This window comes from Pan troglodytes, chromosome 4, assembly GCF_028858775.2.
Source record: "Pan troglodytes isolate AG18354 chromosome 4, NHGRI_mPanTro3-v2.0_pri, whole genome shotgun sequence".
Classification (NCBI taxonomy): Eukaryota; Metazoa; Chordata; class Mammalia; order Primates; family Hominidae; genus Pan; species Pan troglodytes.
Window position 1 is genome coordinate 135,347,189 of NC_072402.2, and position 448,912 is coordinate 135,796,100.

Here is a 448,912-nt window from a genome sequence, read left to right on the forward strand (position 1 = left end):
CACCTGCGAAGGAGAGTTGCAGCCTCCAGCAACCCTGGGAGCCTGGAGCAACCTTTGAAGCTGGAGTGGCCACAGGGTGGGAATCTCAGAGAGACCAGCCCTGCCATGATGGGGGCCACCCCTCCTCTCTGTTCCACCCCGAGGGTCATGGCCCTCAGGCCTGCAGTCGCTGCCTTTCCTCAGCCCCAGAGCCCCCCGCCCCCCTCCTCCCCAGAGGCAGGTAGGCAGGCATAGGCCCTAGAGCCTCCACTGGGCTGATGGGAAACCTGGCTCGGCCTCAGGCACTAGTGGGCAGCTTTGGAGCTGCAAGTAGTCTAGAGAGAAAGCCACATCAAAACTACCTAAGGACAAGAGCCAGCTGCCTCTCTACAGCTCTAAGCCCCAGTCTCCCAACGTGCAAATACATGGGCTGCACCTGACAATGTCTAAAATCCCAGTCAGGGGCCCCTTCCCATGGGCACTGACCCTGGAGCAGTAGGAGAAGCTGTCTGAGCAGAAAGGGATAGACAATGGGGAATGCAGACTCCTATGTGAAAATGCAAACAGAACAGAATATATTTTTATTAAAGTAAAATAGCTTATTAGGGTCAAAAGACACTATTTGTAAACTATAGAAACATAAGTTGGTAGTAAAACCACCAAATATTAAATTACTCTGAAACTTCTCCTGTAAGGAGAAACCAGGCCAACAGCATAGTGGGGGAAATAGGTGCACCCTGAGACAAAGTCCTCACTAGCCATCAAGCCCTCACTAGCCATCAGCCCCTCACCGGGCCTCTCCAAGGCCGGGCGAGGCCCAGAGCAGATTGGCCCCAGGGGGGTCTCCAGCCTAGCTCTGGGATCTGCTTCCCTGCCCACCCTTGAGGGCCAGACATTGGTGACCTCCTAGCTGCAGAATGCAGTCACAGGGTATGGTCTCTGGGATTTGAAGATGACACAACTCAGCAAGCAGCTTCAGCAGGAGGAGGGGGCCTGCACCTCTTCTCAAGGGTCTGTTAATTAACTCCAGTAATCCTGTGAATTAGGCAGAGCACCATGTGGTCATTTGCCTCCATGAGGTGTTATGGAGATTAACTGGAATTAAAGCATTCAGCACAGGGCCTGGCACACATCAAATGCAAAATAAATGCTGGCTGCTATGATTATTGAAACAACCGCAGCCTGAACCCTCTTCTCAGGCTGATGCTCAAATTCAATTGTGGGTGAAAAGAGTTAGTAGGTTTCATCCAGGTGTGCTCCACCTGCTCACAACACACCCTCAGATAAATGAATTCACCTTTGTGGGCCTCCTCTGTCCAGGGGCACAAATTCCTGCCCACCTGCTCGGGGTTTGTGGGGCTCAAAGAGGCCTGACCTCATTCTTCTGAACAGTCTAACTGCTCAACAGGAGCAGAGGATGAGTGGTGAGAGATGGGAGAATAGAGGCTCCAGCGGAGGCCAGCCCAGGAGAGGGGAGAGGAGTTGGAGGAAGGAAAGATACTGCCACCCGAGCCCTACTCACATGCCTTTCTTTGCTCTCCCATCAATTGTTCCTGAGTGCCAGGCACCAGGAGTGCACAGTAAGTCAAGCAGGCTGTGCCCTCTTGGAGCTCAAAATTTACTTTCCCAAATATGGGGAGGAATCCGGCTAAGGGTTCCCACTGGTCCCTTGAGTCTCTCCAGCTTGAAGATAAGTCCAACACCTCTGTGCTGTCCATCTGTCACCTGGTACAGGCCAGAGCTACTGACATCCCAAAAGGGCCTGGGACTGGTTTGTTAACTAGAGAGGGAGCTAAGGTCTCTGAGCAGGAGGCTTTGAGAAGTTACAGCTGAGCCAGGCATCCACCCCCCGACTTCATACAAGGCTTCCCTCCCAAATGGTGATGCCCAGCTGAGCTAGCCATCTTCCCCACCAACCCTGACTCTCAGTGGTTCCCAGTGATTATCTGGCAGTTGTGCACACCACTTAACACCCCCTGGAGGGACTGTCCTCTCTTGGCCTCATTGAAGAAGGTCTTTGTGGGTCTGGCACTCTGCTAGGGCGAGTGATGGAAACCAAGGAACCCAGATATTGTCCAGTAGATCTTAAAATTTTTTTTAATCCAAAGACATACAGGAATAAGTCTGTCCTTTTCATGTTTGAGACATAGCAGAGAGACTGGACTATAGAAATGAAATACTGAGAAAAGTTCACACAGTTCAGCTTTTATTAAAATTAAAGGATGGGAAATTAGAACATGATTCCTGTTAAAATAATACATTTGAGGAAATGTTTCTTCAGCTATTGCTGTAACTGATCAAGCATGTGACAAGTGTTCTTTTACAAGATATACAGTCCCTAACAGCCACACAGAGAACACCAGATCGAGGATCTTACCTATGCAATATGTTGTACGGGGTGTCAGTGATCAAGTCTGACTGGCTATGACAACCACAGGGACAGAGCACCCACACAGACATACACATTCAGTGTCTTCAGTTTTCTTTCAACGAAAGCATTTTACACATAATATGCAAATTAAACAAGAAGTACAACAAGGGTCCTCTATTGCCACTGAAAATGAGGGGAGGGGAGGACGGGGGAGCGAATAATTTACAATCTCATAACCAAACATGGCACTAGGGTGATTTGATGCTGCAAATGCCACAGTCCTGTGCATTCCTGCCATGGCTGATGCTATATCCATGAGTCACTGACTCCCATGATGAAGGCTGCACAGGGGCTATGAGGCTGTAATTATCCACTACAGAAGAAATCTCTTCCATTCCCAAATGCTGGAAGTGCTGCTGGCTCTCCTGCTTGGTCAGTAGAAACACAGCACAGCTGAACATGAGGGGCTTAGGACTCTAAATAGTGCAAACGCTTAAAAAAATTACATTCTAACCTCCTTGCTTCTCCAGGCAAACAGAGCCTTTAAAAACTCCAACTAACTGGAATATGAGTTTGCTCAGCCTCCCAACTTGATCCAGCTAGGTGCAAATGGGGAGCATGGAGGCAATTTAAATGGCACCTGTCCCAACAATAATAATAATAATAATAAATTTTAAAAACCATGATGCAAATGGCAGATAAATACACAAAACAGAGCCTGGAGTAGAGACATAGCTCAAGAAGCAAGTTGTAAGTGTAGTGTGAGCACCTGCAAAGCATATGCTTAACACACAGGGATCATGAGGATTGACCCCTCTTTTAAAGGTTAGAGACAAGATGCTCCCAAAAAGGGCATCATCCAGCAGCAAAGGCCTCAAGCTATTGGAAGCTTCAGATGAACAAGGAGATAGAAGAGAATAAGGAATGGTCGGCTGGACCTAGGACACTATGGGAGTATGTGCTGGGGGGGCAAGCCTTTCCCTGAGGCTTCTCCATGCCACAGGGTGCCAGGCTCAGTGCCCGTCAGTGGGAGCCACCACGAGACAGCCCGGCCTCACCCCCACAGAAAGCAGACTCCAAAAAAAAAAAAAAGACACAATCAATACAGACGGGCAAGTGCTGAGTCAAACATAACATCAGTCCCTAGCAATTCAAGAAACACCAGTGACTGTGTTTTAAAATTCAGCAGACTCCCTTGAATATGGTATTTTAAAAAAAAAAAAAAAAGGCTCATCTACCTGGAGCTACTGAAAAATATGTTTCTGAAGGGTGAGAAACAAAAGGAAGAGAGCTACAGGCATGAACTATGTTTGAGAGTGAATGATGCAAAGAACACAACATTTCATTATCATGGACAATAAAAAGCGATTCAAACTCTTGAAAAAAATATCTTATAAAAATATCTACGTTAAAATTTTAGCCTAAAAGCTATAGCTTCAATTTTATAAAAAGGCAATCTTTGAAAGGATCTGGCTCAGAAATATACAAACATTACACAACAGATATCAAAGTAAGACAGCTCAAAAAGCATCTTAGGGGATATTGCAACTGGCTTGTCAGGAACTAGAATGAAGTATTCTTATTGCATAGCAGAAAATGAGGTCAGTTTTATTTGCATAATACTGCAACTTTGTAGATGGAGAGATGCCATTGGGTACTTATGAGAAATAACTTTGGAATTCAGAATCTGACTTCTACATTGTTCAAATCAGTATCCAAGTGGCGTCTCGGCTGCTTCTAACCTTGGGCCTCAATTCCATTTCACCACCGCAATCAGATGACAGATATGCCACTGGCAAAGCTGCATTCACAAGCAGCCGTGGCCACCCTAAGTGGGGCAGTAAGAGGCTTCATCTACCACGTGACCAGCACAAACTAGAAAATAGCCTGCTGTGTCCACTGTGGAAAGAGAATCGTACCTGGTGATGAAGAGATAGCAGGTTTTGGTGGCATCTGTGGGCAGCTAGAGCAGATTGGCTTTGGTGATGACGTACCAGTGTTCTGGTCCCCGTGAAAAAGGACACATGAGGATGGAGTGCACATGGCCTTGGCAGCACGCCCAGTAGAGGCAGTGCTTTGTAGGGAGGGAGACATGAGGTGAAACCAATTGCAAAAATCCAAAAACAGAAAACATGACTGGCTAGCTTTCAGTGGAGGGACCCTTCCCTGGAAGACGACACATAAAAGTAGCCTCTCCCGCATGAAAGTCTAGCTTCTCAGTGGTGGGGGAGGGGCAGGGAATTCACCTATCATCTGAAATTGAGAGCTTCTGTGAATGGCATACATCAGATCCCAACCCCAGCCTCATCCCCATCACACAGACACACCGAAACAAGTCTCAAAATTTCCTCAGAGAAGGAGAAAGGACATTTCTCATTCCATCAGCTTCCAACCCACAGCCAGGTAGAGTTATGAAGCCACAGTCATCCCCACTTCATAGTGAGACCAGAGCACTCAACTAAAACATGCCTTGCTTCCTTTGGAGACATTTCTTCCAGGTCCCCCAAAGCTGGATATTTTAGCCTCTTCTGAAGGCTTCTAAAAATTCTGGGTACCTTGTTGTTCTCCAAGCATCTTGTTGAAGTAACATGTGCTTAACATCAGAAAGAGAAGTTTTGTCTTTAGGAGAGTTGCACATTTAGGGCACAATACATATACAGTAAATACACAAAGTGGCTCACTGGCTGGGAAGACTTCGGGGTTTCTAACTGCAGGGGCTGGGGGATGCCAATCTCCTGCAGCACCTGCTTGGAAGTAGCCCAGTCGTATCAGAAGTCCAACATCAGGACTTATAAAGTTCCTTGGCTTCCTGTAGGTGGATTCTCAAAGTAGGGAGGGTGTCCCAGACTGCAAGGTATGAGACTATTCTCCAGACACAAGACTTCCCCTGCTTATGCCAGGAATTTCAGCATGAGCAATTTGCTAGTTTAGGAACAGCACAACTTTAAGGTTTTTTAAATACAAATTACTCCATGCCCCCTCAAATGCCCGCTCCTCAAGATGCTTGAAGTTCTATCGTTAATAATTTTTACCTGTGAATTAGCAAAGCTCTCACCAAGCTCCCTTTTTAAAATGCAAGCACATCTTAGGAGGCCTCAAATCCAGGGCCCACTGTTATCTCCTACCTCACAGGGAAAGCAGTAGTGGGGTTCTTGGGGGTTGGGGAGAGGGTGCACACCCTGGAATAGGGGGAAAGCACAAGAAAAAGAAGACAAGGACATTAGACAGACTTGACCACTGTCACAAAGTGCCAAGGGCCAGCTCTAGTGGTATATTCCTTTGAAGCCATCCAATGTCCATCTGAATCACACACGACCCCCATCCAACACAGGCACAAATCTATCTTTGGGTCTGGAGGAGGGTGACCTCTTATTTATCCTCCAGACCAGAACACTTCTGAGTAAAATGGGGTGCTGTGAATAATTAAACCGGGATAATAAGTATAAACGGGGACTGTCCTGTCCTGGGAAAACCTAAAAGTAGGACCCTCTCTGAGACCATTATAGGCAGGAACTGAATCCTTACCACTTTGGTTTTTTGTTTTTTTCCTGTTTTTGTTTTGTTTTGTTTTGTTTTTCAGTGTTACCCGAGGCTTCTCTGAAGAGCTAGTTTTCCCAGCTGAAGAGACATAACATCTCCCAGGCCTGGAATCTATGACATCAAAGACCAATGGCCTAAACCTGAAGACTGGGCAGTTCTCATCTGCTTCCTGTAGGAGAACTCAAGGAAAAACAGTGAGCTGAGAAGCACAGGGAACCCATTTGTCCCTTATTCTAGCACACAGAGGACATGGTGCAGCTTCGAGAATTTTCCAGCTCTTCTGCAGACAAAGTCACAGTAGTTAAAGTACATAAGTGGGTGTGGCCAGAGAACTGCCCCTCTCACTGGTTATTTCTGGACATTCCCAGACTGTCCAACTGGACCTTCAGAAGAAAGCAGCTTTAGTAGTCTCAGGGTCCCCATGGGACAAATCCAGAAGAGAGGTCTCTGTGACTTGATTTTTAACACAGCGAAAGGATCAGTAGTAAAGAAATCCAGTAGACTGTCACACACGCTCACCCCCCAACTTAGAGAAACATAGAGAAACACCATGGTCTACACACACACACACACTCCAGGGTCTGTATTGTCCCTGTAGAAACACCAAAACAAAGCCCAAAGGTGCTGCCTGGGGATGTCAAGACCCCCCTTGCTCAGGGCATAGGCCAGAGCACCTCAGGGGAACCGGGGTGGGTAATGGTGTCCACACTGCGATGAACAACACCAGTCTGCCAAGTCAGAGGAGAGCGGTTCTCACAGCAGCACAGACCCTCCCAAGCAAGTTGAATCCAGTCACCAAGGTCCTGCTGTTCAGAGTCACAGGCAGCACCTGCTCCTTCCTCCACCTCCTGGCAGTGGGAGTTTGGGTCACAAGGACTTGTGAATCACGGCAACACCTAATAAGAAAGGGGGAGAAAGTTATCATCTTAGCTTCTCCAAAATTACTCAGAGTCCCAGTGAGTTCATGAATCCAAGATATCCTGAGTCACAGACAAGGGAAATGTGTACAATTTTTATCCTAATATTGAAGTGGACTCAGGCTACTAGCAGCTGGCTGTTCCCCACTCCAACAGCCAAGTCCTGGCAAGACACTTGAACCTACGAGCACAGTCCCTCAAACACCACTGACTAGTGGCCTCACCCTGTGTCATCACATGGACTCACTGTGGTGACTCCCATCCCCAGCCCTAGCACCCAGCCCAACAATGCTCAGCGCCCAGGGGCAGCTATGCAGTTCTAAATTTGAATCACTGTAAGAGAAGCGATGGGTGATTCATCTCTACTTTTAGAAGACACTGGAATGAAGCGGAAAGTACAGCAGGCTGCCTTCATGGGAGCAAGAAAGATTGAATTCCATTCCTAGCTCTGCCACCAGTCAACCTGCACTATGGCCTTTGGCAAGTTCTTTGACCTCTTTAGGCTCAGTTCCCACACAAATGTCATCTAAGAGACCCTGCCAGTGTGACAATCTCGACTTTGATAAATGCTCCAGACATGTATGCTGTGTTACTGTTTTAGTCCGAGTGAACCATGCTCAGCACCTAACTATAAATCCACGCATGACCCAAAATCTCACTGTAAGGGACTGAGGCTACATGGCAGATATTACAGGTTGATTCCGTCAACATCCTTCCTACTTGCTATCCTCGACTACAGCCACCAGCAAGTTGCAAGCTCAGGTTCCCAGACTGCCTGGCAGCTAGATGTGCCATGTGACCCAGTGCTGGCCACTAAGACTGTAAAGGCAAGTGTGCCAGTGTTGCAACACTGGCTTTGTTCTTGTTGTGACTGGAATGCTCACGCAAGGCCAAGGGGAGGCAGCAGCCCTTGATAAAGCTGGCAGAATAGAAAAGAGAAGAGAAACCTGGTTCTGTCAGTCTGAGCCCCCAGGCCAACCTTGGATTTCTTTCTACTTGAGACAAATACACTCACTTCCTTATTTAGGAAAGTATCTGTCAGGGTTTCTGGTGCCTGTTGCTAAATGAAATCCTAACTTACAGGTGTTTACAGGCAGGATATTACTGCAGCCTTATTTTAACATAGTCCCACAACTATGAAATGTTCTGGTTGAAGATGAGATTGAGAGAACATGGCTAAAATCAAGCCAGGATACCCCACTGGAGATATTCTGCTAAGACATCTATTTCCTGTTTATTCCTGGCTAAAGGTGCAGACACAGAAGCTTCGAGGCAGGCAGAACCTGAGTCCAGGTGCCTGGTCTTGACAGCATCTTACTTGAATCTCAGACATCTCTTTCAGAAGGTAGCTTTTTTTTTCTTGAAAGCAGGCTCCTGTGTTGCTTTTTCATATAACCTTTATCTTAATAATAAAAGTAATATATTCTCATTATGGGAAATCTGGAAAATGCAGAACACAAAGAAAAAAGCTTTAATCCCTTCACACAAAGAAAACCACCACTGTCTTTTTGGAATACTTTCTAGCATCTAACAATAACCACAATCATTTACTGCATGGTGTCTAATGCCAGGCAGGCATTGTGCTTAGCTCTTCACAAGTATTACTGCATTTCATTCTCACAGCACCCTAAAAGGCTTAGTCTAATTTTATTCCTATTTTACAAATAAGACAACAGGGGTTCAGTATGATAGAATACCTGGCCCGGAGACCCAGGGCTAGTGGCAGAGCTGGGATTCAAATTCATATCTGACTCCAATATCCATCTGTAGAAGAAGCAGCAGCTATTCAACCCCCACTCCCACTACCACCAATACAGGACTATATGCGTGAGTTCACAAGGTTCATACAACTTTGCATCCTTTTTTAACCTAACAGGCTATTACAAATGTTTTCTCATAACATTAAAAATCCATAAACTATATAAATATCCCATAGATTATTAGCTATTTCCCTCGTGTCAGACATTAAGTAATTCTCAGTTTTTTGCTATTACAAGTAAGGCCCCAATAAATTTGTCCATAAATCTTTGTATTTTGGAGCATTTCCTTAGACTTTAAGATAATAGACTCAGTAAGTGGGTTTGAACATAAAATTGCAGGTTTGCTTGTCTCCTTCCTACCTACTTCTGGAGAGGGCAGACAATGAAGAAAGGGACATGAAATATTCAGCATATATATGAAATTCTAACCACCCACACTTAACTCTTCCCCTCTCATTAAGGCACACATGGAGTCAAGGGAAGATTCCTCACTTGTCTCACTCATCCCAGAACAGAATTACTCCAGGACCAAACTTCTTCTAAAATGTTTTATACTTAGCCAAGAAAAGTATTACAAGGTGAAAAAAACTCTAAAGGAAGAAAAAAGTTAAAGTTCATTACAACAGAAGTCTTATGTTGAAAGAATGTGCTTCAAACTCCTTCAAATTTGCACAGCACAATCTTCCTCTGCAGTCAAACAAGATGGAATGACTGACCTTTATAATGCAAAATGGGAATCGGAAGAATATTCCTGGAGTCGTGGTATGGATTAAAAGAGATAATGACTATAAAATACTTTGGATAATGCCTGGTATGTTCTGTGCATGCTGGATCAATAATGTTATCTCTATTCCAGGTTCTGGAAAACCAGATACAAGGAACTGAACTACACCATGGATATATATTTGCTCATCTCCCCATGGACCCAACCTTAGTAGTACCAACTCTGATGCCACCCCCGCCCCTGTTACTCACCAAACCCCTCACACACACTCCCCAAGAAGCTTCCACACCCGCCTGGTGCCTTACTCTAAGGCTTACCCTAAGCTGGGGTAGCACAAAGGGCATGGACTTAGAACTCTGGGTTTGAACTCTGACTTTGCCATTTATTAGCTGTGTGGCCTTCAGCAAGTTACTTAAACTCTCCAAACCTCAGTTATATCATCCATAAAATAGACGGATACAGTCCCATTCAGCCCAAGCGTTGTTGAAAAGATGAGAACAAATGCACACTCTGTTCCTAACACACTGCCCCATGGCACGGGGCCAGCCACGCAGTAAAGGACAGCTATTTGTGTGATTGTGATCCACCCTCAAAGTTTAATTGAGCCTATCTCCTCCAGGAAGGGTTCCCTGGCTTTGCCAGTTCTCACCAGTCTTTCATGTGCTAAAACCTGTCTAGCGTATGTCATTTAGAACTTGTATATGCATCATCTTGTCTTCCCAGTTGTCCAATTCAACCCTGGACAACAACAATCGCATCTTATGCCATCTAGGAGCCTGGCACAAAGTAAACCAGGAATGGCAATGAAATTCTAAAATCTCTTGTGACAACTCAGTTCAGTTGGAAGTGGTTCGATGGAACGAATGTTATAAATTCTGAGGCTATCTTCAGGTTCACAGGGTTCGGGCAGGGGCAGGGGTTAATAAGTGCTAATTATCAATATCTGTCATGAGCGCAGAATGAAGGAGTGGTGGCCATGTAACAATTACCCGTCATCCCTGGAGGAGGCACTCAGGCCCAAGTTAAGCAAGCTCACATCCCCTCATCCCACTGGCCCACCCAACCCTCATTCCCCCAGTGTGTTGGAGGCCTCTCGGATGGGCATGGAGATGGCACACACTGACCTGCATAGCTCCGCCCCGTGCTCATGTTCGTTGGAAGCAGCGTCCATTTGTCAGTGACAGGATTGTAGTACTCCACCGAAGCCAAGTTGCAGGATCCATCATCCCCTCCAACCACATACAGGAGCCCATTTACTGCACAGACCCCTGTGAGTCAAACAAAAGCCATGGGAGACATCACAGCAGGTGCACTAAGAGATCAGAATTGATCAAGAGACAAATCTGGATAGCCTGGGAGGCTCTTTTCCTCCCTTCATGGCAATACAACAGAGATTTGGCTCCACAGGTTTGAGTTTGCTAAGTGAAAGAAAATATTGACAACAGCCACTGGGCTCCAAGGATCCTTCTTCCTAACAAGATCATTTCTCTGACCAGGGAGTTTTGATTACTTATAACGTGTATGCCCCCCGCCACACACATACCTATACTATAAGTATGTAGAGCATATGGGCACAGACCCCTCTTTACTGGAAAGGTGTATACAGACCTCCTGTGCCAGGCCTGAGCTAGGGAATAAGACAATTCAGGGGACTTCGTGCATGCTACTCCTTCTCTGCTGCTAAGTTTTTCCCTGATAAGCCCTATGTTATATCCACACTGTGTGATGCTGATGGTTATGTCTGTAACCCCTTTACAAGACTGGGTCTACATTCACACACAACTCCCAGGGATGCAGAACAGCTCCCACTCTGATCTCAGAGGGAGATGGATTTTGGGCAAGGTCTCATACAGCAGGGTCTAAGGCATAGGAAAATGTAATTAATTATTGCTCATTAAGACTTTCAAAGGCCACAGTCCAATATGTTGTGTATTTTTTCAAAATTAGATTAAGGGATTGGTGATACTCCAAAAAGTAGTAATTATCAGTGTTGCTGAAGGTACTCTCAAATACTGGTGAGATGAAAAAATGGACACCCTCCTGGGTGGCGTCTAAAATACATGTGCTTCCTCTGATTAAAAAATTCTACTTCTGGCCAGGCACAGTGGCTCACACCTGTAATCCCAGCACTTTGGGAGGCCAAGGCAGATGGATCACTTGAGCCCAGGAGTTCAAGACCAACCTGGGCAACATGGTGAAACCCTGTCTCTACAAAAAATACAGAAATTAGCCAGGCGTGATGGCGCATACCTGTGGTCCCACCTACTCAGGAGGCTGAGGTGGGAGGATCTCTTGAGCCCAGGAGGCAGAGTTGCAGAGCCAAGATTATGCCACTACAATCTAGCCTGAGAGAGCGAGACGCTGTCTCAAAAAAAAAAAAAAAAAAAAAAAAAATCCATTTCTGGCCTTTTATTCTAAAGAAATAATTTTAAATGTGTGTACTAATTTAGCTATAAAGACCATTTATAATAACTCAAGTATTACTTATAGGATAGAAAAGATGGAAATAACCTGTGTCCAATAGTAGATTGGTTGTTTAAATTATGATATAGTCATTTAAAATAATATCATATAAATAAGTTTAGTGTTGTAATAAGACGTTCATGAGAGATTGTAAAGTGAGTTTTTTTAAAAAACAGGTTATAAAATAGTGTTATAGTGTAATTCCATTTTTGTTATTAAAAAATAGAAATATCTATGTATGAATTTTATACAAACACACATTTACATCTAAACTGAATTCCCAGGTTCTAGATAGACTAGCTGCCTTAAGGGTCCTGTAATTCTTTGCTCATGTGGCTTAAAGCCAAATGAGAACTTGGCAGCAGGCTTAGGCAATGAGTAAATTAGTAAATATCCCCCACCCCCCCCCCCAAGTTTACACTTCCAAGTCAGCCACGAATGGGCTTAGCAAACAGGTAATATGAGAATAATGAAAATGGATCTGCCTGAAAGTCACCTGTGTGTCCTTCCAGCCTGGGAAGTTGGGCTAAGCCAACACTTTCCTAAAGCAAAGAGGCATAAAGGATATACTGACACAGTACACGACCCACAAGGCAAAGCTCAAAAAGGAAATAGCTTAAAAGGGGCCTCATGCTCCAAGAAATATAAACCTAAATACACTACAGTAAATCTTTCCTACAGGAAGGCATAGGAGACAAGAAGGAAAGCAAAGACAGGAATACAAAGAAAGCAATAAGGAAAGGAGAACTCATCAAGGGTCCAACTGTCCCTGCAAGGAAGGAGACTGGTTTCAAGTAGGAAGTGAGAAGTTCTCCTAGCCAGGCACTGGCAAAGAAAAGATAGAACCAAGTGCCATTGTCTGGCCCTTGTCCACAGAGCCCTGTCCTTAGCTACCTACTAAAGCTGTTGGGCAGCGGGCACTGATGGCAACCAGAGGACTTTCCCAGGTCTGTGCTCATCTGTGTGCGGTAAAAGTCATCACCCTTCACTGGGGGGAAAGGGGATCCTCTGCATCTAGGTTGCAGGATCTGCAGCTAGCTTTTGGGGTCTCAATTTCTCCCCTCCTCTAATCAAGAGCCCACCTGGCAAATGCACACTCCCTGTTCAGGATATACGCTCAGCTCCAGACCCTGGGAAATCTCCCTGCTGTTTAGAGCCAGTGTCTTCAGGGAGAAAAGGCACACAACCCCCAAAGGGAAGATGGAGAGAGCAGTCATTACCTGCGTTGCGCCGGCACATGTTCATGTCTGCCACTTGCTTCCAGGTATTTGTTCCAGGATCGTAAACCTCAACGCTCTTCCTCACCAAAGGCCCATCATGCCCACCTGTGGCGTACAGCTGTCCGCTAAGCACTCCAACCCCTGAAAGGCAGAGCACAGCGTCCCAGCCTCATGCTGACTACAGTAACCAGAAATCAGGAGGCCTGGCATCCAGTCCTGGACACCCCTGACCAGTGAGGGGACTTGGGGAGTGCCATTTTGTCTCCCTGGACCTCAGTGTCCTCATCTGTAAAACAAATATAATGACACCCTACCTGCCTCCTCATAAGACTAGCAACCTCAAAACTTTGAAATATAATGCAAATGTGACCCAAATTCTGTTTTTAAAAAACATTAAAATATATATATATATACACACACATACATACATACATACATACATACATACATACATACATACATACGGGAGAGGATGTTCATAAGCAAAGAAAAAAAGACAAAAAATACTGAAAGAAATCCATTAAAATATTAAGAATAATTATTTCTGAGTGGTAAATTACATTCATTTTCCTTTTTTGCCTATCTATATTGCCTAGTTTTCCTACAATGCTGTATTACTTACTCATCCTTATATTAGTTGAGTAAAAAGAGTTAAAAATTGAAACTAGCCACACAGCAAAAGTGCTGAAATTATCATCAGGGAGGCCTCCCTGCTGGTCGTGTAAGCAGAAGCTGACCTTTCTGCCCACTTCTCTCCTCCTGTACTGCAGAGGGCATTATCAGACCACTCACCGTGTTGATCAGCCTGAGCTGAGTGCTAGAATTGCTTCGTTTACAAGTTTTAGTATAATCTTTTAAAATCCTTTTATACAACAAGAAGATGAAAGCCATAAAGAAGGAAGACAGCACAGTATCTAGAAAGTGCAACTGACCTGGTAGCTAGGACACCTGTGTTCTGGACCTGTCTCTCTGACTTGCTCACTGGGTGACCCTTCCCCTTTCTGGGCCTCAGTTTCCCTATTTGTAAAGGGAAAGAGTTGTACTAGATCAGTAGTTCACATGGACCACAGACTTCTCCACTCCATGGGCAGGCTGCATCTCAATCGACTGGGAAGCTTTTTGAAAGACAGATTCCACACTGGTCAGGAGTCAGAAAAAGTTCCTCAGGTGACTGGGATGTGCAGAAAGTTCCTCAGGTGACTGGGATGTGCAGTCAGGTTTCAGACCCAAGAACCAGACTTGTAGACTATAACTCCATATGGATGAGGACTGTTTTTACCTTGTCCTCGTCTGCTTCCCTGTGCTCCACAGCAGTAGGTTCTCAAGAGATATTGCTTGAATAACAAAAATATAAATTAATAAAATCCCTCTCAGCAATTATGCAGGTATGCTAGTAGCTCCTAGCAGTTGCTCTAAACTAACAGCAGATGGTGCTGTTGTATCAACAATGGCTCTCTCTAACTGACAGGTTTAATAAAATTAGTTGAGTTCCAAAGCTGCCTCACCTTCCTTTCCTCCATGCTCAGCAGGAACACGCATTCCCTGAGAGATGGCCTCTTTTTTCCCCTAACCATCTGGTGGCATTGCCCACACCCTGCTGAGGAAGCGAGCTGCGTTCCAGGCACTCAGGCAACTCTGCCTCTGCCCTAGTGCAGCCTCATCCATAAACATTCATGCAGCCGTTTCCTGGACCTAGAGCCACAGGGGCTCCTGGCACCTCAAAGGGCCTCAGGCAGCCAAAGGCCAGGGCCTTTGGTCTCTGGGTCTTCAGCCAAAAACACCCACCTCGACAAGCATGTGGGTTCCCAACTCCAGAGGTGAGACTTGCCCAAATCTTACGAAAGTGAAGCACTGAAGAAAGGCTGACCTGGGAGCCTGAGGCCAGGGCTCTGACAGTAACCTCAGGAAAAAGGCTTGGTTTTGATTTCCTAAATCAAGGTCAGTGTGCCTCCCAGGGACACTGGACTCCCAGGCAATAGAGGTGTCACCCTCCAGGTCCTCCAGTGTAGGTAAGAGACAGGAGTAGGGCCAGGTGATGTCCACCCAGCAATAACCATTTCAGCAGCGTGGCAGAGACAAAGCAGCTGTAGTCTCCAAAGGCGGCTCCCTCCACAGAGACAAGCCTGAGCTTCCTAAGGCAGGTCTGCCCTCCAACTTCCTGCCTGGCTGCCTCCCCAGGCTTTCGGCCCTAGGAGCAGTCACACATCTCAGGGTGTGCTGCCCCAGGCATGCTGAGCTCTCACCCTTACGTCACAACAGAGGATTTCTAGGGAGTACGAAGACTCTACCAAAACTTTAGAAACCAAAATTTCTGAAAGAGGTTTATGACGGGAAAAGAATCATGGGATTTGTGGATCGACTTGGTTCTTAGGGAACACCTACTACAACCCTACAACCCACTCATTTCACATATAAGGAATTAGAGGCCAGAATAAGGGAAGGGATTTGCCCAAGGAAGGTCATATGGCAAATGACAGCAGACCCAGCACCAAGTCCCGGGCCTCCTGACTTCCAGGCAATGGCTCCACGTTCAGGAAGGGCCAACCTGTCAGAATCAGCAGAGACAAAAATTCTCTAAAAATAGCACTCCAAACATACACTTCTTAAATGGAATCATGCAGATTTTATTTTTGAAACCAGTGAACACACAAAGGCTCTTTAAAAATATTAAAATAGCATACTTTTTAAAGAATGCTGAGGAAGTGGTCATATGTTTGGTACCATAAAACAAGATCACAACTCAATCTCCAAAATTACAAAAAAAAAAGAGAGAGAGAGAGAGAAAGGAATAACATTGCGGGAATGTGGCTTCCCTTCTCAGAAGTCACACAGCTTTCCCGCCAGGATCAGATTGGTAATCAGTCACCACTGACCACAGGAACCAGCAGTAAAGAGCCAGTGGACTGATGCCTCTGTCTGCCCTCAGACCCTTCCCTTTGGGCCTCTAAGACAATGGATGGGAAGACAAAGCAGGGGAGAAGGGGCTGTTGCTCCGCTTCCTGAAAAATCCCAAAGGATCATAGAGCTTCTGGTTTTCTGACAAAAAGTAGAAGTGGAAAACCTTTTGAAAAGTCATTTTCTTCGCATGTTGGGGAATAGGCTGAAGTGAGGAAAAGTGGGAGTGGGGGACATAAGTTATCTCCAGACATGAACACTAATAGCTTGGCTTTCAATCCCAGACAGGCAAGCTCAGCTTTGTCAACTGAAGACTTGTCCTACTACTTCAGAGGAATAAGACTGATAATTTAGGGATTTAAAAAGCTAACTCTGGAGTCAGCATTACTAATTATATGACTTTGGGCAAATTACTCAACCACTGGCAGACTTCCTTTCTAAATCTGATAAGTGGAATTCATATTGTATCCACCTCGTAGGGCTGCAGTGAGGATTAAATGGATTGAGGCATAAAAAGTACTTGTTAGGACAGTGCCTGGCACATAGTAAGCCTTAACTTTCTAAAGATATAAACACCTTCATAGAAACATAAGGGATGATGAGGAGGAGCGTATTATCTCATCCATTCTCTAGTGATCCCCCAGGAAAGGTTAACTTATAAAGTACTGTGTCTAGCTGCAAAGGTGCTAGTAGGATTATATACGGCAAAATGAAAGAAGGAGGAGGTAAAATAAAATGTTAAGTTGTTGAACCAATACCCACTCATGACTGATTAAAGAAATCACAGATTACACAAACTGGAAAAACATCCCATATTCATGGATTGGAAGAATCAATATCATTAAAATGACCATATTCCCTGAAGGAATCTACAGATTCAACACAATTCCTATCAAACTATCAACATCGTTCCTCATAGAATTAGAAAAAACAATCCTAAAGTTTATACAGAACCAAAAAAGAGCCCGAATAGCCAAAGCCAATCTTAACCAAAAAGAACAAAGTCAGAAGTATCACATTACCTGACTTCAAATTATATTACAAGGCTATAGTAACTAAAACAGCATGGTGCTGGTACCAAAAATAGACACAGAGAACAATGGAACAGAATAGAGAACCCAGAAACAAAGCCACATACCTATAACAAGCTGATCTTCAAAAAAGTCGACAAAAATAAAACAATGGGGAAAAGACTCTCTATTCAATAAATGGTGTTGTTATGTGGCTAGCCACATACAGAAAAATGAAACTAGACCTCTATCTCTTACCATATACAAAAATTAACTGAAGATGGATTAAAGACTTAAATATAAGACCTGAAACTATAAAAGTCCTAGAAGAAAACCTAGAAAAAACTCTTCTGGGCATTGGCCTAGGCAAACAATTTATGACTAAGATGCCAAACGGAAAGTGCAACAAAAACAAAAATAGACAAATGGGACTTAATTAAACAAACAAAAAAAGCTTCTCCACAACATAAGAAATAATCAACAGAGTAAACAGTCAACCTACAGAATGGGAGAAAATATTTGCAAATTATGCCCCCCAACAAAGGATTAATGTTCAGAATATACAAGGAACTCCAACAACTCAACAAGGAAAAAACAACCCCATTAAAAAGCAGGCAAAGGATATACATACAGACATTTCTCAAAATAAGGCATGCCAGTGTGGCCAATAATCATATGAAAAAATGCTTAACATCGTAATCATCAGAAAAATGAAGATTAAAACCACAATGAGATATCATCTTACACTTTTCAGATGGCTTTTACTAAAAAGTCAAAAAAGGCCAGGTGCAGTGGCTCATGCCTGCAATCCCAGCACTTTGAGAGGCCGAGGCAGGTGGATCATGAGGTCAGGAGATTGAGACCATCCTGGCTAACACGGTGAAACCCCATCTCTACTACAAATACAAAAAATTTGCCGGGCATGGTGGTGGGTGCCTGTAGTCCCAGCTACTTGGGAGGCTGAGGCAGGAGAATGGCGTGAACCCGGGAGGCGGAGCCTGCAGTGAGCCGAGATAGCGCCACTGCACTCTAGCCTGGGCAACAGAGTGAGACTTCATCTCAAAAAAAAAAAAAAAAAGTTAAAAAAAAAGACTTTAGCATGGTTGCAGAGAAAAGGGTACGCTTATACACTGTTGTGGAAATATAAATTAATACAATCTCTATGGAAAAACAGTATGGGGATTTCTCAAAGAACTCAAAATATAACTACCATTTGACCCAACAATCCCACTACTGGGTATCTATGCAAAGGAAAAGAAATCATTATATTAAAAAGACATGTACAGTTGTTATGTTTAAAGCAGCACTACTGACTACAGCAAAGTCATATAATCAATCTAAGTATCCATCAATGGCTGATTAAAGAAAATATAGTATGTATACACCATGGAATCTTATGCAGCCAAAAAAAGAGTGAAATCATGTCCTTTGCAGCAACATGGATGGAGCTGGAGGCCATAATCCTATGTGAGATAACCCAGAAACAAAAAATCAAATACTGCATGTTCTCACTTATATGTACAGGCTAAATAATGGGTATACATGGACATAAAGATGAGAACAATAGACACTGGGGATTCCAAAAGGGATAAGTCTGGGAGGAGGGTGAAAGTTGAAAAATTACCCATTGGGTTCAATGGTCACTATTTGCGTGATGGGTACACTAGAAGCCCAAACTCGACCATTATGCAATATATCCATGTAACAAACCTGCACGTGTACCCTCTAAATCTAAAATAAAACAAAAAAATTTAAGGACCCACTTGTGAGCAAATCAGACACAGCCAGCACCCCGAGGTTCTCCCATACCTGCGCCACTGCGGCGGGTGCTCATGTCCGCCACGTATATCCATTCATTGGTCGCTGGGTTGTACTGCTCCACAGTGCTCAGACACTGGCGGGAAGCTCCATCATAACCCCCAACAGCATATAGCTTCCCTGCAATAGACAAAGTGGCTGAGTGTGGTGCCAGGGATACTGGCATGAAACCAGAGCTCAGCTGAAACCCTATCTGCAACCAACTGGGGCACCCTTACCTCAGAATTCTGTTCCCTCTTTCTCCAGGGGACCACCAACTTACTCCTCAACCAAGCAAAGCATCCTTCACATTTCTTCACATATTCTACTTGCTCTTAAGCCATGAGCTCCTTAGAAGCAAACACTAAACATCTTTCTAAATAAGTACCCGCAAATACCCAGCACAAAGCTATGGCCTGGCACCACTGGGGCTCAACATAATCTTGCTGATGAATTAGGTTAAATTTTCTCTAGAACAAGACACCAGTAGCAGATAGATGGAAAGCTAGAAGGCCCCCAGCTATAGGCAGGCAGACCATCTTTCTGGCTAAAGGCTTGACATAGCAGATGAAGTAAATATGGAAAATTATTATTCAATGAGAACCCAAAACCTGTCTTAGCCATTGTCTCTACCCCTTCCACAACCGTGGCAGGTAGAGTGTGTGAATGGTGTGTTCTTTGTACATTGTGGGCCAGGGTGGCTGGAATTTTTCTGCAGACTACCCTGTGATCTCTGAGCCATGCACAAGAGCCCTGAGGTGCCGTCATTTACTTTTAAATTAAAATACCATTAAGCTGCTACCCAAGAGCATCATTTCTGCCTGGGGCTGGGGGCTGAGGGCTGAGAGTGAGGTTGGACACAGGAGGAAAAATTTGGCATTTGAGCTATCCCAAAGCAGAAATTCAAACATTTTGGGTTTAAAATTTAGTCTTAAAATGCAATGGGATGGTCTCTTCTGTGGGAACAGGGGTAGGAGTCACACTAGCTGTAGACTAAATAAATATCACCAAATGCAAATCTATTTAACAGGATTACTTAGTAGATTTTTTGGTCACATGTGCTTTCTTGATGGACAGACACCAAGAATACTACTAGTATTTGAAAATCTGCAATTATTTTAAGTTAGAAAGATTCTCAGGCTCAAACCTATACTCTGCTACCAGAACTACTGCTGTATTATCAAATATAAAAATGTTTTTCTTCTATCATCATCAAGCCTGGCTTTGTTTTCTGCCCCAGGGTCCTCTCAATTGACCCATCTAAAAGAAAGAAACACATCCTCCTCAGTTCTGCACTCACCAAAGTCAAAATTTTTTGAAAACCTGACTAAGCAGCTCTTCTAGGGTCCAGGCTACTTGTATGGTATGTGCTGGTTCAAATGCAAAATATCCATAGCACACTCTCTGCTCTCTTGGGAGCTTCTGCCTACACTCCGATCCACACAGTCTTTTCCTAAATAGGTATTCTTCGAGGCAGCCAGTAGCAAATTATTGTGATTTCCTCCATTTTTTTGTTCAGTGTCATTCAAACTGTATAGCCATGGTAATGAGATGATGAGAGGGAGGAGAGGAAGCCAGACAGTGTGGAGAGCTGTCTCTTCAAGGCCACAGTGAAGAAGACAGAGTCCACTTAAGTTCCTCCCTCAACATTCTCACCACAGCTGTAAATTGAACTCTGCTGCCCCAGGGTGCCCACAGCTGAAAGAGCTTCAGATTCAGGAGGGGCAGAAGAAACAAATTCCCAGCCTGTCTTCCACGTCAACAGGGATTTGCTATTTTTAACCCCTAGTCTATTGTTTGCTATTCCTGGCTAAGGAACAAGAGAAGAAATGAGAAGGTGGCTAGACAAAGCACTTACACTTGGCAGACAAATCAATTTCTCTTCCACCAAGAGAATGAGATTGCAAGATACAATTTACCTTGGTAGGAGGACAAAATCCTTGCCCTCACATAGATGACTTAATGTAGTATGTTAGAATAGTACACCTTTAAATGAAAACGTAAATTACACAATACCAGTGCAGACTGAGAAATACAGTGTGAGAAAAGAATCTTTCTATTAACATCTAACTCGCTGGATGTTACACTCACCCCAGGGCACATTTGTGTTTGCATGTGTATTTCTGAGTGTGTACATGAGAGATGGAATGTCTGCACACACGTCTGAATGAACAGATATTCCATCTAAATTCCCACATTACTACAAGTTGATGAATCAGTGTTGTCCTGCAAATGACAACATTTTAGTTCAAGTAATATTCTATGCTTTGGTACATTGAATTCACACATATTTACAGAACTCCTACCTACTGGCATTTGTCAGCATTTTGAAGGAGCATAGCACAGTGGAAAGAACACCGGCTTAGGAGTCAGAAGACCTGGGTTCAAGGACAGGCTGTGTTATTTACTGTCATTGGAATGTGGGACATCTGGAGGATGGAGAGAATCTGAGGCCTGCCTATCTCCTTCACAAGGGTTTTGCAAACAAAACAAGAGACTAGAAATGAGAGGTTTTTTTACAAACAAAAGTGTACCATCTGACCAGGCCCTAGACCTTACCACTCCCTCCTACCTTACCCTACACAGCTTTCCTGACTAGAACTGGACTCAATCACCAGCCTGCCCTGCAGAGAGTCATCAGACCTAAGAAGAGGTGCCTACCTCACTCACAGTTCTGTTAATGTTCAACGTATGAATATGAGGACAAAATTAATTAAGCACATTTAACTCTCACTCCACTACATTATCCTCCTGGGTTATATGCTGACTATGGATTCCCTACTCCCTTCCCTTCCCCAACTTCTAGCAGAGCTATTGACACGGGGCCAAACCACAGGCCGGCATTTCCCCTCTAGGCTCCTTCTACTCCCCCAGCCCAGCTCCAACATTTAGCAGCCTTGGGCCAGGAGCTCCACCACCTCTCTGAGTCTCAACTTTCCTCATCCGCTAAATCAGGATAATAGTACCTAACCCAGAGGAGTGATCTCAGGAAAAAAAACACGGTAGAGGAAGCACCAAGCATGATGCTGGACCCAGGACAAGGCCCGTGGGCCAGGTAGGCCTGGCCACTGGCCACTGCCGCCTCCTTACCCTCCACAACGCCCACACCCACACTGCTCCGCCGCGTGTTCATCGGGGCCACAAAGAACCACTCGTTGGTCTTGTAGCTGTAGGCTTCCACCGATGCTAGGCCTGGGAGACAAGAGACTCATGAGACTTCCGTGGCACCAGGCCTCACCCTGCTGTGTGAGAAGCAGTGAGGATGGGGGAGGAGTCCAAATGCAGGGGCTGGAAACCTAAATGTATGGCTCAGTACCACCTCTGCATCACCATGCGGCCTGTGGCAACTCCCTGAAACACATCTGCAGTGCCTACCTGCAGGGACTATTAAGACTTGACTCAGAGAGTGGGCTGTGAAAGGACAAGGGGTGTGTCTGAAATGCATGGCAAATGTAGATCATAAAAACCGCAGAGTGGGATACTTTGATTCCAAGTAGTCACCTGAGGTAGCCTCACTGAACACCTATTCCAATCCCCTTTCCCCCAGCTTCCTCTATCTTAGCAGTGGAAAGCTAAACACTTGCTTCCCAAGACTCCCTTGCAGCTAGGCGTGACCAAGTCAATGAGACCTAAGCAGAAGTCTACGGGGATTTCAGAAACAGCCTTTGCTTTTCTAATATAGATACCGTTCCCCTTTTTGATTCTTGCTACCTGGAACACAAATGTGTTGGCTGGAGGTATAACAGCCATCTCATGATCATGAGAAAAAGGCCAAGAGAATCTTAAAGAATGTGGCCTCAATGTCCATAAGTTACTGGACCAACTCAGCAACTGCTAACCTCTAGGCTTCTTGTTTCATGAGTAAAGCAAAATCCCTCGTGTTTTAAGGCAGAGTTTAATCAGGTTCTCTACTTATAGCCAAAAGTAATTCCCAAAAGAAACAATGCACCACTACCCTTTCCTTCTCTTTGTTCCACTCACTAAAGGCAGCCTCCAGAGGGGCTAAAGACCCTGGAATTATATGAGTGAGGCAAAGAGAAGGCTGAGAAAGGTCCCCAGATTGTGAAGACACAAATAAAAATTCAGCGAAGTAAAAAATACTGCTTTTTACCTCCCTGGGGGCCAAAGAATATCATATTAGTTTAATAGAGCTACTGTCTGCAGAGACATCTACCCGGCAGTATAAGCAGAGATGAGATCACCTCTCTGAGTTTATATCAACTAACAGTTTTGGGTTGAAATTTTGAAGCTAGATAGAGTCCAGAGGCAAGGAGGCTCACCTATGGTGAAAAAGCCTGGCAAAGCTTCAGTAGGGTAGTAGAAAGGGCAACAGAAAAAATGAGCAGCCTGGCCCACTGCATGACCTGAGCCAGGTCTCTTCCAAGTGCTGGACTCAGCTCCCTCATCTGTCTAGCAAAGGGTTCAAACTGGAGGCCTGAGGCACCCCCTAGCTAAGCATGCTCCCCTTCTAAGTCTCATCTTCTGAGTAAATAGGTTCCCAGACACTGGAAAGTAGGAAAGGGACTCTTCTGAGTCCTAGAAAGCCTAGTACATGGGCAGTTACATATTCTGTCTGGAAGAAGGCCTGGCTCTTCCCCCAAAAGCTGGATGAGGAAGAAGAGTGGATATGTCCCTGGGGCAGTAGCTACAAATGGACAGAAAGTTGGTCCAGAACTGGCTGAATAAAACAGGGTTGCATGGAGGATGTGTCCCAGGCTAGCAGGGGTTGGGAACACACCCTAAACCTACCAGTACTGCCATCAAAGCCTCCCACTGCGTAGAGCAAGTCATTGAGCACTGCTGCGCCCAGTGTGCTCCGGCGCTCCTGCATGCTGGCAATGGACGTCCACTGGTCCTTCACGCCGTCATACACATCCACTGTCCGCACCCGCAGTGAGCCATTAAACCCTCCCACGGCATACACGTGGCCAGCCATGAACACCACACCTGAGGCACAGGAAACCAAGACATCAAGGTCAGGTCAGGCGCATGACTGCTCATGTTGATGGATGACAATGGAGGAGCAAGACAGACACAGGAAAAGTCACCACCGAAGATACTTTAGGTATTTGGCAGTCATTATGGGATTCACTGGATTTCTTTCCTACTTGCTTTTCTAATTTTGTCTGATTCAAGTAAATATTTGAATCAGCTTTAACTCCCCAAGCTCATAAGAACTGACCCCAAAAGAGCCAAAAACTGTGCAAGTGGCCGGGCATGGTAGCTCACGCCTGTAATTCCAGTACCTTGGGAAGCCAAGGCAGGTGGATCACCTGAGGTCAGGAGTTCAAGACCAGCTTGGCCAAAATGGTGAAACCCGTCTCTACTAAAAATGCAAAAATTAGCTGGGCATGGTGGTGCACGCCTGTAATCCCAGCTACTTGGAAGGCTGAGGTGAGAGAATCACTTGAACCCAGGAGGCAGACGTTGCAGTGAGCCGAGATCATGACACTGCACTCCAACCTGGGTGACAGAGAAAGACTCTGTCTTAAAACAACAACAACAACCAAAAAAAAAAAAAAAAAACTATGCAGGAGGGAAACAAATGGGAGCCTGAAATGCACAGATGCTTGAGGAAACAAGGAGTAGCTCACGACTTCTGGCACGGAGTGGGGACCAGCAGGGGAAAAACAGCTTGCAGAACTGGGAGGCTGCTCACCTGCTCTGCATCTTCTGGAAGGAAGCTCAGCAATCTGATCCCACCGGTCCTCCTCGAAATCATAGCACTCCACACTGCGGATTGCCTTGGGTGCCTGGCCGCCAACCACAATCATGACCTCCGGAGAGACAAGTGGACATTAGCGGGGTCACCCCAAAATCTGGATTTATGGTATCCCTGGTACTTCCACATGGCTTATCGCCCAGGGTGTGTGGATGATCTGAGATGCCAGTTTACAGAGCTACATACATGGGGATGCTGCTCCTGGTCACCAACAGGTATGAGTATTCAAGAAAAGTCTAACAAGCATCTTCCCACAGAAACACAGTCATAAGTTCTGTTTCCCAAATGCCCCACTCGGGGCTATCTTGTGGGTATGTGAAGCCGCATAGGGCATCATCTGTAATCTCAGTGCCCTCAGATTGGGAATGGGAGGTGCTAAATCTTATATCAAAACAAACTTGAATATACTTTGAAAAAGAGTGCAGAATTTGGATGTATTTTTAAAGTATTATTCAAAAGCATTTCTGAATGCCTAGAATGTAGGGTGCACTTATGCACTGCAGTATAGAAAAAAATTGAAAAACTCCTGTGAGATGGTTATTACAAAAGTTATTAAACTGATGATGTTCTGGAAACTAGTGCTAGCAGTCCTATTTCCACAAGTAAGGTAGTAGCTACCACTGCTAGGCACCATGTGAAATGTGTTGTCATTTACTTGTCACCACAACTGTGAGGTAGATATCATCATCCACATTGACAGATAGGAAAGTAAAGCTCAGAGAACACATGTAAGTGGCCCAAGGTCACACAGCTAAGAGTGTAGGCAGAGACTGAAACCCAAGTCTACCTGACAGAGGGTGAGGCCAGCCACCCCCCCAACTCCTGCTCTAGAGACAGGATCCAAGCAAACACAGCTTGCTGCATCTATGTTTGTCAAAACACAGGTCGCTTTCCATTAGTAGGTCATGAAATCAATTTAATGGATTATGACCAGCACATATATTTTTAAAAGCACAGAAAATATGATAATAAGATTATTATTTCATGAAATATTGGTTTTGGCTATACACACTTACATGTGTCTTCTGGATAGCAATTTAAATGCATTTTGTATTGCAAGGGCATGGTCAAACACAATGAAAACTACTGCTCTGGTTAGGTTAATAGAACTGCAGTACTTAATTATGGTATCACTGCTGTGTCTTTGGTCACATGTTATTAATAAATAAAAAATTAAAGTACCAGTTACCTATAGTTTACATATTTTAATAAACATGTGCAAATTCATAGCTGTCCCCACAATGATGTCACTCTCACTCAACGGCATTCCAATATGCTTTCTTGAGTGGAGAGAAAGGGTGGAAGTCACAACCAGCAAATTCATTTGATCATTACCTGTAGCTTGTCTTATTTACCCAGTGGTTCTCAAACTTGAGCATACATCAGAATCACCTAGAGGACTTGTGAAAACACAAGCTGCTGGGCCCTATCCCCAGAGTGTCATTCAGTGGATCTGGAGTGGAGCCCAGAGGCTGCCTTTCTAACAAGTTCCCAGGTGCTGCTGCTGCTGCCACTCTAGGGTTCATACTTTGAGAACCACCTTTTTAATCCACGCTCTGTATGGATTTCCTGATGATATGCCATGAACAACTTTTGCCATTATGAATTATCATAGTGCTTTTTACTTCCCCATGATGTATTTCTGGGGAGAGAAGTGCCCATCAAAATCTGTGTGAACTCGCAAAGGCACATCCCTCAAGTGAACACTTCCCACCATACGGGAGGCAAAACCAGAGCTCACCACCATTACTACAGATCAATCATTTATTCCCCAATATTCCAGAACAGGCTCACCCACTGCCATGTGGGTGGTCACTGGTCATCAGACTTAGTCCATAGCTGTCTGTCACCAAAAGTGGGTAACCAGTGTTCAAAAATTCAGAAATCAGTTCTGACTTCTAAAGCATTCCAAAGGAACCCAGGACACAAAACCCAGCCTCGAGCTGCTGCTGCTGCTGCTTCAACAGAAACTTGACTTTCCTGGGTGCCTCAGCTCAGAGGGTCCACTGCTCTGTGTCAAGAGTAGCCTTTTTCAGAGTAAACATGAATTCTACATTACTTCCCATTTGTAATTCTTTGCTTAGACAGGCATCCATGAACAGTTCAAGGGGGATGTTAATGAACACAGCCCCTTGGCAAACACCAGATAATGCCTAACCTACTCTTCAAGGGCAGAATGACATGTTCATAAATATGCCCAGAACTTGCATTGTCTTTCCGGTTTTGAGTTGGTAAAGCTAAACTGAAGGAAAATACTGCAAGGATTTTCTTTGAAATCTGATTTCTGAAGCTGAGTGAGAATAAAAGCAGTTTTAAGTTTTCTTTCTGCAAGGACTTCAGGCACCCCACACCCTCCCACATGCTGTTCCCTGACTCGAAACCTTCCCATCTCTGAGCACTCTGCCTTAACACCTGCTTATCTTTCAGGTCTCAGTTTAAATGTTATTTCCTACAAATGGACTTCCCTGGCCTCCAGGTCAGAACTACATATCCGTCCTCTGAGATTTCACCTGCCCTGTGTGTTCTGCATTGTGCTGGACCATCAGTGTCTTGTCTTTTGCACCTCTAGACAGTGAGCCCTGCCCAGGCAGAAAACGTATCTGCCTCAGTCACCAAGATAACTCCATATACTTATGTTGCCAGGTAAAAGTGAGGGCTCAAGTGTTTATTTGGAATAAAGAATACATGAATAAAAAGTAAATAGCACATGCAAGGAGTTAAACAAACAATACAGAGTTTTTAAAAATGAAAAAAGAAACTAAACTAGAACGTCATTTTCTTTAGTTAAAATATGTTGGAACACCAGGTTAAAATTCTGGAGACAGTGAGGAAAAAGCAAGCAAAATAAAAAGAGAAACTGAGAGCTTTTCCCATCTTTTGACTCAACCACCAAAAGAAAGTTTGCTTGTACTTGGCATAAGCTATCCAGCTTCTTTTGTAAATTAAAAAAAAAAAAGGCAAAGTTTTCAGGAACCCTCACCATGCCCCAGAAACTATCTCCCACCAGGGAAGTAGAGGGTACATGCATATTGGAGAAAATCTACCACTCATCTCTGAGAATTTTCACAGAAACAGTATTACAGAAATGCAAATTTTTTAATGTTAAAGTAAAGCCTGAGTAGAAATACAAAAATGATACACAACAGCTAGGTGCAGTGGCTCATGCCTGTAATCCCAGTACTTTAGGTGGCAGAGGCGGGTGGATCTCTTGAGTCCAGGAGCTCAAGACCAGCCTGGGCAACATGGTGAAACCCCGTCTCTACAAAAAATACAAAAAACTAGCTGGGTGTGGTGGTGAATGCCTGTAGTCCCAACTACTTGGAAGGCTGAGGTGGCAGAATCACCTGAGCCCAGGAATTTGAGGCTGCAGTGAGTTGTGATTGCAGCACCACTGCACTCCAGTCTGGGCAACACAGTGAGACCCTGTCTCAAAAAAAAAAAAAAAATAGAATACAAGATAAGGTTTTCAAAACAAACTTGGCTTTGAGCTCATAAAACCACTGGTAAGAGATAACTTTAAACAAACAAAACTTGTACAACTATCTGGGAAAATGAATTATGAGGTTTTGTGGGATAGGACCATCAGTTTCAGAGGTAGCTCAAGGCAGCAGGAAGAACAGGTATACATCTGCTTCTCTCATAGGCATAGGAAACTCAATTTTTTTGTTTTATTTTTAGTTGGCACATAATAGGTACACATATTTATGGGGTACAGTGTGATGTTTGGATACATGCATACATTGGGTGATGATCAAATCAGGGTAATCAGCATACCCACCATCTCAAACACTTATTATTTCTTTGTGGTGAGAACATTCAAAATCCTCTCTTCTAGCTATTTTGAAATATACAATACATTATTGTTAACTATAGTCACCCTACTGTGTAATAGAACTCCAGAAGGTATTCCTCCTCTCTAACTGTAACATAGTATCCATTGATCACCCCCATCTCCCCTCCCTCCTCCCTTCCCCAGCCTCTGATAACCACTATTCTGCTCTCTACTTCTACGAGTTTGTCTGTTTTAGATTTCATATATAAGTGAAATCATGTGGTGTTTGTCTTTCTATGCCTGGGTTATTTCACTTAACATAATGTTCTCCAGGTTCATCCACGTTGTCACAAATGACAGGATTTCACCTTTTTATTTATTTAATTTTTTAGACAGAGTCTCGCTCTGTCACCAAGGCTGAAGTGCAATGGCACAATCTTGGTTCACTGCAACCTCCACCCCCCGGGTTCAAGCAATTCTCCTGCCTCAGCCTCCCATGTAGCTGAGATTACAGGTGCCCACCACCACACCCGGCTAATTTTTTGTATTTTTAGTAAAGATGGGGTTTCACCATGTTGGCCAGTCTGGTCCTGAACTCCTGACCTAAGGTGATCCACTCGCCTCGGCCTCCCAAAGTGCTGGGATTACAAGCATGAGCCACTGTGCCCGGCCTTTTTATAGTTGAATAGTATATATACCTCATTTTAAAATCCATTCATCTGTTGATGGGCACTTAGGTTGATGCTGTTTTTTGGCTATTGTGAATACTGCTGAAATAAACATGAGAGTACAGATATCTCTTCAACATGCTGATTTAATTTCCTTTGGATGCATACCCAGTATGGGATTGCAGGGTCATATGGTAGTTCTACTTTTAATTTTTCCTGGACACATATAACCAACCAATATAGAATCATGAAGAAACAGAAAACCCAAACAGACCAATAACAAGTAACAAGATTGAATCACTAATAAAAAGTCTGCTATCAAAGAAAAGCCCAGAACCTGATAGTTTCACTGCTGAATTCTAACAAACATTTAAAGAAGAACTAATACCAGTTATTCTCAAACTATTCTAAAATATTGAAAGGGAGGGAATACTTCCAAATTTATTCTTTGAAGCCAGGACTACTCTAATACCAAACTAGACAAGGGCATGACAAAAAAGAAAACTATAGACCAATATCCATGATGAACACAGATACAAAAATCCATAACAAAATACTAGCAAATGAAATTCAACAGCACATTGAAAAGATCATTTACCGTGATCAAATAGATTCATCCTAGGGATGCAAGGATGGTTCAATATAACACAAATCAATAAAAACAATACGTCACATTAACAGAATCAAAGACAAAAACCACATAATCATTTCAATAGATGCAGAAAAAGCATTTGATAAAACTCAACATCCCTTCATAATAAAAACTCTCAACAAATTAGAAATAGAAGAAATGTAACTCAACATAATAGAGGCCATATATGACAAACCCGCAGCTAACATCATACTAGAAAGGGGAAAGTTGAAAGCTTTTCCTCTAAGAATTGGAACAAGACAAGGATGCCCACTTTCTCCACTTCTATCCAACATAGTACTGGAAGTCCTAGCCAGAGCAATCAGGCAAGAGAAAGAAATGAAGTACATTCAAATTGAAAGGAGAAAGTCAAACTGCTTGCAGAGAATATGATCTTATATATTAAAAAGCCTAAAGACACCACCAAAAAACTATTCGAATGAATAAATGAATTGGCAAAGTGGCAGGATACAAAATCAACATACAAAACTTAGTGGTGTTCCTATACACTAACAGTGAACTATCTGAAAAAGAAATAAAGAAAAAAACTCATTAACAATAGCTACAAAAAAAATAAAATAACTAGGAATAAATTTAACCACAGAGGTAAAAGATCTCTACAATGAAAACTATAAAACATTGACGAAAGAAATTGAAGAGGACACAAATAAATGGAAAGATATTCCATGATCATGGAAAGAATTAATAATGTTAAAATGCTCATACTACCTAAAGCAATCTACAGATTCAATGTAATCCTTATCAAACTACCAATGACATTCTTCACAAAAATAAGAAAAAAAAAATCTAAAACTCATATAGGAATAGCCAAACAATCTAGAGCAAAAGGAACAAAGCTGGGGGCATCATGCTACCTGACTTCAAAATATACAGCAAAGCTAGAGTAACTAAAACAGCATGGTACTGGCATAAAAACAGACACATAGGCCAATGGAATCTAAAATTAGAGAACCTAGAAATAAATCCACACATTTACAGCCAACTGATTTTCGACGAACATGCCAAAAGCACACATTTGACAAGGTGTTAATACCCAGAATATATAAGGAACTCAAACAACTAAATAACAGAAAAACAGATAATCTGATTCAAAAATGGGCAAAAAGATCTAAACAGATATTTCTCTAAAAAAGATATATGAATGACCAACAAGTATATGAAAAAAAATGCTCAACATCACTATTTATCTGGGAAATGCAAATGAAAATCACAACGAGATATCACCTCACCCCAATTAGAAGGTCTACTGCAGAAAAGACAAAAGATAACTGCTGGCAAGGATGTGGAGAAAGAGGAACTCTTATACCCTGCTGGTGGGAATGTAAATTAGTACAGCCCAGTATGGTGAAAAGAAATCCAATTTTTATGGTAGGTGTTGCAAGAAGCATTCATACATGGAGCACTACACCCACTACTGTGTTGATCATGCAGAGTAAAAAGAATAAATTTCCTATCATGAGTGCTAATGGATAGTTGTTTCCATGGATACCTGATGTTAGCAACCAGTTAGGCAAATATGAGTATTTCCCACAGTCTACATGTATCACATCTCTGAAATCACAAACTTCTAGCTACTTAAGAAGACCACAAGATGTTAGAGGAAGAGACTTGAACCATTCTCTCCTATATGCCCTCGTTTTATATTCCAGAAACACCCAGGCCCAGGGAGTTCAACAAGCATGTTTCTTTCTTTCCCCAACACTCCTAAACCCCAATATACTTAAGATTAATATGCCTTTATTAGAAATTACTCAATCAAATCAGCTTATTTAACGATCACTATTTTTAACATTTATCTTTCAAGGTAACCCTGAGTAAGAACTATCAGTCACGTAGGAATCACAAACTAAAGAACTGGCTCTAGGTGAACAATTATGCTAGACTGAACAATTTAATCACTCTCGTGAACTGCAGCATACTTAGGAGTTTGGCAGGGTGCCTCAGAGTTCTGATCCCAAGTCTCAACTGTCACTGTGTTGAAGGCTGCAGAAGTTCTGGTGAATGGAGGTTCTCTGGTTGACAGAATATGAGTGAGCTAAACTCCACTGTAGCAGAGATGGTTATTAGATACCTCCCAAGGAAAACACTGTCATTTTGAAAAGTCAAATAGCCATTTATTTTAGGAAGATTAGTGAGCCCAAGCAAAAGACTACCTGATTCCTTAGGAAGGAGATTTTACTCCCAGCATAACATTTTTTAAAATAAATATATAATGCTCTCTTGTTTACATAGATGATTCTGATTCTACCAGCGTGACTGTGGGATTGAAGGCATGTTGGTCCCTCCTCACCGAAATCACAACCACCCTGTGTCTGAGAGCCATTAGGTGCCAGGGACTAGCCAGGGAAAGGGACAATCCATGAAGAGAATAGAGATTTCCAGCCTATGTGTAGATCAAGACCCTAGCCCTGGCCTCAGGACTACATAGGTCATTCAAATTTCTACTCAGGTGAGAGGAACAATCTGGGCTCTACACACTTTTTTCATCGGGCAAGAGTAGAATGCATGTCCAAACTCTCTTCTGTGACCGGTGAGCTGGGCAGAAGGCAGGCCCAGCCAGTCGGTCCCTCGGGCCAGGGCAGGAAGCGAGAGTCTCTCTTACCCTGGTGCGTGGGGCCGCAGGGCTAACACCAACAATTCATCCGATGGAGCATGTCGAGGTCGAGCCAGAAGACTTGTCCAAGCAGGTTCCTGAGCAACAGTTGCTCTAGGCAAGTACTGATAGCAAGGTGCAGAGAAAATGGGGGTCTGAGAACCAGGTAATATGAGGGCAAGGCCCAGGGGGAGAGAAGAGGAGTGGAAAAAATGGGCTTTGGAATCAGACACATCTGGGCCCAAATATAGTATCAGCCCAGTCACTATATAGCTGTGTGGCTATGAGCAAGACATTTAACCTTGCTAAGCCTCATTTTCATAACTTGTAATATCAGGATAATAGGATGCTTCCCATATGGGTGTCAGGAGGCTTAAATGATATGAAGCACTTAGCACAATGCTTGATAAATAGTAAACACTAAATGTTATCTGATTAACACTAGTGTCATTATTAGCTTCTAAGGCAGGTGCTAAAAAACAGATTCCCAATGAAAGGTAGAAAAGGATACTATGAACCTGTGAGGGAGGGTAAGTACCACTAATTCTAGGGGTGATTATGGGGCTTTTTCAGGACCCCAGGGTGCTTGTCAGGGTGTGGACCAAGGTGGAAGGGGGCAGTGCCCATCCAGGGGCCTGGGCCAAATGAGAGGTCATCCCATCCACCCTGTCAACAGCTTCTTCAAATACCATCTACTGAAAGCAGGACAGCCCAACTCAGGAGCAAGCCACCCACTTCCAGCCCAAATGGCGTTTCAGTAGCATTTTTAAAGAGCTGAATAGAGATGCCAACTGAACTGGAATGACAGTGAAAAGTGCCAGGTTCAGTACATTTCCAAAAGGTTCATTTGCATCTTCCTGAAACCTCATTTCCTTGCCGCCATCTGTGGAACAGGGTAACGTAGGAGACTTCTGAGTGGCTGGGAGACAGCATCGGGTTGTCCATGGCAACCCAGCCTCAGGAAAAGTGCTGGGCGGTGAATGTGTGGGAGCCAAGATGATGCTGTTAGCTGTTCCGGCTGGGATGTGTCAGTATGCTCTGTGCATATATGGCTCAGGAAAAACACCTTTATTAGCCTCTGCAGCTATCTCAAGGCAGAGTCCTGTTCCTCTCAGGGAAAGGACTTGGCTGGCAAACAGAGTTACTGCTGAGAATTACTGAATATAGTGCAGGTCTCTCTCCACCATGTTGTTTTTCAAAGTTTGCTCTGCCAGAAAGCCTATCTGGACTGAATTTATGAAAGCACAAACCAGCCTGCCCTTGGAATTCCTATGCCTGCTTCTCCAACTAGTCCAATTATCTCCTGATTTTTCTTCTTTCTCTACTTATTTGGTTGTTCATATATGTCTATCTTACTTTCTCAGAGAGACTTCTTAAAATTAAAAGTCCCCAAAGGGCAGGAATCAGGTTTCTTTCAACACAGCATACGGCTATAATGCTTTTGTGACATTTGGAAGCAATATAATAAAACAGTTCAGAGCACAGGGCCTCGGGCCAGTCATCCTAGGCTTAAACCTCAACTCAGCCATTTACTAATTGTGCTTTAAAGATGGGTCACAAATTCTGTGATACTACTACACTCAGACGTGGAACTTAATACCTCTCCCCTTAAGTGTGGGCTAGACTTAGTGACTTGTATCTAGCAAATAAAAGACAGAAGTGATGGGACATGGATTTTGACATTAGGTTATAAAAACACTACAGCTTCCGTGTTAGATGTGTGCTCTCATTTTCTTGCTCTAGAATCACCCTCTCTGGAAGAAAGCCAGCATGTCATGAGGACACTCAAGCAGCTTATGGAGAGGCCCACATGGCAAGAAACAGGCCTGCCAGCAACCACATGAGTGAGCTTAGAATCAGATCCTCCCCAAACAAGCCTGAAATAACTGCACCCCGACCAACAGCTTGACTGTATGAGAGACCCTGGGTCAAAAGGACCCAGCTAAGCCACTCCAGGATTCCTGCCCACAGAAACTGTGAGATGATAGATGTTTATTGTGTTAAGCCATCGTAGGGTAATTTGTAATGCAGAAATAGATAACTAATGCACAATAAGTGGGTGACATAACCCAAGGTCCAACTTCCTCATCTGCGAAATGGGGATAATTACAGTTATGAAAATCCTATGAGATAACAAATATAAGTCACTTAGCCCAGTGGCTGGCACATGATAAGTGCTCAGTAATTGATATCTGCTGTTATCATTATTGTGGGTATTAGTATCATGTAGTGATTAAAAGCCCAGGCTTTGAGTCAGCCAGACTTGGATTCAAGTCCTCACACTGCCACTTAAGTGCTGTAAAACCCTGGGCAAATCACTCAGTCTTACTCAATCTCACCGAATCTCAGTTGTCTCCAACATTAAAGCCTCCAGAGTTGTAATAAAGTCAAAATAAGATAACGGGCATTACATACTTAGGCTAATAATGCAAAGAAGCTGCTCAGTAATTAGTATTTAAACAATACTACTTGTATCATCATCAATACCTCTGGTGATGATGACCAGGACAATGACCCAGGGAAGAAGATGCAAAGTACAAATTATTCTAAGTGGTCACCAGAGGGTGTAAACCAGTTTTCTCCTGCAGTCACCTGAACCAGTTTCTGGATGTTCACTCTCACAGACAATTTGCGTTTTACCTTGGAGACACAGCTCCTGGCAGCTCCTGCAGAAAGCTTTCCTTAACTCCTTACCCCTCTCTGTGCTCCCAGAGTGTTTTTCCTGTACCCCTATGAGGGCATTTACTCACTCCATTACAATTGTCCTTTCACAACTGTTTCCCCTCCTCCTGGTCTGGGAGTCCCCTGGGGAAGAGACCAGTTCATATCAGCCTTCGTGAATCCAGTACTTACCCCAGTGCCCGGCAATTAGTGGTTTCTCTATGGAAGTATGTTGGATGAGTGAATTAAAAAGTAATGAATTGGCAGGGCACGGTGGCTCACGCCTATAATCCCAGCACTTTGGGAGGCTGAGGAAGGTGGATCACCAGAGGTCAGGAGTTCGAGACCAGCCTGACCAACATGGTGAAACCCCATCTCTACTAAAAATACAAAAAACGTAGCCGGGCACAGTGGCAGGCGCCTGTAATCCCAGCTACTTGGGTGGCTGAGGCAGGAGAATCGCTTGAACCCAGGAATCAGAGGTTGCAGTGAGCCAAGATCGTGCCATTGCACTCCAGCCTGGGCAACAGGAGCAAAACTCCATCTAAAAAAAAAAAAAAGTAATGAATTAATGCATACATGATTGTTGATAGCTGGATTTCAGATTTAAGAAAAAGAAAGAAAGAAAGAAAAGAAACAAAGAACCTTACAACCCTTCTAACCCCCAGGAACGACAACTGGATTCATTCAAATTTGTACTTGTAGGCTTGAATCAAACATTCTAGGGTCAACCTCCATTAGTGGTCAAAGGAGGATATAAAGTAGGATATAAATCCTCACTAAAGCCATGTGAAAACGCAGGTATGAATGCTGATAAGCCCATCAGGAAAAAATGAGGGGTGATATAAATGGTCAGTATTAAGTCTCTATGAGGTTATTTCTTCTTTAAAAATGTGTTTCTTTAATTGAGGCCGTGTGCCAAGGACACAGATGAGTAATGCCTGCTGCCATGGAACCTATAGTTGTGTAGAGGAGCTAACACTCTAGAAGAGAGCCCTAAATGCCTGCCTGAGGCATCAGCCTGGGCTACTCAGTAATCTTCTGAAACTACTGTCCTTGTTGTTCAAAAAGCAATGAAGCCATCACCAACCTGACCTCTCCCCCATTAAATAACCTTTCTCATCAATCACATTTCTACCTATCAGCAATAAACAATTAGAAATTGGAATTTCAAAAGAAAACATTTACAATAGCATCTAAAACAATAAAATACCCAGGGATAGATCTAACAAAAGACATGTAAGACCCATAAACTGAAAACTATAAAACACTGATGAGAGAAATTAAAGAAGACCTGCATAAATGGAGTTATGCTGTGTTCATGGATCTAAAGATTTAATATTATTAAGATGGCAGTTCCCCCATTTGATCTAGAGATTCAATACCATTCCAAGCAGAACCCCTACAAGCTTTTTTGTAGATAGACAAGTTGATTCTGAAATTTAATGGAAATGCAAAGACCTAGACTCACAAAAACAACTTTGAAGAACAAAACTGGAGGACTCATACTGCCTAATTTCAAGACTTACTAGAAAGCTAGTAATCGAGGCAACATAGTATTGGTGTAAAGGTAGACAGATAAAATGGAACAGAAGAGAGTCCAGAAATAGATGAACACATATACAGTCAATTATTTATAACAAAAGTAACAGGGTAATTCAATGGAGAACAGAGAATCTTCCCAATAAATAGTGTGGAACAACTGGACATTCATATGCAAAACAAATGAGCCTTAGACTCTCACCTCATGCACCATATTAAGAACAACAACAAAAAAAAACTTCTCAAAATGGATCCATAGGCCTAAGTGTAAAACCTAAAACTTCTAGAAGAAAGTAGAGGAGAAAATCTGTGACTTCAAATTAGGCAAAGATTTTTTATATAGAGCACAAAATAAACCATAACAGAAAAAAATTGAAAAATTAAAAACTTATGCACTTCCAAATACAGTACAGCCACCATGGAAAACAGTGTGGATCTTGCTCAAAAAAATAAAAATAGAACTACCATATAATCCAGCAATCCCACTATTGGGTATATATCCAAAGGAAATGAAATCAGTATGTCAGAGAGATATCTACTCTTGTGTTCACTGCAGCATTAGTTGCAATAGCCAAGATGTGGAATCAAGCTAAATGTCCATCGACAGATGAATGCATAAAGAAACTGTGGTATACATATTTAGTAGAATACTATTTAGCCTTAAAAAAGAAGGAAATCCTGTCATCTATGACAATATGGATGAACCTGCAGGACATTACGTTAAGTGAAATAAGCAGGGCACAAAAGGACAAATAACATACAGTCTCACTCATACGCGGAATCTAAAAAAGTTAAACTCATAGAAGTAGAGAATAGAATGGTGGTTACCAAGGGATAGGGGAAGGGGTTGGCTGGGAAGATGTTGATCAAAGGATATGAAATTTCAGTGAGATGGGAGAAATACCTTCAAGAGATTTATAGTACAACGTGGTGACTATAGTTAATAACAATGTATTATATTCTTGAAAATAGTTAAGAGAATGGATTTTAAGTGTTCTTACCACAAAAAAATAAGTATATGATGTAATACATATGTTAATTAGCTAAATTTAGCCATTCCACAATGTATCTATATTTCAAAACCTCATGTTGTACATGATAAATGCATATAACTTTTGTCAATTAAAAAATTAATTAGTGGCCGGGCGCGGTGGCTCACGTCTGTAATCCCAGCACTTTGGGAGGCCGAGGCAGGCGGATCACGAGGTCAGGAGATTGAGACCATCCTGGCTAACACGGTAAAACCCCGTCTCCACTAAAAATACAAAAAAAAAAAAATTAGCCGGGCGTGGTGGCAGGCACCTGTAGTCCCAGCTACTCGGGAGGCTGAGGCAGGAGAATGGCATGAACCCGGGAGGCAGAACTTGCAGTGAGCCGTGATTGTGCCACTGCACTCCGGCCTGGGCAACAGAGCAAGACTCCGTCTCAAAAAAATAATAATAATTAATTAGTTAAAAAACTATCTTCCAAAGATACTGCTAAAAAAATGAAAATATAAGGCACAGGTTGGGAGAAAATATTTGCACAATATATATCTTATTAAAGACTTGTATCCAGAATACATAAAGAATGTTTACAACTCAATAAGAAAACAATAACCCAATTTTTCAAATGGGCAAAATATTTTAACAGACACTTCACCAAAGAAGAAATATGGGTGGCAAATAGGCACATGAGAAAATCTCAACAGCATAGTGATTAGAGAGATGCATATTAAAACCATAGTGAGATACTACCACAGACCTACTAGAATGGCTAAAATTTTTAAAAATAGATAATGTCAAGTAGTAGCAGGACTGCAGAATAACTGAAACTCATATATTGCTGGTGGAAATGCATAATAGTATAGCCATTTTAAAAAACAGTTTAGCAATTTCTTATAAAGTTAAACATATACTTACCATACAACCCAGCAATCCTACTCCTAGGTATTTACCCAAGAGAAATTAAAACATATGTCCACACAAAGATCTGTAAGTGAAATCACAGCAGCTTTATTTGTAACAGCCAAAAACTGGATACCCAAATGTCCACCAACTCGTGAATGAATAAACTATGGTCCATCCATACAATGGAATGTTGCTTAGTGATAAAAAGGAATGAGCTCCTGATACATGCAACAACAGGGATGAATCTCAAATGCATTATGGTAAGAAAAAGAAGCCAAGCTCAAAGGACTACATACAGCATGATTCCATTTATATGACACTCTAGAAAAGGCAAAACCATAGGGACAGAAATCAGATCAGTAGTTGTCAGAGGCTGGGGGTAGAAGAAGAGGATTGACTACAAAGCAGCACATGGAAACTTTTTGTAGTGATTAAAATATTCTGTGTTTTGATTGGGTTGGTGGTTACTTGACTGTGCATTTGTAAAAACTTATCACATTGTATCTCTAAAAAGTGTGAATTTTACTGCATATAAATTATTATACCTCAACTAATCTAAAAGAAAATAATCTCTTTAAACCGCTACCAAAACCTCAAAGCTGTTTCTCAGGAAGCAGTTCGGTGTAAAAGGAAAAGCATGGACTTTGGAGTGAGACAGACCGAACCCCAGCTCTGCACTTAGCCAGTACTTAACTGGGCAAATTTCTTAACCTCTCTGAGTAATCTAAGTAGGGATATGAATAGTACAGACCTATTGCTGTGATGATTTATTAAGACAGTACACGATCTGATAATCCCTAAGTGATCATTTCCCTCGCATACCCTATTCATTCTTCAAGCCTTCAGTGGGGATCCCCTCACTAATTTAAGTGCCTAAACAATGGTGATGAGAGTATAGTTTAAGAAGCAGGTTAGACAACATAACCTTAAATCATTCAAGGATTAAATACAGGAGAACAATGAGACAAAGAGTAGTGATGTCTTCTTTCTTTCTTTCTTTCTTTAACAGATTCTAAGGAAGTCATGGTTCCAGTTGCCTGCAGAAGGCCCAGGAATCTAAATGTTTTCATTCAGAAAATAAATGTTTCTTAAGGAGTAGGGATGACAGAAGGATGGCTTTGACCTCCTGAAACAAGGGGTAGACTCTTCTTTCTCAACTATAGATTCAATCCCTGGGATGGAACAGGGGTGATGGTGGAGCAGCTTTCAGCATGCTTAGTCCAGGCTCAGGCACAAACTGGGCTTTAATTTTAAAACTATCTTTTTATGGGTATACGTGGTAAGAGCCAGACATGGAGTCCAAAAAAGGAGAGGTCACTGGGTATGGTTTCTACACAAAAAAGCTGGGCCAGTGCTGAACCATTCCCTTAGCTCCAAGCTACACTCCTCAGGCAAAGATGTCATTCTTCTGATATCATAGAGGATGAGAACCAATTTCCAAAGGGAAATGTCACAGACAGAAGACCAGCTGAAAACCCAGGGAAGTAAAAAGGCTAAATAAAAAGCAGCACACTTAGAATCAACATTCTCAAAACATGAAGCTTGTGGAAATTTAGATCATAATAAAGATAGTATTCAAACCAATGGGGGAAGAGGGGAATTAATGAATAAAATAACCTTGAGACAATTGGCTCATCATTTGCAATACCAATAAAACTGAATCCCTGCCCTCACTCCTTACACACAAAAAATAATTCTAAGTGCATCAAAGATTCAAATGTAAAACAAAAATTATAAAGGTACTTGAAGAAAACATGGGGACACTATTTAAATAATTTCAGAGTAAAGAAAATATTTCTAAACATGACACAAAACCCAAGCTATAAAGCAAAAGATAGATCAATTTGACTCCTTAAAAACTGGGGCTTTTTTGGACTAAAAAATTACTATAAACAAGAGGCAAATTGCAAACTAAGAAAAAACATATTTGAAATACATACATTCAAAGGCCTAACCTCTTTCATGTACAAAGAGCCTTTAGAAACTACAAATAAGGCCAGGCACAGTGGCTCACACCTACAATCCCAGCATTTTGGGAGGCCAAGGTGGGTGGACTGCTTGAGCTCAGGAGTTCGAGACCAGCCTAGGCAATAGGCAAAAACCTGTCTCTACAAAAAAATTAAAAGAAAAAAAATTAGCTGGGTGTGTTGGCACACACCTGCAGTCCCAGCTACTTGGGAGGCTGAGGTGGGAGGATCACTTGAGCTTGGAAGATGGAAGCTGAAGTGAGCTGAGATCACTCCACTGCACTCTGGCCTGGGTAGAAGAACAAGACTCTGCCTCAAGAAAAAAAAAAAAAAAGGAATAAAAAATATTAATTAAAAAATACAATCTAATAGAAAAATGAGCCAGGGACATGAACAGAGAATTCTCCAAAATAGAAATACAAATGCCGATAATCATATGAAATCAAGATTAATCTCACTCCCAATGAAAGAAATACGAACTCAAACAAGATGCCATCTTTTAAAGGATACTTGACACAGAAATGTTTACAATACAAAAAAAAAAAGGAAATTACTGCAAAGCCCATCAGTAGAGGACTGTCCATAATATGTACATAATAGTGCATAAATACAATTAAACACCATGTACCATTACAATTTAAATGCTGATTTCACCTATACTGATAATATTAAAAGCAGTCTGTACCACATGGCTGCATGGGGGGAAAAATAGTTCAATCTGTATAGCAATACACTGTACATTTGTATCTATCTGTGAAAAAGTGCAGAGAGACATGTCTGAAAGAAAATTTTCCAAATAATAGCAGATTTTTTACCCTAGGAGACATTTCAAGTGACCTTTATTTAATTTCAAAATTGTAGTATCCTTTTAATAATCCACAATAAGCACATATGTCTATAATTAAAGAAAGCTAAGTTATTTTCACTTTGAAAAATATGAAGAAGTTTCAATGCAATATTTCAACCAAACAAAACAAAAGGCATCAACCTGCAGTAAGACCAATGTCCAGCCAGACCAAGGCCTTGCCTTGCGGCTGTGCCTTCTTCTAACCTGCACTAGGCAACGTGAGGCCAACAGGCAAGTATGCACTCTCAGGTTTACAAACGTGAAGCCAGGTGCAGGATGGTATGAGTTCAGAGAACAGGTTTGGAGAGTGATAAAGACTCAGTTCAAATGCTGGTTCTACCACATTAGCTGTGTTGACCTTGGGCAAGTAAATTAACTTCTCTGAAACTCAGTTTCCTCCTTTATAAAACTAGGATAACTATCTCTACCTTGTAGTGTTGTTGAAAAGATTAAGTAAGATATTCAAGTGATAACCTCAGCACTCAATAAAGGTTAGCTGCTTGTATTATTATCTGGGACACTGAGACATTTGTTCACATTGCAACCAATATATCCCCCATGATCCAAGGTCAAGGAGCAGAGGGGAAAGAAGGTCCTGCAAACCTCAGAGAATTCCAACACCTGGTCTTGGAAAACAACATGCCTCTAGCCCCTGTGAAACCTTCCTGGAAGAAGCAGGCAGGGAGGATGGCAGCCAGCTGGAAAGAGGAGGAGGAGGACAAAGCAAGGGCCTAAATAATTTCCTGGTGCTGCCTACTGTGTCATCAATGAGACAACATGACCCACTCCTCTCCTCCCACCTTTCCTCCTGGGTTGACTGATTCCTTCCCCCAGACATCGGCATGTTAGACTCCTAAAACGACTACTTTGGTGCCACACCAGACAGGACTTTAGGGATCGAGTGGAGCATCCTTCATTCTATAGATAAGGAGCCTGAGGGTCAGAGAGGAAAGAAGACTCGCAGGGAACCAAAGCAGCCAGCACACACCATAAACTCTAGGTCTCTAGATCATGGGGTCCCCTCCTGTGTCTTCCTTCCCTTTCCCTGGCTGCTCCCTCACAAATTCTCATTTCTCCCATTTCCTTCCTCTGCTTCGTGACCTGTCAAACTCCTCAATTTGACAGGGTCCCTTTTCTTAGAACCCCTTTTCTTCTCTGGGGCAGCCCTAATTGTCCTTTATGTCCTTCCCTGAGTGGGGAAAAGAAACAGACTAGGACTATTCTGACTCAAAGAATGGCCTAGAAAGAGGACTACTATGGCCATCACTAAGTGAAACCAACATAGCCATTCCTCTGCTTCCAACAGAAATAGAGCACAAGCCATGGTGTGAAATGAGAAGTCAGGGTGGGGGTGAGAGGGAGCTCTGAGTTATTCTCAAACCTCCCTGATGACATTGCAGGTTACCTTGAAACTCTTAGGAAAGGAAGACCCCAGAAGAGAGAGTTACCAGCAGATTCAAGAGGAACCAGCAGACTCCATCTCCTAGGTTGTAAATGCAACCAAGATGCAGGGCAGCCATGGGTGAGGAAAGACTTGGAGGCAGGAGTGGAAGGCCACTTTCCCAGGGCACAGTCCTGACTCTTGGTAGTGATTGGGCTGGGGCTTACCTTGGGAAGGCTGACTGGAGTCCTGGGCTTGGTCCTTGGGTTCTTAATCAATAGCCTCTGATCCAGAGGGAGGAGATGGTATTTCATGGCCTCAATGAGGAAGTCTTTACAGGTGTTGTTATTCTTTATCAAAGCTTCTTCTTCAACCGTCTAGAGGTAATAATCCACAGATGATCCTGGAGCACAGCTCAGCCACATTTCCCAAGCTTTCACCCTGGGCTCAGTCATTCCTGCACTCCCACACTCATTCATTCCTTCACCACATCATCTCAGACCCAAAGAGTTACAACTTACTGCTCACCTCCTGCATTTTAAGAGCACAGTGGGATAAAGGATCAAGCTCTGGCATTAGACCAGATCCACTACTTAACATCTCTGATCCTCAGTTTCCTCATCTGTAAAATGGGCATATTAAAGGTATCTACAACCTCACTAGTTTTGTTTGTTTTGAGGCTTAAATGAGTTTATGCAAAACAAAAGACAAGTAGCCGTCCTGAAAGCCTCTAACCACATTTCTCCTGATTTGAATGCATTATAATGCTTAGGGCAAACAGACATCTGAGAGGAGGAGTGAGGGGAAAGAGGAAAGGGTGTGGGAGCCATCAGCCAACCTTTGGAGGCATTGAGTAAAATAAGCTTGTCAAGGAGAAAGATTCATATTCGTTGTCTTAGAGTGAAGGTCTCAGGGCAGAAAATCGGCCAGTGAGGCTCCTTCTAACAGAGTAACAACATCAGAGCAGAAAAATTACCCTGCACAAAGTCCCACCTATTGACCTCACCTAGGACTCCATCTAAGCTGGGGCTCTGGCTTCTTTACCTCTTATTCCAGAGCTTAGGACCTAAGCAGGTGCTCAGCACATGTAAGCCTAAAGGTTTCATGAGCAAGACCAAGCATGAAGCCATTCTGGTGCTCTAACTCTCCAATCCCCACCTTTTGGCCCAGGTCAGATCACTGTGTGGCATATCTGGAATGGGTAATGTGGTCTTCTGGGGCTGCTTTGTGTTAGGAAAGATCAATTCCATTCAACAGCTAACACTGATTGAATGTCTCCTGGTTGGGCAGCCCTGTGCTGGTCCCCAGGAAGAAAATGATGAACAAGACAAAATTTCTGACCCTGAAGAATTCAAGTCCAGTCAGAGAATGAGAAGGGCCTCCCACCTCAATTATCTCAGCCCTCAAGTCAGTGATGCACAAGGCATGACTGAGCCTCTCCTGGGTCCCCATCTGTCACTAGGAATGAAAGCATGGCCAGGGCCATCATCTGCTGGGCAGCATTGGAGCTGGCAGGGAAAAAAGGATTGGCAAGAGAAGGCCTCTGTGTACCTCTGACCACCTCCCTCCCCAGAGACAGTCCCCAAGAACTGTTTTCCTTGGAAGGTTTTTTTTTCCCCTCCCAGTAAGGAACTGAGCCAGCTTGAGACAAATCATAAACTTCTAGGGTCAATTACAAAATAAAAAGGGTGGGAGAGGATGCCTGAAAAAGCTTGGAAGGAAGGAGAAATGCATGAGCAGCTATTTCTCCAGAAGAACTTACTCAGCTTGAATTAAAAGTTCTCCTGGAAAGTTAGTGCTTCATGGGTACAAGAGTTTCAACTTTGGGGGTGATGACAAAGTTTTGGAAATCTTTATAGTAATGGTTGTACTGAATTTGAATGTAATGAATGCCTCTAAATTGTACACTTAAAATGGTTAAAATAACAAAGTTTATGTAATATACATTTTATCACAACCTATTATACATTTAGTACAATATTTTTAAATGCTGAGTAAAAGCCTAATAAATGCTACCTTTTGTGAAAGAAAAAAAAACCTCCCCCAGAAGTCAGGCAGTGTTGGTGGAGGTCTGCCCAGGGCTTTCCCTTCCTTCTCCTCCTCCTCCTCCACCACCATCAGCCATCCCAGCAATTATACTCATTTGAAGTTTCAAAGTCAAATGAATGTAATGAAACATCCTATTCCAGAGGTGTTCACTCTGAGAGGCCTGATAAAAGGCCTTTCTGCAAAAAGGGCAAAGGGAGGAGTCCCACACAACAGTTCTCATGCCCATTGCCTCTGACCCCCTTCTTTTCCAGATCTCAATTCTACTTTGGCATAATAACCCAGGAGCCATTTCCTAATGGTGACGTTTGTTAAGCTTCAGTTGTGGATGCCTGATGAAGTTTGTGACCAACGGTCTCTAAGGCCACTTTAGCTTTCTCTGGAACCCAGGTCCCCAGGTTGCCAACCCTCCCTGTGGAAGCGAGACTATACTGGAGTCCAGGTGCCTCCTCCACCTCCAGCCAGCTTCCCACAGGACAGTGGGAGGTTTGACTGACACTGGATGCTCAGGCAAGTTCACTTCCTCCGCTTAGGGGACCTTTTCTACAGGAAAGATATGCTGCCACCAGGTGGCAGTGGTACCACCCAAAGTAGCATGCATGCCCCATTTAAGAGCTTGCAAGCACATCCCTCAGCACCTGAGAAGGCTGAAGTACGGCGATTCAGGGAACATTTCACTGACCCCTCATACCTGCAATCTACAAGTGTTACCAGCAGACGAGTTTACAAGTGCTCGTGAGGATACTGTGTCACCTGCTACTAAGAATCACAGCAGTGGTCACAAAGACTACAAAGTAAGATCAGTAACATTCACTGACCACTGTATTATAGGCCTACATGGATTATCTCATTTTATTGTTTATCCCCAAACAATCCTATAAAGGCAAGTGCCATTTTTTCCAGGTAAGAAAACTGAGGTTTAAAAAGGTTAAGTATGTACCCAGTATTATATGGCTGGAAAGTAACAAGAGCTGGGCAGCTGGGCTGCTGGGCTGCTGGGCTGCTGGGCTGCTGGGCTGCTGGGCTGCTGGGCTGCTGGGCTGCTGGGCTGCTGGGCTGCTGGGCTGCTGGACTGCTGGGCTGCTGGGCTGCTAAACCTCCTCTTTATCCTTGCATCATATCTTCCCTTCCTTCCAGAGACTCCTTGGAGACAGCTGAGGGCTAACCTGCTGTCTCGATGTTTTGTTTTGTTCATATATTTTAAGGTTTATTCTCTGCTTATAAAAGTGTCTAATGCCATTTACTGTATAAAATAAGTCACGTAATGGGTATGCAGAAAAGAGCGTATCAATGGTGGCAGCTAGCTTAGCGGAAGAACTATGCACTTCAGAGCCAGAATGACATGGATTTGAATCCTGAGCCTCTCTAAGGCTGGTGACCCCGATAAATCCCAACCTCCATAAGCCTCAAGGCCTACATGTGTAAAAAAAGGCGTTACAATCTTTGCCTCTCTGGGTTATTATAAGGATTAAACGAGAAAACATATGGCACCATAAGGAAACCCCATAATTCTTAATTTTTCTTTCCTTTTCAGAGGAAGTGGAAGTACTCTGTATTCTAGGCACCATTTTTACAGTCTTGAATTTGGCTTCAAGTTGCCTAAAACTAAGACAAAAAGGGAACATAGAAACATTGTGGACATGACCCTTCTTGCTTCAGTCCTCTTCAACAAAGACAGCTAACTTTCATGGAACATTTGTTACCCCAGGCTCCACACGAAGCAGCTGACTTGCATACTCTACTCCTTTAGTCCTCACAACAACCCTGCTGGGCTCTACTATAATATCTGTTCTATGGAAGAAAAACTGAGGCTTGAAGAGGTTAAATAAAAATCCAAAACTAATAAGCAGCAGAGCAGAGACTGAAACCTAAGTGTCCTATTTTCAAGCCTATGCTCTTAAACTTTACAACACCTAACACTTAACCCAGTGGGCTGGTTCCCTCAGCACATACAGAAGACCCACTAAACCCCTCAACTACTCTATCCAACCAGGATTGCCCATTGCTATTCCTACAGGTCTGGGTGAACACAGAAGTGCTTGGCTCTTCATACAACACTCACTTGGACTAGGTAGTCCCTAGGTAAGAGAGGAAGTCGGACATGTTCCATCAGCTTTGCCATGTGCTCTAAACGGGTTTCTTTCTCATAATTGATCCATGAGATCACAGCTTCAAACACCTATAAAGAAAAGCAACATGGGCAACTTCAGTAAAGAGACAAAAGCTTTCAAACAACCCTCAATCTGTAAAAAAAAAAAAAAAAAAAAGAGAGAGAGAGAAAAAGTTATGAGTCATCCACAAAGGTGTTTAATTAATCTGAGACTCATATTTAAAATAAAAACAGAAAGGGTTTGTTTACTTGCTGGCCTCAGAGAGTGATCACACACACAGTCTACACACACACACACACACACACACACACACAAGGACAAACATGCTATCCCAAATGTAGAATCATCATGGTTCATTCTAAAATAAAAACCAGTTCCAATAGTTTTTTAAGGGTAAAAATACAGAGCAGTAACTGTGAACCAAATGTATAGAGGCTGCTCAGGAAGATCAGACCCTGGGGGCAATGTCGTCATCTCCCCATGCCCCCGTTTCCTCACTTATGTCCCGTGTAAAGTTAATGCAGAATAAAAACAGTAAGAATGCCCTCTGCCCAAAGCTGGCTGTGATGGTCAATGTGACACTGAATGACAAGGAATGGCAAACATTTCTCCTTGAGGAGAGATTTCATTTCTATGCAAATCAAAACTGGAGGGCTTAGAACCAAAAAGGCAGACCTATACTTTGGATGTTCACTCTACTCAAGGATAAGTCCAAATTCAAACCCTGTGCCACCACATACACATAGGCAGATAAAATTCAATGTTGGAGGGGCCATGGGGAAACCAGCAGTGTCTGTAAAAATTTCATTAATAATGATTTTTAAGAGGGGAGGGAAGTATTGGCAATATCGATCAAAATTTTAAATGTGCATTCTCGTTGACTTTAAAAATACCACTTCTAGAGCTCTAGCTTATACTCACATCAGTGTAAGAGAACAGAATATGTGCTCCAATATCTTTGCTGCAGCATGGTTGTAAAGGGATAAAAAAATGAAACAACCTAAAGTCCACTAATAGAGAAATTATTAAAGGAGTATCCATACCATTAGATACAGTTATCCCTCAGTATCCTTGAGCACTGGTTCTTTTTTTTTTTTTTTTTTTTTTTTTTGGTTCTTACTCTGTCGCATAGGCTGGAGTGCAGTGGCACGATCTTGGCTCACTGCAACCTCCACCTCCCAGGTTAAGTGATTCTCCCGTCTCAGCCTCCCTAGTAGCTGGGATTACAGGTGTACACCACTACACCCGGCTAATTTTTGTATTTTTAGTAGAGACGGGGTTTCACCATATTGGCCAGGCTGGTCTCAAACTCCTGACCTCAAGTGATCCGCCTGCCTTAGCCTCCCAAAGTGCTGGGATTACAAGCGTGAGCCACCACCCCCAGCCCCAGGGCACTGGTTCTATGACCACCCACAGATACCAACATCTGCCAATGCTCAAGTCCCTTATATAAAATGGCATAGTGTTTGCATATAACCTCCGCACATCCTCCCATATACTTTAAATACTTTAAATATATATATTTAAAGTATATTAATAATAAATATACTTTAAATAATTATATAAGATTGCTTATAATACCTAATATAATACCCATACATCACTTCATGCAAGTGGATACGATGTAGTACTTGGTGTTGCAGCAAATTCAAATTTTGCCTTTTGGAACTTTATGGAATTTTTTTCTTCTGAATATTTCCTTAGTTGAATCCATGGATATGGAACTCATGGATACAGAGTGCCAACTCTATTTTCAGCTATTAAAAAGAATAAAGCAAACATCTTATACGTGATTAAAGAAGACATGTCAAAAAGAGCCAGCTGGATGGGGCTTTCAATGCCAATATTTGGGACAATTTAAATATCAATGAGAATAATGAAGAAATCAGATCAGTGCTGCCTCTTTGAGGGGAAGGAGGGTCAGGGAATGGCTGAAAAAGGTTCAAAGGAAATCTTTTGTGGTTTAGGGTGGGCATTACATGGGCATATACATGTGTCGAAACTAACCAAATTGTGTATTTAATATCCATATACCTCAATATAAAGTATTCCTAATTTTTTTTTAAAAATTACAATATGGCCAGGTATGGTGGCTCACACCTATAATCCCAACATTTTGGGAGGCCAAGGCAGGCAGATTGCTTGAGCCCAGGAGTTCAAGACCAGCCTGGGCAACATGGCAAAACCCTATCTCTACAAGATACAAAAATTAGCCAGGCATGGTGGTGCATGCCTATAGTCCCAGCTACTAGTGAGGTTGAGGTGGGAGAACTGCTTGAGCCTGGGAGGCCAAGCCTACAGTGTGCCATGAGTGTACCACTGTACTCCAACCTGGGAGACGAAGTGAGACCCTGTCTCAAAAAAAAAAATAAAAAAAAAATAATTCATGCACCCACATGGATACTAAAAAAGTGTAAGAAGGTCTCTTCTACCCAAAAAAAAAAAAAAAAAAATGCCTGTAAAAGGAATGATGGAATTAGAAAAACACCATTTCTGCAATACCACCAATGTAATAACTGATTGAACAAAGATCACCAATGGATGCTAAAATCGAAAGTTGTTAAAGGCCAGGTGCAGTGGCTTACACTGGTAATCCCAGCCCTTTGGGAGGCCAAGGTGGGAGCCCAGGAGTTTGAGACCAGCCTGAGAAACTTAGCAAGACCCCATCTCTACAAAAAAAAAAAAATCAGTCAGGCATGGTGGCACGTGTCTGTAGTCCCAGCTGCTTGAGAGGCTGAGGCAGGAGGATCACTTGGTCCCAGGAGGTGGAAGCTGCAGTGAGCTGTAACCATGCCACTGCACTCCAGCCTGGGCAACACAGCAAGAGCCTATCTTTAAAAAAATAGTAATAATAAAGTTGTTGGATGGGGAAAGAGTCACAATTCTCAAAGAATCACCCAACAGATTACATACTATTTACATGGAGGGAAAATAGCCTCAAATAGAGAGATCTGATAGACAACACCTTAAACAAGGGACCAAATTTACCACCACCCATAAGAGGACAAACTTATATTCCTGATTGTGATTTAATTGAAAAGACACAGTATCTCCTAAGTACAATTCTTCCTAAAATATTAATATATAACCTGAATCTTACGGTGAGGAAACGATCAGACAACTCTGTTTGCAACATTCTATAGGACAGCTGGCCTGGATTTTCAAAATTGTTAATATTATGGAAGACAAAAAAAGGTAGGGAGACAGTTCTAGATTAGAGAGATTTATAGACAAGGAAACTAAATGCGGTGCATAAACCTTAATTAGATTATGGCTCTAAAAGAAATAGCCATAAATGACTTTTGGGGGGCTAGTAAGAAAATGTGACTATACACTACATGTTAGATAATATTGCTAGATCAATGTTAAATTTCATTGGTATGATAATTGGTTTTATGGCTAGAAAAGAGAATTTCCTCGTTCTTAAGAGATACATGCTAAAATATTTAGGGGTGAAGTGTCATAATGTCTGCAATTTACTGTCAAATGATTCAGCAAAATGAAAAATTAAGTCTAGAGAGATAAAGTAAATGAAGCAAAATGTTAATGGTGAGTTTAGGTAAAGATTACATGAATGTTCATTCTTTCAAACCTACAGTAGGTTTTTAATTTTTCAGAATAAGCAGTGTAAGAGAGAAGAAAAGAAATTCTAAGGAAAAAAACTACAACAAAATTTATAGGATGGCAGAAAGTTGAAATGAAAGCTTTATCTGCCAGGAGGAAAAAAGGACTCCAATTTTTCTTAACCTAAGTACATTTTTTTTTGTGCAAATATGTTAATGTGCTTTTCCCCTAAAACACTTGGCCCTGTTTTCTAATTATATACTTAAGTCAGGCTGGACATAACTTGAATTTGGCAAGGAAAGGAAAAGGAAGGGGAAAGGGGAAGGGAAAGGGAAAGGAAAGGAAGGGAGCAGAAAAGGAAAGGAGTAGTATGTATGTATAGTTTGCTCCTATTTCTATATCAAATAACCTATATGTGTACAAACATAAGCACATACACCATAGAAATCCTTGTCTAGTTCATTTTTTATTAGGAACTCTTATCGAGCTATGTCCCTCACCCTCACAGCATTATTTGAACGACTATGTTTCTTCCACTAGCCCTTAAGATCCATGAGAGACCTTGTCTTATTTGCTGGCACATAACACAAACTCAAATATTTTTTAAGTGAATGAATGGAAAATGAGTTCAGAATAAGCATGGAAGGAGATGTGTGGAAGCTGCCCAGGCTGGAGCAGAGAGCAAGGCTGGGGAACAAGGGGTTGGAATCTTAGTGGGTAAGGCAGAGTCAAAGGCAGATAAAGTCTGCCTTTGCTGGGTTAGGTGATGGGCAGCCACAACCCCATTCTGCCTTGTATGTGGTTGGTTAGCCACACCTCTTTCTACTCCCCTTTATAGACTGTGAGCCTATGCAGAGTGAGAAGTGTACCAGCTCTGTCTCTGCATGCCATCCCCCAATGCTGCCTAGCACAACACAAGGTAACTGATTGGCAAAGCTTAGCTGAAGAATGAACTACAAGTCCTTAAGTGGGTAGCATTTATTGATCACATTCTTCCCCATCAACCAGCTTAATTTTTGTTATAAAAACAAAAAAGCAAGCTGAATCTACCAAAGTCGATATTTAACCTTATCTTTATTTTTGGCTTCACTTGTGTAACTGGTTCCACTTAGTCACACTGTTTATCTACTCAGCTATGAAAGCCACAGCATTCGGCAACAACAGTGACCTTCTCAGCAGCTAGAGAAGGCCGCATATTTTTTTCATTCAGACTTCATGCTTGAAAAATAAACAAGCAAATAAACTTCCAACTTGCTTTAGCTTTCAATGTACCCAAAATGGTTCCCAATAACCCTTCCCACCGAGGGACTCTCCATAAACATCGCCTCCCCAAATTCTCAAGATAACCCAATGATTAAATACTCTCTTAAGCCTTATTAAATGACTTGCCCAAGTCCCAGAACTAAAAAGAAGCAGAGCCAGCTCTGCTTGGTTACATACAAAACCAACTTCAGTGCTGATGCTCTAAATCCATTATTCTTAGCTGACTCTCAAATGTCTAATAGGTCTAATAGCAGGGGGGTTGCAAACTGCTGCCCACAGGCCAAATCTAGCCTGCCACCTGTTTTGGTAAATAAAATTATGTTGGAAGGCAGCCACACTCATCGTTTACATATTGTCTATGGCTGCTTTCACATTACAGTAGCAGAGTTGAGAAGCCATGACACATAAAGCCTAAAATATTTACTATCTGGCCCTTCCTAGAAAAAGTTTGTCAACCCCTGGTCTATAAAATCTAAGCAGAGACTATAGATTCAATCATAGGATAGGGTGATATCTACTTAGCTACTACTTTTTGTGATGAAATAATCAGCTGTTCATAGGTACACTTAGGGTTTCACTTTTTAAACAAAGAAATAGCCCCATTTCCTCACTGATTAATGTCCTAGAACCAATTTCTTGCATGCTACAAGACTATCATGTGGAAAGGAGTTGGAGAAAATCAGATTCCATAGCTCCCAGCTCACCACACTTCAGATGTAAGCACAGGTCTTGGCCAGAGAATACCAGATGAATCCAGTCCTTCCACTCCAACCCTCTGGACAGACAGGCAGCCAAGCTAGGCTGGACTTGCACACCCCAAGGAAAATGAGGAGTCCTGGGGTACTTTCCCTGCTTTCAAAATGTGTTTTGAAGATCAAGAAGGACTCCAGTTAAAAAGGCAGGGCACTGACTTGGCAAGGGGAGAAGTTCAATTGGGAGCAATTCTCAGCAAAACATAGGAAGAAGAGAAAGAAGCTAATTTTGACAATATCAGGGAAAAAAAACTAGGTTCCTATACATGGACCTGATTTGTTACTCGATCTGAGAAGGACTAACTTTATTAATAACAACAAGCACAGTGCTAGGCATTTTACACATATGATCTCATTTAATCCACCAACAATCTCTGTGAAGTAGGTGTCACTGCTCACATTTTACAGATGAGGAAACAGCCTGAGAGAGGTTAGCAAGCTGTACAAGGTCACACTGCCAGGAAGAATAGATATGATGTGAATTCACCTCTAACTCCAAAAACCCATGCTCAAACATTATGCAATTTGCATCTCAGAGACACAATTAATTTTAAAAACCTAGGCCAGGCAAGGTGGCTCACACCTGTAATCCCAGTACTGTGGGAGGCCGAGGAGGCCAAGGTGGGCGGATCACGAAGTCAAGAGATTGAGACCATCCTGGCCAACACGGCGAAACTCCATCTCTACTAAAAACACAAAAATTAGCTGGGCATGGTGGCGCACACCTGTAGTCCCCAGCTACTCAGAAGGCTGAGGCAGAAAAATCGCTTGAACCCAGGAGGCGGAGGTTGCAGTGAGCCGAGATTGCACCGCTGCACTCCAGCCTGGTGACAGAGAGAGATTCTGTCTCAAAACAAACAAACAAACAAAACCCTGGGCAGACTGTTGAGTTGGGGAACTAACTTCCTAAACCTATAATCCTAATTATAATCCTCCACGCTCTCCTGGGACACCTCCCCTAGGTCTCCTATTCCTTTCCCAGGGATTGAGGCAATACCATTTACCAAATCTCCTGCCATGCTTTTAAATCAAGAAGATAGTGCTTCTAGACAAAAGAATGATTCTGTTGGATTCCTGTTTTTGTTTCTTAAATGAAAGCTTAACAAGACTTGTGTTAAGCATACTCTCACCTCATTGCCACACACAACTCCAGGGACAACTGGGAGCAGTGGTGTGCGGCAACTGGAGCTCACTGTGCACGTCTCTTCCTAACTCCACGTTTAGTGACATTACACTGGTAGTTGAAGTCAGCCTTGATGAAAACATTTACACCATGGAAATCAGCAAATGAATCAACAGATGAATCAGGGCTTTTAGAATGTTTTTTAGCGAGCCAGTTGTTAAACATTTACCAGCACACCACTGGCTGAGCGATGTCCTGGTCTGAAGTCTCCCTAGAAACCTACCCAGTTGAATTCTTCTTTCTGACCACACCATCACCCTTTCGCACAATACTTAAAAGCTCTTTCTTGTAGTTGCTTCATTTCAGATTCACAAGGACCCTGTAAAACTGCTAGTCATTTGCAAAAGGAGAAAGTAAGGCAGAGAGAGACGAAGTCATTTGCCTGACATTACCCAACAAATTAGTGAGAAGACAGCAATTAGAACCACTGATTTCAATCCACACTTTCACAGCACACTGCACATTTCATTCATACCACATCTCTCACTTTATAGCTATATATTTGTGCACATATTTGATAAAATATCTCTCCTCTATGTGAATATAAGTTCTGCAAAGGCAGGTATCTTGTTTTGATCTGTTTGCCGATGTCTCTCCTGTGACTAATACGCTACCTGCCACACAGAGAAATATTTCTTAATAGGATGAATAAATTAATAAAAGCATGAATGAATGTATGTATGGTTCTCTTCCTACAGCAGCACACTGCCAGATATCTGACTTCAGATAACCAAAAATGATGAAAAAATTAAAACGGTAACATCACTTGGCCTGGAAATTGTTCTTCAGCTTTCTATTACTACCTACAGCCAGTAAAAAAGACTTTCACTATGAGTCCACAAAGAATAAGAAAAGGACTGAAGCACAATGGTTTGATAGAAACGTCTACAAGCTGAGAGACGTCAGTGGTACTAATCCTAACCATGAGTGCAGGATGACATACGGATGGAGAATGTCTGCCAGTCAATATGGTAGACTGAGCTGCTCTGGAAGGAATCTTTCCCTGTAGCTCCAAACACGTGAACATGATGTATTACAGAAAAAATAAAGATTTGAGCCATATGCAAAAGCAAGAAGAAAATGCCTGAGTGTTTTAAATAAGAAGGAATTCAATCCGGGCAGCTGAGTGGAAATTGAAGCCAAAATGGCTCACAGAGACAATTCAGATATGGGCTTTAATTGAGGACTGGTGTCCCATTGGGTAGGATGCCTAGGCCACAGGCTCCTGTGGACAGATTTGCCCCAGCTGTAAAACTAAGACTAGATGAACTCTGCCCATGTGCTATGAGTAAGGGGAAGGAAGCTCGCCATCTCCTGTGGGCTGAGGAATGCAGTGGGGTGGGAGGCAAGGGAGAAGGGAAAGACAGGGAGTAAAATCTACATCTTCAAGAAACCCAAACCCTAGACTCATGCCACATAAAAATTGAGAGTTTGAACTGACATCACCCAGGTGGTATGGGAAATATCTAAGACAATATCCAATACAAAAACTGTTTCCTAAACCAGTAAACCTGCCCTACAGGGTCCACAGCCCAGGGCAACCTAGATTCCCAGGATATGACATCCTCTGAACATGAAGTCACAATCAAAAAATTATAATTCATTTACCAAAAGACATATCAAAGATGCAAAAAATAGTAGAATATCTGGGACAACCAATGAAAGGTGGCTTAAAGACTCTACTCTATAATGTGTTCCTAAGGATACTAGATGCGGGAGATATTCTGTAGTAAAGGGGCTCAGGGGCCAAATGAGCCTAAGAAACACATCATACTGTATCCTCAAATATCCCTTAAAGGTTCACAAAGCTCATTACCATATAAAAACTCTGACAACTCCTGTAGTAAAGAAACCTGGTTACTTTGTTCAGCCAGTGCCTCCTAAATGTATCTGACCTGAGAATGCTTAAAACAAACAAACAAACAAAAAAACCTGGCCAAGTGCCGTGGCTCACACCTGTAATCCCAGCACTTTGGGAGGCTGAGGCAGGCGGATCATGAGGTCAGGAGTTCAAGACTAGCCTGACCAATATGATGAAACCCCGTCTCTACTAAAAATACAAAAAAAAAAAAAAAATAGCCGGAAGTGGTGGCGGGCACCTGTAATCCCAGCTACTGAGGAGGCTGAGGCAGGAGAAACGCTTGAACCTGGGAAGCGGAGGTTGCAGTGAGCCGAGATCGTGCCACTGCACTCCAGCCTGGGCGACAGAGCGAGACTCCACCTCAAAAACAAAAAACAAACAAAAAAAAACCCCAAACACCTATAAACATCTTGTAATACTGTGTCTTTATGGGATACAGTTAAGCAAATACTGACCTGAAGAAGAAAGCTCTCACTCCTTAAATCTCTTCACAGACTCCTACCCCATTCCCAGCCTCATTTCCCACCATTCTCCACAGTCCTTGATTCTTATCACAGAGGTTACTTTTCTCCCCAAGTACAAGCTATTCCAAACTTCCAAGTCTTTAGTAGGAATAGTCCTACTATTCCTCCAGCCTAAATGGCTTTCCAAAATTCTACCCTCATTCTCCAAAGTTTAACTCAAAGACTCTCTTTTCCATGATGTCTTTCCTATACAACAACCTGGAATAAAATATTCCAGGTACTTTCCTTGAACTATAATTATAAGCAATTATTTCTCCTGGCCACGTACTATGGACACATGTTTTCAGTCCGTCTGCCCACCAGTCTATGAGCCCCTGAATAGAAATGACTACCTGTCACTCATCTCTGTACCCCTCATCAGGGTGGGAGTGCATTAATAAAGAGTGGGGCTTGGGAGGCAGACACACACAGCTTCACATCATGGAGCTATCTACGGTTAATGAGCTGTGTCACCTCTCTGAACCTTAGTTTCTTCGTCTGCAAAATGAAGACAATAATCTCTGCCTTGCAACTTGTTGTGAGGATTAGAAATGATGTTCTCTGAATGTCATGCTGGACAGGAAAAAATCAGACACAAAAGCACATACGCACCACTGTTCAATTTATATAAGCTTCCAAAATGGGTAAAACTCACCTAAGGTGTGAGAAGCCAAGAAGGTAGGTGCCCTTCCCAGGGTAGGGAGTAGTAACTGGAAGGGGGTTCTGGGGTTTGTTTCTTGACCTGGGTGCTAGTTATGTGGGTGTTTTACTTCATAAAAAGTTTAGTTGTATACTTGATTTGTTTACTTCTCCAGGAACTTACTTCAATACAAACTTCCTGTTTAAAAAAAAATGATGAGTGAAACATACCTGGAGAACACTGGTTGGTCATGGTAGATTTGGGGGCACGGTGCTGTCATATTCTGTGCATGGGTAGTTATTGAATTCCACCATCCAAAGGAGAACAGTAAAAAGAGTAACGCCAAGGTAGGGCGTTAACAGATCACTGTTGTTGGCAAGCTGAGAAGCTGGCAACTCTGATAACCTCAGAGTAAGGCAGGGCTGCCAACAGCTCGGCCTAGGCAGCAGGGTACACCTGCTCAGTCACCTGGCAATGCCTCGGCAGCAATCATGCAAGCACAGCCCACCGGCCAAGGCTCTCCAGCCTGCCTCCCACAGCCTGCCTCCCACAACCACCTTGCTGGAAAGGCAAGGAATTCAGACAGAAGGGCATGGAACACCAATGATCCTGGGAGACAAGGGCCCAGTCCCTCCCAAGAAATAAGATATCAAAATTTGGTCTCTAAAATGCAGTTTAAGGAGACAACAGCGCATTTTAAAATGTGATAATGCAAAGAGAAGTAACCTATAGTACTTACTCCAAAACATACTTAACATTAACTTTTTAAAAAGACTTAATAAATTTCTTCCTGACCGGTATCTAAAATGCAGGCCATTTCCCTGTTAAGACTCACTCAGAGGTGTCTCTGAAAAGCCTCAATAGTGTTTCATAAGAAGGCAAGAGATCTTGAGATGGAGACATATATTTACCAGCTAGGAAACTCAAGATTCAAAGAAGTCCAGTAACTTGCTAGGTCCCACAGCAATTCAACAGCAAAACTGCACTCGAACTCAGGAGTCATATCTCTTTCCTTAGAGTGGATTTGTCCCAGAAGGTTGTTTATTCTGCCCCTGGGTCACTGGGTCACTGAGGATGTTCATGGCCAGAGCTGAACTTTGTGTCTCAAAGGGAAATAGAATAAACATGCTGTCAGCTCACAGGCTTAGCCCTAACCCCTCAACACCCACCATGTGGAAGAATCAGATGCCTGACTTTAATCTTCTTGTCTCTATCCTCAGGGTAGTGGAGTGTATGATAGATGCACCTGACAGCAATAACTTAAGCATACCCTGAGAATGACTCTACGGTCTAAGAAGAATGTGTGTTCAGTGTTCCAAGCTAAGGAATCAAGAACTTGGAGATTCATTCCTTATCTATGAGGAACATCTGAACCCCAGACCATCCTGGGAAATGCAGGCCATATAGGGGATTGAGGCCCTTTGTTTTGTGTTAAATGAAGGTTGCCAGGTGAAGGTCACCAGCAGGAGGGTGTTAAGTGAAAATGCTATATAAACTGCATGCATTTTACAAGCAGTTGCAATTTCCTGTCCAGCCTGCCACCACTGGACAGCCCTGTACGTAAGTGTCCTCAATAAACCCTATGTCTTGTTCGCTGCCTCCGGGCCTCTTCTTCAACCTCTTGAACATGATGCCATCCCTATTGAAGTTAATAGGGGTCTGGCATGACATGAGGAAGGGGAAGGTCCTACACAATGAACTAGTGATTTTGTGTGACTCCCATCACATCCATTTGACCTCTCTCAATAACAAGAATTCTAAAATAAAAACCACAAGAAGGAAAAACAAGAGCAAAAATGGCAAGGATTCATGCCCTCCCCTACCCTCTAATTCCCCTATCTGTCCTTACTCTCTAGAAAACTGTTAAAATTATTCCCATAACCTCAGCTGGCTCAGTGCAAACTCCAGCCCCAGTGTACCTCAATCCCTTGGGGGACATCTGCTGAGTCCTTCCGTGGCACCTCCTGGGGCACTGAGTCAGGTACTGCATGTGATACAAAGATGACTAAGGTACCCTCACAGCCCTCAAGGCATCTGAGGGCAGTAGAGGAGATAAGGAATGGGCAAAAGCAAGTGATGCTGGAAGAACGGTCTCTGAGCTCTGGGAGGGGCCCAGGCAGGGCTGGGGACACTGGGGAGCATGAGGTCACAACCACTCTCTGACCCTGCTAGGCACTGGGGCACCAGGTCATGCCAACAACCCAGACCAACATGGACACTGGGAAGACTCCCCCTTAGGAAAGGCTCCAGTCAACAGTTATGACTACTACTAGGAGCAGTACTAGTAGTAATAACCATAATAATAGCAGCAATAACAACAGTATCTTACAGTAATGAACACTTCTTATATTCTAAGCATTTTTCATATATCATCCCATTTAATCCTCATAGCAACCTTACAAGGTAGATACTATACTACCATTACTCACCTTTTACAGATGAGAAAACTGAGCCATACGGAGGTTCTTTTATTCGTCCTTTCAACAGCTATTTTTTTAGTGTCTACCATGAACCTGATACCAGTCCAGCAGCGACAAGCAGACAGACAAAATTCCTGTCTATCTACTTGTATACGGTACATACATTCTTGTGGGAGATAAATAACTTGCCCAGGGTTCTCAGCTTGTTTAAGTAGGGAAGTCAAAATTCAAACTGAGCCCCTCTGACTGTAGAAGTTATACTTGCAAACTTACAAGATGAAAGCTGCCTGTTACTTACACTCATCATTAATAGTAAAATATTACATTTCCTCTATTTTAAGGCATATGTGTTTTTTACATGTTAATGTCTGAAATCTGGCTTCATTTTATAATATATGTTCAAAGAAATCTGTGGGCTGCATGCAGAGTAAGTCATAATTGCCGTTACGCTGTTAAGTGTGGATTTAGCGGAACACCAGTTACTTGATTACCAACCCAGTTGGGTTTTCTGCAACTGTTAACATTATATGCAGTTGAATTTTAACTTAAGATCCCTAATATTACTTCAAATACATTTTAAAATTCCACTATAAAACAGTATTGAAAGGAAAGGTTATTATGCATGCAAGAGATTGCTTATCACACACAATGTAATTAAAGGGCGTAGAAATCACTAAATCTCCTGGAGCAGACACAGAATTTTCAAAGCCTAAAGGACTAGCATTAAAATGAAAAACATCTAATTGTCAGAAGCTTCCAGCTATTTAACTTCCAGCAAGACATGATCAATTATGGAGAAATAAAACTATGAGGTTAGCCAAAGAGAAAATGTAGACCAAGCCCCACTATTCTTTAATAAACCTCAAAATTACACTGCCAACCTTAAAGGTACTAAAGGGATCAAGATCATGAGTAATCTGCTTTATGAAAAGCAGCACATAATTCTGAAGCTACATATAAGTTCCAAGAAGCAAATATGAAATAGAACTTCGTTAATGTGAAAAATACCTATACTCCAAACTCTGGCTATACAGAAAGAGCAACTCATATGTAAGCATATGAATTATTGAGCAACACTGCAAACAATTTTTAAGTGTATACATTTTAAGTGTATACATTAAGTGAAAAAAGTCATGTTTGTTTCTGGAAAGATATAATTAACTCAATGGCATATTTTACCATTATCAATGGCAAAATTGGTGCCATTATCATTATTAATGGCACTTAAAAACAGATGATTGTGACAATTACAATGACAACTGCCATTTATTGAGTGCCTGCCAAACACTATATTTGGCGTTTTATATCTATTATCTCTAAGCCTCATGACAACTCTATAGAGGAGGGACTCAGAATTCCCATTTTAAATTTAAGGAAACTAAGGTTCAAAGAGACTAGTGACTTCTCAAGGTCATACAGCCAGAAAGCAGAGACTAGAACCAGGTTTGCCTGCGTCCAAAGCCCAAGTGGTTTCCAGGGCACTATAATGCCTCTCCCTATTAACAATCCACCCCTACTCCCCGCCAGACACAGCAAGCACAGATTAGCCTTCACATGCAGAAAACTTTCTATGATCTCAAGAGCAAGATGGGCCAGCATGAATTCAAAGTAACAGAGTCCCCCAACTCTCAACCCACATATCCCAAGATTATTCAAATCCTGCTGTTTATATGAGTGCTTCCATTTTCTCACTCTACACTTAGAACATGCTCAGGGGGCCCCAAATTGACCAACTGTCTCAACATTCACATAGCCAATCAACTGACTGGTTCATCCCTTCCAATTGTGCCAATTTGACAGCATAATCCAGAACAGACAGTAAACGTGCTTGGTAAGAAGGAAGGGCATCCTCTCAGTTTCTGACTTTAAGGCAGGAAGGGTCCTATGCACACATACGCATTCAAGGAAGCCGAGGCCTCCCTGAGCCTAAGGGAGAGTCCACTATATTGTGCCAGTCACCTTCTGGGAATCCATTGCTAATTTCAGGGAAGCCCATAGTTTTAACAAATGACTGTTTTTCTTCTTGATCAAACTTTTCCAGGATGGCAGGCAGGGGTTTGTGAATTTTACCCCATTCTCTGGATGTGTGAATACAATTTCATCTCAGATATAAAATCCTTTTCAATGTTTGTCCTGAAGTATTCCCTCAAGGAAGAGCCTCAAGCTTGGATGCAAAGAGTGAACTAAGACATTCAAAAAACATTTATTGAGCATCTCTGAGGATACAGAAAGGAATAAGATGTAGTCCCTAACATCAAGGAACTCAGCTGAATGTGGGAGGAGGATCAGCTCAGAACTAAATATGTACAATGAAAAGGAGAACAAGGTGAGTGTTATCCTGAAACACAGAGAAGGAAGGGATTAATTCCAGGTGCAGGGTAAATAATAAACTGGGCTAATACTGATTGAACACCTACTAGGTACCAAGGACTATACTAGGCATTTTACATATATTATTCCAATTAATTGCCCTATGGAATATGTTCTAATACTATTATCCTCACTTTACAAAATGAGGAAACACAGGAGAGGCAAAGTACCTCACCCAAGGTCACATAACTAATTTGTAAATACTGGAGCTGAGATTTGGACCTGCTGGCCAACACTGAAGCTTATGCTATTTTCACGAGAGTAGACTACATCTACTGGCATAAAGAAATTTTTACTGGTAGAAGAGGAATCTGAATTTGCTTCCTCTTCTGTAATGCAGGGACAATAGTAATGTCTGCTTCACAGGGCTATGGTAGAGGTGGAATGAGCCCAAGAACATAAAGCACTTAGCATAGTGTTTGGCAAACTGTAAGTGTTCAGTAAATAGTGGCAGCTTTGTCATCATGATCATCACTGTTATTTCTTCTCTAAAGAGTCTAGAATGTAGCAGTCATGAGCCAGAAAGCCTTTTTATAATTTTTATTTTTAAAGGGATTAAAAAAAAAAGCTGTTGTTTTTCTCTGAAAGAAAAGAAAACATTGGCCAGGCATGGTGGCTCACACCTGTCATCCCAGCATTTTGGGAGGCTGAGGTGGGCGGATTGCCTGAGGTCAGGAGTTCAAGACCAGTCTGGTCAACATGGTGAAACCCTGTCTCTACTGAAAATACAAAAAATTAGCTGGGCATGGTGGCGGGTGCCTATAATCCCAGCTACTCAGGAGGCTGAGGCAGGGGAATCACTTGAATCTGGGAGGCGGAGGTTGCAGTGAGACGAGATCACACCATCGCACTCCAGCCTGGCCGACAGAGCGAGACTCCATCTCAAATAAAAGAAAAGAAAAGATCTCACCAAACCACAAGTCCTTCCCATGACCACCTGACGAGTGAGGTTCCCGCTTCCCCAGTGAGCCATGTCATACCTTCTCTTCTGAAGAAACGGTCAGCTTGTCACTGGATATCAAGCTGCACACCTGGTCCAGACTCAGGCTAAGAAATTCTTCTCCTAGCATCACCTCTGGAAAGTGCTGCTCTGTTCAAAAAAAAAAAAAAAAGAAGTTAAGAAAACAAAGTTGTAACACACTTCTGCCCTTCCATGACAATCTGTGGGATTCACAGTAGAGTCCTGGAGCAGGCCAGGGGGACCATGGAGGGAAAGGGGGTGAAACAAAGACAGAGACATCATGGCTGGAGGGATATTTGCCTTTTAATTCAGCAGTGATGGCATCACCCACTATGATCCTCTGTCCTGAACATCAACACAGATGAAAATGGCGCAGACAGATCTGAGTTTGTATTTTTTCCATGCTCCATGAGATTAATAATAGCATTGCAGAAAAGCCTCACTGGGACCTGCCTCCATAATTGAGCTTATTTCCCCTCAGAGTGCAAGCTGGTAGAGTTGCAGACAGTGCACCCTGAAGCTCAGCCAAACAAAAATGGGTCAGAACTGCTGTGTGTCTGAGAGGTCTCTGGGGGTTCTTATAGGAAGTCAACATTAGAAGGTCAGTAGATGGGATCATCCTTTCTTGCCCAAAGTCAAGCCTACTATTGTGAGTCTCTGGTTCATGAGGAGGCCCAACTAAGCATTCATCCAGGTATAGTGGCAACAAGGTGACCCTACTACCCCTAGGAACAGTCCACAGAGCCAGGCCTATGGAACTGTAAGACAGAGGGAAATTTGGTGACAACTAGAATAAGATAAAACCCACAGGCCTAAGATCCACAAAAGGGAAATGCCAGGGACAATTCCTACCCTGACATTTTTCCAGGCCATCATCCTGCTATTAGAGAATTATATTCACTGAAATGTCATCTACTTCAGAAAGAAGGAGCCTAGGTTCAAATCCTGGCTTTGCCATTTATGATTATGTTTTTGGGCCAATGGCATCATTGCTATGTTGCCCAGGCTGGTCGTGATCTCCTAGGCTCAAGTGATCCTCCTGCCTCAGCCTCCTGAATAGCTGGGACTATAGACACAAGCCACTGCACCTGACTTCATCAACTTCATAAAAATCAAACAAAGAATTTAAGATTTAAATCATTTCTTGTGAAAATCATTTTTAACTTTTTATATTGAAATAATTTCAGACCCAAATAATTCTCATACGAATTTCTACCTTCATCCAGATTCCCTAAACGTTAACAGTTTACTCTCAAATATTGAGTTATAAACAATATTTTCCATCTTCCACTGGACAAAAAGGGCTCCCCACTTGCTCTACACCAGCCTATTGATATTACTATGGTCACAACTAAAGGTTGTCCATCTTGAAACTCAGGAATGTTTACACATAACAAGACAAATCTGAAAGTCAGTTTTTTTACGAAGGGAACCAACTGTCAACATCAACATGGTAAGAAGCTGGTCTTTGCTTCTCTGTATATCAAAACAAAAAAAGCCTTTAGTTTTTAAGTTAAACATTCAAAAAACCTTCTTAACTATGGAAATATTTAAGACTAGATAGTACTATTTTTTAAGTGTTCATTGCTAAAGATCTTAAAATAAAAGCAAGAGAGCAATCTTCTTTGGATGGTAAGAATTTATTCTTGGGCTGGAAGCTGGGAAAGTACTGGATTCTCCCTCCATTCCCTTTCTGATCCAAGAAGTCTTTGGACCACAGTCCCCTGTCAATTGGTAACACCCAAGAAACAGCAGACAGAAAAAGCAGTCACCACACAAGCCACCACACCATGAGCAAGCACAGGACATTGAGGCTCTCTGGACCAGCCACAGCTGAGCTCAGCAGGACCACACGGTTCTCAGGAGAGTCCTGCAAACCAGCACCAACATCTCTGGCCCAGAGCCACATCTGGCCTTCCCACATGTATCGTTGGCTGACCAAAAACCTGACAGCTGGAGAAGGGAAAAGAACAAGAGGAGGTAAGAAAGTAAATTCTATGCTGTGAAATAAAAATTTCTTTAGAGCTCGTAAGACTGTAGATAGGCTTAGATTTTGAAAGGGAAGATAAAGGAAGTGCAGTAATATACATTCTAGGTGATGTGGGGAACAAATTAGAAATCCTTAGAGATAAATCAAGACAAAAAGTAGTCAGCACCCCACCTCCATCTCTCTGTCCCTCCCCTACTGCAGGGTTTGAATCTAAACCCCTTCTTTCTGAAGTGGGCTGCTTCTCTGCCCATCTGGAACCTTCCACTGAAATCCCATTCAGATATCCTCCCAGGAAGCAGTATCTGGTGGGGAAGGGGCAACAAGAGAAATAGCAGGCAGCAGCTTCTCACCCAGGGCTGGCACCCAGGGATCTGTGAGGTTTGTAGGGCATAAGCAGAAAGAGACAAAGAAAGCAATCAAAGAGGAAAATGCCTTCCCGTTTCCATTTAGTCTGAGGAGACAGGGGTAACCCCCAAAGTCTTTGAACTAGGGTCCCCTCTCTGTTAGCAACACTCAAGAAACAACAGGATAGAAAAGACAGGAACAGGATGCTCCAGCTAACTCCATTTCCTGGGAAATAGGATTTCCCCAGAAGACTTTGTATTCCAGTCAGCCCTCTCCACAGCTGCTTCCTGGAAAGAACCCACTTTGCTCCCAGAAGATATCTTCCTGAATCATCTTCTATTTTGAACAATTATTTGGGGTTTTTTGTTTTGTTTTGCTTTTAATGTATTAATGGAGAATGTAGTAAAGAGCCTTGGCTAAGGGTCAGAAGACCTGGGTTCACGTCTTATAGTCTCTTCTTCCCAGGCTTTGCCATCCATTTTATGGATGGCATGCTCATCCATAAAAGGCAATCATAATACCTGACATAGGTCTCAAGATTGTTTTGCAGCCCAAAGATAATAATATATATTAATTCATTTTGACAGCTTTAAGAAACTCTTTAGAAATGAAGGATAAATATTACCAGCCTGTGTTCCCACTTTCCAAAGTCCAGTTCTGTGAGCAGCAACACTTTTTTTTTTTTTGAGACAGAGTTTCGCTATTTGCCCAGGGTGGAGTGCAATGGCGCGATCTCAGCTCACTGCAACCTCTGCCTCCCGGGTTCAAGTGATTCTCCTGCCTCAGTCTCCCAAGTAGCTGAGATTACAGGTGTCCACTACCACGCCCAGCTTATCTTTTGTATTTTTAGTAGAGACGGGGTTTCACCATGTTGGTCAGGCTGGTCTCGAACTCCTGACCTCAGATGATCCACCAGCCTCAGTCTCCCAAAATGCTGGGATTACAGGTGTGAGCCACTGCAGCCGGCAGCACCACTCTTTAACAGAGAAGATTTTCTATATCAAGATATCCCTTGGGGCCAGGCACAGTGGCTCATACCTATAATCCTAACACTTTAGAAGGCTGCGCAGGAAGATCATTTGAGGTCAGGGGTTCAAGACTAGCCTGGTCAATAAAGTGAGGCCCCTCTCTATTTAAAAAAAAAAAAAAAGTTAAGACATCCTTTGGGACTGCAGATCCTATGGGCAAGGCTGTGGACCTGCAAGATCTTAGAGAACAAATTTAATTCTATCGAATTCAACAAACTGTCCAGTGATATAGGTTATTCAGTTCCTTGAGGCTGCAGGTTTCCCCTATATTAAATGGAAATAATAATAGTACATAAGGTGATATGGGCATTAAATAAAGAAATAGATGTGACTCACATTTACTGAGTCCATTGCAGGTGCTAGATAACTCTTAATGTATGACGTATCAAATGCAGCATTTCTTCAAAAATGAAGAAACCAGAACTGATGTCTACAAGGACCCTACTGCCTCACAAGCAAGACAAGGCAAGGCACCAATAACTCCATCCCAAAGTCCACCTCTCACATGACTGAGAGAGGTACTTTCAGTACAAACAAAGGCAGGGAACAGGAAAATTCAGAGCATGTGTAAAGAACAGTAATAGTGAAGTGTAGCTAGAACCTAGTTGATGTCTTCATTCATCCAACAAAGGTTTGCTGAGCACTCCCTAAGTATGAGGAGCTCTGCAGGCTCTTGGAGATGCAATGGAGAGGCAGACAAGGCTAGATCCTGGGGGAGGGATGCATGTGCTGGGGGCATAGTACCTTTTAACCATGGGTTAAAAGAGAGTTATTACTGGAGAGTTAGCCCTTGAAGGGTAACTCTCCAATAATAACTAACTTTTCTTATCGTTTCGCTTCTTTTTCTTAAAGAGGGGTGGACACAGAGAAAAATAAGTCAGTTAATTAAGAGTTCTGGTTAAGAGTCCTAACTAGCCAGGTTTTACTATAAGTAACAAATATTGTTTAAGTTCCATGTCCTGATTGGTAAAACACAATGAGTATGTTCCTTTCCATGTGGATGGGAAATTATGGAGAAGAGGAAGAGGCACCATATAACTTTCAGTCTTTTCCCCATCAAGCAACACAAACATATCTTCCCAATGTTAAAAGGATAATAAAATTTGGGTGATATATTCCCAGGCAAGGGCTTTCTCTGGGGGTACAGTTGGGTTTCAGAGAAAATTGAGGCCATTTCCTAATACTAGCTAACACCATTCTAAGCATTTTACATATATTATGTCTCTCAATCCCCGCAAAAGCCCTACTAAAGTGAGTATCAACATCCCCATTTTACAGATGGAGAAACAGAAGCCCAGAAACTCTAAGACATGTGCTTAGGTTTACAGAATAGTAAACCTGGTAGAGCCAGGTTTTGAACCAAGACTGCCCAATTATAATAACAAATATTCTGATGAGTGTCTTAGGTACCAAGATAAACACCAATCCTGAGCAGTCCACTGGGGTAAAATTCAACACAGACATCAGAAAACCTTAAGAATCCCTCTCAGGGGTGCTGGACATAGAGAGAGAGAGAGAGGCATAGACAGAGGATATGCATCTAAAAACCTTTCTTTGGGGAAAAAAGAGAATAATATTAGTCCCTAAATTCCTAACTTCTTGGCATTTTGGAGTCAGTTCTAGGTTCAAATCTCAGACCTAACCCCAGAATTAAGATATTTCCCTAATCCCCCCATCCACTAGGCTAGAGGAAGTGATAGTCTTTGGGGTTCCCAAAGCCCCCCAAACAAGATATAACAATCATATCCCTAATCACCCTACTTTATTACATGAATCTTTCTATTCTATTCGGACTGGGAGCCCCATGAGGTCAGGGATCAAGTCATGTTATTTGAAGCTGAATCCTCAGTCTCCAGCATAATATCTGTATATACTGAGCTCTAAAATTATTACTGCACTTTCCTGACTGTTCTTCAAGACTGCCTAGGGTTCAGGCAACCTCTCAAGCTAGCCCCAGGACTATTCTCTCTTCATGGAATGAAATAAACCTAAACCTTTGATCTGGTTCATCTAACCTACAAGCTCAGAACAAATGGAATGATGACCCATCTGTGACTTCCTTGAGTTTGCGGGGATTGAGAGACATAATATATGTAAAATGCTTAGAATGGTGTTAGCTAGTATTAGGAAATGGCCTCAACTTTCTCCGAGACCCAACTGTACCCCCAGAGAAAGCCCTTGCCTGGGAATGTATCACCCAAATTTTATCATCCTTTTAACATTGGGAAGATATGTTTGTGTTGCTTGGTGGGAAAAGACTGAAAGTTATATGGTGCCTCTTCCTCTTCTCCATAATTTCCCATCCACATGGACGGGAACATACTCATTGTGTTTTACCAATCAGAGATGAAATAAACCCCATAAGCCCCATAATTCCCAGGGCCAGCAGCCCCAGGGAACAGGTGTGAGTGCCTCTGAACTGAACCACAGGTCACACCCTTAGGAGAGACTGGCTGACACAGGTGGACACACAAACAAAATGGAAACATTTTGGCAGGGTGAAAAAACAAAACCACAGAACTGCCTTAAAACTCTCTCTTCTGCCCCTTATTACTCTATTTTTAGAGGCCAGAGGCAAGCTTCCTTGAATCAATATTTAGCTTTCCAGGCTCACAGTTTCTCTGCTCTAGGGAAAAGGCTCAGTTCCCACAGGGAAGTAACAGAGACCCACCTTGACCTCTTCTCAGAAGGGTCATGACCACCAGCCCTCAGACTCTAAATATTACTACCTCCACACTCCCTGGGAAGGCAGGAAATAAGCTCTCTTTCCATGTTGCCTTACTCCAGAAATATTATGTGTTGTCCTCTCCCTCTCTTTCTCTCTCTCTCTCTAGCTCTCTTTCTCTCTCTCTCTCACACACACACACACATGCACGCACACACACACACACATACACACAGCCAAGGGCCATAATAGTGCTATTGATTCAACAGTGAGGTTCCCCATAACCCAGAAAATGGAACAAGTGAAGTTTCCTAAAATCCTAACAAAGAGCAAGCAACGAAACCTATCTGTGTCTGCACGACTGCCTCATTTGCCAACTTCAAATTAGATGCAGAAAATCCAAGAGAGGCAGGAGTGAGGCAACCATCATGGAAAATAGGCTAGGCTGGTCTGGGTGGATGGGAAATAAGTAGCGGGGCTTAGGACACAGACCTCTGCAGTCAGCTGGCCTCACTCTGGCACTGCCACTTATAAGCTGTTAATATATGATCTTGGACAAGTTACTAAACTTCTCTGGGGTTACAGTTTCTTCACCTATAAGCTGAGAAAATAATAACTCTTATACTTAAATGAACAAAATGAGGCCATGCCTATGAATCATGTAGCACCATTCCTGGCACCTAGCAAGTATTCAAAAATGATAGAAATGCCCATCATTATGATCATCATTATTTCATGGTGACAAGTTAGGAGCAGCAATTTTAGAAGAGGACTCTCACTGAGTCAGAGATTTATGTTTTTTAATGATTTTCCAAATTTTTCTGCTGCCTTAATTTAATTACTTCATTCCATGATCTCAAATGACTCAATCAATCAAAAAAAGGCCACTTCTCTCCATAAGCACGTGAAATCCAATGGCTTTTCCATCCCATGGCTGGAGGTTTTCGCTTAGCTTTGGCAGACTGATGTAAACAACATGTCCAAAGAATTTTAATTGCTATTTCATTAATGAAGTCCCATTAACATCCCTCCCAAACAGCTCTGCTGATGGCCCAGTGTATGGCTGTCCAATTACCAAACAACAAAGTCCCCATAACCCTAGGCCCTGGCCTCTGAGGTTAAAGATTAAGCAGTCCCTGGAAACAACAATAATGAGGTATAAGAAACAGGCTGTGAAAGACACTGGGGTCCATTTCCCAGCTACTAGCTGCCCAGGAAGACTGTGATGCCATTAGCTAAAGCAAGAGTCTGAGCAGTCAGCTTCTAAATGCGGGACCTACCCTCCCTACCCCAGAATAACATATATCATAGCAAAGATCTGGGGAACTTCCCTGAGGGGGAAACTGAATCCAGAGGAAGCAGGAGGGACTGCCACAGCAGGAAGAGACAGGGCCCTTCCAAACAGGAAACCAAATAGGCAGCTGGACATAGAGATGATGCTTCAGCCCCCACAAAGTTGTGCTCTCGCTGGAAAAGCCGAGGACCTATCAGAAGGCAAGACTGGCTTTAAAATAAAGTCACATTTGTTTAGACAGCAAGTTGGCAAAATCTATCAAACAACTTTTTAATGTACATTCTCTTTGATCCAACAACTATGCTACTAAGATTGTACCCTACAGGTATACTAGCAAGTGTACTCCAAAATATTATGTACAAGAATTCTCATGAAAGCATTTTAAATAAAAAAACTGGAAACAATAATGTCCATCAACAGAAGACTGGTTAAATAAATTACACTCCATCCATGAGATGCAGCAGACTAAAAGAATAAGATATAGCCATACACAAGGGTGTGGAAATAATTGCAAGATTTGTATTGTCAAACAAAAGTACAATGAGTACAGAGTGCTTTCTGTTGTGTAAGTTAAAAAGCATAATATATAAATTCTGTAAGGATACCAAGGATCTCCCCACTTCAGAGAGACAGGCTGGGAGAAGACTGGCTTTGCATTTTATACCTCTATATACTGCTTGCATTTTATACCTCTATGTACTGCTTGCATTTTTTGGTCATGAGTATAAATTGCTTTTATTGAATATATTACCTAAATTTTTCAAACAATGGTCTAGAAATGTATCTGCTAACATGGAAAGAAATTCAGAATATACTGCTAAGAATGTTTTTTTAAGAGATGGGGTGTCTTGCTATGTTACCCAGGCTGGATTCAAATTCCGTGGCTCAAGCCACACATGAATGCTTGAGCTATCAACCTCAACCTCCCAAGTAGCTGGGACTATAGGCACCTGCTACTGTACCTGGCTAAAATGTTTTTTAAGCTGGAAAGCATACATATACAATGAAAAAGATTTGGAAGGATATACATCAAGGTGCTGCCAGCAGTTCTCTCTGGGTAGGATTGTGGTATAATTCTTTCCACCCATGTGCTTTTTCTGTAATAGTCAGGGATGAGTTTTTATTAAAATAGCAATAATAACAACAGAAAAAGAAAGCTTTTTAGAGAAGGAAAAGAAACAGAATTCAGCAGCTAAACTGGAATCTACAGACAAGTGAAGGCAAAGCAAAGCTAGCCAGAAACTGGGAAGAGTAGGGGAGGCTGGACAGGACATACCTGCCTGCACTATACATCTAGATAAAGAGAAAACAAAACCAGAAGTCCTGGAAATCCTTCCTCCCCAAAAGTGCATGTGGTCTGCAGCAGCAGTGACCTGAGGATTCCTGTGTCTCCTGCCTGGACCCAACTGTGAAGCTCCCTCACTGCAGATGATGAGGCTGGCAGGGAGGCTCCACAGCACAGCGCCTGTGGTGTCTACTTCCATAGAATGCTCTCCTCCCCATTCCCCCTGTTCCCCAGATCATCCTGGAAACAGGATAGGATGCGCTACTCCCATGATAGAGAGGAGAAAATAGGCTCAGGATTACTCAGCTCCAAAGTGTTAGCTGGTTTGATTCCTAGTTCTGATCTGGAAGGTCTCCTTGTAGTTTGTTGGCATGAAATACCTTCTAACTCAAGGCCTGGGTCCAGGGAGACCTGTGACCACAGAGACCAATGCTTTCCCTCGTGTGTGACCCTAGTGGGTGCCTGCACCCCTGCACTTACAGTAGAGTGAGGTCACAGGTCTGTCTCAAGAGGCAGCGATGGCAGAGAACCCCAGGCTCCATCTAAAGTCAGGGGTACAAGGAAAAAAGCAGGCCCACGTCAGTGGGTGGGTTCAAGGGAGTAACCATGGATAATCATTTTCTACTTCTCCTCTAAATACTGCACAATCTAACCTTCATTCCCTTCTTCTAACATCTTTGCATCATGGCCTTATCTTCTGCATTATACTACTTTAAAAATATTACCTCCCTAGTGTGCAGAGCATAGTGGGCTGCCAAGAAAGCCACCCAGGAGAGGATCACAGGCACCACAGAAGGCCTGCATAACAGGGAGGAGACTCTCAGCCTGAAGATCATGCTGACCCAGCCAGGAAAAGTAGGAGGGCCTGCTCACTCATTCAGTGAGGGAACAGGCTCCATGTGTCTGGGAGGAAGTCACCCGACAGGGAAGAGAAGAAGACACCCACATGGCGTTTCCTCTATCCCAAGATGATGACATACCCTGTGTCTAGCGGACAGCTGGATGTCTGTCTACACTGTCTGGTTGTTGGGATTTGGTGACTACATTGCACAGGCTTCCAGGAACATGCTTTCAATGGAAAATGCCAATTCTAGCCACATGCACTCCTCAGTTACTGATTCACAGGGCATCCTTATGTCCAAACTGGGCCTAGAAGCTGTAGAATGTAATAAACACTGGCTCTGGAGTCAGCACCGTCTGGGCTTGAATCCTGCCTTCTGTCCCTTCTGTCACTATGTGACCTCAACAAATTACTTCACCTCTCTGTGCCCTGGTTTCCTCAGCTATCATATGCATTAAATGGGATGTTGCCAATAAAATGCTTAGCATAGGGTATGACCCAAAGGGAGAGCTCAATAAACACTAGCTAAGAATAATTCATCAGGATGTCTGCATACACAGACCCATAATGCGGACAGAACTCAATCACTATAACAGCAACAGGACCAAGGAGCACCAGAAAGATGGATGTGTTCCCAGCTGCATCTGCTGCACTCTCCCACAGATGAGTCTCATCATCAGATAGTGAAAGGGGCAAAGGAGAAAACACAGACGTTGAAAGTTGGGAAAAGCCAGGCCAGAAGAGGCTGGGAGCCCTAATAAAGGTGGGGATTCACATTAGAGAAATGCACATCAAAACTACCAAGTGATACCATCTCATACCAGTCAGGATGGCTATTATTAAAAAGTCAAAAAACAACAGATGCTGGCAAGGTTGCAGAGAAAAGGGAATGCTTATATACTGCTGGTGGGAATGTAAATTAATTCAGCTACTGTGGAAAACAGTCTGGAGATTTCTCAAAGAACTAAAAATAGAACCACAATTTGACCCAGCAACCCCATTACTGGGTATATACCCAAAGGAGAATAAATTGTTCTACCAAAAGACACATGCACACATATGTTCATTAAGCACTATTCACAATAGCAAAGACATGCAATCAATCTAGGTGCCCATCCACAATGGATTGGATAAAGAAAATGTGGTACACCATGGAATACTACACAGCCATAAAAAAGAACAAAATCATGTCTTTGCAGTAACATGGACACAGCTGGAAGCCATTATCCTAAGTTAATTAACACAGAAACAGAACACCAAATATCACGTGTTTTCACTTGTAAGTGGGCTAAACCCTGGGTGCCTATGGACATAAAGATGGGAAAAACAGACACTGGGGACTCCAAAGGGAGTGGGGGCAAGGGCTGATAAATTTCCTATTGGGTACTATGTTCACCATCTGAGTAATGGGATCAACAGAAGCCAAAACTCAGCATCACACAATATACAAACGTAACAAACCTGCATATGTACCTCTTGAATCTAGAATGTAATTTTAAATTTTAAAAAAGGTGGGGATTCAGTATACTCCCCAAACCTCAGACAACTGTATCAGCCAATTAGGGTGGGATATGTGCTAGGTGTGCACACACATGCATCACACACTATGTGGAAGGAGAGGGCTGGTAAGAGGAGACACAGAAGAAGAAGACAGAATTTCTGACATCTAAGCACTCTCCCTTTGCCACTGCACTAGCAAACGTTTGTGAAAAGAATCTGCAGGCCAGGCACAGTGGCTTACGCCTGTAATCCCAGCACTTTGGGAGGCTGAGGCAGGCGGATCACAAGGTCAGGAGATCAAGACCATCTTGGCTAACACGGTGAAACCCCATCTCTACTAAAAATACAAAAAATTAGCCTGGTGTGGTGGCAGGCGCCTGTAGTCCCAGCTACTCGGGAGGCTGAGGCAGGAGAATGGCATGAACCCAGGAGGCGGAGCTTGCAGTGAGCCGAGATTGCACCACTGCACTCCAGCCCAGGCGACAGAGCGAGACTCCGCCTCAAAAAAAAAAAAAAAAATCTGCAGAGAAAATGCTTGCCTTAGCACATCCATCCACCTAGAAAGTGACCTCTTCAAAGGCTTCACTGGGAGCCCTCCCCAGGAAGAGAAAGGGCTCCCTAAGTGAAGGTGGAAAGGCAGTGGAGAATATGCAGAGAAAAGAGAGCACAGGAACGGCAGAGAAGCAGAAGGGTCAAGGTTCAGAGCCAGAAAGAATCAGCAGGACTCAGAATTGAGGCTACTGGGTAATGTCCTTCACAAAAATCATCATATCAAGACTATCTTTACAAGTCTTCAGAAAGAAGACTTGTTTGTGCCTTCAGAAACAGGCTGCAGGGAGACATGAGAGTCTCTGCAGGCTCCTGGGGTCAGGGACTTAATCAGAGAGAAAAAGCATGCCAAGAAATGGAGCAAATGCTTGTTGCTTTGTTGACCAAGAGGCTAACACAGCACAGGTAGCTAGCTGGCAGGTGGGCAGCCAGTAGGTCCTCAGCTAATTTCCAGACACTGGCCAAACAGGAGACACTGAACAGAATAGCAGCCATGACAGTGCTTGAGCAGGGGAAGAAGGAGGTGTTTTATTGCAAGGGAAGAAGGTGGCCATGACTGAATTTATCAAGTTAAATGATCAGACCTATTTCCTAGTCATTCACCATCTTTCTTCAGGCTGGAACAAGTGGCAATGAAGATTTCTTTCCAGCTAGCTAAATAAACATAATGGACTGAATATAAATGTTCATTTCTACTCCCTCCCAAAACCCCATTAAAATAATAGAATGACAAGCTCTAGCGCAGAGAACGTCTCCAAGAAAAATAAGTGAACCAACAGATTATCTGATGTATTGAGGACTGTTCTAACAAGAATTAGTGGTAGAACCATACACTATGCAAGAGAAAAAGACAATTATTAACTGCCCTTCTTATTAAAGTTTTCTGATTTAAAAAAACACTATAATTATAATAGATGGCTTAGTTCAGTTGTGGAAATGGTATTTGGACAATAAAGAGAGGGATGGCTGCATGTGTATAAAGGGAAAGTCTGCAAAAGCTCAATCTTATTCTTCTGGAGAAGTCAACAAATAATATCTAAAACTAATCAAAAAATAGCAGCTGCACATATTATTTTGATAAATGGAAGTGAGTAGCAGATGAAGTAGCTTTTAGCTGGATCAGAACCTGCATTTTAATTCCTTAAGGATTGAAAATGAGTGGCTCTGGAGCACAAGACTCAGTGTGGAAAGGTGGAGCAGGGCACTCCTCATCATTATAAGCCCTGCAATAGTACGTGACTTTTTTTTTTTTTTAGATGGAGTCTCGCTCTGTCACCCAGGCTGGAGTGCAGTGGCGAAATCTCGGCTCACTGCAAGCTCCGCCTCCCGGATTCACACCATTCTCCTGCCTCAGCCTCCCAAGTAGCTGGGACTACAGGCGCCCGCCACCAAGCCCCGCCAATTTTTTTTTTTTTTTGTATTTTTAATAGAGACGGGGGTTTCACCGTGTTAGCCAGGATAGTCTCGATCTCCTGACCTCATGACCCGCCCGCCTCAGCCTCCCAAAGTGCTGGGATTACAGGCGTGAGCCACTGCGCCCAGCCAGTACGTGACTTTTAAAAGAATGTTTATGGAACGCTCAGATAAAAACAAAGGTTTTCTTAACAATAACAAGACGTAGCTCAAGACCTAGCTAGCTCAGTTTGCTCTCCCCACTTCCCAAATCTTCTTGGATCTCCTTCCTCTACTCTAGTGAAAATTACTGTCTGTACCATCACCTTGGCAATTAATCATTTTCCACTTGGCAATGAGCTAAACTGTCCTATCATTAATTATCTTTCCACCTGTATCCCTAACTAAATCATAGCTGCTTCACAGCAGAGACCACTTCTCATAATCTTTGAGGAGTCTGCAGAAGACCAGGTGATTAGATCCACAAACTCGGAGGAGGTGCAGCAGTCCGGCTCCCCCTTACCTGCATAGGCATTGGCCTGCTGCAGAAGGTCAGTGCAGGTGTGTACATCTGCAAACGCACGGATTCCCAGGCAATTGGTGGGATGCAACTGAGACTGCAGGAAGTCACAGCAGTTCTGCCGAACATCCATGAGCTGCAGCAAGCTGGCTGCCGGGAGCAGCACCTGCAAGAGAAGGTGACATTCTCAGATTTGGATCCCACTGGCAGAGACTCATCTGCCTTTTCCTATCATATCACTCCCATGCTCAAGATCTTTTCATGGCTCTCCACTGCCCGCCCAGTAAGTCCAAACTTCCTAGCCTGCTTTCCAGCCTTATTTCCCACTACTCTGCCCTTCACGGACCCTAAACACCAGCAGATTCTCTGTATCCCTACAGCCATGCTTCCCAGTCTTTAATCCCTGGGGATCTTATTAAAATGCAGATTCTAATTCATTAGGTCTAGGATGGGATCTGAGAGCCTGCATTTCTAATAAGAACCCAAGTGATGCTTGCAGTTGCTGGTCCACAAACCACACTTTGAGTAACAAAACTCTACACACACACACACACACACACACACAAACACACACACACAATGGTTCTCATACTGGGCTGCACACTGGTATTACCTTAAGAGTTTTAAAACTACTGATGCCTAGGTCTTGCCCTAAAAGAATCTAACTCAATAGGTATGGAGTGTGGCCTGGACATTAAGATGTTTTTTAAAGCTCCCCAGGTGCTTCTAATGTACAGCCACGTTTGAGAGCCACTGTCCCACAACCTTCAGTGTACTGTCCTCATTCAGAAAGGTACTTAATGAATGATTAATTACTGAACATCTATGTGCCAGGCACTAGTTTAGGCTCTGGGATTCAGGGGTAAGCAAGAGAAACCAGATCCTGTTCTCCTGGAGCTTAGAGTCTACTGGAACAAGATTCATTCCAAATCCCTCAGGACTCAGGAAACGACACTTTATTCTCCCATCAAACAGATACAAAGCAAAGAACATCTTTAGGTACATTCTTAGAGAAAGGAGAGCTAAGTTTCCATTTAAAAGGTCACAGGACACATGACTATTTATACTATATCCTGAAAGACAGAAATAGTTCTTGCTCAGGTGTATATGCATGTGTTTTTCCTAAGGGTCAGGGAAGACTGGCTTGAGCAGGCCCGCTGGGTGCTCAGCCAGCCAACCTCTATCAATTTTCCCTAGGACTTTCCCTCAGCTGCTGAAGCCTGCCTCTAGATCAAACATACAGGACAAAAGGCCAAAGTCCTGTCCCACTCCAGCTCTGCTACCCTGCCCTTCACCTATGGAAGCAGCAGGTAGTCTGAGAATGATTTTCCAAAAAGAAATTTAGAAAAAAAATCATACTACAGAATAGCTTGATTTAAGGCTGCTTATCTTGGGGACCCTGGCATCCACTTCACCCCAAAATAATACCCTTGCCCCAGGCCTTTGCTCTCAGCTGCTGCCCTGGCTCTGAGAGAGAGTGACTGAGCCAGCTACACTCTAGCTGTTTCCAGCCACAAGGGCTTGCCCAGGAAGATATGGGCTGCAGATGCATTTGTTTTCTTGATTCAGGACACTTGAAAAAGACTTCTTTTTTTTTTTTTTAAGTGCTTTAAATTCTGGACTCTGTCTTTCTCCCAAGACAGCTCTGAGTCCTCAGCTCTGACTCTCATCACTTTTATGTACTCAGGCCAAAAACTCTGCCCCACTGCCCATTTGGGGGCTTTATCCCTCCACTGGGGTTACCAACAGTCCTAGTTTTTACAGGACTGGGGGTTTCCCAGGACTTTCAGGGCTAAAAATGGGACAGTCGGTCACCCTTCATTATCCCTGCCCACAGACAATAACCACCAAGAGCCACCACTATCAGTGCTCGAACTCCTGAGCCAAATGCCTACGCTCAACAAGGAAAGCTGCTCCTACCCACAGGCTTACACTTCTCTCTCACGACAGCTGAGTTCTAGAAAACGTGCTCCTTTTCCCTTCCTCCATCCTCTCTTCCACTATCCTATATCCCCAGCAGGAAAACAGTAAATTAACACCATGTCTGTGATATTTTCTGAACCACTAATACATTCCTGAGAAAGAAAAAGATAAAATCACCCTCTTCTGAAAGTTTTGGACTATAAATGAACACAGCCAGGATCCAAATCTAACCACCTGAACTCTCTCCCCACTAAGCAGCCATCATCTCCACTAAGCAGCCATAAACTGGGAAACTCAATTAACCTGTGAGCTTGCTCAGCCTGGCCGAACAGATTCCAGGACCAGATTAGTCTCTGCCTGCTAGTCAAATGGAGATCCATTAACCATTCTTGCTGAATGCACACCAGGAATAAAAAGCTCTGCTCCCAGTCTCCAAATGACCTCCATGACACCCCCTGGCCAGTATCAGCTAGAGTTAAGACTGGTGTCAAGGCCATAGGTTGACCAATCATGCTGATTTACCTGGGACTTTGCCATTTTTACCACTGAAAGTCCCCATCTCAGAAGGCCCCTCGCTTCTGGGCAAAATAGGATAGGTGTTCATCCTAGGGAGGAGTAACCTCTAACCAGTGACCCTCAGAAGCCCTGAGGGAGAGGAAGCCATCAAATGTTGGCCAGCACAAACCCTACTCAGAGGTGTGGTAAACTCCAAAAGGGCCAGATGTGAGAAGAGGCAGGAATTCAACAGCAACCCTCTCCCCACCACCCACCATCCAAGAGAATTTCTGAGAGTCCAATCTGCCCTCAGACTGCATTCCAGCAAGCTCCCCAACCCCAAACACATATACAAGATCATGCCAGTGACACACAGTCCCTTCCCCCTTCCCCTCTTCCAAGGAGACAGCAGCACAGTGTGGTGCTTAAATTCTCAAGCTCATGACAACCAGCCAGAGAAATGAAATAATAAATATTTCCTGAATATACTCCTTAGGTTACACTTTCCATTTTTAAAACCTCCCTGGATAGAGCTACCCACATAGCTTTCAACTTCCCTACTGTTCACAATACCCACTTAGTAGGCAAAAATTATAAGGCTTTCTACCTCTCCACACCCCTTATCCTGTTTGAGTCCACTCCTACCCGAAAGCCTTCCCAAACCGACTTCCTAAAATGAATGGGCCTTCTGGTTTCTCTAGTTGCTCTTTCCCTCTCTTTGACTCTGAGACTAGCTTAGAGTCAAAGGCCATTTTCTTCCTTCTACTTGCTTCATACAGAAAAGTGTGGGAAAAAAAAGTCAAGGAAATCAGAATGCTGAAGGGAAGGCTTGGAGGCTGGAAGATGTATCACTGCTCAAACTCTGGGTCTCAGGGATAAATTAGGGCCCCATCCAATGGGGTTCTGGGATCTAGACACAAGTACAAAATACATTCCCAGAGGCCCTGAAAGAAAAAAGAGCAATACATCCATGAAATGACTGTCTTCAGTTCCCTCTCCCCACATCAACAGGGCTTTGAGAGGACTTCCTCTTCTCTTATCTTGCCTGAAACTCTACTTCTTCAAAGCAGCAGCAGTGACAAGATTATGAACAAAAGGCCAAGTGCAGGTCCTCAGCTCTGAAGCAAGACCATCCTCATAGAATAACTAAGGCAGTACTGCCTGGTCCCTGGAGGGAGGAGGCTGAGATCAGAGGAGTAGTTGGCCAAATCCACCCATCAGGATGGAAGATTACCGTAAGTCAAAAATCTTCTAGCTTGCCTTCTGCCACCTCAGCATTACAGTTCTTGGAAAACAGGCCCTGAAATGGCCCCCAGCAAGAGTCTACAGGTTACCCTTCAGCTTGCAATGGCTTCCCCTCCGTTTTTCATGTGCAGGCCCCGTTTTGTTTTTTTTTTCTCCCTCAGATAACATGAAAACACAGCAGAGGATATCCTGCCACAGAGTTTGCTTCCTCTAGCAAAAACAAAAGGAAATGCCCTGCCTCAGAAAGCACCTTCTCCTGGAATTGCAGGGAGGCAGGGCCATGCACAGAGGGAGGGCATCAGCCAGGGGGCGCAGGTGTTGGGGCCACCCAGGGTCTCTGCCCCAATCACACAGTGGGTCTGGCACAGAATCAGTGCCACATAAAGAAAGAAAGGAAAAGAGGTGGGGGGTATATAGATGAACAGGAAAGCTGGCAGAACAGCACTGTGATTAAGCGTCATTTTGAATTTTGACTCCTCCACTTACCAGCCACGCAACTGAGGACAAATTACTTAACCTCTCAATGCCTCTGTCTCCTCAAAAATAAAATGAGGACAATAAGGTGTGTTATGAGGATCAAATGAGAAAAATTTAAAGCAGTTAACACAGTGCTTGGTACATAGGAAGTGCTCAGTTGATGTTAGTTTTTATTATTGTAAATAATTATGAGCCAAAGTCAAGGTTCTGATCATTCATTTAATGAGAAACTAGAATTCATCATAGCCACAGAGCACAGTGAGTCAGAGGGGGCTGGCTTCAGCTTCCAACTCTACCACTTACTCTCTATGTGACCGTGGCAGTTTATTTAACCCCTTTGAGCACCAGTTTCTTCAGCTGTAAAGGAGGAATCATATTGGTATGGTCCAATGGGTGATTATAAAAATTGAATGGAATAATGCATGTGAATTGATGGGCACATGCTTGCTTATAAAAGTATGACTGCTGGTACCTCCACCACGGAACGGGAACTCAGGGTCTCTCCAAGGTACGTGTGCCTGGGAAGGGACTCCAGGTGTAGCTCTCACAGCCATTTAACCAAGCCCCAGATCTCTGACCCTTGTTTCTAAGGCTTTCAGGAAAGCCCCAGTGCCTCCATGCTCATCTCCTCGGTGCACCAAATCCTCAATACCTCCTGTCTTCACAGACAACCTATGAGCAACCGCCTCAGCAGATACATAACAGCATGAAGAAGAATCCACGTTTTTATCCAAACTCTCTTCTTCCCAATCTTTTTTTTTTTTCTTTTTGGAGACAGAGTCTCGCTCTGTCATCCAGATTGGAGTGCAGTGGTGCAATCTCAGCTCACAGCAACCTCCGCCTCCTGGGTTCAAGTGATTCTCCTGCCTCGGCCTCCCAAGTAGATGGAATTAAAGGCACCTGCCACCACGCCCAGCTAATTTTTGTCTTTTCAGTAGAGACAGGGTTTCACCGTGTTGGCCAGGCTGGTTTCGAACTCCTTACCTCAGGTGATCTGCCTGCCTCAGCTTCCCAAAGCGCTGGGATTATAGGTGTGAGCCACCATGCCCAGCCCCTTGCCAATCTTTCTTGTTTTTTCTCCAACATCACCCTTGACCTAACCACAGTTTAAAGTGAAGAGATTAAAAGTCCCCAAACAATGAGGTTCAGAGAATTTTCAGTTTGGTGAATGCATCCACATGCTGGGAGGGTGACATAACCCAACCTCATAAGACAGAAGCTTCTGGACTCAGGACCACCAAACAGTGAACATTATGTCCACATAAACTGTACCTTGCTTTATGTACCTCTTAATCCTAACCAGGCAATAAGGATCCAGAGTAGAATATCTTCTAATTATCCAAGTTTGTAAACACTTTGTATTTTACAGGAAAAAAAAGTTATTAAATAAATACATGATGAAAAGAGCAAAGAGAGCTGGTTCCAATTATAGACTTCTACTACCTCACCTCTACTCATTTTATGCCAAATTACTTTGCACTTACTGTTAGTACCCAAAAGTTATTCACCTGTTTGAATTCTGAGATGAGACGATGACCTGGGGAGAACAGGAGTCACCTAAGCTCCCAGCTTTTCCTTCACAAGATTTTGAAGACATGAGTTAAAGATCTTCTACTCCCGGGGCCCAGGCTCATTCAGGGATATCATGGCCTAGTGGCTAAAAGCATGGGTGCCCAAGCCAGGAAGGCATGAGTTTGAGGACCAGCTCGACCACCTCCTGGCCATGTGGCCCAGGGCAGGTCACCTGACCTCTCTGGAGCTTTAGTTTCCTCTTCAGTAACCAACTGAATTGTTGTGAGGGTTAAATAAAATAACGCTGTAAAATGGTGGGTCCTGAGTGTGCACTACACTGAGCTATTAGTGAGCCTGAGTTTACCTGGACATTCTCTTCAGTCACCTCGATTTCAGCAGTATAGATGTAGTCAATCAGCTTACTCAGCGTCTGCCCATCCACGTCCTTGATTTCTATCTTTTTGGCTTTACTCTCAGACATGTCACCTAGAGTTTACAACAAAAACAAAATGACATAAATGTGGTACCTGGGATATGTTTACCTTCCAGATGGTCTCCTGCCCTGTCTTGGAAACATAAAAGCACTTCCTGGGCTCCAGGAGGCAGCAGAAGGGATTCAGGCACAGAAGAGGATAAACCAGGTAACATCAAGGTCACATCAGCTTTGGGTCTGTGATCACCTACAAACCCAGCCTTAAGCATTCCTTACTCTATCTATTGCCCACTTCCATTGTGAAGGCAAATCTGTGTGCAATCACTCATTTAACCAACATTTACTGTAAACTTCCATATACAAGGCCAGAAAAAGTGAACAAGATATGCACCTGTCCTTAAGGAACACAAGTCTAGTAAGGCAGATATACAAAAGTGTTTATAAACAGAGGTGATAAGAGCTTAGTAGACAGTTATACACAAAGTATTGTGATAACAACAATAATAAGTAACATTTCTTGAGAGCTAACTATGGCCACACACTTAAGCACTTTAAAGTCTTTTAATCCTCACAACAACCTTGAGGTTTATTAATATTATTGCCATTTTACAGATGAAGAAACTGAGCACAGGAGGGTAGGTAATTCATTTTGCCCACAGTCACACACCTAGGAAAGGCCAAGTTGGGTTGAAACCCAGGGAGTCTGACTCTAGAGTCCATATTTGTAACCACTACGCTATACTAAATCCCAAGAACACAGAGGAGGAAGCAACAAATTTCTCCTGGGAACTCCAGTCAGGCATCCTATTAAGAGGTCACATTTGAGAGAGGTATTAGAGGATGAGGAAGAGTTCTACAGGCAGCAAAGGTGAGGAAGGATGAGCTGAATCTGGGATCCATTCATGCAAAGAGAAGAAAGTACCAAAAGAATAAATTTTGGTGAAATGGCGAGAGGTTGGTGTGGCTGGTACGTGGAGTAACAGTGAGAAGAAGGAAGCTGGAGAGGTAGATGGGGCCAGGGCTTGACAAGCCCTGTAAGTCAAGCTGGGACTTTATCCCAGGTGTAGCACCATTGAGAGGTTTTCAACAGGGAAATGACATCAACAGATGGGCATTTTTGAACGAAATTTTGGATGCAGGGTGGAAGCTAGATCACATGCAGGGAGAAGAGCTGGAGGCCCTGATAATAATCCAAAAAAGAGAGAAGGCAGGGCTGTAAATAACGGCAATAGCAGCACCACATTTCCACGGTCCTGAGGCCCCTTGCCTTCAGCCTGCACTCTATATACAACACATGGGTTTATCGAAAGCCAGGCCCATTCAACAAGGGCTGCTGATTTCAGGAAAGACAGGCAACACATGTCTTTGTAGACTGAAATAAAGGGCAACCTAACTGCAAGAAACAAGAGATCCAGAAGCCTCAATGTGAGTGTGAAAACAGAGCCTGGGCAGTTGTTTTCTCTCTGTGGAATTCATACACCAGAGCCAAGAAAATAAAGTACAGTACAGCATGTGGGCTGCAGACACCCACCTCCAAGCTGCACGGACTGCACATGATTCCTCCACCAATCCAGAGTCCCATCCTGACACAGTTCTAGAGCTGAATGACTGGAACGGAGAGAAAAGTAGTGGGGGAGACATTCCAAACCCCGCTTGCTCCCTTAACTGCCAGATCAGGTGGACCTGAGACCCTCCACCCTGTTCTCTCTTCTCTGACTGCCAGTGAAAGCCTGTGAAAGGCCTCAGCACAGTGCCCTGGGGCAGAATGAACAGGTAAAGAAACAAGGGAAAAACAGTATATTACTCCTCCACCCATAAGACAGGATCCACAATCTCTCTCTTGAGTTTATTGAGACACACAAACAAAAACATGCATACACAAGGAAATCAGAAGTTAAGCTATTAAAAAGTTCATTGATGAGGGTCCAGTTGGTAATTACACTGCAAAAGATAATCAAAGATAGCCAATTCTTTGTTTAAGGAGTTAGCCCTCAAAAAATAAGACTTAAAAAATAGAGCAGCCGGACTGTAAGAACCAAGAGATTCAGAAGCCCTCACAGCAGTGTAAATCAGAGCCTGGGCTGACTGTTTTCTGCCTGTGGAATTTGTGGTTGAAAGTCAGGTTAGGGTTTTGTAACTTTGGGGTAAATAAATGGAAACGCCTGGAATTGTAAGAAAATATTTTTATATATGTGCAAAAGTTCACTTTTTCTAGGGGGATGACAGGTCATTTTTATCAGATTCTTACAGGCGTCTATGATTCAGAAAAGGTTAAGACACAGTTTTCTAGACAGTAGGTCTTTAGGAGACTTTTCCTTGCTCCTTTACATGACCCTCAAATTTCTAATTTTCTATATTAAGTACTTAAAACTTAAGCAAGAAAAAAATGATGTGAAAGAAAAACTAAGGGCTCAAAGACACCACTTATTTTCTGAGAAAGCTTATAGAATCCAATCTTATTATCTCTTATGAACCAGCAAAAATGACTACACCAAACTAAGACTTTAGTTTAAATGGGCCCTAAAAATAGTCATACTAATAGTCACTACTGTATACCTGACCTTCTGCTAAGGTACACTAATGTGTATCTGACCCACATTATTTCATTTAACCCTTGAAACAAGTCCAGGAGGTAGACAGTATTATTTCCATTTTACAAATTATAAAACTGGCATTTCTTTTTTTTTCGAGATGGAGTTTTGCTCTTGTTGCCCAGGCTGGAGTGCAATGGCATGATCTCAGCTCACCGCAACCTCTGCCTCCCGTGTTCAAGCGATTCTCCTACCTCAGCCTCCCGAGTAGCTGGGATTACAGGCATGCACCAGCATGCCTGGCTAATTTGTTTTTTGTTTTGTTTTGTTTTTTAAGTAGAGACGGGGTTTCTCCATGTTGGTCAGGCTGGTCTTGAACTCCCGACCTCAGATGATCCGTCTGCCTTGGCCTCCCAAAGTGCTGGGATTACAGGCATGAGCCACCATGCCCGGCCAAAATTGGCATTTCAAGAGGGATTTACACATAGATACTAAGAGGCAGGACTGAGATTTGAACTTTGGCCTAACTCTAGACCCTGTGTCATTTCTAATACATCCCTCAATAAAATCTCACCCTAACTAATAACCTTAATAAAAGTATTCCCAAACTCAAGGCGTTGGTCCAAATTCTGAGGACAAGTTAGTACTTAATACCTAGCAAAGAACCAAGCAGCTTATCCTCAACACATAACAAAGTGCTTGGCATAAAACAAGCACTGAAAAAGTATTTATTGGAGTAGAAAATTAAAAAAAAAGAAGGGAGGTTCTCTTGACATCTCATAATTCCATGGGGTTCAGTAATTCTGGAGGAGGAAAACCATCAAGGACTTGGTCATTCTTGCTCCTTCACTCATCTCTAATAGTTTGACAAAATATTTCCAGAAAACAGAAGAAGAGCCCTGTAAGCCCTTCCATGTTTGTGGTCAACCCAAGTGCTCTCTTCTGCTAGCTCTTCCCAAGAGGCCCAGACAGCCACCTCAGACTCTGAACTTTCAGAGAATGTCTGTCAACTGCATATCTTGTTAGCCCTTTCCATCTTCCACTTACATCTGCTAACATGCATGTCCTGTTTCTCCAAAGAGAACATGATTCTCTCTAGGGCAGATATTTGCTCATTTATTCAATTCACCAAACATATATCAGATGTGTCCTCATGTGTCAAGCACTGTGCTAGGCCCAGAGAATACAGTGGTTAACAAGTCACAGCCCTGCCCTCATGGAGCTCAGTCTGGTGGAGAGAGAGACAAGAAAACCAACAACTGCAAAAGATGTCAAATGTTAGAAAAGGGGACGTAGCTTTAAAGGTTCTTAAGCCAGGGATTCCTGCACCCTAAAGCTGCATGCAAAATGATGAGCACACAAGAGCACAGGTTTGCTCTTCCAGAGATAGGGTCCATTGTTTTCATCAGATTGATGCATAATGGTTAAGAATCACTGATCTGGAGGAGTCATAGTTATTCAGAAGGGAAGTGAGAATAAGGGAAGAGTATCCCAGACAGACAGAATAGTATATACAAAGGTCTGGAGGTAACAAAGGGTGTGACCTGTCTGGGAACCATAACAAGTTCAGTCTGGCTGGAGCACATTAGGGAAGAATGATGAGACAAGGCTGTAGATTAAAGCAGGAGCTGGACCATTTGAGGGACTTACAGGACATGCTAAGGAGTTTAGACCTCATCCTAAGGGCAACAGGGAGCCCCTGATTTTAAGCAGGTAAGGGATACATCAGATTTTTATATTGGGAAAATCACTGTAGCCACAGTGTGGAGAATGGGTGGGGAATGGGAAAACAAAACAGGTGGCAGATTGACCAATGAGAAGACTGCTGCAGAATATCAGGTAAAAGATGATGTTGGCCTGACTGTGTCTTGAACTTCTTTAAATACGTAGACCATTAGGGCCTTGCACTTAGCAGCCTCTGAGAACCACGGAGGGCCCAGAAGAGCAAGCAATCCCAGAAGCCTATTAGGTAAAAGCATCCAAGTCTTCATTCTAGATCCTAACAAGCACACTATGTGCACAGCTGAGACCTTTTTAGGTGGAAGACTGCCAAAGAAGAGCAAGAGGGAGAAGGATGGACTGGAGGAGGGAAAGGAAAATCTTTCATTATCACAGAAGACTCAAGATGTCTAGAAAAATCACTAGCTCATCTTCCAGGTTATTAAGTAAATAAAGCCTTGAGAATGAAAACGGAATAGATTGGTTGGCAGGTCTCTCTGACGAACACCACAGCTAAACCACCAACCACCCCTACATAGTTATATGTCCTTAAAGACAAGAAAAGGGAGTGTTCAAGAGTCCTTATGTCACAGAATACCTTCTTGCTCCTAACTTGAATTAGTACTGTAATTTAGTCTCATGTTCTGGGTAGAGAGAACACAGGAAAATCCTTACCCTTTGCGCAATGATTCTTCATGGGCACTAAGATGGTTATGGAACTTTCTTCCCCCCAACCCTCATCTAAGTCCTAAAATCTGGGCTGCCAACTCATTTGGCTAGAGCTGAGCACTAAGGCCAAAGACATTAACCTCACAGGAGAAAAAGAAATACTCTGCCATCTCCTTGAATCCTGACCAACCCTGTTGCAGGTGAGTGGTCTGGGCCATTTGACTGCAGATCAGGGAATGTCCTTAGTTCACAGGTCCTTATGTCACATTGAGAGTGAACAGCAGTCTGTATTCCTAAGTGCCACACAGTCCTCTGTTGAAGCACAGGTCACCCTATATCACCTGTGAAATAAGGACATTCTCTGTTCTGCCTTTATCCCAAGGTTGTGTGAGAATCAAAGGAGACAATGAGATTGTGAAAGGTGGGACAGCAGGATCCAGCAGAACCACAGTGATAGACACCGCCTCATCACCCGCCCTCCCTGGAATCTCATCCCTCCTCCACCTGGAAATATCTTTCTGCTCAACTAGAAGCACGAGAAGCACAAAGTCAGGAAAAAAATGCCTCTGTGTCATTACATAGTGACTACCAAAAAAAAAAAAAAAATCAACCCTAATCACCTCCACCCCCGACATCCACAAGAATTTTAAAAACTATGACGTGCTCTACAATAATAAAAGTAGACTTTATTAACTATGTACACAATGCTGAGTGCCTTATACCCGTTACCTATATTTGTTCCCTACTTATTGTTATTATTCCAGTCTCTTCAATAAGAAAGCTGAGGATCAGAGAGGAAAGTGAATTCTCCACGCACCTATGCAGTTAAGATTGGAATACAGGTCATTATTACTCCAAAGCCCTTTCCAAGATACCACACCATCTCCCAGTGCAAGGTGGCATTACCACACTTGTGTTTAATCCTTAGTAAAGAGGCCCCCACATCACCAACTCCAGACCTCTTCTATGAACATTCATAAAATATTCCTTACCAATAGTTTATCTCCAATGGTGGTCTCAATTTTAAGGCTGAGCTACTCTAAACCCAAACAAGTCTACCTCAGACCATCTTGGTCAAACCAGTTGCACCTTAATGGAGAAACCACTGGGAGTGAATAGCAGTCTGTATTCCTGAGCACCACACAGTCCTCTGTTGAACCACAAGCCAAATTCCTGCTCAAGAAACTTGCCATTTCTGCATCAAGGGTAACATTATTAGACAGGACTACTGGTTCCCTCACCTTCAAATCTGGGTCTCTTGAGCCAGAAAAAGATGCCTGACTTTATTGTGGTATGATAGGGACAGGAAGAAGAAGCCCGATGTCACTGTCACTTAGCCCAAAAGTGACTAACTCTAGAAGATAGCCACATGGAAGGTGAAGCCATTGCTCCTTCATCCCAGGCAGCCTCTGACACCGCCATCCCTTTTTCTCTGAACTATTCTACCTAATCCCTGACTCCTCAGGGGCAAAACTCTCAGAAACCAGACCCTATCTACTACCACTATTATTCTGCAACCTCCCTGAAGGCCCACTTTGTCTAAGAAAAGAATTCTATTCCCTAGTTCTCCTTCTCTCATTGTCCATTGCCTTGTATTCAGTTTTGCTGAGCTGCATGTTATGCAGAGCTCTTCAAAGGCATCAATACACCATACAAACACTAGAACACAGACACAGCCACAGGCCAGGGCCTGGTAGAGTCTGGCTTGCAGCAAGGGTGAAACAACAGTTCTGTGGAAGGAACTTCATGCCTGGGAAGTGAATAAGACAGCCAGGCCCTCGTGGTTCTGCCTTGTGGATGATTCCTGCCTACTCCAAGTCTAAGCCCCTTGTCTCTCACCCCCAGCACATTCCTGAACTCTCCTCTCTATTTCTACTTACCATATATTCAAAGATACCAAACATCAGCCTAAATCTAATAAAAACTGGACAGTAACTCCTCTTTAAAAAACAAAAACCAATCTAAATCAGCCACTATATACAGTACAATATGACCAGATGAGTGGGACAGATCACTCCCAGGGCTTCAGTTGGGATGGAAGCCCAAGTGTCTTTTAGCCATGATTATGGGCATAAGACCCTGAGCCCATATATTCTGTAGACCTCAGTTCCTTTAACACCATAAAATAGGGGCTGTATCTGGATGACATGTAGGCAGGGACCCATATGGAGTACAAATACTACAGTATACAGAAGCCATGGTAAAGGGCATGATAAAGAGAGAAACACTGATGAGGAGATTTTGGGAAAATTGCTTCCCTTGGGATGGAGGTGCTGGATGGGGAGGATGGGGAATGAGTCCTAGATATTTCATCTTTATAGGAAAAAGATGGGCAGAACACAGCACTACTGGCCTCCCCACTCAAGTTATGCTGAAAGCAGTAAAGGGCAAATAGGTTGACTGCTCACCCCAGATCTTCTTATAGACTGGTTGGATTGGGACACTCTCTGATGGGCACTCAGACTTCAGTTTCACATTTATTCCAAGTTATTGTCCACAGGACAATGGTCAAGAAGTGTGGGATTGGTATTTGGAACCACCTCAGGACATTTGGGCAACATGAACTCGGAAGACAAAAAAATAAAAACATTTAAGCTTGAGTAAAAGACCATAATCACACAACTCAAGTCAGAAGAAAGCCATGTGTATTTTACTTTCCTTTTGGCTTTAAACATACTGATAGAAATGGATCTAACAAGAGTCAGCCTCTTACTCTCAGCACACAATGCATTTTACACGTTTTGAAGCTGAACCTGATAATTAGAACAAAATTTTGCAATGTTACTGGAGATTTTTAGTATCTGTTTACCAAGGTTTAGGCAAAGCCAATGGGCCTTAAAAATATATAAATCTTAGATATCTTGCTGATGGGAGCATAAGCTGGTACAACTGTTCTTTAGATCAATGCGGCACATGTCTCAAAAGTCTTCAAAGTGTGCATACCTTTTAATCAAGTACTTCTTATTCTAGGAATCTATGCTAGTAAAATAATCAGGAATGTACATAAAGATTAAGATGCAAGGATGCCCATTATAACATTATTTATAATAACAAAATATTACATAAAACTATAATTTCCAACGAAGGAAATGAATTTTCAATTAGAGTATATATAATGGAATCTTATGAAGGCATTAAAATTAGGTTGTAACTGCAATTTCATTGACATGGAAAGATATTCATTATATATTGCTAAGCTCAATTAAACAAATTTTTATTGATCACCTGCTATATGGAAGACCATGCTAGGCAGCAGGGACATGGTGGTGAATTTTAAAGGTATAGTTCTTACCCTTATAAAGAGTATGATTGGCCAGGGAAATCAAACATTGAGGAAGTAATAAGATGAGTAGTAATACTAAAGAGAAGTATAAAGTACCATGGGAGTAAGTAGCAAAGGAATTTAACCTAAGCCAAAGAGGTCATAAAAGGCCTTCCTGAGGAAGTGATGCTTAAGCAGTAATGAAGGATGAACGGGAGTCAGACAGGCCAAAAGATGGAGGAGAGAACATTCCAGGAAGATGAATAGCAATTAAAAAAAAAATACATACATCAAAAAAGGCTATTTAGGCTGGGAGCAGTGGCTCATGCCTGTAATCCCAACACTTTGGGAGCCGAAGCAGGTGGATCACTTGAGGCCAGGAGTTCAAGATTGCCTTGCCAACATGGCAAAACCCACTCTCTACTAAAAATACAAAAATTAGCCAGGCATGGTGGCACACACCTGTAGTCCCAGCTACTCAGGAGGCTGAGGCACAAGAATCACTTGAACCCAGGAGGCGGAGGTGGCAGTGAGTTGAGATTGCACCACTATACTCCAGCCTGAGCAAAAGGGCGAGACTCTGTCTCAAAAAAACAAAGACTATTCAACTGTACACATTAAATGAACTTATGTTAAAATATATATTGTATATGTATACATTTATAAATATAAAATCTAAAAAGATATAAACCATACTCTTACCTAGATGTTGTGGTACACGTAATTTTTTACTTTTTGCTTGCCCACAGTTTCTGGTTTTTACCTGTAATAAACACATGTGAACAGTATTTGGATGGACGGGTGAATGGATGGGTGGAAGGATGGATGGTAACCAGGTTTAATGGAAGGCTTGGGCTGGGCATTGCATCACACTGCTTTCTTCTCTTGATTCTCCCATCCCTTCCATTCCTAGAATCTAAGAATGCCCCAGAAGCACTTTTTCTTCCAATTTGCAAAATCACTTTGGTTTTGCTATGACACTTCCGCTACTTCAGAGGCAAGTTCGTTAACAAAAAGTGGAGCCAGCATGACAATTCATTGCAATTCCAAACAGATTCCTCTCTCAACACTGAACTTTCCAAACTCCACACACGAAGAATAACTGGCAGAGCTATTTATTGAAGTTACAGCTAAATAACTATTACAGACAAGATGAACTATTTTAAAATAGAGATTGATGAAGGAAAGGGGGAAAAAAGGAAATAAAGGCCTTGCAACTAGGGTTTAGGACAACTCAAAAGGGAATGCAGCTCAAAATTTCCAGATACTGAACTTAGCTAGTTTTCTGGGCTACAGTGTGAAATTCCTGGTCCAAGGCTGAAAGTAAGGTAAGAGTAGCCTGGTCCACTTAGCAGAGGCACCACTCCAAGTTGAGACCAGCTCCTTCACATGACAAGCCAAGGGGGACACACATGTGACAAACTCTCAGTGCACAAGTGCCAAGTCTCTCCCAACAAAACCAGTCTTGCCCAGCTGTGTACCATATTAGGAAAAGGGTCACAGCCCACTCAGCAAAAATGTGCCTGCACTCACCCCTCCTTAGCAAGCTTGTGTTCATTCTTCAGACATTCACTTATTCACCACCTCCTGTGGTGGGCATGGAGGATTCCACAGTAACAAGACATGTTCCCCAAGTGCCCAAAGCTCACAGTCAGGTGCAGGAGATACTTCACTCACTCATTTAAAAAATATTTGTGTCCTACCATGTACCAGGTGCTCAGTATATGGTAACAAACAAGCCCAACAAGGTCCCTGTCCTCATGGGGCTTATATTCTAGTGAGGAGAGACAGGTAAAAAACACATAACAACAAACCAAGATGATTTTCAGATGGTGATAAATGTTATGAAAAGATGAAGTCAAGTTATAGGATAGAGAGAGGCCTGGTGTGGAACTATGGCCAGAGTGGTGAGAGGGGGCCTGCCTGAGGAGACATTTGCAGGATAAAAAGCAGTCAGTTACATGAGATACAGGGCATGGGCATTATAGATCCCAGGAAACAGACAAGAATGCAGGGTGACAGTCGCCATACTCAGAGCAGGCACAGGCACTTGGAAAGCATGTAGAAGGGACACCTGACCCAGTCTGGAGGTCTCACCAAGCCCAGATGGCCTCCTTCTGTCGGCAGTGATTTATAGAGCACTGAAAGTACCTGGTTCAGGGGAAGTGCTGAGAGAAACTACAGACAGGAAGCTCAGCCTGTGGGTTTCAGGTAATTCAATCTCAGAACTAACAGATGGGAAATATTTGGACAAGGCTATTGGGCATGCCCAGTAAACAGGGACCCTGGAAAGTTGGCAAAGGTGCTGAAACTGAATGCCAGATATTGATTATACCTATTTCTCATCCCCCTCAAAACCCATCATCATTTTTCCAAATCTCCTCCACTCCTGTAAAGACTAGAGGAGGCCCAGGGCCCCTGTCTGGAATGAAGGTCTAGGGAAGGACAATAGGTAGGCCAGCTAGTAAAGCACTGGGCCAGGTGCCAGGAAGCCAAGTCCCACTCATTCACTGTGACCTTGGGCAGGTCTCTTCCCTTGTCTCAGCCTCAGTGTCCTCCATCTGCAAAGTGAGAGATCAGAAGACCTGGCCATGAGCCCAGGAGTCTACATTGTTAACAAGCTCCCCCACATGATTATGGTGCAGGGTGAGTTTTGAGAACTAACGGACTATGTGAGTCTACCTTTTTTCCTCATGGTGGACAAGGGCTACATGCCCAGCTGGCCTGGACTTGGTTCCATCAAGTCCTCCATGGCACAAAGCACACTATCTGGTGTAGAGAAGCCCCTCATAGTGGGCTAATGGCTTTCTCTTTCCTCCCTCCCCTCATGTCACCACCCCCAACATTCTCCCAGTGGGGCTGCAGCCCCATAACCATGGGTTAATGGTGGCCACTCACCATACCTGTGAACATCGCACAGAAGTAGGGGCTGCAGGCTGCCAGGACCACACGGTGGGCTTCTATCTCGACATCTTCTGCCACAATCATCACGTCACACAACAGCTGTTTACTGTAAGACACCAGTGAGAGGACAGGATGGGTTGCAGCAAGGACACCTACCCTCATCTTACAAGGGTATTTTTTTCTCCCACCCAGATTTCACACTATCACTATACAAAGCTGTCACAGGGACTTGCTCTATCTTGAGTTAGGGAGGGGGGTGGATTCATTGACTTTTCCAAGTCCCTGATAAACCTGACATTCATGCTTTCCTAAGGTCCATGGAGAGATCCAACTACTCTGTGGCTGTAAATTCCAGGCTGCTTCATTTGTCTTCACCTCTCTGTTCCCCAATTCTATCAGTTCAGATTGAGAAGTAGGGGTTTAGCGGCTCAGGGAACAGTGGCAAAAGCTTGGGGCTGTCATTCGAGTGACTGAATGAATGCTGAGGAACATGAGCATACCACTGAAGTGTGTCACCAGCAAGACCAAGTACTAACAATTCCCCCAAGGGACCCACTGTATATGCAACACCAGTAAGAGGCAAGCCGGCCTTAGGTATTTCTCTTTCGACCCAGATTTAACGCTTTCAACAAGAAGACTCTGCCTGCAAACACAGTGCTCCCTAAAGACCCTGTGCAAACTCCAATCACTGTAATTATTAAAAATACTGTAATTACCTTTCTGTTTGTCACCCCAACTCAGAAAGGGACTTGTCTTATTTAATGGTGTATCCTAGACACCTGGCTGCATACCTAGCACATAGTAGACCCTAAATTTTTACTGAATAAATAAATTAATGAATGAAATGTGATCAATCCACATTCATAGACAGAATAGAGATCTGACTACTTTAGAGATTGATAGGGTGCCACAAGCTCCCATCAACCCAAGAATTTTTCCTTCATCATTCTTCTAAGCTCTTATCATGCCTGTTATCAATATAATAGTTAATATGTATTGAGTTATATGTGCCAGGCACTGTTCTAAGCACTTTTTTACACATATTACTTCATCCTCTCTACCACCCCATGAGATAGGGCTAATTGTTATGCCTATATTAAAAATGAAGAAACTGAGGTCCAGAGAAGTAATTTTCCCAAGGTCACACAGAAAAGGAACAGTGGAAACAGGATTTAAATGAAGGCAGCTGAAGCCCAGAACCCATGCTCTTCATTGGTATCCTGATCACCACTCATCCCTCCTTGAGATTAAAGCACTAGAGAGAGTAGGAAAGACAAGGAGGACAAACACACTTCAACTGTGAGCCAATGGTAGTGGTTACTTGGCACACTACCCTGGTTTGAGAAGGCTGAGGTCATGACTAGATTCTGTGTGAGAATGTTGAGGCCAATTAATGAGTCTGCCATGGTTGACGGATGGAAGAAAAGCTACATATTTGCTATCTCTGGTGTAGCACATTAAGTCACTGTCAACTACTAAGATATTTGTTTAGGTTCACATATCAGAGAAATAGAATCATAAGGCCTGAGAAGGCTGGAGCTGCAAATGCTACTAGAGATCATCTGGTCTATGAAACTCAGAGAGGTGAAAAGATGCCCAAAGCCACAGAAGTCTAAGTCTTGAATCCAGTTCTCCTTACTCCAGACACAGTGACTTTTCCATGGTACCACAATGCCTCATGATTGGCTGACATTCAGAATGAGAAAAGACAGAAGACAGGTTAGCCCCAACAGGGAGAAGTGGACAGGAAGTAGAATAAAGTATCGTTAAGGAGGCTTCCTGGAAGGGTGAGACCTTTGGACAGCAAGAGGCAAAACCGGGGGATTGAGACCTTACCCTGCAGTGGACAGCAGACCTTAATCACCAACTGTATCAGGATAAACCAGTGCAACCAGGAACAGAACTGGCTCTTCCCCTAACTGGCTATGAGACCATGGGCAAATAAGCTCACCCCATTTTTCTCACCTGTTTTAGCTGCCTTTGGGACATATATCATGGGGGCCAAATGGGATTACAGGTGCCATCTGAAAACGGCCTTTAGTATCATTAAATTTTATTCTAAAATTGTATTTCCAACATGAATAGACTCATCTTGGACATTTTTACTTACATTTAGGAAGAAAATTGAGTTATCACTGCTATTTAAGAATAACCACACTTTGGGAGGCTGAGGAAGGCAGATCACTTCAGGCCAGGAGTTTGAGACCAGCCTTGCCAACATGGTGAGACCCCTTCTCTACTAAAAATACAAAAAAAAAAAGTTAGCCCAGTGTGGTGGCAGATGCCTATAATCCCAGCTACTAGGGAGGCTAAGGCATGAGAATCGCTTGAAACCCAGGAGGCAGAGGTTGCTGTGGGCCAAGATCATGCCACTACACTCCAGCCTGGGTGACAGAGCAAGATTCTGTCAAAAAAAAAAAAAAAGAGTAACCGGTTATATTTTTTGGTAACTAATAAGAAAATTGTTGGCAGAGAAGAGTCAGAAATGCTGAACAAATGTTCAGTGCTAGGAGCTGAACAAACAAATGTCAGGGTGTGTTATCTTGCACAAACCCAGGGAGCCTGACAATTTTTGAACAAATGGGAAAGAAACACAAGGGAATGAAGAATAAAGATGGAGAATCCAGTTAAGCAAATAAATGACAGCAGTTCTGATGGGTGGAAAGTGTATCTTAAGGCCAGAGAAACACTAACCTGGGAAATTGGCCAAAAGAAACTTGCCAAATAGTTAAGATGGGCTTTCCCTGGGGGTGGGGAAGCCTGTCTGCACACTGGAGACATCTTTATATATCCATGCTACATGGAAGAGGGAAGTAGTAGCTCTAAAGCACTGCATGGCTCACAAGCACTCCTATTCAATTTACCTGGGATCCTATGGGATCCTTTTTTCCGAGCTATCACACTACTCCATCTTGAGGGGAGAAAAGTAGGACTAGACACTTTGCCATTTGTGGAAAAGTACAATGTAGCTGTTAGGAAGGAGCTCAGGCTCTCAAATCAAACTCACCTGAGTTCGAGCCTCTCAAACCTCTGTCCCACCACTCTCTAGTGTAGACAAGTACACAACGTCCCCAGAGTGTCACAGAATTGACATGTGCTGTAAATCAGATAATGCATAGTGCTAATAGTAAATATTTAGCAAATGTTAACTTTTCATATTTTGAAAAAAAAATTTTTTAAATGGTTTTTTTTCAATTGTCTGCTTCACTTTTCCTCCATATCTTCTTTTTTCCAAATAATATTTCATTTAAGATTAGAGGTTAAGTTTTGAACATGTTAAGTTTGAGCTGCCCAGTGGACACATAAGTAAGGTTACCAAGCAGGCAAGTGGTTACATGGTCCTGGAATTCAGACATGGGAGATGGTTAAGAGGTTGAGGGGAGGAATAACCAGCAAAAAAAAAAAAAAAAAGTGTGTAGCTGGGTGCAGCAGTACATGCCTATAATCCTAGATGCTCAGGAGGCTGCAGCAGGAGGATTGCTTGAGCCCAGGAGTTCACGACCAGCCTGGACAACATAATGAAACCCTATCTCAAAAAATATGACAGTGTGGTACTAGTATAAGGATAGCTATATAGATCAATAAAATAAAATTGAGAGTCCAGAAATAAACCTTTTTATGTTCAATTGATTTTTGACAAGGTAGCAAGATCATTCAACTGGGAAAAAAACAGTCTTTTCAACAAATGGTGCTGGGACAACTGGATATCCATATGCAAAATAATGAAGTTGAATCCCTACCTCACACCATATACAAAAATTTACTTAAAATGGCTCAAAGATCTAAAAGCAAGAGCTAAAACTATAAAAACTCTTAGAAGAAAACATAGGGGTAAATCTTCATGACTCCAAATAAGGCAATGGTTTCTTAGATATGACACCAAAAGCACAAACAATAAAAGAAACAATGATAAATTAGTTATCAAAATTTAAAACATTTGTGCTTCAAAGGATGCCATCAGGATAATGAAAAGACAATCCATAGAATGAGAAACAATTTTTTGCAAATCATCTACCTGATAATGAGCTTGTATCTAGAATATGTGAAGAACTCAAACTGTTACAACTCAATAATAAACAGAAAAATAACCTAATTAAAAATGAACAAGAGTTTTTTTTATTATTATACATTAAGTTTTAGGGTACATGTGCACAACGTGCAGGTTTGTTACATATGTACACATGTGCCATGTTGGTGTGCTGCACCCATTAACTCGTCATTTAGCATTAGGTATATCTCCTAATGCTATCCCTCCCCCCTCCCCCAACCACACATATTTCTCCAAATAAGATATAGAAATAGCCAAAGAGCTCATGAAAAGATGCTCGACATCATTAACAATCAGAGAAATGCAAATCAAAACCACAACAAGATACCACCTTACACTCACTAGAATGGCTATAATCAAAAGCACAAACAATAAGAAGTGTTAGAGAAGATGTGGAGAAATTAGAAGCTTTGCTGTTGATGGAAATGTAAAATGGTGGCAGCTGCTCTGAAAACAGTTTGGCAATTCCTCCAAAGATTAAAGTTGCCATATGACCCAATAATCCCACTCCAGACATATACCTAAGAGAAATAAAAACATACATCCACACAAAAACTTGTACATGAATGTTCATAGCAACATTATTTATAATAGCCAGAAGTCAAATGTGGTATATCTATACAATGAAATATTATTCTGCAATAAAAAGGAATGGTGTACTGAGACATGCTACAACATGAATGAACCTTAAATGCACTACGCTAAATGAAAGAAGCCAGATACAAAAGGCTACCTATTGTATGATTTTAAAACAGGCAAATCTATAGAGACATAAAGTAGACTAGTGGTTGCCTAGGGCTGATGGGGAGTGGTGGTAAGGATGGGGTAAACTATGGAGGGGATGACTGCTAAAGAATACAGGGTTTCTATTTAGGGTGATGAAAATATTCTAAGATTGTGGTTGCACAACACTGTGAATAAACTAAAAGCCATTAAATTGTAACTTTAAACGGGTAAATTGTATGGCATCTGAATTATGTCTTGATAAAACTGTTACCAAAAGAAAAACAGAAAGCAATATGCTAAGATGGTTCATAACAATAATAAAAGCATAGTGACAGACCATCAAAAAAAAAGATGAGAGCAGAGAACTGTTTGCAATGGTGAAATGGGAGATTAAAATTGTCAAAATGAGAAAAGAAAGACTGCATGTGGATTCTACTCATTGGTTGTTCCATTCTCTCTGCCCCTTCTTTTCAGGCCTGGTTAGGATGTGCTATTCTAAGAAGGCCCACAGCCCCATTTGCTGGCCCCAGCCCCATTTGCTGGCTGGATGGTAAGTCAGGAGTAAGAGTCACTAGAGCTCTGCCATCCAGAAGCAGCAGCTGTGGTCTGGCCACAGCAGAGCAACAAAGTGCAAAAGGAGGAAGAAGGCTTGGCAGTGACTATGCCAACAGCCATTCTCTACCATGGAGGTAAAAAGAATAGGAAACTCATGAATTGTGTGATTCATAAATTGCAAAGAACATGTGTGCTTGAACTAAAATAGCTTAAAATTAAGGGAAGGGAATGTGAAAGCAATGCAAGAAATAATCCCAAATCCCTGGAATATCATGTAACATTTCATTAGCTTAACCCCTGGATGGCAAGATGCTTTAGCCCAGGCCTCCATAAGTATACCCAGCCTCTCTCTAGTTCCCATTAAACTCACTCAGATCAATAAAGTATCAATGCAGACCCCCTTCCTCCCTGCCTCCCCTTTCCACTCTATTTTTCATAAGTTAGCCATTTAAATACCTTGGAATTTGATGTAGCCTTTCAATAACATGCGAATACAAGCTTCACTAAGGGCAAGATTTTAGTCCTCTTATCTCCTGCCGTGTTCCTGAATCTAGCACAGTGCTTAGCACATCATCATCATCATCATCATCATAGCTAATGCTTACAGAATATTCATTATGTGCCAGGATCTCACAACAATATCTAAGGAATAGTTATTATTATTATTCTACAGGCTGTTCAAATCAGCAATTCTACTTCTCTTCTATACAAATAATCATGAATGTGTACAAGTATTCAACAACAGTAATATATGTGTTGTCACTGTTTTAAGCACTTCATTCATTAATCTTCTTAACAAGCCAGCAAGACTGGTACTCTTATTAGCCTCATTTTATGGTTGACAAAAGTGAGATCAGAGACATTAATTAACTTGTCTAGGGTCACACAATAAGTACTAGAGCCAAGATTTGAAGCCAGAGTCTATGTTTGTAACCACTATGTTATATGGCTACAAAGATAACCATAGCAGGGGTTATCTATATGAGGAACTGGGAAAACCTAGACATCCAACAACAGGGAACTGTCTTTAAAAAATAAATCAAAAATAGAATATCATTGATCCACTTAATATTGTAGAACAGTTAATGACATAGAAAAATGTGTTCAATATAGTGTTGTTAGGTTGAGATGTAAATTTCTTTTTTTTTTTTTAATGAGATGGGTCTCACTATGTTGCCCAGGCTGGCCTCAGATTTCTGGGCTCAAGTGATCCTCCTGCAAAGCTGGGATTACAGTCACAAACTCCAATGCCCAACTAAGGCATATGTTTGTTTGTTTGTTTGTTTGTTCATTTGTTTGTTTAAGACAAGAGGAAACTTTATTTCTTATAAAGGTTACAGCCTGCAGGGTGGCTATTCTGACAGGCTGGGAAGCACAGCCTCCAGCCAGAAGCCAGAAACAAGATACTTTGAGAGAGGGGCAAAGGAAACAGGAATTTATGCTGAGCAAGGCGGCCAAATACACATATTCAATAAGCTATAGAAGGAGCCATGAATATTTATGAAAGGAGAAACATGCACATGTGCAGTTGAGGTTCTTGCTCTCCAAGTTCAAAAACTGAGGTGATCAGAGGGCGGAGTTTTCAGTCCTCTGCCATTAAAAAGTGAAGCAGAGGCCATGAAACCCCTTACTGCGCATTCTCAAAAAAGACTAGCCAGAACCACTCCTGTGGTCAGTGGTCTCTTCTTAGGCAAAAAAGTAAGGGCAGTGTCAGAAAATTTGTTGATATCAGTGGTGGGGTCTTTTGAAAGGGCTGGCTTTTGTTAGAACCTTAGGGAGGAAAGCTTAGTCACGGTTACCAAGAGAGGGGGTCTGACCAACTCCCCTTCCCATCATGGCTGAGAACTCCATTTTCAAAATTAATCAGGGGTCCCCTTGGCCAAAAGATGGTCTGTTCAGTCCCTGCGGGGCTTAGAATTTTATTTTTAATTTACGTTCTCACCCTTTTAGACAAGATCTGCCAGGGGCAGCATTGATGGCCAAACTTTCATTTTGTCCTATCTCTGCCAGGGCAGTGTGCCTGCCTGCCCCAGGTCCATCTTGTCCCTTGGTGAGACCCCTATGGCCAAGGACTTAGAGCCAAAAGACTTACAGCCAATTTAAACATTCCCAGTCAGATGGGAATGGAGGTGGGCCAGCACCCATCAAAACCCACAAAACCTTTTAAGCAACATAGACAAAAACCAAAGCCAAAATGCAAAGTTACAAAATCTGTAAGTTCTATACATTGAGCTACTGTAATCTTGGTCTTAGCTACAGACTTGTAGCCATTAGCTATAAAAAACATAAACATTTGGCTGGGCATGGTGGCAGGTGCCTATAATCCCAACTACTTGGGAGGCTGAGGGAGGAGAATTGCTTGAACCCGGGAGGTGGAGGTTGCAATGAGCCGAGATCACACCACTGCATTCCAGCCTGGGCCACACGAGTGAAACTCTGCCTCAAAAAAATAAAAATAAATAAATAAATATTTTGCTAAAATGATTTAAGCTAAGGAATGTAGAGACTTTTATTGTGCCACAATGTCTTTTGCAATGAGACATATATTCTAAAGAAGAGAGGTATACTGTCCAAAGTATTACAATGGTTACCACTATGTAATAAAATTATAGATGACTTGTTGCTCATTTGTATATTCTAAATGTTCTATAATAAATATATTCCTTTTACAAAAGAAAAATTAAAAGAAAAATGATAGGAAAATCTATGCCTAAACCTGAATTAAAATTTTCCTAGCCAGTCAAATATATATAGATTGTGGTCTATTTGAAAAAAAACAAAAAGAGGGAGAATAAGATTATTCACTTAAATTTCAGCAAAGGACTATGTCTGGTATTAGAAAAGTGTTTCCCAAAACAAATTTCACAAAACACTTGGTCTATATGCAACAACCACCAAAGGCGGCTCTATAGTCAAATATGTATGGAAAACCTTTGGTCAGACAAGTTTAGTGCAGGACTTCTCAGAGCGTTTAATATGCCAGTATGCATTATGAACCTCAGAGAGGGGTACAGTATATAGCATTCTTCTAACTCATTGGGGCACAGAGCTCTTTTTTCTCACAGAGCATCTTAAGGGAACTAGCATTTCTCAGAACAGAGTTTGACAAATGCTGAATTATACAAAAGAGAAGAAGCAGGACTGTTAGAGATGGCTAAATCTAAGTCAATGCTTTTGGGGAAAGAGAAAAACCTAGTAACTTGTAACAGAAGTAATGAGAACTCAGGATGTCTTTTTAAAAAATTATTTAAAGAAAAGGGGGCTGGGCATGGTGGATCATGGCCATAATCCCAACATTTTGGGAGGCCACAGTGGGAGGACTGCTTGAACTCAGGTGTTCAAGGTCACCGTGAGCTGCGACTGGGACATTGCACTCCAGCCTAAGTGACAGACCAAGACTCTGTCTCTTTAAAAAAACAAACAAACAAAGAAAAGATGTTAGTAATAGAAAGTAAGGGTGCAGGGAATCTTGTGTACATATCTATTCCTAAGTTCTCCCTTTCAGGCATCACTGGAGTTGACTATAATACCAGGCAAAATAAGGCCTGGTGAAAGACTCCTAAATCAGACAAAGGGCACAAGCCATACCCAAAAGAACTAAATGAGGAATTTCAATAGTGTCTAGGAAATACAAGACAAATTCTTCAGTTAACAAGAGAACCATGCCCATAAGCATGGACATCAGCACAGCCTGATGCCTAAGACAGCTATGGGCAGAGCTTCCAGGAAATCTGGCAGGAGGCCTGATAAAAATTGAGCAGTGGAGCATAAGACAAATTTAATTTAACTTGGTTATTAATGCCAAAGACTAGGCCCTGTAGAAAGGAGACATAAGAAAACAAACATAGAATCAGGTAGAACTTTTGTTTAAAAGTAGTTCAACTCCCCACTCAACACACACTTCTTTGGCTATGTGCCATTTTCTCTGCCTGGAAGGCTTCTCCCTATCCCCACTACCCTTCATTTCTCTAACTCTTATTTGTCCTTCAAAATTCAGCTCAAGCATCAACCCTCTTCTCCAAAGTTCCCACCTGTCATACTTGCTTCTGTAGCCCTCTTTAAGAAACAAATAATTATTGCGTACCTACCACCTGTCAGGCACTGGATGCATTCCTCCATCATAATACCTATTTGTACTATAGAAAGATTATTTTCATTGACCTATTTATATTTTTTACTTTGTACCCCAATGACCCATTCCAGGGCCTAGCCAGTGCCTCTGGGCATCTTTGGTGAATCAATAGAAGCTCCTATGAAGTGCCAGGTGCTAGAGATAAAAATTACTCAAAAGTTGCCTCTGCCTTCAGAGAGTTCATGAGCTACAGAAAAAAGATGAAATAAACAATTACACCTCACAACAGGATGAAGTATGCAGTAAATAACTGCATGGGCAAAGGAAGCTTCTGAGCTCTCTGGTAAAGAAGAGATCGTGTCCACAGGCTTTGTACAAAAAAACATGTACAGAAACACATGTTCAGAGCCCCGAACCTGCCTTGCAACAAGCTTGTCAAACATGCACATTGGCCTTACAAATAGCCTGTGTACCCCTCACTATTAGCTCAGAGAGGATGAGTATATTCACATTTCATTTCTCTCTTTACATTTAAGGAGCCAGGTATTCTTCCACCGATGTGGCTGTCTTGCCAACCTAAGTTCAGACCAGTGAAAGAGAGAGTGAAAAACCAGAAGAAAATACATGACATCCAGTCTTTAATCTGCAATTGTGTGTGGGTGTTGCAATCATTCTATTATTGGTTTTCAAGCAGCTCGTTCTGTTGGAAATCAAGTTTATGAATAGACTTGCTGTAACCATAAAGGATTTTTCCCCTGTGATTAATCATTAAAATGATAGGTGTTAAATACATACAAAGGAAAGACAGTTTTCTGGCAAAGTCATTCTGTCTCAAGCAGAGTTCGAAAGGGGAAACCTGCCAGGCGCGGTGGCTCACGCCTGTAATCCCAGCACTTTGGGAGGCTGAGGCAGGCAGATCACAAGGTCAGGAGTTCGAGACCAGCCTGACCAACATGGTGAAACCCCGTCTCTACTAAAAATACAAAAATTAGCTGGGCGTGGTGGCATGCGCCTGTAATCCCAGCTACTCGGGAGGCTGAGGCAGGGGAATCGCTTGAACTCAGGAGGTGGAGGTTGCAGTGAGCCGAGATCATGCCACCTGCATTCCAGCCTGGATGACAGAGCAAGACACCGTCTCAAAAAAAAATAGAGAGAAAGAAAGGGGAACTCAAGCGACTAAGAATGGATGGAAAGAGTCAGAATTCCCTAGGTGGTCATGTTCTGACTTCTGTTCTCAGTCCTTGATGAAGCTCATGGACAAGTTCCTTCTGCAAGGGCACAGACAAGATAGAAAAAGTACCTCCGCAGTTCATTCATAACCTTGAATGCTTTCCCCATGTGGGCAGGGTTGACAGTGATCGTCCTCTGGTTCTTCTCAACATCCCCAGCCTGTATCAGAGTCTGGGAGCTCAGCTTGACACTGTGAACAGGAAGGAAGAGGGAGGGAAAGAGAATCACTCATGGGTAAACCCATTCATCCAACTGCCAAAAGCCCATGCATTTACCCACCCACCAGAGGCATCTATCAGCCTGTTCTCACACAGACCCAATAGGAAAGACAATGTACTGGGAATTTCTTCATATCTTCCAAAGCAAAGTGCATTCCTCTGAAGGAAGGCAGGTCATAGCTCAGCTTCTTCCACCAAGTACTGTGTGATTTTGTGTGAGGTCCTTATTCTCCATCTCTCCATCCCGAAAACTGAAGGGGACTAAGCACTCTATCACTCACTTCACAGGTTTGTTTGTTCATTAAACAAGCATTTACTGGAGGCTACTATGTGCCAGGCACTGCGTTTAGATTTAAGGGAAACAAAACAATAGACAAAGCCACCATCACTACCCTCACAAAGCTTAGAGTTCAGTAGAGGAGAATGCCAAGTAAACATTTAAACATCACATTTCAACTATTATGATTTCATAGGAGCTACAGAAGCACAGGGGATGGCCAACTCGTCCCAGTGATAGCAGGTTGATGGAAAGCTTCCTAGAATCTGAGACTTGAAGTAAGAGCAGAAACGAGTCAGGTAAAGAGAAAGAAGAGTATTCCAGGCAGAGGAAACAGTATGCACAAAGACCTGGAGGAGAAAAAGCACAAAGTGTGTTCAAAGTACTGGCAGTTCAGTAAAACTAGAGGAGAGCACAAGAGGGAATATCAAGAGAAAAAACTAGAAGACCAAGCAGCCTTTTAAGTGTCATGTAAGCAAAGCTAAGAAGTTTGGATTTCTTTCTGAAATAATGAGAAGCCATCAAAGGGTTTTAAACAAAGTAGGACAGAAAGCAGGTAAACAAATCTGTGTTTTAGAAAAATCACATTGGCTACACTCCAGGAAGCAGTGGAACAACAGCGAAAGCTTTTGGGAAACTGTAATCCCATAGAAAGACAAAGGATTATGTCTTTCTATGTATTATGGAAAGAAAGGCTATCTATGTAGACTAACTGAGTAAGTAGAAACTAGCAAGAGTCAACCATAATCTCAATGCCTTCTGTACTGAAATCAAGAGACAAGGGTATGGTGGCTCATGCCTGTAGTCCCAGCTACTCAGGAGGTTGAAGCAGGAGGACTGCTTGTGCCCAGGGGTTTCATGCCATTGCACCCCAGCCTGGGCAACAGAGCAAAACTCTGTCTCTTGAAAAAGTGAAAGTGAAAGACAAAATACTCAAATCCCTGTGGGGTGCCAGCTAGTTACCCAACAACTCCTGAGCAACATCTTTCAACTTTATGGAAGGTGGAAATAAGGAATCAAAAGAATGAGCAAGGAAAGGTGTTTCTCCCCAAATTGGTGAAACTATTCAGCTCCCAGGAGTAGTGTGAGACCTTGGAGTTACCTGTTGGATCCAGGCTAAGCTTTGCTTTGCTACTAGGAAAACAGAACCTTCTCCACTTGTATAGATTTGAGGACCCATAGTTCACTCCAACTCTAGGACGATGAGGGTACTCTCCTTTGATTTTCCCTAGTGAGCCTCTATCCATGCTACCACTTAACTTTGCAAACGGGCTAGAGAAAGAGGCTTCTATGATTTAGAGTATATTTCAGAGGCCTGAGAATCACTATAGATCTCACACTGGAATTCGTAACTATTGGAACATTCAAATACAACCAGCGTGGCAGACCCACAGCTTGTCTGACCGTAACAGACTCCTCTTTTGGCTCCCTTCCCCACCATCAGTTCATCATGCAAACGTAAGCCACAAATAACTGAACTTTGGGGCTGTTTGGATTCTGTGCACAAGGAAGTTAGCTGAGCAGAGGAAGATATGCACAAAGGAAGATGCTTAGAGTTGTGTGTTTAAAGCAGGTAAAGAAAGTCTCAAGCCAGAAAATGTGGCTTGAGACTTGAATCAGAGAGGGGAAGCAACCAGCAAAGATGAAAAATTTCTTCAAAAGATGAGCTATTCCATAAGCATAATTTATTTTATGCTGTCTTTCTTTACTATAAAGCTAGAAAAATGTTAACTTCTATGTTCTACTAAAGGTTTAACATTTTTGCTTTTGGTATTTAAGCCCTTATTTCATCTGATACTGATTTTTTCTCTTTTTTTGAGATAGTTTCACTCTGTCATCCAGGCTGGAGTGCAGATCTTGGCTCAACCTCCGCCTCCTGGGTTCAAGTGATTCTCGTGCCTTAGCCTCTCAAGTAGCTGGGATTACAGGCGTGCACCACCACATCCGGCTAACTTTTGTATTTTTAGTAGAAATGGGGAGTTTCACCATGTTGGTCAGGCTGTTCTCGAACTCCTGGCCTCAAGTGATCTGCTCACTCCGGCCTCCCAAAGTGCTGCGATTACTGGCGTGAGCCACTGTGCCAGGCCCTGATACTGATATTTATGTCAGGATATGAAATAGGGATCTAATTTTCTCTGTAAGTTTGATGTATTTAAAACTTTTTATTTTTCTCACGCATCTGTCATGCCATCTTAGGTCACATATTAAAGTTCCAGATACAAAGAGATTTCTTTCTTGACTTACTAACTTATTCCATTGGTCAGTTTGTCTGTCTCTGTAACAGTACCACATGATTTCTGTAGCTTTATAATAAGGTCTGATATCTGACAGGGAAAGTCCCCAGTCCTATTATTATTTTTGAGAAGTGTCTTGACTAGCTTGTCAAATTCCATAAAGAACTCGAATGGGATTTTGATTAAAAAAACTGCATTGAACTTATAGATCAATTTGGATAGAACCATCATTTTTCTGATACTATGCCCTCCTATCCATGAACATAGGATATCTCTCCATTTAAGTCCTCTTTAATATCACTCAGACTTTTAGATTTTTCTGTATGAAGACCTTACACATGTTTGATTAGATTTATTCCTAAGTACTTTATGGTTTTTATTGCTCTTTTGTAATAGAAATGATGTATTTTTAAATTATGTTTTCTGATTGTTATAGTTTATAAAATGTAGTTTTTGCAAATTGATCATATATCCAGCCATTGCCAATGTTCCTATTATTCCTAACTATTTGAACATAAATTAGGTGTCCTATGTAGACAGTCATATTATCTGCATATAATGCCAGAGATTTTTCTTCTATCAAATTCTTAGGCCTCTAATTTCTTTTTTGAAAAAAGTTTGCACTGGCTAGGATGGCCACACAATGTCAAACAGAAAGGATGCTAATGAATAGTATTGTCATATTCCTGCTTTCAAAGATGTTTCTAATGTTCCCCCATTATGTATGTTTGTTACAGGATTTTTGTAAATGATTTTTGTCAGATTAAGAAAATTCCCTTCTATTTTTATTAAGAGTTTTTAAGTCATAAAGTTATGCTAAATTTTATCAAATGTCTTTGTGTATCTAATGAGATGTTCATATGGGTTTTTTCCTTTAATCTTGCCTGTGCATCAAGGGTGGAAAGGGCTCTGGATGGATTTGGGGAAAGCGATGTCTTTCCTTTAATCTTGTAATGTGATGAATGACACATATATTTTCTAATACTAAACCATACTTGTATCCTTCGGATAAATCAATAAACTGTAAAATACTCTACAAGTATTCATTATAAATATTGTCTTCAAACTGTGGAGAGACTTAAAAGCCAGAATGAGAAAGCATAATTTGGTATAGATCAGGAAACCACTGAAGGTTCTTGACAGGGAACTAGTAAGATTAAAGCACGGAAAAGCCTAGTGAACAGATATTATTAGCTTCACTTCAAAGATATATAAACTAAAAAGAGCCATTTTAGAAGCACTGACACAATCTCCAGTGTGGCTAGTGAACAGGAAAGCTCACTCTTCTGGTGTGTTGCTCTTTGCACTTTCCAGAATGGTCCAATAATGATGTATCCCCTGTTAATACAATGTTGTGTTTACCAAAAGGTCTCAAACACAGATTGCCTATTATCAGAGGATCAATGTTCAACAAAATATAATTCACACTAGAGCCTCCGTAAAAGAGCAAGTGACTTGCTGATGACCATAGGGCTGGCTAGGGAAAGACATCAGTTTCCCCAAATCCATCCAGAGCCCTTTCCACTCTTGATGCACAGGCAAGGCTTGACATCTGAAGGAAGCCAAGGTTCCTTTCTTCACCTGCTCCTCCATGAAAAGACACAGGAAGTTTGGAGGAGACTCTGAGTCCCTGGTCTCTGGAAGGTACACGCTTCTTGGCAACTCATTAACCTTCCAGAGAACAAGAAATTAAGAAAAGAACATCTGAGGGCCCAGAGAAGTTCAAAAAATCTTCACAAGACTGTACAAATAATAAGTGGTGGAGATGGGATCTGAGTTTAGGTATCCTGTACTTGAAGCTCACAACCTATACCCTCCAGCAATATAGTGCATGCATGTACATAAATGCACACACATATACATATGTCTCAACCTAAGGTCACATGCCCAGGCACAGAGTTGCTAGATCTCACCATTTCATCCCCTAAACCTTTTTCCCTCCATTCATACCAGATCTTAACTACTTAAACCTCAATAGATTGCCCCATCCCCACCCTATCAAGTCCCAATCCCAAGCATTCTCAGTTCTTGTTCCCAAATAAGGCTAGTGGATCCCCTCTCCTCGCCTGTGAAACAGACCACACTAAGGTATATTCCCACTATCTTGTTCAAGTCTAACACTATACTTTTCACCCTACCCAGACCCAGCCAAAATCACACACACACATGTGCATGCACACACACACGCGTGTGCATGTGCGCACACACACACAAATTTTCCAGGCAGACTCAGCCATGAGATGTTTTCTGTTGAAAAGCATTTCACAGTAAATGCCCTTACTCTAAGCATAAAATGGTTGATTTCTCCAAGAGCAAAAACTGGCCCCAGATTCTACTAAAAACCATAGTCAGTGTTAATTCATATGTGCCCCTCCCACCAGACATGCGGCTCAAGCTACTACACAAAGGAACCTTCATCTGTATCCCAGTGTCCAGGGTTCCAGCAACATTCAAGTTGAGCAGCCATATTTAAGATTCAAATGGGTCAACAATTGTAGATGTAGTGAGAAAGTATGGGCCAGGCAGAATCTCTGCTCTTTGCTATAGAAATATACAGAAATGATCATCTAAGCCATTTTCTAAATAAACTCTAGCAGAATCAGAACACATGAATCTAGTCAACTTTGTCAAAGCACCAGATATCTGGCTCAATACTTTAATTAATTTCCACACTGGCCTGTTACTAGTAAACTTGCTTATATGAACCACTACTGGTGCCATGATGAACCCACTGCAGTGGATGGTTCAACAGCCCACAGAAAGGGTGTTGCAAATTGGTTCTGACTTATCTCACACTCACAGATACCCACTGACCCCATTCAGGAAGACATACATGTGAGACAGTCAAGCTTCATAGCCATAAGGATAGACATAGTTGGCCCTTCTTTTCTGGGCTTTCAGCTTCTCTTTTCCCCTGACTTAGACTATTACAGTGGCCTCCCACCTGCTGTTCCCCACTCTAGATACTCTCTCTCCAAGTATTTCCTGCACACCATCACCAAACTGATCCTTCTAAAATGTCATCTGACCATGACTTTCAGATCCTCACTGCACACAGGTCTCTTCGGGGCTGTGAGGTTTATGAGCTGAAGCTTCAGTCACAGCCCTCTGCCTCCATTTGTTCTATATGTTGAGGGTCCACATAAAATTTCCTTTCAAAGGACTCTATAGCTAAAAAGCTGAAAAATCATCAGTCTACAGGATAAAGTCATGATTCTTGACTAGTATTCAAGGACCTCCTTGACCTGGACTGAACCTAAATGCCAGCCTTACCTCTCTCACTTACTCAAATATTTACTAAGTACCTATTATGTGCCAAGCAGATGAACCGTTCACTGCAGACACCTATATTTCCCTTCTCTTTCCCTGTATCATAATCTAAATACCTGTTCTTTGAGGACCAATTAAACTTTACCTCCTCCATGAAGCCCTCGGGATACATCAGTTCTAAGTGAGCTCTTCCTTCTCTGAATTCCTGTAGTATTTCTGGCCTGTAACTCAACTGGCACATAGAATTCTGCCTTGTGCCTGATTACTTTTTCAGGGTACAAATCCAACCACCTACCTGCCTCACACTAGATTCAACATACCCAGAGGGCAAGGAACATGTGTCTGAGGACTCTGTATAGCTTAGCCTGCCCAGCATGAGGTCATGCCCACAGTAGGTCCTCATGACATATTTGTCATCTGAACTCTACCTGAAGACCCTTCACTTGTCTTTACAAGCGTTAGATGGTAGAGCAGAAGGGGATAGTCTGACCAACACTTTTATTTTTTAATGAAAGCAGAGTTGGCCTTCAGAGTTAAATTATAAATAAATATACATAAAATAGTAATTATAAAAGTTATAAATAAAAATATATAAGCTCTAAAAATTAGGCCCTCTTTTAGCACAGCACCTTCCAAAGCCTTCTTTCCTGCCCTCCTCTATCCTCTAAATTACAGATCCACATATCCAATGTCTTATTTGACTCCCCTAATTAGATTTTACACAGGTAATTCATACTTATTCAAAATTTATGTTCCCCACCCTCCCTTAAGCCTGCTACTCTTTCTGTATTCTCTATCTCAGAGGCATAACCAACCACCCAATCACCTATCCAAGCCAAAAACTGGGGTGTTATCCTTGATATCTTCCTCCCTCTCTCTCTCACTCCTCACATACAGCCATAAATCGAATCAATCCTATGTCCATTAATATCCCTGCACCCCATTTCCTTCTCACTTTCGCTACCATTACAACCCCATTCCAGGTCATCATTGTCTCTTGCCAGGATTATTATAATAACCTCCTCCCAGACTCCAGAGGGACTTTTCCAAAATGTCAATGTGTTCCAGGCATGTTCTACATGAAGCCTCACTGATTCCTCACTGCATTCAGAATAAATCTCAGGGACCTAGCCTGGCCCTTAATCCCATCGTTGCCCTGAAGACTTCTTATTACCGTAATACTAAAATACTTGCAATAGCCAAAATACACTAGGCTCTCTGCCTTGTGAAGTTTTGTCTCACTAGAAAACTGTTGTATCTTATTCCCTACTCATTCTCCCCTGTGTCTAGCTAGTTCCTACCAGCCTTCAAGCCTCTTCCCTGAAGCCTTCCCTCTCATTCTCCACTACTCACTAGATTAGTTAAAATCTAGTGGGAAACTAGGTTAGTTTCCCCTCTTCTGTATTCCCACAGTACTGTGCTTCCTTCTGTATTGTATTCTAATTACCTCTTACTTATCTGTCTGCCCCACACAGTGTGTGCTGGTAAATGTTTAACAGTTGATTGGGAGGAAAGGAGCCCTGATTTGTAACATTTGCCAATTTCCAGACTGTAAATACTCCCACCATGGCAGATTTTAAGCTACCAACATGATGCCACCAAACATGAGATTTGGGAAGAGATGTGTAACAGCACACCATCATATCACTGTATAGTATTTCTACACCAAGACACAATAGACATAACCTCAAAGCCCTAGAAGATTACAGTAAAAAATAATTAGAAAGTGATGAGTTTGGGGTATTTATTACATTCATTTTTAATATAATTTATAAGTTACATAATTTGTTAATAATGGCTATATTTAATAACTGGCTCCGAAAATTCCTGAAAATTTAACAAACAGCTTTTGCAAGTGGGTGAGTGCTGACTCCAGCACACTGCTGCCCCCTCTAGATTGTGAGCTCTCCATGAGAACCAAGACAGTTATCTTAGTTGCCTCTGAATTCTTAGCTTCTGTCACATGACAGGTGCTCAATGAATGATTACTGAGTAAATTAATAGGTAGATAATAGTAAATTAATAGGTAATAGGTTTAACTACTGACCACTGTAGCTTTCCTCACTCCCCTTCATTAAAATACTGATGGCTTTGTCCCCCTCAACTTTCTCTCCATGACCCCTCCACCTCACGTTCAGAGAGGAGTACTTTCTTAGGCAGCCCAGTCCCCTGCATTGATGACACAGAATCAGGAGGATGGGAGTGAGAGAAAGCCAGCAACAACTAGAGAAGAGGGAAGAAAGTGAGATGGGTTACTGCTTACTGTGTCAGTTCTTAGACTCTTTCTATTGCTGAGGAAAATGGAGGCAGTGAATGGAAAGGAAAGGATACTAAAAAACATGCTAGAAAGGCAGGGGATAGAAGAGTCTCCAAGCAGGCTGATTGTGCAGCAATGTTTGGGGGAATCCAACAAATGAGGAGCTCCAAGTGATGAGAACTCACGGACACAAAGAAGGGAACAACAGACACTAGGGCCTACTTGAGGATGGAGGGTGGGTGGAGGAAGAGGAGCAGAAAAAATAACTATTGGCTACCTGGGTGATGACAGGTACTAATCTGTACAACAAACCTCTGTGACACAAGTTTACCTATATAACAAACCAGCACGTGTACCCCTGAACCTAAAATAAAAGTTAAAAAAAAAGAAAAGAAAAAACAAATGAGGAGTTCCAGAACATCTTGGGTGTGCGAGAATGTAGAGGGAAGGAAAGTGGAGTCTGAGAAATGCTGTTAAAGGTTATGATCTGTTTCACCTCTAAAGGTCTCCAAAAGATGCAAATAAAATTCAGAAGTCATGAGCCGATACTGGCCACATACAAGAGGCCCAAGCACATTATGTTCAAGCTAGAGATGAGATGGAATAAAGAGGCAAAACCACTCAATGAAGGCAAAACAACTGTGAGCCAGGGCAAGGCTGTGCTGAATGCATTAAAAACTCTCAACAAAGAAAGTGTCATTTAGAAAGGAATAACCAAAAACTAAGAATCAGACAGAGAAGAAAGCCCTCGGTCCAACCCATCACACTCTGTCTAGGAAAGTGATTTAATCATCAGATATCGTCAGCTGGTTCAGCCTCAGGTCAGATCCTCATGGTGGAGTTTGAAGTCTGTAAATACTCCAATGCCATAACTCAGTCCCTAGTTTACTCTGCAGCCTTTTGACCAGTTTGGCCTCCCCCGTGGTTGTCCTTCAGAGAGGTAGAATGTGGCTGCAGGCCCTCAGGAATATCTTGCCAGTAATATTTTACTGCAAATCAATAAACTGATGACATGTTGACTATTGTACTTTAGGTTCTCATGAGGTCATTGGCATGACTCTGCTTCTCCAACTCTGGACAGCAATGGGACCCTATATAGATAGGATTTCTGAGCCCCTGGCACTCTGGTCAAACTGCAGATCTAGTAAGTATCCCAATCCTAAAGTTCAAGACCAAAATGATCAAACTTAGATTTCTACTTCTGGATTAATGAAGAACCTGACTCTTGAAGATGTCCGGCCAGCAGGATTCAGGACTTGGTGGTGCAGTCCTGCTATCACAAAGTACCATTTACACACAGGTTACCAGAGAGCCCCATACTCTTCATCCTCTTTCAGCAGTGCCACCTCAGTTCATAGAATTAGGCTGAATCGCTATAATAGCCCACATGGACACGTAGAACACATGCATTAGTAAGGTACAGATCGAGTTAACATTTCCTGAAAGTTGAGGGTATGTTAAAGCACCTTACCTCCATTATCTCATTTTATCTTCAGAACAACCCTAGGAAGTAGGTAGCATTATCTCTTAAGGTACAGACATAAAGTCTGCCCAAAAGTCCCACATAACTAGTAAGTGCAGAACTGGCACTGAAACCCAGTTCTATCTGACTCCAAGGCCTGGGCTCTTAATAACAATGTCCACTGACTCGGGATAATGTCCATAGCCCATCAGGCCAAGTGAGGCACAACCCTTCATGTCCCACTCTCTGACGTTCTTCCTTGTGCGACCAAACCAGGCCAAATGAAAAAAGACCAAATCTCCTAGGACCTGTGATATAGCACTACTTCACTTCTGATTATGGGAAATTACAGTGTGTACTGGAGTCAGTGTTATTAATTGTATTGAACTTGGAGTTTCCACACTGGGGCCTTCACACAAGCCAATCGTGATTCACCAAAGATGACCAACAGCTGCTGTCATTCTTGTAACATGCTCCTTCATAAACAAGCTCAAGAACAGGTATGTTACTAATCACATTCCTAAAACCCCAAGTCACAAACTGCTTTCTTTAAAACTCAAGGGGAAAACTCTTAAGTGGGCTGTGTAAAAATGTAAAACATTTTACACAGACAGATAGAATTAGACAAGAAGAGAGAAAGACTAAAAGAAAACATGCTCCTCATTATGTGGCATTTTGGAAGCCAAGCTTATGTTTGGTTTGAATAGGAGAGCTGAGCCCTTGCATGTGTGTGGTTTTGATAGTGGCTATGATATACTTTCATAAGTGAAAATGAAAAGTCCAGGAAAGTTGTGCTAAGACTCTGAAAATCCTCATAAATGATAAAAAGTTAGATCTCTGACCTGAGAGGCATTGAACTTAATTAACAGAAAAAAAAATCTACCAACACATGTTCAAGCTATTTTTTACATGGTTTATTAGTGCTCTATTCCGTTTAACCTAGTTTGAACATTCATCCAGAAATTGAAAAAAAAAATAGGTCAGTTTGATGATGGCAAATTTCATCAAATAAAGCACTTGCTTTAGGAAAACTTACACAAAAATTATCTTGTCCAGATCTGTTTTACCAGTTCAAAACTTAGCAAGCAAAATCCTAAAAATCCAAATCTGGGTGCAGGGATATCAAGAGGTTTCTTTCCCTGACTTTGTTTTTGCAGTTGAAAACCTTACTTTGTCAAAAAGTATTTCCAAAATGGAAAAATTTGGTTTCAATTATCATGGTTGAAATGCGTGCACATCTGCTTCAGGCAGCAATGATGCCCAAAACTTTTTACAGAATTTTCTATCCCTGACTTCTAAGGTTGGGAGAGGACTAAGTGACTTGCCGCTGGGAACAGAAAAAAGGCTAGGTTGCTCAACACTTGCTCTTCCCTGGGTCTTGCCAGCATTCAACCTGACATTACAAAACTCAACATTTAAAGTGTACTGGCTTTCTAAGTCTTGTCTCCTCAGAAAATATTCTCTATCTGTCGTTCCTGGATCAAGGGTAAATAGATGAGCTCCTTTTGCTCAGAAGTTCCCTGAGGTCCAAAAACAGACTCTCCTTCATAAAAACCAGCCATTAAGAACCATCCTCTGAGGACACCTCACACAAAATCACAGCATAGTGCCCGGTACATGGTGCCCCTCTCAAGCAGGGGCATCTCTGTGCTTCTGATGAAGAAAATAATCACAATTTTAAGAAAAATAGACAATTAACTTCCCCTTTTTATGATGCTTCTTCCAAAGTTGTGGTGCTCTGTAACTCTTGCAGATCTGCCACAGTCTGGGCCTGAATGTTTTTTATTGTGGTAAAATAGATGTAACATAAAATGTATAATTTTAACCATTTTTAAGTACAGTCATACTGTTGTACAACCATCACCACCACCCATCTCCAGAATTATTTCATCTTCCCAAACTGAAACTCTCTATCCATCAAACAATAACTTCCCCACTCCTCCCTCCCTCCAGCTCCTGGTAACCATTTTACTTTCTGTCTCTATGAATCTGACTAACCATTTATTTTGAAATTTTATTTTAAGCTATCCACAAGGCTGATTTCCAGAACTGAAATAAAATCCCAATTGCAAGGGCAACTGCCATTTCTGATATCTATCTTCTCTACATTCACACTCACACAGAAACAATTTATCATTGTAATAGCTAACAGCCAGAGACCCTTTCCCTTTGCAAAACAGAAGACAAAATCACCTTCCTCTGACTGTTCAAGCCACAGTGATTCTCCCATGGAGGGAACTGGGGAAGACTTAGCATCATAAGGTCCAGGAGAGACCTGGAAATCTAGAAAGATACAGCAAAGGCTAGTGCAAATTCACAAGTTCTTCTTAAGAGATTTTGGCCTGAACAAACATGCATCCAGCCCATGGTTCCAACCACTGAGGCAACTAGATGCCACAGGTTGTCTATAAAAAGAAAGATTAAGGTAGATCTTGGTGAAACTTAAAAGAACAAATGCCAAGCCCTATGGGGTAACTTACTATAAGGAGATAGTTTTAGATAAGAAGCAAGATGACGGCCTGATAAGCTCCCTCATTTCCTCACGGAAATGGTTCTACATAATCTGCTTTGGATGATAAAAAGAGAGAGGTCCTAAAATATGCCTTGGTTAGTAACCCAGCAGCAAAGTATAGGGTACAACATAGCAATAGGTGGATACCAATGATAATAGCAACTACCATCTACTGAGTACTCACTCTGTGCCTAAAAAACTTTACTAGGTACCTTACACATATTGTACCATTTAATCTTCACAACAGCTCTATGAAGTGTAAGTACTGTTATTATTCCCTTTACACAGAAGAGAAAAATTAGTTCTGAAAAAAATGTGACACACTCAAGGTCACACTGTTTGTAAAGCAGATTCACCGCTAGGTCTATGTTACTCCAAAGCCCATGCTTTTAATTAATAGCCTTTCAAGGTAGAAAGTATTTTCATACCCTCATGGCAAAGAAAAAAAAAATTGTTCATTAGCAATCCCTTGGTTGAAATTTTGTAATGCTTAAAAACAGCCCCGATTAAGATTCAGCAGGTTAAGTGTGGAATGAGCACCAGACTCAGGATCCCTCCAGTCTCTGGAGGTTGGACATGTGATCCTAGGCGAGTCACTCAGCTTCTCTGGACCTCAATTTCCCAGGGAACTTGTAAAACAAGGCTACTTCCCTCTGTTCTCCCCCTACCTCAAAGCATTCCTTGAAGTCAGTTACCCGTGCTAAGATAATAAGGCTGATATCCAAAGATGAGGCTATTGGCCAAAGGCTTCAGTCTCTTCTTTCACCAACTTTCTTTTTAGTTATCAGAGCCTCACACAAAAGTTATTAGTTAATCAGCTAATAACTATTCAGCACCTGCTATTTGTGTACCCATGCAGTAGTCAATGGGGGTATTTAGAAGTACAAGGCACCAGCCTTGCCCTTGAGGACCTGTCTCCAAGTTTGGGGACTGCTAAGATATATGAAATAAAAGCACTGAAAGATCTGGTGGGCCTATTACTCAGTGTCCAACTATGAGATACAAACCAGAGGTATTAGAATTCCGAAGAACATCAGCCAGGACTAGAAAAGCTGAGTTTCCAAGATAAAGTAGAATTTTAGAATAACTTTGATAGATAGATAACTTTTGCAAAATTGGAAGGGAAAGACATCCAGCAAAAGAAACTCTGGGAGCTAAGGATATGAGGCTAGATGGAGTAATGTATAGGATGGGTGATCATGAAAGAGATCAACAGAATTCTCAGTAGGTATATGAGTGAGCAGTGGAAATGGGAACAGGAGTTAGAGTTCAGAAGCCTTGAACACGTGGCATGGTAAGCTGGACTTGGAGCAGGAACAAAAGGTATGACCTGGGTGACCTGGTGAACATTGGAAGCTGCTCGGTTTGGATTTCTTGTCTACCATCTGCCTTCAGCAGAGGAAAAGTACAAGAACATGTGCAACCTGGTGTTCTAAAGCCATAGACATCAGCCATCCCAGCTGAGAGGCCCCAGGACAGGGGCAAGGACTCACTATATTTCTGAACACAGAACTGGGAACACAGTGCCCAAAACTGTTTGATCCGCTGCTGGTAGTCTCACACTGACCTCTCAACCCCAGTTACACCACAGGTCAAGCAAATAGGCATGGCCCAGAATCTCTAAACCTTCATCGCATCAACCCCATTCTCTGCCACCTACCAGATCAATGGGACACTGTTTTGGGGACCAAAGACACTGCTCACCTCTGCCCCACACTTAGGAAATAGGCCTTCATATTCTGCTGCTCAGCAGGCCTCACAGAGTTCAACACTAAACTCCTGTTGCAAAGAGCACCCAGAAAGAGAATGCACCAGCAGCACAGTCAGTCCCAGGCTCTTCCTGTGGGAGTCATCAAGAAACACAGTTCCCAGGGCCTCTACAGACAAAAGAATGACACCCAACCATCATGCTAGTTCTAATAGGGTCTAGAGATGTTTAATGGCATCACTGTGCCCCGTGAGACACAGAAGTCACAACAACTCATGAAAAGGAAAGTGTTCATTGAGATACTCTCTAGTGTTGACTTAGTTGAGCCTATTATTGTTAACCAGATGGTTACTGTCTGCATCAAACTGGCAACCTGGAGCAGCAGGCTTCCCCTCAGTAGTGCACTGCCATGGCCGGACCCCTCCCTGCAGTCTTCTCTCCTCAGATAAAATGGCAAGCCTCGTACTCTACCAGCTGCAGACCAAAGAATGAAGAGGTTGGCACTCAAGAGATATTTTACTTCATAGACAGAGGAATGTCACCTCTGCACTGCGCTGAGCACCTTCACAATGAAAGATTCAGATCTTCAGATAACAATTTAAAAATTTAGATGTGTGTGCCTGCCAGGATCTAACTGCCTCGCTAGTTAGATCCAGCTCAACAAAAGTACTTAAAATCTTTTCTGCTGGTTCCTATTTCAAAAGAAATCCCTGATGGAGGAAGCACAGACCTTCCAGTATCACTCATAAACTTTTCAATACAAATATGAAACTCAGTTCAGAGCAAGTATCATCTGACTGGGTTTCTCTCCTTCATCCCTGAATGTGTGTGTATACAGGCATACACGGCGTGCACGCGCGCACACACACAGCCATCAGCATGGCATGCTTGCTGAAGATTCAAGCACTCCTGCATGAAAATGCAACTACACTATGTCAGGTCAGCCCCACTATGACATCAAAAACCCCCCACCAAAGAAAAAACACCCCGGGAAAGGAGCCAGGAAAGGGAAACGCCTCCTTGAAACAGCCTGAGAAAGGCAATCTGATTCAGCCTGTGCTGAAACTATTCCCGAACACCAGCCAGGAAGTCCCTTCTTTCAGGGTGCTCCGCTGCCTAGCAAACCCAGACCTGCCTTTGCGGAAGCCAGATCTCTGGAGATTCAAGCCCTGGAACGGGTGATTTGGAAAGCGGCTTTCCTGCTCTTGTTCTGGCGCCCTTTAAGATCCATCAGTGGCCAGGTCTTCCAACTCTGCCTAGCCAATGCAAACACAAAAGCTGGTGGCTGCACCGCAAGCACACATTTACTTACATACACACACAACACAGCACACACTTATACATACATACCTTTCACCCTCCATTGTGTGAGGCCCAGCCAGGGTGGTAGCTGCTGAACTGTGTATGCACTCGGGGATCCTAGTTCTGTTCTTGATTCTCCCAGCAGACCAGTGGGAAATCTGATCAGCAACAGTGATTCAGCATGGCTGCAAGTGAAGCCTCCTCCCTTCTCAATCCTCCTTCCTCTGACTTACTCGCAGCAGCTTCTACCGCAAAAGCAGCAGCAACAGAAAATGTCTTACCCAGAGCTCCCTGCAGCCCTTTCAGCTGCTAAAAGCAGCAACCCACTTGCTCCCCCTCCCCCGCAGGCTTGCTGCTCCTTGGTCTCCTAGGAACGGCGGCAGCTCCAGCGACCCAGGTGCACTGCCACCTTTCCAGCTGCCTCTGCATCTGCCCAGGCATCCCCAGCCCAGGCGATTAGCCCGCCCCTGGGGCTCCTGCCTCCTCTGTCTAGGCTGTAAAGAATCAGGCAGTTGTCACTAGCCCGAGAAATACTGGCCCCTACACCCTCCCCTGCTCCCATAGGCTGTGAGTCTGTCAGCCTGGCCAGATTGCTGGAATGAGGAGGCCCCTCTGTGGCCTGCAGTGGAGTTTATCATCCACCTGGGGAAATTCACTTGTAGGTCACAGTTTATGTTCCAAATCCTCCTCCCAAATTCTGTGGTAGCTCTGAGTGTCTGATAGATGGGGAGAAGTTAAGGGAAAAGCACCTGACAGAAGTGAGAAAAACACAGAGAGAAATTAAGAGAATACAGAGAGAAATTGGAAAACTAGTCAAAAAAGAGAGGTAGTACAAATAGGTGAAACTGAAACAAACCCTATTTTACTGCAAGAGGCCAAAGACTACTGCAGTAAAGCTATCACATTGAATACTAAAATATCTTAGCACAATCCTAAAATATCTTCCTAAAATCTGTCATATTGGAATTTAACTTAAGCAGTGGCTCCAACTAGTAAGTCTCCCACTGAACCCCCATATCCAGCCAAAGATCTTTCACATACTGTAATCTCCAGCTGCTGAGCTTCAATTTAGACTAATTTAACTCTCCCTGCCTGAAATGCCTTCTCCAATCCCAGTCCTTTAGTCTTTCTGGGAGGCCAGTCAAATCCCATGTCTTCATAAAACCTTCCCTAATCACACCAATGACAGTCAATCACCACCAAAATACACAAACTATACTTTCCTGTATCGTCATCTCACACCTAATATACAGTCTTGGCTAATTCATTATTTATAAATCTTCTTTCCCAAACTAAAACATAATCTTGTGGAAGGCATGAGGCCAGTCTGTATATCCTAGCCACAGAGGCTTAGAGGTAACTGGGACAATTAGCTGCAAAAAGTGGTGCAGAAGCTACCCTAATGCCTCAGAAAAAAATCAGCTATGAGCATCTCTCTTCTGGGACACCTCATGGCACCCCTGGGCTTTTCCGAATCCGCACCAGCACTCACTGGGTGAGTGACTTTCCTGAGTAGTGTTCTCCACACTCTGGACCTCATGCTCAGCTACTCATTCACAATATAGGGTCAGACCAGACAATCTTTAGAGTCCCTTTCAGCTCCAAGATCACAGGATTCTAAAAATGTTTTAAATGGTCCGTTTTTCTTCTCAGAGTAATCCGTGTGATTGTTTAAGAAGAAATACTAGGCTCCAATGTGTTGTAGGGGGCTTCAAGGAGGATAACATGATGTAGGTGAAAGTACGAAGAGACGCTCAGTAAATCTATCATCCTTATCATTTTAACCTGTTAAATTTCTTCACTACTACAAAGCCCTAAAACCACAGAAGGAAGAGAGGAACACTGAGGTGACAGAAAGTAAAAGTAACTAAAACTTTATATAGCCTCCTGAACTCAAACTGGCTACAGGGTTATTCTCAAAGATTACCTCCCCTGGCACCTCAGTGTTCTCTTAGACAAGGCCATTACTCACACTCGCTCTTTCTCAAGTGAGAAGAGGCCTGGATAATTTCATTTACACCCCACAGGGCTGTATCTTCACTTCTTCCTTTCACAACAATACCCCTCATATCTTGTTCCCTCTATGTCCCTTCCTCCTCTAATCAGCCTTGTGGCCCTGCTCCAGATATTTCCTCTTGAGGCCAATCACAGGGACCACAAAAAGCTGAACATCACAAATAAGGAAACTGAATCTCGGAATCCGTGCCAGAGTTCAGACATCCACCAGGAACACAACTGGGTGATTCATAAAAGGGACATAAGAAAGAGATGACTCCTCCTTTGCACATACCCACGTTTACATATTCGCCATACAGGAAGGTGTGGAAATGCCACATCTAACAAACCAGACAAAGAAAAAAGATCAGAAAAGGAAATATGTAAGGGTTGTACGTATTCAAGTTTCAAAATATAACTATTAAGAGCCAGTATAAAACCCTGCTAAATTTCCCTGCAAAACCATATGACTACACCTTCATACTTTATTCACCACTCACGATTCACAGGAGGTAGACAGAATAGAGAACACTCAGAAGAGGCCATTTAGAAAAGAAAGGTCATCTTAAGCAAAAAGAACAAAACTGGAGGCACCACATTAACTGACTTCAAACTATACTACAAGGCTACAGTAACCAAAACAGTATGGTATTGGTACAAAAACAGACACATAGACCAATGGAACAGAAAAGAGAACCCAGAAATAAAGCTGTTCACCTACAACCAACTGATTTTCGACAAAGTCAACAAAAATAAGCAATGGGGAAAGGACTTCAATAAATGATGCTGGGATAACTGGCTATCCATATGCAGAAGAAACTGGACCCTATCACCATATATAAAAATTAACTCAGTCAGGCACAGTGGCTCATACCTGTAATCCCAACACTTTGGGAGGCCAAGGCGGGCAGATCACCTGAGGTCAAGAGTTTGAGACCAGCCTGGCCAACCTGGTAAAACCCCATCTTTACTAAAAATACTACAATTAGCCAGGTGTGGTGGCATGTGCCTGTAGTCTCAGCTACTTGGGAGCCCGAGGCAGGAGGATCACTTGAACCCGGGAGGCAGAGGTTATAGTGAGCCAAGACTGCACCACTGCACTCCAGCCTGGGTGACAGAGCAAGACTCTGTCTCAAAAAATAAAATAAAATAAACCCAAGATGGAGTAAACAATTAAATGTAAGACCTAAAACTATTTTAAAAAAGAAAAAAACCTAGGAAATACCCTTCTAGCAATGCAGCAAAAGCAAAAATTGACAAGTAAGACCTAATTAAACTAAAGAGCTTCGTATAGCAAAAGAAACTATCAACAGAGTAAACAGACAATGTACGGAATAGGAGAAAATATTCATAAACTGCATCTGACAAAGGTCTAATATGCAGAATCTATAAGGAATTTAATTCAACAAGCAAAAAACATGTAAACCCATTTTTAAAAGTGGGCAATGGACATGAACAGACGTTTCTCAAAAGAAGACATACAAACAGCCAACAAACATGAAAAAATGCTCATCGTCACTACTCACCAGAGAAATGCAAATCAAAACCACAATGAGATACCATCTCACACCAGTCAAAATGACCATTATTAAAAAGTCTAAAAATAACAGATGTTGTCAAGGCTGTGGAGGAAAGGGAATGCTTATACACTGCTGGTGAATGTAAATTAGTTCAGCTACTATGGAAGGCAGTCTGGAGATTTCTCAAAGAACTAAAAATAGAACCACCATTCGACCCAGCAATCCCATTACTAGGTATATGCTCAAAAGAAAATAAACCATCCTGCCAAAAAGGCACACGCACTTGTATGTTCATCGCAGCACTATTCAAAATAGGAAAGACAAAAAATCAAGTTAGGTGCCCATCAATGGTGGACTGAATAAAGAATGTGTGGTATATATATACCATGGAATACTACACAGTCATAAAAGAAGAACAAAATTATGTCCTTTGTGGCAACATGAAAGCAGCGAGAGGCCATTATCCTATGTGAATTAGTGCAGAAACAGAAAACCAAATGTCACACATCCTCAGTTATAAGTGGGAGCTAAACATTGGGTACATATGGACATGAAGATGGGAACAATAGATACTGGGGACTACTAGAGGATGGAGGGAGGGAAAAGGGGTTATATGATTTGGATGTTGGTAGCCTCCAAATCTCATGCTGGAATGTAATCCTCAGTGTTAGAGTTGGAGATAGGGCCTAGTGGGAGGTGCTTGGGTCATAGGGGCAGATCACTCATAATAGTTTCACACTGTCCCCATAATAAAGAGTTTTCGCTCTGAGTTCACTCGAGATCTGGTTGTTTAAAAGTGTGTGGCACCTTCCTCCTCACTCTCTTGCCTCTGCTCTCATCATGTGATATACTAGCTCCCCCTTTGCCTTCCACCATAATTGTAAGCTTCCTGAGGCCTCCCCGGAAGCAGATGCCAGCACGCTTCCTGTACAGCCTGCAGAGCCATGAGGCAATTAAACCTCTTTTCTTTATAAATTACCAAGCCTCAGGTATTTCTTTATAACAACACAATAACCACCTAATACAAGGAGCAAGCCTAAAAAGGTAGTTGAAAAGCTACCTATTGGGTACCATGCTCATTACCTAGGTGACAGGATCATTCATACCCCAAACCTCAGCATCATGCAAGATACCCATGTAACAAACCTGTACATGTACCCCTCGATCTAAAATTAAAGATGAAATTTAGGAAAAAAAAAAAAAAGGAAGAAAGGTTATCTAGCAAAACCAGGGGCAGAGCTGAGTCAAGAAGCAAAGTCTCCAGACTCCCGGCACAAAGTTCCTACCCCCAATATTTTCCAGTTTCAGAAACACATTTTACATTTTCCACCTTATTATCCAAATGTTCTCTGGACCACAGTCTGAACCTGTTTGCTCTATGCTAATTTTCCTGACTGGACTTCAGATTAAGGACAGTTGCTGTTGGAGTCCTGCAGTAGAGGAGAGTCAAAATAATCAATGTGGTATCTGTCTGGAGAAAAAGGTCCCATCCTCAGATTGCTCAGCAATAATAGTGTCTTAGTCCAGCAGGCCCCAACCTTTTTGGCACCAGGGACCAGTTTCATGGAAGGCAACTTTTCCAAGGATAGGGGTGGGGGGTCAGGGGGGATGATGGTTTCAGGATGAAACTGTTCCACCTCAGATCATCAGGCATTAGACAGCTTCTCAAGGAGCGCACAACCTAGATCCCTTGCACGCACAGTTCACAATAGGGTTCATGCTCCTAGGAGAATCTAATGCCACTGCTGAGCTGACAGGAGACAGAGGTCAGGTGGTCATGCTCGCTTGCCGGCTGCTCACCTCCTGCTGTGCATCCCAATTCTTAACAGGCCATGGACCAGTACCAGTCTGTGACCTAGGGACCGCTGTCTTAGCCCAGTCCTTCCCACACCCCAGCCTTCTTCTACAGCTTATCAAAAGTCCCTAGTGGCCCCAGATCTCTACCCCAAAGCAATGTATTCAGCCATCTACACCAACTTTGTTTAGAATCATTCAGCTCTTATGTGGCTTAGGAAGAAACCATGTTGGGAGGAGAAACTTTTTTAAGCTAGGTTTTATCTAGAAAGTTCTCTCTTCCATACTTTATCTCTGTACAGGGAGCCAGTACAATTTATCTGAAGACAGCTAAGCCAATCATTCTTCCTTGTAAATGCTCTTTTTCTTTTCTTGCCTTTACCCTCCTTCTCCAGGACATCAGTTCCTCACATTTGCAGGCACCATAACACAGTACAATGGTCCCACACCTAGCTGTGCATCAGAACCATCTGCCCAGCTGGTTAAAATGGTAGGTGTCAGATCAATAGGCATGAAGAAAAGTGTTTAGGGTTATAGAAATGTTCCGTATCTTGACTGTGGTAATACCTACACAACTGTATACAAGTACTGCATTTCATTAAACTATACACTTAAAATGGGTTTATTTATGCAAATTATACCTCAATAAATCTGGAAAAATGAAAAAACACTACAGGGTCCGGCTCTTCCTCACACCCATAGAATCAGGGCCTGAGGAACAGGAATTTTTTTAATTTTTTTCCTTTAGTTTTAGAGACGGGGTCTCTCTATGTTGCCCAGGCTGGTCTCGAACTCCTTGGGCTCAAGCAGTGCTCCCGCCTCAGCCTCCCAAAACGCTGGGATGGACAGGTGTGAGCTATCGCACCCACTAGGAACAGGAATTTTAATGAACTTCATAGGTGACTCTAATGCACAGCTAGATGCAAACATCACCTGAACAATGAAAAGAGCCCAGACCATTAAAATCAAACAGGGCAAGGTCCAAATGTACTTACCAGAAACATGACCCTAGGCAAGTTACAAGCTTCGATTTTCTCATTTGAAAAAAGGTGAGAACAATAGTACCGACTTCACAGCATTGTTAGGTTAGAATGTAAAGCACTTAGCTGAGAGCCTGGCCTATAATAAGCACTCAGCAACCATTAGTAGCTATGATTTTCATTGTCTGTGCCAATGCTACCGAACCTGAGCACTCGGTCCTAGGTTCAAGAAGAAAATTAACCAGGGTAGGGCCTCTCCTGGAGCTATTTTCACATCTCCACTGGTTACTATTACCAACAGGTCAGCAAGGAGTAGACAAGACCAAAGCTAAATTAAGGTCCACCCACACCTGTATCACCAAAATGCCCTCTCATATTCAGGAGCACTTGCCAAGTGCCCTCAGACAGCCAGGCAGAAACTGAAAAGGAACTTGAGACCCCAAAAAGTCAAAAGAGAAACAAAACAGCACCTTATCCAGAGGAATAAGGATTCTTCCTCTGAAGGTAAAAGAATTCACGCCAAGTAGATTCCAGAGTATAATCACTCATGCCATTTGTGTTGCATTTTTAAGCTTACAAAGTGCTTCATATCCATCATCTCCTTTGACTTAAGACAACATCTCCTGAATGGTAATAATAGCTCCCATTCCTTGAATATTTACTCTGGGCCAGACCCTGTATTCCACACTTCACATGTACCCTCATCATTTAATTCTCACAACCTTGTAGGACTATTATTTCTCTTTTAAACATGAGAGAATCGAGGTTCTGAGAGTTAAATAACTTGAACCAAGGCCCCACAGTTAGTAAATGGCAAAGCTGGAATTTGAACCCAGGTCTGCCTGACCTAAGAGACCACTATTAGCTATACACAGAATGTACTACCCCTATCTTACTGTCTCCATTTTAGAGATAAGCTAATTGAGACAGAGAGAAAAGGTAACTGGCTCAAAACTACTTGGAGAGCCAACCTCAGTGCAGAACCAGACCCTCAGATGCCTGGCCTAATGCCTTTTTCACCTTACCTCTGGATGAGGAAAAACAGCTTTGAACCCCTAAAGATATTACATACAAGCTGGCATCCAAGGCTTCCAAACAGCTACTATAATAAAGTCCTTCCACCTGGATTCATCTGGGCACCTAGCTTATTAACCAGGACTAGCCAAAGAATGCTCTTGGGGAAAGCTGGAAGAGTACCACTGGACCCCAAGGGAATTAAAAAAAAAAAAAAAAGGCGGGTGGGTGGGGGGCAGACCAACTAAAGCAACAAGCAGAGTGCTTCACACAGACCAGCACACTGGTCTCTGAGTCTTCCCATGAATCTGCAACCTACAACTGGTGCCCTCTGCTGGCAAAAGTATACATCTCTTCATAACAAAAGTAAAACCTAATTACTACAACAGTGGCTTAAGAAGGAAAAAAATATATGCTTCCTTCACAGACATTCTATTCAGGAATGAACATTATTTCTTACTTACAACTTTCCAATAGGCATATGCAACTTTAAATCGACTGCAATGATCCTCTCCTCTATCTGCTGCCCCTGCCTCACGTCTGCAGTTCTTTCCTTTCGGGATCCAAAGAAAATTGGGCTGTTTTACATAAAAAGGTAAAATATAAATAAATGATGCAAAGCCCTAAAGTCAAGAATACAGTGATGTGTATGTGGGTGAGATCAGGTCTGCACATCTAGCAAGTACAGAGAATTGAGGCAGGCACACACTTGAAGTGATATAAAACCCATGGGCACGTATGCTCAAACATTTTGGTAAATCTCTACCTTCGTAAAATAGCATGCTTATGATTTAGTCAACTAAGTCTCACTGAATATCTACTATGCAGGCTGTACCAGAGAGTGACAACATAAATCCTATATTAATATAATTCCAAAAAGCATACAAGCTGTTTGAGAAAATTAGACATAGGCATATACAATGGTAAAAAGTATGAGAGTCAAGTACAGAAAATGTATCATGGAAACTTGGTGGGAGAAGAGGCAACTTCCAGTTGGGGAGAGGGAGGATGACATGAGAATAGAAATAAATTGAGAACTTAATAATTCTATGGAGTTTTTAAAAGGTATTCATAATTGTAAATATTTGCAAATAGGTAATTTCAATGTCCCATGATTTCATTTAAAAAAAATTTTTGGCCGGGCATGGTGGCTCACACCTGTAATCCCAGCACTTTGGGAGGACAAGGAGAGAGGACCGCTTGAGCACAGTAGTTTTGAGACCAGCCTGGGGAACATGGTAAGACCTCATCTCTACAAAAAAAATTTTAAAGCTTAACCAGGCATAGTGGTGTGCACCTGTACTCCTAGCTACTTGGAAGGCATGGGCAGAGGGATCACCTGAGCCCAGGAGTTTGAGGCTGCAGTGAGCCATGATTGCACCACCACTGTGCTACAGCCTGGGCAACAGGGCAAGCCCTTGTCTTTAAAAAAATATTTAAAAGATACAATTTTTTCATCCCACTACTTTAATATACTTACATATTTATTATGTTAAATAATATATTTTTTCATTACAATTTCTATTGTGGTAAAATATACATTAAATTTGCCATTTTAGGCCAGGTGTGGTGGCTCACACTTGTAATCCCAGGATTTTGGTAGGCTGAGGTGGGAGGATCACTTGAGCCCAGGAGTTCAATACTAGCCTGGGCAATATAGCAAGACTCCATCTCTACAAAAAGATTTTTTAAATTAGCTAGCTGTGGTGGCGCGTGCCTGTAGTCAGTTCTAGCTACGGGGTAGGCTGAGGTGGGAGGATCACTTGAGCCCACAGTTCGAAGCTCCAGTGAGCTATGATCATGCCACTGCACTCCAGCCTGGGCACCAGAGTAAGACCCTGCCTCCAAAAAAAGAAAAAAAGCCATTTTAACCATTTTTAAATATACGATTCATCAGCATTAAGTACATTCATAATGTTGTATAACAATCACCACTCTCCATTTTCAGAACTTTCTCATCATCTGAAAAGAAATTCTGTATCCCTTAAACAGTAATTTCCCATTTCTATCTCTATGAATTTGCCTACTCTGGGTACCTCATTTAAGTGCAATCATAGTATGTCCTTTTGTGCAGGCTTATTTCACTTGGCATGTTTTCATTCATCTTGTAGCATATACCAGAAATTTATTCTTTCTTATGGCTGAATATTCCATTGTATGTATATACCACATCTTGTTAATTCATTCACCTGATAACACTGAGTTAATATTTCACCTTTTGACAGACCACAGTTAACATTTCCCTAATATTTGACATTTAGTTTCCAATTTTTTGCTATGTCATAATTTTTATGCAAAGACTGTTTTCCTTTCAATAAATTTTTCAATAAACTGTTCTGTTAGGTTAAATTCCTAGTAATGGTGTCCCAGAGCATATGAATACTTTAATAGTTCTTAATAAATAAATCCATAATTTTACTCTCCTCATTTGCCATTTTTCATAACCTGATGGACAAATTCCGGTCAGCAGTTTGTTACAAATGTATAAAGTGTGACAAAACCAAATGGAGGGAAGCTTTTGGAGAAAGAAAAGGAATTAACAAAGCAGAAACAGCTCAGAAGAGCTCCACTAGACAGAGCTGGCTGACTTCTGTGACAGGTTGCCCAACTGCTCCTTCTATCCACAACCTGATGTTTTCCAATTAACTTGGTGACTCTTTAAAAAAAAAAAAAAATCTGCCTGTGTCAGGGATCCCCCGGACCAAGCCCATATTGAGATTTGATAGAAGGTCTCACAAAACTCAGCACTGCTAAGTATCGTACTCATGGCTAAAGTTTATTACAGTTACACAGTAAGTGTACACAGTTGGATCATACAGGAAAAAGACATAAGCAGAATCTGGAGGAATCCATGTGCAGGCTTCTTTAGGATCTCTCCCTCCCATGAAGATTCACACAGAGCACATTTTTATACAAGGGATGTTTCTGCCTAGGGACTCAGTATGCAAGGTTTTCATTGGGAGTTTGGTCATATAGACATCCTTTACCTGGCATGTACCAAAATTCCATACTCCCAGAAGGAAAGCAGGTGTTTAGCATAAATCATCTTGTTTGAACAGTCTAGGTACAGTGAACCACCTTTATTAGTGAACAGTGAGAATACCCCTAAATCCACGTGTTCAGATAAGGGCCAACCATGCAAGTAGGCCACTCTAAAAGATACCAGCCTCAGGCCATATATAACTTTTTCTGCACACCCCCAATTCAAGATTCATTTTGGCCAAAAAGCAGCATCTCTCAACATATATATGTAGATACCTATGGTAGAGTTGAAAAGATTGTGGATCACTTATACCTTATCCAAGTAGTTCTGATTGCTTTCCTTATAAACCTTCATTGAAAGCAGCTGTATGAAAGGAATAGGAATTTTGGGAAACACATCTTTTAAAATTCAAATCAGATCATGGAACTCCTCTGCTCAAAACTGAAATGGTTCACCATTCATTTAGTAAAAACCAAAATCCTTACAACAACCTACAAATCCCTACATGATCTGGCCCCTCTGGCCTCATTATTCCTTTCCTCCTCTTCCTTCAGGTCCAGCAACCCTGAACAATTTGCATTTCCTCAGAGGCCAGACACAGTCCTGCTTCAGGGCTTTTGCTCTTCCTAATCCTCTACCTAGAATGCTCTTCCCATACCTATATTGCTCACTCCCACATTTCCTTCAAGTCTTTGCTCAAATGTCACTTTCTGAGAGACCTACCCATACCACCTATTTTAAAGTATGCTATCCTCACAAACATCCCTTGCAACAATCGCCATTCCTCACCCTAATTTTTTCTATACTTCTCATCTTCTAACATACCATATAATTGATTATGTCTTATTGCCTGTCTCTCCCCAGTAAAATATAAGCTCTTTGAGGGCAGGGATTTTTGTCTTTTTCTTCTGTATTTCCAGCAGAATCACCCAGCAGAAGAGTAACAAATTTTAACTTGACATAGTAAGAAACAGGGAGGCACTGAATTCAGGGATAGTAACCTAGTGCAAATAGCTAGATCTTCACGTTTGGTGGTGTGGGAAGATCAAGTCATAAGAAAATGTGAAAGAAGTTTTTTTTTTTAATTTCACTGAAGAGATGACCACAGTATATTCAGTTATTGAAGAGTTTTAATAAAAGGAACTATTTACAAGGGTATGGGTACAGTTAAGGCAAATCAACAAGGTTTGAACCTTCTTGGGACTAGAGAATCTAGCAATAGGAGACAGTTACGAGAAGCCAGAAAAGACCTAGAGCTATAAGAGGGCCACTGGAGCAGAGCTGTGGCCACTCACAATCTCTTGCTAAGTATATGAGAAAGAGAAGGAGCAAATATTTCAGCCTCACTTTTCTATCACTCTCCAAACCCACCATGAATAAAGCCAGAAAAGAGAGTATGCAGTTCTTTAGTAGTCAGCCTCCCAGGAACACAGAACAAGAGAGATAAAGATGGAAAATAGATCAGGAAGGGCAAAAAGAATATCCAGCACAATGGCCATTTTGTAAAGCTATATGCGCAAGACACAATGCTTCAATGTGCTACCAGCATCTTCAGTTATGTCCAAATCTTCCCTCTAAATCTTCTCTTCCTATTACCAGTGGCATCACCATCCTCTCACACAGTAATTTTGATTAATCTACTCCCTCTTCCTCATTCTTCAAGTATCCAATCATTTGTCAATTATGCTTTCACAACTTACCTCAACTTCTTTGTCAGTCTATTTCCATTGCTCTTTGTTCATGCTCTCATTCTCTTACCTGGTTAACATCAGTTGTCTTAGCAAACTTGCCACTTTGAAACATCCCCCACTGCCATTTATGTTACTCAGTGCTACTGGACTAATCTTTGTGAATTAGTTTCACTACCATTATTGTTGCTCAAAAACGTTTAATGACTTTTACTGCCTACCGTAAGTCCAAACTCCTTAGCCTACTACTCAAAGACCTCAGTAACCTGGTTCCAACTTAATTTTCTCAATTTATTTCTCACAACTCTCTTTTATCTTAGTACAAATTAGACATTTGTTAGCTGGAAGTCAATGAAGCTTAGTAGAAGGAGCGAAACGACTAGAATTGGTCAAACTTGGATTCAACTCTCAGTTCTACCATGTCACCAGCTGGGGGTCCTTGGGAGTTACTTTTCTGGCATGAGATTTAGCAACCTTATCTGTGAAGCAGGTTACTGAATGATGCAATGAGAACATTTGTAAATGTACCTAGTGTTTGGCATCCAATACGCATACTTCTCCAAATACGCTCCATGTTTCTGCCTATCTGTCCTCCACCTAAAATGCCCTCTTTCTCCTCCCACCTTCTCTATAAGACCAGTCTTTTAAGGTTAAATGTTATATGCTCCACAATGCCTCTCTTGATCCTTCTTCCTACCTGAAGTCACCTCTCCTCAACACTCACATTATTTATACCTTCCTAATATTAACAAATACTTAAAACATTACAGATGGCTAGCAGAATTCATCTCTCTCCTACTAGAGTTGAAGCAGCAGTGATTTAGAGAACTACCACATGGAAGCTCACCCAGCAAGTAAAGGGCAAAGCCTAAAGACCATGCATGTCTCGGGTACTAAGATATAAAAGTATGCCTTTTGCTAGTCTGTCCCACCTCTTCATTAGGGGCCATATAGTAAAATTACTGTGTACCAGAGACTACAGTAAGCCCTTCTTTATATGCATTCTTTCACTGAATCTGCCCAACAATCCTATGTAGCAGGTATTACCATAGCCTATTTTTTTACAAATAAGGCAAGTGAGGCTCGGGCCAGTTTGTCCAAGGTCGCAGTGCTACAAAGTGACTGTGTCAGGAACAGTATTTGGTCTATTGGACGCCCAAATTTACGTCCTTAAGGGCTATGAAATATTAAATCAGACACCCACTATGAAGCAAATTACATTTGCAACGTAAGCATCAAAGACAAAATACACCTTTGATTTCTAAAAAGTAATCAATTAAGGAGAAAAGAGTCTTAATTTTCATCAGAGAATGTACATTCAATGACAATGGAACTAACTCCAATTTGGATGGTGTGAACAATATGAGATTGTGACACAATGCTGTAAAGGAAAAGATGCATCATCTCAAAATAAATTGAATTCCCATTTCAAAATAAATTGAATTCCAACCAGAACGCAAGGTATATGAAGACAGCAACCAGGTTTGTCTCACTGCTGTGTACCTCCACATCATAGAACTGTCTTACACAAAGGTGCCTAACACCCAATGAAATTGACGATAAACACTGGGAAATAAGCACACTGTTTAAATGGCAAAAGTTTACACTTGAGAACTTTATAGCAGGAAATGATAGCTATTTCAGATAGATTTTTTAAGTAAACCATACAAAGTGGTAAAAGAATTAAAGAGACAAAGAAAGCCTCCCTGAATAGAGAAGGAAACAGTTAAGAATAACTACCAAAGGTGTCTTCCTGAATCCTTTCCCTCTCTGAAGGTTCAAATCATCTGGCTTCAAATGAAAGTAAAAAAGTAGGTGGAAAATAGAGAATTGCCCTTCTAGTCTTCCTACTTTGGAATTCCTTTTAAATAGCAGCTTTCAAATATCTTTTTATAATAAATGTTTTACCTTGTAACATTTAAATTCTCATTCAAGGCAAATATGAAGTTCACTCAAAAGCAGGACAGCTAAGGAGTTATTTGACTAGGCAGTCTTTGTTGCTGTTTCAAAAGGCCAAAATAAGGCTGAGGAGGAAAATTTCCCCAATGATCACTCTTAAAGTGATTCAATAAATTGGTTACGATGGAGAAAGACACTTAGCCTAAGTGCAAGTGCTGTCTTTTTGGGTAAAATCCGTGTAGTCTAGATGCAGTTCTGCTCAAAATCCAACATCCAAATGCCTATCTGCAATCAGCAGACGCGGGCAGACAAAATTTAACCTAAAATGCAAACTCTCAAAACTTAAGCACACTTAAAAGGTAAACTAAATAAGTTTACAAATCCAATAACTGATACCATCACTTCTGGTTTTGAAGGAAATCATAAATGCAAAATTCTCAAGTATCCTCAATCTTTTAGGTTTACTTAAAAATTATGAAAATTAGATTTGAATATGAAACGTTCCAAATCACTAAGTTAACAATGGATGAATGGGTACAATCAGTATAGTCATTCTGATTTGATAGTTACCACTGTGAACCTTAACCACTTGCAGGCTTTTTTTTGGATACAGTAAATCAGTACCAATGAGAGCTTTTTAAATGACCTGAAAAACACTACAGATATTCCAATCAAAAAATCTAAAATGCTCCAAAATCCGAAATTTTTTGAGTGCAGACATGACATTCAAAGGAAATGCTCATTGAAGCAGTTTGGATTTTACATTTTTGTATGAGAGCTGCTCAGCTGGTAAACATAATGGAAATATTCAAAAATTGAAAAAAATCTAAAACTCAAAACACTTCTGGGCCCAAGAATTTCAGATAAGGAATACTCAACCTGTATCATCTCTAACAGCCTTTCAAACCACTTTCAACTAATGACTACTGAATTTATACTTTTAAAAGAATGTAAATGCAAAAGATCTTCACATTAAGATGAAAAATAGGAGGTTCACTTTTATTTTGCTAATCCGTCAAAATACATTCAAGCATGGCACAAAAATTATATTCAACACTAGGTTCTGTACCACCTGCTCCCATGAACTCTTAAATCTGAATAATGTTCAGATAATTCTCATAGGTGGAAGTGGTCAAAACATACAACCAATTGTCCCTCCTCCCCAAGTCCCACATGCCAAAATGTTTGCATATAAACTGACAAGAGGAACCCAGAAGTGACTAAATACCACTATGCTTTTTTCTTCACTACAAATAGCAATTTTAAGGGTAGACACATGACAATGAAGTGTTAATATACCATGAACAGAACAGGTTGCCTTCCTAATACACAGAAAATCCTTTTACATAATTCATTTGCAAACTTTAGAAGCCACTATATTCCCATGTTGGGAGTAATATGACAACAACCTTATTAAACTGAAAACCCTGAGAAAGGTGTACTATTCCAATTGACCCAGATCTTCCCACCAAAACTGAGTAAGTCAAGCAGAGTAGTATTTAACAATTACAACCAAAAATTTTAGAGAATCATTTTCTGTATCCTAGAGGCCACTCTACAGCCACCAAAAAGCTGGACCAAATTACCAAATGAAGTAGCCCACATGTAATTTGTGTATCACTAGAATTAAAAAATAAGACAGAAATGTATGGAAAGTGTAGAACTATTTGAGAGTAAAGGATTTGACTATGTATTACCTCAATGTGCAAAAACATCCACCCCGTTTGTCATAGAGGATATAACACTATTTGTACCAACCATCCGCTACCCTTTGTCAAAGTGACTACTGAGCAGCTATAACCTAGCCTAATAATCTTAACCTTTCTTCTTACTTCTTTAAAAGCCCTGCCAATCAGGAAAAAAAAAAAAAAACTGGCAAGAACTAGACCTTAGGAATTGAACAGTGACAAGAAGTTAAAAAAGGTTCAATATTAAAATATTATTTTATTTTAAAGCCCAATCTTTCAGAAAGCTTCTTAGTATAGCTTTGAGCCTTCAACGTCAATATGTCAAATATTTAAATATTAACATCAAGTTAAGCGTACTAGATTAAAAGGTACTCTGAACCCACCCACCAGGTTATACATACTCTCACTCAATCATGTAAAGAATTGAATTCTTTATTTATGATATCCATAAACGTTGCTATTCTCTATTTCTATCCAGAAAGGCAATTTTCTCCTATTATCAGTTTTGTTCTTCTCTTATAAACAACAACTTGAATGCTATTGCAGGAAAGGGCTACAAATATACATTTGTTAACCAAGCAGAATACACAGATATTTTGCTTTACAACTTGCACCTAAAATACCAGTATACGTAGCTGGTTCACTAGTTGTCATAGCAATTTAGGGCTATTGCCCAAGCTATGCATAGCAGTTTACATTTTCAAACCTCATATAGAAAGGGCTATTGTGATATGAACTGGCAACTACATTCCTGTGAAGCCCATCTCAGTTACAAGCAAATGTGTAACTTCCAATTCTGCAAAGAATTTTGATGGCAAAACTTCCAAATCTGATGCAATTGTCTTAAGCAAGTTTTTAAACAAATTGTTTCGCAGCTACTCTGCCATTCTGCCAGTAGATGGTGCTACAAAGATCGGGAAAAGGATTTCCATGAGGCCAACAGTTCGGATATAGGAAAAAAAAAAAAAAAAAAACGTTTAAACCTGCTCTGAAAGTACAAAAACGCATTTGAGGGTAAAATATAACCCTTATTTTTAACCATTCATTACAGACAAACCAGTAAGAGGGATGAAACTAGGCCATCTGAAAAATTTTAAACAGTTTATATGAATGACATGCTTAACACAAACTATATAGAACTACACAGTACACAGTTTGAAGTAAATTGTCATAGAAATGACCAACCATGTCAAGATGATAAGCAATTCGCTTAGTACAAGAGATGGATGCACAGAAACTTAAGAGTTTAAAAAGCCACATCCACCACTTCAAAAGTTTTGCCTGTAAGGGATATAATTCAACACGCAACTAGCAGGGCAACAGGAGAGGGGAAAAAAACCACAGGACCTCTTAAGTTTCTCTAAGTACACATCAAGAATAAAGAATTAACACGTAAAGTCTTAAACAAATATCCCTTAAAAAACGGTACGGAATGGATCCTAGAAAAAAAATGTTAGACATGTACGGTCAAACACAATGATTTATTAAAAATAAAACGTAAAAATGATTTTTGTACATATGCTTCCAAATTTCAGGCATGGGATCCAAGTAGATTTCATAGAAAACGCTGTAGCCAGGTTATCAAGTCCTTACAACAAAGTATAACTACCCCCCACCCCAACCCCCACCCAGGTTTTGCTACAGAATCAGCAAGTTCACTCCCTCCCTCCCCCCAAAAAACACAAATTAAAACAAGACATTTTGCTAGTATAAAAACGACCAAGGTCCAAGTAATAATAAAAAAATAGAGTCCATCAATGACTGTAACACAAAAATGTGTATGTGGGGCCGAGTCCATCTTCAGAGGGAGAGACAAGAGAGGTGGCAGGCAAATAGAGGAACACCCCCAAGGGTAAGCAGCCTTAGAAGTGGCTCCCCCAAGGGCAAAACAGGGAAGGCGGTGTGTGTGAGGGGGTGGGGCTTAGGAGTTGACCCCACTTGGGCTGTTGAAAAGAGCTACCCCTATAGCCACTCCCAGGCATTTTAAATTTTCTTTTAGAAGGAGCTGCCTCCATAGCCACCCCCACCGCCATAGCCGCCTCTGTAAGGTCCACTATTACTGCGACCGCCCCAGCTACTGCCTCCTCCTCCGCCGCCGCCGCCGCCGCTCTTCATGGGCCCATAGGAGGACTGATGCTGGCTGTAGCTGCCGAAGCCGCCGAAGCCGTTACCGTAGTCGCTCCCACCGTAGGACGAACCGCCGCCGCCGCCTCCGTAGGCATTGTAGCCGCCGCCACCGCCGCCGCCGTAACCACCGTAGCTGTTGTAACCGCCGCCGCCGCCCTTGGAAAGGCCGTTCTGGTCTCGACCACCGCCGCGCCCCCGGCCGCCTCGGCCGCCCCGGGAGGATCGGGAGCCGCCTCCACCCCCACCGGAGTAGATATCCTCCTTGGGGACTGCCTTCTTCACCTCCACGCGATGGCCCTGAATCGGATGGAACTTGACCACCGCGGCCTTGTCTGCCGCGTCGTGATTCTGGAAATACACGAAGCCGAATCCACGCTTCTTGCCGGACTGCTTGTCGGCAATAATCTCGGCCTTTTCCACGGTGCCAAACTGCGAGAAGTGCTCGATCAGGTCGCCCTCAGCCACGTCTCCTTTAAGGCCTCCGACAAAGAGCTTCTTAACCTTGGCGTGGGCACCGGGCCGCGCCGAATCCTCCCGGGACACCGCCCGCTTCAGCTCCACAGTGTTGCCGTCCACGGCATGGGGCGAGGCGGCCATGGCGGCGTCCGCCTCCTCCACATTGGAGTAGGTCACGAAGCCAAAGCAACGGGAGCGCTTGGTCTGGGGATTCACCACCACCACGCAGTCCGTCAGAGTCCCAAAGGCCTCAAAGTGGCCGCGCAGGCCCGACTCACTCGTCTGCACATTGAGGCCGCCGATGAACAGCTTACACAACTGAGAATTCTCCATCTCCAAGGCCCGGGCCTTGCCCCCGCCCTGCGAGCTCCGAGGTTTCGCCGTCGCCGCCGTTATCGTTGGTTAAGGCCTCTACACAGCTTGGGCCCAGCCGTTGCTGGAGCCACCCCCGCCGGTCACCGACGGGGAAGGGAAAAAGGGAAGGGGAGGGAAGGAAGGAAGAGAGGAAGGGGGAGGGAAGGGGAGCGGTGCCGGCTAAAGGGCGAGCCGAGGAGACTGGAAGACAACCAAGGCCACCGCTACCACCGCCGCCACCTCCGCTCCCCTATCTGGGCACCACACAAAGAGGCCGCTGAACGCGCGCGCACCCTCCCCGAGGCGTGCGTCACCGCCGACGTACCGCAGCCTAGGGCTACCAGCCAATCCCCGCCTCGCTCCCCTTAATCCCGCCTACCGCGCCGCAGCGCCGCTCTAGATCACGGGCTCCCCGCCCTCCGCGGTCTATTCAAGCCCGCGCCCTGTACCGCTCCCGCTTCCGCTTCTGCCAGCCCGCTCTCATTCCCGAGCGCCCCACTGTCCCTTGACATGGGTCCCTCCCTGCCCTCCGCGCACCACCGCGATTCATTTCCTCCTAGCACCGCGGCTGTTCCCAGTGTTTCTCCCCCTCCCCTTTACTCATCCCCTCGCCCAACTCCGCAGTGGCGTTCGCGCCAGCCCCTTGAGAGACATCTGAGTTCAGCCAATCACCGTGATCCCCTCGCACCCACTTCCGTTTTCGGCAGCTGTTGGACGGGCGCGCTCCCCGGTGCGCGCTTGCCCCGGCGCCCCCGGCGTGCAGAGCCTGCCTACCACCCCCGCGCCTTCTCCCGCCCCGGGCTTTGCGGGGGAGAGAGCAGGGGGCGCGCTGGGGGCCATTCCCAACGGATGCGGTCTGGGGCGCCACGCGCGGGCTTTTTGAAAACTTGACTGTTGGGGTTGGGGGCCCGGATCTACCCGCCGCCTCTCCGCTTGTCCGCTACACCTGGCGTCCCCGCCCCACCTCCCGCCCGCACAAAGATGGAGGGCAGAGGCCTGGTCCACGAAGGCGGTTATTAACCGTTTACAGTGGGCCCGACGTGCGGTTAAACTAAAACTTTGCCACGTGGCCCTGCGCAAAAGCGAGCCCGAGGCGGCGGTGTGAAAGACAACAGGGAACCAAAAGAGCTTCAGACATTAGGAACCAGACGAGGCGCCACATCCCTGCCTCCCTGCCACCCTCCCGCCATCCTTGAAGCCCTCCCACGATGCCCTCTCAGAGGAGGCCCTTTCAGGTCCCCTTGGCACACTCCAGCAGACATTTTCATTTAACCTCAGTGAATGGTTTTTTATGTGTAATTTACATCATCTATGTGTTGCTCTCTTTGAACTAGAATGTTAGCTTTTTTGTTGTTGAGATGGAGTTTCACTCTTGTTGCCCAGGCTGGAGTGCACTGGCGCAATCTCGGCTCAGCAACCTCCGCCTCCTGGGTTCAAGCTGTTCTCCTGCCTCAGCCTCCTGAGTAGCTGAGATTACAGGCGCCCACCACCACACCCGGCTAATTTTTGTATTTTAGTAGAGATGGGGTTTCACCATGTTGGTCAGAGTGGTCTCAAATGATCCATCTGCCTCGGCCTCCCAAAGTGCTGGGTTACAGGCGTGAGCCACCACGCCTGGCCTAGAATGTTAACTTTGCTTTTTTTTTTTTTTTTTTTTTTTTTTGAGACGGAGTCTTGCCCAAGCTGGAATGCAATGGCACAGTCTTGGTTCACTGCAACCTCCACCTCCCGGGTTCAAGCAATTCTCCTGCCTCAGCCTCCCAAGTAGCTGGGACTACAGGCGGGCACCACCACACCTGGCTAATGTTTGTATTTTTAGTGGAGACGGGATTTCACCATGTTGGTCAGGATGGTCTCAAACCCGTGACCTAGTGATCTGCCCGCCTCGGCCTCCCAAAAGTAGAATGTTAGCTTTTTAAAGGTGTTGGTTAGACGAATGTTTTACAGAGAGAGAGATCATATACCCCTAAGTTACTGCTTTTAGTGCCCTCACTCAGATGGGAATGGAAGAAAATTACAATGGCTTCCATTTATTGAGCCTTTGTGTGCCAAGCAAGATACATGGGGTGGGACATAGTTAATATGAGGCATTATGTGACCAAAAGCCTCCAAAACCATATGGTAAACGCTGAAGAAGTTAAGAGGAATTCCTCACTGTATCCTCAAGTATTCAGGAAAGATTTAGGAAAGAATTGGAAGTTGCACTGAACCTCAGAGCCAAAGACTAGTTAGTATCCTAAGCAAATTAAGGCTGGAACAGAAAACCAAATACCACAAGTTCTCACTTATAAGTGGGAGCTACACATTGAGTACACATGGACACAAAAGAAGGGAACATTAGACATCAGGTCTTTTTTAAGGATGGAGGGTGGGAGGAGGGTGAGGACTAAAAAGCTACCTATCAGGTATTATGCTGATGACTTGGGTGACAAAATTATCTATACACCAAACCCCCAAGACTAACAATTTACCCACATAACAAACCTCCACGCGTATCCCTTGAACCTAAAATAAAAGTTGGAAAGGAAAAAAAAAAGATTTCTATAGGGAGTTTATTTGAGCAAAATCCAGAGGGAACATAAGCTTCAAGAGACAGGGAGTGGGCCAGTTAGTTTGAGAGAAGCAGGCAGTTTTAGATAGAAAATAGTAAGAGGTAAGATAGGTTGAGGGTCTTTGGTACTATGAAATGATACTATGGAATGTGCTGAATCTTAGGTTAAGTAGTTTGGATACTGTAACAAAGGTAAATAGATGGGCTAAGGTTTGAGGGTAAACTAGTCTGATCTATCACTTACCCTGTAACCATCCAGTTATGTGACTTTGGCTAAGTTACTTAACCTTTTAAAAATGTAATCAGTTTTATTATCTTAAAATGGGAATAATAAAACATCTTTCTGTTGTAGTGAAAATTAAATGAGATTCTACATGTAAACATGTATACATGCCTGGTACACAGTAAGTGCTCAGTTTATCCAATTATATGAATCCTATGCCTGGTGCTGGCAATATGGCTGTAAACAAAAGACAAAAACCTCTGCCCTCATGATGCTTACATTCTAGTGGGAAGAAGCAGACAATAAACAAATAAGAGTGGTATATGGCATGTTAGATAGTGATAAATGACATTAAAAAAATGAAAGAGGACAGTAGAAAGCTATTAACTTGTTATTACAAAAAAAATTCAAATGTCAGGATTTGCCTATTGATAATAAAGAAAGGGGAAAATGGGCTGGGCACAGTGGCTCGTGCCTGTAATCCCTGCACTGTGGGGGGCTGAGGCAGGTGGATCACTTGAGGTCAGGAGCTCAAGACCAGCATGGCTAACAAATTGAAACCCCATGTGTGGTGGCGCATGCCTATAGTCCCAGCTACTTGGGAGGCTGAAGCAGGAGAATTGCTTGAACCCAGAAGGCAGATGCTGCTGTTGTTAGCTGAGATGGCACCACTGTTTCAGAGTCATCCAAATCTTAAAACAGTAAAAGATGAACTCCTGAAGGAATAAAGACCATAACTTATGAAAACTGTTACTTTAGGAATTTACAATTTTGGTAGATAGTTTTTGCCTACATTGTTTTTAAATAATAGTTTACCAGCAGTGCCCAACTTTTCTGGCACAAGAGACCTATTTGGTGAAAAACAATTTTTCCACAGACCAGGATGTAGTTTCAGGATGATTCAAGTGCATTACATTTAATGTGCACTTTATTTCTATTATTATTGCATCATAATATTCAATGAAATATAATTATACAACTCACCGTAACGTAGAATCAGTGGAAGCCTTGAGCTTGTTTTCCCGCAACTAGCCGGTTCCCATCTGGGGGTGATGGGAGACAGTGACACCCGAAGTGTGTTGCTTATGTCCAGTTTACTCCATAATCTAGTTTTGGTTGCTGTCACTGCAGAAAACCCTGCTTCACAAATATAGGATGCTGGAAATGGAAGCAGGCTTTTCAGTGCTTTTGTGGCAATCTCAGGATATTCCATCCAGAATGTATGGAGATTTGAAGTTGTCTCAAACGTACAAGGCTGCCGTCACTTGCAATCTCAAGCAGTTGATCCTCTTCTAGTATCGACAAAGTCGATTCTTCTGGCTTATTCACAAATGGGTGGTGGATCCATTCCTTCCCAGCTCAGGGATTTTTTTGTGGTTGGCAAGTAAAGCTCAAACTCTTTTGAAAGCTGAGCTAGGTGATCATGCACCAGCTGGGAGAAAGAAGGCGTTGGCTCAGTCACTTTCAAAATCTCTGCTAATGTTTGAAACATGTCAGAAATCCCAATGTTCACTCATCGCCCCCATAATTCCAGTTTGGTTTTCAATGCAGCCCCTTTATCTGCTGATTTGAACACAGTTGTCATTCTCCCCTGAAGTGACAGATTGAATTTGTTGAGCAGGTTGAATGTGTCACACAAGTAAACAAGTTTTGCCACCCATTCTACGTCACTGAAATGTGCTGCTAGTGGTGACTGTTTTTGTAAAAGAAATCTCTGGAGTGGCTCTCATAACTCAAAAATTCTGGCCAGTTTTCTACCTTTAGAAAGCCATCTCATTTCTTATACACATCTCACAGAGTTGCGCAAACAGACATTGAGTTAAGGGCATGCACTTTAATGTCATTGATAATTTTAATCACATCCTGTAAAACCTTAAGTTCAGGTGACAATTTTCGGCTACCCGGCATTTCTCTGTAGATGACACAGTGCATAGACTCACATTCAGAAGTGACCTCTTTGACTTGAGTAGTGAAACCAGAAAGCCATCCAGTCATACCAGCCACTCTGTCTGTGCATATGCCGACACAAAATGACCAATTCCGTTTTTCTGATATGTAATCAAAGTCTTGAATAGTTCTGCACCTGTGGTGTTGGTTGGCAACAAAAGTGCACATAACATATCCCCCTGCACATCCTCCTGAAAAAGATATGGCACAAAAACAAGCATTGTTGTCTTGTCAACATCAGTAGACTCATTAACCTGGATTGCATACCATGGTGACTCATTAATCCTAACAATTGTGCCCCAATATCCTCTGTATTTCATCACTTTGTCTAGTTATGGTACTAGCCGAAAAAGGAACATGTGTCACCTTTTGAACTTCAGCCTCTCCTAAAAGTTCACGATAAATGTCCTTAGCAGCAGGCAGGAACAATTCTTCACCAACGGTAAAGGGCTTCTTAGCTTTAGCAATGCAGTTAGCCACTAAGAATGATGCTCTCAGTGCAGATACATTTGATGAAGTGGTGGCCTTCAATAATTGCTTCTGGTTTTTTGTTTGCTTGTTTTTGAGACAGGGTCTTGCTCTTTCACCCAGGCTGGAGTGCAGTGGTGCAATCTTGGCTCACTGCAACCTCTGCCTCCTGGGTTCAAGTGATTCTCATGCCTCAGCCTCCCGAGTAGCTGGGACTACAGGTGCATACCACCACACCCAGCTAATTTTTGTATTTTCAGTAGAGACGGAGTTTCACCGTATTGACCAGGCTGGTCTCAAACTCTTGGCCTCAAGCAATCCACCCACCTCAGCCTCCCAAAGTGCTGGGATTACAGGTGTGAGCCACCATGCCTAGCCAGTTGCTTCTGTTCTTTGTGTTCATTTGAAAAACTCAAAAGCCTTGTGTTTTAATGCAAGGTGCTAGGTTTCCATGTGGAGAAGCAGTTTTGAAGGTTTCATGGCTTTGTTGGATAGCCGGTTGCCACATGTTATACAAAGTGGGCTTGTAGAATGTTAATCACTTGTTGCAATGAGCCTGTAATTTAAGTAGGACTCTTGGTATTTTCTTTTAAATGCAGCTTTGTTTTTGATGGAAGTCTTAATGTCTTCTGATGTCTCATCATTCAGTCTGTCCCCCTTGACAAAGAAGCTCTCCAGTGACATTTGTTTTTTACTCATTTTGGCTAGGGTTAGCTTGTGGGCTTACCAAAACTATGACTGAGACAAGTGCATAGCATGGGAAAGAGGCACGGATGGAAGTGGTAAATAAAATAATGGGCAGGCCATGCTCAGACTAAAGTTAAGTGTCAGATTCTGACAGCCTGCCACCAGATGTAGCTGTACAATTGAAGTACATCAATTCACTTGCCACTATAAAGCCTACCGCCAGCCACGGCTTAATTGTCACTTGCCACTCACTGATAGGGTTTTGATATGAGTCTGCGATTTATTATGGTCTCTGTGCAGTCAGACCTCCCTGCTAATGTTAATCTGTATTTGCAGCCACTCCCCCACATTAGCATTACCACCTCAGCTCCACCTCAGATCATCAGGCATTAGATTCTCATAAGAAGTGCACAACCTAGATACCTCACATGTTCAGTTCACAATAGGGTTCATGCCCTATGAGAATCTAATCCCGCTGCTGCTGTGACAGTAGACGGAGCTCAGGTGGTAATGTGAGCAATGGGGAGCAGCTGTAAATACAGATGAAGCTTCACTCGCTCACCCACCGCTCACCTCCTGCTGTGCAGCCCAGTTCCTAACAGGCCATAGACTGATACCAGTCCATGGCCCGGGAGGTGGAAACCCCTGATCTATGCCACCTAAATGGGGATCCATTAGGGTTTTCATTTCTATTGACTAATAAAGCTTCACAGAGGTAAATGTCAGGTCTAGACACCTTACATACAGTAGGGTGTAGGGATGATCAGAGACAATACAAGAATGTTGTAGAGACATTAAGAAAGCCAGGATACATGCAGTATGACTGGAATGTTAAGTTTTTTTGTGTTTGTTTGTTTTTTTGAGACAAGAGTCTGATGCCCAGGCTGGAATGCAGTGGTGCAATCTCAGCTCACTGCAATCTCCACCTCCAGGGTTCAAGCGATTCTCCTGCCTCAGCCTCCTGAGTAGCTGGAATTACAGGCATGTGCCACCACTCTCGGCTAATTTTTGTATATTTATTAGAGACAGAGTTTCACCGTGTTGACCAGGCTGGTCTTGAACTCCTGACCTCAGGTGATCCATCTGCCTCTGGCTCCCAAAGTACTGGGATTACAGGCATGAGTCACCACACCAGGCCAGAATGTTAGATTCTTTTTGGAGATTAGATCAGTAAAGGTAGGGACAGTCAACAAAAGGAGTATTATGTAAACACTTAAATGATGCAGTCAATTTCCTACTCTAGGTCATTAAGGAGGAAAAACTATTTTTTTCTACTTTGCCTTTTAGATCACTGCCTGAGTTTACTTTGTTTCTTTAACTCGCTTACAGGTGTCTAAGCCTTCCAAAATAAAACACTTAAAAATAAAACTGAAATTTAGACTGCCTTTGGCTTCCATCCCTCCTGCAAGCTTGATTACAAAAAGCTAATGGAATGTGATGGTTACACAAGTCATAGAACCACACACTAAAAAGAGTGTGTTTTAATATTAAATTATACGTAGACAGAGAAAGAATGAACTGAGAAAGAAAGGAAAGACTATGGCCAGCTATATTTCCAGAAAGCAGCAACTGTGATTTTTTAAAATTAGCTTTTTATTGGATCCATGTTTGTTTTACAGTTAGGATTCTGCTATGGACTAAATTGTGCACCCCTGGTCCCCACTCTCAAATTCATATATTCAAGCCATAACTCCCAGTACCTCCAAATGTAACCATAATTGAAGATAAGGTTTCGAAAGAGGTGATTACGTTAAAATGATGTCATTAGGGTGGGGCCCTACTTCAATATGTCTGGTGTCATAAGAAAGACAACAGGAGCACAAGTGCATAAAGGGACGACCATCTGCAAGCCAAGGAGAAGAGGCCTCAGAAGAACCCCAGACTGCCAGCACTTCATCTTTGACCTCCAGCCTCCAGAACTAGGAGAAAATACATTTCTATTGTTTAAGCCACTCATTCTGTAATATTTTGTTATGGCAGCACTAGCAAACTAGTATAGGTTCCATTTTTATTTATTCAAGGTGAACATTTCAAAAGGGCATTCTTTGCCACTTGTGGTGAAAGTATATTTTTTCTAGTGGACCCTAACAACTCATATCAAAAGCTTTTAAATTTGGCCCATTCTTTTGAACCAGCAATTACACTTCCAGAAATTTATCACAGCGAAATAATTCAGGACCTATACAAGGATTTAGCTATAAAGATATTTATTTTAATTTGTTTATACTAGAAAAAAAGTTGGAAATGACCTAATTGTCCCAAAATAGCTGTCTAATAAATAGAGAAACAATTAAGTGCTCCAGGTAAGAATACTGTATTATGAAGTACTTAAATTGATATTACAGAGGAAAAAGTCATGACTTGCATTTAGATATAAATCTCATAACATCAAGATGATGTATAAAAAGTCACACTGTTTATTTTATCAAATCAAATTAAGTCTGACTTAATTGGAACCCCATACTTGTCAGAATGGCAAAAATGTCAACATGTCATTACTGGGGTTCCTTCCACCTTTTTTCATGCAAAGGCACTTGCCTCTCTCTCTTTAATAAAATGCTTTTTGTGGAGAAAAAAAAAAAACCCAAGAGGAAGATTGTCTTTAAAAGGGTCTCTCCTGAGGTGAGAAAATGAACAGACCTATTCATTTTGTAGTGATGTTAATTGTACCTTGTTCTTCTCCTGTATATTCCCTTGCCTCAAGAGCAAAATCTAGGCTTTTAGAAGAGGGAATTGTATTTGTCTCCTCCAGATGGAAGGAAATGTTGAAGGAGGGCCAGGCGCAATGGCTCACGCCTGTAATCCCAGTACTTTGGGAGGCCGAGGCGGGCAGATCACAAGGTCAAGAGATCGAGACCGTCCTGGCTAACATGGTGAAACCCTGTCTCTACTGAAAAATACAAAAAATTAGCCAGTCGTGGGGCAGGCACCTGTAGTCCCAGCTACTCGGGAGGCTGAGGCAGGAGAATGGCGTGAACCCGGGAGGTGGAGCTTGCAGTGAGCCGAGGTCACGCCACTGCACTCCAGCCTGGGTGACAAAGTGAGACTCTGTCTCAAAAAACAAAAAAACATTGAAGGAGGAGGGCTTAGTGTGAATAAAAGATAGCTTCCCAAGTCTAGAAGTGACAAGAAGCTTCTGAGTTTTCCCCACTGGAGGAAGCCAGTATACAGCCCCCACCACCCCCAACTCCACCCCATCCCCCACATCATTGATAACACTGAAGGCTGAACATTAATTATCTTGAAAGTAAGGTAACCACCTTGGTGCTGGAACCAGATCCTCATTCCTAGACCCACGTAAACCTGGAACTTTTTATACACAACTCCAGTAATAACAGGGTTTGAATTACCAGCCAGATGGGTAGGAGGTTGAGGCAGATTATCAGAATTAGAGGACTAAACAAATTTAAACATTTCTCAGAATATCTGTTCCCTAAAACACACACCCCAGCACATACCCATGCACAGACTCATACACAGAATATGTACCTTCTAAATTAAAAGTATTTCGAGCTTTCTATTGTCATTTATTTATCATTTCATTTCATTCATTCATGGGCTAGGTGTTGTGAATAAAGAAAAGTCTCTGGCCTCTAGGAGCTCACAGTTTTGGGAGAAAGAGAAAATCAATTATAATACACTTGACAAGTAGTATAACAGAAGTTGTAAACACAGTGTGTTAGGATAGAAATGAAGAAACCCAGAGTTCAGTAAATTCTTCAAATAAAAGCTGACTTCAGAAGTACGGATAATAATTAAGCCTACAAGAAGGTACAGGAAACAGTGTGTGTACATGCTGTGTTTGGAATTGAAAAGTAACTATCAAAAATGTGATGGTATATGTTAGTTTCCTATTGCTGCTGTAACAAATTACCAGAAATTTAGTGGCTTAAAAAAACACACAAATATATTATCTTACAGTTCTGTAGGTCAGAATCAAGGTGTTGGTAGGGCTGTGTTTCTTTTTGGAGGCTCTAGGAGAGAATCTCATTCCCTGCCTTTTCCAGCTTCAAATGTCAGCCTCATATTCCTTGGCCTGTGGCCCATTTCCATATTCAAAGCCAACAATAAGCCAGTTGAGACCTTCTCACTTTGGATCACTCTGACACTAACTCTTCTGTCTCCCAGATAATCCTGGTGTAATGGACTGAATGTTTGTGCCCCCCCAAAATTAATATGTTGAAACCCTAATCCCAATGTGACAGTATTTGGAGGTGGGACCTTGGGGAGGTAATTAGGTCATGAAAGTGAAGCCCTCATGAATGGGATTAGTGCCCTTATAAGAAGAGCCCAGAGGGCTAGCTAGCTCTCTTTCTACCATGAGAGGATACAATGAATGAGAAGTAGGCAGACTGCAAGATGGGGCCCTCACCAGAACCCAACCATGCTGGCACTCTGATCTTGGAGTTGTAGCCTCCAGAACTGTGAGAAATAAATTTTTGTTGTTTATAAGCCATCCAGGATATGGTACTTTGTTACAGCAGCCCAAACTAAGACACCAGAATAATCCCTTTATTATAAAGTCAGCTGATTAGCAACCTTAGTTCCTCTTTGTCATGTAACATAACACATTCTCAGGTCCCAAGGATTAAAATGTGGACATGTTTGCAAGACCATTATTCTGTCTACCTAAGGTGGGAACAAGAAAACTAGCATGATGAATAGAACAGTACCTCACATCTCAATACTAACACTGAATGTAAATAACCTAAATGCTCCACTTAAAAGATACAGAATGACAGAATGAATAAAAATCCACCAACCAAGTATCTACTGTCTTCAAGAGATTTGCCTGATACATAAGGACTCACATAAACTTGAGGTAAAGAGGTGGAAAAAGATATTCCATGCAAATGGACACGAAAAGCAAGCAGGAATAGCTATTCTTGTATAGATAAAACAGACTTTAAAGTAATAATAGTTAAAAAAGACAAAGAGGGACATTATATAATGATAAAAGGATTAGCCCAACAGGAAAATATCACAACCCTAAATATATATGCACCTAACATTGGAGCTCCCAAATTTATAAAACAATTACTATTAGACCTAAGAAATGAGATAGATGGCAACACCATAATAGTGGGGGACTTCAATACTCTACTGACAGCACTAGACAGGTCATCAAGACAGAAAGTCAACATAGAAACAATGGATTTAAACTGTACCCTAGAAAAAATGGACTTAACAGATATTTACAGAACATTCTACCCAACAACCACAGAATATACATTATTTTCATCAGCACGTTGAACATTCTCCAAGATAGACCATGTGATAGGCCACAGAACAAGTCTTCATAAGTTTAAGAAAATCAAAATTATATCAAGTACTTTCGCAGACCAAAGTAAAATAAAATTGGATATTAACTCCAAAAGGAACCCTCGAAATTATACCAATACATGGAAATTGGAAAATAAGTAATCTGCTCCTGAATGACCTTTGGATCAACAATGAAATCAATATGGAAATTAGAAAATTATTTGAATGAGCAATAATAGTGACACATCCAACCAAAACCTCTGAGATACAGCAAAAGCAGTGCTAAGAGGAAAGTTCATAGCACTAAATCCCAACATCGAAAAGTCTAAAAGATCACAAATAGAAAATAAGGTCACACCTCAAGAAACTACAGAAACAAGAACAAACCAAACCCAAACCCAGCAAAAGGAAAGAAACAACAAAGATCAGAGCAGAACAAAATAAAATTGAAACAAAAAAATACAAAAGATAAATGAAACAAAAAGCTAGTTCTTTGCAAAGATAAACAAAATTGATAGATCATTAGCAAGATTAACCAAGAAAAGAAAACAAAAGGTCCAAATAAGCGCAATTAGAAATCAAATGGGAGATATTACAACCAACGCCACAGAAATACAAAAGATCATTCAAGGCTACTAGGAACACCTTTATGCACAAAAACTAAAAAACCTAGAGGAGATGGATACATTCCTGGAAATATACAACCCTCCTAGATTAAACCAGGAGGAAATAGAACAGACCAATAACAAGTAGCGATATTGAAACAGTAATAAAAAAAAATTGCCAACAAAAAAAAAGTCCAGGAGCAGATGGATTCACACTGAATTCTATCAGACATTTAGAGAAGAATTGGTACCAATCTTACTGAAATTATTTCAAAAGATAAAGAGGGAATCCTCCCTAAATCATTCTATGAAGCCAGTATTACTCTAATACCAAAACCAAGAAAGGACATAACAAAAAAACAAAACTACAGACCAATATCCCTGATGAACATAGATGCAAAAATCCTCAACAAAATACTAGCTAACCAAATCCAACAGCATATCAAAAAGACAATACACCATGATCAAGTGGGTTTCATACCAGGGATGCAGGGTTACTTTAAAATATGCAAGTCAACAACTGTGATACGTAAACAGAATTGAAAACAAAAATCGGCCAGGCACAGTGGCTCATGCCTGTAATCCCAGCACTTTGAAAGGCCAAGGTGGGTGGATCACCTGAGGTCAGGAGTTCGAGACCAGCCCAGCCAACAGAACCCCGTCTCTATTAATAATACAAAAATTAGTCAGGTATGGTGGCACATGCCTGTAATCCCAGCTACTCAGGAAGCTGAGGCGGGAGAGTGGCTTGAACCTGGGAGGCAGAAGTTGCAGTAAGCCAAGATTGCACCACTTCATTACAGCCTGGGCAACAAAAGCAAAACTCCATAAAAAAAAAAAAATAGAAGGAAGGGAGGAAGGGAGGAAGGGAGGGAGGGAGAGACAGAGAGAGAGGGAGAGGGAGAGAGAGAGAAAGAGAAAGAAAGAGGAAAGAAAGGAAGAAGAAGGAGAAGAAAGAAAAATAAAACAAAAATCATATGACCATCTCAATAGACACAGAATAACACTTGACAAAATTCAGCATCCCTATATGATTAAAACCCTCAGTGTGATGATTATTGACTTTTTGTGTTACTCCATTGTAGTTAGAGAAGATGCTTGGTATATTTTCCATTTTTTTTAATGTTTTAAGACTTGTTTTTGTGACCTAACATATGGTCTGTCCTTGAGAATAATCCATATGTTGATGAGAAGAATGTATATTCTGCAGCCATTGGATGAAATGTTCCATAAATATTTCTTAGGTCCATTTGGTCTGTAGTGCAGATTAAGTCTGCATTCAAAAAAATTGAAATAATACCAAGCATCTTCTCTGACTACAGTGGAGTAATACTAAAAGTCAATAACAAGAGGCATTTGGAAACTAGACAAACACATGGAAATTAAACAATATGCTCCTGAATGACCAGTGGTCAGTGAAGAAAGTTAGAAAAAAAATTGAAAAATTTCTTGAAACAAATGATAATGGAAACACAATATACCAAAACCTATGGGTGACAGTGAAAGCAGTACTAAGAGGGAATTTTATGGCTACAAGTGTCTGTATTGAAGAAGAAGAAAAACTTCAAATAAATAACCTAACAATGTGTACCTCAATGTAATAAAACCCACATACAATAGACTAACAGCTAGTATCATACCTAATGGGGAAAAACTGAAAATCTTTCCTCTAAGATCTGGAACACAACAAGGATGCTCACTACTATACTGAATACTGTTGCGGGAAGTCAGGGACCCCGAACGGAGGGACTGGCTGAAGCCATGGCAGAAGAACATAAATTGTGAAGATTTCATGGACATTTATTAGTTCCCCAAATTAATACTTTTATAATTTCTTACGCCTGTCCTTATGCAATCTCTGAACATAAATTGTGATGATTTCATGGACATTTATCACTTCCCCAATCAATACTCTCGTGATTTCCTATGCCTGTCTTTACTTTAATCTCTTAATCCCGTCATCTTCGTAAACTGAGGATGTATGTCGCCTCAGGACCCTGTGACGACTGCATTAACTGCATAAATTGTTCGTAAAGCATGTGTGTTTAAACAATATGAAATCTGGGTACCTAGAAAAAAGAACAAGATAACAGCAATGTTCAGGGAACAAGGGAGATAACCATTAGGTCTGGCTGCCTGAGAGCCGGGCGGAACAGAGCCATATTTCTCTTCTTTCAAAAGCGAATAGGAGAAATATCGCTGAATTCTTTTTCTCAGCAAGGAACAGCCCTGAGAAAGAGAATGTGTTCCTAGGGGGAGGTCTCTGAAATGGCCACTCGGGGAATGTCTGGCTTATACAGTTGTAGATAAGGGATGAAATAAGCCCCAGTCTCCCATAGCGCTCCCAGGCCTATTAGGATGAGGAAATTCCCGCCTAATAAATTTTGGTCAGACTGGTTGTCTGCTCTCAAACCCTGTCTCCTGATGTTATCAATGACAATGCTTGCCCAGTGGGACATGAAACTTCATTAGCATTTTTAATTTTGCCCTGGTCCTGTGATCTCGCCCTGCCTCCATTTGCCTTTTGATATTTTATTACCTTGTGAAGCATGTGATCTCTGTGACCTACACCCTATTTGTACACTCCCTTCCCTTTGAAAATCACTAATAAAAATTTGCTGGTTTTGCGGCTTGGGGACATCATGGAACCTGCCAACATGTGATGTCTTCCCCGGATACCCAGCTTTAAAATTTCTCTTTTGTACTCTTTCCCTTTATTTCTCAGACCAGCTGACACTTAGGGAAATAGAAAAGAATGTACATGAAATAATGTTGAATTATCGGGGGCGGGTTCCCCCAATAGAATACTATACTGTTGAATACTATACTGTTATTCAATATAGTACTGGAAGTCCTAACTAGAGAGATCAGACAAAAGAAAGAAATAAAGGGCATCTAAATTGTAAATGAAGAAGTCAGATTATCCTTGTTTGCAGATGACATGATCTTATATTTGGAAAAATCTAAAGACTCCACCAAAAAAGCTGTTAGAACTGAAAAAATAATTCAGTAAAGTTGCAGGATACAAAATCAAAATAAAAAAATCAGTAGCATTTCTATATGCCAACAGCAAACAATCTGAACAAGGAATCGATAAAGTTATCCCATTTATAATAGCTACAAATAAAATTAAATACCTAGGAATTAACCAAAGAAGTGAAAGATCTCTACAATGAATACTATAAAACAATGATGCAAGAAATTGAAGAGGACACACACAAAAAATGGAAAGACAGTCCATGTTCATGGATTGGATGAATCAATATTGTTAAAATATCCATACTACCCAAAGCAATCTATAGTCAATGCAATTCCTATCAAAATACAATGACATTCCTCACAGAAATAGGAAATACAATCCTAAAATTTAAATGGAACCACAAAAAAACCAGAATAGCCAAAACTATTCTGAGAAAAAAGAACAAAACTGGAGGAATTGCATTACCTGACTTCAAATTATACTACAGAGTCAAAGTAACCAAAACAGCATGGTACTGGCATAAAAACAGACACATAGACCAATGGAGCAGAAAAAAGAAGCCAAAAACAAATCCATACATCTACAGTGAATTCATTTCGACAAAGATACCAGGAACACACATTGGGGAAAGGACAGAGTATTCAACAAATGGTGCTGGGAAAACTGGATATCCATATGCAGTTTTCTAGAACGAAACTAGACCCTATCTCTCACCATATACAAAAATCAAATCAAAATGGATTAAAGATTTAAATCTAAGACTTCAAACTATGAAACTACTGAAAGAAAACATTGTGAAAACTCTCCAGGACATTGAAGTGGGCAAAGATTTCTTGAGTAATACCCCACAAGCAGAGGTGAACAAAGTGAAAATGGTCAAATGGAATCACATCAAGTTAAAAAGCTTCTGCACAGCAAGGGAAACAATCAACAAAGTGAAGAGACAACACAGAGAATGGGAAAAAATATTTACAAACTACTCATCTGACAAGAGATTAATAACTAGAATATATAAGGAGATCAAACAGCTCTATACGAAAAAATCTAATAATCCAATTAATAAATGGACAAAAGATCTGAATAGACATTTCTCAAAAGAAGACATAAAAATGACAAACAGGTATATGAAAAGGTGCTCAACATCTGTGATCATCACAGAATGCAAATCAAAACTACAATGAGATAACTCACCCCATTTAAGATGGCTTTTATCCAAAAGACAGGCAATAACAAATGTTGGCAAGGATGTGGAGTAAAGAGAACCCTCATACACTGTGGGTAGAAATGTAAATTAGTAGGACCACTATGGAGGTTCTTCAAAAAACTAAAAATAAAGCTACTATACGATCCAGCAATATCACTATTAGGTATAAACTGAAAGAAAGAAAATCAGTATATCAAAGAGACATCTGGACTATCATGTTTATTACAGCACTCTCCACAATAGCCAAGACGTGGAAGCAACCTAAGTGTCCATCGACCGATGAATGGATACAGAAAATTCATCCTTAAATTAAGAATGAGATCCTGTCATTTGCAATAACATGGATCGAACTGGAGGTCATTATGTTAAGTGAAATAAGCCAGACATAGAAAGACAAACTTTGGATGTTCTCACTTATTTGTAGGAGCTAAAAATTAAAACATTTGAATTCATGGAGATAGAGAGTAAACGAATGGTTACCAGAGCCTGAGAAAGGTACTGGCAGGGAGGCAGTAAAGATGGCTAAAGGGGCCAGGCATGGTGGCTCATGCCTGTAATCCCAGCACTTTGGGAAGCCAAGGAGGGCAGATCGCCTGAGGTCAGTAATTCGAGACCAACCTGACCAACATGGTGAAACCCATCTGTACTAAAAATACAAAAATTATCTGGGTGTGGTGGCAGGTGCCTGTAATCCCAGCTGGTTGGGAGGCTGAGGCATGAGAATCGCTTCAACCCGGGAGGCAGAGGTTGCAAGCAGTTAAGCATGTCTGGAGCCGAGATTGCACCACTGCACTCCAGCCTGCACAAACAGAGCAAGACTCTGTCTAAAAAATAAATAAGATGGCTAATGGGTACAAAAAGAGTTAGAATAAGTAAAAGCTAGTATTTGATAGCATAACAGGGTGACTATAGTCAGTAATAATTTAATTATACATTTTAAAATAACTAAAAAAGTGTAATTGGATTGTTTCTAACACAATGGATAAATGCTTGAGGTGACAGACACCCCATTTACCCTGAGGTGATTATTATCCATTGCATGCTTGTATCAATATATCTCATGTATCCCACAAATATATACACCTATGTACCCATAAAAAATAAAAATTAAAAAAAACATCAGCAGAGATTTAAAAAAGAACATTGAACAACACAGGGTATTAACAGAAAAATCTACACACACACCTCCATACACATACACACACACACACACACACACACACAGACACACGAGATAAGGCAAATATGGTAAAGTATATATAATTATTGACTCTAGGAGGAAGGCATATGGGTACTCATTGTATTTACCTTTTAACTTTTGTATGTTTGAAAATCTTCATAACAAAGAAACACATTATATAGCACTGTCAGAAAATATGCCATAATGGTTCAGTGATTCTATCCAGGTGGTAGATTTATGGATGACTGTTGTTGCAAATTTTCTTCTTTTACTTTGATGCATTTTCTATAACGGACATATATTATTTTTATTATCAACAATTAAAGCCATATTCTATTGAGCATTAAACAATTGTCCTATCACATGTATCTGTTGTAATGTGTCCTTTTTGCTAAATTACTTGATAGTATAATAGACACAACAGAGGCCAGCCACCTTTTCTATCACTCTTCACATTTCTGAGTTCTCCCTCTTAGAGGCACAAGTTTAGGGCAATTTGTGTTTGAACTGTGAGGTCAGGAAGCATCTTGGGAAAAGTTTCTAGACAAATGGTTGCTTTACTAGTTGGGGTACACCCTCACTAATGTTGTGCTATCAGTTTTAGAGCCATAAAACTGAATTATCAGTGTGACCCCCTAGATCAGTGAATGGCACCACCATCCAGCTGAGGTTGCTAGATGTCTTTTCCCTTGACAACCACCCCACCACCAATTCTACTTTCCAGACATGCTTAACTGATTGCAATTCTCCTAAAAGACATGCTCTCTGAGCTCCAGGCCTTTGCACATATGGTGCCCTTTGTCTAAATTAATGTTCCACAGCCTTTTTAATGTAATGGTGCACACAGAAAAAAAATTTATATAATACACAGGTGTAAAGTGGAAAGAATGTGGTGTTATCTGCAAGGGCCTTGCTAAAAAAAATTCAATACGGAAGATATTTAATATTTAAGATGACAAATATTATTTATATTTAAGATATTTAGATGTACTTAAAATATTTAATAAGATATTTTAATGAAAACCTTTAGCTTACTAATTTAAAAATTGTTTTTTCTTTGTAATTTGAAATAATTCCAAACTTACAATAGAGTTGCAACAATAATAATGCAAATAACATTTTTCCTGAAACAGTAGAGAGTAAATTGCCAACATGATGCCCCAGTACCCACCACTAAGACTTTAGTGTATAATTGCTGTGAACAAGGACATTCTCCTATGTAACCACAATATAACCATCACAATTAGGAAATTAACATTGATCCATCACTACCAACTAATCCACAATCCCCATTCAAGTTTTGACAATTGTCTGAATAATGTGAATGGATCTAGTCCAGAATCACACTCTGCTTTTGGTTGTTATGCCTCTTAAGTTCCTTGACTTTGACTCTCTTGAAGACTTTGACTCTCTTGAAGACTTTGACTCTCTTGAAGACTTTGACTCTTTGACTCCTGACTCTTTTGAAGACTGCAGACTTATAGACTAGTTACTTTGCATAATGTACCTCAATTTGAATTTGTCTAATATTTCCTCATAATTAGACTAAGATTACATATTTTGACAGGAACGTCACAGAAGTGATAAGGCAACCTATCAGGTAGTAAATGATTTATTTTTGTCCCATTACTGTTAATTTTAATCACTCAATTAAGGCAGTGTCTGCCAGATTTTCCACTCTGAAGTTGCTTTTCTTCCGATTTGTAAGTACTAAATTTGTGTGGAGGTATTTTGAAACTACATAATATCCCTTTCCTTATCAAACTTCCATCCACTAATTTTTAATATTCATGATGATTCTTGGCTGAATCTATGATCATTTATAAATCTATGATCATTTATAAATGGTGATTTTCCTACTCAAGCATTACATCTACACTTACTAGATCTCTTCTCCCCAATTATTTATTCATTTATTTATATTCACATGGACTTATGAATTCTTGTTTTTATTCCATGGATTGTAATCTTCTACTACTATTATTTATTTTGGTACCCAAAGTATGTCAGATTTGGCCACTGGGAATTCATTCAAACTGACTTCTGTGTTCTTTTGACATGTCCCCATAATTCTTTGAGCACGTTTTACTTTCTGGCCTGACAAGATATTTTAGGCTCATCTTGGACTTTTCCTGCCCTATCCTGGAATCAGCGATTTCAAGAAATCTTGTTTCCTTTTAGTGGAGAATGGTACTTAGAAATCAAGATATTGGCACTAGATATGGCACAATGCTGTTGGGGGGTTGCTGCCCGAAGACAGAGCTAGGGGATATATGTATATATACATACCCATGGCACATTATGTATACACATACATTAATGTATGTAATTCACACATTTACATCTATATTTATTTCTACATCAATCTATCTAACCATGAGTTCACACCAGTACCTCAACTCCAATCCAATACCACAAAGTTTATTCCAGTTTTTTTTCTTTTGCATATTTATAACTCTCTGACAGTGGAAAACTTGGCTCCCATTTTCCTCAATATATTTACTTATTGGCTCAATCTTGCCTATGTATAATCAATTTCCCTTCCTGCTGCCACCCCTTCACGAAGATGGCCTACTCGCCCTGCTCAGACTCTCATACACTGCGCTGGCCCATCACTGCTGTCACAGGCCTCTCCTATGTAGGTGCCTTCCCCACCTTACTGGGCCTCAATGCCCCATGCCAGGCCACCACCATCCCTCTACAGAGATTCCCTCTCTGCCCCAATCAAGCTCTGACACATGGTGCCAAGCCAGCAAGTATCTTCCTCACCCCACTTAGGCTCTAACATTTATCACTGAGCTATGAAATCCACCCCAAAATCTAGGTGCCTTCCTCACCTCATTCAAGCCCTAACACCCTGTGCCAGGTTTCTGCTGTCACCACCCTCCTAGGTAGAAAACCTCCTCACCTCTCTCAAGTTCCAACCACCACATGGGCTGTTACAACCCTCCCCCTCACAGACCCGTTCTCACTCCACATGGGTTCTGATACCCCATGCCAGGCTGCCCCCAGCACCATCCAATGCATACGTCTATCTTGCTCAGCCCTACCTAATGGGTTTTTGATTGAATTATTTAGAAAAAATGAAAGTAGGAAAGAAAAGAAGGGAAAAGAAAGAAAAGAACAGGTTTTATACTTGAAATGGCCACACACAATTCCTGATCAAGACTTTTTAATGATAGTCTTTTCCACTTTTTAATTCACCATCCACAAGAAGCTTTATTCATGATAAGTGGTTGAAAATTTAAGTTTTTATAACCATTTTAAAACGAGCCACAACTGAAGTTTCATTTAAAGAATCTAATACCTCTTCCTTTCCTTTCATTGGAAAATGAAAGCATTTCCAATGATGTGATGTCTTAAAATTTAAAAGATGACTGGCTGCTATACGAATTCTGGACTGTAGAATAGAGAGCAGGGGAATCAGTAGGAGTCTACCACGGCAGTTCAAGGAGGAGATAATGATGGCTGGGACTAGGCTGGTAGTAGAAAACAGAAAAAGAAGTGAATGAGTTCAAATACACTGGAGGCCGGGTGTGGTGGCTCATACCTGTAATCCCAGCACTTTGGGAGGCCAAGGCAGGCGGATCACATGAGGTCAGGAGTTAGAGACCAGCCTGGCTGGCCAACATGGTGAAAAAAAAATACAAAAATTAGCCAGGTGTGGTGGCACGTGCCTGTAGTCCCAGCTACTCAGGAGGCTAAAGCAGGAATCACTTGAACCCAGGACATGGAGGTTGCAGTGAGCCAAGATCATACGACTGCACTCCAGCCTGGGTGACAGAGTGAAACTCTGAAAGACATTAGGGTAGCAGGGTCAAAAGATATTTCCTGATGGACTTGATATAGGGCATAAGAGAAAGAGTAATCGAGAATGGCTCACAGGCTTCTCACTTGTGCAACTGAGTATATAGCAATTCCATTTACCAAAATTTGGAAGACGGAGAGGAGGCAGGTCCGTGGTTGAAAACCACGAATTCTGTTTTGGATATGTTAAATCTGAAATCCCTACTAGACGATCTAGGTAGAGTTGTTAAAGTAAACAGATGGATATCAGGGTTCGGGCTAAAAATACGAATTTGGAAGTAATTTTCATGTAGTATTTAAAGACATGAGATAAGATCACATAGTAAGAGTGCGTAGATAGAAAGATGTTTCCAGACAGAATCCTGGGGCACTCCGACATTTAGAAGTTTGGTGGAAGAAAATAAGAATGAGGAGGAAAAAGAAGAGGAAGATGAGGTAAATATACAGATAAGAGTGAGAAAAAGCAGCCAGTGAGGTAGGAGAAAAACCAGGCAAATGTAACATCTTGGAAGCCAAGGCAAGAAAGTATTTCAGTAATGAGGGAGAGGATGGCCATAATAAAAAAGGTAGACAGTAACAAGTGTTAGTGAAGGTGTGGGGAAACTGGAACACTCATACATTGCTTGGTGAAAATGTAAAAATGGTATGGCCACTTGGGGTTTTTGTTTTTTTTGTTTTTACTTTTTCCACTTTTATTTTAGGTTCAAGGTGTAGATGCAGGTTTGTTACATGGGTAAACTGCCTGTCGCTGAGGTAGAGTGTACAAATAATTTCATCACCCAGCTAAGTGAGCACAGTACCAGATAGCTGGTTTTCAACCCTCACCCTCCTTCCACTCTCCTCACTCAAGTAGGCCCCATCTTTGTGTTCATTCGTACCTAAAGTTTAGGTCCCACTTGTAAGGGAGAACATACACTATTTGGTTTTCTGTATCTGCCTAATTTGCTTAGGATAATGGCCTCCATGTTGTTGCAAAGGACATGATTTTGTTCTTTTTTTTTACGGCTGCGTAGTATTTCATGGTGTATATACACCACATTTTCTTTATCCAGTCCACCACTGATGGGCATCTAGGTCGATTCCATGTCTTTGCTATTGTGAATAGTTGTGCGGCCACTGTGGAAAAGTTTGGTAGTTCCTCAAACATTCAGTTACCATATGAGCTAGCAACCTCACTCCTAGATATATAGCCAAGAAAAATGAAAACACATGTTCCCACACAAATATGTACGCAAATGTTCATAGCAACATTATTCATAATAGCCAAAAAGTGGAAATAACCCAAATGCCTATCAACTAATAGATATGGAATATCATTTGGCAATAAAAAGGAATAAAGTATTAATACATGGTACAGCATGGGTGAACCTTGAATACATCATGCTAACTGAAAGAAGCTAGTCACAAAAGATCACATATTGTATGATTCCATTTACATGTAATGTCCAGAATAGGCAAATCAATGGAAACAGAAAGTAGATTAATGGTTTCATGGGGCTAGGGGAAGAAAAGGAGGGAGAAATGAGGAGTGATGGTTAATGGACACAGAGTTCCACTTAGGGAGGACAAAAATGTTCTAAAATTAGATTGTAGTGATGGTTGCACAATCCTGTGAATAAACTAAAAACATTGAACTATACAGTTTAAACAGGTGAATTGTATGGTATGTAAATTATCTCAATAAAGCTGTTTAAAAAAAATAAGGGAAGGATCACCTAGAACACATACTGCTGAGAGATGAGCTGATTAGAATAGAGACCACTAGATTGGGTAGCATAGAGGTCATTAGTGACCTTGACAAACAAATGTTTAGTGCAGTGATGGAGAAAGGTAATTAGGGTAGGCTAAGAGGGAATGAGAACTGAGGAAGTGGAATCAAAGTTTTGTTATAATTGCAGAGAAATGGGGTACTGATTACAGAGGCATAAGGAATAAATAGTTTGTTTTTCTAAGATGGGATGAGAATGAATCAATACAGATGGATAAATTGATAACGCTAGAGAGAAAATGTTTTTGTTACTTCTCTGTTTTCCCCACTAAATGATAACTTGTGGGGAAACAAACATTATTTAATGTTTGTTGTTATTTGTCCCCACTAAATTATTAATCTTTCCATGTAAGGGACCATGAATAACCCTGTATGTGATAGGCATTCAATCAATATTTGTAAAATAATCACAAACTCCTGCATTTAGGCAAGGAAAAATGGAGGGAAAATGTGAAAAAGGCAGCTACGTAACCTAGAAAAAAAGGAGGGTAAAATAATAGGGTAGTTGGGCCTTGATGGTCACAATATAACCTGGAAAGAAGAAATATTAAATTTGCCAAAGAAACCCGTTTATTATGTCTCTACCTCAAGTTCCCTAAGTTTGCCACTAGCCCAAACTCAAGCTAGCTCTGCACTTCTCCCAGTGGAGGTTCCAGACTCATTAACACAAGGTGGAGCTTTGTATCAGTTTTCTATCATTGCCATAACAAATCATCACAAAACTGGTAAATTAAAACAAGATTATTTATTATTTTACAGTTCTATAGGTCAGAAGTCTGACACAGGCTTCAGTGGGTAAAAATTAAAATTTCAGCAGGGCTGAATTCCCTTCTGAAGGCTCTCGGGGAGAATCTGTGTCTTTCTAGAGGCCACCCACCTTCCTTGGCTCATGGCCCCCTTTCTCGATCTTCAAAGTCAACAATGGTTCCTTTCATACTTCAGATTTCTTTTGCTTTTCTTCCATGCGTCTCTGTCTCTCTCTCTCTCTTCTTTTCCCCCTCCCCCTCCTTTCCTCCTTCTATCCCTCCCTTCTTCCATCCCTCTCTCCTCCTGCCATCCTTCTCTCCCCACCCCCAATCCCCCTCTACAACCAGGAGAGAGATTATATGTTTATATTGTCCCCACTCAGATAATCCCAAATATTCTCTCCATTCAAGGTCCCTAACCTTAATCACATCTACAAAGTACTTTTTGCCATGTAAGGTAACATATTCATAGGTTCTGGAGATTAGGACACCAACATCTTTGAGAGCTAAAGAAGACCACACATTCGTAAAAGGTCATAAAATCAACACTGATTTAAGTAAAAGAAGTGCTGAGGGACGAATTTTTTTTTTTTTTTTTTTTTTTTTTTTGAAACAGAGTCTCCCTCTGTTCTCCAGGTTAGAGTGCAGTGGTATGATCTCGGCACTGCAAGCTCCGCCTCCCGGGTTCACGCCATTCTCCTACCTCAGCCTCCCAAGTAGCTGGGACTACAGGCGCACGCCATCACATCTGGCTAATTTTTTGTATTTTTAGTAAAGACGGGGTTTCACCATGTTAGCCAAGATGGTCTCGATCTCCTGACCTCATGATCCGCCTGCCTGGCCCTCCTAAAGTGCCGAAGGACGATTTTAACTTTGATGACTCAGCTTACTTAGCCCTATATATAAGGTTAGAAATGCCAGATGGGGCTGGGCATGGTGGCTCACCCCTGTAATCCCAGCACTTTGGGAGGCCGAGGTGGGCAGATCACCCGAGGTCAGGAGTTCGAGACCAGCCTGGTCAACATGGTGAAACCCTGTCTCTACCAAAAAAAAAAAAAAAATTAGCCAGTCGTGGTGTTGTGCGCCTCTAATCCCAGCTACTCGGGCAGCTGAGGCATGAGAATCACTTGAACCCTGGAGGCAGAGGTTGCAGTGAGCCAAGGTCGCACTGCTGCACTCCAGCCTGGACAACAGAGCTAGACTCTATCAAAAAAAAAAAAGAAAAGAAAAGAAATACCAGATGGTAAGGCAGGGCAATGAAGGTAAGAGAAGAGTAAGTAAAGAATAAAGAAAATACCACAATTTCTGTGCCCTAAAACTACTGCTGTGATTTGATGGTTTCAAAGTTTGGATTCACAAACACACACAACCATATGTTGCTTCTCTTCATCAAGTTACATATTTTAAAATAGCTCGAATTTCTATTGGAGAGTACAAAATGTGGGAAGGTGAAAGGGGGATGAGGGTTGAAAAATTACCTGTTTGGTACAATGTTTACTATGCCGGTGATGGGTGCACTAAATGCTAGATTTCACCACTATGCAATATGTGCATATTTAAAAATCTGCACTTGTCCCCCCTAAATAAATAAATTATAATAAAAAGCTCAAATTCCCTCTTTTCCTTCCAAATGCAGTGTTCCATTCATCTGCCACCAGATGGCAGAGAAGAGCAGAGAATAAATTCCTAAATATCAAAAGAAAGACTGACACCTGGAGAAGTCCAGCCCTCTTGAAGGAAGGCAAACCTAAATCTTTTAAAATAGAAAAGCATCTTATTTTTAAAGGCTTCCAGAGACATCAAGTTCACAATTTTCCCCTAACTTACTGTTGGGAAACCTGTTAAAAATGCACTTCACTAAAGCACAGCCTAATGGAGCTCAGAATTGTTAGGCAAATTCATAAATCCAGAAAGAGCTAAGAATCACTTTAGCTCAAAAAGGTACAAAAAATGGTTTTAAAAAGAAAACTTGCTGCCCTAGTTCCAAGAGGAAACTTAATGGCTGTCCCTCAAGCACCTCAAATTCAACCTGTCCCAAACATAACTCAGTATCTTCCTTCCACGCTTTCTCTTTTTCCTGTTCCCAAATCAATTACGAATAGTATCCCCACTTGGTTGCTAAATCCAGAAAACCTAACATCCTCCTTGTTGGGTCCCTAATTCTCAACTTGTAAAGAATGAGTATTTTATCATCTCTTTTCCTTCATCTATTGGTTTTGAAATAATATACTGTTTTTATTCTTTTAGTAGTTATATTAGGAATTACCACATGCATATTTATCAAAACTGAAATTACTAAACATCTTTATCCTGATCCTAGATGACGCGAGGATCATTTAAAATCCATTTATCCCCCTCTTGGATTATATTGTTGTTGTGCTGTGCATTTTAATTTTTTACACCTACCAGGACATTATTGTCACTGTTTTATACAATAGGTCTTTGTTTAGGTTTGCCCATATGTTTTCCACTTTCTCTGCTCTTCTTTCCTTCTTGGATCTCAGGTCTTGCCTCTGGGATCACTTTCCTTCTGTCTGAAGTATGCATCCTTTAGAATTTCCTGTAATGAGCTAGAGATGAATTCTCTCAGCTTTTGTTTTTCTGAAAAATGTCTCTTTTGCCCTCATTCTTGAAAGATATTTTTTGTTTAGTATAAGTTCTAGATTGGCAGCTATTTTGTCAGCCCTTTTAAGATACCAGTCCATGTCACCTGGCTTCTATTTTTGCTGTTAAGCAGCCAAGTGATAGTACAACTGTTGCTCTTTTGAAAGTAATCTACTTTTACCCTCTGGTGTTTCTAATATTTTTCTCTTTGCCTGTTATTTGCTGCAGTTTCTAGAATGTATCTTGGATAGATTTCTTCTTATTTATCCTATTTGGGGTTATTGGGCTTCTTTAATTCATTCTGAAATATTTGCAACCATTTCATCTTCAAATACTGCCTCTGCCCCATTCTTGCTCTCCTTTCCTTATGTAACTCCAACTAAATGAATGACAAATTCTCTTAGTTTTTCCTTCATATATCTAATTTCTCTTCCATAGTTTCCATCCTTTTGTCTCTTTTCAAAGCATTCTGGATAATATCTTCTGAGCTATCCTCTAGTTCTCTAATTCTCCCTTTAGCTCTGCTCAATTTTCTGTCAGATTCTGTACCCTCTCACATACAAATATACTTACCACCTCCCCAAGGAAAAAAACTTTTAAAGTTCCATAAAGTCACTGACTTGAGCTCTAAGTCGAAGATCTAATACCTTAATCTCTACATCAGGTCCAGATGAGGTTGATTTTCACCTAGACACCTCTGAATTTATAAAAACAGTTATTTGTTCCACCCACCCCAATACATATACAATATACAATAGTGAAACGGGGTCAGAATAATTCCAATAAACCCTCCCATTTGGAAAAGAGAAGGATGGAAAATGCAATTCTAAAATCTCACTGGGCAGATGATTACAAGGAGTTCCTACTCTGGGGAGGGGGAATATTTCTTGAATAGCCCTTGATTTCGCTAATACTAATGGGCTCCCCAACCCATTGTTCACCCTGGCCCTTGGTCTTCTCTCTGGCAGGATGTCATTCCTTTTCAATTATCCTCCTTGGTCATGCTGAAGAAGGCACTGGAAAATATGCCTTTCTTAGGAACTGAGCAGCTTTCTTTTTATGCTTCCTTCCTATAGAAATTGGGGGCCAACAGTCATAGACGATTTTAGTCCAGGCTGTGGTATTTTTGAAGTAAAGTTCTTTTTCAAAAACATACTTGACTTTTCATTTATTTTGTTTTAGTCTGCTGCCTGTAGTAATAGCCATACCTACAATTCTTTTGAAAACAATTCTCCCTCATTTAAGTTAGTTCAGATACTTAAACCTATCAGGTTTGATAGCATTCTTATTTTCTTTTACTTGACCATTTTGTCAAGCTAAAAGGACTTAATAAACACTACTTTAACTCATCCAGAGGTTTTTAACAATGACTGTATGGTCACATCCTCAAGGGATCCTTGCTTAAGCAGCTAAGCATTTTTAATCAGACTTTAATATTCAAAGGCCTTCTCAGTTTTCTCTTTTACCATCTGGAAATGAGAATCACTTTTATCTTCCAAACCTGCAAGTACTGAATTTCTGTGCTCTCTTAATTTCCTTTCAAATTAAATAATTAAATTCCTTTTCTACTTGCAAATAAGCCAATTCTTTTTTGAGCTCATCTCTTTATTGCTGTAAATTACCAAATGAAGCCAATAGTAACTAATTCACCCTACAAGCATTCAATTTTTCCCAAAAATCTTCCCAAAAGGAAAACTATAGGCCCAGACTCTACCAGCAAGTTCTATGAACATTCAAGGGAGAAATGAGACCAATAATACAAACCCTTTCAGAAAACAGAAAAAGGGAGTATTTTCTCTAACTTGTTTGATGATGCTATCATAACTCTGATATCAAAATCCACTAAGGAGGCCCGGTGTGGTGGCTCACACCAGTAATCCCAGCACTTTGGGAGTCACTTGGGGCCAGGGTTCGAGATCAGCCTGGCCAACATGGCGAGACCCTGTCTCTACTAAAAATACAAAAATTAGCCAGGCGTGGTAGGGCACACCTGTAATCCCAGCTACTCACGAGGCTGAGGCAGGAGAATAACTTGAATTCAGAAGGCAGAGGTTGTAGTAAGCCGAGATCACACCACTGCACTCCAGCCTGGGTGACAGAGCAAGACTCCATCTCAAAAAAAAAAAAAAATCCACTAAGGACAGTAAGAAAAAGGGAACTTACAGGTAAGCTGACTAAAAATCATAAATGCAAACTTCCTAAACAAAATATTAGCACACAGAAAATAGCAATATAGAAAAAGGATAAAAAGGGATAATATTTAAAAAGGATAAAACATGGGTTTGTCTAAATAATGCAAAGTTGATTTAGGAGAAGAAAATCAATTAATACTGTTACCTACAATAACAGAATAGAAGAAGAAACATGAACAACCTAATAATGATTGAAAGTGTATTTGATAAAAACAAATATTCAATACTTTTTAAAGACTCTTAATGAACTGGAAAAAGAAGATAATTTTCTTAGTCTGAAACACTATAAATAAATATTCATGCACAATGCCTGACAACAAGAACTATCACAAAAGACTCTGAAAAAACCACAACCTTGCACAAAGGCCATCAAAATCTTATACACACAAAAATACTTCTGTGAGGACATTAAGTGTAATATTTACTATAAGTACAGTGAGATGTTTAAAGCTTTGCCTTTAAATAATGCCTGTTAGCACCACTTTTATTTAACAGTGTACTGGAGGGCCTAGCCAGCCTAGTAAGGCAAGTATATGAAAAAAAAAAAAAAAAACAAGAATAGGAATTGGAAAGAGAAACAAAACTATCATTATTTGTAGATGATAGGATCACGAACGTGAAAAATTTAAGAGTATCTAAGGATAAATTACTAAATTACTGAGACATTTTAGCAAGATGACACAAATTTGCAAAATCAGTTGTATTTCTACACATTAGAATAAAAAAATAAAAAAACTCAAAAATACCAACTATGCTAGCATAACATACATGAAGTACCCAAGAACTGTGAAAGTTGTCAGAATCAAATGAAGTCACATGTGTTAAAGCCTCTGTCAAGAGCCAGGGAAGCCCATGAAAAGAGGGTTCTCACACACAGCGCCTGATAACAAGAACTATTACAAAAGACCCTGAAAAAAACCACAACTTTGCACAAAGGCCATCACAATCTTATACACAAAAAAATACTTTTGTGAGGACATCTGCCCAGCAACTGCCTGTGCAACCTTTGACTAGTACCACCCTTGTTATTGATCCTTGTAGCCAAGAACAATTGTCTCGGGCAGCTCAGCAAGGCCACTGTGGCCCGACTGCCAGATTTCTCCTCTCTGAGCAGGGCATCTCTGAAAAAAAGGCAGCATCCCAAGTCAGGGACTTATAGATAAAACCAGCATCTCCCTGGGACAGAGCACCTGGGGGAAGAGGTGGCTGTGGGCGCAGCCTCAGCAAACTTAAATGTCCCTGCCTGATGGCTCTGAAGAGAGCAGCAGACCTCCCAGCACAGCGTTTGAGCTCTGCTAAGGGTCAGACTGCCTCCTCAAGTGGGTCCCTGACACCCGTGTATCCTGACTGGGAGATACCTCCCAGTAGGGGCCGACAGACACCTCATACAGGAGAGCTCTGGCTGGCAACTGGCAGGTGCCCCTCTGGGAAGAAGCTTCCAGAGGAAAGAACAGGCAGCAATCTTTGCTGTTCTGCAGCCTCTGCTGGTGATAGCCAGGCAAACAAGGTCTGGAGTGGACTTCCAGCAAACTCTAGCAGACCTGCAACAGAGGGGCCTGACTGTTAGAAGAAAAATTAACAAACAGAAAGGAAGAGCACGTCCACTCAGAGACCCCATCCAAAGGTCACCAACATCAAAGACCAAAGTTAGATAAATCCACAAAGATGGGGAAAAAACAGCATAAAAAGGCTGAAAATTCCAAAAACCAGAACAACTCTTCTCCTCCCAAGGATCACAACTCCTCACCAGCAAGGGAAGAAAACTGGACAGAGAAAAGAGTTCGACGAATTCACAGAAGTAGGCTTCAGAAAGTGGGTAATAACAAACTCCTCTGAGCTAAAGGAGCATGTTCTAACCCAGTGCAAGGAAGCTAAGAACCTTGAAAAAAGGTTAGAGGAATTGCTAACTAGAATAAACAGCTTAGAGAAGAACATGAATTACCTGATGTAGCTGAAAAACACAGCCCGAGAACTTCGTGAAGCCTACACAAGTATCAACAGCCCAATCAATCAAGGAAGAAAGGATATCGGAGATTAAAGATCAACTTAATGAAATAAAGTGAGAAGACAAGATTAGAGAAAAAAGAATAAAAAGGAACAAACAAAGCCTCCAAGAAACATGGGACTACGTGAAAAGACCAAATCTACATTTGATTGGTGTACCTGAAAGTGACAGGGAGAATGGAACCAAGTTGGAAAACACTCTGCAGGATATTATCCAGGAGAATTTCCCCAACCTAGCAAGATAGGCCAGCATTCAAATTCAGGAAATAGAGAGAATACCACAAAGATACTCCTCGAGAAGAGCAACCCCAAGACACATAATCGTCAGATTCACCAAGGTTGAAATGAAGGAAAAAATGTTAAGGGCAGCCAGAGAGAAAGGTCAGTTTACCCACAAAGGGAAGCCCATCAGACTAACAGCGGATCTCTCTACAGAAACCCTACAAGCCGGAAGAGAGTGGAGGCCAATATTCAACATTCTTGAAGAAAAGAAATTTCAAACCAGAATTTCATATCCAGCCAAACTAAGCTTCGTAAGCAAAGGAGAAATGAAATCCTTTACAGACAAGCAAATGCTGAGAGATTTTGTCACCACCAGGCCTGCCTTACAAGAGCTTCTGAAGGAAGCACTAAACACGGAAAGGAACAACTGGTACCAGCCACTGCAAAAACATACCAAATCGTAAAGACCATCAACACTATGAAGAAACTGCATCAACTAACGGGCAAAATAACCAGCTAGCATGATAATGACCAGATCAAATTTACACATAACAATATTAACCTTAAATGTAAACATGCTAAATGACCCAATTAAAAGACACAGACTGGCAAACTGGATAAAGAGTCAAGACCCATTCGTGTGCTGTATTCAGGAGACTCATCTAACATGCAAAGACACACATAGGCTCAAAATAAAGGGATGGAGGAATATTTATCAAGAAAATGGAAAGAAAAAAAAGCAGGAGTTGCAATTCTAATCTCTGATAAAACAGACTTTAAACCAACAAAGATCGAAAGAGACAAAGAAGGGCATTACATAACGGTAAAGGGATCAATGCAACAAGAGCTAACTATCCTAAATATATATGCACCCAATACAGGAGCACCCAGATTCACAAAGCAAGTTCTTAGAGTCCTACAAAGAGATTTGGACTCCCACACAATAACGGTGGGAGACTTTAAGACCCCACTGTCAATATTAGACAGATCAACGAGACAGAAAATTAACAAGGATATTCAGGACTTGAACTCAGCTCTGGACCAAGCAGACCTAATAGACATCTAAAGAACTCTCTACCCCAAATGAACAGAATATACATTCTTCTCAGCACCTCATTGCACTTATTCTAAAATTGACCACATAATTGGAAGTAAAACACTCCTCAGCAAATGCAAAATAACAGAAATCATAATGAACAGTCTCTCAGACCACAGTGCAATCAAATTAGAACTCAGGATTAAGAAACTCACTCAAAACCGCACAGCCACATGGAAACTGAACACCCTGCTCCTGAATGACTACTGGGTAAATAACAAAATGAAGGAAGAAATAAAGATGTTCTTTGAAATCAATAAGAACAAAGACACAACGTCCCAGAATCTCTGGGACACATTTAAAGCAGTGTGTAGAGGGAAATTTACAGCACTATATGCCCACAAGAGAAAGCAGGAAAGGTCTAAAATCAACACCCTAACATCAAAATTAAAAGAACTACAGAAGTAAGAGCAAACACATTCAAAAGCTAGCAGAAGACAAGAAATAACTAAGATCAGAGCTGAACTAAAGGAGATAGAGACATGAAAAACCCTTCAAAAAATCAATGAATCCAGGGGCTGGATTTTTGAAAAGATTAGCAAAATAGACTGCTGGCCAGACTAATAAAGAAGAAAAGAGAGAGGAATCAAATAGACACAATAAAAAATGATATAGGCAATATCACTACTGATCCCACAGAAATACAAACTACCATCAGTGAATACTATAAACACCTCTACACAAATAAACTAGAAAATCTAGAAGAAATGGATAAATTTCCGGACACATACACCCTCCCAAGTCTAAACCAGGAAAAAGTCGAATCCCTGAATAGACCAATAACAAGTTCTGAAATTGAGGCAGTAATTAATAGCCTACCAACCAAAAAAAAGTCCAGGACCAAACGGATTCACAGCCGAATTCTATCAGAGGAACAAAGAGGAGCTGGTACCATTCCTACTGAAACTATTCCAAACAACAGAAAAAGAGGCAATCCTCCCCCTAACTCATTTTATGTGGCCAGCATCACCCTGATACAAAAACCTGGCAGAGACACAACAAAAAAAGAAAATTTCAGGCCAATATCCCTGATGAACATCGACACGAAAAATCCTCAATAAAATACTGGCAAACCAAATCCAGGAGCACATCAAAAAGCTTATCCACCACAATCCAGTCAGCTTCATACCTGGGATGCAAGGCTGGTTCAACATACACAAATCAGTGAACGTAATCCATCACATAAACAGAATCAGTGACAAAAACCACATGATTATCTCAACAGATGCAGAAAAAGCCTTTGACAAAATTCAACACCCCTTCATGCTAAAAACTCTCAATATGAAACTAGGTATCAATGGAACGTATCTCAAAATAATAAGAGCTATTTATGACAAACCCACAGCCAATATCATACTGAATGGGCAAAAACTGGAAGCATTCCCTTTGAAAACTGGCACAAGACATGGATGCCCTCTCTCACCACTCCTATTCAACATAGTATTGGAAGTTCTGGCCAGGGCAATCAGGCAAGAGAAAGAAATAAAGAGTATTTAAATAGGAAAAGAGGAAGTCAAATTGTCTCTGTTTACAGATGACATGATTGTATATTTAGACATGGATGAAACTGGAAACCATCATTCTCAGTAAACTATCGCAAGAACAAAAAACCAAACACCGCATATTCTCACTCATAGGTGGGAATTGAACAATGAGATCACATGGACACAGGAAGGGGAATATCACACTCTGGGGACTGTGGTGGGGAGGGGGGAGGGGGGAGGGATAGCATTGGGAGATATACCTAATGCTAGATGACGAGTTAGTGGGTGCAGCGCACCAGCATGGCACATGTATACATATGTAACTAACCTGCACAACGTGCACATGTACCCTAAAACTTAAAGTATAATTAAAAAAAAAAAAAAAAGAAAGAAAACCCCATCGTCTCAGCCCAAAATCTCCTTAAGCTGATAAGCAACTTCAGCAAAGTCTCCAGATACAAAATCAATGTGCAAAAATCACAAGCATTCCTATACACTAATAATAGACAAACAGAGAGCCAAATCATGAGTGAACTCCCATTCACAATTGCTACTAAGAGAATAAAATACCTAAGAATACAACTTATGAGGGATGTGAAGGACCTCTTCAAGGAGAACTACAAACCACTGCTCAAAGAAATAAGAGAGGACACAAACAAATGGAAAAATATTCCATGCTCATGGATAGGAAGAATCAATATTGTGGAAATGGCCATACTGCCCAAAGTAATTTACAGATTCAATGCTATCCCCATCAAGCTACCACTGACTTTCTTCACAGAATTGGAAAAAACTACTTTAAACTTCATATGGAACTAAAGGAGAGCCTGCATAGCCAAGACTATCCTAAGCAAAAAGAACAAAGCTGGAGGAATCACGCTACCTGACTTCAAACTATACTACAAGGCTACAGTAACCAAAACAGCATGGTGCTGGTACCAAAACAGATATATAGACCAATGGAACACAACAGAGGCCCCAGAAGTAACACCACACATCTACAACTATCTGACCTTTAGCAAACCTGACAAAAACAAGCAATGGGGAAAGGATTCCCTATTTAATAAGTGGTGTTGGGAAAACTGGCCAGCCATATGCAGAAAACTGAAACTGGACCCCTTCCTTACATCTTATACAAAAATTAACTCAAGATGGATTAAAGACTTAAATGTGTAAGACCTAAAACCATAAAAACCCTAGAAGAAAAGCTAGGCAATACCATTCAGGACACAGGCATGGGCAAAGACTTCATGTCTAAAGCACCAAAAGCAGTGGCAACAAAAGCCAAAATAGACAAATGGGATCTAATTAAACTAAAGAGCTTCTGCACAGCAAAAGAAACTATCATCAGAGTGAACAGGCAACCTACAGAATGGGAGAAAATTTTTGCAGTCTATCCATCTGAAAAAGGGCTAATATCTGGAATCTACAAAGAACTTAAACAAATTTACAAGAAAAAAACAACCCCATCAAAAAGTGGGCAAATGATATGAACATGCACTTCTCAAAAGAAGACATTTATGCAGCCAACAAACATATGAAAAAATGCTCATCATCACTCGCCATTAGAGAAATGCAAATCAAAACCACAATGATTTACCATATCACGTCAGTTAGAATGGCAATCATTAAAAAGTCAGGAAACCACAGATGCTGGAGAGGATGCAGAGAAATAGGAATGTTTTCACATTGTTGGTGGGAGTGTAAATTAGTTCAACCATTGTGGAAGACAGTGTGGGGATTCCTCAAGGATCTAGAACTAGAAATCCCATTTGACCCAACAATCCCATTACTGGGTATATACCCAAAGGATTAGAAATCATGCTACTATATAGACACCTACATGCACACCTATGTTTATTGCGGCACTATTCACAATAGCAAAGACTTGGAACCAACCCAAATGTCCATCAATGATAGACTGGATTAAGAAAAAGTGACACATATACATCATGGAATACTATGCAGCCATAAAAAAGGATGAATTCATGTTCTTTGCAGGGACATGGATGAAGCTGGAAACCATCATTCTCAGCAAACTATCACAAGGACAGAAAACCAAACACCACATGTTCTCACTCATAGGTGGGAACTGAACAACGAGAACACTTAGACACAGGGCGGAGAACATCCACACACTGGGGCCTGTCAGGGGGTGGTGGGCTGGGGGAGGGATAGCATTAGGAGGAATACCTAATGTAAATGATGAGTTGATGCGTGCAGCAAACCAACATAGCACATGTAACAAACCTGCATGTTGTGCACATGTACCCTAGAACTTAAAGTATAATTTTAAAAAATTTTAAAATCACATTGAGTACACCCCCGTGACATAAAAAAATGAACAATTATCTCAAAACAATTATGTAATCTTCCTCATTTTTCCTTTAAAAACCTTTATCTTCCTTTACCTCCCTGAATATGCACAGTTTACTGTGAGACATGTATTCCCATTGCTACGCCTATTCCCAAATAAACATTTTTCTTTTAGATAATCTCCCTCTGTTTGTTATTTAGGTTGACAAAATAAATCTTTTAAAACTACAGACATGCCGATCTTTACATATAAATTATAAACTTTATTGAGAGAATTTAGAGAGGACCTAAGTACATGGAGAGATATACTATATCTGCGGAATTTGGACAACTCAACATTGGAAACATTTCGGCTCTCCTAAAGTGAGTGTCAGAGTCAATGCAATCCCAATAAAAATCATTAGCCATTTATTTGTAGAACTTGAGAAGCTGATTCTAAAATTTATAAGGAAATGCAAAGGATTGAGAGTAGCTATGACATTTGTAGTAGTCTGTTTTCTGTTGCTTATAACAGAATACCTGAAACTAGGTAATTTGTAATGAAAGGGAATTTATTTATCAGAGTTATAGAGGCTGAGAAGTCCAAGGCTGAGAGGTCACATCTGGTGAGAGCCTTATTGCTGGTGGGGACCGTGTGCAGAGTCCCAAGGTGGCACAGGGTTATCACAAGGTGAGGGGACTCACCATGCTAATACGCTACCATGCTAGTTCAGGTCTCTTCTCCTCTTCTTATAAAGTCACCAGTTCCCATCCCATGATAACTCATTATTCCATTAATCCATGAATGGATTAACTCATTCATGAAGGCAAATCCCTCATGATCCAATAACTTCTTAAAGGTCTCATCTCCCAATGTTGCCTCATTTGGGGTTAAATTTCAACCTGTGTTTTGAAGGGGACAAATATTCAAACCATAGCACTTGGTTTTTCTTGGAGAAGAAAAACAAGCTAGGAAGACTCAGTCTATGATATCAAGGTTAATAAAGTATATTAATTATTATAGTGAGATACTGATGCAAGGGTGGGCAAAAAGACAAGCAGAACAAAACAGCCAGCCAGAAATAGACTTATACACATTGTTTTAGTCAGTTCAGACGGCTGTAACAAAGTACCACAGGCTGGGTGGCTTATAAACAATAGAAATGTACTTCATACAGTTTTGGAGGCTGGAAATTTAAAATCAGAGTGCCGGCTTGGTGAGGCACTCTTCCAGGTGAGGGCCTCTCCTGGTGAGGGCTCTCTTGCAGGTTGCAGTCCACCAGCTTCTCACACGAGGAAAGACAGCTCTCTAGCTCTCTGGCCCCTTCTTTATTTTTTATTATTATTTTTATTTTTTTGTAGAGACAGGATCTTGCTATGTTGCCTAGGCTTGTCTAGAACTCTTGGCTCACTGGAGCCAAGTGATCCTCCCACCTCAACCTCCCAAAGCACTAAGATTATACAGGCATGAGCCACCATGCCCAGCCTTGGCCTCTTCTTACAAGGGCACTAATCCCATTCATTGATGAGGGCTTCACGCCCATGACCTAATTACTTTCCAAAGGCCCCGTCTCCAAATACCACCACACTGGGAATAGGGTTTCAACACAGGAGTTTTGAGGGAATACAAACATTCAGTCCACTGCACATACACAGATGCTTGATAAATGACAGAGATGGCATGGTGAAGTAGTAGGGGCAAGGACTGTCTTTTTGATAAATGGTAGTAGGACAATCAAATATCTGTGAGAATGAAATGAAGTTATATTTCTAGCTGGTACTAAACCAAAAAGTCAACTTCAAATAGATTATAAACCTAAATGTAAGAATAAAAACTGAAAGCTTTTAGAGGATTATATAAGAGAAAATCTCATGATCTCAGGATAAAGAATTTCCTAAGAAGCAGAAAGCACTACATTAATGTTTGTTGAAGATAATGAACTGAGTCACAAAATGTCACTGAAGTAAAAGGTTAGAGGTGCACACCCAAATGGAATGAAATTTCACAAAGTAGAAAAGAAGTCATCAAAATGGCAAGAGAAAGCCAGAAATAAAGACAATTATTGTCATTTACAGTAGTTGTCTCTATAAAACTGTCATGAACACTGCACTAGCAAATACTGAAGCTCTGATCCTAGGGGAAATATAGGGCCAGGTTCCTGGTAAGCCTCTGGTCACATGTTCATCAACCAATCAATACATAACTTGTTTTATAAGTGTTTCTGCTTAATGATATTTTATTTAATATACTCATGGCAACAGCACTATAACTCATGATTGAACAAAGTTTATCTAACACATATGTTTTCTCCATAAGATACATCACAGCCTTCTTCCATTTAAGAACACTAGAAAGCACTTCAGTACTACACTTGGGGGCCATTTAAACAGTGAAATCACCAACAAAAAGCACAAACAGGTTAAAAAAAAAAAGCACTAAATCAACCACAAAAAGACAACTGTTTATAGTGTGAGAACTGAAGTAAGAAGACAATGTTGCCTTGTTCAACCTCAATTGGGAACGAGTCATCAGGTGACTTAAATTTTGAACCACTCTGCACATGTCCACAAATGACCATGCAAGTCCTGAGTACTGATTTTGGAGTTACAAATAAATTTTAGTGAGTAGGTGAATTTGTAAATACAGAATCCTTGAATGAGGCTCAACTGAATAGATATACAGTAGTCCCTCGCTCTGGGGTTTTGCTTTCCATGATTTCAGTTACCTGGGATCAACCATGGTACAAAAATGTTAAACAGAAAATCTAAGAAATATACAATTTGTAAGTTTTAAATTGTCATTCCAAGTAGCATAATGAAATTTCTCACCGTCCTGCTCTGTCCCGCCTAGGGTATGAATCACCGCTTTGTCCAGTATATCCATGCTGCATATGCAACCCATCCATTATGGTCCAGAAAAAAAACACTGTGTACACAGGCTTCAGCACTATCCACAATTTCAGGCATCCACTGGGGATCTTGGAACGTATCCCTCAATGATAAGGGAGGACTACTATATTCAGTCCTGTGAGGCCTGGACTGTGAGAGAAGGCACATTTTCAGTTAAGTCAGCAAAGGAATCAGGGTCCTCAGAGAACGACCATGTGATGCTCTGAACAAAATGGGCAAGAGGGTACTGGAGGGGAACAGTGCCTGAATGGGCTTACATTTTGAGGAACAGCCAAAGATGACAGGGATGAAAGAACTTGATACAATCAACTGACCTCAACATTCCAAATGAAATCCTAGCAAAAGTTATTTCAATGGTTTTTATGCTTTGACTTATTTGTCTGCCATGGCATCATAGCATACTGATCAGGTCTGGATATGAAGATGTGTCAGGCATGCTCAAACATCAGTACACCCCAGACTGTTACTTCCTTAAGAAATGAGTGTGGGCTAATATTTAACAGTGTACCCCAGACTGTTACTTCCTAGAAATGAGTGTCGGCTAATATTTAACCACAAAAGTCATTGTTTATAATGTGGTATTTACAATGGGACTGGAGAACTAGAAACAATCTATGTCCATCAGTGGGAAACTTGTTAAACTATGTTCTACCAAAAAAAATGGATTTTTATTATAAAAGCAGTAGCATTTTTGAAATATCTTCTAATTTATGTTGCCAATTCCCACTCCTACCTCTACCTTACCCCTTTAAACTTAACCAGCCATCATCAAAGAGCGTTAAGAGAAGGTGGGGTCCTATAATAACATAGATATAAAAGTAAGCACTGTCAAAAATAAAGTATTTATTTTAGCTGCCATTTAACAATCAAGCTACAGAGTTCTTCCTGTCTTCTATTAAAACTTCTCCTTAAAACTAACATTGGGAAGGACTTAATAGATGTGGGGAAGGGGAGAGATATGACAGAAAACTGGAGAGGCAGATATCATATAAGACTTCATAAGGAATAGTAGATAATTTGGATTTTACCACAACTGCAATTAGATACTGTCAACAAGCTTTAGGTGAAGAAAAAGCAACATGATCTCATTTTTTTTTTTTTCAAAATCTACTCTGACGCAGTGTGGAGAAATGATTGGAAGGAGGTAAAAGAAAACGTGGAGAGACAAGTAACTACACCATTGCTTTAGTCCAGGTAAGAAATGATGGTGGCTTAAACTAGGATGACTAGAATGGCAATGGAGTTTGAAAAAGGATGAATTTAAGACACATTTTAAAGCAGATAATCCTTTAAAATGCTAAAATTCAGGTATTACAGTGACAACATTAAGATTATTTTTCCCCTCATGGTATTTCCCAACTTTTTGTTAAACAATAGTACTTACATCTAAAATTTTTAAAACATCACTTACTTTAAAATAATTAAACTCTAAAGCAAGCAAATAAGATACTTGTAAGCAAATCCAGGTCTAATATTTGCAAGGTCCACAGCCAGAGTATAAATGAAAGCCCATAGTATATCTCTAAAAATGTAAAAGTTATAAAACAATCTGTTAAATAAAATGTTTAATTCATGTGCCTTGATGAAAATTTTAAAATATGTATAAAAGCATGATTTTTTTTTTTTTTTTTTTTGAGACAGGGTCTCACTGTCACCCAGGCTGGAGTGCAGTGGTACAATCATGGCTCACTGTGGCCTTGACTTCCTGGACTCAAGGGATCCTCCCACCTCAGCCTCCTGAGTAGCTGAGACTACAGGCACATGCCAATCACGCCTGGCTAAGTTTTTGTGGTTGGTTTTTGTTTGTTTGTTTGTTTTTTGTAGAGACAGAATTTTGTTATGCTGCCCATGCTTGAACTCCTGGCCTCAAGCCATCCTCCTACCTTGTCCTCCCAAAGTGCTGGGATTATAGGTGTGAGCCACCATGCCTAACCTAGTTGTGATTTTTGTATGACTAAAAGTTGACAGAATATCCAAGACAACTGAATTTAAGCATTATTGTACATGTCTGGATATAATGTTGATGAGCTGGCAGTGTCTAGATAAAAATAAGATAAAGACATACATAATTTTTAAATTACAATATAGTCCATACAATTTATCTTTCTACCTTAATTTTATCAAATCACTTAATCAGGTTTTCTCATAATTTGTGTCATATTGCCAGTAAGTATCCAAAGGATTAAAAATAAATTCAATTTATTTAGAGCATAAAAAATGTTTAATAATAACATATTGGATACTTGAAAATTGCCAAGACAGTAGATTTTAAAAGTTCTCATCACAAAAAGATGATAAGGATGTAAGGTGATGGATATGTTAATTAGCTTGATTTAATCATTCCACATGTATACATATATCAAAACGTCATAGTGTACACTATAAATACATATAATTTTCATGTCAATTAAAAAATAAACATTGATATAAGAAAAAAGTGTTTAAAATTTAAAGTTCACCAAAATTTATATTAAATGTGAAAAATTAAAAATTAAAAGTTTCATACTGGTTTTCAAATGTTATCATCTTTTTTCTATTTTGAGACAGAGTCTCACTCTGTTGCCCAGGCTGCAGTGGTGCAAACTCAGCTCACTGCAACCTCTGCCTCCCAGGTTCAAGCGATTCTCATGCATCAGCCTCCCAAGTAGCTGGGACTACAGGCAGCACCACCACACACCAGCTAAATACAAAAATTTGTATTTTTTGTAGAGACAAGGTTTCACCATGTTGGCCAGACTGGTCTTGAACTCCTGGGCTCTGCCTCAGCCTTCTTTTTTTTTTTTTTTTTTTTTTTTTTTTTTTGAGAAAAGATTGATGTAATTTTTTCCTTTTTGAGTTCCAACCCCAAAAATATTCCAGGAAAAGACAGGGGGAGACTGGACTGGTTCTTCTTCAATGGGCTTTTGCCATCAAGGAGGACAGTGGACTTGCCCTACATCCAGGCTACCCCCAGCCCACTTCTGCCCTGCTTAGCCAGGGGACAGGGGGGTGGGGTGGGGATGTGGGCGGGGGAGAGGGGCGGGGGGCGGGGCAGGGAGACAGTATAGGTGGCAGGGGTAGCCGGGAGGGAGAGGCCAGGGCAGTGATGCTTTCAGGTAAGAATTTGGGCTGAGGCTGGGGGGATGGAGGAAGAGCTGCCCATGTGCAGTTACCATTGCTCAGTGACAGAGCCTCAAAGCTTGGCCAGGGCTGAAGGTACCACATGGGTGTGGGTGAGGCAGGCTAAGTGGGATGGCTGCAGTGCCCAGCTATCATATGTTATCTTTTTTCTAAAATATTCAAAATTATGTATAAAAATTCAAAGACAAAATACAAATTATAATTAACAATTACCAAATTTTAAGTAAATTTATTATAATAAAGTTTAAACTTTAATGTGATTTTTTAAAAAACTAAGTCCTATTATGTATTTTTACAAAAACAGAACTACTCACAATTCTAGAGTTCAAGGCTCATCCACGGCCAATGTCCAGAATATCAGGACCTTCATATATAAAATTTAAGAGTAATATGAGTTGTTTAACATTGCAAAATATTCCTCAACTGCCATGAGCCACTGTTACAAATATCATCCTAATTTATATCTCCAGAACTACATACTGGAATACAAAGAGAAACAAGAAAATGGATGCTCAGCAGCCCTGGGAAATGATACCTCAATGTGCAAGAATCTACTCCATTTGTGCTAATTAATTTGTCTTTTCCCTCACCTACGAACTTCTGTCACTCAAATCCTCCCCATACTCCAAAGCAGTGTCCATAACCAGCATCAACAGCCCATAACCTTCACGACATTCACACAGAATCACTTTTTGCTTCAATGGCACACGGGAAGAGATGGAGGAAAGTGTTATCTGGAGCCTGAATGGTGTTAGTCACTACAGTGGACATTTGGATTACAAATCGTACTATGCCACTTAGTGCTGGATCTTAAATGACACTTATGTTTTAAACATTTGTGATATGTGCATCCTTTAAGTATAAGATCCAAAGTAGGGGCCCCTGTCGCCCAGGTCTTAAGGTGATACTCTAAACTTTAGGGAATATTTCATCCAGGATCTACTGAAATCTAAGAAAAAAAAATTTGAGCAGATTGATAACAGCTTTTCTTTTTTAAATGTATATAATGAGAGAGCTGTTAACAAAGTCAAAAGAGTTATTGACAGAAGTAAAGATGGCTGTAGTGGGGGAGAAAAAAAAACAGGAAACCTTTCTCTACCAAGTTTCTGCAATAATTGACTAATTATAACATGGATGACTGGGAGTTTAGAACCTACTACTCGTATTTTTCAACCTTAACTTTCCCTAATATGGTAAAAACATGGGTTCAGAAAATCATCTCATGTCTTAATTCAAGCTTACAAAGGTATATCAGATTAAAGGCAATAAAACGTATTTTATAACTAAAAATAAAACACACGATATAATGAGAGAGCAGAAATCAATGGTACAAGGGCTCTGGAGAGATAAGAAAAGTCAGATGCTCAGTTCTTTCTTTGGATACTTTTATCAACCAAACTGCCTGCTGTATAAGATTACTGGCCTATAAATTAACTTTTGCAATTAAAGCAGTGAATTTTAACTTGAGGCAAACAGAACCCTATTGTTCACTAAGTTTTATCACCAACGATTACAGGACAGAGAGATCTATATCTCCAACACTGCATGCTTAAAAAGAAATAAAACTTGTTTTTCAATTATGAAAGTAATATATGTTCATTATAAAAAACTTGAAAAACTACAAAAGTATAAAACAGTATAAAGTATGAAAGTCACCCATAATCCTAACCCTAAACTATTAACATTGTTATATTTCCCTTATTGTGTATACTGCTCTGCATATTTGAGATCATACTGTGAATCATGATTTTATACCATCCATTTTTCATTTAACTTTATATCATAAACATTTCTCATATTTTATTATTTCTAAATATCATTTGCAAGGGCTGCATAAGTCATGTGCAGACTTAGAGTACCCTCTAATTTGCTTAACCATTCCCCTAATGTTGGAGGTTTAGGATGATCTTTGGTTTCTTACTACTATAATCACACTGTGATGAATATCTTTATTTATAAATCTTTATCTGCATTTCCTAGTATTTCCTTAGGGTACAACTAGACTATGGAAACCAAGGAAATAAGTATTTTTTAAATATCTTGAATGTTTGTCCCCAGTTTTTTCTAATAAGGTATCCTACATTATATGTCCACCAATAATGTATAAGGTGCCCTTTTCACCCTCCATTATCAATATATCGGGTATTCATGACTTTTTTCCAGTATTTGATTAACTGATAAATGAAAATAATTCATTGCTGTTTTGTTTTCTATTTCTCTGACTACTAGTGAAACAGAACCTTTTTTTGCAAATATTTGTTAAGTCTTTATTTGCCCTTCTGTTAATTGTCCATACATACTAACAGATACTAATCTATTTTCTTGGTGATTCATATATATGCTTCATAAAGAAAAATACTGTCTTTTGCATCATATTTCTTATAATTATTTCCATTTTTGTGTCTTAACTTATATATTGATTTTTTTCAAGAAAGTTTAAAAAATTTTTAAATAGGCATCTCAACTTTTCCCCTTGTATTTTATTTTGAGTTTAAGCTTATTCATTTATTCATTCATTCAACAAATATTCACCAAAGACTTGCTATGTGCCAGAAACTATGCAGGAACACTAAAGATACAGCAGTAAATAAGACGTATTTTTAGCCTTCAAAGAGTTTCCATTTGGCCAGGCAAGATGGCTCATACGCCTGTAATGCCAGTGCCTCAGGAGGCCAATTTGGGAGGACTGCTTGAGACCAAGAGTTTGAGACCAGCCTGGCCAACATGGCAAGAACCTCCCTCCACAAATAAAAATTTAAAAATGAAATAGGCAAGATGGTGCATGCCAGTAGTCCCAGCTACTCAGGAGGCTGAGGCAGGAGGATCACTTGACCCCAAAAGTGCAGTGGCATGATCTTGGCTCACTGCAACCTCCGCCTCCCGAGTTCAAGCAATTCTCCTGCCTCAGCCTCCTGAGTAGCTGGGAGTATAGGCACATACCACTATACCTGGTTAATTTTTGTATTTTTTGTAGAGATGAAGTTTTACCATGTTGGCCAGGTTGGTCTTAAACTCGGGACCTCAGGTGATCCGCCCTCCTCAGCCTCCCAAAGTGCTGGGATTACAGGTGTGAGCCACCTATTTTCTGTATTTTCTTATATTGTCTACTAATTTTTTTTGAGTCTGTTTTCTCAAATTCTTTCACCTGGAATTTATTCTAGTGTATAGTACGAAACTAAATTAATATTTTTTCTAAGCAGCTAGTTAACTATTCCAGCAACAGTTACTTAATAATTCTTTCCTTCCCTAGAAATCCTTACTGCTGGCTGGGAACAGTGGCTCACGCCTGTAATCCCAGCATTTTGGGAGGCAGAAGTGGGCAGATCACTTGAGGCCAGGAGTTCGAGACCAGCCTGGGCAGCATGGAAAAACCCCATCTCTACAAAAAATACAAAAATTAGCTGGGTGTGGTGGCACATATCTGTAGTCCCAGCTACTCAGGAGGCTGAGGCAGGAGAACTGCTTGAACCCAGGAGGCAGAGGTTGCAGTGAGCTGAGATCACACCACTGCACTCCAGCCTGAGTGACAGAGTGAGACCCCATCTCAAAAAAAAAAAAAAAAAAGCAATCCTTACTGCTTTCACTAACATATATTAACACGTTATATATACCAGGGTCTATTTCTGTCTATTCCATTCCTTGATCTGTCTGCTAATTCTTGGCCCAGCATTACGTTGATTTAATTATTCACACTTTATAATATTTTAAAATATTTGGTGGTGTTAATCATGCTTTTCATTTTAATTATTCCATTTTTCAAAGCTATTTTCACTTACAAATACTTTATAAGTAATTTTTTATAACCTCTCTTGGGATTTTCATTGAAATTGAATTATATCTACAATTTAACTTGGGAAGAAACAAAATCTTTATAATATTCGGTCTTTCCATCCAAACATTCCTTTTTTCCATTTAATCTTTCTTGAAGGCATTAATGTATTCCTGGTGATTCTGGAGAAAACAGAAGTATTAATCAGTAGGCTTCCCTTTATATATATACCTTAATTCCTAAGCACACCCAACCTTGATGACAAAGAAGTGTCTTTGAAAAGGAAAAAAAATAAATGGACATTGTGTGTTAGCCCCTCATCGTTTGTTTACATCAGATTATAATAGCTCTCTATGTGTACCTAGGTGAGCAAAAATGTTAACAACAGTGGACCCTTCACCTCAGAACACAGATTTACACCAAACATCCCCTTAAAAGTTTTTTTAAAAATGACTCTGGTTTTGTCATTTCTCAATTTCCCACACTCATTACAGACTTTCTTTAGAATAATAAACAATAAACTCTGTTATTAACTCAAATTTTATGTTTCTACTAAGCGAAATTCTAAACAACAGCAACAGTAATAACTACTATCTATTGAATATCTACTATGTTCTATCATTAATCTTCAAAATAATCCTGCAGGATAGGTGGCTATATTCACCTTATAGGAAAGGAATCAAAAGCTTAGAGAGCAGAGGAGCAAATCCTTCCCTGCTCCGCGTTCAGCCACCCCAGCGATGCTTTATGCTTGTTTTTATTATTTGTAACACTTTGGGGAGTTATTAAAGGAAGATCTATTGCTTCCTCCTTTTGGGGTAGAACTGGATGGCAAAAAATAAAATACAATAAAAATAAAAGCTTAGGGAGAAGTTCAAGATCACCCAGCTAGGTAATGCTGGAGAATCCAAATTCAGACCTAGCTCTCTCCCACTCAAGCTGACTCTCAAAATCATCATCATCACAGATAACTAAAATGATCTCTTAATATCCACCAAACCTGTGGCACCACTAGCTTTTGCCAATACTCTATATATGGAAAAGGTACTTCAATAGCCCTACAATCTTCCAAAGTTTGCTACTCTCTGTATTTTAAATACAAACAGGTAAATAAGTAATGGGACATTGCTAAAAGTTGACTGGGGAAAGAAATACAAGCCACTGAACTGCTTTGATAGTATCTGCTCTTCAGGTTCTTACAGAGGAGGAGATTGGCTTCACGTCCATAGTACACATCCCACTCCTACTCTACCGGCAAGTCCCCCCAGCCAGTGACCCAGCAGGATTCTATAAAACACAGACACACAATGTCAATGTTGTTGACTGCCTGGAAATTTTGAGTTTCTTTAGGGTAGTTTGATGTATTTGGGTAGGGAAACAGGATTGAATCACACAGCCTGGCCCTAAAATGTAGGGTTCTATCACTGAGTCCTTGGCTTAGGAAATGTAGTATTTGAAAATGTTGTGTGCTCATCCACTAGACCATGCCACAAATATTTTCAACCATACTCAATCTTCTACAACCTTGTTTTCTAAAGTCTTCAAACACTCACTATAAGGAAATATTTCTTATATTTAATATAAATCTTACTTTTTGAGTCTTTTATAAATGAGAAGTAGGCCCCTTCTTGTAATAATTTTTCAAATACAGGAAAAGCGCTTTTTAGTCCCCACTTTCATCTATAGTCTATAAGCAGCTCAGCTGTTGTCAGCTCCAAAGTAGTTGATAAAAATCTTATATTTATAATACATACTTGCTCAGAAACTTGGCGTTAATTTCAATTTCAAAAGTATCTTCATTAATCTTATAAATTACTGCAAAATCTGGAATAGCACCATCTCTTTTTTTAAACTTTTAAGTTCAGGGGTGCAAGTGCAGGTTTGTTACATAGGTAAACTGGTGTCATGGGCGTTTGTTGTACAGATTATTTCATCACCCAGATATTAAGCCTAGTACCCATTAGTTATTTTTCCTGATCCTGTCCCTCCTCCTACCCACTACCCTCTGAAAGGCCCCAGTGTGTGCTGCTGCCCTCTATGTGTCCATCTCTTAACTAACAGTAAATGCTCTAAGAACAACCATTAATGTTTACTAATAATTTTCCAGGAATATTTAAGTTAAATGTCTGATTTTGGCCATGCTAATTTAAAAATATATATATATATATATATATACACACATATATATATGCCAGAAAATGCCACAGATTTTCAAGATGCACTCTTATTATCATCTCTACAAGATGACTGAAAGTGACATTTTGAAAATATCTTTTAAACAGCTCCACCTCATGTCACTGCTGCTGAGATTTCTGACTCCTCCCTTCTGGCTCTTCAGTGACCTTCAGTGCCCACTGGATTCCAAAGCTCAATCCTCTGTGCAATGATTCCAACTCCAGGGATCAGTGTCTGAAGTGAAGCTACAGATTGTCTGGTGGATAAATAATCCAAGAAGGAACGGGGGATGTTATGACTTTTTGAGAGAAGGCTAACATGTCATCCTTGACAGATAAACTTTAAAAAATTATAATAATGGAAATGAAGAAAGAAAACAACAGAAGATGAGAATAGCAAAAGAGCTAGAAATTTCCGACAGGTAAGAAAATGGGAAACAAACCTCTAAAATGCTTAAGAAAAATATTGCAAATGTGTTTATCCAATGTGTATTTCATGTTAGAATAATCCAGTTTTAAAAAGTAAATGAAGATCATTAAAAATTGGAAATATAGTGCTTTTAGGCTAAATTGTACTAGATGCCTTTTTACATATATGATTTGAAAAACAACCCTACAGTTTCAGAATGCACTACTGTAAGAAAATTATAAAAAGAAACCACCAAAAGCTAGTATTGGCACAATGGGGTTTTAATTACTTTATCTTTTAGTAAATAATCTTAAAAATCTGGTATACTTATTTTCATTGGCAGAGTTGAGATCTCCTTTCTTAATGCACTCAATGTTTTATTATTTTAAAGAACTGAAAACCCCCACATTCCTAAAATGATAAGTTCGGTTATTAACCTTCAAAGAAAATAAAAGTCAATTCAGACAAGCTGTGTTGGCTTGTTTTTAAAACAGTAGCTTTGAGAAGCATATATATTTTCCACTACCACTTTATATGGGTTCAGGCAATGGACAAATTCAAGGAAAGAAAACATATAAACCATTTTCAGCAGAGAAAACCAAAGTACATGTAATAAAAGAATGGTTGGGTCTAATGTAATCCTCAAGTCTTAAAAGACAGCACACACTTCTGCAACAGATAGATATGAAATTTGATTTTTGGAATGGGTGAACAGTTGAATAACTTAAGGAGGTTTGCATGATGTTGAATAACCAGGCCAATTATACTTTTTTAATAATGCTGTAAGAGATTAGGCATTTGTTTCTTGATGCTTAGTGCAGTTACTTAATTTAGTACTTTGTTCTTAGGGTAAGCTCTAAGATGTACCTTTACAGAGATTCTAGTCTATTTGTTTTCATGGAACACAAATGATTTATTTGACTGATCTTTTAAAAAATGAAATGACCAAATAAACTAGAAATATTGCTTTGTATACGATTTAGGAAGTAGACATCTGTTCCTGGCTCTGCAGCTAACTACACAACCATGAGTCAGTCACTGGATCTTAGTTTCCATGTTTGTAAATCAGAAATAAAGTATCATTCCTATCTAGAGTACAGGGCTGCTGTAGAGATCAAGTAAGATAGCAAGCCTTGTCAGCACATGAATTATTGATGAATTAATTAATGAACAATGCAGTACTTTAAAAATCATTAAGCCCTGAAGACTATGAGACGTTATCTGCATCAGCACAATCACAGAATCTGTATTCTTAGAGATTTAAGAAAAAGGAGAGAGAATTCTATGGGAGATGCTCACAGTGTGGTCCTACCCCATTTTGGGCTCCTTACATATATACTTGGGGGTTGGGAGATGTACAAAACTTTACCCAAAGCCACAAACTCTCTGAAGTTACATAACAGAATTTTGTTCATATAGAACGAATAGAAAATGTTCTACTTCTTTGCTTTTAAAATTAAGAACAGGAAATACAGAACTTGATATAAGAAATATAAAACAGGAGGCAATAGAAAATTGTGGAAAGAACACAGAACTCTCTGGAAGCCAGAAGACTTGGGCTCTGGTCCCTGTTCTTCTAATATTTAACTGCAATGCTGCAATATCTGTCAAATGAAAGGAATATATTAGAGGACCTTTATAGTCTTTCAGATCAAAGCACCATAGCCCCAAATGAAATAGAACAAATAATGTAAAATATAATTTTTCTATGCCATGGACAATTAAGGGAAAGGGGGAAAACAAGAGTAAAGAATAAGACAGATGGACAGAAAGAGAGGAAGAGAGTAAATGGTAAGGAAAAAAACAGACAGACCAAAAGGCAGACACACACAAACTCTACCCCCAGCTCTCTCCCCCTCAAAAAAAGAATTTTATGAATAAAGAGACAGAAGAAAGATACACACTAACAAAATGACATTCAGATGCAGAAATAAACATGTACATAAAAACTTTGGTGGAATTATGCTCTTATTTTGTTCATCTTGAAACTTTTAAACACAAAACTACCCAAAAAATTTAACATAATGTTGTACTTTTATGTTAAAAGGCATAAACTGAATCAGTTCAAGGCAGGTGCCTCATGAGCTAGATACAATCAAGTTGAAGGTTTAGGATTAACTGCTGCCATATGCTACTGATATTTTTTAGTAAAATGTCACTTGATAATTTGAGATCTCACTTCCATGGGTCAATTCCAACCAAACAAGCCAAAGATGAACTCTCCTAAAATAGAAATGAATCCCAAGAATTTTTTTATGAACAAGGCTTAGTATTATTTTGCTTCCAGATAGGCAGGATTTAAATATTTTAACTTAATAGTTACCAGTTACATAAATCCCACATTGCCATTTAAAGCCCATATTTGGCCATTTTCCTATTTAATCTTCTCTGTATTGTGTAGAGGGTACTAGATAATGTAACTCCAGCACTCTCCTTTGATTCCCTCCTAAGATGAGGCCCTTCAGATCTATAGGCTTTTCTGAGCTCCAAGCTGAGATAGGAATTTATAGACTGGGGAGCTAATTTGTACTTTGCTACTAATCAGAATACAGGAGAGCAGAAGAATTGCCACCCAGTTTCAAGCCTGCTGTTGCAGGATTTTGAGTAATCCCCATTCACTATGAAGTCAGCCCAGATTGACAAGAATAGGCAACACAAGAGCTCTCGATGTTTATTCTCATCTTTATCTGCTAGGAATCCTGCAAAATTATATGAGTTTTCACATCTGTAAAGAGAAAACCTGCAGGATTCATAGGAAGCTTTTCTTTCTTGTAGATAATAAGAGCTTGGAAGAAAAAACACACAAGACTTTTCTGGTTTTGTTTGGTTTTAGCTAACTCCTTGGACTTTTCTGTACTTTGGTTTTTTCCTCTATGAAATGGAACTATAACAATCCCACTCCTCCCTAACACAACTGGTGATGGAGAAATAAATAGCATAGCAGATATGAAAGCACTCATAGCTCTTTGGAGGATGAGGATTAGATCAGTTCAGTCCAAGTGTCTGAGACATGCAACAAGAATAACAACAACAATAATGAGCACTTGGGTTTGAACAGTGTTTAACAGTTTATACAATTTTTTTTAATTTTTAAAAAACTTTTAAGTTCAGGGGCACATGTGCAGGTTTGTTATATAGGTAACTTGCATGTTGGTTGGGCACGGTGGCTCACGGCTATACTCCCAGCACTTTGGGAGTCCAAGGTGGGCAGATCATGAGGTCAGGAGATCGAGACCATCCTGGCCAACATGGTGAAACCCCTGTCTCTACTAAAATACAAAAAAAAATTAGCCAGGTGTGGTGGTGTGTGCCTGTAGTCCCAGCTATGCAGGAGGCTGAGGCAGGGGAATCACTTGAACCCAGGAGGCAGAGGTTGCAGTGAGCCAAGACTGCACCACTGCACTCCAGCCTGGCGACAGAGCAAGACTCTGTCTCAGAAAAAAAAAAAAAAGTAAATTGCATGTCATGGGAGTTTGGTGTATGGATTATTTCATCACCCAGGTAACAAGGATACTACCCGATAGGTCGTTTTTCAATCCTCTTAAAATGTTTTAAATATATTATTTCATTGGCCTTTATAACAAGGTATGAAGTAGGGAGGCTATTTTTTATTTCATTTGACAGATAAAGAAATTGAGGCCAAGAGGAGAGTGCCTTGCCCCAGATCAAACAGCTAGTAAACAACAGGACATGTCTCCTGACACAAAACCTAGTGCTCATTCTAGTTTACTCAACTACATATGCAGTTAATGCCTATTTCCTTTCATTCCTATCCTCCTTTAAGTGAGGCTTGCTTGGTAGGAGGCCTCTAATTAGCAATCAAAGCTTTCTGTCTCTCATGTATAGTTCTAATCTATCAACTGTATAGAGAGCTTAAATTTTACTTGAAATTCTCCTTCAGCCAATATCTGTGAACTCTGGGTCTCATGAGTCATCCAGGCCTTTAACTTTCCTTTTGAATACCATTATTTATAAATTTTGCTATTTCTCTTATTACCACATAGCACGTGTTAAAGCAAACTAAATATAGCCTGAGAACGACTCTGTACTTCTACATTTGAGTCCCTGTGGATGAACTGTAACCTAGCTTAATAGGCAGACAACATTGAAAACCTAACCTAGGAGTATGCACCTGTAACAATAGCTGAGTCTTAGCCAATCCCAGCGGCCATACTTCAACCACTCATAGACTGCTAAGCATTCAAACTATGTTCAAAGAAGGTAAACGTCAACCTGTAATCAATCTAGCTGTTTCTGTACCTCACCTCCAATTTCTGGACATCACTTCCCTTTTTTTGATCTATAAATTTGTTCTGACCACGAGGCATCCCTGGAGTCTCTCTGAATCTGCTGTAATTCTGGAGGCTGCCTGATTCACAAATCGTTCATTGCTCAATTAAACTCCTTCAAATTTAATTCAGCTTAAGTTTTTCTTTTAACACGTCTAAGCCACAGATCAGTTCCTTGGATCCTCCCTCCTCGGCCTCCCGAGTAGCTAGGACTACAGGTGTACACCACCACGCCCAGTTCATCTGTGGTATTTTTATGCTGTTCCTCATTGTGTTATCCATTGTTGAAACCATGACAGACCTAACTATTCTTAAGGTGATTTCTTTCCAGTAAGAAACTGCTAAGCCTTAGATCTCAGAGAGAACGTGAGAAGAGGCCATCATAATTTCAAACAGCAAACAAAATTGCATTCCCTTTCATTCCTATTGCTCAGTTCCCTTTATCAATGTTATTTATGTTGTTTTCTTCAAACTACTAAAGAATAAACCAAGATGAGGAGTACCCCCCCACCTCCGCCTTTGCTGTCTTTCAATGTTTTCTCTTTGGGCCAGAAATCCCAGCACTTTGAATGGCAGGGAATCCTTCAAGCCTGTTGTACATCCCGGTATGAATAATTCTACTGAATATAACCACCCTAAACTATGCTGAGCCATAGAACCAGAGCCTGCCTTTCCTCTAGAAGTTAGAAGAAGAAAGGATCTGGAGGAAGGAAGAATTGGAGGAATGCTTTTTAAATGAAGTTAATTCTGGGTAATAGCTCACTAGACGCTGGCTGCCTTCCTTGCCTTGATCTCCAAAATCCGCAATGTACCCCAAAACTGCCTATGGCTTCAATCCCAGAGAGTGGAAGAAGTGAAAAGAGGAGAAGGCATATGCTATTCCATAGCAGATATGTTCTGTAATTCTGGCCCCCAAACTAAAGGCTGTAGACTGGCTCTGGGCAGTAGAGCTGACAAATTTTATTCAACATACATATACTGAGTACCTACTATGTGCTCTATGTTGGGGCTGAGGGACAAATTTAGATGTGTGTTCTCACTTAATCTTCACAACTACTCAGATAGATAGATATTATTTATCCCCATTTTACAAATAAGAAAACAGAGGAGGAAGGGTAACTGACCTACAACAAAGTCAGACAAATACCAAGAAGTGATGCTCCAACTGGAACCTGTCTTAGTCCATGTGTGATGCTTTAACAAAATAACACAGACAAAATATCACAAGGTTATAAACAATAGAAATTTATTTCTCACAGTTTTGGAGGCTAGGAAGTCCAAGATCAAGGCACGAAAAGGTTCAGTGTCTGGTAAGGGCTCTTCTCTTCCAGAATGGCACCTTGTTGCTGTGTACTTGCACAGCAGAAGGGACAGAAGAGGCAAACTCACTTAGGGTCTCCTTATAAAAGGAGTGAGTTTGCCCTTATAAAGCCCTTTTATGAGGCCCTAATCCATTCATGAGGGCAGAGCCCTCATGGCCTAGTCACCTCCTAAAAGCCCTACCTCTTAATACTGTTGCATTGGGGATTAAGTTTCAACATGAATTTTGGAGGGAACACAAACATTCAAACAAACCATAACAGAACCCAACTTCAAACACAGTACTCAGGCCTCCACAGCACAATCCCTATCCTCCTGACTTTTTATAGTCCATTGAAGCAAGTGTGTGCATACTCAGGTGACCCTAAAAAAATACAGAAGTTGGCCGGGCATGGTGGCTCACGCCTGTAATCCCAGCACTTTGGGAGGCCGAGGTGGGCAGATCACGAGGTCAGGAGATCGAGACCATCCTGGCTAACATGGTGAAACCCCGTCTCTACTACAGATACAAAAAATACAAAAAATTAGCTGGGCATAGTGGCACACACCTGTAGTCCCAGTCTCCTGCAGTCCCTGTCTCCTGCCTCCGGAGGCTAAGGCAGGAGAATCGCTTGAACCTGGGAGGTGGAGGTTGCAGTGAGCAAAGATCACACCACTGCACTCTAGCCTGGGTGACAGAGCGAGACTCCATCTCAAAAAAAAAAAAAAAAAACAGAACTTGATAGGGATAGAAACACATTTGGCTGCTTCTATAGTTAACAAGATGCTGTTACATTCCTTGCCTCACTAGCTCTAAAGACTATACTAGCGGGACAAAGAAAGCACCTGAGATGAGCTGAGAGGAGGGTAAAGGTACACAGAGATCCCCTGGATATTTCTTCTATGTCCTCTCAGGGGCTTTGCTACCGCTAGAGAATTATCCATATTAAGAACTTGCATTGATATTCTGGGTTCTGTTTCATTTTTTAGGGTCTCAAGAGCACGCTCAAGTCATTCACATGTTTCCATCAAATACAGACACAGATCAGGGAAGATTAAACCCTACTAATTTCTCGTCAGATGCCTCAGAACAAGGTGCCTTCCAAGAACTAATGGCCAAAATATCCACCCACAACACAAATAAGCTTAGAAAATCTCTTCTTACAATCCTGACACAATGGAAGTTTCCCTAAACCACCCAGCATCTAATACAACCAGCACAAAGAACAACAACTCGGCATTTTTTTACTTTGAGTCCTGTCAACCCCCTTCTCCAGCTTTACTCCTATTATTCATAGCCTATACTGTGGTCTTAATTGTGGGCCTTTTTGGAAACCTCTCTCTCATCATCACCATAAGAAGCAGAGAAAAGCTCAGAATTTCACCAGCATACTGATTGCCAATCTCTCCCTCTCTGATACCTTGGTGTGTGTCATGTGCATCCATTTTACTATCATCTACACTCTGATGGACCACTGGATATTTGGGGATACCATGTGCAGACTCACATCCTATGTGCAGAGTGTCTCAATCTCTGTGTCCATATTCTCACTTGTATTCACTGCTGTCGAAAGATATCAGCTAATTGTGAACCCCCGTGGCTGGAAGCCCAGTGTGACTCATGCCTACTGGAGCATCACACTGATTTGGCTGTTTTCCCTTCTGCTGTCTATTCCCTTCTTCCTGTCCTACCACCTCACTGATGAGCCCTTCCGCAACCTCTCTCTCCCCACTGACTCTACACCCACCAGGTGGCCTGTGTGGAGAACTGGCCCTCCAAAAAGGACCAGCTGCTCTTCACCACCTCCCCTTTTCTGCTGCAGTATTTTGTTCCTCTAGGCTTCATCCTCATCTGCTACTTGAAGATTGTTATCTGCCTCCGCAGGAGAAATGCAAAGGTAGATAAGAAGAAGGAAAATGAGGGCCGGCTCAATGAGAACAAGAGGATCAACACAATGTTGATTTCCATCGTGGTGACCTTTGGAGCCTGCTGGCTGCCTCGAATATCTTCAATGTCATCTTTGACTGGTATCATGAGGTGCTGATGAGCTGCCACCACGACCTGGTATTTGTAGTTTGCCACTTGGTTGCTATGGTTTCCACATGTATAAACCCTCTCTTTTATGGCTTTCTCAACAAAAATTTCCAAAAGGACCTGGTAGTGCTTATTCACCACTGCTGGTGCTTCACACCTCAGGAAAGATATAAAAATATTGCCATCTCCACTATGCACACAGACTCCAAGAGGTCTTTAAGATTGGGTCGTATAACAACAGGTATATGAAAATTGATAATGCTGAAGCTCTTCTTGAATGGGAGCTGGACAGGTAATGGTGGGAATAGGGCAAGATGCAGAAAGAAGAAACCAGAACCAAAAATAGCAACTTTATATCCACTTTTCCTTTAGGCTAAGACTGCCTGTCTCATATGTCTATCCAACACACCCTCCAACATACACGAACACACATACCACCCCTTTTCTCTTAAGAAAATAACGCTAATAATTCAAACAACCTGCCCGCCATCATTTGTGGCAAAGAATGACAATGAGAAAGCAGAGAGAGAGGCAAACAGCAGTGATGGCTGGGGAACAATGTTCACAGATACTTTTATTCAATGGAATATCTACAAAAGTTATGACTAATGATATGCCTAGTAAAAACACTGCTATACCTCCTTAGCACTGAAGCAAGTCTATTCTCAGATATGAAAACTGTAACTTTCAATCATATAACTATTCAATTAATTAGCCAAGTCAGAAAATCCCCCCTTATAATTCATTAATTAATTAACAAACTAAGTTTGGACTAAAGTTGAAGGGCTGGTTTTAACTTAACATTTAAACGAAGTGTTGTAATTACAATTAATTCCCATGCTTGAATCATATCTCCAGTTTATGATAACAGTACATTTTATTCACTAACAACGCTATTAGAACTGGCCACAAATTCTTTAGCATAGCAATTATGCTAGAAATTGCTCTAACAAACTTATTAATGGCCAATGTAGATACAGCTTTCCTCACAAAGTGGCTTTTAATCCCTAATTCTTTATGTATATTAAAAAGAGGTCATTATGACTCTATTACTGGATCTCAGAGACTTTGTCAGTAGCATTTTTATAATTAGCGCCAGATTTTTAAAACCTTCTCATATATCTTGTGGCTTAAACATTTTTAAAAGAGCCCTCATCCCCACAGAGTTGCTTACACAGGGGAATCAACTAGACTGTTCTCAAAAGACACTAAGCTACTGTTCAAATTGCTATTAACTGAAGTCACTTTTATTAAATTGTGACCAGCTTTACCACTTCTTAGAACAAACCTCCCCTATATCTATCAAAGTTGAACTGCAGCTTATTTGTATGTTAAAAATGTAACTGTAGGCTGGACTCAGCAACTTACACCTGTAATCCCAGCCCTTTGGGAGGCCAAGGTGGAGGATCACTTTTGCCCAGGAGTTGAAGACCAGCCTGAACAACACAGTGAGACTCCATCTCTACTAAAAATACAAAAAATTAGCCAGGTGTGGTCATGCATACCTGCAGTCCCAGCTACTTAGATGAGAGGAAGGATCACCTGAGCCTGGGAGATCAAGTGAATCATGATCACACCACTGCACTCCAACCTGGATGAAAGAGTGAGACCCTGTCTCAAAAAAAAATTTTTTAAGTAACTATATTTTCTTTTGAATAAAAAGTAATGTTTCTGGAAACATCTGTGATTTTTCTATTGTGCTTTTTCTTGCACATTAGCTTTCACATTTTCCTCTCCTGAAAATCTCTTTCTCTCTTCCTCTTTCCCTCCTTCCCTTATTCTCTCTTTATTCATTCTCTTTAGGGTTTCTATTCTCTGTTTTATCATTTTGGAATAAATGAACAACAAAAGCACTGCAGAACACACAAACGAAATAAAATCTAACCATCTCATGGCAGTAGCTGTAAATGTCACTTTACTTACTTGGTAAAGAAATACTGATTCTAGGCCAGGCATGGTGGCTCACGCCTGTAATCCCAGCACTTTGGGAGGCCAAGGTGGGCAGATCCCTTGAGGTCAGGAGTTCGAGACCAGCCTGGCCAAAATGGTGAAACCCCATCTCTACTAAAAATACAAAAATTAGCCAGGTATGGTGGTGAGCACCTGTAATCCCAACTACTCAGGAGGCTGAGGCAGAAGAATCTCTTGAACTGAGGAGGCAGAGGTTGCAGTGAGTGGAGATCATGCCACTGAACTCCAGCCTGGGCAACAGAGAGAGATTCCATCTCAAAAACAAAAAGAAAAGAAAAGAAATATGATGCTAGTTGCCATTACTAAAATGATTCTGATCAAACAATTTGATGTGGTTTAGATGTGTGTCTCCTCCAAATCTCATGTTGGAAAGTGATACCCAGTGTTGAAGGTGGGGCCTGATGGGAGGTGTTGGATCATGGGGGCAGATCCCTCATGAATGGCTTAGTGCCACTGCCTTGGTGATGAGTGAGTTCTTGCTCTGTTAGTTCAGGTGAACTGGTTGTTTAAGGAGTCTGGCACCTCCTCCTCTCTCTTGCTTCCTCTCTTGCCACGTCATATGCCAGCTCCCCCTTCACCTTCCACTATGACTGTAAGCTTCTTGAGGCCTCACCAGAAGCTGAGCAGATGCTGGTGCTATGCCTATACAGCCTGTAGAACCATGGGCCAAATAAACCTCTTTTCTTTAAAAATTACCCAGCTTCAGGTATTCCTTTATAGCAACTCAGAACAAACTAATACACCACCAAAAGCAGGAAAGGGCATCAAATTCTAATATTCCTCCTTCCTCTCACCCACATACATATACCCAATCTCCTCTAATTCCGACTTCCACCCTGAATATGCAGAAGAGATCTCCTGTATATGACTAAATAGTATGGCATTCTTTCCTTAATAAGAGCAATTTCCTTCCATAAAGATGTTTTGTTTTTTCTTTTCAACTTTTCTTGAGCAAATGGTATAACTATCAATAATAGTCTTTCTTGTGTTTATTTTTACCTCAAAAAAGTAGTGAATTAAATGTATTTTTAATGCATGCCTTCACCTTTAAGGGGCTTACATTCTGACAGGTAGGCAAACACAAGTCTATAAGTAGCTACTTCGAGAAGAAGGTATAATGGAAACATAAACCAAGTATTGTGGGTAAAAGTCTTTTATATGAGAGGAAACATGGAAAGACTTCAGAAAATCAGCCTTTATTTCCTCTATTTTTGCAGTATTTGTGGATAATTCATATCAATTTGGTCTATCGTTGAACAAGCTGGTATATGAAATAAGGTCTCACCTCCCTCTCTCCAGTTGCCAGATGAGCCTTTTAGGAGACTGGACTTTCTTTTTTTTTTTTTTTTAATTATTACACTTTAAGTTTTAGGGTACATGTGCAAATTGTGCAGGTTAGTTACATATGTATACATGTGCCATGCTGGTGCGCTGCACCCACTAACTCGTCATCTAGCATTAGGTATATCTCCCAGTGCTATCCCTTCCCCCTCCCCCCACCCCACAGCAGTCCCCAGAGTATGATGTTCCCCTTCCTGTGTCCATGTGATCTCATTGTTCAATTCCCACCTATGAGTGAGAATATGCGGTGTTTGGTTTTTTGTTCTTGCGATAGTTTACTGAGAATGATGATTTCCAATTTCATCCATGTCCCTACAAAGGACATGAACTCATCATTTTTTATGGCTGCATAGTATTCCATGGTGTATATGTGCCACATTTTCTTAATCCAGTCTATCATTGTTGGACATTTGGGTCGGTTCCAAGTCTTTGCTATTGTGAATAATGCCGCAATAAACATACGTGTGCATGTGTCTTTATAGCAGCATGATTTATAGTCCTTTGGGTGGAGACTGGACTTTCATGTTTGCCAGATAGTCCTGGAAACAGGTTCCTCTAGCCAGCACTCCAAAAACCTCCTATCCCCCAACCTCAAATCATTTTGGATTGGGAATAATTTCTCATATCTTTAAAAGCTTCTAGAAAAGAAGACTATTAGTGGAATGAATAAGTGTTTATGCCCTAAAAGAATTAGTAAACTATCCTGAATATGTCTGTCCAGTAAACCAGAGCTGAATGAGAAAATGCTAAAACATTCTTGCAACAAGTCCCCTAAGTTTCCTCTCTGCCTGAACAGCACAGTTCATCAGCCTAATAAACAGAGTCAATCTCTCTTCCTGTAAGCTTTGTTTTTTGTAGAATAATAAATCAAGAAAAATATATTAAGCCCTTACTATATACTTAGCTCTGCATTTGGTATAGAAAAAGTACAAGACACAGCTTTAAAGAATTTACAACCAAGCTGAGGCTTTAAAGCATTTACAATATACCAGGGGAGTAATTCAATGTGTTGGTTTTGAAGTCTTTCCTTCTTTTTTTAATTTACTTTTTTAAATTACAGTATAGTTGACAAAAATTATATATATTTACAGTGAACAATGTGTTTTGATACATGGATAATGTTATGAAATGGTTAAATCAAGCTAATTAACATATCCATCATCTCACATACTTATCACTTTCTGTTGTGAGAACATTTAAGATCTACTCTCTTAGCAATTTTCAAGAATCCAATACATTGCTATTAACTGCAGTCACCATGATAGACAATAGATCTCTTGTACTCATTTCTTCTGTCTGAAATTTGGAAACTTTGACCAGTATCTCCCCAGTTCCACAACCACCCCTCAGCTCCTGGTAACCACCATTCTACTCTCTGTTTCTATGAGTTCGACTTTTTAAGATTCCACATAAAACTAAGATCATGTAGTATTTGTCTTTCTGTGCCCGGCTTATTTCACTTAGCATAATGTCCTCCAGGTTCATCTATACTGTTGCAAATGACAGGATTTCCTTCTTTTTAAAAGCCAAATAGTATACCATTGTATATATATCTGTGTATGTGTCTGTATGTGTGTCACATTTTTTCATTATCCATTCATCCATTGATGGACATTTAGGTTGATTCCATATCTTGGCTATTATGAATAATGCTGCAACGTACATGAGAGTACAGATATCTCCCTGATATGCTGATTTCAATTCCTTTGGATATATACCCACGAATGGTATTGCTGGAGCATATGGTAGTTCTAATTTTAATTTTTTGAGGAACCTCCATACTGTTTTCCATAATGGCTGTACTAATTTACATTCCCATCAACATGTACACAGGGGTTCCAAAGGCTTCTCTTCAGGCTAGGTTGAAAGCTGACTGAAGGAAAGTTAAGGGTAACTGAAGGCAGAGTTAATATCAAAGGAGGACTCAACTTACCTTTATACCCATAAGTGAGAATATATTGAGAGAAGAGGAAGCATCCTAGATGAAGGAAGAAGAGGGGAGTATTTCAAGACTGATTATTTCCAGGAATCCCTAAAATCCTTCCTGAAGCCACCCATGCAATAAATGTGATCATGCAATAAATTGAAGACAGAAGACGACGAATGCTTCCTGTTGGATAAGGGAGGCAAGGCAGGTCTCTTTCTCCTGTTTCTGTGCCCAAATCAAGCTCCTTGTTGAGGCTGGGATAGTGTTTCCCCTGAGGGAATGAAAAGATGTGTGATGTTAGTGACAGAAGTATATCTGTTGTATCTGGTCATTGACTGTTTCCTGCTATTCTCTATTTTAGGTAGATAAACCTGTTCTCAGCTAGACTGAACTTTCAAAGACCTGTCCTAGGCATGGAAAAAGAATTTAATACATATAGATCTTGAAAGTTACTTCTTTAAAAACCAAGTTAGGGCCAGGCACAGTGGCTCACACCTGTAATCCCAGCACTCTGGGAGGCCAAGGCAGGAGGATCCCTTGAACCAGGAGTTTGAGATCAGCCTGGACAACACAGCAAGACCCTATCTCCACAAAAACAATTTAAAAATTAGCCGGGCATGGTGGCATGCACCTAGCTAACCAGGAGGCTGAGGCAGGAGGATCACTTAAGCCCAGGAGTTCGAGATTACAGTGAGCTATGATCATGCCACTGCACTCCAGCCTGGGCAACAGAGCAAGACCCTGCCTCTAAAAAAAAAAAAAAAAACAAGTCAGGCAGTAATTATTTACTTAATAAATGCCAGAATGTTTTCAAACCTATGTTCTATTAATTATCCAATGAGAACATAAAGACATAATCCTAATTACACAGGGATTATAGTACTGTCTGTAAGTCATGAAATTCTGAGTCTTGAAGATTCCACTTAAACATTTCTCAACAACACTCTCTAATTCCCCAGGGCTATTAGGATCCCCTAGTCACTGCTCCCACACCCTGTGTATACCTACCATGCAGTACCAGGAAGACCTGTTTACATGTGTGCCTTCAAGGAACACGCATTCCTCAAAGGCCGGGCTTGTACCTTATTCACTGTAGTAGCTCCAGTGCCAAGTATGGCATCTGACACAAAGTAGGGGAACTCAACAGATATTTGTAAACTGTAGGTGTAGAATAACATCTGGGATGACAAATCTTTGCTTGAAAGTGGTGTGTGGATCTGAACAGTAAATGAGGACTATATCCTCTAGATTTAGCATCTGAAGAAGCAGAAAGCTAAATTTCCATCTGAAATATAAGAGCTCAGGATACCTGCACTGGCAGGAAGACAAATAAAAACACACATTGGTCACAAGGAGCTCAAGGGCAAGGTGAACTTTTATAGCTCAAATGTCATTTGCCAAGAAGAGCTGTGCCAATAAGAGAGCTGAGAAAGTCCTGGGACTCGAAGAAAATGCTCTATTAACTTTTAATTAATTGCCTTGACAGGTTCTTGGAACAGCTTTTAGAAACGAAAGGCCTTCCAGGGCAACCAGCCTCCAGGAGAGCAGGCCCCATTATGATTCTACTAGAGGAACCAGATTCTCTCTTAAAGGCCAATGCAGGGCAGAACTTTATCTTTTTCAGTGAGCCAAATCCTTCTCTAATAAGGCAACATACAGCCTAAAAGTAAAAGCTATTGAGTTATTGATTTGGAGGCCATTTTCTACATCCTGGGGTCTCCAAAGATGCTTTCTGCTTTTCCACAGCAGCAGTGTCCCTTTCTTCTGGACACTGTCACTAGATAACCTGGTTTCCTAATAATTCCAGTTATCAACCCTTCCTATTTTCTATGACATTTCTCAACTTAACAACAAAGACAAATATTTTAATTTATGTGTGTGTGCACACGCATGCATGTGTGCATAACACTCAGGAAAATGTCTGAAAGAAAGTATCCCATAACATTAATAGTGTTTATTCCCAGGTGATGTGACAAGACTTTTGGGTAATGTGTCTTTATTTCTTTCCTACTTGTTCCATCTTGCTGCCTTTTTTTTTTTAAGGTAAAACTTCATCAATACTATTTCTTTTCTAATTATTTGTTGATGGTATATTAAAATACCAGGAATTTTTACGTTGACTTGTATTCTGAGCTCTTGCTAAATTCATTTACTAATTCTAATGATTCACCTGTAGCTTCTTTTGAATTATCTGTGGACATAATCATGCTGGGTTGTTTTTTGTTTTTTTTTTTGACACACGGTCTCACTCTGTCACCCAGGCTGGAGTGCAGTGGTGCAATCACAGCTCACTGAAGCCTCAACCTTCCTGGGCTCTGGTGATCCTTCCACCTCAGCATCTGGAGTAGCTGGGACTACAAATGTGTGCCACCATGCCCAGCTAATTTTTGAATTTTTGTAGAAATGAGGTTTCACCATGTTGCCCAGGCTGGTCTCAAACTCCTGGGCTCAAGTGATCTGTCCACCTCGGCCTCCCAAAGTGCTGGGATTACAGGTGTGAGCCGCTGTGCTCGGCCTTGTTTTTGAATAATGACAACTTTATATTCCTTTCCTATACATATAACTTTTTATTTATTATTCTTATCTCATTGTCTAGTAGGGGTAAACAAGCAACTTCTTTGTCTAAAAATAAGTGTGTGTTTTTTATTTTAACTTTGACCCTTAAAGAATATTTTCACCAGATACAGAATTACAGATTGGCAGTTATTTATTTCATTATTTGAAAGGTGTTATTCCATTGTCTTCCATAATTTCAGTTGGGAAACCAACTGTCTTATTTTTTTCATTCCTTTTAAGATAATGTGGCTTTTATTCACTAGCTTTAAGATTTTCTTAATATCTTTGCATCATGGCGAGGCACAGTGGCTCATGTCTGTAATCCCAGCACTTTGGGAGGCCGAGGCAGGTGGATCACCTGAGGTCAAGAGTTTGAGACCAGCCTGGCCAACATGGCAAAACCCCATCTCTACTAAAAATACAAAAAAATTAGTCAGGTGTGGTGGTAGGCACCTGTAATCTCAGCTACTCGGGAGGCTGAGGCAGGAGAATTGCTTGAACCCAGGAGGCTGAGGTTGCAGTGAGCCAAGATTGTGCCATTGCACTCCAGCCTGGGCAACAAGAGCAAACACCGTCTCAAAAAAAAAAAAAAATTTGCACCGTGCCTTCTAAACTCCTTCCCTCTTTCTTTCTTTCTTTTTGTCTCTTTGCTTAACTGTATTTCCCAAATATTCTACTAAGAACATATAATGCTTATACAGTTTTTCTTAATGAAGGAGAAAAAGACAAAAACTTTTTTTAAAAACCTGAGAATCCAAAGTGCCTGTCCATGAGGCAGTTGTGCTGCAAGAAGTCAAGAGATGTGGAGTCTAGCTTGTGCTTTGGGCAAATTACCTATCCTTCCTAAGCCCCTGCTTCATTCAATCAATAAATATTTAATAAATGTCTACTATGTGCTTAAATACTATAGTGAGCAAGACTGATATAATCCCTGCCCTCATGGAGTTTACAGTCTAACAGAGATAATACTTTAAAAGAACTGTGATAAGGCCAGCCGTGGTGGTTCATGCCTGTAATCCCAGCAGTTTGGGAGGCTGAGGCAGGCAGATCACCTGAGGTCAGGAGTTCAAGACCAGCCTGGCCAACATGGTAAAACCCCATCTCTACTAAAAATACAAAAAAAAAAAAAAATTAGCTGGGCGTGGCAGTGGCCACCTGTAATCCCAGCTACTCTGGAGGCTGAGGCAGGAGAATCACTTGAACCCAGGAGGCAGAGGTTGTGGTAAGCTGAGATCACACCATTGCACTCCAGCCTGGGTAACAAGTGAAACTCCGTCTCAAAAAAAAAAAAAAAAGAACTGTGACAAGTGCTGTAACAGAGAAAATATAACATGATGAAGGAGGAATTAACCTACTCAGGGGACAATGGAGACAGGAAGTAGATAAGAAAAACTTCTTGGAAGAAATAATTTTTAAACTGAGATCCAAAGGATTAGGACTTAGCCAGGCAGAAATTAGGCTAGTTTTCTCTTAGTTGCTTTGTAATTCTGTGATTCTATGTTCCAATCTTTGTTATGTTACTGAATCAGAATCCAAAGGAACATCACTTATCAGGCCCCTCCATTCATTAACTTAATCCTAAAAACACTCTTGTAAGTAATGTTATTCCAATTTACAAATTTTAAAACTGTTAATTAAGCAAGTTGCCTGAGGTCACACAGTGGTAAATTCTGATCTGTCTAGCTTCAGATTCCATCCTCTTTCATTCATTGTTCAACTATCATTTACTGAGTACCCGCCAAGTTATCTGCCTGACACTGGGGATAAAGAGAACAGTAAGATTGGATCCCTGCTCTTGACGAATGCACTTTCTGAGGGGGCAATGTCAGTAATCCAGACAATTACAACATGGTTAGGTATTTAGAAAGAGGCAGAGTAGGACTATGCCTTTTCATCAGAATCTAATTCCCTAGCTTCTCCAAGAAACCAAGGAGCTAGGTACATGATCACTGAGAAAGACTACACAGATTGGTAAATTTGCAAAGCTGTAGCTGAAGTCCAGCATCCCTGACTGGCCTTGACCAACAGTTCTGTCTGCTATCTACCATACAATTAAGCCAGTCTCTTTAGGTGAGGATCTTCCAGAGGAATGGGTATCCAGATGGCATGCATTCATCTTATTACACAGAATAAACAGGCTTTCAGCCTTCCCAAACTGATGAGGAACTTCAACATTCACCTCATGGACTCTTAGAAAGACATATATAAGCTAATCATGCCTGCCATAACCTTGGAGCATTTCATGGACATTTTCAGATAAAGCCCCTCCTCACCCATATGGCTTCAAAAAATGCCCTCTGTCTCTGATTAAAGGGACTTGAGAGAAGTATGAAACCAGGATTTCCGAGTTGTTCCTGGAAGAGCTTCAGCCAGGAGCTTTCAGTAGCAGATGTTAAATCTGATTTTAGAGCCTAATGAAAATGCTGGGCTTCTAGCTTCGTGGAATGAGTCTGAGATATAGCTTCTAAGTCAATAACTCAGTGGAAACTTGACCTATGGTATTATGTGAAGGTTCCTCAATTCTTCTATAAGCAACTAGTGGGAAACAGCTCATATGCTTAAGCATCCTTCTGAGAGGCCACGAGGAGCATCCACTTACTCATACATTTAGAGCTATAACAAAACTGCCTCTGGTGTTGGGGGGATGGGGACTATCAATGTCTCTGGAAGCCGGGAGTCCAGGGACTCTCATCCCAACTCTTCCACGGTCTCACTGTGCTGCCCTAAGCATGCCACTTAAACCCTCTGTGTCTCAGCTCTGCCACACTGTCCCTCCAGTCCTTGGGTCCCCTCAGTGCATGTATACAAAGTCTATTCCTGTTGCCCAGCCTTTCTCTAATTCTACATATACCACTCTGCTTCCTGGCTACAAACTTGTTGCTAACAAAACTGTGAGCATCTCACCAGAAGATTCAGGACTTTATATCTTTTGACTCTTTCTAAGTGTCCACCAAGGGGCCAAATCTACTTGCTGAGTAAAGAAAAGATTCCCTGAGACTTCCTATTGGTGAGAGAAGATTCAACCTTTAAAAATTACTCAAATTTCCCAACTCCTAATACATAAAAGGACTGAGAATCCCTTTGTCCTATTCATCTTGCTGGAATGAGGAAATAAAAGATTAATATACAAGAAAGAAAAAGAAAATATCTATTACTTATCTTCTCATGACTTCACATACATACAGTATGTTTTCTTACAAAGTTCTAAACAGCATCACCGTTTACAATTACTAAGACCTCCATAAAAATTCATCAAGTAGATATACCATGTTTTACTAACCATTCCTTGGTCAGATGTTTAGAGTGCCTTAAAACTTTTCCAAATTATAATATAAATAACACTGTGATGAACACCTTTATCCATAAAACTGTGACTGTATTTTGGATTATTTCCTGAGGTTAGATATCCAAAAGTGGATCTGCCAGATCACTGGTAATGAACATTTTTATTATGCCTCATATGTATTATAAATTTTATGATTAATTATTAAATATATTTCAGCCACAAGACATAATTCTATTGCTAAAATATGGGATCCTCTTAGTCCAAACGTTTTGTTAAGTAGGCAGGATAGTATAAAAGAAAACAGCCTCTAGAATCACACTGTCTGGGTTCAAATCCCAGTTCTATCATTTGGTAGATGAATGGACTTAAACAAGTTACTAAATTCTCCTAAGACAATATACATAAAGCACACGGTCTGGCATATGGAAAGGGGTCAATAAATGTTAACCATTATTATTGCCTTTAGATTACAAAAAAAAAGATAGATCCGTATTTTAAAAAGCCAAGAATATCTTCAAATAATGGAGTAAGAATAAACATAAAACAAAAGACAAAATAATACTCCCGTACTTACATCATAAGCAGGCTCGTTTATGGTGAATACTATTTACATCACTGTGGTTATTAGTTACATATAAATACCACTTTATTGAGTGTCTGCTGTTTTTAAAACCTTTACATACACTGTCTCATTTAATCCTCATAACAACCCTCTATGGTGATGATAATAATACCAAAAACAACAGCTAATGTTTACCAAGTGCTTATTATATGTCATGCATAGTTCTAGGAAACAACCTATTAATCATTATAAAATCCTATGAAGTAGGACTTCCATTTAATTATTACCTTCATTATACAGACATAATTGAGTTACACAGAGGCTAAATAGCTTGTCAAAGGTTACATAGCTAACAAGGTAGGTCTTATTACTCCCATTTTATAAGAAAACTGGAACCTATGAAAATTGCCTGTAAAAGCAAGTAACTGGGGCAGGCTTTGAACCAGCATCTGTTGGACTCTCAAGTCCATATGCTTTTATTTCTGTTACTCTGCCACCTTATGTGGATTATCAATAGCAAATGGTTAAGGTTGGCTTCCCTCATTCTCACCTTCCTTTGCCATAAGCCAGAGTGTACTGAGAATAGTCTCGTTTGAACATTTGCCTCTGAGGAGAATATAAACAGGAAGGCAAGTCTGATGCAAAACTCCATATTCTGAAATGCAACCCTTAAAACAATGCACCAAGGATCCTCTCTCCCGAGGTGTCTGTCGCACTCCATCTAGCATACATATCTAAGAGTTTCTAAGGCTTGCCTTTCAGATACTTGGTGGTTCCTAATAAGGTGCCCTAATCAGTTTCTTAATCAAGGCAACACTTCAAAAGATTTTCAAATGAATGCTACAGACAGGTTTCCTATTTCCCTCTGTCTCAGAAGGCCCTCAAAATCCCCTCCACTGAAAGAAACAAAGCCGCTTCAAGCCTCCCAAAACATCTTGAAAATACTCACATTTTCAAAAGGACTGCACTCATAGGAAGAAACCTAAACTGAAGTCTTATTTCTCGAATGAACTAATTATTTAATATTGGACAAATTATCTCCCTTCTTTGTGCCTCTTCAAAAGTGGAGAAAGTGTCCTGAGATTCTAGTTTAAAAATGGGGCTCCTGGCCGGGCGCGGTGGCTCACGCCTGTAATCCCAGCACTTGGGGAGGCCGAGGCAGGCAGATCACAAGGTCAGGAGATCGAGACCATCCTGGCTAACATGGTGAAACCCCATCTCTACTAAAAATACAAAAAATTAGCCGGGTGTGGTGGTGGGCGCCTGTAGTCCCAGCTACTCGGGAGGCTGAGACAGGAGAATGGCGTGAACCCGGGAGGCGGAGTTTACAGTGAGCCGAGATCGCGCCACTGGACTCCAGCCTGGGCGACAGAATGAGACTCCGTCTCAAAAAAAAAAAGTGGGGCGGGGAGGGTCCTTTGAGGAATTATTTAATATTAACCAGGGGGATTTGGTGGAGTGAGAAATGTAGACAATGGTAAAGAAATAAATCCTCTTCACCTTTGTAGGATAGAGCAAAGCAGCATCCAAAGGCCTTTCCTATCTTCTCCCGGCTTTATCCTCCACTAAAGACGAGGGAAGATAGGATCCTGCTGCCACCTTGTGGCACTTTAGGCAGCACAAAAAGAAGGGCTTACTCAATAGGGTCATACAACCCAAATGCCCCTCAGGAAACCACATCCTCCTCCTCCTCCCTTCCAATTAACTGCACAGAGCTTGACCATTCACAAAACACTTTCAACCCTATTATCTCATTTCATTCTTCCAACAACTATAGGATGGGGATGGGGAAGGGGAAGGCGGGGGCGGGGGGCGGAGGGAGCAGAGGGAGCAGGGTGTCAGGACTGGAGGCATAACTCCAACTCTGTTGAAAAAGCCAAAGCTCAGAGAGACTATGTGACTTGCCTAAGGTCAAACAGTGAGTAGCTGACCGTACCTGAACCCACATCCCTTGATTCTAAATCAGGTGATTCATTATCTGCTGTATAGGGAAAAGGGTAAAACTGAGGTTTAGATACGATCCAGGTCTAGGAATTTGAGGGAAGGAGGCTTAAGAAGAGAAAAGGCTCAATTTCTTCTGCAGACACAACTGACTGGCCAGAGGCCACAACCAGGCTGCTTGGAAAAAGGTCTACGCAGTCAACCTATCCATAGAAAAAGGTATGCAGATAGCCTGGGTTCCCGTCTTCCTTCTTGGTTTGCACATTCTCAGTTAACATCTCTAGGTATCTCCAGCTGCTCTCCCTCCCTCTACTTTCCAGCCCCAGCCTACCCATAGGACACAAGACTGATTTATGGCTAAGTGCTAAACACCAAACAGATCCCAGGCAAGGGAGCCACAACATCTAGAAATCAGCAAAAACTGCAGGGAGAGCTGCTATGTCCCTGGGTTAGAGCTCATAATATTTGTGGCTCAGCCCAGATTTTCCTGTAAGTTTTGGCAGAAAGCTCAGTTGGCTTGTCCCATATTGATGTCATGCACACTGAAACCCAGGAGGCAATGCTGGAGTTATGACTTACCAACTAGCATATAGGGATGGCCTAAGAATCTGAGAGTTTCCAATTTCTCCAAGGCAACCACAACTTCTTAAAGAATTGCAGCTGGGCACAGTGGCTCACACCTGTAATCCTAGCACTTTGGGAGGCCGAGGTGGAAGGATTGCTTGAGTCAAGAGTTCAAGACCAGCCTGGGCCACAGAGTGAGATTCCGTTTCTACAAAATAGAGATAATTAGCCAGGTGTGGTGGCATACATCTGTAGTTCCAGCTACAGGGGAGGCTGAGAGTGGGGAGGATCACTTGAGCCCAGTAGGTCAAGGATGTAGTGAGCTGTGATCTCACCATTGCACTCGGCCTGGGCAACAGTGAGACCCTGTCTCAAAAATAAATAAATAAAAGAAATGCAAAGCCCAGGTGCCTAAACTTTCTACAACCACAGGTCTCCTTCCCTCTCTCCCTCCCTCCCTCCTTCCTTCCTTCCTTGTGAGTAGAGCATTCACTAAATGAGTGGAGTATTGTACGGGATAAAGATGACGAATAAGAAATAATTCCTTTGTGGAATCAGGATCTTGAAGAGATACCTGCATTCCTGTGTTCACTGCAGCATTATTCACAAGGACCAAGATATGGAAACGACTTACATGTCCATTGACAGATGAATGCATAAAGAAAATGTGGTATACGTGTACAATGGAATATTATTCAGCCTTTAAAAAGAATAAAATCCTGCCATTTGTGACAATATGAATGAACCTGGAGAACATTATGCTAAGTGAAATAGGCCAAACATAGAAAGATAAATACTCTATGATGTCACTTACATGTGGAATCTAATATAGTTAAATTCATAGAATTCACCACGGGCTGAAGGAAGGAGGATATGAAAAGATGTTGGTCAAAAGGCAGAAAGTTTCAGTTATGCAAGATGAATAAGTTCTGGAGAGTTAATGTATGGCATGGTGACTATTAGTAACAATGTTACACTATATACTTAAAATTTGTTGTTGATCCTAAGTATTCTCACACAAAAGGTATTCTCACACACACACAAAAGGTAACTATGATGGATATGTTAATTACCTTGATTGTGGTGATTATTTCACAATATGTATATCAAATCAAGTTGTATAATTTAAATATATATAAATTTTATTTTTTTTCTTTTATTATCTTTTTTAAGAGACATAGTCTCACTCTGTTCACCCGGGCTGGAGTGCAGTGGCACAATAATAGCTCACTGCAGCCTCGAACTCCTGGGCTCAAGTGATCCTCCCACCTCTACCTCCTGAGTGGGTGGAACTACAGGCACACGTCACCATGCCTGGTTTATACAATTTTTCAAAAAAGAAATAATTCCTTTGATTAAAACTGTGTTGCCTAATGGTAAATGGGGAAATGGGAAAAAAACAAAAGTTATAAATGGATGTGAGATATAAACATTAAGTGCTTGGGGGTCAAGAGGGAAAAATAAGATTCCTTCTGGCTTGGGAGTTAGGGGACAAAAATGGATTTTAAAAAAGCTATTTCATGGATGTATAACATATAAAACCCTTCAGAAGTCTGGCCTTTACAAACCTTCCCTGCCTTCTCTCCTACTACTACCTTGCCCTCACCCTACCACATTCTGAACACAAGTTTTCTTTAGTAAGTTAAGGATTAAGAATATATGTTTTGCAATCAGATAGATCTTGGTTCCAATCCTACTTCTGCCATATTAGACAACCTTGAGTAACTTTCAGAACGTCCCCCCAAGCCTCAGTTTCCAGATCTGTAAAGTACGTATTATAAAGACAGCTATTTAAAAAGGTGTTTGTGAGAGTCAAGTGAGAGAATGTATGCAAAGCTTTGTGCATGAACCATAGGAAAGACTTAGCAAATAGCAATTGACATTTTTCATTATCTCTGTGTCTCTGATGATGTTTTCTTTGCCCAATATTCTCTTTACATTGTCAGACTGTTCCACTCCCGTTTCTCCAACAGGCACCTTACAAAAGTCTTTCTTCTTGAGTGCTCTAGGACCTGCTAACTGTTCCCCCACTGAGTGCTCAGAACCTTTGTTCACACCTCCTTTACTGTATTTATATGATAACAACTTGTATTTGTTTGTAAGTCTGTCTTTCAGGAATGTGAGGCTCCAGAGAGCAAGAGCTAGGTCTTATTCATCTAGCACAGTATGTGACTCACGGTACCACTAGAGAAGTGATTGTTGAATAAATAAGATTGTATTTGAGCTAGGCCTTAAATAAATAGGAATTAAAGCAAATCTCTGGATGGCCTTTTAAATATGAATGTTAACCTGTTAGTGTTATACATTAACCCATCAGAAATCTCTAGAATTAATTATCAAGGATTAGCCTTTAAGATGAGCTGACAGGCAGGACCAAAGTGAGTCAAAATTTCATTAGGGAAAGTTGGAAGTGGATGCATGGATGAATGAAAGGACCCTGGAGCCCAGGCAAGCAGCTCAGGAAACAGGTACAGGGCTTCCTTAGGTTAGCCAGGGGCACTTGGTGGTATGATGGTGAGGGAAGGGAATCACTTTAAGAGTAAATAAGAGATTCAAGGATAGACAAAAAAGTAAAATAAAAAGACCAGTATCACAAATTTTCCAGATGGTCCTAAGGGGAAAGCAACACACATGTAACACAGAAATTCACTATGTAGTCTAAAAGGGTTAGTTTATTGATTATAGCTTTCTGCCTGCTCATCATGAAACTGTTCTCTTTATCTACAGAGAAGCAATCCTGTCTTTCATTACAACAGAAAAAGAGGTCTCCAGGTCCTGCTAGGGCACCTGAAAATTTCTCAGCCATTATTTCTTCAAATACTTTTCTGGTATCCCTGCCCTTCTCCAACTGGAGTTACATGTATATTAGATCATCTGATATTGTTCCACAGCTCACTGATGCCCTGTTCATTTTTTTCATCTTTTTTCTCTGTGCTTTGAGTACTTCCTATTATTATGCCTTCAAATGTACTAATTTTTTATTCTACTGTGTCTAGTCTGCTGTTAATCCTATCCAATGTACTTCTCATTTCAAATATTGTATTTTTCATCTCTAGAAATTTGACTTGGGTGTTTTTCTTATATCTTGCATTTCTCTCCTTGTTATGCTTGTGTTTTCCTCTACTTCTTGAACATGTAAAGCATTTTTATCATAGCTTTTTAATATCCTTGTCTCCTAATTTTATATATGTGTCATTTCTGTTTCTATTAATTAAATTTTATCTATGTTATGGGTTATATTATCCCATTTCTTTGCACGTCCAGTAATTTTTCACCGGATGCCAGACATTACTTCTCTTTCTTCAAGAATCACAGTCCTATTATGCCTATTGTCCAATGTCTGAAAACCATTGTTTCATATATCTTGTTGGGTTTTTTAGTTAAGTTGAAAGGGTAAATTCTATTCCTGATATTCCATCACGGCAGTAAATGGAAGGCCTTGGAATCTCTAATAAATTACTGTACCTAGGCATTAAAAAACAATGATTGCTAGGCCAGGAACGGTGGCTCATGCCTGTAATCCTAGCACTTTGGGAAGCCAAAGTGGGTGGATCACTTGAGGTCAGGAGTTCAAGACCAGCCTGGCCAACATGGTGAAACCCCATCTCTACTAAAAATACAAAAATCAGACAGGCATGGTGGCGCGCTCCTATAATCACAGCTACTTGGGAGGTTGAGGCAGGAGAATCGCTTAAACCTAGGAGGCGGAGGTTGCAGGTGAGCCAAGATCATGCCACTGCACTCCAGCAAAAAAGTGAGACCCTATTTCAAAAAATAATAATAATAATCAATGATTGCTATTATAAAATCACAAAAAGAAGAGATAACCAGACACTTTGTGCCTCCTGATAGAGAAACACAACCCAGCATCACCTGTGAAGTTGTCTTTCAAAATAAAAAATCAAACCTGAATCTGATCAAGCCTCTAGATCCAACAATCAATTTATAGGAAATACAGAAGACAGAAGAGAAGAACATCTTAAACTACACCACAGGGATACAATCAACAAAATCAAAACTGCAGGAAACTCTACAGGACAAACAACTAGTTTTTTCAACAATCACAAGAATATAAAAATGCTGGAGGGAAAGCTATAGATTGAAAGAGACTAGAAGATACATCTATTGTAATGTGTGAACCTTATTTGGATCCTGATTCAAGCAAGCCAACTGCAAGAAAAAACTGTGACATTTAGGAGACAACTGGAAATCTGAACGCAGACTAGATCATTGATGGTATTTAGGAGTTATTACTAATTTTTAGGTGTGATTATGGTATTATATTTTTCACAAAAATCATCTCTTAGAGAAATATTTTGATTATATTATAGACAAAATATTTTGCTATTTGCTTCAAAATAATATGGTAGGGGGCAAGACAGTAGGGGTACAGATGAAATAAGATTGATCATGAATACATAATTGTAGGAACTAGGTGATATATATAGACATATAGATATACATATATTTGAAATGTTCTGTTATAAATAAGTTTTAAAAATTTAAAGAGTCATAAAATTGAGATATGGGTTCTAAAGCTGGCTCTAACATCATTTTCCTCCATGCCTATGGACTAATCACTTCTCTCTAGGCCTCAGTTTTCTCCATAAATTATGAAACATAAAATGCATTCCAATATTAATTACACTTTCCACCGTATCCACTCATTAGCTATGTGACATGGGAAAGTTACTTAATCTTTTTAAGCTTCAGTTTCCTTAGTAAAAGGTGATGAAAATAGTAGCTAATTTTTAGGACTGCTGGTGGGTTAAACTGGATGCTGCATGTTAGAGCTCTCATCACAGTGCCTGGCACTAAGCACTTAATAAATAATATCTATCATTATTATCTCTTGCTGCACTAAGAAATAACAATAAAGAATTCTATACTTTAAAAAAAAAAAAATGAGAGGCCTCTATAGTTTAGCCCTTCCTTCCTCCATATCTCCTTTCTTTGGGACAAAAGCAAGAAAATCTGAAACTTCCCCTCTAAAAGTCTGTGGAACAACATGCCCAATATAGCACAAGACAGGTTAGGGTTTGGCTCTCCTTCCTAGTGAGAGTCATTGCTGCGGGTCTGGAAAAAACGGAGGTGCTACTTTAGTCATTTTCAGAATATAGTATGCAGCTGTTCTCCTGGAATGCCACACATCCTGAAGTTGCTCCAAGGGCTAAAAACAGAGCTTAGGCGATCAGCCCAATGCAGCCAAGCTCATTCTTTTCAAGGTGGCCCCATTTCAAATAAAATGGGCACTCTGTATGTAATTCCTTTTCTAACCAAGAGTTGGTCTTCCTCACCAGACTGTGAGCCCTTTGAGGGCAAAGCTAGTTGATCTTTCTAGCTTATGCTCCCTAGCAAAGCACCTGGGACAGAGCAGGTACTCAATGCATGCTAGTTGAATGAAGGAATTAATGGCCTATTCTTTTATTTTATTTGGGTTGGAGTAGGAGTGGAAAAAGAACAATGATAACGAAGAACCAATTATTGGAGGGATCTTTCTAACAATTTTTTCAGGGAGTGCAACTTGTTCACAACTTTCCCAAACACACCCTGAATATTTTTCCTTCTGAGCCTATACTCATACTCATTCCCTCCACCTGTTAATATCTTTCTCTTACTCTCCTTCTCTCACTTCACTCTTGCTGTCACTCTTTCACTCTTAATATCTACATCCTTCAAGACTTGGTTCCTCTTCCATGAAACTTTTCTCAACGACTGTTGCTGAAAGGACTCTCTTCATCTTGATTTCCTATAACACTTTATCTTTAGCTTTAGACACTCATAATGTTCTGTCATATGCAGTGGTCAGTTTTATGTTTCATAATTTTTGTGGGATTGAAGGCAAGGTCCTCTCTCAATTTCTGAGGCACTCAGCATAGCACTTTGTATAAATCAGACATGTGGTAAGAGTTCAGTGCATTTACTGTCTAAACTTGGAAGAGTAAGAAATATAATCATTCAACCCAATTTAAAGTATAAAACAACTGAGCCTTAAAAAGTATGTTTCATCCCTAAGATCTTTTTTTCTAAAAAAGTTAACACAGGAGCCAGGCATGGTGGCACATGCCTGTAGTCCCAGCTACTCAGGAGGCTGAGGCAGGAGGACTGCTTAAGTCCAGGAGTTCAAGGCTGTAGTATGCTGTGATTATACTCATGAATAGCCACTGCCACTGCACTCCAGCCTGGGCAACATAGTGAGACCCTGTCTCGAAAAAAAAAAAAGTTAACACATTGTTTTGGAAGTTTTGCTACCCTATTATTCTGTTTGATTAGGCAATATCCTCTTCTGGAAACCTAAGGGAAAACTGTTGTTAGGCATATATATCCTCTAACCAAGTGAATTTAAAAGAAAAATCAAAACATTAAAAATAATAATTTATATTTTCTTCAAATTTGGAGATAAGACAGGCTGGGCATCAAAAAACTAAGACTGAGAATCACTAGATAATTGTAGAACTGTATCTAAGCCCTTGGCTTTTCCCAACACTATCCTCCCCAAACTACCTCTCAGCATAGTTGTAGGTACAAATGAGAGGAAAGCATTGAGAAACTATAAAATATTATGTAATTTTAGGGTATAATACTCCTCAAAGGAAAGGGTCAGGATAGAAGTAAATCTTATTTCTTGAAATTAAGGATGAACTGAGGCTTCCTTGTTACTGAGATAATTGCTTTATTTTCTCTTCTAGATGATATATTCTACAACTGCCATCATATAATGACCATTTTGTTGCCTCTTCTCTTTTTTCATTCCCTAGAGATTAAAAATTAAATATATATAAACCAAGATACCCCTACTACCCCTACCCCCAGCAAGCAAGTTCACTGAGCCTTATCAGTGTTATTTCTTCATGTTACCATATTTTATTGCTGGAGCACATTTATATCATCTAGTCCAACTTTTCCATTTTATAACTAAGGAGTCCAAATCATAGAGAGAGCATATCATTTGTATGAGGTCATCCAGCTAGTGTCAGACCCCATAACATAATCTTGTTCTCTTAACTACCAGTTCTCAATATTACACCCAACAAGTATTTGAACACACATTATTTATTGGCCATAAATAAATATTTGTTAAACTAAAATGAATTGTTTCTTCTTTGTTTCACAAAATAGCTGGACACCCTGTAGTACCTGCAAGGAAGAAGTAAACGTGCTGTTCTGAACTCTATGGCTTAAAGCCAGTATGATACAGACTCTGGAGCAGGCTGCCTGAGTTCTGATCTGGATTCCACGACTGCCTATCTGTAAGACCTTGGGAAAATTGTTTTACATTTCTTAGCCTCAGCTTCCTCATTTGTAAAATGAAAATAATCACAATAACTACCTCAAAGGGTTGTTTAGTCATCCAATAACATTTATTGAACACTTGCTCTGTGGCAGGACTCTTTTAGATGCTCAGGATACCACAATGGACACAGAAAAAAATACTATTTATCCTTAGGGGCTGACATCCTTCTGGGATTAAAGGAGATAATCTACGTAAAACACCCAGTAGAGAGTCTGGCACCAAATAAATGTTCAATAAATGTTAGTTACGGTGGCTGTTGTTATATTTATTTTAAAACGTACCATGTGTTGGGCTAGGGCGCAGTGGTTCATGCCTGTAATCCCAGCACTTTGGGAGGCCAGGGCAGGAGGATAGGTTAAGTCCAGGAGTTCAAAACCAGCCTAGGTAACATAGTGAGACCCTGTCTCTACAAAAAATATATACAAATTAACTGGGCATGGTGGTGTGCACCTATAGTCCTAGCTACTCGGGAGGCAGAGGTGGGAGGATCGCTTGAGCCTGGGAGGTTGAGGCTTCAATGAGCCATGATCGCGCCACTGCACTTTAGCCTGGGTGGCAGAATGAGACCCTGTCTCAAAAAAATAAATCAACTATATATCTCCACTAAAAAAGCAAATCAACAAATAAATCTTACAAAGAGCTCCAAGCAAGATTTTACGGCATAAAACAGCTCACATAGCTGTGTTTCACAAGGACAAATATTATCACCATAGCAACATTTTTCTGAGTTCTTTAATAGCAGTTGCTTGATATTGCAGAAGATTTAGGAATGGTCTTTGAAAATACCGTATAAAGAGTGTCATGTAAGAGTGAAGATAATCCTCTCCAGCTTGTCTCCAAAAAAGATAAATTTTTTATAGGAATCACTTTAATAAAAGTTAATATATAAAATCTTACATCAAGAAACACAAATCAGGGGGTGATTACTTGTATTATGTGGGAATCATAAATATTTCTTTTTGAAAGCCAGCCTCCCTGGTATATTCAAAATATTCCCAAGTATATCCAAAATATGATGCAATGTTCAAAATTCTATGATTAACAAGTGCATGAAAAGATGCTGAACATCATTAGTCGTTAATGAAATGCAAATAAAACCACAATGCAGTACCGCTTCACACTCACTAGATGGACATAATTTTTAAAATGGAAAATAACAAGGGTTGGCGAGGATGTGGAAAAACTGGAACCCTCATACATTGCTGACAGGAATGTAAAATAGTTCACCCTCTGTGGAAACAGTCTGGCAGTTCCTCAAAAAATTAAACAGAATTACCCTATGATGCTGCAATTCCATTCCTAGGTTATACACCCCAAATAAGTGAATCAGGTCCTCAAAAAAGTACATTACATGCATGTTCATGCCAGCACTATTTATAATAACCAAAATGTAGGAACAGCCCAGCTGTCCATCAATGGATGAATGGATAAACAAATTGTGGTATAGACATACAATGGAATTTTATTCACCCATAGAAAAATGAAGCACTGATCTATAACATGGATAGACCTCCAAACCACTATTATAAGTGAAAGCAGCCAGGCACAAAATGTCACATATTGTATGATTCCATTTATATAAAATATCTAGAACAGAAAATTCCATAGAAACGGAATACAGATTGGTGGTTGCTAGGGTATATGGGGAAGAGGCATGGGGAGAAACTTCTTAATGGATAAGAGGTTTTATTCAGAAGTGATGGGAATGTTTCAGAACTAGATGGAAGTGTGGTTGCAACACATTATGCATGTACTAAATGCCACTGAATCATTCACTTTAAAATGGTTAATTTTATGTTACATGAAATTCACCCTCAATAAAATATTTTTTAAGAAGATGTCACCCACATGACCAATAAACACATAAAAATGTGAGAGAAAATTACAATTGATTGTCTAGCCATTTCAGAAACCCATGTAAATGGTGCTTCTACCTATTCACAGTGAATGAAGTGTTAAATAAAATTTATAGGAGTTCACTGTTTTGGACTAAGCTCCCATACTAGGCCCCAAAAGACCAAACTAAAATGAAGTCACTCATGCTAAGTATCACAAAGTCAAACTGAAACATTAAGGAAGCAGGTAAAATCCCAAACAGATCAAGTTTTCTTGAAAACAGGAGAATCCCAGTAACCAATCAAAAGAGGCCCGGTTAACCGGAGCTGGCATGATAGGGAAGTCTCCTCTGCTTAACCCTTATAAGAAAAGTAACTTGAAGTAACTTGATGTTAGTCAATCTGCTTTTTCAATTTTTATTTCCTTGTTCCCACCTTCATAAACCAATTGTTCTGACATGCCCTGCGAAGCATCTACTCTATTTTATAGAATGAGATGTTGCTCCAATTTATGAATTGCTAATAAAAGCCGACTGGACATTTACACTACGTTTGTTGACATGTTGTTTATTTAACAAAAGGAACAGAGAATGCTTACTAAAATCTTAGTTTCTTCCTGTTAAAAGATAATTTTTAAGGCAAAATTATGATTGCCATACAAATATAAAATGAACACATGTTAAAGGTTTCATTTAACTCATTAAAAACAGATCCAGTAAAATGTTAAAAACTGGTACAAGAGGCAGCCAGAAAATGCTGAAATGAATGTGTTAGTAAATGCAAACCCAGCTTCATGTGTGTGAGGAGTAGTAACAATTGCACCTTTGCAAGACAAAATTCATTTGCATTTCTACAGATAAGAATAATTTGTATTACCCTCAGTTTTCTATAATTTTAAAGGATTTAAAATAGTTCAAAGAAATGAAAGGTGTAGAGCACTATAGAATCAGATAACCTAGAAGGGTTTACTAGTCAATGCCTAGCATTCTGAAGGACATTTGGTAATTTTTTTTTCCAAATTTCACAATTTCTCCTGATATTTCTCTGGCAATAACACACTACCATGGCAAATGGCCTCTCTTCTCTGGACTTCAGGTCCTCATTTGTTTTTAAAAAAAAAAACAAAAAACTGAGGAGTTGGATGACCTGAAGCTCACCTTGAGCTTTGACAGTCTGCTAAGAACCTGCTTCCAGGGGCCAGATGCTGAGTCACAGATTCCTACAGATTACAAGCCCTTTAAGTCAACAGCACTCATGATCACATCACATAAATTACTTCTCTAATGATAGAACATGCCATCCTTTGATGAGGGAGGCCATGTTTCTAATGAATCATCCTTAAACGATTTGCCTTTTTTTGCACTACTACTGGAAATGGGATAATACTGAGTTTTCCCAGCTTCTGTCATACACAACAAGCATTATTTAGTTTTTAAACAATTGGCTGAAACTAGAAAGAAGTAGTCTGGGGCTAAAAAACAAAACAAAATAAAGTAGGTAGCCTACATGAGATGCTCAAAAAATACTGAGTTGAATGGCTTTTGAAATGTTTACACCATGTTCTACACACTTAATTTACTATAAATGTAGTAGGATGTTTATTTTTTTTTTTCCTTTTGTTTGATCTGTTACTCTCCAGCTGCTCAGTACCGGGCAGTACAAGAGACCCTCAATCAAAGCCTGCTATTTAATTCTATAATTTATAATAGAGAGTGGAAGTGTATTCTTGTCAAAAAAATTTTTCAGCTTATGCATGGTAAGATGAAGTTTCTCTATACTGGCTGAGCATGCCTAATCCAAAAATCCAAAATCTTCAATGCTCCAAAATCCAAAATTTTTTCAGCACTGACATGATGCTCAAAGGACCATTTAAGTATCAGCAAATATTCCAAAATCTGAAGAAAAAACAAATCTCAAACCTGAAACACTTCTGGTCCCAAGCATTTTGGATAAGAGATATTCTTCGGCTTCTATGCTGGACCTAAATTCTTTTTATTGTATTTTAAATGTATAGATCGATTCAGCACAATCAAAAGCACATCCACCAACAGTGTATATAAAAGTCTTACGTGTCTAAGAAAAAAATTTCACAATTTAAAATACCTCTCCATAAAGATCTACAACATTGGACAGATTCTCCACTAAAGCCAATGCTAAGATTAATATCAGATTTCCAAAATCAGTAAAATTGTAATTGTGACCCAAACAACTGTGAGCTATCTGGATTGAAGGGAAGGGCAGCTTGAATTTCCATTAAATGCCAATACCAACATTCTTTACATTCCAGCTAAAAATGCTTTCCTTACCATGAGACTTTGGCTTTACCCTGCCTTTTATCTCCTCATTCCCATTTAGATTTGATGTACAATTATTAGTGGTTAATTCGGGGTCACATATTTTCTGTCCTGTTGGGAAGATGAGCACTTCTCAAGTGTGATAAATTGAAAGCTGGAACTGCATCAACTAGAGTAGAATAGGAAGACTCTTCCCCATCCTTTCCAATTTATACACTAGCCTATTTGCACACAGCTGTCATTCCAGTTTATGCTCCTTCTTGCCAGAGAGCAGCGACCCGCCTCAAACACAGCCTTGAGGGGCTCTTTCTTTGGGGACAACAGGAGCAGAAAACCAAACAGACAACGTGGAGGCTGTGAGTATCTTTGAAACGAAGGCTGCTGGTTAACTGGGTTTTCTCACATCATATTGATCCTACAGATGAGGAAAATCAAACGTTCTTAATTCCTTGGGAGCAGGAAAGAGAATACAATCCTGATGATTTTAACTTATAGGAAACCAGTATAGTGGCTTCTTACTTCCAGTCTCAGGACCAAACACATTCATTCACTCACACACACACATTCATCAATAAAGACTTAACTAATGTCTATTATTTAAGAACTAAGCAAAATGCAGGAGAGGATTCAAAGATAGACTGGAGCTCAATATTTCCTGGCTCCAAACATCTGCAGCTGTTAAAGGTCCTGCACTGGGCCAGGCACGATGGCTCACGCCTGTAATCCCAGCACTTTGGGAGGCTGAGGTGGGTGGATCACCTGAGGTCAGGAGTTCGAGACCAGCATGGCCAACATAGCGAAACCCCATCTCTACTAAAAAATACAAAATTAGCTGGGCATACCGGCGTGCACCTGTAATCTCAGCTACTCAGGAGGCTGAGGCAGGAGAATCACTTGAACCCAGGAGGCGGAGGTTGCAGTGAGCCAAGATCATGCCATTGCACTCCAGTCTAGGCGACAAGAGCAAAACTCCGTCTCAAAAAAAAAAGAAAAGAAAAGTTCCTGGACTGCCCAACACTCCTCTTTTTGGTCAGTGTACTTCTGAGAAGCCAGTGCCAATCTAGGTGAGTGGGAGATTAGAAAAAGCAGAAGTTTCCATATTTGTCCTTTCATTCTCTTCATTGCTACTGGGGCCCTTGACTCTGCCCTGGGGAGGCCAGTTAGAATCTGCTGCTGACTTTAAGCCTGGAAATGACAAACAGTAGAGAAAGACAAAGAGAAAACCTACTGATACAGCCAGAAGGAAAGGAAGAGTGTTGTGCGGAAAAAAAGAGAAGGGTAACAAAAGGAGAACAGTTAACAGCTGATCTCTACCAGGGATTATGGGAAGATTCTGACTCACCTTTTAGAGCTCAGCTCCGAAGACTGAGAGTCAATACCTACCTATGAAGGATCCCTAGAAGAGGAGACTGAATTTAAAAGTCTGTTGTGTGCATTATGCTGAACACAAGGAAAGGGGTGGAGGCAGAATAAACATTATTGAATACCTACTGATCTCGCCTTCTATCTCACAGATTCAGTCAAAAAACAGGAAACCCAAGGAATTTGTTTTTGTGTGCTCGGTCTGTGGTTGATTTTTTTTCTTCCATATTTTCCAAATTTTCTATAATGAGAATGCATATTTTGTACAAATATTTAAATAAACTTTATTTAAACAAACAGAACAAACTTCCCAAACTTTCCCCAGAGAAATGGATCCGGCTGTTCACTGCTGACTATATGGACTATGAAATCACAGAGCTCCCAGGGATCTTAGCAACAACTGCTGCCAGAGTCTCAATCTGTTGGCTTCTCTGAGTCTAGCAGTTAATAAGAGGATAAGAACATCTGCCTTCCTTACAGGCTTGTTGTGATCACAAGATAAATGTGTGAAAGCATTTTGTGAGCATCAAGGACTTAATCAGTGTGAGACAGTATTATTCCAGTTAAATGCAACTTGCTCTAAAACTAAAAGAAAGTAGGTTCAGATATAAAAAAGGTAGGGATTTGCATGGATTTCCTCCCATTTTAGTTCACATGAGATCCATAGGTTAATTATAACTGGCTAAGGCTTTCTGCTCAGGACATTTGAAGTAATAACAGAAAAGGAATTCAGTGATAAGAATCCTTAACTCCACATCAGGGAACCTGGATCACGGTGCAATCTTCAGGTCCTAGAGAACTGATTTCCTGAGATGCCTTCCCACCTTTCCAACTCTGTTAAAATCTGACCCCTTGGGGGAAACACTGAAACCCAACTGACAGAAGAGAACTAGCAAAAATATATTTGAAGCTAGAAGAAATCAAATTATTTCCCCTGAGATTGACTCTGAGTTTGGTTTTGAGTTCTCGCCTTGATGTACTTAGCTATCTCCTAGAGGAGTTGGATGGACTAACTAATTTAAACCTGGCAAGAAGCAGCAATAGGTATATCAGGACTGACACTAGTTCATGGCCAAATCTATTTCTCATTCTGGCTCCTACTTATGCAGTGCATTAGGAGAACAGATGATGTCAACACCACCAGGCAGACAAGTTATCTCAATGCTCAGTTCCTGGCAGAAGAATTTGTGCCCTGATTTATTTTTAGTGCTTTTCTACCTTAGTAATCCAGTCAGCTGAAGAAGAGCCAGCAATCTATTCTTGGAGCACACCCATTTATTTATTCCTTAGCAATTAGCAATACATTTAGTCACCTAGGTAAGAATCTACTAGGAGTTTGGGGTCTCATCATTTGCAAACTTACAAAGACCACACAGGATCATTACCCCAATCCAAGTGTAAGTGTGGGCCTCACTATTACATTAGTAGAAACCTTTTATTCAGGGAGAAAAACAAAGAAAGAGAGGCCGCTAACAAAATCAGGTATGCATAGCCTATCATTTTATCAGCAGGGTGGAGGTTGGGGTGAAAAGTAGGAACTCTACTTCATCTTTTATAAAATGTTAGACCTTAAGTTAAGGCACATATTTAGCTTATCATAAGCTTCCAACTGGACTGTTGCTAGGAGTTCACAACGAACAGTTCCTTTTTACCAAGATGCAGAAAGTGAAATATCAAAAGACTAATCAGCCATTTCCACATCTTTACATTTGGATTTAACCCCAAATATTTAATTTTATTTCAATCTCATACAGCTTGTGAGAACAGATTTATTCAACATCAGCTGTCCTCATATTTAAAAGCTTCACCACAAAGATAAAATTAGAATCAAGTGAGGATCATATTCCTCAGCAAGAATTCTGCTCTATGTCCCACTGATGCCCCAAGCCACAACTGACAAATCAAATACCAGCATTATTGTTGTTTTTCTTAGACACTTCCTAAACAGCCATAGTACGATAGAAACTGTATAGATAACAAAAAGAGGCAGGATCACTAAACTCATAGAATTATACCCATGGGTATAAATTTATTTCCAAGGTTATTTATCAGCAAAGTGGGAGGAAAGTATGTACTGTTTGGACGGAGCTGGGAGTGACTGGGAAGTCAACTATCACAAAACCCCTTTTTATTGTTGGTACTTTCCACTTCAGGAATTTTCCAAACTTGGATGAGGCTCAAATTAGACTAAAGACTGGGTAAAGTACAACTGTTAACACCAAATGTCATCATCTTGGTATTAGACATTGGTGTGACAAGGTATTATATTTTAAAAAATGAAAAAGAATCTCAAGATTTTAAACTATTAGTTGTTGAACAATCACCTTTAATGGAGTCTAATTGTAAAAATGTAGCTGTAAAAATACATTGTTAATGTTCTGTGTTCAATTTGGAGGCATTTTACCAGAGGGGAGAATAATTCAGTTCTCAACAGGCATTTTACAAGAAGGGAAAGCAGAAGCAACCAATAAACACATAAAAGATGCACAGCCTCACTTATGACGAAAAATAAAGCAAGTTTACAAAACAATGGGATATATTATAAGAAGCATTGAGGAAGTTATTCTCAAATAACTACTGAGAATGTACCAGTTAATAAAAGGGCAATTTAGCTGTAACTATTAAAATATAAAATGAATATTATTTTATCCCCTGTAATTCCACTATAGTATGATCCCATTTGTGAAAAAAATAAAATTATATACAGAGCTGAATATGCAGATAAATTTTCTGTATAGATATACAAGAAACTGTTAATAGCAGAAATTGGGGATTTGGAAAGGTCAGTTGTACCTTTCACTTTGTACCTTCGGTACTCTGAATTTTTAGAATTTTTGTCCTTAAGCATTTACTACTTTTATTTTTAAAAATAGTTTTGCAGTAATAGGTTTATTTCAATTTTCAGGAAAATTCATTTGTGTGGATCACCCAAGTCCCTAAAAATGCCTTATGCGTCAAAAGAATTAAATTATACTCAGTAGTTTTAGCACTGACTGTATTTTGCTATATCCTAAGTTTCTGACATTGGTAATTCCTGTATGTTCTGTAGAATAAGCCAGAACTCCATTCACTTACTAGGACAGATAACAAAGAAGGAACTTTTATTTTGAAAGTGGATTTGACCTCCCAGGATATATTTCTTCACACCTTGGTATCATGTCAATGATTAGAAAACATTTCATGTCAGGCAATTATAAGTACAATACTCTGAGCACACCAAACTACTCCAAGACATTCATACCAAATTCCCACAAGATATTTTTCCAAGACCTCTGGCCCCAGGTTCAAGAAGGCAAGAATGTCACACTGAGTAAATGGCAGGCAAGCATGTTTTGATATGTGAAAGCCCTCTGTAAATTACTAAATGGAGTAGAAATTTAGATAGTAGAATGTTAGTATATTTTGTTGGGGCTACTGCCTTACCTGATCTCACCAAGCATCAGACTGGGTGGGATAACTACTTGAACTATCTGCATTGTGAAATTATACTAAACAGAAAAGCTCTCCATAGGTATAGGCTCATGTAGCAACTTTAATTTCATTCTCTCACTTTTGGCAGACCCCGTAGACAGGACGGACACTCCCTGATATTACTTTTGAGTGTGTGTCCATGTAGATTTAAAAAAATAGACTTCAGGTGCATAATTAATCATATTTTGTATTATTAACATGCATGGTACTCTTCTACTTTATTTTATTTACTGGTTCATTTCCTTATTTATTTTAATAATATAACAAATCCAGTGAATCAATTACTCAAACCCAAGAACTACAACAATAACAATAATTCACATCATCTATTTACTTCTCCCTTATCTCTTCCCCTTACTTTCCCCCAATTGTAACCACTATCCTATATTTTGTGTTTATCATGTCTTTGCTTTTTAAATAGTCTCATCAAGGATATATTATTGCATCTTAAGCTGAAATAGGATAATTAAGCAGAATGAATTCCTTCATTCACCATTAACATTACAAGGATCCTGCATTAAACACTCTAGGAAATACACAGATGCTTGAAATAGCAGAGGACTGTATTTGGCACTCAATACATTTTGATAAATTGGATCTAGAAATTTACCGTATTTTATGACTGCATCCTTAAATAAGCAAGGGATTTGCAGGGATCTCTTGGAATTTGGGCGGACTAAAGAGATTTGTGATCCAAACAACTCCCTATTCTCACCCAGGGACAGTCTGTAAAGCAGGTAGCTTCTCTATTGCCAGTGCCCTCCTCTCTCCTTCCTGCAACTTTTTCTCATTGGGCATTAAGGGCCAGGAGTTGAGTCTCTCCTACTAAATACCTAATATAAAACTTCTAGCGCATCTGTCCTATACATGATGACAGATAAATCTCCCTTAAGTACAGGTCCTATCATGTCACTCTCTACCCAGTATAGAAAACTACAATGATTCTTTTACATAGAATATCACCTAAATCCTTACCTTGGCATTCAAGGCTCTTTGAGATCTGATCTTCCCTGTCAAACTGACTTGCTATTCCCTATGCATGCCTTACATTTTAACCAATGCTAAGACTTTATTCAGCTATTTGCCAAAGTGTAGTCTGTGGACCAGCAGCATCATGGACCAGCAGCATCTATTTTACCTAGGAGTTTGTAAGAAATCCCAGACATACTAAATCAGAATCTGCATTCTAACAAGATTTTGGAATGATGCATATACATGTTAAATTTTGAGAATCACTGTAAAACTATCAAGTGGTTTTCCATGGTACTTAAGAAGCTGTTATTATTATTTCTTTCCCTGATGAATATGTGAGCACTTAGAAAGCAAAAGATCAGCCAGGCGAAGGGGCTCACGCCTGTAACCCCAGCACTTTGGGAGGCTAAGGCAGGCAGATCACAAGGTCAGGAGTTTGAGACCATCCTCGCCAATATGGTGAAACAATCTCTACTAAAATACAATCTCTACTAAAAATACAAAAAAATTAGCCAGGTGTGGTGGTACATGCCTGTAATACAGCTACTCAGGAGGCTGAGGCAGGAGAATTCCTTGAATCCAGCAGGCGGAGCTTGCAGTGGGCTGAGATCGCGCCACTGCACTCCAGCCTGGGCAACAGAGTAAGACTCCGTCTCAAAAAATAAAAAATAAAATAATAAAATAAAATAAACAAAGCAAAAGGTTATCCAAATTATGTGCCTAAAATACGTTGTCTACACACCCGTAATCCCAGCAGTTTGGTAGGCTGAAGCAGGCAGATCGCTTGAGCCTAGGAGATGGAGACCAGCCTCAGCAACAGGGCAAAACCCTGTTTCTACAAAAAAAAAATTAGCCAGGCGTTGTGGTGCATGCCTGTAGTCCCAGCTACTCAGGAGGCTGAGGTGGGGAGGATGGCTTGAGTCTGGGAGGTTGAGGCTGCAGTGAGTGCCACTGCACTCAAGTCTGGGCAACAGAGTGAGAACCTGTCTCAATAAATAAATAAAATAAAATATCTGTCTAGCCATCAGAAACAAAGGAATACACTGAGTGGATACTTCATAAATATCTATAGCTTGACTAATTTTGTTCCTGATTTCAGCTAAAAAGGTAACTCAAATCATAATCTTTCACTCTATTGTCTGACAAATGAGGTGCACCATAGACATCACATCCACATAAACGCACATAGGCAAACACACATACACAGGGTCTTCTATAGATAGAATTTTTAACAGGAAAGCAACTTGCAAAAGAAAGCGATATTAAAGCCTGCCATGAAAATCAAAGCTGTTTTGAATCAACTGGACAAAATCCCTTTAAATTCCCTTTAAACTGAAATTGAGGATCTATATGTACTTGATGGACTGTGAGGTTATGTGGGGCTCTAATATTCAATAATTATGTGACCCTAGGGAACACTGCTTCTGTGCTGTCCCAGAAGTGACTGTAGGGACCAGGGACAGCCCTGAGATTAAGTCTGAAGCTATAAAGCCTGACTGCTTCTCTCAGTGCTCTCTAAGTCCCAGCTTCTCTATAATCTCCCCAAAATACTACTGCTCTTCGCATGTATTTATTATCATGACCACTCAGCCCCCCAGCCCCGCTTCCTCGCACTTCAAACTGCCCCTTGCCTCCATGAGCTTGTCACTGTCCCCCTTCTCTCCCTCTCTGTGCCTCAGCTTCTCAGTCTCTCGCACAGATCAGTACTGCCAAGGTGGCGAGGAGCTAAATTAAACTGTACTAGTGGAAGAGGGTAAGGGAAAAAAGATATAGTGCTAACCTGTCCCGATCACCCTCTTCCCCTCCCCTTGTAGAATTCATTTATTTTTCTTTCTCTCTCTTTTTTTTTTTTTTTAAAGATTCAGGGGTACATGTTCAGGTTTGTTACGTGGATATATTGCGTGATGCTGAGAGAACTGCAGTGGGGTGTCATCATATCATTTTCTGTAGTGAGGCGGCTGGACCTAGTGAGAATTTTCCCTTTGGGTATTGTAAATATCTTTATTTCCTGAACGTAGTTTCAGTTCTGTCTCTGGCAAGGCCTCCAAAGTGAGTCTTGGGGCTTTGACCCAAAGCTATTTCACATCCAAAAAATTGAATCAACACATTTATCACGCATCTCTCTCATATTTTGGAAACAGATTTTTACACACTGTCTAGTTCAACTAACTGCAATGCCACATATATCTTCTTATATATCTAAGCAATAAACATAGACCATTCTCAGAGTTAAGTTTCTGACCCAGTGTTCTGCATATGAGAAGGTTATTGGTGGAAATCTGTTTACATCCTTAAGAGAGTCCTGCTAAACCCAAAGCCTAGTTACAAAGTAGAACCACAATGAGATACCATCTCATGCCAGTTAGAATGGCAATCATTAAAAAGTCAGGAAACAACAGATGCTGCAGAGGATGTGAAGAAATAGGAATGCTTTTACACTGTTGGTGGGAGTGTAAATTAGTTCAACCATTGTGGAAGACAGTGTGGCGATTCCTCAAGGATCTAGATCCAGAAATACCACTTGACCCAGCAATGCCATTACTGGGTATATACCCCAAGGATTATAAATCATTCTGCTATAAAGACACATGCACATGTATGTTTACCGCAGCATTATTCACAATAGCAAAGACTTGGAACCAACCCAAATGCCCATCAATGATAGACTGGATAAAGAAAATGTGGCACATATACACCATGGAACACTATGCAGCTATAAAAAGAATGAGTTCATGTCCTTTGTAGGGACATGGATGAAGCTGGAAACCATCATTCTCAGCAAACTAACACAGGAACAGAAAACCAAACACTGCATGTTCTCACTCATAATTGAGAGTTGAACAATGAGAACACATGGACATAGGGAGGGGAACATCACATACCGGGGCCTGTTGTGGGGTGGGGGGCTAGGGGAGGGATAGCGTTAGGAGAAATACCTAATGTAGGTGACAGGTTGATGGATACAGCAAACAACCATGGCATGTGTATACCTATGTAACAAACCTGCACATTCTGTACATGTATTCCAGAACTTAAAAAGTATAATTTTAAAAAAAAGAAGAAGTTTGGACTTTAAGAACATGTGTAAAAATAAAGGTTCACCTGGACAGAAAAATAAAGAAAGTAGAACTTCAGGCTTTTCATTACAGCCTAGGTCCCCTTTCCTCTTATTTCCCAAGAAGTACACATTATGAGATTTACTCACACAGGTCAGGGAAGTACTTAAAGGAAGATCTCTCTGCTCTAGGGATGAACTGTGTGGATTTTATTCCTGGCTCCACGGCTTACTAGCCATGTGACTCTGGGCAATTTGTGTAAACCCTCTAAGCTCATGTTTCCTTTCTTGTAAAATGGGAATGATAATATCCCTAGATATTGGAGTTGTTGTGAGGAGTGAATGAGATTATGTATATAAAGTGGTTAGTACAGTGCCTAGGTGATTAACTCCATTTCACAGTTACTAAAAATTAAGGTCAGAGGGTTGTTGTGAATGATCTTTTTTTTTTTTTTTTAATTTGCAAAGCCCACTTAATGCTACAGATTCTCCTCTCTAGGACTCTTCTACTTGCACACATCTCTAGCACATGACACTGTCCATGTGGGAGGTAACCTGACTCCCAGCTAACAACAGTACGGGGTCTTAGCTGTCCTTATGCACGCAGTGTTCCTCTGGGCAATAACTCTGTGTATGTATGCATGGCTAACAGAAATGGAATAGCCCCTTTTAAAAATTGGGCATGACTTTATAACACAAAAACTTATGTATTAAATCCAGTGGCATCAAAAAGGACAAACAGGCTGAGAACAGTGGGCTCACACATGTAATCCCAACACTCTGGGAGGGAGGGATGGGAGGATTGCTTGAACCCAGGAGTTCAAGACCAGCCCAAGCAACATAGCAAAAGTCCATGTCCACAAAAAAAAAGTTTAAAAATTAGCTGAACATGGTGGCATGAGCCTATAGTCCAACTACTCAGGAGGCTGAGGAGGGAGGATCACTTGAGCTCAGGAGTTCAAGGTTTCAGTGAGCTATATTATCGTAATACTGCACTCCAGCTTGGGTGACAAAGTGAGACCCCATTTCAAAAAAAACAAAAACAAAAAAAAGACAAACATCCTTTTCCTATTTTAGGTGACATGTCAAAGGAAATAAAAGTTTGAGGGTTAAATATCAAAGTATTTTCTGCATTCAGCAGGACGTAAAAGACATCTAATCTCCCCTACCTCTAAGATGATGTCTCTGCTTCAGAATGCCACCACTGGAGAGGGTACCATTGGGGTTCAAGCAATGGCTCTTCCTAAAGACAAATGAAGGGGTGAAATGTGTTTATGAAGAAATGTGTGTCTTTAAACCAGTCTATCAGAGATTAGAATAAAACAAGTCAGTTTTGATGTGGGCTTGAGGAAGTGATAGGTTTGGAGGGCTAGTTCTAAAGGAAGAAAACACTATAATGTGTGTGTAGGAAAGGGTTCTGGGGAGGGGCAGACAGAAGAGGTGAGGAGAGCTTGCAAAATATAAACTATGTCAGTCAGCAGTTCTGCCAAAAGCTGGATTTGAAGTTGTTTGTTGCTTCCGGGACAGGAAGGCTCTTAACTGTAGGCAACTTTTCTCCTGATCATCAGCATGATCACTACAAGTGTTAGAGGCAACTTTTCTCCTGATCATCAGCATGATCACTACAAGTGTTAGAGAGTGAGACCCAGGAAGCAGTGTAGACTATTCACTTGGAATATGGGCCCCCCACCATCACTGTTCCTCTCCTTTGCCCTAGGGCCAGGTCAATTTCAACATTTCACCCTCAAATAAGAAAAAAAGATCATAAATACAATCTTTAGCTAAATTTGAAAGTTACCTAACAAAACAAAGTGAAAAGTAGCTTGCCACATCATTCAACTTTTTATCTTAGTATTTGAACCCTAAGGCCTGAATTTTTTATAAAGAAGAATTCTACAAATTGGGTCTTTTAAAGCTAGTTCCTCTATTGTCACAAGAACAACTGGGGAAAGATAGTCTTTTAAGAGATGGTTCTTGGAACATTTTATTTTGGTGCCCTAAGCCCTCATGTGAGAAATCTACTACCAGGAGGTCACTATCCTGTGAGAAGCTCAAGCCACATGGAGATCACTGAAGGATGAGACACCAAGCTGGGGAGTGGAGTGAACTGACAAAGGTGGCACAAAGGTGCCATACATGTGAGTGAAGAAACCATCTGGGAAATGCATAATCTAGTCCCAGCTGTCAACACTTGGATCAGAGATGAACTGCTCAGCCAGCTCTTCTCAAATTCCTAAACTAAAACATTAAGCCACAGGAGAAAGACCATATGCCCCAGAAGAGCCCTCCAGTGAGCAAGATTTTAAAGATATGCCCCAGTTGTTTCTAATTCCACTAGGATTTCAGTATCAAGGGAAAGAAGTAGTAACATTCATAACTCATGACAGGCATCATATCCTTTGATGGAGAAGCTGTCTGAGAAAGGCCATGAACAATGTGGACTTTGACAACAAGAAAACAAGTACAGTAAGGGTTGAGCTACATAGATATTCAAATAGAAATGCATCTTTTGTAACAACTTCATAGAGTAAATGGTTTTATATAAAAATACAATTTAGATATAGGAACCATGAGAACCAGGACAGTAAGTATTTTAATCTAACATGGAGAGACATATGATTAACAATCACAAGACAGACCTCCTCTTTGGCACTTTGTAAAATCAAAAAATTTGACAAAACACTGGGGACGAGACAAAACCCTAAATGTGATGAAGTAAAATTTCCAGTCACGTAGAAAACAATAGCTCACCCTTGACATCAGTTTAATGTGTTGAAAATTTTTTAAAAGTGATTTCTTTTTCCCGAAAGCAAGCAAGCAAGAAAACAAAAGGAACAGAGACCAATGTGAAGGCTGTATGCTAATAAATTGAGAGATATGAAATAATTAAAATCTACTTTTGTTAGAAAATGGTCTAGATGAACTGGGGAAGAAATAGTGAGATGCATCTTTAGAATCTCCCATGTATCAAGCTTCCTTAAGAACTTTTCAAAACTGTCACCAAAATACTCAGTTGATGTCAAATACCATCATCTTCTTGAGCAGCTTGAGTATGTTCACAAAACAGATGCATTTATTTTTGCAGGGACTAATATTACAGTCACAGTGGTGACTGTGAACTGACACAGTGGGCCACAGCAGAAGCTGGATTTGTTCAGAAACTGATGAAAACCATCTCATACACACAAAACTCACAACTCCTTTACTGACTTAATTCACATACCTCTTTCCTCAACTATTTGTTCTCCCTCCACCCCTGTTAGGTGTAATAGAAAATAAAAAATGGCCAGGTGCAGTGGCACACACCTGAAGTCTCAGCTGCTCCAGAGGCTGAGGTAAAGATTGCTTGAAGCCAGGAGTTTGAGGCTGTAGTGTGCTAGGATCACCCATATGAACAGCTACTGCACTCCAGCCTGGGCAACATGGCAAGATCCTGTCTCTTAAAAAATAAAAAAATTAAAAATGAATAAAGTAATTAAATTGTTAAAATCTTTCACAATATCTGGTGCTTTATGGACACTTTGAATTAATTATCTTTATGTGAATAAAGGTTACCTAGTATGGCATCTGTTACCAAATAGAAGATAAATAAATATGCAAACACTAAATCTCCAGCCTGTGCTACCTACCTAGCAAGACTCCATTTCTACAAAAAAAAAAAAAAAAAAAAAAAAAATTAGCGAGGCATAGTGGCACATGCCTGTAGTCCTAGCTACTGGGGAGGCTGAGGTGGGAGGATCACTTAAGCCCAGGAGTTCAAGGTTGCAGTAACATATGGTCGTGCCACTGCACTCCAGACTCGGTGACAGAGTAAGACCCTGTCTCTAAAATCAAAACAAAACAAAAACACTAAATAATAAAATAGGCAAGCAAAAGAAAATAAATGGAACAGCACAATAAACTCTCCAACAAATCAAAATAACTTAGGTAACATTTTAAAAGAATGCAGAGTTTAGGTTATTGTATGAATTTAAAATATTCTCCCTAATGTGACATTTTAATACATTTAAAATACTGTACATTGCTAAACCTGCTTTATCTTACTTCTCTTTCCTCTTTTTTTCCGAATGAAGCTACTGTCAAATTCTTCAGTTGTTCACTTTTAAATAGATCTAATGTCCTATTTTTCAGACCACTGAACCTATATAATATCCATGAAGCTAGTATAACTCTGCAGACATCCTAGCTATTCAGGCAATGTTATAAAGGCATCATCATTGTTCATTTGTCTGATCTCTATGTATCTTGTCATCTTTCCAGGGTAAGATTGCCAAGGTCTTGGACTCTTCATTTGGTGGAGTCTAATTCTGTTCTCTTTACAAAGAGCTAGGGTTACACTCAGCAAAGGTTACCATTTACGTGAGACATGAAGCCGGCTAGCGTAACTCATCACCAAAGTAAAACCCCTGGCTATTTTTTCCCTCAAGGACATCCCCAGTGCCACATAAAATCAAGAAAGAACACTTCAGGATAGGTCACACGTAGGGCCTGCATGTACTATGAACCCACACTTTCATTTTTATATTCTGGAGTGCACTATTTTCAGAACAGTCAGACAAAGGGGTATTTTTCCTTTTGAAAAATCTCCTTTTCTCTCCCCTAGAGGAAAATACATGAGAATCAAATGTAAGAGACTACAGTGGCTTTAGCAAGAGAAGCCAATATTTAAGGGTGAGCTGTCTTTTAGAAATTATTCCTTTTTGTGTTTGGCTTTGCTTTATCATTTACTCAAATTAGTTATCAAAGATTTTTAATAAATAAATAATATTTTAAATTGTTTCAGTAATTTCTAAGACTCAGCTCATTATCTTTCAAACCTCTGCATTCTGAAGTGGCAGTCAAAGCCAGTGCCCTAAGTGCTGACTGCTTTTGCTTTAAGCACTAACGTTCATCTTTCTTTCTCTTATCCTCAGATGGAAATTCATCTACTCTGGTAATTCTGAAAATTGGAGATTTTAAAGCATGATCAGGCTTCGAGATTTTTTTTAAATGTTTAAAAATAGCAAATATTAAACCTAGAAGAAACCTTAGGGACCATCTCACTTCTGATATAACTGAGACCCCAAAAGTCTTGCCCAAATCATAACTAATAAACAACAGCCGTAAAACAGAATCCAGATTGCCTTAATTTTAAATTAGTGCTCTCTTTCACCATATTACTTGATCTTTCTATATTTTTATCCATTTCAGATACAGATTATATAACTCAGCAATATGCCCAAAGTAAGATTCAGGGCATTTCTTTGTTCCATTAGTCATCACTGTCTTTTTTCATTGGTTGGAAGATCAGGGACAGGAAACAGGAAACTCCTTCTTGGCCTCCCCACCCCATGGATTAAATGGTAGCAGGGGCTGCCTGGTGCCTTGCCCATGAAGCTTGACTGTTCATGCTTAGAAGGAGGAGCATCATGAACATTAAGAAGCCAGGTACAAAGACCCTTCTCTTTATAAAGATTGAATTTTCTCTTTTTTGTTTTCATTAGCTTAAGGATATAGAACAATTTCAAGGTGGCAAAAGCCTGAATTCCACACACCACCAAAACTATTCTGCTCATCTTTTCCAGCTATTCCTTTGAGATGTGCCAGGAGCTTAGAGGATGTTTTATCCTCTTGCACCAACTGACCTTACACATTTACTTATAAGGCATGTTTCTTCCAAAAAGTTCCAGAAGTTTCATATATACTCTCTCATATGCTTCCCCCACAGGGGGAAGCATTTCATTTTTATTTTTTTGCCATAGCCAAAGTTTCCCTGTTGTTTCCAGGGTTTCTTTCCAGAGTTTGATGCTTAAAGTTTAGACTCTCTGGAAGTCACAAACATTCCCAAATGAAGTCTCAACCAATACTGCCAACAAAGCCAACTTATTCATTCAACAATTACTTATTGAGCATCTCCTGTGTGCCTGGCACTATTCCAGACACTAGGGATTCAAGAGTGAACAAAACAGACTAAATATCCATCCTCATGGAGCTTACATACAAAATAAAAGTTTTGTTTTTTGTTTTTTTTTTTTAGATGGAGTCTCGCTCTGTCGCCCAGGGTGGAGTGCAGTGGCGCAATCTCGGCTCACTACAATCTCCGCCTCCTGGGTTCACGCCATTCTCCTGCCTCAGCCTCCCGAGTAGCTGGGACTACAGGCGCCCGCCACCACGCCCGGCTAATTTTTTTGTATTGTTAGTAGAGACGCGGTTTCACTGTGTAAGCCAGGATGGTCTTGATCTCCTGACCTCGTGATCCACCCACCTTGGCCTCCCAAAGTGCTGGGATTACAGGCGTGAGCACCGCGCCCGGCCATAAAAGTACTTTTAAGTCCTTTTAAAAGTAAAGTCCTTCTGAGACTTTAATGGACTGTCTGGTAATGGATGTTCCGGTAATGGACTGTTCCCTTACTCACTGAATTCAGAACCATAAACGCATTCTAATCTAATAAAAGATTTTAAAAAATTACAGTCTCAACTACTCAGAATAATATCCACAGTTTTGAATTTATCGAGTAATAAAGAGTCCATTTGCTATAAACCTGCATGGATTGCGCTAGAAGACAAGAGACTCAGATTCTAATCTTGACTCTTCTACCAACAGATTGCATGACCTTGAACAAATAACATACTCTCTCTGAACCTTACTTTTGTTTTCCAAAGATGTAAGGCAAGAAGATTTCTCATGTCATCTCTTGCTCTGTAATCATAGGATTGGTTAACCTCACCTAAGATGGCTGATGTAATACTAGGATTTACTGCCAAGGTCAAAAGAGGAGGAATCCTTCTATATCAATTGCTTTTATTTGTCAGGCGGGGTTAAGGAAAACAGCACAAGGCAACATACACCTCCTAGGAAAATGTAGTATCTCCCTGTGCAATAATCTGCGAAATCAACCAACTCCACACCTATGTGTTCAACAGTAGGCCAGACACTTTGTGGATAGGAGACTTATTACATATTAAAAGATCCCTGATCTTAAGGAATTTCCAAAGAAAGTACATGATAATAGATGATTTAAAACAAAAGTGTATTATAGAAGTTCTAAGTTCACAAGAGAAGAAATATCAAGGAGGCCTAGATTAGTAACCTCTGAGGAAGGGTAGACTATCCCCTGGATCTCCATATAACAACCATCATCACAATAATAATAGCAGCTAACATTCATTGAGCACTTGATATGTATCATATATAAATTAAGTGCTTTTGTAAGCCACCTAACCCTAGAAATAAACACTACTATTGTGTCTTTTTAACCGATGGGGATCATGAGACTTAGAGGGAAACCTAACGTACCTAATAGTAAATGCAAACAATCTGACGCCAGAGTATTCCACACCATCTAATGGTCATGGGCTGCTTGCCTCACCCTCGAGATAAAGGTACAAGCCACAGTATCTGGCACACAGTTTAATGTTCCGTGAATGTTACTTAATGCCCTTCTCTATCCATCCCCCACTACCATTCACCCTCAACCCTCATCTCACATACATACCTCATCTTTTCCAATTCTAAACATTCTTCAAAATTCAGTTGAAGGTCCACACTGACCTTCTTAGACCAATCAAGCTTCTTTCTCCTTATTTCTAGCACTTACTTCTCAAAGCCTTCCAGGTGATCATGCACTGTCTTGTGATGTCACTGGCATGATTTAATGTCTTATGACATAATGTTTCTTATGTCTTACGATATTATTAAGATGAACCTATATTATTATTCATCTTTTGCACTACTGACCTTCTCATATAATTTAATTGTGTCAGTTAACTCCAAAATCCTTTGTGTTGTTCCTGGAGTCTTAGTAAAAAAGGCATGAGGAAGCATTCACCAATGCAAGAGTTTGACTGTGAAGTTTTCATTTTTAGAAAAATGATCCAAGTCAAGCAAATGCAGCTAGCATGTCAAAGTTTGATTCCACCCTGTTTAGAGAATATGTAGATATAGGTTCTTTCTGTTTGTGCCTAATTTTAGACATAAAGGTAATCTATGCATGTTTATAATACTTTATCTCATGCATGTTCACAGAACTGAATTTATCTTCTTCTGAACTACTGAGAATACTATCTGTTCTTTGAAAATGAAAAAACTGGCCAGGCATGGTAGCTCACATCTGTAATCCCAGCACTTTGGGAGGCTGAGGCAGGTGGATCACCTGAGGTCAGGAGCTCAAGACCAGCCCGATCAACTTGGTGAAACCCTGTCTCTACTAAAAATGCAAAAAAATTCACCAGGCATGGTGGCACGTGCCTGTAATCCCAGTTACTCAGGAGGCTGAAGCAGGAAAATAGCTTGAACCAAGGAGGCAGAAGTTGCAGTGAGCCAAGATCACACCACTGCACTCCAGCCTGGGCAACAGAGCGAGACACCATCTCAAAAAAAAAAAAAAGAAGAAGAAGAAGAAAATGAAAAAATTAACTCTTACAAAAACAAAAGGCGGCTTCGGTTCACAGATTTATTTTAATCTTATGAATTTATTATAAAATACTACATACATAGGAAAGAGTTAATATAATATATATGTACAGTTTAAATAATAATAAAAGGTACATTCTGTACCCACTATCTACCTTAACAAATAAAACATGAAGTAGCATTAGTAAATCTTTTTACATCACCTAAATTTTAGTCTAAAGCAAATTAAGCCTGATACGGTAATACAACTTCAAGATGATAAAGGGTTTTTAAAGACTGAAAAGAGCCACCAAGTATTAAGAGATTATATATTGAGATTAGGAGGAGATTAGATAAATCTAGTTCTAATAATGGTATCAAACACTATATATAAAAGACTTTTAAGTGGGAACTAATTTTTTTCATTAAAGCATTGTTGTGTAATGCAAACTTATGACCTAAATTTTCTCGAATAGTTAGTTTTAGATATTCTATTTCCATAAACCAATGACTTTCTGGAAATTACCATATTTTGTTATTTAGGCTAATCTACATCTTCCAATTGACCTCTCCTACATGGAAATAATATAAAAGTTCTCTGTGGGGCCATGTGACCTAAATGTTGGTTTGAGGAAATAAATCATCATAGTGTAAAAAAAGTATCAGGCCACGAGTTTAGGAGATCCTAACTCTAATGTCTATTGAATTATTGGCTCTGTAAGAGCCAAATCATGAATGAAATCCTATTCACGACTGCCACAAAAAGAATAAAATACCTAGGAAGACAACTAATGGGAAGTGAAGGGCATATTCAAGGAGAACTCCAAACCACTGCTCAAAGAAATCAGAAAGGACACAAACGAATGGAAAAATATTCCATTCTCATGGATAGGAAGAATCAATATGTAAAAATGGCCATACTGCCCAAAGCAATTTATAGATTCAATGCTATTCCCATTAAACTACCATTGACATTCTTCACAAAATTAGAAAAAAAAATTTAAAAATTCATATGAAACCCAAAAAGAGCCCAAATACCAAAGACAATCCTAAGCAAGAAGAATAAAGCTGGAGGTATCACACTACCCAACTTCCAATTACACTACAAGGCTACAGTAACCAAAACAGCATGGTATGGTACAAGAACAGACAGATATACCAATGGAACAGAATAGAGAACCTGCTGGCGAGGTTGTGGAGAAAAAAGAATGCTTTTACACTGTTAGTGGAAGTGTAAATTGTTCAACCACTGTGGAAGACAGTGTAGCAATTCTTCAAAGACCTAGAGGCAGAAATACCATTTGACCCAGCAATCCCATTACTGGGTATATACCCAAAGGAATATAAATCATTCTATTATAAAGATACATGCACATGTATATTCATTGCAGCACTATTCACAATAGCAAAGACATGGAATCAACCTAAATGCCCACCAATAATAGACTGGATAAAGAAAATGTGGTACATATACACCATGGAATACTATGCAGCCATAAAAAGGAACAAGATCATGTCCTTTGCAGGGACATTGATGGAGCTGGAAGCCATTATCCTCAGCAAACTAATGCAGGAACAGAAAACCAAATACCACATGTTCTCACTTATAAGTGGGAGCTGAATGATGAGAACACATGGACACACTGAGGGTAACAACACACACTAGGGCCTGTTGGAGAATGAGGGGTGGGAGGAGGGAGAGCATCAGGAAGAACAGCTAATCGATGCTGGGCCTAATACCTAGGTGATGGAATGATCTGTGCAGCAAACCACCATGGCACATGTTTACCTATGTAACAAACCTACACATCTTGTACATGTACCCCAGAACTTAAAATAAAACTTGGAAATAAAAAAAAGAAAATATATTTGAAAAAAAGAATTTTTGAGGAAAATATAAATGATGGAATTTTATTCTGGAGAGACAGAAAAACTGAATGAACCAGTCACTTTAGAAGATATTGAGAAAGTTTTATTAACCCTTTAGGAAAGCTCATGGTTCAGAATGGTGCCATCTAATAAAAATACAATGCCTATCAGAAAAGAGAACAGCAAATATATAATTTTAAATTTTCTAATGGTAACACTAAAATTACAAAAAGGAACAGGTAAAATTAATTTTAATAATATGTTTTAACACAACATATATAAAAGATTATCATTTCAACGTGCAATCAATATAAAAATTCATTTTGCAGCCGGGCAGAGTGGCTCATGCCTGTAATCCCAGCACTTTGGGAGACTGAGACAGGAAGATCACTTGAGGTCAGGAGTTTGAGACCAGCCTGGCCAACATGGTGAAACCCCTTCTCTACAAAAAATACAAAAAAAAAAAAAAAAAAAATTAGCTGCGTGTGGTGGCACACCTGTAATCCCAGCTACTCAGGATGCTAAGGCAGGAGAATCGCTTGAACCCAGGAGGCAGAGGTTGCAGTGGGCAGAGATCACATCACTGCACTTCAGATTGGGCAACAGAGCAAGACTCCATCTCAAAAATAAGAATAATAATTTTACCTTTTTTGGTACTTAGTCTTTAAAACTGTATTTTGCATTAAAACATTGGAATTTAGTTGCTAAATTCTCATTTAAAATACTTCATGTATTTAAATTGTATGCAATTTATAAAAAGTAGATTCATATACCTAGACTGTTCTAAACACACTTAGAAGTTTTCCTAAACTGAAAATGAATATTTAGATATAAATTCAATTTAATGAAAATAAAATTTTAAATTAAAAAATTACTGGCTCTGAGGTGAGCTCTAAACTTTCAGTTAGCTAACACAGATAGCAACACAACCAATATTAAGACTAATAGTGTCTATGAGGAAAAATTAAACTAGTATCGTGGGAGACGCTCAATTATTCCTGGTACTAACAACTGAAATACATTTCTCTAGTAAATCATCATGGAGATAATAGGAACACTGACAACATCTGCTATGGTCCAAATGCTGACGTCCCCCCAAAATTCACATGTTGAAACCTAATATTCAAATGTGATAGCATTAAGAACTGGGGCCTTTGGGAAGTGATTAAGTCATGAGGACTCCACTCTCATGAATGGGATTAGTATCCTTATAAAAGAGACTTGAGGGAATTCCCTTGCCCCTTCTACCACGTGAGGACACAGCAACAAGGCACCATTTACGAAGGAGACAGCTCTCACCAAATACTAAATCTGCTGGTGCCTTGGTCTTGGACTTCTCAGCCTCCAGAACTGTGAGCAATAAATTTCTATTGTTTACAAATTACCCAGTAAGGTATTTTAAAGGGTATCATAGCAAGCCTGAACAGACTAAGATAACATCCTTCCTTATAGTAAGCATAGCAATGTGTTTCAATATATTTCTTACTATAACAAATATTCTGAAGACTTCAGACCAAAACACAAATTCACAGATACTAATTTAAGCCCTCTGAAATAATGTTTTTGAGAAATGACTCAATACCTCCTCTGGGCACAAGTGCTATAACTCTATAAAGGTAAACACCTGGATTTCTAAAATGGAGAATGCTGAAGTAGTTCCATCCTGAGTTAAGAATTCAGTTGTTCTGGGCAGGGCAATGGTGGCTCACACCTATAATCCCAGCATTTTGGGAGGCTGAGGCAGCAGACCATGTGAGGTCAGGAATTCAAGACCAGCCTGACCAACATGGTGAAACCCCGTCTCTACTAAAAATACAAAAATTAGCCAGACATGGTGGTGCAGCCTGTAGTCCCAGCTACTCAGGAGGCTGACGTGGGAGGATCACTTGAACCCGGAAGGTAGAGGTTGCAGTGTGCCAGGATTACACCACTGCACTCCAGCCTGGGCAACAAAGCGAGACTCCATCTAAAAAGAAAAAAAATAATAAAAATAAAATAAAATAAAAAGAATCCAGATGTTCTGGATTAACCTGTCTGTAACCGATACCTGCTGCTAGTCCGAGTGTAAATACAATACACTGGAACTAAATTGTATTAAAACCCAATGAGATTTAGAACAAATCTATTTTTTCTCTTTCTTGCAGGTGCTCAGGGAAGTAAGGAAAAGTTTTATCTCTGGAATTGTGGTTGAAATGTGCTACAGAAATTTCAGGGTAAGTGCAGAATCTCATGTGGATGTGCATTTGTTGCGTGTGAATATAGTGAAAGTTCCACTTTAAAAAATACCAAAAAAAAAAAACCTAAGACTTTGCAGACAAACTTTGAAGTGATTATTTGCTTTATAGGTTATTTCTTCTAGACAACATGTTTCATAACACACCCTGATTACCAGACTGAGACAAAAGAAATTTAAAGTGAAACAATTAGGAACCATAATCCACTAATAACTGGTTAAAAAGGCAAAAAAAGTATTAAAATGATTATGCAAATGTAGAGAAATTTAAGGATTATAGGTAAAAATGTGTGCTACATTCAAATGTGTATACAGTGAGGCATTTCTATCAAAGTCGCCTCTAATCTTTCTTTCACTTGACGGTGTTTGGTTTTGTTTCCCCCACAGGATAAAGAAGAAAACCACTAGAGTTTCTCTGACCATCAGCTCCCCAACGAATGAAACCTCCAACAACAGATTAAGTTACTCTACCTTAGTTCAACCACTGTATATTAATCCCTAGAGGGTAAGTTCAGTTTTAAGCCTTCTGAGAGGGTCTTAGTAATGGAGACATAGGCCCAAGAAAAAGGAGTCAATGCAGTTTTCTTAAGAAGTATACAAGAAGAAAGCCTCTAGCTGCATGAACTCAAAAGAACAAGAAAGAAATCCATAGGTTTCAGAAATAACTCCATGGTAGCTCTATGGCTTGGCCCTTTGTTTGTGTGCCAGATGATAAGGGACAGTTGGTTTCTAGGAACTTGTTCCCATAAGAGAATATTCCAACTATCCGAGGAATGAATTCCCTTTTAATTTAAAAAAAAGCGGGGGAGGGAGATGCTTTTTTGGAAATCTAAAAGATCCAAGAAGAGCAATTGTATGGAGGAAGAAAAAAAATTTAGTAAAATTTAAACTTTTTTAAAATGTTTAATATATAGTATCTAAATACTTGCCAATATGCATTTCCCAAATATAATTGCCCAGTGTTGTATTTCTCCATCTCAGCTAATGGAATGCTGAAGGATAAAGAAGCAAGTGTAGCACACTGGAGCAAATACCCAAACTGACACTGAAATTAGAAGCATCATGCTTTTCATAAAGGAAAGTTAAGGTGTGGTCAGTAGCAGCTAGAACTGAGCCTGTCAGTTTTTGGCAACCATGGACCTGAGTTTCAGGGCTTTGACAGTATGAGTGACAGCACCATGTTCTCTTTTATTCCTTAAACCAGATGCAGAGTCCCTGCAGCAGCCTGTCAGCATCCACTTGTGTAGTACCCTCTGTGTTTACCAAGGTAACCTCTCCATACTGCATGATGGAGTTTAGATTTTATAAATAAGTTGTAGACATTAGTGAAGCGGTGAGAAGAAAAAAAGGGGAAATCAGAAAGGATTTCAGAGATTATTATCCGTTATATATGAGAAAAAATGAGGCTGAAAAGGGGTGAAATGATTTGCTCAGTGTCACAGAGCAATTCATGGTTTACCCTGTGCTCTTTAGACTTCTGCTCTGTGGCCGTCCTCCACCTCTGGAGGGCAATGCTTAGACTGTCCCCTCCAAGGAGACTGCTTTGCCTGACCTCAAAATATAGTCAAATTCTCTTAACTAGCCATAAAATGCCATTCTGAAGAAGTCAACAAGCAAAGTAGTAACTAAGTCCTGATTAGGTCACAGCCAGGAATCACTATCTTCCCTCTCACCCACTGGAAATAGCACAATTCAATCACCCAGGTCAAACCAAAACTAGGGCTAAGCCTTCTCTGGGCTCTCTGTCTCCCAATTACCAAACCTGGCAGAATTGGAATAAATGCCCATTGCTGGCTCAAAGTATGAAATGCAGGGCAGGGATTTAATCTGTACCAGATACAGGATGGGAGACAAACAAAACAATGTCATTAAGAATAAGTGACATTGCTATTGATTCTGGAAGCTTGTTTTCAACAGATGCTGTCACGTACATGTCTGTTATTTCTACAAGTCTCTCCTGCTGCATTCCTTCCCTATAAGATGCCCTGAGACCTCTGGGCATCAAGCCTGAGGGTTAGGCTGGTCCTTAGTCTCACCTGTAGAAAGACCTCAGATTCCCGCTCTCTGGTCTCACTGCCAAGTTACAATCTGAAATATCATTCTAGATTCCAGGGTACTCTGGGGTTGCAGGTAGAGGGAGGAGAAAGATCAGGATTTAAGGGGTAAATTTAACATAAATGCCATCCATTCATTTATACATTGTGATACTAAACTAGCTAAAAACACTTTTTATATATCTGTATAACTCTTACTCTTTACAGGAAGTTTTCAGACCTTTGTGAAATGAACCTCAAAACCCCACACATTTTGCTAGCCCTATTTCATAGACAAAGAACCTGAGTTCCAGAGAAGTTAATAGTCTTTTCCAAGTTCCTATAACCAGCTTCAATCAGCCAGTGGCAGAGTTAATATTTTGACCCAAGTTCCCTAATTCAGGGCTCTTAAGAAATTACAACATAGTACTCACTTAGTTATCCAGTTTCACTTTCTGTGGTTTCAATAACCCACGGTCAACTGCAGTCTGAAAATAGATGAGTAGAGTATAATAAGATATTTTAAGAGAAAGAGAGAGAGAACACATTCACATAACTCTTATTACAGTATACTGGTATAATTGTTCTATTTTATTAGTTGTTGTTAATCTCTTACTATGACTAATTTATAAATTAAACTTTATCATAGGTGTGTATTACAGGAAAAAACACAGTGTACACAGGTTTCAGTACTATCCATGGTCTCCGGCATCCACTGAGGGTCTTGGAATGTGTCCCCTGCAGATAAGGGTTGATTACTGTACTGCCCATGCTACTGTGACCAATAATAAAGACTAAATCTGTGACTAGATATGTACTCAACAAAATAGTCAAATATAACAACAGAAGGAGTGTTCAGCCAATCTGTTTTCTAATTTGAATAAAATGGCTCCTGGTCAAGTGAAATAATAACTTTCTCATTAAATATAATTCTATGAAGATAAAAATAATTTACACCTGACTGTAAAGCACACTACAAAGCCCAAAAGAATGCCCGACAGCGCCTTAAGATACAGTCAGCTGTCAATAATTATGATTTAAAAAAAGATGCACTCTTACTGCAAATGGCATTTCAAATCATTGTAGATGGTATAACAGTTTCTTCCATCCTCTGAACTCTGTGTTTGTTCTTCAGCATCTTCAAGACATCCCTACAACCAGAGGTCAGTCGGTCATGTTTGAATGCAGAATCCAGACCACAGCCACAGTTCAAGTTCACTGGTACAGAGAGAACGTGCAGATAGCCAACTCAGATGACTTTCGGATTCTGAGGAAAAGTATCATGATAAGCCTTTCAATTGTTTTTAATTCCAGTTAACCTTGAAGTCTACTTCCTGTTTTAAAGTTTAATTGCTGATTTTTTTAAAGGCTTAAAGATTTGTGCTGTTAAACAATTATTATCTCAAATCCAAATGATTTCTCAACAATAACCAACAAAGAAAACTGTTTTGATGAAAGAGTAATTTTCATAGCTGTGAAAAGATTGGTTTATCATCATAAATTAATCTTATTTTCATAATGAGTTCTTGACATATAAACAAAAAGAAATATGAGAATAAACATATTTCTTAAAGGGTAAAAACATAAAAAAACTGATGCATAACTTTTTACTTTATTGGGTAATTTTCCTACAAGATAATTAATTTGGAGAAAGGTAGTAAGTATAATGATCTATCTCATGCTAAACAATGAATTTATACTTTATAAACAATTTCTCATTTAATCCTCACATAAACATTTTGAAATATGTGTTATTATCCTCATTGTTAAATAACTGAAATTAGAAATACAAAAAAATCTTGCTCAAGGACACAAGGCTAGTAAATGCTGTAGCCAGTGTTCAAATCCAAGATAGTTCTTACGCCAAATGAAGAAAATATACTCATTTAAATATTAATTCAAAATAACTAAATATTTACACATCATATATAGGGAAAAAATCTTTTTATTACACAAAGGATATGATATTTCTGTTAAAATAACATTTATTGGATTGTTGAAAATAAAGTAATACAAATTTGTAATAAACCTGGAAAATACATAACATGAAAAAATTAAAAATAGAGAAAACCATTATTAACCTTTCATGTATTTTTCTACAGTAATGCTACAGTATTTTTATAATGTAATATTCCATTTTATTTTAATCAGAGAAATTAGGAAAAAATGATTCTCTTCGGTGAAAAAGGCCACCTCAGTATTAGTGTGTTCAACAGTGGTTCATATTCAGAGAAGATAATAGTCATCTGGTCTAATCTTCACGTTAGGGATGAAGAAAGTCTGGGTAAGTAAAGTAATTTTCACAAGGTCACAGAGCAATTTAGTGATAAAAGCAGAACTAAAATCAAGTTCTTCTACCCTGCCACTTATTCATTCCTTTATGCACCTTTTCTGAGTGTCTGAAGAATTTACTTACCGTCTGTGACTCCAGATTAGTCAATTTTGTATTTGTTTCCAGGTATTTCTCATATACATATGGCCCCTTCTCCCAACTAAATTATCATCACTTAAAATCTCTCTCTTTTTTCTTGTTTTATCTTTCAGAAGTTCATCATCCATTCCTGGTAAGTATAATTTCTTAAAATCTTGAAAATTGATTAAATCAACATTAGCATCAGAACACATTGTCCCCTAAGTCACTCTTGCCTTCATGAGCTCTTTTGAGGCTCCCCTACACCAACTCTTGAACTGACACAACAGAAGAAGCAAGATAGCTGGGATTTATCAGTGTTTTTATTCATATATTTATTCATTCAACATAGGTTTACTGAGTACAGACTAATGGTTAGTCTCTGTTCTTGGTATTAAGGAGATAGCAATGAACCAGACTGACAAGGTCCCTGCTCTCAAAGAATATGCATTCTCCCTGTAATCCCACTTGGTTTAGGATTTGTGACTCATGAACTTTATACAGAAGCAATAAGGAGATGTCCTGACATCGAACATCCAAACTGCTCACTGTCCAAGAAGTAGTTGTGGTGACCATCACACTGTGGCCATCTCTGTATTAACATGAGGTCTAAGCGTGATGGTAGTGATAATTTCTAGTTCAGTTCAGAATATGTTTCTATAGGACTAAAGCTACAGAAATCTAGAAATCAAGGAATAAAATGTAATCCCTGCTTTCAAGGATTTCATAGTCTAGTAGAGAAAACAAACATGTCTAAGAGGCAGTTGATAAGAACCATGATGGGACTGTTTTAGACTTTTTTTTAATTTTATTGATATATATTAGAGGTACATATTTTCAAGGTATATGTAATAATATATTCATATAATGAAATCAGGGTAAATGAGATATGCATCACCAAAATTACTTTTCTTTACACTAGAAACATTCAAATTATTCTCTTCTAGCTATTTTGAAATGTACAATTAATGGGGTTTTTTGTTTTGTTTTGTTTTTTGAGATGGAGTCTGGCTCTGTTGCCCAGTCTGGAGTGCAGTGGCACGATCTCAGCTCACTACAATCTCCACCTCCTGGGTTCAAATGATTCTCCTGCCTCAGCCTCCTGATTAGCTGGAACTACAGGTGCCCGCCACCACACCTGGCTAATTTTTCTAATTTTTTAGTAGAGACAGGGTTTCGCCATGCTGGCCAGGCTGGTCTCAAACTTCTGACCTCAGGTGATCTGCTGCCTTGGCCTCCCAAAGTGCTGGGATTACAGGCATGAGCCACTGCGCCCAGCCAATGGGGTTGTATTTTTAAGATTTATCTTTATGAGCCCACTGAGAAGATAAAATACGTAATCAGATGGATTTTTTTTAATCTCAGGAATAAGCTATGTATTCCTAGTACCTACTCTCCCCAACATCCTCCCACACTATATGTTTGTTAACTTGGGGCATCCAAATACAGTAATCAAGTTGAATTTCTTCTCTTTCCACAGGAAGTCTGTACCTTGATTATCACAGAAGCATTTCCTGAAGACTCTGGGGAGTTCAAGTGTATTGCAGAAAATGAGGCTGGCACTGCAGCTTCTGCAACAAACTCTTAGTTTCCCCAGGTAATAACTCTTCAAAATCTCTTTGCTACAATTCAGCCCTGAGCCAAAAGGAAGAGTCTTTGTTTCCATCTGAACTCATGATTAATTATATTTTTGAAAGAAAGTAGTAGAGAAATCAGAGCGTCCTCCCAAGTTATCCATGAGCAAATTTTCTCCAAAACTGGCCTCCTCTCTCTGGAGCACCAAAACCTACACAAAGGACACAAATCCAAACGATACCCCCATAAACTTTATGCCAATTACTCCTGAACCAGCCAGTCATAATGAACATGAGATCCAGTTTCCAAAGAAGGATTTCTGTACCATCAGTGGAAATACTTTTGAGCTACAAGCACAATAGTAAAGGGAGACAGACCCAACATTCATTCATTCAACAAATATTCCTGGTTCTGTAGATAGATCATGACAAAGCTCCTGTCCTCAGGGAGTTTGCATTCTGACATGAGTCACTTTATGTCGGTCCTCCCTTGCTTTTCAGTATGCATTTCACCATGGCTGAAATATTAAGCCCTGTGCTTAGATTCACAGTTAAGGGTTTATTACACAGACTTATTGAAAAAAAAAATCAGGCCAGGCACGGTGACTCACACCTGTAATCTTAGAACTTTGGGAGGCCGAGGCAGGTGGATCACTTGAGGTCAGGAGTTCAAGACCAGCCTGGCCAACATGGTGAAATTTCGTCTCTACTAAAAATAAAAAATAAAAAAATTAGTTGGGCATGGTGATGTGCACCTGTAGTCCCAGCTATTTAGAAGACTGAGGCACCGGAATTGCTTGAACCAGAAGGTGGAGGTTGCAGTGAGCCAAGATCATGACACTGCACTCCAGCCTGAGCGACAGAGCGAGACTCTGTCTCCAAAAAAAAACAAAAAGGAAAAGAAAAATCAATACTGAAATAACACAAGATTTTAAAGAAGTGGAATCTCTTCCCAAAATAGAATTCAGTGTCCTATCTCAATATAAAAATGTAAAACATTGTGTGATACAGGTTTCTTCTTTATCCATGAAGAAAAACAGACCTTAGAATAAAAACAGAAATGTCCTTGTGTTTGGAAAACAAACCTACAAATGTAAAGATAATTCAGTTAAGTGAATTTTCCTACCAGGTTATGTTTAAAACAACACAATCCATCACCATTTGCTACTTCTCCACCCCCCAACACAAACCTCAAATCAAAACATTGTTTAAAAAATAACCTAGGGGCTTGGTGTGGTGGCTCATGCCTGTAATCCCAGCACTTTGTGGGGCCGAGGCGGGCAGATCACCTGAGGTCAGGAGTTCAAGACCAGCCTGACCAATATGGTGAAACACCATCTCTACTAAAAATACAAAAATTATCCAGGCGTGGTGGCACATGCCTGTAATCCCAGCTACTTGGGAGGCTGAGGCATGAGAAGCGATTGAACCCAAGAGGCAGAGGTTGCAAGGAGCCAAGATCAGACTACTGCACTCCAGCCTGGGTGACAGAGCATGGTGGGTTTGCCTTGGGAAGATGGCCAATACTGATTATCTAAATTTTTTCTAAGTACCTGTGTTTAATAGTGAGCCTTTGGGAGGCTAGGCGGGAGGATCATGAGGTCAGAAGTTTGAGAACAGCCTGACCAACATGGTGAAACCCCGTCTGTACTAAAAATACGAAAATTAGCCGAGCCGAGTGTCATGGCACACGCCTGTAATCCCAGCTATTCAGGAGGCTGAGGCAGGAGAATCACTTGAACCCAGGAGGCGGAGGTTGCAGTGAGCTGAGATTGCGCCACTGCACTCCAACCTGGGCAACAGAGCGAGACACTGTCTCAAACACACACACACACACACAAATAGTGAGCCTAGGTCAGGCACAGTGGCTTACACCCATAATCCCAGCACTTTGGGAGCCTGAGGTGGGTGGATTGCTTGAGCCCAGAAGTTCTAGACCAGCCTGGGCAACATAGTGAGACCCCATCTCTATAAAAATATGCAAAAATCAGCTGGGTGTGGTGGCTCATGTCTGTAGTCTCAGCTACTTGGGATGCTGAAGTGGGAGGATGGCTTGAGCTGGGGAGGTCAGGGCTGTAAGTGAGCTGTGATCTCACCACTGCACTCCAGCCTGGAGGGCAGAGCAAGACCCTGTCTTTTAAAAAAAAAAAAAGAAAGAAAGAAAAAAAAAAGTGAGCCTTTAAAGCTTTAAAAGGCACGGTTGCTCACACATGTAATTCCAACACTTCGGGACGCTGTGGCAGGAGGATCACTTGAGCATAGGAGTTTGAGGCTGCAACAGATATGAATCATGCCACTGCACTTCAACCTGGGAGTCCAAGTGGGACCCCATCTCAAAAACAAAAATAAGCAAATAAATAAAACTTTAAAAGACCTTGAATTTATAAGTTAGTATCTTTCATAACACATGACCATCTTCATTAGTAAAATCACCTATGGAGAAAACTATTGGGTAAATATTCCATATAAGTTAACAAGTTTTTATTGAGTGTCTACTATGAGCCACACTGTGTTAGGCCAAGATAAATAAGTAGTAAACAGTCCCTCTCTCAGAAACATTTTAATCTAGTTAAGGAGATAAACCTACAGAATGTCCATTATATGACTTCCCATTTCACTTGAGTCTCTCATCAATCGTCTGATTTAGGTTGGTAAACCTTGTGCTACTCTTTTTTTTTTTTTTTTGTGAGTCTGGGTTACAAGTCTTGCTGTGTCACCCAGGCTGGAGTGCAGTGGTGTGATCATGGTTCACTGCAGCCTCAAAATCCTGGGCTCAAGCGATTTTCCCACCTCAGCCTCCCATGTAGCTGGGACTACAGAAATGCGCCAACCTGCCTAGCCTCATTTTTCGATTAGTTATTAAAGCTCAAAGTTTAAGCAACTTGTTTAAGGCTACACAGCATGTATGTGGTGGAGTGGGCCCTCACACTCAGGTCTCCAAAAACAGATAACAAAAGGTAAATATGTCTAGAAAGTTGTAGAGCATTAGCCAAATTAATGTTATCATTTGTATTCTTTAACTCCAAACCCGATGGATTCCATTATTATTTCTTGCTTGAGAATAATATAAGATTGAGTCAAATGTTAGACTGGATATTTCAAATTACAAATGCTACAATGGGATTCCCTTTCATTATATATCTATGCAGAACTTTAATAACCACAGTGAATTTGTGTGAACTAAAATAAAACTTTCTTCACTCCTTAGTTCTTCCATCCCCAATGTGACATTTTCCTTTTCAGTTGATATAGCAGAAATGAGTTTCATCACACACATCTGACCTCCGAATTTAGAAGAAGTTCACAGCACCATTTTTTTTACAATGGCATATATATCTTATATTTTTGAAAGACAAGAGCTATATATGAAGAGGGAAGAATGAGAGACAGTTAAATAGCTACTCTGTTTCTGAAACTGATGATAGACAAGGAATCCCTTAACATGTAACAGGAAAGGTTTCAGTGAGATAGTAGGAAGTTACTATATTTTGTAAGGCATTTGAATAATTTACTGAAGGCCCTTACTGATAATTTAGAAAAAGAAATGGAAAAGGTTGTCTTTGTGAGCAGGTTGTAGTAAAAGTTCACCCATCTGGCATTGTAATAATTCCAGTCTTAAGAGTCTATGATTTTTCTCAAATAGGCAATTAAACCATTCAAATAGCTATATTTGTGAGGAAACAAACCACCATTCAAAAAAGCAAATCAAACATTAAAAGGCAGGAACAAACAGATTTACAGTAGATTATTAATATAGCCCCCGACTACTGAGAATGGTATCATAAAAGAGGACCTACTTACCTTTCCTAAATCATCCCTTGATCCCCCTATTATAGCAAAAACTTTAGCCTTGACGTACCATGAAGGCTATCACATGTAACACACGGTAACCTGGGTTGTATCTTACAAAGACCTAGAGAAGAGGCAAAGCTTGAAAGACAAAGAGTAAGCAGAACTAAATTCTTCCTCAAGTGTAGTATGCTTAGAACCTGCTGTAGGCAAAATTGGGAATTTAGCAGGTTGTCCTGGATGTCTTCCCTACTTGGCTGGTGAGGTATACCTCAAACTTTTGGTACAGAGAGACCTCAAATCTATTATTTCCTTTTCCATGCCCTAATCAAACCCTGTTCTCCAGCAGAACCAAATGTCAGTCACATATACCACATTTAAAATTGCTTAGAATAGATAGGCTGGGCATGTGGTTTATGCCTATAATTCCAGTGCTTTGAGAAGCAGACATGGGAGGATCGCTTGAGGCAAGGAGTTCGAGACCAGCTTGGGCAACATAGCGAAACTCTGTCTGTCCAAAAAATTTTTTAATTAGCTGGGTATAGTGCTGCATGCCTATAGCCCTAGCTACTTGAAAGTCTGCAGAGGAAGGATCTCTTGAGCCCAGGAGTTTGAGGCTGCAGTGAGTTCTGATCATATCACTGCACTCCAGCCTGGGTGACAGAGTAAGACCCTGTCTCTAAAAAAAAACTAATAATAAAATAAAATGCTTGAAGGAGTGTCTTACTCATAATAAATGCTATATATTGGCTATTATTACTTTTATTCTATCACTTGCATTTGCATTTTAAGTCTCTCTAATTTAGATGGAAAGGTTTTGTCTCTATTAATGGAATTTGAAATATCAGTGAACAGATGTTGAAGAATATTTTGGGAGACTCCTGAAATAAGACTTTGTAGGCAACCACCTACTCACCAAGTCTAGCATGCTTTTTCTACTAAGGGCTGCACGCCCAGGCAGAAATTATCAAGCTTTCTTTGAACACCAAAGAAAGGTACACCTACTTGGCCAGCTGTGAAGGATTTTATATGGCTCATATGTGCTCAAACATCTATTTGCTGGATTCTAATATACATGTTAATTCAATCAAGATTGGGGTATCTACCCATGAGGGAGGGGAACTGAAGCCACCCCATGGAGATAATTCTACTCCCTTGGCCCAATCCTCATGCCACCTACCCTACTTCACCACATTTGCTGATTCGACATTTTATTCTTCTGCAATTATTTACTTCCCTGCACAAAAATGGAAATCTAAATACCATGATGGTCTCTGTGACAAAAAGTGAAAGGAAACTAACTGTTAGGAATAAAGGGAGATGAACATGCATTGACAGCTCTAATTATATAGATTGCTTATTTGTTTGGTTGTTTCTTAAGTGTTTCAAAACTCTTTCAGAATAAAAGTACTAGGCAAAAGGGGCATATGCCATACAGATTCAGAAAACTTGCTCAAGAAACACCATCATGTTTTTCCACCTCCCTACCTTCCCAGTGACATGTCACTATGACCTCAGTCTCCTGCTTTGCCCAGACTGCCCTCCACCTCAGAACAAACTGCTAGTACTGAGAGACCTCAAATCTATTATTGAATCCTACTCTCATTAGGCAAAAGAAAAAAGACTTCAGATGAAGAATTATGCAATACAAATCAACTGGGAGCCCATCTATCACTGGTCTTATTCCTGGAGAAGTCTTAGTATAATAGATAGAAGAACTCCACTCTTGAAATATTATTTTCCCTTTAGTCCTCTCTCTTAAACTGGGAAAATTCAAAGTCCCCACCATAATAAAGAAATAAGAGGGTTTTTTTTCTATTTTTCCCATTTCCCTATTCACTGCCCTTCCCTCACATGAGCTTGCTAAAGTTCATAGTCAAAATTCACGTCTGAAATAAAGAGGCTTGCAAGAGAAGCTCATGTAATCCCACTCCTTAAATACCACTAAGACATGTGAGATATTGTTTAGATTGTGGACTCTTACTTTGACATGCCAGCATAGGTAGATGGACAGGCAAGCACATCAGATGTCACTGTTTGGCAGCTGATAAAAGTCAGTGGTGCTATAATACTAAGCACAGAGCCACTAGATTAGTCTGTGAGGGAAGGAGATGCCTCTTCCTTCCCTTCAATAGTGGGTTAAACCCAGCTGGCACCCTCTGGAACTACGGGTAAGTCCCTTCTTTATTCCTACTACACTTTTAGGTCTTGTTTTTGTTTTTTGTCCAAATCAGATGAGTGTATACAAAGATGATTTTCAGATAAAAAGTTTGAAAGCCACAACATTATAATGGTATTACACAAAAATTTAAAGAGAAAGCGACTCATTCATTTCATTGAGACTGGAAGGCATTATACAAATGATAGAAGGAAAGATAGCTGTGTGTCATTATTTTTAAATCACCATTTTTCCTTGAAAAGGGACACTTGATCTGATGTAATTGTGGTGATGTCTTATGAACGCAACATATCCTCTATCAGTCTTCTGTGCAAGCCTATGCTATATTAGAGATAGGAAAAAAATGTTAAGATTTTTTTAAAAGGAGACTGAATAGTACTTTATTTATAAAAATCTTTGAAATTCATTTAACATTATTTGGAATAAAATGACACTGTCATATAACAGAATCTATTATAGAATTAAATTGTTGAACAGTAACTACAAACATAAAATACAGGATTACCTGCGTAAATGTCTGCATAAAATTTTGACACATGGATAAAATGAAACTTATGAAATAACATATTTTTAATTGGGCTTTTAAAAATATCACTAATTATTAACAATGTAGGCCAATATCAACATGCACAAGACAGTTGCCATTCTGAAAATATATGTAAAGAAAAAAAGAGAACTGTTTCTGGAAAATATCTACTATTTCATAAGCGGTTTATTCCTTGCTATCTGAAATGAGTCTCAATAATGTACCTGCCCAGAAAGAAATTTAGGAATCAAACTCTGGATTCAATTCTGCAACAGACTGAATAAACCGATAACTACAAAACTACTTGCCTTGAAACAGACTTTTTTTTAGATCTACTCAAGGCCCTCCTTCAGGATGTTTTTCCCCAACATTTTAAATGCCTAAAGTAGTTCATTTCTAAAATGCATTCTAGTTTAATGTATTTGTGTTCATAAACTTGAAATTAAGGAATATTTAACTTTTTAAGTATTCTTTCTCAATAGCGTCTTTCTCTTGGCTGTTTAGTTGCATTTCTGTTTTTTCCTAAAATTGCTAGTTTTAATTTAACTCTAAACTACATAGGCAACTTTGAAATACTATTTTTTGAAGGTATCCTATTATTTAGGATGAAACTGTTTGGTCTGGAAAAGTTTTATTAACATTTTATCCAAGACAGTAACTAAAATAATTAGAAGACTTCGTTTCAATGATGACAAACAATTTGGTTAATTTTTCAGTTAAAAGTTTGATTTGTCATTATCTCAGTATTGGCTTATACTAGATGAAACAAAATAGGCAAATGTATTTTGAATCAATTTATCTGATATTTTCAATGAAAACAGGATTAGTGTTAAAACAATTTATAGGACTAGTCTTTGTGTGTAATGTCTATATATAGTCCCGCTTAGGTTTACCGTACTAATGGAAAAAAAATCAGAGGCAAATATAATCCTTCAAGGTTGATTTTCATGGCAAATGTTTCATCTAAGAAAAAATGAGGATGTACTGTAGGAAGGCAGGAGGCCCACTACAGAGCTAAGTAGGAGGAATGGCACCTGTCTTTTCTTGGTAAGGTATAGACTAGTTTCATATGTGTCTTATTTACTTCTATGCTTCCTGTTTGCCATTTGAAAAGAAAAAGTAAAAGAGCTAAAGCAATTTCAAAATTAGTCTGAGATCTCCAAAGGTGTGGCAAAAAAAAAAGAAAAAAAAGACCAAAAAACAAAATTAGTCTAAAATACATACTAAACAAATAATAAAAAGGAAAACTCTAGATAATTAAAAGAACATCAAGACCAACAACTAGGAAGTATAATCTAAAAATAACAGAATTATAAGGTATGATTCTGTTTAAAAATACATAATAAAAACAGAAAAATGTATAAGTGGCTCTGGAATGCAGCCTGTAACATATATTCTACACAAACATATACACACAGTCACTCCTTAATTAATATCTAGTTTAGTAATATGGTCAATTTGGAATCAAGGAGAGAAAAAGAAGCAGTGAATTGTAAGGTTAAAAAGCAATCTGCTCAGCTGGGTGCGGGGGCTCATACCTGTAACCCCAGCACCAAGGGAGGCTGAGGCGGGAGGATTGCTTGCAGCTAGGAGTTTAAGACTAGTCTAGGCAACATAGTGAAACCCTGTCTCTACTAAAAAAAAAAAAAAAAAAGAAAGAAAAAAAGAAAAATTAGCCAGGCGTGGTGGCTTATATGTGTAGTCCTTACTCTGGAGGGTGCAGTGGAAGGATCGCTTGTGCCCAGGAGTTGGAGGGGCTACAGTGAGCTATGATCGCCTGGGCGATTAAGCAAGACACACACACACACACACACACACACACACAAAGGAAGGAAGGAAAGAAAGGAAAAGAAAAAGCACATCAGATCTGAAAGATGTCAAATAAACAATGTTATTGTTTAAGCAAATATTGTAACAATTATTTTCTCCTTTTGAAGGAACAATATTCTTCAAGAGAAGCTCACTCTACCAAAGCCAGGAGCACAGTATTCTCAGGATCTCAACAAGGAAGAGCAGACCAAGGTTGCTTCTGATTCCTTACAACCTTCCGTAATTCCAGGCTTGTGGCCCCAAATTCAGGGCCCCACCCTTCCAGGAACAAATCATTATAGTAATAATTTGCCTTCATCTTCCATATACCAACTAAGCATGTTTAACTACGAACGTCCAAAACACTTCATCCAGTCCCAAAACCCATGTGGCTCCAGATTGCAGCCTCCTGGACCAGAAACCTCCAGCTTCTCTAGCCAGACCAAACAGTCTTCCATTATCATCCAGCCCCGCCAGTGTACAGAGCAAAGATTTTCTGCCTCCTCAACACTGAGCTCTCACATCACCATGTCCTCCTCTGCTTTCCCTGCTTCTCCCCAGCAGCCTGCTGGCTCCAACCCAGGCCAAAGGGTTACAACCACCTATAACCAGTCCCCAGCCAGCTTCCTCAGCTCCATATTACCATCACAGCCTGATTACAATATCAGTAAAATCCCTTCCGCTATGGATTCCAAGTAAGTGAATTTTTATATACCGCATGTACAGTGAACTTATATCTGAGGAGTTTGCGAGGGGGTAGGAGTTTTGGGGGTATGCTGCAGTTCATTCTTTACTATCTAAAAAGGCAATGTGACCTTACAGTCTCATTCCATAGTTCTACTAGAACATGCTGAACCAGGGTACTGGCAATAAGAGGTCATCTGCCTATTCTCCAGTGTCCAAGCTGCGCTGAATCCAATTACCTATTACCCCATAAAATTATTTACCCATTATTTTCCATCTTTGAAAAAAATAATTTCTCACATACCAAAGAACAATGAACTTTTCCTTTAGTTCTAAGCTAAGCTCCTCATGCTGTAAATTTAATTCCTCTGGTTCTGGGCTTGGCTAAGATGAACACCTGTCTGCTCTTCTTCAGATAGGATTTCCTCTCACATAAGCAGAGGCTATTAAGTTTCTTCTCAGTCTTTTCTTCCTATCCCTTTTCCCCTCTAATCCTGAATATCCACTTGGCTGAAAAATTTTTAAATTAACAAATAAAAAAACCTGGAACTCAGACCCTGGAATGTATACATTTTCCTTACTGTGATCAGAAGAAGGAAGGCCTGAATAGATGAAGGCTTATGACCTTAAGGTTTCGTTTGGTAATTAAAACCACACCTTGTTCAAATTAGTTGGGTTGATCTAAATACAGGGACTAATACTGGGGCCTTATGTAAACATGTGCTATTTCCACTACCCTAAGACTGTCCTAGGAGAACCTAGTATGAAAAAGGAGATGGTGGTTATGCTTTTTTTAAAACATGAACTGAATACCTTGTGCTTATGCAAACTAAAGGCTATCAGCTTTCCTGTTCCTTGGCTGGCTGGAACATCAGAGAATTAAATCAGAGGCATCTCAAAAATTGTCTGATGGAATATGTTTTGTTGCAGGCTTACTAATACATTCACTCAACTCTGCTAATTTCTCACAGTCTTCTCTAGAGGCTAATTTTTCTACAAACTCCTATTATTGGTGACAACTTTGGAAATCTAGTTGAACTGCCTATAGCAATTCAACTTGCAAAAAAAACCTTTTCAATATTTTAAAAAATAAAAATCAGGAAAACCAAAAACATTTGTTAGAATCCTACAGATATTAAGTTGAACCATTTGAAATGGCTGATAGTCAACTGTTTTTGAACTACAAAAATGGCATTCTCACAGGTTTAACCTAATATTTTAAAAGGATGTTTTTAATAATTGAGAGCCCTTTCTTTCTCTTCCCTCCCAAATTCCCTTTATAATACATAGATCTTTCTTGGTTATATTTACCCAGATGATCATTTTCCATCTAGCTTTCTATTATTTCCATATTTCCTATATTAGCATTTTAAAATCTAAAAGAATTTTTTTTCTTAGTAAAGTCTTTCAATCATATTTCAAATTACTGCCCAGAAAAGAAAGTTATCAAAGACTTAAGAAAAGAGAAAGAAAGGCAAAAACATAATAAGAAATAAAGCCTAGGAGGTCCCCAAACCAGAGATCAAAGATCCACTTTAGCTGTTCCATTTTCAGCAACCACAGATAACTCTTTAATCTTCCCATAGCTACTTGATACCCATTTCGTGTCCAGCTGTACAGAGTGGAAAGCCCTGGCCCTTTGAACATTTGTGCACAACTCCCTCGTTATTATGGGCTCCAGTTCGCCCTGACTTCCAAAATAATCCCTTGGATTCTGACCTAGAGAAATTTGAAAGCTTTATTTAGATTTTCATCAATAGGAAGCTCTTAGGCAAACATTTTACCCAGTTGATCAAACCACAGACTGAAAATTGAGGGGAACTCAATTGTTCCTTCCAAAAAGCTTGCTATGTGAAATTCAGCAAGCACTTTACCTACCCAGTGCTTCAATTTTCTGGTCTGTAGCAATATTAAATAGTTAGGTAATTAATGATAGAGAAAGGACCTATAAAGCAGTGTGCAAACGTACTATTAGTTTGTAAATGGGAGCATTTATCAAGTTGTAATACTTAATCCACCTAAACTGGGAATAATGAGAGTATTCAGTGAACAAAGTGACTGAGGTTACATATACATCAGTGATTCTCAGGATTGGTTTTGATAATCCTTCAGGATTTCTCAGATATATTCAGAATTTCCCAGATATGACAAGTCTAAAAACAATTATTTAATGCTAATTCACGTTAACAAATGTGTGACTTATAAAGATGATAAGCTAGCATTAAAAAAAAAAAAAAAAAACAGTAGGCTCGGCCAGGTGTGGCTCACACCTGTAATCCCAGCACTTTGGGAGGCCAAGGTGGACGGATCACCCGAGGTCAGGAGTTTGAGACTAGCCTGGCCAACATGGTGAAACCCTGTCTCTACTAAAAAAAAATACAAAAAAATTAGCAGGGTGTTGTGGCAGGCACCTATAATCCCAGCTACCTGGGAGGCTGAGGCATGAGAATCGCTTAAACCCGGGAGACATAGAGAGAGGCAGAGGTTGCAGTGAGCCAAGTCCATGCCACTGCACTCCAGCCTGGACAATAAGAATGAAACTCCGTCTCAAAAAAAAAAAAGTGGGCTATTATAATTCCATACGATTGAAAAAATATGAGATCTATAAGGCCAAAGAGATTTTGCCACTTTGATCTAGGAATTCAATCTTTAAAAAAAAAAATCGCTATTTTAAAAAACATTTTGTTTGGCTATTAACTGAACAAATCAGACTTTAAAAATTTATATAGACAACCATAAAGATCTTAAGACCTGAAATGTCAGGAGAGGAAATGTGTATCATTAGCTTTCAATAGAGTGTCCTGAATACTATGAAAATCACTCATTCACTCAACTGATAGTATCTCCTATACCCATGCTCTGTGTTCGTGGATATAAATGATATAATGATAACAAATAAGACATATTTTTTCTCCAGAATGTTTACAATCTAATGATTACTAACCAAGTTCCCAAAGCCAGTAAAAATTAAAACTCTGGCCCTACTTGGAGGAAATACATTTCTACTTAGCTCACAAGTCCTTTTAATGATCCTTGAGAATATTTGGAAAGGATCATTTCAGAGAAGAGACCAAGATTGTCTCATCTGGATAGCCAGAGAACATTTATTATAATAATGGTAAAATACTCATTGAGGGCAGTGGCTAGTTTCCTCACATTAAATAGATTAATAAAGATTAGTCCCTGCAGGCCAGGTGCGGTGGCTCAAGCCTGTAATCCCAGAACTTTGGGAGGCCCAGGCAGGCAGATTACCAGAGGTCAGCAGTTTGAGACCAGCCTGGCCAACATGGCAAAACCCCATCTCTACTAAAAATTCAAAAATTAGCTGAGCATGGTGGCGGGTGTCTGTAATCCCAGCTACTTGGGAGGCTGAGACAGGACAATCACCTGAACCCGGGAGGCAGAGGTTGCAGTGAGCCGAGATCGCGCCATTGCACTCCAGCCTGGGCAACAGAGCGGGACTCCATCTCAAAAAAATAAATAAAAATTAAAAATAAAGATTAGCCCCTGCAGGGCTCTGAATGGATAAACTAGGTAAAAACTGAATAAAGCACTGTGATACATTTAAGCTACCTAACAGATCTAAAAATACAGGACTCTCTAAATACCACCCTATCCTCTATCAGAATCAACAAGGGAAATACGGGAGGGGCAAGGACATCACAGAAAAAATTTAGGATCAAAATTTGAAATAAAGACTTTATTTGCTTTTTTCCAGTTTACATTTCTTTCTCCTTCCTCAAATCATCCCATTCTTTCTCTAAAAATCACTTCAGTAGTATTGAAGAAACTGTCATTACTTTAGAAGTTATTTGCTGTTATATAGTGCCATACTTGGATTTTCTAGAATATGAAATTAATAGGAATTGGAAATTACAGGAAAGTCAATGACTGTGTAAACAGTAGACTCCATTCAAAGCAAAAGATTATTCACTACAAGCCAGTGGTGTGCTGGTAAATGTCTAACAATCATTGGACAAAAGAGTCATTATTTGTGATATTTACCGATTTCCCTGGTGTAAATATTTCCACCACAACCAATTTCAAACTATAACATGCAATCATAGGAAGCTGGGAAAAGATGCTAAAAATCAGCCCATATGAACCAGCTCCAGAATACCACCACTTAATATCTACCCATAAATCAAACAAGAAATTCGGTCATCGTAGCTATAACAAAGAACAAAATTACGTCCTTTGCAGCAACACGGATGCAGCTTGAGGCCACTATCCTAAGCAAACTAACACAGAAACAGAAAATAAAATAGAGTATGTTCTCATTTATAAGTGGGAGCTAAACATTGGGTACATATGAACACAAAGATGAAAACAATAAACACTGGAGATCCCAAAAGCAGAAAGCAGGGACAGAGGTGGAAAAGGGTTCAAAAACTAACTATCAGGTACTATGTTCACCTCTTGGGTGACAGAATCATTAGAAGGCCAAACCCCAGCAACATACAATATACCCATGTAAGAAACATGCACATGTACTCCCAGAATCTAAAAAAAAATTTTATTAAAGAAATTAGTCATAAGATTGGAAGAGCTCTCAAGCTGCCATTAACTAGACTTACTCTCACATTCCTTAGGGAAGATCTTCAAGGAAGGACATCCTCCTTATGTCTAATCTAAATTCTTCCTCCTGACACTTAATTTCCATTTGCCAAAAGGAAAAAAAAAAAAAGATAGTAACCATTCTTATAAAATATTTCTTGACTGTTATTAGGGCAATTTGTTTTTAATAATACTAGTAGTACTAAGTGGTAAACTCAACATATCTAAAGGTAATTTGCAAAATGAGGCCAAGACCTTCTTTTTAAAAATCTTTTCTTTTTCCTTTTTAAAGCTATCAACAGTTCTCAGCTGGCCAACCTGTAAATGCAAAGCCATCCCAAACTGCAAATGCTAAGCCCATACCAAGAACTCCTGATCATGAAATACAAGGATCAAAAGAAGCTTTGATTCAAGATTTGGAAAGAAAGCTGAAATGCAAGGACACCCTTCTTCATAATGGAAATCAAGTGGGCAAGATGTCTATTTTGTACAAAAGGCCAATTAAACTATAAAATCTAATTTTAATAAGGAAGTTCTAGCTCACAGATCTAGGTCCATATATCAACAAGGAATAAGATTATCTAAAAAGAAGGAATATTTGGGCCCTATTCCATTTCTCTCTGCATGAAATCACCTCTTGGTTTACAGTAGTAAAAGAATGAAGCAAATGAAAAATGTATCTGAATGGTTTAATGAAATTTTTCTGTTATTAAATATTACCCTCTCATAAAATATGTCTGATGCCCAAATAACTACTAGGAATTACTGTCAAGTCAACTTAGTGTACTTTGATGTATAATACTGACAGGTAATTATACCTATAATTCTTATCATGTAGTCCTTATTGTGTATATTATATTAGTAACTTATCTTTAAACAGTACTATATGCCTTTAATACAAATACATTTAGCCTATCAGTTGGACTGCTCTCAATCAGAAGTTAGTACAATCAAATATTCAGTGCTCACTTAATAAAAGTTACTTCTGGCTGAGTGCAGTGGCTCACGTCTGTAATCCCAGCACTTTGGGAGGCCAAGGCAGGTGGATCACCAAGGTTAGGAGTTCGAGAACAGCCGGACCAATATGGTGAAACTCCATCTCTACTAAAAATAAAAAATTAGCCAGGTGTGGTGGCATGCACCTGTAGTTCCAGCTACTTAGGAGGCTGAGAAAGGAGAATTGCTTGAACCCAGGAGGCGTAGGTCACCATGAGCCAAGATCGTGCCACTGCACTCCAGCCTGGGCGACAGAGTGAGACTCTGTCTCAAAAATTAATTAATTAAAATTAAATAAAAATTACTTCTGAATGTGAGCACATGAAGTATTATATTCAAAAACAAAGCTGACTGGAACATGCAGAACAACAGAGGAAAGGGTTGAATTTCCCTTTACTTAGGAGATCCTTATTTAAGAGTGATTATGCTTGCCTGTCATAGGAGCAAAAAGAAAGCCTAAGTGAACCTTTACTGCAAGTGAGGGAAATGGTACTAGAATAGAAGGAAAATGCTTTGAATGGAAGAAAAGACTTTCAAAAAAAAAAAAAATAGAATCAGCCAAGCGCAGTGGCTCACACCTATAATCCCAGCACTTGGGGAGGCCGAGGCGGGTGGATCACAAGATCAGGAGATCAAGACCATCCTGGCTGACACAGTGAAACCCCGTCTCTACTAAAAATACAAAAAATTAGCCGGGCATTGTGGCAGGTGCCTGTAGTCCCAGCTACTCAGGAGGCTGAGGCAGGAGAATGGTGTGAACCCAGGAGGTGGAGGTTGCAGTGAGCCGAGATTGTGCCACTGCACTCCAGCCTGGGCGACGGAGTAAGACTCCGTCTCAAAAAAAAAAAACATAGAATCTATCATTCAATAGATAGAACTATGCTTCTTTGAAGTTCTGACCTATAGTAGTGGTTTTAAGGTAAACCTGTACAAACATCTTTTATTAAATCTAATTACTGTCTCAATAAATTCTCTAAAGCGTCTAACATATGAAGAGAAGATGGCTCGCAGATTGCTAGGACCACAGAATGCAGCTGCCGTGTTTCAAGCTCAGGATGACAGTGGTGCACAAGACTCGCAGGTAAGTTAAAATGCTCTAAGTGGAGTATTTTTATTCTGTGCGATTTTTAAATGTCTGCTTTTCTAAATGCTTATAAATAGCATCTGAAATAAAAGTCGGTCAGTTCCATCCACCATTGGATACATAAAGAGGCCATGATAAACATATATACATAATTTTACCACATTTTACCCCATTTTCTGGTAGTTCTAATACCTGGATACACAACGTCACAAAATCAAAACACAAGAAGTCTAATGGTATTATTTTTTATCAGGACATTTATGGGTCAGTTAGACCTAGGACTCTCTATAGTGTCTACACGGACAGGGAATATATGGGTTATGAACCTCCAATAGGACAGAAATTAAGATTATAAATGAAAGTAATTATAACCTTTCTCATAAGCTGTTTAACATTTCAATGTTTTAAAATATACTTGTGGTACTAATGAAACATCCAATTCCTTTTGTTATATTCCTGTTTTCAAAAAATGCTTTCTGAAAACCAAAAAAAACCCCTCATGAGTAATTGTTCTAAGATTAACAAATGTATCCTTTCCAAGAAGGGTTTAACTTTATGGTGGCACATCCCACAGGTTTGCACCTGATCGTTTTTTTTTTTTTTTTTTTTTTTTGAGACAGTCTTGCTCTGTCACCCAGGCAGGCTGGAGTGCAGTGGCACAATCTCAGCACACTGCAAACTCCACCTCCCAGGTTCAAGTGATTCTCCTGCCTCAGCCTCTCAAGTAGCTGGGATTACAGGTGCACACCATCAGGCCCAGCTAATTTTTGTATTTTTAGTAGAGATGGGGTTTCACCATGTTGGCCAGGCTGGAACGCCTCGGCCTCCAAAAGTGCTAGGATTATAGGCATGAGCCACCACGCCTGGCCTCAACTTGATTTTAACAAGTAAACTTAACCCCAAAGAAAAATGTACACTTGGTGGCTGGGCACAGTGGCTCACGCCTGTAATCCCAGCACTTTGGGAGGCCGAGGTGGGTGGATCACGAGGTCAAGAGATCGAGGGGATCCTGGCCAACATGGTGAAACCCAGTCTCTACTAAAAATACAAAAATTAGCTGGGCATGGTGGCCCGCGCCTGTAGTCCCAGCTACTCAGGAGGCTGAGGCAGAAGAATCGCTTGAACCCGTGAGATGGAGGTTGCAGTGAGCCAAAATCACGCCACTGCACTCCAGCCTGGGTGAGAGAGAGACTCCATCTCAAACACAAAAAAGAAAAAAGAAAAATGTTCAGTTGGACAGGTAGACTGAATGTTAGCACTCTTTCTTCCTTCGTAGTTACCTTCCATTCCCTCCAAAAAGTCCACAAGAAACTGGAAGCCAAAGAGATTAAACCAGGAACACAAATATTCCTAGCTTCCAAATGTAGAAAACTGAAATTCGGTTTTTTTTTTCCAACATCTACTTCCCAAGTTCAAGTGATTCTCGTGCCTCAGACTCCCAAATAGATGGGACTATAGGTGCGCACACCGTGCTGGCTAATTTTTGTATTTTTTAGCAGAGACGGTGATTTCACCATGTTACCTAGGCTGGTCTCAAACTCCTGAGCTCAAGTGATCTGCCTACCTCAGCCTCCCAAAGTGCTGGGATTACAGGCATGAGCCACCACACCTGGCCTTTGAAATTAAGTTTTTTGGTTCTGTTTGATGCAACTACACCTACTAAAAAGGATGGAAGAGGGTCTACTAGATCAAGAACTACAAACTGAAAAGAGAACTTAAATTTATTTTTGGCTACTAAACAGTTCATGAATTCGTTCATTCAACTAATTTACATGGAGAACCTACTTGTATGTTGGGCTCTGCACTTGGTATGGAAGATTACAGCAAAAATGAGACACAAACTCATCACTATTAGGGGAATTACTCAAAGCAATATTATACTGATGATGGTTCACCTTTTTTTTTTTTTTTTTTTTTGAGACAGAGTCTTGCTCTGTCACCCAGGCTGGAGTACAATGGCGCGATCTCGGCTCACTGCAAGCTCCGCCTCCCGGGTCCATGCCATTCTCCTGCCTCAGCCTCCCGAGTAGCTGGGACTACAGGCACCTGCCACCACACCCGGCTTTTTTTTTTTTTTTGTATTTTTAGTAGAGACGGGATTTCACCGTGTTACCCAGGTGGTCTCGATCTCCTGACCTCATGACCCACCTGCCTCGGCCTCCCAAAGTGCTAGGATTACAGGTGTGAGCCACTGTGCCCAGCCTGGATATTTTTAATTGGATTACTTTTACTTTACCAAAAAATTAGTTGATTTGTTTGATCACTGAATTGACCAGTTGTTTTGATATTTTGCTTAGAGAACCTTAAGGCTAGCCAAAAATTCTTACAGAGTTGTAAGACTTTTGCCTTAAAAATGACAAAATACATTAGCTAAATAGATTCATCCCAAAGCAAATTATTTGTACTCAGATCTTGTGTGCTCCTACACAGCTTTGGGTAGGGACTGTGTTTTCCACTTTGTATCTCCCACTGTGCTAAGCACAGTGAAACGCAAAATACACACTACTTAATCAATTAGTTCTCTTATAATTTTCATAAATCCCTGATTTTATTCTCAAATAGAAATAATTTTCTGCTGTTCGGATATAAATCCTAAAAGATGTTTGCTTAAATATAACTTTATTAAACAGGAATTAATGCTATTTTACAAAGCTTTTTCAAAGCCTTACACATACCTTTCGTGGAGTCCATCAGGATTTTGTGCCACGAGCTAAAAAGAGAAGAATTTCCCAGTCTAATATGTGTTTACTGCTGTTGGTGCCACTTTTGAGCAGCAGGCATAATACCCTGCAGCTACTGCCAATACAAGTGACTTCATGTCTATTCCTGTTTTACTAAAGGACAATCTGTACTCTGTGCTCCCATTTCAAATGCACCAGGGAGACACATCACCCTTTGTCATAAAATAGTCATCTGAAAAATGAACCACCATCAATTCCAAGTCTAGCTAATTTTCATAAATAATACTTGTTGAATAGTCCCATTAATTCTGGGCTTCTTGCTAGAGTGGTAGTATGTTAGTGCACTGTACTTTAAGGGCTTAAAAGCTGAATATATAGAACTTATCAGGGCTGTTCAAATACAACCAAAATAGGAATGTTCCTTTCAACTGTAACTACTTAATTCTGCTTCATTCAAGCTAACAATTGCATGTAAACATTCTTACTTTGTTTTAATTTCAAGCAACACAACTCAGAACATGCGCGACTGCAAGTTCCTACATCACAAGTAAGGTAAAAAATTTTAATTTTAAAGAAATGTATGTTTTCCTATCTAAAATATTTTCAGCTTAAAAATGTAATATTTATAAAGCCCTCGAGCCTACTCTATACCTTTTGAAAAATACAATGTGTATTTTCTAATGTCTGAGAAGATGACCAAAATTTTGACGTTAATCATCAAAACTATCACAGGGGAATTTTTTAATGTTTTGGTCAAATAAGCCAGGATCATGCTTCTATATTAAACAATTTTCTCATGACAATGGAGACCTAATTCTAATTATACAATCTTTGGTGGTAAGAATAATCTACTGGGTACTGGGCATTTTAATAGACCATTTCTTCATCAATTCATGGCACTGTAAAAGAGAAACTAAGATGTACAATTTGTACCAGATGTTTCTAAATTGCTACCATTTCTAATAGTCATCAAATATGCCACAGGTAAATACAGCCCTAAGGCCTCTCTTCATTGTTATTACACTATCAGATCAAACAGTAGATTCTGTGGTTTCAAATTTGATGGCTAGGCTGGACGCAGTGGCTCACACCTGTAATCTCAGTACTTTGGAAGGCCGAGGTGGGTAGATCACCTGAGGTCAGGAGTTCAAGACCAGGCTGACCAACATAGTGAAACCCCATCTCTACTAAAAATACAAAATTAGCCAGGCGTAGTGGCACATGCCTGTAATCCCAGCTACTCGGGAAGCTGAGGCAAGAGAATCACTTGAACCCAAGAAGCGGAGGTTGGTATAACTGAAATACCACATCTCTGAATATAACTATATACATGTTCACACCACCACTATAGAAAAACGTCAAACACTTAATTTGGATATTTTTATTTATTTATCTTTGAGACAGACTCTCACTCTGTCATCCAGGCTGGAGTGCAGCGACGCGATCTCGGCTCACTGCAACCTCCGCCTCCCGGGTTCAAGCGATTCTCCTGCCTTAGCCTCCTGAGTGAGCTGAGATTGGGCCACTGTACTCCAGCCTGGGCAACAAGAGTGAAACTCCATTGAAAAAAAAAAATTGATGGCTAAACTATATTTGTGCAAAATGAAAAGCAATGATAATATTTACGCATAGTTGTTACCAAAATATTCTTGTAGAAGTAGATCAACCTCAAGGGGAGATGTGAATGATCAGGATGCAATCCAGGAGAAATTTTACCCACCACGTTTCATTCAAGTGCCAGAGAACATGTCGATTGATGAAGGAAGATTCTGCAGAATGGACTTCAAAGTAAGAGAAGGGTTCAAAAGTACTGGGGGAAAATTAACAATGGGATACTAAGTTTTGAAAAATGTCCTTTTCCTACTTCATAGCTTGCAAAGCAGTATGTACAATGGACAAGAACACAAATTCTGAAGTCAAACTGATGTGGGTTTGAATTCTGGCTCTGCCATCTTCCAGCTAAGCAACCTTAGACAAGTCATTTAACCTCTCTGTGCTTTTGTCTCCTCATCTGTAAAAGGGGATAACAAATACCCCAAAAAATTATGAGGATTAATTGAGTGAATAGGTATACCTAATAAATACTTTTATAAGTGAAGCTATCAGAACAATATAATTTTTAAAGTATAACGCCTTTTTTTTTTTTCTTTTTGAGACAGGGTCTTGCTCTGTCACCCAGGCTGGAGTGCAATGGCACAATCGCAGCTCACTGCAACCTGTCTCCCAGGCTCAGGCCATCATCCCAACTCAGCCTCCCTAGTAGCTGAAACTACAGACGCATGGCACCATGCCCAGCTAGTCTAGAACTCCTGGGTTCAAGGCGATCCACTCACCTTGGCTTCCCAAAGTGCTGGGATTACAGGCGTGAGCCACTGTGCCCAGCCTTAAAGTATAATGTCTCTCCAATTCTCCTCTATCAAGAAATTCAAGCCACCCTGCTTTCTCTTGGCCTAAAAGAGTCCCTCAGACTAGAAAAGCTCTTTAGAAGAGGTTATATTTTTTTATCCTTATTTTGGAGAACTTTTCCTTATAAAATTTTTTTTCCAGATTCCTTATCAACTCAAGTTAGTGTTAAAGCTTTGGATTCCATTGTTAACAGTTTATGTAAAAACACTTAACAAATTGCCATTTATATGCCAAACTATAGCTCAAGAACACTCTGTTTTAGAAAAATTACTCATTAGATCAGGAAGCCTCATATATATGTACCTCTGGGACTTCATTTGCAGTCACATTTAGCCAGAAAAGCAATGACTTCTATATTCCTTATGGAAACCAATGTAACATAAATTAATGTTCTAAATATAGAAATTAAGAGTTCATAAAGAGACTGAGGTTGCATGTAAAAGAGTTATGGTTTGAGACAGTCTAAAAATACTATGTTAATTTCAAGGATCTTATTTCCAATGTTTTGTTTAAAAAATTATAAATACCTTTTGAGCTCTTGCTTTGCATTTCAATCACAAACCCACTCAGATACGGGAACTGTTTAAATTCATATATGGACAAATAGGTTTCAGTGATGCAATACTTTAAAATTCTGCCATCTCCTTGTGTTTTTCTTTCTAGGTGAGTGGACTGCCAGCTCCTGATGTGTCATGGTATCTAAATGGAAGACCAGTTCAATCAGATGATTTGCACAAAATGATAGTGTCTGAGAAAGGTCTTCATTCACTCATCTTTGAAGTAGTCAGAGCTTCAGATGCAGGGGCTTATGCATGTGTTGCCAAGAATAGAGCAGGAGAAGCCACCTTCACTGTGCAGCTGGATGTCCTTGGTAAGCCTCCAAAGAGACCCTTGAGAATTCCTTAAAATCCAGAAGTATTGAAAAAAAGAAAGTATTTTAAAAGAAAAGCCCAGCAGACTTCATATTTAAGGTTAATGTCTACACAACCTATTGGAATGTCCATTTTTATCTACAAACCACAGGAAAAATATATATATATATACACACATATACATATATATATATCTAGATATGTGAAGGAAAGTCAGTGAAACTAGAATGACAGATCTATCACCAAAGCTTTTCTGGAAAGAAAATAAATCATACAATTTTAGACAAACCAAATAATGAAGCATAAGCATTTCTAGACGTAACTATAGAGTCTCAAAATGAAAATCTTAGTCTAATCATTTCTCTGGTCTTTGTTTCTCCAAAATGAGGATAATAAAAATAACCAATCTGACTCATAATATTACAGAATTATCATAATCTGTCAAACGTTAAATACATAGTTTAAAAGTGAAGAGTAGGCTGGGTATAGTGACTCAGGCCTGTAATCCCAACACTTTAAGAGGTGCCAAGGTGGAAGGATCACTTGAGCCAAGGAGTTTGAGACCAGCCAGGGTAACAAATAGCAAGATCTTCTTTGTCTCTACAAAAAATAAAAAAATTAGCTGGGCATAGTGGTGCACACCTATAGTCCCAGCTACTAGAGAGGCTAAGGCGGGAGGATAACTTGAGCCTGGAGTTTGAGGTTTCAGTGAGCTATGATTGCACCACTGTACTCCGGCCTGGGTGACACAGTCAGACCTTGTTTAAAAAAATTTCTTAAAAAATCAAGAGTAAATATCAACTTTTAGCCTTAGACTATGTCCTTTTTACTAGGAAACTAATGTCTAATTATAACCAAAACAGGCCTACTTGCTTTAGAAAACAGGTATGGCTACATTTATGTCTCAAATCTGTCTTAAGTAGAGCAGTTCTTATAAAACTCGTGTCTGGTTTTTAAATTTTACACTTTAAGTGCTTTAAATATACAAGTTGAGTATCCCTAATCCAAAAATCTGAAATCTTTAAGATGCTCCAAAATCGACATGACACACAAAGGAAGTGTTCATTAGAGCATTCTGGATTTTCAGGTTAAGAATGCTCAACAAGTATAACACTAATATTCTAAAATAAAAAAAAAATCAGAAATCCAAAACACTTCTGGTCCCAAGCATTTCAGATAATGGATACTCAACCCATACCATATTTTTAATACTTTAAGCCATTGTATATTGCATAAGAGATATTTTGCTATAATTCACTGTTTATTATACAGAAGTTTGATCAGGTTAAAGGATAAACTATTTTCTTGAGTTTATATTCTACCCAGATCAATACAAAATCTTTAAGATTATTCAATAATATACCAAAGGGCCTCAATCTCAGGGGAAAAACTAGTGAGCTGGAAATTTTCAAAAACACATACAATTTAAGTGATTAAAGTTTAGACAAATCCTATTTGTACCAATGGCTTCAGAAATACTACAACAGTAGAGCTGAAAGAGATCTTGGCTGCCATCTGTTTAATCTCATTTCTCCTTCAGAAAAACCAGGGTTATGGTACTGAACTATCGTTTCCTGTCTCCCCTCAGGTAGCTGAAAATAAGGTCATAATAATTACTGATATTCCCACATTCCTTCAGAGTTTACAAAGTATCTCTTTGTTTATTATCTCATTTGTTCCTTACAATTATTTTGTGTGGTAGACACAACAGTCACTACTACCTGGATTTTTTTTTTATAACAATAGATAAAACTGAGACTCAGAGAAACTAAACAAAATTTTACCAATTTGGCATGGCTCATGGAGCCAATAGGTAATTTGAACCCAAGCTGTCTGATACTCTTTCCATCACTCATGCTGCCTCCCTGTAGATGAGATGATAAAGAATATAACTTAAATTTGGGCCAGGCACGGTGGCTCATGACTGTAATCCCAACACTTTAGGAGGCTGAGGTGGGCAGATCACTTGAGGCCAGGAGTTAGAGATCAGCCTGGCTAACATGGCAAAACTCCGTGTCCACTAAAAAAAATACAAAAATTAGTTGGGTGTGGTGCACACCTGTAATCCCAGCTACTCAGGAGGCTGTGGCAGGAGAATTCCTTGAACCTGGGAGGCGGAGGTTGCAGTGAGCCAAGATCACGCCACTGCGCTCCAGCCTGGGCAAAAGAGCGAGACTCTGTCTCAAACAAAAAAAAAAAAAAAGGAATATGACTTAAGTTTGAATGAAATATAATTATCTGATTATCAATTCAATGAATCATTACATTAGAGTTTAGAATTCTGAATGGTATAACAAAATAGTACTGCATGTCTTTTTACTGAAAGTTTCTTTCTGTTGCTGTTGCTTTTTAACGTTTTAATATCAACATACAAATTTCATAATACCTTGGTTTGATTTAATACCTTTTTTATAATATTTTAAATACTTGAATTTTTGTATTAATATATAGCAAAAGAACATAAAAGAGCACCAATGTTTATCTACAAACCACAGAGCAAAAAAGTTTTAGAGGGAGATTCAGTGAAACTAGAATGCCAGATCTCGGCTATACCTCCACCAAAGCTTTTCTGGAAAAGAAATAATGAAATGGTACAATTCAACACTGACCGAATAAGGTAGGATATGTATTTCTAGACTTACTATAGTTTATTTGGGTGAATCCAGTTATACTTTTTAACATGCATTATAAATGGCATGCATTTATCTCAATTTGTCTAGTTTTTAAAACACTAAAGAATAATATAATAAAATATATATTAGATAAAAATGTAAGAAAACTTCAGTAAGCCAGATTCCACTAATCAGAAATGTAAGGCATAAAGTAGACTAGGATTTATCTTTTTATCAACGATGATGAAAGATGGCCCAAGGAAATAAATGACATAAACAAGATTAAAGGGGGATGTTTTCTTTTCTTTTCTTTCTTTACAAAAAGCTTCAGCCTTTATTAAACAAAGGAGGAGGTAGGAAACAGATAACGGAACAGGTCAGGACCCGTCCATTCCCCTATACATACGCATAAATTCAAACACAGACACACCCGAGTGAATGACAGGGACCATCAGGGGACAGACTGAAGAGCAGAGGGAGACAGCACCCAAGGGGGGATGTTTAATTCAAGAAAACCAATAGTTATTTGGCAATAAATAGATACAGCTTTGGAATTTTCAAATGTTTTTTTCTTCCTAGTCTGACTGTAGGTCAGAGACATCCACTTCACAGAAATAATTCCTGTACTTTCATTTCTTAAAAATTTTTATTTCAGCTTATATCAAGATAACACTGGAAGAGTTACTTTACTGATAAAAGATGTAAACAAGAAAGATGCTGGGTGGTATACTGTGTCAGCAGTTAATGAAGCTGGAGTGACTACATGTAACACAAGATTAGACGTTACGGGTATGTCATACTGTTAACCAAAGTATTATAAGGGATTTAACTAGGAAGATTTAATTAGAAATGAAAATCCCAGTAGAGTATAAAATTTGAGATATTTTCCCCATATATAATCAGTTTTGGTTCTTTTTTCTTTTCCTGTCTGATAATAAATACCTAGTGTGACCAATTTGGTTACAACAGGTTTTCTGAATCAACTTTTATGTGATCTATTTCAGCACGTCCAAACCAAACTCTTCCAGCTCCTAAGCAGCTACGGGTTCGACCAACATTCAGCAAATATTTAGCACTTAATGGGAAAGGTTTGAATGTAAAACAAGCTTTTAACCCAGAAGGAGAATTTCAGCGTTTGGCAGCTCAATCTGGACTCTATGAAAGTGAAGAACTTTAATAACTTTACCAACATTGGAAAACAGCCAACTACACCATTAGTAATATATTTGATTACATTTTTTTGAAATTAATCCATAGCTGTATTAACAGATTATGGTTTTAATTAGGTAATATAGTTAATATATATTTATAATATTATTTATCCTTTGACTCTTGCACATTCTATGTACCCCTCCGATTTGTGAAGCCTACAGGAAATCTGGGTATATGGATTTGTAACTGCAGAAGACTATCTTAAAATACAGGATTTTAACATTTAAGTCATGCACATTTAACAATTACAGGTTATAAATTAGTATCAACTTTTTAAACACATCTAATGCTTGTAATAACGTTTACTGGTACTGCTTTCTAAATACTGTTTTACCCGTTTTCTCTTGTAGGAATACTAACATGGTATAGATTATCTGAGTGTTCCACAGTTTTATGTCAAAAGAGAATAAAATTCAAATATTTAAAACGGACTGTCTCCTCTTCACAAAAGTCTAGATCTGTAAAATAAAACTCCACTCAGCAAAACCTATGAATAACAAGTTCCAAAAGAGCAATGTTATATTCTAGAACAGTGTGAAGCTCACTTACAGCTCAGCCAATTCCTCTAGAAACTAAGCTAGACTTGCCATGGTTTGCACTTCAAAGGCAATCACAAGAACTTAAAGGACTGAATCTACTGAATTTGTGATTTTGTTTTAACCAAACAGGTTTCTAATTTTTCAGGATTTTTCAGTCTGTTATGCTCAAAGGAATAAGAATAGTCTCTAGAGGTTACCTGCTTAATTCTCATAGTTAATGTAAATTTGACAGCCCGGTAGTCCCAGCTGCTGGGAGAGGTTGAGCTGGGGATCCCTTAAGATCAGGAGTTTGAGGCCAGACTGGGAAATATAGCGAGACTCCATCTCTAAAAAAAAAAAAAAAATTATGTAAATTTGAATACCTATATATGGGTGTTTTTCCTCTAATAATTTCAATTTCAGATAATCTGTTACTTTAGAAAGCATAATTTTGTGAACAGCTGAGAGTCCCAGTACAGGAAAGCCCAAATCCTTTTGTTAAAACTATTCTAAAGCTTTTTTTCCTCTCGGGCTTCTAGTTCACTGGCTGTCAGCCTTTTGCGAGGCCTCTCCTGTTCCTCTCATCGATGGTAGTTTTTGACCCTCACTACTGTGTGGCCGTTTTGCTTTTTATCTACACATAAAACAGCATTTATCGACAGCAGTCTACATCTCTTTCAGGGAAATAACAAAAGTGGCTTTATCTTTTACTTTCAAAACTGGTTAGTGGTTTTCTTTGCAGGTTTCCCTGGGGCCTTTGGACTGGATTCCATTTTATTTTCCTTTTTATCAACACGAGAATCCGTCCTGGTGTTACATCCTGGAGGGCTTTTGGCTGCCTTAATTTACAGCCAAATTAGTTTGGCCTTTTCTATAGCTGGTTTACCAACCTTCTCATCTTTGCAAAGCTTCTGGGTCAGATGTGGGTCTGGGCCCCAGGACTCCTGTGTCGGCCTGCCCTTTCACATAATCACTGCAGAGTTTTTCATCTATTTTTACATCAGGGGGGCAGGGGACTGGAAGCTACTTCCAGCAACAGCTCTCGGTTAATAACCAGTTTCTGCAAGTAGCAGCAGCAGCAGCAGCGTGGGGTCACGGTTAGGAATTTGGGCTTGGGCATCCAACAGACTTGGCCCCAACTTCCAGTGAATTATTTCATTTCTCAGCTTCTCGGTTTCTTCAGGCCTAAAATGAGGACAAAAATACCTACCTTTCACGGAGGTGGATGTGGAGACTAACAAGGCGATAAATGTTAAAGGTATTCGAGAGAGAGAAGCCCGTGATAATGAATGACTACGATTTTTAAGCCCACAGCCAGGTTATTCCCAGAAGTTGGCCCTCCGCACCAGACCCCCGCAGCCCGTAGCCCGCCTCGGGCGAAAGGCCTCCCGGGCTCCTGCGGCGCAGCCGCGCTGACAACTTGTCGAGTAGCTAGCCGCCCTGGAGGAGCTGGGGGCTCGCGCAGGCGTCAGAGCCGGGCAGCGCGCGCCGCAAGACTAGCGCGCAAGCGCCGCGGCCTCAGGCGAACGAACGGGCGGTGTAGTGCAGGTCCGCCATGGCTGAGGCGTCACGGTGGCACCGCGGCGGTGAGGGGTCCTCTTAAGGAGTGGGAGGGACAGGGGCGATTTGGCAGTTCCAGACACCCTGAAAGGAACTCTGCGGCCCCAAATTCGTTTGAGAGATGTGACTGCCTACACCTTTAGCCCTCACAGCCTCCCCTGGGGAAGCGGAGAGGGACAGATGGTCCCATTGCACAGACGGGAAAACTGAAGCCCTGAGCGAGGTGGCGCTCGCCTCTTGCCGGAGGCTCGAGCTGGGCGTTGTCACCTGCTGTCGAGTGACCGTCGCTAGGCCGGTCTCTAAAGTCCTTGGTTGATCTGGGGAGTCGTGATCTTGACAGAATTCAGGCCGAGGTGTTTTTCCCCCGTCCAGCAGAAACCAGCCTTCCCAAGAAGCTGTATTGAGGGTGGAGAAAACGGTTAGGACAGATGAGAGGTTTTACTTGTTTCGTATTTTGCTTTTTCATCTTAAGACTGGCGAGAAGACATCATGATATAAAATCTGTTAGTGGCCGGGCGCAGTGGCTCACGCCTGTAATCCCAACACTTTGGGAGGCCGAGGCGGGCGGATCACAAGGTCAAGAGATCGAGACCATCCTGGCCAACATGGTGAAACCCCATCTCTACTAAAAATACGAAAATTAGCCGGGCGTGGTGGCGCGCGCCTGTAGTCCCAGCTACTCGGGAGGCTGAGGCAGGAGAATCGCTTGAACCCGGGAGGCGGAGGCTGCAGTGAGCCGAGATTGCGTCACTGAACTCCAGCCTGGCGACAGAGCTAGACTCCGTCTCAAAAAAAAAAAATCTGTTATTAATAGTATATAGTAAAAAAATTATCCCTGCCTTGTAAAACTAAGAATTGAAAAATAGCCAGAAGCTATTGGAGCTTTCCTCCCCGCAGTGTAAGGACTAAAAGTGGCTGTGGTTTTTCCATTGTTGTCACTTATAAATTACATAATAATGTAAAGAAAAATTTTGTCTTATATCTCACAGGGGCTTCGAAACATAAGTTGCATTACAGAAAGGAAGTAGAAATTACAACCACACTTCAGGAATTGTTACTCTACTTTATTTTTTTAATAAACCTATGTATATGTAAGTACACAGATATAAAGATGCTGTTTGTTTGAACTAAGAAGTTAAAATGTGGAGATGAAAAATAAAACATACAAACTTCAAAACCACAGGCTGTCAGGCTACTAAAACTCAAAATACAGTGACACGTTTAAACATAATCTTAAATTCATTTAGATTCATTTCATTTAGAAATTGACTATTTTCAGTTCTTAAGGGGCAAAGTTTTACATCGCAAATGTAAGAAGCTTCCATAGTCAATACTGATTGAATTAGAATTATTCCTTTAATTTGGCAGTTCTCTCTTGAACATAATTCATCCCTTGGGTTGGCAACGGCAATTTGATTTTGTTTAGAGTCATATAGACACATCAGCTGAGTTTCATAAATCAAAGTACAAATGAGGCCAAAGTTCATCTTGGTGTCTGCCATTAGCTTGGTTCTTTTCACTGACCTATTGCAGTTAAAAAAATATGTTTGTGCTGAGTCAATGCAAATAATTAAGGAGGACTGGGAAAACATCTCAACCTGCATTCCTCCTACCTGTGGGTCAATAGCATTGGCTTAATATGCAAAGAGGAGTATTAAAGAGCATTTGTTGATGGCACCCAACATAACAGTAGATGAAAGCTCACTGGCAGCATTTGTCTCATGTTGGTATGTGCTACACACTGGCAATTGTATAGCAATTAAGTAATTAATTGGTGTTGTAGGGGTGAGTTTGAGTCTGCTCTTGATTGAAAAGACAACTATAAAATTAGCCAGGTGTGGCACACCCCTGTAGTCCTAGCTACTGAGAAGGCTGAGGTGGAGGATTGCTTGAGCACAGGAGGTCGAGGCTGCAGTGAACTGTGATTGCAACGACTGCACTTCAACCTGGGTGACAGGCTGAGACCCTGTCCCAAGGAAAAAAAAAAAAAGATAACTGTAGGCAACTTTATAAATTAAGATATCTTAGACTGCTTTATAAAAGCTTGGTTATGAAAACTACATGCTTACTATAGAACATTTGGAAAATGTAAAAATGTAATAAAAAGATCATTTATAATCCCATTATTCAGAGATTTTTAAAGAACACTTTTTTTAATATAATACAGCAACCTGAATCTCCATTTATAATATGATTTTTTTTCTTTTTCTTTTTTTTTTTTTTGAGACAGTCTCGCTCTGTCACCCAGGCTGGAGTACAGTGGCTCACTGCAACCTCCACCTCCTGAGTTCAAACGATTCTCCTGCCTCAGCCTCCGGAGTAGCTGGGATTACAGGCCTGTGCCACCACGCCCGGCTAATTTTGTATGTTTTTAATAGAGACAGGGGTTTCACCATGTTGGTCAGTCTGGTCTCGAACTCCTGATCTCAGGTGATCCACCCACCTCAGCCTCCCAAAGTTCTGGGATTATGGGTGCAACACCACGCCCTGCCACTAGTTAATATTTTTAAAAACTCATCGTGTGCCAAAACACAGTTTAAAATGTTCTGTGTGCATCATCTCACTTCTCACAACAAAACTAGGGGGTAAGAGATACTATCCCTGTGATGGGACTCACACCCTTATCTGTCTGAATTCAAAGTCCATGTAACCTTAACCACTCACCATACTATATTGCCTTACTCTCATGTAGAGAAAAAGTCAACTTGCAGAATAGTGTGTATAATGTGTCCTCATTTTTGTAAAGATAAAATTATTTTCTTTATAAATGTGTATGCATAAAGAAATATCTGAAGAATATTTGCCAAACTAATTCTAGAAACCACATCCTACTTTTTATATTTCTAGTTTGGATTTTTTAAATTATTACTTTTATAATTAGATTAATAAAGTTTAATTTTCAAAATTGAGAACAAAATATAACATTTTTAATCCTGATAAGCTGAGTTTTTAAATGTAAATTATTAAACAAAAAATTATTCTCCTTAGTGACTTTTGGGATGGTAAACCCACATATGTATTACTTAAACAAGGTTATGTCATCTCTATTTTTGGACACTTCTGTGCCTGGTGAAGAAAGAACCAACTTTAAGTCCATTCGCAGCGTAACTGATTTTTGGAAGGTAAAGTATCTTGTGACTGTGGATGAAGTAGATTTAGGTAGTCCATGAACCCTTGGCATATATAGTGGGCACTCAATGAATATCTTTTGAAGAAATGAATAAAAATAAATGTCATTTCTTTAAACTATTAGAAACAACCAACCAGTAAGTGTTTTTGAGAGCCTGTGTTCTCAGTTTGATACTATTCTTGTAATTTTTTTAAAAAATTTTTTGGCCAGGCACGGTGGCTCACGCCTGTAATCCCAGTACTTTGGGAGGCCAAGGCGGGTGGATCACCTGAGGTCAGGAGTTCAAGACCAGCCTGACCAACTTGGTGAAACCTCGTCTCTACTAAAAAATACAAACATTAGCCAGGCATGGTGACAGCCACCTGTAATCCCGGGAGGTGGAGGTTGCAGTGAGCCAAGATCATGCCATTGCACTCCAGCCTGGGCAACAGAGCTAGGCTCCATCTCAAAAAAAAAATTTTTTTTGATTTTTTTAGACATTCTCATTTCATTTGTTAAATAGAAGACTTGCATCTACTATGTGAGGGTTAGGATCTAGTCTATAATTGTGTATAGTGAAATTTACTCTTAAAAATTTCTTTAATTGCCCAGAAAGTGTAATATATGTGGTTTTGGCATAAAACCTTTACTGTTTATATGTGTTACAGTAAGGTACAGTATATAATAAAATGTACATATAAGAATATAATTTCATGGTGTTTTTACTTACGTAAGGGAATCATTCCTTCAGCAGTGGAATAGACTTGCTTTTTCCATTACATTTAACATAGCAACATGCTCACATTATGAGGAAAGAACAGTTAAGGGGACAGCAGTGTCAGCTATCCCAGGTCACAAAACCTGGCATATGCACATTGGGGCATATAAGGACAAGGCAGAGAACGCTTCCAGTGGTGATGACAATTTAGTTGCATTTTGAAGCATGAATCAGGGATGGGTATTTTAGGAAGAAGGAACAATATGTTCTATAAGTAATTCTACATGTGGAGCTATGTTTGGTATTGTGAGCATATGGAAGATGAGGTGGAAAAGGCCAAATTATGAATTGGACAGAGTTCATATCATGAATGCTGTGCAGGAATTTGAAACTTATCAAGGAGACAGGGTCATTTCCTGGAAGAGGGCAAGTGTGAGATGAGGGCTAAATGATCCTAGATGGTTGGTTTAGGCTAGGTGAAATAGGAAACAATAATAAAAGAGGTGGAGGTCACCTTGCCACTGTTATTGTGTTTTCTGAAGCATGTATGTGGCCAGTGGCAGAGAAGACAAAGGGAGGAAGTAAATGAACCCTGGGCTTGGGTTCATCTTAGGACGATCAGCAAGGGCCAGAGCCAGGAGTAGCGGGCACCATGGCCAGAGTCGGGGAGGAGGGTTGGGAGGAGGGGTACAGACAACTTTGGAGTGAAATCATGATGTGTGGCTATGACCAGCTCTGATACTCATGTATTGGAAGAAAATTTTCGATTTACTCATATAAAGAGAGAAGAAGGGCTATGGGATTCCATAAGTTAATGCTTGTAAAGTGCTTAGAGCAGTGCCTAGTACACAGTACATGCTTAATGAGTGTTAACCATCCACAGTAGCTTCATTAGCATTACCATTACCATTAATGGTAGCTTGGTCAATAGTTTGATTTTCATACTCAAAATCTCTTATGCATAATGTTATGAATGTAGATTCTGTTGACATGAAAATATTTTTCCCATGACATTTGTTTTTCTCTGTGGAGTTTATGGAAGGACCCCTTTTGGAAGGTCTGTACTGGGATTCATGGTACAATAACCAGCAGCTGTATAATTTAAAGAACAGCAGTCGCATCTACTATGAAAATATACTTCTAGGAGTTCCCAGAGTTCGTCAACTAAAAGTCCGCAACAACACATGCAAAGTCTATTCCTCTTTTCAGTCTTTGATGAGTGAATGTTATGGCAAATATACTTCTGCAAATGAAGACCTCTCTAATTTTGGCCTTCAAATTAATACTGAGTAAGTAGCATAAAATTATACTGTAACTTTTTCTAGCATTTACTGTTGTATCTTTTAGATATGTGTCTTCCAAGTAACACCAGCTGGGTCCTGGAAGGGTAAGGAAACTGTTTCAACAATAGTAAAAAAGGAAGATGTGGAGATAGCAGTGTTTAGAAAAGGAAGGGTGAACCTATTATTTTTTGTTTACTTTAGGATGCAAAGTGTTTTCTTTTTTCTGACTTTGGTATATGAACTGCTTAGTCATATTGGACACAGGGCAAAGCATCCATTTTTGCTTCTAAAATGGTCAATCTGCTTTTCTGGCTGTGGCTAGATGCCCACAACACATCCCCAAGACAATCTGGGATCCTTAGTGGGGGTGTCTTAGGTGTGCTCTGTCACTTTCCTCCTCTCTCATTCTGGCTTCCTTCAGTGATTTTTTTCTGTTGCTGCCCCTACTAAAATGGGGCAGTTATGCTCTACAGGGACTGCATCTGATGATGCTTTACAAAGATGCTATGGCCATTGTGTTTCAAAGTGACTGAGGCTAGTGCTGGTGTAGACTCATGTGTACACTTTATATTGAAAATGTGAGGCTGGACATGGTGGCTCACACCTGTAATCCCAGCACTTTGGGAAGCCAAGGAAGGAGGATTGCTTGAGGGCAGGAGTTCGAGACTAGTCTGGGCAACATACTGAGACCTAGTCTCTACAGAAAATTTAAAAATTAGCCAGGTGTGGTGGGGCTTGCTTACCTGTAGTCCAAGATACTCGGGAGGCTGATCCAGGAGGATCACTTGAGCCCAGGAGGTTGAAGCTGCAGCAAGCTATGATCACACCACTGCACTCTAGCCTGGGCGACAGAGGGAGACCTTGTCCCTAAAAAAAAAAAAAAAAAAAAGGAAGGAAATGTGAAAACGCAGTGCCACTGGCACTCCTTGACACAGAAGCTGCTGGTATCAGTGCAGTGCACACTTTGTGCTTTTAGAGCCTTATGAAAACCATTGGCTCACGCCTGTAATCCTAGCACTTTGAGAGGCTGAGGCAGGTGGATTATTTGAGTTCAGGAGTTTGAGACCAGACTGGCCAACATGGTGAAACCCCATCTCTACTAAAAATACAAAAATTAGGCAGGTGTGGTAGCAAGCACCTGTAGTCCCAGCTACTCAGGAGACTAAGGCACAAGAATCACTTGAACCCAGAAGGCGAAGGCTGTGGTGAACTGAGATCATGCCACTGCGCTCTGGCCTGGACGGTAGTGTGAGACACAGTCTCAAAAAAAAAAAAAAAAAAAAAAGGCCAAGTGTGGTGGCTCACACCTGTAATCCCAGCACTTTGGGAGGCCGAGGCGGGCGGATCACCTGAGGTCAGGAGTTCAAGACCAGCCTGGCCAACATTGTGAAACCCCATCTCTACTAAAAATACAAAAATTAGCCAGGCATGGTGGCACATGCCTGTAATCCCAGCTACTTGGGAGGCTGAGACAGGAAAATCGCTTGAACCCAGGAGGCAGAGGTTGCATTGAGCCAAGATCGGACCACTACACTCCAGCCTGGGCAATAAAGAGCAAAACTCCGTCTCAAAAAAAAAAAAAAAATTATAGGGAGAAGAGAATAGACATTTTTTTGTAATTTGATATTTATTAAAGTGATACAAATATCTACAAAGGCCTACCCTTTCCTACTCATAATTTCCACTCTCCAGAAGCAGCTACTTTTAACTCTTTTATAGTTGTTTCTTCTGGTATATACTTTGTCTTTCTAAATTACATCCTCATACTGCTACCTTATACTTGATTTTACAGTTGTGTTTTGGTTTTGTTTTTGTTTTTTTCGTTAGGGGCAGGATCTCACTCTCTTGCTCAGGCTGGAGTGCAGTGGTGTAATCATTGTTCACTGCAGCTTCAAACTCCTGACTCAGGCAATCCTCCTGCCTCAGTCTGCTGAGTAGCAGCTAGGACTACAGGAATACACCACCACACCTGACTAGTTTTTTCATTTTTTGTAGAAACAGGGTCTTTCTATGTTACCCAGGCTGGTCTCAAATTCCTGGTCTCAAGTAATCCTCCTGCCTTGCTCTCCCGAAGAGCTGGAATTACAGGTGTGAGCCACTGCGCCTGGCCTCTATTGTTTTTCTGTCTTGGAAGGTGATCCGTCATATAGCTCTCTTATGCTACCCCTCTACACACACTCTTCCTGTTCCTCTTAGCATCTCAATATAGTTATATCATAATTATTGTCAATCATTAGTCAATGTTTATATTATAAATATGAATAGTGATTATATTTCCTTTCTTGAACAACCTGTCTTGAACTCCCAGGATTAATCATTGCTGGGTTTTTTTTTTTAACTTGTTTCTTCTTTGTATGAGTTTGTAGTGTTCCTGAGGACTTGTATGATTCTTATAAATCAAATACATTCATAAGTATGATGATACATTATTATTATTATATTATTGTTATTATTATTATTATTGTTATTGAGACAGGGTCTTGCTCTGTTGCCCAAGCTGGAGTTCAGTGAAGATCATAGCTCACTGCAGCCTTGACCTCCGGGGCTCAAGCAATCCTCCTGCCTCAGCCTCCCAAGTAGCTGGGACTACAGGCACATGCCACCACACCCAGATAATTTTTGTGTTTTCTGCAGAAATGGGATATCACCATGTTGCCCAGGCTGGTCTCGAACTCCTGGGCTCAAGCAATTCACCTGCCTCGGCCTCCCAAAGTGCTGGAATTACAGGTGTGCACTATCACACCCAGCCCATTCTCTTAACTATTACAGTACTATTCACTTTCTTTCAACCCCAAATTACAAGATAAAGCAATTATTTACACCTTTTAAATTGGAATCCTAAGACTAATCTTTTAAGAATTTTAATATTCCAAATTCTCATAATAAGTACAAATACTTTATTAAATACCAAAATTAACACTATCAATTAGGTTTATTTTATAATCTCTATACTGGAATTGTGAATTAATATCTGTTAATCCTCAACAATGAAAAAAGAATCAATTTGTGCTTGTCTAAAATGTAAAATTCACTAATTAAAAACAAAAAATTGGAAGCTAGGAGAGATCTGGTGTAACAGATCTTCCTGTTTCCACTTAATAGTCATGTGTGGAAAACACTCAAAAATACAACTATGGAAGTTTCATTAAAACATAGGTACTTTTTCCTAGTGGTGTCTCTTTCCCTCCCTGCTGAAACATAGTGTTATTAGTAGAACAGGTTTAAGCAGTGCATCTTTGAATAACCTTTCAAATCTGTTTTTGGGGAACTGAATAGAGAGACTGAAATGAGGAATCAAAGCTTTCTTTTTTTGGATATCCTGTAATTAAGTTAAAAAATAAAAAGAAGAAACAAAAAAAAAAATTTTTTTTTTTTTTTTTGAGACAGAGTCTCACTCTGTCACCCAGGCTGGAGTGCAGTGGCGCAGTCTTGGCTCACTGCAGCCCCCGCCTCCTGGGTTCAAGAGATTCTCATGCCTCAGCCTCCCAAATAGGTGGGATAACAGGCATGCGCCACCACGCCCAGCTAATTTTTGTATTTTTAGTAGAGATGGGGTTTCACCATGTTGGCCAGGCTGGTCTCAAACTCCTGGCCTCAAGTAATCCGCCCACCTCAGTCTCCCAAAGTGCTGGGATTACAGGCATGAGCCATTGCACGGGGTCCAAAATTTAGTTATACACAGTTTACTTTGATTTTATGTACTTTCATTAAAATATCTACGTAACAACATGGACATTGTAACAAAGTTTTTATTGAGCATTTATAAACAATATGTTACATTTACAAGACAGATTATGAAGCACGTTTTTTACCCATTTCTGAGCCAAAACTCTTGATAGTTTTGTCCTGCTCAAAAACTAAACATCTCATAACAGAAACAACCTGTTAAAGAAAAAAACAGTTGTCATTTTCTAGATTCTAAGCTCCCTGAGACAACAGATGGATTTTTTTGTTTTTTAGAGATGGGATCTCACTATGTGACCTATGCTACAGTGCAGGGACTATTCACAGGCACCATCATCGACACTGCAGCCTCAAACTCCTGGCCTCAAGCAGTCCTCTCATCTCAGCCTCCTGGGTAGCTGGGACTACAGGCATATGCCACCACAGCTAACAGATGGATTTTTTTTTTTTTTTTCTGAGACAGGGTCTTACTTGGTCACTCAGGCTGGAGTGCTGGAGTGCAGTAGTGCAATCATAGCTCAGTGCGGCCTTGAACTCCGGGGCTCAAGCAGTTCTGCTTCAGACTCCTGAATAACGAGGACTACAGGCATGTGCTGCCATGCCCAGCTAATTTTTGAAAAGTTATGGATTTTTGAAAAATTATCTCATAGCACCTAGTCCAGTGGTGTTGCCCACCATATGCATTAAAAAGTAAAAACTACATTAAATCTTAATTAAATCATAATCCTTTAATCCTTAATGCATTGTCTTGCTTTAAAATTACTAGAATACTTATGAATTTACTACTGCTTTTTTAAAAACTACTACTTTTGTTTTGGTTTTTTGTTTGTTTTTGGTTTTGTTTTTGTTTTGAGACAAGGTCTGGCTCTTTTGCCTGGGCTTGAGTGCAGTGGCATGATCACAGCTCACTGCAGCTCAACCTCCCGGGCCCAAACAATCCTCCTACCTCAGTCTCCTGAGCAGGTGGGACTACAGGCACATGCCACCATGCCTGGCTAGTTTTTGTATTTTTTGTAGAGATAGGGTTTCACCACATTGCCCAGGCTGGTCTCGAACTCCTGGGCTCAAGGGATCCGCCTACCTCGGCCTCCCAAAGTGTTGGGATTACAGGCATGAGCCAGCGCACTCGGCCAAAAAACTACTACTTTTGAACCAAAGATCGATTTAAATTCTTAGAATACTTCTCAGTTGGGCTTTGTCATTTCACCATTATTCTTTTTATGTGTAACAGATGGAGATATTCTACTTCTAATACCAACTCCCCTTGGCACTGGGGATTTCTTGGTGTTTACCGAAATGGGGGATACATTTTCACTTTATCAAAATCGAAATCTGAAACCAAAAACAAGTTCATTGACCTTCGACTGAACAGCTGGATCACAAGAGGGACTAGAGTTATTTTTATTGATTTTTCCTTATATAATGCTAATGTAAATCTATTTTGTATTATCAGGTGAGTGACTCAAAACTTTTTTTCATAGACAGTGGTCAATGGCCTACAAAACTTCTTTATTAGTACAGTTGACCCTTGAACCACATGAGTTTGAACTGCACAGGTCCACTTAGATATGGATTTTTTTCAGTAAATATATTGGAAAATGTTTTGAACCTTTGTGACAATTTGAAAAAACTCCCAGACAAACCATGTAACCTAGAAATACTGAAAAAAAATTAAGAAAAAGTTAGGCATGTCATGAATGCATAAAATACCTGTAGATACTCATCTATTTTATTGTTTACTATCACAAAGTATACACAAATCTATTATAAGAAGTTAAAATTTGCCAAAACTTATGCACATAAACATATGGCACTATTTGCAGTCAAGAAAAATGTAAACAAAAGATGTAATACTATATCATAACTGCATAAAATTAGAGTACATACTGTACTAGTGTAAGAATTTTGTAGCCATCTCCTGTTGCTATTGCAGTGAACTCTAGTGTTATGAGTATCCATTTAAAGTGTCGTGTGATGCTCACCATCTTCACATAAGCAGTTTGTCTCTCCAGTAAATTGTGTATCTCAGTAAAAAAGTGATCTCTTATAGTTCTCGTGTGTTTTTTATCGTATTTAGTGCAATATCATGAACCTTTAATAACACCATGGGACCCATACAAAGTGCCACTAGTGATACTGGGGGTGCTCCCACAAAGTAGAGAAATATCATGACATTAAAAAAGAAAGTTGAATTACTTGATATGTATCATAAATTGATGTCTGCAGCTGCAGTTGCCCACGATTTCAAGATAAATGAATCCAGAAACTAAGGACCATTGCCCTGGAAGCAGGGGGAAGGAAAGGAAATTCATGAAGCCATCACTGCAGCTATGCCAGCAGGTGTGAAAACCTTGCCCTTTTTGCAAAATACCTTTTTATCTCATTGAAAATGCAGCTTCTATGTGAAATTCATGAAGCCATTGCTGCAGCTCTGCCAGCAGGTGTGAAAATCTTGCACTTTTTGCAAAATGCCTTTTTATCTCATTGAAAATGCAGCTTCTGTGGGAATGCAGGATTGCTGTAAGAAAGGCATACCTTTAGATTCTAATACGATTTTTAAAAAGCAAAGTCAGCCAGGCACAGTGGCTCACGCCTGTAATCCCAGCACTTTGGGAGGCCGAGGTGGGAGAATCACCTGAGGTCAGGAGTTTGAGATCAGCCTGACCAACATGGAGGAATCCCATCTCTAATAAAAATACAAAATTAGCCGGGCATGGTGGCACAGCCTGTAATCCCAGCTACTCAGAAGGCTGAGCTGGGAGAATCGCTTGAACCTGGGAGGCGGAGGTTGTGGTGAGCCGAGATAGCGCCATTGCACTTCAGCCTGGACAACAAGAGCAAAACTGTGTCTCAAAAAAAAAAAAAAGAAAAAAAAGAAAGAAAGAAAAGTCATCATGTGACAACTGGTAAAAGGAAAGTGAAGGATCTAAAGTTGGAGAATTTAATGCCAGCAAAGATTGGTTTGATACTTTTAGAAAGAGGTTTCACTTTCAAAAATGTCAAGATAGCAGAAGTAGCTTTTGCCAAGCAAGTGGCAGCAGACAATATAGCAGACGTCATTATGAAAATCATTGAGGAGAAAGGATATCTGCCTGAACAGGCTTTTAATGCAGACAATAGTGCCCTATTCTGGAAAAAAAAATGCCACAAAGAACATGGATTAATAAGGAAGAGAAACAAGCACAAGGATTTAAGGCAGGAAGGAATAGGCTTACTCTACTGTTTTGTGCAAATGAAGTCAGGTTTATTATCAGGACTACCCTTATCTATAAAATTGCTAACCCCCCTAACCTTGAAGGGAAAAGATAAACACCAGCTTCCAGTCTTTTGGTTGTACAACAAGAAGGCCTGGACAATGAGAACTCTTTTTCTACAATGGTTCCATTGATGCTTTTTCCAGTGGTTTACTTATCCCCAAACACAACATCTCTAATTCAGCCTCTAGATCAGGGGATCGTGAGGACTTTTAAGGCTCATAACACACAGTACTCTTTAGAAAGGATTGTCGACACTGTGGAAAAGAACCCCAACAGAGAGAACACCATGAAAGTGTGGAAGGATTGCATTATTGAAGATGCCATCATCATTATTAAAAACTGTGAAACCATCAAACCTGAAACAACAAATACCCGCTGGAGAAAACTGTTCAGATGTGCATGACTTCACAGGATTTATGACAGAGTCAATCAAAGAAATCATGAAAGAGATGTGGATATGGAAAAAAAAAAAAAAAAGTGGGAGGGTGAAGGGTTTCAGGATACTGATCTTGGAGAAATCAAGAGCTAATGGACACCACACCAGAGGAATTAACCTTCCAAATCAGTGCCAGATAATGAGAAGGAAAACATAGAAACAGAATAGAAAACAAATGGACATTAGACATCTGGAGAAGGGTTCTGATTATTCAAGACTGCTTTTGACTTCTTTTATGACATGGACCCTTCAATGATATAGACACAGAAACTAAAGCAAAGGGTTGAAGGAATGGTACTGTGTAAAACGTTTTTAGAAAAATGAAAAAAAAGTCAGAAAAATTACTATGTAAAATCTGTAAAGTTTCACTGAATGCACTCGCCTCTCCTGCCTCTCTTTCTACCTCCTCCACCTCTTCCGCTCTGCCACCCCTGAGACAGCAAGACCCTCCCTTTCTCTTCCCCTCCTCCTCCTCAGCCTACTCAGTATGAAGGCAACTAGGATAAAGACCATTGTGAAGAACCACTTAGTGAATAGTAAACATATTTTCTCTTCCCTATGATTTTTTTTTAGTCTGAGTCTCACTCTGTTGCCGAGGCTGGAGTGCAGTGAGCTTGGCCTGGCATAAATCAATTAGCATGGTCCATGTTAGGGAGGTGACCTAAGGTAACCCAATTAGACTAATGGGAATAATTTTTTTTTCTCTTTGGTTGGTGCTATCTCTTTACTGACATCAATGACATATAATCACAGTTGCTGCTTGTACACAGACATCTTGGGGAAGCATAAGATACTAAGCTAACACAAAGGAGGGCAAAACGGAAGCCATCTCAAAGAAATGGAGCTAGATCTGTTAACTTACCACAAATGGTGTCTGCTGTATCTCTGAAACTGCTGCTATGTGACAGAAATAAATTTCTTTGTTGTTTAAACCAATTTAAGTTGGGGTTTTTGGTTACAACCAAAAGTCTCCTAAATGATTCAGAGGTAAATTGCTGAGGCCCAAGTTGGGTCTTGTATCTAGCTTTTCCTAGGTAACAAACCACCTCCAAGTGTAGTGGCTTACAATAAATATTTCTCATCTGTTTACAGAGTTCAGTTGATCCAGCTGGGCTTGACTGATCTCTGTTAGGCTTGCCAATATAGCTGCCATTTGGCAGGACCCACACATGCATCTTTGAGTTGGTTCTGCTCTACATGTATCTCATCCGTCTTCTGGGTCCAAGTTAGCCCAGGCATGTCTTTCTCATGGCAGTTGTAGAGGTCCCAAAGAGCAAGTTCTAATGTACAAACTCATTTCAAGTTTCTGCTTGCATCATATTTGTTAACATCCCATTGGCCAAAGAAATTCATGTGTTTGAGTCCAGCATCAAGGGCTGGGGCAGTACACCCTCTCCTGGGTGACAGGCCAGGCAAAAAGATGTGAAGAACTATAGCTATTTTTGCAATATACTACAGGCTCTAACATTTCTGGGATGCTGGCTGCTATTACACATTGAAATTTAAATTGTTCATTCTTGAGACAAAAATTGGTAACTTAATAAAGAAGCCATTCTGAAAGGAAACCAACAGATTTTAATGATCTGATTACAGGAGGAAATTATCGAGACTAAATGATAGCTCTTTGTAGCTGCAGAAAGACAAGAAATGAGACTACATATTCTTAAACATATAAAACTAACATATTGTATGTAATCTACATGTTCCTAAATAAATTTTGAAATAATAAAACAATGTGATGTTACTTTTCCACATTGACAGTAGAACTACATTTTTAATTTTTTTTATTTTTAATTTAATTTAATTTTTGAGATGGAGTCTAGCTTGTTGCCCAGGCTGGAGTACAGTGGCATGATCTCAGCTCACTGCAACCTCTGCTTCCTGGGTTCAAGTGATTCTACTGCCTCAACCTCCTGAGTATCTGGGATTACAGGCATGTACCACCACACCCAGCTACTTTTTGTATTTTAGTAGAGACAGGGTTTCGCCATGTTGGCCAGGCTGGTTTCGAACTCCTGACCTCAGGCGATCCACCCGCCTCGGCCTCCCAAAGTGCTGGGATTACAGACGTGAGCCACCCCGCCCAGCCTACGTTGTATTTATTTTAAACCTTATGATTTTAATCTCAGCACAAGCATGAACAAATTAAAAACCCTATTAAGGGTTTATACCTCCTTCATTGGTGGGTTCAGATATGAGGGCTTCGGATGTTTTTTAAATTCAATATATAGTTGATCTTCAAACAACATGGGAGTCAGAATCAAGCACTAGCAAAGGATTTGCTCTAGAATCAAACACTTAGCAAAGGATTACCATGATTGGATCTGCCTGGGGATTTAATCAGCTTCCACTAAGTGATCTGGGGATGGGCGAAAGACTGAATTCAATTAAGATTCTGTTAGAAAAAATGGAATAATGACTGCTAAAGAGGCAAACAACAGTGTCTACTATACACCATCTAATACTATGCCATAAAAAGAATGCGATCATATCCTTTGCAGGGACATGGATGGAGCTGAAGGCCATCATCCTTAGCAAACTAACACAGGAACAGAAAACCAAATACTCCATGTTCTCATAAGTGGGAACTAAATAATGAGAACACATGGACAGAAAAGGGGGAACAACAGACACTGGGGCCTACTTGATGGAGGAGGGTGGGAAGGAAGAGGTTCAGAAAAAAAACTGTCAGGAAGTACGCTTAGTACCCAGGTGAAAAAATAATCTGTACACCAAACCCTCAAGTCACAAGTTTACCTATATAACAAACCTGCACATGCACCCCTGAACCTAAAATAAAAGTTAAAAAAAATTTACTTTAAATCAGTGAGCCATTTTTCTCTCGTAAGTCTTACATTTTTTCCTGAATGGAATATGGAATTGGAGTTTAGGGGATTTTGCTCCCCGTGCAACAGGGAGAGTGAAACACACCATGGCCTTTAAAATATGTAAAAATGAATAAAACAAATAAACTGCCTTAAGCAGCCAATGGATATTATACCTTTTATTTTAAAGTTCTCTCAGAAAATCAGAGCTTTTTACCAACTTCATTCACCCTTCCCAACAGTCCTGATCAGGATAACGTGAAGAGTACAAATTATTTTTATGTCCTAAACAAGAATGGAAGCATTGAGGTAACTGGCTTTAAGTCACATGAAGAAGCCCTTGTAATATCAGATTAAGTCCAGATTTCCTCTCTGAAAGTTTTATGCTTATTCTGTTACCTTTTAAAATGTTATTTTTTAGAAACTTCAGCAGACTTTGAAACTGTTAACTGGCGTATCTAATCAGTAGTTGTGTAGATGCATATTACTTACACCTTATCCGTTTATTTTCGTTTTTGTACAATTATCAGGCAAACTAAACAGAGTATTAATTTTTCCTTTTTTGATTAGTCTACACTTCAGATCATAATATTTTCCTTCACTTCACTCACTGCCTAGTATGTGTAAGATGTAAGTTTTATTTGTTAACTAAGGTTTTGTTTTTGTTGTTTTGGGAGCACCTTATAAGAGTACCAACATTTGCTAATATCTTTAGTAGGAATAATTAAATTGTAATATTGTGATAGAAATGCTGGTTCCTCAAATTGCCACCAATTCTTAATTATCAGAAGTTGTGGAGAACACCAGAGATACAGTGAACCTCAAAATCTTTTTATATGTAGTGTTGAATTTAATTTTTATACTTCTGTTTGCATATAGATCTTTGTATCCGCATCCAACAGAAAACATTTGCTTTAGTAGAATATGTGACCTTGACATTTAGAAGCAAGAAGCATTTCTGATAATCTAAAGAGGGAGAATATATGTCCTCCCTCTGAAGTATTCAAAAATTATGTACATTGCGGAAGAGTTTTAACTAATAACAGTAACTAACAGTATAGCATTTTCTTGAACATATCATTCTCCTATGGACATAAATTGTATTCCCAGTTATGAACAAGCAAGATGAACACAAAATAGAATGAATGTCTGAAAAAAAAAATCACAACTTGCTTTCTCATTTACATTGGTCTTTGACCACTGTGAATATTCAGGTATAGAAAAAGTGGAGCCACTATGAAATAGGTAAATCTAGAAGATGTTTAAATTGAACCCATTTCCCCAAGGAAAAATACTTTATTTAAAAAAACTGATTATCATTAAAGCATACATAATCATTGATTGAAAATTTCACATTAAGTACTGAAATATAAATGCTTGAAATGAACAGTTGCTTTCACAAACCTGATTTTACAGATTGGTGGCAGAATTCCCTGCAACTGGAGGAATACTTACTTCATGGCAGTTTTACTCTGTGAAGCTCCTCAGATATGTTAGCTACTATGACTATTTTATTGCTTCCTGTGAAATCACATTCTGTATTTTTCTTTTTGTCTTCACAACACAAGAAGTCAAAAAAATAAAAGAATTTAAGTCTGCCTATTTCAAAAGTATTTGGAACTGGCTAGAATTGCTACTTTTGCTGGTGAGTATATATTCATGTGTATGGTTGAAGGGGATCACATCTGAACCTACCAATGAAGGAGGTGTAAAAAGACAGAATCTTCTATTCATCCAGGACTTATTTTGAAAGCTACAAGTATCAAACATAAAATGAACTGGGAATAGTACTACTAATGGGTGCCTTCAAAAGGGAGAGATCTATTTTTTTCTGATTTGGTCCTTGGGAGGGTCAGCGTAAACCTACAGGGAAAGGTGATTCCAGAAATATTACGCTTTAATGTGCACAGTAGGCCTCCCTACCCCCACTTAAAAAATGTATTACTTACAGGGCCTTGAGTTTCACCAGTCACGGGTCTTCAGGGGCAAGGTTGTTTAAAATAATCTATGTTGCCTAAATCTGTTTTCCTTCTCATAATAAATTTTGAAAAAATTTTGACAAAAGACAAGGCTAAGCAGAATACTGACAGGGGTGAGCAGCCAGAGGGGACCTTATGGGTCCAGAGGGCACCAGGTTTGGGGAAATAGTCCCTGAAAGAAACACCAAAGACCATCAGTTCTAGTCAATGAAATGCACTGAAATAAACAGAGATTTAGGCAGGCCGACACAAATGTTAAGAGCTTGGTCTTAGGAACAAAGAACCAATGTTTCTGGCTTATACAATCTGATCTTTCACCCTTATTGGCCCTTAATTATAGCCAATCAAGTATTTAAGCCTTGTTTCCCAAAAACAGATTGAAGGTTTCTGAGAGTCAGAAAGCATGCCACCTACCTCTCTGGTAACTCCACTAATATCTTACAAAGGACATAACATTAAATGTTTGTTTGAGCATTTCAGGCAAGAAAAGTCAAAGGAAAATTTTCATGTCAGTTATAAAACTCTGATAGCTAAAACAACCTGGTTCTGAAATACTCTTTTAAAGGGTTGTTAAAAGGTTCCAGAAGGTTTTATTTTTTGTAATTGTAAATTGTTTCTTGTAGTGTTACACGGTAGAAAACGTTTAGCTTTTAAGTATTATGTAGAGCAAAAATCCTTACGGCCTCAGAGTTACATAATCATTTTATACATTTGTGCTTTATGACGCAAAGAAACAAAGATTTAGATAGGTTAGGATGGCCAACCAATTAATATTTTTCAACTTTATAATAATTAGTGCTACCTTAAACTTGTATAAGTTGAGGGTAATTTCCATTTATGTAAAAGCATATGTCCTATCTTTCCTTCCCTCTTTGTTAAACTTTTGATGAACTTTTTTTGTGTTTCCTCATAGGCTGTAAGATATTTAGAGGTAGAGATATTCTCTAATTTAACCCTTCTTATTTTCCCATTTAGTTGTGTTTTGTGGCTGTTTCCTTCAACACATACTATAATGTACAAATTTTTCTCTTACTGGGACAGCTGTTGAAAAGTACTGAAAAATATTCAGATTTCTATTTTCTTGCATGCTGGCACATTTATTACAATAATATGATTGCTATTACCATCTTTTTTGCATGGATAAAGGTATTTATATTTTATTATATTACATAATACAAGCAGTGTAATAGCATAATGAAAAATTAAACTAAAAAGCCATGGGGAAAAAAGATTTTTTCAACTATTAAGTAATTTTAAAAGTAGTTTGGGCCAGCACAGTGGCTCACACCTGTACTCCTAGCACTTTGGAAGGCCAAGGCAGGTAGATTCTTGGCCCCAGGAGTTTGAGACCAGCCTGGGAAATCCTATCTCTACAAAAAATATCAAAAAAATATTAACTGGGTGTGGTGGTGCACGCCTGTAGTTCCAGCTACTCTGGAGGCTGAGGTGGGAGGATCCCTTGAGCCCGTGAAGTGGAGGTTACAGTGAGCTGTAATCCCCCACTGCACTCCAGCCTGGATGACAGAAAAAAAAGAAGTTGGCCAGGCACGGTGGCTCACGCCTGTAATCCCAGCATTTTGGGAGGCTGAGGTGGACGGATCACCTGAGCTCAGGAGATTGAGACCAGCCTGGCCAACATGGTGAAATCCTGTCTCTACTAAAAATACAAAAAATACTAGCCGGGCATGGTGGCACGTGCCTGTAATCCCAGCTACTAGGGAGGCTAAGGCAGGAGAATCACTTGAACCTAGGGGGCAGAGGTTGCAGTGAGCCGAGATCGTGCCACAGCACTCCAGTCTGGGTGACAGAGTGAGACTCTATCTCAAAAAAAAAAAAAACAAACAAAACAGAAGTTTGGCCTTGTAATGATTGCTGGGAAATCCTCAAACACCCATGATTATCATTAAATATCTCCTTTAATTCGAAGCAGAATTCTTCTGAAATTAATTTATTCTAAGTAATTTCATCTTTGATATTCTCCTATTTCAATTAACTTTGTTCTTTTTCAGATATTCAAATTCATAAGCTTTAACAAGACAATGTCTCAGCTGTCATCAACCTTGTCCCGTTGTATTAAAGACATAGTAGGATTTGCCATCATGTTTTTTATAATATTCTTTGCTTATGCCCAGTTAGGATTTCTTGTTTTTGGATCACAAGTTGATGACTTTTCCACTTTTCAGAATTCCATGTAAGCTCTTAGTATAAATATAATTATATCTTCTATATTTTCTTACAAAAAAATTGGAAAGGTCTAACCTTCTATGATAAGTAGTAATATAAGCTTTAATATATTTAAACTTAGTTTGATATTTTCTTTTTCTTTTTCTTTTTTTGGAGACAGGGTCTCATAGCTCACTGAAGCCTCAAACTTCTGGACTCAAGCTATCCTCAGCCTCCCAAGTAGCTAGGACTACAGGTGTGCACCACCATGATTGGTTGATTACATTTTTATTATTTTTTGTAGAGAAGGGGTCTCACCATGTTGGCCAGGGTGGTTTTAAACTTCTGGGTTCAAGTGAACCTCCTGCCTCGGCCTCCCAAAATGCTGGGATTACAGGCATGAGCCACTAGCCTGGCTGATATTTTCACTGATGGCTAAATATCTGTCACATTCAAATTAGGATTTGGCATTGAAGGAGCCAAATGGGTGACGGTGTCCATTTTTAAGGTGTTAATAGGTCAAGTTAGAAAAATAATTTTTCATTTTTCATTGGAAGTGATAATTTTACCTAAGATAATAGAAATTGTCCCCCATGTCTCTGTGGTGTTTATTCTCTGGACAAAAGAAATTTTTTTTTTTTTTTTTTTTGTGAGACAAGGTCTCCACTCTGTCACCCAGGCTGGACTACACTGGCGTTATCACAGCTCATTGCATCCTAAAACTCCTGGGCTCAAGCAGTCCTCCCACCTCAGCCTCCCAAGTAGCTGGGTGTGCCACCACATCCAGCCAATTTTTGTATTTTTTGTAGAGATAAGGTTCAGCCATGTTGCCCAGGCTGGTCTTGAACTCCTGAGTTCAAGTGATCCTCCTGCCTCGGCCTTTCAAAAGTGCTGGGATTACAGATGTGAGCCACCACACCCAGCCAAAAGAAATCTTAAGTGTTTTCTTTAGAGGGATCCATCTTAATATTTTTATTGATATTGACCTGATCGTCCTTTGCTAATCTGCCAAACATGTATTTTTAAAATAGCTTTAGGCTGGGTGCCATGGCACCTATAATCCCAGCATTAGGGAGGCCAAGATGGGAGAATCACTGAGGCCAGGAGTTCAAGACCAACCTGGGCAACATAGCAAGACTGCGTTTCTACAAAAAAACAAAAAACAACTAGCTGGATGTGGTGGCATATGCTTGTATTCCTAACTACTCAGGACACTGAGGCAGGAGGATCACTTGAGCCTGGGAGTTTGAGGTTACAGTGACCTAGGATCACACCACTGCACTCCAGCATGGGCAACAGAGTGAAACCCCATCTCTAAAACAATAATAATAATAATAATAAAACTTGGTAATAATTGGCATTGAATACAGATGTAATAATTTACAGAGCCTAGGAAATTTGTCTTACCGTGGGTAGTGAAGAGGAAAGGGAAGTATAAAGCACAGAACAGGTAGAGAACTTTGAAATGGGTTAATGAGAGGACGTCTGTTTTTGGTAATGATATGTTAGGTTATTCAGATCAATCTCCTCTTGAGGACAATTTTAAAAGCTGGATGGGCCAGGTGCGATGGTTCGCGCCTGTAATGCCAGCACTTTGGGAGGCCGAGGCAGGTGGATCACCTGAGGTCAGGAGCTCAAGACCAGCCTGGCCAACATGGCGAAACCCCGTCTCTACTAAAAAAAAAAATACAAAAAGATTAGCTGGGTGTGGTGGTGTATGCCTGTAATCCCAGCTACTCAGGAGGCTGAGGCAGGAGAATCCTTTAACCCGAGAGGCAGAGGTTGCAGTGAGCCAAGATCGTGCCACTGCACTCCAGCCTGGGCGACAGAATGAGACTCTGTCTCAAAAAAAAAAAGAAAAACAAAAAAAAAAGCTGGATGACATAGAAAACAATGAAGAATTAATAAGAGAGTGAGTAATAACTGGGCCAAAGTCAGAAGGCAACAACCCAGAGAAGTAAGCCCAGCACCCAAAGCTATTTGCCCTGAAGGCATTTTTAAGCCCCTTTTTCAATATTTTTATGGTGATAAAATATATATAACATCAAATTTACCATTTAAACCACTTCTAAGTGTACAGTTCAGTGATATTAAGTACATTCATATTGTGCAACCATCACCACCATCTATCTCCAAATCTCTTCATCTTGGAAAATAAAAACTCTATACCAATTAAACAATAACTCCCTATTTTCCCCTTCCCTGGCCCCCATCAGCCACCATTTTACTTTTTGTCTCTATGATTTTGATTACTCTAGGTACCACCTGTAAGTGGAATCATATATTATTTGTCTTTTTGTGACTGGATTACTTCACTTAGCACAAATGCCCTTAAGTTTCATCCATGTTGTAGCATGTAGTCGGAATTTCCTTCCTTAGAAAGGCTGAATAATATTCCATTATATGTATATTCCACATTTTGCCTATTCATTCATCTGCCAATACACACTTGGGTTGGTTCCACATTTTAGCTATTGTGAATAACAGTGCTGTGAACATGGATGTATAAATATCTCCTCAAGACCCTCCTTTCAGTTCCTTTGGTTATATACCCAGAAGTAGAATTGCTGGATCATATGATCTATTTCCCCCTCCAGACTTATTAAGGTATAATTAAAATTATATATATTTATGCTATATGGTGTGATGTTTTGATACATGTATACATTGTGAAATGATTAAATCAGGCTGTTTTACATATCCATCACCTCTCATATTTATCATTTTTGTGGTAAGAACATTTAAGATCTACTTCCTTAGCAATTTTCAAGTATACATTATTAACTATAGTCACCATGCTATACAGTAGATCTCCAGAATTTATTCTAACTGAAATTTTACACCCATTGACATACATCTCTCAACTCCCCTTGAACTCCACCTCTCCAACCCTTAGCAATTACCGTTCTACCCTCTGCTTCTATGACTTCAACTTTTTCAGACTCCACATATAAGTGAGATCATGCAATATTTGTCCTTCTGTGCCTTGCTTATTTCACTTAATATGATGGTCCTCCAATTTCATCCTTGTTGCAAATGACAGTATTTCCTCCTTTTCAAAGATTGAATAGTGTTCCATTGTTTATATATGCCACATTTTCTTTATCCATTTAACCATTAAAAGACATGTAGGTTGATTCCACGTCTCAGCTATTGTAAACAATGCTGCAGTGACATGGGAGGGCAGATATTTCTTTCACATACTGATTTTATTTCCTGTAGATACATATACCAAGAAGTGGATTGCTGGATCATATGTTAGTCCTATTTTTAATTTTCTGAGGAGTATCAATACTGTTTGGCATAGAGGCTATACCATTTTACATTCCCACCAACAGTGTATGAAGTTTTCTTTTTGTCTCCATCCTTGATAACACTTGTTATCTTTTTGATGAGAGCCATTCTAACAGGTGTGAGGTGATATCTCATTTTGTTTTGGTTTGGTTTGAGATGGAGTCTTGCTCTGTTGCCCAGGCTGGAGTGCAGTGGCATGATCTCGGCTCACTGTAACCTCCTCTTCCTAGGTTCAAGTGATTCTCCCACCTTAGCCTCCCAAGTAGCTGGCATTACAGGCATGCACCACCACGCCTGGCTAATTTTTGTATTTTTAGTAGAGATGGGGTTTTACCATGTTAGCCAGGCTGGTCTCGAACTCCTGACCTCAAGTGATCCACCTGCCTCTGTCTCCCAAAGTGCTGGGATTACAGGTGTGAGCCACCGTGCCTGGCCTAACTTGCATTTTCCTGATGATTAGTGATGTTGACCATTTTTTCATATATCTATTGGCCATTTGTGTGTCTTCTTTTGAGAAATGTCTATTCAGGTCCTTTGTCCATTTTTAAATTGGATTATTTGTTTTCTTTCTTTCTTTCTTTCTTTTTTTTTTTTTGAGATGGAGTTTTGCTTTTGTTGCCCAGGCTGGAGCGCAATGGTGAGATCTCAGCTCACTGCAACCTCCGCCTCCCAGGTTCAAGTGATTATCCTGGTTCAGCCTCCCAAGTAGCTGGCATTACAGGCACGCACCACCACGCCCGGCTAGTTTTGTATTTTTAGTGGAGACGGGGTTTCTCCATGTTGGTCAGGCTGGTCTCAAACTCCCGGCCTTCATTTTTGTGTTTTTTTAGTGGAGATGGGGTTTCACCATGTTGGCCAGGCTGGTCTGGAACTCCTGACCTCAGGTGATCCACCTGCCTCAACCTCCCAAAGTGCTGGGATTAAAGGTGTGAGCCACCACACCCAGCCTTCTTTTTTCTTTTCTTTTTTTTTTTAGACAGTCTCACTCTGTTGCCCAAGGTGGAGTGCAGTGGCATGATCTCAGCTCACTGCAGCCTCAACCTCCCAGGTTCAAGCAATCCTCCCACCTCAGCCTCCTGAGTAGCTGGGACTACAGGTGCATGCCACCACACCCAGCTGATTTTTAAAAAATTTTTGAAGAGACAGGATCTCATTTTGTTGCCCAGGCTGGTCTTGAACTCCTAGCCTCAAGCAATCTCCAACCTTGGACTCCCAAAGTGCTGGGATACAGCTGTGAGTCACTGTGCCCAGCCATGGCTAATTTTTTTTTTTTTTTTTTTTTTTTTTTGAGATGGAGTCTCACTCTGTCGCCCAGGCTCTGAAATGCAATGGTGCCATCTCAGCTCACTGCAACCTCCACCTCCCAGGTTCAAGCGATTCTCCTGCCTCAGCCTCCAGAGTAGCTGGAACTATAGGCACATGCCACCACACCCAGCTAATTTTTGTATTTTTAGTAGAGTTGGGGTTTTGGCCATGGCTAATTTTTTAAATGTATTTTTTAATTTTTATTTTTAGAAACTAGGTCTCACTATGTTGTTCAGGCTGGTTTTGAACTCCTGGCCTCAAGCAATCCTCTCACCTCAGCCTCTCAAGTAGCTGGGATTAAAGGCATGAGGAGGCACTGTGCCCAGCTTTTCTTTCTTTTTTCTTTTCCTTTTTTTTTTTTTTTTTCCCGATGAGGTCTTGCTCTGTCACTCAGGCTGGAGTACAATGGTGTGATCCCGACTCACTGCAGCCTCCACCTCCCAGGTTCAAGCAATCCTACCACCTCATTTTCTCAAGTAGCAGAGATTACAGTCATGCACCACCACACTTGGCTTTTTTTTTTTTTTTTTTTTTTTTTTGATAGAGACAAGGTTTCGCCATGTTGCCAGGCTGGTCACGAACTCCTGGGCTCAAGAGACTCATCCATCCTGGCCTCCCAAAGTGCTGGGATTACAGGCATGAGCCACCAACCCAGCCTGAAATTGCTTTCTTGATTTCTTTTTTGAATAGATCATCATTACAGGTTGAGCATTCCAAGTATGAAAACCACAAATTTGAAATGTTCCAAAATTCAAAACTTTTTGAGTGCTGATATGACACTCAAAGAAATGTGCATTGGAGCATTCTGGATTTCAAATTTTCAGCTTTGGAATGCTCAACCAGTAAATATAATTCAAATATTCCAAAATCTAAAAAAAATCCCAAATCGAAACACTTCTGGTTCCAAGCATATCAGATAAGGTATCCTCAACCTGTAATGTATAAAAATGCTACTGTGTGTATCTTGCAACTTAATTCATTTATTCTAATAGTTTTTTGGTGGAATCTTTAAGGGTTTCTATAAATAAGGTCATATCATCTGCAAAGAAAGACAATTACTGCTTCCTTTCCAGTGTGGGTGCCTTTATTTCTTTTTCTTGCCTATTGCTCTGGCTAGGACTTTCAATACTGTATTGAATAGAAGTGGCAAGAGAGGGCATTCTTGTCTTGTTCTTGATCTTAGAAGAAAAGCTTTCAATTTTTAACCATTGAGTATGATGTTAGCTGTGGGTCTCAGATATAATGGCCTTTATTATGTTAAGGGACATTCTTTCTACACCTAATTTGTTTATAGTTTTTATCCTGAAAATATGTTATCAAAATTTTTTCTGCTTCTATTAAGATAATCATATGGTTTTTATCCTTCATTTTTTAAATGTGTATCACATTTATTGATTTGTGTATGTTGAACCATCCTTGCATTGTAGGGATAAATCTCACTTGTTCATGGTATATGATCCTTTTAATATGCTGTTCAATTTGACTTGCTAGTATTTATTAAGGATTTTTGCATCTATCTTCATTAGGTATATTGGCCTGTAATTTTCTTTTCCTGTACTGTCTTTGTCTGGCTTAGGTTTCAGGGTAATGATAGCCACGTAAAATGAGTTTGGAAGCATTCCCTTCTCTTCCATTTTTGGAAGAGTTCAAAGATTGGCATTAATTCTCTTCTTTTCTTGTACTTTCTCTGACTTTGGTTTCAGGGTAATGCTGGCCATGTAAAATGAGTTTGGAAGCATTCCCTTCTCTTCCATTTTTGGAAGAGTTTGAAGATTGGCATTAATTCTTTAAATGTTTGTAGAATTTACCAGTGAAGCCAGATCCTTGGCTATTCTTTGTTGGGAAGTTTTTAATTTTAAATTTTAATTTTTATTATTTTTATTTTTTATTTGAGATGGAGTCTCACTCTGTCGCCCAGGCTGGAGTGCAGTGGCGCAATCTCAGCTCACTGCAACCTCTGCCTCCCAGATTCAAGCAATTCTCCTGCCTCAGCCTCCTGAGTAGCTGGGATTACAGGCGTGCGCCACCATGCCCGGCTAATTTTTGTATTTTTAGTAGACGGGGTTTCACCATGTTGGTCAAGCTGGTATCGAACTCCTGACCTCGTGATCTACCCTTGGCCTTGGCCTCCCAAAGGGGAGGTTTTTTATTGATGTCACAAAATTACATCTTTGTTCATTGTGTCCAAAAACAAACTGAAAAATTTTAATGCATTAGTCTCTTAAATTATGTAGAAAACAAAAATGAAGTTGCAAACTGTTGTTATAATAATACTAGCTTTTATAATTGCTCATGTATTTACCTTTACTAAGAACTGTGTTCCTTCATATGGCTTTATTATCTAGTGTTCTTTCATTTAAACTTGTAGGATTCCTTTTAGAACTTCTTGTAGGATAGATCTAGTGATAATAAACTCCTTCAGTTTTTGTTGATCTTGGAATGTCTTCATTTCTCCCTCACCAAATATGTATACATATATATATTTTTTTTCTTTTTTCTTTTTTTTTAAGAGATGGAGGTCTTACTATGTTGCCAAGGCTGGTCTCAAACTTCTGGGCTCCAGTGATCCACCCACCTTGGCGTCCCAAAGTGCTGGGATCACAGGCATGAGTCATCATGCCCAGCTCATTTCTCCCTCACTTTTTTTTTTGAGACGGAGTCTCACTCTGTCGCCCAGGCTGGAGTGCAGTGGCACGATCTCGGCTCACCACAACCTCTGACTCCCAGGTTCAAGCAATTCTCCTGCCTCAGTTTCCCAAGTAGCTAGGATTACAGGTGTGCACCATCATACCCAGCTAATTTTTTATATTTTTGGTAGAGATGAAGTTTCATCATGTTGGCCAGGCTGGTCTCAACCACCATGCCCGGCCTCTCCCTCACTTTTGAAGGAGAGTTTTGCCAGATATAAGATTCTTAATTGCCACTTTTCTTCTTCTTTTTTTTTTTTTTTTTTTTTTGAGACAGAGTATTGCGCTTTCACTCAGGCTGGAGTACAGTGGTGTGATCTCAGCTCACCGCAGCCTCAATTTCCAAGGTTCAAGTGATTCTCGTGCCTCAGCCTCCCAAGTAGCTAGAGTTACAGATGCGCACCACCACACCCGGCTAATTTTTGTATTTTTAGTAGAGGCGGGGTTTTGCCATGTTAACCAGGCTGGTCTCGAATTCCTAACCCTGTGATCCACCACCTTGGCCTCCCAAAGTGCGGGGATTACAGGCGTGAGCCACTGAGCCTGGCTGCCACCTTTTTTTTTCTTTTAGCACTTTGAATATATCATTGCACTGCCTTGTAGTCTTCAAAGTTTCTGATGAGAAATATGCTGATAATCTTCTTGAGGATTCCTTGTATGTGATGAGCTGTCAAGATTCTCTGTCTTTTGCTTTTGAGTTTGACTATAATGTGTTTTGGTGTGGCTGTCTTTGAGTTCATTCTATTGGAGTTCACTGAGCTCCTTGGATGTTTAAATTCACATTGTTCATCAAACTTGGGAAGTTTTTGGCCATCATTTCTTCAAATAATCTCTCTGCACCTTTCTCTTTCTCTTATCCTTTCGGAACTTCCATAATGTGTATGTTGGTCTACTTGATGGTGTCCTGCAGGTCTCTTGGTATCTGTTCACTTTTCTTTTCTTTTCTTTTTTTTTTTTTTGAGATGGGAATCTCACTCTGTCTCACCCAGGCTGGAGTGCAGTGGTGGGATCTTAGCTTACTGCAGACTCTGCCTGTTGGGTTCAAGCAATTCTCCTGTCTCAGTCTCCTGAGTAGCTGGGAATACAGGCGTGTGCCACCACACCCAGCTAATTTTGTATTTTTAGTAGAGTCTGGGTTTCACCATGTTGGCCAGGCTGGTCTGGAACTCCTGCCCTCAGGTGATCCACCTGTCTTGGACTCCTAAAGTGCTGGGATTACAGGCATGAGCCACCCAGCCCTGTTCACTTTTCTTCTTTTTTCTGTTTCTCAGACTCAATAATGTCAATTATCCTATCTTCAAGTTCATTGATTCTTTTTTCTGCCTGCTCAAATCTTCCTTTGAATCTCTTTAGTAAATTTCTCATTTTGGTTATTATTTTTCCATCTTATATTTTTTTGTTTCTTTTTAGGTTTTCTCTTTATTGATATTTCCATTTTGTTCATGTTTTCTTATTTTATCCATGTTTTCCTTTAGTTCTTTCAGCATCTTTAAGACAGTTAAAGTCTTTGTAGTAGGTCACCATCTGGTCTTTCTCAGAGAGCGTATCTACTAGCATGCGTTTTTCTTGTTTTTGTTTTTTCCACTGAATGGCTCATATTTCCATTTCTTTGTGTATCTGGTGATTTTTTGGTGAATTTTTAGATTCAAACTTTGTATGTCTTGTGATTTTGTGATTTTTAAAAAATTCAAACCAGGCTGGGTGTGGTGGCTCACATTTTGGAGCCATTGCACTTTGGGAGCCTCCTAGCACTTTGGGAGGCCAAGGCAAGTGGATCACTTGGGCCCAGCAGTTTGAGACCAGTCTGGGAAACTAAGGGAGACCATGTCTGTACAAAAAATAAAAAATAATAAAAATTCAAACCAGACATTTGAATCTAATAATGTGATAATTTTGAAAATCAGATTCTTCCCCTTGCCCAGGGTTTGCCATTTTTTGTTCTTATTTTTTATTTTTATAGTCTGGCTCCATGCCAAGGATCACCCTGAGTTGTGCACTTAAGGTCTTCTCAGGTTTTCCTCAGCCTATGCCTTTCCCTGGGCATGCACAATGACTTTTTAACTTACCCTTGATATGGAGTTGGTTTTGAATGTCCTATTCTTTAATGTCTGGATCCCAAAAAAGGAAAAGAGAAGAATAAAGTGAGAGGTAGGGGAAGGATAACAGCCCTTTAAATCCCAAGGACATTACTTCAGCTGAAGGACGATGGTCTTGCAACAATGGAGGAGATGCAACAATGGCTGCCCACCTCAGTGTCTGCATCCCCACGATCAGAAGCAGCAATCAGCAATCACCACATAGATCCCCAATATTTGAAAGACATAGTATTTATTCCCCACATGGCTCCCATAAGCTACATGCAAGCTGCTTCACAAACATGTGCATGGATCCCAGCCATGAGGCTAATGAGTAGGGGATGCATAGCTATTGAGATAAAAGCTGAAATTGTCCAAAATTAACTGCAATTTACTGTCCAAGCCTTTCCCTGGAAGTTGCAGGCCTTCTTCAATAGACTCTAGAGTTCCAAAGTAGTACATCTGACAGATTCTGCCCATGTAATTGTTGTCTAGATGGGGACAGGGGAGAAATAAGTTTCCCATGGTTCTCTTCCACCTTCCAAGAATCTTTTTTTTTTTTTTTTTTTTCCTGATCCAGACGAAATAGTTGAGAAACTGTGTTGCTGGCCATCTCTCAGGAAGGAGACAGAGGCAAGGTCCAGGGCCTGCACAATGTGTATGTGTGTGTGTGTGTGTGTGTGTGTGTGTGTGTGTGTAGGGAGAGGACTATCTAGTCACCTTTCTATACATCAAGCAGGGAGCCTGAATTGCTACACCCTCAAGTTAAAGATGAATCTCTTGTAGTGACCCAATCAATGACTTCAAGAGAGAGACTGGAAAGTCTTATTAATGACAAATGGCATGTTCTTTTGAAACACGCTTTTAGTTATTTTAATTCAATAAGGGAGAACTCGATCTAAAGTTAACAGGGCCATCAAAAAGTTACAAAACAGTATTTTCATTCAATATAACCCTGTATGTTGAGGCGTCATGGTGCTTTTAGCTTGCAAAAAAAGAAACAAAATGGATAAACTAAGCTCCAATTAAGAAAAGAGACACTGTATTTGCAGCCTCCAGTTTCTATGAGATTCTAACCATTCAGTAAATGCTTCAGTTTTTGTCATTCTCACTATTACAGAGCAGAAGTATCTTAACACTTTCCTAACAGAAAAGGGCTGAATGGAAGCTTTGGTTACTAAGCTAACATCTGGAGAGGAGAAAAGAATGAGAATGGTTCCTTCATCTTTTTTTTTTTTTCCCAACTCAAAGATGAAAGATCATGGCAGAAACACTAAAACAGAACCTCTTATTCTCCTATGCCAGAAAAAATATTTGATTTGTGGTGAGACTTTCCACCAATTCCTTCCAATTCAGTATTTTCTCTATCTTATGTAGGAAAGCATTACAAACCAGTATTAAAAGCAAGATAAATACTTTAGGTATGATTTGGTCAGGTCTCAGCTAGGTACCGTGGATGGAATCTCAGATAACTCTGAGTCCTAGGACTTCATGTAGCCCATTTCTTTGAATGCTTTTTCTTCCTTCATTAAAGCTTTTTGCTCCTTTTATGTGATTGGCAAAAGCAATAAGGGACAAGCAGCCTTTCTCCCTTTTCACTGACCAATTACGCAGTTATCAACATACGATTAAACATTTCTTTCCACGCGCCTGTAATTCCAGCACTTTGGGAGCCCAAGGCGGGTGGATCACCTAAGGTCAGGAATTTGAGACCAACCTGGTCAACGTGGTAAAATCCTGTCTCTACTAAAAATACAAAAATTAGCCAGGCATGGTGGCATGTGCCTGTCATCCCAGCTACTCAAGAGAGGCTGATGAGGCAGGAGAATTGCTTGAACCGGGAAGATGGAGGTTGCAGTGAGCCAAGATCCCACCACTGCACTCCAGTCTGCGTGATAAGAGTGAAACACCGTCTCAAAAAAATTTTTTTTTCCAAATTTCCTCATAAAGAACACACACACATAATTTAAACTGATATTCCTGATACGTCTAGTGAGACCACTGCAAGTTAATAATGAGAAAATAAAATAAGATTTTCAAGTTAGAAAATTCTAATTCTACTTGTTACTACTGTGCTACTCAAAGTCTTAATTTCTTCATTTTCTATCTTTAAAATTAGAAAAAGGAAGGTTTGAAATATTTTAAGTGGTATTTCATATCAAACCAGGCTATCAAAGAGGGTAAAATAGGGCCGGGCACAGTGGCTCACGCTTGTAATCCCAGCACTTTGGGAGGTTAAGGCAGGTGGATCATGAGGTCAGGAGTTCGAGACCAGCCTGGACAAGATGGTGAAACCCCATCTCTACTAAAAATACAAAAATTAGCTGGGCGTGGTGGCACACGCCTGTAGTCCCAGCTACTCAGGAGGCTGAGGCAGGAGAATTGCTTGAACCCGGGAGGCAGAGGTTGTGGTGAGCCGAGATCGTGCCATTGCACTCCAGCCTGGGCGACAAGAGTGAAACTCCGTCTAAAAAAAAAAAAAAAATCACAAAGAGGGTAAAATAAACCTTAGGATCATGTTGAGTATTATTATCAGCACTTGAGACTAGCAAGTGACAAATTGTTGGCATCCCTATTTTATCAGAATTTAAGAGTTGGTTAAGACAAAAATTCACTTCACTGACATTAGAAAGTTTAGGGCTCTTGGGTCTAAACCTTCTACAAGTTGAAAAATCACTTGTTGAACCAATTCAAAGTTCTAATGTTTAGAAGGGCACAGGCACAGCCGGCCAAGGAGGCCACTGCCAAAACCAGTTAGTAAACAGGTATCTCAGGTTCAAATGTTATAGGTGGGCTGGGTGTGGTGGCTCATGCCTGTAATCCCAGCACTTTGGGAGGCCGAGGTGGGCGGATCACTTGAGGCCAGGAGTTTGAGATCAGCCTTGCCAACATGGTGAGGCTGTCTCTACTAAAAATACAAAAAAAGTAGCTGGGCATGGTGGTGCACGCCTGTAATCCCAGCTACTTGGGAGTCTGAGGCAGGAGTATCGCCTGAACCTGGAAGACAGAGGTTGCAGTGAGCCGAGATAGCACCACTGCACTCTAGCCTGGGCGACAGAGTTTGACTGTCTCAAAGAAAAAAAAAAAAAAAGTTATAGATGAACACTGAGTTCACATTCATTAAAGCGGTCATTTCCTACATCACCTATTCAGCTATCGAGGTACCTTAAGTCTTTCCTTTAGGGGAATTTTCTACATCCAATTTTACACAACTCTGTACTAACATAATTAAAGTTAGAAAGCATATACCATATGCTGCTAGATATCTTCTTAGAGACATTAGTAACTCCCATCAGTTGTCATGTATGTACATGAAGGTATATATTTTCTACTGTTTTTCTTTCTTAAAGATTTGCACAATTTCGAATTGTTCTTGGAGATTTTAATTTTGCTGGTATTCAGCAAGCCAATCCTATCTTGGGACCCATTTACTTCATCACTTTCATCTTTTTTGTGTTCTTTGTCCTGCTGGTAAGAATGATAATATATATTCCTTTCATTTCTTACTTTTTAGAATAAAAAGTAAAATTACTCATTTAGAATAAACTATTATTTCTGCTCAGCTGTCAGAGTACTTTACATTTATTGAGAATTGTGTGGATCCCTAGTAATCCAGGTTCACTAGTTCAGTGACTGTTTTCAAGTTGCAGAATGTAATCACAGTAGTTAATTTCTGGGTGTTTTAGACGGGAATGTGCTAAATCCTTCACATAAATAATTGGAATGTCCCAAGTCTCTTCAGGCTAGGACAATGCATGCCATGAGTCATGAATGTGGCCATTAATATTCTGCCCATATTGCAATGGCTTTTGGCCCTTACAGCTAAACACTTACCACGTTGTGGTTTTCAGGAGTTATCAGGATGGATCTCTCACATGCACTCAGAACAAGTCTATTTGGGCCTCCTAACCAAGGAATCTTGCCTTTCTAGTTAAGGCACTGTACTGTCCTCCATGAAAACACTTTTTGTCAGGCACGGAAGTTATCCCCTGGTGACAGACAAGAGTCTTAGGGTGACAGAGCTGGGCCACAGTGAAAAGTGGTCTGGTGGGGTAAGAATATCCTTTCTACATTTGTGTTATCTGGACATTAGTAGTTGCAGGAGCTGTAGTAAGACTGTAAATTTAAACAGCTTCATAGAATTAAAAAACAACAGTAACAACAAACATCCTTGGCTGGACGCAGTGGCTCACACCTACAATCCTTGCACTTTGGGAGGCAGAGGCAGGCGGATCGCTTGAGCTCAGGAGTTCAAGACCAGCCTGGGCAACATGACGAAATGCTGTCTCTACTAAAAATACAAAAATTAGCTAGGCCTGGTGATGTACACCTATAATCCCAGCTACTTGGGTGGCTGAGGCATGAGAATCGCTTGAACCTGGGAGTGGGAGGCTGCAGTGAGCTGAGATCGCACAACTGCACTCCAGCCTGGGCAACAGGGTGGGACCCTGTCTCAAAAACAAACAAAAAAATGCCCTTATGAACACATAATTATTCATTCTAAATTTTCTTCCATTATGTAATATTAATTTGTGTATATATAACCAGTTCATATGCATTCTTTTACATTCTGCTTTTCTCATTTGCCATAAACATATTTGCCCATACCCACACACTACACATTTTCTATTCTACTTTATTGTCTGCATAGTCATCTCCCCACTTTTGAGCATATGGGTTACTTTTAAAATTTGATTTTTTTTGTTTGTTTTTCCTTTTTCTTTTTTTTTTTTTTTTTTTAGACGGAGTCTTGCTCTGTCACCCGGGCTGGAGTACAGTGGTGCGATCTCACTCGGCTCACTGCAACCTCCACCTCCTGGGTTCAAGAGATTCTCCTGCCTCCACCTCCCAAGTAGCTGGGACTACAGGTGTGCACCACCACGCCTGGCTAATTTTTGTATTTTTAGTAGAGACAGGGTTTTGCCATGTTGGCCAGGCTGATCTTGAACTCCTGTCCTCAAGTGATTCACTCACCTTGGTCTCCTGGGTGCTGGGATTACAGGCGTGAGCCACCGCACCTGGCCTACTTTTAAAATTTAAATATAATTTTACAAACCCAAAACTTGTTAAAGTCATTAACATTTAAACTAAATTTTTATTGAAATAATTATTTGAATACTTATCCCTAGAATATGTTCTTGGCAATTATTAATGATACCTATTCTGAAGTGAAAGCTGACTATTCAATAGGCAGAAGGCCAGATTTTGAACTTGGCAAAATGATTAAACAGGTAAGTCAAATTTCTTTCCTAATTAGAATTCTAAGACAAATCTCATATAGTTTATCCTCTTGTAGTTTGAATACCACTTAATTCCAAGTGGTCGTGCTCTCCCCACTCCCACCCCATCCCATCCCCAGGGTTTGTTTTGTGTTTTGATCCAGTGTTACTCATATTCACATTATTTCATTATTACAGAAGTGAGATATGCTCTCTGACTTCAAAAATGTAGCCAAAATTATTTCAGAGTTCAATATATCAAATAGTTATTGAGTGATTTCCTAAATGCAAAGCGCTGCTGAGTATTATAATAAAACCCTCTCTTCCTTCTGGAAAGTTTTTGCTCTGGATGCTGTTAAATTTCTATCAACAATCTAAACTCAGAACTCCATGTGTCGTCTTCCTCATTTTCCTGTTTCTGTTCATGGCAACACTATCCTCTCAAGTCACTCCTGGCTCAAAAACCATGAAAAGAATTTGTTTCCTTGTCCCTTATATAGTCTATTGTCACGGCATATGTATAGTTTATCTCTGCAGTTCTTGCTTACATTTGTGGAATACTTTAAATTCTAACTGCCACCACTAGATGAGGCTTTCAGTACTTTTCGCCCAGCCTTCACTATGGTAACATTTCCTGACTATTCTAGCCTCTTCCCTGTGCCAGTCCAGATGTGATTATCAGTTTCCCTAATCCTGTCAAGTCCGAATTCCTTACCTGAATATTCCAAATCCTCAAGTCTCACAGTCCTAACCTGTCTTCATTAACTATAATTTTACTATAGTCTCTACCTTTCTGCCTCTATTTACAATACTGTATGTCCCGGCTAATCTGTTTTGTGACGCTTATTCTCTCTCCTCTGAGCCTCTGCTCAAGTCATTCTCTGACCCCGGAAATATTCCTACAGCTCTTCTCTCTTGCTACCATTCTATTCTTCAAAAAGTGGAATCTGTCCTGTCCTCTTCTCAATATCTACCTCAGTTTGAGCTGTAGCAGAGTTATATGTGTACCAGTCACATCTCCCCTGCCAGTTTGGCCATCTCTGCATGCCCCATGTTTCTAAAGCATAGCACTTCACAGAGAAGAGGTCCTAGTAGCTGCAGGGTTAGTGGGGTTTACGAACTTTGTCCAAGAACTAATCTGTAAAACAAACCAAAAAAACTGTAAAGCTATCCCCCAATTAGTTTGCTTTTTTCCCCCATCTTTTATCACTTGAATATGATATTGGTTATATTCATTAAAAGTGTTAACATCCTTAACGCAATACATGTTAATGCTTTTTAAAGATTTTTGCTTTTTCCAAGTTCCAGAGTAATGCCCCCAACAGAAGAACCCCTTTTGGGTTTTCACCAGCAGGCGTAAACCATATGTAGCAATGAGGTGAAAGAAGGATAATCATAGCATTTACCTCCACAGTCCTTTAGGGTAGCAATCCAGAGGGACAAGCATTCCATATTTATTTTACTTTGATAAAACATTAATAATCAAGGATATATTTTAATGCATTTTCAAACTATTTTAAATTATGCCCAGAGTTACAAAAATGTTCTCGAGAAATTCAGACTGAAGAAAGCTCAAAAAGATGAAGACAAGAAAACGTAAGATGACTTCTCTCAAATGTTTAACTTACCATTTTAAAGTTCCACATTATATGAGAACCTTATAAGGTTTTTTTTGTTTTTTGTTTGTTTGTTTTAAATAGAGATGGGGTTTCACCATGTTGGTCAGACTGGTCTCAAACTCCTGACCTCAGGTGATCCCAAAGTGTTGGGATTACAGGCGTGAGCCACCGTGCCTGGCCATGAGTAAGGTTTTAATTGCAAAACCACCACCAACCTATGTGGCGATTCTAAATACACCCAGTACACCCAGGAGTGCCTCCTAATTTCTGAGGACATCATGAAATTCTAGCTAATTTAAAATTAATATAATGCCTGCCATCCTACTCAGAAAAAGCTGTAAGAGAAAGCTGGAGGGGACCATAAAGTCCCTCTAAAAAGGTTAGAAACAATTTTAGTCTAAATTAAATGCATTTATTTGGCTATAAAAATAAAAACATTTACACACAATACTTATGGACAATACTTATACTTACACTGTATTTACACTTGTATTTATTAAATGACTTTGGTGTCAAAATACTTCGCAAACCCAGAACTCTGGCAGTGGAACATAAACATTTTTTTCACAGTTAATGACATATGATACTCTGAAGAACTTGTTAATGATCACATTTTCCAAATAATTAGCATTATCAGGAAGAAATATTATTCAGATCCTTACTACAGATCCGATTGTACTTTATGGTGGCATTTCCTTTCTTATTGTCATTTGCCTCTGATTTTTATTTTATATTCTCAGTAGCAAAGGCAGCGGAGATTTGGCTGAACAAGCCGGAAGAGAAGGCTTTGACGAAAATGTAAGATTTTAATTTTTTTCATAAACACTAGTGGTAGCTGTATTAGAAATATGCTCACAAAAACGCTCTGGTTAAGAATTGAAATGATTTGCTGTTTTTCAGAATAGTAATTGTCATCTCCAAATAAATCTCCCAGAATCTAGATCCTTTCATGTTTAGGACAAACCATTTGGATTTCAGATGCTTCCTCTCTCCTACCTGTACTCTCAGCCAGATACGTAATCCTACAGGTGTACACTCACTGTGTGAATATCACACTGGGTATTCATAGTGAGATATTTGATGACTTGATAACTTTTCTCTTCTAATCACTAATGTGATGAATTACTTTAACAATTTTGTATTTCAAAAATTGTAATATGTAACATATATCTGACAATAGCAGAATTTAAGGAACATATATGTTCCTTAAATATACTATCACCACCACCACTTAAAAAAAAAAAGTGAACCATTGCTCTACTTCTGGTCACCACCTCTCCCCTCCAAATGCTCAGAAAGAAGGCAGCAGAGTCAGGAGACTGTAATAAGCAAGCAAATAAATATTGAAGTTCTCATTTTCAGATAAAGGAATTATACAAATGGAAAGGCTGAAGGTGAACTTTGTGGTGCTGGATTGGAATCTAGATCTATTTGTGTACATACATGTATTTTCTAGCTCTGTCCAATCCACTATGAGGGCTAGAAGAAATGACACCCTAGTAGCAATGAGCACTAGTACCCAGATCTTGGCTTCCAAATAGCATTCTCCTCTAAAACCAACTGGGGCTTCTTCGAGGTCTCGCTAATTCCAGGGCTAGAAAGTACAGCTGCCTCTTGAACAACATGGGTTTGAACTGCACAGGTCCACTTAAATGCGTAATGTTTTAACCTGGATCAAAAATTTAGTATTTGCGGGCTAAGGAGGGCTGACTTTTCCCTATATGTGGGTTCTGCAGGGCCGACTGTGAGACTTGAGTATATGCAGATTTTGGTGTACTTTGGGGTCTTGGAACCAATCCCCCATGTATACCAAAGGACAACTATACAAGATGAGTCTGGAATAGCTTATTGAGACATAAAGTAAAACTGCTCAAAGAATGATGGAGTATCTGTTAAAAGAATCAGTTTAAGGAGCTCAAGCTGGCCAAATTTGAGAATATTTAAGCATTATGATGAATAATGATTCATAACCCATTGAATAAAAGGATTCCATGAATGAGACGTTTACAGACCTCTCCACCAAATACTTATTACAAAAAGAAAAGCAGTCATGTTAGGGTGGAGAAAGTCTAACAGCACCTTAATCAAGTAAGTGACCACTATCAACACTGAAACAAATGGAAATTATATGCTGCCTGATAGGAGGCCATGAGAATTAGCATCCTTTCTGTGACATCCTTGTCAAAGACATATAATCTTAACCTAAATCATGACAAAATTTAAATTGAGGGACATTCTACAAAATAACTGGCCTGTTCTTCAAAAGTGTCAAGTCATGAAGTCAAGGTAAAGCTGAGGAACTATTCCAGATTAAATGAGATTAAAATGATATGTCAAGTAAATACAATACATAATCATGGGCTGGATAATTTTCCTATAAAGGCATCATTGGGACAACTGATAAACTTGAAAGAGAGACAGAGGATTAGATGGTAATAATCTATGAATATTAATTTTTTATTCTGATGGTTATACTATAATTATAAAAGAGGATGTCCTTGTATGCAGGAAATACAGACTGAAGTATTCAGGGATGATGGAGCATTCATGTTGGTGGCTTTCAAATACTTCAGGAGGAAAAAATATTTGTATTGTTCTTGTAACTTTTATCTAAATTTGCTATTTGTTTTTGAGACCAAACCCAGATAATTTTTGTATTTTTAGTAGAGACCAGGTTTCACTACGTTGGCCAGGCTGGTCTCGAACTCTTTACCTCCTGCCTGGCCTAAATTTGATATTCTTTAAAAAAAATCAGGCCGGGTGCGGTGGCTCACGCCTGTAATCCCAGCACTTTGGGAGGTGGAGGTAGACCATTCCTGAAATAGAAGGTGACGTGAATTGAAAGACATACTGTGTATATGGGAAACTTTACCTAGAATGGTCAATAAGAGGCTTATCCAAGTAAAATTTGGGTTTACTTAAAGAAAATCAGGTTAGCATAACAACATTCAACACCATAAATCAACAGAAGAACACCTACAATATATTCAAGGAAAGAAAATGTAAACCAAGGAATTTTATATTCAGCAAAGCTGCGCTTCAAATATAAAGGCTCAAACATGCCTGAAGTCAGGAAATACTATCGTCTTTCTAAGGATTCTATTGGAGGATGAGCATCAGCCAACCAAGAGATGACTGGAGAGGCTGGGCGAGCTGGCTCACACCTGTAATCCCAGCACTTTGGGAGGATCACTTGAGCCCAGTAGTTTGAGACCAGCCTGGACAACATGGTGAAACCCTGTCTCTACAAAAAGTACAAAAAAAAAAAAAAAAGTTAAATAATATCATTTAGAATTAATAAACCAGTAAGAAACATAATACGACTTTTATTGATTAAAAAAACATTTTGTTTTGTTTGAGACAAGGTTAGCTCTGTTGCCCAGCATGGAGTGCAGTGGCATGATCACAGCTCACTGCAGCCTCGACCTCCATGGGCTCAGGTGATCCTCCCACCTCAGCTTCCCAAGTAGCTGGGACTACAGGCATGCGCCATCACACCCAGCTAAATTTTGTGTTTTTTGTACAGATGAGGTTTCACCATGCTACCCAGGCTGGTCTCGAGCTTCCGGGCTCAAGTGATCCACCCGCCTTGGCCTTCCAAAGTCTTGGGATTACAGCTGTGAGCCACTGGGCCAGGCTTTTCTTTTTTAAAATTACATAGTGATGGCATCTCACTGTGTTGCCCAGGCTGGCCTTGAACTTCTGGCCTTGAGCGATCCTCCCGCCTTGGCCTCTGAAAGTGTTGGGATTACAGGCATGAGCAAGCCACTGTGCCCAGCCCTATTTTATTGATTTTAAAACACATTTTCTTTTCACATTTTAACATCTGTGAAATCAGAATGTGTTTTATAATTAATGGTCAAAGTTTAATTGACATTTTTTACCTAAGTGGTACATGAAATAATGTTATGTCTTACAAAAGACATCATCTCTCATATACAATGAAAAATAACATTATTGAATATAATTGGGTAGTAGAGGAGAGGACAATGAAGAAGAATTTACAAGCTAATTTGCTTGTTGATCATAGGAGGGAAACAAAGCAAGAAAGGGAGGACTAAGGGTATATAAAAAGATACACAAAGATGGCCGGGTGCAATGGCTCATGCCTGTAATTCCAGCACTTTGGGAGGCTGAGGCGGGTGGATCACCTGAGGTTGGGAGTTCGAGACCAGCCTGACAAACATGGAGAAACCCTGTCTCTACTAAAAATTAAAAATTAGCTGGGTGTGGTGGCTCATGCCTGTAATCCCAGCTACTTGGGAGGCTGAGGCAGGAGAACTGCTTGAACCTGGGAGGCGGAGGTTGCGGTGAGCCAAGATCGGGTCATTGTACTCCAGCCTTGGTGACAAGAGCGAAACTCCATCTCAAAAAAAAAAAAAGATATACAAAGACAAACCAATAGAACAAAAATACATATATTTCTATAGGACAAAATTGCCAAAACAAGAAAAAAAAAAAAACAGACCACATGGTAAAAGACTTAAAATATAAATATAAAACAGTATAACTGCAACCAGATATATCTAACATAAATACATGCAAATAAGCTTAATTTACTTAAAAAGAAAAATATTTTCATCCAGCAAAGCTGTGCTTCAAATATAAAGGCTCGAACATGCAAGAACTTAGGGAATACTATCATCTTTCTAAGGATTCTACTAGAGGACAGATGACATTTGAATCAGAAAGCAAACCCAGTTCTATGCTATATCCTAAAATATATACTTAAAGAGATTCCAAAATGTTAAATATAAAAGCATGATCAAAGACCTAAAAGGCAAACAAAAGATATCAGGGGACACAACTGAATATAAATCAAAGGATTCTAGACAAAAAGCTCCAAATGACCTAAAGTCTAAACTTTATGAGGCTAAGATTAATTTTATCAGTTATGAATATCTATGCACCAAACAACAGAGTATCCAACTTTAATAAAGATTACTGGATTTTAAAAAGGAGAAATAGAACACACAAAAAAAACAAAGAACAGATCAAGAAAAATAAACGGATTAAAAAACCCAAAACAATATAATAAATAAGATGATCGTACAGTTGTATATTAAGTTCTGTACTCTCAGAAAATACCCCTCCTTTTTAAAAACTCATTCATAAAAATTGCTCACCTATTGGGCCACAAGGAAATCCTCAATACATTCCAAAAGTTAATGCAGAAAAAAATTCTATGAAAACAACATAATAAAAATGTTAGTAACAAAATCAGAAAATGAAAAAATTCTTTGACTAAAAAATATCAAAACTCTCTATTAAATGACTCGAGTCAAAGAAGAAATACAGGCCGGGTGCAGTGGCTCATGCCTGTAATCCTAGCACTTTGGGAGGCCGAGGTGGGCGGATCATGAGGTCAGGAGTTCGAGACCAGCCTGACCAACATGGTAAAACCCCGTCTCTATTAAAAATACAAAAATTAGCCGGGTGTGGTGGCACACGCCTATAATCCCAGCTACTCAGGAGGCTGAGGCAGGAGGCTGAGGCAGGTGAACACCGGGAGGTGGAGGTTGCAGTCAGCGAAGATCACGCCACTGTACCAATCCAGCCTGGGTGACAGAGTGAGACTCCATCTAAAAAAAAAAAAAGAAAATGAAATCATAGAATTCCAAGAAAACAAAATAATAAAAACACCATGTAGCAGAATCTGAGATAAAGTAAAAAAAAAATACTCAGAGGAAAATTAAGTCTTAAATTTATCAATAAAAATAAAAGAATGTAAAGAAGTGAATGTTAGAATTTTCAAAAAAATGATAAATACCAAGAAAAGTTATTAAGATTAAAGTAGAATTAATGAGTTATAAACAATAGTAGTAGTATAAATAAATCAAAAGGCTAGTTCCTTGCAAACATCAGTGAAAAGAAATCACTAGGTAACTAGTGGAATAAAGGAGAGAAAGCATAAACATACAAAGTAAGAAATTACAATGGGGGAAATAAGAAATGGAAGGAATTAAAAGATCTCACTAATAGACTTTTTTGTATAACTCTATGAAAATAACATTTGAAAAACTGAATGAAATGGGTAATATTTCTATGAAAATAAAATTTATCAAAACTGAGCCCAGAAGATAAAAAGCCTAAACAAATCCATTCTGTAGAAGAAATGAAGTCATCAAAGAGCTGTCTCCAAAATCAATCAGATGGTCTTCACAAGGAAATTCTACAAGATTTTAAGGAGCAAACAGTTTCAAGCTATTTAAGCTATTCCTCTTTGCCCTAGCAAAGAGAAAAAAGAAAATGCCCTGGCAAAGAGAAAAGAGAAACTCCCAAATTACGTTTATGAAACTACTATATATTGTGCCAGAAACAGGAAATCTCATGTATACATCTTAAAGCAAAAATCCTAAATATTAGCAGATAGAATCTAACAGCACACAATAATATATCAAGATTCAGATAGTATTTATTTTAGGCATGAAAAGATGGTTCAAAATTGGGTAATCAACTAGTTAACGTAATTCATTGCATTAAAAAAGGAAAACTGCATGATCATTTTCCACAAATGCTGGGTATTTTATAAGTTTCAACACCCAATCTTGAGGGGAAAAATAAAAATCAATGATATTTCCTTGATATGATAAAAACATTGATCTTATCCTCTTCACCTTACTTAATAGGAAAACATTGAACATGTCAGGGACAAGATAGTGATGTATTGGAGGGGTAAAGTCAAAACAATTAGATAAGAGAACTACATTAGAGGTATTTCTAATTGAAAAAAGTAAAACTGCCTTTACTTATGATTCTCTTCAATTTTCTAGGTATATGATGATCTGAAAAATTACAATAAAAAGATAATTAGGTAAACTGGTAGGAAAAATAATTTACATAAATGTCATATATGCAAACATCAATTGGTTTGGTAAAAATTATAATAGAAGACCTTATTTGTAACAGCAACAAAGTAGAAAATGCCCAGCAATTAACAAAATGTTCAAAACCAAGATAAAAAACTTTAAACATTCCTTAAAGACACAAAAATACCGGACATGGTGGTTCATACCTGTAATCCCAGCACTTTGGGAGACTTGAGGCGGGTAGATCACTTGAGGTCAGGAGTTTGGCGAACATGGTGAAACCCCATCTCTACTAAAAAATACAAAATTAGCCGGGCGTGGTGGTGTGCACCTGTAATCCCAGCTACTTGGGAGGCTGAGGCAGGAGAATTGCTTGAACCCAGAAGGTGGAGGTTGCAGTGAGCCAAGATCACGCCACTGCACTCCAGCCTGGACAACAACAGCGAAACTCTGTCTCAAAAAAAAACAAAAGACACAAAAATACACCTGACCAAATGAGAAAACGTACTACATCTAACAATCAGAGCCCACTCAGAAAGAAACCATAATATGTATTTCAAATAGAGAAAATATACTACAGTGAATTGATTACTACACAGGTATTAAAAGACAGAAAAAAGTGAAATGACAACACTGAGACAACTCATAAATAATGACTGCAGGAAGAGGTTACCACTCCTAGGGCTAAGATTACAAAAGGTGGTGTTACTAGAACCTACTATCTTAGAGAAGGGGCTTGTGGAGCTGTTGCTCAGTCCTGTGATGAGAAGGTACCTCACTGCTGCTGCTGATAAAGGTTAAGTATTCTTTATCCAAAATGCTTGGGACCCAGAAGTGTTTTAGAGTTCAGATTTTTTTTGGATGTTGGAATATCTGCATTATATACCTACTGGTTCCGCATTCCTAATTCAAAAATCTGAAATCCAAAATGCTCCAGTGAGCATTTCCTTTGAGAGTCATCGAGGTGCTAAAGTTTTGGATTTTGAACACTTCAGATTTCCGATTAGGGATACTCAATCTGTACTTCTTGAGTGGGTGTGATGAGGCTGCTTCTGAGTATGCCAAAAGCAGCTAGATGCTACAGCTAGAGCCACTGTTGCTGGAGATAACTACCATTGCATAAGCAGTGCCAATAGAAACAGAACAAAAAACAAAACAAACCAAAACGAAAACCCACGACCTTTCTCCCCTCTATCCTGCAAATACTGGCAGAATCTAACAGGAATCCAGGTATTAACAGTTTAGGGAATGAAGCTTACAAAGCCTAAAACCCAACATCACAGAGTATAAGAGGGTAAATTTTGAGCTGAACAGTTGGTCCATTCCACTCTTGTGGCATACACATTTGCACTTCCATAAAATGATGATTCCAAGCTTCTATCCAGTAAGATCAAACTATCCTTTATACAAATGAAGGTACTTTCACCTTCTCCCTAAAAAGGGAGAAGCAAAGTCCCAACAGTAATTGTATCCATCTGTGGATATTATGACCTCTTCTAGTTGAATCACAATTCCTTAAGAATACTTTGCAACCTAATGTTTAAACTACAGTTAGCCACCACCAGTATTCCTTAGATAAAGGAGAAAGAAAATATACACATAACAAGCAAAGAAGGAAATAGGAATAGGGGCTACAGTCTTTGTTTCTGTAACAGATTACAAGGCTACAGGTGGTATTTATAACTTCCTTCTCCTACCCATTCCGTATCATTCCCTTTGCCTACAGCCAAGAGCTCAGCCAGCTGCATTAGGATTAACCTTAATTAGTTCAGCATCTGAACACTCAGTAGTCCTGCCTTTAACGGAATACTGTGGTTTCCCATTACCTTTTACTTTTGGACATCGAAGTATTAAGAGGCACACCAGAGAATCCCTTGGGCACAGTCTGCTCTGTGCTAGTTTGTGGCAGTAATCCAATTTCCCCTTGGTAATTCACATCAATCACCTCAACACATAAATAACCACTTCTTTCCCTGCTGGTTCTGTAGGCATGAGGAATCCCAAATGGTCAAGTGGCAGTCTCAAATTCAGTTTAAGTCAATTGTTGTCCCCCTTGGTGGAAGCATGCAATCTATGAGGGTCTATTTCTTTGGGTCTCCCCTGCTACCAATTATTCATCAGTTAAGAGTTGTCAGAAAAACAGAAATCACTTAGGTAATTTAAAAAGAGGGAGTTTGGTATACAGAATTTGCTTCTGAGATATTGCAGGAGTGTAAGGGCCAATATGAACATGAAGATCATCCAGAGACAACTAACTGCAGGAGGCAGCTACCACAAGGGAAGGAGGTAGGGCGAGCAGGACGTAGGAGCTTGGAGCAAGGGTCACCAAAGAGTTGGTGCTCAGCTTATGAGGAAAGGTACCACTTCCCTCTGGGTGTCAAGGAAGGCTTCACAAAAAGAGTGATGGCTGAGACAGGTTTTTAAAATAAGTTTACTATGCATAGTCTATTTTACTTTTATTACTAATACATCCACTTTATAATTGGCCTGGTCATTTAGAAATGGTTTCAGGGACTACCACTTTAGCACATTAAAAGTATTAGTAAATGAGCCACACCATGGGTGCTATAATGTGTCCAAAACAAAACTAGGATTGAAAGCCATCCTTTCCTACTTCGAATATGTTTGTTTAAGGCTGGGCGCGGTGGCTCGCACCTGTAATCCCAGCACGTTGGGAGGCCGACGCAGGCGGATTACTTGAGGCTGGGAGTTCAAGACCCGACGCAGGCAGATTACTTGAGGCTGGGAGTTCAAGACCAGCCTGGCCAACATGGCGAAACCCGTCTCTACTAAAAAAAAATACAAAAATTTGCCGGATGTGGTGGTGCACGCCTGTAATCCCGGCTACTCGGGAGGCTGAGGAAGGAGAATCCTTTGAACCCGGGAGGGGTGGTTAGCATTCAACTTCCACATTGAATGCTAAGATTGTGCCACTGCACTGCAGCCTGGGTGACAGAGTGGGAGGCTGCAGTGAGCCGAGATCGTGCCACTGCACTCCAGCCTGGGTGACAGAGTGAGACTGTCACACACACACACACAAAAGAAAAAAAAATGTTGGTTTAAAGAAAGGCACTCTCTAAGACAGTTTCTCTGACCAGAAGAGTACACACTTATCAAGCAACCACAGAGTGTATGGCACTAGGCATCACCATCCTCTCTGAGGAAGGTAATCAGAACCCTTATAAAGGGATCCACTTTGCTACCTAGCATTATTGCTGGAGCAGGGAAGTATCATACAAATTTACTGAGAAGGTTTTGAATCACATCTGGGTGCATTGTCTCCTCTTTACCTTTTTCTAGTGCTATGGTTATTTTCCACAACACACAGGCCCTTTTTATCTGTAGCTGGGAAAAGGGTATTTGGACACTGTAAGGAAAGCAGGTGGTAGTGAGAACAGTGCACAGGAAGGTTCAGCAATACAAATTTTGTGGTACAAAGGGCTTGTTTTTGGATACGTAGACAGACTGGAGTACACACATTGACTAACCAATGCAGTAATTACAAAGAGGGGGTTTTGAAGTCATCTGGCTGAGAAGCTGCTGGGAAGGCCAAAAATACCCACAGATACACTTTGAATCTAATTACTAGTTACATTTGCTAAATAACAGAGGTACAGAAAGAACATCTTAGCTTTGATCACAAGAAAGAGAAAATAATTTAGATGGAGATGCTAAAGGGAAAAGGCAGTGAAATGTAATTTATAATTTGTTTACAAAGCTTCCCTAACTATGCTAGACAGCAATTACACCAATCAAGTCCTCTGAAGTGACTTTGCTGATGCACAGATCTAAAATCTAGGCAGGGCAAAAAGTCAGCAGGGCTCAAAATCTGAGGGCTGGAGAGGAGAACAGCTTAAGATCCTCAATCCTGTGATGCTTGTGTGCCAAAGACTTGAAATAGAGAACTAAAGATTGCAGCCTTTACTTGTCCTCTACCCTGACAGGAGATTCAAAAGGCAGAGCAGATGAAAAAATGGAAAGAGAGGCTTGAGAAAAAGTATTATTCTATGGAAATTCAAGATGACTACCAGCCTGTCACTCAAGAAGAATTTCGAGAGTAAGCTTATGTTCTAACCAGACTATTATGGGATATCATGACATGCGCATTAAGGACATGAGTTAAACACATTATTTTCCTGAACCCAAAACCTTACTCTATTGGGATGCCTTTATTTACTTTCTATCCAGTTTTAAAGTTGCATATGACTCCATTTGCTTACAAGGTGAGAAGCTTTTGATTACATCCCTGTTATCTCTAAATAACAGAAACTGCCATCTATATTTGATTTGCATAACAGATCCTGTTCTCCACATAGCTTTAGAATATTAGATCTATAACTGGCCACAAGAGGCATGTTTTAGGAGCTTACAATTCTATCTTCCCAAAGCATTTCGCACTAGTAACTTGCTGTCTATACATGAAAGTGTATTACTGACTCATTCTCTACTTCCTTCGAAATTTTCTAGACTTTTTTTATATGCTGTGGAACTGGAGAAGGAATTACACTACATCAATTTGAAGCTAAATCAAGTGGTGAGAAAGGTTTCAGCTCTATAGTATTGAGACAAGTGGAGGTAAGAATCTGTGATGCAATCATTGAGCATTTCTTTTTTTTTTTTTGAGACGGAGTCTCGCTCTAACGCCCAGGCTGGAGTGCAGTGGCGTGGTCTCGGCTCACTGCAAACTCCACCTCCCGGGTTCAAGCGATTCTCCTGCCTCAGCCTCCCGAGTTGCTGGGACTACAGGCATCCGCCACCGTGCCCAGCTAATTTTTTGAATTTTTAGTAGAGACGAGGTTTCACTGTGTCAGCCAGGATCGTCTCGATCTCCTGACCTCGTGATCCACCCGCCTTGGCCTCCCAAAGTGCTGGGATGACAGGCGTGAGCCACCGCACCCAGCCCATTGAGCATTTCTTATTCATGTATTACTTCATAAACTTGTGCCCTTTTCAGGCACACTTTAAAAAGCACTAAACAACCTATCATCAAACTATCCTTAGGGTCAGAATGAAGTGCCTCTGACAGGGACTCACTATACAATCCATGCATATTATGACAAGCCTCCAGTATACACACACTGGTACAAAGGATTTTATAATGAGGTTTATTATCAAATTCTAGAAAAGTGAAAGTACAAGAAAATGCTTCTAGTTCAGGCGGCAGGTCTCCAGTAGTTCAGTAAGTAGATAGAGAAGGACAGTTTTCTCATAGTTACAGAGTAGAAAAACTACTGATGCTATCAAGTGCGTCAGGTACCATGTTCTGAATTCCTTTGGCCACAGATAAATTAATAAAGGCTTAGGATTCTGGGAAACCATTATATAAGACCCAAGTAAAGTAACCTCCCTCCATTCTTTAGAATTTGAAGCCTTCTGGAAAAAGCCAAAGTGTAGAACAAACTCCCCAGCCACCTACAGAAATCTCACTAACATCTTCAAACTGGAAATTTACCTAGACCATTTCTAAGGTGTAATGCATTTAAGGTTTCCCAAAAATAAAATACAGAGCAGGGTAGGCGTATCACTGTCATAAGTTATGTTTGGAAAGTGTAAATGAGGATGCTGTAACAGCCTTATTTGGAGGGTTGGAAAGTTGTGTGTGGCTGGCATTTTGGAAATTGGAGAGAAACTCTTCTAATTTTTCTAGGCTATGCAAGCCCCCCTACGATAGCCATATGTTCTCTTAGCCCAAGCAACATCATTTGACCTCAGCACTCAACTTCCACAGTGATGCTCAATAGTCCCTGAATTTTAAAACTCAAATATAAAGACATTTTTAGATTACTACTCACCGTCCTCAGGACAAGCTCTTCTCTTAAGAGACCGTACATCCAGTGTTCTTAATAGGATAATTCATTGTAACAAGAAATGCTAACTGTTCTCTCTGCGGCTTCTCCCTAGATTTGCACAAGGGAATGAACAACATGGCCTTTCCCTGTCTTACCATTTCCCAGAGTTGTAGCCAGCCAAATAGTTTAGTGACCCTGTTGTTCCCTACCATCGCCCCTGGGTGGGATCATTTAAACAAAGCCTAAGGTGAGGGAACACTTGAGGTCTTTTTTTTTTTTTTTAATCCCAGTGGAAAAACAAACATACATTTACAATGACTTAGAACTTTCAAGTTCTTTTATTATAAAAGTCTGTACAATGAAGTGCCAGACACAGCAATGCCATTATACTGGTGGACATATATATCTATATATTATTTGTATATAGATATACAGTTTTTATTTGTACCAAAGTAAAACTATCACCAACTGCCTAATTCTACCAGCTACTGCTCAACTATGACACACAATACTGTCACAGAGCATAAGTGCTGCCATGCCACTTTTACATATTCTACTCACAGCCAAACATTAACATTGAATAACATATTGAAGCAGCTGTTAATTCTAAAATGAAACCAGTCAGGCCACTGACTTATAAAAATATGGTACTCATATAGATTTAGCATTATAAAGAAGGAATATATTATTTAAAACATTTAAATAGTGCATATGGACATTTTTGCATGTGGTATATAAAATAAAACATTCATATAAGATACACAGTGCACATAAAATTAGAAGTTTGGATACACTCCTATCTGGAGACTGAAGGAAATTATCTGAAATGTACACTGCATGATGGATTCAAATAAAAATGATACATCTTTTGGTATTTTCAATTTCACTTTTCTAGGTATACATTATGAATAACCTAGTTGTATCAAAAGGAAACCACACAAAAAGGGCAGGATTTAGTGCTTTTCTTTATTCCCCAACTACACATTCACTACCAGGTTTTCCCTCACCCCCCACCCCCCAGAAAAAGGCATTGCACACACGGGTGAAATGTGAAGTACTAGAACTGCTATTTATTATCAAACTACTTCATGTGCTTACTATGTAATAGTGCCAGAAGTCTGAGGTTCATGCTTCCCTCACCTTATTAAAGGATGTTGCAAAATTCCATTTTTATATGGAACAAATTGTTAATATTAGCTAGTTAAGAAAACCATGCATGAGTCATTGCATGCAAAACATGGGTATAGTCAAAGTGAGACAGTCATCAATCCAAAAAAGCACCAGAAAAAAAAGTTAACACTTAGATTAAGCCTGACCCAAATCTGCTGTTGTACTATTAGCACAAATGAAGTCACCATTCTGTAACAATGATTAGCAGAATGATACCGAGACAGTACCTGAAGAAAAGCCATGCAAAGCCAAAGGAAAAAAAGATATACTAAGAGTATATGACAAGGGGCATACCACTACACATCCTGTAAACAGCTGCTTTAAACAGCATGTGATGATTGACCAAAGGGTGGTCCCTTAAGAGGGCATTGTTGTCGTTGTTTTGGTATGGATTTTGCTGATTAAAATAGGAGGGGAAAAAAAAAAAGATAACCCCCTGAAGGTACATGTGAAAATGCAGTGGTAGAGCCCTTGTTAAGAACAGATTTACTTTAGGCATAATATTTTGCTGATTTAAGCCCATTGATTGAACACACAAATCTGAGCACCATCAGAGTTCCTACATACTGACATGGCTATTTTCTCACATTATCTGGAGGTGGGTTGGGGAATAGCGCGGATCTGATCCAGACAAATCACACCATTGCCAGCGGATAAACAGTAACTCAGGAAACAGTAACTGAAGTCCCATAGGCAGCATGTGGTATGATTCAGTTCTGTGTGTGATGTGTGGTGTGTGTTTTCAATATACTAAGCGAGGTCACCTTTTGGTCTACCAACTGTTATCTTCATCCGGGAGTTGTGTGACCAGCGAATTGCAAAATTTTACTAACATACTACCTGTGAGAAGGTGTCACTTTGGGAATTAAACAGAAAGGTGTTCCATAGTAGGACTTGAAATCTCAGTTTGATTTTGGTTTTCTAGGAAAACAGAGAACACAGTTGCGTATGTGCACTTTTATAGGCTTTTCTTTCAAATTTTCAGTCATTCTGTAAGAAAAAGGCAACAGAAGAATTCAGTATGAAGATTTTCCTCCAATTTTCTTCAGTAATGAGAAACAAAAAGTTGGTAATAACAAAAAGCTTGCATTTCCAAAGTTCTTGAAGTTGAAAGGATAAAATTCTAGTCTTTTGCTAAAAGGATGTATCTGTAGTACAAAACAATGAAGTAAACCATATGTTTGCTAAAGGTGGAGAGGACAGTCTGTGGTTAATATGGAACATCACTTACGCTCCCTTGAGAGGGCCTACTTACTCTCCCATCATTTGTTTTGTTTAGTGGCACCACAACCAAGTACAAAATGAGATTCTCTGAGTGCCTGACAAAATGAATTTAAGTACCAGCCAAGTACACACGATGATAGCTTCAAGGAATACAACTGACTTTATGATATGAATTTTCAAGGAACGTATCTTATATGGATTTTGAAGAATCTTGTTTGCTTATAAGAACTTCAAGAAGCCTAAGCTTGGCTTTAATTTTCTTGTACTCTCTGTACTCCTCAAGCACTGGAACACGATCCTCTTTCTGGGCATTCCTAGGGGAGAAAATAAAATTTGTAATGTTCTAGAGATCATTTGGAAAAAAAGATCCAAAAGTTGTCTTAATATGAGACATACTGTTACTAAACGTAAGTTCAAATAAAAAGTTGTTCTGTTAAAAAAAAAAAAAAAAAAAGGTTATTGAACTAATACCCTCATCCCCAAGGAACACTTCTAAAATTTTTGATGGACTTCTCTACTGATAGATTAAATGATGCTATACTTATAAATAATCAACATAGATAACTGGAGGAAACCCAGTATTTTAACAGGACATCCAGTGCTAGACTCTGCCAGGTCTGTGAGTGTCTATTAAGTGTTGGAGGCTACACAGAGTCATTTAATACATTTAGTTAACTACGGCTCCAGTGAATTGAGATGTAAAAGTAAACTATCTTATCTGCAACAAGAGTAATTTTCTAACTTTATAGTAATGACCCAATGTAATTCAGTTTAATCGCTAGCTAAAGCATCAAACTATCCTAACTATAAGCAAAATTTTCTCCCAATAATACACTGAAACAGTAGACACTCGGAAAAATGCATTTCTGCACTTCAATTTATTTATTTATTTTGAGACAGAGCCTCGCTCTGTCACCCAGGCTGGAGTGCAGTGGCGACATCTCAGCTCGCTGCAAGCTCCGCCTCCCGGATTCACGCCATTCTCCTGCCTCAGCCTCTAGAGTAGCTGGAACTACAGGTGCCCGCCACCACGCCCGCCTAATTTTTTTTGTATTTTTCGGTAGAGACAGGGTTTCACTGTGTTAGCCAGGATGGTCTTGATCTCCTGACCTCGTGATCCGCCCACCTCAGCCTCCCAAAGTGCTGGTATTACAGACGTGAGCCACTGCGCCCGGCCCACTTCAGATTTTTTTTAACCATATGTGCCAACCTATATAGGAGACTCACAAAGCAAAGGGAATTAAAGTACAGATATTTTAGAATTTGTAATATTAGCTATCAGCTTGGTAAGATAACCCAGCTACTTAGAAAAATGTTTCTCAGGCCTGAGATAACTGAACCCAAACTTCTGGCCACCATCAGAACTGGAATGTATTTTTCTTAGTTTTTAAAAAGAGCCCTTCCAAGTCAACTGTGCATTACCTAGTTAGATAAAGGCATGTGCCATACTGTATTATAGGAGCCACATGCCTGGCACACTGTTAGACACCTTGGAAACGGGCAACCTCAACACACAGTATGAACACAATGGTCTCAGTATAAAAGAAAAAATCCAAACTAGTTAAGGATACCACTCCTGTCATGGGATCCTTTCTAAAATAAGAGATATCTCATTTCACAACCACTCCCAAAAGGGTAAGGATGTAGAATTAAAGAATATAAAATCACTGCAATACAACCAAGGCTCCCTAGGACAATCTGAAAATAGTTAATCAGATGTTGTTTACACTGGCTGTGACTATTCCTGGCCATTAAAAGCAGGGCCTCAGAGCATAAAGGAATGTTTTACAATTTTTCAGTGCTAGCATCCTATATGCACAATTTCTAATCCCACGTATTCCATTATTTCAACATATGGTCAGTTTGTGAGTTAGAGAAGAAAGATGACTCAATTTTGTGATGCTCAACAAACCTTCCATTTTGTTGATAAAATGCTTCTTCAAATTCCCGCAACGTTTTGCGTAGTTTCTTTTTTTCAGCTCTGGCTTTCCAAAGTTGTTCCAATAATTCAGGCCTAGAATTGAAATGGTAAAATACTGAAGGGCACACTTGATTCATTATATTCTTAAGAGAGGTTCTATTTCTGGCTGCAAATTAAAAGTGGCTGGGGAACTGTTAGGTCTACCAATGCCTAAGCTCCACTGCAAACCAATGAAATCAGAATAGCTGAAGGACTCAAGCATCAGTACTTTAAAATCTTCCCAGTGAAGTCAGGGCTCAGAACCAGTGACATACACCATATCATCCAAAGGTAAAGAAGTGGATATAGAACAAAAAGATCAACTCGCAACTAGTTCCTGTACTTTGTTATAAATCAACTGTAGGATTTTATTTGTTTGTTTCCTTTTTTAGAGACAGAGTCTCACTCTGTCGCCCAGGCTGGAACAGCGGTGCGACAGTGGCCTCAACATCCTCCAAACAGAGAATCAAGTGATCCTCTTGCCTCAGCCTCCCAAGTATCTGGGACTACAGGCGAACACCACCACCCCTGGTTAATTTAAACAAAATTTTTATACAGTCTGGGTCTCACTATGTTGCCCAGGCTGGTCTTGAACTCCTGGCCTCAAGGGATCCTCCTGCCTCAGCTTCAAAAACTGCTGGGATTATAGGCATGAGCCACTGTGCCTGGCTAGATTTTTTTTTAATTTTTGAAATACAGTAATGTTTTATTTAAAAATGGGAATGACAATAAATATTTGCAAATCACACTTGAAAAGCATGTGTCCTTTGATAAATTCTTGATTCATCTCCTATTAATTCCTTAATGCTCATTTAACATCAAATTTCTTGGCATATACATTTTATTATAAAAATAGGCTAAAATCACAAATCAGCATACATACATAGAAGCTGCTCGAGAACTTGACAATCGGAGATCCAGAGCCAGTTTTTCTTGATTTTCTTCAACATCAGATTCAGAGTTTTCTAATGAAGACTGTACCTGTACTGCAGTTTTCAACATATCACCTAACTCAGAGGACAGATTAACACCATCTTCTTCTTCCTCCTAAAAAGATATCCAAACAGAGAATCAAACATGCCTTGTCTTTGAACTTTTCCCTTAGGGAAGGGATCAGATAATTATTTCTTTAAAGGATTACCTTGATTTCTTCAAAAAAATGTGCAGTTTCTCCTTCTATGATTGGCTGTAACATCTGACCCCTTCGCTTGGTGGATGGAGATCCCTATAACAATCAATAATATAAATAGTTTTACATTTTAAGTATTCAAAGTGTCCAGTGAAGCTTCCCTTCATTATGTTACGAATCTTCAACTTTATTTTCAAAATCTTAAACATTTGCTTTAAATCTTTTTAGGAATTGCTTACATTTATTTTTGCTTATATTTTTATTTATGCACAAGGAAGATAATAATTTATGTCTAGAGAAGTCTAAAAGAGCTCATACAACAGATATTTTAAAAATTCTAAATGGGCCAGGCGCGGTGGCTAACGCCTGTAATCCCAGCACTTTGGGAGGCCAAGGCAGGCGGATCACAGGTAAGGAGATCGAGACCATCCTGGCTAACACGGTGAAAGCCCGCCTCTACTAAAAATACAAAAAATTAGCCAGGCGTGGTGGCGCGCACCTGTAGTCCCAGCTACTCAGGAGAGGCTGAGGCAGGAGAATTGCTTGAACCCCAGGAGGTGGAGGTTGCAGTGAACCAAGTTGTACCACCACACTCCAGCCTGGGCAACAGACCAAGACTCTGCCTCAAAAAAAAAATTCTAAATGATAAGAACATACATATAGTTTAATTGGAAGCACTTTTCTTTTTAAAAATAGGTATCAACTTTTTTGGTTTGAGGACCATTCTATACTCTTTTTTAAAAATAACTTTATTAAGATATAATTATATATCATAAAATTCACCCTTTTAAAATGTATAATTTGGTGGTTTTTAGTATATTTACCAAGTTGTGCAACTATCTCCACTAATTTTGGAACGTTTCATTACCTCAGAAGAAACTCTGTGCCCATTAGCTGTCACTCATTTGCCTTCTCCGCCTAGCCCTTGGTAACCACTAATCTAAATTCTGTCTCTATGGTCTTGCCTATTCTAAATATTTCATACAAATGGGATCATATAATATGTGCCCCTTTGTGTCAGGCTTCTCTCATTCAGCTTGTTTCCAAGGTTCACCCATGTTGTGGCATCTATTATTATTTCATTGTTTTTTATGGCTGAAGAGTATTTTGAGTGTACGGGTTACCACATCTTATTTACTCATTCATCTGCTGACATTCGACTCAGCAATCCCATCACTAGGTATATATATCCAAAAGAAAACAAATCATTCTACCAAAAACAACACATGCAGTCACATGGTTATCCACAGCACTATTCACAATAGCAAAGTCATGAAATCAGGTGCCCATCAACAGTGGATTGGATAAAGAAAATGTGGTACATATATGCCATGAAATATTATACAGCCATAAAAAAGAACAAAATCGGCAGGGCACGGTGGCTCATGCCTGTAATCCCAGCACTTTGGAAGGCTGAGGCAGGTGGATGACAAGGTCAGGAGTTCAAGACCAGCCTGGCCAAGATGGTGAAACCCTGTCTCTACTAAAAAATTAGCTGGGTGTGGTGGTGGGTGCCTGTAATCCCAGCTACTTGGGAGGCTGAGGTGAAAAATTGCTTGAACCCGGGAGGCGGAGGTTGCAGTGAGCTGAGATCACACCACTGCACTCCAGCCTGGATGACAGAGCAAGACTCCATCTCAAAAACAAACAAACAAAAAAACAAAATCATGTCCTTTGGGATAACACGGATGTAGGTGGAGGCCATTATCCTAAACAAATTAATAAATGAACAGCAAACCAAATACTGAATGTGCTCATCTATAAGTGGGAGCTAAACATCGGGTACTCATGGACATAAAAAAAAGGCAACAACAGACAATGTGGACTACTAGAGGGGGAAGGGAGGGAGGGGGGCAAGGAATGAAAAATGTTGTGCACTATGCTCAGTACCTAGGTGACAGGATTATTTGTACCCCAAACCTCAGCATCAAGCAATACACCCAGGTAATAAAACTGCACATATACCCCTTGAATCTAAAATAAAAGTTAGGAAAAAAAAAAGAAAGTCACCAGGCAGTCATCACCTAAAGGAAGCTGCCATGCAAGTAGCTATCTACATAAAAATAGCCTGAAAGCCACAGCAAACCAGAAGGTTCAGTGAATTAATTCATAGGAAATAATGTAAAATGGGCTACATGCTGTTTTCTATTTGAACCCAAGACCAATCTATCTACAGTCATACTATCTAAAGGTTAATTTGGGGACAGCACTTAATATGCATTTAAACACTAAAGTTTTCATTTTTCTTTAAAAATGCACACAAATACCAATAAGCATTATTTTAAGTGACTTCTTCTCATTAAAAAGATTAACTTATTTTAAAAGTCAGCTTATATCATTATGCAAATAAAAGGACATCATCATGGCCACCACAAAACTGATGCATTTTCAACGACATGAATTTAAATGGAAAGAAACTAGACAAGGAGTCTGAATGAGTTTCCCATTCTGCTTCTGTCACTTACAAAGTAGATTAGGCACATCACTCACTGCCTAAGCCTCAGTTTCATCACCTGTGAAATGATGCTATCATATTCTACCTGCTGTGATTTTACTTGTCAGGATTTAATGACATAAGCATACATAAAAATGCTTACACAAGTGTCTGGGATATACTAGCAGACATTAGTAGTTTCCTATTTTAAAATCAGTAATCTCACCTTACAGTGACAATTATTTCTGTCTTGGCTGTGTATTTCTCCAATATACCACAATAATAATTTTTTCTGGGAAGAGTACATCTTGATAAAATGAACCAGAGAATTATTGCTTATTTTACTTACAAGGACAGGAGTGATGCTAGCTCTTGTCAGCATTTGTTTTACAAGCCTGTATCTATCATAGAGAGGTTTAACAATGTGCCTTTCTTCCTTGGTCACCTGAGGCAAGAAAAAAAAGAAATTGTCTAGTCATCACAAATCTAAAATGTCCAAAACATTAAACAATGACTTATTCACCCAATTTCAAATTTTATATTAAATACATAGGCAATCCCCCAATTGTAGGAAATAATGCTCAAAAAACAGCCCTGAAGAATGTAGGCCACAAAAGTGATTCATGTTCTTTTTTAAGACATAAAATCAAATCTTTTTAGCAAGAGAGATATTACCGGCCTTCCATGTTGACTTTCATAGTAAAGAAGACTTTTCTGAAGAGAAGCTTTCTCTTCTACCAAATGATCTTTGGTCATTTTCTGGAATTAAACAAAAAAAATAACAAAATACAAAAAACAAAAACAAAAGCAAAAAAACTCCACTGGCACCATTAATATTCTCCTCACTCCCACAATGTAAATAATTAGGTAGAAAGGGCAGACCATCAACAGTCTAGCCCAGGCCTTTGCTTGCAGATTTGCAGGCAAAATTTTCAGTCTCCTGTACAATTTGCTCTTATAATAAGTAGGTACCAACCCCTTTGATGGCTTTACATTTTATCTGAATAGATTATGAATACTGGCTTGGGTAAATTACCTAACCTCTTTGTATTCAACATCCTCATCTGTAAAATGGGAATACTTCGTTCTACCTTAAAGGGCTCTAAAGAGGACTATTTATGAGTTCTATGTAAAGTATTTGCAACACTGCCTACCTAGCACAGAGTAAACATACATAACTGCTTGCTATTTCATTTAATGTTGTTGGCATTTTATTGGCATTAAGATGAGTGGGCATGCATGTGCATGTGCATACACACATAGGTTTTATAATACAATATTTATTCTAAACCATTAAGAAAATCTGGAAGCAGTATAGTGGAAAGATCCTGGAAAAAGCTCAACAATGTCCATTTGTGACCTCATACTTCTCTATTACCTCCATTTCCCTTCATCTGAGTTGGCACATTCTTTATACTGCAATACTCTTCTCACAGCTTTTAGTAGTCTAGTAGAGTAAGCAATGCTTCCCAAATTCATTTGTCCACAAACAAGCTCCATAGACAAATAAATATGGTAAGTCTCGCATACTCTACTAATTAAAACAAATTTGTCCCCTTCGTTCTACAGGATCAACTATTAACACCTGAATGTGTGTTCCACAGGATATCCTTTAACACTAGACCAAATAATCTCTCTACTTATTCCCAGGACTCATTAATACCACCCTGGTCTCTCATGAGAGTAAAATTGAAGATTAAAAAAAATTCACTGGATAACATCTTGCTATAACAAATATAACTTTAGATTACATACATTCAGTAGAGGATAGCTGAGTGTAGTCTGTCAAATACTGTGATTTCAACCTCAAGCTTGAATCAGTCTTAAACCAAGGATAATACATTTGCATAAAGTTGTAGCAGGTAGGGGAATATTTATTCTAACATAAAACTTAAAACTAAAAGAAAGGGCTTGGTGCTGTGGTTCACACCTATAATCTCAGCAATTAAGGCCATGAGTTTGAGCCCAGCCTGGGCAACATAGTGAGACACGATTTCTACCAAAACAATTTTTCTACAAAAAAAATTTCTTTTTTTTTTTTGAGACGAGGTCTCGCTCTGTTGCCCAGGCTTGAGTGCAATGGTGCAATCCTGGCTCACCGCAACCTCCGTCTCCCAGGTTCAAGCAATTCTTCTGCCTCAGCCTCTGGAGTAGCTGGATTATAGGCATGTGCCACCACAACCTGCTAATTTCTTTGTGTATTTTTAGTAGAGATGGGGTTTCATCATGTTGGCCAGGCTGGTCTCGAACTCCTGACCTCAGGTGATCCACCCACCTCAGTCTCCCAAAGTGCTGGGATTACAGGCGTGAGGCACCGCGCCTGGCCAAAAGAAATTTTTTTTTAAGCAAAAGAAAAGTTAAGGGGGGAAGAGATGAGAATGACTAATTCAGCTCTGTTCAAGGGAAAGAAAGACTCCAATATTTGGATCATGAGAGAGGTGTACTCTGTTGTCAAGGTAAGAGTTCCACATTAGGACTATTACCTAGATAAAAGTTCACCTGAGACCATCTACTCTCTCCATTCTCCAAGCAAATCTCATCCAATATAAGATTAGGTTGCCAAGTGCTTTGATCAGGACTGCCCTAGGCACAGGCTTTACTGGGGAAGAATAATGGCTCTTCAAAAAAAAAAAAAATCATTTAATCCTCATAACAACCATATCAAGTTAGTATTAATGGACATAATCACGTCAATATACATTATAGGATTGTTGAAGGGGCTGAGTGGCATAATGCATAAAATATAACCAGCCAATGTGGGGCATAAGCTAGGAGCTCAATACATACAGCTATTAAGACACAAGGACAGGATTCAAGCTAAGGTCTGTAGGTCTCTTTCATGCTTTATTTATTTATTTATTTATTTATTTACTTATTTTCTCACTCTGTCATCCAGGCTGGAGGCACAGCTCACTGCAGTCCTAATCTCCCGGGCTCCATTGATCTTCCCACCTCAGCCTTCCAAGTAACTGGAACTACAGGTGCATACTACCACATCCAGCTAATTTTTAAATTTTATTTGTAGAGACAGGGTCTCACTTTGTTGCTCAGGCTGGTCTCGAACTCCTGGGCTCAGGCAATCCTCCTGCCTCGACCTCTGAAATTGCTGGAATTGAGGCATGAGCTACCTGTTTCGTGCTCTTTATACACTCATCTTGCCAACTGACTCCAACATAAATGAACTCATCAGCATTCTAGTTTTTTCAGTTTTATTATGATTCAATTCTTGAAGTATTTGGCACTTCTGTTATGCTGATTAAAGCATGTTTCTGAATCTGCAAAGATGGGGAGCAGATTCAGGAAAATCAGACTACCTAGACATCTCTACCCTGCTATAGTAATTATTTTGTTTCAGGAATTCTAAAGGCTAATCTGGGCAAAAATCATAGCTCAAGATTACCTTGATATCTTCTGGAAGACACCTCTCAATACGTTTTTCTTTCAGTCTTTTAAGAATAAGTTCAAGGGTTGCTTCTTTAGATGGTTTTTTCTCCTTCTGAATGACCTTGGGTTCATCTCCATTCTCTTCATCTTCATGGTCTAGAGAAGAGCCAAAGCTTTTTGGAAGTGTGTTACTACGTGGACGTGTCTGAGGTACAAATTCTCCATCAGAATTTTTGTGTTTTGCATCTACATGTCAGAAATAAGGACAGATCAATAATAATTGGTTTTAGCTTTGACCGGGTCAAAGAATAAGCAAAATACACAACAAGAAAGTATACATTAACAGCACACAGACTTAGATATTTCAAAGCCAAATAAAACATTTAAGAAGCAAAAAACAGCAAGACAGCTATTCTAGGCTGGGTGTGGTGGCTCACACCTGTAATCCCAGAACTTTGAGAGGCTGAAGCAGAAGGACTGCTTGAGCCCAGGAGTTTGAGACTAGCCTGGACAACAGAGTGAGACCCCATCTCTACAAAAAATTTTTTAAATTAGCCAAGGCTGGGTGTGGTGGCTCACGCCTATAATCACAGCACTTTGGGATGCCAAGGTGGGCGGATCACTTGAGGTCAGGAGTTCGAGACCAGCCTGGTCCACATGGCAAAACCCCGTCTCTACTAAAAATACAAAAGTTAGCCAGGTGTGGTGTCATGTGCCTGTACCTGGTGGCACACACCTGTAATCCCAGCTACTCAGGAGGCTGAGGCAGGAGAATCACTTGAATCCAGAAGGCGGAGGTTGCAGTGAGCCAACATCAGCCAATGCACTCCAGCCTGGGTGAGACAGTGAGACTCTGTCTCAAAAAAAAAAAAAAAAAAAAACCTGAGCACTGTGGCACATGCCTGTAAGTCCCAGCTACTTGGGAGGCTGGGGTGGGAAGACCACATTGAGCCTGGGAGGCTCAGGCTGCAGTAAACTGAGACTGCACCACTGCAATGCAGCCTGGGCAACAGAGTCAGACCCTGTCTCAAAAAAACACAAAAACAACAACAAAAAGAGAACAAGCTATTATTTTTATATCCATAGAGAGCCTATTATTGAATAAAATGCTCTGATGGGCATGGGAGATACAGAAGAAAACAAAACAGACATGGTTCCTGTTCTTGTGGAGCATATATTCAGAGAAGGAAAACAATAACCAAATACTAAGATTAGTAAAATAACTTTAAAGAATGCTACGATCTATAGGTAAAACAGGATAGAGTCACAGTGCTAAAAGGAGTATAATTTGTGGAGGAACAACTACATTGGATGGGATTGACAAAGAAGACCTCTCTGAATAGTATCATCCTGGTAGAATACGGAATAAGGAGCTTGTCTAGCACAAAGGATTTAGTGGAAGGGCATCTGTCCCCAGTGAGGCAATAGCCAGTGTGAAGGTCCTAAAGCTTGGCAAGTTTGAGGAACAGAAAAGAGATGAAAGTGATAAAATCGGCCAAGGGCAGACTGTGCAAGGCCTTGAAAACCACAGTAAGGAGTTTTGACTTTATTCTAGGTGGAAGCCCACTGAAGGGCTTGAAAAAGAAAGTAGTAAGACTATTTATTTTTCTTTTTCAGACAGGGTCTTGCCCTGTCACCCTGGCTGGAGTACAGTGGCACAAACATGGCTCACTGCAGCCTTGACCTCCTAGGCCTAAGTGGTCCTCCTGCCTCAGCCTCCAGAGTAGCTGGGACCCAGGCTAACAGGACTTTTTTAAAGATAATTCTGACTACCATGCAGCAGACGGACTACAGAGCAGTAGAAGTGAAAGAAAATGGGAAAATTAGGAGGCCAATGCTAGACAATTTAATGGTATCAACTACTAATAAAATCAAGGTAATAATTTTCACTGATGACTGGAAATTGGCATTAAACAAGGAAATCTTTAACAGAAGTATAGGGGAAAATTAAGTGATACTCTAAAGAGGAGTTAAGAGACATTATCTTGGCCGGGTGAGGTGGCTCACGCCTGTAATCCCAGCACTGTGGGAGGCCAAGGCAGACAGATGGCTTGAGCCCAGGAGTTTTGAGACCAGCCTGGGCAACATGGTGCAATGCCATCTCTACTAAGAATACAAAAAAATTAGCTGGGCATGGTGGCATGTGCCTGTAGTCCCAGCTACTCGGGATGCTGAGGTGGGAGGATCGCTTCAGCCCGGGAGGTGGAAGCTGCAATGAGCTAAGATCGTGCCACTGCACTCCAGGGCAACAGAGTAAAACCCTGTCTCAAACAAAAAAAAAAAAGGAGAGAGAGAGAGGCAAACATTATCTTAACCACAAGAATATAAACTCCATGACAGCAGGGACTGTGTCTGTCTTGTTCACTGCTATATCCCTAGTTGTCTACAAAGTATTTAGTACCTCAGAAATACTTAACACTTTACTGGGCTGGGCACGGTGGCTCATACTTGTAATCCCCACACTTTGCAAGACCGAGGTGGGAGAACTGCTTAAGGCCAGAAGTTTGAGACCAATCCAGGCACAAAGCAAGACCCCAACTCTATACAAAATTTTAAAAAATTACCTGGGTGTGGCAGTGCATGTCTGTAGTCCTAGCTACTCTTGAGGCTGAAGTGGAAGGATCACTTGAGCTCACCAGTTCAAGGCTGCAGTGAGCCATGACCATGCTACCACACTTCAACCTCGATGACAGAGCAAGATTCTGTCTCAAAAAAATAAAAAATATATATATTTTTATTTTTATAGGCCAGGTGCGGTGGCTCACACCTATAATCCCAGCACTTTGGGAGGCTGAGGCAGGGGGATCGCTTGAGCCCAAGAGTTCGAGACCAGCCTGGGCAACATGGCAAAACCCCACCCCTACTAAAATTACAAAAATTAGCTGGGCTTGGTGGCGTGCACCTGTAATCCCAGCTACTCGGGAGGCTAAGGCACAAGAATCACTTGAACCCAGGAGGCAGAGGTTGCAGTGAGCTGAGATGGCGTCACTGAACTCCAGCCTGGACAACAGAGTGAGACTCTGTCTCGAAAAAATTAGAAATAAAAATAAAAATAAAAACTTTATTGAGTAAATTTAAACCAAAGTGATGCTCCAGATAATAAACCCCTATTTTGCATAATTTTTAAAGTAATAATTATTAAAACACATACTCAATAAACATCCACAAACTAAATATACTTCAACAATTACTATACTGGTTTGACACCCAGAAATGCAATGCCTAGTTTATCATTCAAGAGTTACAATTTAGTCTTTGTGGTATAAATGAGTCACTGTGATTAGACATTCTTAGTTTTAGATGAAAATACCTACCAAAAAATCTTAATGAAATATCCAACAAAACTCAAAGCTGCTTAATATCTGAAATATATTTTAGATAAACTTTATAACATCAGTTCACTTATTAATATACAATCTCAGGTATCTTTCAAAAAGATATTACTAATAAAAACACAAAAAAGACATTTAAAATATAATACAGAACTACAGTACTGTACTATAACACAGTACTACAGTATGCAATTTTGACCCTAACAAAACAAAAAAAGGTAACTTTTATTTTTGTCAAACAGTGCCCAAGATTTAAAATTATCAAAAGTTGTATTTGTGATTCTCAGACATTAATATAAAAAAATTTTTAAAATGCAAATATATTACAAAATGGCACATAATATACCTTTAATTTGCTTCCGCAGTTTTGTAAGCTCTGTCATCCATTTTAATACCTTTGGATTGGCAGCAATATCACTGTAGGAGGGCTGAAAAATTATGGAGCAGAATCACTGACACTTGTGATAAGCAATAGTTACGTTAATTTATGTCCAAATAGTATTTTACAATTCCCACAGCAAAGACTGCTCAATTCTCATTTCATCTTATTTTAATTAGATAGGGCAGGATATTAAGTCAAGTTCTCCCAAGGTAAGGTCTCGTAACTGGCAGAAGCCAGATTTGAATATGGGTCTTCTGACTCCAAGTACAGGACTCTTTCCACTTCATATGTTCTAACTATTAAAATTCTCTTTCCCCTCCTCCACTCCATCCCTCACAAACTCCCTCTCCTCCCCACTTGGTACTTGTAGTTTTTGATAGAGCAGAAATAGCAGTAACATGATTTGTCAATGTAAAGTATTTGCTTTAAAAATTCTAAAAGCTGCTTTGCCAATGGAAATATAAAGATGCCACGGTGCAAATGGCAAGAATACTGGCCTGGAAGTCAGGAGACCAAGGAGTTACATAATCTCAGATCTACACGATCACTGTTCCTCCGGGTATCTCAGATTTGTTACCTTTCTCACACAGATCTAAACTAATGCTTTTGAAAAACTCTCCTCTCAGTTCTAATATTAGATTAAGCTCACTCTGGGGAATGCTACAAACCTACCTTGCTATTTCTTTCCCTTTCAAACTGTTCCTCAAATTGTCTGATTTTCTTCTGAAGTTTCTTGACCAGCTGATAAGGTGTTCTGTCCTCTCTCTTTTCATCTTTTGAACTAAAGGATGATCTTCGAATTCTGAATTAAAACAAAAGGCCAACACTGTTAAATTTTCAAGTACCAACACTGTATCTCTTATTGCCCTGACATGGCACTATTAGCAATAAGTAAATCTTAAAGGTAAAAATAAGTCCCTAACACTAAAGGACAGGTAGTATAAAGAAACACTGTAATGTTACAGACCACAAATTTAGCTAATACAAGTGGCGATGAAAACAGTTTGGAATCATTTAAGACTGGTTTGGACAAAGGCAGCAAAGAAACAAAGACACCTAGCAGCTCAGAGCTCTTGTAACTGTTCAAACTGCATAACAAAGTTTTTGACATTCAGATCCATTTAAAGCTTTGATAAAAAAAGATTAGGAACTGCTCAGCACCATTTGCTGCTTCCTTTACAGAGCTCTGTATTTCAGCGATGAATACATAAATAAATGAATAATACACCATGAGAAAATGTCTATTTGAGAGCAAACTTCAAACGCTACACCTCACTGAACTCAGCAGGGTCAAAAAAAACCAAAACTTACAAAAATGTGCTCTATAAAATCAGTGAGAAAGCTCTGAATTCTATGTCTAGAAGACTCAATCGCTCTCTTTTTTTTTTTTTTTTTTTGAGATGGAGTTTCACTATTGAAGCCCAGGCTGGAAGACTAAATCTCTCAAAAGACTTGGGTACATAATAGGAATTGCCTCTTATAAGTACATAAAAATCACATACCTGGTAAAAGACAGTGCTTTAGATGAGGAATCCAACTTTTCTGGATCATGTAGGAAACGCTGGCTTTGACCAAAATCTAAACTGCGGTGTGATAATACTGGAGGACAGTCCTCTTCCAAGGGGTGATGATTCATTCTTCCAGCTTGTGGAGACAGCTGAGCTTCTCCAGACTCAGAGTCCTCCTGCCAAGACTTAAAAGCAGGAAATGGCTCTATAAAACAAACACAAAGAATAGTACCATGGGTCTCTTGATTCCACGTGGGAAAAAAGTCACAAAATATCAGCTATGTGTTCCTTAAATCACATCATTATGTAGTGGTTCATATATACATACACACATACACACACATACACACACACACACACACATACATGTGTGTATATATATATAATCTTCATAAAGCCTACTATAGTTTAAAATTATTCAAGCTTCACTTTTTAGTCCAGAGTTCAATTTTTTTTTTTTGAGATAAGGTCTCGCTCTGCTGCCCAGGCTCTGGAATTCAGTGTCATGACGGTGGCTCACTGCAGCCTCGATCTTCTAGGCTCAAGCAATCCTCCCACCTTAGCCTCCCGAGTAGCTGGGACTACAGGCGCTTGCCACTACGCCTGACTAATTTTCTTTTTTTTGTTGTTGGTAGAGACGAGGTCTCACTATGTTGGCCAGGCTGGTCTTGAACTGCTAGGCTCAAGTGATCCTCCCATCTCAGCCTCCCAGTGTGCAGGGATTACAGGCATGAGCCACTGTGCCCAGCCCAGAGTTCTATTTCCATATAAATTTAAATTTCTGAACCCAGTGGCAAAGCAAGAAAGGACATTGTCAAGCTCTTTAAAACTCAATTTAATTCTAAAGATGTTATTTAATATAATTCTGAACTTTTCAAAAGATGTTTTATTTACAAATGTTAGTTTTCAAGTAGGGGAAAACTAGAAACAGCAAGAACTGAACAGTTCTTTCTTAGAAATTTAATTTAAAAGCCAAATGATGTCAGGTGTATGACCTGTCCCTCACTGTCAAATAGCTATATTAAGAAAAAGTGGGAGCTGTTCCCCATGTTACATGGAACACTCACCAAATGGAGTTCTCTGACTTTAGAAGAATTCTAATATTCCCAAAGGAGGAGCTAATTCACCTGACAGCACCTGGCCTCTAACATTAAACTGTGATGGTTATCTTCTGCTACAGGATTCCTATGTATAATATATATTTTAATAATACCCAACAGTGTTACTAAGACAAAACTTAATAGCACTAGGCCTTCTTAAGCACATTTACTTTACTGCAGTTATCCTGTATGCCCTCAAATGAAAGCTATGTTAATACATTTGATGTCTTTGCAAATATAATGTTTGATTACATATAGAACACATACAGATCATACACACAATCCACAAATATACCCCAAATACAACAGTAAGCACAGGAGGGAAAGAAAAAATTCCCATCTATACATTAGCTTTTTATTTATTTATTTATTTATTTTTTTAGAGATGGAGTCTTGCTCTGTCACCCAGGCTGGAGTGCAGTGGCACGATCTTGACTCACTGCAACCTCTGCCTCCTGGGTTCAAGCGATTCTCCTGCCTCAGCCTCCCAAGGAGCTGGTGTTACAGGCGCCTGCTACCATGTTTGGCTAATATTTGTATTTTTAGTTGAGATGGGGTTTCACCATGTTGGCCAGGCTGGTTACAAACTCCTGACCTCAAGTGATCCGCCTGCCTCGGCCTCCCAAAGTGCTAGGATTACAAGCGTGAGCCACCACGCCCGGCAGCTTTTTTTTAAGTAACTACACTTAAAATTTTTGATGCTATTGGCTATTAGCAATAGCGAAAATGAATGCAAAGAGGGCTTGACAGTGTCAAAATTCAAGAGTGATGTTTTCTTTTTCCTCACACAATAGCTAAGATCGCTGCTTTAGTAATTTAGTTTAACTTTATGCATTAGCAATTTAAAGCATTACCTTTCCTTTCAAAATAATAAGAACATAATTTAGTTTCTTTTTGAAGCCCAGATCAATCTGAGAATTAAAAATTGGGTACAAAGCGTGCAATCCCACAATAAACCCAACAATAAAGTGATTTTCAAAGCAACCCTTGTACCTGTGCCCCAGCAAATAAGTAACTGGTAGTAAACATTTTATGAGAAATATCCTATTTTAAGAAAAGACAAAAGTAATAGCAATTTTTTCTGGGTTCACTTTGAACCCAGAACAGTTTTCCTAAGATATGGGGACAGCAGGAGAAGGGCTTAATAAAAAGACAAACAAAGTGAACCATAAAAGGCAAAAAAACTAAACTATGGTGAACCATACTTACCCTCCCCATCTCTCTGCAGATGCATTGTTTTGAAATCAATGAGGGGAAAAGTGATAGGGCATGACGCTAATAAAATGGAAAAAATGGCAAAAAATACTAAAGTGAACACACAGCACAGTCAGAACAAACCATACACATAACACAAAGCCAAAGATACCAAAAACATTTCCCTAAAACCAGTTAGGCATTCTGTTCAAAAACGTTATTAAAAGAAATCACTACTAACTAGATTTTAACAAACACAAACATAACATTTCCATTTCAGCAAGCAATGCAAAAAAGGGGGGGAAAAACTCAAAGTAGTGCTATTTTATTAAAACTCAAACATAAAACTGAAGAAATGGAAATTCTTAAGCAGGTACTGTTTGAAGCTTTTCAGTGTAAATGATTTTAAAGGAAAATATCTCCCTTAGTTTGCTCTTTGAAAAAATCCTACTGCATTTCATTCCAGAGTTAGCAGGAGAGAATCTGAAGATGGTATCCACTTCCATTAAAAGTCAAAACTTTGCAAACAGCTGCTACAAATTCATACTGGTGACAGTCATGTGCTACCTGCTTGCTAACTACTACTGCATTCTGCTATTTTTCTTATCCTTTGAGGAAAAAACAAAACAGAAACTATATACTTAGGAATAGTGACATAGGGCTCTATTTGGAGTCATCCCACTTCTCTACAAAGAGTCACATCAAACAAAGCATGTCTGATTCCAAGGTATCCAGGGTCTAAACTAAGTTGGTCTCTTAAATAAATAAGACTTTTTCATTTAGAATATCCTAACTCCTGGCCGGGCACGGTGGCTCACGCCTGTAATCTCAGCACTTTGGGAGGCCAAGGCGGGCGGATCACCCGAGGCCGGGAGTTTGAGACCAGCCTGACCAACACAGAGAAACTCCGTCTCTACTAAAATACAAAATTAGCCGGGTGTAGTGGCACATGTCTGTAATCCCAGCTACTCAGGAGGCTGAGGCAGGAGAATTGCTTGAACCTGCGAGGCGGAGGTTGCAGTGAGCTGAGATCGCCCCACTGCACTCCAGCCTGGGCAACAAGAGCAAAACTCCGTCTCAAAAAAAAAAAAGAAAAATTGGAGGAATATCCTAACTCCAATCAGTGTTTGCATTAGTGACAAAGTTAGAAGAAACAACATGGTCTACAAACAGCCACTCTACAAAGCACATGCACAGTTCATGGCTGGGAAGTTCACTCAGGTGTCTGTAACTGTCGGCTTTCTGAAAGTTGCAGACCCCTATTTCTGGAAGAACAAGTAGGGGACCTACATAGACTTGTTTAGGCTGTTGAACCAGGGCAGCTCAGGCACTGAAAATCAGGCATCAGCAGCCTACAGGTTACCTCCTTTATCTATACCAAGGTATAGGTGCTGGATTCTGACATGGAAAAAAAAGACAGTCCAGTATCAGGTTCTCTTTCAGGGAGACTCAAGAACGCTGACGCTAGACAGGGAAGGTCTATCCTCTTCAGACAATGAAAAACAATTGTTCTTCTATGTTTAAAATTTAATCAGGACTCCCAGGCCAAAGATCATAAAGAACTATTTATCTGCATCTTCTAATAGGAAGAAACAAAAGTGCTTTATCAGAATCCAAGCTGCTTCCTTTGAAGACTCATTTCCTAGCAATGCTGCAAGGGATGCTCTGTCGACCACCATTCCTTTTATTTCAGCCACAATAAATAACAAAAAAGAACATTTAATCTTCAACTGCCACCAGTATGCTAACATATCCCCCAACACTGGGAAGCATCTTCATAAATTCCAGATGTCCTGAATAACCCAGAACAAAGCAAATGAAAGACAACTTTCTAATTTAGTCTAAGTTAAAACAGATAATATGCCACTGGGCATGCCAAACATCTAGACCTATATAAAAAGGAGGGTGGGGAGGAGATGGCAATAAAAATTGGCACAGACAATGACTTGGTTGGGGCTCTTAAAAAAAAATGCCTAGACCTTAAAAAAAAAAACAAGACCCACACACACTCCATTTGCGATCAGGTGAGTACACTTACAGTGACAAAAGGAGTCCGTGGCACTGGCATTAGAATTCCTGTTATTGCCAGTGTATGTCAACAGATACTTGCCAAAGGTGAGACAACCCAGGGATCTTCATCCAAGTGAATGAATATGTAACTATGCTTAAGATTCTTGAGTTATCTCATTGTCTCTTTACCAAAGTGTATGATCCAGAAAAACTCCTAGATCCAAATTTATTGCTTGTTTCCCACCCCCACTCAACATTTTATTTGAAAGCTTACAAATACATAGCAAAATTGAAAGAACTTTACACTGAATATCCATATACCAATCACAATCTACCATTAACATTCTACTATACTTGCTTTATAACATTTATCCATCCCATTAACCATCTTATTTTTTTCATGGATTTCAGAGTAAACTGCAGGTATCAGTAAATTTCCCCATAAACACTCCAGCATGCAAATCATCCACTGAAGTTCAGCATTTGTTTACAGTTTTTTATCCTCTTGAAGTAAAAAGAGAACTTTATATACAAAGAAACACAAAAATCTATGTATTTGCTAGGTTTTGAGAAATGCATATACCCATGTTGTTTGCTTGTTAAATTTTAACTTCTCTCCTTTGTGCAAATTTTTAGAGTCCCCTGCACCATACCTTCATAACCTAAGACAGAAATACAGGAATATGGTACAATATTTGTTTAGAAGTACCCTTGAAGGTCATTTTTCAAAAAAGTACTACTGATGATACTAAGGACAAGGTAATTATACACGCTCTGCTTAAACTGGTGAGATCTCTAAGCCTTAACATACTGGGCTTCCAAAGACTAGGAGATAGCACCTGATTTAAATATTAACAAAAACGTATGCTGGGTGACTTTTTAAAAAAATCAGTTCTAACATCCATTTTCAAAGCTGTTGATGGATCAGACAAGAACTTCTAGTTCATATGAGATGCTGCCCCAAAGTCTCAGTGTGTTTCACTAAAAACACCCACTTGTTCATCTTACATGAAAGGGAGAACAGAAGATCAAGATGAATAAGGTTATCCAGAAAAGGGCTGTAGTCTTATCATTGCTTAGGGTAATTTCGGTTACAAGTAACATTATCAGGAAAATAATGCGTGTGGGTAAAATTACCTTCCCATTTATCACCATCAGAAACATTCTTCAGATCTAAATGTGGAATACTGACACATGCTGCTTCCCCTTGAACACCAACACTCTGACCTCCTGGTACTTCTGATTCAGTGTTGGCATTCAAATCACATATCTTGCTACTAGAATCCTGTATTTTAAAATAAAGAATACATTTCACAACTATGGAAGCTTTTCACACCCAGCTTAAACACATCCAGCACATATCCAAGTGTAGTCTTCATTAGTTTACTGTGCCTATACAGCCAACTGTCCCACTCCCACTGTGCAAACTATTTTCAAATATAAACATGCAGTTTTAGAATATGTCTTATTGGAAGACAAGTTTGGATCCCAAATTCAGGAAAGTGTTTTCATAACCAAGTCTCTTGTAACCAAAAGTGGCAAATTAAGTTACTGTTTAACTGTAAAATATTTGGTAAGAGTATTTATATTTAAATCTTTAAACCTAGCTAACCCATGTTAAAGACCAGACATAACAGTTTAAACCTAGGCAAGTTTTTAAAGACTAAGACAAAAAATAGTTCTTACCAGAATCAAGTGTGACAATTTATCACTGTCAAATAACAAATATTCTTCCCTAAAAATACAAGTAAAGTTGTTAGTATATTAAGAATAAAAAGGCTACTATCATTATATATTTCTTACCTAGATTCCTCTACTCCATAACACAGTTAGCATTTACAATGTGCGAGGAGAAAATGCCAACTGGACACATGCCCATTCTTTGGAGCCCTATATCTGAAAAATCACACAATACTGAAAAGATCCACAGAATCACTTCGGGTTTAGAAAAATCAAGTAACAATCCCTACTCCACCCCACAAACCACAGCAAAAAAGAAAAACCTTTATAAAATGAAAACTAAAATCCACAGTAAGTAGAAACTCAAAAGAATGAATGTATAATAAAGATTTTATAAAATAAATGTTTTAACCAAATAAACAGCTCTATTCTCTCCATTCTTGAGACTTTCAAAGAAAACTTTTTAAAAAGATATCACTATGTCTTTTACTTTAAACTTGACTGTATTCTATCACAAGGATACTACTTCCAATCAGAGAAGGTTACTACTTCCAAACCTTTCCCTCCTCAAAATATAACAGTAACATACTAAAAGGAAATTTTAAAAAATTTCAGTCCACCTTTTACTTCCCCAGAAAAACTAACCCTTATTTAGAACAAGTGTTATAGCAAGCTGTCATAAGTGATCTGTACCTATTTTACCAGTCAAGAGAGCACCTGCTATTATACAGTAGATTATCAATATGCCTACTGGGGGAAAGTTCTTTTCCCCAAAGACACAGTGGCAATTTACAATGACACATCGAGATGTCACTTCTATCCGGCCATAACAGAGTATGCACTCAGGAGACATGCCTTGATCTAAATATTGCAAGTCATCTTCTCATACAGATAATTACCTTATTCTTGCTGAGAATAAGAAATGAACTAAATGCTCTGATAAGCTTAAAGGCATTCCTTTGCTTAGAGTAGGAGCAAATGGTAGGATGAGTAATTACTACCTTAGCAGCCTAAAAGACCTAATCACCTACATTTGAGAAGCATGAATGTTAAACATACAAAATGTAATCCACCTAACCAAGGTACTCTGGATCTAAAAACCAGTTTGCTAACTTATACACAATTGAAGTTGAAGAGGAGAGAGCTTTTTCCAAAAACAACAACAACAACAACAACAACAACAACAACAACAACAACAACAGAAGAGTCCTCACTAAATGGGTCCTTATTGCTCTACCAAATCCAGATGTCACTATTCTGGGGGTGCCTGTTAATGTTGTTAATTTTATATCTTCAGCCCATAGCTCCAATACTCCCTGGGCTGGAAGAGGATGATTCCTGCCTCCTGAAAGGAAGGACAAGGAACTGCTATAAGGAAATCTGTGGACCTTCAGAGTATGGGGAGGCTCCAGAGACGTGGCTCCAAAGAATTTGCTTACCCTTAAAGAACAGCCTTCCTACTTATAATTAAAAGAAACAATAGAATACAAATATGTCCTGGCCAACAGGCTGTCAGCAAATTAGTATACTGTCTGGGATCTCTCAATATTTACAATCTAGCCTGCAACTTCATTACTGAAGTGTTTTCAGAATCTCAAATCACCTTCCTAAGAAAGTTATACTTTTTGGCAGCATCTTGAAGACTGATGCAAAGGGTAACAAGAATCCAAATCTTACTCTGTGACTTAAAACATTCTAGAAAGCTTCTATTCAAAGAGGCTATCTATTGAGACTCTACATTAGTCGAAATACTCATTGCCTCCAGTATTTCTCTACCATTACAGCCAGCCAAAGAGGTTAAAAAAGCACCAGCTGCCTAAGAGTGTACTGAGACACACCAAGGATAAATTCAAAGAGGAAGAAAAACATCCTATACATATTTGTTGAATCAAATACAGTATCTCTCAGTTAGTTATACACAGTTACAAGATCATGAATTAACTCATTGACAGGTATACTCAGAATATCAGTAAATTCCCAATTGTTCCACAATCAACTGAAAGATTTAAATGTCTCCAAAAAGGCTGTTTTTCCCTCTGAATGTTTTCCAAGTTATAACTACTGTCTGAACCTGTACAAATCCAAATATTTATGGGTATTTAATATCCTTTATGCCTACCATTATAACAAGAAGGCTGTTTAAGATTATCTAAACTATATATTTATAATGGACATTCATCTAAAAAAATCACCTCAAAAATCTGTGAAGAGCTCCAATTCTCAAAATGATTAATTAGCAACAAGAAAAAATGCTTACCTCTCAAGACAGCCATCTTCACTATCACCATGGTCACTGCATGGCTCTAACAATATACCTACAGACTGACAAAAAGAACACCACCATGTATTAATGGAGCTCCCAATACTCAGATATGAGAAGTTGCCAATCTAAATTAGGATATTAGAATACAGATTAGTCAAACACCCCTAATTAGCTATCATTTATAATAGTCTGTAGTACTTAGCATCTCTTTTTACAGAGAGTAATTTATCTTCCCTCAAAACCTGGGTCATATGAAGTATAGCAGGTACTCTGCATTTCTCTCTATTAGGTAATATGTATCACCACTACCATCCTTCTTCCTTAGAATTCTCTCCTCCAAAATGATGGTCTTCTGATCCTGCTTGCCAACTGCTGCTTGCTTTATTTCTCCTCAGCTACAAAGATACAAGTTTGGTGACTTCTTGTAGGTAAGATAGGAGTCATAGAGGAGTTCACTAGGTTCCTTTGTATATTTGAAGTAATAACTATTTTCCACAAAGAAAGTCCCCACATGAGAAAACTCTCCCATTTTCCAACGAGCTTAGTGACACCATCTCATCCCTATTCCCCCCCAAACTAAAAACCTACCAAGTCTAATACAAATACCCAGAGAATTACTACAAAATACATGAACGTTGTGGTGTTTTTGATGATCACCTTTCAAATCAACAAAAGGTTCCATACTTCCTAGACTCTCTGATTCTTCTTTAGAAAGTAAGTACCACTTGTCCAGCTTTGTTTAGCATGAAAGAAGGTCCACAAGAATCTGCAAAAAAAGCTGTTAAAATACTAGTCCCTTTGCAAACTACACATCTGTGAGGCTGTCTCATATGCTTCAACAAAACAATGTAACAGCAACAGACTTAAATGCAGAAGCATATACAAGAATCCAGCTGTCTTCTGTAAGTCAAACAGGTATCAACAATATTTCTAGCTATGTAAAACAATGCCACTCCTCAAACTTAAAAAATTTTATGAAAACAGTTGTCTATTGTGGAAAAGAGCAACCTTACTTATGTTACCATAAATGAGTTTGTTAAATTAATGTTTTTTAAATTTATCAGTTTTAATTCCTAATATGGTAAATCCTGATAGATATACCTATGTAAACAAAAGCTCTTTGGGATCTTCAATATTTTTAAGAGTATGAATGAGTCCCTGAGACCCAAAGTGTGAGAACCACTGATACAGAAATCAGACTTCGGTAACTTTTATGATCAATAACAGGTGTCCCCAACCCCTGGACCGGTACCGATCGCTAGCCTGTTAAGAACCAGGCCACACAGCAGGAGGTGAGCAGCTGGGGGAGTGGGGAGTAAGCACTATGGCATGAGCTCCGCCTCCAGTCATATGAGTGCTGGCATTAGATTCTCAGAGGCATGGACCCTATTGTGAGCTGTGCAAACAAGGGATCTAGGTTGTGTTCCTTATGAGAATCTAACTAATGCTTTGATGATGTGAGGTAGAACAGTTTCATCCCAAAACCCCAACCCCCTATCCACCATCCATGGAAAAACTGTTGTCCACAAAACCAGTCCCTGGTTCCAAAAACGTTGGGGATCTCTGCTCTAGAAGATAGCTTTACATTCTGAAGGTTTCTGGGCACATGAAATAACCATTACCCAGACCAAATATTTAATTTTTATTTATTTACTTAAAAAAATTTTTTGAGACAGTCTCACTCTGTCATCCAGGCCAGAGTGAGGCTCATGCAGGTTCACTGCAAACTCCATCTCCTGGGTTCAAGCGATTCTCCTGCCTCAGCCTCCCGAGTAGCTGGGACTACAGGTGTGGTGCCAGTACACCTGGCTAATTGTTTTGTATTTTTAGCAGAGATGGGGTTTCAGCATGTTGAATAGGGTAATTTTTTTGTAATTTTAGTAGAGATGGGTTTCGGCATGTTGGCCAGGCTGGTCTTGAACTCCTGACCTCAAGTGATCCATCTGTCTTCAGCCTCCCAAAGTCCTGGGATTACAGGCATGAGCCACTGTGCACAACCAGACCCAATATTTAAAATGAACCTTGGGGCCAGGCACAGTGGCTCACACCTGTAATCCCAGCACTTTGGGAGGCTGAGGCGAGCAAATCACTTGAGATCAGGAGTTTGAGACCAGCCTGGCCAACATGGCGAAACTCCATCTCCACTAAAAATACAAAAATTAGCCGGGCGTGGTAGCACACACCTGTAGTCCCAGCTACTCGGGAGACTGAGACAGGAGAATTGCTTGAACCCAGGAAGCAGAGGCTGCAGTGAGCCAAGATTGCACCACTGCACTCCAGTCTGGGTGACAGTACAAGACTCCGTCACAAACAAACAAACAGAACCTTGGTATCTCACTCAAAAGAACCAAATTCAAGCCCTAGCTCTGCCTTTCTCATCACAAATATGAGAATAACAATAATTTACTTGACTACCTTAGAGTTACCATAGAGAATCAAAAGAAATAGCTTATAAGAAAAACCATCTATATTGGCCAGGCACAGAGGCTCACACTTGTAATCCCAACACTTTGGGAGGCCAAGGCAGATGGATCACTTGAGGTCAGGAGTTCAAGACCAGCCTGGCCAACATGGTGAAATCCCGTCTACTAAAAATACAAAAATCAGCCAGGTGCAGTAGTGTGCGCCTGTAATCCCAGCTACTCAGGAGGCTGAGGCACAAGAATCACTTGAACCCAGTGGGGAGGAGATTGCAGTGAGTGGAGACTGTGCCACTGCACTCCAGCCTGGGTGACAGAGCGAGCCTCTGTTTCAAAAATACATAAAATATATAAATAAAATAAAATATCAGCAGGCAAAATAACCCATACCTTCTCCCCACTTCCTCCCATGTGCCCTTCCACAAACATTAAGGTCTGCAAAGGAAAGCTAAGGTGCTCTGGTCTCAATTCAGGTAAGTTAGAGAGCTTTGGCAGTGGCGGTGGCGGTGGCGGTGGCAGCAGCAGGAGGAGCAGCAGATACAGCACAGTCATATTAGCAATATCTTAGGAGCTATCGGAGATTACTGCCAAGAGTTAATTAAAACCTGACAGGCATTTCCGGTAATTCCTCTGGTCTCCATCCCTTCCTTAGGGGTCCATAATTGGTGCACCCACATTGCTTAGTTCTGCATCTTCCCATTTCTCTCATTTACCTTTGGCTCAAGCATGCTAGTTACTTCTATTAAATAGGCTACATATCTCCACTCCATTCTGTACCTTTCATTTGCTGAACAAACACTCAATAAATTGCATATTGATATACTTCTATCTAGCCTACTCTCTCTCTTCTACTGAATTAATATGATCAAAACTGATGAGGTCTTAAGACTAGTACACGTCAAATTTATAGCCTTCTCTTCCTCTTGACTATCTACTAGAGTTTATAAATACTTCTGGTCTCCACTTCTGAAAGGAGATAAAACAGTTTCTCAGTGTTTGCAAGGTATGAATAATTCTAAGTTTTGAAGGGGCACCATCTATGAAGGTACCCTGAAATGAATGGATTTTACTGATGATAAATCCAGGTATTTTGATGTGAGTTCTAATCAGGCTATTCAACTTCATACACTTTTTTTTTTCACCTTCATACACTTTCAACTCCCAAAATATTGATTACTGTACAACTTATACCTATTCAAAATCTATAGTGAATAATCTCTTTGTATCAGATAAAACTCCTAAATATTTACTACAGAATCTAGTAGCACATTAAAAAAAAAAATTCTATTTTGCAAAAACCTACTAGATAAGCTTATCCAAAATATAGGCCGGGTGTGGTGGCTCACGCCTGTAATCCCAGCACTTTGGGAGGCTGAGGTGGGCGGATCACCTGAGGTCAGGCGTTCAAGACCAGTCTGGCCAATATGGCGAAACCTCGTCTCTACTAAAAATACAAAAATTAGCTGGGCGTGGTGGTACATGCCTGTAATCCCAGCTACATGGGAGGCTGAGGCAGGAGAATCACTTGAACCCAGGAGGCGGAGGTTGCAGTGAGCCGAGATTGCACCACTGCACTCCAGCCTGGGTGACAGAGACTCCGTCTCAAAAAAAAAAAAAAAAGAAATAGATTTTATACATATATATATATAGAGAGAGAGAGAGAGAGAGAGAAAGAGAGAGAGAAACTCTTAAAACTCAACAATAAGAAAACAATCCAATTTAAAAACAGGCAAAAGACCTGAATAAACACCTCATTAAAGAAGATATACACATAGCATATGAAAAACTTATCATCGTATGTCATTAGGAAACTCAAAATTTAAACAAGATACCATTACACATCTATCAGAATGGCCAAAATCCAAAACACTAACACTACCAAATACTGGCAAGAATGTGGCACTGTCACTCATTGCTGGTGAATGAATGAGAAACACACTCAACTGATTTGAAACACCACTTTTATTACAAATGTATCCAGGCATTTAGTTTATAATAAAGGTGGCATTTCATATTGGTGGGAAAAAGATATATTATACAAAAAATTAAGGTGTTGGGATATCTAGGTAAACATGTAGGACAAACAGCTGAATCTGCTCTTCACATCTTATACCATGATAAATTCCAAATGGGTCAAATATTCAAATGTAGAAAATGAAACCATAGAAGTATTTTTTTAAAAGAAGAAAGTTAGCTTATAATCTCAGAATAGGGAAGGCCTTCCCAACTATTAAAACCTAAAATCTTAAAAAAGGGAAAAAAAAAAGACGATAAAGTTTAACACCATCAAAAATGACTTTAAGTAGTCAAAAGACAAAAAACTGGAAACAAGTATTTGCGACTGATCGTTAAGAAAGTAGGTAGTTCCTTAATAAATAAAAAATATGGCCAGGCACAGTGGCTTATGCCTGTAATCCCAGCCCTTTGAGAGGCCGAGGTGGGTGGATCACAAGGTCAGGAGTTCAAGACCAGCCTGGCCAAGATGGTGAAACCCAGTCTCTAGTAAAAATACAAAAGTTAGCTGGGTGTGGTGGCAGGTGCCTGCAATCCTAGCTACTCGGGAGGCTGAGGCAGAGAACTGCTTGAACCCAGGAGGCGGAGGTTGCAGTGGGCTGAGATCGCACCACTGCACTTCAACCTGGGAGACAAACCGAGATTCTGTCTCAAAAAAAAAAATGTACAAACCAAAAAGGAAAAACACCAACAACCCAACAGAAAAATGTGGATGTGGACAACTGGAAACAGAAAAGACGAGACCCATCATGGTGGCTCACATCTGTAATTCCAGTATTTTCAGAGGCTGAGGTGGGAGAATTGCTTGAAGCCAGGAGTTCAAGACCAGCCCAGGCAACAAAGTGAGACTCCTTCTCTGCAAAAAAATTAAAAATTAGCCAGGTGTGATGGCATGCCCCTGTAGTCACAGCTGCTTGGTAAGGTGAGGTGGGAGGATTGCTTGAGCGTGGGAGGCTGAGATTGCAGTGAGCTGTGATCATGCCACTGCACTGCAGCCTGGGTGACTAAAGCAAGACCCTGTCTCAAAAAATAGAATAAAAAGACTTAACATTTCTATAAAAATGTCAATGTAGGCCAGGCGCGGTGGCTCACACCTGTAATCCCAGCACTTTTGGAGGCTGAGGAGGGCGGATCACGAAGTCAGGAGTTCGAGACCAACCTGATCAACATGGTGAAACCCCGTCTCTACTAAAAATACAAAAATTAGCCAGGCGTAGTGGCGTGTGCCTATAATCCCAGCTACTCGGGAGGCTGAGGCAGGAGAATCACTTGAACCCGGGAGGCAGAGGTTGCAGTGAGCTGAGATCACGCCATTGCACTCCAATCTGGGCGACAGAGCAAGACTGTCTCAAAAAAAAAAAAAAAAAAAAGTCAATGTAAAAGAAAATCACAATGTAAGTTTCCACTAAAAAAAAAAAAGTACAAAAATTAGCTAGGTGTGGTGGCACACACTTTTAATCCCGGCTACTTGGGAGGCTGAGGCATGAGACTCACTTGAATCTGGGAGGTAGAGGCTGCAGCAAACCGAGATCGCGCCACTGCACTCTAGCCTGGGCAAGACTGAGACTCTGTCTCAAAAAAAAAAAAAAAAAAAAAAAATTCTTAAGATTAATTTCAGCCTGGCTAACCAATACATTACAGGACTGTGGTTTATGTAGCACCTAGTACTACAGTTTATGTAGATCACATAAAGCTGTTTAAGTGATCAGCTTTGAAACGTTAAAAAGCAATTTGTGGGGGGAGGAGCCAAGATGGCCGAATAGGAACGGCTCTGGTCTACAGCTCCCAGCGTGAGCGACGCAGAAGACGGGTGATTTCTGCATTTCCATCTGAGGTACCGGGTTCATCTCACTAGGGAGTGCCAGACAGTGGGCGCAGGTCAGTGGGTGCATGCATTGTGCGCGAGCCGAAGCAGGGCGAGGCATTGCCTCACTCGGGAAGCGCAAGGGGTCAGGGAGTTCCCTTTCCTAGTCAAAGAAAGTGGTGACAGACGGCACCTAGAAAATTGGGTCACTCCCATCTGAATACTACGCTCTTCCGACGGGCTTAAAAAACGGCACACCAGGACATTATATCCCGCACCTGGCTTGGAGGGTCCTACACCCACGGAGTCTTGCTGATTGCTACCACAGCAGTCTGAGATCAAACTGCAAGGCGGCAGCGAGGCTGGGGGAGGGGCGCCCGCCATTGCCCAGGCTTGCTTAGGTAAACAAAGCAGCCGGGAAGCTCTAACTGGGTGGAGCCCACCACAGCTCAAGGAGGCCTGCCTGCCTCTCTCTGTAGGCTCCACCTCGGGGGCAGGGCACAGACAAACAAAAAGACAGCAGTAACCTCTGCAGACTTAAATGTCCCTGTCTGACAGCTTTGAAGAGAGCAGTGGTTCTCCCAGCACACAGCTGGAGATCTGAGAACAGGCAGACTGCCTCCTCAAGTGGGTCCCTGACCCCTGACCCCCAAGCAGCCTAACTGGGAGGCACCCCCAGCAGGGGCAGACTGACACCTCACATGGCCGGGTGCTCCAACAGACCTGCAGCTGAGGGTCCTGTCTGTTAGAAGGAAAACTAACAAACAGAAAGGACATCCACACCAAAAACCCATCTGTACATCACCATCATCAAACGCCAAAAGTAGATAAAACCACAAAGATGGGGAAAAAACAGAGCAGAAAAACTGGAAACTCTAAAAAGCAGAGCACCTCTCCTCCTCCAAAGGAACGCAGTTCCTCACCAGCAACGGAACAAAGCTGGACGGAGAATGACTTTGACGAGCTGAGAGAAGAAGGCTTCAGATGATCAAACTACTCCGAGCTACGGGAGGACATTCAAACCAAAGGCAAAGAAGTTGAAAACTTTGAAAAAAATTTAGAAGAATGTATAACTAGAATAACCAATACAGAGAAGTGCTTAAAGGAGCTGATGGAGCTGAAAACCAAGGCTCGAGAACTACGTGAAGAATGCAGAAGCCTCAGGAGCCGATGCGATCAACTGGAAGAAAGGGTATCAGTGATGGAAGATCAAATGAATGAAATGAAGCGAGAAGGGAAGTTTAGAGAAAAAAGAATAAAAAGAAATGAGCAAAGCCTCCAAGAAATATGGGACTATGTGAAAAGACCAAATCTACGTCTGATTGGTGTACCTGCAAGTGACGGGGAGAATGGAACCAAGTTGGAAAACATTCTGCAGGATATTATCCAGGAGAACTTCCCCAATCTAGCAAGGCAGGCCAACATTCAGATTCAGGAAATACAGAAAACGCCACAAAGATACTCCTTGAGAAGAGCAACACCAAGACACATAATTGTCAGATTCACCAAAGTTGAAATGAAGGAAAAAATGTTAAGGGCAGCCCGAGAGAAAGGTCGGGTTACCCTCAAAGGGAAGCCCATCAGACTAACAGCGGATCTCTCAGCAGAAACTCTACAAGCCAGAAGAGAGTGGGGGCCAATATTCAACATTCTTAAAGAAAAGAATTTTCAACCCAGAATTTCATATCCAGCCAAACTAAGCTTCATAAGTGAAGGAGAAATAAAATACTTTACAGACAAGCAAATGCTGAGAGATTCTGTCACCACCAGGCCTGCCCTAAAAGAGCTCCTGAAGGAAGTGCTAAACATGGAAAGGAACAACCGGTACCAGCCACTGCAAAATCATGCCAAAATGTAAAGACCATCGAGACTAGGAAGAAACTGTGTCAATTGACAAGCAAAATAATGAGCTAACATCATAATGACAGGATCAAATTCACACATAACAATATTAACTTTAAATGTAAATGGACTAAATGCTCCAATTAAAAGACACAGACTGGCAAATTGGATAAAGAGTCAAGACCCATCAGTGTGCTGTATGCAGGAAACCCATCTCACGGGCAAAGACACACATAGGCTCAAAATAAAAGGATGGAGGAAGATCTACCAAGCAAATGGAAAACAAAAAAAGGCAGGGGTTGCAATCCTAGTCTCCAATAAAACAGACTTTAAACCAACAAAGATCAAAAGAGACAAAGAAGGCCATTACTTAATGGTAAAGGGATCAATTCAACAAGAAGAGCTAACTATCCTAAATATATATGCACCCAATACAGGAGCACCCAGATTCATAAAGCAAGTCCTGAGTGACCTACAAAGAGACTTAGACTTCCACACATTAATAATGGGAGACTTTAACACCCCACTGTCAACATTAGACAGATCAACGAGACAGAAAGTTAACAAGGATACCCAGGAATTGAACTCAGCTCTGCACCAAGCGGACCTAACAGACATCTACAGAACTCTCCACCCCAAACAGAATATACATTTTTTTCAGCACCACACCTATTCGAAAATCGACCACATACTTGGAAGTAAAGCTCTCCTCAGCAAATGTAAAAGAACAGAAATTATAACAAACTATCTCTCAGACCACAGTGCAATCAAACTAGAACTCAGGATTAAGAATCTCACTCAAAACCGCTCAACTACATGGAAACTGAACAACCTGCTCCTGAATGACTACTGGGTACATAACGAAATGAAGGCAGAAATAAAGATGTTCTTTGAAACCAACGAGAACAAAGACACAACATACCAGAATCTCTGGGACACATTCAAAGCAGTGTGTAGAGGGAAATTTATAGCACTAAATGTCCACAAGAGAAAGCAGGAAAGATCCAAAATTGACACCCTAACATCACAATTAAAAGAACTAGAAAAGCAAGAGCAAACACATTCAAAAGCTAGCAGAAGGCAAGAAATAACTAAAATCAGAGTAGAACTGAAGGAAATAGAGACACAAAAAACCCTTCAAAAAATTAACGAATCCAGGAGCTGGTTTTTTGAAAGGATCAACAAAATTGATAGACCGCTAGCAAGACTAATAAAGAAAAAAAGAGAGAAGAATCAAATAGACACAATAAAAAATGATAAAGGGGATATCACCACCAATCCCACAGAAATACAAACTACCATCAGAGAATACTACAAACACCTGTATGCAAATAAACTAGAAAATCTAGAAGAAATTGATAAATTCCTCAACACATACACTCTCCCAAGACTAAACTAGGAAGAAGTTGAATCTCTGAATAGACCAAGAACAGGAGCTGAAATTGTGGCAATAATCAATAGCTTACCAACCAAAAAGAGTCCAGGACCAGATGGATTCACAGCCGAATTCTACCAGAGGTACAAGGAGGAACTGGTACCATTCCTTCTGAAACTATTCCAATCAACAGAAAAAGAGGGAATCCTCCCTAACTCACTTTAGGAGGCCAGCATCATCCTGATACCAAAGCCAGGCAGAGACACAACCAAAAAAGAGAATTTTAGACCAATATCCTTGATGAACATTGATGCAAAAATCCTCAATAAAATACTGGCAAACCGAATCCAGCAGCACATCAAAAAGCTTATCCACCATGATCAAGTGGGCTTCATCCCTGGGATGCAAGGCTGGTTCAATATACGCAAATCAATAAATGTAATCCAGCATATAAACAGAACCAAAGACAAAAACCACGATTATCTCAATAGATGCAGAAAAGGCCTTTGACAAAATTCAACAACCCTTCATGCTAAAAACTCTCAATAAATTAGGTATTGATGGGACGTATCTCAAAATAATAAGAGCTATCTATGACAAACCCACAGCCAATATCATACTGAATGGGCAAAAACTGGAAGCATTCCCTTTGAAAACTGGCACAAGACAGGGATGCCCTCTCTCACCACTCCTATTCAACATAGTGTTGGAAGTTCTGGCCAGGGCAATTAGGCAGGAGAAGGAAATAAAAGGTATTCAATTAGGAAAAGAGGAAGTCAAATTGTCCCTGTTTGCAGATGACATGATTGTATATCTAGAAAACCCCATTGTCTCAGCCCAAAATCTCCTTAAGCTGATAAGCAACTTCAGCAAAGTCTCAGGATACAAAATCAATGTACAAAAATCACAAGCTTTCTTACACACCAACAACAGACAAACAGAGCCAAATCATGAGTGAACTCCCATTCACAATTGCTTCAAAGAGAATAAAATACCTAGGAATCCAACTTACAAGGGATGTGAAGGACCTCTTCAAGGAGAACTACAAACCACTGCTCAAGGAAATAAAAGAGGATACAAACAAATGGAAGAACATTCCATGCTCATGGGTAGGAAGAATCGATATCATGAAAATGGCCATACTGCCCAAGGTAATTTATAGATTCAATGCCATCCCCATCAAGTTACCAATGACTTTCTTCACAGAATTGGAAAAAACTACTTTTAAGTCCATATGGAACCAAAAAAGAGCCCACATCGCCAAGTCAATCCTGAGCCAAAAGAACAAAGCTGGAGGCATCACACTACCTGACTTCAAACTATACTATAAGGCTACAGTAATCAAAACAGCACGGTACTGGTACCAAAACAGAGATATAGATCAATGGAACAGAACAGAGCCCTCAGAAATAACGCCGCATATCTACAACTATCTGATCTTTGACAAACCTGACAAAAACAAGCAATGGGGAAAGGATTCCCTATTTAATAAATGGTGCTGGGAAAACAGGCTAGCCATATGTAGAAAGCTGAAACTGGATCCCTTCCTTACACCTTATACAAAAATCAATTCAAGATGGATTAAAGACTTAAACATTAGACCTAAAACCATAAAAACCCCAGAAGAAAACCTAGGCATTACCATTCAGGACATAGGCATGGGCAAGGACTTCATGTCTAAAACACCAAAAGCAATGGCAACAAAAGCCAAAATTGACAAATGGGATCTAATTAAACTAAAGAGCTTCTGCACAGCAAAAGAAACTACCATCAGAGTGAACAGGCAACCTACAGAATGGGAGAAAATTTTCACAACGTACTCATCTGACAAAGGGCTAATATCCAGAATATACAATGAACTCAAACAAATTTACAAGAAAAAAACAAACAACCCCATCAAAAAGTGGGCAAAGGACATGAACAGACACTTCTCAAAAGAAGACATTTATGCAGCCAAAAAACACATGAAAAAATGCTCACCATCACTGGCCATCAGAGAAATGCAAATCAAAACCACAATGAGATACCATTTCACACCAGTTAGAATGGCAATCATTAAAAAGTCAGGAAACAACAGGTGCTGGAGAGGATGTGGAGAAATAGGAACACTTTTACACTGTTGGTGGGACTGTAAACTAGTTCAACCATTGTGGAAGTCAGTGTGGCGATTCCTCAGGGATCTAGAACTAGAAATACCATTTGACCCAGCCATCCCATTACTGGGTTTATACCCAAAGGACTATAAATCATGCTGCTATAAAGACACATGCACATGTATGTTTATTGCAGCATTATTCACAATAGCAAAGACTTGGAACCAACCCAAATGTCCAACAATGATAGACTGGATTAAGAAAATGTGGCACATATACACCATGGAATACTATACTATGCAGCCATAAAAAATGATGAGTTCATGTCCTTTGTAGGGACATGGATGAAATTGGAAATCATCATTCTCAGTAAACTATCGCAAGAACAAAAAACCAAACACCGCATATTCTCACTCATAGGTGGGAATTGAACAATGAGAACACATGGACACAGGAAGGGGAACATCACACTCTGGAGACTGTTGTGGGGTGGGGGGAGGGGGGAGGGATAGCATTGGGAGATATACCTAATGCTAGATGACGAGTTAGTGGGTGCAGTGCACCAGCATGGCACATGTATACATATGTAACTAACCTGCACATTGTGCACATGTACCCTAAAACTTAAAGTATAATAATAATAAATTTAAAAAAGAAAAAAAAAGAAGTGCAACCATACAGCATTTCTCCAAAAAAAAAAAAAAAGCAAGCAATTTGTTTTCCTTACACTGCAAGTCAATTTCAGAGAAAACAAATCTCCAGCATTATCTTTTATGTCTAAAATGTTGATCTCCTTACAATATTCTAGCCCAGGTGTTGGCAAACTACAGCATACTAGACAAATCCAACCTGTTGCCAGTTTTTGCATGGTCACTTGGCTAAGAAGGGTTTCTACATTTTTAATGATTGTGGGTAGAAGGGAGAATCAAAAGAATAATGATATTCTGTGAAGTGAAAATGACAAAAAATTCAATTTAATGTCCATAAATTAAATTTTATTGGAACACAGCCATGCTCATTTCTTACGGTTTTTTCTGGCTGCGTCCATGCTACAATAGCACAGTTAAGTAGTTGTGGCAGAGACTATATACCCACAATGCCTAAAATATTTACTGTGTAGACCTTTACACAAAGTTTGCTGACTCCTACTCTATCTAGCCTTACACTTTCCTAGACACAAGTTACTTTCTATGAAAGCCACTTGAATCACGCCATGCCATAATACACTTGAAACTCATACATCCTGTCCAACTAATATTCCCCTCTTCTGCAACTTCTTCACCTTACTGTCACCGCTTGAAAACTTCATTCTAAATTTCTAATCCACCCAACACGCACTCTGTACCCTGGCTAACTATTTCAAAGCTATTTAGTCAATGCCCTAACCAATGTGGTCTAGTTTATGACCAGCTTTCTGTCCTCCAGACAGACAGATGCTACAATAAAATGTGTCACTTAACGTACCTTCCTAGTTGGCTCACTACAAATTCATGTCATTAAACTTCAGTTAGACCTCCATTGGTTCTCAAATATCTGGTGACTCAGTTCTGTCTGATTTCTCCCCACAGAGACTCCTGCAAAACTTTACCTATTTCTTCAGATCCAAACCCAATTCCTGTCTCCTCACCCTCTGCAAATGCATTTCATTTTAAAATGGTCAAAGCCATCTGAATTAAGTCCCCAAAACACCTCTCGCTTAAAAAAATATTCTATGTATCCCCTTTTACTGAAGATTAAAAGTAGCCTCTCCTATTTAGGAATAGTCACTCAACTTGCACACTGAATCACCTTTCTTCCATCTCTCACTCCCAACCCCCTCTATGCAGTGTTCCCCTAACTACCCTGGGTTTTTTTTTTCTTTCTGACATTTTTTAGTCTCTCCCTATCTAGTGAGTGATTCCTACTGACATGCTCAAATCTCCATCCTGTATCAAGAAAGCAGAAATGGGGGGCGGGAGTGGGGAAGAGGGGAATATCTCTTCCACAACCAGACTGCTCAATTCTTCCTTTTTTTTTTTTTTTGAGACAGTCTTGCTCTGTTGCCCAGGCTGGAGTGCAGTGGCGCGATCTCCGCCTCCCGGGTTCATGCCATTCTGCCTCAGCCTCCCAAGTAGCTGGGACTACAGGCGCCTGCCACCACACCTGGCTAATTTTTCGTATTTTTTGTAGAGACGGGGTTTCACCATGTTAGCCAGGATGGTCTCCATCTCCTGACTTCGTGATCCACCCACCTCGGCCTCCCAAAGTGCTGGGATTACAGGCGTGAACCACCATGCCTGGCCTTCTCTTTCCTTTTAATTTCAATGCAAAACTTGTGCAAAAGGCATTCCACACACTGCAGCTTCTACCTACTCACCTGATATTCATTCTCAACCATGAAATCCTCTACCTACCAAAGCTCCTCTTTCTTTACCAATAATTTCTATCACTAAATCCAATAAATTTTCTTTAATTGGAATTTTTTGCTTAAATTATTTGATTATAAATCAGAGAAACTGTTGGAAACCTAAATATAAGAACATATGAAGAAAAGTAAAATCATCCATAACCTATCAGCCAGAAGGCCACTGTTGTTGCAGGAAGTCAGGGACCCCGAATGGAGGGACCAGCTGAAGCCATGGCAGAAGAACGTGGATTGTGAAGATTTCATGGACATTTATTAGTTCCCCAAATTAATACTTTTATAATTTCTTATGCCTGTCTTTACTGCTATCTTTGAACATAAATTGTGAAGATTTCATGGATGCTTATCACCTCCCCAATCAATACCCTTGTGATTTCCTATGCCTGTCTTTACTTTAATCTCTTAATCCCATCATTTTTGTAAACTGAGGAGGATGTATTTCGCCTCAGGACCCTGTGATGATTGCATTAACTGCACAAATTGTTTGTAGAGCAAGTGTGTTTGAACAATATGAAATCTGGGCACCTTGAAAAAAGAACAGGATAACAGCAATGTTCAGGGAACAAGAGAGATAACCTTAAACTCTGACTGCCGGTGAGCCAGGTGGAACAGAGCCATATTTCTCTTCTTTCAAAAGCAAACGGGAGAAATATTGCTGAATTCTTTTTCTCAGCAAGGAATATCCCTGAGAAAGAGAATGCACCCCTGAGGGGTAGGTCTCTGAAATGGCCTCCTTGGGTGTGGCCATCTTCTATGGTCAAGACTGTAGGGATGAAATAAGCCCCAGTCTCCCATAGCACTCCCAGGCTTATTAGGACGAGGAAATTCCCGCCTAATAAATTTTGGTCAGACCGGTTGCTCTCAAACCCTGTCTCCTGATAAGATGTTATCAATGACAACGTGTGCCTGAAACTTCATCAGCAATTTTAATTTTGCCCCAGTCCTGTGGTCCTGTGATCTCGCCCTGCCTCCATTTGCCTTGTGATATTCTATTACCTTGTGAAGCATGTGATCTCTGTGACCCACACCCTATTCATACACTCCCTCTCCTTTTGAAAATCCCTAATAAAAACTTGCTGGTTTTACGGCTTGGGGGGCATCACGGAACCTACAAACATGTGATGTCTCCCCCGGATGCCCAGCTTTAAAATTTCTCTCTTTTGTACTCTGTCCCTTTATTTCTCAACCCAGCCAATGCTTAGGGAAAATAGAAAAGAACCTACATGACTATCGGGAGCAGGTTCCCTGATATGTCAAAGTGCTGGGATTACAGGCGTGAACCACCATGCCTGGCCTTCTCTTTCCTTTTAATTTCAATGCAAAACTTGTGCAAAAGGCATTCCACACACTGCAGCTTCTACCTACTCACCTGATATTCATTCTCAACCATGAAATCCTCTACCTACCAAAGCTCCTCTTTCTTTACCAATAATTTCTATCACTAAATCCAATAAATTTTCTTTAATTGGAATTTTTTGCTTAAATTATTTGATTATAAATCACAGAAACTGTTGGAAACCTAAATATAAGGACATATGAAGAAAAGTAAAATCATCCATAACCTATCAGACAGAAGGCCACTGTGAATATTCTGACTTGGCCTTTTGACTATGTGCCACACACACATGCAGTGCATGCACACAAAGAAATTGGGACTGCATTAGCTTTAGTAATCTACACTTGGTTTTGTATGTTTTGTTTTTTTTTTTCAAAATAACTTTACCTCACAACTATTACTTGGGCCTTTAAAATAATTTTAAATGACTCAACTATATCCTATGATATGGATATACTATGATTTATCTAATCATTTTCCATTTAGGACTTTTTGTGTTTCCCATTTTTTTTTTCCTGTGAATAAACCCCCAGTAAGAATTCTAGTAGAAAAATCTTTGCATACACCTCTGATTTGTATGTATTTCCTTAGGAAAGAGTCCTAGATTTTGAAATTTCTGGATCAAAGGTTTAAGGTCTTTTGTTCTTACTGTTAATGTGTTTTCCAGGAAGTTTACAGCAATTTATACTTCCGATGTCTGTATAAGACCACTTACCTTAACCTACCCTCACCAGCATTAAATATATTGTTCCCGGGTATTCTTAAATTTTTTGTTCAACAGCAAAGGCAAAGAAAAAAAAAAAGCCATTTCATTAGACTTTTAACCCCCCTAGCAAGCAAATAAAATTAAACTTACTCTTCTTATTTTTGTACCTTTGCCTCCCACCACCTTTTTTCCTCCTTTTACCTCTCTATTTTGACCAACTTTCAGACTCAGGAAAAAATCCCATCCTCTTTTACATTCCCAACTGCTATGGTCATGGCTGCTTTTTTTCCTCCAAAGAGCTAGAATACAGAGGTTCCCCAAGGGTTTCTTCAATCCCCGTTTATTCTCTTATTCAAGTCACTGCTTTGGCAATGGCATTCACTCACAGACAAAATGAGCCTCCACCACCAGCCACAGCTCAAGACCTGAACATCTGCTTCATATAAACCACCTTGATATTCCAGTTCTGCAACACTGACCTCTTTTCCAATCTCTTAGTGTCTGTGTTTCTTACCCCAGTTTGCACCTAAATCTTAATCATTTTCACCTTTGGAATTTTCTCTATTTTTCCTTCCTTCCCTAGGGCTCACAGTTCAGACTTTTTTTTTTTTTTTTTTGAGACAGGGTCTTACTCTTTCACCCAGGCTGGAGTGCAGTGGCATAATCTCGGCTCACTGCAACCTCCTCCTCCTGGGTTCAAGAGATTCTCCTGCCTCAGCCTCCCGAGTAGCTGGGATTACAAGCATGTGCCACCATGCCCCGCTAATTTTTGTATTTTTAGTAGAGATGCGTTTTCACCATGTTGGCCAGGCTGGTCTCGAACTCCTGACCTCAGGTGATCTGCCCACCTTGGCCTCCCAAAGTGCAAGGATTACAGGCATGAGCCACCATGCCCACCAGCTCAGATATTTTAAGTGCTCGCCAAATACAGTGCAAAAAGCCTACTGATTGTTGTTGTCCTTACCCCCAGTCTTTCCCACAAACTTTTTATGACTACTACAAAAAACCTTCTTCCTAAAATACAGATCTGGGTACATCATTCCCTCTGCTTCAAAGTTTTCTATATTTTTCTTCTACTGAGAAAATCTACAATTCTTAAGATAGTATTCCAGGCTCTACGTATGACCCAAATCTACCAATATTCCAGAATTATCTTCTACTACATATCCTCCCACAATACCCTGAGTTCTACAAGTAGCTCTGTTTCATTAACATTCAACATTTCCCTGTAATCTTTACTTATACTATTCATTTTAGTTTCTTTCACAAATCTTGAACCAAATCCAGCCCTATAAAAAGCCAAGTTCAAAATCCCCCTCATTCCAAGACCTTCCATAACTACCCTGGCCAGAAGTTCTTTCCTCTCTTCTGCAAGACTATAGTGCCCTAATAGCACTAGTCATATTCTGTATTAGAAAGTATGTGCATGTACAACCTAGATTATCAAGTCATTGAAAACTTAAATCGACCAGGCACGGTGGCTCATGCCTATAATCCCAGCACTTTGGGAGGCCAAGGCACGAGGATCACCTGAGGTCAGGAGTTTGAGACTAGCCTGATCAATAAGGAGAAATCCTGTCTCTACTAAAAAAAAAAAAAAAAAAAAATTAGCCGGGCGTGGTGGCACATGCCTGTAATCCCAGGTACACAAGAGGCTGAGGCAGGAGAATCACTTGAACCTAGGAGACGGAGGTTGCACTGAGCCCACATCACACCACTGCACTCTAGCCGGGGCGACAAGAATGAAACTCCATCTCAAGAAAAAAAAAAGAAAGAAAGAAAACTTAAATCAGGTATTTTTGCTTATACTGTCCAAGTAAACAGGTATTATTGTGTATTGCCCAACTGAACTAACTTATTCAAATAATAAGAGTATCACTGAACTTCTTAGCTGGGGTTGGGGGGAAGAAATGGTGACAGGCTTTTCAAGGCCAAGAACCCATCATTCATAAAGGTTTCCTAAAAACAATTTTAGAAAGAATTAGTTCCTGCTCTCTTTATAAAGTAATTGATACACTAATTTCTTTTTTTTTTTTTTTTTTTTTTTGAGACAGGGTCTCACTCTGTCACCCAGGCTGCAGTGCAGTGGCACAATCTCAGCTCACTGCAATCTCCACCTCTCAGGCTCAAGCAATCCTCCCACCTAAGCCTCCCAAGTAGCTGGGACTACAGGCGTACGCCACCTAGCCTGGCTAATTTTTATTTTTGTAGAGATGGGGTTTCACCATGTTGCCCAGGCTGGCCTTGAACTCCTGGGCTCAAGCGATCCACCTGCCTCAGCCTCCCAAAGTGCTAGGATTACAGGCGTAAGCCACTGCGCCCAGCCTAATACACCAATTTCATTCAACAAATTATTTACCGAGTTGTTTACTAGCTTACTATGTGCCAGATGCTATTCTGGTCTTACATTCAACAAATGCTTAATGAATACCTACTAAGTGTTCTAGATAATAGGGATGTAATAAAGAACAAAACAGACAAAAATCTCAGCCCTCATAAAGTTTTTTTTTTTTTTTCCTTCAAAGACAGGGTCTCACCGTGTCGCCCAGGCTGAACTGCAGTGGTGTGATCACCACGCACTGCAGCCTTACCTCCTGGGCTCAGGTGATCTTCCCACCTCAGCCTCCCAAGTAGCTGGGACCACAGGGGAGCACCACTACACCTGGCTTTTTTTTTTTTTTTTTTTTTTTTTTTACCATTTTTGTACAGATGAGTTCTCCTCCTTACATTGCACAGGCAGGTTTCAAACTCCCAGGCTCAAATGACGCTCTCACCATGACCTCCCAAAGTGCTAGGATTACAGGCATGAGCCACTGTGAGTGGCCCCATGAAGTTTTAATCTAATAGTGGGAGACAGACAATAAACAGACTAGTAATATAAAAGAAATGGCTGGGCATGGTGCCTGATGCTTGTAATCCCAACACTTTAGGAGACTGAGGTAGGAAAATCGCTTGAGGCCAGGAGTTTGAGGTTACAGTGAGTATGATCACACCACTGCACTCCAGCCTGGGAAAGAGTGAGACCTTGTCTCTAAAAATAAAAATTAAAAGATATATAAAATAATTATAACACTATCTAAAGTGGGCAGGGGGCCAGGTGCAGTGGCTCACGCCTGTAATCCCAGCATTTTGGGAAGCTGAGGCACACAGATCACTTGAGGTCAGGAGTTTGAGACCAGCCTGGCCAACACTGTGAAACCCCGTCTCTACTAAAAATACAAAAATTAGCCGGGCGTGGTGGCACATGCCTGTAATCCCAGCTACCTGGGAGGCTGAGGCAGGAGAATGGCTTGAACCTGGGGAGCAGAGGCTGTACTGTGCCGAGACTGTGCCACTGCACTCCAGCCTGGGCAACAGAGACAGACTCCATCTCAGGAAAAAAAAAAAAAAAAAGTGCGGCGGAATGCGAAACAGGGAAAAAGGACAAAAAGTTCAGAGACTGGAGTGGGTGGGTAAGTGGGAGGGCCTGCCATAAACAGACAGTGATAAGGAGATTTGGTAAAATTGAGGAAGTATCTGCAAGACTAGGTAAGAATGTAAGCTAAGGAGATATCCACAAATAAGCAATCCAGATAGGACTTATGATTTAGCTGTCTCAATCCTATCACAGCCAATATTCCGTAGTGCCTATAGCTAGCTATATTTTGATAGCTAGATGGCACTGGAAGGTTTTAGGAAGAGAAGTGGCATTATCTAATTTTCCTCTTAAAAGGATCATTCTGGCTCTGTGTTGAGAACATACCATCAAGAAACAAAGATGAGGAGATTAATTAGGAGGCAATATTAATCCAGGTGAGAGGATGGCAGTAGAAACAGTAAAAAGTGGTCAGACTTATCTTCTGAAGTAAGTCATAAAACCTTTGGCTGGGCGTGGTGGCTCAGGCCTGTAATCCCAGCACTTTGGGAGGCCACGGCAGGCAGATCACCTGAGGTCAGGACCTCGAGACCAGTCTGGCCAACATAGTGAAACTCTGTCTCAACTAAAAATACAAAAAATTAGCCGGGCATGGTGGCAGGCACATGTAATCTCAGCTACTCGGGAGGCAGAGGTTGTGGTGAGCTGAGATTGTGCCACTGCTCCAGCCTGGGCAAGAAGAGCGAAACTCCATCTCAAAAACAACAACAACAACAACAACAACCTTCATCCAGAAGTATCTACCCTATACCTGGATGAAAGGAATGCCCTTATCTCTGAATACACAGGGACATAGAAAATAATCTGAACAAACAGGCCTTGGTTAATGAGCCGCCCTTTATTTATCATCCTCTTTGTCTAATTATTCATCCGCACCACTGTCCACTTTTCATCAAACCAAAGCATTAAAATACACAGGTGTGTCTGTTTCTGTGGGTCTTGATTTCTGAAGGTGTTCATGTCATGTAAAACTTACATTAAATAAATGTGCATGCTTTTCTCTTGTTAATGTCTTCTGTTACAGATGCCTCAGCTATGAACCTAATGACGGGTAAGGAAAGAAATCTTTCCTACTCAACAGATGCTTGGTAAAAATATACCAGTGGAAATGTTGGGTGCCTAGTTGGATATAGCAATCTAAAGTTCCAAAACAGGTCTGGACTCGAGATACAAATTTGGGAATCAGTAGCACATAGATGGTAGGTAGAGCCATTAGACTAAACAAGATTACCAAGGAAGTGAATAAAAATAAGCAATCTGAGAAATGGGCCCTGGGCCATTCCAAATTTAAGAGATTCAGAAGAGGAAGAGCAATCAGCAGAGGGGAATGAGAAAGAACAGCCAGTGTAGGTAAAAAAAAAAAACAAACAAAAAAAAACAAAAAAAACAGAGTGAGATATCCTGAATGCCAAGTGAAAAAAGTATATCAAGGTAGTGGGAGTAATTAATTGAATCAAACCTTGCTGTTAGGTCAAGTAAAACATTCAACAGACATCACTGGTGACTTGCAAAAGCTGTTTCAGAGGAATGAAAGGTCGGAGGAAAGGATTGCTGCAGTGAATTTAAGAGAGAATGGGAGGAGAAGAGTTAAAGAAAAGAGACACAGACAATTCTTCCAGCAATTCTATTTATAAAGGGAAGCAGAGTAATCAGGGTGTATGTGCTAGAATGGGATGGGGGGAGTCGAGAGAGGGTTTTTTCTGAACTTGGAAGAAATAACAGTATAAATGTTTTACACTGATGGGAATGACTAGGTAGACAGGCAGAAACTGATAATCCAGGAAAGAGCAAGAGGACAACTATAGAAGCAATAACTGAAAAGCTGTTCATCTAATACACCCAAGTCTGTGAAACTAACAGTGGCAGCTTAACTTCTTTGAAATGTCTTCTAGTTTATAAAATAATTTTATAATATGTTCACATCTTTTTATCATAATCCTCTAATATAGGTATTACCCCCACTTATTTAGAGAAAAGCAAAATGCAGTTCAGAAGTCAGGTAACTTGGCCAAAGTCACACTGATACTGAACAAAGGCAGAATACAAAACCTAAGTCTTCCTACTCTAAATTCCTCTTTAGCCCTACTTTAGTGGATGGTTTAGAATGAAAATATACTGAGGAAACCCACCTTATCTATTAATTTAGCATCTTATTTTTAAAAGTAGTATCAAAATTACATTTTGAATGTCTTAGATGCTGCTTTTTACATTTAATGGCAATTATATTAAAAAAAGTTACTAACAAATGTGACAGTGACAATAATTTAGTCATTATTACAACAATGTTCCTAGGTTTCTGCTAATCAAGAAAGGATGCCAACAGTGGAGGTTCAGAACATGCCACACCAAATTATTCCTCTTTGGCATAAGGATTATTTTCAGCTTATTATTTTCAGAAATAGCAAACACAGGATAATACAGAGAAGTTACCCTTTTATAAAATAAATTTTCATCTGTAGTAGAAATCTCCATTTCTACGGGTGTCTCCTCTCTGTACGAGCAAGAGAAAGATGACTCTAAATCACTAAAAACTACCAATCTTGAGAGCTAACCTTAACTTTGCTTACAGTGCTTTTCCTGTTCATCTCATTACAACTAGGTCTCCCCAACACCCTTTTTTCCTTTGTTTCAGGACATGATGGTATTTAAGCCACCTCTGAGAGATTTACTCACTTCCCCCGAGTATCTCCCATGTATGTATGAGGTATACATGTCTTAAAACTTGTTTTTCTCTTGTTAATCAATATTCTGTTACAGGGATCTATCCCATCCTAAGAAGTGTATGAGAATATTATATGTTCTCTCCTATACCATGTTCTTCAGCAAAACTCCTAAGAAATATGGAAGCTGTCTTAAAAATAACAAAAGTCAACCATAATACCACCTAGCTACCTCTGCTGACATCATAATTTCTAGGAAAATAATTTAAAATAAGTTTTTTTTTTTTTTCCTTCTTTTTTTTGAGATGGAGTCTCACTCTGTCGCCCAGGCTGGAGTGCAATGGCGCAATCTTGGCTCACTGCAAGCTCTGCCTCCCGGGTTCATGCCTTTCTCCTGCCTCAGCCTCCTCGGTAGCTGGGATTACAGGCACCCACCACCACGCCTGGCTAATTTTTTTGTATTTTTAGTAGAGATGGGGGTTCACCATGTTAGCCAGGATGGTCTCGATCTCCTGACCTCATGATCTGCCCGCCTTGGCCTCCCAAAGTGCTGGGATTACAGGCGTGAGCCACCACACCCAGCCAATAAGTTGTTTTATACTTCTCTACCCAGTGATGTTTCCTAAACTCTGAAAGAATGTATATTCTTGGGGATTTATAATTGAGACAATTAAGTGTATCAGCAAAATACTGAACTATAACTTCTGGCATCAAAGAAACACATGAAGCAATCAAAGTTGTACATCTAACACATATTTTTGACATTCCTTACCTGGGTATTTTCTTCATTCTCAAATACACAATCTTGCTGCATAGCTTCATTGTCTAAATTAGTGCTAGCCACAGGTTTTGAACAGTCTCTGTTACTTTCACTGGCATTAATAATATCATCAGCAATATCAATCCTAGGGATGAAGTTTAAAAATTAGATCAGGCCAAATGTTGAGTGTGTAATGCCTTTACTTTAAAATAAGTAAATATCAATAATGATCTGAAACTTTTACTTGTTAAAGAAAATGTGTACCTTTCACAAAAATCCACACTTTTATCTTGCTAAATTAGATTATTAAATCTGCTATGTTTTTGTCTCCTTGGGATGTTGTGAGGGACCATGTTATCCCCTCTAAAAATGTTCATAAGCGAATAAATAGCTTTTAAAATAATTTATGGGCCGAAATAATCATTTCCCTTGTAAATGCACACTCTCACATAATAATGACACATCTGTCCTGATCAAATACAAGTCCAGTACTAGACACTACAGTGTCCAACACCTTATCAAGTAAAACAGAAATAGCTTCCTACTGCAGAGTTGTCATCTTACAGTTTAGAATATCCAAAACACTGCAGTTTTTGTTTCAAAGATGATACCACTACCCTCAATAGAACATGTGTTCCCCAGTGGTGAAAATAAGACTATCACCTGAGCAATGGGTATAGGTTTACAGGATCCCTAGCTAAGCTAAGGACAAACTCCAAGAAATCTGCTTACATCCTTTGAAACATTTTCCCACTATTTCTAACATTTAGATACTGATTTTTTCCTTCACATTCTGCCCAAATACTCCCAACAGATCCAGTTGTATACATGCTTTTTTTAAAAATGTTTTTCTTTCTCTTTTCTTTCCCTCTCCCGCCTTTTCCCAGTTGTATGCATTCTAATCATGCCTTCAAAGTACACAAACCAAGGCCATCAAATAGAGCTGCACTGGCTGGCAGTGCCATCCATGGCACGCTTGCAATTGTACTATATGGTATTCCAAAAATAAACATTCCCAGCACTGGTTTTCACATCCATTTACATTTTTCATTTTATATTTGATAGCTATTCTAGTTAGCCCTTTTAAAAACTGTCTTAAAAAAAAAAACCACTCCCCAATTATCTTTTTTTTCCTTTACCTTCCTATGAATCTTCTAGATTTGGGTACATCTTTCTCATCTTCCCCCCCCCCAAAAAAATTGATATATGAAAAACATGAAATCACTGCACCATGGTCTCTGAGGGAGGCACACAGGTATCCTGAAATACAGGACTGAAGTAATAGAAAACAAAGAGAGGCTTTCCTTCATTTAAAGGTAACAGGTCAGATGAAGAGTGGAGTAACATCATGCATTATAAGTACTTTTAACTAATACACATTTAAATACAGGTTGAGTATTCCTTGTCAGAAAAGCTTTGGACCAGAAGTGTTTCAGATTTGTTTTGTTTGTTTTCAGATTTTGGAATATTTGCCAGTTAGCAACTGGCTCATAAATTATTTTAAAAGCCATTCATTTGCTTATGAAAATTTTCAGAGAGCATGACAAACAAGGTCCCTCACAACATCCCAAGGAGAGGTGCCAGACTGGCATCCCTAATCTGAAAATCCAAAATCTAAAATGCTCAAATGAGCATTTCTTCTGAGTATCATGTCAGTGCTCAAAGTTTTGGATTTGGGAGCACTTCAGATTTTGGATTTTTGGATTAGGGATGCTCAACCTGTATTAAGAGTTAATCTAACAAAAACATAAGCAGGGGAGAGGCTGGTGGCAAGGGATAACTATTTAAATAGCAAAGGATGATTCTGCCCACCATTTCACTCAATGATTATATGCACTATAGTGATATCAATCTGCTGCCCCTGTAACTGTCTGTCTAGATCACTCTGTTGCAGAGTCTAATTTTTTAAAGTTATTTTTCATACAACATAATTCCTAAAGGTAAGCTTGTTACTTCATTCGATGTTTAGGGGAAAAAAACAACAAAAAACAAACAAACCTGTATTGGACTTAATAAAACACATATTATGAAAAAAGTGATGAGATATCCAGTGTTAAGTATGGATGTATATACAAGTATATATACAAAGTCACTTTTCACAAACAACTTTCAGAAATCTCCAAGAAAGATGAGATCCTGTTATTTAAGTAGCAATATAGTTTTAAGATAAAACAATTTTATAACATTTAATAAACAACAGTAAAATGTTTCTTACTGGTTATTAGATCCTTCCCCATCACAATGAATACTTTCTGCTTCATTATTACACACCACACTTTGCTGTTGTAAATTCTTAAGATCATGATCTATGCTGTTCTGAAGATCAAAAAGGTGCTGTTCCACAGCTGCTCTAATTGTTCTTTCTAAAATACTACAAAACAACACGTTTTAGTAAGAAGCAGTCACTCTAACTGGATATCTGGTGACACAGACATAAATGCTAAAACCTATGACCAGTAAAACTATTATGGTACTTAAATGGGTAAACCAAAGTGTAAAAAGAAATACATAAAAGGAATACATGATACTGGCTTAAGTTTTAAAAGTAAAATTTACCCAAACAGACAATCATATACAAATCAACCATAATGTCACTATTATTACTGGGATGGGAAGGATCAGTTGTCCCTATAATTCACTCCTCACTACACAGAAAACCACTAAATAAGGCTTTTCAAAGCTATACTTATAAAGCAAAATAACCTACTAACAGCAAAATGAAAGAAACCATGAGTACTGCTCACACTTCTTATGTAAAGTCTACTTTTTTAAAACTTATATTCTATGAACATTTTTCAATTATTTCAGAGGATTCAAAAAAACCATCTGAAGAAAGCTCATCTTTATTTTGTATAGTAATGCAATGGGTTTCTTCTTCATTTGTTCCTATCACAGTACATAAAAAACTAGTTTACTGCCTGTGTACAGTCTTTCCTCTAAAGTGAGCACAACAAGTACATTATTTTCATTTCTACAGCTTAGTAGTATTTTAAAATCTTAAAAATTTGTCTTCTATAAATATACTACTTACTCTGTAGAGGCTGGTAGGATGCTGATGGGAGATATATGGGTGCTGCAATCAAAGAAAGAAATTAGCTATAAAAATGTTCAATACTCAATAACTACAAAATGTGCTGAAATCTGCCACATTTGCACTACCTTGACACAACCAGGAGAGCACATACTAAGTGTTGTATTCTTGTTTACATATCAAGTTGGAAATATTTTCTGAATCTGGTTGGTAAAGCTTTCAAATATTAACCAAAGAAAATAAATTTGGAAAAGCGTATCACTAACAAGACCAAAAATTTTAAAGTTAGAATTCATTATGAGCTAGGACCATTACATGCATTTATCTCTCATTTAATAACTTTCAATACCCAAGGAGTTACAATTATTTCCCCCTTCCCACAAAAGTGAAGCTCAAAGATGTTAATTAACTTGGCCAAATGCATATGGCCATGGGTTGGGTACCCCAAAGCCCCTGCTATTAACAAAGATGCTCTACTGCCTTCTACAACAAAAAAAAGTGACTAAAAACAAAAACACACACCACAGCATGAGCACCTCTCACAGATGATGAATCTAATTTTCTAAAGAAACTATTTTTCACACAAAAAGACCCCCAAATATATATACTTGTGGGGGTGAGAGTGGGACAACTACTTTCTCTGGTGCTCAGGTGGAGAAAAACTGATCTATTTCCAAAGCTGGAGGGAAAATTAGTTGTACTGGATTTAGGTGAACAGTAGTATTAGCCGTTCATGAATACAGGTAATTTTTAAAAAATCATTTATCAGATAAAAGATAAGGTATGTTTAAATGGCACTGTGTGCCTAAGCACATCATCACAGCCAACACTTAGCCATAGGGAGGAATGACCCTGCCTTCTTGACCTGAACACCACATCTGCAGCTACCTTGTCATTTTTTAAACGTAAATTAGTTTTATGAAGATCCTCCAAAATGTGGCAATACAATCTCTAACCAAAATGCAGAACAAACGCTATGAAGTTAGTATTGTCAGGATCCACTGCAGGAAACCAAATGAGTATCATTTACCATTCATTCACTCAGCAATCTTCATGTCTCTCAGTAGCGAAGTGAACAAATGCTTTATCAAACAACAGTAAGCCCTCTTGGTCTGACACACATAACCCCTCCTACATATAAAAACATTTTTTGTTAACTGCCAGTATCATGCTAGTTTCCAATGAATGGATTATTTATGGTTCTAAAGGCCTTCATGCTGATCGTCTCCAGGGAAGTGTTTACCAATATTCATACTTAAAGATTTTTCTGACTAGGTGTAGTGGTTCATGCCTGTAATCCCAGCACTTTGGGAGACCAAAGCTGGAGGTTCACTTGAAACCAGGAATTCAAGACCAGCCTGGGCAACATAGCGAGATCCCATCTCTACAAAAAAAATAAAAATCAGCCAGGCATGATGATGGTGCATGCCTGTAGTCCTAGCTACTTAGGAGGCTGAGGCAGGAAGATCGCTTGAGCCCAGGGAGGTTGCAGTGAGCTGTGGTCGTGCCACTGCACTCCTGCCTGGGTGACAGAAAGACACCCTGTCTCAAAAAAAAGAAAGAAAAATAAAACAACTAAAGTTTTTTGGAACTTCATTTCTGAAATCCAAAAAAGCTGGGGGGAAAAACCCCCAAAACATGGTACAAAGAAGAGTGTAGCCATCATCAGTTTATTTCTAGTGGTTTCCTGTGCGCTAAAAGTTAAATATTTATTGATTTCTGTAGAAAAAAAACAAAAAGTAAAAAGATAAATGAGGCTTTCCCTGAAGAGTCTTAACATGAACTAGGATATTAAATCATTTTCTGATATTTTGCTCTAATACACTATTGCTTACATATTTACATTTCAGTGATCAGCTGCTATTAAATTACAAAAGTTAAATCTTTATGTGGTGCGATCTGTTTTATTTTCCTTGATAATATTTGCAATCTCTACTAAACTTAGATAATTCCTTGCCTATTGAGAAATATTCATTTTATTTTTAATATCTAATTATAATCCACTGACAATGTGGCACACTGAATGGTGTGGGGAAAAATCTATAAATTGAACACTCTTAGCCATTTAATTTGTGATCTCTGGTAAGCTTTTGCTTTATCTTATACCAAATTCTGAAGAAGCTCTCTAATTCTCAACTACTTACTTCATCAGTCTGTTACTAAAGCTTTATATAATGTTTTAATTCTTGGTAGGGCTTATATCCTCTCTGTTCTTTCTCAGATTTGCCCTTGTTAGTCATCTGCTCATTTTCCCAGAGGAATTTTCTCACCCTTTTTTGTCAGATTAGATTATCAATAAAATGTTAGTAGGTAAATGGATACAAGATATTTCATAAAGAATTAAATAACCAAAAAGAAAAATAATCAACCTAACTAGATATACAAGTTTAAAATAAGGAGCCAGGTGCCAGTGGCTCATGCCTCAACTCCCAGCTACTCAGGAGGCTGAGTCAGGAGGATCACTTGAGCCCAGGAGTTTGAGGCCACCCTGGGCAACATAGCGAGACCCCCATCTCAAAAAAAATAAACAAATAAGGATTAAAATAAAATTTATATATATTTCTGCTGATGTCAATATAGTATATTGACAAAGGCTATGAAACTGGCATGCATGTTGCTAGTGGGAAGGTTAATGAGTAAAAATTTCTTATGGAAATCTATTTAGTAATGCATTTCAAAGAGCTCTAAAAATGTGCACACACTTTGACTCAGAAAGTCTGAGACTCTATCAAAAAGGGTTTATCAAATCTACCACAATTTATCCTAGATACAAAAGGGGAGGATGGATTTTATACCATAAAGTATTCTCTGTAGCATTTTTCCAATATTATAAAAATTCTCAAAAATACAGAAAAGTGAAAATAAACTGTATAAGAACACCTATAGCCCCAACATTTAGAGTCTATAATTAACATTTTACTATATTTGCAGAATTATTTTTAAGAAAGAAATATCAGCAAATGAATATATAAAATGGACCAGGATACATACAATGGACTGTTGTGAAATCATTGGTGCTCATTAAGATTAGAAAATAATATCAGAAATTGTTTTTATATGTGCAAGCATAAACATGTGCAACTATGTACCAAAATGGCTTCATTTAATAATGTGTTTTTATAACTATAAACAAAGGCAAATATACTAAGCCAGAATTTGGGAGCTCTCTTACAGCATCTCTAGAGCAGGGATGTCATCCATGGACCACTTGTATCAGAATCTCCTGAAGTGACAGTGTTATTTTGTTGGAGATCTATACTTTATCCCAAACCTCAAATACCATAAAGTCAAAGTAAATAAAATAGTACGGCACCCACACAAAAAAATAGGCAGACAGAAAAGAAAAACAACCATCATATGCACTTCATTTAGAACAAAAGGTTGTGTACAGAAAGCAGGGAAATGGCAGTGTTTTAAAAAATGAATGAGATACAATTTGGTATCCATATGGGAAAAGTTTACTTGGCCCCGACCTCACACATGAGAGATAAAATCAATTCTGGGTAGATTGTAGATCTAAACATGAAAGGTAAAATAATAAAGCTGTAAGAAGATAATGTGGAAATGTTTACTTAGGAAAAGATTTCTTAAACATGACACAAAAAGCATTAACCACAGGAGGAAAAGAGTGATAAATTTGATTAAAATTAGCAACTTTTTTTTGAGACAGGGTCTCACTTTGTCACCCAGGCTAGAGTGCAGTGGCACAAACAAAGCTCACTACAGCCTCCACGTCCGTCTCAAGGGATTCTCCTGCCTCAGACCGCCAAATAAGTGGGACTACAGGCACATGCCCAGCTAACTTTTGTAATTTTTGTAGAGGCAGGGTTTCATCATATTGCCCAGGCTGGTCTCAAACTCCAGAGCTCAAGTGATCCTCCCACCTCAGCTTCCCCAAGTGCTAGGATTACAGGTGTGAGCCATCGTGCTCAGCCAGGAACCATTTTTTATATAATAAAAAATAATAAAAATTTTAAAACCTATTTTTAATATAAATTTTTAAAGTCTCCTGACAAAGAATTGAAAAAAAAAAAAAAAAAGGCCAGGTGCGGTGGCTCATGCCTGTAATCTCAGCACTTTGGGAGGCTAAGGCGGGCAGATCACCTGAGGTCGGGAGTTAGAGGCCAGCCTGACCAACATGGAGAAACCCCGTCTCTACTAAAAATACAAAAATTAGCCACGCATGGTGACGCATGCCTGTAATCCCAGCTACTCGGGAGGCTGAGGCAGGGGAATCACTTGAACCCGGGAGGAAGAGGTTGTGGTGAGTCGAGATCATGCCATTGCACTCTAGCCTGGGCAACGAGAGCGAAATTCTGCCTCAAAAAATAAAAAATAAAAAATAAACCTCCAATGAACCACTAAAGTTCACAAAAGTAGGAATCAGCCAAAACACATATGAAAAGGGGGAGGGCTCTTATTAAAGTGACAATGAAATACTGTTATATGCTCACAAGATTAGTTAATGCCAAGTGTTGGCAAGGATGTGAAACAACTGTCACACACTGTTAGTAGGGATGTAAACTGGAATAAGTACGTTGAATAATTAGGGAATACTTACTAAAACTGAAGACAGGTGTTAATGTCTTCATCTGCATGCACATGTACACTAGAAGATGTGTATAAGAACGTATATAATACTACTATTAATAATAGTCACAAAGTAAAAAAATTGAATTGTCCACCAACAGCAAAATGGATAATTGTGGTGTAATCATACAAGAGGATACTTTACAACAATGATATGAGCCACAGTGACATGCAGCAGCATGGATAAATCTCAAACTTACACAGTGAAAAAAATCACCGTTCAGTGAAAGAAACCAGATCAAGAATTTACATATAATCTGATTTCATTTTCATAAAGCTCTAAAACATACAAGGAAGTGATTGCTATAATGTCCACATAGTAATCACCTTAGTAGGGAGGGAGAGGATCAGGATTTTGAGAGCCACTGGGGTGCTGTCAGTTTATTCACAGATGTGTGTGGTTACAAGGATATTTGCTTCTAACTTGTTTTGCTATACATTTACTTTATGCCCATTTCTGTAGTATGATTTACTTTCCAATACAAAATGAGGCCAGCCACGGCAGCTCATGCCTGTAATCCCAGCACTTCAGGAGGCCAGGGCAGAGGATAACTTGAGGCCAGGAGTTTGAGGCCAGCCTGGGCAACATAGCAAAACCCCATCTATTTTTTTAATTAAAAAATTAAGTTTTTAATAAAGCAAAGAGGCTGGGCATGGTGGCTCATGCCTATAATCCAGCACTTTGGGAGGCTGAGGCGGGCAGATCACTTGAGGTCAAGAGTTCGAGAGCAGCCGGGCCTACAAGGTGAAACCCCGTATCTACTAAAAAAAATACAAAAAAATTAGCTAGGCATGGTGGTGTGCGCCTGTAGTTCCAGTTACTCGGGAGGCTGAGGCAGGAGAATCGCTTGAACCCAGGAGGCGGAGGTCGCAGTGAGCTGAGATCCCACCACTGCACTCCAGCCTGGGTGACAGAGCAAGACTCCATCTCAAAATAAATAAATAAATAGAATAAAATAAAACAAGGAAAAAAGCTTTTTAAAAAGGTAGATTCCAAGTTCCCACTCCAAATCTCTAAAGTAGGGCCCAAGAGTCTACATTTTTAACAAATGCCAATGATGATTCTTATCCATGGTAGGAAGTTTGAGAAACACTGGCCTAGGTCTATATCTAGCCTCCAAAAAGAATAAAGTTTAATAAAATTTCCAGTTATTCAAAGGAGACAAAAAGAGGCAAAAGTTCCAGTGGTCTTACATTGAATAGATCACAAGGTAGTTGATCTTTTTTGCTTCCTAACCCTTTTAATTGCTACTGAAAACTACGAGTATATATAAAAGTAGTGATCAGCAAGCTCGATTATTACTGCAAGAGTAAAGATTCTTTAGCCCTGAAGAATATGCTGGGACAATCAAATAAACAGCTCCTTTTAATAAGGAGCCTCCCACCAGCCATAGTAAACGAATCAAATAAATAGATTTTCTACTTTGTCAGGTTGTCACCCACAAGGCTACATACAAAATGAATTGTACAACTTTGTTCTCTGAGCTTCTGAAGGACAAAAAGGACTGACTTAGCTTTCAGATTTCACAGATTTTAATTATTCTTTATTTTCATACTTTAGTCAAATCCTGTGGGTAAAAAGCCCTGATATATCAGCCAGGGCTCACACACACCAATAGAAATAAAAAAGATATATCAATATAGTTATGCATCTGCAGCTAAAATATATAGATATCACAGGGATGTGAGAGCTAAAATAAAGACACAAGAAAAATAACTGCTGAGAAATTTCAGGTCAAGTTACATAGGTACTATAGGCAGATGCCATAAAGACCACATAAAAATGCTAATTGTATTCATTCAACCCCTAGACAAGGAAGCCTTGACTAGGAAGACAAACAATAAATCACAGGGGACATATATATTTTAAAGTCATCAGTCAAGCACAACATTGAAGACTATAGTCATTCCCTGACATTTTATCCCTTCTGCTATTAACTCTATTTTCAAATCTGCCTATGATGACATAATCATCTTGAGAACATAAGATCAATCTTGCAACCACTTACTCCAGTCACTAATATTTTGTATCCAAATAAAATAAGAAACTACTATTATTTTAATTTCCCAATTGTAAATATTTAATGCTACAAACAATATTTCAATAAAAGTATTGCAGTTCAGCCTCAACTGACTCTGGTAAAGATCACTTTACCTGTGCAACACAGCCTTGGAAACCATTCTGAATACCCTGGCACCTTCCAACAAAAACATCAGGTAAAGACTTCATTGAAAGCACAGTAAAGGAAGGTGATAGGCTTATAAAAACTGCTGAGCAATTATTAGTGCTGAGTCCTACACACAGTAGAGCTGTGCTACACTCTGCAGTTTAAACGGAAAAAGACTGCAACATGAGGTCACTACTGACAAGGAGGTACCCAATCAAGAGTCTACAATTTTTTTCCTCATTACTTTGCAACTTTTCAGGAGGTGGACAAAGAGGAACAAACTTTTTAATCTAGCTAGACTTCTCTCAAAACTATATAAGCCTAATCCAATATAAGTGGAGAAACCAATCTGTTTTCATTAATCAAACTACTATATCCAGGGACATAAATTATAAATATGAAATTACTAAAATATGCAAAATAGTGCTATTGTTCAATTATCCAATTTGAGAAAAGCATTTATGGTTAACGTTTCAAGTCTAAAAATTGGATAGCTTCCAGATGAGTCATGCTAGAACTATACCAAAATTACCATTTAAAAAACTAAGGTTTTGAAAAATGAACATATAAAACAAAACAAAAATAATAACCTCATGCTCCTTTAAAACCAAAAGCAAAAATCCTTTCCTTACTTTCCCCATCAACTTAGGAGTACTTTATACCTATGACAAGAGTATATCAAAAGATTTCTCACTGTTACAAAGTTAGTCAATAAGTTATATATAACAAGTCTTTAAAATATCAAAGGCATCATTTACAGGAGACGGAAAAGAGGGAGAGAACCTGTCAATATTTATCATGTGCTAGTACTTAAAACATTTTTTTTAACTCTAATAAAATTTCCTCATGACCCAGAGCATAAATTCTACTTGTTACTGCCCAACATTTCTGGTACTTCCACCAAAGTATGACTTCCTTTTTACACTCAAGTGGAACCTGGATACTGAAAATGTGAACTGATAAAATCTGTCAACTGAAATATTTTGCAAACTGTATGACTCAATGACGAAAGAAAAGAAAAAAGATACTACTACAGTTCGCATACCCCTCTAGTCAACTGAAGGCATATTTTCTCAGTAGGGGATCCACAGAATGAAGTGGAAACCAGTTTTTTGTTTTTTTGAGACAGAGTCTTGCACTCTCACCCAGGCTGGAGTGCAATGGCACAATTTTGGCTCACTGCAAGCTCTGCCTCCCAGGTTCATGCCATTCTCCTGCCTCAGCCTCCCGAACAGCTGGGACTACAGGCGCCGGCCACCACGCCCGGCTAATTTTTTTTTTGTATTTTTAGTAGAGACGGGGTTTCACCACGTTAGCCAGGATGGTCTCGATCTCCTGACCTTGTGATCTGCCCATCTCAGCCTCCCAAAGTGCTGGGATTACAGGCGTGAGCCACGGCGCCCGGCCAGAAACCAGTCTTAAAACCCTAAACCCATGGCTCTTCCTAAATCACTTACACCTTCTTTCCTGCACCTTATCTAAAATTGAACCATCAGAAACCAATGAACTCACAAGAATGAAGCCCTAACATCAGCAACCCACAAAGAGAGTTTCAATTTTTCATCTTTCTTTTTTTTTTTTGGAGATGGAGTCTCACCCTGTCACCCAGACTGGAGTGCAATGTGCAATCTCAGCTCACTGAAACCTCCACCTTCCGCGTTCAAGTGATTCTCCTGCCTCACCCTCCCGAGTAGCTGGGATTACAGGCGCTCACCAACATGCTCAGCTAATTTTTTGTATCTTTAGTACAGACGGGGTTTCACTATGTTGGCCAGGCTGGTCTCGAACTCCTGATGACCTCGTGATCCACCCTCCTTGGCCTCCCAAAGTGCTGGATTACTGGCATGAGCCACTGCGCCCAGCCCAATTTTTCATCTTTCTAAATTGAGTTTCAGGAAGGCATCAGAAGCACAACTTTAAATGAACTTTAAAACATGAAGTAATTTTTTTTGGCTTGTGGTTTCTTAAGCATGAGCATAAATTAAAAATTACCTAAACCTCAAGCCAAAATAAACTTTCCCAATACAACACAGGAAAAAGATTACAAAGCACAGGGAAGAAAAGGTAAAAGCTCTTTTAGAACTCTCCTTTCTCTCTTCACATTTTTTAAAGGTAAAAATTCCCCTAAAATTTGTACATTTAAATATAAAGCTAAATGAGGCCGGATGCCGTGGCTCACACTCGTAATCCCAGCACTTTGGGAGGCCGAGGCAGGTGGATCACGAGGCCAGGAGTTCATGGCCAGCCTGCCCAACATGGTGAAACCCTGTCTCTACTAAAATTACAAAAAATTAGCTGGGCGTGGTGGCAGGCACCTGTAATCCCAGCTACTTGGGAGGCTGAGGCAGGAGAATCACTTGAACCCGGGAGGCGGAGGTTGCGGTGAGCTGAGATCGTGCCATTGCACTCCAGCCTAGACAACAAGAGCGAAACTCCATCTCAAAAAAAAAATATATATATATAATATATATAAAGCTAAATGATAAACATGTGGATATAAAACAACAATTTAGAAACAATCTTGAGATTTCCATGGACTTCATGGATAAGAACCTCAGGATCAATCAAACAAAACTACTGCTTTTTCATGCACCCTAGGCTGCTCACACCCCAAACTCCACCATTTTTTCCACTCTGAAGACAGCTTAAATCTTAACAAAACACAGCTAATGACAACTGCAGAAATAACAGATACATGAACAGACCAATCAATACAACTCACAAGCAAACATTTAAACCACTGGTTCTCAAAAAGAGGTCTATAAACCTGAGTCTTCAAAACCGTCTCTATGAAAGAGTTAGAAGTACCTTCATACTGTATGCCTTTTTCACTGTGCTGACATTTGCATGTTTTCAAATTTCTTAAATTGGGAGGCCATCAGGCTGAGATGGCTCCAGTGCCTTGGCTTCCTACATAAGTGAACTGAAACCCAATGTCAACAGTAAGATGACTAATCAAAACCCGCCAACTAACCTCTAACTAGGAACTTTCCACTGTATCATATCCAAATAAGGCAAATGCCTACCCAATCAAGTTATTTCTTTACTTCTGCTTTCAGCCTATAAAAGCCCCAATGCTCAGGCTGCTAAAGTGGAGCACTCTGAACCTCCTCTGGTTTTGACTGCTGCCTGATTCATGAATCCTTTAATGCTCAAATAAACTTAAAATTGTTGTTTAAAGTTTTCAACAATGATGATGCAAAATCAATGGTAGAAAAAGCTGCTTGGGGTCTTAGCATAAGTCCAGACAAGTAATACTGTGGCCACTGCATTCTTCCTCACCAGCCACTTGAAACTTTTTAAAAAGGGGCCAGTCCGTGACAGAGAAGCAGAAAACAATGATTAATTTCATCTTATTCCTTGAGTACATTTCTTTTTTAATATTCAGTGTAAATGGGAAGTACTCATAAAGCACTTCTGCAGCATAACTTACCTTGTTGAGAGCTAAACTAATCACTTTTATTACGGAATACCATTTTTACTTGAAAGATAGACTAACATCTAAACCATGGTTATTAGGACTTGAACACTGGCAGACATTTTCTCAGAAATGACTAAGACTCTAACTTTAAGAAAAACTGACAATATAAAATTTGAATTTTCAAGCAAAAATCAAAATTCTGGAAAACCTGTATCCTCCTCCATAAGCTCAAAAACACCTGAATACTTAAAGATGCTTCTGATGCAATCAACAGTGATATTAAAGAATGTGAACTTTAACAAATGTGCCAACTATCTGGAAGATTACAGAACTCAGTGAAGCAATCTTTTCCAAATGACCAATATACCATATCCCATCCCCATCATGGTCCTCTTCCCTGGGTCACAGGGGCAGCCCCATCCTTTGAACGGTGGAGGTAGCCACCCCTAGGGCTCACACACTCTGTGCTCTGGTAGAGATGGTGCTGCCTGTTATCACACCAGAGCCATACCTAAAGTGGCAGAAGAGTATGGTGCCAGGCATAATGGAATCTTGCCAAGGTCCCCAAGGTCCCCCATCATTGGTGGCCCCTCCTTTGCATTTAGGGCCTCCTCGCAGGCCCTTGCACTCAAGGCCTGTAATTGATTTCTCAATTGCCTTCAGGGTCTTTTTTTTTTTTGTCTTTTTTTTTTTTTTTTTTGAGACAGGGTCCCACTTAGTTGCCCAGGCTGGAGTGCAGTGGCACAATCATGGCTCACTGTAGCCTGGACCTCCCATGCTCAAGCAATCCTCCCACCTCAGCCTCTTGAGTCACTGGGACCACAGAACATGACACTATGCCCAGCTCATTTTAAAAAATTTTCTGGCCAGGCGCAGTGGCTCATGCCTGTAACCCCAGCACTTTGGGAGGCTGAAGTGGGCAGATCATGAGGTCAGGAGTTCAAGACCAGCCTGGCCAACATGGTGAAACCCCATCTCTACTAAAAATACAAAAATTAGCCAGGTGTGGTGGCGCGCACCTGTAGTCCCAGCTACTCAGGAGGCTGAGGCAGAAGAATCGCTTGAACCCAGGAGGCGGAGGCTGCAGTGAGCCGAGATCACACCACTGCACTCCAGCCTGGGTGAGTGCAAGACCTTCCAGCCTCAATCCATTACCCAGTTCCAAAGCAACTTCCATATTTTAGGTATTTGTTACAGCAACACCCACTCCTCAGCACCAATTTTCTTAGTCCATTCACGTTACTATAACAAAATGCCATACACTAGGAAACAACAGAAATGTATTTCTCACAGTTCTAGAGGCTGAGAAGTCCGAGATCAAGGCAGCAGCAGATTCAGTGTCTGATGAGGGCCCATTGATAGACTTTTCACTGTGTTACCACTGAGTGAAAGGGGTAAGGAGTCTTCTCTCAGGCTTTTTATAAGGGTTCCAGTCTAACTCATGAGGACCCCACCCCCATGGCCTAATAACCTCCCAAAGGCCCCACTTCCTAATACCAAAACTTCCAGATCATAGCAGCAACAGATTAAATGCAGAAGAAAATGTAAGAATCCTTCACGATAGAAATTCAAGAGGTTTGCAAAAATGTAAAACATTGCTACTAAAAAAGTTTAGGGAATTAGAAAACACAATTACTTTTCATTTAAAAAAAATTACACTAATATGTGATAGGTTTATTGTTACTTTAAAACACTAAATAAGGCCCAGTAATCCCAGCACTTTAAGGAGACTAAGGCTGGAGAATCACTTGCGCCCGGGAGCTTGAGACTGGCCTGGACAACGTAACGAGACCTTGTATTTACAACAAATATAAAATATTAGTCAGGCATGGTGTTGCATGCCTATAGTCCTAGCTATTCATCAAGCTGAGGTGGGAGGATTGCTTGAGCCTGAAAGGTCAAGGCTGTAGTGAGTCATGATCATGCCACTGCACTCCAGCCTGGGTGACACAGCAAGACCCTGTCTCAAAAAAATAAAAAATTAACTATATAATTTTTTCTCAGTTTTAATTCCTAATATAAACACCAATAGATATAACAAACTGAAACAAAAGTTCTTTAGGGTGCCCAATAATTTTTAAGTGTGTAAGGGGATTGTATAACCAAAATATCTGAGAAGCATTAACTTAAAACTAATAAAGGAGAAAGACTTTATTAATAAAAATCCACGAGGTCATAAATAGTTACATTTTAGCTACAAACAGAAGCACCCAGGCCGGGAGAGGTGGCTTATGCCTATAATCAATCCCAACACTTTGGGAGGCCGAAGTAGGCAGATCACTTGAAGCCAGGAGTTCGAGACCAGCCTGGCCAACATGGTGAAACCCCATCTCTATTAAGATTACAAAAATTAGTCAGGTGTGGTGGTACACATCTGTGGACCCAGCTACTTGGGTGGCTGAGGCGCAATAATCCCTTAACTCTGAAAGCAGAGGTTGCAGTGAGCCAAGATTGTGCCACTGCCCTCCAGCCTGGGCGACAGAGCAAGACACTGTCTCAAAAAAAAAAAAAAAAAAAGCATCTTTCCAAACTACAACTTGGCAAAGAAATACTCCCTGTAGTTAAATATTCTCAGTTTTTATTTCTAATATGGTAAATACCAACAAGTATAGTCCACATTAACATAAGCTCATTGGAGTCCTCAATAACTTTTTATAAGGGTACTAATGATTGTGACCAAAAGTTTGAGAATTGCTAACTTAAATCATCCCCCAAGTGTTTATTTCTCTTAGGATTCCAACATACTTTCCTAGGCTACTTCTGAAGAGAAATACAAAGCAGGCTACCTAATATTTCCAATAAATGTTTGCAAATTACTTCATAGGAATACTCAAAAAGATGACATGTTAATTACGAAAAGTTCAATCTCCAGTTTCAAATTCATTAAGAGCTCCCTATATACTAGGCCCTATGCATTCTAGGGAAATTTCTCCCTGACTTTCCTTTCATCCAAGGTAGATAATCAAACAATATATTTTATATTTCTTCTGTCTCAGAACACTGACACATTTGCTATATATGTAATTTTAATCATATTAAATTGAACATTCAAGAAAATTCCATCTTCCTTCTAAAGCTCCATTTATTCAACAAGTAATACTTTACTGAGTGCCTATTCTGTAGCAGGCACTATCCTAAGTGTTATAAATACATAAGTAAACATAATCCTGCTGTCTCATGGTTTACTTTCTAGTGCTGGAAGATAGACAATAACAATAATAAATGTATGTTAGATGGTTATAACAGTTATGAACAAAATAGAACAGGGTAAGGGAGATCAAGAATGGAGGATGAGGAGGTTATCACTGATATAGTGACATTTGAGCAAAGAATTGAACATACTGAGAGAACCATGCAGCTATCTAGTGGCACATCTATCCATATAGAAGAACAGTCCAGTGCAAAGGCTCAAGTAGAACATGACTGGTGAATTAAAGAATTTTGTTATGGCCAAAGGAGAATGACCAAAGAGAGAGCAGGCAAGAGATAAAGGAAAAACGGGTACAGCAGTTAGAGGTGGGATGGGGCAGACTATGTATGCAGAACCTTACAGGCCATTTAAGAATTTTGGCTCCTTCAATAGAGAGACATTAAAGGGATTTAACCAAAGGAATGAAACGCTCTTACCTCTCTGAAGAGTTCAGAGAAAAATAATATAATAAATGATCTTAGTTTTTAAAACAACAGACATGTTATACTAATGAAATCAGCTAGACTCAGCAAAGTACTTTTATAATTTTTAAGAAACAAGAATAAAAAGCTTAAGTGGATTGCTGGGGATTAGAAATAATATACTTCAATGGAAGTTGGGTGCAGTGGCTCACACCTGTTATCCCAACACTTTGAAAGGCCGAGACAGGTGATCACTAGAGATCAGGAGTTCAAGAGACCAGCCTGGCCAATGTGGTGAAACCTTGTCTCTACTAAAAATACAAAAATTAGCCAGGCATGGTGGTGGGCGCCTGTAATCCCAGCTACTCAGGAGACTGAGGCAGTAGAATTGAGAACCCAGGAGGCAGAGGTTGCAGTGAGCCGAGATCACGCTACTGCACTCCAGCCCAGCCTGGGCAACAGAGTGAAACTCCATGTGAAAACAAACAAAAAACAAACAGATATCCTTGTTTAGCAGAGAGACATGCAAAAATAAATATCTCTAAAAATATATTTAAAAACCCTAATCATTCTTTCTGAAAGGCTGATCAAACAAATCTGTTCCCTCTATTTTTTTTTTTTTTTTTTTGAGACAGAATCTCACTTTGTCACCCAGGCTGGAGTGCAGGGGCAACATCTCGGCTCACTGCAAGCTCTGCCTCCCGGGTTCACGCCATTCTCCTGCCTCAGCCTCCCGAGTAGCTGGGAATACAGGTGCCCGCCACCACGCCCAGCTAATTTTTTTTTTTTGTATTTTTAGTAGAGACAGGGTTTCACCATGTTAGCCAGGATGGTCTCGATCTCCTGACCTCGTGATCTGCCTGCCTCAGCCTCCCAAAGTGCTGGGATTACAGGTGTGAGCCACCGCGCCAGGCCTGTTCCCTCTAACTAGCTGTGTGCTTCATTCCACTTCAATTTTTCATTTGCTTATCTCTCATTAAGCACTTATGAAATGGCATGCATTTTTATTTACTTTTAATTTCATAGAGGACACACCTATAAACAACTTCAATCTTTAGCCTCTATCTCAAGCAGTAATAACATCCGTAAAAATAAGTTGCCAAATGAATGTAAAAATAGGTAATTAATAAAAATTTTTTAATATGAGCATCTTTAATAACAAATAGAATATAAATTGACCACAGTCTAGAAGGTACTACACACTGTGGATATTTTTACTTTCAAGAGAAGAGTTAAATTATTAACATTTTCATAAATAAATAAATGTCAACTAAAAAAAGAGCAGGTACCTCTACTCTGATGACATGTAAAGGGTTTTATTTACCTGAAAAGTACTATAATGAAGCAATAGATACCACCAAAAAAGTAGTCATGGGTACTTTTTAATCTTTATACACTTTATCAGCCAAAACTAAAATAAAAAGGAAATGTATAGATATTAACTGAAACACATAAATATTACTAAATCTAGAAGACCACAATGGTAGACATATCTGTTTCTGCTGCCTAATATCCCTACCCCAACATTTTGGTAATAGCCCTGTTTTCCCATGGGAAACTAGCTCCTCCCTCCATCCCGCACCGTCCTCAGAGACACATAAATCACAATGACCAGTTCCATGCTGGCCATGGGAATAGAGACACCTAACTAAATTTAGGGCAGACCCTCTCCCGACCACCCCACAGCTATGTGCTCCAAAGCAGAATAACAGACAGACGGAGGCAGTCAGAACTCTCACAGCAATAGCCACGTGCTGAAGAGATTATGCCTCTGTGTTTCTAAATTTCACAGAGCTGCCCATGTTCTTATCTTTGCATTTCGATTTGACTGTAGCCCAGAATCCTTCTTATTAATAAACTGCTTTTTCTATACTTTAACCAGAATCTGTTCCTAGGAGCTGCAATTAAAGAATCCTAACAACTGGCCAGGCGTGGTAGCTCACACCTGTAATCCCAGCACTTTGGGAGGCTGAGGTGGGCAGATCACCTGAAGTCAGGAGTTTGAGACCAGCCTGGCCAACATGGTGAAATCCCGTCTCTACTAAAAATACAAAAATTAGCCAGCCACGGTGGTGTGGGCCTGTAATCCCAGCTAATCGGGAGGCTGAGGCCAGAGAATCACTTGAACTCCGGAGGTGGAGGATGCAGTGAGCCGAGATCACACCACTGCACTCCAGCCTGGGCAACAGAACGCAACTCCATCTCAAAAAAAAAACAAAACTGACAACCACTAAATCTCCAATGAATCCTTCCAAAATGACTGTGTTGGAGCAAAGGAGGATCCTCTACAAAACCAGACAGATGATCAAAGAGAAGCTATTAGTAATATGTATTTGAAACCATACTTAGCCTTGCTGGTAATTACATAAATAAAAATACTTAATGAATTCACTTGTCTAAATCAGCACTGTCCAAAAGAAATTCTGCAATGATAGAAATGTTCTATATCTGCACTGCCCAACATGATAGTCACTTGCCACACGTGTGGCTACTGAGCACTTGAAATGTAGGTGGCACAAATATGGAAGGAATTTTAAAATTTTATTTAATTTCAGTTCGTTTAAGTTTACATTTAAATACACACAAGTGGCCGGGCACAGTGACTCACACCTGTAAGCCCAAGAGCTCAAGGCCACCTTGGGTGACATGCCGAAACCCCATCTCTACAAAACATACAAAACCTAGCTGGGCATGGTAGCGAGCACCTGTGGTCCCAGCTACACAGGAGGCTGAGGCAGGACTGCTTGAGCCCAAGAGGTAGAGGCTATACATGAGCTGTGATTGTGCCACTGCACTCCAGACTGGATGACAGAGTGAGAGACCCTGTCATTAAATAATAATAAATACACAGAAGGAGCTAATGGCCACCTTATTGGAGAGCAGAGCTCTAAATTAACAAAATTAGAGGCCGGGTGCAGTGGCTCACTCCTGCAATCCCAGCACTCTGGGAGGCCAAGGCAAGCGGATCACTTGAGGCCAGGAGTTTGAGACCAGCCTGGGCAACATGGTGAAACTCCATCTCTCCTAAAATACAAAAGTTAGCTGGGCATGGTGATGCGTGCCTATAGTCTCAGCTACTTGGGAAGCTAAGGCATGAGAATCACTTGAACCCGGGAGACAGAGGTTGCAGTGAGCCGAGATTGTGCCATTGCACTCCTGCCTGGGTGACAGGGTGAGACTCTGGTCTCAAAAAATAGTAATAAATTAATTAATTAACAAAATTTAAAACACCCATTTAAATCTATTGCTGTAAGGTCCTCAAGAAAATACTGTTAATGACAGTGTAAACTGGGTCACGTCCTTTAAGCAGTCTGGAAATATTTATCAAAAGCCAGAGAAAGGTTCACTCTTCAATTCCAGTAAATGTATCCAAATAATTTAGAAGGAGGAAAAAAGGGCCAAACAACAAAGGTATTTTTTTTTTTTTAGTAGCAGTACAGTACTGACAAAGCTAACTGAAACAACTCAAAATATCAAGAAAAAAGAATGTTAGAATACAGTTAAATATCTGAACATACAGATAATATTTTAATATATAATTAAACTACAGTTAAGAGACCATCAAAAAATAAATTAGAAGGTCATGTAAACACACATAAAAGCAAAAACAGAATGTTAAATCGGGCAACAGAGAGAATAAACATGTTAATATAACAGAATTATGATCCTGTTTGAAGAAACCATAGATAATATAAAGATCCAGAGGCCTACAGAGAAATGTAATAATTGTGTTTAGCAGCATTTAAAATTACTTCATAATTTTCCTAAATGGCAATAGATAGCTCTTCCCTTAGATATTACCAGTTACTTTTAAATGACATTTTGCTTTCTGACTCAAATTACTATTTCCTCTTCTTTTTAACCACCATTCCACTGAACACAAATTAAATGAAAAATATCTAGTGGACTAAATATATAGCTGGATCCTCCTAAGTAGAAAGGGTTAGTAAACCATGGAGCTTTACGGAGAACGAGCATAGAATTTAGCAGACCTAAAGATACACATGGGGAGTATGACAATGTAAACTGGGTTACATCCTTTAAGTAGTCTGGAAATATTTATCAAAAGCCACAGAAAGGTTCACTCTTTCTCTTGAGTTCTCTAAAGCTTCCTAAATAGTGTGCCCAGTGGTCCCAGCTATGTGCTGGAATAGGGTCTTCAGCCTACCACATTTATCGAATTTACCCAGCATGCCATGTAAATATTATCATTTTGTACATGAAAAGAATTGGAAAGCACTATCTTAATGGATCAGAGTTCCATCCTTACAGCCTAGTTACAACTAATTGTAGCCTGGAAACGGGATATACAAGTCAATTCAGTCACTGTATCCTTCTCTAACGATGCTACTTCCAGAGGTTCTGAAATTTTATCCAGCCCAATTAATAAGCTAATACAAAACAAACTTTAACAAGAAATATTTGTAAGAAGTTATTTTTTGAAAAAAGGTATTAACACTAATAACTGAAAATTCCTTAGCAAGACTGCATCTTTAAATTTTACTTCTTGCTCTTTTTCACACACAAATGCCAAACTTTCACATATAGTTACAGTTTGTGTTTCTGAATGCTGGAGTGAGTCTACACTTAGAATGAAATACTCAAAAGCTAAAGTTCATTCAACTGAGCTATTACCTTGTTGTTGCCGTAACACTATTTGATTCCAGGATGTTTTCAGTCATCCTTAATTGTACCACCTCTGGCATGTCATTTGATTTTTCTGCACCCTCTTCTGGAAGTTCTTCAATATGTTCCAGCTTTTCATCTTCCTCTTCTTCCTCAGAAAGTTCATTAACCTATATAAATAAAAAGAAATTCAGAATTAAAATGTAACGAAACCGTTAACACATCTAAGACATACTATTCTATGAAAATTTTAAACACAACTCATTTTTATTTCCTCATTTCCTAGGACCAATCTCTCTTATGGAGTAAGTAACTGTCAACTTTTTCATATCAAAATAAAATTGCAACCAGACAAATGTAACATTTTGAAGCAGGATTAGTGTATCACTAGTTGCAAATTAGTATATTAGTATATTGCAAAATTAGTATATCTAGGAATATAAGTAAGCCTGTAAGGTATAGTTTACATTAAGAAAACTTAATTTTCTAACTAGTTTCGTAAATGTAACACTTACAACAGACTTTTAATTGATCTGATTTTCCAGGTGCCTTAAACAAGTCATTTTAATATAGTAAGTGTAAAAAAAGAAGGGCAAAAAAAATGTTGCCTTAAGATGTTAGCTACATTTTAGAAAATGTCAGCTAACTTCTAAGTGATTCAGATTGAATTATTCATGAAGAGATGGAATCCTATAACAAGGAAGAACTCATATTTTGACCAGTAAGCACAAGTCAAGGTTATAATTATCTTGCTAGCAGGAGCTCTAAAATGTCCTCCATTATGAAACTGGCTACGTAGGTAATCACTCTAATAAAAAGATACTGAAATATTAGAGAAGGAAAACCAGCAAAATATTTTCAAATGAGTTTTTAAGTTATCCCAAAGAAGAAACTATCTATAGAATTGCTTAATATAAACTAATACTAGTCATTAAAGACTCTGAGCAATGCAAGTATGCTTTTTCTCCATGCTAGAAAAATGCAATAGAAATATCTAGAATAAATGTGTTTACTACTACATGTAACAGTGGTGTTTTTCCTGATGGACAAATACAGTTACTAGAATACTATCAGAAAGTAAAACTGCAACCAAAAGAAAGGTAATTACACTGTGATATTCTATCACACTCCTAATCAACAAGTACAGAGTGCCTATTTTAAAGTATAATACAGGTGGGTATGGTCGGTGGCTCACACCTATAATCCCAGCACTTTTGAGAGGCTGAGGGGGTTGGAACCCTTGAACCCAGGAGTTCCGGACCAGCCTGGGCAACGTGGTGAAACCTTGTCTCTACAAAAAAATACAAAAATTAGCCAGGCATGGTGGCATGTGCTTGTAGTCCCAGCTACTTGAGAGACTGAGGTAGGAGAATCACTTGGGCCCAGGAGGTCGGGGCTGCAGAGAGACGCGATTGTGACACTGCACTCTAACTTGGGTGACAGAGTAAGATTTGGTTTCGAAATTAAATAAAGTATAATACAGTAGTTAAAAGCTAGGCCTCAGAGGCAGAAATACCTATATTCACACATCCCTACTTGTCCCTAACTTTCTCTGGCAACTTATTTAACTTGTCCAAGTCTTAAGTATAAAATGGAGATGCTATACTAACTACCTCACAGAGCTGGTTGAAAGGATTAATATACGTAACCTCTTCAGCAATGTCTATACATAATAAGCAATAATGCCTATCATTATAACTGAAATTGTTGTCATTTCTTTAATAGCATAGATCCTAGTTTCTACATGTAACATCACTTTTTATATAAATGAAGAGAGTATCCACCATCCAAACTACCTAAAGCAGGAGGTCTCAACCACAGGTCTATCAAGCTCACTAGTCAGATGGGCCACTAAAAAGTCATTATTAACAATAGTTAGGCCAGGCGCGGTGGCCCATGCCTTTAATCCCAGAACTTTGGGAGGCCAAGGTGGGTGGATCACTTGAGGGCAGAAGATCGAGACCAGCCTGGCCAACCTGGCAAAATCCAACCTATACTAAAAATACAAAAATTAGCCGGATGTGGTGGCATGTGCCCGTAATCCCAGCTACTTGGAAGGCTGAGACAGAATTGCCTGAACCCAGGAGGCAGAGGTTGCAGTGAGCCAAGATCGCACCACTGCACTCCAGCCTGGGCAACACAGCAAGACTTTGTCTCAAAAACAAAAACAAAAATAAAAACAAAACAGTTAGTGAACCATTAAGTTCACATGTAAAGTACATGCAGCAGATTCTGTATAATTCGTTGTGTTTATAAATGTCTTTCCTAGTCTATCCCACATCATGTATAATGCTAATGAAAAGGACTGAAAAATCACTGGCCTAAGTGATTAACTGAGAGGTAAGATTTCAACACAAAGGTGAAAATCTCAAATGATAGATCAGGTTTTAAAGTAGATCTAATGGGAAATTATCCTCTTTCCCCATCTATGTATTTTATTAACTAGTGAAAGTTGAGAGGATGTACTTAATATCCATCTGGTAATCTAAGCAAGGAAACACTGGCCAAAAAAAAAAAAAAAAAAAGTTTTCAGAAGTATAAAAGGGGACCAGGTGCAGTGGCTCATGCTTGTAACCCCAGCACTTTGGGAGGTAGAGGTGGGTGGATCACCCGAGGCCTGGAGTTCGAGACGAGTCTGGCCAACATGGCGAAAGCCTGTCTCTACTAAAAATACAAAAATTAGCCAGGCATGGTGGCGAGCGCCTGTCATCCCAGCTACTCGAGAGGCTGGGGCAGGAGAATTGCTTGAACCTGGGAGACAGGGGTTGCAGTGAGCCAAGATCACACCATTGCACTCCAGCCTGGGCGACAGAGCAAGACTGTCTCAAAAAAAAAAAAAAAAAAAAAAAGGGTTGGGGCAGGGGTGGGAATTATTGTGGTTGATTAATAAAAGCCTGGGCACAACAGCAAAATATCAAAAAAAAGTTTTAAAGAAGGCTTTTAAAACTGAGAATAAAAACTTATTCAGTTCACACCTTTTTGGTACAGAGATACTATTATTTCAACATTTTTGTTTGTTTGTTTTTAAGATGGAGTCTTGCTCTGTCGGTCAGGCTGAAGTGCAGTGCTACGATCTTGGCTCACTGCAACCTCCGCCTCCCAGGTTCAAGCAATTCTCCTGCCTCAGCCTCTCGAGTAGCTGGGATTACAGGCACATGCCCCTATGCCTGGCTAATTTTTATATTTTTAGTACAGACAGTGTTTCACCATGTTGGCCGGGCTGGTCTCAAACCCCTGACCTCAGCTGATCCACCCACCTCAGCCTCCCACAGTGCTGGGATTACAGGCATGAGCCACCACGCCTGGCCTATTTTAACATGTTATATCACACTTTTTAAAATCATTTTGTGGGGCCAGGTGTGGTGGCTAACACCTGTAACACCAACACTTTGGAAGGCCAAGGCAGGAGGACTGCTTGAGGCCAAGAGTTCAAGACCAACCTGGGCGACATAAGAAGACCCTGTCTCTATAAATAATAAAACAATTTTTTAAAAGATTATAATGTAACCTCAGAAAGAGATTTTAATATTCTAGAGTCACCAGAATTTAAAAATTACCTGCCACTTAAACTATTAATATCCAGATGCTTCCCATTAGTGACAATTATACTATTGTGTTGATTTGCTCTATTACTGAAGAAAAACTTCAAATTTTTAAAAATGTGTACTGAATCTTTCCCTCTACTTTAAATTTCTCACCCCTTGCCTATATTCCTCTATGCTAGCAGTTTCTCTGCAAAAAACCAAAACACTGCATTATCCTTACAAAATAAACAATAGGAAAAGAAACAAAAAATCTCTACCATATACTCTAATTTTAATGCCTTTTCCTTATTAATCAAATTATGGAGGACAGGATGTTGTTCAGGAAAAAAATCATGAATGTGCCACCTACTGATTACATATAATAACCAAGATAATTACTTCCAGGTCAGATTTAAATTCCACTTATGTCTGTGGCAAGTCTTTAAGAGCATATTATTCTTAAAAAAAAAAAAAAAAATTATCCCTCCAAATAGAATATTCTCACCTGTTCAGTAATTGAACTCAAATCATTAGATGAAAAATCTTCCTCTTCATTCTCAAAAAACTCATAGTAGTTTTCCAGAAGTCCAGCCATTATCCTGCTCACTATTTCTTGCTCTTTCATATCTTCCACATCTGTGTAAATGCTAAGAATAGAAGTCCAAATTGAATTGAGAGTTCTTAAATCAATCACAGGTAAAGGTAGAAGACAACCAATGAGATACTTTATGAACATGGGCAATTTATGTTACCATTCTGTGCTTCCATTCTCCCATCTGTAAAACCTACCTAATTTGTACCCTGTTCACAAAAATGCTGTAAGAATTAATCATATCTACTATAAAAAATAATTGTTCATCAAGCAACCTGCGATCCTTGGGAGACAATATAATGATTCCATTTCATATATCTAAGTTTTCTTTTTTTTTTTTATGAGATGGAGTCTCGCTCTGTCACCCAGGCTGGAGTGCATTGGCACGATCTCGGCTCACTGCAAGCTCCGCCTCCCCGGGTTCACGCCATTCTCCTGTCTCAGCCTCCCGAGCAGCTGGGACTTACAGGCACCCGCCACCATGCCCAGCTAATTTTTTTATTTTTAGTAGAGATGGGGTTTCGCCGTGTTAGCCAGGATGGTCTCGATCTCCTGACCTTGTGATCCGCCCACATCAGCCTCCCAAAGTGCTGGGATTACAGGCATGAGCCACCGTGCCCGGCCTCACATATCTAATTTTTAAAAATTAAACAAAAATTTTTTAAACAACTTACTGGAAGACATCTGGACCAAAGACAGCAGCCAAAGAATTTGCAGACCAAATTTCTTCATGATGTGATGCTACATTGGCTAAAAATCTACACAGAAACTTTAACAAACTATAATTAACAGGTGGAAGCTGTTGCAAGAGGAACCTCAACTTTCTTCCAAATTCATCTTCATTATTATAATCTATAAAACAATAATAACAGGTTTTTTTCAATAAAGGAAAAAGCAAAGCTCTGATATTTTGCCAGGTTCACATTACTCCACCCACATCACCTTTTTAATACAACAATTCAAAACCTCTTCACTTCCTCTACTGGGGCCAAATGCCTTAGGGCTTTGTATTTCACTTATGAAATGGAGAAGAGGTGGAGAAGAGGAGCTGGAAAAAAGGAACTCAATCCCTTAATTGCTGGAGGATGTTTTCCTCATCTATTACTCATTGGCCCCAATTCTCTTTTTTTTTTTTTTTTAATTCTCATCCTACTGTCTCCAGCATGACTGTACCTGTGTTTCCACACTAGTGCCAACTATAAGAAGTCAAAATGCACTGGCCATGCCAGACAATACAAACCACTAGTGAGCAAAGCAGAGATGCAATTTGAGGGGCTAATAGTATCAGTGATACCTTTCAGCTTAGATGAAAGTAAAAAGAAGGAAAGAAAAAGGTAACAGTGTGATTTTCTTCTCCTGGCTTCCTAAAATAAACAATTAACTTCAGCAATATCAGTAGAACTAAATTAAAAGGTCTTTCATTTCTCGTCTGTTTTTCTCCTCTAAATTTATGTTGGTTTCTGCTTATCAAGTAAACTTTATCACACAAGTTAGGCCTTGTATTTATTGTTGTCAATGAGTTTTCATTAACAGAAACTAGACCCGTATTCATTCCACTAATTGGTGAGGATCCCATTTGGGAGAAATAAGTGCTCAGAGGTCCTCTCGAAATGAAGTGATTTATTGTGCTACATGAGTAAAAATCAATTATGTTTCATTTTGTATTTTTCCGCAGGTTCTTAAAATTATTTTACTGAAAAACTCTTGGTAAAAGGTTACGGTCATGATATTAACTATCTCTGCAAAATAACACTAGTCTAAAAAGTTTATCAGGAAATAGGACTCCAGTACTATGTTGATTCAAAAAAAAAAAAAAAAATCTGGCCTCGTATGGTGGCTCATGCCTGTAATCCCAGCACTTTGGGAGGCTGAGACAGGGGCATCACCTGAGCTCAGGAGTTCGAGTCCAGCCTGGGCAACATCACGAAACCCCGTTCTACCAAAAATACAAAAATTAGCTGAGTGTACTGGCACACACATGTGGTCCCAGCTACTCAGGAGGCTGAGGTGAGAGGATGGCTTGAGCCTGGGAGGCAGTGGTTGCAGTAAGCCGAGATCGTGCCACTGCACTTCAGCCTGAGTGACAGAGTGAGACCCTGTCTCAAAAAGAAAAAAAAAAAGGCCGGGCGCGGTGGCTCACGCCTGTAATCCCAGCACTTTGGGAGGCCGAGACAGGTGGATCACAAGGTCAGGAGATCGAGACCATCCTGGCTAACACGGTGAAATCCCGTCTCTACTAAAAATACAAAAAATTAGCTGGGTGTGTTGGTGGGTGTCTGTAGTCCCAGCTACTCAGGAGACTGAGGCAGGAGAATGGCGTGAACCCAGGAGGCAGAGCTTGCAGTGAGCCGAGATCGCACCACTACACTCTAGCCTGGGGGACAGAGCAAGACTCCATCTCCAAAAAAAAAAAAAAATTTTTAAGTTTATCAGGAAAGGCTACAGTCACATGAGTTTTACTTAAAATGTAAAATGCAACCAATAACAACTCTTCTATACTTTGTAATATTACCAGCTGTCCATTCAAATGTACCAGTACTTCAATTTTAAAATCAGACAGAATAGTCCCTGGATTAATGTTTAAATCACTGGACCTATAACTGATGAGAAATTTTAACAACCTAAGCATTCAGCAGAAAATTATTATAGAAATCACATATCAAAAATGCAAGCACTTAATATTATCAATATAATGAAGATACCAACACTTGACAAATTCTACCTAACATTCTCTCCAGCTCTGTGGCACTTAATGTCTAGCATACCTATCCATATGTTTATTTTTATCATCTATTTTACCATCTTCCCTTATCCGCTATAGCATTTTAGTTCTGTGAGCGCAGAGATATTTTTTTCTTTGAGACAGGCTGTCGCTCCAGGCTGGAGTGCAGTGGCATGATCACTGAGGCCCACCACAGCCTCAACCTCCCAGGCCCAAGCGATCCTCCCACGTCAACTTCCTAGGTAACTAGAACCACAAGCAAATGCCACCACAGCTGGCTATTTTTTGAAGTTTCTGTAACAACAGGGTCTCCCTATGTTGCCCAGACTGGTCTAGAACTCCTAGGCTCAAGTGATCCTCCCGCCTCAGCCTCCCAAAGTGCTGGGATTACAGGCGTGAGTCCCCACGCCCAGCCATGAGGGCAGAGATTTTCATCTAGTTTTTTTCAGTGCTGAATTCTCAGTATCTGGAGCAAGGGTCCCCAGCCCGGGCTGCAGATCAGTCTGTGGCCTGTTAGGAACTGGGCCATACAGCAGGAGGTGAGCAGCAAGTCAGATCAGTGGCAGCATTAGATTCTCATAGGAGCAAGAATGCTACTGTGAACTATGCATGCAAGGGATCTAGATGTACATTCTTTATGAGACTCTGATGCCTAATGATCTGAGTTGGAACAGTTTCATCCCAAAACCATTCCTCCTCTCCATCAGTGGAAAAACTGTCTTCCACAAAACCAGTCCCTGGTGTCAAAAAGGTTGGGGATTGCTGATCTAGAGCACTGCCTAGCACACAGCAGATGTTCAATAAACATTAGTTGAATTCACTGAATGAATACACAATAACTGAAAAAAGATGTTGAACATACTACACCATTTGACTTGAGGTGGTAAGCTTGTGGGCAATACTGTTTTTATTTGAAATACTATCCACATTATCCAAAGTTTTGTTTGGCTACATTTCCTCTACACATTTGTACCTATACTGGCCTGTGTCTGAAGTCTTCAAATAAGGCAGAGAAGCATTTCAAAATACATTAAATATATACATACTTGCTTAAATTTCTTCCCTTTGGAGTCTACTTTCTAGTTAAATCATATCCAAGGAAAATAATGTATGTATCAGAGAAGTTTCCCCTAACAATTCCTTCAAGTACTGTAACATTTTTTGGAAATGTTCTAACTAATCCACAAAACTGCTAGCTATGTTTTCTATCAAAACACAATGTATAAGCAGTTGGACTAACCATTATGGTCTAACCCAGAAGTTGTCAACATCTGACAATGAACGGTTGTCATGACTTTGGGGAAGACAGTGCCTTTGGTAGAGGTCAGGGATGCTGCTAAACATCCTAAGGTACACAACTCCCCATCACAAAAAATTATCAAGCCCAAAATCAACAGTACCAAGGCTGTGAAACCCTAGTCTAAATAAAAGGTTTAACCACACCAGTGTATGCACTGTCCAGCTACCACAGAAAAATGAAACCACTTTTTAAAAACAAAAGCTGAAATGCAACAGCAACAGTGCTTCTTCCATGATCTTAAAAGCAATTAACTGTCATGTATTTGTGAATATTAAAATATTATCATATTATTTATCTACAGCTGGGTGCCATAGCTCATGCCTGTAATTCCAGCACTCTGGGAGGCCAAGGTGGGCGCATCACTTGAGGTCAGGAGTTCGAGATCAGCCTGGCCAACATGGTGAAACCCCATCTCTACTAAAAATACAAAAAGTAGCTGGGTACGGTAGCACACACCTGTAGTCCCTGCTACTCAGGAGGCTGAAGCATGAGAATCACTTGAACCTGGGAGGCAGAGGTTGCAGTGGGCCAAGATGGTCCCACTGCACTCCAGCCTGGGTGACAGAGCAAGACTCTGTCTCAAAAAATAAAAGAAACAAACAAAATTATCTACAGTAAATGAAGAGAGGAAACTTTGTTCAGAGATCTAGACACCTTCCCAAAATAACTAAATGAATGAATGATCAGATGATATTACAACATAAATGCAAATATCACCCCAAATACTACCATACCTAGCTGCACAGCTATTAAAGAAACGGGTGTATATGTGAGTATATGTGCACACATACATACACATGCTAATGATTATCTATGTACAAGTGGAAAATAGAAGAAAACAGTGAATTTCTCATATTAAACATGAAAGCACTTATTGACCATAAGCATTTTTGCTTTTTTTTGCACATCTTTTTTGCAAATTTTTGCATATCTTAAATTCCTTCACAAGTGAATGTTAGCATAAGAATAAGTAACAAGATGCGTATTGTAATTCCATGAATATCAACACAGTACATGGTGCTGTCATAATTTTAAATGAAAACCAGGCCATGGCTAAGACTGAAACTTTTTCAAATAGGGTAAATGCGCAATTTTTGAAAGAAAAGAAGGGGTAGGATTGGTTTACAATTTATGACCAGAAAGTTGTGTCTTTGAAGAGGAACTTAGTTGTCCCAACAGTACATGATGCTGTCATAATTTTAAATGAAAACCAGGCCAGGTACAATGGCTCACTCCTATAATCCCAGTGCTTCGGGAAACTGAGACAGTTTGGGAAACTGAGACAGGAGGATCACTTGAGCTCAGGAGTTCAAGACCTGCTTGGGCAACATAGCAAGGTCTTGTCTCTACAAAACATAAAAAATTTTTTAAAATTAGCCAGGCATGGTGGTGCGCGCCTGTAGTCCCAGCTACTCAAGAGGCTGAGGCGAGAGGATCACTTGAGCCCTGGAGATCAAGACTGTAGTGAACTAGGATCACACCACTGCACTCCAGCCTGGGCGACAGAGCAAGGACATGTCAAAAAAACAACAACAACGAATAAATGAAAACCAATTGAAATGACAATCCTAGTGAAAAATAAATAGCTTCTGATAGATTCTACCAGTGAGTCAATGACTTTGCTTCCATTAAATCTCACTGCAATTATTAATTTATAAATTTTCATTCAGGACTGAAAGATTATCTGACTCTTGGAACTTTAAATATGTGTCTGCAATTCAGCTAACAGAGGGAACATGGAAACCTATCACTATAAAGAGAATGGCTCTAGAGTTATTTTAAAAGGCTCAAAAAACCTTTACCATATTGGTTTCGGTTCATATTTAATAAATGCAAAATGCTTATTATGTGTCTCAACATAAACATTTGAAAAAATTCCTGTAATAATAAAATGGATTCAAAAATTCAAAACAAAAAAGCGTAATTTTGGGGGGAGAAAAATTAAAGTGATGCATTGAAAAAAGGGTAGCCTTACTAATAACATTTCGTTTTAAAACCTGTTTTTTGATCCAGATTATAGAGTAAAAGAACAGAACTGAATCAGGTTACCCATTCCTGAATATAGCAAGTTCAAAGTAAGCCTTATGATTTAGCTGTACAGAAAACATGTGTAAGAGGGTCACAGAACGTCTTTGCATTGACCTTTATACATAAATCAAAGACATCCAACTAACTTAGGCTCACAGTTTAAAATTTAAGAAAAAGACGGATAAACACTTTCGAAAGAAAATACACCTTCTCTGACAACATAATACTTAAGGATATATACACACATATTATAGAATGCCCAGCTGTGATAGAGATAGGCATAAAGGAAGTAGTTATAATTTCTTAGCATAACTGAATTTCTTTAGAAGCCCCGATTCAAAAAATAAATGAACTCCATAATACCAAAAAAGCCTGAAAAGGTAATTTTAAAATTCAAGAAATGTATAACTCTATATGCCAACTTTACACATTTTCCTATATAATGAAGCATGTCCCTCCATTACATATACATGAATACCATTTGGCTCTAGGAACAGAAGCATTTCCTCACTTCTTGGTTCTTTGACCTTTCTGCTGCCTCTACCATTATTTTTCCTGTTCCTGTTCCACTCTAGCTAAGCACTACTTTTTAGTCACCACCAAAAAAACCTAACAAAGATACATCTTTTTTTGTTTCTTTGGCTTAGAGTCTAATGTTCAATTTGATATTCATTTCCTTTAGCTAAGTGTTCAAGAACAAGTTTTAGGTATATTCAAAGCCTAGAATCAAAGTTGTCTTCTTCCTTTTGCTAGGAAATTCTATCAAACCAGGGATAAGTAACCCTAATAGTGGTAATATCACCACTAAGCAACACCTTTGGCTACTATTGGACATTGTGCCACCACACACATTACCTTACATAAATTTCTCTTCTTTCTTTTTGATGACCCCTCCTACTCCTTGTTCTTGTCTCCTCCCTTTCCTCTTCTTCACCCTGTTTCTTAGGCTAATAAAACCAATCACAAAAAGTAAATAGTACTAGAGGGATCCCGGAAGTTGCCTTTCCTATGACAAGATCATACAACCCCAAAAAGCAAATGAGAAAATAACAAATTAATCTCTAAAATACTATACTTACTGTTTACATGTCAAGATTTCTAAAAGGTAAAGACTAGGAAATTAACAACAAATGACCAATTGATAAGTATCAAATTATGTTACCTTGAGAAAGCTGCATCAAGTGAATATGTAAACTGCCAGGGATAACAGGTTCAGGAAGTTCTTGAAGAAAAAATCTAAGAAGGCTAATAGCTGAGGGAACATCTGCTTCCTTAACCAAATCCACCTCTTCTCCGCTGTCGTATCTCTGCCGAAGCCACTCCACTGTCTCAGCATTTCCATTGACTTGAAAAAGTCCTTGTTGCTCCAGACCTCCTACGTTAGTTCAAGGCAATCATTCAATAAGCTGCAATGTCAACTGCTTGACCATATATATTCATTCTCCAATTAACTTAAAATACTCATACTTTTGGAAAGCCTTTCTTGGCTCCCCTGACTTGTCTAAAAACCTTCAAATTATACATCTAGAAACATACTATCTCTGTTCTAAGGGATATTCTATTTTATCCCACCCCTTATATCCATTAAAAATATTCCTATCACCCCCACTAAAACTTGTTCTAGGCTGGGCAACTGTCATTTCTAAGTATATGAATTTAAGTAAAAATCACACTAAAACATTAAAAAGAATTTCTAGTTTTTCCTATGTTTTGGACTTTCCATATTAAAAAAAAAATTAAAAATCCAAGGTCAAAAAGGGGTAAGTTGTGTTTATTAAAACAAAAGCTAGCCCTCAAAGTAAGGAAATGTATACCATGTTCCTCAATATAGTCCACAACGTGGCGGACTATGAATGGAACCTCATTGTCTGGATGTCCTCCCTGCTGCAGCTCATCAAGTGGAATTCCAAATATTTTGTTAGCAAGAACGGAGTTGCAGTTACTCAAGGAAGGGGAGGAGCTCTTCCTCATATCTTTTTTGCAGCCAGAAATCAAAGCTGTCTTTTCTGCCAAATGAAAGACAAAAAAAAAGACTATAATGATTAACAGGTGGCAATATGACTAGATACATTAAAGAAAAATGCTTTACACCTGAATGTGTTCTCATCTATTTAAATGTTCCAGTTAGCAGGCCCATAGTGTGTTCTACAGATGAAGTTCAGTACAATTACCTAAACATATTCCCTATTACGAAGAGTTAGTGCTGAATGCTCCCTTTAGTGTTTGCATACTTATCAAACAATAGCAAAGTTAATCATCAAAGATTTAGCAAGAGGCATTAATGTCCCAAAGACAAATTAAGGAGCAAATTTGGCTCCAAGAAAACCTTTACTGAACAAGCTTATTAATGACACAGGTAAATCCAAACCCGTTCTGGACTGTGCCATATAAAGCTCATCTAACCCCTCAATTCATAAGCCCAAACAGGAGAGAATCCTTTTTAGAAAGTGATGATCTAATAACCACTTTTTATAAATGATGGGCTAATAAGAACAAGATTAATGAGTTCTTATTTCTACATGATAAAGCAGCTGTAATAAATTTTTTTTTTTTTTTGAGACGGAGTCTCGCTCTGTTGCCCAGGCTGCAGTGCAGTGGCATGATCTCGGCTCACTGCAAGCTCTGCCTCCTAGGTTCATGCCATTCTCCTGCCTCAGCCTCCCAAGTAGCTGGGACTACAGGTGCCTGCCACCACGCCCGGCTAATTTTTTTGTATTTTTAGTAGAGATGGGGTTTCACCGTGTTAGCCAGGATGGTCTCCATCTCCTGACCTCGTGATCTGCCCGTCTTGGCCCCCAAAGTGCTGGGATTACAGGCGTTAGCCACCGCACCCGGCCTGTAATACATTTTTATAAAAAAGAAATTTTTCATTTCTGGACATCAACTTTCAATAAGAGATGTCCTTTTATCAACACTGTTATTTCTTTTTATTTTTTGAGACAGTTTCGCTCTTTTTGCCCAGGCTGGAGTGCAATGGTGCAATCTTGGCTCACTGCAACATTCACCGCCTGGGTTCAGGCGGTTCTCCTGCCTCAGCCTCCCATGTAGCTGGGATTACAGGTGTGCGCCATCACGCCCGGCTAATTTTGTATTTTTAGTAGAGACGGGGTTTCACCATGTTGGCCAAGCTGGTCTTGAACTCCTGACCTCAGGTGATCAGCCAGCCTCAGCCTCCAAAGCGCTGGGATTATAGGCACAAGCCGTCGTGTCTGTCCTTAACACTGTTATTTCATAATTATCCAAAAGAAAAATTTTCAGAGCCATCTAGTTCAGAAGAAATAGTTATTTGTCCTAATTTTGTAGGAATTGTGATCAGTAAAGAAGTGGGAGAAAACAATGTCTCAGATGGCCATTTCCAATATCTGACACATCAGAGAACAAGTAATTCTAAGAAAAATTTATTTTCTAAAATAAACACATTACACATTTATTACTTTACGTAGGAAAAGAGTATTTGTAAAAGAAAGAAAAACTCAAAGGTTGATAATGAACAAAATGACACCAGCTGGTATTTTTTCCATCACCCTAGAAAAACAATTTCTTTCTCACTGCAAGAGAAAAAAAGCAAATCACAAAAATAAGTCTACTAAAATTCCTAAGTTTACAAAAATAAGGTCCACTGGATCAAGTGTATACCCACTGGATCAAGAATGTCACAACATGACTAGGAAACAATGCAGCCAACTTAAAAGAAAAAATTAACTTAAGGATAGCAAAATGCCATACATTTACATAGTCTCAGACAAGCAACATCCATTCTTCAATGTATCTGGTGCCAGCTAAGAACTATAAAACCTCAAGTTAAATCAAATAGCAGCTACAGGGGCAAGTTCCAAAATCTCTATGGATTTATAGAGCACGAGATAGTTACCATTTTGAAAACTTACCTTTCAGTACTTAAATACCTAAGTTTAAAAAATGGCTTCTGCACCAGCTACCCTCACTGAGCAAGCATTCTTTTGTCATTTATGGCTGTTTGAGATTATGGCAGAAGATCAGCCTGTAGTTCCTCATTGAAGAAATGCAGAACTCGATCAGTACTTCAGCAGTTAATCTACAAGACAAAAACAATTATTTCAATTTCCCACATCTTTAACTGTCAGAAGAGACTATTAATAGAAGCAGCAGTACAGTCCTCTCAAGAGGTTACCTATATTGAAAGGTATTCTTCTGTCTGAAAAATCTATCTGTAACCTAAAGGCAAAACCTTGCAACGGTTTCAGATGATGATGGAAAATTGGAGAAGAATCTTTCTGCTGAAGATAAATAAATAAATGAATTGCAAAGGAGGATATGTGACAGGACACATCTTCAAGGACTACACCATTCAAATAATCCATTTTCCTCAATTATGTGTGGACACCCTACCCCATCCCATTCCTTCCTCATTTCCTCACATACTCAGAACTAAACATGGAAGCATTTTCAAAAGATCAAAGAATCAAAGATATGATTTAAGCTTGCTACTATACTTAAGTACTTTCTTCTTTTTTTTGTATACAACATAGTGGTTGCCTGAGCTCCCTAATTTAGAGAAGCGATAGCATATGTTGGAAAAGAGCAAAAAGAACAGTCCCAGAAAGATTTAGATTCAATTAATAACTCCGTCATTTTGTAGACACATGATGGTGAACAACTTCCATGTCTCTGAGCCTAGGTTTCTTTACATAAAACAAGAAACTACCTGTACAGGCCAGGTGCATTGGCTCATGGCTATAATCCCAGCACTATGAGAGGCCAAGGTGGGAGGATCACCTGAGCCCAGGAGTTTGAGACCAGCCTGGGCAATATAGTGAGACCCCATCTCTACAAAAAAATTTAGAAATTAGCCAGGTATAGTAGTGCCTGTAGTCCCAGCTACTTGGAAGGCTGAGGCGGGAGGATCACTTCTGCCAGGAGGTGGAGGCTGCAATGGGTTGTGTTTGCACCACTGCACTCCAGCCTGGGCAACAAAGTGAGATCCTGTCTCAAAAAAAAAAAAAAAAAAAAAAAAAAAAGAATAATACCTGTACAGCTGTTAAGTTTAGTTTAACTGAGATAACATATGTATGCAGTAGATAGAGAACCAGTCTCCTCTCTCTTCTTTGCATAATGCTAAAAGACCAGCAATTAGACTAGAGAGAGAGAGAAGAACTTGTTTGGCAAAGTGTTTAATATTTGGTCTCATCATCCTTTGTGAATTCTAATGGTATCATTATCCTCTGTGAATTCTAGTCATCTATTAACAAATCTTTTAATAAGCTCAGTAAACTACACTGCAGGACTCTGCCCAAGAAGCTTCAGGTAAGCAGAAGAGTAATATTAATCAGTGTGGTTTTCAAAGAAGTGTTATTAGTAACATACACCTCCAGGAGAAACATTAAAAACTGAAGGGAAGGAAAACCACATTCCCATAACAAATCTTTTAGTTGATGATTAGTTGCAAAACATCCTGAAATGCCTGCTAAGACATGTAGTTAATCTACCTATCTATCCATTTGAAAACAATTTCGAAGTTAACTTCAGAGATAAATTATTTAACAGACTTACACTAAAAGTCAAGCTGATATCCTCATGACATAAAGGGGGATTTGCTTGATGTACTATAAATGAAAACTCACTACAAAAGTCTGTCAGGAAGCAAGTTTTATACATCACTAAAATGGCTACTCAGTGTTTAGAATGCCTTGTTAATGAAATCAAGAAGCTATTTTCTTTTTTTTTTTTTTTTCGAGACAGGGTCTCACTCTGTCACCCAGGCTGGAGTGCAGTGGTGCAATTATGGCTCACTGCAGCCTCAAACTCCTGGACCCAAGCAATCCCCTGCCTCAGCCTCCCAAACTGCTGGGCCTACATGTACACACCACCATACCCAGCTGTATTTTTAGTAGAGAGGAAGTCTCATGTTGCCCAGGCTGGTCTCAGACTCCTGGCCTCAAGCAATCCCTCCCACCTTGCTGGGATTACAGGTGTGAGCCACTGCTCCCAGTCAGGAGCCTATTATCTCATCTCATGACCTCTACTACCTGCAACCTCTAACTAGACAACCTGAAAGCATATTTTTCTAAGGTGAGGCTGGGTAGGAATCTATGAATTCATCAGTAAAAATTTACCCTCGATACTAGGAAAACAATCGAAGGCATCAATCTTTCTGACGACAAGTTTCTCTTTCTCCTGAGGATGTTGACGGATATAGCAGCAACAAACATTAAATGAGCAGTTATGATATGCCAGGCAGTTCCATGCACTTTACATGTATTAAGGTATTCTTTAGCCCTTAATTAGACATTGCAAGGCTCACCAATTTACCCACAGTCCACCCAGATAATAAGGGTCAGAGGCAGAATATGAAACCAGAGAATGTGATTCTCAAAGTCCTTGAGCTCTTAATCACTATACTATTTTTTCATGTAAATTATCACAATTTATAGTATGATAGAATGTCACATTCTGGCTCTCAAACTGGCCATAGTCTTTTTCTTTTTTTGAGACAGGCTGGAGTACAGTGGCATATGCGATCACAGCTCACTGCAGCCTCAACCTCCCCGGACCTACGTGATCCTCCTACCTCAGCCTCTTGAGTAGCTAGGACTACAGGCGTGGGCCACCACACCCGGCTAATTTTTGTAAAAATGAGGTTTCACCACATTGCCCAGGCTGGTCTTGAACTCCTGGGCTCAGGCAATCCACCCACTTCAGCCTCCCAAGGTCCTGGGATTACAGGCATGATCCACCATGCCCGGCCTCAAAGTCTTATATACATTTTAGGTCATCACTTATTTCTAGCTTGCGAACAGGTACTTCCAGAGGGCAGGCCTATGGTCCAAACCCCAGGAGCCAATCTTTCACTTGGGACTTGTATCTAGAGCACATTGCTGAGAACTCTCAGACTGGAGAGTGGCCCAAGGTAACATTTCTGCAAACTGCAAAGTAGTTGACATTATTTAGTCCTGTTTCCTACCCCTTTTCAGAGCTTAAATCACGTAAATATTCCCTTCACATCTGTGGTGGGTTGAATAGTGTCCCCCCCAAACCTCATGTCCACCAAGAACCTCATAATGTGACTTTATCTGGAAATAAGGTCTTTGCAGGTGTAATTAGTTAAGGATCTCAAGAGGAAATCATCCTAGATTTAGGGCAGGCCCTAAATCCAATGACTCATGTCCTTATAAGAAGAGGACAAGATACACAGAGACACACAGAGAGAAAGAAGAGCATGTGAAGACAGGGAGAAACTGGAGTTATGCTGCCAGAAGCCAAGAAATGCCAGGAACTACCAGAAGCTGGAAGAGGCAAAGAAAGATTCTCCCCTAGAATCTGCCCTGTGGACACTTCCTTTTGGGCTTCTACCCTCCTCAACTGTGAGAAAAAACTTCCTATTATTTTAGAGCCACCTAGTTTGTAGCAATTTGTCATGAAAGTCCTAGAAAATGAATGGAACACCTAAACTACAATATTACATTCTAAAAAAAAAAAAAAGAAAAAAAAAGGAAAACAGCAGCAGGCACCGTACAAAAATATACCAAAAAGATCTAATAAAATGTCCTAGCAGATAGAATCAATAAAATGTCAAGAAAGCAGTTCAATAAAAGGATTGACACAAGAGAATACAATGTGTGGACTTTCAAAATAACCAAGTATTTCCAAAAGCATACTGTTATAAATCTAAACAGCAAAATTTATACACACACACAGAGAGAAAGAGAGAGAGAGAGAGAGAGAGAGAGAGTTTTTTGAGTTTGTTTTTTTTGTTTGTTTTTTTTTTTGAGACAGAGTCTTACTCTGTCACCCAGGCTGGAGTGCAGTGGCACGATCTCAGCTCACTGCAACCTCTGTCTCCTGGGCTCAAGCAATTCTCGTGCCTCAGCCTCCTGAGTAGTAGAGATCATAGGCACGTGCCACCATGCGCGGCTAATTTTTTTGTATTTTTTGGTAGAGATGGAGTTTCACCACGTTGGCCAGGCTGGTATCGAACTCCTGACCTCAGGTGATCTGCACACCTCGGCATTATAGGCATGAGCCACCACTCCCAGCCCCAAACAGCAAAATTATTTTAAATACAAGTGACAGTTGCCTAGCATGGTGTTATTGACAAGGAATAGGAAATTACATTGAATTTTACATCATATACCTCACCATGAGATAACAGTGATTACAAACAAAGCCATATATATATATATATATATATATATATTTTTTTTTTTTTTTTTTTTTTTTTTTTTTTTTTGAGTTGAGGTCTCACCCTGTTGCCCAGGCTGGAGTACAGTGGCCCAATCATGCAGCCTCAAACTCCTGGGCTCAAGCAAACCTCCCACCTCAGCCTCCTAAATCACTGGGATTACAGGCATGAGTCACTACTCCCGGCTCAGAAACAATGCAATTAAACACCAATTATCAATAAAGTTGGGTAACATTCAAGAAAGTGTACCTTCATACACCAGCTATCAACCTAAGTTCTACAGGGACTCAAGGTACTTTTGCATTCCATTCAATTTCATTTACATATACAAAAATACACATACATAGTAGCAGCACACACACCCCTTTTTCCCCCCATGGGCTGAAAAATTTAATATTGTTGAAATATCCATACAATCCAAAGTGGTCTACAGATTCAATGCACTCCCCATTAAAATTACAATGACATTCTTCAAAGAAACTGAAAAAGCAACCCTAAATTTTGTACAAAAGCATAAAAACCCTGATTAACACAAACAATCCTGAAGAAAATGAACAGAGCTGGAGGCATCACACTAGCCAACTTACAAATATACTACAGAGCTATATTAACCAAAACAGCATCTACAATCAACTGATTTTTGACAAATGAAACGTACCTTTCTTAATAGCACAGAATCTTTACACTTTAACTATCTACTAAAATTAGTAGTAAGGGGCTTTTAAAAAGGGGTAGAGCACCAATATCAATACTATAGATAATAATAGCAGACAGCATTTGCTGAGCTCTTACAATATGGCAGGCACTATTTCAAAGACTTTAACTATATCAACGCATTTAATCCTTACAACAACCCTAAAGGAGGCAAATACTTTCATTATATCCATTTTACTGATGAGAAAACTGAAACACAGAACTTTTTGACGTGATGAAAATGTTCTACGTCATAACTGTGGCAGTGATAGTTACATATGAATATATTTATTAAAACGTATTGAACTGGACATGCTGTTGTATATAAACCATACTTCAATAAAGCTGAAGAAAATGAAAAAAGAGGCCAGGCATGATGGCTCACACCCGTAATCCCAGCTCTTTGGGAGGCCGAGGTGGGCAGATCACTCGAGCTCCAGAGTTCGAGACCAGCCTGGGCAACATGGCAAAACCCCGTTTCTACAAAAAAGTACAAAAATTAGCTGGGCATGATGTCATGCGCCTGCAGTCCCAGCTACTCGGGAGGCTGAGGTGGAAGGATCACTGGAGCCCAGGGAGGTAGAGGCTTCCAGTGAGCTGTGATCATGCCACTGAACTCCAGCGTGGGCACCAGAGAGGGACCGTGTCTCAAAAAAAAAAAAAAAAAAAAAAATTGGTCAGGCACCGTGGCTCACACCTGTAATCCCAGCACTTTGGGAGGTCGAGACGGGTGGATCACCCAAGATCAGGAGTTCAAGACCAGCCTGGCCAACATGGTAAAACCCTATCTCTACTAAAAGTAAAAAATTAGCTGAGCATGGTGGCACACGCCTTTAATCACAGCTACTCAGGAGGCTGAGACAGGAGAATCGCTTGAACCCGGGAGGCGGAGGTTACAGTGAGCCGAGATCGCGCCATTGCACTCCAGCCTGGGCAACAAAGAAAGACTCCATCTCAAATAAATAAATAAATAAATAAATAAGCGAAGTGTGGTGGCACACACCTGTAGTCCCAGCTACTCAGGAGGCTGAGATGGAAGAATTTCTAGAGCCCAGGAGTTTGAGGCTGTAGCGAGCTGTGACTGCACCACTGCACTGGGCCTGGGCAACAGAACGACTCAAAAAGATGTGCCAAGAAAAAGTGTCACATTGAAGTAAAAAAGTTCTACCTTCAAATAGAATAGGAAGAAACAATAAAACTCACATTTGCCCAAATACTTTGACAAAATAGGATACAATTCACATAGAAAGGTTTAAAAGAGCTATCTCACTACTTGTTAAAGCCAAAAAACTACATAAATACATCCCTATTATTATTGGTATACAAAGTCAGAAAAGCCAGCAGGAAGCTGGGTCTCAATAAAGATGATAGAGATTTATAAGTTTGTAGACTATTGCTAATTTGACTTTACATCATTAAACCAAAACTAAAAGAAAATAAACTTATGCCTGCTCTAGACATTCAGCTTCTTACTAGCCGGGGCTCCAAATAATTCACTGAAGCAAAAGGCACCTCTTTCATTCTAACTGAACAAGTATGGTACAACAAAAGTGGCAAATATGCTAACTTAGTGGTTCCCTCCTGGCCTGAGAAACTGACCAAAGCATAATTTGTCTGAGATACTTAACAGAAAAGCTGAACGAATGTCTCAATAGCGCATAAACTTACCTATCAAATGTTCATAGACGCTACTTTGATCAGTGATACGGTTTGGCTCTGTGTCCCCACCTAAATCTCATCTAGAATTGTAATCCTCACGTGTGGAGAGAAGGAGGTGACTGGATCATGGAGGCAGTTTCTCCCATGCTGTTCTCGTGACAGTGAGTTCTCATGAGAGCTGATGGTTTTATAAGGGGCTCTTCCCCCTTCACTTCCTACAAAGGCTCTCTTGCCTGCTGCCATGTAAGACATGCCTGCGTACCCTTCCACTATGATTGTAAGTTTCCTGGAGCCTCCCCAGCCATGTAGAACTGTGAAACAATTAAACCTCTTTTCTTTATTCTGGCAGTTCTTTATAGCAGTGTGAGAATGGACTAACACAATCAGGAAAACACCAAATCACTTAAATCTGTTACTAAGTTCATACTGGCTTGGCCATTAAGTAATTTATCAGATACAAAGTATAACTAATACAGAATTCAGGACTAGAAAGTTTTTAAATTAAAGAGGGCTCTATTGCTTAAAAGATTGGGAATTTCACTGCTTTAAAAAATAAAACCAAAAAAAAGAGTAGAAGCTGTTTCTTGCAACAACGTGGGAAATATTAATATACCTTTTCTCCACTGAAAACATGCACAGGCAAGGCCTACTAGACTGATAAGAGTAAGAAGACTAGTTTATCATTTTTCATAGCTCGTTAACACGAAACTACAATACACTTCATCTTTTCAGGTAAGGGGTATTATGCGTAATTCTACAACTTGGTCTAGCCAGATAGGTCCCCTGAGATTAAAACATTTCTCTTTTTGCACAGACTTGTATGAAAACTGAAAAAAAAAGGGAAGCTGGTACATGAACAAAAAAGCAGTGGTTAAACTTTTTTTGTATATCTTCCCCACTAGATTGTGAACTTTGACCATAAAATATGCAAAAAATGGCCAAGTGCAGTGGCTCCTGCCTATAATCCCAACACTTTGGGATGCTGAGGTGGGCAGATCACCAGAGGTCAGGAATTCAAGACCAGCCTGGCCAACATGATGAAACCCCATTTCTACTAAAAATACAAAATTAGGCCAGGTGCAGTGGCTCACGCCTATAATGCCAGCACTTTGGGAGGCCAAGGCAGGCGGATCACCTGAGGTCAGGAGTTTGAGACCAGCCTGGCCAACATGGTGAAACCCCATCGCTACAAGAAATACAAAAATTAGCCAGGCATGGTGGCACATGCCTGTGGTCCCAGCTACTTGGGAGGATGAGGCAGGAGAATCGCTCGAAGCCAGGAGACGGAGGTTGCAGTGAGCCGAGATCGCCACCATTGCACTCCAGCCAGGGGGACAAGAACGAGACTTCGTCTCAAAAAAAAGAAAAAAAAAAGACTTCATTTTTGTTTCCCCAGTTGAACACTAAATAGCAGAACCCCAATACTGAAACTGATGCTACCATTTCCAGTGTACTTTCCAGTTCACTCTCCAACTGAATCCTCCAACCATCCGGTGAAATAAGGAGAATGGATTACCCTTCCTTTTCTCAGAAGAGGAAGCAAGCTCAGAGAGCTGAAGAAACTGGTTCAAAGTTACTGAATTAGCAACTAGAACTCTAAGTCTACTATCTTACAGGTAGATGCCCCTTCTAGGCAACAACTACAATTCTCAGTGAAAATTTTGTTTAAAATGTCACTGAAATACATGAAGCCACACCAAGAGTAATTCATAAAGCACTTAAATACTTTGTAGTTGCTGGAAATGTTTTGCAGTTGCTGGCCAAAGATCATTACGGAAATACTACTAGAATATTTCCTCTCAATAGAAAAAGAGAATATTTTACAACAGTAATAGTTTCAAAGTGATTCTACAACGAATCATAATGCAGTCTGCTTTTGCTATTAAAAAAAACTCCCATCTTACCTAATTCTAAATTTCAGCTCCTTTACACCTTTCCAAACACTAAATCCAACGTGACCAGTGTTTGCTCCAAATTAGGACCATAGAGAACCTCCTCCACCTCCCTGCTCACCCCAATGCAAAATGATATTCAGCACCTACTATGTCAATCAACAAGCAGTTTTCAGTTTTATTTTTACTTTTACTTTTCAACTGTAAAGAGCAGCAGCTTGATACACAAAAGCAAAAAGTAGAGAAATATTTTCAAGAATAGGTAAACAAAACTGAACTTTTTCTATTCTGTTCCTGAAAAGGGCAATAATAGAAACTTGACAGACATCGCTCTTAAAATTAAAGCAAGAGATAAGAATCTTTATACATTATATATACAAGGAAAAGAAAATATACACTAGAAGCTAGGTAATAACTTGAAATAAAAGACTTGCAATATTTCCTTCTCTAGTAGAAATCTAGTAAATGTCATTAAATTATCTTGTCAGCTTACCACATTTTCCTCAGCCTAGGTCTTTTATACTTGCTAGTTCACTGACCTGGAACACTCTCCCACGCTTCCTCCTTCCCATCATCAGTTCAAGTCCCATCCTTGGAGAGGCTTTCTTCAACCCACTCAAACTAATGGTCTCATTTATTAATTTATCTAGGGTGTGGCGTTCCTTGGCTCCAAGATATTCATCACAGGTTTCTTGTTTTGTTTTTTGAGACAGGGTCTCACTCTGTCCCCCAGGCTGGAATGCAATGGCATCATCACAGCTCACTGCAGCCTCAAACTCCTGGGCTCAAGCAATCCTCCCACCTCAGCCCCCTGAGCAGCTGGGACAACAGGAGCATGCCACCATGCCTGGCTTTTTTTTTTTTTTTTTTCTGTAAAGAGAGTCTCCCTATGTTGCCCAGGCTGGCCTCAAACTCCTAAGCTCAACTGATCCTCCAGCCTTAGCCTCCCAAAGTGCTGGGATTACAGGTGTGAGCCTGGCCTACCACAAGTTTTATTACATATTCATTTTGTGTTTGTTTAATGTCTGTTTCTACCAACAGAGTATAAGCTCTCCAAAGTCCACCAGTGGGTTTTTTAAAAAATACATTTATTAAGGTATAATTTACACACTAAAATTTGCACTCCAGCCTGGGCAACAAGAACGAAACTCCGTCCCCCGCCCCCCAAAAAAAAAAAATTGAACGTAAGGCTGGGCAAGGTGGCAAGGTGGCTCACACCTGTAATCCCAGCACTTTGGGAGGCAGAAGCAGGCAGATCACCTGAGGTCAGGAGTTTGAGACCAGCCTGGGCAACATGGCAAAACCCCGTCTTACAAAAAATACAAAAATTAGTCAGGCGCAGTGGCAAGCACCGGTAGTCCCAGCTACTCGGGAGGCTAAGTCAGAAGAATCGTTAGAACCTGGGAGGCAGAGGTTGCAGTCAGCCGAGATTGCACCACTGCACTCCAGCCTGGGCGACAGTGATGCCCTGTCTCAAAAAAAAAAAAAAAAAAAAAAACAGTAATTTATACTATTATAGTCCCCAAATTTAAAATTTGAATACAATGATGGAGGAGCTATGCAGCGATGGATTGAGGTTATTCACAACTGATTATAAAAGCAGTTATTTTATTGGTGGGGAAACACTGACAAGTCAACAGATTCATTTCAGCCATTTTCTCTCCTAAAACAATGACATTCTAATAAAAAAAACTAACATTTACACCACCCAATGAATTATGCCACTGCAATATGCCCTTCTACATTTTCCAAGAACTTAAGCTGTGTCACACAGGTGTCTAAATTAGTAATAAAATTAAACTGGAGAAACTATTACTCCAATTTTAAAAGCAGCACGGATTAAAAAAGTAAGAAGGGGGCAAGGCACGGTGACTCACGCCTGTAATCCCAGAACTCTGGGAGGCTGAGGCAGGCGGATCACTTGAGGTCAGTTCGAGACCAGCCTGGCCAACTTAGTGAAATCTGATCTCTACCAAAAATACAAAAATTAGTCAGGCGTGGTGGCGGGCGCCTGTAGTCCCAGCTACTCAGGAGGCTGAGGCAGGAGAATCGCTTGAATCCGGGAGGAGGTTGCAGTGAACCGAGATCGCTCCACTGCACTCCAGCCTGTACGACAGAGCGAAACTGTCTCAAGGAAAAAAAAAAAAAAAAATTAAGAAGGCGCTCCCAATGGATATACAAATAATTATCAGTTCATTCAATTCCATCAACAAGCACTTAGTAAATGCACAGTACCTGTGAGAAAACCAGGCCAACAAGCATTTCAAGGTTACCAAAAAAGGTTGGTTGAAAATAGCCTCACACTAACCCAGCTCCAAAAAGACAAATAATTCAAAACCACCCTTTAATGTCTGTCTCTCTAAACAGGTGCACCCCAGTTAATGTTAATAGTCTGCATTACTACTGGTAATGATTCTGGCTACCATTTTAGATTATCAGATCCTTCTAAGTAAATGCCCAACTTTTTTCACTGATTAGAAGGCGAAACGGGGAACCAAATGAAATAATCCACCGTCTTTCTAAAAGTCAGTTTGATTTTAACTGATTACAAACAAAAAGGGCTTAACAGTTTCCCACTGCGCAAATGTGCCAACCGATTCCTACAACCTCATCTAGGAAACCAGGCGTGCCACGTGAATCCTAATGCTATACAAAGTGTCCCCCTCCAGCCTGGCCTATGCAGAGCGCATTCTAGACAAGGCCCCAGTGCACCAACAGCCCAATTTTGGCTATATTCTCTGAGCGATTTAAGGAAGTCCGCAACCACTCATCTCACGTGACCTTAAAAAGGGGCGCAGTTGAGCCCAAAATAAAACACACTCCTTTTTCTTCTACATCAACTTCACTGCCCAGCATGAAGGAAGTGGGCGGGGAAGAGGCGCAGCGCCAGCGGGCAGGAGAGGTCAGCAAAGAAACGTGGGGTGTCGCGCCATCTACTCTGGAGGGGCTGGAGGTGAGGGGCACGCCCGCTCAACTGCACTGCAGCCGCTGCAAATCCAAGGCTGCCACACCCCCCGGCAGCCAGGGACACGGCTTCATCTTCCTCTTTCTCCAGCGGAAAGGGGGCCCTCTCCACGGAACGCCCCACCTGCTGGAGTCCTCCACATCCCGAAACGCAACGCCCGAGAGCAGGCGCGGGTGGCAGGCGGCGCTGGGGGGCAACAGGAGGGGAAGGGCCGCGGCGACCTGCAACCCGCGCATGCGCAGATCCGGGTACCCGCCCGTTTACCTACCGTTGGAACCGCGATGCCCCGTTCCCTGGCCGCGGCCGCTTCTCCAGGACCCGCGGCGACGGCAAGAGGGCGAGAACTGAGGCCCCAAGTGGCTCCGCGGCCGAGAAGCCTCTTCCTGGGGCGGCCGCTGACGGGAGGTTAAAGCTACGGCTGTGGCGCGGGGCCAGCCCGGTAAGCGACCCCCCGGATACCCCCGGCGGTGGTGGCGACGGAGACGCGGAACAGGGGGAGGGAGTGGCGACAGAGGCGGCGGCTGAGGTGCAGAGCCTCCCTAACGGCGAGCGGGAGGAGAGCGGCTGGCGGGCGGAGGCCGGGCCGGACGTGACGTGCGTGGGAGGGGGCGGGGCAGGCCGCTGGTGGGGGCGGGGCGGCGAGGGTCCCCACCCCCACAGCATTCTGGGCAGCGGCCCTGTGTCCTGCAAGCTTGAGGACCGCGGTTCCTCTCCCACCAATTAGGGTCCTGAGTTAGGGTGCGAGCAGCCAGGCGCCATCCCGGGGCGGGTTGTGGGGTCCTCGGTATGGGGAGGTTGGGAAACAGAGAGGACACTGGGGAGAGGAAAGTTAAAGGGAAAATCCGGAACACAGAGATCGCTTCTGGTCTCTGCGGAGGAAGCCAGGCCCCCAGGGCGCCCATATCCAGGTGAGGAGCACAGAGACCTGAACCGAAAACCGCTGGGGGAGACCTAAGCGGTGACTCCGGTTCCCATTCCCAGAGATGTGAGTTAGATCCGGGACCACGGGGCTGCACCTGCGTCCTGCCCGCCCCCACCCTACCCCTTCACCTCAGGACCTGACCTAGACTCCAGAGAGAACAGTAGGGCTTCGGTGCCTTAGTCTGGGACTGTGGAAGTCGATAGGCTGCGGGCTCACAGGGAGCTTCGTATACTAAAATCAGCCAGCTGCGGAGGCAGAGCTGAAAGGAGGCAGAAAGAATGAGCTCTCTGAACTTGCATGGCTACCCAGACCATCCCTACAACTCCCTTGAGCTCACAAGGGTATGAATATTCAGCCAATCTCTTCTTTGTTATAGTCTGTTAAGGGCTTTAAGATCTTCCATTTGGACTCCTTGACAGCCGGTAGATCAACACCTGCACAAAAAATAGCAGCCACCACAATTCAGTTGTCCCTTACCTACCTGAGCTGGAAGTTAGTAACTTGGAAAATGTGAAACAAGAACCCTCATAGAACTTGGGACAAGATTTGAAAAAAATAAAGTTACCCTATGAAATGATCTGTAAATGGGCTACAGAGGCCACAGTGTCTCCCACATTTCATCAGAGAGAGTAAACCATGTGTAACCTAAGTGTCACATACCCAGTTAATGCTGTCATAACCGAAGGGTGGGGTCCACAAAGAGTCTAAAACCAGAAGAATCTGAATAAGAATGTTCTATGAGGCTCCCAGGAACTCTGTCCAGGAACGAGGCAACTGATTCTAATGACCAGAACCAACACTTACTCTCAGGGCAGTTAAATCTTAATTCAGATTCACTCACTCATTCAACAGATACTTAGTGAATGCTTACTATGTTCTAGTCTCTTAAGATACGTCAGTAAATCCCTGCCTTCGTGGAGTTTATATCCTAGCAAACCTAAATTCTGGGTCTCCATTAAGAGCATACAAAGGCCCATACTCTGATTCCAAACTCAGCTAGTAGCCTTTCCATCATTCAGGGAGTCTCTCAAATAAATCTACATACCCAATAAGAAGCGATTGTCCAAGGCATATAACTAGGACTAGTTATACTAGCTGTACAGTTTTTGTCAATAAATTCATATCATGGTTTACAAATCGGACACTGTTCACTGGGTTGAATTGTTTTATCCGAATTAATTTCTCAGAGCCTATTTAAACTTGAGCGAAGTGAAATAAAAGTTTCCAAATCTGCCAAACAGGATCAACAGAGCCTGATTTCAGAGCAGCCCAGTGAAGATGCAGTCTGTGCATTTAGCCTTGTATCTCTCTTTAAATATCTTAAATGAAAGCTTTACCTGTGATTCCATGCTTGGAGAACAGGAGCAATATGATTGCTTCAAAAGCTTTATCATAAGTGCGTAAAAGTCTTGAGAGTAAATCCGAAGAGAGTTAAAAACCTCCTCGGCCTGCCCCACATATGCAACACAGGCTCTTGTTGACATAACTGACTGTTATAAATACTTTGCTCTGAATATGAAACCTAAGATGTAAGCTCCCAGAGGGAAGGATTCCCTTGCCTTTTTTTTTTTTTTTTGGTGAGACAAGGTCTTGCTCTGTCACTCAGGCTGGGGTCCAGTGTCTGGATTATGGCTCAATACAGTCTCAACTTCCTGGCCTCCAGCAGCATTCCTACCCTAGTCTCCTGAGTAGCTGGGACTACAGGGACATGTCACCATGCCTGGCTAATTTTAAAATTTTTTTAGAGATGGGTTTCCCTATGTTGCCCAGGCCTCTCTTGAACTCCTGGCCTCAAGTGATCCTCCCACCTCAGCCTCCCAAAGTGCTGTGATTACAGGCGTGAGCCACCGTGCCCGGCCTCCCTTGCGTTTTTATACCCTACCCACAAAGTATGGGATCTCAAAAAACAAATGAATTGATCAATGACCATTTTCCCCTCAAAAACTGCAGAACATATTCTTGGAAGAGATATTCTCTAGATCCTACTTGATAATATAAAAACAGTATGTTCAACATAGGGGCCACATGGGCTATAATTCAAAACAAACAGTTTTATTTTGTATCTTTTGCCATGCCTTTCAATTTGTGCAGTGGGAGTAGATCTGTCATGTACCTAATTGAAAACTCAGGCAGGTTCCATGAGTTTTTAGGGGTTCTGTGGTCTCCTTAGGAATAGAATCCTGTTGTCATTGAGTCACAAAGAGTGAAATGTTTTCCTCTTTTTCAGCTGGGAACAGTTGTCTCATTGCTTGCCCTAAAGAGGGGACCATAGTCATCTTTAACCTGCCTAGTCTTTCTCCTCCCGGCTTAACTAATCATAACCAAATCTGGGGAAGGCAGGGAGAAAAAGGAGCAGGAAAGTTGTTAACTTTGTATGATGGTTTGACATTCCCTGGGCATGGTAGATGCTTAAAGCTGACTTTTTTTTTCATGGATACCTCAGAGACTACCACCATCCCCCTTCTCTGGTGGTTTCTCCCCCATAATTCTATTGGTCTAAGTGTAAAGCTATTTTGGCAGTTATTTACTTCTTTCCACGCACCTCCAACTACTTGTCTGTTGAAACCTGGGCATCTCTGTAAAGGCCCTGTCAGATAGGATCTGAGATGACTCTCACACTCGTCCATTTGCAAGTGACCCTTTATTGTGGGACAAGGTTGTGCACTCCGTACCCTAGGGGGTGCCATTCACATCATTCTCACTGTAGTTCTGTATGTTATTTATTTTAATGTTTTTCCAGCAGGTGGCAGTAAAGTGTTTTGTCCAAACTAAATTACAACGACTACTTCCCAATAGATGGAAGCAAAGCGTCTGGACGAAGGAGAGCTTTTTTCTCATGGTGCTGCTGTGTTAGCCTAGTGACAGCTCTGTATGGCCCACACCTGGTCCACAGGAAGCTCTCAGGCACCTCTTGCCCGAACAAACTTGGGAGTACAGGCTAATCCCAGTGCAGATTCAACATTCCTCTACTCTGCTGCCAAAACAGCCGCCAGCCTGTGGGAGTCAGACACAGGCCCACGGTGCCCCTCAGACTGCAGGAGGTACAAGTCAAGTGCTCTGAGGAGTTCCATTGAAGGCCCACTCCCTCGACTTGAAGTAAAAGGCAGGCAGGCACCTGTGGTAAGAATCACAGCTCACCAGCAACAGTCTCCAAAGACATTGTCCTCAATAATTCTGGTTTGGCCTTTTATAACTAAATAACTGAGTATTTAATCTACCTGCTTTGTCTAAATCCTCTGAAATTTCTAGAGGGGGTCTATCTCAGAAATTACTTTAGTTTTTTGGTGGATGGAGGGAAGAAGATGGTTTCTTTTGTAATAATCTTGTTGCTTCAGTTAAAACAGTGGTTCTCAACTGCGACAATTTTGGGGGACCATGTGTGCAGACATTTTTGGGTTTTTTTTAAACTTTTTTTTTCCTTCTGAATTCAGGATCTGCTGAATACAGACATTTTTGATTGTCACCACTGGAGAGGTGCTATTGGCTGGTGGGAGAAGGTCAAGGATGCTGGTAAACATCCTTTACGGCACAGGACAGCCCCTACAGCAAAGAACAGCAATTCTGTTTGTTACAGAGATGAGAGAATACCTCACTAAAAGAATACTTCAAAATTACATCACTTTTTCTTCTTTTTTCCTACAAATTCTTTACCTGTAGATGGAAACGTCACATTTCAATATATCAATAGAGTCAAAAATAGCATTTGCAATAGCTATTTGGCCAGGATGAGAAGTGACTGGTATAGACCAATCCTTTGTGTTTCCAAGACTCCCTCTGGAGATGAGGCCATGCCAGGAAAATTAGTACTTGAGATAAAATTGTTATTTATTTGCAAGATGACTTTTAAGCCTGGAAAACAAGCATTCTATCCAGCTTATCTGAACAGAGGCATTATGCCTCTCAGAAGTAAGGTCATGAGTCACATCACTGTGGAAGGAATATATCTTTGCTACAACCTGGAGTGCATTCTAGATGCCAGGGAGGACCTCAGCATATCTGCCTCCCCAAGGTCACCAGTGTCACTGGAATGAGACTTGAAGTCGGGAAGTAGCTGTCTCTGCAGTTACTTTACAGATGGCTAATAATGCCCTCATTATTCACAGAGAATGCAAATGGGTTCTTCCATCCTTTACATGAGTTTGACTGAATTCATCTCTTCCAGATGTAGCAGGATGTTGAGCCCTTCCCTTGCACCATCAGTAAGGAAACTTTTAATCAGGTGTTTTCCTTACCGTTACTGATCTCCCTGAGCAAGGCTGTTTGAGTACTGGGATATAGATTAACTTGAGTTCAGTCAAGGCTGCCTTGTCTTTCTTAATACGATGTTAATAAGAAACGAGCCACCCTAGCCAGAAAAGCCAAAAAGATATATTCTATCCCCACCAATTCTATCACTTAAAAGTAAAATAGATAAAACAAACATTCCAAGTTCCAGTTCTAGCCCTGTTACTAGCCTTTTGACTCTGGTCAAGTTACTTAACTTAGTTGTACCTTAGATTCCCCATTAGTCAAATAGGGAAACAGACTTAAATGAATTGGTATGCATAAAAGTGCTTTATTAGCCATATACAATTTTTTCAGTTCCCTCTCCTATACTGCATTCAGAGGCCTAGAGAACAACCTGAAAATGTCTTGCTTTCATATCTGGATTTTTATTGCCAGGAATGAGGCCCAGTGTGAACACCTTTCTTGACAGAAATTGCCAAATCTTTGTCTATCTATTTGTAAATGAAAACCAAGAACCACTAAGAATTCCCCCAAACTCTCGGTGCTGGTTTTAAGATCTTCTGAGCCTTGTAAGTTACAGTAAATACAAGCACATCTCTTCCCCAATTAGAAGCATATTTACACTGCCAATTTGTAGAACAAGACATGACTGTAAATACAGATAGGAAGCCATCATTACATGCAGTCTTGTGTGCAGGGAAAAACAAGTGCATATGGAGATGAGATTGTGACTACTCTTGATTCTCACAGAGCAGTAAAATGCTATCAAATTCAGTCAAACTCAGCTAATGAATTTTCTCCTTGAGGTAGTCTCCTCTACTGGGAAGAAAGGAAGAACTAAAAACACATCAAATTTAAATCCTCTGGTAAAAGAGAAGCAACTCACCATTAGAGAGATGTATTGCTGGCTCTTCCAAGAAATGGAGTGGAAATCTTTCTGTGCCACTTTGCCCAGGACCATTGTGCCAGTGTGCAAGAATGTGTGTTTTTCATAAACAGAAAAATATCACTAGCTGCAAAGAGAAGAAACTGTTCCAGGGTGTACAGATCCCACGCCAGCCTCCAAAATAATGGCAAATACTGTTCTGATCTTAGCAACCCAGAATAACCTTTGTGCCATTTATTTATTCAACACATATTTCTTGGGCAGATATTATGGGTCAGGCACTGTGCTAGGCGATATGATCATGATCTCTGCCCTGGAAAAGCTTCATCTTACATATCTCTGGAATAAAATATTTTGGTGGAATAGAACCAAAGTTAACATAATGTGGATTTCAGCTTCTATATTCACTCATATAGCCACTGGTGCCAGTCACATCCAGTTTGGAGAGCTGGAACAATTAACAGTAAGTCTCATCTTTGCCAAGTCCACATATTTGGCCTGATAACTCAGAATTCAGTGTATGACAATAATGTAGGCCAATACTATCATCAGCTATAAGACTAATTTGTTTTGGTTTCTTTATTAAATTCCTATAATCAGCTAGATATTTTTTCCACAATCAGAACTTTTATTGTTGAAAATAAATAAATAACAAAGAATAAATATCCCTTTCTCTTCTTCCCTCTGCCTGTATCCATATAGGGGAAAGAAAAAACTGCTCTGAGATTCAGTGAGATTATGACCTTCACAAAATCATGAACTTTCTGCTGCCTTTTTAACCAGAAATCTAGGCAGGAGGGTCTCACCATTTTGCATACCCTACCTGTTCCTTAGAGGCTCTAGGCTTTTGAGCCTTCCTATCATTTGACCAGCCAAGTTGCTTCTCAGCACCTTTTTTTTCCCCTTTGAGTCAGGGTCTGGGTCCAGTGGCCCAATTATAGCTCACTGCAGCCTCAGTATCCCAGGCTCAAGCAATCCTCCCACCTCAGCCTCCCAAGTAGCTGGGACTACAGGCATGTGCCACCATGCCCAGCTTTTTTTTTTTTTTTTTCTTAGAGATGTATTATCACTACATTGCCCAGGGTGGCCTCTAACTCCTGGGCTCAAGAGATCCTCCCACCTCGGCCTCCCAAAGTGCTGGGATTACAGGCATGAGCCACCATGCCTAGCCTTCAGGCACCTTCCATTCAGACCACATTTTCTGTGGCAAACTGACAACGCCAATGTTTGCAGATTGCAGTTTAACTACAGCTGTATTTTTTGCCAAACATTTACACCTAACTACTCTTTTCCAGTAGAGTATATAACAATTTACAGAAGCATTTAATGTTTTCTGAATCCCCAAGCTCATCAGCAGAGAAGCTCCAAAACATGAAGGTGTACATCCCTATTTTAGGCCTTCATAGAAAGAAACCAACCTGGCCGGGCATGGTGGTTCAAGCCTGTAATCCCAGCACTTTGGGAGGCCGAGGCAGGTGGATCACAAGGTCAGGAGTTCAAGACCAGCCTGACCAACATAGTGAAACCCCATCTCTACTAAAAATACAAAGTTAGCTAGGCGTAGTGGCGCATGCCTGTAATCCCAGCTACTGGGGAGGCTGAGGCAGGAGAATCGTTTGAACCCAGGAGGCAGAGGTTGCAGTGAGCCGAGATTGCACCACTGCACTTCAGCCTGGCGACAGAGCAAGACTCTGTCTCAAAAAAAAAAAAAAAAAGGCTGGGCACAGTGGCTCAAGCCTGTAATCCCAGCACTTTGGGAGGCCAAGGCGGGCCGATCACAAGGTCAGGAATTCCAGACCAGCCTGGCCAATATGGTGAAACGCTGTCTCTACTAAAAATATTTTTAAAAATTAGCTCGGCATGGTGGTGCATGCCTGTGATCCCAGCTACTCAGGAGGCTGAGGCAGGAGAATTGCTTGAATCTGGGAGGCGGAGATTACCGTGAGCTGAGATCGTGCCACTGCACTCCAGCCTGGGCGACGGAGACACCGTCTCAAAAACAAAACAAACAAAAAAGAAGGAGATAATAGAATGGAGGGAAGACAATATTCAAAGAAATAGTGGCTGAACATTTTCCAGAATTGAAGGTAAATATCCTAAATTCTGGAAGACCAAAACTTGCCATGCTGAAAAGTATAAAATGCACACATAAAATTTAGTACCCAGAGAGAAAGGGGATCTTAAAATTAGGCAGCAAGAAAAGACATTAGGCCGGGCACAGTGGCTCACGCCTGTAATCCCAGCACTCTGGGAGGCCAGCATGAGCAGATTGCCTGAGGTCAGGAGTTCGAGACCAGCCTGACCAACATGGCAAAACCCTGCCTCTACTAAAATTACAAAAATTAGCTGGGTGTGGTGGCACACGCCTGTAATCCCAGCTACTCGAGAGGCTAAGGCAGGAGAATCACTTGAACCTGGGAGGCAGAGGTTGCAGTGAGCTGATATTGCGCCACTGCACTCCAGCCTAGGCAACAGAGCAAGACTCCATCTCAAAAAAAAAAAAAAAAGAAAAGACACTAATCTTCAAAGAAAAGATAATTTGGCTGACAGCTGACCTTTCAATAGTAACAATAGAAGCCAAATGATACTGCAGCGTATCTTCAAAATGTTAAGAGAAAATTACCATCTTCCAGAAGGAAGATCCAAAATGCGAGAAGTAATGGTGAACAAAGAAAATTGTTTGCATGTTTGCTGTAAATCTAAACACTATCCAAAATAATGGCAACAATATCTAAATTCTACTATTGTTCAATAATTTTACATATACTATTGTGAGAGGGTAAATTAAAGTATTAGAAGGCTTTGTATTGTTTAAGAGGAGGCTAAATAAGTCTATAATTTGTTGAGTTAAATATACATGTTAACATTTCTACATAATCAGTACAAGAAATTAAACAGTATATATAACTTCCAGTTTATTAGGGGGATAAAATAAAATAGGAAGATCTTAATTTTAAAAATGGATAAAAAATGTTTAAGGAGGACAAATAGTAAAACATTAGATAGCAGAAATAAATTCAAATATGAGTAATTACAATCAGTGTAAATATATTAATTCCTAATTAAAAGTCAAAGAGCTGGGCATGGTGGTTCACACCCATAATCCCAGCACTTTGGGAGGCCAAGGCAGGAGGATTGCTTAAGGCCAGGAGTTTGAAACCAGCCTGGGCAACATAGCAAGACCCCATCTCAAAAAAAAAAAATGGGGGGTGGGGGGTGGTACTGAGACAGGAGAATCACCTGAACCTGGGAATTCAAGCCTGCAGTAAGCACCACCGCACTCCAGCCTGGGCAGCAGACCAAGACCCTGTCTCAAAAAAAAAAAAAAAACATTAATAGCCAGGCACAGTGGTTTGCACCTGTAATCCCAGCTAGTCAGGAGGCTGAGGCAGGAGGATTTTTTGAGCCCGGAAGTTCAAGGTTACAGTGAGCTATGACTGCACCACTGCACTCCAGCCTGCACAACAGGGGAAGACCCTGAAGTTCATAGCTGCATTTTTTATATTGGTGAAAAAAATGGAAACTCAAGCTCAGGTAGATAGCAATGATAGAATGATGAATGATTAATACAGTATGGTATCTTCACACCATGTAAACAATGAAAATGAACAAACTACAGCTACAAACAACAATGTGATGAATCACAAAAATAAATGAAAGAAGCCAGACACAAACAAATACTGTATGAATCCGTTAAAAACAGTTCAAAAGCAGGGAAAACTAAACTATCATTTTAGAAGTCAGAATTGTGGTTAAGGAGGGAAGTCTTTTTGAGGAAGGAAGAAATCAATAATAAGGAGGGGTCATGAGAAGATATTCCATTTCTTAACCTAGGGGGAAGTTGCATGTATATGTTCACCTAGGGACAATTCAGTGAGCTGTACTCATGATCTGTATACTTCTCCATATGTATTTTATATTTCAAAAAGTTTAAAAATAAAAACTAGCTCCTTAAGTTTTTAAGTTTTTTCTTTAATTGAAATTAAATATAACAGTGTTTCCCAAAAAAAGCAAAACTAAATCATCATGTTTAGGGATACAAATTAGGGGAAAAACTTAAAAGAAAAAAAAAAGCCAGGAAGTGACTACCATAGACATCATGATACTGGTTCTGGTTCTTCTGGGAACGAGGGGCAAGAGTTTGTGGAGACACAAAAATAAGAATGCTCTTATTCTTGATATGAGCTGTGGTGGTTACATGGGTGTTTGCTTTGTATTAAATTGACCAGGGGCCAGGCGCGGTGGGTCATGCCTATAATCCCAGCACTTTGGGAGGCTGAGGAGGGTGGACCACCTGAAGCCAGGAGTTCAAGACCAGCCTGGCTAACATGGTGAAACCTTGTTTCTACTAAAAATACAAAAAGTAGCCGGGTGTGGTGGTGCATGCCCGTAGTCCCAGCTACTCGGGAGGCTGAGGCAGAAGAATCACTCGAACCCAGGAAGTGGAGGTTACAGTGAGCCAAGATCGTGCCACTTCATCCCAGCCTGGGCAACAGAGCCAGACTCCATCTCAAATAAAAAAGAACAACAACAAAAAAAGAAATTGACCAGGCCAGCAAGAATCACTTGAGGCCAGGAATTGGAGACCAGCCTGGGCACCATAGTGAGACCCTGTCTCTATAAAAAATAATATTAAAAATTAGCCAGGCATGGTAACACACTTGTAGTCCCAGCTACTCAGGAGGCTGAGGTGGGAGGATTGCTTGAGGCCAGGTCAAAGCTGCAGTGATCCATGATTGTGCCACTGCACTCCACCCTGGATGACAGAGAGAGACCCTGTCTCAAAAAATAAATAATAAATAAGAATAAATTATTGACCTGTGTTTACCTTGTTCGGGCATTATTCTTTTTTTTCTTTCTTTCTTTTTTTTTTTTTTGAGACAGAGTCTTGCTCTGTCGCCAGGCCGAAGTGCAGTGGTGCGATCTCGGCTCACTGCAACCTCCACCTCTCAGGTTCAAGCAATTCCCCTGCCTCAGCCTCCCAAGTAGCTGGGACTACAGGCGCACGCCACCACGCCCGGCTGATTTTTTGTATTTTAGTAGAGACAGGGTTTCACCATGTTGGTCAGACTGGTCTCAAACTCCTGACCTCATGATCCGCCTGCCTCGGCCTCCCAAAGTGCTGGAATTACAGGCGTCAGCCACTGCACCTGGCCTCTTTTTTTTCTTTTTTTAACAGAAATGGGATCTCTCTCTGTTGCCCAGGCTGGTCTCAAACTCCTGGGCTCAAGCAATCCTTTTGCCTCACCTTCCCAAAGTGCTGGGATTACCAGGTATGAGCCACCATACCCAGCCAGGACATTTTCTATATGAATATTGCACAATAAAAAGGGGGGTATTTTGGTATTTTTATTAGAGAAAGTGTCTCACTCCATCTCCCAGGCTGGAGTACAGTGGCTCCATTATAGCTCATGGTAGCCCAGAACTCCTGGGCTCAGGTGATCCTCCCACCTCAACCTCCTATGTAGCTGGAACTATAGGCACATGCTGTCACACCTAGCTTTTTTTATGTATTTTTTTTTTTTTTTGGTAGAGACAAAGTCTTGCTATGTTGCCCAGGCTGGTCTTGAACTCCTGGCCTCAAGCAATCCTCCCACTTCAGCCTCCCAAAGTGCTAGGATTACAAGCATGAGCCACTGCACCAGCCTAAAAAAGATACTTTAAAGTAAGCTTTTAAAAAAAGATAATAGGCCGGGCGCTGTGGCTCATGCCTCTATTCCCAGCACTTTGGGAGGCCAAGGTGGGCGGATCACCTGAGGTCAGGAGTTCGAGACCAGCCTGACCAATGTGGTGAAACCCAGTCTCTAATAAAAATACAAAAATTAGCCAGGCATGGTGGCACACGCCTGTAATTCCAGCTACTCAGGAGGCTGAGGCAGGAGAATCACTTGAACCCAGGGGGCGGAGGTTGCAGTGACCCGAGATCACACCATTGCACTCCAGCCTGGGCGACAGAGCAAGACTCCATCTCAAAAAAAAAAAAAAACAGATAATATAAGACAATGTCTTCATGATTCTTAAATAAAACACAACCTTTTCACGGTAAAGTAAGGATTGATAAATTCAGCTATTTTACATTTGACACCATTAAAAAAGTGAAAGTTCAAGCCAAAAGACTGGAAAAGTTAGCTACAAAACATTCAACCCAAAAAGGACTACTATCTACATGATATAGAGAACTTATGGAAATAAATTTTAAATTTTTTAAAAGGACAATCTAATATGAAATTACAAAAATAAACTTTTTATAGGGATTGCATCATAAAAGGAAATCCAAATGGCCAACACATGTATGAAAAATACTCAACCACATTAGTAATCAGGGAAACGCAAACTAAAAAATACAACTTTACATCCACCATAATAAACTCGCCAGCATGGCCAAAATTAGTAAGTCTGATAGTATCAAGTGATGTGGAAGAGCAGAATCTCTTTCACTGCTAGTAGCAGTGTAAATTCTAAAATTGAAAACATAATATCTCTAGAACTAAACAATTCCACTCCTGAGTATATACTCTGGAGATCTGTGTGCACAAAGGTAGCAGAAGATAGGTATAAAAATGTTCACATCTGCATTAATTCTAATAGTCCAAAAATGGAAACAAAACACTCCACCCACAGAAGGATAGACCATACAAGGAAATACATACAACAATGAGAAAAGAATGAGGCCAGACATGGTGGCTCATACCTGTAATCCTAGCCCTTCGGGAGGCTGAGGCAGGCAGATCACTTGAGCTCAGGAGTTCGAGACAAGCCTGGGTAACATGGCAAAACCCTATCTCTACAAAAAATACAAAAATTAGCCAAGCACAGTGGCACACACCTGTAATCGCAGCTACTCAGGAGGCTGAGTGGGAGGATGGTTTGAGCCTGGGAGGCAGAGGCTGCAGTGAGCCAAGACTGTACCATTGCACTTCAGCCTGGGCAACAGAGCCAGACCCCATCTCAAAAACAAAAAAAGAAAAAAAGGATGAATAAACTTAGACCTACAGGTAACCGCATTGTTGAATCATAGCAATAAAGAAGGTAAATAAAATACAAAAGAAACCTACAGAATGGCTCTTTTATAAAGTTCAAAATCAGACAAAACTAGTCAGAGGTACGTACACAGGTGGTAAAATTACAAACAGTGGCCAGACACAGTGGCTCACACCTGTAATCCCAGCACTTTGGGAGGCTGAGGCAGGTGGAGGTACTAAAAATACAAAAATTAGCCAGGCGTGGTGGTGGGTGCCTGTAATCCCAGCTACTCTGGAGGCTGAGGCAGGAGAATCACTTGAACCCAGGAGGCAGAGGTTGCAGTGAGCCAAGATGGCACCACTGCACTCCCACTTGGGCAACAAGAGTGAAATTCCATCTCAAAAAAAAAAAAAAATTACAAAGAGTATGATGTGGTTTGGCTGTGTCCCCACCCAAATCTCATCTTGAATTCTCGCATGTTGTGGGAGGGATGCAGTGGGAAGTAATTGAATCACGGGGGCAAGTCTTTCCCATGCTGTTCTCGTGATAGTGAATAAGGCTCACACGATCTGGTGGTTTTTATAAGGTAGGGTTTCCCTGCACAAGCTCTCTCTTTGCTTGCTGCCATCCACATAAGATGTGACTTGCTCCTCCTTCCTTCAACCATGATTGTGAGGCCTCCCCAGGCATGTGGAACTGTTAAGTCCAATAAACCTGTTTCTTTTGTAAATTGCCCAGTCTCTGGTATGTCTTTATCAGCAGCGTGAAAATGTACTAACACAGAGTAGTAACTGCCAAGCAACTGATTACTATAAAAGTCAGGATGGTGGTTTATCTCTAAGAAGAGAGAGGTGGTATGTGACAGACAAGAGCCACAAGGCGAGCTTTGAGGAAGGGGCATTGTCTGTTTTCTCTTTCCCTAATTGGATGGTGGCTACACAGGTGTTTCCTTTAGAATTTTTCTTTTTGTGCATTTCTGTTTTCTGTCTTTCTTGTATACGTTTTCATTTTGGAATTTTAAAAGTTGGAAACAACAGGAAGTGTAAGTGGTAGTCTCTGGCCTTAGTTTGCTCCTGAAACTCAATTTGGAGCTATTGATAAATGCTGAATTAATGTCCAGAAAATACATTTAATTCAGTAGTTTAATACTATTATGAGACATTATTACTATATCAGAATAAGGGTATTTCTTCTTTTCTTTTTTTTTGAAATAGAGTCCCACTCTGTCACCCAGGCTGGAGTACAGTGGCACAATCTCAGCTCACTGCAATCTCTGCCTCCCGGGTTCAAGGAATTCTCTGCCTCAGCCTCCCGAGTAGCTGGGATTACAGGCACCCACCACCACGCCCAGCTAATTTTTGTATTTTTAGTAGAGACGGGGTTTCACCATCTTGGCCAGGCTGGTCTTGAACTCCTGACCTCATGATCCACCTGTCTTGGCCTCCCAAAGGGCTGGGATTACAGGCGTGAGCCACCGTGCCCAGCCGCTTCTTTTCACTTGCTCAGAAAGCAACTCAAACTTGACAGATATGGAGTGAGCTATCTGTAGAGAAGAAACAAAAGAACAATCATTTTTAGTTGGGGGGCAGAACAAGCATGTGGCAAAGTACTACATAAAGATGGCTAGTGTAGGCAGAATAATGATGTCCCAAAGATGTCCACATTCAGACCGGGCTCGGTGGCTCATACCTGTAATCCCAGCACTCTGGGAGGCCGAGGCGGGTGGATCATGAGGTCAGGAGATCAAGACAATCCTGACTAACAGGGTGAAACCCCACCTCTACTAAAAAAAAAAAAAAATTAGTAGGGCGTGGTAGCACACGCCTGTAGTCCCAGCTACTCAGGAGGCTGAGGCAGGAGAATTGCTTGAACCCGGGAGGCAGAGGTTGCAGTGAGCCGAGATCACACCACTGCACTCCAGCCTGGTGACAGAGCAAGACTCCATCTCAAAAAAAAATAAATGAAGATGTCCACATTCTATTCCCTAGAACCTGTGAATATGTTACGGCACATAACAAATGGGAATAAAGGTTATAGGCAGAATTAAAGTTGCTCAACTGACCCAGAGATGGGGAAATTATCCCGGATTATCTGGGTGGGCCCAATGTAATCACACAGGCCTTTATAAATGGAAGAGGAAGGCAGAAGACACTGGAGTGACTGGGTATGAGAATAACTCAATCTGCCATTGCTGGCTTTGAAAGTGAATGGAGGCCATGAACCAGGGAATGTGGACCACCTCTAGAAGCTAGGAAAGGCAAGCAAACAGATTCTTTCCTATAGACCCCTAGATATTCCTCTAGGGGCCTGATTTTAGCCCAGTGAGACCCACGTCAGACTTCTGACCTACAGAACTATAAAATAATACATTTGTATTGTGTTTTTAAAAAATTTTAAATAACCTTTTTATTTTAGAATAACTTTAGGTTTACAGAAAAGTTGCAAAAGATAGTACAGAGAGTTCCAAGTTTCCCCTAATGCTAGTACCTAATGCCTTTTAAAATAGAAAGAAAGAAAAAAGAAAGAAAGAAATCCAAAAAAACAAAAAACAAAACTCTAGAGCAGTTTTAGGTTTACAGAAAAATAAAGCAGAAAGTACGATTTCCCATATACCCACTGCCCCACACATACAAATCTGTGTGTTTGAGCCACTAAGTTTGTGGTAATTTGTTATAGCAATTAAAAAACAAAACAAAACACTAGTACAACGCCAAATGGCACTTTGGAGTACAGGGAAAGAGAGGTAGATAATTTAGAGATGCATATATACATGGTAAAACACTAAAGAAAAATAATAATCCAAAATTCAATATAATTAATACTTATAGTGGAGGGCACAGAACTTATAGGTGTGACCCCGCACCCCTAGGACACAGTACACTAGCCTATAAGAGGCCTCTATGTGAACTAGAAAAAAGAATTGTTTTCTGAGCAGATAATTAGAAAAATGACATATCCACTGGGTAGGAACCAGCCTATGGACCCTCAGCCTAGCACCAGGTGGTGTCTTTGTACCCAAGGAAAAAGCTCCATTTTTTAGGAGGCAAATCCCTCTCCCCTTGGTAAGGCACCTTTGTGCAGTGGCCAAATTGTACCAGCATGCTGGCCGACCCCTAGGACCTTCAGAGCTTTTGTAATATTCTAATTCTCAAGCCAAGTAGAAGGTATATGGGGTTTGTTTTTCATAATTATTTTTCAAATTGTATATATGCATTACATGCTCTTTCTCATATATTCACAATATTTTAAAAAGTATTCAGCAATGTGATGAAATATAGCATCATTGTACCCCATGCAGACCTTTGCCACTACCTCAATGTCAGTCTCCTTCTGACTACAATCTAAAAATCAGAGAATTCTGAAGGACATTAGAGTGATACATTTCTTTTTTTTTTTTTTTTTTTTTTTTTTTTTTTTTTTTAAGGCGAAGTCACTCCTTCGCTCAGGCTGGAGTGCAGTGGTGAGATTTTGGCTCACTGCAACCTCCTCCTCCCAGGTTCAAGTGATTCTCGTGCCTCAGCCACCCGACTAGCTGGAGTTACAGGCGTGCGCCACCACGCCCAGCTAATTTTTGTATTTTTAGTAGAGACAGGATTTTACCACGTTGGCCAGGCTGGTCTCGAACTCCTGGCCTTAAGCAATCTGCCTGCCTGGGCCTCCCAAAGTGCTGGGATTACAGGCGTGAGTCACTGTGCCTGGCTTCAGAGTGATACATTTCTTGTTTTGTTTTTGTTTTTGTTTTTTCCTCAAGATAGAGTTTTGCGCTGTTGTTGCCCAGGCTGGAATACAATGGCGTGATCTCGGCTCACTACAACCTCCACCTCCCGGGTTCAAGTGATTCTCCTGCCTCAGCCTCCTGAGTAGCTGGGACTACAGGCGTGTGCTACCACGCCCTACTAATTTTTTTTTTTTAGTAGAGGTGGGGTTTCACCCTGTTGGTCAGGCTGGTCTTGAACTGCTGACCTCAGATGATCCACCCACCTCTTCCTCCCAAAGTGCTGGGATGACAGGCGTGAGCCACCGTGCCCGGCCTAGAGTGATACATTTCTTAACTTGATGAAACCTCTTTTCATTTGGAGTAAGTTACCAAGGAAAATAGGATTTTCCATCTGTCAGCCTCCATTCCTATCTTCAATAAGTAGTTCTGTCTGTTTTCTCACTCAGATATTGTCCACAGTGCTGGGAGCTAAATGTGCAAACTACAAAAAGTTTGTGGGCACTTATAACCCAAGAAAACTTCCAAAACCTAAAGAAAAATTTCATTATTAGGGATCCAGAATATCTAATAAAATCCGACATGTTTGGCCAGGCACAGTGGCTCATGTCTGTTATCTCAGCACTTTGGGAGACTGAAGTGGAAGGATTGCCTGAGACTAGGAGTTAGAGACCAACCTGGGCAACAAAGTGAGCCCTTTTCTCTACAAAAATAAAATAAAATAAATTTAAACATTAGCCCGGTGTGGTGGTATGTGCCCATAGTCCCAGCTTCTTGGGAGGCTTAGGTGAGGGGATCGCTCGAGTCTACAAGTTCAAGGCTACAGTAAGCTGTGATCACTCAACTGTACTCCAGCCTGAGTGACAGAGTGGAGACCCTGCCTCAAAACAAATAAAAACAGGGCCAGGCATGGTGGCTCATGCCTGTAATCCTAGCACTTTGAGAGGCCGAGGCAGGCAGATCACCTGAGATGGGGAGTTCAAGACCAGCCTGACCAACATGGAGAAACCCTGTCCCTACTAAAAATACAAAATTGGCCAGGCGTGGTGATGCACGCCTGTAATCCCAGCTACTCGGGAGGCTGAGGCAAGACAATCCCTTGAACCCGGGAGGCGGAGGTTGCAGCAAGCTGAGATTGGGCCACTGCACTCCAGCCTAGGCAACAAGAATGAAACTCCGTCTCAAAACAAACAAACAAACAAACAGACAAAACATCTGACATGCCAACCTGAAAGGAAGCAAAGAGGCAGAAAGAACTTGGAAGATTCTATGCCAGCCCCACCATCTTGGACTCGGAGATACTACAACTCAGAGATTGCCTTGCGTCTTCCAAAGAAGCCCAAGACCTTTCTTTTTTTAAAATAGAGGACCTTGGATAGGACAAGACTACAGAAACACCTGTTAACCTCTCCCATACTGTCTACTGTCTTCAGAAGGGGTCACTTGGGTTTATTGGTCCAAAAATCCAAGCCCCAGACCATGAAGTGAAAGTTTTGCTTCTTAAATATAAGCTCTTCCCACCCTTCCAGACCCAAGAACTGTCTCTACCCAACTATGATGTTGAGTCTAGACAAGTACTTACAGAGGGCCTTACAGATAGTCTAAATTCACATCTTCACCCTTCTGTTAAATTGTTTTTACAAATACAAAAATAATACATATTTGTTCCTGATTTTTGGCACCAAAAATTATAATACATAGTCATTAGGAAAATTCAAAGATTTAGAAGAATAAAGAAAAGTATATGTAGCATATTGCGGGGGGTGGGGGGGAGAATGAAAAGCAAAACTCTCACTTCACCCTAATCTTCCTCTACTTCCCCCAAAAGTAAACCTTCTGAAATATATCCTCTCAGACCTCTTTTCATACATTTATAAAATGTACACGCACAATTATCTTTTTCTTAACATAAATAGGATCATAGTATAATCCTTTTTACACATATTATTCCTTAGAAATAGATCCATATTAGTAAATTTATTTCTAGTTTTCACTATGAAAAACAGTGCTACAATATGTTTGTATACTCATGTATATTTGTGTAGAACAGATTCCTGGAAACAAAATTGTTTAGAATTAAAGAATAACACAGTTAAAATTTAATATATGTTACCAAACCTACCTCCAAAGAGGTGTTATAAAAATATATGAGAATGACTATTTGCTTAAACTTTCACCAGAAAGGGACTTTATGTATATTTTTAGCCAATCTAATGAGCAAAAACAATGGCACACGTTATTGAACTTGCATTTCTCTAATCACAAGTGCGGTTGAGTGTTATGCTTCCTGGCCAGTTGTATTACTTAGTCAGTGAAGTCTCTGTCCATTTCCATTGCCTGTTTTTCTGATTGCAACGTCTTCATTTTCATCACAAAAGTAGCAACTATATATTGAGCATCTGACTGTGCTGGTCCCTACACTACGTATTTTTAAGTAAATTATTTCTTAAAACAACCCATTTTGCAGATGAGAAATGTGAGAACCATATAGAGAGGAAATTCAAACCCTGGTCTATTTTACTCTAAAACCTGCACATTCCCCACTATATCACTATACCAAAAAGCTTCATTTTGCCTAAATGTGGTAGGACCAAAGGAAAGTGACTCACCCAAACACTCAGCCCTGTAGATGCCCCTTTCAGTCGGCAAGTATGGTAGGCTTTTTACCACCCTCTTCTTCCCGTCCAGAAAACAAGGTTGAAAACTGCCAAAAAAGTCTGTTCAGGCAAACTTGGCTGCCTATTATCTGTGTCCTTAGAGATAAAGAACCAGCCTTCAGTACAAGGGTCGAAGATAAAGAAAGTAGAAACACCAAGAAACATGGAGACCTTGGCCCCATTCCATCCAGTATCGCAGTCAAGGCAGCAGGCTGATGGCCTGACAAGTCAGCCAGGGTTTCCAGGCACCTCCCAACACCCTCCTGCTGTGCTATAATTAAAACAAAACAAAAAAAAACCTGAGGCATGGCAAACTTTTAATCACAGGCATGAGTAACAAAGTTTAAGGTCTGGGTTTTTATAAAATCAAAATGATGGCCGGGCACGGTGGCTCACGCCTGTAATGCCAGCACTTTGGGAGGCCGAGGTGGGCGCATCATGAGGTCAGGAGATCAACACCATCCTGGCTAACACAGTGAAACCCCGTCTCTACTGAAAATACAAAAACAAAATTAGCAGGGCGTGGTGGCGGGCACCTGTAGTCCCAGCTACTCGGGAGGCTGAGGCAGGAGAAGGGCGTGAACCGGGGAGGCAGAGCTTGCAGTGAGCCGAGATTGCGCCACTGCACTCCAGCCTGGGCGACAGAGCAAGACTCAAAAAAAAAAAAAAATCAAAATGATTATTTTATAATCCTTTTATTATATAATTCAGATTGAAAGGTGTTCCTAAGAATGTCACTTTTGGCCAGGCTTGGTGACTCAAGCCTGTAATTCCAGCACTTTGGGAGGCTGAGGTGGGTGGATCGCTTGAGCCCAGGAGCTTAAGGCCAGCCTGGGCAATATGGTGAAACCCTAGTCTCTACCCAAAAAATACAAAAATTAGCCGGGCATGGTGGCACACACCTGTAGTTCCAGCTACTCAGGAGGCTGAGTTGAGAGGATCACTTGAGTGTGGGGAGTTAAGGCTTCAGTGGGCCATGATTGTGCCACTGCACTCCAGCCTGGGCAACTGAGTGAGATCCTATCTCAAAAAACAGAATTTCTGGCCAGGCACAGTGGCTCATGCCTGTAATCCCAGCACTTTTGGGAGGCCAAAGCAGGTGGATCACCTGAGGTCAGGAGTTCAAGGCCAGCCTGACCAACATGGTGAAACTCTGTCTCTACTAGAAATACAAAATTAGCTGGGCGTGGTAGCACATGCCTGTAATCCCAGCTACACAGGAGGCTGAGGCAGGAGAACAGCTTGAACCCGGGAGGCAGAGGTTGCAGTGAGCCAGGGTTGTGCCATTGCACTCCAGCCTGGGCGACAAGAGCGAAACTCCATCTCAAAAAAAAGATTTTCACTTTTGTTTTTCTCAAATGTGATTAACCTAATGTGAAGTACAGGAAATGTGATTTTTCTGATTTATTGTTCATATTGATCATAATGTTCCCAAGAAAGAAAGATGGGGTAAATTATGTCTAAGAAACTGCCAAACTCCCTTCTTTTCTCCCCAAAACATTAAGCACCTATGTGATGGGTTGATAATAGTCTGAAGCTGGGATGGATATATGGAGTCACATTAAACTAGCCTTTCTACCTTCATATAATTAAAATTTTCCACCAGCTGGACACAGTGGCTCAAGTCTGGCCTGTAATCCCAACACTTTGGCCAGGAGAATCGCTTGAGTCCAGCAGTTGAAGACCAGCCTGGGCAACATAGTGAGACCCCATCTCTAAAAAAAAAAAAAATCCAATAAAAAATCACCCCCAAAAAAGTGCCAGGCACTGGAGTAGAACACAATGAGTAAAACAGTTTCTATTCTTTTGAGGAGCATAATCCATTTTGTTATCATGGTAACAGCTGACAAAGCACTTTCTCAAATGTATTAACTGATCATCCTGTAAATACATATTATGATTCCACGTTGATGTGGGAGCCTCCTACTTTTTGCTATGCCCTTTCTTCCTGGTCTTTCTTGTTTTCTGTGATAAATCTGTTCTAGGGAGGGTCAGATCCCTGTCAGTTGGGGGTGGGAGGGGTAGAGCGAGACCAGGATGGAAAGAAGACCTTTATCCTGTGGGTGGAGACCTGAATGGGGTTAGTTTCAGGATATCTCAGACAATATCATCAGAATCTTAAATGCCGTCGCCAACCTTTTAAACACTTAGAGTGAGCCTTTCACTTACAGATTCTTCCTTTGAATTCAGGGTGATTTTTTTTATTTTTAGACAGCTAAACTGGGTCACAGAAAAAGAGCTCCTTTCCCAGAATTACACAGAAAAATAGCATAAAATATTATTCCCTTCGACTCCCAGAATCTCCTTCTGTGAAGTTCAACCATGAAAAGCAGGACTGATGCTTCCAGCTAAATTTTGTTTCAAATCGGTTTGATCATCTACTCTACAGAGCAACCCAGGCAGCCCATTCACCTCTGCAATGCTGTCTCCCTCAGCTCTCAGAGCCCACAGAATCTGTTCTGCTTCAGTTCTCTCTTAGAAGCCTCTACTAATTTTCCCCCACGTGGTTGTAAAGTCCTATTCATGTGTACAATGTCCACTTCTTCTTTATAAGTCAGACCTGAAAAACTTCAGAGAGTTCAACCCTGTTGCTTCTTTGTTGTCTAATTCTCAAGTGTGTAAAAAGAAGCATGAGTTTACGGCCAAAAATTAGGCTGGTTGTCAGAGACAAGCGCTTGTCTATTATCCCCACTTCATCCACAATTACTTCATCCTCCCAGCCTCAGTTTCCCTGTTTACACACAGCCTAGAATCTGGTGCTTTCTCCCTCCTTGCCAGGAAGTTGATACAGATCTTGATGTAAAAGCAGGGCAAAAAGAGAGAAAAAAAAAAAAAGCAGGGCCGAGGGCTCTCCAAGTTCTTTCAGAGACATAGTAAACAGTTGTTTGCTTGTCAAAGGACCTATATGGGCCACTACAGTGCAGACAACACAGTTTCCCACAATGGAGGTAAGCAAAATAAAAGACCATGGACAGAGGAAAGATGACTGGAAGGAAGCCCCAGTTTTCCTTATCACCCCTCAAGCTTTGTAGGGGAGGTATAGAGGCAGTCAGCCTGACTCACAGCCAGCGCTACTGCTCCCTGGCCAAAGAGGGTTCAGAAGCGAAGGGCTGCTGGATTCAAAGGTCCTAGGCTGACAAACGTAATGGGATGTATTCATCCGAGGACTGGCAGGCTTTCCTTTCAGCTCCAGCTCCTCAGGGTATAAGTCAACTTCCTCTCACTCGTTCTCATTCCTGAGAACCCTGGGAGCTGACAGAGGAATGGGGATAAGGGCCAGACTAGGAGATGCCCTTACAGCCCCAGGTAGAAGAACTGGTTCAAGATGCAGGACATCTGAGAAGAGGAAACAGATTTCCCCTCGTGGCTCCAAGCATTTCTGTAAGCACCACCTGTACCTGTCACGAGGAAAAAGCTCCTATTAGCCCTAAAACTAGCCCTCTCCACTTCCCAGCCTCCGAGAGAACGCCAAGTAATGAGAAGGGAAACCAATGAAACATGGGCTGAAAGCATTACCTCATCAGGGTGAACCCCCATTGGCTGCAATGACTCTGGACGAGGCTTGCACGCTAGTAAATTAACCCTTGTCAGGAACATAGACCTCCATGTGGCACCCCTTCCCTCCCCTACTGCTCCTTGTTTTCAAATTAGGAAAAGGGGTAGATGGGGAACAATAGACCTTTCCCTAACATTTTTCTTAGGCATAGGTAGCTATACAATGGTTATGAGGAAGTTTGTATCTCCTCTCCCCAAAATTGTTCAGTGCCTTTTGAACCAAAATGGAGCCACCTGCAACAGACTGATAAATATGGGTTACGTAGGAAGAGGCAGAGTGAATTATCAGTCGTTTTCTAAACCTACCTACCGTGGAATTGTCAGAGGGGCAAAGACCAAAAAGAATAATAAAAATTAAAACACCTTGGGAAAGATTGGCAATAAATTGATCTTGTTTTTTGCAACTTATTTTTTAAGGTTATCCTCATAGGTACAGCCTCTATTTTTAATGCAAACTGCCAAAAGATATGCTAATTTTTTTAAAAAGGCAAATAGCAGACAAAAGTTTGAATTTATTACTTGAATTGCTTCATGAATAAAGTGTTCAATAAACCTGTCTTCCTACTATCAAAACTCTGTATTTGACAGAACCAAGACAGAAGATTGTTATATGCTTCAAAAACTATGCGGCAGGCATGGTGGCTTACACCTGTAATCCCAACACTTTGGGAGTCCAAGACTGGAAGATCGCTTGAACTCAGGAGTTCGAGACCAGCCTGGGCAACATGGCAAAACTCTGTCTCTACAAAAAGTACAAAACAATTCACTGTGTGTGGTGGCACACACCTGTAGTCCCAGCTACCCGGGAGGCTGAGGTAGGAGGATCACCTGAGGCCAGGAAATTGAGGCTACAGTGAGCTGTGACTGCCCCACTGCACTCCAACCTGGGTGACAGAGTGAGACCCTTTCTATTAAAAAAAAAAAATTGCACTTAGTGACTAAAGTCAAGGGAGGGAAGACATCTAAGACTGACTTGATTCCCTCAAGTAAAAGTTATTAGCTCTGAGCTAAGAGCTAATTTGCAAACAAGGCGTGAAGATAACTGTAGTTGTGAATACTGAGAGCTGAGTATTTGAGAAAGAGGTCCTATGCCCATACTATAGGCAGAGGCTTTCTGGGAACATTATTATGTCTTTTATTCTAAATTGATTTAAACTTAAAATTGACCAAAATATTGTGGGGTGGTGGGGGTTGTGGTTTGTTGGTGGTGGTGATTTTTTAAAAGTTTAAAAGCTTAAAAGCACCGTTGTTTTTTTTTTTTGAAATGGAGTTTTGCTCTTGTTGACCAGGGTGGAGTGCAATGGCACAACCTCAGCTCACTGCAACCACCACTTCCTAGGTTCAATAGATTCTCCTGCCTCAGCCTCCCAAGTAGCTGGAATTACAGGCGCCCACCACCACACCCAGCTATTTTTTTGTATTTTTATAGTAGACATGGGGTTTCACCATGTTGGCCAGGCTGGTCTCAAACTCCTGACCAAAGATTTGTTTGTTTTTTTTTTTGAGACGGAGTCTCGCTCTGTCGCCCAGGCTGGAGTGCAGTGGCATGATCTCGGCTCACTGCAAGCTCTGCCTCCCAGCTTCACGCCATTCTCCTGCCTCAGCCTCCTGAGTAGCTGGGACTACAGGCGCCCACCACCACCCCCGGCTAATTTTTTTTGTATTCTTAGTAGAGACGGGGTTTCACCGTGTTAGCCAGGCTGGTCTCAATCTCCTGACCTTGTGATCCGCCCGCCTCTGCCTCCCAAAGTGCTGAGATTACAGGTGTAAGCCACCGCACCCGACCTGTTTTGTTTTTTAGTGAAGTTCAGTAAGTCCTCACTTAACATCAGTGATAGTTTCTTGGAAACTGTGACTTTAAGTGAAATGACGTATAACAAAACCAATTTTACCACAGGCTAATTGGTATAAACAAGAGTTAAGGCTGGGCACTTTGGCTCATGCCTGTAATCCCAACACTTTGGGAGGCTGAGGCTGTAAGATCACTTGAGCCCAGGAGTTGAAGACCAGCCTGGGCAACATAGTGAAATCCCAGCTCTACAAAAAATTAGCCAGGCATGATGGTGCACACCTATAGCACCAGCTACTTCAGAGGCTGAGGTGGGAGGATTGCTTGAGCCTGGGAGGTCAAGGCTGCAGTGAGCCATGATTGCGCTACTGCACTGAAGCCTGGGTGTAAGAGGAAGAACCTGTCTAAAAAAAAATAAAAAAGAGGTAAGTTCCTGTGGCATATTTCTTGTCACAAAAACATCACCAAACTTCGAAATAAAGACCAAAACACTTTTAATATAAAAAATTAAGATAGGCTGGGCATGGTGGCTCATGCCTGTAATCCCAGCACTTTGGGAGGCCAAGGCAGGTGGATCACTTGAGGTCAGGAGTTCAAGACCAGCCTGGCCAACACGGAGAAACCCCATCTCCACTAAAAATACAGAAATTAGCAGGGCGTGGTGGTGCATGCCTGTAATCCCAGCTACTCGGGAGGCTGAGGCAGGAGAATGAGGCAGAGGTTGCAGTGAGCTGAGATCACTGCATTCCAGCCTGGGTGACTGAGCAAGACTCCATCTCAAAAAAAAAAAAAAAAAAGGAAGAAAAAGAAAATTTAAGATAGATGTGAGCTCTACCTACATTTAAGAAAGACTCATCAAAACAAGTGAGATAATTATTACCCAGTTATTCCAGTTCAAGGTCTTGAGTAGCCAGAGCCTATCCTGGCAGCTCAGGGCACCAGGCAGGAACCAGCTCGGGACAGGATGCCATCCTGTTGCAGGGTACATTCACAGACATGCTGATACTCACGCAGACTGGGTCTATGAACCTAACAGGCATGTCTTTGGGATGTAGGTAGAGACTGAGCACCTGGGGAAAACCCACACAGACATGGGGAGAATGAGCAGACTCCACACAGACAATGGCCCTGGCTGGGAACCAATATTTTTTTCCATGAACAGTAAAGGAAACATTGAAGGAAATGACATTCTGCGAGGACCTCCTATAGATTAAGACAATGACTGATTCACTTTTGCTACTGTGAAAGTCATACTCAAGTGGCCGGGCACAGTGGCTCACACCTGTAATCCCAACATTTTTGGAGGCCGAGGCGGGCGGATCGCGAGGTCAGGAGTTCGAGACCAGCCTGACCAACATGGTGAAACCCTGTGTCTACTAAAAATACAAAAATTAGCCAGGCATGGTGGTGTGCACCTGTAATCCCAGCTACTCAGGAGACTGAGGCAGGAGAATTGCTTGAACCTGGGAGGCGGAGCTTGCAGTGAGCTGAGATCATGTCACTGCACTCCAGCCTGGGCTACAGAGTGAGACTCCATCTCAAAAAAAAAGAAAGTCACACTCTTTCGTGGCCAGGGCTGTGTTTTAAGCCCAGCCCTGACTGCAACCAGTAGATTCCGAACCTGTTGGAGTTGTGGTAAACCCTTCCAACTGGAATTCTACAACAGAGTAATTCAATGACATTAAAATAGGACAAAAGACCAAAATCCTCTGGAAAGAACAGATTCTGACTTGAGGATATCTTGGGAAGTAAACCGTGCAGCATATAGGCCATAAGAAAGAGATAAAGGGGCTGGGCACAGTGGCTCACGCCTGTAATCCCATCTCTTTGGGAGGCCAAGGCGGGCGGATCACCTGAGGTTGGGAGTTTGAGACCAGCCTGACCAACATGGAGAAACCCCATTTCTCCTAAAAATACAAAATCTGCCAGGCATGGTGGCACATGCCTGTAATCCCAGCTACTCGGGAGGCTGAGGCAGGAGAATCACTTAAACCTGGGTGGCGGAAGTTGTGGTGAGCAGAGATCACACCATTGCACTCCAGCCTGGGCAACGAGAGCGAAAGTCCATCCCAAAGACAAAAAAAAAAGAAAGAGACAACGGGACCCTGAAAAAGTGATTATTCACTTTGGCAGTCACGTCCCCGGTGATCTCGGCTCTCCGGTTCAAGTGATTCTCCTGCCTCAGCCTCCTGAGTAGCTGGAGCTACAGGCGTGCGCCACCACGCCCAGCTAATTTTTGTATTTTTAGTAGAGATGGGGTTTTGCCATGTTGGCCAGGCTGGTCTCGAACTCCTGACCTCGTGATCCGTCCACCTCAGCCTCCCAAAGTGCTGGGATTACAGGCGTGAGCCACCGTGCCCAGCCTTCCCGGTTACTTATTAATGAGATATGTACACCTATTATACACTGCTCAACTTTTTAAACCTTGGAATCAGATTGGACACCACCACCCTCATTTTGTGTTCCATCTTGATTTTTACAAGGTACTTGCCTTTTGTCACATCAAAACCCTGGCTTTTTGAAGATACAACATCAGGGCATAAAGGAATGTGCACAATCTAATGTTCAAATGAAATATGTTTGGTACTCAACATATGTCACCATGGTTCCCTCAAAATTTTGAAATATGCCATGGTTGTACTCATGTGAGTTCCCTGCCAAGCCTCAGGGTGCCTTGACACACAGTCTGGGAAACAGGGACATGCACTGTTTCATTTCATCCTCACAACGGACCTGCATTGTAGGTACTACACCAATTTCTTTTTTTTTTTTTTTTTTTTTTTTTTTGAGACAGAGTTTTGTTCTTGTTGCCCAGGCTGGAGTGCAATGGCACAATCTCGGCTCACTACAAACTCCGCCTCCCAGGTTCAAGCGATTCTCCTGCCTCAGCCTCCCGAGTAGCTGGGATTATAGGCATGCGCCACCACGCCCGGATAATTTTGCATTTTTAGTACAGATGGAGTTTCTCCATGTTGGTCAGGCTGGTCTTGAACTCCCTACCTAGGGTGATCCGCCCGCCTCGGCCTCCCAAAGTGCTGGGATTATAGGCGTGAGCCACTATGCCTGGCAAATACTACACTAGTTTTATAGATCTGGGAATTCAGGCTGAGACCAGTGAAATGGTTTTTGTTTGTTTGTTTGTTTGTTTGTTTGTTTGAGATGGAGTCTCCCTCTGTCGCCCAGGCTGGAGTGCAGTGGTGCAATCTCGGCTCACTGCAAGGTCTGCCTCCCAGGTGCACGCCATTCTCCTGCCTCAGCCTCCCGAGTAGCTGGGACTACAGGCGCCCGCCAATACACCCAGCTAATTTTTTGTATTTTTAGTAGAGACGGGGTTTCACCATATTAGCCAGGATAGTCTCGATCTCCTGACCTCATGTTCCGCCCATCTCGGCCTCCCAAAGTGCTGGGATTACAGGCCTGAGCCACTGTGCCTGGCTGAGACCAGTGAAATAATTGTCACAGTTCACACACCTAATAAGAGCTGGCACTGGATGTAAACTCAGGTCTACCTGACTCAGCACCCACATGCTCCTTTTGGTAGCCACGCAACTTCTTCCACCACTTTTTCAGGATATTAGACTCACAGACCGTCAGAGCTGGATGGGATCTCAGGGATGATCTGGTTCCAGCAATCTGGTTTGACAGATTAAAAAAAAAAAAAAAAAGATGCCTGAGAAGGGAAATGATTTGACCAAGATATGCAACTGTCTAAAGGCAGAGCTGAGCCTGGGCCTCCAGACTCCTGGTCTAGATCGCTTTCCCTTCCGCCAGGCTGATTCCCTATTAAATGAGAATAAGAGAAGACAGAAAGTATTCCCAAGAAGTATCTGCTCCTTAAGATGTTTTCGTGTTAGGGTTCATGTGGTTCTCAGAGGCAAATGATAGCTGTCCTTGAAGGTCAGAGGCTGTCCTCAGGGCACAACAGGTGACTCTGCTGTCCTCCCTGTAGCATCTTCCACTTGGAACCAGCTCTCCCCAAACCAACCACATTCCCACTACTGTTCTTGAGCATCTTGTCTCCATCAAGTAAAGCCCTCCCCCATCCTGAGTCCTCTCTCCTTTTAACCTCTACCCACCAGTCCAAGGCAGAGTGTTTAAAACACCTAGCAGAGGCCAGGCGCGGTGGCTCATGCCTCCCAGCACTTTGGGAGGCCAAGGTGGGTGGATCGCCTGAGGTCAGGAGTTTGAGACCAGCCTGGCCAACAAGGCAAAACCTGTCTCTACTAAAAATACAAAAATTAGCCAGGCATGTTGTTGGGCAAATGTAATCCCAGCTACTCAGGAGGCTGAGGCAGGAGAATCACTTGAACCTGGGAGGCAGAGGTTGCAGCAAGCCAAGGTTGCACCACTGCACTCCAGGCTGGGCGACAGAGTAAAACTCTGTCACAAAAAAATAAATAAAATAAACACCTAGGAGAATGATAGCTCTGCTTCTCATTGGTCTTCCTTGCCATACTGTTGCAATAAGGAATCATTTTTGCAATAAGGAATCATTTATGCAATAAGTATATCCACAGTTTCAATGTCACTGAGAACAAGCAAACTGCCAACACATCAGGCCATGCAAAGCTACATATGAAATTTCTTTTTTTTTTTTTTTTTGAGACAGAGTCATGCTCTGTCACCCAGGCTGGAGTGCAGTGGCGCAATCTTGGCTCACTGCAACCTCCGCCTCCCGGGTTCAAGCAGTTCTTCTGCCTCAGCCTCCTGATTAGCTGGGATTACAGGTGCACGCCACCTTGGCCTCCCAAAGTACCAGGATTATGGGCGTGAGCCACCATGCCTGGACTCTACATCAGAAATTTCAAAAGGAATTTCATAGTTACAAGTTCTTCATGAGAACAATAGCTCCCAGAAAACACCTTCCTTGGTTCCAGGTTTACACTGAAGTTTTTTTTTTTTTTTTCTTCACAACACAGATTCTAGGATACACTGAAGTATTAAGAAAAATCGGGGCCAGGCGCAGTGGCTCACGCCTGTAATCCCAGCACTTTGGGAGGCCGAGGTGGGCAGATCACCTGAGGTCAGGAGTTCGAGACCAGCCTGACCAACATGAAGAAACCCCGTCTCTACCAAAAATACAAAAAAAAATTAGCCAGGCGTGGTGGCGCATGCCTGTAATCCCAGCTACTCGGGAGGCTGAGGCAGGAGAATTGCTTGAACCTGGGAGGCAGAGGTTGTGGTTAGCCAAGATCACGCCACTGCACTCCAGCCTGAGCAACAAGAGCAAAACTCTGTCTCAAAAAAAAAAAAAAAAAAAAAAAGAGAAAAAAAAGAAAGAAAAATCAGGCCGGGCTTGGTGGCTTATGCCTGTAATCTCAGCACTTTGGGAGGCTGAGGCAGGTGGATCACCTGAAGTCAGGCATTCAAGACCACCCTGGCCAACATGGCGAAACCCCGTCTCTACTAAAAATACAAAAATTAGCTGGGCATACTGGCCAGGGCCTGTAATCCCAGCTACTCAGGAGGCTGAGGCAGGAGAATCGCTTGAACCCAGAAGGCGGGGAGGTTGTAGTGAGCTAAGATCACGGCACTGCGCTCCAGCCTGGGCAGCAGAGTGAGACTCCATCTCAAAAAAACAAAAAAGAAAAAGAAAAATCAGCTTCAGGCTAGATGCAGTAGCTCACACCTGTAATCCCAACACTTTGGGAGGCTGAGGTGGGAGGATCACTTGAACTCAGGAGCAACATTGTGAGAACTCATCTTTACTAAAACAACAACAAAAAAAATTTAGCTGGGTGCAGTGGCTCATGCCTGTAGTCCTACCTACTTAGGAGGCTGAGGTGGGAGTATCGCTTGAGCCCAGGGGATGGAGGCTGCAGTGAACCTGACCACACCACTGCACTCCAGCCCGAGTAACAGAACAAGACCCTGTCCCCGCCACCAAAAAAAAAAAAAAAAAAAAAAAAAATCAACACATAAGAAAGGAGACATAGGATAGCAGATTTTCCCATCCTACCACTCACTTGGCAGCTATAAAAGAACCAGAGAAAATAGAAAATGTCTTCCTTTTCTTTCTGGTGGTGATACGTGTTCAGAACAGAAGCTCTGGATTAATTTTTTTTGTCAGTGCAAACGTGAAACTATTTCCTGGCCAAGCATTAATCCTTTCCCTTTTTGCATGCTACTCTGGAATATATCTCACATGATTTTTTTTTTTTTACAAGGAGAACACCAAACATACTTTATTAGCACAAAAAAAGCAGCCATAACAAGGCACAGCAAGCAGAAACATACATTAGCAGTCAAAAGTTTAGTGTTGCATACAAATATAGCTTTTCTTTTTTGTAGCCTTGGCAATAGCCATAGGGATGTAAAATAACATTCTGTAGCAGCAGGTAAGGAAACTATGGAGCACTCACCAGTGGTACAGAGCACATTAACGAAAAGACACAAGAGTGGATTCGGCTACTTTAGTGCAAAATGTCTAGGACAGAACTGTAAATTCAGTTCAGTTACTAAGAAGCAAACACTAGAACTTGATATAACTTCCAAAAGAGCTCACTCAAGTAGTAGTACATATTATTCTAAGTGACAAAAATGTGCTAAGTAAAGTTATTTACAGATATAATGGTTGTACAGTACCTTTTAAATCTTCAGTTTAGGTTTCAGATTTTCCATTAAGAATTAACTGCACTGAAATTCTATAAATTATACTTAAGCAATTCAGCTACTCACATGAATCTTAAAGAGGCCTACATCGAAACCAAGAGCTGAAAGCACTTATTCAACAGTGGATGGCAGGACAGGCATGGTGGCTCACACCTGTAATCCCAGCACTTTGGGAGGCTGAGGCAGGCAGATCACCTGAGGCCAGGAATTCAAGACCAGCCTGGCCAACATGGGGAAACCCCGTCTCTACTAAAAATACAAAAATTAGCCAGGCGTAGTGGCAGGCACCTATAGTCCCAGCTACTTGGGAGGCTGAGGCACGAGAATCACTTAAACCCTGGAGATGGCACCATGATGTCAGGATCTGGAAGAGGGAGAGGAGGAGGAGGAGGAGGAGAAGAATATTCAAATAATGCTTATTGAACATGTACTATATGCCAGGCCAGGCACTGTGTTGAGGGCTTTCCATTTGTTATTTATTTTATTTGAATTTATGTTAAAAATAATGTATTTAAAAATATATGCATAGAAAACAGAATGTGTGTTTGTGTATACATGTGTATATATATATAGAGAGAGAAAGGAAGTTACAAATAGTTATACAGCAAACATTCATGTTTTGAAACAAACTCAGGTCACAAAATAAAACATTGTCAGCACCTCAGAAGCTCCTGCCCCATTACAGTCCACACCTCCTTTTTAGAGGTAATCTGTATCCTGACTTTTAAATCACTTTTTCATTTTTCTTTATAATTTCACTATTGATATACTCATAAACATTCTACTGCTGAAACAGGAGACACCTTCCCTCCAGGGCCCTCCAGCCTTCATTCCAGGCTCCCTGCTGCTCTCAGGGCTGCTGCTCACACTTCCCTGTGGCCTTCCTGGCACATCCTCTGCTTTCTGGATCCCTTGCTCAATCACTTCTTGAGAAACAGGGCATGGAAAGTAAAAAGAAAAAGAAGTCAAAACTGCATCTCTGAAATGTCTTTATTGTATCCTCACATTGATTGATAGTTTGGCTCAGAATAGAATTCTAGGTTAGAAATCACTTTCCATGGGACTTTTGAAGGCATTTCTCTATTGCCTTTTAGCTTCCAATGGCACTTGTGAGAATTCTGATTTCATTCTTATTCCTGTCCGTTTGTGCATGCTCTGTTTATCCCCTCTGGATGTTTTCAGGATCAGTTCTTTCTTTCTGGTTCTGGAGTTTCAGAGTGATGACAGCTATGCTGCACTACCCATCCCCCTTTGGGAATATGGGACTTATTCCCCTAGCTTCTGTCAATGCTGCTGTAACCCGCAGGTGACAACCCTCTTTAGAGAATGCCTCGGCTGAAGAAAACTTCCAGAGCCAGCCTGCATCCAGCTACCAGCAGCATGCGGACATGAAGGCCCAGCTCCCTCACCTCAACTGGCAACAACTCTGAAGGGTCCTCCTTGCTCTAGAGCTCCCCCTGGGAGGCAGGCTGAGATCCCCCACTGGCCCTGCATCACAGCCCAACTTTTTCCTCTGCTCAGACCTGTTCCCATCCCCTTTCTTACACAGGTGATTTTCCCAAGAGAACTTTCTTATAAATGTCCTGCCTGCTACTCTCCAGCTTGAGTCTGCCTCCCGGAGAACCCAACCGGCAACTTACAACGTGCCTTGCTGGGGTCTTGTTTATATGCATCATGTGGACAACCACTAGGCTTCGTACTATTGCTAATGTTTACCTCCACTGTGAGTGTGGTGGCATTATGCCCATTTTATTAGATATAGAAACTGAGGCTATCAAAGAGAATAACTGGCATAACAAGGTCACACAGTAAGTAGCTGAAATAGGATTTGAAACAAGATCTCTCTTACTACAAAACAAGTACAGTGTTCATCTCTGGAGTGGCAATGGGAGTTTTGGCCACACACTGAGTCCCAGGCTTGAGGAAGGGAAGAAGAGCAGACTGCAGAATAAGTAAAAACACAGTAGCCAAGGCCATAGCATGAACACAGTTCTCCACATTCTCTCAGTGTAAGCCACTTTGTTCCCA

At 40.4% G+C, this 448,912-nt stretch overlaps 6 protein-coding genes, 1 long non-coding RNA gene and 1 other non-coding gene across 78 annotated transcripts; 4 read left to right on the forward strand and 4 right to left on the reverse strand.

Annotated features, from left to right (window-relative positions):
- Positions 1 to 2,168: 2,168 nt before the first annotated feature.
- Positions 2,169 to 272,660, reverse strand: KLHL3 (kelch like family member 3). 16 transcript variants are annotated; one of them, XM_063810711.1, is made up of 18 exons: positions 272,379 to 272,660; positions 271,387 to 271,515; positions 242,319 to 242,477; positions 241,694 to 241,747; positions 103,325 to 103,444; positions 92,623 to 92,729; positions 81,470 to 81,591; positions 75,457 to 75,619; positions 62,064 to 62,173; positions 46,479 to 46,595; positions 42,598 to 42,747; positions 24,336 to 24,453; positions 23,426 to 23,623; positions 21,767 to 21,868; positions 18,689 to 18,817; positions 12,975 to 13,115; positions 10,416 to 10,559; positions 2,169 to 6,786 (listed from the first exon to the last, which is right to left on the reverse strand). In XM_063810711.1, exons 5-18 carry the CDS (start codon positions 103,360 to 103,362, stop codon positions 6,758 to 6,760), a joined length of 1,668 nt encoding a protein of 555 aa, XP_063666781.1. In that variant the 5' UTR covers positions 103,363 to 103,444; positions 241,694 to 241,747; positions 242,319 to 242,477; positions 271,387 to 271,515; positions 272,379 to 272,660; the 3' UTR covers positions 2,169 to 6,757. The 16 variants fall into 16 exon arrangements, with proteins under 16 accessions (XP_063666781.1, XP_063666780.1, XP_063666786.1 ...); XM_063810710.1 differs by lacking the exons at positions 271,387 to 271,515; positions 272,379 to 272,660 and adding an exon at positions 197,568 to 197,832 and having other exon boundaries at positions 242,319 to 242,454; XM_063810716.1 differs by lacking the exons at positions 241,694 to 241,747; positions 242,319 to 242,477; positions 271,387 to 271,515; positions 272,379 to 272,660 and adding exons at positions 88,866 to 89,021; positions 90,422 to 90,482; positions 118,543 to 118,752.
- MIR874 (microRNA mir-874) lies at positions 32,042 to 32,118 on the reverse strand. Its single transcript, NR_035994.1, has one exon. It is a non-coding gene; the product is annotated as a microRNA mir-874 (primary transcript).
- On the reverse strand, positions 134,472 to 139,918 carry HNRNPA0 (heterogeneous nuclear ribonucleoprotein A0). The gene has a single exon (XM_001169959.8). It carries the CDS (start codon positions 136,969 to 136,971, stop codon positions 136,051 to 136,053), a length of 921 nt encoding a protein of 306 aa, XP_001169959.1. The 5' UTR covers positions 136,972 to 139,918; the 3' UTR covers positions 134,472 to 136,050.
- Positions 191,363 to 192,441, forward strand: LOC745902 (putative neuropeptide Y receptor type 6). Its single transcript, XM_063810719.1, is given in 3 exon segments — positions 191,363 to 191,636; positions 191,639 to 192,022; positions 192,025 to 192,441. Coding segments are annotated over 3 exon segments (864 nt in total). The 5' UTR covers positions 191,363 to 191,464; the 3' UTR covers positions 192,333 to 192,441.
- MYOT (myotilin) lies at positions 251,097 to 271,081 on the forward strand. 3 transcript variants are annotated; one of them, XM_054685188.2, is made up of 11 exons: positions 251,110 to 251,203; positions 253,675 to 253,759; positions 254,111 to 254,241; positions 259,080 to 259,254; positions 260,763 to 260,864; positions 264,051 to 264,100; positions 265,204 to 265,336; positions 266,618 to 266,825; positions 269,278 to 269,443; positions 270,094 to 270,227; positions 270,443 to 271,081. In XM_054685188.2, the coding sequence occupies exons 3-11, from the start codon at positions 254,231 to 254,233 to the stop codon at positions 270,613 to 270,615; spliced, it is 1,152 nt and encodes a 383-aa protein (XP_054541163.2). In that variant the 5' UTR covers positions 251,110 to 251,203; positions 253,675 to 253,759; positions 254,111 to 254,230; the 3' UTR covers positions 270,616 to 271,081. The 3 variants fall into 3 exon arrangements, with proteins under 3 accessions (XP_016810059.4, XP_054541163.2, XP_054541164.1); XM_016954570.4 differs by having other exon boundaries at positions 251,097 to 251,203; positions 253,675 to 254,241; XM_054685189.2 differs by lacking the exon at positions 254,111 to 254,241.
- On the forward strand, positions 272,458 to 326,089 carry PKD2L2 (polycystin 2 like 2, transient receptor potential cation channel). Of its 22 annotated transcripts, none has more exons than XM_063810691.1 (15): positions 272,458 to 272,716; positions 273,718 to 273,819; positions 275,717 to 275,850; positions 277,588 to 277,844; positions 282,754 to 282,975; positions 289,457 to 289,685; positions 290,995 to 291,165; positions 292,029 to 292,210; positions 304,894 to 305,014; positions 306,673 to 306,774; positions 308,294 to 308,358; positions 309,122 to 309,179; positions 319,135 to 319,247; positions 319,658 to 319,765; positions 323,135 to 323,808. In XM_063810691.1, the coding sequence occupies exons 1-14, from the start codon at positions 272,458 to 272,460 to the stop codon at positions 319,746 to 319,748; spliced, it is 2,106 nt and encodes a 701-aa protein (XP_063666761.1). In that variant the 3' UTR covers positions 319,749 to 319,765; positions 323,135 to 323,808. The 22 variants fall into 22 exon arrangements, with proteins under 22 accessions (XP_063666761.1, XP_063666762.1, XP_054541153.2 ...); XM_063810692.1 differs by having other exon boundaries at positions 323,429 to 323,808; XM_054685178.2 differs by having other exon boundaries at positions 309,125 to 309,179.
- On the reverse strand, positions 321,299 to 435,123 carry FAM13B (family with sequence similarity 13 member B). 33 transcript variants are annotated; one of them, XM_016954563.4, is made up of 24 exons: positions 434,881 to 435,084; positions 404,079 to 404,245; positions 402,006 to 402,197; positions 401,354 to 401,566; positions 394,816 to 394,993; positions 394,055 to 394,196; positions 390,035 to 390,195; positions 371,609 to 371,650; positions 370,793 to 370,948; positions 368,590 to 368,722; positions 345,744 to 345,808; positions 343,493 to 343,541; positions 342,944 to 343,091; positions 339,812 to 339,877; positions 337,497 to 337,707; positions 336,667 to 336,796; positions 335,959 to 336,040; positions 332,297 to 332,526; positions 329,572 to 329,655; positions 329,246 to 329,341; positions 326,475 to 326,558; positions 326,217 to 326,380; positions 325,286 to 325,387; positions 321,299 to 323,687 (listed from the first exon to the last, which is right to left on the reverse strand). In XM_016954563.4, the coding sequence occupies exons 3-24, from the start codon at positions 402,160 to 402,162 to the stop codon at positions 323,564 to 323,566; spliced, it is 2,817 nt and encodes a 938-aa protein (XP_016810052.3). In that variant the 5' UTR covers positions 402,163 to 402,197; positions 404,079 to 404,245; positions 434,881 to 435,084; the 3' UTR covers positions 321,299 to 323,563. The 33 variants fall into 33 exon arrangements, with proteins under 33 accessions (XP_016810052.3, XP_016810049.3, XP_016810051.3 ...); XM_016954560.4 differs by lacking the exon at positions 434,881 to 435,084 and adding an exon at positions 421,594 to 421,722; XM_016954562.4 differs by lacking the exon at positions 434,881 to 435,084 and adding an exon at positions 417,046 to 417,152.
- LOC107974962 (uncharacterized) lies at positions 416,353 to 422,256 on the forward strand. Its single transcript, XR_010157013.1, has 3 exons — positions 416,353 to 416,466; positions 419,221 to 419,600; positions 419,912 to 422,256. It is a non-coding gene; the product is annotated as an uncharacterized LOC107974962 (long non-coding RNA).
- Positions 435,124 to 448,912: the final 13,789 nt, after the last annotated feature.

Coding starts and splice junctions, on each gene's coding strand:
- PKD2L2 (XM_063810691.1), top strand. CDS start 272,458: ATGACTACGATTTTTAAGCCCACAGCCAGGTTATTCCCAGAAGTTGGC. Junction 275,851..277,587: donor GCGTAACTGATTTTTGGAAG/GTAAAGTATCTT, acceptor TTCTCTGTGGAG/TTTATGGAAGGACCCCTTTT. Junction 282,976..289,456: donor AATCTATTTTGTATTATCAG/GTGAGTGACTCA, acceptor CTGATTTTACAG/ATTGGTGGCAGAATTCCCTG.
- KLHL3 (XM_527022.8), bottom strand. Junction 75,620..81,469: donor TGACTGAAGAGAATGTCCAG/GTAAACTCAGGC, acceptor CTTCTCTTGCAG/GTGCTGCTCCCGGCAGCCAG. Junction 21,869..23,425: donor AGGCTTTGATGGCAGTACTG/GTAGGTTTAGGG, acceptor CTTGTCTCCCAG/GCCTAGCATCGGTGGAAGCC.
- HNRNPA0 (XM_001169959.8), bottom strand. CDS start 136,971: ATGGAGAATTCTCAGTTGTGTAAGCTGTTCATCGGCGGCCTCAATGTG.
- FAM13B (XM_016954563.4), bottom strand. CDS start 402,162: ATGAGGAAGAGCTCCTCCCCTTCCTTGAGTAACTGCAACTCCGTTCTT. Junction 371,651..390,034: donor AGTGTTACGGCAACAACAAG/GTAATAGCTCAG, acceptor CTTTGATTGCAG/CACCCATATATCTCCCATCA. Junction 337,708..339,811: donor TCTGCAGAGAGATGGGGAGG/GTAAGTATGGTT, acceptor TTTGTTTTATAG/AGCCATTTCCTGCTTTTAAG.
- MYOT (XM_016954570.4), top strand. CDS start 253,886: ATGTTTAACTACGAACGTCCAAAACACTTCATCCAGTCCCAAAACCCA. Junction 266,826..269,277: donor TGTGCAGCTGGATGTCCTTG/GTAAGCCTCCAA, acceptor ATTAATATATAG/CAAAAGAACATAAAAGAGCA. Junction 270,228..270,442: donor CACAAGATTAGACGTTACGG/GTATGTCATACT, acceptor GATCTATTTCAG/CACGTCCAAACCAAACTCTT.